At 40.9% G+C, this 576716-nt stretch overlaps 2 protein-coding genes across 10 annotated transcripts in view; one reads left to right on the plus strand and one right to left on the minus strand.

The window, feature by feature from the left end:
* The first annotated feature begins 146365 nt into the window (after positions 1-146365).
* LOC307269254 (receptor-type tyrosine-protein phosphatase delta) lies at positions 146366-417014 on the plus strand. 8 transcript variants are annotated; one of them, XM_080052141.1, is made up of 38 exons: positions 146366-146421; positions 161859-161972; positions 175361-175405; positions 202508-202555; positions 239055-239093; positions 306984-307182; positions 335391-335536; positions 337807-337948; positions 356681-356869; positions 362460-362582; positions 367406-367675; positions 369480-370061; positions 370546-370691; positions 371419-371563; positions 373217-373525; positions 374435-374628; positions 375362-375388; positions 375898-376015; positions 376676-377263; positions 377666-377766; positions 377927-378183; positions 379250-379343; positions 381230-381439; positions 383333-383493; positions 386606-386718; positions 390107-390148; positions 391171-391268; positions 393995-394118; positions 397144-397319; positions 399233-399352; positions 400451-400605; positions 407849-408134; positions 409501-409679; positions 410239-410365; positions 410626-410751; positions 411932-412086; positions 412632-412767; positions 413778-417014. In XM_080052141.1, the coding sequence occupies exons 6-38, from the start codon at positions 307074-307076 to the stop codon at positions 413844-413846; spliced, it is 5817 nt and encodes a 1938-aa protein (XP_079908267.1). In that variant the 5' UTR covers positions 146366-146421; positions 161859-161972; positions 175361-175405; positions 202508-202555; positions 239055-239093; positions 306984-307073; the 3' UTR covers positions 413847-417014. The 8 variants fall into 8 exon arrangements, with proteins under 8 accessions (XP_079908267.1, XP_079908269.1, XP_079908270.1 ...); XM_080052143.1 differs by having other exon boundaries at positions 377669-377766; XM_080052144.1 differs by having other exon boundaries at positions 362460-362570.
* Positions 417015-564981: 147967 nt separating this feature from the next.
* The window catches only part of usp53a (ubiquitin specific peptidase 53a), a 42996-nt gene continuing 31261 nt past the window's right edge, over positions 564982-576716 (minus strand). The window contains exons 12-17 of one of the 2 annotated variants that reach the window (XM_080052208.1): positions 576271-576417; positions 572970-573777; positions 572143-572210; positions 568271-568337; positions 566907-567646; positions 564982-566489 (exon numbers count right to left, since the gene is read on the minus strand). In XM_080052208.1, the coding sequence (XP_079908334.1) occupies positions 566413-566489; positions 566907-567646; positions 568271-568337; positions 572143-572210; positions 572970-573777; positions 576271-576417 (1907 nt within the window). In that variant the 3' untranslated portion in view covers positions 564982-566412. Of the gene's footprint in view, positions 566511-566906; positions 567647-568270; positions 568338-572142; positions 572211-572969; positions 573778-576270; positions 576418-576716 lie in introns of both variants that reach the window. The other variant, XM_080052207.1, reaches the window with a different exon arrangement.

A 576716-nucleotide genomic window follows, 5' to 3' on the forward strand; every position in this document is an offset into this window, starting at 1 on the left:
GCAAGTTGAAGTGCCTCAAACTTTACAGTATGTTAGTAAAAAGGTTACAAAACAGCTGTGGATAAGAGAGGCCATGGGACATGTAACAATACAGTGGAGCTTTCTCCCTCAACCATTCAAACAGACCCACAGATATGTCTAGACTAGACCGTTGCTACTCTCTCCTTGTTCCAATTCACATACTTTTTCTTTTTATTACACTACATACTAAAGTACAGAAGAGTTTTAGGGCCACAGGAGAGAAAAATAAATCAGTAAAAGAAGATGTTTTTTTTCATTATGAGATATGTCAAGAATAAAGACGAATACTCCAAAATGCTATTGGAGTTAGTGGGGCATTTATGTATTTTCAGCATACTACAATTGACAATCTTTTTCTGGCATACTAAATAGTATGGAAGTATGGGGATTGGAACGCAGGGTTTTTCTGCTGCATTACATCACATTAGCGTATCATAGCACGGTTGTTCTTACTGCCCACTGCACTGTGAAATCAGCACCGCAGTCCCTGTATCTGATCCCTACCTAAAGTGATTTTTTTCCTCCCCTCTGCTCATAATTGAAAATGATGTTCTTAAACGCTTCGATAAGAGTTGCAAACATTCTCCTTCAATCCGGCTACCGTTTTAATTTTTTATCAAGGGAGTGTTATGTGTGGTGTGCACTCAAAGGCATCTGCACTCAGTCGAGGCAATTTAAAAAAACAGTTGCAGGCTGCGAACATCTGACCACCCCTGTGTCTGAGTTGAGCAAAACAGTCCCTCACACCTCCGCGATAATTTGGTTTTTGGATTATTTTCTGTTTACCTCTTTCACCCACGGTGGCACAATTTGCTCGTATCGTTTGGTGGTTTTCTGCCAGTGCCATTGTGTGCACAATACCAGCCGATGATTTTCAGGCCAGAGGGGGGAGATGAGAAACAATTGAATTAGCATTCGACTCCAGGCTAGGGGCCACAATCATAGTGGAACATCTCCAAAGAGAAAAAAAAACTCAAGCCTCCACATTTAAAAAAACTTGGATATTAATAAAGTGTAGTAATGATTCACCAGTGACTATTTTGGCTTCCCAGCTCGCTCCACCTCTGCTCCTCACAGGCACAAAGCAGTTTGCTCTAACACATGGTAAACGGGTGGTGGTGGAAAAAAAATAAATAAATCCAACATTCAACATTATGCTTGCTATTCGCCCCCGTTGAGCCTATGCATTTTTAATACACTGTCCCCAGAGGTTCATAAACATTGGAGGCAGAGCCATGCCCGCCCAAAACAAATGTCTGGGCCCGTGAAAAGGTCTCGTCAATGTGCCCCCGCTTAACTCATACTTTATTCCTATCAATGCATGCACTTGATCCTACATAAATATACACATGTATTCGGAGAGAGACTATCTCAATGATCAGGGGGCTACATGACGGATGGACACACACTGCATTATTACTATACAAGTTGATTTTTTTTCTTTGAAGCAAATGGGTTTGAGTGTTAGACACATTAACGCACAATAAAAACATAAATAGCGATGGAAAAGCTTGTTTGGTTGACCTTTTTGACGTTGCACCCAAAGGCTACGAGATAATTGTTTGGTTTTAAAGATGAAATCGCATTAAATACAAAATAAAAATGATGTTCTTGGCCTCGAGAGACAGTCAACAGAGACATGCATAGGAGGATGGCATCCCATTTTGGGATCTTCACAGGATGTTTTTTTTTTGACACCTGCTAAGGCTGGACATACAGGAAGGTGGCAGCACTCGCACCGCGGCAGCTGTAAACAAGGCCACGTCGCTCAGTGTTTGTCAGCACTAAGAGCTGACCTCCTGCCATCCATTTGGCACTACTTTATAATTACCATGAATGCCTGCATTGCCTACATACAAAAATGTGGAGTGGAGACGAAGGCCTCCGCTTCCATTAGCGGCCGCATTTTACTGGAAGGGGCCAAGCGTGCCCCCCGGGTAAGGCCAAAACTCTCACTGTCCTCTACAGTCTGTTAAACAGACTCTGTAATCAAGGACTGGGCTAAGTGGATGGCGTGCTCTGACAGTGTGGTGTTCACAAAATGATTATTCATAGAGGATACACTGAGTGCGTGCTAGAGGAGGTAATTGGGGGCACGAGTGTTTCCTCACATAGAGATCATCCTTGAAAATATATAATCTCAATCAGTGAAAACCATTTGTATTTTGTTTTGCTTAAGTCTTGAATATTCTTCTGCCAATCAGAATGTTGAACTGCACAATGTTCCTAATAGTGTTTGTAGTAATGCATTGCCTCGGGAAAAACAAACTAAATCCTTTCATATGTATCTTCCCTTTGGTCAAGTAGTTATGTTAAAAAAAAACATACATACAAATTCCCCAGGAATTGCATATATATTCTATAAGGATGTGTGATGGTTTATGTGTTTTTTTTCCAGTAATGGGAACTGATGAAAGCAATAACATGAAAGCAAGGAAGCTGCCAGCTCTATGACACATGGTCCATTGTAATCCACGCCTCATATATTTTTAAGGTCATTTAATCATTTGGGAGTATGAGTCCAACTCAGTTTTAATATCAGCAATTGTGCGGGAACGGCGGTGCATACAGGTTGTAAGGCCTTGCTGAGACAGTACACATAATAACATTGCTTTTTCTTATTCAAAGGGATTTGAGTTTTTCAATTTGACGTTGTTCTGTTTGCTTAGCGGAAGCAACTTTTTTCAGGAGACAAAAACTCAGAGAGGACGAAATATATGGTAATCCAAAAACAATCATTCAAAAGGCTGCGCCTGCATACAACATTTTGCAACATAACTTAAAAAATGCATTCAAACAACCGAGTTACAGCAACCTTTTGTGATTAGCATTGGGGCTGTGCAGGAAAGCACATGTTGACTTTATTTAAAGTGAATGGATTAAAATGTGAAAGACAACTCCCATAGGAGCTCATTGGAAAAAACTTGCACAATAATAAAATGGTTGTGAGCGAATCTAATATGAGCGCACGATGACAAGAGATCAATGTTGCCACTTATTCCCAGTGACAGGCCTCAAAGTAATATACTCGTTAAGCGTTAATGCCACCGTGATATAAATTGAACGGGCTAGTTAATAGTCCTTGTCTGAAAGTGGGTAAAGAGTGGTATTCTCTGCAGCTCAATCTGTCATGTGTCCTTGGGCATCAGTGGCTAACAGTGGGGTGGAAATTGGGTAGTTAGTGTGAAAATTGTAAAGGGAATTGTGCTATGAGGTACACCTTTAAGAAAAATACCTTTTTATAATGCTGTATTCTCACTTTGAAGTACTTTGGCTGGATAGTATTGTTGAAGGTGAAGTGAGCGATATACAGTATTTCTGATATACGTGTTAAATTGCTCTATATTCATACAGTGATCACTGATCACTTATATAGTGTGCACATTTCATAATACAGGTCTCTCAGTTACCCGCTCTGCATGTAATTGTTCTACACAACAACAAAAACATATATAGGGGAAGGTGGGGTGATTTGTGCAACTTTTTACTCAAAGTGATTTTAAAGTGAGGCCTTGACAGTTATGTCTCCAACTCAAATATGTACATATATTTCAGGATGTTGTGCATCCCTGGCAACAAAAACTTTGGATCTGGAATAAACTGTTTAAGAAATATAGCTTTCGGAAAAAAAGTTGTCTTGTCGCACAAATCACCCCACGTAGTGGGGTGATTTGTGCGTCATTGTGTCACAATGACAAAGTCACCATCATCATCTTTCTGGCCATCTGAACTCTCATCAGTGGTGTCGTTAAGTGGAATTGAGATGTCACTCTCTTCTGAGCTACTGTAGACAATCACTTTCTTTTGGTGACCAGCGTATACAGCCATGCCACTGGCACAACTCTCAGAAATGTACTTTGCACTAGTTGCTCCGTGCTTGTGGAACCAACTGCCACCTGACAAATGTGATTCCCCCTACATTTCTGCCTTTAAATCAAGGCTCAAAACCCATATGTACACCCTGGCTTTTCCTCCCCATTAACTATCTTACCTCTGCACTACTATCTGTGTTTATGTGGATGTATGGGCTTTACGTCTTTTATTTTGGTTATTGTTATTGTACCTTCATTGTTTACCTACTGAATGCACTATGTACAGCACTTCGGACAGTGCAAACTGTCATAAATGTGCTTTTATAAATACATTTTACTTACTTACTTACTTATAACTCACCCAGGCCCTTGCGCACAAATCACCCCATCCCCAGAATTTTGGATAATAGGCATGATGCAGCAATTTAGGGTTGACATTGTGCTAACTATATAGACTCAAAGTGTAGCATACCAAAGCACTAAAACATGTGTCAAATGTTTTCAAACGTGTCTATAATTGTTCAGACACAATAATCAAAAAACCTTGATCATGGAAATGTTACTTTGAAAGGCAAAACACAGTTTTTTGAGCTTAAATGTGCTTATATCTTATTCCTTGTGTCTCCCTTCTTTACAGGATGAGTCAAATGGATGGCTCTTCTTAAATATGTGGTCACATTTCCAATTTCTTCCACGGTTTTCTAGAAACAAGGGGTTTTGCAACTTCCAAAACGCACAAATCACCCCACCTTCCCCTATTCAGTAATGGTCAAAGGATACCCAATTTTTTTTTGTTTTTATAATGAAATAATGGGTCTCTAAAACAAAGCAGTCTGCTATGTATGGGTTTGTTATCTGAATAAATGGTCTCCTTAGAAAAGCTTAGTTACTGTATCCCACGGAGCAATTATCAAGCATAGAACACCCACACTCACCGGCCACTTTATTAGGTACAGCGGTTCATTTTCTTGTTAACTCATATTACTAATCAGCCAATCACATGTCAGCAACTCAATGCATTTAGGACGGGAAAAGTTATTGAGGTTGAAACCGAGCAACAGAATGGAGAAGAACCGGGTTTTAAGTGACTTTGAACATGGCAATGTTGAGGGTGCTAGGAGGGCTGTTATGAGTATTTCAGAAACTGCCTATCTACTGGGTTTTTCACTCCAAACCATCTCTAGGGTTTACAGAGAATGGTCCGAAAAATTAAAAATATCCAGTGAGTGTCATTTGTGTGGACATAAAATGCCTTGTTGAAGTCAGAGGTCAGTGGAGGATGGGCATACCGGTTCGAGATGATAGAAACGCAGCGGTAACTCAAATAACCACCCGTTACAACCAGGGTATGCAGAATACCATCTCTGAACGCAAAACACGACCAACCTTGAAGCAGATGGGCTACATCAACAAAAGACCCCACCGTGTGCCACTCCTGTCAGCTAAAAACAGGAAAATTAGGCTACAATTCTCACAGGATCACCAATATTGGAAAATAGAAGATTGAAAAATCATGCCTGGTCTGGTGAGTCTGGATTTCAGTTGCGACATTCAGATGGCAGGTTCAGAATTTGGCGTAAACAACATGAAAGTATGGATCCATCCTGCCGTGCACCATCAACCATGCCATGTTCAAAGTCACCTAAACCCCTTTTCTTCCCCATTCTGATGATCGGTTTGACTTCAGTACATTGTCTTGACCACGTCTTAATGCCTAAATGCATTAAATTGCTGCCATGTGATTGGCTGATTAGCTTTTTGTTTTTATAAGCCATTGAACAGGTGGACCTAATAAAGTGGCCGGTGAGTGTATATTGGAAGAGCTCAGGGGCTGTAAACTGTGTATGTGACACCTACTTCAATTTCATTCCTCCCTATTAAACACCAGTCACTTTAAGAGGATTACAAGCAGAATGCTAATGTGGTCAAGAATGGTCATGTGTCATCACCTAACCAATTGTCTTAAGTTAAATCATCCAGTGTGTAAAACACTAGCATCCAGATCCACTAAGAATAGATGGTGCGTGACAATAGCACCTACAATCTGCCATCGTATCATCTTGATAAATAAATAGCACCACTATTAGCGTTGGTCTTTGTGAATAAGGTGGTATTTGCAACAGGCAAATGTGACACCCAGGACACAGTTTGCGTGCATTTTCCCCATTGTGTGAGCTTTGTGAATTGGATATGTTTTAATCTCATTTGCACAGGTGTTATGCCGCAAAAGTAGCGCAATCCTTTTGTGGATTTGGCCCTCGATGTGTTCTAGAGGAGTGTTGTGAAGGAAAAGCAAAACTGCTGGAAGGAGAAACAGCTAAGCTGCTGAGGCTGGAAAGGATTTCTTCCCCACAGCTGCTGCTGGCTAACAGCAACAACAACGCCAGGAGCTGTGATATAAAAAATAAAAATATAGAAATGTGGCCAATGCCAGAGCTGAAATGAGTGCATGCAATGCCCTGCATTTGTTGAGATATGTGTTTGTAATAGAAAGGCCTGTAGATTGCATCATTAGCGAATAACTGTCAGCATTGGGTCTGGTTGTGCCGAGCGCTAGCGACTTGTGATTCACTGTTGAGTTCTTTGGCAACATTTTAATGAGTTCCCCTCGTTTATACTTGCCAAGCTAAGCTTGACGTTTTGTGACTATTTATTAGTTTAGGTGACATTGAAAGATAAGTAAGCTTATAATTAGAAATGAGGCTCAGATAAGAGGAGCACGCCAAGGTTTTATCAAAAGTGTGAATAATTAAGGTAGTCTGTTGGAACATAAATACAGCTAATAATTTAGAAAAAAAATTTAAGGCAATGACAAAATAATGGAGCACCTATTTTTTTTCTTGATTTGACGGCTGGATTTTACAGTATGTTAATTAACTTATTTTCGACGGCACTACTGTTAAGCTCGCCTTTTGTAATTGGACGAACCGTCACTTTGAGATACTTCTCCAAACAGAAAAGAGTGTGAGTGACCGCTTGGCCCCAACAACACAGCTCTGTGCTTGGCCCAAGACAAATAGTCTATAGTCACACCTTCCGACAGAGAAAAAGCTTGTAGCTAGATTCCACTGCAGCTTTAGTTACACAGGGGGCCGGCTTACAGATCGATAGTAGCCTGCCATTGACAATGGCTGTGTTAATGCTTCAGCCCCGCTGCTGGTGCATTCTCACTCACAAAGACAATCCCTCCCTCTAATTACATATGCATTCTTTGTTTTTCCTTGTCTGTCCATTCTCCGCAACAAGCTTATAACAAGGGCTAAGACGCTTTTCTTTTTCCCTCGTTTCCCCCCCATACTGCCAGAGAATTGATGAAATATTCATTCAGTTATGCCAAGAATGCCAAGCCGGAATTTTGAGTGTGACGAGTGCTAATGCTGTAACGGGGAGGCTGTATCACTGTGTGTGCGCACCATAATCATGTGCTTGTGTCTGACTAATGGTAGGCAGTGTCCAAGTCAACCTCGTAAGCAACCTGGGTTCACGTAGACAGACGTGAAGACGGGATGGAGGGAGGTAGAGGAAATAAGAATGAAGTCGCACAAGGGGGAGGGACGGAAAAAAAGGAATAAAGAAGACTCAAGAAAGAAGTGGAAGGAATATATCTCTGTGGTTATGAATTATTCAAACGTCTCGCAAGAAGCAAGCGCGCATCATTTGGCGCTGCTGTGCTCCTGTATCCTCAATTTTGACTGCTTTTTATTTTCGATTTTGCACTTGAATTGCCGTACGACTTAATCTTTCATGGAGGTATCCTGACCCCCCCCCCCCCCCACCACCACCCCCAAAAGAAGAAATGAATGCAAAAGTCTGCACAGAGGCAAGTTGTCATCGGTGAAATATCAACTTTTAATAAACAGAGAGAGGTTTTAATACACTGCAGCAGACTGAATAAATGAAAAGCCCTTGAAACCGATCATAAAATAAGAATCATTTTAGCTATTTTGAATATATGATCTTTGGTGGCACTTGAAAAACACCTTTTACTGTTGTTAGTCTAATCCAGTGATTGACAGATGGGGTCTTTTCACTTTTTGCTCTTTGATCAGCAGCAGCTTGACAAGGTGCAACGCGCGCAAACACACACACACACACACACACACACACCTCTGTTTGCTTCATTCTACGTTGACAGCCGTTTCTTACTGAAACACACTTATGGCCCAGGAACATTTTCATACGTTTTGCAGTCTAAATACACCATCATTGGCGCTGAGCTAGTATATGTGCAGCTATTCTGACATCTCTTATCAATATCGAAACAAGCCGGGGAACAAGGTAAAGAGAAATCACTGGTCCACAAAGCCTTCAGCTCTCCACTGTTGCGCCCAGCAGGCTTTCTGTTTGCCGCCTCAGCTGTGAGCCTGTGTTTGTCTAACAGAGCTGTGCCAGCAATGGAGGAATTGTGTGTGTGTGTGTGTGTGTGTGTGTGTGTGTGTGTGTGTGTGTGTGTGTGTGTCACAGTTGACTTTACAAAGGATCATGCATGTCCCCATCTTTTTAATATAAGAATGAATAAGTAAACAACTAAATATTGATAGCAGTGCACATCTCTGCATAGTTTGACACTAATTATTACATTGTAAGTATGAGGTACTGTATATACACTCTCAGCATGTGGGACTTTTCGGCTAGCTTTAATAATGGCCAATCACAACAGCTCCTGTCATCGCCTTTAAAAAGCTGTAGACAGTTACTTAATGGCCAATGGAGTCCAGCTTCTCCCTGACATATAGTGATAGCTCCTTTTGAGCTGGATTGCTGGTTTCAGTAGACTGTGAAATTCCTGTCCATATGTTATGCAGTGTAAAGTGGTTAAAGTCGTGTAAAAATGCATGCATTTAGGCAACAGCTATCCTATTACATGTAGCCATCATTTGTATCCCTTCCCTTGGCTACATTTGGCTTCAAACATGTTTTATTCAGTTATATCTGGCTACATTTTCCAACATGCTTAGATTACTGCGGCTACTTCAAACTAGTACTGTCGCTAATCTGTACAGCTCGCAGGCTTGTTCCCTGATGAAAACGGCACCGCACCTGCATTTACCACTCCTGACAATTTTGCAAGTAAAATATCCTAGACTGTAAAGTGTCGTCTCTCCTCCGATGTATAACCCACTCGCAGAATGTGTGTGTTTGGCTGGCTCCCCGCGTATATATATATATATATATATATATATATATAGATGCCTTAATGGTGTCCAGGTGTTCATTACCGGTGCAAACAGGTCTCGTGTCTGGAGAGTCTATTGTGCTGAGGTATAGAGGTTGCTAACAGCTGATTCCTCTCAGTCACTTGGCAAAAGCAAAAGAAAGTGGGCCAGCGGTTGTGTAAAAAGAGAGGGAGGGAGATAGATAGAGAGCGAGAGAGAGAGAGAGTGAGATCATACACTTCTTCAGTTTTAATATTAACGATACAAAGCCTAGTTCATTGTACAGTTGGACCGCTGCTTACCTGTGCTTCGGCGTTAATGATGATGTTACGGCGGAGTTTTTGTGAGACTCCTAAAGATTAAAGACTTTCTTTTGTAGCTCGGCAGTTTTTTTTTTTGTGTGTATACCACCTGCTGGCTATTTCTCTGCCAGTTTTCAAGAGCTTCTCATTAAATGTAAGAATGCTCCGAGGGGAAGTGGAGATTCTTCTTCTTCTTCCTCTCTCTCTCCGTCTGTATTTGTGGGGACGGAGGAGGAGTGCTAAATAAGTCCCTTTCTCCCCTCCTTCTTCTCTATCTTAGTTTTTTTTCTTCTGACGTCATCCGCTAGTTCTTTTGTTCCCCTCGGTAAAGGGGGGAAGTTTGCTGAGAAAGCAGCCAGCGCATGCCTCCGTCAAGCTATCTCATCCATCTCCCACTGAATTTGTCAACGTAGCCACTGACTGTACACCAGCTGGTATGCGCGCAGTAAGAGGGACACATACGTCAAAGGGTGTGAGGGGCAGAGGCTGTGTGCGAGAAAAAGGTCAATGCCTCACCATTAACTTAGGATGAGCGGTAGCCTAGTAGCGGAATGATAAATATAGAAATTGATAAATAAGAAATAGGGGGCCAGGTAGTTAGCGGGCGTTAATGAGACAGCTGCGCCCATCAGCAATCGATGAGCTCCAGAGACAGTAATCACTACAGCTTCCTTAACACTGTTTTAATTGGATGTCAGTCATTTGCGCTAGGAACAACGCTCCCGAACTGGCTCTGTGTGTGTGTGCATCTTTGAAATCTGTGTGTGTGTGTGTGTGTGTGTGTGTGTGTGTGTGTGTGTGTGTGTGTGTGTGTGTGTGTGTGTGTGTGTGTGTGTGTGTGTGTGTGTGTGTGTGTGTGTGTGTGTGTGTGTGTGTGTGTGTGTGTGTGTGTGTGTGTGTGTGTGTGTGTGTGTGTGTGTGTGTGTGGAGTTGCATAATGTGTCCATCGCATTTCATGTTTATAGGCATGCACACTCAGGGTGTGTGTGGCAGCACTCACCAGTCATTAGCATTGATTTTTCCAGAAGGAGGTGTCTCACAAACACTCCTCCCAACCAACACACACACCTCCACCGCCCATTGCTCTCTCGCGTGCAAATAGCTATAATTTTGCTCTCACGGTCTTGGTCACTGCGGGCCCTTCCCCTCCTGCCGTGTGTGTAAAGGATGGTAGTCATTGATCGCAGCATCTGGACGCCTAACCCCCCTCCCCCCCCCCCTTCACACACACACACACACACACACACACATACACACTCTGGCCAAAGGATCCTTATGTCGATGGGAATCACAGGTAAGTTACGAGCGCACCTTCAAATGAACTTACAGACTCAATGCCAGCCACTGCCTATACCCTCTCCTCCCAACATATTTTTCAGCTGTTTAATGCGTGGCCACACTTTGGAAAGGCCTTGAAAAATGTATCACTGGCAGACATTAAGTGTTGTCAAGCACTTAAACTATAAAGCCTTGTTTCCACTGAGCACTTGGGTTCGGTTTGGTGCAGCTTGGCACACATTTATGTGCGTTTCCACTGTCAACAGTTGGGTAAGGGTACCAGCCCCATGGAACCATGCCGCACCTATTTTTCTCACCCTTTTCGTTGGGGTACCAAGCCATCCCAAAGGGTCCCAAAAGGGTGAAGCTACACACTATTGGTCGAAAGAATAGTCATTTCTGTGTGATAGATAAACCGCTGTGTGTAGTCTGTGTGTAGTCACCTCGCTAAGAGTGAAGAGTCTTGTGTTGAGAGAAATGTTTTAGGTGCGCAGCTCTTTGTTTACTGTGTGACATTGTTCCTCTTCATTGACTTAATCCGTGGGCTACACTGTGTCCCACTGCTACGATATCACAATAGTTATATAGCTGCTTTGTCTGGCAGTGGAAACGCAAGCCAGGTCTAGGGTTACCATGCCCTGCCGAACAGAACCGTGCTGCCCAGTGGAAACAAGGCATACTGTACAATATGTCACGAGTGAGGTTTTCTTTCGGTGAGATGTGACCAAACTCAGTGACCATTTTTCAACAGAAAAAAACTCCTCTTTCACCTTGGAGGACGGCGATTATCATTCACAACCACCATGACGGTTCAATCATAAAAGAAAAATGATTGTCTGGCCTTTTTTTTCTAAAGGAACAGCATATCATCAAGAAGCACATCCTAATGCTCTGGACATGATAGCCGAGGAGTAATCGGAACTCGTAACCAGTCTCCTCTACACAGTTTGACCCAAAGTTACTTCGTTTGAGGGAATAGAACTGAATGTTATTGTCCCTGGTGAGAAAACAAACCACAGTAGCTGTTTCTGCACAAAGTCATCATTTGAAAGTCAGAGTTGATTAGATATTGAGTGACATTAGAGATGCTGTATCGAGTGAAGTGTAGTATGTTTCGACACCACCCCCTGTGCCAGTCAGCCTCATCCGTCCCTCCACAACATTCAAACATGCTCGGAAAACACTGTTGCATTTGCGCTCCCTAACCCTAACCCTAACCCTAACCCAACCCTAACCCTAACTTAGTTGGGAAAGGCAATCGCGGCTTATGATTGGTTAATTAACATAGCAAACATCAACTAGTTGAACCCAATCGGCATTACATTCTGGAGAGCGTCTGCATATATGCCCCATATAGTATGGCTATTAAAATAAAAGTGCCTTTTTTAAAACAAAGAAATTCAATAGTAAGAAGACGGGAACTTATCATAGAGAGAGAAGACACACTGCCTAGCAAGAAAATGACGAGGAAAAATAATGATTAAAACTCTTGCAGCTGCGCGCCTACAAAACTGGAACCCTGGCCTGCTCAAGCTGCAATCAATATTCTGAGACGCATGGCTCAACTGCCACCGATTATTTTTAAGAGCCATTGTTTTTTTGTCATCCCTCCACCACTGAAGAGGCGTAATCATCTTAATGTTTTAGGGAGAGCTTGACATTTTCTTTTCTATTTTTTTTAATCTTATTCCATCAACGTAATAGGGGCAGAGATATTTGCAAGCCTGAGCACATTAGGACATTATTATTCCAATGTTCTTCTATCTATCCACACCCACAACTACCTCCCCCCCCCCACCCACCTCCCTAAATAAACCCAGAGAATCTGTCATTTTGCCATGGCAGCTGGATTTTGGCAGGTTTTCTCTCTCTGTCTCTCTCGCTCTCTAAGCCCACTGGGCCCGATGGGGGAAGATTTTGCAATCCGCGTAATGTGAGCATAATAACAGCCAACAAAAACATCTCATTCCCACGTCTAATTCAGTGGAGCGTCTGGGCCGTGCCACTGTGTGTGGGATAGAAAGACAATCCTCTCTGCCTTCTCTCGCCCCACTGTATAGTCTGTGACTGGCTTTACTCAAACTCTTTGGGACAAGAAAATAAAAGAGAAAAAACGCTAGATGCAACGCCTTGGAGTTGAAACAAGACAAACCCAATCATGTTTTTTTTTTTTAAATGTGAATGGCTTCCTAATGGTACCGTTTGAGCTTGTCAGACCGTTCTCGCAGAAAATGGTCGCCGCAAAATATAAAAATTCCAACTGGTTTTCGGAGTCGTCTTAGGTTATTGCATTATGAGGAAAGCCGGTGGCATTGTAATCTAAGGCTTTTCATGTCTTTTTTCTCTTTCTCAATTCTAGCCCATGGGGGTCGAGGGATTTCATCAGCTATGATACAGCTTTCATTACTTCAGAAAAAAAAGACGCCCACAGTGGCCCACATTTTCAGTCATTGCTCTCTTTATGAACTTTTTTTTTCTTTTTCGCCTCAGCGATGGTATCTTAGTTTTTTTTTTAAATTGTGGTTCTATTGTCCATTTCCGTTGTAGGGTTAGGGTTTTGGATTTCTGACCTTCTTGACTGGTGTTGGCTTGCTAGAACGCCCTGCATTTATCAGGAGTATATCTTTTTTTTTTCCCACATGAATTAGTCATTTGCACCGTTGAATTAATCATTCCACCCCTACATTACTTAATGTCATATGTTATTTAAAATATGCATTTACCAAATGCAGTTTGGTCAGTTAGGGGTTTAAAGTGGAAGGTTAGCAGCTTTGGCAAAATTATAATATCCTTCTTCTAAATTAGCATTGTTTAAATTACCCCAACAAAAAATACATACACCGGAATGTCCCAATACTTATCAATGTGGCTTAAGCAATGTATGCAAGATGAGCCATTTGCACAACAAGGGGAAAAGTGGGATCATGATCTGTATATTAATAATAGAATGAAAAGCATGCATCTCCTTCTCTTTCTGCTTGTCAATCATTTTCACTCGTCAGCGAAAAACTTTGTTACAGCGCTGTCACCTGGAGAGCTTCCACACTTCCACAGCCCCTAATTAAAATCTCAAAACACAAACGCTAATTATCCAACAAAAAGTGTAACCTTCCCTCACCTTCCAGTCAACCAGACTCCCCCCCCCCCCCCCCCCCCCCCCACACACACACACACACACACAAACACACACCTTGCCAGGTTGTCATGGTAGCTCGGTAAATCTCAAGGTGTTTGGAGGAAGCGTGTACCTAGGGTGCTATCCTCTGCAGTCAACCATAAACAAAGCCACTTAACATTATCAACACGGGTGATAATTAAATGAACAGATCACACACTGAGGAAGGCACCCAGGGGTGTTTTTTTCTCTCGAAATCAACACAGTATGACTGCATCATAAATGTATTTTGCTTTCATAGAGAACTCAACAACAGAATACAAATGTCAAGCAATGGCCATAAGCAATTTATATCTTCGAACCCATAGATTGATAAACTAACATACAATATTGAAGGGAAACTGAGAATATGAAAATAAATAGTGAAACAGGGTGAGTTTCATGGAGTTTTGACAACAAATGTAGGGAATGTAAGTTATCAGTAATTAATAAAGACGTGTGGTGGAGTTTGGGAAAATGGTATAACGATTTATTTTGGATGAGGCCATGCGAGATGTAAGTTTGCTGGTACCCCTGTTTGGAAACAAACTCATTTGTTTACCTGCCTCTTAATTTGTCTGTGTTCTGTGCTTGCTGCCAAGACTGATCATTGTATCATTATGTGATTGCTAGCATTCCAAAAGCCCCACTAAAATATTGTTAAAAAAATGTAATTTGACATAGTGGCTTCCTCCATTCAAAATAGCTCCCCAGAAGCTATTCCACTTTGGGGCAGTGCAAAAATAAAATATATATACTGTATATATGTATAGACAAATTAAGAGTTCATGCCAAGCTGTCTAGTTGGCTGCAGCCAATTGTGTTGTTTTGCATGCTATTAAGGGCCAAAACCACACACATTCAGCAGTTTAGGACTCCACTGAATTAGTTTCCTCCCATTGATCAAATGTCCCCCCGGCAGACAGCTGATGGAGTGTGTTGCATCGTTGTTATAATGGCATGCCACCACTATGTACTTTACACTTGTGCATACCCCAATCCCCCGACTGTCTCAATACTCCCAATGCTGACGCTCAACACTTTTTTTTAACCTCCAAGTTTGTCTCTACTCAGAATTCCAAGCAGGGACAGGGTTTAGTACCAAGCAAAGACAGCTTAATTGTCCAAATAACATATTGATGTATTTTTTTCAGATTGCATCAACACAGCTGTGGCCACTGGGCAGTAAATAGCAGTTAGCAGTAGAAATAGCAGATAGTGGCAGCAATAGCAATTGGATTTATGGAGCTGTCTTGATACAGGCCAGTGTTATGTGAATGGGTGTGTAGTTGGGCGATCAGGGACTTACATGAGCAGATCGATAACACTCATATTTGTTATGACTCTAGAACCAACAGCTTGTTCAGCTTAGAACACAGGCTAAAAACGGGAGGAAAGTTAGCCTGGTCAGAAAAAAAAATCCTACTATTGAATGACACATAATGTGATGATCAGTGAGTTAAGTGGTGTTCTACCTCTGCCTCTGTGTCATGTCTTTTTAAGCTAAGCTAAGCTAAGTGGCTTCTGGCTATTGTCTTACATTGAACCGGTAGTGTTATTTGTTTGGTTGATGTAAGTGCTTTAGAAGTTGTGATTTTTGTTGCAGAGTATTGAAAAAAAAAACAAATACAAGGTAATTTTATAAGAGAAATATACAGATGCAAACAGACAAGGTTTCCTCAAATAAAAACCCTAAATGTACACGTTGGACCTTTTGATTTATACTTGAAGATAGCACCATGCACAGAGGTGTATACTATGTATGTGTACAAATCTGCATCCCCGATTCTTAATTTCTGGCATAAATAACAGCTACACTACCTTGTTGTGTGCTGTTTCTGTCTTTCGTCTAGGCCTTTGTTACTGATAGTGTCACGTTGTCATTGTATGGCTTTTTCAACAAGGGCTTCCCATGGCCTCTCAGTGTCACAGTTCCCTGTTGTTCACTCCTCTATTTGCCCCTGTACAATACATCCTGGGAGTACGTTTCAAGCCGAAATTCAAAGTCTGCGGATAGCTTTTGACAAAAGCCATTATAACAGAGTTATTCAGAACAAGTGGGAGCTGCCGAACTGAGCAGTAACACTGAAGTTGTACATGAATTGCACCCCATGTTATACCATTGTCTGGTTGAATACTCTCTTTTTGATTGGCCAGCAGGCGGGCGCTATAACCGTTTGACAAGCACATAGTTTGGCTCAAGTTTAAATCACATTAGAATTACTCTAATACATCTTTTGGTGTGAACACAGGGGTGTCATAAAAAACCCTACTGCTTTATTCAAAAGGTGCCACTAGAATAAATACAAAACTGAAATCTCCTCGTTGCTACTTGAACTAAACAAAACGAAACACAAACATTCTCATGAGCGTTTGCGATTGCCTTCTCTGTTCGCTACGATATGATTACTTTGGTATACGGATACAAGTTCGGACTAATTTCGACAAATTGCATGTGTGCATGTACTTTTATCAATGTGTCTGTGATACATTTATTAATTTCAGTTATTGACCATAGTATAGGCAGGGTAATCAACAAATATGTATATTTCACGGTTGTGAGACTGCAACAGCTGCTGCAACTGCTGCAAAGAGCTCATGCTATTCATACTACTTGAGTGTGTGTGTGCGCTGTCCAAGGTCCTGAAAACCCCCTTCAGGGAGTCCCAGGACACAGCTCAGCTGAGCACATAGTTTTATTTTGGGGCGCATCTCATTTTTCTAATGGATATTTGATATCAGCACCATCCTCACACAAGGCAGTAAATCGATGCAGTCCATCATCATAAAGGACATCTAATGAGGGCCGAGGGCTGACAAGTCTACTCGTAGGAGGCTTTGGTGGCGACACAGCACAAGAGCTTCCAATACAAACAGACTTTGTCCGACACACACACACACACACACACACACACACACACACACACACACACACACACACACACACACACACACACACACATTATTGGTCATTTGTGATTAAAGCTGATTTTCTGAGTATGATCGCAACACTCGAAAAATGTCAATCTGCTGGTGTGTCCAGTACAATAAATGAGATTTGCTACAATGCAAAACATGCAGACTTCATATAGCATTTCCTCAGCAGAGGGATTCCTCCATTAATGAATGTGTTATTGTATTGAGATATAAAAATGAATATTCTGTTTAACATGCTTTTGGCTCATGTTCAGTGTAGAACAGTGGATACAAGTTTTTCTTACAATGAGTTTCTATATTTTCAATTTAAGTTTGTTCCCCTTCAAAACGATTGCGTAACGCCTTTTACAGATTATACAGTCAAGATCTAGCCTGGTCCTACCAGACCATCGTACTTCATTTCATGTGTACAGAAGGTCTGGAATTGCTCAATTAACAAACGTTAACTCACTTGAAGGCGGGTGTTTGTTGAAGTTTAAAACTATCGGATCTGCCCAGTGTCACTCTGGATCTGCCAACCAATCGCATAACGTTTGGTCCTGACGAATGTCATGCACTGGCTTCTGCAACTGAAACTGACGCACGTCATTGTTCTCAGCCACTCCCTCTGTTCGCTGATTGGACAGGCAAAAACTATGCAGGAGAAAACCCACGAATATACCACAGACCCAGACTGACTTGATCTTGATCATTCAATAATTCAAGAAAGCGGAATCGCTGCCATTTCGATTCGCTGGAGAATAAATAAATGCATTCAGTCTGCACTAAATCTCTTTCTTTTTTACCATTATTCCTTCCAGTGCCACACAGGTCAATCCAGCTTTCCCTCACACTCAGCTGACCCCATGTCACAATCATTTCACACATCGAGTACAGAGGAATAAAACATGCCCATTGAAAATGCTATTGATGATGCGTGCCTAGCATTGGGTGTGTAAAGCATCCTAGTTGAACTGTCTAAGCTGTCAGAAGGGAAAAACTGCTTGTCAAATACAGATTTGTTTGCTTCAATTCATTTCGAAGGACACTATGCACAGGGTACAATTGTACTTATCTGTTTTGTAGCCCTAATAGGCATAATCACGTTATTGGTGCATACAGAAACTCTACAACTGCGACATGACAGAGCTATTGAGCAGTTACTCACGCGTGTTCCAGCCTCTGCAGCCATCAGTCACTGCTTCAGATGACACTTGTCTGGGGAAGGACATCTAATTTCACATCAAACACACTATGCCTTTCCTTGTGTTCTCTCCTTGTATAGCTGCCTTGTGTCTTAGGTAGAAGGAGATGTACAGTAAGTGTGGTGAATCGCTGTGGCTGAGCCTCTATTTTCCCATTGAGATCATACTCATTTAATTGAAGTGCCACATGATGTACTAATAACTGATTACAACAGGATACTTTATTGACTTAATATGTGTAGAATCTCCAAAACCATGAGAAATCGCACAGAGTTGACTATTCTGTTGACCAATCATTGGAATGAAGTGTGTGGCTTCACCCTCTTCTTGGGACCCTTTGGGATGGTTTGGTACCATAGCAAAACTGTGACACAATTAGGCACGGCAAACTTATTTTTGTACCTTTTTCCAACTGTAAACGGGGCTTATATCCCAATATGTGCCTACTACTGTATGCACACTACAGTATATACTCTCTATGGTCAGCTCTAGAATGTAGAATAGTAAAAAAAAGAAAAGAGCATGCAATTTGGAATGCATGGCTAGTGTGCAGCTTACACACGGCTCAGCCAGGGGTGTGTGTGTGTGTGTGTGTGTGTGTGTGTGTGCGTGTGTGTGTGTGCGTGTGTGTGTGTGTGTGTGTGTGTGGGGGGGGGGGGGGGGGGGTCATAGGTTGTTTCTCATGTTATGATTAGATTCATATCACAGCAGTATTACACCCGTCTCGATGTTTCTCTTGCCTACTCTTGCCTACTCTTACCCCTTTCTCAGAGGAAAAGAGCCCCTTGTCTCCACTGGTTTGACCTGCCTTTCATTAACGCCCCGACTCCCTAACGTTTGCCTGTTATAAGAGTGCATGCTTGGGTGGGTGGAGATCCACACACACCCCCTTAGCTGCCTAACCTTTTCACCCCATCACTCCCCCTTCATTAGGGGCTGAGGATGTACACAGGAGGACTGTAGCCAGAACTACACTGGACTTGTACTCGCATTGAGCCCCTTGCATTGTTCAAAGACATCATCAATCGTTGCGCTGTTGGTTCTCCTGAGTTTTAAACTTGCTTTTGCAATGTGCTGAATGGGCACTCAGCCCTATCCCTTTCTAATCCTCACACTGCTGTGTGTACACTATATACTCGCTACACTCCTTCCATCCCTCTCCGACTCATGTTTAATATCAAACAAGGCCCTTTATTTATGTTGAGGTGAACTGCAACGCGCTGCTACAAATTCACATCAGCCGTCCCCGGCCTATATGCTTTACTGTATGTGAGGAGAAATATCCACCTTCATTATGCATAGGGCTCTTGACAAGCCCCCCCCCCCCCCCCTCCCTTGTAGGATTATAGGTGTGTGTGTGACAGTGAGGGTGTGAGCAGGCAGGCAGGGCTCAGCCGAGAATGGAGAAAGGATGGAAATATGCAAGGTTATATTTTTTTTTATCCCAACTCTGCTGTGTTTTTGCGCTCTGTATCCCCTTTCCAGCCAGCCGACATAGCGTATTATACATTAAACTGTAAGTTATGACAGCTTTAAGTATATCCCAGTCAGCGATAATAAGAACGCCTCAGGGATTTATTTGAAGATCTGCATGCACAGGCATATGAAAATGTCAAGACAGCCCATGGTGCATCTTGTTTTCTTTCTATCTATCTATCTATCTATCTATCTATCTATCTATCTATCTATCTATCTATCTATCTATCTATCTATCTATCTATCTATCTATCTATCTATCTATCTATCTATCTATCTATCTATCTATCTATCTATCTATCTATCTATCTATCTAACCATCCATCCATCCATCTCTGGTTGCTGTTGAGCAGAAGTTGAAGTACAAACCATACATTATTTTACACAAATAATCAACTGGCAAACTTTCATTATGATATAAGTAAAACATGTTCTCCTATTCACCTGCAGTGTCTCGCCTGAGACTGAGGTCCTTGCAAATTAGTTTCACATGATTCCGACGCATTCTCTGAAAAGTACATTTCTGACACTGGTTAATACCAGACGGACTGGTTCAACTCAAGCAAAACCCTTATATTAACAATGGCTTCACTTTGCAAAAGCCATAGGAACCTTCTTCATGTTCTTTCAAAGTGAAAATGAAGATCTTGTATTTTTAACACCTTGTTAGGATTTTTGCAATGGATTGGCATTCCTTCCCTTTATAATCACCGCATAAATGCCATGTCTGTCTGTCTGTCTCTCTCTCTCTCTCTCTCTCTTCGCTCTTCTCAGCTCGGAGCGTGAGAGATTTCATTAAAAAGTCACTGCTTAATTATGTAGGTGTTGAAATTTAATTAATGGGAAGGTTAGAGCAACTCCATTACTCTGACACAGTTTTGACGCTTGCTATGTGGAAAAAGAGAGAGAAGAGAGAGATCTCATTTTAGAAGAGGCAATGTGCCTTGAAGATGTATTTTTCTTCTTTCTTTTCACACTCAGCCCGTGTCTGGCCCTATATAGTACCTGTCTTTTCCATTGCTGGGCTCACACCTCACCATCCATCATCTCTGGCACTGTCAGAAGAGTTGACAGCAAGACTCTCCCTATCCCCCAAACCCCTCACAGTCCCAGTGACAGAGACTAAAGATCACTTTTTTTCTGCTGACGTACAATGTTTCAGAAAAAATGTTTCATGGTTCCTACATTGAAATTCTGCCTGCTCTCATGCTCTCTGCTGCTGTACAAATTCACCAAATGAGACATGGACATGAATATCTCTTCTGCTTTGCACGCAAGGCCAGAACTGCTGAATGTCTCTACTTACAATCAGGGCCCTCTTTATCATGGGGTCCCAGGTTACGGAATAGTTCCAAACTTGCCATGAATTGTGCAGGTGACCGAGGTTTGACCATGTTTTAAAGAGGACCTATGATGCTTTTTGACTTTTATGACCTATAAACGTTGTTATGATGATTCATAGTCATGCTTAACCATACTAAATTATCAAATAATGACTTACATGCATTTCGACGTATTCCCTGCTGACCGTCTGGGGTGTCTGTGCCGAGCACTAAACACTATTCTAGCCAGTCGAGAAGTCACGTCTTCAAAGCGGTCTACCCTTTGTAACTTTGTGACGTCGCATGTAACTTTGTGAAGTCACCACGCGGATGTTTCCATGTATGGTAATGCTGTCACTTCCCTGTTCGCGTCTGCCTCGCGCCCTTATAGGTCCATGCTCGCGCTTCCCGCCACTGAAAGTGTTCCGGAAGGAAGGTAACCAATCACAACGGAGTGGGGTTTGCAGGAGGGGGGGGGAGGGTAGCGGAGATGGCCGATGCACAGGCGGAGGGAGCGGAGATTGCCGAAGCACACACACTCAAGTGTTGACAGGACGTGCTGGATCGCCAAAATAAGAGAAAGAGCTTCCCGAAAATCTACATAGTTTTTTGTGATGTGATTCGTGTCAGGTTGCTCTATAGCAGTGTAAAACAAGAAATTAAGACCAGAAAAGTAGTATAATAGGTCCTCTTTAAGTACTGTATGAACTCTCTTCACTTAGTTTGCCCTTTACCCTATTATCCTGCAGTGTCTCGTCTTAAGATTTGTAGATTTATGTTTTCAGACAATTACCTATTCATACAGTCTGCTGCAATCTGTATAGGCTCATTTGTTACAGACAGAAATACACACACACACACACACACACACACACACACACACACACACACACACACACACACACACACACACACACACATACACAGGGACAATGTGCTCCCCATATAGCGACAGAACTTTGACATCTTTGGCACAGAAAAAAGTGCAACTTCTTTCAAAGTTGGCCCCTTGGATATAAAATGTACCATGTTGCTGCTGCAGCAAAACATACCCCCTGTGTCCAGGTGTAGGATTACACGGATGAGTAATGCTCCTGAAAGCTGGGGCATGGCAGCAGACTCTATGGGCATGTCGAGTCACAGAAATCACTCACTCACAACAAGGCCTCTTCAGTACAGAGGTGTAAAGAATAGCTGAAAATCATACTTGAGTAAGAGAAGAGATGCCTTATTAGGAAGTGACTCCGTTACAAGTCACAAGTCAGCCAGCCATGACAATACCGCTTAAGTAAAAGTACAAAAGCATCTGATTGTATATAACTATTTACGTATTAAGAGTATTTCGTATGGAACCTATGCTCAAAGGTGCACTAAGTAGGGTTTAAGCAGTGGTGGAGGAAGTATTCAGATCATTTACTTTAAGTAAAAGGTAAGCATACTAAACTGTAAAAAAATACTCTGGTACAAGTCCTACATTAAAAACATTACCAAAGTAAAATGATGTTACATACATTAAGTATACTCAGGAAAATGTACTTTAAGTACTCAAAGTAGCAGTGACAGTTATACTATTAGTTTAAGAACCTGGAACAATGAAATGTTTGGTATATTTGCATTAACAAAATAATATCATCAATACAATCAACAGCCAATACATTTGGCAGTTAACTTATCAATAAATCGACTAATGTTTCATCTGTGCTTGTAGGGCTGATTTGTAGTGGAGTATAAGTATATACGTTGCATGAAAAGATAACACTCAAGTGGAGTTCATGTGCCTCGAACTTGTACTCAGGCACAGTATACTTGAGTTCAAGACTGACAAACAGAGGGGAAAGGGATTAGGGCCATGCTGGTGTGTGTGTTAGGGCAGCAGAGGCAGGTGGAGGATGACAAGACGGAATTGAAAGGAACATCGTTGGTGGCTCAGCTTCACTGTGTGATATTCATGCATTATTAGACCATAGATGGCCCTATATAGGTGGAGCAGGCCAGCACCAGTTGAGGCCATGCCACAGATTCCCTTTGATGGTTGTGGGGTGGGGGGGGGAGTGAGTCCCAGGGAGGGGAGATAGAGAGGGCAGTGATGGGGGGTAGACTGCAGCTGTTTTGGCCACTCCATTGTCACAGCTGACAGACAGAACCACATTAATTCCTCTCTCAATAATATATAAGGCGAAACACTGCATGTGAGTAAGGTCATTTTTTTTTTAAATAATAGATATTATCATGAAACTTTGCAAGAACTTTGAAAACAAAATGTTTCATAATTCGGACAACAACACATGAGCAAAGCCTTCTGTAATAATCTTTATTAAAAAAAAACTAACGTTGAGTTTAGTGTTAAAGATGGTTGTAATATACAGACGCAAACAGACAAGGTTTGGTCAAATAAACACCTCGATATTCCTCAATCCAACCCCCTCAGTAGCAACCTTCTCTAACCAGCTTCCCCTGCCTCCTGTTCGGATGGTTTGCCTGCCAGCCGGTTTGCAATTGAAATGCACACACATATGAAATCACTAGCAGTTTTTCCATCACAGTTTTTCTCAGTCGCTTTGGTGCTTTTCTCACATCACTATTAACATCTGCACAGCAGTTAGTGCATTTCTCAAAACAATTAGTGCAAACTGCGAAACCTAGTGGATAACCTGCAAAAGTATGTCATTTGCTCAAAATGGATAGTCTATTCCTCAAAAGCAAGTATTCATGTCAATGAAACTGCCAGTGTCATCAAAATGAGAAGTCTTGACACCATCGTTTATGAACAAGATAGTCAAATGGCTTTGTCATGTTTTCATTATGACAGTTTATTCTCTCAGTGTTTTCCAATGCAAAAAAAAGGTCAGACACTACCTGAAAATGCTCAAGACAGCACTATACACTACTTGTACAGCCATTTGAAAACTACAGTAAAGTTACACATTGCTGTAGTTAGGGGAGTAAGTGAGTACAAGACACTGAATACATACTGTATGTTTCACATTTTTACTGTATATGCTCTTTGCAATTCTACAGCATTGTGCAAAAGAAAAATACACTTCAGTCACTTATTTAGAACAAACATAAAAAACACCCTTTTGGTAGAGCTGTGCACAAATGTGAACAATATAACAGGACATAATTTGTAACTGAACATATAGGTAAATCATTCTGGCACATCCAGACGTTCCTGTCTGTCTGGTCACATATTTTCATCTACATCACAACGGATATTATCCCTTGCAATGCAGCGAGGAAAGTATCTATGATAAAGAAAAGGTATAAAATTTGCTTGACAGAATTTGATAACAAGTTCAACAATTTTGTATGTAATGACTCAAGCAATGAAATTAAGACTATTAGTTTTATTTGGAACGACTATTCAGCATCCATAAGTTTAGTTAATTTTGACTGACATGATATAAGCAAATGACAATGTTATAAAACAGCAGAGAATTGTATGAAAGCAACTGATACATGTCCAAAAGCATTTGCAATTTGTTCAGAGGAAGGAGAAATTGCTACTATGATGTGCTCAAATGATTAAATGTTGCGGAGGTTGAACTAATAGTTATGAGAATTTTCATTCTGATCTGAGAAAAGCACCAAAGCAACTGAGAAAAACTGTAAGCAACAACAACAAAAAAACACTTAACTGGACAGAGTGTCTCATTGGTGGAATTCATTGCAGGCCTGAGTCAGTTGTACATAAGCTGTCTGTGTGGAACTGCCATCATCATTGTAAAACACAACAGTATAATATAAAGGGAAAATAGGGTCAGTGGACCACTTGAACTGTATCCAGTGTATATAGGATGGATTGATTTGGAAGTGCTTGTCCCTCCAGAAGGCGCAGGCATTCAGCGAAAAGCACTGCAGTGTCCTTGTCAACCTCCATGTTGCATCACCTGTAGCTAGATAGCCTTGGACTTTTACAAGTCAGAGCATCTTTTCAGAAACCCTTAAAGCATAAACATGTTACGAAAGGAATCAGTAGCCCACTATGCCTGAGATGACGTAAGTGTGGTGAACCCCATTATTTTCTGTGGGTATCATTGTCTACAGAACATGTTATTTCACTACAGTGGCGCACACAAATTGAACCAGAACCCACAAGGGCAAAAAGTCCAAAAAGATAAAAGCCAGAACTGTTTATCTGATAAACCCCACTGTGTGTGAAAGCTTTCACTGAATATAACTACGTCAGACTTCAGGCTAACATTAGCAGCTCTCTCTCTCTCTCTCTCTCTCTCTCTCTCTCTCTCTCTCTCTCTCTCTCTCTCTCTCTCTCTCTCTCTCTCTCTCTCTGGCTCTTTGAAGGAAGTTGTCCTGACCCTAAAAGCTTTTTCATGTAATGTCAAAAGTAAAAAATAAATAAAATAAAAATAAAAGGACTTAGAACAAAAGTTTGAACCCTGCTACTTAGCTTACACAATTGGACAAGCTTGTCAAAGTGGTTTTGGTTAGAGTAAACACTTTGAATCATCATATAGGCTAATGTAACAACTAACTATGCCACACTACAATGTGACTGATGATACACAAAACAATCTTGTTCAATTATTGTCTTGTCTCCCAGAAGACAGAAGCACTCTGAATAAAATCCCATGTCTGACACCAGAGCATCAGCATATTGTATTGGACATTTTGCAATGAGATTAATTGCATGGTTTGTTTAGCTGCATTAACTAGCCCATTAGACCAAGTTTCGGCTTCAAGCAGAAGTGTCTAGGACATACCAATTTCAGCCCAATCTAAGATCAGTTCAATTAAGCCAGTGATTATTTTTGTGTGTGGGGTCTGACCATGGCACACTGAGGGGAGAAGAAAGGAAAATAAATATTGGCCCTTATCTGCTGGTATGCTGTATATTTAAGGACCTGCTTCGCTGGTGGAGGTTTGAAGGTGTGTTGGAATCTGGGATCCTGTGTAGTATAGATGTGCAAAGTGTTTGGAGAGCTGTTTATCCTGGCCTGAGATAGGGCAGAGGGAGTGTTTTTTGGTCTCGCTGTCTGACCCTGCGTTTTCCCATGTATGACATCGCGCATGGGAAAGTGTGGAGTTGGGATCGGCAGGACAGCCGGGCCATGGGAGAATTTAGAGAAGAAAGACCTCATTCGTTGTGTTACGGTGGCAATTTTGTAATGATAGAACGCCGACTCCAAATGCGTGAAATACTTCTCAAATGTTTTGTTTTCTCATTTATTTATTTTAATTTAATTTTTAAATGTTTTATTTTTTATCTTTTTTTTTTATTTTTTTTTTTTTTGTATGTCGCCATGAAAGCAATGATATTAAAGTAATGAAATCTATGATTTTGTATTATGAATGTTATCATGTGTCCTTGTATCCTGTGACCAAATACCACCAGTGAAAATGTAATAAATATGTGAATTAAGCCAGTGATTCTTGAAAAGTGGGACAAAACAGGTTGCAGTGTTGAAAAAAATAACCCCTATGTTTAGGCAAATTGAATCACATGTATGTATCCAACACATACTAAGCTACTAAGCTTTGACACAACCTCCCAGCTTTTGTCCTTTTTATCAAAATGGGATTTATACCTTGCCATTCCTTATTTTGTGTCAACACCATTAGACACCAACGAGACACTATTTTTAATCATTAAAGTACATTTTTAATAGGTTTTATTGCATATGAATGATTGAACCCTTCTCTGTGGACACACTGTTTTGGACGTCGTGAGAAGATAACAAGTGTCATATACTTGACATAATAAATTAAATTTAAGGGGATAATTGTGCTCCAGACATTCTATTCTTAATCCCTAATAACATCTACAATTTTAAATATTTTTATTTTTAAACATAACCGCAGTTATTATTGCAAGGCGGTCTTTTGTCCCGCTTCTCAAGCGTCACTGAAGTACAAAAGCTTGCTGCTCTGAGTTGTACAGGAGTGGTAATTGTGGGCTGTTAGTTACAATACATTAATGGAACTCTCAGTGGCCTCTGTCTGCAGGAGAAACTCTCTTTCCACTTCCTGACTCACATAACAACCCTGCCGCTTCCCTGTCCTCCCTGCACTGAATGGCTGTGGATGTCTTTTAAATGTTTTCTTTAAATTTTTTTTAGAAAAGCCCGTCTTTGAAGTTCTTTTTTAGACGCCCCATTGATTACACTCGGCGCTCGGTGGAATAGGTTAAACATGTCCAGATGTGCTGCACGGAACTAAATGAACTGCAAGAGACAATTTCCATTGTGATCCATAGATAATTCTCAACTTCTTTTTAATGATGCCCCCTGGCTCCCTTTTGGAACATGATACACCTAAAGGCACCAGTGCTTTTAGAACAGATAGAGATAGTGTTGTAATAGTGAATGCTCATTTCCCACGGTGTTCAACCCAGTACCCTTTCAAAGAAAGCTTGATGATCGTGATTTATCGTCTTGCATCGCGTGTGCTCTGAGTACAGAGTATGCAGAAAACTTTCAGTGTTACGGTGACGACAGGCAGGCAGTAGTGATGGCCAGATGAAGCTTTTTGAAGCCTTGAAGCCTTAAAGCCAAATGGTTCACAAAATGGTTCATTTCTCGAGGCTTCATTTGAACCGATTTGAACACAATTACAACCCCCCCTGCTGGTCAAACAGTGTTAAATAGCCAGATAATTCTATCAATTTGTAATACACTCAATACTGTCCTGCAACAGTGCAGCCATGGGAATGACTGACAAGTAAATAAATCAAGACACCTTAATAAATGCATTTCATGTATTGTTCATGTATTCATTCATATACATACAACTTATATTTTGTTTGATGTATACTATGGGTATGAAACATGATAAAACATATACATCTAATAAATCTATCAATAAATATTTTTTGTCAAACTTTGAATTACTCATAATGACAGGAATACTTATTTTCAAACTGTCGCAGTGTTATAACAAGGTAAGGGGCAGTGAATGTGCTTGTGCAACTTAAGGATTTGATTTTTATTGTGAACATTTGTTCAGACAATTTCCCCTTTTGGAAACAACTTCTCCTGCTTTGGAGAACACTCTTTCACATGGTACAGCGGAGGCAGGGGTGCACAATAAAGTCACAGCAAGTTGATACAACATCCACATCACTCCCAAACCAATAAATCGCCAACACTAACCCGCAAAGTGCGAGTGCATCCACAATACCCGAAGCACTTCTTGAACAAACGAGGCTTCGAACGTCATCAGTCACGTGATTCGCCCTAAACGATACAAGCATCGATACGCGCTTCACCAAAAACTTCCGGGATTACTCGACACACGCTCCGAAGCCTCGGCACATTACGACCCATCATTAGCAGGCAGGCAAGCAGGACCCAAATGCAAGACGTTTCAAATAAAGGTAATTTATTGTCCAAAAAACACAAAAACTCCAAAAAGGCAAAACAGCAAGGCACATGGAACACAGGGACGGACTCACCAACAGGTACAATGCTCGGACAGGGAACAAAGAAACACTGGGAGTTATATACACACACACAAGACAGGGTAGACAATGAGGGACAGGTGAAACACATTAGGGAAGGGAGCAGTAATCAAACAAGAGGGAAGCTTGACAGGACATGACAGACGTACCAAAATAAAACAGGAAACCCAGGTAACACCAAAACAAGACAAGACAAAGACAGACCATGAGATTCAGTAATTTTTTTAGAAAAATACTGCAACTTCTCAATAGGACTCTTGATTGTTGTGCTTTGTCTTGTGCCTGTATCAGCAATAATGTTTGCCAGACAGCTATACTATGCTCTCTTTACAGCATTGTTGAGGACTTTGCAAGACGGCTTTATTGTTCGCTAAATGTACCTGAACTCATCTTGAAGCCCTTTCATCAAAAGAAAATTGACACGTAACATCAACCGACACACATTACGTTATTTGCAACGACATTGTTCACCTTTACAGCGCATAACCACCTAGCATATGTCAATGTTGTACTACTCATTATTTACGCCATCTGAATGGTTTTATATACAGTACAGTGGGTGAGAGACTGCAATGCATTGTTGGTATTCCGGCCAAGTTTTCCCTTTTGCCATCCCAGGAGGAATCTCATGCATAATGGATTAATTGTTGTACTCATCCACATGTAAAAAGGGGCCCACAGGTTAGTATTCCCGCGGTCTCACACCGCTCAATTGGTCGACCCCCCCCCCCCAAAACGCCCATGCCCCTGCAATATCACTACAAATCTATTGAAATGTGTCAATTAAGTCCACAACAAGTAGTGCTCTATAATAGCCTCCAGTGAGCCACTGTTGAAGGGCACTAATAGGTGCCTTCTGAGTATTTGCCATGGTTAAATGCTCAAAATGGAAACATGCACTCAATAGCATTTCCCACAAAACACAAACACACACACACACAGACACACACACACACACACACACACACACACACAACACACAGACACAAACACACACACCGACACACACACACACACCAAGTCTGCATGGTAAAGCCTGGGTCCCGCTGGAGAAAGACTTTGTGAATGTCAATGCAATTCAGTGGGTGACAGCCAGCCATTTCAGCAGTGGAAATGGGGCCCCTATGTTGAGCTGCATGTAATGACTCACAAGACAATTGAAGTGGAATATGGAATGGTTCTCTGCTTTGTTGTGACGGGCTGCGGACGGTTGACAGGCGGACTATGGCGAGCGAGGGCCCTTCAAGGTGCCATCCTCTCCTCACTAGCCCCGTGTGTGTCCCTTGGAAATACATTTTTTTCCACTCGAGCATTTTTCTGTATGCCAGCCCCCCTCCCCCCAGTTGAGTGCTCATGGATATTGGTTGTGTGTGAAGCCGAGTGAGAGGTCCAGCCCTACTTTCTCTTGTTACACCTGCATTCTTCTAGCGTCTTTATCCGCAGAAGACTCCAAGGCCCCAAGACAAAGCAGCGCGTTGTATTGTCGTAGCATCTCAGCAGTATGGTAGCAGAGCAAAAGTCATGTTCAAAAAGAAGAGAGTCTTCCTCATTCAGACAGACAGGCGCAAATACGTGTTGGAAACTTTATAATGTCAGGAACTTATATAAACTATCATTATACATCTTGTTTTGACTTATTTTTCCACCCACCTCTGCAAGCACCGAAGCAAGCAACCCTATTTGATCAAATACTGATTTTTGGCTTCTCTAGGGAGAATGAAATAATTTAAATACAACTACAGTTAACTGATATCATCATGTTCTGGTTTGGGCAATGCAATGTAATATTTACAAGCATGCATTTTTTATTTTAAATATATTTTAACATAATACTGCGAGAGATACACAAACGTACAGCACGGCACATTGTTATGGATGAGGATAAATGAGCAATACAAATAGCATCTCTGCATAACAGGGCTCAGTGCAAAAACGGTGAAGATGATGGCTACCAGTGCATAAAAGCAAAGTAGAAAAGCAAGATTTTTTTTTTACTTGTGTTTAAGGTTTTCACAGTCAAAATGTAAAAAAATATGGGAGATAAAAACAAAAAAATAAGTGGTATTAATATTCAATAAATAAATAATTTTATAATGAAGGGTTAGATCTTTCCATTGTAGGCAAGGCAGGAAGTCACTAGTGCTTTAGACAATGACTAAAACAGTGCCACGAAATGGCTGGCAGGGGGGGGAAACGGCATCCATTTTGGAGCCCTAATGAAGCAACTTGCGAAACATCCAGCAAAGCACAGGCAGCCCCGGCTCGCTGGTGGGCCCGCTGGAAACAAGGGGGACGCAGTGGGGAGAAAAGTAGTTTGGAGTGTGGTTGCAAATGGAGCAAAGAGAGATGAATCACACAGCTGAAAAATGTTGGAGGAAACACAGGCGCTGCAGAAATTAACAAGCTACTTTTCCCAGTTGTTGAAAACCAAGAGAGCGTGCGTGCGAAGATCAAAGGTGGTCATCGTCGCTTGCCAAGGACGGATATCTTATCAGAGCTTATCTATTTTTTGGATCTTTTAATTGCTGAACGTTTTTCACCGGAGTGCTGAAACAACAACAGTTGAACTAGGCACAATTAGGGAAATATCTGTCAATTTTTGTCATTTGCCAACCTTGAGAACTTGGAAGAGTTGATTATTTTGCTTCATTTTCCATGTTCATGTTCATTTTTTGCTCGAACGACAGGACTAAAAATAATTGGGGAGATGAGAATGTTATAAAGCATGGCTTTGTTTCCTTAAAGGCCCTAAAAAAATATTTTTATATCAACTTCATCCTATGGGTTAAGGGATTCCAAATTATTAGGCTCAAGGTGGAACAGCATTTGGTCATTTCACATGAGAGATATTGCATTGGTCTGTCTAGCCTTGCTTTTACCACTGGTGTGAAGTCGGTGGGGCTGTTGAAAAAGTTGTCATGTATGGCAATGTTCCATTTGGAATTCAGCAATATTTTCATCGGAATATATTATGAGTTCTTAAATTAATGTAATCCTTGATTGCTGCTTATTTGATCAAACTATGTAATGCTGCAGACTCATATGGATCCCAGCTTTTCAGAGGCTTTAAACATTCCCTGTTCTTGTACATCAGCTGAGCAAAAAATAGATGCTTGCCTGCTATTTCGCTTTACTCCTAGGACAATAGCAGATATATAAACTCAAAAATTACGTCGTCCTGTTTCTAAAATTGGAGCCCCTAGCATTGAGGTTTATGTACTGGTACAGTGACAAACCTGCTGGTAAAGTGGAGCTATTATTGCCAGGTTTATCTTCAAGCTCATTCATTCATTCGTCGCACATACATACACACAAAGGGCAACCCACTGCTACTAATTCCCGCACCCAGATGGGTTTCTGTGGATGGAAAATGTTTTTTTAGTACTCCACCAGTCAATTACCGTTGACTTACAGTAAAAGACAAATCAATTTCTTATTTTTTCGCTGTGTGTTGTTGTCTCCTGCTGAGGCTACACAATATTTTTTTCTATGGGCCTCCAACCAGTTTAAGCTCGCTACTTTTTTTCCTTTTTCCAGAGAGGCCAATTTGCTGTGGAGATAGCAGCCTCACAATAACCAACAATCTGGGCTAAAAAACACTGGCTGCATACAACACAAGCTACCAAACAGTCAGGAAGCTTCTTTACACAAAGAACTGTGTTGCGTTTGAGTGACACCACCAATGGGTTTTAGATGGCACCTCCGCTTAAGAGTGTGACACGATGGTAGATGTTTTATTTTCTTGTCAGTGTAGGTATTAGGGGAAGGAAGTCATGATATTGAACTGATAGAAAACAAGACATCTGCAAATTGTACAGCCTGCGGGCTGTTGAAGGATCGCGTGATGGCCCTCTGTGTGACATATCCATTTCAGACCATCTCCATAACGATGTGTACTCTCACGGCTACAATGTCTGTATTTTGATCTGACATGCGGTACAGAAACCAGATAAGCGGAGGCCTAATTCTCTTTGCGGAATACATCTTGTACCTCTAATATAACAAGATGAATCACCTTTTGTTCAGAATCATCATTTCCCTACAGTCACAAGGAAAGGCAACTTATTACTCTTGTCGGGTGAAACTTAATTTTCCTTTCTTTCCAAAAGACTGAATGATCAGTCACATAGTGTAAGTCTATTGTGCGGCTGACCTGTTTTTGGAGTGGCAGTGAGGGTCAGTTAACGCAGTAGCAAAACCACACGGCTGGGAGAGGTGGAACCGCAGGGAGCAAGCTGTGTTTGGTTGGATGTCACTGGAGCTCTTCAAGCTGAATATTTCATAAGTTCAGAATAAAGAAGGTGGTGCTTTTACTCAGGGCAACTGACCTGTCAGGCTTAACGCTAGCATGAAGACATGGTATGCCGTCTGTCTGACCTTCTCTTCCACCTGAATACATTGGCCTGAACAGAAAAAAACACCATCCTTCAGAAAATACCACGCGTGTTCTTGTAACAATTCATTTTGTGTGATTTTCTACATGTACAGAGGATTGAGTTGTTGGTTGACTATATGTCAGCACTGATGACTGGAATCAAAACGCAATTGCTCAATTATCGCCACCATGCAATTGAATGCCTCTTTCGTGAGTCACTGTTCCTTTTCATTTGAGGTTGTCAGGAGGAGGATATTAAGTATGGCCTTTTCAAACAGTTCACCTTTCAAAAAGGCAGGGTAGAAGTTGGGCAATCAACTTTAAAGGTATACAGTAGTTTAAAAATGTTCCGAAATACACTTAGTTGCTTTCTTACATGTAGGAAGATGAGACAATTGATACCACTCTCATGTTGTCCATGTGTCACTGGAGCTAGCTGCAGGTTAGCCTAGCTTCATTTAAAAATTGGATGCAAGGGGGAGAAAAGCTGGCTCTTTCATTTATACTAGTATGAAGAAATACACGCTATGGCAGCAACATAGACATCAAAAACTGTAATTGTAGGACAATCTCAGTGCTTGGGAAATACCACAGTATGTTTTTGCCTGCATTGTCTTGCATTAACATTGTCTTCTTAGCCGTAGCATCTCAAACGTAGCAATGCTTGATTTTAACTGGAATTTCCTTCACTCAAGCATCTGCAACTGAACTACAGCTAGCACAAAATGCTAAGTACATGACTATACAAACAGGGATACACAACCCCCTCATTCACAATCAGACCCCCTTACTCCTCCATGCTAACTGGAGAGGAGGTTTTCCACTGGGGAGAGAGCGGTGAAGCATCCATAGTTAGAGCTGTTTATTCCTTTGATTTCTGGCATGATGATGCCCCTTGGGTTTCCCGGGGGCCGAACACTCCAGGGTCTCTCCAGCAAATATAATGAGGTTTGACACAGTATTTAACAGTGGGTAGCGAAGGGGTGAAGAGCACAGTGTGTGTCTGTGTCTACACATGACACACACACACATACATACATACACACACACACACACACACACACACACACACACACACACACACACACACACACACACACACACACACACACACACACACACACACACACACACGCATATACTGCACATCATTTTAGTTTAATAAAATCAGAGTACAGGCCCATCCAAATTCACATTGCATTTTAACCTCTGGACTTACACCGACAGACCACAGTAATTGCACATCTATTTGTGAAGGTTATGATAATAGTAGTAGATAGGGAAGGGGGGGGGGGGGCGCTCAATAGTCGAGTATTTGACGATTCGATGGGAAGAGCCAGAGTTGAAAAGTCGCAAAATTTGGTTAGGACCATTCTATTCCAGCTATATGGGGTTGCTGAATGGCTGGTGGTTTCTCCTAATAAAATCAAGATACATTGCTTATGTTGTGATATACATAGCTGCTATTATACTGTTAATGAAAATAAAATAAATAACTCAGGAGTACATTTTTTTTTAGAATGGAGGCATCCTTTAGGTTCAATGGATACCCTTCACAAGAAAACTGGGCCCTAACATGTTATCTATACATATTCACCATTAAGTAGTGCTGGGCCAACCCATAAGATAAGATGTACTTTTAGTTGTAGTGTTTCTCCCTATTTCAAAATGTCCCCTGATCCAGATCTCTCTCCAACAGAGCTAATTTAGCGTAAATTAATACTTCACACAAAGTAGTTTAATCGGGCACACCGTGTCACAGATTGAGTTATGGCTCAGAGGTTTGATCACTCGGATAACGGCGGGTGAAAACAGCTCTAATGTGATGGGAGGAGCGGAGCCGCGAGAAAAAAAAGCCCTGTGTAAAAAAAAAAAAAAAAATTACAACAGTGCAGCCCTTATTTTCCTTCTCGATTGATACTAATTGGCAGCAGAATGCCTTCCTGACAAGCCTTTTCGCCCTCAGCACCTCCCTGCAATGCAAGCCCCATGAACTGCCAACTCTGGAAATAATCCCCAAGTCTAGCTGGGGAAGGATCATCAAGGCCTTTTAAAAAAATCTGCTGGGACCTGAAATACTTTTTCCCCTTTGCTGGCATTTCCACAGCCTTCTTAAAGGCTTTTGCTGTCTGTGTCTCTTCACTCTGTCAGACCCCCACACAGGGAAATGCACTTATTAGTTATAAACTCAATTAGAAGGAGGAAAAACATAAAATCCAGTTTTGCAAAGAAACAAGCGTAACTTTAAATTAACAACATGTGAAACGGTTTAAAAAAAACTCCCCTTTTTACTTATTACGAAGAATGAAAGAAAATGCAACTGGCTGCTCACAGGTAACACACCTTTAGTATTTATGTATTACTGCTCGAGGCTGTTATAGTTTGTCATAGACAGCATACCAAACACCCCAGGATATTATAGATCTTGAGAAATATCACAAATTCATTTACCTCACATCGAGCCAGCAATTCTCATTCTTCACCATGTTTATACAAAAATCTCTTCAAAGTAAAAAGATCATTCCAAATTTTGCAGGGCCAAGGATGGATTTCTTTTTGCTGGTCTGTAATTTGACACTTGACAAAGAGCAGTGGGTTTCATGGATGAATGAGTGTATCTATTGTTTCTGATAGCAGGGATTTTATTTAACCATACAGTCCAGTGTGTTGCTGGAGCAAAGACCTCTTAGCTTAAAGGATTATTCAACTTGTCCTTTGTGCTTATTGGGACTTGTTTATTTACCACATTATGTTGCGCTTTATATTTGTTTGTACTTTTGTTATTTTAGAATATAATACATACCATAAGGAAACCAGGAAGTGGACATGCATCTCGTAAACACAGATGTTTTATTTTGTTGACCTACTGGCAATCACATCTGCAGTGGTTTGCACATTCAAATGGTAAATACTCAAGTCCTAACAAGCACACAGGACAGTGTAGTGATGTTTAGGGTGACTGTGGCTCAGGTGAGAGCGGGTCGGTCATGATCGAAGGGTTGGCGGTTCAATTCCCGCCCTGCCACCTTTGTCATGGTTCTTGTGTCCTTGGGCAAGACACTTCACCCACCTTGCTTCGTGTGAATGTCGATAGTTGGCCTGCTATCTGTGTATGAATGTGTGTGCGAATGGTAACGTGTAAATGGGAACAGGTCTCCCTTGAAAAAGAGTCTCCGGTCTCAATGGGATTTACCTGTAGAAATAAAGGTTAAAACAAATGTTGATAACGTGTATCTTCTGACAGTCAGAGGAGGCAGGCCAATTCTTCCCATTGACTCCCAGTATTTGTGATAAGCTAATAAGCGATGGATGACATTTGCCCATGTCTTCTTCAAAAATGCACACAGTTAAAGGGTGCGTTTATCTTTGAAGAAGAATGCTTTCTGTCGCCTTGTCTTGAACCCGAGAGTGAGATAACAAACTAAAAGTAAAAAGAAATATTCCTTCAAAAAAGAAGGATCAAATATATGCTCGAAAAAACTTACTCCAAGTAATTACAGAGTTGACAGTATGGTAACTTTTAAAGAAAAGAAAATCATTACTAAGAATATAGAAAAACGTATTTCATATTTGTTGTAATAATAATAATAATAATAATAATAATAATAATAATAATAATAATAATAATAATAATAATAATAATAATAATAATAATAATAATAATAATAATAGATTGTATTTATATAGCGCTCTTCTCTCACTCAGAGCGCGTAAATAACATGCAGACCGGAGAAAAAACATTTATTTTTGCCTTTGGATGCACTTGGGAAGAGTTATTAATTGAAGACGTGCTGCATTTCTTCCCCCCCCCCCCCCCCCCCCCTCCATACTCTTTTTAAAGAGGGCACACTATTATGCTGAAGATCAATTTAGTTTATGCTGAGGTGCTGAATTCCATTTCTGAATGTAAATCTATCTCTCTCTCTCTCTCTCTCTCTCCTGCTAACTTCTCACATCACAGAGAGACCAAGTCGTTGTGGCATCTGTTGAAATTTTGAAACAAATGGGCTTTGACAGGTCAGGATCCCTTTAGAATCCCTGCCCCACAAAGAGGTCAATCTCTGGATGAATGATTTATCTATGGGAGGAGAAAATTCCTGTCCATCTGATACAAGATGTATGCAAAAAATCATGGCAGAGAAAGGTTGGCTCACTCGGGTTGGCGGAGAGCTAAAACAAGCTCTGCATGGCCTGACTTGGGCAACAATGAGTTGAGTGCTCTTAACAGTGCGGTTATTGTTCAAGACGACTGTGTTGTAGGAAGGGCTGCCACTGTATGTCTGAAGGCCACTTCAACTTTCCCATTGGACTGACTTGGAACATAAACCTCAAGCAATGAAAGGGGCAGAGGTCTATCTTTATACACATTCAGATCTAAAGGCAATACACACCATGCTGCCACACTCTCTTAAAAGTGCCAACATGCACTCTGCCTTGAGGTAGGCTACTTCCTGTCCAAAATCCTGAAACTTTATCCATCAGGGATCTAGGTGCCCCTTAAGAGCAATTGATCAAATAAGTCTGATTGTGCAAAGTGTATGCGCCTACTTAGATAAGTACCATAATGTCAGTTAAGTTTCTATGTCTCTCTCCATTGGCTGCTGAATCCTCTCCAGTGCTCAGTGCTAGATGATCTCCTTTGCAGTCAAAACACACTCAGCGGTTAGTGAGGTCATGTCCTTTTACCATCTGTTTTAGGCAGCATCAGGGGTAATCCCCCAGTCCACTCCTTTAACCTTATTAAAGAGATCAAGTGCTGCTAGCAACCGCTGCAATTTGCATTTTTTTGGACCAGCTGCTAATTTCAACATATGGGTACAGCGACATAACAGCAGACGTGTCCTCACGTTCCATTCCATATGCCATGTACCTTCATTCCATCACAGAAATAATTCTTAATGACATTGGTATCTCAGTTGGCTACAGTTATGTATAAAAGAGCGCTTTATGGAAAGTTCTTGTGGAGTTCACAGGCTTAGCTTGCCCACGCTGCTTAATCTACATCATAACCAATGTGAATCCCCCATTTCGACATGCGCTACCCACTACAGGCCTTCGAGGCCAAGGAGTCTGGACGAGGCAGAACATTGCCAGCCAGAGCCTGCCAGAGGCTACTAGGCCAGCTGCCTGATAGCTTATGAACCTAGGCCTCCTGCTATTTTACAGCCATTACTTCGGGCCATTTTCTTTGCCCTGGTTCATTACACAGGGTGGAAGATATTAACACAGTGATGCAGCACAGTGGGGCCCATAGACCACAGGGTCAATAACTTTCTCTTGGGTAGAGATATTGTTCAACACTACTGTAAAACCATGTGACAAACAACAACAAATACATATTCTAAATTTGAAAATGTCCCCCTGTAATTAGAGACTTAACTGTTTGTTAACCACTTACCTACAACTGTCAGTCATCATGCATTAAAGGTCACATATTATGCTAAATGCACTTTTTAAATGTGTTCTAACATATCCATGGGTCCACGGTGTGCCTAGAGACTGCCAAAATATAAAAAAAATAACAATCTCTCCTTTTCTCACTCTCCCCCTTTCTGAACCCCCCCCCCCCCCCCCAATATACTCCAGTCAGAATTCTCCTCATTTCTGACCTCACAAACTGGAAAGCCAGAAGCTTCCACTGTGCAGCCCACACCCCTATTTCTTATTGGTCCACGGCCCCGACAGACAGAGGGCGAGGCGTATCTGGCTTCGCTTCCGGACAGGGGGCGGGGGGAGCTCAAAGATTGTATATTTACGAGGGGAGCTGCAGCTCTTTTTAAAAAATAGGCCATTGTGAGATTAGCTGAACATCAGCATAGTACAATAAAGTATCTGAAAGTTTTTTTCACCAAACAATTAAAGAAAAACGTATTAGGGACCACTAAGACCATATAATATGGTGTATAATAGTACCGAAAAGTGTATAATATGGGAGCTTTAAGGTAGAATTACAACTATAGGAGAGGTGATCAAAATGAAAAGGCATGCGTCCTCTGTTGGATCTCTCTTGAATCTCTATCTGGGTAATCAATCTGCCTGTCTGGAGTTTGATAGGCAAACGTGATGGATGCCTCGGCCGGCCAATGTCAGCTGTTTGGGCTCAGAGGGGCTGTATATGCAAAGTGGTTCAGACTCAGTCGAGCACACATCTGAATGTCACAGTTCTGCTCACATCAAAAGGGGCCCCATTTGGATTCATTCATTCACAGGGACATGTCCTCCCTATCAATTATAACCATGATTAAAAATGTTTTGGAGTTGTCTTGGAATATATTTTTCCCCTGAATGCATAACTTCACAAGGGCTGGCTCCTGTCTTCGGAGAAATTAAATCCTTCAAATATTTATTTCTGTTCTACAATTCACATAAATGAATTGCACCACAACAATCATACCGGGAATGAAACCAATGTGTCAAGCGCGTACAGAATATTTATACTTGTATAAAATTGAAAGAAAAACAAGAAGGAAGTGGAACACTACCAAACTAACATTGAGAATGCAAGGGCACATATTTAACTATCAATTAGTGGAGAGAACAGGCTGATGACATTTGAATGACTTTGCCGAGAATGATTGGAGTTGCAAAGTTGAAAAGCCTGTGTTATGAATGGTACTCAATCAAAATGTGCTTTACTTCCCAATAGTCGTATTACCATTATTAATCTGACAAGTCACATTTAAATAAGTATCCTCATTGCCATGCATACTGCCAGGGGCGTAGCACCAAGTTATGGGCCCCATACAACAAGTCCTGATGGCCCCCCTGAGAGCCGGTCTTATACAAATGTGTAAAAGCCATGTTTGTCTAGAGTCCAAAACGTATTGGTGACTGGTCCCTCTCTAAGCCAGATAACACCACAATATTTCTATTGATGAATGCCCACATCGTTACTTGTACATAAACAGACCCCTTGGTCTAATGACTTTTAATAGCCATACACACATACAGTGTTTCTCACAGGAATTTGGGAGACTGTGGAGGGGATGGTTAGCACATTTCGGAATGTAAATACTGAAATGTCTTATACACAGTATAACTCCATATTTTCACGAAGGACGAGCACAAGCACTAATATTTCTACACAACGGCAAATGATTAATATCCCATGTATGTCCAAACTGTGAGAAAAAAAAATAAGGAAATACTTGCATGTGTAAAAAAGAGTTTTAGTGCTATACTTATTTAGAGAACCGTTCTTCCTATAGCTTAGAGACTCATTTTCCTCATCCATCCATTTCACTTGAAAGACCCGCTGAACAATCTCTTTCGACCTTGTGTTATGGGCTGTGGTCTGTGATGTGTATTTCTGTGTCACAGTCACATCACTGGGAGTTTAAATGAAATTGATTGATGACAACATTTGCTGAATTTCAATTGAGGGGACAGCAATGGATGTTGATGAGATTGTAGGTCCCCCCGGCCCCGCCTTTTTCAGGAGCTGATATACAGTATAGGATCAAGTAATGTGTCTTCCTTATATATTATGTTAGCCTCATATCTGTATCCCACAAGCACTGGGAGCCAGGTGTGAGCCTGTGTGCTCTAAGCACTCTTGTTTTGCTGAGTCTTTTTATTGTGTGTGTAGCATTTAGCGTCCACACCAATTGCCTAAATCCAATATCAGGAAGCACAACTCCGGAAGCTGGGGGGAGGAGGGGGGTACAGCACAGCAATTTCCATCTTTGCCAATGTCAGTTTAGCTTTACAGTCGGGAGAGTGACGATTCACAAGCTGCAAGACGTAAACACACCAACAACAATGGAGGTCTGCACCAGCTGCTGTGCTGTTTTTGCTTTTTTTTTTGTGTGTATTTATTCTTACAGTCCCATCTTCAAAATCACACAAAATGCCAAACCGTGGACATACCGTGTGTCTGAAACATAACATAGTTTCGCCTAGCCACGACAGCACCATAACTGCTTAGCGTTTTTTTCACCGCATAGTTAGACATTCCCACTCACTGTGACACTACAGACACAACTGGTCCTCATTTCACCTTAAAATACTCGCATCCCAGGGCGAGACAAAAACAAGTTCTGAAGTGCACAGCTTCGTGTTCAGAGCCACTGTGTGAAATAGCATGAGTGCAGACAGTAAGGATGCCATCTTTTATTCTGAACTACAGAGGAGGAGTGTGTGTGGAATGTCAAACTGTACCCAAACTGTCAAACTATACACAGATCGAAGTCTTTTGTTTTTCCCAGATCATTCTAGACATCTTGAACCTTATCTTTCTTTGCCGTCTGTATACGCTTATCCTCAGTAGATCTGTTTTTTTTCCTATTGCTGTACTAAAAAAAGGGCACAGGTATATATGCTTTATTTATGTGTTGACAATTCGGAGCGTGGCTATTTCATATTTCATTATTTCACATAGTTCACACCTGTCTCACTCGTTTCCGCATAGATTTGAATGGTCGTCCTTGTGTAAAGTGTAATTCACTTGCAGTTCACATTGTATAAAAAAATATGCAAGTTATAGTGTTGACTGGAAATTGAACAAGGACGTCTATGGCGCAACACAAACATGGCACTGATAGCATGTAGGCCACATTGGCCTCTCTCAGGTGAACATACTGGACATTAACATTAGCTCAAGCAGGACAATTAAAAAAAAGGTTATACCACTTTAAATGGCATTTTTCATTATACAATGTGAACAACTGCCACTGACTTATACTTCACACACGGACCAATGACATCATCTTGCTTTTTTACACTGACAAAGGAAAAGCCTATCGGGCCCTGCTACTGTGTCACACATTAATGCTTCTGTGGTTCTGGTCGAAGCATCAGATCAAAATCCCCAGAACTGCAATAAGACGAGCCCCCCAACCCCTCCCTCCCCCCCCCCCCCCCTTATGTCGTTACACCAGAAGTGTTCCTGAAGGCAAACAATCAATAGAGCTCACGCTGAAAGGCTGTAAACCTGAAATAGTACCCATGACAAGCCCTTGCAGGTATAATAGGTCAGATGTATTGATTGCACTGTTCATAAACACACATTTTTAGGATAGCTTCCTGTTGGAAATGTTATGTCCATGTATATACTGTATATAAAGCAAACACAGCCGACGATTTATGTGACTTTTCTATGTCCGGGAAGATGTTTTATTAATGTGTCACTGGTACTAACTTAACAGTAAGTGTAGCTTTTGAAAGGTTTGTTGGCTGCTGTATAAATCATCTGTGGCAACTGCAGGTTTACTTAAATTATAAAGTGTATTCCCAGTCAAACTACCGTGCCAGAAACTTTCAGGCAAAATTTTTTTTTAAGGCTATGGTGCAAACTGACATTTACTGCGCGGTTAGTCATGTAATGATTTGAGGCATCCATGCACTGGAGGAATAGACCTTTCTTCATAAATAGCATCGTAACCCCCTTCACAAATGGCAATTTAAATTAAAATAGAAGGACAAGTTATAAGGGAGGAAGGGTAAAGCTTTATCCGTCACCTTTGGAAAAAAATTAAAGGCTACTCCAGTGTAATATTTAATATTCTATTTTAGACTGCATTAACTCAACCCCTACATTAAATGTCATAATAATTTGACAGTAAAAGGACATCTGGGGCATCAACTCATTTGATCATGTAGCCCAATTTAAATCTCACATTATCTGAATGGAATGCATCATTAATAGTGGACATGGCAACATTTATGGTAATCATAACCAAATGGTGAATAATCCCCCATTCACAACTGACCCAAAGACATGTTCATGCCAGGTGTAAATGCATGCAGACTGTTCAAATACTATCAAATAATCCACTTAAGAATTGGTTTTACATTGGGTAAAGAAAAAGGGAATGCAAGGGCTTATATAGGAGAGAATAATGCTGCTCTGTGTCACTGCAGTGAATTGCAGACCATTTGAAGTCCGGGCACATTTTCACTGGACACTATTTGAAGTGTTAACCATGCCCAACGTGACACAGATATCTTGCTATTCCTGAAGAGACACTGTGTCCTTCATCAAACTGAAATTGAGATGATGCAATCGCTCCTTCTCCTCCTTCATTATCCCCTCCCCACGCTATCTATCTCTCTCTCTCTCTCTCTCTCTCTCTCTCTCTCTCTCTCTCTCTCTCTCTCTCTGTCTGTCTCTATGTATCCCCTCACTAATAAGCAGTGCTCTATTCTTCATGCATGAAGGGCTGGCAATTGGCGCCTTTTCGTCAGACAGATAGCAAGGGGGAGATGGATGTGTCGGTCAGTCAGTCAGTGGGCGCTGTCTCATCTAAGTCAGGTGCATCTGTGTATACTTCAGGGTTATTTGGAGGCACGCCAGACCGGTTAAACAGCAAAGCGGCTATTTTCCCTTAAGTCTCAAATGTGTCTATTGAAAGGCAGAACAGAGTTTAATTTTTGCTTAGTTGCTGCTGTTCACAGGGCTGCTGTTTCTTCTTAAGACACTGGCCCTACATGTTCATTTACAATTCAGACCTGGATACAAAGAGCAAATAAAAGCACTTAGATGTAGTGTTAGTTTGGAGCATTGGGTGGCAAGGCTGTATACTTCAACTCCCTTTTTTTGACCCCTCCCCCCTCCCCCCTCTCCCCCCTCCCACAAACACCCTACCTAACAACAGAAGTTGCCTGGAACAGTCAGTCCAGTACATCTCTCCATCTGCCTTCTCTGCAATGTCACGTCAATGAATAACAAGCTTGCCGCGCGGCCCACAATCTCCAATTATGCAAATGGATGTCGGTGGGATCCAGATATAGGGTTGTTTTGTGGCTGATCTGAATGCAGATGCATTGGTGGTTTTAGTAGTTTCTATCACATTACATCCATGAATAAAAGGACTGTCATCTAAGATAGTGCTACTCGAGCATGTCTGTAAGCTGCCGGAAACATATCGTGCACTACAGAAAATGTCAATGAAAGAAGTACAATGAGAGAATGAGAGAGAAATACAATGCTCTCTATCAACCCTTATGAATGTCACGCAGATCATCAATGAGCATTGTGTATAATGGCAATGTGACATAATACATGTCACCGTTTGAAAGCAGGTGATATTCAACAATGAACTCTTTATCTAACAATCAAATCGCTGTCATCTACTGTATAGTCCATTCATTTTAATCAGTTGTCCTTTTGTTTTGAGCCGTTCATTGCTCTTAGGGCTTGTAAGAGCTGATAATGTAAGCTTGACTCGGAGGTTTGAATGAGGATGATTAAGCACTGATGTTCTGTTACTGCCATTTTCTAAACATGTATGAGGAACAGTGGGGAGTATTGTGGAATGTAATACCAGCCTTTTTCCAGAAAGTCAATTATCCACCAATTATCGACATTATTGGTTTGTGTAACGAACACTTTGAGCCTTGCATGACAGTAAACACTATTGAAAGAATACTTTTATTGTAAACTAAACTCTACATTTAAACAATTACCAATTTAAACTGAAAATCATTGACTCACTCAAAAATGATTACACTATTGTGAGAAGCAATATTTTGCTTGCTTCATAATGAAATAAGTGAACCAAAATGCAATGTGAATGTAGGCCATGACGTTATCCATTATGGAAAATGGGTTTCTATTCCATTTTCTTCACGAGTTGTAGTAACATTATCGGCTATTACAAGTCTATGAGCTCATTCTCAAAATCCCGGACCAGTTAAAAAAAGTAGTTTTCGGGGACATACTTATGTAAATTAGGTTCAGCTAAACAGTACACTGGGTAACTCTTTTTTAAATTAAGGTTCTGAACTGCAATTTGTATTAATTTCACAGACAGATAGAGTTCAGGCAGGTCATAGCAGATGCTAAAACGAAGGCCAAGCAGTTTGAAGTGACCACGGGCCATACAGAAAAATATAATGTCTCTGAACAATCCTTTCATATTAAATAGACTTGTGGCAGAGTATATGCTTGAAAAAGGCACCGGCTGAGTTGTGAGAAAGAGCAAAAGAAGCACTCGCAGATTGAGGGTCATCCAGTGCGTGGCCTATCGCATTTTATCTTTGAGAAGTTATTTGCTCAACTCATGCATCCCTTTCAGTCTCGAGGGCATAATGGTTTAATAATGGCTTGTGAGCGCCTTCCTCCATTTTGATATGATGGGAAAAAAATGAAAAAATCTCCTTCAAACATTTTTTCTTCCATTGAAATGCATCAACGGAGGGATGCATTTTTTGTTTGTCACCTTGATGTCAATTGTTTCTTACTTCGACACAAGAAAAAAAGGCTTGTCAGTGGTGCTGTCTATTCAGGTCAGAGCTGTGCTGCAAATCACAACCCGAGAAAGTAAATGACCTGTTCCCACTTAATACAGCCGTGCTTGAAGTGCCCTGTGGGTCTACAAAAAGGAGCTGGTTGCTAGAGATGGTGTGAACTGAGGGCTAAATGCACAATAACAGGCCTAGCCCATCCACCCTCCCCACCACTTTTCTTCTTCTATTTTTAATTTTTTTGTGTTCTCTCACATCTGGGTCACACCCATGGCAGCGTTCTACTTCCTTTGTAGTTGTTTTTAATTGGCTGTAGTGTTGCATCTGGTGGTGAAGTTTCCATGATCACTCGCTATATAGTGTGGGCTTCTGTACAAATTAGAACATGCGGAAGAGAGCCTTGAACTTAAAACACTTTCAAATCAAGATCTTGCCCGTCACAAAATTAGGAATAGTTAATAGGAAATCAACCTAATTTTAAATTAAAAAGCTCAACAATGAAGGCCAAATGTATGGCATTGTTCAAACTAACACTCTAAAATGGGCCCCAAACTGTAGCAAAAACACTGTAATGACTACAAACCCTTTACTGCAAATATGAACACGTATTTCATCATCTCTGGCTTGCTATTCTCTGGACGCCTTTTAAGTGATTTCTTCCCTTCGTCTTCCCCCCACAGAGGGAACTCATTTAAACACGCAAACCACTGGGAGGGCCAGCCACAAGATGCCTAATTGAAAACCCTTATGAGTTTATGAATGAGAAAAAAAAATGCCACATGCCCCAGCTGACAGAATGTCTTTAACGGCAGGGCATCATCATTGCAAATGCGGGTCATGTGGAGTGTGTCTGTGAGAAAAGAAAAAAATGGACCTGTTACATCACATACCACAACAGTTGCAACTGATACGGAGTGCACTTGAATGGCAGGTGGAGCTTGGAAGTGACCATCATGTTGTGAGGGGTGGGGGGGTGGGGGGGAAGAAGGGGGGCATGAGAGTAGAGGCGGGACAAGTGAGAAGTGCTGGGTGCTTTTTGTCATGTATTCTGAAGCTAAAATCAGACATGATGTATAATGGTCAGGCTAATTCTGGAGTAGCAAAGGCAGGTTCTAGTTTGTCAAAACACCACATGGCAGGACATGAGAAATGTGACATGTGTGGGGAACAGCTTCACAAAGCAAACTATATATGTTCAGTGATGTACATTATTGAAGCGAGACATGCCAGGCGAAAAATATTGTTTTCTTCACGCACATGCAATACATGGCCAAATTTGTATTCAAACATTTATGTAAATTAATTGTATTCAAAATATATATGTATTGTTTTTAATGTAAGTAATCAACTGGCAAAGTATTACGATGATATCTATGAGTTTAAAATGTTACCCTATTCACCTGCAGTGTCTCGACTTCAATTGAGGAATGAAAAAGGATAGCATACACACTAGCTTGACATGGCCGTAGTCCTTATGGTACCCTGCATTTGGAAGTTGTTGGCATATGAAAAGGTCATGTGTTTCATCTATATGAATAGTGCATGAGAGTCATGCTAAAATAACCCAGTTCTGCTGAAGTAAAGCGCTGCATCAAACACCTCGTAGGCCAGCGATCTCAGTGCAGTTGGATTAGAAGCTGTAAAAGATGGATGTGGTGAGGGAGAGAGGGAGGGAGGGAGAGAGGGAGGAATGCTGCTGCACACAGCCTCAGAGTTGCTGGCAGCTGTTCGGGGCAGGAACTTGGCAGGTAGTGATCGCTAAGGGAGCGCGCTAGCAACTCTCTCTCCTCCCCTCCTCCTCCCATAGCTAGCGATGGCCTCATTTATCTGTCACCCCCCCCCCCTCTTACTACTTCCCCCGAACCCCCAACCCAACCCCCTTCCACTTCAGACATCTTTGTCTAACACGCCTTCTCTGAAACAACTCATATGTTCCATACGCCCGGTCTAAGCTTGGAAAGACAGCTTTTTAGCTTCAGCGCCCCCCTGACCCCTGTAACAATTTACAGCAACAAATTAAAATGAATACCTTCATATGCATATCATATGCATATCCCTTCACAAATGTAGACGTTATCTTAAATCTGCCGAACTCTACCTGTATCTGTTTTAGTTAGGCTATATTGTACTCTCACCCATTTCATTTGAATTGCAGCCATTCTACATCGCCGTCTAAACGTTTCAATAGTTTTGTCTCTTTATCAGCTTGTTGTGTATTTGATGTATTTGCATTTTATATAGTGTATGTATTATTGTTTTTTTTTGTTTTGCATTTGTTGATTCAACATCATTGTAAATGAGGGTCACCCCTCAATGATCTCTCGAGTATAAATAAGTAAATGGAATTAAATGAATGTCAATTCTGTTTTTATTCTGTCAATTACTCTCCTACCAAACGCAGTGATGGGCCACTCCGATATCTGCCTAGCTTTTTCCACCACTAACATCACATTCTAAGCTGTCACCGGCAGTCATTTAATGATTTACAAATAGGCCTCCAGATAAAGACTTTATTAGCCATTTGTTTTCACTAGTCTGCCCTGTAACACGGTGGCAAAAACACCCCACACCCCCCCACACTCCTCCACACCTCCCCACAACAGAGCAGATATTGTTTTTCCTGCCTCTGAAATACGCTTCAATTAAATTGATTGAGTCATCTCTCGCCATTGCTTTGAGTCAATCTGGCATTGGTTTTTTCCCCATCTGACGGATGCCTCCTTTCAGGATTTTTCATTAGACCAATGCATCTCCATTCCGTACAAGGCAACTCACATTGTTGACCGCGCAATCCTTTTCTTGATGACCCACACCCCCTTGCATTTAACATCTCAATCAATTACCATAGATAGTAGTCACGTAAATATTTCACCAAAGCAGATGCTAATACTTCATGTGGCGTATTTTCGGTCAATACAATTACAAAAGGACAGACAGGTGTATACCATTCAGTAGCTAATTTTTTTGTTTCTTTGATGGAGGCTATACACCGCTAACAGAAACATTGTTTTTACAGCACTGTTGACTTTTGAAATTTGGGCTATTTTGCTTCCATGACATAACCTTTCTTGCCAAAAAAAAAAAAAAAATGTTAAGGCTTGTACATAGTATTTTTGTATTAATATAATTTAAAAAAGCCTGTATCCAAAATCAATAAAAAACTCTGGAAAATGAAAATAATATTATAATATTTATATCGAACATACATGTTTAGTCGCAAATTTACACACAAGCAGTCAGATATTGCCAAATGTTCTATTTCTTTTAAACCTTTCTGAAAAAATTGTAATACAGAAACAAATAACTGTTTAAACGTCATTAATCAACTGGCAAAGTTTCACAATGATATACGTATAATGTTTTCCCTATTCACCTGCAGTGTCTCTCTTGAGTCATAAGTCATAAGTCAGGAATCAAACTGACTGCATGAAGACTCCATCTTCTCAAAAACCTTCTCAGAAGACTTGACAATCAATCGGCCCATCTCCGCTTTTGTTCGATAGTACTCGCGGATGAAAGCAAGAGTGTGCCTCACCATTTGGACCTCACCACCATAACAGAGCTTTTTCTTCCAGTCTTGACAATCGGCTGTTCAAGCAGGTGTTTGGCGTTGTGTTGGGGGAATAGAGAAGCAGCTCAACAGCACATTTGGCGGGATCAGAAAGGGAAGGAAGGCTTGAGATGCAGCTGGTCATGTGCCAAGGCCTCCCATCCCCACACAATCTGGCCTCTTTTCTGTTCCCGCACTCTGTGACAGACGACACACCTTCCGCTGGCAGCTATGTGACGGACACTAAGCTCTGTTCACGGGTGACAAACGCAACGGAGATCATTCGCTCACGACCCACGCAAGCATTTAATCATGATGCACTGCTGTTACTGCTGCTCACACACACACACACACACACACACACACGCACGCACACACACACACACACGCACACACACACACACACACAAACACACACACACACGCACAAACACACACACACACACACACACACACAAACACACACACACACGCACAAACACACACACACACACACACACACACACACACACACACACCCCTAAGATATCCTCTGCGTCCCAAATTGCATACTCTCTCTTTTTTATATTCAACATGCTACGTCCGGCCATAAGAATATTTTAGTTAGCATGCAGTAAGCATACACATTGGGACATACTTGCACTTATTTATTTCATCGCAGACATTGCGCCTCGATCTTGCCTCTTGCTTTTATATACGTCGCAGCCTCCCGTTGTTGGAGGCTCCGTCAATGTGACGTCACTTCAGGTGCGCACTGGATTGTGGGTCAGAATCGGCCCAAATAGCATGCTGATTTCAACACTTAATAAGGTTAAGTGAACGATCATTTTTGGAAACATATTTAGAACGCACTGCACGTTATTTGACCTCTCTGTGCATGTCATCTCGTAAAGGCATGGAAATCCCTGGTTTTGTATACGCGGCCCCTTTTTTGCTGACAATTTCCGTTAGACTTTTGTTAAATAAATGGTCTGTTTAGACTGCAATGCTGTGCGATGTGGAAATGTTTTGTATTCATTAAATTGGAGCAGGGCAATTTATCTCAACATGGAATTGCATTCAGTCACTGTGTGGGCAAATGTGTTTTTCATGCCGGCTCTTTATTACATGCAACAGGATAAATGCCTGGTGTGTTTAAATAGCAGATTCCAGTTTTCATACTATATGTGGTTATAATGTATAGTTATGTCATTTATGACTATATACGCCTGTGTTTTAAATGTATCTCCAATACCTGTGTGGGGATCAACAATATCAAAGGTATAGGTATCAGTGATGGGAATGAGAGCATCCCAGTGGGTCGGCGAGCTGAAATAAGACAGTTACAGCTGAGTGAGCCTTGATGGAAATAGAGAGAAAGAGAGAGAGAAAAGGGTCAAAGAGATGGGGCTTGGACCCCAGGGGGATGCCAGAAGATGGGATAGAACATCAGGCATTGTTCATCAAAGCCAGGCAGGCTTTTCAAAAGACTCAACAGTTACCTTGTGACACTATATATATATATATATTGCGGGAATATTTTTTTAAGCAATGGGAAGTCAAAGTACATTGAGAGTTACAGTACGCTTGCTCTAACTGTACATACCCAGCAGAAATAAGATGCACAATGCTTGGGTTGTGCTTCAAACTTGGTCAGCTTGATCTGAAATGTACAATCCACTCCATATGGCAACACGAAAAAGCAATTTAGAAGGGGACCCAAAATAAATCGACAATTCAATGTAAGGATACCGATTCGACTGACAATCTTATGGCTGAAAAGTAGCAAAAGATTGCTATTAATCAAGGGTCCTTTCATTCTGCCTTTATGGGGGTGCTGAATGTCTTTGATTGTATGGACTTGCTTGGTTTTTGCCCAATGCATCATAATACATCACTTGTTGTGGTATAAATATCAGTCTATTATTCTATATATAAAGATGTGCTACTAATTTTGCCTAATTTTATTTTAATTTTAAGAATCAGTGAGGGGTGTGCTCATGTGATAGGATGATTCTTTTCTGAAGGAACATGCTAATGACTGCGTTATGCTCATGTAAATGAACATAGCAATTTAGCCATTACAATGTTCTCAAATGTGTTCCTCTAACAATCACATCATATTATTCCATCCTTAATCTGATAGTACCCCTACCATTTCAGCTCTGCCACTAACGCAGTCATTGATTAAAATATCAATCCTAATTGTAATTTTTTTTTTCACGAAAACTCCATATTTGGCATCCACCATACTACTACTGTATTGCATGATGCATCCTTGTGGAGCTTATGGAGCAGTGGGAGGATTGTCAAGGTGATGCCCGGTTACTATCATAGGTGTTTTCTGCACAGCTCAAACTAGTGCCTTTAACAGTGCATTGACAGAGCCGACCTGACAGCCGAGAGTCACAATTATTTCCAGGTTAGAGAAAAATGTTACCGCCAAAAAAGCAGTAGGGATTTCGCAAAGGGGACCCTTGTTGAATCAGTCACATTCACTTTGTGTTCCTATTTAGATCTTCTCTAAGGGGCTTGTGCTGTTGCTGTTTTCGTGGCTGCCATTCAAGATGTTTTGCCTCTACATTTTTCCGAAAGAGCCATTGATGCTGGGAATTGTCTAGCTCAAGTGGAAAGCGGAATGAAATGCAGTGATTTTGTGAATGCCACCGTTCAAGGTTTTTCAAAGACAGTGCCTTTTGCAAAGTGGAGAGACAACTTGTGTTTGCAAATCGTTTTTGGTGTATATACATTCATTCAGATATGTGGGCAGTGTGTCCATGAGGTGTTGTATGGAATTATGAAGCAGCCAGGCTGTTGTCATGATTTGCACAGATAGTTTAGGCTCTGTAAACAGGCATTTTGCCAGCTACCTTGGGCTACCCTTTGTTTACATATCCTTGAATTACATACCCCCATACAGAGCCTATACAGCTGTACATTACCACCAGATTTGTTTTCAACACACACACACACACACACACACACACACACACACACACACACACACACACACACACACACACACACACACACACACACACACACACACACACACACACACACACACACACACACAGTACATACAGGTAGGTGATCATGAGAATGTATATTCACTGATTTTGACAACAAGCGTCTTCCAGAATCACAGACTCCAACTTTAAAACAATAGTATTCATGTACAGTCAATAGAGGCTGATCTAGAGTGGACTGAATAACTGCCATTCAGTTGTCTTCAAGACACCAGGACAACACTCTGGCAGATTTGATTATCATTCTCGCAATGATCTGAGCCGCCGAGCAATTACTCGTCAGGAGCTGTGATCACTCCGGAGTCTGAGCATGCATTTAATTACAGGAGTATTAACACAAAAATAATCACTCTTGAACACCAGTCACACAGAATGAGATTTGTCCAGGGGACTGCGAGATGATTACCGCCAGTAAATCTAGCCATAGAAATTGGGGGGCTATTATGTCTTCCTGCTCAAATGGCTTGTTCAACAAAACTCTAATCGCAGGCATAATTTTACACAGTTCATTACTGTAGTTCATTAAGATACGAGGGGGTGCTTTTACAGAATGGAGGCTGTTCAAACTGTATATAGTCTGGTCTGGTGTAGAACATTCACTGCATTGTGCCGCCTCTAGATGTTAAAACACTGTAAATTGGCCGTTCAATGGCACTGTTAAATGAAGCAGTTGTTATCACACCGTACTAAATGTATATTAATTTACTAGTTTCATGTCTAGCATCACTCTGCCGTAGGAACCCTAACAGGGTAGGGAATTAACCTCTTTTTAACCAGGGGTTTTTGGCACGTTTTGGGGCCATTTCGGATAATTTCCAGGGCAATTGTATTAACTATTGGAACATACCTTACCTTGTTTCCCCAATCAGGGTTCCACCAGGGTTTTCCAAATAAATTTTAAGACTTTTATAGACCTTTGTAATACTTAGAATTGAATGTAATGCCAACTGCACGCCCATTCAGGTTTACATGATATAATGGAGGACCAGTAACGATTCTATGCCCTGGACAATACTTTACCAAGTTTTGTCCAATATTCATTACTTTTACATATTTTATTTCTCATTGAACATTTTAAAGAATTGCATTGTGAACTTTGTTCTTGCATTATGTCTAACTTACAGAGAAAACTGAGCATATTCGACTATACTTTGCAAAGACATACATCCCGTCAAAACCCCCTCAAAACCCCCTTAAAACAGAGGCATTAAAAGACCCGGTCAAATTGATTTCAAGGGTCAATTCCAGATTTTACTGGCTAATTTAGTTCCCTGCACCCTATTGCCGTTCCCTGATGTCATCCCTAACATAACCCTGCTAACACTAATGAAATCCATTACATAATACATGCACAACGTAACCCTTTGCACAAACTGGCTACCACTGCCTGTTTTGTTTCTCTTGGCGGTGATAATGTGTGACCACACACAGAGCAGGAGGGGTGAGAGGGGTACACAACAGGTGGCATGATGGGAACCTTGCTGTCTCCCGGGCGATCGGCCTCTGGCAAACGCTGACCTCGTAACACACATGAACACGCACTGGAAACATTACTAACATACCACCTATTGTGTCAGCCGCGACAGTGTTTAGAGAGCCACGCTAGCTTGTCCGACATGCTGAGTCGACAGCAAGGGGAGCTCAAGTGGCAGGGAGGACTTACATCCTCAGGGGGGCTGCTAGCAATGTTCCTATGTCACCGCATTAACCACACGGTGCTGTGACAGGGCCCGGGCTAGATAAAACAGAGGTGAGAGTGAGAATATCACGTAATGTTATAAGCCAGAGCTGCTTATTATTACTGACTGGGCATGCGAGGTAGAGAGGTTGTGTTAGTGTGTGTGTGCGATTGATCTTTATTAGGTGTGTTTATTCAAATCATCACATCAGATGATTCTTCAGTATTCAAAGTTGTCAAGCTGAAATTGCCCGTCAGTTCTAAATGTGAAACGGCTGACTTCAGGTGTTATGAAGTAGCCTAAGTACCGCAAACGCTGTACGTGTCAGCACAAAGCAAAGGAGATCTATCATGTTGTAGCCCACACAACTTAGGTTTGCTCATTAACATTTAACGGCATTCACATTCAAACGTTTCACATACAATCCCACACCCAGCTTTTTGGGAATGATCCAAAATCAGACAGCGAGTACCCAGACTATAAATAATTAGACTAGCAGGAGTTACAACAAAACAAAGCAAAGCATTCTTCGATGCTACACAAATCGGCAATGATAAGTCCACCAGTAGTCATTTGTCTTCTGTCCAAATTGGTGTTGAAGCCCCTTTCCTGTTCTTATCACACTCTGCAGTTTGTGTTGTGTTTATATGCAGTTATACAGTGAGTGCCCTTCTCTCTGACAGCCTGGGCGGCTCCTAAGCACAGAGCATATACAGCTCCGGAAAAAATTAAGAGACCATTCTGGATTTTTATTCAATCTTCATCTCTACATTACTTAATGGAAATGGTCTTAATGACAATATTTTTTGGGGGGGAATTTGGTAGAAATGTTGTCAGGAGTTTATAAAATTAAACCAAAATGTTCATTCTAATCAAACATATGCCTATAAATGGTGAAACAAGAGACACTGAACATTTGGAGTGGTCTCTTAATTTTCTCCAGAGCTGTATCTATATTTCTAAAGAGGATGTCCTTCTGCCTATTAATGCTACTCATGCCCCAGAGATGACCAGATATCTGATTGATAGAATGGATGGAAAGACAAAAAAAACATCAAAAGGAGCTGTGTCTGGTGCATTTACTATTGTAAATTTACCATGTTTAACTTTTTTTTATACAATTTCTTCCACAAGAGATTTGTGTCCACATATTTTTATCATAGCAAGTAGTCAAGCCTTAGCGATCGGCACACATACCATCGCATAAGATAATACGATTTTTATAGTTGTTGGTACCAAGTTGAGATCCAGGTTTTGACTAAACTATTTGAACGTTATCCATGAAGAACATTGATGACAAACTAACAGGGAACTCCTTTCCTTTCCTTTCTAACTGCTTCTTGTCAAAGCAAACCTCTCGAACGCACACAGTTATTTTTCCACCCCACTTCACAGCGAGTTTGTGAACCACATGGCGGCCATTCAGTCGCAAATTTTAGTTATGCAAGGCAACCAGCATGCCTTTTTTGTCACCTTCCTAGATTAAATGACACCCTGGAATCATCCAGTTATTCAAGTAGCAAACAGTGCACACACAGAATCATTACCTATTAATGCGGCATGCACTGAAGTGATTGAGCAACCAGAGAAAACCATGCCATTTAGCAATGCAACATTCAGACAAACAATGCTTCTTAATGCCAGGCAATTGCATTGACTTTTTTACGATAGCCCTGTGACTAAAGACTGCAATCAGTCGTTCATTAAGTAAGCACTGCCCTCACTTTGTGTGAAGATTACAGAGGGCACACACTTCACTTGTCTTTCAAGCCATTTCCTGTTTTTTAAAAAGGCATTTGCTGTGGAAAACCGCTGCACTGAATCAGGGAGGGCAGCGGATTGTGTTGTAGCCACTTCACCACCCTGCACCCCTTCAATAAAAGGTTCAATCAATACTCTTTCACATTTTCTCTGTGAAACATTGCCTTACGCAAGCTCTGTTTGATCTATTGGCGATACGCAACAATTAACTACGTTTACCGCAACCAGGTAGGTATCCATTTTTTAAATTGGCAAGTAGTTGTGGGTGTAAAAAGGATGAGTGGTCTCTTTGTTGAACATCCACAGTAGCATTTCCCCACAGAAGCATTTCCTCTCGGAAATTGAGCATTAGAAGCAGGGAGTAAAAAAAAAAACAGTCCATCAGATAGTGTGCGGCTCTACTTTACTTTAATCTCCACAGGTCAAGGCAGGGTGAACCCTTAGCCAAAGTGATGACTCTAAACACTGTCTGGCCAAGGCTGTTGTGCTTATATGAATCTCCCCCAAATGATGTCATAGTTTTGATGTATTGACTCCAGCAGGCACACATAACAATCTATCACAGAAGGCTAATAGATTCCATTCTATAGCTCAACAGATAAGGTTCCCTGTTCTGTAATAAATTGACATGGAAACTATTTTGTGAGATACAACAGATGTAATTGTGTGATGTTTATTTGAGCCTGATGTCTGTATTTGCGAATCTTTCAGTCTTTGGCTTAATCATTTCTGTGGAATCATTTTCACGCTTTTCCCATGTGTTGTTTTTACTCCCATTCTCCTCTCTCTAAACCGCCCAATCTACGTACAGATTACAGAGAGTCAGCCACTTGCTCTTTAAGCATGCAATTTACAGACCTGCGTGCCTGTTTTCATTCAGCTTTTCATTTTGTTTTGCGTCAGATTGTGTGCCGTTGACTGACACACTCTCTCTGCTCTGATGTAGAAAAATCAGCGACATAATGAGGCATCATTAGCGGCTTTGTTTCCCCCCTGACAATTCAGGCCATGCAGCGTTTCATGTTGCGTATGGAGCTAAATATAGATGCTGTAAAATGATCAGCTAAAGCGTACAACTTAGAATCAAGCAGTCAAACTCTCAGCTATTCGAAGGTTTAACCATAAATGTAATTCCAATATATTGACAGTTGAAAAAACTAATTTTGTGAATGCTCATTACAGGCATTTACATATTTGAAAACCAAACATAATCAAAGCGTACATTTGATAACGATGCGATTAAATCAGTGGCTGGAAAATATGAAGATATAATGAATTATGGTCCTGCTTTTAAGGCGAGACACAGGCAAGAACATGGTTTATCAATAATTGGTCTAATTTTTAAGATTCTGTGCTATTTTGCTTCCATAAAATGTCTACAAGGATAAATCATCTACACTTAGGTGTTCATTTGACTAAAATGTGTCTGTTTGTGTCTGTATGCAAATGTACGCATATTAAGTTGGATGTTGCCGAATTTGTATATTTATTCAGACATTTCCAGAAAGTATCCTGACCACAAAAAAATTATTATTTTAATGTCAGTAGGCTGACAGTTTCATGATGCTATCTATAAGCTATTCACCTGCAGTGTCCTCCCCTTACATGAATGACATGCAATGTGTCATCCACGGTCATTGTGATAGCAGTCACCTTTTTTTAGAAGCCATCTACAGTAAATCAAAGCCACATGCAGACAAAGCGATAATGTGCGTGTGTGTGTGTGTGTGTGTGTGTGTGTGTGTGTGTGTGTGTGTGTGTGTGTGTGTGTGTGTGTGTGTGTGTGCAGCTGTAATACCCCAGGTGTGATTCTACCATGTTCCTGCCAAATACAAGTGACAGGAGGAAGACAGTAATCCCTTGCTCGTCCTGCCGCACATTTTTTGACTGTAATCTCAGATTAATGTCCAGGAAAAATGTCCCTTACGCTCGTAAAATAGCACACTGAGGGCTCCATGTTTTGCAGCGTGTTAAGTCATGTGCTGAGTAGGTAGATGAATGAGTTCTCACGTTCTCGGGCAGTTTTTTTTTTTTGTTCAAAATCGGTTCACCCGAGGGAGCAATGTCAGGCAGCTGTCTTGTTTAAGGATGGAAAGGCTTTGTGTTCTGTCAATGCAGTGCTGATGGATACAATATACTTTGGTTATGTTGTTCTAAAAAACGATGACGAAAGCATATACTTGATCTATTTTTTTCTAGTTTTGTTGGCATGCTGGTTTTCAGTTAATAACAATACCCTACTCCTAGTTGCAGGAATGTAAACTAGTTTAATTTTGTCAATTCATGCAATTATTAAAAAAAAATACAAATACAAATAGTTCAACTGGTAAGTTTTATTTATTTCATAATTTTTTAATAATTTACTGAATGGCTGTCTTGAATCCTTCATCAAGGTTTTAATATTACTGAAATATTATGAATTTGCTTTATTTCCCGGCAATTGTAACATTAACACAGACATTCATTTGGAGCTATAGAAACTAATATCAGAATCCGGTTTATTGACAAGTAAAGTAACACGTACTATACATGTACAAGGGATTTGCCTTGGTCTGTTATGGCGAGTACGCAGTGAAAGGGTTAAATACTTCCAGCTGTACTGGACGGCAGCAAAGCCTTGAACAATGACTTAATGCACTCCACTGAGAGCTGCTTCACATCCCTCTAATGGATCATTTTTCACCTGGCACCTCCGCTCTCTTAAGATCAACTGAGAGGGATCAGCTTCATCGACTCCTTTCCTCTAACACCAATGTGGATCAATAAGGATTCCTGCATTATAAACCATGCCGAGCCCGTTTCCAGTGCTACCAGCACCTCATCATGATCTCACTCGCCATTTGAAATGACATAATGAATAACGTTGATGTGACCGATTTTTTCTCACTGCTGCTATCATACTGCATGTGGAAGTGTATTTAAAGCAATGCCACACCCAAAAGTTGATCATTCTCATCCTTGCCCCCATAAGCACATCTCAGTTTTGAGATTTTTTGTCTATTTTGCTTCCGTGACATGTCTTCTTTCATACTATTATAAATCAGGGTCCACAATGTACATTTGGGTGTTTATAGGACTAAAACTTGTCTGTTTGCGGCTTTATATTTCTCCTAAACCATTTTTAACAGCCATTATCTCAACATTAGTTTTTTTCCATCACTCTGAACCTAAAATCTCAACTTCAAAAGCACTTACGTCCGCTAAACTTTTCATACTCTATTAGCACTATTCTGAAGGTTATTGCAGAAGGATTTGTTCACATGTTGTTAATTGTCTGATTTATGATAAAAAAAAATCTTAGAAACATGCCGTTAGGACTTCTAATAAAAGGTAGAATTGGTGTAAAAGCTTTATGATGTCCATCTTTATAGCTGCAGCACTTTTGACGACACTCATTGTTGCAAGTTGTCTCTTCATCAATGGACAAAAATCTATTCCCCTAGGGTGCACACACATACTAGCGAATGATTCACTGGCATGTTGAAAAGAAAGCAGTTGGAAGTCTGCGAGATTGTTCAAAAAATCTGCGGGTGGGGGGGAAGGATGCACACGCTCCATCAGTATGCAATACATCAAAGATTTTTGCCGAGACGCCTCAATGATGCGCTCACTGGCATGATCAAAAACAGCACGCCTTAAATGCATATAGTCTCACGGTGATGGCGGAGATAGAAGAGGAGCCCTAATACAAACAACAATCTTGGGGGCGAAAAAAAAGCAAGAAACTATACTCACTGGAGTGAAGCATCCCTCAAAAGAAAAGATATGAATATGTCATTGTTTTAATGACAATTTTAGCTTGGATTCATCCATTCAAATACTGGGATGGACAAAAGCAAATTCATATACAGTCTGATCAGATGTCATAACTGCATGATGAAAAAGGGGGAAGCAATTATTTATACTGCTTTGTTGACTATGGCAATGCACACTTAAGGGGATGGGTTAGCTATTGGTGTCAGATCTCAATGGATAATGTTGGAAGGGAAGAATGCATTCAGAATGAGAGAATGCACAGTTTTTGCCCGCCGGAATTTTTTTCCTGGTCTTTTATCACGCGAGTCTATACGCAGAGGTTAACGGCACAGGGAGCGGCACCTCTCTCCGCATTTGAGGATTATTAACAATAATACGCTCCCACAAAAAACAGCTGTGGAAGGCAAATAATTGTCTTAAAGGTGGCATAACAATGCCATGTTATCCCAGCAATGGAGGGGTTGGCTTTAATACAAACCAAATAAGAGCCTTATTTCTTCAACCAATGTTTCATTTATGAGATGCTCATATGAGAAAAGCCCTGTTACTCTTGGTTTATATTCATGGCGTATAGGCACAACATTAAGAAAGGGAGGGAAAAGGGGGATTTAGGAGAATGCACAAGGAAATGAACAAGGGGTTGCAGGGCTATGCCAATATGCTTATAAACAAGGAGTCTCCCTTGAGTGAGTTTGGATTTTTATTTTTTATTTTTTTTGTGAATGAAACCCCCCCCCCCCCCCCCCCCCTTATCTATTCTGTCCGGTGCTGCCCGATCAGTAAATGCAGCCCCGGGGCAAAGACCTCTCCGCAGTATAACGCAAGGATTCAAACACATTTGCAAATGAGGCTTTTTTCTCTGGTCTAATAAGCCGGGGATGCACAGAGCCAGAGGTATAAAGCATATTTTAAGAATGGCTGGCCCTGACTCTTCCATTACTTGGTGGTATCATGCAGCATAGCTTCAGGGTTAGTAACCTAGCAAGGCAACCGTGACATTGATATAAAGAGCTTGTGTTTTTCCTCACCACACCAGACCGTTGACTCATGTTAGGTCAAACACAAGCCGAGTACCAAAGGCAAAATGAACTGTCTGGCTGGGTGACCGTTGAAATCTGTAGGAGACTTTTGCAGAATCTTTGTGAGCTGTGTCTGTGTAGGCTGGATTGGTATGTTTAATCGATTCACTATGTTCTCCTTGCATTATCAGCTATGCACTTACACTCTTGTGCATGTGCTATAATTAGTGTGTGACTTTGTCATATACATGAATGTTGGTGACATTCCATAGGGGGAGGAGCCAGGGCCCCATCCATTAGTGGAAGGCAGCCCCTGATTGGTTCTTGAAGTCATCAATCTAGCCTCCAAGTCAGACTGGACCCTCCCCACTTTCCGTCCGTGAGAGGAAGGCAGCCCCTGATTGGTTACTTTAGTCGTTAATGTCGCATGGACCAACAAATCATTTTTAACAGACTCCATCCACACAGAGGCTAGTGTGGTGGTTTTCTGGGTTAGCCGCAATGACGTGTCAAAGGATGGTTCAGAATGCCTTATTTAAGAATAAATTATTTTACAGATTAGTTTACAAGAGCTTTAATTGGCAGCATAGTCAGACTGAATGCATCTATTGTAGCATATAGTAAAAACAGAATGGCTACACAGAAGAAAAAGAAGGCTGAGCAGGGAAAGCGAGAATGGAATGGACCTTTCTCCCCAACTTCACATCTCATATATCTGTAGATTATTTCAGACAACTCTTTTGTAATCTGAAGAAAAAGCAGATGTGTCATGTCAACGTGTTCGCGTTTAGGTCTTCCGAGGACTTGGCCTTGCGATCCCAGAATGCTTGGTTTTTACTTAACTTGGCTCTCTCCCCGGCACTCAATATAAAAATGTCTTGCTGTTCCCACATTTGCTGGAATTACCCATGTCAAATTGTAATCAGGAGACAACGTACACAGTTATTTCTGAAAGAGTCTTAAGTGTAAGGTGATGAACCTCTAAAAGACCACACTAGCACAATCGGCCACCTCCATAATCGTAGTGTATCCCCAGTTGACTACATTGGTTTGACTCCACACAATGAAACACAAATATGAAATAGTTGTTCAAAATGTTATTTCCCATTGTTCAATAAATGTTTATGTAGCCTTTACAACAAATATACTGCATGTACCAGATTAATTGAACCCTGGAATATTGCTGCTGACCCAATGAGCTAAAACAATGAGGAAGCTCTTTTTATTGCATCCATCAGTGTTAACCTGGTGCATCAAGGGCCTAGTCCTGTTTGCACATTGAAAATCCCTAGCTTCTTCTGCTGTTTGATCAGATTTTCACTCGCCTTGAGCAACATGCTCTATTTTCGACAGCCTTGTGTAACCCAGCGTTTCCCTTCTGTGCAAGCAAAAAAGAAAAAGAAAGGTCCAATTGAAGAAAATGAAGAAAATTGCAATTTAAATATTCATAAGGCCTCTTTGTCTTTCCCTTGCCATCTGTGTCAGAGAGAGAGATCATGGCTATCCCGCCGTGGATTTTGGCAATTACCTCTCATTGTAACCTCCCCGTGTCCAAAGTCACCCCTGTGCTCTTGAGAGGCACCCAGCAACCTTAACACAATTGTGAGGTGATACAGAGTATGCCAACAGATCGGAGACTGCTTGAAAGCTGACATCATTTCACTATTGTCGAGACGAAAACCCAGATGCATTGTCTACTGTGAATGAATCCTAATGCCATGGCTGGTAGCAGTCTGAAATAAAGATTACATTGTGTAATTGCATGTCTAGCGTTTGGCAAAAATGAGCCATTGTGAATGCCAAGCAGAATGTCTAGATGTGGGGGGGGGGGGAATTGTTTTATTTTCTTAATTTTTTTTTAAAACGCTCCAATTCACCTTTTCCCTTGATTTTAGTTGTTAGCAGCGCACGTGCCTTACTTTTAAAAAAATGTGTCCTAAACAACTCCAAAAAAAATGGCTGCTTTTTTAGACGATTAAATCATTTTAAAATACAGTATACCTATCTACTGTGTAGGGACAGTCTAGTGCCATCAGGGTCTACGTAGCTGAGACAGGATCTTGGCAAAAGACTATTGCAGCTAAATTCACTCTGCCAGCACTTGTCATACTATCATTCCGGTATGGGCCGTAGGGAGCCCACTTCCCCAGTGCCTCTGTTACTCTGAGTGCCAATTATGCCATCCAATTGAATTATGCCCCCGAGTGGTAATATTAGCAGTTGTTGAGCGATCCAAACATTTGTATTCATTAAGGCTTGTTCACGGGCATGATTGAATGACCAGCCCAATCTAATTAACATGCGAACAAAAGACAATGCCTTACAAATTAAAATGTTTGTTAGCATTCCGTGCAGTGCTAAAATATGCTAATTTGACAGCATTTAGCTTCCTCACTGTTGCCTAACTATAATCTTGAGTTCGGGAGGTGCAACATCTAGCACTATGAATGTCCCACATGTAGAAGACAGCCAAGGCAAGGCTCAATATAAATTGTTCCACGCACAGAGGACTATTCAATTCAATGAAGCTGTGAATCAAAGAGCCACCCAGCTCGTCCCTGGCTTAGGGCGGCTGCAGCTAAAAGTATTCCCCAGTACTCCCAATTATGTATGCTAGTACTGACCTAGAGACCATTCAGGGGTTTGTCTCTCTTGACTAACACACCGCCAGTCACACTTGGCTCCATTGTGATCTAACTGTGGATATACGTATACCAGGGGCGACAGATTGCAGCCTGAACCAAAGCATTCCAACACCATGCTCAGGCAGGTTTTTACTCAATTAAAAAATCTTGTTGACACCAGATGGGCCACAGAATTACATCAGCACTTCAAAAATGTTCCCTGTGTTCCAAATACCCATACTTCCCCTGCTATTTAGTATGGTAGAAAAAAATATTTAGGATGTCCCAATTCTTGTGGTCAGATGTAGCATGCTTAAGAAGTACCTGGATGCCTACTACATCCGGTTAAGATTTTTTTTCGTGTTGAAATCAGCATGCTCTTTCATGCTTCATAATGTAGTATGTACAGAAAAAAAAGAGTATGCAATTTGGAACACAGCCAACAGTTGTCCTTGTTAACTGACACTAGAAAACCAAGTAGAAAATGGATGATGAGCTGAAGTCTGAAGCTCCTATAACTATCCTTCTTTTCTCCACTCTTTTTTTTTCAGTGACTTATTCATGCCCTTCCTCTATCCGGTGGCTCCAGCATCCCCACTGTGGCACAGCTGATTGGGCTACTAGTTTGTGTCACAAAGCCCTTCTCAGTGGGAGAGAGTAGGAGCCAGTTGGCAGAGTCCTTCCCTTCAGTGAAACGCCCCTAGGTTTTTTTTGTTGTGCATGCTCTGGTAGTTTCGACCCTTTTCATCCTCAACTCTCACCCTGACACAGTACACATCCAGTGCACGGTGTGTCTATTGTTGGCCGGTCAGACCCAGCACTACTGCACACTGCTATATGTGGGTCAGCAGGGCCAAAAAAGCAGCAGGCACCTTCGCATGTGTGAAGTCAACCCCGCGAGGAAGTATTGCTCTTTCCTGTCCCTCAGTTATTTTGTTCTCTTTTGCAATATCCATGGCTCAGTGTAAAAAAAACTAACACTTGAGGCTGCAAAGTCAGTGCCTTCTCCCCCCTCGACCTGCCTGCAAGACAGTTGGTCATCTACAACAGTTCACACTTAGGTGTGAAGACGCTTTTCCATTTTATGCATGTGCTGGCTTGGCTTGGTACGGTTTGGTTCTGCTTGGCACATCAGAGTGTGTACATTTATAAAAGCACTGACTCCTCTTGCTGTTAATAGCTCTTATACTACTTCCATGGTTTATGGTATAGTTTAGCATTACCGCGATCAAAATGCTCATTTCTGTAAGCGTGTCAATGGCGTTCTCCATTATAACACGGTTGTAAAAGTTATGCTAGCTACTGTATGTCGGGAATTATTTTGGGTTTATTGACACAATATAGTGTACATTGAATGTCGCGGTCAAAGCTACAGTACAGTTGAGCAGAACAACCTCCACACTGCCCGACAAAGAAGGGGTGTTTTTGTCGTTATCCTCTGACGCAATACACATCAATGTAAAAAGGAACTACACTGCCACTTTACATCCTTTTTTATATGCTTTGATTATGAATGACTATGGTTTCACTCATTTAAATTTTCCACAAGTGCAGTCATTTATTTTTCAGACACCAAAAAATCGAAGTCGCAAGATAAGATCAATCAAGAGCTCCTCTTTCCCCCCTCTCAAATTGAACTTAACAGAGCTGCTACTCTGTCCATGTTTAATCCCTAGCCTCATGCCTCCAGAACAGTTCCCCCTATGCGCACACACATAATGGGCTAGAGTGTCTTGTGCCTCGCAAATTGGTATAGCCAGGCTATTCAGCCTAATAGCCTGTATGGAGTGAATAGACAGTCTAGCAGCACATTTTGATTCAATTCATTCTACACAACTTTACTCATCTTCCTTTAATGGAGAAAAACACAGCAGCATCCTGTGGATTACAGAGCAGATTGTCTACTTCAAAAGGCTTCGACAGAAAACAGCCTGGATTGAAGTTTCTGTTTCACTCGTTTCTTAGCCCCAAATTCAATCTATACAATTAAATGTAATCCAGTGTTGGGGGAATGCAGGTATAGCACACACAGTCTGGGGGGTTTGATTACAAAAATTGAACAATGCCATGACAGGAAAATCGAATTAAGAACATGGCTGCCTCAGTCAATCAAGTGCTACGGATGTGGAAACTCATCAGTGTCTCGCTAAGGGTGTGTGTGTGTGTGTGAGTGTATGTGTGTGTGTGTGTGTGTGTGTGTGTGTGTGTGTGTGTGTGTGTGTGTGTGTGTGTGTGTGTGTGTGTGTGTGTGTGTGTGTGTGTGTGTGTTTGTGTGTGTTTGTGTGTGTCTGTGTGTTTATGTGCTTGCGCGTCCCAAGATATACACACATGTATGCTACCCTGCCATCTCAGTACACTAGATTATCCTCATCCTGGACCAAGCGCAAACTGCAGTCTTCCAGAACACTGCAGAATGTAATTACAAATTAGGCCAGCCTTTGGATCATAAAGGCAGGCAGGCGGCATCCTATCATCACCCCCCCGGACTCTCTCCCCGGCCAAAAACAGGCTAGGGCCAAGTGAACAATGACTCAGACCTCCATACTGTGTGACAAACACACTAGCAGGCGTCCAGCACTGAGCCCGCTGGGGACCACTGTCCTCGGTGGATGGCGTTACCGGTTATTCAGCACCAGAGGCCACTGGTTGGGGAGAAAACAAATCAGAGGAGGTATACAGTACATTCATGTGATGCTCAATACAACGTGAAGTCCATCAAATCCTTCTGTTTGATTGCCCTTAAAAAGTGCTACAAGGAACTTTTAGATATTCAGAAAGAAGAAGTCTCATCTTTCCTCTGATGATTATGAATGACATGTGACAGCAAACAAGACTATAAGTGCAAAACATTTTATTTGATATGTTTTTTCTTAATGCCTTTGTCATGGGTACACTCACCCAGGAAAAACAGCTGGCATAGTAAAAAAACACTACTGATTTTGTCCAAAGGGGGAGCAAGGATTAAGACAAACTGAAAAGTTTCTCTGAGCACCTTTTTAAGGAAGAGGAATTTGATGTGAAGCATTGGCATGTGCTACTGATTTTCCGCACAGCACTCTACCGGTGTGGGGATAAATGTCTATCTTCGTTCAAAGATGCTTTCCACACATGCAGTGGAAGCTTAACTTTTCTCCCCAACGCATACTGTAGACATCTCAGACTGTTCTGATCATCATCAAGCTCCAAACGTGCATCTAGTGCTCTGACAGGTTGCTGCCAAAGTTTTTGAGCAAGGGAGAGGAAGAGAGAGTGAAGCAACTTCAGGCGCTTTCACACCGATCGTTCGCTTATAGTTTGCTTCCTTGGTTCGGTTCTCTTTCAGTTTCCCTCTCCATCTATCCGAAGCGAAACCAAAATGCAGGGCAGAGCAATAACATGTTGGTTCATTGTCAGAATGGTTAAAAAACTACAGGAAGTAGATAGATTTTTTTCCGCATCCCATAATGCCTAGCGTAGAGCTGGCTACTGGAGCTCGTTACGTTAGTGAAGTGCAGTCGGGTCGGGCTCAGTCCGCTTGTGTTCTCACCACAAAGTCTTGGCCTTTTTTTTGGTGCCAAGTGCTATTTCTGTGTTCTCAACTGCACAGACAAAACCGCAGCACAGGTGGAAACCATACCCGTATTCATTTCAAGTGAACCAAACACGGCAGGTGTGAAAGCAGCCCTCACACAGCGGGCCTGTGATCAGTCGTGTGTGAGAGAATGTGTGTGAGAGCCGGCGCTCCATTATAACTTGGGGAGCGTCCCTGGTGCGCGCACACACACACACACAACACACACACACACACACACACACACACAACACACACATGCATATGCTGCCTGTCTTCACGGTCATCGGGGCTGATGATGTGTTCAAGGTGGCACAACAGCTCGGGAGAACGGAGCGCTTGGGCGAAGCGCTAAGGGGAATACCAGCCATCGAGACGTTCCAGTTCATGAAGTGTGCAAATCAGGCGACTGGGGAGGTTCGGAGGAGGGAGGGGGACAGAGATTAGAAGGGAATGGAATAGCCAGGGCCAGGGCCGGACCACCCCATCTGGGAGAGGAGAGGGAGGGAGGGGATTAGAGGGATAGAGAGAGGACGGAGAGCCAGTGAAGGGGAGCACAGAGGAGAAAGTGAGAAAAATATAGGGACACAATGACAGAGAGAAACTCAGAGATAACAGTGGTGGTGGGCAGAAGCCTATAAAAGTAAATGTACTGAAGTATTGAACTTTAAGTCAATTATTTGACCATCTGTACATCACTCGGAAACGTATGATTTTCACTCTACCACATTGAGAAAAATTGTACTTTTGACTCCAGACAATATCTAGGAAGCATGTCAACGTATTCGAGTTTGAGGCTGAGTATAGGTTTAAAGTCAGCTGTTGATTCATCATGTTCCAATATTGTCATGATTTTAAGTTTTTATGCAATGAACAACTATTAAGATGTCATTTTACAACATGATATGAGCTAAATATGTGTCATTTCACTTCTTAATTTGATCCCCTTGTCTTGTTGGAACCCAGTTCCTGCGTTACTCCTTTACTTATACCTAGCAGAACATCCACACCAAGTACTTTTGAATACTTTTCATTTTAAAAGCAAATACAATGGTACATTAACTTAAGACAATATTTGACAGGGCACATGTCATTCATAGTTGAGTAATAGCTGACCGAGTGCATCTCTACTTTGACTTGAGTACTTTGTCCACCAGTGCAGATGAGTGGAAGAATGCTAGATACAGTGGACATGGAGAGTTGATGGCAGCATGCACTTGCCCATACAGGTTTCTATCTACAATGAAGCAGACTCGGAGCGGTTTTTTGCCTTCCTCCAAGAGGATTTTTTTTGTGGACCCAGTTACAGTGTGAATTAACAGCCACACAGAGCACAAACATAATACATTATGCAGTCTGCCTAGCCTCAGAAGTCATAAACAAGTCTATATACCAGCTCCAGATGCATGACACTTTGGCCTTGGGGGGCATCAACAACAAGAAAAAAGAGGAAGAGATAACCCCAGTCCTGCATCTAACAGTGGTGACTTTTTTCAACATTATGATTTCAAATGAGCCTTTGTATGTTGATTCCCCCCTCACCCCCGTCCCCCCACCCTCACCATCTATCAGTTGCCATGGTAACAGGAGTGGAGGACTGGGTAAAAAAGAACAGAAAAAAAGAGAAGCCTTCTAAGAGTTGCCAACATTCACAGACAAGTTATTGGATCCCTTTTTTTTTTTTGCATCTTACTTTTTTTTTCTGCTGCAATGTCAGTGAGTTTTTTTCCAGCTATTTTTTTTTTGATAATCCTCAGATAACTAGATTAGTGTGAAAAGCAGTTTTGAAGTAGCAAGGGCAGGAGCAGTGCCAACAATAGTGCATGTTTATTTCATATTCTCTGAAAGAACGTGCATTGCAATCGGCTTGTAAGATTCAAGCTTTACTGATTCATCTCCCCAGTGCATTTTTTTTCTTCGATACTGTCAGGAGTTATGTGGAACAAAACATGCTGTTATTTTAAAGGTTACATTCTACCAGTGTGAAATCAAAATGCATACATTATTTTTAAAACACTTGCTTTATACATAATAATACACAGACCATATAGTTTAATCTAGAATTTAATCAGCTATGAGTATGTCAATCTAACCCAATACATGTTGTAAAGGGCATGCAGTGATGGGTGTTATTATTACTTTTTTTATCATGGCATGGTGTCCATCCTCGCAATATGAAGTCTTGGCTAATATTCTTCATATTTTTTTGAGTGATGATAATGAGTGACACTCCCTGTTTTGTTAATAAGAATGTGAAACTAAATGGGCAGATCGCCTGAGTGATTTCATCAGGGCTAGGGAGTAGTCTGTGTGTGTGTGTGTGTGTGTGTGTGTGTGTGTGTGTGTGTGTGTGTGTGTGTGTGTGTGTGTGTGTAGCTTAGTGTAATGGTGCTCTTCTCTATTAGATCCCATGATGTAATCCATCTTCCGCATAATTAGCAGTGAGGGGATAGCAGGGAGGAGGTGGAAGGAGCTGGCATACACACCGTTATAGATGAAGGCTCTTCGCATTTACCCTGATGGAGGGTGTGTCGAATGGGTGTGTGGCATGTTAGTCTCTCAAGACAAACAACGCTGGCTTATGCATTATCTGATGCTCTCTTACATTGTCTGAACAACTGTATGTCCCTACTTATTATAAAGAGGTGTCTCCTCTGATGTGCCAAGGTTAAAATTCGATGTCGGCATTTGTTTCGCTTTGTGGAAAGGGAGTAGCCTAACGCACGTGCATCTGTTAAAAAAAATTGTTTAAGGAAGAAATCTGCATCCTTTGTAGGGCTTTGTTGCTGGGAACACACTGTGTGCATCCTTCCACAACGTTGCCTCATTAAAACAATTCATCACAAGATGTAATCATCTTTCCAATTCGCAAAAATGAAGGATATACATGCTCGCTTGCAAGAGCTAAGCATCTTGTAAGATCAAAATAGTTAGGATACCGACTAATGTGTGGATAGATTCAGTATCTGAAGTAAAAGGTATACTAGACTAATTGGTCAGTATGCATTATACAGTACAGTATATGGGTTGTGTCTTAACGTAACAAAAGCTGATAATGTAGTAACTTGGCTGATGCATGTAGTAAGGGACTGAATGTCAATATGACTCCTGCAGTGCATCTACCTTTTTCACTTTCCACAGTGGGACCCTTTATTTTGTTCTAAAAGAGCTGTGCCACTTCCTGATTGGCCCGTGTGAGATAGAGAGAGAGAGAGGGAGAGGGAGAGAGAGAGCATCAGCGTGAAGGGATCAGATTTATTACCGGAGCCTGAGTGTGAATAACAGCACACTCGAACGGTGCTGACCCAGTACAAAATAAAAAAGGGGCTGCCTGCATGTGGAGTGTGCGGCGGGCGCGTTTTCTCGTTTCACTTTCCCCGACAACAAGTGCACTTCAGGTCATCTATATTTAATTTGAGTGGCCATTGTAGGATGATGAATGTTGAACGCGTGTGTTTGCATTCAATGCGGTCAGCCATGGCCAAACGTTAACCCTCAAACGTTAACCCTCCCCGTTTCCATTCAAACAGAGCTGCTGCCCCGCTTCTTCTTCAGAAAACCACTCATTAAACCTCGGCTGCATGACCATCCATGGATGTGTGTGCTTCCACATACAAGCTTGCAATTTGTGTGTGTGTCCACATCAACTAAGGAAATTAGCGGGGACTCTGGGGCAAAATGGACCCTGAAAAATCTGAAATTGCCCTTGATTTGTCTAAATGGAGATTTTTTTTCGTTGAGATTTTAACAGTGTTGAGATGCATTTGCAAAGCTGGAGTTGAAAAACATCTGTAGTATGATAGTACAAACTGTGATAGTATACTATACTAATACTATTACAAGATGTTATAAGAGTCATTGAATATTGGTCTTTCATCAGAACAAAACGTGCCAAATCATTTTTCTAGGGAATAGAATCGATACTGATTCCCCAGTTTATCCTTTGGAAGTGAAGTTGGCATTACATTTCAATTTTGGAAATGATCCAAAATGCCCCCAAATATATTCCACTGGGTCAAAAAAAGCCCTTGGTTTAAAGAAAAAAACAAAACTAAATTTCATACCCTGGTCTGCATACTTGTGTGAGTGTGTGTGCTCTTTATATGGGCGCCTACTCTAGCTAAGGTTCTTGTCAGGGGGTGGCTCATGGGAGGGGTCAAAGAGAGAGGTCGTTAATCAAGACAGACAGGGAGAAACACACAGAGCCCTGCGTAATATACCCAGGAGCTGAGGGCCCCCTGCTCAGCCCACATCCCTCTCTCTGATCACAGCTCCAATTAAGAGCTGTGCTACTCCACTCTGCAAGCCCAGCAAGAGGCAAGGAGACAACCTTTAGTTCACATCACACCACAAGCCCAGGAGCATTCACAACTGGCTCAGTTTTGGTACAGCAAGAAAACAAAGTGTAAACGGTGCATGCTGATACAATCTAAAGAAAAGGGTTCACGTTTGAAAGTGTGCACAGTCGTAATTTATATGATATATTATGAATAGAATTAGAATAGAAAGCAGAGAATAGAATACTTGAATAGATATAAGAGCCCGATATGCCACATGATCTATTATATACACACTGTATACTTTTACTGATAATATATGGCTCCCCAGTGACTTTACTCAATATGTTGCTCGCTCATGGACGTACCCATTACCTAAATAAAGAAATAATAATGAATTAATTTGTAACTAAGCTATATGCATGTAGACCTGCGTTGCAGTTAGAACACTTAATTAATGTCTTGAGTTTCAAAAGGCCCCACGTCACTTTACACTCACCGGCCACTTTATTAGGTACAGTGGTTCATTTTTCTTGTTAACACATAACTAATCAGCCAATCACATGTCAGCAACTCAATGCATTTAGGCATGTAGACCTGGACGGGACAACTTATTGAGGTTGAAACCGAGCAACATAATGGGGAAGAAAGGGGTTTTAAGTGACTTTGAACATGGCAATGTTGAGGGTACCAGGAGGGCTGGTATGAGTATTTCAGAAACTGCTGATCTTCTGGGATTTTCACTCTAAACCATCTCTAGGGTTTACAGAGAATGGTCTGAAAAGTTAAAAATATCCAGTGAGCGGCATTTGTGTGGACGTAAAATGCCTTGTTGAAGTCAGAGGTCAGAGGAGGATAGGCATACTGGTTCGAGATGATAGAAAGGCAACAGTAACTCAAATAACCACTCGTTACTACCAGGGTATGCAGAATACCATCTCTGAATGCTAAACACGACCAACCTTGATGCAGATGGGCTACAGCAACAGAAGACCCCACTGGGTGCCACTCATGTCAGCTAAAAACCGGAAAATGAGGCTACAATTCTCACAGGATCAACAATATTGGACAATAGAAGATTGAAAAATCATGCCTGGTCTGGTGAGTCTCGATTTCAGTTGGGACATTCAGATGGCAGGTTCAGAATTTGGCATAAACAACATGAAAGTATGGATCCATCCTGCCGTGCACCATCAACCATGCCATGTTCAAAGTCACCTAAACCCCCTTTCTTCCCCATTCTGATGCTCGGTTTGACTTAAGTACATTGTCTTGACCATATCTAAATGCCTAAATGCATTAAATTACTGCTATGTGATTGGCTGATTAGCTTTTTGTTTTTATAAGCCATTGAACAGGTGCACCTAATAAAGTGGCCGGTGAGTGTAGAAACATTTGTAAATTTGTAATTTTCTTGCCAATGCATATTACGAAAAGAAAAGTTCCTGTAATCATTTCTGACATAAAAAACATTCTAAAACGGTGAAATATTCTGCCTTCAATTTAAATCCATGTCAGAAGCATTGGAGATATATTGTCCTTTTATTGAAAATGTTTTCTCTCATTCAAAATGTATCGGCAAAACAAACAATTATCGGAATGTCTTTACTTCGTAATATCAGAATCGGCATCTGCGCCCAAAAAATATCGGTTGGGCCCTTATAGAAACACAAGCGCAATACGCAAGCAAAAAGCAAAGAAAGCTCTGTATGAATACATTCTTGGAGAAAAAAAGGTGCTTAAATAGAGCAGGAAATGGCAGTCATTTGACAGCACTGGCGGCAACAACACCAAAAAAATGGCAAAATTTCGACTCTGACATTAGAAAGCGTCCTTCTCAAGGATCTTTCCAATGCTTCAACACCACTCATCAAGCCCTCTACTCATCCTTGTTTTTTTTCTCTTTACCTCCCCCAGACAACACTAATGATCAATTCTCAGCCCTCAACATATTTATTCATGAGTGTATTACACCTGGTTCCTCTTTGTTGCCAATGCATTTTCCTCAAGTATTATGTGACGCCTTGCCTCCCACTCCCGCGGCTCGGATGGCATTTTCGTCTCTTCTCTCGTCTAACCGCCAGGCTTTGTTGAACCTCAGGCACGCACGCACGCACACACACACACAGAAACACACACACACACACACACACACACACGCACACACACGCACACACACAGGATATATTTTACATAGTTTTCTCTGTCTCAGCCTCGTACAAATCGGTTTTATTCACTCTGTCATGGCGGACGTTCTAAGGAAGAATGTGAAATGTGTTTGCTTGTATCAGTTTTTTGAACGCACGAGCCATTGTTTGTGTATGTGCTCATTTCTGTGTTTAAATTGTTTAGGCATGGCTTTGTCACATTCCTTCCCTCTGTGATATGTGCATTTTTTCTACTAGCTGCGGGTGTTTCTTGATATTTTGGATTCTGAACATTTTATTATTTAATTGTGTTGTGTTAGAATGAAGTACAGAACATTCACTAGATGAAAAAATCTAACGGACTACAGCTTTAACCTTCCTCTCGTGTTAGGGTCGCCACCGACCCGTTTTGGTTTTCAAATGCATAAAAGAACCACTTGCATTTTGTTTATTGCTTCAAAATTTCTTGACTTTGTCAGGAACCTCTATTTCAACAAAATAAAAAAAATAAAAAATGTTTCACTTAATTGTAAAATGCTCTGGTGGAAATTATAACACTGGTGGTGTTAGGGTCGTTTTCGACCCGGTTATAGAATAAGATGTAAAAAACAATAACTAGAGCCAAAACTGAAATCTTAAGTGCACTGTCAGCCAACACAATGACAGTCAGCTCCTCTCCCAATCATGTGAGCTCTGGGGGGGTTCTGAATTTGACTTTTTTTGCCCTTATACCTGCATAAAAGCGAAACAAACAGAAGGGCATATCCAGGCATGTGAAGTCAATTCAGTATAGAGTTAGTGACATGCAGAGTGCACATCTCCTATTTGCAGTATTCAAAAATGAGGAGATATACAGTGAGCCAAGTTCTGGATCATGTTTTTGGTGAAAATGGCCACCTGATTCTAAAAATAAGAGGTGTCAGGTCTGCCGAAGCACTAAGGTCAGAAAGATAAAAGTATTGTGCTTTACCTGCAAGAAATATCTCTGCAAAGAACACTAAAAGTGTTGCTTTTTGTCACACATCTGTACACACACACATACACATGCACACAGAGACTTTTACTCTGTTTCTTTTTACTAGTTTTGGAGCTAGTAATTGATTTCGATTAGTTTGATTTGTTGATTGGTTGTTGTTTATTTGACCTTACAAATCTATATTTTGTGTTGTGACCTGTTCTGGTTTTCATTGTGTGTTTGTATAATGCTGAAATAAAAGTTTTTTTGCTCTTTTCTGAAATAAATATCTATGGGTCGTAATTGACCGGTAACACCATAGATGTTAAAAAGGTCAATAATATTAATATGAAAAAATAAATAAAACAAATGTTGTTAAGAAATGTGTTCTCATACCCCTCAGTAATAATCAGGTAACACAACAACCAAATATTTATATATATAATTCTCTTAAGGTTCATTTTACCATTTTTTAAACTGAAATTGAGGCGCATACTGACAAAAAAAGGCCCAGCCGCCTACACCAAACATATTATAAACAATATTGTCATGGATAAGGAAGCCTAACAATGTAACCAAGAGATGAGAAACAAAAAGGATGATAGATAATTGTTTTTAGTGTTTTTTACAGCTGATTTCAGACACGGGTCGAAACCGACCCGCTAACACCATGGATGGTAGCAGAAAGTTAACACAGGAGGAAGGTTAACAAATAAAATAGATACCGTAAATATTGTTCCAGAAAAAAAACTACGGCTTAATAATCCAAAAACAGAAACACACATGTAGTCAATTCCAACCATTTTCAGAGTCAGTTAAACGGCCTCCGAGTGGCCCAATAGAGGACATTGCGTTGTCTGCAGACACCACACACTGAGTTATGATCACTCACTCTCAGGTCTTATCTGTGCAATATGACTGGACGGTGTGGGCTGCAACACATCTGTGCCTCTGCTGCTTGCTTGGAAACACCGACTGAACATTATGTCTGGCTTTTTCATCTTATCACAAATGCTTCAACAACGCTTTCTCGCCCCCCCTAATGTACCACCCTCCTTGTCTCGTTTTTTTTTTCTTTCACAATTATTCCTCTGCCTTGCCAGTCTGACTGGATGCAGCATTTCAGGGCCAGGTTGGCTTTTGTACCCACTGATATGATTAGGTGTCATTGGCCGGTCCAGCCCTGTCAGGCTAGCTTGGCAGTCAGCAAGTGGGTTAGAGGTCCACTGTATTGATTACACCTACTTTGAAGACCTTCAACCCCCAATCTTTGGCCTTGCATCACAAGAGTTACACTGTCAGACCTACTATGGCATCTGCTAGCCAGGGTTCGCACAGACTCTTGAAAGTTTGGAAAACGCTTGATTTGAAGTCTTGTGTTTTTTTAAGATTTGACATGACGCTTGGAATCTGGAAAATGTTGGATTGTTCTCCATATTGACCAGTCTGATTTAGGGACTGTCCATAAAATACTTTATACTATACCCAAAATGATACCCGGCGACACCAAACGGTCCCAGAAATACACAGGACACACCTCTTTAAATTGGATTTCAGTGCATATTCTATTTCATTTTCATATTTTTTATGAAAGACCCATGTGTTTTTATTCAATAACATTATCAGGTGATTGTCAATTCACATTATGTAACGCTTCAGGGTTCCTTGAAAAAGTTATTCTTTTAACTCGAAAGTGCTGGAAAAGTGCTTGGAATTTCACTCTTACAACGCTGTATGAACCCTGGCTAGTGAGCTCAATTTGAAATGATGAAAAATGGCACCTATATATAAGTTTCTAATATCCACTATCCTCCAATCCATCTACTTAAATCTTCCTCTCGATGTCCTGCAGCCAACATCTCCCTCAACTGTGCGGTCCGCTGACGAATATATAAAGTTCTAGCTGTGGCTGTCTCGCTGGGGAAATATAAGTTGACTTGTCTATTGCATTACTGTTTCTAAGCCTTCGCATCAGGAGGTGATCAGATTCCCCCAGGTGAATGGACCAGGGGAAATGGAGAACGGTATATGGAGGTTTGGTCATGTGTGTGTGTGTGTGTGTGTGTGTGTGTGTGTGTGTGTGTGTGTGTGTGTGTGTGTGTGTGTGTGTGGGATACATGTTTATATATTTGTCAGTGGCCATTATGGCTAGGACTTTTCACTACATCACAATTGAAAAGGCTCTTGAGTTTGTGTCAGTAAGTCATTTGGTGGCTTAGCACAGTGTGGACATTTAATTATTGTTTATATGTATCTGCTTGTGATGCCCCGCTGCTTTTTTTTCTTTTGTTGGGGGGGTGGGTCAACTTGTCCTTGAGATGTGTCAGTGGAGAATGGCTAGACATCATTTAAGTTAACAGTAAGGTCACCAGTATGCAAATAACAGCCTAGTTCAACAGCAGACATCTCTCAATGTATTTGACATTTGAGAGGGTGACCCGCAGAGTATACATACTAACAAACATGAGCCATAAACACAGTTTCAAAATCAGCATCAATACATGGATTCACACAGTGTTTGGTCAACTGGAGTGTGCATGTTGGCGTAAGGGTGCAAAGAGTGTTTTTTTTTCCTTGACACATATTTGGCCCCTTAATACAAATGGAGTATCATTGGAAAGACACAAGGATACCTAAGCACTGTTGCTGATGAGATGCCTCCTTTCCATGGTCAAGAGAAGTACTTGAATGCACCACGTGATAAAGCACTCATCATCTCAAGATGCTTTCCCAGGGACATGACAGTGACTTGGGCTGATGTCTGGCTTCCACAGTCCCCAAACGATCCAATCCAAATCGATAAGGATTTTCCAGTCTTACGTCTCTGGAAACAGCATTTATTTAAATTAGGATAATCAAATACATGATAATGAATTCACACTGTGACTCAAAGAACTGGGGGCTCGTCCGGGCTTATCTGGTTTCTAGTCACTTGCCCATAATCAAATAGTGCAGAGTGTACAATATGCTATTCCAAAGGCTCATAAATATAAGATAAATGGGAAGGACGGGGACAAAACTAGAGCTGCTACATTGTAAAAACATTGTAGTATGTGGTAAACGGATAACTTATTGAATGCTGTTGGGATGTTGCATTCATGAATCAGGCAACCCTTTGCGAGATTGGAATACGCTGTGATATATATGTCTGCAGTTGGCACCATGCTGATTTTTTGCCAAGTCTGTACAGATTTTTTTCTACGATGATAACCCCCCCCCCCCCCCCCTCCCTCCATCTGAAACCAACTTAAGTTTTCTCAACACTCCTTGAGGGTTAAGTACTTGATTGAATATATATACCCGACCAATCACAAATGAGGTCTTCAGCTATTTAGTTTGACTAAAATCAGGGAAAGCACTTTATCCAGTGGCCCTATAATACTATTCCGAGAGTGCCCAGAGCAGCGCTTTGACGCAGGCTTAACTGGCTTATAACGGAGCGGTGGAAGCGAGTCAATCAACTGCCACTGACTGACTCTGTAATGGCCGGCCTGACCATCACACTCCCGAGGGAGCCCGTTTTGTTTTCCATTAAGATTGTCATTACACAGCCAGGCACGACCCCACCCCCCCCCTCCCCCCCAACCAAGTCACTGTGTCTATGGGGAAAGATAAGAGAGAGCTGAGATGAACTTGGAACTTTTTGCACATACAACAATGTCCCTATATCTAACTTAAATCTTACAAACAGGATTTGACTTTTATATATATCATCATGAAACAAGGCCAATTGATTATTAAAATTATTATTTTTGAAAAACGATTTGGGAATATCTGACTTATTTGCATCTCCAAATAAAAACCAAAAAATGTAGATGTTGTATAAAGCTGAAGTCTTTATTCATTTTGGAAAACATATAAGGATCCAATGTTTTTTTATAGCATTGCTGGCATGTTTTTAAAAACAAAATGTATCATGAATCAGATGAATAAAAACATACGAACAAATCCAGCTGTAATAACTTCCAGAATAGTGGAAACCTACTATGGAAAGTTTAGTTGATAGAAGTGCTTTAGAAATTGAGATTTTTTAGTTCAGAGTATTAAAAAAAAACTGAGGTAATGGTTGTTTAAGATGGTTTTGTAGTAGAAATATACAGACGCAACAGCCAAGTTTTAGTCCAATTGACGATTTCATGCCTATTTTGGACCTTCAATTTAGAAGGTATTTAAGTATGAAATAAAACATGTTATGGGAGATACATAGCTATAAAACCTCAGAATGTACTTGTGCTTGAAAACTTCACATTGTCTCACATAACAGCTTAAGGGGAACTTGATGCTTTCTTTGTCAGCCTGTCAGAGGGCCATTCATTTTAATCAAGCTTCACCATAATTGAGCGACGTCCCATCTTCTTTAAGATAATGACAGACTCTATGTTGGCTACCCCCAAGACCCAGACCCAATAGCAATGAACCAAAAGGCTGGACATGTATCTTTATACCAGAGCAAAGCCCATGGCATCTACTTTACTGGGACAATTAGTCAACATTAGCCACAGACGGCCCCTCCGTAAGAGAATTAAATGCCGGTGAGTTATTCAACATCATCCCTATTGAACCTTCACGGACCAGTCATTTGAGATATATGGACTAATAGAGTGGAAAAAAAGAGAGAATAATAAATGAAATACCTTCTCTCAAGAGGATTAACTGTTTGAGTAGTTTTTAATCATTTGTAACACGGAGAAATAATATTCATAAGGATGAGTCTACTCTTCGGTATAATATATTCTTCTTATATTTTCTTCTTTTTGAGATTATCTTGCATGCAAAGTGGGTACATGGAGCCACCAGCCAGGCTTTTTATGTGATGAAACCTAGAGGGGGGTTGTCTGGGTGGGATGACTGAATTAGAATGTGTGCTGCTAGTAATAGTGAGGGCTGAACATAGCAACATATTGGACAGCCGCTACACAGTTATGGGTAACAATAGTTTTTTTTTGTTAATGATCAATGGTATTGATGTGTACAGTACATTATGTATGAGCATATTTTTTACTTGCTGACTATAGAAGGAAACGGCTCGTACCATTTGTACTGTATACTGTAGATTAAAATGGGTTAGTTTGTATCTTTTTAGGTCATATTTCTACATTAACCAGTTTTATTTAGTGTACGCATTGACATATACAGTAAGTAGCATTTTTTATTTTTAAGCTGGTCAACTTGGAGCTGTTGGGTAGTTATTCTATAGTATGCATTCTTTAAAGTCAATGTAGTGAAGTGAAGTAAAAAGTAGCATACAAGGAGCTCAAACCTGTTCTTCAGCAGATGAGCTAATCAACTTACTGGTTACTTTCCACCATTGTATGACAGTAATGCACGCATAATACTATGAGGTTACTGGCCAAAACAAACTACTTGAATCTCACAATAATCTTGCATGATTTGTACTATTTTTATTTTCACGTATTCAGTCATTACAACCAAATAAACACCATGTATATTTTCTTCTTTTTTTTAAGATAATTTTTTGGTATTTTTAAGCTTTATTAGATAGTACAGAGTTGAAATGGGGAGACAGAGAGAGAGAGAGAGAGAGAGAGAGAGAGAGAGGGGGGATGACCTGCAGTAAAGGTCCACGGGTCGAATTTGAACCCGCGACCACTGCAATGAAGGCCAGAGACAAGATGGTACGCCCTCTATCCACTACACCACCGGAGCGCCCCGCCATGTACATTTTCAACAGTGTCCCTATAGATTACAAAGTCATTGGCTCTTTGATGTAGCAAGCATCCCTCCGTCGCTTAGCTAGCTTTGACTGATGGCTCTCTCCGGGCCCTGGCAGAGTGTCAAGAGAATGGATGAGGTGGCCCAGAGTGAGTGACAGCCCGCGACACTTCAGCCGGCCTGTCTTTTAAACGCTTCGAGTAATTGAATAATAAGTGCACTTTTAGGATGCAGGCAACGTTTGGTAAATGCCTCCATCACTTTGAAACATTGAAAGGCGGGCCCCTTGCTGTGTCTTGCCAGGCATCTCTCACTTTCCCTTTTAAGCAGAATAAAAGGGGTTTTGTTTTAGCCCTTGCAGCAGGAACAATCAAGCAGTGTTGTGGAAGACCAGAACAATGCCTGGAAATGCCTGTACACTGTGTAGTCATTAAGCCTTGTCAGTAACCCATACTGAGAGAGTGCATTGGTGGGGACAGCTGTCATGAATACGACTCTTAATTAGCTATACATACTCAACATTTCTCCATGTGCTACAACAAGCCTTTAGCCTATCACATAATATGGCAACAGACACAAGCGGACGGTTCTATGGGTATCTATCATATTTCCCCGGTACGAGCGTTAATTTTGTCCCCCCACCCACGCAAGAGGATATCAAGAAATCAATATTGCTTTCCCCCCGTTGTCTGTGGCATGCGCTAGGTGGGCCCTTAATTGAAATGTATGAGGGAGCCTGCTAAATGATCTGCGCAGGCAAGGGAGCCGGAGTGATTGCAAACATATGGAACGGTTCCTTAGACAAGAAAAACATTTGTACAATGCCGAGAGAGAGAGAGAGAGAGAGAGAGACAGGAAAGTGAAAGAAAGAAAGGGACGGGAGGAAATTAAATGATAGAGAAGTATAGTCAGTCATGGCGCTCCGATTGCGAGCGCTCAAGCAGTTGCACTCATGAGACGGCTTTGCACTTGAACGCACAAGTTAGTTAGAGAGAGAGAGATAGAGAGAGAGAGAGAGAGAGAGAGAGAGATGGAGGTATAGGAGACGGCTCGTAAGAAAAGATGTGGGCGTTGGCACATTATCAAGCCATAAAAAACAAATGACAGCGCACACATGGAAACCCAGCATCCACTGTTGTTGGAATGTTGGTTTTTTCCTTTGCCTAGCGACTGCAACAATAAATGGATCTTTTATTTAGTCCGGAATGAGCAATAAGTAGAAGTGGCATTTTCTAACCTCCACAACAAGCGTGCTCACTGAATTCCAGTTGGTCAGTTTAATTGGTGTCTCTCTCTCTCTCTCTCTCTCTCTCTCTCTCTCTCTCTCTCTCTCTCTCTCTCTCTCTCTCTCTCTCTCTCTCTCTCTCCTGGGTAAAGAGTATACATTACTTTGACAATGGATTGGCACCCCGACATACCTCCGCTAAGTGATGCAGTGATTCGCCGCGACTCTCTTGTGTCCTAATGCGTCTAACCAGTTTGAAGACTTGCAGTCACATTGAAGCTCACACTTAAAAATATATCTATATATATCTATTTCTTTTTATTCAACATTTAGAACTCGCCAAGAAAGTAATATTTTTCAAATGTGGCCCTTTAGCCCGTAACACCTGCTAGGTTGTTGATATCTTGCAGAGGAGGGGATTTACTTAATTGTAGCCGACTGACAACAATATGTCCTTACAAACATGCCTCAAGGCTACACAAACAAAGCCGAAGACAAACGCTCACAGGGCCTAAGCGGGACTCATGAGCGGGGTGTCAAGCGTGCCGATATAACTCTTTACGTTATCTACACCTTGCACATTGCTTTGGCGATGGAAAATAAATAATGTCAGATGTCTCAAATGTCGAATGTATTAGTGCACACAGTGTGAAAGCTCTCCAGTTGAGCTTTTTCCTTCGCGTCAATGTTTGACAGGCACAGAAAGGTCAAATGATTAGGGTTGAGGATTCAATCATTAAGTCATGATCTAAATGTCTCAATATCACACAAATTGTTATGTTTAAATTTTTTTCGTTAGCCTTTCTGCAATAGTATACTTTCCAAAATTCAATGAAGATGAGGAAACCGCTATTATTCATTTCATAGATGTATTGACATGGACAGGGCACATATGTAGGTCAGGGCGAAAAGACTCCTGGAAATTGAATCTGGGAACAACATAGTTATGGCATAGTTAAATTAAAACCATTGAAAACATAAAAAGACAAAAGTAGAGTTTGTATGATATAAATTGGCTGACCTTTAGCATTAATGCAAATTAATTTCATGTTATATTCCCTTTGAGAGGAGGGATATGGTCTCATGGTATTTATATGGGCAAATGCAGGGGTGTTATACAGTACCATTCCCTGCATATCTCCAATACATGCCTCCCTCAGTCACCGCGCTGCTACAGACTGGTAAGTGTTTTTGGAAGCGAGCGCGATCCAGCCGAGTGTGTACAGATGTGGTAATCCATTTGTTTAAATACAGCTGACATGTTCATTAAGCTGCTTAAGCCACACACACACACACACACACACTCAAAATGATTCCCCCCTTTTTTTTCTCTCAATCCGTCTAAACCAAAAGCCGCTTTTTTTTCTCTTACCGCATTGAGACGGTAATTACCGTGCAGGCAAAATGAGAGGATGGCAAAAAAAACACAGCACTTGTCTGTGGGCTGCCTGCCAACCAAAGCTACTTACACTGTGGAGGCACACACACACACACACACACACACACACACACACACACATACACACACACACACACACACACACACACAGCAGCAACCCAGACAGTACTAGGGCCAGAATCGGGCTGCATACTAGAACGCTGGCTCCCTGAGCTAATAAAAGATCATCTCTAGCTCTGAGGATTTTTTGAGTGGACATGATCGGGCATGTCAACAATATTTGACAGTAGATATGTGAATGGGGGATGGGATCAGTTGTGGTTCACATCAAATAAAATAAAAAGATACATCCAGCCAACACATTTGTGAGGGCAAATCTGTTCGAAACTATGTACTTTTATTTATATATATATATATATATATATATATATATATATATATATATATATAAATAAATAAATATATATATTCTTAGTTCTGTGCAATATGTTCTGTGCAATATGTCAAAATTACCACAACAACATTAAAAATGTTTTAAATATTGCAAAGGCAGAGACATGGTACAGGCCATTGAGTTACACTAAGTGGGATCATGATAGTTATCATATCAGGGAGGGTATTGGTGTACCCCACCACCAATGCTCTTGACACAGATAAGTCAAAGTCAATCAGACAGGCCTCACATAGCAGACCATTTTTTCATGAATTCTGAAGAGAAATTCTCCTCCAGCATCTTTCCACTCCAGGAGTGTAAGAAACTCTCTTGCCCGTCGGGCCTGCCCGCCTGCTTTTCACACGTGTCACTGCCAACTTGGCAGGTTCACCCAGGGCACTACATTTGGCGTGGGCAACGTGCCATCCCCCTTTCCAGCTTTTTGTGATTTCCATGATCTGGGTTGAGGCAGGAAGTATTACATGGCCACCTGGAAAGAGAGCGAAACACCTGGACCCGGCTTAGTGCCCGGCTTATCCCATAATACAAGTGCTTTCTCTGCCAGTATATACAAAACACAGCCCACACAAGTTATTAGATTAGTATGTAGGACCCACTGTGGGTCGGTAACATTTTGCAAAATGTATACTGCGTTCAGTGTTCAAAACTGTCCATGAGCCCAGCCGAGACTAATGGCAGCGATGCAACCAATGACAGCAGCCAAACAATGCACCGTGCGGTACACAGCAGGTTCAGGTACTTTCTGCATAATTACTTTTAATTAGACATAGTGTATTTTACACATTGTTTTGTGTACAGGTTGTGGTGACTATTTGCGCTGGAATGTTGTAACAAGTGGTCAGGTGGTAAAGTGTGTGTCACCACTTCGAAACAATTATGAAAAGGTCGACTTCTTGCTAAAAGACAATTTGAAAAAAGAAATCGTACACTTCATCTCAACATCTGTATACTCAACATGTGCAAACCAAACTTAGCGTATATTATGTGGCCTCTGCATATACCGTAGGTAGGTCTGTGTAAAGGGTAAATAAATAACCAGACATTTCTCAGCTTTTTTCTGCTTGTATTGTATACATCACGTACCTTTATTATTCTGCATTCAAAGCGCAGTGGAAGCCGGATGTGTCCTCCTCGCCAATGGATTGTCGTGACAGCACTGTCATCGCACATTGTTTCCCAAACCATCCTCTCGACCTCTGTTGCTAGATGTCATTTGTCTGTAATGAAATTAATTCAGAATTTATATTTATTTTTTGTTGCTTTTGCAGATGCTTCAGCAGTGTTTCCTTATTGTCAGAGCCTAACTCCTCAGACTGGGAGGATCCATTCGCTGGCTCGTTCAAAGAAATCTGCCCTCCTGTCATTTTTCAAATAGCCCACTGATTAAATCCATCCATTCCATTGCTGGATGATGACTGAATACTGTATTCCTACTAGGCCTTGGAATTTTAAGATGTAATCATCTTCAGATATATAAAAAAAATAACATGTACTTTAACATGGTTGCGGTATCTCTTTCTGCAACATGAATGATCAGTTATCATTAGGTTGTGAGCATATCTCCCATTGTTATCTATTCTAAAAAGATAAAAATTGCATACTTAATCTATATCACATTATCCAATAAAAAAAAACCCTAACCCCATCACCTTCTTGGGAGAGGCAATATTCCTTTAAAGTTACCCCAAGGAACTTTCAGTTTGTGTTCATTCTTGCACCCCCTTTGGACACACAATGCCAGCTGGTCCTGGGTAAGCGTACCCATGTCAAAGGCATTCAAGTTGCTGTAAGCGAAATGGTTATTTTAGCTAACTGTAAGAAAATGGGGGGGTTTGGTCTGCAGGTGGGGACCTAGGGGTGTCTGAAAGTTATCCCCGGAGGGATAACCACTAAATCGCTATTTGCGAATATGGGGGAAGGGGAGAAAACAAAAAGCACACCGAACTGTAAAGAGCCATACAGGCTACCTTTAAGATAACACTGCCAAGCAGCTGAAAACACACAAAAAGACTCAACAGTTTTCTTAGGAACGCTTAACTAACAGAACACTGGGAGAGAACCTCTCACCATCGCAGAGGGCAAAAACCATCAAAATAGACATTGTGAAGGATTTTTACCTGCTCCGCCATTGTAGGCGCATAGACATTCACCCATCTGTCGCTCTGCGCGTGCACCGGCAGTGAGACGTGCCGGTTTGTAGCTTTCTCTCTTCTGATTGGATATCAGTTGTGGGATCCCTGAAAAGTTTATTTGCCGTTTACATGCAGAGCGGGTGACTTAGCAGATCGGAGTTATGAAACGAGCACACTATATACTAGGGCTGGGTATCGTCAAGGACTTCGCGATACGATACGTATCACGATACACTGGTCACGATACAATATATCACGAAATATCACAATATATTGTGTATCTTGATATATCACGATATATTGCGATATTCCATAAACAAGTTGCCTTGTCAAACATAACAGCACAATATATTGATAATTGCACAGACAAATGAAGTCAAAACTATTTCATTCACAACTTCCTTTACTATTTTCTTCCTTTTTTTGGTTTTGGCAAATGATCAAACACTGCTGCAGCTGCCATAACATTAAAATAACAAATGCAATTCACTCTTGTACAAACTGTACAGGACACAATGAAAATTAAAACACATCAGTGTGCTTTTGTGACACAGTGAATCTTAAGTATTCTTATAAACAAAACTGAAAAATTAATAAAAAAATATCGATTTTTTGTTATAAAAATCGATACTGATATCCCGAATCTAAGTATCGCGATATATCGATATTTCGATTCTTTGACACAGCCCTACTATATACGTGATCACTGTATAAATATAAAGCGGTTTAACACGTATATCAACATAAATATATCGCTCACTTCACCTTTAAGAAAAACTATATACAAATAGCATTCTTTGCACTGATGGTCTCGTTTGCTGTTAAATGTGATATACTGTATAATCATCAGAGGAAAAAATTAGACTGTTTCAGAAATATTTAAATGTTCCTCGTAGCATCTTCTTAATACAGTTCCCATCTAGTAAGTTCTAAAGTAACAACTGGCAAACAGCGGGATATAGAGATCATGCCTCAGAGAGCGTGCAGAGGTAAGCTGTCTGACTTGTTCTGATCTTGACAAGGAATCTTGCCCCGGGGTGGGCCGTCAAATCCATTAAAGACAGCTCTCACAAAAGGTATTCCTTGGAGCCCAATGTCCCAACTAGCTCTCTCAAATCATCCCAACCATTTTGAATGTCCACCCCAAAAGAATGGACAGAGATTTCGAATGCTGTTTGAACAAAGATGGTCAGCAGAGATAGTGGCGCGCATACGGCACAATAGAAAACAACACAGAAAGGTCACGCAAGCAAAAAGGGGCTGATAAAAACAATAGCACTGGAGAGAAAAATGATGTGGGAGTATACCTCCGAATTGTGCTCATCACTTGGGCTTTTGTTAGTGGGGAAAGTCCACTGCTGGGTGTGTGTACTTGAATGTACAATCATGGCTTTAATTACACTATTAGGTGGGATTGGGTCCCAGCAGACTACTTCCAAGCCTTAAGCTGCCACACTGTTTACCTTCCTGCCTGCTGCAAGTTCAGCACATCGGGAGGTTGTTGGAGCATTGGACGCCAAGGTCGGCTGTTTGTTAAGATTTTCACACATACACCTGTTGACTCCATGTTGGTTTGCAATGGCAATTGTAAGCATGACAACAAGTAACATGTATTTATGTAGATTATTTTCAAATTTGAGTTGTATGGTAGCAGAAATGGCATTGGTCAGAAAAGCGTTCTAGCGTTCCTAGATTGACATATCTGAAAAGAATGATTGGATGGACTGCCTTGAAATATTGCACATATTGCATGGCCTCTGACGATCAAACCTATTGACTTTGCTAATCGTGATTTATACTCTAGTGCCTCCATTAGGTTAACACTCTTGTTTGCCTCACAGAGCTGCTAGCATACAGCCAGAATAGGTCTAACATGATGACAATACAAAAATATATCCATGTGATAATACAGTAATACAATTCATAAAGCTATCATTTTCTATTCATATATTCAAGTTGGTGATGAATGTTATGCCAGCCTTCCATTCGAGTGGTGCATCTCTGCTGCTTTTAAATTCCCCTGAATTTTGTTCAGTTTTTCAACCCAATATATTTTTGAAGGAACAGTGCAAGCCGACGGTGGCCTTTTTCCCTGAACCGCTATAGCAGCCTTGTAGATCCAATATTACTGAGTTTACTGAGCAAACATGCTGAAAAAAAAGATTATGGCCCCATCGCCATATTTAATATGCATCAGGCAGATTCACTGACCCCTTAGAACCTAAATGCTTGGAAATAGGAAACCATAATGCTATTATTAATTCCAATGTCCCTTCATCTTAAAGAGCTGTATTTTTTTATATATATATAGCTATATAAGCAACCAGGTTGATATGACGAGGGGTTATCAGTGCCAGCTTTTATCCAGTGGAGAAGAAACAGTGGGGTATATAGAGAAAGAGACACTAGTTATGCAGAGAAAAAGTTTGGCTGAGCTCATTAAGAGACAAAGGCATAGAGCGACAGGGATAGATCCATTTGAAAGAGCAAATGAGAGCGAGAGACACTCAGACCTAAGTGCACTGTTATAACTTCATGCATGTTTAAGCAAGAAGGTAGCTTTAGACAAATGAACAGAGGATAGGGATCACTCTAAAGAGGACTTGGAATTTTGGATCGGTTATTAATCTTATCTAACCAATTTATCCATGCAGAAATGCTCAAGTCTTGCTGACTCCTCTTCTCAAATATGAACATTTACTGCTGTTCTCAATTTTGCAAAATAAGAATTGTAGTCCCTTTCATGCATGCAAAGTGACTCTGAATTTATCTCGAGCTACCCGGATGAGCTGTATGTGTGAACACAAATTGTCCTGGACTATTCAAACTGGACCTTACCCTGGATCCCCCCCTGCACATTTGGCACAGCCATTTCAGTTTAGCACACAGGGTCATTGTACCCAATACGTTGGTCCAGGATCAAATATGACAAGTCCATTAACCTCAGCAAATATTAGCATGCTAACCAAAAACTAGATAGTGAACATGGTGAACATATGCTTGATATCATCAAGTTAGTATTTTTCCGATCAATGCGTTTGCATACGGAAGTTGGTGTGTGTGTGTGTGTGCGCGCGTGCGTGCGTGCGTGCGTGCGTGCGTGTGTGCGTGTGTGCGTGTGTGCGTGTGTGTGTGTGTGTGTGTGTGTGTGTGTGTGTGTGTGTGTGTGTGTGTGTGTGTGTGTGTGTGTGTGGTGCACCCTGCCAGAGTAATAATATTGTTGGATTTTGGATTGTTGGTGAGGGTTTCTCTGACACGTTATACAGTTCAGATGTACAAGATCAATGGTCAATGAATTATCTTCTGTGCCCCACAGTACTCTGTCCTTCACTTTTATTTCATTGTTGTACACACACACACACACACACACACACTTGCACACAGAGTCCAACCCGACTCACTGGGAAAAATGTCCTACGTCAGTGTTAGAAAAAACTATAGTGGAACAGATGGCATCAGAATGATTGAAACCACCTACAACAGTTCCCACACCCTTTTCCTATCTTTCCACCACACTCCATTTTTTCGCTGACTACACTACTGTCTGTTCACCCGCTTATGTGTTCCCAAATTCCTGCCCAACTACGCCCATCTCCACAGCCACTCCAATGCCGTCCAGGCTCTTTTTGTAGGATTTGCCAAAGCTCACTGGAAGCCCCACTGAGCTACGCAAAGTCAGCCAACCTGAGAAACAGAGGAAGAGAAGGAAGGTGGAGCGAAAGGATGCAAAATGGGCAGGTGTTTTTTTTTTCAACACCAACTTCCTAATCCTACTCTCGCTATAGCCCTGCTACACACTTTCTAAATTAACGATTCTACATACTACAGCAGCATGACTTAAATGGACGAGCCCCATTTGTCAAAACCCAGCTATGATGGCAGTTTGCAAGCAGTAGGTAAACAATTTGAACATTATGTTTTTATTTGTATCATAGCGCCCTTATTTTCACTCGGACACTCCATTGATGTGACGTAGCTTCCGCTGTGCAGTAGATTGTGGGTCGGAATTTGCCAAAAAAAAAGCATGTTGATTCCCACACTAAAAATCACGACCGGATGTAGTAGGGCATTTTTCAGCATGCTGCACATAAAATGGTACATCCTTAATATTTTTCTACCATAGAAATAGCAGGGAAGTACTGGGTATTGGAACGCAACCCATTTTTTTTTAAATCATTGCTTCCCATGCTAAAATGTAAACCCCTGAAACAAACTTGTACACATGCATACTATATGTGCAAAATCAAGCAGCCATCTTCTTTTTCTTTCCAACTAGTTTTCCTCTTCACTTTAATTTCTTCACACCCTCATCAGTCTGCTCCTCAGTGCCCAATTTACCTTGTCACACCTCCCCAAACACCAAGCCTTAGAATGCCAGTCATGTAAACGAGATAGTTAGAAAGATCAGGACGCACGGACAGGTTTTCTTAATGTGCGGAAAAATGTGTTGATTAGTGTCAGCGAGGGGATGAGACAAAGGCAAAGTGCAGGCAGCCTCTATTACACCCCCGATGTTTTGGGGCATATGTTGACTTGTGAATTAAAAAAAGACAAAGCAAAGTAATTGGAGTTCTATTCCGTTGCGCAGTCTGGCATTGCATTTTTTCAGTATACCGACACCCGTCTTATGATAGTGTGAATAGTGTGTGTCATCAAAATGTGTGCACCTGCCCCCTCTGGGAGATCATCGTTAATGCATAATACATGGCTCTATATTTTTTCCGACTATAGCAGCAATAATGTCGGCGCGCTGTGTCTATGAGGGGATCAGGTGTAGGGGGAAAGTGATTACAGGGCATAAACACGATGCAACTGATATTATCTCATTTGAGAGAAGTAACTGGCACAGTAAAATGACAGTATAGCTGAAGATAGCCTCCGAGAAGTAGTGCGAGCGTCCATGTTAAATCGGTTTGTTTCAGAGCGGCGCATTGTCGGTGGTTACGCGGGAGTCACACAGGATAACGACTTGTCCTGGCCAATTAAATTAAAGCTCAAATCAGGGCTTAAGTGTCGGACACGGAGGCGTAAGCGCTTTTGAAATGTGTGTTAAGCCATTAAACTCCAGTGTGCAAATGATTATGATGATCCAGCTGTGGGCAATGTTTATTTATATATATGCAATTCACGTCAACAATGCAGATTTATTAGTAGGCCTATAACCGGGGCAGCACTCTTCTCCGCTCAAATTACTGTATGCAATTATGGAGTCAATTAAGTTTTTTAGCTTGACACAAAGCAATGTGTGAAGCATTTTTAATTAGACCTCTAAGGGATTGTTTGAAAAACAAAATATTATTTAATTCACGTCATGGTTACAAAACACTTGCACATTTGTCTTTCAAAATGTTGTACAGAGCAAGATATTAGCCGCTAATATAACAGCCGTAATGTGTGAATCTAAATTTAGAAGCCAACCTTGAGCTAAGGTCCAGGGATGAATACATAGCAGGTCAGTTCAAAGTGCTGGCATATCAGTGGCTCTTTTTGCTCAGCGTCCAGGGGCTTGCCCGCACGCCTTTTTGGCCCGTGTCAGAATTTTCATCTTCCCCCGGTTCTCCCCCAGCTGCTTGCCTCGCGCGGCCCTCTCGCTCACACAGATGGCAAAGGGGTCGAAAGCACTTTAATGAATTTTCAAAGGGGGGCTGCATTGGCAATATTAAAAAGGGGCTCCCAAACTTCAACATGCCTGATATACGAGTCACATCCACACACACACATATCCACCTCCTACTCATCCTAATGTGAATGGATGCAAACAAAGTGCATGTCACACAACAACACACACACACACACACACACACACACACACACACACACACACACTTACTTCTGCACAAAACAATTGCATCCATACACACAGATAAGTACCACCATATTATTCTACACACTGGCGGACATTGTTAATTCACTCCATTAGAATGACAGGGGCACCCACTGGAAAGTCAAAGGTGGGTTTTAATGATGGAGCGTACATATGGCGGCCACCGTGTTGCCTTGCGAGTGGAAACAAGAGCCACTTCTGCTGATCCATCTGTCCCGTGGTAATGACTGCACCTGGCCTCGCCTTGGGCCAGCGTGCACACAGGTATTGCGGTGCTGTCAGAATAAAAAAAAACAGCTCGGTGCACAGAGGGGGGAAACACACAATTAAAAAGCAATAAGCGTGCTAGCATCTCACGGCCCGCATTGTTTACTCATTATGTCTAATTATCTGTTTAAGTCGGTGATTTAAAAGGTGAGACAGAGCAGGTGACTAGGGGGGGAATTAACATATTGATATCGTCATGAAACTTTGAAATAATTATTTGTCTACATTTTTAATACACTTTTTTTTCAGAAATGCTTGAAAATATGTGTACAGGTCTTACGGTAAGAGTTGCATTTTCGACATGTTTTATACCACAAAATGTATCATAAATCAGACATTCAACAACATAACAAATCCTTCTGTGTACATTTCAGAATAGTGCTCAGCATGATTATAGAAAGTGTAGTTGATGTACTGTAAAGTGATTTAGAAGTTGAGATGTCTAGTTCATAGTATTGAAAAAAAACAAATATTGCGATAATGACAAGGTTTAGTCAATAAACACCTAAAAGCACATTTGGAACTAGTATGTAATAAGCCATGTTAGAAAAGCACGACCGACGTTAATGTTTTTTTCTTTTCGCAAAAGGCCAATGTTTAGGAACCTGATTCATGTGTTGGGAGTGAAGTGTCAAACAACATTGCAGCCTCTCTTGTTTTTTTTTTACTTCTCCTACACTCACACCAGAGCCTGAAGGCACCACACTCCAATCCAAGCCTCTTTCATCTGGCCCTTAATCGCACCGGTCGACATACGACTGCCCATAGGGTCCTAACCCCCACCACACACACACACACACACACACACACACACACACACACACACACACACACACACACACACACACACCACACACACACACACACACACACCTTCACAAGTGGCTGATATGAAAGGCCAAACCATGTGCTGCGCTGCTGGAGGCATCAAGGCTATTGGCTTTCCCTCTTTTTTGATTTCTCACCATCTATTCTGTCCTTCCGACTTCTCCCCAGGCAAAGAGATCTTTTATCTCCACCTCTGTGTAGCTGAACTTAAGGTCAGAACTCGGCATAGAAGCGACCGCTCTCTTGATCTCACCGATTTCTGATCACTCATCAAGGTCTGCCAGGCACCATTCTTAAAAAAAAAGCTGAATTTGAAAGAAAAAAAGAAAAAAGTTCATTAAATCCCCTCAGTGTTTTTTCGTTTTGTATTAACACGAAGAGAATGGGCAAGACCCCCGCGGAAAAATAACCGCTTCGTTTGATTTAGCTCTGTTCTTTCATTTCCTTTTTTATTCTATTCATGCTCTTATATTATAGCCGATGGCATTGAGGCATATACAGTAACATATGAACTCTTTACAATATCCTAGAATTCTGTTTAAGGGCGAGACAATGCAGGTGAATGTATTCGGAAATATTCAAATCAATTTTCAAATTTGGCATTATCTCACTAATTATGCAAACATTTGCATCTCTTAACTCAAAGCAACAAAGTAACACAACTGTCTGTAATAACCTTCAGAATGATGAAAGTGCTTTAGGAAGTTGAGATTCATGGTTGAGAGTATTGGAAAAAAGCTAATCTTGAGATAATGACCTAAAAAGAGAAATATACAAACGAAAACCGACAACGTTTACTAAAAGAAACACCTTAATGTACATTTTGGACATTTGATTTATACTAGTATGAAATAAAACAAGTTATGGAAGCAAAATAGACAAAAGAACATTGTGTGCCGGCAGTGTCTTGCCTTAAACTCTTTCCCTCCGTTCCAAATCACATACTATTTCTTTTTACTACACTACATACTAAAGTACAGATGAGTTTTAGGCCCACAGGAGAGAAAGAATCAGAAAAAATATGTTTTTTTCGTTATGTCGAGAAATGCCAAGAATAAAGACGAATACTCCAAAATGCTATTGGAGTTAGTGGAGCATTTATGTATATTCAGCATACTACAATTGGGTGCATGTATTGGCACATCCTAAATATTTTTCTGGCATACTAGATAGTAGGGAAGTATGGGGATTGGAACGCAGGGCTTGTGATAAACGTGTTAGATTGCACTTGTGAAGTGTGTACAGTGACACAATGGCTTCATAACCCATATAAAATAAATACTAACTTGTCTGTCATCTCGTTCGACTCTACCCAGTGACCTGAGGGGAGGAAAAAACAAATTGAAAGGAGCGTATTGGATAAGATGTGAGGATTGAGATATACAGAGCGATGATGCATCACTTGTATTTTCAAACAGGAGACAGCTGCAACATGAACAAGAACATCTGCTGTGCGGTTCCAAACATAAGCGTACCTCTCTTCCCTGTACCGTCATGCCTGAGCGGACTTTAAAAAAAAAACCCGGACAGGGCCTATTCTGACAAGTTTGGAGTTTCATTAATTGCGCTTCTGTCACTCACAAAGTACTTATTCACACCTAGACTTGATGAGAGATAAAAAAGAAAAGAAAAAGAAGTGAGCAGTATTTTTTTCTTCTTTTCCCCCCTCAAAGAACATGCCTTTCGTTTTGAAGCCAATCTGGCTGCTTGTCGGACTTGTGTAAACTCCTAGATACTCGTGCAGTCTGTGTGAGCCCGAGCCATCTGTAGCCTCTTTCTAGTGCCTCTCTAGTTCTTTGTTGAGGAGACGTGTTTATATCAGCTCAGATGGAAGGGTGCGATGCTCTCTCGGTATCACTGATAAAGTGGCGGCAATGTTAACTCTTTTCTGCAATGTCCGTTTCGCACCTTTTTTCGCACTGCATCATGGCCTTTTCTTTGCAGCTATAGTTGGATCTTGGCCAGCCAAAGCCATTTTGTCCCATTAAATGTGGTTCTCTTAAAAAAATATATATATATAAAAAACAGCTGCTCCAATTCCACACTGACGATAAGGTTAAATGGTGACACAAGGAACTGGGCCTTTTTTTTTTTTTTTGTCATGGCCTCAATTGACCGACAACAGGCACTGAAGGTTCCACTGTTCCTTCTGGGCTGCCTTCCAGCTCCATTGCTTTTGATTTCCAATTAGTGGACACTCAGTCCTGCAGCCATTTCAGATACAGGAGACCCTCTTTTTCTCTCTCTCTCTCTCACACGCCAGCTCTGTGTGTGTGTGTGTGTGTGTGTGTGTGTGTGTGTGTGTGTGTGTGTGTGTGTGTGTGTGTGTGTGTGTGTGTGTGTGTGTGTGTGTGTGTGTGTGTGTGTGTGTGTGTGTGTGTGTGTGTGTGTGTGTGTGTGTGTGTGTGTGTGTGTGTGTTTGTGTGTGTGTGTGTGTGTGTGTGTGCACATGTGTGTGCGTGCGCGTGTACGTGTGTGTGTGTGCTGAAATTGTTTACCATGGTTGCTGCTGCGGATATATACTAAGAGTAATGATTTTTTTATTCTCAGCTTGTGCCATCTTCAATTCAGGCAAACACTTTGAAAATAAGGATTTATTAAACAACATATAAGGTTGATAAAGGTATTGCCATCATGTCTTAAAAGGGAACATGTATATTAATAATAATTATAGTTATTACATTTGCAGGAGGCAAAAAAGGAGTTTAATTCAAACATTTACATGGTATGCAATACCAGGATGATGTGGGCTGTAAGTGCACATAAATCAAGTGATTATTATAGCAGATTGATATTTGCATGGTTACAGACCATGAATGCCACATTCTACAATGCATTTTCCCCTAATATAATAGAATAGAATGTCCTAGTGAAAAGGCACTTGTAGATTATGAAGGAATATGATATTTAAAGTTAAAGAAAAGACAACAGCTACTTGTGATTTCTTGGATAAAACAATGCAATTTTTTTCCTCAACTGACCTCCTAGACCAATTTGTCGCCACTCTGATTCCCTTAAGTCCTCCATCTCTGAGGAGTTGAGAAGATGGCTGTGTGAGTGGAGTCTAACACACTTGGGAACACGGGCAAGAAAGGTTGTGACATAATTGCCAGTGCCTAAGAGAAGATTAATCCAGCCACTAATAACGATTCACAACCCTAGCGAACCCTCACTGTCATTGGTGTTATGGGCGGTAAAAGTCATAATCTTTACGTCCATGTAAGACAGAAGATAAGAAAGATAGTGACTTGTTCCTTAGGGGATTCTTGCAGTGATAATGCCTGATTTGTAATTCAGTTGGAATTCTTATCAAATTTGCCCTCCATGATGTATAAAAAGTCTAAAACATTCAGGTGGATATTTTATCGGTATATTTCTCCTATACAACCATATATAAATACTCTGAACCAAACCTATCACCTTTATCAACGTAACGTTCCATAATCATTATTATCACTATTCTGAAGATTACTAGAAAATGATTTGCTAATATACTGTTAATTGTCTGATGCAGGATATACAAACATGCCAAAAATGCATTTTTAAGATGTGTACATAGAATTTTTTTTATTCATAAAATAAAAAAAAGCTATAACCAAAATATTTTCTGTTAGAACTATATATGTTGTAAAAAATATATCAATAGCCGTCACTGACCAAAACCAGTTCCTATAACATCCTTTTAAAATGCAGTGTTGTTCCTTATCCGTGGTGCACTGACTGTTATGTGATGAACGAGGAAAGTCAAGACCGCCTGTGTCAAAAAGAATCTCCCTTCTGGGAAACTGATGTCCTTGTCCAAGGCCGCAGAGTCTCAACAGACTAAATATACAGCATCCCAAATATCCCAACCAAGGGCACATGATGTCTCTGTAAATTTAATCCAAATTTCTCAGAAAAAAACGTGAAATCCCTGCCGCCCGCTGCACTGATGCAATGTCCCTGGCTTCCTGGGTCACAAACAATGTGTACTGCAAAATATGAAATTAAATATTAAAGTGTAGTGTCTTACTACAGCAACATTCCTTTCTACTGCTTCCCCAACCTTGCAAAGGCAATAACAAGGGTGCAATGCCTTAAAAAGGTGTGGCATCACATATACTCTAGGACATTACCTTTAATCAGGAAGCAAATGTAAAGGGTTCATTGTATGGCTGCCAGTTAGTTACCGTGGCTAAGCCATTTTTGCCTTATTGCAATGGGTAGCCAAAGCAAAACTTTACAAAAGTGAGTCCATGTCTTCACTTTGAAAAAAAAAATACATGTCTGAGTAGTGACATGCTCACTATGTCACATCACAGAAGCTTTCTGTAATTCCCCCCAGCATTGACCACTCCAAACATCGTCAAATCCGTTCTGTCAATAGAGAGAAAGAGACAGCATGGAGGAATGGACTTCTGAGCTTTCTCTTTGCCTTGTCAAAAGTTTCCATATCGTGTTGTGGGTTCCACACAGCATAACTAAGACCCTGGAAGCAGCTTATCTGCTTAAAACAGGAGGGTGAGAGAGGATGGGAAAGAACAAAGTCTCCGTCTTTCTTCCATCTCTTTCCTGGTTCACAGAGTGGCTTTATTGAAGCCAACTGAGCTTTGTGTCCCTCCCTCTGCATTCCCCCTTACACCATTCCCGCTAGTCTAATCCACTTAGGCCCAATACCTCCACTAGTTTTGATTGGAAGCAGCTTCCAAAATTCCCACTGTCTGACTCTAAAAAGCAAAAGTCCCTATATTTACTATGTCATTAGATTGAGATCATTCACCTTTCTTAATTGGCATGAATGGTTTACTCAGCTGTAGATATTTGTCCTTTTTGACAAGAGTAGAATTGTGAGCAATACTATTTTTGGTGGGATTCTCCAGCCTTTTAATATTACATCTTCCATTGCCTCGTTTCCACTGAGCAGCAAAGTTCAGTTCTGCACGGTTCAGCAGGGCATGGTCACCCTAGCCTGGTCCAACCAGACCATCGTACTTCATTTCATTTGTACAGAAGGTCTGGAAGTGCTGTAATTGGCAAACGTTCACTCACTTGAAGGCGGGTGTCTGTTGAAGTTTAAAACTATTGGATCTGCCCAGTGCCACTCTGGATTAGCCAACCAATCGCATAACGTTTGGTCGTCACGTGTGTCATGAGCCGGCTTCTGGCGGTGCGTTCCAGTTGTACTGGAAACTCGGAAATTTCCGACTTCACTACATATTGTAGTCTATCTACCGGCAACCTGGCAACGGTAACTTGCTTGAGCCTAACGTTTAGTTATTTGGATGAGAAAGGTTTTAGGCGTCCATACTTTCGCGAGCAGATGCACTGGAACACAGACAGGTCGGAACTCGGAACTACCAAGTCGGAAATCTCCTTCTTCCGAGTATAAAGGAATGCAGCAATCAACTGAAACTGGAGCGTTCTCAGCCACTCGCTCTGTTCGCTGATTGGACGATTGTAGATTCTCCGGAGAATCTGGGAAATGCGCTGTACACCCAGACTGACTACTGAAGGGAAAATGAAATTTGGCCGGAAGTAGGCGGGCGGGCGGAGCCAGGCTACGGTCACCCTACACCTGGCTTGTGTTTCCACTACCAACAGTACCTTTACTTGGTAGGCGGGGTTGATGCTGGACGCGGAAAACGAAAAAAAGCCACACAATAAAAAAAGAGCTTCACACTGACATCTTTCTGTAAACACATCATTTAGTCTAGCCGAGGTGATTAAACTCGGGGAGGTTTATCGGCGGGTGCCAAAAATAGGTATGGTACGCTTATTTTGGTACCCTTTCCAGCTTTTGACAGTGGAATTCGCAAATAATGGCATGCCGAGCCCAACCGAATAGCACTGCTCAGCGAAAACAAGGCTTACAGTATGTTTGTCTGGTATTGTAGAAACCTTTATGCCAGCTTAGATCACATTTTAAAAACAGAACTTCCACATCCCTCTAGTCTCCTTTACATTCACATTGTTGTCTTTTCAGTGTCCCTTCAAGTGTCTTGGTCTCTCTCTCTCTCTCTCTCTCTCTCTCTCTCTCTCTCTCTCTCTCTCTCTCTCTCACCAAACAAAACCGATGCTAATGTCATTGAAACCCCAGGTGCTTCTAGTGCCTCTTGAAGTCTGACATCAGTCCCTGCCTAGCCACTTCCCCCTGGGCCCAATTCTCCCCGGCATGAGGCTTCAAGGTCCTCAGCTGAGCTCTCTGTTTAGCAACAACAGTAGCAGCGAGTGTGTGCATTTGTGTCAGGCCTGAATGGTAATGAGCTTCCCGGAGATTGGACCCCGGTCTTCCCCTCCCCTGTCACTGAAAACAGATTTGTTCTCACGTGCAACACAGATATTGTAATCATATTCCCCACCACACCATGGATCCCCCCCTTGGGATCTGTAGCAAGCACACCAAAAATGTAAATGCATGCAAGGGGGGATATACATCAATGCTGATAAATCATATTACCGGTTAAATTGTGCCTAGCATCCCAACCAGACTGCACTGTAAGCAATGGCAACTCAGAATTTCTCCTGAGTCTGAGTCTTTTCCCTATTACACCCAGGTGTTGTAAGGAAACTTAATGTTCGTATTTTATTCTACATATAGAACGAAGCAAAACAAAATGCTCCACTTTACATTTGTGGAGGGACAGCTTATAAGCAACAAAATTGAGGAATTTGGTTTGGTGTGCCTGGGCACCATCTAAAAGGTGCACACAGTGCAACTGCAAAATTTGGCATAAAATTAAAGCTTCTGAAATCACATAGCCTCATGATACTTAACTTGTAGTTGACGGCACTCGCTTCCAGACCAAATCAAACGCTGAAATAAAATAACTTGCTAATCCACAATCTGGAAATGTCTCACCACAAACACGCTAATCGCAAAGGTTCAGTAATATTACTGGATTTTGCGCAAATATGACTCTAGCGTCTTAAGCCCGTGTTTGCATGTGGAGTAACTTCTGTTTATGTGTAACATTATTCAACTGTTGCCGTGATTTCTATGGGCTGTGGTTGAGTGGCTAATGTTGATCTCTGTGGGAATGGCTCGGACACCATTCTCATTATTTACACTTGTTGGACTATTAGATTGACTTTGTAACGGTGTGTATTATACTACATAGTGTTGCTTTAAATACATGTAAAAAAGTAGGTCTTGTGATATTTCTTGCTATAAATACTTGGTGTTATGAATGTCAGGTGCCACAGTGAAAATGTGGCTAAATGTTGCCTTTCTTTTTTATGCTTAGCGGTAGATTGTTTGTGCTGGGGCCACCTTAAGGTCTTTGTGGGTTGTACTGGACTCTTCTCTCTATTATGCTGTTGGAACCTTGGATGTTGCCTGTCAAACTAACAAGCTCGGGGAACATGTAGCAAAAGGTCGCAGCACACAGGGTGCGAGATATATCTAAGGGGGCTGCTGTGCTAAATTACCTCAGAGACATATGGCGAGAGGGGGAACACCTTGGCGTATGTTTTGTGTGTGAGCATTATTGGTTTTGTTCTGTTGCTCATACGTCACGCTGGTTGCAAAAACAGACTAATGGATTAGGTTTCTGCTCACATCTCCACTGCCTCTGCGCCCCTGTGGGAATCTGGAAACACTGGCAAATATTAATGCAAGTTGTGCAAACTTTGGATCCTCGGGGGAGATCTCTCGCAGACGTTTCATGTCCCTCGATTAATAAATGATGCCCCCCTCTTGACAGGGACTATTCTTAACCCCCCAAGTCCGTGCAATGCTTGGGACACCATCATTTTTCAAGGCAGCTATAGTGACAGCCTGAGCCTGCATTGGAGTTTAACTTGCTGTACATTGTAATCTGCTGACATTTCTTTTCTCTCTCCCCCTCTCTCCCTCTCTCTCCCCCCACTGGCCTACTTACAGATGTGACCAACTATTCCACACTAGGTAAGATTCAACTAATTTATTTTTTCTCACAGCACTGTTCTCAAGAGTAACCCTGCGTTCCAATCCCAATACTTCCCTACTATTTAGTATGCCAGAAAAAAATGTAGGATGTCCCAATACATGCATGTCAATTGTAGTATGCTGAAAATACCTAGATGCCCCACTAATTTCAATAGCATTTTGGAGTATTCGACTTTATTCTTGAAATTTTTCGTCATAATGAAAGAAAACAAACTTCCTTATCTGATTTATTTTCTCTCCCGTGGCTCTAAAAGTCTTCTGTACTTTAGTGTGTAGTGTAGTATAAAGAAAAAGTATGTGATTTGGAACGCAGGGTAAGAGTCATGTTTGAGTTGTCATGTGTCTATGGGAGCGATGTGAACCCATAAATATGGAAGAGTTAGATTGTGGGGGGTGGGGGACACACACACACCAAGATGCCGCTGTTTGCTTAGTAAGGTATGCAACGCTCTGCAATCCTCACCCCATCCCTGGTTTTCCCACGTGTGATATGAGAATACACAACGGTAGCTTTTTTTCCTCTGGCAATCAGTGTGTGTGCTCTGTGCCATCAATTTGAATTGAATTCAAATGAGATTCAGATGGCCCAGATTGTTCAAAGAAGGATATGGCAGGCAGTGATGAACAAACATGACTAGGGGATGGTCTCTTGTTTCCGCATTGTGGTGAGTGTGTGGAGATAACTCATGTTAAGCTGTGAACACCTCTGCTGTCCCCAATTCCACATGTCAACATGAACCCCCCCTTGCACTATATGGCCCCTGACAGTGTCCTCATGGTGTCATAACCTCATGTATGTGCAGTCCTCAGGGGGAACACTTAAATGTCTCCAAGGAACCTTCCAATCTTTCTTCGCTATATTCATTCTATAGTTGAGTGCCATGTATGCAGCAGTGTAGCATGGCAAATTAAGTTACACTACAGGTTTAGTCTTCTCATACAGGCTGAGAAACAAAAACAACAATACATACACAATATACAATGCAAATACATCAAATACACAATAAGATGGTAAAGAGAAACATTTTAGACAGAGGTGTAGAGTGGCTGAAAATAAAGTTAAATTGGTAAAAGTACAATACGGCCTATACACTGTCAGTGTACCTAAACATGGTAACATGGTGTTGTTTTCTGAACTCAGGTCCACACTAAGAAGCTGTACCTAAATTAACCAAGACAAATTGGTCGAGATCAGTTGAACTACAGTATACTCCTACATAGTCAGAACATGATATTTAGTCTATGTGTCAGACATTGTAAATGGTATTGTTAAATTGTTAGCAATAATGTGACAGATACATGAAGGTTATTGATGAGGGGCAGACATATACATCACTTCTATTGGGCCTGTGGTGGTCATGCTATCTTTAGTGATCTTTCAAATTGGATACAAAAAGTTCTTAATTTGTTTCTACACATCTCAAAATGGCCAGTAGCGCCGAGATTCCCTTGTGACATATGCCACAATAACATGTGGTATGCATTGGCATGTGCCGCATGCAACATACAAGTGATGCAAGCATTATTAGTTTGTTAGCTCTACATTTCTGTTATCCATTAGTCAGACTGGCTCTGGTGGCTGGGCTAACAATAGCTACTAGTTATGTTAGCCAAGGCTTGCTTTTTCATTGTGACACAACTTTGCAATATTGCATATCCACAGTATTCAAAGCTGACATAAAACCAAAAGGTTTGATGAAAAAGGTGGAATAAATAAATCTGGTACAAAAGAAAAAAAGATCCTAGCTGTTAATGAATGTAGTGCCCTATGTTTAGTCAAGACTGCATCTACAGTAGACACTCAGTCGGATGCAGGAGTGTGGTAGAGGTCAACTGGCTGATTGAATCCACCATGGTGGGACGTCAGACCTGGACAGCAGGGCCTTTGAAAGCTACCCATGGCTCTGAGCATCTGTTCACCAGGGGGGAAAATCAATCATCTCATCTCCAAAGTGGAGCAAGTTTATTGGACAAACGAGAATGCTGGCAAACATCGATGTTATTCTTTTCTTGGCTGGCTTGGATTGTGTCTTTTCCGATCTATATAGTTGTTTCTGAATGCACTTGACTTTTTCATACTCGGACAGTTTTTGGGAGACAGCCACCTCCGTTGTGTAATTGAAAAACCCAGTGCCATGCCACTACACTAGCACAGTTTGGCTGTACCCTGGCAAGAGCATCTGTGAAGCAGTTCTGGTCCGGTTCTCAACTCTTTGAGGCAGGCGCTGGCTGGCTGGCTGGCTGACTGCTCGGAAACAGAAAACCCCTTGCCTTGCTGAGAATAATAAGTACCCCTGGGAAGCTGCCAGATGGACATTTACTGTGAGCATAGCTGGAGAGAGAGAGGATTCTGTCAAACATCACACTAGGCATCTGTGGGGGAGCAGTGCAGGTTCACGTCCAACCCATGTCAGATAAGAGAGAAGTGTTTTTTGTGTCGAGACTAAAAAGCTGTTAGATTTCTAACATATCACATATCTAGTTGACACATTTACCGTCCTTTTTAAAGTCACATTAAAGCCACTCCAAAAAGCTTCAAAAGTGTTTATCCTGTGAAAGCAGTCACCGGTGTGCACTGTGCAGTAAGTGCAGTGGAATAGCCTACTTCATTTAGCTCAGATTTGATGTCCATTTTTCAGACATTCAGTGAGCTATTAATTAACATTGAACACAATTTGCAGCAGGATTCTGCTGTCCATGCCAAAGTGAGAAAATAGAACGATCTGAATGTATGTCGTATACTTTTGTGGGGACAAATGTTCTCCTATCTCTCCCTTAAATTGTGGTTCAGTCGTTTGTGTCTGTCCATAATTCAAAAGCATGTTTCTGCCTTAGATAATCTTTGAAACTCCAGGTCCAGTATATCCTTTTTCTTACACTCATCCAATACAAAGCTATAGGCGAGGAATTACAATTGGCTCATTATGCTGTAGGAAGCTTAACGGTCTCTGAGCTGGTGAGTGCAGGGAGAATGAGAGAGAAAGAGCACAAATAGTTCATCCCAGTATTATCAGCCTTGAAACGGGGACCTCAGTTCTCAAAGACAAGCTGTGCAGCAGTTATTATTGCATTATGTCTGGCAAACCTCCACCTAGAGAGGAACACAGCCATACTTGAGCAGTGATATTACAAACGCAGAAAAAGAGAGTGATGGCTATCTGCTTAGTTAAAGGCCACTCACACTAGGCAAATTTGCCTGTTCCGTGCTCCAGCATGATTGCCCCCCCCCCCCTCCCCACTCCCCTGCTGGCCTGTGCTCACACTGCTCGTGGCCTGGGCACGATTGCACCTTGCCTACGTCACCGTGCGCGTTTAGGATTCGGAGCGTAGTCTACTTGTAGGCTGTACGACAGTTTGTGAATATTTTCATCCGGCCAAATTTGCATCAGATATTCCACTTCCACATTAGAGCAACGAGAATCCTTAAGCTATTGTTTTTTTTTAAATGTAGCCTTGACGTAATAGGTCGCGGTGGACAGTCTCATATTTGTGCAGCACGCTGTTTATTATTAATATAACGGCCCGTCATCAGACCATACGTACCGGATGGTTTTATAGATCGCTCCATCAAGTAATCCAAGTCAGAACTTTTTGTATGGGCACAGATAATGGTAAATGGTAAATGGACTTGTATAGCGCTATATCTCCGTTCACCCAGTCACACACACATTCATACACCGATAGCAGCAGCTACCACGCAGGGTAGGCTTAGCACTAGGGTGCTAAGCTAACTAAGCTAACTATCGGGAGCAATTCGGGGTTCAGTGTCTTGCTCAGGGACACTTCGACATGTGGCGGGAGACGGGGGATCGAACCTCCGACCCTGCACACCAGAGGCAAACTCCCTACCCACTTCGCCACTGCCGATAGTTTCTCTTTATAAAGTTTCTCGTTAAACCTTAGTGTAGGTTACTGTTTCCTTATCACCGGGCCGCGGAGTCCTGCTGTGTGTTGTTTTGGGTTCGTCTCCATCGCCATGCGTAAAGGCAGTATTATGACAGCTGACGGGAGGAAAAAGAAAAAAATCCTCTGACGAACGTGAGTAAACACGAAAACCTTTTTGCTTTGCTTTCAGCGTTCACCTATTTAGCTCTCTCCCTCTTTTATTAGCCCACACCTAGGCCTACACACACGTTGATTCTCACACATTTTATGTAGCTACAAGTCCAAGTGGTGGGCAATTCTGGTGCCGACTAGTAGGCAGCGGACGTTAACGGACTATGCCTCCTTAATAAATTCACGTCAGGAACGCCGCCTGTGTGCTTGCTTGTGCGCGTGTCATCTCATTAGCATCTGTACTTTGGCCACGGCACACCTCTCCCAGGTGTGCCGTGGCCAAGGGGCTGTTCCGTGCTGGAATACGGCTGGCGTGGTCACACTAGCCAAACGTTCTAGACTTTAGTATGCAAATGAGCTTGGGCACGGGGCCGCGGCCCTAGTGTGAGTGGCCCCCTATAGTAACATTTTCATGAAAAACCTAGTATGATGTAAGTGCTTTAGGAGTTACGATTTATGGTTCAGAGCATTGAAAAAAAACCTAATGATGAGATAATGGCCGTTAAAGATGGTTGCATAGTAGAAATATACAGTTGAAAACAGACACAATTTAGTCAAACAAAAACCTAAATTTACCTTTTGGTCCTAAGATTTACTGTATGAAAGATCTCAGAATTCGACTAGTGCTTGAAACGTTTTTTTTTATATTGTTTGCGTGTCTCGCTTCAAGTAAATACCATTGTGCTGTTGAAGTCTAAAAGTAGATCTGTGCTTGGTGAACATTATACAAAAGGCCAGCCCAGACTGTATGTAAAGCATTAGTAGCATTTGAAATACTCAGGAGAGGATTCTTCTAAAAGGGATATTTATTTGTTCATCTCTCGAGAACAGGAACAATGCTGTTCATAGAGCACTTTCAAGTCTCGTCTCCTATGTGGGTTTATCATGCCCCGGAAAAATGCCCTTGTATATTGTTCAAAATATCAAGAAAACAAAGGCTTCATATGCATAATGCATAAATAATAAACTATTTTTTCTAATTGTGATGGGTCCAAAGTGGATGTGAGAGAATGTATTTTATAGTTAATGATCTGGAGTTCACAGCCCTCATAGGAATATGTGTGTGTTGAGAGCAAGCGAACAGTCATAACCTCAAACCATTAGAGAACAACCATAGCTTGTTCCTGTGGTCTTAATGTTAGCACTTTTCTTTTCTTTTAGCTATGCCCTCTGGGTAACGGGCCATTTCGCTAATGGTGAATATCTCAAGTGTGTGTCATAAGCTCTTCAGGGAGCTTAAAGTTGCTGTATGTTGAATTTCCTCCTCCCCTCCCTTCCCCTCTGTTTTTTAACACCAACTACTGCTGGGTATGCTGTTAATAGGAAATGTGACTGATGGCTTGTTAGTGTGACTGCATACATTTTACAGTAATTAGACTTGAATGACAGATTCACCAAGTGTTCACTTTTTGCAGACGCCTCTGAGAAATCTGCCTACACTGAATCATGTTAGCAGAGTCTGTCACTTCCTCACCTCTTAGTTTTCGAAAGGCAACGTTTGGATTGGTTGCGTAATGATCACTCATCATCACGCCATATGATCGCACACGCGACTAACCACACACACTACGCACACATACAGATGCTTTAAGGATGTAGTGCAACGGCAATTTAGGCAGACGCACCACACAGGTAAAGACAGGCTGTGGTTTAAAACAGATGGCTTATCTTTAACATTATCAGTGGCGGCAGTGTCACCGGAAAAACGCTCTAAGTTGCTCCAGTGCCTTGGGAAAAGCGGCATCCATCAGTAGCTAGCAGCATATGGTGAAACGCACATTAAGGCGTCCTCTCTCTCTCTTTCTCTGCCTCCTTGTTCTATGAGTGCTTTTTGCAGCCAAGCATCAGATGCTCACTTCACAAGACAAAGTGTGTGTGTGTGTGTGTGTGTGTGTGTGTGTGTGTGTGTGTGTGTGTGTGTGTGTGTGTGTGTGTGTGTGTGTGTGTGTGTGTGTGTGTGTGTGTGTGTGTGTGTGTGTGTGTGTGTGTGTGTGCTCAGGGCCATTGAGCTTCTAATTTTAGATCTTATGCTTCTGGTTTTGATCGGTTACAAGTAAATTGTAAAGCTCTGCAGATGCTTTATCCATATCTAACTACATACCTGCACTCTCTTACTCGTTCTCTTCTTGTGTTCTGAATACGTTATGAGTTAAACATACAGTAGTAGGGTTTGGGGCTGATCAGCGATGTGATCTGACTGTCAATCAAAGTATTGTCCGCTTGAGTAAGTTTGTCATGGACCGACATGACAGCATGGTGTTGGACTCAAATCAGACACACTGCAAAACATATTCCCCACACCTTTCTTGCAGATTGGGAAGTAGATACAGTAGTGGGAGGAGTAGAAATGCTTAGGATGTAATACGCTTCTCTCCTGAGGAAAAAACACAAAGTGTGAAACATATCGGTGTTTCCGTCATTCTGAACACCCAACCAAATACATTCTGAACAATGGCCTGAAGTTTCTAAGTGAACCCCCCCCCCCCCCACACTTAAGATAAAAAGCTTAACTGTATAACTCCTCGGGATTAGTGACACCTTGCCTCAAGGCCAGAGCCATTCTCTTACACTGACTACATGTGTCCCTATTTAAGAGACATTTTCCCGAACTTAATATTGTTTAATAATCACCTCCAGTGCTATTTCAATTTGCTCTCTCTCTCATTCTCTCTCTCTCTGGCTTTTAAGTTTTGACACCCCCTTTTATGCTTTTTATGTCACAGCATGAGTCCCCAGCCAGACCCCTCCAGCCTTCCCTTGTTCTCATGTTGACGTTTCTCCCTAATAAGCGGCCCTAATTAGCCTGCTTTTCAATATTATAATCTCCTATTGGGTTAGAGGGTTGTGTTCATTAGGCAAGGCAAGGCAAGTTTAGTTTATTTATGAGCGAAGCAAGTCAAATGACTGACACAATAGGGTTCTTGCTGATTAAGGGAGCAGTCACAGCACAACTTGTTTGAGAAACATTCAGGGGCATTTTGTTTGATTCAACATTTTTTTGTATGTCACGTGGACAGGAGAATTACCCTGCGTTCCAATTCCCATACTTCCCTACTATTTAGTATGCCAGAAAAATATTTAGGATGTCCCAATCAGGCCCCCAGGACTGTGCCTTCTCCGAGCAGCCAGCATGGACATGTGGCCAACCCATTGGTATTGCATGGTTGGGGGAGGAGCTTATTTTCATGCGGTCCGTAGGCAGATTTCCCTGTCCACACAGTACAAGCGGCGAACAAGACTGTGTCTCTGCAAAAAATGTCTGGATATCAATCATAGGCTCATACTTATCTTTAGACCATATACTATTAAAATGGAAGTTTTCTCATTTCAAAACGCCACCTCAAGCGTTTTATTAGCCCAACGGCTTTTAACGGCTTTCAGTTTGTTTTCGCCAGGCTAGATGCTACAGAACGAGAATGATTCTACACCCGGCTCCAGTCCGCTACGCGTGCCGCCCTCTTTCTTGATAGGTCCATAATACAGCTACGTCATGCTTCCGGGCCGCATGGAATTTCCGGATTATGCTTCCTTGTTGCTTCTCTGCGCCAATGATGGTAAATGGTAAATGGACTTGTATAGCGCTATATCTCCGTTTATCACAGACCCAAAGCGCTTTACATTGTTTTTGTACACATTCACCCAGTCACACACACATTCATACACCGATAGCAGCAGCTACCACGCAGGGTAGGCTTAGCACTAGGGTGCTAAGCTAACTATCGGGAGCAATTCGGGGTTCAGTGTCTTGCCCAGGGACACTTCGACATGTGGCGGAGAGACGGGGGATCGACCTCCGACCCTGCACATCAGAGGCGAACTCCATACCCACTTCGCCACTGCCGCCCCAAAGCTTTCATAGGAATGAATGGGCGCCGTGTTTCAATCCGGTGTCCATTTCTTTATATGTCCATGGTCCCAATACATCCACGTCAATTGTAGTATGCTGAAAATACAAAAATGCCCCACTAACTCCAATAGCATTTTGGAGTATTCGTCTTTATTCTTGACATATCTCAACATAATGAAACAAAAAAAAAGTCCTTATCTGACTTTTTTCCCCCTCCTGTGGCCCTAAAACTCTTCTGTACTTTAGTAGTGTATAGAGAAAAGTATGTGATTTGGAACGCAGCAGGGTTTGTTTGACATGTTTCAGCCCATGTTAAACCTTATATAGTGCTTCTTTTTTTTTGCTGAAGTCTCAGACTCGAAGCACTTTACAATGTATGCCACTCCTCCTCCCCCCATTCACACACAAAGTTATACACTGATGGCAGCGAGCAACCCATGTAACCACCGGGGCTAACTTTGGGTTCAGTGTCTTGCTTTGGGACACCTCAGCATGTGGGCAGTAGGAGGGGTTTTGAACCCCACACCCTACAATCAGTGGCCACAGCCGCCCTTGTACGATAACATTACTTAGAACTTCCATATGCTATTGGTTTATAAATCAAGGACACAGAGAAGATTCCACTAATATGCAGCCATTTATAAAAGGCCCCAAACTAAATGTATTGCGAATCCGAGGAAAATGTGTTATGGGATATCAGCTCCTATATCATACCGTCTCCTTGGAGACAGCATCTGGCCCAAGTTGGCTCAAGCGTCCTGTGACCATTTTTGGCAGAACATTTGAGAATGATGAAGACCACTGGACCCAATCCATGGCCTCGCTTCCCTGAAGGTTGAATGTCAGAGGTCGCTGGGTGGCTAAGCCCATCTGCCGCACTGGCACTGCCACATACAGTACAGTCAGGATGTTAGTAATGGAGGGAGTATGTTTCGTGGGTGTGTAAACAAGCTGTGCTCATAGTCTGCTCAGATGTAAACTCTGCATCTACATCATCACAGCATAGCGATTCAGAACGATTATATTAATGTCCCTTATCTGATTAACAATGTTTTGGCAGATGCAAAGTGACAGTAATTGTTTAGTTGTGTCGTGGGCTATCAAGGTTTGTAGAGTTAGCCAATGCAAAAGCATATGCCTAATGGTCTTCAAGAATGTCAGTGCATCCTTGCATTTAAGACACTTTGAGGCGTATTTGTCACAGCTACCAGCTGAAGATTTGCATTTGATGAAAGCGCTATGACAGTGAATACATCTATACATTTGCACCATGTGAATGTAATATAAGCAATATACTTATTCAGAATAAACTCTCAATCACCATATTAAGTTAGAAGTTTTTCACACACACACCACACATAAGTATTGGAATGGCATTAGTTGGGCAACACGTGCCTCTTGACTATGGTCAGGAGCAGCATACCATGGATCTGTGGAGGCAGAACCATTACCCCTCAGAGCTGTATATGTACACAGAATGCTGCTCCGCCATGTCCCAGTACAATACTATACTTTCGCTTTCTTGATCGACACCAAAATATAACCTTGTGTTAATGAGTCCTGTGTGGCCTGCCATAGGGAGGATCCAGGTGTGTGAGTACGGGAGGGAGTGTGCCCTCTGCTACTGTCCCTTGTTACAGATTAAGGCCTAAAGCCAGATGTGAAAATCGAACCAGGCTGTTGTTATCGGTTCTGACATGTGCACTGACATCCCTGCAGGTCAAAAGTAAGTTTTTTTTGTTTGCTCATGGCCTGCTAAAGGCTTTCCCTTTGGGGTGAGCACAGAACAGTGATGCTATTCAAGCTTGGGACATATGGGTCGATTAAAGGTGGAGTCGGCAATTCTGGAGAATGCTTTTTGCGAATTCACTTTTTTGGTGAAAATCAGTGAATATCTCCTCACAATCAGCCATGTGATAGCGATTGTGCTGTGAGAAAAAATATGTTGTTTATACACATCAAAGGCTCTGTAACCTTTATCTTTCAGTAAAGTTAACTAAATGTTTTGGTAGCCTAACCCTTAGCATATAACACAGTTTATTAGCCATAACCCTTATATTTCCCTTACTGCAGTTTACCAAGTGATATTCAAGGCTATATATTCCATATTTGTCCTTTCAACATATACTGTATGCTATGTGTACCTAATTAATTCACAAGGCTCCTTTTCACCTATCCTTAGCCTCATAGCATAATTGCCTAAATCATATTTACTCTACTCTACTTTTACTCTACATCTACTCTATTCTACATCTACTCTACTCTACATCTACTTTTCATTAGCCTCATAGCATAATTGCCTAAGTCATATTAAAGTAGATGTAGAATAGAGTAGATGTAGAGTAAACATAGAGTAGATATGATTTAGGCAATTATGAGGCTAACTGTGAAATACAAAATGCTTTGCCATGGAACACATTCTACTACTTCTACTACCACAGCTATTCAGCAAGACAACTAGATCCACGTCTGCAGTGACAGCTCTGCTGAACAGGCAGTCAGAACATGGTGGAGCAGGGTGTTCACAGCAGGTATACCCAGGAGGTAGAGAAGAAAGGCTGAAGACTATATTTTTGCAAAAGGAGGAGTCAGCAAAGGAGCGGGTCCACCACTCAACAACATTTCAAGAAGCCAGGCTCATCATTAAGGCCAAGCTTCAAGGACAAGTGGCTACGGCAACCGCCCATTGTACAAAACAGCTGATCCCCTACCACCAATGGACAAGATCTGAGCAGGTGGCAAACGGCGCCCATAATAGGAAAACCACCAATTCACCAAGTTCCATATGGAGCAGGCAGACTGACTGACAGCTTGACAACAGAACATCTGCTCCAGGCATGCCCACTACACCATGGCCTCAGGCGGACAGTTTTGGACTAGAGATATGGCCATGGCTGCTCTGATTTGGCAGTGTGTTGCTCTACCACCTCTTGTAACAGGTTCATTTCCCGATGTCAGCAATTCCACAATTGGGTCTGAATGACAGAGGGGCACCTTGGTGAAGTATTTTGGTATTCACTTAAAAACCAGCTGTGTGAAGAACATAGCGTGTGGTTAATTGCATTTTTCTTTTTTAATATATATTGAAACAGCTGTCTGCAAAGCTACAGTATGTTTAGCCTGAAAGTTACAAGTAACGCAAGAGCTTCTTAGAAGTGTTGTGGCGTACACTGTTACTATGTTAAAGTACACTTGTTTTCTTCAAAGTGTAGGAGTGAAAAAGATGAATTTTCTTCCCAAAGACATGATGAATTACACTCCTGGCAAAATAATGCCATCACTCTCTGAGCTATATTAATTACTGAGCTCGAACAGGTAATTTAGAAAAGGGAGGCTGTGTTGAGTTGGGTGCATTATCATTATATTAACATAATCCCCTCTTGTTAAATTGGATCAGCAATATTATTAAAGCTGGCGTATAGCTTCCACTCAGTGTCGCTCAATTCCTCTCACACTAAAAAGTCCTAATGAGAAATAAGGAAGCGCTTACAAAGGACGCGCACAGACCCAACGGCAGGTAGAGATTATCTGTCTGCCTCACTCAACCAACGTATGTGTCATGCGCACAATTACACACAGCCCGGCGCATACCGAAACAACAAAGAAAATCACACACAATTGGGAGCGCACACACTTTCCCTTTCAGTCTTGGTCTCTGTGCCTACCTCTCTCAAATGAATAGCACTTTGTTAGAAAGCCAGCAGGATTTTCATCATCATTATAAAGACACTCCGAAGTGAATGTGTGTGCCGGTATACTCTGGCTAAGATTAGGCACCAAATAGGGAGTTTTAGAAAAATGTAATCATAGTGTTGTCAAAGGCAGGTCACATAAGGTATATGTTGATACATTAGATATTTTAAAGTGGAGACTGCAAGACCTTCAACAAAGTTTGATTTGCTTTTACAACCGATTCCTGCTTGTGAAACATAAAACCAAACAACTGTTGGTGTATATTTTGGAAAAACTCGTAGTGCAAAGGCAGGGTTGTATTTATTTGCATTAATTATGTCTACTTCTTTTCACAGCATTTGTTTGGTTAAAAAAAAGTATTTGCATTTTGCGGTGGTTGATCGTAACCAAGTTGTAAGTAGAGTTTCAAAATGCCATCAAGAGCAAGAGACACAAATAACAAATTAAGCAATGCATTGAAAACTGAATTTAAAATGAATTTAAACTCAAACAGGATGTTCATTAATTTGGTCAAAAGTTTAAGACCATAGCATTAAAAACTCAAAAACGCAAACAAAAAGTTAAAAAAAAAGGCCCATCGTTCTTGTTGATCACCTCAAAGATTTGTTTAGGCTTGATGCAAGTGTTTCCAGGAGGCTGGTGTGGAACGTTGCTCGATGTGGTGAAGATGGCTTCATGTAGGGCATCCATGGTCTGGAACCGGCCTCCATTTTTGTAGACTTCTCTTGCCATCCATTCTCAACCGTTCTCAATGGGGTTTAGATCAGGAGAACACGCATGGTCCAAAAGAGCAACGTTATTCTCCTGGAAGAAGGCCTTGGTCAGGCAGGCGTGCAGTTTTTTTTAACTTAATAGTTAATGTTATGATTACCCTAATTGCAAATGTGTAATTATGAATGATATATTCTCTTCATCTGCCAATATTTTGTCATAAGAAATTCATGAAAATGACTTTGGCCTGGTTAGGGAAAAAGACTTTCAGCTGCAATGTTACGTGTGAATAAGCTAACGTGCCATCAAGTCCATTCACCGTCTAAGCAGGGCTATTTGACAGGTTTGAACAGTTATGTTAATTCCCACTTGGTAACCTGGCCAATGCTTTCAAAAGAAAATCTTCCTTTGGGAACGCAAACACAAACTTTAATATCCAGGATAAATTGAGGATGAAAATTAGTTAAAACATGGATTAATCATTATGGTCACACATAATATGACAGTCAATACCCTATCGATCACTGTGTAATTTCAATTTAACCGTAATGACACAACATTAAATGAACCTGATTGATAGTTTTCACACATGGGAGGACACAATTATGTTCGGCAGTACGCACGCACACACGCATGCAAGGAGTCCAGACGCAAACAATCCTGCACGCTCCCATTCCCAGTAATGTTATTATCTCATTCTCCATGGTCTCATTTCTCACAAAGCCCCCAGGGTGTGTGAGGGACAGACAGGGTTGAGCTCACACAAGCCCGGGCTGCACACCACCACGACTACCAGTGAAAGGTCTGTTGTTAGTAGCGAGTGCCACCAACACTGCCAGGAGAAAAGACAGATGAAGCCAGATGAACACAGCTTTTTACACTGCCAGTGATGGCAGCTGCTCAACTTTATTTGAGTTTGTCTTTTTTTTATTGGGTGATGAGAATTTGAGACTACTTATTTCAAAAGGACATTATTACATAAGTAGGCTAAGGTCTTTACAGCCACACAATATAACATTATGACAGTACAACAGTTGCTCGACTGTTAATCAAGGCCAATTCTTTCTTCAAAAAGGGGTAGCACAGTTTGACCTACACCTACCCATTCATTTGAATTTAACAAAACATAATAGTGGGTTCCAGTTACATATTATAAATCAGGTGAGACACTAGACAAAAACTAACCTTTTTCCAAATACTTTTTTTCTTCAACCAAAAATCTCAACTTCTTAAGAACATATTCTCGACATCCACTAAACTTTCCACAATCATTCGAAGCACAATTCTGAAGGTTGTAACTGAATGGGTTGTTGATTGTCAGATTTGATAAATGTTCTTAATGCAAAACATGCTGACAATGTTTAAGACCTGTACATATTATTATTTGATTTATGAAATGAAAAGAGGGCTGTATCCAAAATATATGCTGTAAAAGAACTTTTGGACTTTTGAAATAAAGATTTTTTTAATCCAACATCTAGATTTAGTTTTTTTAAAGAGATTCAAATGTACCCTATAATTAGTTAGATATTGACAAATTTGCATATTTATTCAAACATTTATTAAAAACTTGTCATACATTTTTTTTGTAATATAAGTAATCAACTAGCAAAGGCACAGGATGATATCCAAGTTAAAAGGGTTTATATCCAACTCCAGTGTCTTGCCTTAAAAGTGTATTTCTAATGAGTAACATTTAGAAAAAAATTATATTTATTCAACTGTATAAATCTTTACCCTCATAGCACAATTGCCTAAATGATATTTACTCTACTCTACATCTACTTTTCGTTAGCCTAATAGCATAATTGCCTAAGCCATATTTTAAGGGTTATAGAGTAGGGTAAAGTAGATGTAGAGTAGAGTAGATGTAGAATAGAGTAGATGTAGAGTAAACGTAGAGTAGAGAAGTAATTCCTTCGTGATTTTCTCTACTTATGACATCTATTGCAGTTTGTCCGTCCTGGGAGAGGGATCCCTTACTCTGTCGACTCTCCCTGAGATTTCTTAAAAAAAAATGTATTCCCGGTAAAGGGTTTTTATTGGGAGTTTTTTCTCAGCCGAGCTAAGGGTGTAAGGGCAGGGTGTCATATTGTATCGTATTGTATCATATATCATATTGTATGAAATGTAAAGCCCACTGAGACAAATGTATTTGTGATTTTGGGCTATACAAATAAAACTGATTTGATTTGATTTTGATTTGATTTAGACTAAATATGATTTAGGCAATTATGCTATGAGGCTAACAAAATATTGAATTGCTGCGACAATTTCCTATCTCACTAAGCTTTGTTAGGGACTTTTGTTGCAGACAAGAGGTGGAGATGAGTTTCTATCAGGGACTTGATGACACAAGGGTTGATCATCAAGCTCAAGTATGTCCAATCAATACTTGTCTAGTTGTGAAAAAGACTCTTCTAAAAAGGTTCCCATGGAGATGGTTTTTCTTCTCATCAAATATGCTCCCTTGCTTTTATGAAACAGACTTTACCATTCATTTCACAGTCAAATGAAGGCAACTGTCCATATCCCCAGCTGTTACAAACCCACTCTGTGCTGTGAACGGCAGCATTGCTTGGACAAGGTGTGTCATCGTCGCATTCTCATCAGTGATGTCACACATGTGATGCATTCGCAGTGGACTTGTTAAACGGTGCAGTGTGTAATATCTGAATATTTAGAGGCATCTAGTGGTGAAAGTTCTAGAATCCTACGCTCCCTGGCTAACCCCACTGCTTCCGAATAATAGCCGAAGCTACGGTGGCCTTCAAGGACAAGAAACTACATAGTTACTAAAGATGGCAATAAGCACCACTGCCTCAAGTCTTTCCACAATATCAAGTGATGAGGTGAAGATGTATTAAGTTATTTATTCTAGTACTTCTTTTTCTTCGTCGTCCAACAGGTGCATTCCCCCAGGACACCAACTTTAAAAAAATGCATTTGGCCGTTAAGTTTGTCCAGTCTTTGCTACTGTAGAATCATGGCAGTGCAAAATGGCGGCCTCTACGGTGACATGCCCCCACTCTTATGTAGATATAACAGGCTCATTTTAAAAGGAAATACAAGAAAAAAAACTACCATTTTCAAGAGATGATACACTCATTGAAAACATACTCATGCATATTATATTCCATGTCTACCAAGTCCGCTCTAAACAATGCCAATAAAGTATACACACTGCACCTTTAACTTGTGCAAACTGTATAGTCTGCCCCCATCCTTCTTTTGTTTTCACACTAAGGCAGTGCATTACCAAAGTAAATACAATGCATCCAGGAGAGTCTACTGCTGCCATTGTTGTGATAGAGGTCATAGATTACCTGCTGCTACTTGTATTGCATCCTTCTGTTTTGTGTTCACTCCTGTTTTGTCTGCTGCTGTGTGTTTTTACCTTTGTTTGTTTCTCTAAATCAACTTTACAGATTTTAATTAAATGTGTTGGAAGCTTAAGCCAAGGGTGCCAAGGAAATAACTGATTGGTTTTCAGCTGCCTGGTGATTTTACCAAGTAGATTTAAGGTTTTCACTTGGATGGAGATGTGTAAAAGAGAAATTATAACACTTAACAGTTATGTAAACAAAGGGGACCCAACGTAAATCAAATCAGTTTTATTTGTATAGCCCAATATCACAAATAGACATTTGCCTCAGTGGGCTTCACATTCCATACAGTATGACACCCTGCCCTTAGACCCTTAGCTAGGCTGAGAAATAACTCCCAGTAAAAACCCTCTATCGGGATTCAAACATTGAAAAAATCTGAAGGAGAGTTTACAAGAGGTCCCTCTCCCAGGACGGACATCCTCCAATATATGTCATATGTACAGAAAATAATAGAAAATCACAAATGAATACAATCATTGACCAGATGTTTACATGGTAATACTAAAGTAAAATATGAATAGTGAATAGTGTGGAGACAGGAGGACTTCAGATGCTGCCAGAGGAAGGACCTGATCCACACCGTCTCGTCTCAACCAGGGAATCGTGGAAGATAGACAGAGAAGCACAATATTAGGGAAATATATGAACAAATATTTTATAATCAGTTTTCAGTTGTAGCGTTTGCGTCGGCAGGACATTTATGCGCAGGCCGGACAACAGTACTCAGGCGCAGACAACTAAGACCGAGGCCGTCCCTCAGGCTATTACCATGATCCCTATCAACATTAATAACATATGGGGCAACAACTGTAGCAAGCAACATGTTTGTCTACAGCGCCTAGGCTGTGTATAAACACCAGATTTATTTTCAGTGCACACACACACACACACACACACACACACACACACACACACACACACACACACACACACACACACACACAATATGGATAGGTAGAAGATCATGAGGACACATTCACTGATTTTGACCACAAACATTACTCATAATTGCATACCCTGCCCTAGTGCTGGCTTGGAGCGATGTTGACCTGTATTGTCTGTGCATTCGTTAACTTGTTATTGTAACAAGTCATTATTTTACTCCTCATGCACAGCTGTGAAACAACAAGTCTTGTGACTTGTAGACAACTGGATCTGATGACATGACTGGCAACAGGAAATACACACACATGATTAGTCTGAGGTGGATGGGTCAGACATGGGCCAGCTGTTACTGTAGGGAGCTAACGGTACCACCACCACTTCTGTAGTTCAGAGCCACTGTTTAATGTGTGTGCACAGGCAAGTGATATAAGTGGTTGGAAACTCTCTTTTGTTTTACCAACAGTGCAGCGTCAAATGGCCCTCGAGCCGAGTGTACCCCGAACACTAAATCACAGAGTTAGCCGTTAGCAAAAGTTGGATGGGCACAGGCAGGAGGAACCAAATCCCAAACCAATATCGCTCAACAACCGAATTTAAACGTTTGTCGAAGAGGTGCTGTAAAATGTTCTCTCCATTTTATTTTTTCAATTTCCACATAAACATCAGAAAATACGTTACAGGACTCATGTGGGATTTTTACATCTTTCTTATGGGCTGTTAAAAAAAAGGTTTGTGTGATCCAGTCCTACACTTCCACAGAGTGCCATTAACACTAAATGATATGTAGGGGAGAACGGGGTAATTTGGCACACGGGTAGGTTGTCACAATCGTTATATCTCGGAACCAGAAGTGCGTGTCTGCTAACGATTAATGATTCTGGGAACTTCCTGTTTATCAGCGTTTCCTGCCTGCCTGGGAACCGACAGCCTCGGTCAGCCAGGTCACGGGAATCTTCAGAAAGTACATAGTTCACAACAACATGTGGTTATATAAGGAGTATATGTTTACACAATGAAAAATCCATTCTCACAGTTAGAGTGAGCAGACCCTACATTTGCCATCACTGTAACTCAGATAGTGAATGTGTGTTGAGCAGGCTATTATTGTTAGACCTATTTGTTTTGTTCTTTGTGTTGTTACATACAGTAGGTTGGTCTTAATATGGATTTTATTTGTGTTAATTCCTTGCTCATTTTGTGTGGATAAAGTTATTTAGGCCTATTTTTCAACTTGACAATGGAATTAAACTTTCAAATGTAGTTCTGCTTTCTTGCCTTCTTTTTAAGATGTTTCCCATAAAAGATAACATTGTGACAAACAACCCCATAGTGTGTGACAACCGACCCCTTGATGGGGTTGGTTGTCACAATGTGTTAGAGTGCCTTTGATGGTAAATGTATTCTTTATTACAATAAGTTAGAAAAAGTGAGGGGTTCACATTTCAAGCCAACACCTTAAGCTTCAATTTAATGTAGGAATGACTATTGAAAGATGTTTAGGTGATGAGCAATTCTCACTAGAGTAAGAGTACTTACCCCGCCCGGTCTCCCCTACCGTTGCACAACAAACATGAAGAACACAGAGGTATACATTTGCCATTGGGAGAACACCAGCTTATGGGGTCAGTGGTTGGCCTCTATACTAAATAATATATTAAACTCACAGAGGGAAGTTTTAGTCTTTCATATCTGTTGTTAGGAAAAAATACTTTTCTAACACATCAACAAGTACAGTGGTAGCGACATCTTTAAATTTAGAAATTGACTACTGGCGCCCCCCGAACGTGTGAAGAACACTCATTAGAATAGAATAGAATAGAATAGAGAATAGAATATATCTTTATTGTCATTGTCACAGGTACAACGAAATTAAGTGCAGTCCTTGTAATAAATAAATAAATAAAATAAATTAAAACTAAATTAAAACCATAAAATAGTCACTATCAACTATAGGCATTAAAAAAAGGAACACATAAGACACATAGGACATAAGACACACCCAAACAACATCCACATTCATAAATGTGCTTTACACAACAGTGTCACACTATGCCTTAGTTTTTAGCAGCATTAAGTGATGTTATGGCTGTCGGGTAAAAACTGTTAAGAAGTCTGTTTGTTCTGGTTTTCATGGACCGGTATCTCCTGCCTGATGGCAGTAGTTGAAACAGTTTGTGACCGGGGTGTGATGAGTCCTGCAGGATGGAGTGTGACTTTTTGAGGCAGCGGGAGCTGTGCAGTTCTTCCAGGGAGGGAAGAGGGCAGCCGGTGATTTTTTGTGCTGCCTTTACAACCCCCTGGAGCCTTTTCCTCTGTGCCACTGTGCAGCTTTTGTACCAGACACACAGACAGTAAGTGAGGATGCTCTCTATTGAGCAGCGGTAGAAGGACACCAGAAGCTTTTGGGGGATGTTGTTCTTCCTGAGAACTCTCAGGAAGTAGAGTCTCTGCTGGGCCTTCTTCACTAGGGCAGTGGTGTTGACGCCCCAGGTCAGGTCCTCCATGATGTTCGCTCCCAGGAAGCGGAAGTCAGAGACCCTCTCCACACAGACCCCGCCTATCAGCAGCGGCTGGATGGCCGTCTTCTTCCTCCTGTAGTCCACAACGAGCTCCTTGGTCTTCGTAGTGTTGAGGAGCAAGTTGTTGGCACTGCACCACCCCACCAAACGCTCCACCTCGTCTCTGTAGTGGGTCTCATCCCCCCTTGAGATGAGCCCCACTACTGTGGTGTCGTCTGCAAATTTGACGAAGGTGTTGCTGTGGTGGGCGGGAGTGCAGTCGTGGGTGTAGAGGGTATAGAGCAGAGGACTCAGCACGCAGCCCTGCGGGGAGCCAGTGCTGAGGCTGAGGGCAGTGGAGGTGTGGGGGCCCACTCTTACCCTCTGAGTGCGGTATGTTAAAAAGTCCTTAATCCAAAGGCAGGTGGAGTGTGGTATTCCAATGTCTGCCAGTTTGAGCACCAGTCTGTGTGGGAGGATGGTATTAAAAGCAGAGCTAAAATCCATGAAGAGCAGCCGAGCATAGCTCAACCTTTCAGCTCCTTTGCACATTATATCCCCTTGTTCCTGGTGCTGTTATGAGTGGAGATGAGGTCTGAAAAGAGACTTGTTTTTTACGCTAAATGTAAGGTGTTGATTTCTGCACCTCTCCAAAAGGTGTAAACTTCCTGTTTAGGGTATAGTCTGTGACAATATACTGACTATTATCTTAAGATAACTTTTCTCATATAACAAACCATTAATATATAGCAGAAATCATCAATAACTGTATTGGTTGACATAGTAAACTTTTACCTGCTTAATATCAACATATAAACATTGCTATCGGAAAAATCTGAGCATTTTGAAGTAAGCATTTTGCCAATTTAGTTACCTAAATACAGGCTTGCAGAACTCTAACATGGCTAAGTTGATATGTTTTAATGTCCTATAGCATAGCATTATGTCCTTTCATAGCATGATATGTCAATATAGGGCAAGCAGCATCTGTGATCTGCGAAGATACCCAGTGTTAACACAGAGGGCTTATACACACAACCAGTAGACTTTCAAAGTATTAATATTGCACTTCGGCTAAACGACCGCTGGGTGTTGAGTCCCTGTGCTGTATTTCTAAAGGCTTGTGAAGATCTAACTGTATAGTCTCAGAGGTGTATTATTCAAAGAGAAATGGGGGCTTCACTACCACAGCACACATCCAACACTCACTTTCAAAAAAGGTGTGTGTGTGTGTGTGTGTGTGCTCCTGGTGTATTATGCTCTTGCCGGGCTCATATTGCTTACCCTCATACTCTTTCCCATACACACTTACCCTGAGTTCCAATCCCCATATATACTTCCCTACTATTTAGTATGTCAGAAAAATATTTGGGATGTCCCAATTCATGCACATCAATTGTAATATCCTGAAAATACTTAAATGCCCCACTAACTCCAATAGCATTTTGGAGTATTCATCTTTATTCTTGACATTTCTCGACATAATGAAAAAAAAAAATCTTCCTTATCTGATTTTTTTTCTCTCTCCTGTGGCCCTAAAACTCTACTTTAGTATGTAACGTGGTAAAAAAATAGTATGTGATTTGGAACGCAGGGGTAGTATATCCCCCCCCACCCCCCACCCTCCAAAATGCCACCCAATCACATCCATTATTATTCCCTGATTAAAATCCCTGAAAAAGAAATGTCACTCAAGCCCTATTAATAAGACGGAGCACTCGTGTTTAACACAATCTAAATGGATGTGTTGAAATAATCCCCCAGTTATTAATGTTGAATGTATAATTGAATGTTCTACATGGCCAAACTTGTTTACTGCAATAATTGATGTTTCTGATTTCCCATTTGGCTGCAACACAAGAGGGGACACAGATAGTGAGACAGAGAAAAGGAGAGAGCGGGAGAGAGATCACTTGCGCCCCCCTTTGCAGTTGAAGGTGGTAAGATCAAGCCACTAATATGTTAAAAGTAGTATACTTGAATTCGGGCACATTCAAATATTTACTTTAAGAAGCTCCAGCCACGGGGGCGCCCTTAGCTCAGTTGGTAGGGCGTCCCCCCCATGGGCCTCGGCCAGCAGCGGACCCGGGTTCGATTCCAGCCCGCGGTCGTTCTCTGCATGTCACTCCCCTCTCTGCCCCATTTCAACTCTGTCTCTACACTATCAATACAGCATATCTTGTAAAAAAAAAAAAACAAGCTCCAGTCACAAGCTGCTGTCCACACAAATACTCTGTACAAATGTGTGCAGTATAAGTCAACCACTAAATCAAGAACATGTGAATTATATATTTTTTTCTCAAGATTTTCATTTTGCCACATTTGCAACAGACCTCCACACAGGCTTTTCAACTGCAGCCCACAGGGTGATAGAGTAGGTTTATACATTGCCATGTGTGAAGGTGTGTGTGTGGGTTTCCTCATCTCATCTGTTGGGGGCTTGGTTTGTGTTGTTTACCTGAGAAGAACAGCATTGTCTGACTGAGGTGGAGGGTGAAATGTCACGGTCCACTGCACATTAGACATAGCACATATAGTCTCCAGAGTGAGCCTTCACTTCACACTTTTAATCCCTCTGTCTTGATATTGCTCTGCCCAGGGCTGAACAGTATGGAGGGAAATACCTGATTGTGAGTGTTCCGGAACCAATATTGCCATCGCAATATGGTCTGTGATTCCAACTACAGGCGTGCATTTGTGTTCTAGCAACATACTGTAAGCACTAAGGCCTATACCAAGCTTTATCACAAACGTGTCTTTTATTCTGGGTGTTACATCAGTAATGGGTCAACTTCCAAAAACAACATATTTTTAAAAGTCCTATAGGAAGATTTACCAATTCAGCTAAATACAATTACATTACTGCGTTATTTTAAAATTTAAATTAGATACAGCAGAGAGCGTGAATAAGAAAACTGCAAACAAATCAATGGATGGAAGCAAACTGTGCGACTGAAAAAATTTGCAAATATTTCATAAAGGAATAAATACATGAATCATGCTCGTTAGGCTTCAAGGATACATGTTGGCATGAAATGCAATTTGGAAAGTTCGGGTTCACTTTACCTTGTTTACACACCGTCAACTGAGCTGCAGATAAAATTCAGTGCTCTTACCATTTGAATATTATTTGGACATTTAGAATAATTGCTCAGCCATAGCTCTCGACCCCACTCTCATTGCGCTAAATCATGTAGTTTCATTAAACTCTTTCATGTATTTTCTGTTCCATTTCACATACACACACATATACACACACACACACACACACACACACACACACACACACACACACCTTACTCACATCAGTCTAAAACCAATCAATAATCAATGTGCATCGACTGCCAAAGTCAACTCACCTTCCAATCTGTTTGTATACACTGACTGGACAAGAGCCAAGCCTTGATCAACATGCCACAGAAGCGCTCACACAGATGTAGCATAGTTTCACCTGCTGGCTTTGCAGAGCTTCACACTCGGGGGACACACACACGCCTCTCTAACCCCTGTCCTGTTGCACTCCCTTCACCTCGGACTGCTAAAGCACCATGCCTCGGAGTCATTTAGATTGACTCCCAGGTGGCTCGAATTTAGTTTGAACTACAGGGAGGGGTTTAAGCTGATGAACAGTTTTCATTGAACATGAATACATTTAAAGGAGTGAGATTAGTCGGCTCCCTTCTCTCTGATTATGTGAGTCCGCCAGAGGATGTGCTCGGCATTAGAAAAAAAAAGATAGCTCGAAAGGAAACAAAAAAATGTCCGCAGCCGTTGAGTTGAAAATAGCAGCACATTATGCATAGAGACAAGGGCGTATACTGTAGGTTTCCTCTCAACATTGGGGGACACACATTAAGTTAAGGGACTTAACATCAAACACTTTATTTTCTGCATTCTTTGGAATTGTTTTGCACCAATGTGTGCCCTTTCTGAATCAATTCATATCGTAAATGTCAGCATTCATGTGTTTTGGGATGTGCTTGTTTTTTTGATTATCATGTGTCACTGCTTCTGACTCCACCAGTGTAAATTAACATCACATTTATTTTACATGTGGTAATGAAATGCTAAGCCAACACTGGGAACGAGAAAGGCTGCTAGTAAGCTACGCTGTAACTTGATTGAAATGTTAGACACCAAATTTTGTTTGAGGGGGACACATTTACATCTCCTAAATATCAAGGGGGCGACATAGTCCCTTGCACCCTATATCCTGAAATCTACGCACACGTATAGAGATTTGGTCAAATTACTCAGGTATATTAGGCTTACTTTGTCCCCCCCCCCCCGCCCAGCCTTTTAATCTCTTGTGCGGGGCTTATCTATCGCTGTTGTCGATCCAGGGCCCGTCCTTGTCCATAAACTATCCCTATTATTTAGCCTCTTCAAAATTAAAGTCCCTGACAACCTGGATCTCCCCACCCCAAAACCTGAGTAATATCCCAGCCATTGACCTTCCCATCCCTCAAGCAGCCACATTGATCGATCCCAACCCCCGTGGCCTTGGTGCTAATCTTTCCCAGGGACCGACAGGAAGGTGACGGTATTTCAAATGGTTCAATCTGCCGCAATTACCCTCAAAAATCAACACATTTTGGGATAGCGGCTGGCTGACCTTCCCTATGAAAGAGGGGGTTGTGCGTGTGTGTGGTGGGCGGGATGCCTGTGAGCTTGTGTGGCTGCATTTATCTATCAATCAGACCAAGCGAGACATACTACACGAGATAGGCATCAAAAGAAGTATAGTGGGACCAGGTCTGTTGCTAATGACACTCCCCATTTCCTCTATACCTTTTCAAGTCTGCAAGGTTTAACACATACACTCGACAATTTCACCTGCCACCATTTCACTACTTGTTCATTTTATATTCCGCCATAACTATAGGACCCCTTCAATTATTTCCCAATAACATAAAGAATTTACATCATGAAACAATATTCCCTCAGGGGAGATTACTACATTGGTTTACATTAAAAAGGGATGTGATGAGATCACACATGAAAACAATGAAATTGGCTGTAGTCACTCTAGATTAAGGCAGAGATGATAATTTACCTACATGCTAACATTTTGCATATACAGTTTGACCTTGTATTTGCCATGGGGCACAGATGACAAGCCTGTAAATGCCATGCCTTTGAAGACCTAGAACCAAATCATATGGCCAAATGCTAGCAACTCTTCCCCTTTTAAGTATTCCACAGCAGACTTCTTCCAAAGACATCCCTCTGATCAACTTTATTACACACATCCCTAAAAAGAACAACAGCACAACACACACACTGGCAAGCAAAATCAATAAGCACCGATAAAGGATTAGAAATGCATTTTTAAGTGTGGAATCAAAAGTTCCCGCAGGCCAAAAAGTAAAGCTTTATTTGGGCAATTTGTTAACACGGAAGGCGTACCTGATCAACGCACATTTTTTAATTAATAAAGGGTTACTTACAAAAAAATAGTATTACACTTCCATACCGTTGGAGAACGACCAAAATCAGAGCAGTAGACAGACATGTCCTGACTTTTAGTACATGTTAGTACAGATCAAGCTCCAAAAATGGTGGGTCCTACATTTCCCATAATGCAACTGAGTAAAGCATTTAACAAGAGCCTACTTACTGGTGTAGTGGAAATGGAAACAGGACCCAAACGTATGCGAGAAATTTCCCGGATGAGTACTAACTTCCGGGAGGATTTTGTGCATGGATCGATTGGAAACTTTTCCTTCTCAACCGCCCCACAATGCATTGCATCTTTTCAAACAAGGAAGTTTTTTTTTATTCTTTATTTACAATTCTGCATTTCCTGCACAACACAGGACTGTATGTAAACATCTAGTTCTATATCTATCCTGTGGAGGGCGGTAATACGCTAAACAGCCTCTAAATGGCCGGAATCTTATAAGAAGAAGAATACATTCTTTATTGCTTGAGTATACTTCAGTGTGATGAAGTGTTTTGACGCACCTCGCATACAAAATCGATCTTTAAGTAGACAGTATGTAGTATATATTGAATATGTTGAGTATGTACTGTAGGAGGGGGGACGTTAGTATGGCTTTCCGAACACAGCCACAGCTCACTTAATTAAAGAGGACCTATGATACTTTTCAACTTTTATGACCTATAAACGTTGTTATAATGATTTATAGTCATGTTTAACCATACTAGAATATCAAATAATTACGTACATGCATTTCGACGTATTCCCTGCTGACCGTCTGGGGTGGCTATGCAGAGCACTAAAAACTATGGCAGCCAGTCGAGCCGAACTTGTTCAAATTTCCGGTATATGTGAGTCACGCTGGGATCGTTTCTGTCATGTTTCCATGTATGGTAATGCTGCCGCTCAGGCAAGCTCCGGCTGCATGCCCCCACCTTCCTGGAAATTTTCTGAAATTTCCCGCTACTGGAAGGAAGGTAACCAATCACAACGGAGTGGGGTTTGCAGCAGGGGGGGGGAGGGGCGGAGAAGATCAAAGCAGTGTGTAGAGAGCAGAGAGAGACTGCTGTGCTCGCTAGGAAGAGTGTCCCGAAAATCTACATAGTTTTTTGTGATGTGATTCGTGTCAGGTTGCTCTATAGCAGTTTTTAACAAGAAATTAAGACCAGAAAAGTAGTATAATAGGATCTCTTTAAACTCTTCCGACAAGAATGTGTATTGAGTGCATCGCTTCAGGACATTTAAAGGTGGAGTCAGTCAACTATTCTGGAGATTGCTCTTGATCAAAATAAGTGAATATCTCCTCACCCTCCACTGCCTGTATGTGTGTATTGGCTGTGTTACGACACAGCCTAGGCGCTGTAAATGAGCATGTTACTAGCTACATTAGGCCCCCTTTGCTATACCCTTGGTTTACAAAATAGTTGACAGAGCCTAGACTGTGTATTAATTCCTGATTTCTTTTTAGCACACACACTGACAATTTTCTGATATTTAATATGGGTTATTTCCAGGTCAGCTGTGGCTACTATTACCACCGTCGGTATGACTGTGTGTGAATGAATGGAACCTGGATCCCTGTAAAGTTGACCAGTTTAAAACGTTGCAGAAGACTCACTTTTTTTGCATTGGCCTTTAACAAAAGTTGAGACTTTGACACTCCTAACTTTTTTTCTCTCATGTATCTTGTATGTTGTTTTGTATTGTATCTTCTACAGCACTTTGGTCAACTGATGTTGTTTTTAAATGTGTTATAGAAATCAATTTGACTTAGACTTCATATATTCACAAATTTTGACAAACGTGATTTTGTCAACAATTATTCTCTATCTCTAGACTGCACCTTTAAGCAGGGCAGAGCTTGCCAACATTGGTTCCAATCTGGCTGTATCCTGGTTGATGGAGAGTCTCTCTAACCACTTTTTCCGCCCTTCCACTTCCATGACATCTGAGGCACGATCAGATGCAAACTTTAGACCCCCACTTTGACCTTGCTTTTCCGACTATACACGTTTGGGAAACGATCCCCCATACACACGCATGACGTGCACCTGCCTGTCCCAATGCACTATAGCAGCCCAGTTTGTTGGGAAGCTAAAAGGACAGCGACAAGCACTTAGCCGGTCCCTCGGCAACCAGTCCCATTTCCTTTCTCTTATCTAAAGTGACAAGGGGAGTTTTCTAGAACCCCTATGCCCGAGGCTCATCCTGCATTATCTCCCAGTGTGCCGGCACCAGCTATCTCATGGTCCCTTATTCCCTCCGAACCAAGAATATGCTAAAAAGGATGATGGCATGGCTAGAAATGCAGGAGTGTGAACTAATCGTGCTGCTTGGATTTTATTTTTTTAAACTACAAATCAAATCACATGATGTTGGACTCGGAGGCAAGTGTGTGGACAGCATGTTAAAATCAGTGCAGGTCCATGTTTGCTATATCTAGTGCCATGTCCTGCATTGCCCTTCTCCCACCGACATGGTTGTAGTTACCAATCCGATAAAGCGTGTGTGTGTGTGGAATGCGAAGCGACAAAACGTGAATTTAAGCAGGTGCCCTAATGAGATATTGATTGCCCCTACACTGATGTTTACACTTTACGCCTATCTAATAGTCTCCAAGTAAACCATTAACAATCCGCCATCTGTTCCAGCACATTTTGAGCTCTGGCTGTGCAGTCTAGATTTACCTGATGTTTGGATGAATTACCTACGTGTGTGTACGTGAGGCAGCCCCTTATAACTAACACACATAATTCATACATTTATACGTACTCCCACACTGCACAAAGTGGAGCAAAACAACCCAAAAATAACCCTAAATGAATATGCATCATGTTTAAGTAGTTTCATAACTGAATGGCTCCAACAAGGCATACTCACACAGTTGAATTTGACACTTCGCATCGCTTAGGCTACAGCACAAAGTGCACCCGGAACAAAACGCATGGAAAATGCAAAATGATTTTTAGCTGTGTTGACAATTCTGAAGACTCAAAAGAGCTACAAGCAGAAAAACAGTTTCTCCTTGAGAGACGAGACTGACAAGACATCTCAGCTCCCATCATATTTGATTTTTTTCTTCAGTTTAAGCATCAAATTGTCCAGTGTTTCTCTGCTCAATTAAAATATGTATTAATTGTGAAAAAAGCCCCAGGAGGATAATTTGGATAGGATTCATTAAACCGTGGCTCATACTTATTATGACCGGGGAATGCAAAAAAATAGCAACTGATTGAAAATATTTTTTTTTGTTCTAAACAGCAAAAGATAACGCGCCCTGCTGTTTGTGCGATTGCTCTACTAAAGTAAAAGGGGGCTGAGAGCTCCCATATAATGAACCTGGGAAGCGCTGCTCTTGGTGCAAAATCAATAGTGACGAGCTTCTTTAAAATCTCTCAACTTTGAGCCTTCGATGAGGGAGAATACATTACCGCCGTTAACTAGGGGCTCCTGTACAGGCAATAAGCATGCAGCTCACTCTGCCCTGGCTCCATTTGCCCTCAGCCCCACCCGAATCCCCACACAGACTATAACAATCAGTGTACAGCAAAAGCTGTATAGTCTTCTTGTTGCTTTATTTATCACTGCGATCGTTCCCACTCAGCAAATCAAAAGTAACAGTTTTATTAAGGGTCATCGATAAATCTGTGGACTGGGCTTGACACTATATGGCTATGAAGTATACAGCTGCCGGGGAAGGTTTGGTGTGTGTGTGTGTGTGTGTGTGTGTGTGTGTGTGTGTGTGTGTGTGTGTGTGTGTGTGTGTGTGTGTGTGTGTGTGTGTGTGTGTGTGTGTGTGTGTATAACGCTCTGTGCATCCTGGGCACTTCATCACTGCAAAACTGCACTCACTCCCAAACCACACCAGGCATGCATCTTGAAGAAAGCCTTCGATTTTCACATAAACCTGCTCTGCACGTTGATGTTACAATGATTGCAACGGTAACCATGTTGGAAAATTAAATATTTCAATGGATGTTTGCAATTGTCTGTGTGAAAAGATAATTGTAACATTGTTGAGCGTGTTGAAGAATGTAAAGTAGAATAAATATTTTGCCTCAAATTATTTTCTTTTTGGGCATATGGCTGCCTTTTTTGAGTTCATATTCACAGCCATACTGTGTTACTGTGGGCTGTCAAGGGCAGGTGAATTCAAAATTTGGTTTCAATGGTGTGTGTGGGTGTGTGTGTGTGTGTGATGGTATTTACAAGCAGTCTACTCCGCTATGCTACCATCACTGACACTACTGGGTCATAATCATATGCGTGTTGCTTCTTAAGCACTTTCTCTGAAGCTTAAAATTAACTAAAACTTGTCACAATCTCGTTTGTTTTTCTTTATTACTTTTAATAATAATGAATTGTGCTGTCAGTTATTTAAGCAGTAGTGGAAATACACAAGTAAATAAAAAGGAAAAAGTGTAATTAAAACAATTATTAGGTAAGTAGCCTACTAAAAAAAGAAAACAAGGTTTTGTGAAAATATTAAAATGGAAGCACATGCTTAGCCTTTTTTGATATTTATAAAGGATATTGTCTTAATATTTTTATTTTGACTGTAAGTCAGGAATTGTTTGAAATGATGTCAAGATCTCGACAGGTGGGATCGTCGATTAAGCCCCGCCCCCAGAGTCACGTTTGACAGGCATGCTAAAAAAATGACAAATAAAACACTCACGGGACGCCAAAAGACACCATGGAAACTTCTGAAACGTCAGCCGAACTTGAACCCCCTCTTCCTGCTTCTCTAAAATCCCTGGTGTGGAAGCATTGTAGTAGGCCTACGTTCCCGGTGAGTTAACCACAGTTGGCCATGTGGCTATGACTTGTAATTTAGGACTACTGCACTGGCCCGAATATATAAGTTTTCCACGTGTGCGCGCGCGTCAAACAAAGTGGTCCGTTGTTGGTCCATTGTGTATGTATCACCCTGTCATGAACATTGTGTTTACATTCATACTGTTAACAAAGTATTGTGGCCGAATATATAATGTAGGTTATACTAGAGCAGTGTTTCTCTCTCAATCCTCGTGGAGCACCTGCACGTTTTATACCGCTCCAACAGCTGATTCCAATCTGATTAGAATCTGCTGTGATGGAGCACTGTGACTGCTAGCCCGCTATGACTTTTTCTTTGGTTCACATTCCCTGCGTTAGGGCCACAGGTGAGAAAAAAAAAACTGAAAACAAAGATTTTTCTTTTTCATTATGTCGAGAAATGTCAATAAAGACGAATAATCCAAAATGCTATTGGAGTTAGTGGGGAATTTATGTATTTTCCAATTGACTGATGCGAATAGTTATTGTTACATCTAGGCTATATTTGACAATAAGGCCTTTGTGTTGTTAATAGCAACTAATGAAGAATGGATATTAGACCACTCATGACACCATTTAAGACCATCTTTAGAATTAATATATGAAAACATTTATGAGTTATCCCCAACAATTGTGAAACCCCTATCATTTTGACGGAGACATCTGAAACTGGCATTTGAATATTTGAAATAGCCCTTTCAACTAGGTGTGTGTGTGTGTGTGTGTGTGTGTGTGTGTGTGTGTGTGTACGGTGGCACGCCTTCACTTTGGTAACATACGGACACATGTGATAGCTCTATTTTACATGTTTAGACATGTGTCTGTGCGTATGCATCATACCGTCATGCATCTGTGTCGAGTGGAAGCCTTCTTCAATGGAATAAGATGCAAGCACATCAGGGCGTGTTGATTGCCTAAAAGGGATGCATGTCCCTACCAGTGACATGTGTGAGATTGCGTCCGTGCTGGAAAATCCCTAAGTGTAAGAGCATTATGCGTGTTAGATCTCACATGGAAGGAAGGCTATTTATACAGTATAACTGTGAGTAAGGTGTAGAGTGGGAGTTATTGTTGGCGATTCTGAAGAATGCTTGGTGTCAAATCACTTTTTGTTAAAATCAGTGAATATTTCCTCATGGTCTGCTATATTGTATGTGTGTGTGCTAAAATACAACAACAGTGTTAATACACAGCCTTGGCTCTGTAAACGGGCAAGTTGGAAGCTACAGTGGCCCCTTTGTTTACATACCTGTTTACAAAGCCTAGGCTCTGCATTAACACTCATTTTTTTCAGCGTGTGTGTGTGTGTGTGTGTGTGTGTGTCTGTCACCCCACTCCAAAAACATAAGCTGACACGCAACTGCTCGGCTTTTGGAGCTTGTAATTGTCTACTCCCTTAAATTTAAATCTATCAAATTTGGGAAACATTTGCCCTAATAAGAAACATTTTTAGCTGATCAACTGATTCATGGATAATGAGAATAATCAAAATTTAAAGGCCCAAAAAATTATTCCCTCTGCATTCATCACTTTTTTGCAATTGACACTACTGCACCTATCTCACAACGGCCTTTTACATTTTTAGAGCCACTCAACTTTATATGGACACTTATATTGTATGATAGTATTAGCTTTGAATATTGAATGAAAATGGGAGAAAAGTGCACTCCATTAGATGATATGGTGATGTAGAATGAGCTCATTTTAGAGAAAGAAAAATAATGACTTCCGTAATCCCCATGGGGTCAAGTCTACATACCCCTGTAAAAAAACATACAGGGAAATACAGGATTTAATAACACCCACGTTGGCTGCCAATATTACCGTAGACATAGCCTTACTGTTGAGTGCAAGAACAGGAAATGCATGCTGTGTGTGACAGGCATCCTTTGGTAAAGCTCTCTGGTTCCCCCAGAATAGTACAACAGAGTTTGTCTCAAGAGTATTTTTATGTGATCCTTCCGGAATAAATTCTGCATTGGCCTCAGAGATAGTTGTGTCTTGTGCACATTTTCAAGATCTATAAATATATCTTTACCTTGTGATATTTGTACGCATATGCAGCGTGAAAATAACTTTGCACTGCCGTTGTAACTAGGTAGAAAAAGCTATAATTGTCTGTAGAACAAATGTATGAATATGCTGTGCTACTGATTAGCATGGACAGCATTGAAATGGACCTTAACCACAGTCTTGTTATGCTTACTGTAGAGGAATAGCTAAGGCCTCTCCTTTTCACAGTTACATAAGAGCAGTAACTCTGTGCCAACATTGGTTATACAGCCAGCAGCCATACCTGTCACCATTGCTCAAAGACGGACAGTGTCGCTGTAAATTGGCTATTACGAAATGTCACTGATCAGAGCAGAAATGATGTCTGTTACGGGCTTGTAAAATACAGATGGTTTTAGAGGAACATATGGCTCCCTTGATGATTGTGTGTGGTCTATTTGAAAAGCCACATTTAGGCAGCAAGCTTCAACACAGTGTGTGTAGATGGTACATTATTCTACTTTATTCCCCCCTGTAAGCTTTTCAACTATAATTGGTCCGAAAAAAAAAGTAATGGAACATCACAATTTTTGTCTTATGTCCATATATTGTTTTCCTATATGCTGTCCCTTTCTATTTTATCTCTGTTCTGCATCAGTACTAGCCTGGCACCGCCCGCCTACATACTTTCACTCAATTTTCATTTCCCTTCAGTAGTCAGTCTGGACCTGCAGTATATTCTTAGGTTTTCTCCGGTAAATCTTTACCGGTCCAATCAGCAAACAGAGGGAGTAGCTCGGAAGCTGGCGCATGACATACATCACAACCAAATGTTATGCGATTGGTTGGCAGATCCAGAGTGGCACTGGGTAGATCCAATAGTTTTAAACTTCAACAGACACCCACCTTCAAGTGAGTTAATGTTTGTCAATTGAGCGATTCCAGGCCATCTGTACAAATTAAATGAAGTACGATGGTCTGGTAGGACCAGGCTACATCAGCACGACAACACTTTGCAAGTACAACCTATTCAGTGACTTTTGAATCCAATACATTCTCCTGTGTATCTCATAGAAGGTTTGAAAGGATTCAGGGATTTTGAAGTTTATGGTTATCCAGAAGACCGTTTGGGGCTCTTTACATGTTGATATTTCCCAGCTGCTGTGCTATTTTGAGCCATGTTTTATTAATACTGCAGCACTCAAATTATCCAAGCTTAGTTAGCAGTATAAAACACAGCAAGTACAGTACTTACGATTTTCTGTTTTTTTAACAGTAAAATGGCTTTAGACTTGAGATTTGGGCTGCACAACGTGTGGAAGTTTTCCACTAAGAAAAAGGGCCCTTAGTTGGGTTATGTTTGCTATGTTAACGGACACTTGCCCCAATGTAAAACAATGCGTTATAGAACTGTTGACACTTGACATCTCTGCCATCGTCAATCAGGCCTTGTTTTTATTCTAGTTCTGAGTAGTAGCATAGTTGTGTCCTCAGGCATGCTCCCTTCTCATTAGATATAATGTAGTATGTATGTCCTAGCATAACACTCTGGTGAGAAACAATGTGGTAAATAATAATTCCCCTTTTTTTTTACCACATGCTGAATCAACCCAGCACTCCCCATTAAACTGCACCTGGAAAAAAACCTTGACCAGGCACCACACACACACACACACACACACACACACACACACACACACACACACACACACACACACACACACACACACACTTTCTTGACAGAAAGAACAGCAGTAGCACAATCAGCAAAGCCATTTTTAATGAGCCTCTTTCCCCTCTCCATCTATCAGAATGGAATTAGGACAGCGCTCAGCAACTGAGGGGAGTGTATAGCTGGGAGAATGGGGGCACGGTGCACACTGCAGAAGGAAGCGGTCTTCATTAAGCATGGTGAAGTGGAGGTCTAGCAGGAGAAAGAGAGGGAGGGGAATGGAGAGAGAGAGAGAGACACTGCAGGTGAAAAGGTCACAACGTTTAACCTATAAGCATCATCCTGAAACTTTGCCAGTTGATTACTGACATTAAAACAATAATTTCGTGTACATTTTAATTTTTTTGAACAAATCATGTTGTAATAACCTTCAAAATAGTGCTGAGGATGATTTTGGAATTACTTGATGTGCTTTAGAAGTTCCATTTCTGGTTAGTGTTGAAGTAGTGAGAGAGAGAGAGAGAGAGAGAGAGAGAGAGAGAGAGAGAGAGAGAGAGAGAGAGAGAGAGAGAGAGAGAGAGAGAGAGAGAGAGAGAGAGAGAGAGAGAGAGAGAGAGAGAGAGAGAGAGAGAGAGAGAGAGAGAGAGAGAGAGAGAGAGAGAGAGAGAGAGAGAGAGAGAGAGAGAGAGAGAGAGAGAGAGAGAGAGAGAGAGAGAGAGAGAGAGACTTAAGTGATCCTGAAATCTCTCTCTCTCTCCCCTCCTCTCTCTGCCTCCTTATCAGGGAGACAAAGTTATGCCGGTCGGTCAGACTGTTTATTATTCCTCCCCGGCTAATCCCTCATCACGCTATTTTATCAGGTTTGGCATTTGGCTATCTGCATTAATGAGATGTTGGAATGGACAGCGTGTTAATAACATGACACGTGGCGGATAATGAGAAACGGTCTGCGGTGCGGCCCGCAAATCCTTCCACAATCTCCCTTTTTACCTTGTCAGCACACTGATACCCCTGTGCTTGAAAACACTGCGTCCTGTTTACCTGCGCCGGATTTCATTTTATTGATGATTCAGGCAGTTTTTTTGTTTTGTCTTTTCTTGTCTTAGTGCCAGTGGCTATAATGTACTGTCAGTCTGCACTTTGGGAGATAAGTGTGTTCTTGTTTTGGACTTGTTTCGGAAATGTCTCTCCTCTCTGTCTTTCCCCCGTCCCCCTATTTTTATCTGTGGTCTTCTAGCGACGTATTTGGTCTGCTCTAGCCTTTTCTTTTTATTCTACATTTCTACTCCCCCCCCTCTCTCCAATTCACTCTTTCTCTATCTCTCACCTGTCTCTCTTTTTTTTTTTTTTACTCCAAAGCCTCCCAGCGGAGAGTCAAAACTCCTATCTCTCTCTTGCACACCCTCCCCACGTTTAGACTGTCTCCTTACAGCCCTCATCCATATATCAACACCACCAGCATAGCCCTCAACTCAATATTCATTCACACATTTATTTCGCTTTACGTTTACACACTTAGGGGAAAACGGGGTAAGCCACCCCCTGTATCTAGGTAACCTTTAAAAAAAGTGATAATTTTTACCACACATTAAGAAGCTATAACTTCACATTACACAAGCCATCTTAAGACTAGAGTACATGGAGAGACTGCTAAGAGAACCACACACCCCTCCAAATAATTTATGTCATGTAAGGGATGTCATGTTAATGTGGGTCAGTGGTGTGAGCTACAAAACAAGGTGATTAACCTATAACATAATTGTGGATCTGAGCCACTGTTTAAATACAGTTGTCAAAATGTACCTCAACCTCGGGGCAAGTTGTGCCATGGAACATGAATAGGTCATTGTTCTAAAAGCGTAAAAATGATAAGACTAGTTTTATTTCCTCTGGGTTCACAGAATCCCAACATATACTGTATACAGCTCTGGAAGAAAATAAGAGACCACTCCAAATGTTCAGTGTATCTTGTTTTACTCTGTAGAGGCATATGTTTGAGTAAAATTAACATTTTGTTTTTATAATATAAACTACTGACAACATTTCTACCAAATTTGCAGTAAAAATATTGTCATTTAGAACATTTTCAATAAGTAATGTCAAAGTAAAATCCAGACTGGTCTCTTAATTTTTTCCGGGGCTGTATATAGTAACTATACATTGAAACAAATACACCTAGAAATATTCCGTAAAATAATCAAATGTAAAAAAGTGGCTTATGTTACCCCATCTCTCCCGCCATGCCTTCCATCACTCTCTCTCTCTCTCTCACCTTCCCAGTGACGTGTCTTTGTCTTTAGTATTCTGGAAGTGACTGCCTGGTGCATGGTGATGCGCCTCACTCCGTCACAGCGCTCACATCAGCTGCAATCACTTTAGGCATGATGACTTTGACCTTACCGTCTCCTCTCATGTAAATGCGTGTTGCTCACTGTATCTCAAAAAAAATCTCTTGGAATTAGTTACTCTCTCAGTTCTCCCAACCTTTTCGGCAATTTATTATTGCATGTCGTTTCTTCACTCCATTGCTCTCCTGGCTTCTTTATCACTCTCTGTTGCTATCTTGATGGCGCAAAACCTTCACCAGCCAAGGCATGTTGACTGAGAACACAGTCTTATTTACAGGAACTGCCTTGGGGGAGTATAGTGGGTCATACTCATTTACACAAACCCAATTGGGAGCTGCCTGACCAAATACTACTGCTGCTTGCCCACCTAGCAGCTTCATTGGAGAGGTCGGAGTGCCTTGCATCATGGCACTGGAGCAAACTTGAAAGAGTTCCCACTACACTTGAGTGTCAGCCCATTCTCTGCTTCCCCGTTCTGCCTTTCCTTCAAATCCTTCCTTCAACTAGTTCTTCTATTCCTCTATCTATCCCCTCCTTTGCCTTTTACATTTACCTCTCCCTCTGCATTTCCCATCTGCCCTGGCTTCTCGTCACACATCAGGAGTGTGTGAGCCAGTATTCACAATATCAAAGTGAAAGTCAAGTCAACGTATTTTATTGTCAGTTCTGATATATGCAAGACTTACATCAGAATCAAAATGGCGTTTATCTCTGGCCCACAGTGCAGTTGACAATAAAATAAATAAATAAATGTATAGAGTTAAGTAAGATAAACAAGATAAACATAAACAATATACTTTAGATCAATCCTAAATACTAAGTAGTGCAAAGGTATTTTCTGTGCAATATAAAACAGTATACATAAAATGGAATAGAAAGTAAAAAGTATATAAGTGAAATTGATGTGCCGTCTGGATACTCCTGAAGTTTTTTATTTTCATCCCTCCTTAACAGGGCCGTGCACATACATTGTGGGGGCCAAGGGCTCAAGCAAAACATGGCCCGTTAAAAATCTGTTACTTTTATAAAAACTATCAAAACTATGCAAAACATAACTATTCTTCATAGATTATTTGCATACTTGTAAATTGCACTGTATTACAGGGGGGATGTGTTAATGTAAATGAGACTAGCTTGATGCCTCGCAACTATACAGACTAACCAAGTCCTACCGACCTTCTTATTTTTATTTTAACATAAAAACATAAGAAGTCAGTGTCGTTTTGGCTGGTTTCATAACTAAAACAATGCCGACCCCACGTGAGTGATATCGTTTACTATAACCACCTAACTGGGGTGGACATGGAGGGAAACGTACTTTACATGAAAATTCATGGGTAGTTGCACAGTTAATTTGAGGGGGTGGGTCATACAGAGTAAATCATACATTTCTGTCTTCATATGCAATAGAGCAAAACTATATATATATATATATATATATATATATACACTCACCGGCCACTTTATTAGGTACAGCGGTTCATTTTCTTGTTAACTCATACAACTTATCAGCCAATCACATGGCAGCAAATCAATGCATGTAGACCTGGACAGGACAATTTATTGAAGTTAAAACCGAGCATCAGAATAGGGAAGAAAGGGGGTTTAAGTGACGTTGAACATGGCAATGTTGATGGTGCCAGATGGGATAGTCTGAGTAGTTCAGAAACTGCTGATCTACTGGGATTTTCACGCACAACCATCTCTAGGGCTTACAGAGAATGGTCCGAAAAAGAAAGAATATCCAGTGAGCGGCATTTGTGTGGACGAAAATGCCTTGTTGAAGTCAGAGGTCAGAGGAGGATAGGCATACTGGATCAAGATGATAGAAACTCACCAGTAACTCAAATGGTTGGCTGGTTGCACAAGGGCAGGGGCTCCAGACCCCCCCCGAGTGCTAGTGCCCCACATTCTTTCTGCCGCCTTCCTCCCGCTCCACCTTCCCCTGCTATTAGAAACAACTGAGTATGCCTTTGAGTTATTCCACCAGGGTTTTTTTTTATAGCATAACGATTCTTGTTACAGCAAAGAGCTAAGAAAATTGAACTACTCACAGTTCCCGTGTGCATAAAAGCCTTTATCTTTTGACTTTCAAAATCCCAGACGCTCCTTAAGTCCTCTCTTTAGGGTCAGCACTGAAGCCAAAATCTCTCAGTCAATTTACCAGGCGGCCAAGTCGTCATTATTTTGCACATACTGCCATGATCTTACCATCATTAAAAAATCCTCCCTTACATAACCAAGGACGCAATACATTCTGAATGAGGGCAGAAGACAACCGCATGTTCGTACACAAGCACTCACACTGTTGTATTTATTTATACGTTTTCAAATGCTTATTTACTTTTCCGTTTGGGGATGGAATGAAAGGAATGAATGTTCAATAAGCACACGCCAGGAGTAAAATATATTCAAACGGTGCCCTATTTACAAAGGCTGGAGAGTTTTCTCTCCCACAGCCGTCACATGTTTGTTATGCGATATAAAAAGGAGAGTGAGCGGCAACTCTAGAGACCTCATCCACAGATGATATGCGCCAAGTGGAATCTTTTTATAGCAAGTGTAAACACATTAGCTCACTGCATTAAAGTCAACTCAAAATCTAGTTGTCAAATCTGCACTCAGGATAGATAGATACTCCATGTCGCCATTGACAAAAGGTGAAGGGGGGCTTCTGCGTTTGGGTTTTTTTTGTTGAGGAATAGGCTGTTTTAGGGAGTACAGTAGAAGAGGGTTTGTGTGTACTTATGCAAAATGCTGTGTGCTGCTCCAACACCTGTGTGCAATGGAGTGCGTCTGTGCTTTTGGTCCGAGCTGCCAGACGGCTGCTATCTTGGTGAGTCAGACGGCCAAGGGAAGCTGCCGGTCGTTTGAAGTGCTATTCTCTTCCCAAAGTCCGATCCGCCCATGAGGAAATTTGTCATGTTGTTCCACCTTTCTGGTTCCTGCACGGTGAGGCTGAGGGGAAGGACATTTGTCCCTATTTGTTGCCGACATCTCAATACACACACATTTGTGTGTAACAGACCATTGAAGGTAACTAAGAAATTGCTTTGGCCTTGGCTGTGAAATCATTTTATCTCCCCGGTTTGGAAGAGAAGTGGGCCAAGCAGTCTTTCTTCCTTGCCCAATTCTTGACAGGACATACTTCATCATCTATCCGCCTGCCCTTTAGCCATTTCTGCACTGTCTACCTTTTGCCAAATCTCTCATTTTCTTTCATTCAGTCTTCATCTAATGCCTCGTTTCCACTGATCAGCACAGTTCAGTTCGGAACAGTAACCCTGGATCTGGCTTGCATTTCCACTGCCTTCAGCGCCCTTACTTGGTGGGGTTTAAGCTGGACAGTGATGACAGCGATCAGAGATCATATAGTCTATGGATCAGAGTACCTAACTATGGTGGCATCATAGCAGTTGGGCATCATGTGGACCCTTTGGGATGGATTGGTACCCAGAAGAAAGGCTGACAGAAATGGGTGCGGTTTGGCTGGCTCATTTTGGTACCCTTTCTACCATGTGACAATGGAAACTAAATAAATGTGTGCCTAGCCGTACCCAACTGCTCGTGGAAACGAGGTTTAAACCTGCCCATCATTCATTCTGGCTTTGATGAAAATGACATCGACAGATTCCCACTCCCTACTTCAGAAACCTTTATCTCTCATTGAAACACCTGATCATCTATATCCATTCACCCTCCTGATTTAGCCTCAACCATCCATGTTCTCCTGCTCCATCTAACAATATCTACCCAGGGCAGACAGTGGATGCTGGTGGAAGCTCTTGTCATTCCATCTGAATTTAATTGCTTTTTTTCATTGGTTAATTAAAGTCTCTCTCTCTCTCTCTCTCTCTCTCTCTCTCTCTCACACACACACACACTTACCGTCTCTCACACTCACACTATTAACACAACTCCGTTGAGATCCATTATATCCCCTGGCGTGTAAGTAAAAAGGGGGAAATAGAAGTAGAGTGAAAGAGAGACATAGGTGGCTAGAGATAGAGAGCGAGAGAGAGAGAGCATATTGTGTAGAGTCAGAACGCCTCGAGAGTGATTCAGCCATTGTTACTCATCCCCTCCTTGTTGCAAGAGGGCTCATGTCATGAGTATTTTAAGTGCTCTCCATTCCGTTGTTCTTCTTTAATCCTGTTAGATAACTCTCTTCTTCTGTCCTCCTCCGCTCCCTGCTGCTGCCCACTCAGCAAACGGCCAGTCTTATGCTCTCTGCCACAAATAAATAATAAAGAAATAAAAAAAGGCTTGGGTTGTACCTATAAGCAAGGTAGTAAAAAGGGGGAAAACGGGAGAGATAAGATGACTAAGATGTGGTGGGTAGTACCGGTATAGGCGTTTGGAGAAATGTAGTGTGGCCGCATGTGGGCTCATTTATTATGAGGAGCGATGAGTGTGGACGAGTGCCAAGATGGTGGCGAGTGAGTTGTGAAGTGGGAGCCTGCATGCAGTGTGTAGTTTAAGAGGCACACACACCACAGAAGGAACAGAATGGAGTTTGGGTTTTGGGTTTGACAGAGAAGGTGTTGAAAAATTCATAGTGTAATCTCCAAAATAGCAAACGCGGAGCGACTTGTGAATGCGCATGAACACTTTTTCTTTTTCACAGTGCAGTCTAAACTCGTGGCTCATGCACGCACAGGAAGAATGAGTGAATGTTCTGACATGAAAGTACCTTCTGTTACCTCAAAAACAAAGCCCCCATGTTCCCCATCCTCTGCTATATATAGGATCTCATGATGAGAGGTTGAATCACACAGAATGCCCTCTTGTATGCCAAATCATAAGTGATGCAATCTTTCAAACCTGCCTTGTAACCGCACCATTCAAAACATGGCAAACACTCCATCAACCTCACTTGAGCAACTTCAACTTCACAAGAAATACATTTCCCAGAAGCTCCCCCATTGCCCCCTTCCCCAGGCCAGGCCCATCATTTACATGAGGGCAGTGAAAAATGAGGGGAGTTGTAGAGCGGGGAGCATGGAACTGTAGTTCATTTGCCAGGATGAGGTAGCCACTTAGCGCAGGTGAGGTGGGGCAGACACATTCCTGCTGCAGCTCCTTACATTAAAAAAAAAAATGGGTCATGAGAGTAGAGGAAAAATTTGCCAGACCAATAGCACAGACTAGTGGCAGAGGCTTAGAACTGCATGCTCCGGTCCGTGCTGTGGATTTAAGAGTCTTTTCGCTGAGGAATATTCAGCAGCTCCTTTTCTTTCAGCCATCACCGAAAGTGGATCATTTGACTTTGATACGTGGCACACCATCATTAGCAATCACTTAAACAAGCTTAACCCTCTTCATTCATACTCTGACCACCTCTTTTACTTTACAAATTCCACTCTTCCACACGCTGCCGAACGGAATTAAAGGGATAGTTCAGTAATATTAAAGTGGGGTGTTTATGAGGTACTTATGCTATGTAAGGCTGTTACCTTCTGGAGATGGTGATCAATGTAATCACTGTATAAAGGGGTTTGGGAAAGACGACGCTGTAGCAGAAGTCAGCCTTGTAATGTTGCGCATTGGGCTAGCAGAACAATAGTGACTGTGCAAATCGCCATCTCCATATAATACCAGTCTAACTATGCATTAGTACCTCATACAACCCCAGATCAAATATACTGAACTATTCCTTTAACGATGCACTATATGCAGTTTTAGACAAGGGGAATTTTTTCACATTAGCATAACCAGAAGTACGTTTACAAAATGTTTTTTTCTCTACATGTAATTCTTAGTATTGAATAATTCTATAATCATAAATCGGAAAACACAATTATTTTGAGGAACCTGGAACCAAAGATAAGACTAGAATATGTCTGTAAACCAAACTGTGGGCCCTGCTGCTGTAAACAGTGGGAAACAATACATTTCAGGAATCTTTCTAACTTGAATTTGTTCCTGTGAGGAAAGTTTGTTTATTCAGTTTTGAGAATATATACCTTAGAACATGTTCACTTCTTCTGACACACCCACAATTACATAGTGTTCCTTTAATTCAATACAAAGAGGAGGTGGGCTGGGCATGCCCTTTTGCGGAGAATACATTTGCATGACCCAAAAATGCCCTTTCTCTTCTCCGACTCCATAAATCAAAGGGATAGAGAGAATCCCCCGACGCCCTCCGTTCTTTGTCCTCAAAGGTGATAAATTGATCCCTGGTCGGCTAATAAGCAGAGGCACAGGGGACGGCCCCCACAACTTCCCAAAGATTTATGCGAAGACAAGTGGATTTATGGGAGGAGGAAATGTGAGCGATCTGCAGAAAAGAATAATCTAGTTACTTTTCATTCATCCTCCGAGTACTTGTCAGATTTTGGAGGAAGTCCTAAGGGAGTCCCGGGGTGTTGAAGAAGTAATGTATCAGGACAATAGTGTTTGTCATAGGAGCCTGTGCGATGACGATGGAATTACCTTGCTTTTGATTGATGAACATGTGTTTCCAATTACACCGGATCTCAATTCAAGTGTGTTATGTGCCCCCACTGCCTTCTGCAATGGCTCACAATCGGATGCGACTTTGAGTAGATTTACCATCCCTTATTTTTTTTTATAAACCCTGATCTAATAACAGATCCGATCGCTGAATAATACTAATATGAAACTCGAGCATTCTTAGGTTTGTCAGCAGTTTCACTGGGTGAAACTGGGTGCCTTTCTCTGTATCTAATTCTCCCACTTTAGCCATAATGTGTTTTCCCTCTCCCCATTCTTCCTCAATGCATCTTCCGGTTTCATACTCGGTTTCATAATTTCATCTGATCTCTCACCATTTACCCTCTGTTACACTGACCAGCTGAGTTCGCTACAGCACAGTTCGGTAGGGCACGGTAACCTTAGATCTGGCTTGCTTTTCCACTATAACGACAGTACCCTTTCCTGCATAGGCAGGGTGTATGCCGGACGATGGTATCAGCGGTCAGAGTATATACAGCCTATGGGCCAAAGCCGTTGAACTGTGCGGACCTATTGTGATATTGTAGCAGCGGGACACAGTGCAGCCCACTAATACATTAAATGAAGAGGAGAAACTTCACTACAGAATAAACCAAATTTGTCGATATAGTCCTCTAAACACAAGACTCTCTCGCTCAGAAATTATGATTTTGTGGAGCAATCAACACACTGCAGTGTGCAACTCCACCCTTTTGGGGAGGCTTGGTCCCCCAACGACAGCGTACCAAAAATAGTGCAGCACATTTAGCTTATTTTCGTACTCCTTCCCAACTTTTGACAGTTGAATCGCAAACAAAATGCGCGCCGAGATACACCAAACTGAGCCACACCTCTCAGTGGAAACCACAGGCATTTGTCTCCCCATCGCTCGAGCCTATACTCGTTTCAGAAACTGGACCTCCTTTGGCTTTCTCTCTGTCTACCAGACACTCTCTCTCGCTCGCTCACTCACTCACCTCCCTGCACCGCCAGCGTGCTTATCCTGTTGTGTTGATGAGGTATTTGAACGATTACCATTATGCAAGCAGAGCAGATTATGATAGCCTTTGGGGAGGAGCGCTTTGGCACATGATGGAGAGTTTTCGGCATGGCAGGAAACTCTGCTGATAAGAGGGCTTTGATTGCATATGAGGGAGAGGTACCACACAAAGATGAAGTCAGTACTCACTTATTCTGCACCACCATCACCAGCAGCAGCCTTCCACTGACTGCTTTCAAGGAGAAAGATGGAAATGAAAATGTAGTTTGCTTCAAAATTGTCTCTAGTACATGTGTGCCCGAGGACAAGCTTGACTCAGGATAAAATGGGGTTATTTATAAAGGACAATTTTGAGATTTTTGTCTATTTTGCTTCCATGATATCTACAAGTTCAAAATGTTACCCTTTTCACCTGCAGTGTCTCGCAGAGTGAAAGGACATCAACTGCCAGTTTTATATAGCCTGGTCCTACCAGACCATTGTACTTCATTTAATTTGTACAGAAGGTCTGGAATCGCTCAATTGACAAAGTAAACGCACTTGAAGGCGGGTGTCTGTTGAAGTTTAAAACTATTGGAAGTGCCCAGAGCCACTCTGGATCTGCCAACCAATCGCATAACGTTTGGTCGTGACGTATGTCATGCGCAAGCTTCTAACCTCAACTTAAACTGGCACACAACCTCAACAACCCAGACTGACTACTGAAGGGGAATGAAAATCGAGCGGAAGTAGGTAGGCGGGTGGTGCCAGGCTAACTTTTATAACATACGCATCAATAAAAAAAATGTCATGCAAACTATGCACATACATCATAAGTGGAAGTTGTTGCTTCTTGAATTGATTTATATAATGTATACCTTTTTGAGTTTGGATGTATCATCTCACTGAGACAGCTGAAACAGCAAGTGTGATACCCCGTCAACATCAGGCTGCCTATTGCAAACGTATGCAAATGTGTCGAAGACATCAAACCTTCTGCCGCCCCAAAGTGTATCTTTTTTGGGGGTTGCATGACGAACGAACAGACGCATGATGTGCCATATTACTAATTCCATCTACGCCTGACAGTGAAACTTCCCTGTGCCACTGAGACAGCTGTTGGTTCAGAGAGAGAGAGAAAGAGATAGAGATTGAGAGACAGAGAAATGGAGAGATAGATAGAGAGAGAGAGAGAGAGAGAGAGGCAGATGACTTCTCAAATGCTAATTTTTTCTAGCAGGCTTGTTTGGGCACAGTGCACCAGAGCTGACGAGCTGAGCACGGAGTTTTTGACACAATGGTGTCAGACGCGGGACTGTGATGTTCTTGCTCGCACAATTGAATAGCATCGCACCTGCTGGCAATCAACGCAGACACAAACAGAGCGTTATCAAATCTGCGTGGCAATTAGTGTGTTAGGGGAGCGCTGCAAAGCCTAATGACACATTTGCATTACATTGTTTCATTACCCTCAGATTCCGGGACATATGCTGAATCCACTGGAACTGCAGAAACAATTTGGAAATGGCAGTCATTATTTAGCTATCCGTTTTTCAAATTATACGGTAGTGTTATTCAATTCTGATCAATCACATTTCTTCAGTCACTTCTAAGTATTTTAAGAAGAGCTGAGTTGCATTTTTTAAAACAAGCAGGAAGGTAAAGCCAGTCTAGCTAAGGTAATGTGATATTTGCTGTCTTGAGAGTTGTTATTCACCTCATCTCTCGCTTAGAAATGATTGAACAGATGGGACCCTCGTTGTTTTTTTCATGCCATGCTGTCGCAGTGCCGGATAAAGTCTAGTGCTCTCCTTTTTAATAATTCAAACTGTTTTACTGAAATGTGCTGTACAAACTAAGAAATGTACAAACTTTAATCATATAAATGCATAAAGATCGGTCCTAAAGCGACTCTAAAATGTTGTCTACAGTGTACAGTACTGTTTACTGCACTGAACTGCAGACAGACAGAAGTCAGCAAATAGCTTCTGAACACTGAGTATAGCATTAAAGGAATACTTCACCCATACGGAACCAGCGTTCTATCATTATAAAATAACTATTATAATATAATGAATGAGGTTTTTCTTCCCTCAGTCTTCCCTTAGTCTTCCCTTGGCCCAGCTGTCCTGTTAATCCTAACCCTTACTGTGATGTCACAAGAAGGAAACTGTAGGGTTAGACAGTGAGACCATAAAACACTCTTTCTGCCTTTTCTCAGGCTAAGATGATCCGATTTCATTTTGTTTTGCACATTTATACTAAATAGGATCTCCGAGTTCAATACACCTTCATATTCCAACTGGTGAAGTAGGCCTTTTTAAGCAACTAGATTACTAAAAGTATTGTGTATATTATTGGACATTGCACAGTTCTGAATCAATGCTCATATTCCCTTGTGACTGCTATACTGTATGTGTAAGTCAACGTTTGATAATCATGTGGTAATATTACCTTTATTAGGTGATAATTGTTTTCATGTTTTTTTTTCTTCTGCTGCTAGCAGTCAAATTAGTTAATGCAGGGTTTCATTTTGGCCATATCACCCAGTCTTGACGTAAAATTGCATTATATTTTATGGTTGAATCACAAAAAAAATTATAGGGTTCATCATGATGTGTGCAATTTGCCAGCAATAACGTGTTAGACATTCCAGTCAGGTACTCTTCTGTCACAGTATAACTTTCAAACAGTAAATTCAGTGGACCCCTGAAGTGGTGCCTCAACTATGACTTGAATATACATTATTCAATACAATAGTAAAGTTGTAACTGGAAAGTTTAGTTGACATTTCTAAAGCATTACTGTATACTGCCACTTTTTTGTCACCGACTTGAAGCTTGGTTTTACAGTGATCTTGTAATAAACATTGAACGAACCCTCCATAGCACAGTCCATCACCTTTAGCTGTTTATACAAACCATAGTTCTTTATACTTTGTCAGCAGGGAAAGTGTCTTGTTAATGACCGGCCGTTTATGACTCGGTGTGAACTTTCTCAACATCCAATCATAGCAATTAAAAAAAGAAGAGAAAAAAAGGAAGAGGATTGGATTTTTTCTTCCTCTAACTGCTCCCACTTGACTGGCACTTTTAGAAGTCGTATATGGATAAGTAATATCTTCACCTGCACCTCAACATTCTGCTGGGTTTTATGAGTTGAGCCGGTGTCTCTGTTGGTTACTGTTTCGGAGGTGAATGTCATAAACGGGGCGATTTATGTCCGGAGTGCCGCCGTGAATGCTGATGCTAAATGTCAAGAGAGCAGAGATACTGTCCGCTTTGACTCACATTTTAATGGAAACTGTTAAGTCCACAACTGCAAGTCCTCACTCATGCACTTTACAGTATGCACTAACACAGGCCGAAGAGTTAACATAACTGGCAGTCTGACTATACTGTAGAATGGCATAATACTAAGATGGGAGGGTAATTCTGCTCCTTGTTACTCTCAAAGCAGCGTTCACATACTTTCAGCCTCTTACATCACATCCCTACTCTAATTTGAGGTCTAAGTGCACTAAGCTTGCTGCCAGCGCTATAGCTAATTGTCATAGTGAGGGATGCAAACATCGTTAGCTATCGGTCTTCTAGTAGTTTTTTTTTGCACTTTTGGTAACATATTATTCAATACAAGTACATGACTTGCACAACAGTTTTCATCTGCACAACACCGGCTCATATTGTGCTTCATTGATTACTGCACCACCTACTTTTTTTTTCTAGACTTCCAAGTCACCATTGTTAAATTTATGGACATTTTAATTGCTATAGACAGGGGCCCATTAGTGAAGCTTTTTGGGTGGCCGTGGCTATGTTTCTCTCACTCATTAAGCTTATTATACAAGCTAATTAATCAGTATGCTTGGGAATGGGTTGCGCGGGGAGCCGCTGCTCTTTGTTGGCTCGCATAATGAAAGGAGTTCATTTTTAGATGGATAAGGGGAGGGGGGGGATAGAAACTTTGATCTCTAAAGTAAACATGGGATTTTTGCATATCAAGTGATTCGGCATAGTAGAAAAAACAAGTAGATAAAGGAAGCGTGATTACAGATGCAAAAAAAAAAAAGTCAAACTAGATTCACATTTGTAGCCCTTTGAAGATGAGCAATGTTTCATGTGCACCAGATGGAAGAGGAAGTGTGTGTGTGCTACGTTTGTCCAACGTCCAATTATCAGTTTCATTGTCATACAGGCAGAAATCTGCCAATCATTGGCCCAATTTCATACGTCTGCTCTCTTTCCATTCTTGAAACTAGCTTGGAAATGTATAAGATAAACAAGGGAGACCGTTTATATTGTGTGTGTGGGTGTGTGTGTGTGGGTGTGTGTGTGGGTGTGTGTGTGTGTGTGTGTGTACGCACTTGTGTACGCAGCAGTTGACACAATCAATTAAGGCTCCATGTATGCGCACTGTATGGTTGGCGTATACTGCACGTATCAGAGTGTGAGCGCGTATGTCGGCGCATATTCATTCTACCTTGCAGACAACTGAGGGTGTGTGTGAGAATGAGTCACTGTCAAAAATTATTACTTACAAGCAGACATTAACCAATCATCCTGCTATCCTGTCTTTTGAGTATGTGGTTGAAGACAGTGTGCGAGAGTCTATTCTTAGCACTCTCTCATTATGCACAACAGAAAATCACCTCTTCAAAGTACATGAAGCATGTTTACAAAACCTAATGGAACTGGGCTGATAACATAACACTGCATGGTGCTTGTCTGTCCACACAAACACGCACACACAAACACACACACGTCGTGCACACACACACACACGCGCACGCACACACACCTCAATATGTGATTGTGTACGCAAAACTTGACAATGCCCCGAACACACCGAAGCATGAACACATCCTGACCCCTCTCTCTCTCTCTATCTCTTTCTCCCCACACAGGGAGATTCTGAGGAGTTCTCTTCTTTCATCGCTCTGGTCCGAGGCAGCAATCGCCCATTGATTATTCCAAACGGGTAAGATCCACATTTTGTAAGCCCACGGTGAAAAAAAAAAATGACTTTGCTACATTTTTATTATTTGATAAAAGGGAGCACAAGCAAAATCTAGTTTCCAGTGCTCCAAATGTCAATTTTTTCCACAACAATCCACAATTTAATAATGTCAATCCATAGCAATCCAATCAAATGGTTCAAACAACTACAATGTTGTTAGTATGGATGGACGAATATAGAAAGGAATGCACATCCGCACATGATCTATTGTTCATTCGAAGGTTGTCACAAATTGCTTTTCTCGACTGCCTGACTTGTATTATCTGATATGGAATGATGCATGAGCTTGGTAAACAAGATAGGGTTTAAATTTCATTTTCAAAACCCGGCCCAATGTTGTTCTACAAATGCATTTTTTTTTCACTAGCTGTGTTTCCAGTCTTAATATAGTTAAAGGTGCAGTGTGTAATATGACATCATCAAGAGGTACAATTCTAGATCACAACAGTTTGTCTCTATGGCTCCCATTCAGAGGAGCAACAGAAATGATTAAAGAACATTCTAACTGGTAGTTCCGATGGACACAGTGTGGCCAACTGTTCCATTCTGTGCTTCTGTAGAACTGCTGACATTCCAACCATGACGCTTCCAACATGGCGGCGCACAGGACTGGGCCCCCCTATGGAGAAATACGGAGATAAAAGAGACCCTTTCTAAGGGAAAAAATAAATATACCTATATAAAACAAAGATTCAGCTATTATGCACTCAATTAACTGTACCTATGGATATTATTATTATTATTTTCTGCCAAGTCTGCTATGAAAAAAAATCTAAAAATTCTACATACTGCAGGTTTAAGAGCGTACCAGTCAATTTGACCAGCGCCAGTGATGCTGTGTGTTGGCTACTGTACTGGACTGATGGGTAATCGTTTAATATATCTTGGAAAGCTCTTTATAGCCTAATGACATTTATAAAGGAGGCTAATGGTGCCCTCTGGAGTACAGCGATATCTACTGCTGCTGCTGCTTCTTTGCTGTTTGAGTACAATTTCACATTAAGACTGATGACGCATATATTTGCAGACTGGTGAGGGGCTCTTTGCACATTGCGGAAGGCTGAACACACGTAACCTTGTCTGTTTGCGTTTGTATACAACAATATTTAACGTCCATTATTTCAACATTTTTAATACGCTGAACCAAACACCTCAACTTCTTAAGCACTTACATCAACTGAACTTTCCATAATCAGTCTTAGCACTATTGCGAAAGTTATTACACAAGGATTTGCTCATATGTTGTTAGTTGTCTGATTTATGAGACTTTGTGTTCTGAAAAACATGAAGAAATACCTTTTTTTAGACCTGTACATAGTATTTTTTGATTTATAAAATATAAAAAGCAAAACCCCAAATTGGTTCTGGAAAAAAATGTTGGATACTTTGAACTCTGGCTATATCCAACATCTACATTGTAAGTTGTTTAAAGGAATGCAAATGTACACATCATTAATTAGATAATGCCAAATGTGTACATTTTTGTCAAACATTTCTGAGGAAATAAATAAATTGTTTTAACGTTAGTAGTCAAATGGTAAAGTTGCATGGTGATTTCTATAAGTTAAAATGTTTACCTTGTTTACCTTCATTTCAATAAATCAACATGTGGTACTAACTCATCGTCCTTATCATTACTATACTCTTGTTTCGGATGGGATAATTAAAAGTACAGCTCATGTCCTTTGCTACCAGCGTAGCGGTTGTGTTGTTTTGTCAGATCGATGAGCGGCCGTGTGGTTTCTCCCAAAGGACTTGCGGGTGCAGCAGTAATTGGAGCGCTTGTTTTGCTGCGAGTTAGTGTTCCCGGGGCAGAGGCCAGCCACGCAACCAACCCAGAACAGAACAGTCCTATGTCCATAGGGGTTTTCCAATGAACTTATCAAATGCACCTGCGAGGAAATAAGTTTTGCAGTGTGCTATTTTTGGATCATGTTATGGCAGGGCTTTTTTATTTCTATCCTAGTATCTTGTTATCCGGACGCGAGGCCCCTCACTTGTATTTATTATATCTACCAACTGCTTGAGTATATTCCCAAGTGTGTTAAATGCAGTGTTGGACAAATTCTTCAGAAGTACAAATAACAAATATATTTTATAACGTATTTCAATTATTTATCAACCCTGGCCCAAAACTGAACCCCCCCCCCCTTTTTTTTCTCTTTTAACTGTTTATTTGTGTTCATTATGTTATTTAGTCGCTGCTTGTTTTTTTTTTTTTTGTTTTCTGTGGAATTTTCATGTCAATTTGTATGCATTTTTGTGTGAATGCTTGTTGTTGTTTTTTTTGTGTGAAAAATTAAAAAACCCAATAAATAAATGAAAGAAAGAAAAAAAAGTACAAATAACAAACTGTAAGAAATACTCTGGTACAAGTAAATGTTCTGCATTGAAAATGTAAAAATATAATCAGGAAAATCTACTTAAAGTATTAAAAGTTAAATAACTGTATGCAGAAGTGACTGTACTAATATATTATTATACTCATGCGTCCTTAACATGCTTTGTAGCTGGATGAGATTGAGCCATTTTTTTATGGGACTGATAATACATTTTATTTTTGTGGATTTAAGTATTTCTTTAAAGAGGACCTATGATGCTTTTTGACTTTTATGACCTATAAACGTTGTTATGATGATTCATAGTCATGCTTAACCATACTAAATTATCAAATAATGACTTACATGCATTTCGACGTATTCCCTGCTGACCGTCTGGGGTGTCTGTGCAGAGCACTAAACACTATTCTAGCCAGTCGAGAAGTCACGTGTTCAAAGCGGTCTACCCTTTCATAATTCGTGATGTCGCATAAAAATTTGTGACGTGACCACGCGGATGTTTCCATGTATGGTAATGCTGTCACTTCCCTGTTCGCGTCTGCCTCGCGCCCTTATAGGTCCATGCTCGCGCTTCCCGCCACTGAAAGTGTTCCGGAAGGAAGGTAACCAATCACAACGGAGTGGGGTTTGCAAGAGGGGGGGAGGGTAGCGGAGATGGCCGATGCACAGGCGGAGGGAGCGGAGATTGCCGAAGCACACACACTCAAGTGTTGACAGGACGTGCTGGATCGCCAAAATAAGAGAAAGAGCTTCCCGAAAATCTACATAGTTTTTTGTGATGTGATTCGTGTCAGGTTGCTCTATAGCAGTGTAAAACAAGAAATTAAGACCAGAAAAGTAGTATAATAGGTCCTCTTTAATGTTTTAAAAGTTTTGCTTGGTTAAAAATGTAAATCCTTAAAAAGAGTATCTCCTCAAATTAGAGAAACTGGAACCATGACAATTTGGCATATTTTGCTATTAAAAAAGAACTATTATCAAAATAGTCACTAGGAAATTACATAGTATCAGTCTTGTTATGAAATAATCGACTAATGTCTCATCTGTGCTAGTAGGCCTACTTATGTTAGGTAGTATACAATATGAAATGAATTCTCCGTTTAATGTGCAAGAATCTTCATTTATAAAGTTACTTACCGTATATTATCAGATACATTTAATGGAGTAAAAAAGTGCAACATTTCCCACTTGTGGAGTACTATAAAGTACTGTAGCATGAAAACAAAAGATTCAAGTAAAGTACTAGCGCCTCAGACGTATACTTAAATACAGTACTTGAGTGAATGGACTTAGTTACAATCCCCCTCTGGTTAAATGGGTTAAAGGGGCAATGATTCCTCTCACTCAGAGCCTAACACACAGACAATGGCCTCTTTCCCTCATGGCAATCACTGTGAAAATCTGTGACCATTTGTCGCAGGCACCGGTGGCAAAGTGATTTGAATTAAGGATGACACCGACAAATGTACCTTCAGTGGGGAAAGGCAAGGCGAAAAAACAGTTAAGGACAGACAAGCGAGTTAGTCTAACAAATTTAGACCTGAAGTATTGTAAATGACAGCGGCAAAATGGTCACTATAAAGTTTCCTGGAGCGGCCATTTGACTGCCCTGTTCAAGAGCCATTAAGACATTTATACATTTCAATTGAATCTGCCGTTTCTTCTCTTTAAGTCTTAAAAAAAACGCTTGTTAAACTGATGTCGCAGCGCATTTTTATGTGCGAGTGCGTGGGTGCCCTACACCTGTCAGCTGTGTTGGATGAAGCAGAAATCGCAGCGGCAAGCAACATGCGACCTGGATTAGAATAGCAATGAGTTCAGCAGCCAAAACAACTTTTCCCTAAAAACTGCTTAGAAGAAATGAAAAGTGACCTTTTTAGAAGCGGAAAATGTGATCTTTTTTAGAATCAAGGATAGCCTAATATGAATTGTAAATCATAGTAAAGTACTGCTTTGTTAAATGATGGCTCCTAATGTTAAAATAGATTAGATTTATATTGTATTCAGTACATGTTTTAATGAACCCTTATATATAAATATTGATTTTAATCTAATCTGTTCTGTGGTTAAGGCATACTGTACTGTAGGGGTCTTGCAGTACCTTATAGGTTAATTATCATGTTCAAGGATACTTCAATGGGTTTTGATATCCATGGGGTTTAAAGAAGGCCATCCTTTGGGATGTGTGGTATGACCTAACTGATTAGCGATCCATCCTGCTACTTCGTAGGGTCAGGCTACCGGATATGATTGTGTTTCCATGCTTCTTAAATTTGATATATCATCTTAGGGCTAGGAAAAGTGTGTGTGTGTGTGTGTGCACGTGCATGTGTGTGTGTGTGTGTGTGTGTGCTTGAGTGCGCTCGTCTGAGCATGTGTTTGTGGGCCAACCCCGGCTGAGATGATTTATTATACCGCTTGAAGGGACTTGTACTTTCATGAGGTCACATGAGTAACATGGCAGTCAGGCATAACACACTGTTCTCTTTGGCCCTGCTGGCGGCCAACGTAGCTAAAACAGATTCCAGTGTGCACACATTCAGGTGCAGGGCTTAATATATATTCATTGCATACACTCACACACAGACAGATGCCCACAGACACACACACACACACACCCACACTAACACACAAACAAAATCAAATACTGTAATCCAGGCTTAATACTGCTTTATCACCTGCACATGAGGCATACAGTATGCAAATGTACATAAGCTGTTCCAAAGGCATGTCAGATTTAGGGCCCATCTTTAATATGCCTTTTCGGAGGTTAATTTCATGCAAATACACCCTCATGAGTTGGAAAAAGCTTAAGATATGTTTTTCAAATAACACAAAGGGAAAGTATTGGAGATGATAAGTGGAGTCTTTTAGATTAACCTTGGATGATCAGTGTTTCCCGCAGGATTTTTTTCAGCAGGGGTGGTGTGGTCCCCCGAACCCTCTAGGGGGGTCCCCTCGGACGTTTTTTTTGTACCTTTTTCAAATGGAATGCATGAATCTGGTGCACTTTGAGAGGAGAATATGCACTTAAATCCCATTCAAGGAGTCTTGTGTATTACTATAGATAGGATAATTGATGCTGACTCTTAAACAAGTTTAACCCTAGCCCCAAAGCTATTTTTGAGATGTTATGGTTCGCCTGGATTTATTCTCTTATTAAGATTGCATTCATCACCCCTTTAACGCACAGCAGTCAAGCTATGAACATCATTTATTTGGGCCACAACCTGGACTATAAGAATGTGTGCTGCAGTGATTACTTTTGAATAAGAAATACCAATTACATCAAGGGTGTTAAACTATAGGTCCTTCTCATATAATTAGCATATTGTGATAAAGTTCAATATTTTCTGTAATGTACTGATAAACATTAGACTTTCATATATTTTAGATTCATTACACACAACTGAAGTAGTTCAAGCCTTTTATTGTTTTAATATTGATGATTTTGGCAAAAAAGTAAAGAAAAACCAAAAATCCCTATCTCAAAAAATTAGCATATTTCATCCGACCAATAAAAGAAAAGTGTTTTTAATACAAAAAAGTCAACCTTCAAATAATTATGTTCAGTTATGCACTCAATACTTGGTCGGGAATCCTTTCGCAGAAATGACTGCTTCAATGCGGTGTGGCATGGAGGCAATCAGCCTGTGGCACTGCTGAGGTGTTATGGAGGCCCAGGATGCTTCGATAGTGGCCTTAAGCTCATCCACAGTGTTGGGTCTGGTGTCTCTCAACTTCCTCTTCACAATATCCCACAGATTCTCTATGGGGTTCAGGTCAGGAGAGTTGGCAGGCCAATTGAGCACAGTAATACCATGGTCAGTAAACCATTTACCAGTGGTTTTGGCACTGTGAGCAGGTGCCAGGTCTTGTTGAAAAATGAAATCTTCATCTCCATAAAGCTTTTCAGCAGATGGAAGCATGAAGTGCTCCAAAATCTCCTGATAGCTAGCTGCATTGACCCTGCCTTTGATAAAACACAGTGGACCAACACCAGCAGCTGACATGGCACCCCAGACCATCACTGACTGTGGGTACTTGACACTGGACTTCAGGCATTTTGGCATTTCCTTCTCCCCAGTCTTCCTCCAGACTCTGGCACCTTGATTTCCGAATGACATGCAAAATTTGCTTTCATCCGAAAAAAGTACTTTTGACCACTGAGCAACAGTCCAGTGCTGCTTCTCTGTATCCCAGGTCAGGCGCTTCTGCCGCTGTTTCTGGTTCAAAAGTGGCTTGACCTGGGGAATGCGGCACCTGTAGCCCATTTCCTGCACACGCCTGTGCACGGTGGCTCTGGATGTTTCTACTCCAGACTCAGTCCACTGCTTCCGCAGGTCCCCCAAGGTCTGGAATCGGCCCTTCTCCACAATCCTCCTCAGGGTCCGGTCACCTCTTCTGGTTGTGCAGCGTTTTCTGCCACACGTTTTCCTTCCCACAGACTTCTCACTGAGGTGCCTTGATACAGCACTCTGGGAACAGCCTATTCGCTCAGAAATTTCTTTCTGTGTCTTACCCTCTTGCTTGAGGGTGTAAATGATGGCCTTCTGGACAGCAGTCAGGTCGGCAGTCTTACCCATGATTGCGGTTTTGAGTAATGAACCAGGCTGGGAGTTTTTAAAAGCCTCAGGAATCTTTTGCAGGTGTTTAGAGTTAATTAGTTGATTCAGATGATTAGGTTAAGAGCTCGTTTAGAGTACCTTTTCATGATATGCTAATTTTTTGAGAAGGACCTGTAATTTTCACAAAGGGCCACGATATGATAATCACACTAAGGGCCAGACATGTAGTTTACCGACATGCCTTCTTTTTAATCCAAAAAGTAAAAACAACATACCTATTATATTGTAAAACAACCTGCATACAGGGCAGGCTAGGTTTTGTTTCAACATTTGGCGGTACAAATTATAGGTGGGGGTATGGGGGCGCCCCCCCAGACATTTTCAACTTAAGTTAACACTTAATTTCCTGCATTCTGGTGGATAACATCCACAGATCAGTGCCTTTTCTAGAATGGAAAGACATTTTTTTTAGGAATCATGACCCAGCACCGGTGTAAACTATTGGTAATGAAATGCAAAGCCAGCACTGGAAACAAAAGGGATGGGCTATCAGTAGCTAGCTAACGTTAGCTACATAACACATAACCAGATAATGTTAGCATTCATCTTTAGACACTTGACACATTCAAATATCAATATTAGCATGCTATTTAGCCACATAGATTGGCCTATTTAAAGCCCTTTAGAAAACTGACATATTTTCTTTGATACAAGTTCATCAATTCATCGCTTAAAATCCTGAGCTGTAGAACTTTCAGCAGACATTCCTAGCGGTAAGCTGCGCGAGTGTCCACCTGTTGGGAGCGGGTTTGACCGTGCGGATATGACATACCGTAATTTTTATTTATTTTTTATTTATTCTTTTAACCTAAATTTATATGCAATTTTTTTTATAGCAGCGGCGGGAAAAATATAGCAGCGGCAGCCCGCTGCTGTGTGAACCTGGGGGAAACACTGATGATTATTTTTTAATACTAGGATTTGACCTTAGGGTAGAACCGCGATAATGTATTTATTTTACTGCAAACGTTGACACTGCACACATAAAAGTTATGGGTGTTACACTATGACTTACAGTGAATTCATATAAAGTGAATATAACATGCCCATCACTGACAAATGACAGTTTACATGACAACAGAGTGAGTGAAGCGGCAAACCCTATGTTTGCTCTTCTGGTTCCTTTAGGCAGAGAAAGTCTGACACACGTCCTTATTGTAAGCACGCACAGAGATCGTTTAGTTTGATGTTGAGTGTGATTTATTAAACGAAACTCCGGTTGACTTTCCAGTAAAAAACATAAAAAACTCAAAACAATGTCACTGATTAGCGGCCAAAACAGGGTTCTTACTATACAAAAAACAATACTTTTCTATGTGAAATAATATGAGGTAATGCGTGATCGTGAGCGTGGTCAAAAAACTGTTGGCTCTCTGCCTTCCAACCTGAGTGAAAGCAAAGTCCCTCCCCTATAAGGTAGAGCACGACACCACAGGTGACACACATTACCAATCACCACATAAGCAAGATGCGCTGATATACATATGAATAAACATGATTAATATTTACTACACTTAATTCATAAATCATAATTTGCCATAAACTAAAAATGTATTTACTTAAAATATATTAAACAAAAAATCTTTAAATGGCTCCAACATACCGGCCCCTAATTGTGATGTTACCACAAAACAATTACTTAAATTAACTATATGGAGCCAGATATGTACAAATATTAATCACTTAGGTTCTTCAAAAATATGTCAAGTAGCTTTACACTAACACATCACACCCAGCTTAAATATCAAAATTCACTACGACACAATTTACATAATCCCCACTTGAATTCCCCCCAAAGTTCATGTTGCATGAATGTCTCTTAGGCAGGGATAACCAGTCCAGTGAACGCGGAGTTCATGTATGCAAGGAAGGTGTGTGCAGGGCCATTTGTAGAGGGGCATGTATGTGTGTATGTGTGTATGTGTGTGTATGCACAGTGGCATTCTTCATGTTATTAAGCTCAGTTTTCAGCTTCCAAAAGCAAGCAGAGCTTATCAATGGGCCTTTGCAGGGTATTCGTCTTTGTTCGGACCAGAACACCTCGGACGAGGGCCCGGGAAAAGTCTTTACTACACGGCCAAGGGGCCATGAGTTCCTTGGTGCAGTTTCATCTACGATGACCACCACATCGTTGATGTTGAAGTTTCTTCTGGTGTTAGTCCACTTTTGGCGTTGCTGCATGAGTGGCAGATATTCCTTTATCCACCTCTGCCAGAACAGATCTGCGATGTATTGGACTTGTTTCCATCTCTTCCTGCTCTTCTTCTTCTTCTTCTTCTTCTTTGTCCAATTCTTTCTCAGCCTTCTTGTCGTTTTCTGTCTTTTCTTCACTTCCATTTCCCAAACTTTTCTTTTCTTTCTCTTCCTCTCGCCGACGTCTGACATCTCCGCGTCCTCATCTTCCTTCTCTGCCATGGCGTCGTACACCTGAACTCTCATCTCATCTCTATTCTTCTCGTCAATGTTTTCTGTGCCATCAACGTTGGAGTCCTTGAGCTTTTCTTCATCCTCCTCTTCCTCTGGTACTCCTTCCAGAGCATTACCCAGGACTAAGTTCTCGATCCGTGCCAAATCCAGCAGCGCTTTACCGCACTTGTCCGCCGTGTCTCCATACTGTTCTACTAGCATGCCGCCGGCGTCCTGCAGGGCGCTCACTGCCTCCACCACCTTGGCTCTGTGACTTTCAGGCACTGTTGTGGGTACCTTCTCTGCGTAGCCTTTCTGCAGCACATTTTCCATGAAGACCTTGTATTCTTCAGCATAGGGAAAGTCTCTCTTGAATTTCCCAGCCAGGTTCAATGTCCGCTGCAGTGCCACGTTGTAATTATTTGGCATGACTAGCTCTTTTTCTCGAAACGGCAGGGGCAAGATGTAATGTCCACTTTCAAACGCTTTAGAACTTTGGGCCAGCTCCATAAATCTCCTGTCCTCACATGACATCTCTTTCCTTTCCTCAGATTCCTTTTCTGGGAACTCTTGGTTGTACTGCCTGAGTAGCAGGTCCTTCAGATTTTCCATTGAAATGCGATTGACTGTCATTGATGCTGTATGTTTATCCATTGCAGATGAAGACTTGAGGGGCCCATTCACCACCCATCCGAGAAGTGTCTTCACTGCATATGGTCCATTACTCTGGCTGTTAATTATCTGCCAGGGTTCCATCGCTTTAGGAACATTCATTCCTATCAACATTTCAATGTCAGCATCAATCTCTTCCATTTGGATTCCACAGAGGTAAGGCCATTTTCTGAGTTCTGATTGGGTGAGTAGGTTTTCCTTTGAAACAGGGATTTTAGCTTGTGTGTAAACTTCAGGTAGGTCAATAAATTCATTTCCATCTAGGTTGCCAACTTCCAGTCCTGTGATCTCATAACAGCTCACATTGTTTTCCTGTCCCATCGTCTGCAGCAGAATGTCAGTTTTGCGTCCGGTCACATTCAGTTGGTTCATTAGCTTTTCAGTGCAAAATGTGGCCGAGCTTCCCGGATCAAGGAAAGCGTAAGTTTGAATGCACTTACTTCCTTTTGCAGCTTTAACTTGAACTGGAACAATAGCGAGAGCACATTCTTTACCGGCCCCTGTTGCATCATCAGCCGACACCTGTACACTGTTTATTGACGTCTGCTTTGGTGCTGGGGAATTGCGGTTTAGCAGGGGTTCCTTATCTGAGGTTCTTGTGTCAATATGTAGCAGGGTTGGATGTTTCCGCTGACATGTTTGGCAGTCTAGTTTTGTCTTGCAGTCTTTGCTCATGTGACCCTTCTTTAAGCAACCAAAGCAATATCCATTTATTTTCAAACATTCCACCTTTTCGTTGTGTGGCTGTGATTTAAATTTGAAGCAGTCCAGTAGTGTATGCTTGCCTTCACAGAAACAGCAGACAGCTGAATTAGCAGCATTAAAGTTGGTGTGTTGCCCTTTAAATGCATACTGTCTGTTGTCTTGTTTTCCAGGTGTTGCCACAGCTGTCACAAATGTACTTCTGCTTTTGAGTGTCCTTATTTCAGTGCTCCTGTTAGTTGGGGATATTCTTTGAGCAGGAGTTGGGTCTTTAATATCTCCAAATGCAGGGTGCAGTAAGATGTTAGCTTGATTTTCAATAAATTCAACAACGTGTCTGAAATTAGCTCGCATCTTTCTTTTCTGAAATTCCTCATATGCTCTTGACCGCCACCTCTCTCTAAGCTTGTAGGGAAGCTTGGATACAATGAGCTTTAAGGTGGATGTCACATCCAGCTCATCCATGTACTCCAAGTCCTGCATGGCGTTGTGGCATTCCCTCAAGTATAAGGAATATGTCTGAAGTGCATTCCCATCATCCGCTTTAATAGCTGTCCAGTTTAGCGCTTTATTCAGATAAGCATTTGCAATCTTCATTTCATCACCAAAATGTTTTGCCAACAATTGCATTGCTTCTGAATATCCTCTTCGTGCATCCATGTGCATACAGCTACGAACAAGGTCTCTGGCCTGACCTGCTGTAAACTGTTCAAGAAAGTAGAGCCTATCCTGGGAACTACTTGTCTTGTCCTCTATTAAGTACTTGAATGCATGCATGAAAGGTTGGTATGATAGTGGATCACCTTTAAACACTGGCACTTCTCTTTTAGGCAATAGAGACAGATTTTGTTGCATTATCATGAGCTCAGTGATATCCCTTTGACTTTTAACCATTGTGCTGATGTTTTCATGAGTGATATGACTGGTTGCAGGGTTTTCCAGGTGTGGGGTTGGAGCCCTTGTTGTCACTTGAGAGCTATTATGAATGCCACCAACCGTTCTCTGTAGTGGAGTTTTAGGCACAGCACCTAATTGAATGAATTCTAAAGCAGATGTGTCTGCAAATGTTTGTTCCACATTTTCCTGTTTGCTTGTTCCCTCAAAATATTCATTCATAGCATCACCATCAGACTCTGTTACATTTGGGTTTAGGAGTACTTTTATTTTTGCATCTGCTGCTGCAATTTCTCCATCCAGTTCCACTTTTTCCATTTTTGATTTGATTATAGTTTCCTGCAACTGCAGTGATTGTTGCTGCAACTGCAATGAATGTTTTTCCTTTAATGCAGCAGATTTTGCCTCCAGAGCTGCTTTCTCAGCTGAAGCCAGCCGAGCAGCAGAAGAAGTGGTTGATGCAGTTGTTTTCCTTGAGATGTTTGATATGCTGTCCAGTGGGTCAACCTTTAACTGTGCACTCTGTTCCCTTTTCCATGTTTTAACCTCATATGTTAAGTAGTTGAAGTTCATCACTCTTGGCTCATACCAGTCCAGAGTGTCAGTTTCTTTTTCCTCTTCTGATAAGAGCTCTTGAACAGCAATGTGCACCTTGTTAAACTCATCCACAGCTTGTTTGAATATATACATAGATTTATCAACATCATCAATATTTTCCCCTTCAGTCATCAAGGCTTTTGTTTCGTGCATTCTCCTTGTGCACACTCCCAGTTTCCCTCTGCGTGTCGCAATCAGAGATTTTAAGAGATCATCCGCTTCCGCGGCCGTTTTAAGTTCAGACATTGTCCCGTTTTATTGTAGTTTGATTTATTGATTTCCTCTTATTAGATCGCTTCCTTATTTATTTTGCTCCGTTCACTTTTCCACCGCGTCCGCGGGATGCGCGTTCACACAGAGCTTCTGTTGCCACTTTCCCTTTTGTCACTTTTTTTTGTTTAGCAATCGCATCATAGTTCATATCAAACAGACAGTTAGAACGGGGCTTTTAACGCGGATCTCATCCGCACATCCAAATTCACAAGTGCTTTTATAGTGCACGGCTCATCCATGGGTTTTTTTACTCACGGCTTCCAAACGAGCTGCGCGCGCCCGTCTTCCTTGTTCCTTTGTCCTCCAAAAGTTTGTCAGACTCGTGGAGTTTTTTGACTCTGAAGCGGCAAACCCTATGTTTGCTCTTCTGGTTCCTTTCAGGCCCCCAGGACTGTGCCTTCTCCGAGCAACCAGCATGGACATGTGGCCAACCCATTAGTATTGCATGGTGAGGGGTGGAGCTTATTTTCATACGGCCCGTAGGCAGATTTCCCTGTCCACACAGTACAAGCGGCGAACAAGATTGTGTCTCTGCAAAATTTTTCTGGATATCAATCATAGGCTCATACTTATCTTTAGACCATATACTATTAAAACTGAAGTTTTCTCATTTCAAAACGCCACCTCAAGCGTTTTATTAGCCCAACGGCTTTTAACGGCTTTCAGTTTGTTTTCGCCAGGCTAGATGCTACAGAACGAGAATGATTCTACTCCCGCCTCCAGTCCGCTACGCTTGCCGCCCTCTTTCTTGATAGGTCCATAATGCAGCTACGTCGATGCTACGTCATGCTTTGGGCCGTATGGAATTTCCGGATTATACTTCCTTGTTGCTTCTCTGCGCCTATGAGCAGCTTTCATAGGAATGAATGGGCGCCATGTTTCAATACGGTGTCCATTTCTTTATATGTCCATGGTTCCTTTAGGCAGAGAAAGTCTGACACACGTCCTTATTGTAAGCACGCACAGAGATCGTTTAGTTTGATGTTGAGTGTGATTTATTAAACGAAACTCCGGTTGACTTTCCAGTAAAAAACATAAAAAACTCAAAACAATGTCACTGATTAGCGGCCAAAACAGGGTTCTTACTATACAAAAAACAATACTTTTCTATGTGAAATAATATGAGGTAATGCGTGAGCGTGATCGTGAGCGTGGTCAAAAAACTGTTGGCTCTCTGCCTTCCAACCTGAGTGAAAGCAAAGTCCCTCCCCTATAAGGTAGAGCACGACACCACAGGTGACACACATTACCAATCACCACATAAGCAAGATGCGCTGATATACATATGAATAAACATGATTAATATTTACTACACTTAATTCATAAATCATAATTTGCCATAAACTAAAAATGTATTTACTTAAAATATATTAAACAAAAAATCTTTAAATGGCTCCAACAGTGAGGGAAGAGTGATAGAAATCAGTTTTTATGAGTTACATTTCAAAGCTCTAGTCTACAGCCACACAGGTTTTTTTGTCATATTGTGTTCAACATCAAAAGAATGGGTGAGAAGAAAACATGCAAGTGGGTCGCTTGCATACACAACGCTCCTCATGAAAGGAAAAAAAAACGACAACAAAATGAACGCATCACTTCTGACGTATTTTGCGCTTTGTCCCATAGGCTTTTTCAACAGATCATACATAACAGAATTGCTGAAAACACTTGTCTTTAGAAATGCATTTTATCCACCGACGTATAGAACTAAGCATCTCAGGCAGGCAGTGTGTAGTCGCCGGTTGGTTTTGGTGCTGCTTTTATTATTTTTTTTGGGGGGGGGCATTTTCAAGCTTTATTAGATTGTACAGAGTTGAAATGGGGAGACAGAGAGAGAGGGTGGATGACCTGCAGTAAAGGTCCACGGGTCGGATTTGAACCTGCGACCACTGCAACGAAGGCCAGAGCCAATATGGTACGCGCTCTATCCACTACGCCACCAGAGCGCCCCCTAGGTGCTGCTTTTGAGTGATATAAAGTGTGGCTACATTTCAGTCTTTTCAAATGCCTCTGGAAACCTGTTCTAAAATTGTAAAAATCAATATATGATACTAAAGTTGGGTGTCTCAATATGCTTTTACAAACATCTGATTGATAATAAATGTTCCTAAACAGTATAATACTTAAAAAATATATTTTTTTTACTGTCTAGAGTAGACTCGGGCCATATCAAACTGTCTCAATGGGGGCAGAGAATTGTGTATTGTGTAATAAGAACCAGTGCATAGCCCACCTAATTGAAACAAAGGTTGCGTTCCGAATCGCATACTTTCTACTATATAGTATGTAGAAAAAAGATTTAGGATGTCCCGATTCTTGTGGCCAGATTTAGGATGGTTAGAATACCCGGATGGTCTACTTCATGCGGCCAAGATTGTTAGTGTTGAAAAGTGCATCCTATTTGGGCGATTCTGACCCACAATCCAGTGCGCACGTGAAGTGACGTAACATCGACGAAGCCTATAGGTCCATGTTATGAAAACAAACGGGGATGCGACGGATATAAAAGCAAGAGGCAAGATCAAGGCGCAATGTTATGATGAAATAAGAGAGAAAAGTATGTCCCAATAGTATGTCTACTGCATCCTAACTAGATTCTTTTTATCGTCGGATGTAGTATGTAGAATAGAAAAAAGAAAGAGTATGCGATTCGGAACGCAACCAAAATGTCTGTAAAGTTTGATCAAATTTATTTGACAATATCTCTTATTTGGATTGAAACAGGTGCTTACTATCATGCCCAAACTCCCCAAATTACGTAGTTAGAAGGATTTTGTGTATTTGTGTTTACAGGGGCTTTTGATATGCATCGTATGTGTCATTTTTTCTGTCAAACTATTTGAGATGAAAAATCTTAATCCCACTGACTATATTTCTCATCTCCTAGGTGGGGGCAAAAAGGGGGCGTTCCTTTTGAGTGGTGCGTCGGCGAGGTAACAACCACGGCAACGGGCAGCATGGTGGCACCTGCATGAGCCCAACAGAGGAGGCTCATTGATTGGTGAGTTGAAGAAGTATATTCTTTCAACATCAACACACCACACAGTCAATAAGGCAGCGGATTGTTTCCCTTTTACACAACGTTTGCCTCATTAAACTTCCCATGTGTGGTAAGGTAATTTAATTAGGACGAAGGAAAGAAAAGAGCTTAATTGGCTAATAAGCAAGCACCAGCATATTTCTCTTTTGCTTTAAGCTTTTAATATGAAAAAAGCGGCTTTCATAATAAATTGAACCAGCATTTTCATTAAAAAAAAAACACAGAATGGTGTGGGAGAGCTTTTAGAACCCAAACCAGAGTCTTTTATATCCTTATTTTCAAAATGAGATGCGGATGGGTTTTATGAACTGATTGGAAAGAAACCGTTTTGATCCGTGGCCGACAAAAGCATGTATTTGAACGTTGTACACTGAACTGTGCAGTGTTTGTTCTACACATGTATTATATAACTAGGCTATTATAAGGATCATTTTATTTTATAAAAGAAAAAAAAAATTTCAGTGACCATATGTTTTCTTTGCACTTGTCTTTGACAAACCAACTTCTAAGTTTGTATTAAAGGTGACATTAATTACACAGTCTGAACTGAAAAGCCCTCTTAACAGAATCTAACAATTTTGATAATGTAAACAATATATATATTGTGTTACATTTAAAGTCATTACTAGCTGTTTTTGACTGGAGGGGATGGTTTCAAATTGATCCAGTTTTGAAATTAAACACTGATTTGCTCATTTATGTTACGGTTACGATGCTGGACCCAAGAGCAGACAGAGGCGAAGTAGGATTTAAATAAAAAGGTTTATTTAGCGAGGTGGGGAGCAGGTGGTGAATGGGGAAGCCAGGGGTAGTGCAGCAGGTAGGTAGACTGGAGGTAGTGATCCGGGTAACTGCAGGCAGAGGAAAACACAAGTAAGAAGGATCACAAAAACTACACGAGAAACAAGAAAGAGCGAGTTACTATCAACTGGAGCCAGGCGTGAATAGTTACCACTGTAGGGAATGATAACGATCTGGCGACAACAGCAGGGAAACCAGGAGTAGATGTAGGTGAGTTGATTGGTGATGAGAACCAGGTGTGGAGACAGACAGGGGGGAGTGGCAGAAGGAGGAGGAGGAGGAGGAACACGCACAGCAGCCAGCTGTGATCACGACAATTTACTTCTCATTACGATTAGTCGGAACTCACATTGTAACTGAAAAGAAGTGCACAAGCTTGTTTTTGTATTTTCTACATTCACAAAAGCACACACAGCAATAATATTTAATATTGATGAGGAAAACTTTATTTACATTAAAAACAACTCTAAGATGTGTTCACCAAGGTTTTAGTGCTATATGATTACCTAACATAATTTGACCATATTACTGCGGCATTTAACATTCTCGCCTCATTGCATCTTTTAAGCGAGCCTCATCATTAGCAAGTTCAGTCAGACATTTTTTTTTTCCAACCACATTTTGAAGCATTTCAAATTTAATGTGAAGTCTCTCTGAAGAAGGGGAAAATAAATGTGTAATGAAAATAGCACAACAACAAAGATGATAGAAAGAGAATGAAGGAATGAGAGAAAAAGAAAGAGATAATCAAAGACAAATCCAGACAAACAACGGAATTAAACTCTATTGGGATTTCAGAGTGGATTGGACGGGGGTATATACTGCAAATAGAGTGAGGGAGAATATACAAAGAGCCTCCTCACACACGCACACACACACACACACACACACACACACACACACACACACACACACACACACACACACACACACAGGGACACAGAACACACTCACTGACAGTGCTGCTTAATATTTCATCTTTTGAGTAATTAAAGATGAAAAAGTTAGAACAAGTATATAGACAAGGGATTAGATGAAGGCAATATTCATTATGCGATGCAGATAAAGTTCAGGGCGAGGCAATGCAGTTGAATAGGGTAATATTTAACTTGTGGATATTTGCATTACACTTTGCAAGTTGATTACTGACATTTAAACTATTCATATTTTATCATTACAGTTTTGTCAGAAATGTTTGAATACATATGTAAATTTGGCAATATCTTACTTATGTTCAAAGAATACGATGCACCGGTCGTACAGATTCGTTTTGTGCATGTTTTTAAGAAGACAAATGTATCTTAAAGTAGACAGTTAACAACAATAATGAACAAATCCTTCTGTAATAACCTTCAGAATAGTGCTAAGAATGATAATGGCAGGTTTAGTTTATGTAAGTGCCTTAAGAAGTTGAGATATTTGGTTCGGAGTATTGAAACAAACCTAATGTTGAGATAATGGCTGAAAAAAGAATGTTGAATAGGAGAAATATACAGACGCAAACACTGGCAAAAGTTTAGTCATATCAACACCTAAATGTACATCGTGGACCTTTGATGAACTAATACATGTTATGGAAGTCTCAATATTGACACATGCTTATTACAAAACCATGTTGTTGCCTGCATTGACTCTCTTTATTATATTTTATTTTTTAGTAAATAATCATGAAACAGTAAGAACAACTAGGGATGTAGGCAAGGGATTAGATGGAGGCATTAAAACATTAAGTATTAAAAGGCAGAACGTGATCACTAGGGGAAAAATGAATTATAATGTCGAATTGTTTCCCAGATTTGAATACGGTCTGACATACTAAAACCTTCTCTGTGAGGAGAAAAAAAAAATCCCTGCCCCGGGCCTGTGTGCTGATGTAGCTGAGGAAACACATTCAGCTGGGGGTATAAATATTGCACGGTGAGTACATGGAGGGCTTTTTGGCCGATGAATTATTACAAAGTCCAGTGGCTTTGTGCCAGCCTTTTTCGGAGTATATCTCGCTCAGCCTCAGCCCCATTGCAATAAGCTGTGGCTGGGGAATTGTGGTTATAGGCAACGCCACAAATAACGACCAACGATACCAGGAATCCATCACAGCTCGTCCCCCACATGTTGTGCGTGTGCTTACACTTGAGTGCACTCAAGAATAGCTGGTTAGCAAAAACCACACAGGCGCGCGCACACACACACACACACACACAGACGCACGCACACACGCACGCACCCACACACACACACACACACACACACACACACACACACACACGCACACACTCACACGCAACTGGGCACATGCACAAGAAGGTCCTGTAAGGCCTGAGTCAGGGCAGGAGGTGCCCTTCAAACAAACATACTGCAGTGTATAAAGTCGAGAACCATTATGCAGCTGATTTCATTGCATGTAGACTGTGGATAAGTACCTGACAACCATACTTGAGTAAGATTAGAGATACCTTAAACATTTGTAAAAGAGTAATAGTACAATGTATCTGATTTGAAAAGTATTTAAGTATCAAGAGTATTTAGTTCATTTTGTATGGGGTTGCATGAAAATGCATTCCATTATATATTGTCTATATTGCTTGTAATTGGGATGAAGTTAACATCTGTTGAGTATTTTAATGTACAATGTTTGATTATATTATTATTATTATTAGTTAAAAGTACAATATGTTCCACTGAATTGTAATGGAGTAGAAGTATGAAGTAGCATGCACAGAAAATATGTTAAGTAAAGTAAAAGGAAAAGTACCTATTCCTATTACACCTCTGCATTTCCATCATGAGTATTTACCTCCAAGATGCTTTGATAGATGGTTAATAGCCCCACAGACTAAACAACCTTCTCCTGCCCACTCACAGAAGAGCAAATCTGGATGAAAAATGATGAGTCTATTCGACCGACGTCAGTAGAAACAAGTTTGTGAAATTAGGCCCCCCAACTCCTGCTTTTTTTTCCACCCCACTGCTAAATCACTTTTTCATTTGCACCAGATAATAATGGAACTCGGCAGAGCGTGACATTAATGGTTAATACAACTGATTGTAGCCCAAAAAACACAATGGGAATAAAAGAAAGATCAAAAATAAGCTATCTAAATGAGAAATAAAAGGGGACTGGCACAGAAAATGTCAGGGCAGGTTATGTCTTTTGGTGATTAGCAAAAAAAAAGAAAAAAAAGAAAAGCATAATCCCTTGACTGCTGACATGTGTCTTTTAAAAAAAAATGCGCCTGTGTGAAAAAACGACAGATACGCTCTGAAAAAAACCGGATCAAATCTGTTTCATGTCAGATAGTGGGCGCGTGGGTGGGTAGAGGGGTTTTCCAGGGTTGAATCTTAAGCCACAAACAGACACAGGATTACTGATTGAAGAACTGGTCATAGTAGAAAAATACAAGAAAATACCAAAAAAAAAAATACAATATTAAATGATTAGCGGGGAATTTAGGATAACCTCCCAGATTACTTCAATACAGTACACACACTGCACTACAGCATGTGCAGCAGTCTTGTTCAAAGGATTGTACAAATGTACTGTATTACCCCCACCTAATTTATCTTCATAAAAAAAGTACTAATTCTTTAACATTACATTGCTATTGTGATTATGAGGAAACAAGCGTGGAAAATTAATTTTAGTTCCACGGCAAAAGGAGGAATAATTCTGCCGCCTAGAGACTAGCCACGGTGTGTGTGTGTGTGTGTGTGTGTGTGTGTGTGTGTGTGTGTGTGTGTGTGTGTGTGTGTGTGTGTGTGTGTGTGTGTGTGTGTGTGTGTGTGTGTGTGTGTGTGTGTGTGTGTGTGTGTGTGTGTGTGTGTGTGTGTGTGTGTGTGTGTGTGTGTTTAATGAAATGCCCGGAATTATCTCAAGGCACTATGGATGAGGTATTTAAGTCTGGTGCATATTTCATGACCGTTAAAGGCACACCGGCTGCTCATTAGTCCCGTGACATTTTGAAAGGCGTTATGAGTTCACTCCCTCTCTCTTTCTCACACACACACACACACACACACACACACACACACACACACACCTACACACACTTGCACACACACACACACACATACCGAAAATACATAATGCTAGAGCAAAAATAAAAGCAAATTTAAATTGCTTTTATTACTTCTTTCCTGTTTCCATATCAAATGTACAGTATACAGTACATGTGGCTGTTCTTCAGTCAGATACGGGTGTTGTGCCGGACATTTTATCCAGTTTTTTTAAACCACAAGATGGTGCTGTGCGTCACCATTTGCCCTCCGAGGCTCAACCAGGAGGCTCTCCCTGTCTGAGGCAATGCTACTTGCCTTCCAATCATTGAACTCACTGTGGCTCTCATTCATTTTGAGCCTTTCAGATATACAGTACATGCCGCTCTACACGAATGGCTTCTGGTTTTTATTCTTAGACCAAATGAATTGAACTTCTTTAAAGTCTTCTTCTTATTCAAAGAAAAAAAAATCAAAAGAAATGCATTGGTCGCAAAAGTCATTACCTGACATCGCTGGTTGGCATAAGTTATCTTACATTAAATGTCTATTTACATGATTCTGAAGTTTGATTATTTTCTTAAAATCTCCTGATGAATGTCCTAAACAAGTCTTCTGTAATAGATGGAACGCCTAGTTTATAGAATGGACAAATACACAGATAATGGAGAAAAAGTCAAACCAATATTTAGACTGTCCAGCTGTTAATAGAGTTGCTTTCTGTCTACATAAGAGCTGGACTAAGTACAATAAACCACAGTCATTGGAGGGAATTACATGTGTTCCTATGTGATATGCAAAAAGAAGCCATTATGGTGAAATATTGTGTATTGAAATGATTGTAAACTCCAGTAGATGGCAGTCTGTCAATACGGAATGCTTCCCAGCCACATCCTCCTTCCCTTTCACCAATAGTTCTGCTAGTATTCGGTGTGCCTCTCGTCACCGGGAGAGGCGCCTTGCTTTCAATGCTCCACACTATATAAGTCTTACATATACACATCACATTAATAATACAACCATATTTAAAGGCCATTATTTCAACATTAGTTTTTTTTAAATAGGCTACTCAATATACAGTACCATATTCAATACATTAACTATACTTTCCGTGATCATTCTTAGCACTATTCAAATGGTTATTACAGAAATATGTGTTCACAAGTTGTAACTTCTTCTTAAAAACGTGCAAAAAAATGCATTTTTAAGACCTATTTTTGAAATGAAAAAAGGCTGTGTCCAGAAACTGTTCAGTAAAGACTTGTTTAGGTTGAAAACATAAAATAAAGATAACTCTGGCTTGATCCAATATTTATATATTTTTTTAAAAGATGCAAATGTACACATAGATAGTAAGGTTTTGCCAAATTAGCATATATATTCAAAGATAATTGAAAACGAATGATTGTTTAAATGTCAGTAATCAACAGTCAAAAGTTTCATGATACTATCTGAGTTTAAAACGTTGCCCCTATTCACCTGCAGTGTCTAAGCTTAATGCCCACACACACACACACACACACACACACACACACACACACACCTCTGCAGTGCTTCTCCCTCCTTCATTTTCTCCTCCTATATCTCCTACACTCGCACAGAGTGGAATGGCGTCATCGCCCACCACTCCAAAACACACGTTCTCTCTCTCACACACACACACACACACACACACACACACACCCGCGCATCACATACACACCTCCGTGCCATCTGTCTGTGCAGCGGCCCGTGTCTCTGGCACTGGGAGCAATTGGGAGCAAAGAGAGTGAAAGAGAAAAAGTGTCTCTTGGCACTGTAGTCCTGAATTCCACTTCCTATCCACTTTTTCTTCTTCTTCTTTTTCTCCTGCTGTGCTGTTGTCTATCAAAGGGTCTCCTGGCATACCGCGGGTCCGCCTATGGGCCCACCCTGCTAATGTCTCTCCTCTACCCGATGCCATTTGGAGACAAATCAAATTCTCTCCTGCTGAAACCCGTATTCCATTTGCAGCTATGTGAAGCTCATTCACAAAGCTCATTCAGCCTTAGTTCATTAACTACTGGGGTATACACACATTTCCCTCGCAAATGCTACAGCCTACAACTCCACAAGAGGGAAAATAAACATGCGTGATTAGCTAATGTATTAGGCATTTTAAATTAATGCCGCAGATGGCGTGATAACACTCGCCATTTATTGAGAGGCAGAAATATAAAGGAAAAAATAAACTGCGAAGGAACGGAGGCAGTCGGTGATGGTGAGAGTTCCACAAGCATCTGGGATGTCGCTTTACAAATAGTAACTTCTGAAGTTGAACGAAAATCGATTTGTTTTGCACACTTTCCCGATTATTTTTCTACCGGCGTTATTTTATTGTACATACAAAATGAAAATAGCACATGAACCCATGACAGCATCTGCCCGTAACAGTAGGAGATAAACCCAGAATAATATATAGGATATTTTATGCCATCAACAGTGTTTTCCCCACTGCACAAAAAGTCCCCTCCCTTTTTTCAGTGTCTGTAGAAAAAAAACCATGAAGCTCCACGAAGATCTTTGTAGTCAGCTTAAGTAATTTGAAGGAAAATGCATTCCCTCCCTCTCTCTCTCTCTCTCTCACTCTCTCTCTCTCTCTCACTCTCTCTCTCTCTGCTCCATTCAGAGAGCAAGCAAAAGTGCCTTCATGCCGCCGCCGCTATATTGAACTGGAGTGATAAGAAATGGCAGCTATCAGCGGGCGGTTTTGGAATGCCGCATAGAACTGTTATTGTGTGTGTATGTATAAAAAAAATGATTAATGTGGCCTATCACTTAGCAGGCGCAATGCACGGATGAATATGGGCTAATATAATATTATGGAATGAGTGAGAGGGTTAAGGGAAGGGCCAAGTGCCTGCCTTAAGGTGGGGAAAAATGGCCTCAAGACATAATAAGACCCGTCATTTCTCCATGAAAGACATTGTAATATCTAAAGCACAATGAGCTTGTCTAGTTACTTCGTATGCAGAAGAAATATAATATGATTTCATCCAATGTAATGGACATTGCATTTTATTTGTCATTTTTAACATAATATAAGGGTGCTTTGTATGTAATAAAAAAATGTGTGTGATATTCAAAATAACAAGGGACCTTATGTCAAGTATTGAAATGGGGAGAGTAGTTTTTTTTTTTTTTTTTTTTTTTTTTTTAAGCAAGGCCTTAAAAGGGTTATTATGATCTTCTTTGGAACAAAAATGAACGTGTCAAAATAATACAATAAGATTGAATCAGTTCAACTAATTTGCATTAACTGAAAGCGAAATGTCAAGCGAAAGAGAGAGAACATTCCATTAAGATGGTGTACCCTATCTTTACGGAACAATGTATTCCATCTAGCCTCTGTTGTACATTCAAAATGTAACTAGCAATCGTAACATTTTTGTTAAACAAGCCACCTTCACTTCTATTCGATTGCATTGTATTGTGTGAAGGCTGAAATTAAATATAAGTGTGAAAAAAGGCCCCTTCCTGGCTCCCCCATCATAAAGTCAGATCAGCCAACCAAAATAAGAAACAAAAAAAAAACTTTTCTGACGCCTTCCCAGTAAGCCCACATACTTTTCATACAGACCCTATTCAAAACATTTTTTAAAGCATGCGTTCATGTATACCACAGTCCATTGCAATAACTGCAGACTCACTCACACAATCATATATTTACAATTTCGACAAAATCGAAAAACCTTTTTGGAGGCTTTTATTTGCAAACAAATTGTAGGACGGTGAGGCAGTCGGGAGAAATAGAATTGGCGGTATAGCAAACAGCCTCATGTTTACCCCTTGGTGCAGAGCTGGTGCCATGTCCAGACTTGTAAATCAGGCCCATTGAGGTAGCATAATGCTGATGATTATGACAGCCAGTCGCATGGGAGTGATAGAAGGGACGCTGAGTTATGGGCTCGGGGAGGCTGCCCAGAAACTGAAGAGTCTCACAAATGGAGAAGCACTTCCCACCAAAACACACAAGTCCCCAGATGGGGACTAATGCTGCAGTTGGCGGCTGTGCCACCCAAATGACTGCACATTAGCTGCTCACAAACCCACAGAATAGTGAAGTATGTTTGTTTTTTTGACTCCACCGTTCTGCCGCTTCACTCTATTACTGCTGCTAGATAATATTTCAAAAAAAAACACAGGCTAAATAAAAGAGCCAGTAAGTATATTTTGAAACCGTTTATTTTTTCCTGCACTGACAACACGATACATCATTTAACTAGATGGCTTCGGGATGGGCAATGCATTTTCATACACTGTATCACTAAAGAATGTACCGTTTGCATTCTGCTTTATTCATTATACCCCCCCCCCCCCCAACCCCTGTTTGGCGGATGGACGATCATTCATTGGCATTGATCGTCAACCATGATAATATAATCAGGCGTAAAGCCTGACAAGGCTGGCCGATCCGATAGATCAGAGCTGCTGACAGCGGAGCTATGCACAGGTCATAAACCCTCACCTTCCCCGTTTGACCCCCCATCAATTTGGCTCTTTCCAATATGAATGCAAATAACAATGCATTTTTGGTGACATCTTTATGGTTATCTCTGTATCTCCCTGCGCTCCGCCCGCTGCCCCTAAATGTGCTGACGCGAGCCGGCTAATGGGATTGAAAAAGGTAACCGATTGCTCACTAGTGGTCAGCTCCCCTCCGCTCTGACGCCTCCCCCAAAACGTAAACACAAGCGTCCGCGCATGCCCTTGCTCTCTCACTCTCACACACACACACACACACACACACACACACACACACACACACACACACACACACACACACACACACACACACACACACACACACACACACACACACACACCTACATGTCCTCCAACCCAGTCACTTGTGTATGCATTGAGCTGATAAGTACTGCGGTTCATTTTCCCCATGGCAAAGCACAGTAAAAAACTGGGGAGTAATAATTGCTTTAGGGTGTGGGAGGAGGGGGGGGGGGTTCTGAGACAAGGATGGCTAAATATGCTTGATTGCGTCCTAAGCTTGGGTGCTGTGTAATGAAATATGCCCGCTGCAGACATGGTGGCTCCTGTGTGCGATAGCTTTCTTGTCACTTTTCTCGCTGTCTGTTTTTTTTCACTCTTTCTTCTGTTCTGGCATTTTCCTTTTTCCCTTTGACACAGAATGGAGTCCATCAAAGCATCCGTCCGTCATTGAACACTTATCTTAGCTATAATGTAATAATTACGGCGGGGCCAAATCCTATAGCCTAATTGAGTATTCCCCCACCACATCAAAACTGCAAGGCCCGCCCCTAATATTCCTCTGTTCTACAATTTAATTTGTGGATTCATTAGCATGAACAGGGGGTGTATGGAGAGAAAGCACGATAACCAAGGAACTCAGAAAAACACACTGTTGATGAAGCCAGGTTGAAGGTGCTATCTAGGAAGCAAGCAGCCATATTCTCACCTGTAGGGCTGTGCACAGACATGTTGGCAGACAGGCGCTCAAGCAGACAAAAAACAATGGCACAGTTGTGTTTTCATTTAGACAGGAACCCTTTTGACACTTGTATTTTTATTTCTTGTATTTTGAATTGGACTAGCTTGATTGCTAGCAAGTATAGACTACAGAGGTGTTGTATGAGAAAGTGACTAGCACATTTTACTGACCCACTTTGTAGATCAAAGTCAGTGTTGTTTTGATGGTTGTATAATGAGAACAGTGCCTACCTGTACCCAGGTGATATACTGTACATAACTGAACTAAGTTAAGGGGTGGAGGGCAGTGCGCAAGTTGCATAAGGTCATTTGAGAGGGTGGTGCATGCAGAGTACTTTTTCAAATTGATAAGGGTCGGGATTATTATTATTTATTTATTTTAATTAAGGGCACTTTTTGGTCCTATCGGTGCACATGCCTGCCCACCTAGGTAATTCTATTGACACGTAAGGATAATAAAACTCTATACTCTGTTCCTACTAATGTCCATTAATACCTCTTAATACAACTGGATATTGAGTCTGCCTGTTTTGCTTCCATTTCTGCCATTCCATAAAAAACCCAGCCGACTACATTCACACAGAAAATCTCCTTTTAACACAAATGAGAAGTTTTGGGCAGAAAAAGGCTATACTGCAATCACCACATTCATAATCATCATCTCATTTGACTGCCTACAATAAGGGTTTAAAGGATAATGAGTCAAATTAAAGCTCAGTCACTGTAGCAAATTTTTTTTATAATAAAATTCATCCCCCCCAACTCATTTCTGTTGCAACCACCCAAAGCACAATTTCTCCCTTGTTGGTAAAATAAGTAGCTAATCATTTACAAGAATATTAGTCCACGGGCTTGTGTGGGCACAGCAGCATCTGCTAATGCAGTTAGCAAGAAAATAGCCTGAGAAAATCTCTCTTCCCAGCACATTAAATGCAAGACCTTTTTATTCTACCCCCCCCCCCCCCCCACCTCTCCCCCATTCATCCTCCTCTTTTGCTTCCAGAATAACTCACAAGACTAATTTGTTGTGCTACTTAAAGGAAAACGTAATTACACTTGTTTTCATTATAATTCACAAAGCCAAATCGATAACTGTGGTTAAGTCATTCTCTGCTGCACATGTAATTTTCCCCCTGTACTAAAATTTGGTTGCAAAACACAAGAAGTATTCTCTCTTTACTATATATTATGTTGTGCATACTGGTGCTGACTAAAGAGAGGAATTACATGAGCGGCGTAATGAGCTTTAATGGCAAATCCTTTAACCCTTGTGTGGTGTTCGGGTCTGTGGGACCCATTTTAATTTTTATCAAAAGAAAAATTATACTATAAATTATAATTTCAAACTGAGATTCATTGGCCTTGGCTCATTTACTGTGAAGAACATATATCAGAAAAAAAATTTGGTCAACACACACTGTACACTCCCCCTACACATTTATATTACATACAGGATGTTCGGGTCTACTGGACCCAGGGCTAATAAAAGTGGGAAAATGGTAGCTTTTGGAAGAGAGAGAAGCTTTTAAAGATGATGTAGAGTTAGAGGTTTCAGAATGTGAGGATCACTCACTCTCTCATGATCATTACTCATGATAAACTGCTTATCAGGGGTCGGGTCTCGGGGCCAGCAGCTCGAGCAGGGGACCCCAAACTTCTCCTTCTCAGGCCACAGTAACCAGCTCTGACTGGGGGATCCTGAGGTGTTCCCAGGTCAGGGTGGAGATATAATCTCTCCACCTAGTCCTGGGTATTCCCCGAGGCCTCCTTCCAGCTAGATGTGACGGGAACACCTCCCTAGGGAAGCGCCCTGGGGGCATCCTGACCAGATGCCCGAACCACCTCAACTGGCTCCTTTTTACACATAGGAGAAGCATCTGTACTCCAAATATCTCAGGATGACTGAGCTTCTCTCCCTATCTCTCATGGAGACGCCAGACACCCTCCTGAGAAAACCCATTTTGGCCACTTGTACCCGCGGTCTAGTTCTTTGGGTCATGACCAAGCCTCATGACCATAGGTGAGAGTAGGAACCAAGATCGATCTGTAGATCGAGAGCTTTGCCTTCCAACTCAGCTCTCTTTATGTCACAACGTTGCGATAAATCAAGTGTAATACCGCCCCCACTGCTCTGATTCTCCGGCCAAACTCAGGCTCCATTGTCCCCTCCCTCGCAAACAAGACTCCAAGGTACTTGAACTCCTTCACTTGGGGTAAGGACTCATTCCATATCTGGAGTAGACAATCCATAGGTTTCCTACTGAGAACCATCACCTCAGATTTAGAGGTACTGATCCTCATGCCAACTGCTTCACACTCGGCTGTGAACCAATCCAGTGAGAGCTGAAGGTCACAGACCGATGATGTCATCAGAACCACATCATTTGCATAAAGCAGTGATGAGATCAAAGTGAGGATCACATTTCTGAAATTTCAGAGTCTGACAGTGACTTTGAAGAAGAGAATGAGATTGAGCATCAGCTAGTTCCAAAACGAAGACACAGGACCAGCCTTCAGCAGCCAGCCCCAGGACCAGCCCATTAGTTTTGTAGTGTAAACTGACCTGAATGGAATTAATTTCAAATAAATCAAAATCAAAAGTTGTGAAAAACCCTGCTTCATTTGTAAATTTGTTGAATTTATTCCCCTAATATCTTTTTTATAATTGTTTTTCTTGTTTTATTAAATTTTATTCAAAAACAGACAAAAAACGAGTGGTACTTTAATTCATAAATGGGATCTAACAAAGGTAAAGGGCAAATATTAACCATATGTGCTGTTTATATTTCTTGCAAATAGGATGAAGTAAACAACTGTTGAGTATTTTAACATAAAATGTTTAATTGTGTTGAATTAAAACCTCCTAAAATGCAGTGGGTCCACCAGACCCACGAACACTGACTGTGTAACAACAATATGAACACCACACAAGGGTTAAAGCAAACTGCATTACTGCTTTATTGTTTTAGTAATAACTGTACAGAAATGCCTTGTCGTTTGTGTAGACAGGTTGATTAAGCTGCTCGTCCCCTAAGCATTTTTTCCTCTCTTGTCTTCTCTCATTGATGCAGTTCTCTTTCCTGAGACGTCCACCACAGGATGAGGCCTGCGGGCAGGTAAGACACTGGAGAGAGTGGCCGATGAGTTCAGGAGTTTTTTTTTTTATAGAATTAAGTAAATCCCATTGAGACCGGATACTCTTTTACAAGGGAGACCTGTTCCCATTCCTACGTTACCATTACATTCACACACACATAGCAGGCTAACTATCGACATTCACACGAGGCAAGGCAAGGTGAGTGAAGTGTCTTGCCCAAGGACACAACAACCATGACACAAGTGGCAGGGCGGGGATCGAACCGCCAACCCTTCGATCATTGGCCGACCCGCTCTACCACCTGAGACACAGTCTCCCAAAGGAGTGTTCCGACCTCTGCTTTGCATAATTTTACATTTTGCTAAGATGCCAAGGTGCGCTTAGCCTGGCTCCGCCCGTCTACCTACTTCCGCCCCAAATTTCATTTTCCCTTCAGTAGTCAGTCTGGGGCTGCGGTGAATTCACGTGTTTGAGCTCAGGGAAATTTCCGGCCGTCCAATCAGCGAACAGAGCTAGTGGCTGAGAACGATGACATCAAAGTCGCGCTCCAGTTTCAGTTGAATGCTGCGACCAAACGTTATGCGATTGGTTGGCTGATCCAGAGTGGCACTGGGCAGATCCAATAGTTTTAAACTTCAACACAAGACACCCGCCTCCAAGTGAGTGAACGTTTGCCAATTACAGCAGTTCCAGACCTTCTGTACAAATGAAATGAAGTACGATGGTCTGGTAGCACCAGGCTAAGGTGCGCTCACAGGCTACGTTAATGTTTTCAAACACGTCAGCCAAGTTTCGAGGACGATCATGTGTCCTAATATCTGGCTTAGTTTATAAGGGGAGACCCAGCAAACAGAAAATGTTTTCAATCACTGGTAAATTTTGAGATTTTGTCTGATTTGCTTCCAAAATGTACATTAAGGTGTTTATTTGACTTAACCTTGTCTATTTGTGCCTGCATATTTATCCTATAATGCCATCTTTAACAGCCATTAAGGATTTGTTCACATGTTGTTAATAGTCTAATTTATCTTCTTATTTTTCTCTTAAAAACATGCCGGAAATGCATTTTTAAGTCCTGCACATAGTATTTTCAATTATTTTTGTATGAAAAAAGCCTCTATCAAAATATGTTCTCTAAGAACTGTTGACACTACTGTGTACACATGTAGTTTTTAAAGGGATGCAAATTTCCACATAATTCGTTAGATTTAGCCAATATGTATTTTGGGAAATAAGTTGCAATACCAAAACAATATTGTTTTAATGTGAATAATCAACTTGCTTAGTTTCATACTGATATCTAAATATTACCTAGGAGTTGCCCATTCCTTGAGTGCAGGCCATAGAATATGTCAGGCTGTATCCAAACGCTAAGCTGGATCTTGACTTCAGCTCAAGGAGGAGACACACACACACACACACACACACACACACACACACAATATCTGGCAACCCCAAACCTTTTTAAAGTGAGTGAGGGAGTGAGGGAGACTGACTGGCAGTGATGGGAGCCGACTGGGCGCGTGCGGTGCGGTGCTGCAGTGTGCCCGGGCATCACAAGCCTGATTGATAGAGTGTGATGAGACTGTCACTGAGAGAGGAGAGATAGGCCAGATGGAGGGAGGGGACGCGCTCTGACCACGGACGACAGATAGGAGGAAATAAATTTGGGAACATGTGAAGGATGAAGTGGGGGAATGAAGTGGCTGGACAGAGTGTGTGTGTGTGTGTGTGTGTGTGTGTGTGTGTGTGTGTGTGTGTGTGTGTGTGTGTGTGTGTGTGTGTGTGTGTGTGTGTGTGTGTGGAGAGGTGAGTGAGATACTGGAAGGCTGAAGGCTCCACTTATATGCAAGTGAAGTTTGGCAGATTGTGTTGGTAGATTGAGTTAAATTACAAAAAAAAATCACTTAAAGGTGCTCTGAGGAACTATTAGTTTGTGTATATTCTTGCACTCCCTTTGGACAAAAGTGGTAGTGTTTCTACTACGCCTGCTGTTGTTCCTGGGTGAGCGTACCCATGACAAAGGCATTAAGAAAAACTATATAACAATTGCATTATTTGCTAAGATAGTCTTGATTGCTGTTACATGTCATTCATGATGATCAGAGTAAAAATTAGACTGTTTCAGCAATATTTAAAAGTTCCTCATAGCACCTTTAAAGGTGCACTATGTCACTTAGTGTGTGCCATAGCAGTGAACATGTTCTAAGGATTATCATCATAACTGGATAAACAATCTTTCTTTGGATCCCTGGAACACATTTGAAGTCAGAAAGCTACCTTATATACTGTGTGAAACATTTCATATGTTTAGTCATCTAAAAAGCCAAACAAGAGTCGAAGCATTAGAAACAACTTGTTTACCAACAGTTTGCCTGAAACAATCCCTGCCTTCCGATCCCCAAACTTCCCTACTATTTAGTATGCCAGAACAATATTTAGGGTGTCCCAATACATGCATGTCAATTGCAGTATGCTGAAAATACATAAATGCCCCGCTAACTCTAATTGCATTTTGGAGTATTCTAGACATCTCTTGACATAAAGAAAAACAATCTTCCTTATCTGATTTTTTTTTTCTCTCCTGTGGCCCTAAAACTCTTCTGTACTTTAGTATGTTGTGTGATTTGGAATGCAGGGAATCTTTACAATGACCTTGGCCAAAGTGCTTTCGTTGCCTAAACCTAACCCCACTCTCTGGAACTCAGGATGCTAACTCTGAACCTCAAGTCATGCACCTTGTACACCCACAATCCACCCTGACCACCTCCCAGTACAGAAATACACTTCCTTTATTTGAAAATGCACTAGCAGGGAGCATAAACCTGGCATATATTGAGCTTCCTTCAAAGAAAAGTTGGCAATACAAGTAGAATATAAACTTCAAACTTATATGGATTGTCTAATGTCTGAATGATGTATTCAGCTCCAACTCCTTTGATCAACACATCTACATACTGTATATGCTACACTGTATCGTTTATCAGTGTATCAGCACCTGCTTTGGACACAATATTAGATCATTGCGGACACATGGCGGTCTTGGCAGCAAATAATATAAAAATACGGGCGGGAGGAGCTACAATATAAAGCCCTGTTCTGGGAATTCCACAGTTAGTGATTTCAGACTCAATAAAGGCACCATGTTTTACTTTTATCCTTGCCCGAGGTAGGAAGGCTGACTCACCAGAATGCCACGAGTTATTATTAGTTTCCTCACATGTGTGGAGACAAGCTTTGTGTGTGTGTGTATGTGAGCGGTGCGTAGAAGTTGTTGGGAAAGACAGAGGAGGAGGCTGAACAGCTCTTATCTGCCACCTACCAAGCCCCGGACCAAGACCCTGACTCCCGCAAAAAAAACACCTCTTTCTCCCACTGTCCCTCTCCAGTGGTGGGGCTTCACACTTTGTCCGCTTATAGTCAGGGGCGGCCAGGTGAAATGAGCAATTCCCATTCAGGGACAGCAGTGGCCCCTGTGAAATGGCTGCTCACTTTGGCAGATCAATGCACTCTTTTTTCCCCAGTGCACTGCCACTGAGTGATAGCCAGGAAGAAAAAAAGAGGTGTTTTTTCTGTGTGTGTGTGCGAGTGTCTGTTTGTGAGTGTGCAAAGGGTGGTGTGGGGGGGGGGGGGGGGAGTAGGGTGTTAGCGGTGCATTAAATGATATTCGCCACAGCTGCTCCGAGTGAGTGCTGTTGGAGAGAAAATGGGAAAACGCTTTTTGCATAAACTCAAACGACATGCAATGTTGCTGTTGCCTCTTATGGAAGTAAAACATAGTCACACCCGATATGAGAATATCCAACCACTGGACTGGAAATGTTGCCAATATGAATTGATATTAGCGACAATCACATTCAAATGTCTAGTTGTCAAGATTAATTCCATTTCTACAGCGATACACTGCACAAGCAAAGGCACAGGTTGGACATATAGTTTACGGGCAACACTGTTGAGATGAAACATGTATTTCAAAGGCTAATTGTTTTACAAGAGACTTAATAACCTGTGGACTTCCTTTTTTTCTATACCGTGCACCCTGTGTCTTTGTTCTAAGCAACTGCATTCATTAAGACATTGGATGTATTAAATCAGGATTGTGTGGAGGCTGGTCAATGCCTATCTAATGTTGTTGAAGGTAAAATAAATAGCATTAGTTAAACATTTATAAATAACTCTTGGAATTTTGGCAAAGTCCACGGCTTTCTAGATGTAATGTTCGAATGTTACAGAATTATGTTTGGCTAAATATGATTGCAACAATGCATCCTATTGATGTAGTATTGCTATTATAATTTGAGTCTATTTTCATGGTTTGCTCAACTGAATACAGAGTTATATTGTGCTACCGTTTAAGCAACATCCCTACACACAGCATTTCACTGTTCAACTACTGATATATTACAGTCTCTTTGCATTGCATATATGTTTATACACATACAACAGTGTACATTAAGCTCATAGTCTTCTCTGTATTTGCATTGAGCTGATGACAAAACCTTTTTTTATGACTCAACTGTTGATGTTTTCTATTTTAAACTCTCTTCTTTATGAAAGTATCCAAGGAGATTACCAAAGCATGAACGTAAAATCCCCTCCTTCGATGTAAACGTGACCTCCATCTTACCTCCTGAGCCTCACCCAAAATAACTACGTGCCCACAAATTGTTAGCCTCATAGCATAATTGCCTAAATCATATTTACTCTACTCTATATCTACTCTATTCTACATCTACTCTACTCTACATCTAGCCTGGCTCCGCCCGCCTACCTACTTCCGGACACATTTCATTTTCCCTTCAGTAGTCAGTCTGGGGCTGGGTGGTATTAGTGGAATCTAGCTGAGGAAAATTTCCGGCCGTCCAATCAGCGAACAGAGCGAGTGGCTGAGAACGATGACGTTGAAGTCGCGCTCCAGTTTCAGTTGAATGCTGCGTTCCTTTATACTCGGAAGAAGGAGATTTCCGACTTGGTAGTTCCGAGTTCCGACCTGTCTGTGTTCCAGTGCATCTGCTCGCGAAAGTATGGGCGCCGACAACCTTTCTCGTCCAAATAACTAAACGTTAGGCTCTAGCAAGTTACCGTTGCCAGGTACCGGTAGATCCATAGACTACAATATGTAGTGAAGTCAGAAATTTCCGAGTTCCCTGTCCAACTTGAACGCACCGTCAGAAGCCGTCTCATGGCACACGTGACGACCAAACGTTATGCGATTGGTTGGCTAATCCAGAGTGGCACTGGGCAGATCCAATAGTTCAAAACTTCAACAGACACCCGCCTCCAAGTGAGTGAACGTTTGCCAATTACAGCACTTCCAGACCTTCTGTACAAATGAAATGAAGTACGATGGTCTGGTTGGACCAGGCTACTCTACATCTACTTTACCCTACTCTATAACCCTTAAAATATGACTTAGGCAATTATGCTATTAGGCTAACGAAAAGTAGAGTAGAGTAGATGTAGAGTAGAGTAGATGTAGAGTAAAAGTAGAGTAGAGTAAATATGATTTAGGCAATTATGGGTAACACTTTATAATAACTATCCGTTGTAACTCGTTAATAGATCATTAGTAAACTCTTAATTGATGATTATTAATGCTTTGTTAAGTGTTTGTTAGCAGTTTGTTAAGGATTTATAACAATGGTAGATAGTTAATAGTTTAATAATTGAATCAGTTCATCTGGGAGGTAATCCGAGATTAACTGATCACGTCACGTTCAAGTCCATGGCATGCACAGTGTGTATTGAGTTTATTTAAAAATATTTGAAAATGGGGCTGCCCTCAGTTGCCCATGCACTGTGTATAGTCTATAGCCTATTTCAGCCTCGTCGGTATCTCGGATTACCTCCCAGATGAACTGATTCAATTATTAAGCTATTAACTATCTACCATTGTTATAAATCCTTAACAAACTGCTAACAAACACTTAACAAATCATTAATAATCATTAATTAAGAGTTTACTAATGATCTATTAACAAGTTACAACGGATAGTTATTATAAAGTGTTACCCAATTATGCTATGAGGCTAACACAATACAAAACTAACTTATCCTCACACATTTGACAGATTTGAGCTTGTATAACTGGCAAGGCATGTTTTAATCAAACATTCTTAAACAACTCATTTGCTCGAAGATCATTCGGTCATGTTGTGCAGTGTACAGTGTGCCATGTAAGCACAGCAAACGACGTGCACCTCCAAGTGAAGGGGCAGATTAAAATGCATAAGCAAATTAAATCACCTTACTCCCTCTTGTAAATCACAAAGGTGTGATAGTCTCCAAGCAATCCAGACCACTTCAGATTCATTAAAGGCTGCTTGTCAATGCTATGCCGACTTCAAATGACACATTGGAAAACTGAAAAAAAAAGCAATGCCTTAATGAATGAGCAATGAATCCTGAATCCAATTTGAACACAGATCTACAGAAGCACTTGACCTGCTATAAGAACAAGCCTTTTTACAGCCGTGTCATAATTGTAGCTGGAATCTTTATCATTTGGTATAGCACATACTCCAATGTGGAGATATGAAATACAATTGCACAGTTTTTACTGTTCAATTTTACAAGCTTATATGAAACGCTTTTCAATGAATTCCAATGGAAGGCGAACTGACTAAGATAAGGGTCAAAATGAATGACTCGTCCTGAAATCCCCATGCCCTTAACGGTAAATGTGTTCATAATGTTGCTAATTTTATATTGAAGGAGAAATATTTTAGGCTCCACGAATATGTCAGACAAATTGATTCAACCGAGAGCTCCCAGGTCAAACTCTTATAAACTAGGCTATTGAGCCAATCACTTCATTATAAAAGGTTATCTTTCTTCCTGTGCTTCCTCTTTCAAACCGCTGATGTCTCAAGTCTCTTAACGCCCCTGTAAAAACAACCCCGACTATTTGGGGACTTAGTTACATCATAGTGAGCATCTGAAAAGAGTTAGAAATAAATGTATGTATTAATCCAAATGGTAAAAAAATCGTAAAAAATATATAGGCCTATATATATTTATAATATTTATGAACATTTATCTTTTGTAAATGCTTATTGAAACACCCACCTTTAATATAATCTATTGATCGTTGATTTTTCTTTTTACTATTTTAGACTCGGTTTCTAGAGGCTATAACATCATTGAAGCCGAGGTATGAAAAGTTAATATCGTCAGACCGATACAGACATGACGGCAATAGAGTGCACTTGATTACATGGCTGACAGTAGGGACACGTAGACAGAAGAACACAGGATCAAACATGTACAGCCCCGGGAGAAAAAAAATCTTAATCTTTACCTGCTCAAAATGTTCTAATTGACAATATTTTTACTGTGAATTTGGTAGAAATGCTGTCAGTAGTTTTATATTATAAAATCTAAATGTTCATTTCACTTAAACATAAGCCTCTAAAGAGTAAAACAAGAGACACTGAACATTTGGAGTGGTCTCTTATTTTTTTCCAGAGCTGTATATATAAACGCTTTGATCCCAGTGAAGGTTCTTGAAGTGTGTGTTGGCAGATGTATAGTGAAGGAAAGGTTGAGTATTTATTATTGGTCATCAGCTGTCAAGGCAGCAATCCACAGTGTTTAGAAGTAATACCGTAAGTTGCCACATTTTCAGGGTGTGAAATGTCAAAGTGTCCATTTTGCCCCAAGCCAGTCAGAAAGCAACACTTGTCAAGGGCTTTGGGCAGTAAACAATAGGAAAAGAGTAGGCAAGACAGCAACAAGGAGCTTTCTCCGTTTCAAGCCATTACGGGCAGAGTGAGTGGGAAGGAGGGCTAGAATGTCAAGCCTTAGAATAATAGAGGTGCTCGCGAAAGGGGAGAAAAAGTGGATTCCGAGTGGATTCTATTTGGCAGACACATAATGATTGCTGTTCAACAAAACTGAGGGAAGCAACGTGGAAGTGGCTTAGATAGACAGACAGACAGACAGACAGGCAAAGAGAGACACCTGCTGTTGCATCACCTGCTGTAATAATAGTGTTGACATTCAAATAGAAAGCACTGACAATAGAGAGCTGGCTGAGGCAGCACCGGGTATGCAAATAAAAAACGAGCACATCAGGAAATATTAGCTAGCGTCAGGACTTTTTATAGCACACATTGAAAACCACTTGACCCTTTGGCATCCACTGCAAGTGCTTATGTATTATGAGTGAGTGTGTGTTTGTGCCAGCAAGCACGGTGGACACATTAAATGAGATGATTTACCACTTAGGTCTATTCATTTCATACTAACTGCGTATCCAAGGCAATGAATGTAGCGCTACACTGGTATGCCACAGACGGATGGCAAATTAAGGCGAGACACGGGTGCATAGGGTAACATTTTTAACTCGGACATTACGCAAAATAAAAACAATATTTCTTTAACTGATTGTATAAATATAGCACTTTCCCTGTTCTAACCACTTAATATTGGACATGTTATATATATGTTGTATCAGTATAGCCTAATCAGCAGCAATATTCATTCAAATACATATTTTAATTTTGTATTGACGTTAGTGTCAGTGACTGACCACATGCCTACCCTTCAAGCTACATTTGAAAGTTGTTAGCTATATAAGGGTCATTGAGTCATTTTCTAAATCATAACACAATCAGTCAACTTACCGTTTCAATTATCAATAGAATAGTTGACTGATCAAAAGTGTTGTTAGTTGCAACCCTACTCTCCACCATCATACAATATTATACACCAAACATGGGATTATCTTTTGGAAGAATTTGGTTTTTTACTGTATAAAACAGCAACTGCATCCATACTCTAGAGCAGGGGTGTCCAAACTTTTTTCACTGAGGGCCACATACAGAAGAATCTACGAAGGGCCGGGCCACTTTGCAAAAATAATACATTTATCAGGACATGTAGCTGCTCTGATGTTTAGTTTCATAGTGTTTTCGTAAATTGTAATCTTTACTTGCACATTAAACAGATACATTCCCCCTCTTGTTAAATTCTATTGATACACCCAGTGTTTTCTGCTTTTGCGTCCAATGTCCAGCTGGGTGAAAATAGTAGCCTGCCGAGATCCCGCCCCTCCAAGGGGGGTCCGGGGGTATGCCCCCCCGGGAGATTTTTTTAAGTTTTTAAAGTGAAATGCATGAATCTGGTGCACTTTGAGAGGGAAATTAAGAGGCTAAAGCTGAAGAATTTTGTATGAAAAAATATGGAGACACTGTGCCAGATGAATTAGAAGCTATTGGAGAAGGACACATGGATTTTCATATAATGTGGATTACATTATATCTTTAAAATCGGCCGCGGGCCAATAAAAAGCGGGCCGCAGTTGGCCCGCGGGCCGTAGTTTGGACACCCCTGCTCTAGAGTATACTGATGCTAAATATTTATCTGCCTTTCAATGCAATCAGTTCCACTTATACTGTGGGGTTCGTCTATCTTGATTGGCATTCCAATTCCACTCACACTTCCACTCCTTTATTCCTGCTGTCTTGGTTTCTTGAATGGCCCCGGTTAAACATAATTCAAAAACGGAAAAGGATCATTAGTTGGCAAATTCATTCTTGACTCCTTCTTTCATGCACCGTACATGGCCCCAAAGGACCTATCAATCAAACTCAGATTCAGCTGATACCCACGCTCACCATTGCACATGTATTATTCCCTTTTAAGTGCTCAGCAGTCCTTTGTATCAATGCAGACCTGTGGTGATTGGAGTATGACGTTTTTTCATGTTTGAACTCAGTGGGGTTTGAAGGAATGCATACATCAGCAGATCCTAGCTGATGCACAGGTCAATACCTATTATAGCAAAAGCAATAGTCAATGTGGTGCTTTCGCAATACCAGTTCTTGATGTGGTTGCTTTCAAAAAGGTGTGAGCCTTTTCTGCAGCATTCTGATGACAAATCTGACGGTTTAAACACTCAGTGTGTTTACATGCAGACTCATAATCGGGTAAATAAACGAATAAGACTTCATCAGGACTTGTAGAATGCATGTAAACACCTTTATCCAATCTACTTCGCACACAAATCGGCACATTAAAGGACAAGCGAAGTCGGATAAGAACACCTAGATAACTCGTTCATAGTCGGCATTCTACCTGCATGTAAACTGGATAGCATATCACATATAGGAGTTTGTGTTCTGCGCTTACTCGAGAGTTCCCTGTCGGGGATTTCACAAGGAAATGGAAGGAGACCACGTAATAAACAGTAGTGTTGTTGCCGGAAAGGAACCGGACGTGGCTCTATAACCACTTGTTGAAAGGGCTACAGCGCCACCTAGCATAGCGGAGTCAGCCACCGGATCATTTATCGAAACTTCAAAAGGCCATTTATACTCAGACAAGTGACGCGGTCCGTTCGAGTGGCAGAATCTGTATATGGCTTTATCCCATCTAGCTGTCCCATGGAAACGCACTGACTGTGAACATTGTTTGTCTTGTCCGATTCTCTTTCTGTATTATGTGAGGGCAAAATAAAAAAAAAGATTGGACATTGAGAGACGAGCTTCTCTGTCTTCGCTTCACATAGAATACACTTTATTATGATCAGATGTTCCAAAAACATAGATAGATAGGTTGTTTTTCATCAATGCTTTTTTTTTTTTTTTTTTTGCATTTTTCAAGATTTATTTGACAGTACAGAGTTGCGATGGGGAGACAGAGAGAGTGGGGGGATGACCTGCAGTAAAGGTCCACGGGTCAGATTTGAACCCACGACCACTGCAACGAAGGAGGCCAATATGGTACGTGCTCTATCCACTACGCCACCGGAGCGCCCCACCATCAATGCTTTTTAAAAAGGCCAGTGCACTGAGCCAAGTCCCCACTACTGCTTTATATCACTTCCAAAACACTCTCCCTAATCAAATTGCCTGTAACCATCATTGTGTAAAATGTTATGTTATCCGATTTGCTGGTATTTCTCTTGCATCGCTAAGAAAATGTATTTTTTGCAAGATTAAGATTCAATGCCTTTAGTTGGATATCGGTATAGTTCTACAACCCTGTACAATGTATTGTCACCCTGGCATAACCAAATATATAATACATGTAGCCCCAATCATGAGCTTTGTGGCACCCCATACAGTGTCGTGCGAAAGTTTGTGAACCCCTTGAGCCTTTTGGAATTTTATTTATTTTAACCATTATTAATTCATTTTTTTCAATACCAGTATTTTTTATATGAAATAACAGATGTTTGTTTATCAATTCAACATTTTTCTTTTCCAGAAATCAATTGTTAAAACAGTTAAAACAAATTATTTGACAAATGTTGTATGTGCAAAAGTTTGTGAACCCTAAGCTGCATTGCTTAAATCGAGCAAGGTAAACACAATCAGGTGGGGCCAAAATGATTGATGAAATAGACCAATGTAATGAGAGATCTTTAGGGAAGAAATTGGGCGCCACTAGCTAAAACAAAGATAAAACCAGGTCAGTTTAGGCCCACCAAACTGAACCCATACAGGTCAGACATGCTAAAAGGGAAAGAAATCTCAGAAGATCTCAGGAATAGAGTTGTGATGCTGCACATTTGTCTAGGGACAGCTATAAATTAATTAAAAAAAAGTTTCAGCTTCATCGGTCCACCGTGAGGCAAATCATCTACAAATGGAGAGCTTTACGAGTGACTAAACTTCTGCCTAGAAGTGGACTTCCTTCAAAAATATCTTCAAGCGCCACAAGAAAAGTATTTTTTTAGTTAAAAGCCAACCCACACATTACATCTAGTGATTTGCAGACCTCTCTTGCAACATCTGGGACAGATGTGCATGGTTCCACAATAAGAAGAAAACTCAGTCAACATGGCTTTCAAGGGAGGGTTGCTGAAGAAGCCTCTGCTCTCAAAAAAGAACAAAACTGCTTGTCACAGCTTTGCCAGAGAGCACCTGTAGATACCTGAAGTCTTATTCTGTGGACAGATTAGTCCAAAATTTATCTGTTTGGTCATAACCAAAACCGCCATGTTTGGGCAAAAACGCAACTCTGCCTACCACCAAGAGAACCTTCTCCCAAGTGAAGAATGGTGGTGGCAAATGGTCTGCAAATCTCCAGATGTAATGTGTGGGTTGGCTTTTACCTGAAAAATCCCTTTTCTTGTGGCGCTTGAAGATATTTTTGAAGGAAGTTCACTTCTAGGCAGATGTTAAGTCACTCTTACAGCTCTCCATTTGTAGATGATTTGCCTCACGGTGGGCCGATGGAGCTCAAACTTTTTTATACGAATGCATAGCTGTCCCCAGACAAATGTGCAACATCAAAACTCTATTCCTGCGATCCTCTGAGATTTTTTCCCCTTTGAGCATGTCTGACCTGTATGGGTTCAGTTTGGTGGGCCTAAACTGACCTGGTTTTATCTCTGTTTTATCTAGTGGTGCCCAATTTCTTCCCTCAAGATCTCTCATTACATTGGTCTATTTCATCAATCATTTTGGCCCACCTGATTGTGTTTACCTGCTCGATTTAAGCAATGCAGCTTAGGGTTCACAAACTTTTGCACATACAACATTTGTCAAATTATTTGTTTTATCTATTTTAACAATTGATTTCTGGAAAAGAAAAATGTTGAATTGATAAACAAACATCTGTTATTTCATATAAAAAATACTGGTATTGAAAAAAATGAATTAATAATGGTTAAAATAAATAAAATTCCAAAAGGCTCAAGGGGTTCACAAACTTTCGCACGACACTGTATGTTAAATACTTAAAATGATCTTTATATCTCGATTATGACAATCATGCCCAACTGTAACCATAACCATTGCGGGAATAATTAATTCAACAAAAGACTTGCAATATGCTAATAACATTGGGCAGAATGTCATTGTTATACGATTATGTATAATGTATGGTTATACGACTAGAACATATTGCCCTAAAAAAGAGACACAGGAGTTGCAATTATTGCAATTTTTTTCAATTGTTCAATTATGTAAATTATTAAAAAATAATTTGAAAATCTGAATGTATTGAATGTACAGAAACGTTCCGAATTACACAAGGGAGCAGAGGACTGCAGACAAGCTTGAGTGACTTCAACGTTTTCTATGGGAAATGAGATTTGGAATATGACATAGCTGGTAATATCCTTACGCACAGCTTCCCAGCATGTATGCTAATGCCCTGTCCTGATCACTAACACACAACAGGGAAAGTGGGCTAAATAAAATGGCTGTGAAATAAAATTCTGAATAGCTATAACGACTACAGTATCAGCCTGCTTGGATCTGCACTTCTTCATTGGGATGTTCTCATTTGTATCCACACCTGTGTCATTCTCAGCCTTTACGTCTTAACCTAATTTCATGGTCTGCGGGTTTGGATGGATGGCTATGGTGCAAGTTGTACACTGAGGGGAGGAGAGAAAGAGAATACAATGTGTGTGTGTGTGTGTGTGTGTGTGTGTGTGTGTGTGTGTGTGTGTGTGTGTGTGTGTGTGTGTGTGTGTGTGTGTGTGTGTGTGTGTGTGTGTGTGTGTGTGTGTGTGTGTGTGTGTGTGTGTGTGTGTGTGTGTGTGCGCACACACAATAACACAATTGTGGAAGAGAGAGAGAGAGAGAGAGGGGGATGCACTGCTACCAAAGCATAGAAAATTGTAGTCACTGCCAGATATTAACCTTTTGACCTTGTACTTTTTCTGTTAACAAAAATACATTAAGCTTCTGTGGATAGCCGACAGTGAATTGGGGTTTTTACACACTTTCACCGAGTGTGACTGAAGGTGAATCCATTTTCTGGTAATGTGCTTCAATTACAGTAAAAGTCTGCTGAAAACACATAAGTAAAAAAGAGAGATAATATATATATATAGCAGACTTTTGCCAGCAGTAAATAGTATTGCCATTCATGATCTGAATGTTTCATGAACAAGGCTAGAGCAGGGGGAAAAATAACTGCTAAACACAAATAACATGGTCAACATTGTAATGCCATAATGTTAAAAATCACAGAATCACAGAACTGACATTTCTCGACTAAGTGTGAGTAATTCCTGGTTAGTACTCAAACGTAATGCTTGCAGAGCTTCACACAGCATAACGCCTGAAACCGTTTTTCGTCAACGTAATTGCTCAGTATATCTTTAAGCAAAGTGTCAGCAATGCCCTTTTAAGTTTGCCAGTGTATCTTCTTGGTGTAAGGGCTTATTTAGCCAAACCAGGCATGACACCAATTATGCTGGAGGGAAATCGATTACCAACTAAGCACTCTGCCGGGACAAACAATAAAATGATCAAAGTGACTGGACGTTTCTCTTATAAGAAATACGTTTGTATTAAATTAAGTTGTTAAGTTCAAATCTGTAATTCTTGAAGCTCTAAATAGTTTCCAGCGTAAAACAATTGATACAAAGTTGGACAGAAAAACAAAAGGACAATTAAGGCCATTTGTGTTCTATCGTTGCAAGTTCTCGACCAGATAATTGCGGCCCTTATCCATTAATTGATAAAGTCGGTGACATTTTACTTAAAAGACACCGTGGCTCAAAATGCTGATTTATGTCAAGTGTCAAAAGCTCTGTGTTATTTTAATTTTAAAGTGTTTATTTTTCTTCAATTGAAATGTATTTCAAGAAATCTCCATAAGAAATGTCATTACAGAATAAAAACAACACAACCAACTTCTGTTTTAATAGCAGAGGGATAATTTGGAACTCTTCACCGATATCATAAATGCCCCCCCTTAGAGTAAATCATGTTTAAGACTCTAAATGCACCACCATGAATTAGACGCACGATACTTGTGTCATTATTACTTCATGTACACAATATATACACTAACAGTGGCAATAGAATTATACATGATTTAATATGTGACCTTGGACTGGTAAACAGACTGCACTTAAATAGCGCTTTTTTCCAAAGCGCTTTACATAGTGTGTCATATTCACCCATTCACCCACCCAAGCTAAGAATCGGAAGCGATTTGGGGTTCAGTGTATCTTTGCCCAGTGACACTGTGACAGGGTTATCCGCTTTATACTATTTTCTCTCACCTTGCTTCATTTTCTATGTTGTCATTAGACATGTGAATTCTGAATTTCACAAGAAAAAAAAGTAAAGCTGCACGTCACACAGTTTGCACTAAGCCTATTTTAATTAGTGTACTATCTGGCTTGTGCTCTGATAGTACAGTCCTCACTGAAATGTACAGTACTGTCAAATATATTACAATCATAATGAATATGCTAATTATCCTTTTATATATTCCAATTCTACAATGGTTTTATATTTTAATGACAATAGAATCATTCCATGTAAGCTATAATAAGCTCATGTGATGAATTATATTATAATATCTGTGTGTGTGTGTGTGTGTGTGCGCGTGTGTGTGTGTGTGTGTGTGTGTGTGCACGTGTGTGTGTGTGTGTGTGCATGTGTATGTGTGTGTGCTGAACCTAGCTACAGATCTACAGTATTGTATTATTTGAATCGGTATATCTTGAGAACTCATAGGCGTCCATATATGGAGTGTAAGTGACTGTTCTTGTCCAGCTCCTTCTTCGGCTGTCTGCTTGGTTAGTGCCACTCCATTGTCAATCTTCATTCCCCCTTTTTCCAGACGCTAGTCTGTCGAGGATAGATCCCTCATATGTCACAACCACACAGACCATTTCCCGGAGTCCGCTCTGACTGTCAGGCTCCGCGGACCATGAAAGCCATCTACGTGATGCTCAAAATTACCTCATCGTACAGTGCCACAGACTCCCACACTGGCATGGTCAGACGAAACTAGCTCACTGATACTTTTAGGCAGCTATTTGCCAACAAATACAGTGGGAACTATTTCACATTTCCCAGAAAAGAACCATGAAATAAATCTATTTTACTGTGTGTTGGAAGACATTTGGTTGAGCATCAATTATCCGCTTAATGGTGTCCAGGACCTTTAGTAGGTTAACTCATAGATTTTTGCAATGAAAGATGATGTGTTTTGGCATTTTAATAAGGCACTACAGCAGCCACAAAATAATTTGGAATCATAAACACTGTAAATCTTGTGTGATTTTTTTTTAAATGTGGTCCATGATGTTAGCACTCTGTCTCCTGTCTTAACGAGAGGGTATCTGTGGCAACATTGGAGAAGAAACCTCCAACTCTCCCTGGTACAATTACAGAAGTGCACCGCAGTCACTTAGCCGCTAATACACGGTGTGATATTAATTACTGTTTGTAAACAATGCACTTTGCAGAGATTATTGCATGCACCCGGCGTCCTCCATTTGCGTTGGGTAATTCTCACGAGTGATTAAGTGGTGAAGCCAGGACAGCTGTTCAAGATGAGTTCATTGGCATGTTTAATTAATTGCACTTGAGATAATTATTCAATCATTACTTTGATTAATTTTTGGGCGTCCTAGATAATGCATCGAACGTCTGCTTGATGTCAATAGTTTTGAGAGCGTGCGTAAAACAAGCCTTGCCATTTTGAGGAGTTTTTATTTATACAGCTAAATACTTATTTGTTGAAAAAAATAATGCCAATGTCATCTGGCCATGATATGGATGCATTATTATGACTGCATAGTTGATTTGAACGATAATGCTCACATGCAATTTTTAACTTATACATATCATTACACTTTCCTAGTTGATTACTTAAACGCAGATATATTTAAAACTACACTGTTTTCTGAAATGTTTGAATGCATGTGCACATTTGGCAATATATAAGTTATTCTGTGGAAATGTGCATCTCTTTCAAAACCGGAAAATCTAGCTGTTGCCTTAACAGGGCATACCACTAAGGTTGGATAAAAACCAACAGCCAACGAAGGCGCTGCATTTATTCCTGGTGTATCCCAACAGATTCACAACACCCTGTCACCTCTCACTTCAACGTTTTTGAATGGATTCAGTCCACATTATGTTAGAAACACGCTCATTATTCACCCCCCCTCCCACCCCCCTTCTGTAACGCTAGGGTTGTGGCAACATCCTCCACTGAAGGAAAGCCAGGCAAATCGTTTGTGAGAGATCTTGTCAAACAGATTAATTCCCACCCTGGGCCTCGGGGTTCTGGAGCGTTTTTTCTGTCATGCTGCTTTTGCCAGGCTCCCTCTTGATAATACCCCAAAGATAAAATTAATTGTGCAGGGAGATGTGGGATGGGGAGAGAGTATCTAAGAGGACCTTGAGCAACACATGAAGCTCTCTGTTTCTCTCTCCACTCCCTCTGCATGTGAAAACACTAAGACACAATCAAGCCGTCAGAAGGCATGACACATTGCACCAACGATCACTTACTTTGTTAGGAAGTTTCTCTGGAAGTGGGGGAAGTGATGAGGGAGATGTGAAGGGACAGAATCAACCCTTGTGAAATATCTTGGTATAAGAATGTCTGTGTTCAAATTACCATCAAAACGGAATCCCTCACTTCGTCAGCTGTTCATAAGAAGGGGTTGACTTGGCACACCAACGTTGTGCATGTGCATGTTTAGGAACTTGTCCTTCTCTACTTTGACACTGAAAATCCGACTGCAAACGAACTACAGATGTGACAGCTGTTTCAAGTTAGCAAGGACACATACTCTACAGCCATGGTAGTGGCTCTGTGTGGCTGTGTGTGCTTTTCGGCTAAATGCTTGTGTCAGCATGCTAAAATGTTCACAATGACAATGAAGGAATGTCATTATTACGGTATTTTTCACATACTAAAAGTCACATTACTGAAATGCATGCAGGTTCCGAATAGTAATTTGTTTACTACTAGAAATTGCTTTCATGGTGGTGTGTCCAAAAATCCTTTTTATATTTCTCACAAGGCCTACATCTTGTCTTCTCAGCCTCTGTCTGAAACGCTCCATGCTAGAACCTGTCTCTTTAAGTCTCATGCTTCCAAAAAGCCCTGTCTGCTCTGATTGGCCCTGAATCCAACTGTCGGTTTGAATTGGTTAGATTTAGGGGTATCTGGGGGTGTGGCTTATCACAGATGGAGAACGTGCTAAGTTATGGTAATGGAGGGGGGGGGGTATTTAAGATATGTCAACCAAACCGCTATTGTGGTTACAAACACTTCTTGGAAACACTTCCCATGTAGCTTCACCATGCAGTATAGCAGTCATGTGCAGTCACACTCTCAAGTAAAGAAGACCTTTCCCACCACCTCTTTTCACTGCAACAACGTTTCACTCTCCTTTTTACTTTCCATTATATTTTATATATACAGTTTTTTATTGCACAGACTAGTCCTTTGCACTACTTAATATTTAAAATGTATCTATGTAAATATTGTTTATGTTTATCTTATTTAACTCTATATTGTTTTTATTCTATCGTTCCAACTGCATTGTGGGCCAGAGTTTTTCATGCATATATCAGAACTGACAATAAAATACTTTGACTTTGACTTTGAACAGCTTCGAACATTACCTAATCCATGCTGTGTCCACTTTTCATCACCACTGGCCTTAAAAAGCCACTGAAAGACCACCTTCGACAAGACATATTCCGTAGAGGGCATAGCAGAGGATCAGACTGCAGCATCTGTACCTTTTTTCCCACCCCCAATTCCCCCTTGGCACCTGAGTTACCCCTGTCACCTCTCATGGCAGATGGTGCAAATAAGCCTTCATATTATTCTGCTGCTAGACACTGGGACACAAGCTCTGCGTTCCAATCCCCATACTTCCCTACTATTTACTATGCCAGAAAAAGATTTAGGATGTCCCAATACTTGCACGTCAATTGTAGTATGCTGAAAATACATAAATGCCCCACTAACTCTGTTAGCATTTTGGAGTATTTGTCTCTATTCTTGACATTTCTCGACATAATGATAAAAAAAACTTCCTTATCTGATTTTTCCCCCTCCTGTGGCCCTTAAACTCTTCTGTACTTTAGTATGTAGTATAGTAAAAAGAAAGAGTATGTGATTCGGAACACAGCCTAAGACAACAGTAATGCTTTTAGCGCTGTCATAGTCAAAACACATCAGCAACGGCCTCAGAGGTAGATAATGTTTGTTTTACTACTAGAACTTAATTCAGGGTTGTTGTTGTTGGGGTTTTTTTTGCTGTGAAAAATGCAGCCTCTGAGTGACTTAGCCGTTGTTATTTATATATTGGTTTTCAGCCCGCACTGAGATGTTGGTGCTGTCAACAATCATAACGCTGTATGAATAAGAGATGAGATCATTGAATTGTTTGTCAGTACAAAATGCACATGCGGTTCTGTGGGCGAGTATTCTCAGTGCAGTCGACAATGTACAGTCCAAAAATGTGTCTTTGATTACAATAGAAGATACATTTATGCGTTCAGTTTCCAGTTTCGTAAGTCAGGCAGTTGTGGCTCATTTTAGACCATTTCACACACACAGCCTTTACTCATGCATTCCCACAATAGTACACAGCCCCACATTGAACTCAAATTACATACACACATGCACTATCTTACCAAGTATACTGGTCTAATACTTCATTGATAAGACACAATCACCAAACAAGCAACATTTCAGTCAGATATAGGGACTTGTCAATTAAATATGCTTGACTTTAAAATGAGGATTATGAAGCTGGCTTACTATGACACAAAAGTTATTCCAATTAGTAGTAAACAATGCTCAATATGAGTATGTCTAGCTAACTTCAAGGCATATCTCATCTTAAAATGCTAAAATATCATTCAATAATCATATTTGTAATTATCTTAAATCTAGAATAGTGCCACCAATGTAGCATATTACTTGAAATAAGTTAAATTACTGAGTTGACATGGACAAGTCCGGCATTGCAGGCTTATACTTCAGAGTTGTCCCAGCTAATTTCAAGAAATCTTCTCGAAAGACTTACATATAATTGCATTCCATTTATACCCTGTTTTACTTTCTTTTTTTTTGAAGAGCCATTTTCTCCACTGGGCAGTCCACATCCAACAGTTCTGAGCTCAAGTATAGTCGCTGCTGTCAACTGGGCTGCCAGTGTCCCTGTGGTGTCCTCGGTTGGAGCCAGAGATAGCGTTCAACAGAGCTCACTCTGTGACGCTGCCGTGTCACTCAGGGGCCCCGACAGGCACTGCAGCATGGATGACATGCCCAGGGAACGAGTGCTCATAGGCAGGTAGAATATATTGACAGGACCCTGGGGAGCAATTATGAGTGAAGCCCAACGGGGTTTGCTCAAAGGAACCTACGGCTTGTTTAAGTCTATCAAAAAATAAAAAATAAAAACGCTGCTCAAACCTCTGTTAAGCCAACACAGCTAGTGGTTTGAAGCTCACTTGGTGACAGGTTAATCATATAGACTGCACGGGGTTGTCAAACTTAAGAGTTTAGCTTAAACATAAATTGAACTATTTGGCTTTTTCTGTAAAAACCTTGTCAGTCGTCATCTTGAAGTTGTGTAATATTAGGGGTGCAATGGGGTAAATTGAGCCAGTGGGTTATATGACATGGACATGGAAAGACTGGTAGGGAAACCAGACCCCCCCAAAAAAAGAGTTTCGTCATGCAGGGTAAATTCATCCTGTTACTGAAGTCACAATTCTTGTCACATCATTGGACATCATAACATGTTCATTTAGGTCAGTGTAAACTGCAAAACAAGGTCATGTTCCTAGTTTAATTGTGAATCTGAACCACTGTATGAATCAGTTTTGTGAAAATGGGGTTTGTAGCGTCAAATGGTTTAATTTTGTGTCTCAATTTACCCCAATTTCGATTATCATTTTACCCCACCTTGGTGCAAGTTAAGCCATAGTAAAAACTTTTTGGGATCATTGTTCTAAAACCGTAGACATGCTACTACTGTATACATTGGATTCATTCCTGTGGGTACACAATGACAAATGTTGTGAAGTGATTAACAAGCTGACCTTTTACGGGCTGTTTCTCTCCTCAGCATTTGTATTATTAAGCCTATAAAACACCGACATCCAAGGAATACATTCAACAGCTCCCATTGACACTTGGAGCATCACTCTCAATACAATACCTGCAAATGATCAATGCATACAGATAATGGCTTGGAAAATGACTCAACTTTGAAAATGACTCAACTTTCCCCAGGCCCAGACAATTGTCATATTCAGTAGTTCCAATATCCTCAAACACACACATTTCCAGTGCCCTGTCTGTATTAGGCTTTCGTCAAGTTACCCAAGCGTGGCAGCAAGCTTTGGCTATCTTTACAGCAACTTGATATGATACTACAGTATGTACTTCAGTGTACTTGTATACCATGGCAGTTTTACTGTATATTGTTGATCAACATTTGTCCACAGGCAGCAATGGGATTTTGACACTTTTTTTACCACCCACTGTTCCAAACAGGGTTCTAGCACTATGTTTTAATAGTATGAAGTGCTACGATGAAGGAGCTACTATGAGTTACATGCATATGAAGAAATTATACACGTGTTAAATATTAATCGATTAGATGCCCGTAATTGCGGTCATAGCAGTCTTTCTAAAAGATACTGTGCAGTAGAAATAATCCAGACACATTGGACAGTCTCTCTTTGTCCTTCAGCGGTGCTTCCAACCCTCTCGATCATCCATGCATCTGGCTAGTTCGCCAATGCTTTCTGCTCCCACATCTATCCGAAGTATGTCCATGTATGTTGGTGTGGGACGTCCTCTTGATCGATGCCTGTGTGTTGGTTCCCATAGCACCAGCCTGCTGGCTGGGAGCTTGTTGTGTCTCTGGCAATGACCGGCCAGTCTCATTCTCCTGGCTGCTACTTTTTTTTTTGGCATTGTTATGCTTTATTGATAGTGTAGAGACAGAGTTGAAATGGGGCAGAGCGGGGAGTGACATGCAGAGTACGACCGCGGGCTGGAATTAAACCCGGGTCTGCTGCTGGCCGAGGCCCATGGGGGGGACGCCCTACCAACTGAGCTAAGGGCGCCCCCCTGGCTGCTACTTTCTCACTCAGCCCTGGTAGCCCACCATACAGATGCTTGTTGGTAACATGCGCGTTCTGGTTGATGTTAAGTACTGCACAGAGCATTACTTAGTCATCTCTGATTGGCTCTCAATCTAACAGTACAGCATATTGTTTTGTGTAAAAGCTCCTTTAAACATAATACAAACTAAATACATCAACACATTTTGCCAAAAAAAACACAATATTTATTACAGTGCCATTTTGGAATCTCCTCAATTCAGCCTCTGTCTGAAACACTCGTTTTAGAGGCTGTCTCTTTAAGCCCTGCCTTCCAAAAAGCCCAGTGAGCTCTGATTGGCCCTTAATCTCACTGCTTGTTAGGTTGGTAATGAGGGGTGGTAGCTTCTCCCCTTATGCCATCACATTGTTCTTTTCTCATACTTCAGGAGTCTCTAGTCACAACCGGGACCCATATTAATGTTGTAACATTAAACAATGCATTTCTCGTAATTGGTGTGACCTTTTAATGTAGGTGGGCTACTTTATTTCAGTTGGTCAACTATAATGGTGCGTAGTGTTGTGTCAGGCAGAACACTGAACTCCTGCTTAGCTGTCTGGCATCAGCTGTTCCATTCATGCTTCAATGTCCCCGGCTCATTCACAGCTGTGTGGCTATCAGCTGACGAGTATCACATTGGTGTAGGTGTACAGCATGGCCATTTTACCCTGACACTGTCATTCAGACTCACTCTCACCACAAGAAAAAGTCCTGAATACGAAGTGAGCCAACATTGCCTGGTCCTCAAACCTGACCTAAATCTGGCACAGCTGGTTGCACAGACTAATGTTGCAGGTGTGATGAATGGCCCACCTTGGGTCCCAAAGCTTGCCCAAGTGCTAATAACTGGAGCTGATTCTGATCCCAAATTGACCTACGTTGCATCCCCCCAAAAAAAACTGCAAAATGTGGACCTCTGGTTTCAGAATACAATCGAACATGCCGATATCCAGCCACAATCGGCTTGACTAGGCAGTTATACCTTAATGTACTGTAGATTAATCCCTACTTTCCCTTTTTTCGATTATGTTCCCTTTTTTCGTTTAACTTCAGCCAACATTAGCAGAATGCCGCATCATGATAGCAGGGACCATCCATGGGGGGGGGGGGGGGGAAGAGTCTCCCCTTTTTGTTGTAAATAAAGTGACATGACTCATTAATGTGATGAATGACCATGCAATTCCCTAGGACCTAAGCATCAAGCACCCCCCCCCCCCCCCCCACAAACAGGCCTCTGGTGGGCCATTCCGGGTGAAAGCCAAACATTTAAACGTGTGTCTGCAAGTGCTGAGGCAAGCAGGTCCGCCGGCCAAGTGGTCGCTCTTTTCCAGCTCTCGAAACGTCCTCAGGAAACCATTTTACTGTTAACATCAAATCATTAAATCCACTCCATGGTCAGTCACCTAGATTTACAGAGAGATAGATGGATAGACAAAGAGAGAGGGGATAAAGTTAAAGAAGAAGATGAAGAAGAAAAGCTAATCGTCAGCTGTAAAAGGCTAAATAGGCCAGATTATTAGGTTATAAATAAATGGAATCAAAACTGTCAGTAGTCTCTGGTCTTAATTCCTTGTCTTGTCGATCATGAATGCAAAGCACTAAGCGCAATTTTAGTCCATAAAGGAGGTGGATCGATAACATACCATTTGGCTCATGTGTCACTGTCAAAACACAGGATTTGAGATTATTTTGCCCTATTAAAAATGTAATTGCATTTTCAGTCGTGTCTCTGATAGCATCATACTTTGAACTTGCAGGGATAAGCATTCAGAAGTATAAGCTGGAAATTACATCTTTTGGATCAGGTTAGATTTTCATAGGGTTTCGATATAGTAGCTATACATATACACTCACCGGCCACTTTATTAGGTACAGCGGTTAATTTTCTTGTTAACACATATAATGTATCAGCCAATCACATGTCAGCAACTCAATGCATTTAGGCATGTAGACCTGGACGGGACAACTTATTGAGGTTGAAACCGAGCAACAGAATAGGGAAGAAAGGGGTTTTAAGTGACTTTGAACATGGCAATGTTGAGGGTGCCAGGAGGGCTGGTATGAGTATTTCAGAAACTGCCTATCTACTGGGATTTTCACTCTAAACCATCTCTAGGGTTTACAGAGAATGGTCCGAAAAAGAAAAAATATCCAGTTAGCGACATTTGTGTGGACGTAAAATGCCTTGTTGAAGTCAGAGGTCAGTGGAGGATGGGCATACTGGTTCGAGATGATAGAAAGGCAACAGTAACTCAAATAACCACTTGTTACAACCAGGGTATGCAGAATACCATCTATGGACGCAAAACACGACCAACCTTGAAGCAGATGGGCTACAGCAACATAAGACCCCACCGGGTGCCACTCCTGTCAGCTAAAAACAGGAAAATGAGGCTATAATTCACACAGGATCACCAACATTGGACAATAGAAGATTGAAAAATAATGCCTGGTCTGATGAGTCTCAATTTCAGTTGTAACATTCAGGTGGCATATTCAGAATTTGGCATAAACAACATGAAAGTATGGATCTATCCGGCCGTGCACCATCAACCATGCCATGTTCACCTAAACCCCCTTTTTCCCCATTCTGATGCTCGGTTTGACCTCAGCACATTTTCTTGACAACGTCTAAATGCATAAATGCATTAAATTGCTGCCATGTGATTGGCTGATTAGCTTTTTGTTTTTATAAGCCATTGAACAAGTGGACCTAATACCTAATAAAGTGGCCGGTGAGTGTGTGTGTGTGTGTGTGTGTGTGTGTGTGTGTGTGTGTGTGTATATATATATATATATATATATATATATATATATATATATATATATATATATATATATATATATATATAGTAGTTTCTACGCTTGTGTAGTAACACAAGCGTAGAAAAGTATAACATGGTGACAAATTTATGTTCACTTATTCATCAAATCATTCATGTAAACGCAAACTATCCACAATAAATGGTGTCTCTCTGGGTGAAGGTAACACAACTGTGTTCAGAGTTCAGCCATTGTATAATTTCATGCCACCTCAAGCAATTAACAGACTTCAGCTGTTTCTCTCAGTACACTGAGTACATTTGGTGTTGAAGGACAACTCCAGCATCTGATGCATGCAACCTCAGGATAAACAAAAAAAATCAAAAAATCTAATTCATGTCCACAATTATCTTGCTTATTTTGCAAGAAAATGTGTGATGACTCTTTGAAAAAAAAGCCCAGTTCCCACTTTCCAGACAACTCAAATGTTTACTGTACTTCATGTACTAGAATTATGCCATTTCGATATACTTGTACGCATGCGTGTGCTTTATGGCCACACTTTTTTTTTATGGTGCCAACTGTTCCACAGGTCCACACAAAACACTTTATACTGAACATCTACAATTAGAAGCCCCATTGTATCACGGTACACTTCCGAACTGATTACTTGCAATTATGTACAAGAGGCATGTTCATACAGTGTAATCTATTATAACCCAACCACTTTCAAGACACTTACAGACGTGTTCTACCTGCCCTACCACTGGGGGACTTGATTCGGTTTCTATGGGAACTCAAGTGCAACACAAGCCAGTGAAATGAGGAAATAGCTGCTGTGCTCATGTGATAAGCACTATGAAGCAAAATGAATGGCAATATATGCTAAAACTAATAAAGGTCTACAGAGACAAATAAGTGAAAGATCAGTCACTAAAGTAGACAGACACTGAAACAAAAGAAAAACTCCCTTTTTTTAAGAGAAATATTGTTGGGGAAAAATAAACCTACAGTATATGGTACCGGGCACTCCAGAGGCTGTTTGACTTGCCCATGCACTTCCATTACTTTGAGCTCTGCTATCTTGATCTTCAAGGCAAGAGGATAGATAGCTTGTGGAGGCCATCGTGTTAGAACTAGTCTTAGATGGGTACAGTATGAACTTAAAGCTCTGTGAGCTTGGGAAGATGCAGTACTCTTTGCTTCTAGAAATATGACAGAAATGCCATTCCAAATCAATCCCTAAATACACGCAGGGTGAGATATGTACTTCTTTTAAAGTATGTTATGTGCAGTATTTGTGAATGACTTTGCCTCTGTATGCTTGTGGTCATTTCAGATGACTGATTTGATTAATGCTCTTGAGTAGTGTAATATACAGTACAAACTACACCCTTAGGTCGTCTGGGACAGGTCTACTTACAGTCCCTAGAGTTAGGACTAAACAAGGAGAAGCAGCTTTTAGTTATTATGCACCAACAATCTGGAACAAACTCCCAGAAAACTTGAGGTCTGCTACAACTCTCAGTTCTTTTAAATCGAGTCTGAAGACTTTTTTGTTTCCATTTTAACCTGCAATTTTTATTTTATTTGCTTCTTTTATTCGCTTTTAAATGTTTTATAATGTGTCTCCATTTTAACCTGCAATTTTTATTTTATTTGCTTCTTTTATTCGCGTTTAAATGTTTTATAATGTGTTTTAATCTTGCCCCTGTAAAGCACTTTGAGTGGCCTTGTGTCTGAATTGTGCTATATAAATAAACTTGCCTTGCCTTGCCTTACACTTATGCATTATGTGAAATGCACATGCACTTAAAAGGCAGCATGCAGTCCTCCACATGATGTTTATTAATCCCAGGCTCCTAACCATTCAGTTTCCCCATTTTTTACCATCAAAAATACAAGTGGGTTTTTATCATGGAAAAATACAAATAAAGGCTCCATAGCAATACTAGTGAGCATAAACTACACAAGATTACTTTAAATTGGACCAATCTACACATTTTACATTTGGGATGGCATATACAACTTTGATTGACAAATGTTGCAACATAGGCTGTTCATGGAACCACTATTTGAGCATCATGTGTCCATGCCAAAGAAGTAGTACATGATTTTTATGAGAATCATTACACATTCTAAAATATAAATGTTCCTATGACGGACAGAATGGCCCTCTCACTTTTAATATTCTTAGTATTACTCCAGTTTTGCTTCTGTCCCAAATGTATGAAATGAGACATCCCCAGTATTTTTCCAACTACCAAACTGCTGCCCCCGGACGGGATGATCCTCTTAGTGCCTTAGCAATCTGGGACAATATTCCCCACTACTTACTTTTGCCAATTTGCTCCTGGTAGCCCCAGAGTCCTTGTCTTCATTAAGGGAGTTCCTCATTGATCAATCACTGTCAGAAGAGCTACTCTGTAATTACACTGTGGGCTAATCATGACTGACATATACCCCCCCCCCCTTCCCCCCTCTGTCACAGGTCTCAGGAGAGAGGATGTTCCATGACTTTCACACCTTCGACCTCAAGGTAGGCCTCTCAAAATGTTTTTTTTACTTGTATCTCTGTGGTTTATCTTTAGGTGTATATGGTTTCATAATGGATATAATGGTGGCAATGACGATGTAAGTTAACATGGGTGATGTGAGCTGGATATTTAAAAACCCTGATGACATCGCTGCTGTGGAATAAAGCTGGTTACCTTTTTATAGACATTTCGGTTTGAAATGTTCATTACGATATGAAATGATCGAACTTTAAAGGAGGACTAAGCAATTCTGGTGAATGCTTGTTGTCAATTTTTGTGAAAATCAGTGAATATATCCTCGCAATCCATACCTGTCTGTACTGTGTGTCTGCTGAAAAGAAATGTAGGCACTGTAAACGGGCATGTAACGGTGCTACGGCGGTCCCCCTTTTGTTTGCATATCCTTTGTTTACGTACCGGTTTACGGAGCCTAGGCTGTGTATGAACACTGGATTTTATTGCAGACAAGAGTACGGACAGGTAGTGGATCGTGAGGAGATGATTTTGACAGAAATGGATTTTGACAACAAGCTTTCTCAAGGATCGCTGACTCCACCTTTAAGTCAACAAGAACATCTGTATTTGAATATATATATAAAAAAAGAATCTCCAACTCTGCATGTCATCTATATTTCCGTAGCCAAACTAAAACCGTCAAACTTGTCAACAACAGCTGGTCATGGGCGCAAGCAAAAACATACGGGATGTGGTAGTGTTCCACAGGACTTTAACCACAGCAGGTAAAAGGGAATGAAAATGACATCTTCCTATACTCACAGTTAACTTTACACAGCTGCAGCACACAGTCAGAAACGACGTCGAGTGGGTTTTGCATATCAGCTCCTTAATCTGCGGTGTCACACCATCACGCACATCTTTGAAGAACCAATTGGAAAAGATGCAAAGCTATGGGAAAAAAAAAAGATCAAGAGCGATGTCACGGTTTGAATTTATATCTCTGGCCCTGATATTACCCCCCCCCCCCCCCCCACACACACACACACACACACACTGGAATACAGAAATACACAAAACTTGATGTGATTATTTGGTATTAATTGGCAAATCTACCGTTTTGACAGTAAAAGTTGTTCACATATGGTTTGTTGGCACATATGTGATCCTGCATTAGAACAAAGTCATTATTGCTTCCAAACAGTGACCTACTAGACCTGCATTGAGCACTGTATATATGTAAACATGGCAAAATGCCGCTCTTAAAAACATTAATATTCCCTTATTTTTTAAATTATTTATATTTTTCAGTAGAAGACAATAACTCATGTCGGATTGTATGCATGTATGTACATGACACAATCTGTCATCGGCAAGAGAGGGCATGGACACAATAGCAAACCACCCTCCCCCTATATGCTAATGCCTTCTCCGATGCGGTATTTCATGCAAATGCCTTTCATCTCAGTTTTTTTCAAATGTCATTTATATGACAGCTGTAGCATAAGCATCCATAATGTTTTGACTAGGGGGTGAAATTGCAACATGGATCTGAGTTATTGTGAATTCTCTTTCTCACACTATGAGAAAGTCAGGAATGTCGAATTTTTCCTGCCACAGAACATGACTGTTGTATTCATCTTTAAAAATATGTTTGGGATTAATACGGCTGTGGTTTACCAGTAATAACAGAAATATATGAAAATTATATTTTCAGCTTTGGGATTTGTTGGGGGGTCATTATGTGTCACTTAATACATTTTGACTATGACAGGTGCAAGGTGCTACACATTTAACTTACACAGTTACAACAGTGGTGGACAATGCTAAGTGCTTAAAACACACAGACTTAAGGATAGGTAGGTTTTTGTTAGTTATTTTCCATTTGTTAAAATGCACTCAACTACAGTTCTGTAACTGCAATACAACTACAACAAGTATAAAAGTTTTGTATCTCCATAGCAGTCAGTGAGATTGCAGGCACCTTGACATTTACTAAGCCTGCTATGTCATTGTCTGTAACATCGTTCAAGACCAGGAACTCGGGGGTGGGAAGTTTTTAAATTTAAAATGCAATCAGCACAATCACCACAAGCAATCAGTTCCTTTTCATTTCACCTGATCGGGCCCCCACTAAAAGGAGCATGTTAAATAGAGCTTCTTATCAAGGCCTGGATTAAGTTGTGCCTTTGATTAACATCTGTAGTCGCATCATAGAATGTCAGAGTTCAAGTTTGGGGATTTTTTTTATTTTTATTTAAATGCAAAAAGCACGAGGGTGGCATTATCAATCACGACTTATCTTTGGAATAAAAACAATTCTATTTTAACTGTGGCACAGGCTTTTGGTCTTATGTGTGTATGTTGAGCTGTGCACTAACTGTATTCTATAGTTATGGCATAATAGCTCACCTTTTTTAAGTCACCTTGAAAGCAACAGTTTTCCATTAAGTATTCCCGGACGCAAGTGTAAATTAGTCTGATGTTGGAGGTGCTGGTGGGCAGATGTTGAACGCAAAAGAGAAAAAGGAAACCCATTAGTTAAAATAGTGAACGATTGATTTTAAATACCAAGATTACGATTGACATCAAATCACAAATAAGGTACTTCTGTTCTTGGTATTATAGAAACAATTTATGTGTGTTGAAGTTGTGCACACACCAACAAAAGAAATGGCTTGAAAAGAGCATTTTGACCACTTAAAACTGCTCGCTACTAAGAGAGTGACAGTTGTATAGAATCTCAAAGAATCGTTGGTCGCCACAGTATTAGTATAAAAGAAGTGTTTGCACCGTCAGTGGCAAACTTGTCATTAAAATGAATGCTCTCTTTAACAGAGACTGAAATGTGTGAGCGGTATTCATTGGAGAGTGTTTGTCCATGTGTTGATAGGACAGGATTTTAATTGTCTATTTTGTATCGGCTGCGGAGGCTTTGCCATTTCTTGATAGCAATGTTTAATGAATGAATCACTAAATATTGTGAGTGCTAAATATTGTTTTCCTACTTTCCCCGGGTAATTGTTGTTAGATAAGCAGTGCTGATACAGTGTGGCGAGGCAATCGACATTAAGAAAAAAGGGCCTGATGATTCGAATGATTGGCGAAAAAATTACCAAAGTACTGTACGTGCAGTTATTCAGCAGTTCATTATGGGTTTTCTAAAAATAGCAGTGCTGACTGACCAACTATAATCACTTTATGAAATTCAATGTCACTGCAGCTGGGCTCATTTGGGGGGAAAGGCAAACGAAGCACGCGGAGGCCACATCCAGACATCTAAAGCCTGGCCCTGTTCACAGAGGCGTGGAGAGACGTGAGAGCATACCTCACCCGGTACATTCTCAGACACATCTGTGCCCATGGCCCTCAAATGATGGTTCTTTTTTTGCAGAGGGAAATAGGTCAGCCGTGAATACCTGGCTTTTTTCCGTTTAAAAAGAAAAATCCTTTAGCACATTGATTAAGAGTGTAACAGTGGTTTTATTCAGGGTGAGTTCAAAAAGCTCTATCTTTTCCTAGGCTGTTTTTGGGGGAACACGGACAATTAACATGTTAAGGACGGGGAACATTATTCTCGGAAATGTAATTTTGCCATAACATCTTACATTTTTAGGAGGAGCAGCATTGGTTAGGAACTGTAACAAGCAAAATAATGCCAACTTGGCCTCCGTTTAGACACTGAATCATTCAGATTGCACCGCCGTGATTGCTTAATTAAATGCTCAGCTGTGTAATGACTTTGCTTGAAAGAGGGAATTAAACGTCTAAATGCTGCAGAATCCGCGTCGGGCCTGAAGAGAAATCAATGGGACATAGTGCTGGAACCCAAGGTGTTTTCCGACTTGTTTAGGTTGAACATTTTCTATTGACGCTGTCCCTCAGTGAGTCAAAAGCTCATTGCTCATGGTCCAACGCATTGATTGGTTGGAATACAAACAGTGTGCTTAGTTTGTACTATCTGTAGTGGCCTAGGCATCTAGATTACAATGCCCTACAAGTCAGCAGTGTATGCTGCATTTATATTTAAAGAGTGTGGACTACTTATAACATAATCTATACTAATGGACTGTGAAACCAACTAATGCCTGGTTAAAACAGATCAAATTGTTTTAAAAACTATTATTCAGCCAAGCTGAAGGCAAAGGTTTTTGTGGGTGGAATTGTTATCCTGATGGTTGACAACTTTTGACTGAAATATTTCAAAATCTACTGGGCGAATGGACACAATAATTCAAGGCTCACATTCATGTTTCCAAGACGATTATTCCAAACAACGTTGGTCATCCCCTGAATTTGTTTACAAGGTTCACATTAGTACAAACACCCATGTCTCTTTACGTCTGGACCATATTAAGTTTGGTTATTCCCACATGGCTGTAGTCCTGCTACTAATTCACTACACATCCTCAGTGCAGATCCAGCCCAAATCACCCATCATGTGTTTGCATGCTCTTACATTTCAACAACTGGTTTTATATGCCATTTTTTTTTTCAAAATAGCTTTCAGAGTCCAAAATGATCAGTCTTTCGCCATATTTTCAGAGTGTTTTACCATTAACGACCAAAGAAAAACATTATAATCCATCCCCTAATGGAAAAGAGTGCATCCAACTAATCTCACAAACATTTGATTGAACCAAAAAGACCTTTAGAAACAAGCCAAAGCTGGGGTAGGGCATACAACTGACAACCGATTATCAAAATGCCTCTTGGCTTGAGACGATGTAATCCCCCAGATGTTTTGCAGTCATACGGAATATGAGAGTCTGAATTAGAATCTCTCAAACAATGTCAGCGTGTCTGCATCCGTAAACCCCTTAGCATTTATGTCACAAAATTAAGTTGACCCCGTCAGAAAGCTTAAGGACATGTAACAAAGGCCCCCGCGACAGTCTTATTGCTGCATCTGCTTTCGTCTCATCTCCTCTCTGTTTAATAAGTTCCCCCACTCTAAGCAAGACCACTGGGGCTAATAAGGCTTTTTATCTGCATTTTTGATATTAGATATTAACACCTCATCAAAGTTAAGCCAGCGGTAAGGCTCTCTCCTCCTCCTCCCTCCAGATTCACATTAGCCTGACAATGTCTTAAAAAGAAAATCTTATCAAATTCAAATTAAGGGGGCGAGTTGAATAGCCAGAAGGACACCGCTACCCATCACTCAAGGAACATGTAATTTAGATTCTGCCGCAAAAGAATACAAGCCCGGCTTTTTGTAAATCACTCGCAATCGTGGTATTCACGCAACTGCGTTAATACTTTGAATTTGCTCCTGATAATCCTGAGCACATATGAATGATGAATGTTTAGCTGCTGGGTATGAAGTATAGGTCTGAGTGACACAATCTGGATTTGCTGTTATGAAAACGCTATACAAAGAGATTATAGTCAGTCAGTCTTTGTGATCTTAACCTAAGGGCAGGTAAATGCATGTGTGGTTTGTTTCATTAGACACTCAAGGTTAGCCTGTCTAGCTATGCACTTGAATTAAATGCACAATAACCCTTAATTTAAACATTTCAGAATCAACTCTTAGGAGGAAAAAGATGTGTAGCTGAAAAAATATCACACTGGTGTTGTTTTAAGTGTCTTGCTTATTTTAGAAGTCTTATTTCTTTGAAAGATTCTCAAGGTAAATCCTGTATCTGCAGCGAGAGAGTGCAAAGGTTTCCGACTTCTTATCATCCCTTGTGGCATCCTTTTGTCAGGTTGGATGAAAAAAAAAATGAAATATTAACTGGAAAATATAGCTCGGAGAGATATGAAATAAATTGCTTCGGTGTGGCAGGGAAAAGAAGATTGTGAGATTTATCAAGTCGAGATGGAAATGCCTGCTAAGTTTGTGCCCCTACCTTGAAAAATGTAAGAGAAATCACATGCCTTGGAGTACACAGCAATTGTGATGTAAGGGTGTGTGTGTGTGTGTGTGTGTGTGTGTGTGTGTGTGTGTGTGTGTGTGTGTGTGTGTGTGTGTGCGCGTGTGCTCCTGCATACTTGTTTACTCTGTCATTTATTGTTGAAATGTTATTGCTCAATATTATCACTTCATTTCTTGTGAGATATGTGCAAAACAAAAAATACACAAGTTGCCACATGACTGTAACCGTGATGCATAGACTCATCTTTCCACAGTAAGGGTTTACTTACAGTTTGTGTTTTAAATAGCCAACACAAATAAACTCAAACACATAGTCCACAATTAGCATATAGCTGTACTCCCCTCGCCTTTTAACACTCAACAGATTTTCCGAGGAAACAGCTTGACTGGCAAAATCTATAATTGTACAGATAAGTGAACATGTTAGCAAGATAAAGGTTAAACTATCAGGGATATGTTCTCCATCCATCTAAAGCCAATTTTACACATTCAGCTCAAGAAATGGTGGGTGGGGAATGGGGTAAAAGGAAAAAAAAAACTGGCGAGTCAATATTGATTGATCTGGAGCCTTGGCAATTACCTCCATGTGCAGAAGACCATGTTAAGGTCAGTATTATCTTAGCTCATTTTATGGGTCAGCGCGCTGGCTTTAGCTGAAATAAATTAATGGGGTAAACACTTTAGCTCACCTTGATGAAATTTACAGCAAGTGTAAAAGGTTTGCATAGGCGGAGGGTATACGTGACCCTTGATATTTTTCTGAACCGTCATGAACTTATAGTGGTAAAATGCACTCTATAAATAACATTGAATCCCATGCACTAGAAATGTGAGAGCACAATTAGACACCGTATGAATGTAATGGGACTATACAAGTATGCATGTTATAGCCTAAGTAAGTAAGCCAGAGTAAGGACTAGACAGGGAGAGTCAGCCTTCAGTTTTAATGCACCCAAGCTCTGGAATAAACTTCCAGGGGACTTGAGGTCCGCTTCGACACTTGGCTCTTTTAAATCAGGTCTGAAGACTTTACTGTTTCCGTTTTAACCTGTAATTTTAAATTTTTATTTGTTTTTATTCTTTTTAAATGTTTTAATTATTTTATGTTTTATTTATATTCATGTTTCTCATTCGCTTTTTTTTTTTTTTTTTTTAATGTGTGCTCTATTCTTGATGTATTTTGTTTTTGCGTCTGTAAAGCACCTTGAATGGCCTTGTGTCCGAAATGTGCTTTAGAAATAAACTTGCCTTGCCTTGCCTAAGCCCATTTACAGTAGTTTAAAGTGTTGAATTATCACATCTGAAATGTTGTTTGATTTTGATTCGAGTTCAAAAAAGTTGTATTTATACCACTGTTTATGTTTTTTAGCTTCTACTACCCGCCAATTGCAATAATCTCATGCAAAAAAAACTTACCATCCAGCAAAGCCTAACCCATTCTGTATGCAACTGTGCACTCCTTACATGCACCATTCTGCTTTAGGGTGCTATCATCACTTCAAACTAGGCTAACAGCATCATCAGCCTACTGTAAAGAACAACTCTACAACAAGCAGAGTCCGCAACTTTGCACGTTATTTTTTGACACCTGTGTGTGTGTGTGTGTGTGTGTGTGTGTGTGTGTGTGTATATATACGAGAGGGAACGGGAAGCTTTATTAGTCACCAAAACATTCCATCAGCTAACTGTGTATTGGCATTCTTCAGTGGCCTTCGGGGCGCACTCGCAAAACAACTCTGTTCTATGTCCTTAAAGCCCAAAATAAATTCAATTTCCAATGCGGTGATCTCCTTAATGAAAAGTCAATGTCCCTCGCTCATTGGCACGCTCCCACGGGGACAGACCTGAAAGATGAATGTATCATCAGGTCGGAGACTGTGTGCCCTAGGGGACGCCACCACATATGATCAAACACAATGCTACGGAGTGTGTCCAACCAGTCCTCCCTTATTACCCAGCGTGTGCTCTTAATGTGAGCCGACGCAGGAGGGATGACAGTATTGATCTTATGAAAGTGCTATTTATATTCTCACAAATCCTCTGACCAGTGATTACTAAAGCGCTCCTCTTATGTGGCTAACCCCGTTCACCAATTTAAGTTAAGTGTACACAGTGAGTGTTGTGTGTGCCTCTCACACCTGCAGCAGTGCTATCTAACCATGCTTATTTCTAGCCCCAAAATAGTTCAGTCACTATCGGACTGCTTGTAACTGTTTTAAACAACATCACACACCGTATCTCAAGTGTCAAATGAATGTGTCTGTCTGCCATGACTGATGACAAAATGCAAACATCCATTTTGCTCAATATTAAACATACTTTTTAAATTTTGCCATGCAGCTCAGGTTTATTTTTTTGGTATAATTTCTGTAGAAGTTCTGCATTGTAGGCCTGCCTCCACCGTGAACAGTTCAGAGGTTTTTTGATTATTATAACACCATGTCTTGTCAGCAGCTAACCCGGTGATAAGGGCGACATGAGGTTGTTGTCACGGAATATGGTTAACAGTGCTATATAGATAAGCTTTAATCCCCACCAGGCGCCACGTTATGCATAGCAAAAGTGATGGGAGCACTGACTGAACATACAGACGGTGTGATGAAATAGCATTAGCATTGCCGAAATTACCCTCAGCAAAGAGAAGAACATGCAATAGGTTTACTGGAGAATGCAGATGTAATTCAAGCTCACCAGTGCAGTTTTCACTCACATGAGCTACAACAGGAAATTGTGTAGTTTGAAAAAGGCATGGGCATTCATTCTATGCACAGTGGCTATGCACTCATGAACACAACACAGACATATAGCCAATTGTCGACATACAAAGCCATACAAAGCAGTGTTGACTCCTAATGACGGTATACGGGCAGAGAAATCTGACTGTGTTCTTATAACACATGTTTTCAGAAGGGTTGTTTTTCCTCACACTATACTTTGGCATTAGTTGAAAAAAAAACATGTAAAATGTACATTTTGCACAATAGGCAACCTTTAATAGTCAACATTCACATTAGTATACATATATTCATACATATCATGTTTGCAGATTGGATATAGGTACACAGGACATTTGATTGAGTAAAATGTACTCAAATTGAAGAAGATTTTACTAAATTAAAAAAGACAATATTTGGTCCCAGTCGATATAGAGTAGAAGTTACTCAGCTGTCTTTTTTTCAGAGTCATTTTTACTCTATATTGTGTTAATTTGCAACTCTAAAATATGAGAATTTACTCTATGGGGAATCAAATAAAAAGTACTCTACTGCTATGTCTCTCTAGGTCGTCCTCAGACGAGCCCTCCATCGTTGCTTCCAGTCATCCCGATTCTCCATACATCTGGCCGGTTCATTGGTACTTTGCGCTCCTGCATCCTTCTTGAGTATATCCACGTATGTTAGTGTAGGACGTCCTCGAGACCGATCTCACTTGATACAGCGTAACACAGAGTATAAGTATGTAATATATATACAGAGCTGTTGTAGGTGGTATACAAATCTGATAACCTCATACATAATGTCTAACTTATAATATTTAACTTTAAATATGAACATGTAGCTGGATTAACTCTACATCCCTTGAGAAACATCCAACCAAGAGATGGGTCTTATTTATTGGATCCTTCCACATATAGAGGATCCCTGTTCATCTCCGTCCACCAGCGAGTGACTCTCCCGCTAATGTGGCTCTGCACTGCCCATAAACAGGCATTGAGTGATTAGCGGCTGCTCCATCCATTGACATCATTTGCATTTTAATAGACCATAATTACAACTCGGTGGAAAATAAATTGCAGTTTGAAGAATGTTTTGAATTACTCCAAACTCCTTGCGAGATAGCAGTGAGCATATGCAGGAGCTGCCTGGATGGTTAATATCAGGGTCAGAAATGTACTGAGAAGCCGGATTGCGAAACTGAAAATAAAATAAAATAAGACGACGCAGGCTTGTTTTAGGTTTTGTTCTAACCAGCCTTGTTTAGTACGGTTGAATCGAAACCTAGAGCGTTTAATCCCTTTGTGCGGTTATTTGGGGTTGGTTTGAATGTAGGGTAGACATTGTGAGGGCTTGGCTTCTTTCTGTCTTTACCGTTCATACCGTTACACCCCTACTTGACAGCACAAATAACAGTTGATAGAAACCCATTGAGTATTTTTTCTGGGATCAAATCCATGACCTTTCAGCGACAGAATGTGTCTCTAATCTCGGTGGCCACCACGCTTGCCCTCCCTGTAGATTTTTTTTTCGTTTTTCATTAACACCCTGTGATAATTGCAGTTTGTCCATTTAATATCCCCCTCAGTCGGGCTTATCTGTGCACCTCACCTGCTGAGAATGTGACACCTTTCCCCAGGATTTGCAGATGGGGATGTCTCACCCCCCTCTGGCAGCCCAAAGCCCATGTGACCCTGTAAGCAAGAGTGACAACACAATAATACTCCCTGCGCCTTAATCTTTCACTGGTGGATTATCAGATTAAGGGGGGGCCCCGGTTTGTTTATGGGCTCGGTGACTATCGAAAAAGTTGATCTGTCAAGTTTATCTTTACACTTGTCGCATCAAGGCAGTGTCGGACCGTACAGTTTGGCTGCGGATGGAAGATAAGGGCCGACATAGCCGAATGAAAAAAAAAAAAGAGAAACAAGGCTTTTCCTTTTACGCCGACGACACACTTCATCTAGGTTAAGAACATTGACCTCACCAAAATCATTAAACCGGCCTTTTGGATTCACTTGATGTCTTTGACCTTTTTTGGTGTGATGGCGATGACTTGTTTTTGTGTGTTTTAAAAAAAAGGAGATACCAGAAATCATCCACCAGTTTAAGACTTCCCAGGTTAGTGGTGTGGAATCACAAGTTTCAAAAGAGGACATAATCCATCCTATTTTTATTTTTTTTAAAGCTGCGCCCTTTGTGGCATTTCAAAGGCTTGAACCGATATGGGTTTTTCCTATCAGTCTCTTGTTTTGACAAAGTAACAGGATAAAGGGAGTCCATGGATTGAACCTTGTGGATGCGGGTCACTGTTTGGGGCTAACTGTTTTATTTTCTATTACAAAGCAAGTGACTCCGAAGGTCGCAACCTCTTCCGACGTGGCTGTCAGAAGATAATCTGTGAATAACTGTCAGGGGATGAGATCACTATCTTTATAAATATGGTTTTATCGGATTGGCACGCCAAGGTGTAAATGTTTTTGACATCACCCCTGGTAGGATGGCATGTGGGATTTTCCAATTACTGTAAAAGCATCGTCTATATTGAGGAGAATGATAAACAAGCCAAAAATAAACAACAATGCTTAAACTCCTTTTGTACACCCATATAAAGCTTTTAGACTCCAGTTAGTGTGTATATATGTTTTATACGTATATGTTATATATCATATAGCTAATATTGACGTATTAGTATATCACAATATTTCAAAATGTTTCTGTGGGTACAATCATAGCCATAAACATTTGAGTGATTTTTAAAGAGGGGACTTTTTTTTAAATAAATCAATAAAGGTATGACATTCCACTCCCCCAGACTGTAGTTGTGTTAGCTGTATCCTTACATGTTCCTTTTCAGCCATACTAGCTGGCTATGTGCATGGCCCTTATGTTGAACCTATTAAACATTTCACCCCTAACATGTTTGCATGAAAACAGTGTAATTGTGAGCATGTTTTAGGATATGGTGCCCGAGTATAGCCTCACAGAGCGGTAGGCATGGCTGTATACTTGCTTTATTAGCATGCAGGTTCCGAACCCCATTGATAATGTTGGCATTAGAAAACAGTAACACATGTTTTCTAGCTCTATGTAAAGAAAAAAAGTAGAATTTGCAGGGTATTTTGCGGCTTACTCCGCCAAAAATCCTCTGTCTACTATATTCCACATCCACTGTATTTAGGGGATCACATTCATCAAACAGTGGCTTAACTGTTTGGGGGCTGCATGTCATCACAGTTAGTGATTCATCTGAAGCCCCTGTGAGTGTTTGGGGCACCGGATAGTGCCAAGCAGCCTTAGTTTTGAATTTATATGTATGAGCACTAACCTTACATTTTTTTGAATGGTTACAGCAGAACAGCATCCTAAAGGGATAATAATAATTTTCCCTCTGCCCCATTCCAATCTTATTTATGGCCCAGCACACTGGTGTGTCACTTTCAGCCAGTGTGATTATTCACCTGGTGAGCATATTATTCTAGCAAATACCACGGCTATACATTTTTTTTCAATTATTCATTCCGGGTGGGTTTGATGATGAGAATGCGCCGAATGCCATTTTCCAAAATAGTGCGTCTCCTGTGCGACTTGAATGTGGCTTCCCTGATTACGTTATGCCTTTGAGCTGTGTTTAGCCAAATGTGCATGACTTGCAAGTGTAATGTTTCAATAGGCTGATGCTGCTAGTGTGCCACATTAGGAAAAAATTAATAAAAAGAAGGTAGGAGGAAGGAGGGAATAGAGATTTCCCCCTTTTCATCACACTATTTACAGTACATGCAGATGAAAATTATCCAAATGGAATGTGTCTGTCACTAGAACAATTTAAATTTGGTTAAGGTCATGTGTCTATGGTTAACACTGTGTGAATGCAGTTCATGTGAATACCTAAATGTGTCAAAAAATGTATTTTTAACTAATGGCCTTGAATTATTTTCCATTTTTCAGTAATCCAATTATATTTCAAAGGTTTATTTTCCCAATGCAACCTGGTTAGGAATTCCAGCAGCTCAGACGCAAATGTGTATAATCATATTTACTTATTTATTAATGTAGGTATTGTTGCTAATATTGCCAACAGGTATGCAACTATACTTTAATTTACTTGACACATAGGAGCAATTTCATTTGTTTTTCACCAACTTGACACTTTCCTATTTCACAAGCAGCAAATATCCCTTCTTATAGAGTAGATCATACCTTGATACTAAAACAAAGACACTAAGGCCACATCTAGAGGCAGTCTGCAGCACAGATGTCCACCACATGGAGTGGACGCAACTCATTTGTTGCACTTTGCAGTTCATTAATTATTTCCAAGGTCTGATATAGGGAAACAGCTGTCAACTTGGGCCTAAGTGGCAGCTTGCAATGATCCATGGACTATGTTTCGGAGTAAAACAGCCCCATATTGTTTGACTCTCTCCATTCCCGAGCTCAGGTGCAGAAGTCTGTCTGGCATTTGCAAAGGGCCTGCTGTTGCAATAGAGGCAGACAAGGCCCAAACACCTGGAGACCTCGTGTGTGCCACCAGCATTAGCAGCCATTGCCAAGCTATCACATGGCTTTACTTTGTTGTCGAGTGACGTCATACCTGCCTTAGATCTGGATCTCCTTTCTTTTTCTTTTTTTTTGGGTGTGATGACATTTAAATGAATTCATTCTAAGTGTTGGTTTGTGAAGTTAATGTTTAAACGTTTTCCTCACATGTGCCGTATATTTAAAGATATATTGTGTGAGCTATGTATTTTCTAAGACGGAGAATTGTACCCAATTTTTTTTTTTCAATACCAGTCAGTCTACCTACAAAGTAAATTATTTAATGCGAGACACTGCAGGTGAATAGGGGTCAGCATTTGAACTTATAGATATCATTATGAAACCTTGCCATTTGATGACTTACATAAACTAACTTATATTGTTTGCATCAAGAACAATCTGAAATGTTTGTATACATATGCATATTTGACAACGTCTTACTAATTATGCATAGCCATATGCATCTCTTTGAAAACCAGAAAGCTAGATATTGGATAAAGCCAGGGTGAAAATCTTCATTTAACGTGTACATTTTTAAAATATTATGAACATATCCTTCTGTGATAACCTTCAGAATATTGCTTAGAATTAGTATGGGAAGTTTAGTTAATATAAGTGCTTTAGAAGTTGATCTTTGATTCAGTGTCGAAAAAACGTTCTGATAATGGCCGTTAAATATGGTTGTATAGGATACATATACAGACACAAAGACAGTAATATAAACACAACAATGTACATTTTGGAACATACTATAATGAAAGAAGACATGTTACGGAAGAAAATTAGCCCACAATCTCAAAATTCTGCCGGCCATGTCCCATCTTTAGTAGGGATAGTCCCATTCATGGAACACAATCTGATGCTTGTGTCTTTTGAACTTGAAATGTCACTCACAATAGTATAGATATAGTATATAGAGTATGTTGGAGAGGTTCTAGTTCTAAGAGCCCAGGCCCTAATATGTATGTATATGTATATGTATTCTGGCTTCTGCAAAACTCACTTAACCAACCCACTCGACAAAAGCCTGAGGATGCATCGGCGCAATCATGCATGACGACATCAAAAGCTTTCCTTCATTGCGTCTCCTCTTCATTTCCCCCTTAACTGCTATCTGGAGCTAAAAGCAGTGGTACCATAGCAAATATTATATTTGGGGTTAGTTCAAACATGGACCATCCTAGCTGTCTCTTGTCAATGCTTTCAGTCACAACCGATATCCATGTTTAAAGGGATACTTCACCCATGCAGAACCGGCGTTATGAAAATGCTATTATCATATAATGAATGAGGTTTTTCTTCCCTCAGTCTTTCCTCAGTCTTCCCTTGGCCCAGCTGTCCTGTTAATCATTACCCTACATTTATATTAGTGTGATGTCACACTAGTAAAATGAAGGGTTAGACAGTGAGACCATAAAACACTCTTTCTGCCTTTTCTCAGGCTAAGATGAACTGATTTCAAAAATGTTTGCACTTACAGTATACTACATAGGATCTCAGAGATCAATACACCTTCATATTCCCACCAGTGAAGTAGGTCTTTAAGTTGTTTTTTATCCTTGAACAGGTTCAAATGTTTACAAGTGAACTTTTCAAGCACATGGATCACTGGGTAATGGCTTGTTTAGTCTTATCTGTGGCCTTAGCAAATACCTCCCATCCAAACAACAAATCCTTAGTAATAGACTGCTCAGCATTGTTCAGGATCTTCCCCCTTAATTGCCCTGTCTTTTGTTCCTACCTCGACATATTGACAACCATGAATCTAAAAAAAATGTGGATAGAGCCAAGTCCCCCAGATTTTTCCTGCAAGCAGAATGTTTCAATGATAAGCTGGATCTGTCATTGGGGAGCCACTCAGCACCCACAAACAGATTGAGTGGGGCACCCAAGATGGATCTGTCCGCACTTCATTCTGCATATCTCTATTTAATGATATTATATTTCATTTCCGCGAGCAAAGAAAAACACCATTACCCAAAGCAGTGAGTCGGAACGAGGCATTCTGCAACAGATTCCAGGGCCTTCTTGGTGGTACAGTAATTGAATTACAATTGCATACGACAACAAAAGTTTGAAAATTATTGTACTTGTTTTTTTCCATTTGTTCCTTTCTATGTTACATTCTAAGCTCAACTTTGCACGGTTAAAACCATTGAAGCATACTGCAGGTTAGTACTGTTTTTATTCTAGATATGACAACAGTATTTTCAAGTATTATGAAACATTCACATATTCAAGTCAAATTATGAGTCTAGCAGAATGCTTTAGTGTTCCATCAACTGTGTTTAGGAAGAAATAGGTTGGCCAATCAGCAGAGAGGTCACAAATAGCGGTCCTTAGGCAGCATTTAGGTTGATTTCTGACAATCCCCTATGTCTGGACCCATATTGATAACTGCCAAAAATGCGTTTAGTATGTATGGTTAAGTGCTTTAAAAGCCATTGGGGTTTTTGAAAAAGTGTGCCCACTTGTTTTGACCACAGATTGAAAAGCAGTTAGCATTTCAATGGGGGCGATATGCTCATATGGGGGGGGAAGGACAAAGAGGTCAGCAGAAGTGGAGTAAGTGCTCCCTCAGGCACACACACAAGGCCATTCAAACGGGCCCACAGAGAGACTAGCGGAAATTGATTTCGGCTTTATTCCCGTTCAAATGCATGGCTATGCTGGCGGGTGACCCAACGGCGGGACCTGTCCACTCAAATTAGGAAACAAACCCATTTGGAAGATATGGCCACATGGATTGGATGGCCAATCACACTATGTGAATATTGTGCCATAATAACATTATTTCACCCATCAACACATCTAGAGGTCATCCCAAAGCAACCAATTATGTGAGCGATGATCTTTTTGTTGGGGCAGGTCCCCCATCTGCTCGAGTAGTTTTTGCGATAAGTGCGTGTAAGGCTTCCACGGGCAAAACTGAACAGTGACACTGTAAACTGTTTTCTAGGGCACTGTCATTCGCACAGATGACATAAAGACATAAAAGCTTTCGCTATCGGCTGCATGCATTTTGACAAAAGGGGGATTGGCACATATTCTTTCACCCTCCATATTGATAATGGAGAGAGAGTGCTTTCAGCTATACAGGATTCAAGTTGAAAATCACCCATCACCCGTCATCATCATCATCATCTTCCTGGGAAAAACAAGAGGGGTGAACATAGGGAGTTGGAACATAAATTGTGTCAGCTTTCTGATGTGACACCTGCTTAGTTGCATTGACTTTGAAATGGAATATTATGTATTTGGTAAGCAAAAGAATAAGCCCTTTCCTTTGCCTTGGGTGTACTAGCAATGGGTTGATTAAGGTGTCATTTTTCAAACTTTCAATCAATCTTTGCTCTATTGCATCAGTGCATATTAAGTGAGCTAGGAGACTGTTTGAATTCCATGTGCTACACAAACTATATTAACATGCAATTTGTCATGCAATTTCATTTATCTTTCTGTAGTGGGTAGCAGTAAAATGAAGAGCCGTGACTTCCGCTGCTCATGGATTGCTTTTCTGAAGGCACGCCTGATAACATTAAGAACATTTATTGACCTAAAGACAACTTTATATTTTGAGCCATGGCCGTTGCTTTGGAAGTGTTCAGTTAAACAATGTAATGGTTTATTCACCCAAATCACCACAAATGTATTTTATTTTTTCACAGTTTTCTTTGGGGTTATTTGTTTTGGTACAACTTACTTTTAACAGGAACAGGAAGTCATGTGGTCATTCCAGATTGAGCTGTACACTGTTACTGTAAAGACACATTGTTGTTGAATTCATACATTTTTATATAACAATTTTTAATATTGTGAGCACACCGATTTAAATTATGTTGGCTGCCATCATATTAGAGTGCCATCAGAATTTGTTGGACCAAACCTTTAAGTTTAACATTTGTAATTATTTATTAATTATTATTTTGCTTTGCTGCTTGGCGAAAATCTGGTTCCGTTAAGAGCCGATTTCAGTCCCCCCCCCAAAAAAAAAAAATATCTAAACCACAACCACCATGTTTATACACTACACTGCAGTAAATAAAGCAGGACAGGGCCATTTGTACGGAAAGGAGGGTTGTACCAACCACTGCTTTGTTGCTTCCACACCAAGGACCACTCGGTCTTGCCTGGCTGCCAAGCTGCAGTAACCCACAGAGCTGTGTGCTTATTCTCTCTGCTCCCTTCTTGACCATATGGAGCATAAGGGTCATAGGGACATGATGTATCACCGCTTTGTCTCTGTGTGTGTGAGCGTGCGTATTACATGTGCGTGTGCATATGTAAGGCCTGTTTGCAAAATGAGCCAAATCTGCTCGCTAGTGTCTGTTGGATTTGGCAGCGGGGGTGCATTGATTTTGTCAGCATTTGCATTTTCCCTGCCAGCCAAGGGTACTTTTATTAGCTCTATACGGATATAGATGCAGAAAACAGTCCATAGTCTTTTCACATTCTAGCCGCGCTGGACCAAACACAATGGTTGTAGTTTTTTCTCAGTTCATGCAGGAAGCATTCATGTTTCGAATGACGGAATATTTCAAGGTACACGTCGGAAGAAAACCCACAATGGCAAATGCCAAAAGGTCAAAGACACTTTATAGGCGCAAGGTTGTGATGGAGTGTCTTTTAATCCATCGCCGGCTCATCTGGGGTCAGCTTGTCATGAGCTGACACCGTGACATAGTAGCAACCACTCATTTAATCACTGTATTAATTCACCCATCACAAAGCCATAATGACACCGCCGCTGGCCGATTAATCTCCGAATTTGATTTAGCCGCGGTGTCCATTCATCATAACTGACTGTTTCACTATGCAATCAATATGGCCCTTTTAGCACTTCGGACACCTAGAACCTCAAGAGGTACACAGTCATGGTGTGTGAAGAAGAGCGCGGTGATAAAGTAAATGCTTGCCCAGGCCAAAGGGGAGAGGCATCAATCATGTACCAGTGCATACATCAGCACCACCTTTCTCCCCTCAGGTTCTCTCAATCCTCTTTGGATAAGAAGCAGGAGTAACAGCCTAGTATTTTGTCAATAATGTCATCAACAGTTCACGTGTGGCCATCATTTTATAGCTTTATTAAAAAATCCTCCCTGACCATTATAGGTGGAGTCAGTGATTCTGGAGAATGCACATTGTCGAAATCCTGTCCGTTCTGTGTGTGCTGAGAAGGTCTGGTCTGTGAAGGGCGCTATATAAATAAAGCTTACTTACTTAAAAGCTTACTTACACACGCACAGTACATACAGGTAGCAGATCGTGATATACATATACATATTCACCGGTTTTGACAAAATTATTTTAACAGCAAGCATTCTCCAGAATCGCTGACTCTACTTTGGGGAAACAGCCTCCTTGCTAGTGGCTTCTAATTGACTTGTGTACAATTGTTGACACTCCTGTATCTTGGACTGAGCTGCGTTTTTTTGCTATTGCACCTTGTCAGTATCCCTGCACGCTTGCACCCGAACACACTTTTGCCCATACATTACATTACATTACATTACATTACATTACATTACATACACACTCAAATCCAGCCGCAGGGTGAAGGCGGCTATGCTCACTCGAGAGGAAAGTGAACAGCTGTGCTCCGTTGACAGCTGGAGCAGTCATGACATCTCTTCACAAACTATCCGGGATGGCTTAGGACGCGACGGTGTATATCTGCCGAGAGACGGGTCCATTTACAATCCCTGGACCAGACACCCAGTCTTTAGCCTGGGCCCTGGCTCAGTTTTCTTTATTTATTTTTTTACCTCCCTGCATTCAAGTTGATAATGTGAGAAGTAATGAGTTTCTCCTTGGTCTTCAGCCCATATAATATCCCCCCCCCCCATATGCTTCAAAAACAAGCCCAATGGAGCAAATTAGAAAATGTTTGGCCTGTGAGAAATGAGATGAATACTAATGTTGGTTTGGGGAGGTCCAGTTTCAGTGATTCCTCATCAGATTATTTATTTTTTTGTTGAGTAGTATTAAGCTTAGCACATACAACGTTTGGATGACAAGACTAAAATGTGCACTAAAATAAACTAAAATAAAACAATAGATTAAAGGTGCAGTAAGCAAAATGGTCAGTTTAGCTAACTTCCGGTCGCTGACTGCAGTTAGCAGTCCCCTCCCTCGTCCCCACGTCACCACATTAATGCACTGCGGTCTTCAAACACCAAGTTATCTAGCATCATCTCAGATAAGTAAGTGTGATAAAACATGGTAAAAACCATCAAAACAGACATTGGGAAGGATTTTTGCCTGCTCCGCCATTGTAGGCACATACACATTCACCCATCTGTCGCTCTGCCTGTGCACCGGCAGTCAGTGCGTTTCCATGGCACAACTAGATTGGATTAAGACATATATCGAACAAGACACTCGAACGGACCGTGTCACTTGTCTGAGTAAACATGGCCTTTCAGAAATCGGATAAATGTCCGATGCATGGCTGTCTCCACTATGCTAGGTGGCGCTGTAGCCCTTTCAACCATGCTTTCAACAAGTGGTTTTAGAGCCACGTCCGGTTCTCTTCCGTCAATAACCCATGGTGTAGTCTATCATGCGCAGACACACAAGCACAGAACGAGAAGTCCGATATGCGATATCCGATCCCTGTATACATGCAGAGAGAAAGCCGACAATGAACGAATTATCTAGATGTTCTTATCCGACTTCTCTTGTCCGTTATTGTGCCGATTTGTGTCCGAAGTAGATCGGATATAGGTGTTTACATGCAGTTTAAAAGTCCTGTTGAGGTCTTATTCGTTTAGTTATCCAATTATGAGTCTGCATGTAAACGCACTGTGTGAGACGTGCCTGTTTGTAGCGTTCTCTCTTGTGATTAGATATCAGTTTCGGGATCCCCGAAAAGTGTATTCGCCGATTACATGCAGAGCGCGTGACTGAGAGATCGGCTTTATGAAACGTGCACACTATGTAAGTGATCACTGTATGAATAAAGAGCGATTTAACACTTATATTAACATAAATAAATCGCTTACTTCACCTTTAATTAGTAACAGAAAAAAAAATTAAGTAAGTAGGATCCCTTGAAATAGTAATGATATTGTGATACATGGTGCCAAATCATATCCATAAGACAGGTAGAGCGGTTTAAAGTTTTAGTCCCAATTTTAATAAGAGCAAATTTATTCCCATGTCATACCGTGCTACAGGGTAGTATATTAGCGGGGGCCCCATAATTATCGGAAAATGCCCTTTGAATTTTATTCGACATGGTCTTTGAATGCCCCAGTAATATAGAAAATTACTTTGGGGGGATTTTAACTGTATTTTTATGAATTTGCAAAGCCACCGTTGAAAATGGACAGCTAGTCTTCTGTAGCAAACTTCTTTCAAATGCAACTGAGCTCAATTTGATGTCAGATATGTCGAGTTAGGACAAAATGCCCATCATATGGAAAACATTTACTATAAACATTATATTCTAAGTGGTTTTAAAATAAGAATTTACTCTCCTATAATGGTTTGTTGCAATTATTTTCTCCAAAAGACATTGGCTTAGCAGTTTATGGTGTACAAGTCTGTGGCCAATTATGGATATTAATCAATAAACAAGCAATGTATTGGCAAAAGAAAACTATTTTTTTAGCACTCATCAGAATCTTACCTGAATCTTGTTTCTCTGCTTCACATGCTCTAGTTTTCTAGAATTATAATGTAGTAGTCATTCCTTCAAGAGAGGGAAACAAAACAAATCCGCCAGATGATTAGAAACCTGTTTCATTACATAGCAGTGGCGCCATGTCAATCATTTGTTCGCCTTACCCTGGAGATACATTAAGAATGCAAAAATGTTATCGCACATAAACACTTTTTTTTTCTTAATCATCCCAGAGTTTGGGGGGTTTAGTTTGGAAATATTGAAAATGATGGATGTCTAAAACATTTTTAGTCGTGATTGTGAAGGCAGCATTACAAAAAAAAATAATAATCAGTGAACTATGCAAATTACCATAATCACCTTCAGCCCCTTTAGCACCAGACCCATTTTAATTACACCTTAATTTGGTGTATAAATACCCCCCTATTCAGGCGAGCTGCTGCTGCACTAAGCCCCAGCAGAATAGAGTGTGTGGGAGGAACTGTATAGGTATGGATAATTACGACTCACTGTTATGGACTCCTGATTATATGAGGTGCTGGCCAACATACTGTCTCCAAATACCACTGAATTAACTCCTATCAGGGTTGATAGATTAAAGGATAGCATAGCCATGACAGGGGTTGTCTTGTAAACTAAGGCAACTCTTCATACATGGCCAGGGCAAGCGTCATTTTCTCTTGACAATCCAGCTAGCTTAGCCAGTCCAACTCAAATGACATCAGAGTTAAGTTGTGTCTTAGAGCCCTACTTCACCAGTGGAAATATGAAAGTGTATTGAACTCTGAGATCCTATGTAGGATAAATGTGCAAACATTTTAGAAATCGGTTCATCCTAGCCTGAGAAAAGGTAGAAAGAGTGTTTTATGTCTAACCCTAAATGTATTTGAATGAATTGAAATTATAAATTAAAATGTAGGGTGACAGGACAGCTGACCAAAGGGAAGACTGAGGGAAGAAAAACCTAATTTATTATATTATAATAGCGATTTTAAAATAATAAAACACCGGTTCCGTATGGGTGAAGTATTCCTCTAAGTCGAGATACAATGCAAGTGAATAGGGTACAATAGATATCATTGTGCAACTTTTCCAGTTGATTACTTATGAACAAAGCCTTCAGTGATAACCTTCAGAATATTTCTAGGATTGATTATGGGAAGTTTAGTTGATGTAAGAACTTTAGAAGTTAAGGTCTTTGGTTCAGAGAATTGACAGACATATTATTGATATAGTGGCTGTTGAAGATGGTCGTATAGGAGGAATATACAGACGCAAACTGACATAATTTAGTAAATTGAACACCTACATGTACATGTTGGACCTTTTATTTACTCTTGTATGCAAGAAGACATGATATGGATGCAAACTAGTCAAACATCTCAACATGTACCTGTTTTTGCCTGTAATGTCTTGCCTTAATTAAACTAGTTGTACCCACTGGTTATCTATGGGGTACAGTATGTGGGTGCTGGATATCCCCATATTAGTTGTTTTTAAAACTGTTTACTGGTGGTATTTTGTTGAGACTGGTCTATGAGTAAAAATCCTCAAATAGCTGCCAGTTGAATGTGTTTTTCCCGAGGGAGGGGTAATTTGAAGACCAAAGACTTACGGTCATGTTTGTGTCTTCAGGTTTCAACGTTTCCATTCATTTGATAACAATAACTAATACTACAGACCCAACCACATTTGACTTTTTTCCTTTTGATGTAAATGACAAACAATCATATACTGTATGTATGGTTAAATGCAACGTTCTATACTCCGGAATTTCAAATAACATATATACAGCACTCTTTGGAACATTTGCCAAGACTCAACACAGCGGGGCTTGCAGTCCGTCTTGAGGAAGCATTTAAAGTTGAACGTCTATAAATAGCAGTTTTCTTCTCCTGCGGGGGACTGAAGATTGAGCATTGTTGAAAACACCGGAGGAGCATATGCTTAGGCACAGCTTGTTGCGGCCTCAGATGTTCCTTAACAGTTGATTTCCTCAAGTTTGCATTTCCTCTTTTTCCCCCACGTTTATTGTGCTAATTATTTTTCGGCACGTTCCACATGGGTGGCTCGCGGGCGCAGACTAACGCACAAACTCAGCCCACCCCCCTTTTTTTTTCTTACCCTTAGAAGCACCCAGACAGAAAGGACTGCTGAATATTGGCCCAGCTGTGTGACACATTGGTTTCTCAACACTATTGACTCGCTTTGAAAGGCTTATGAGAGCTGATGGAGCATTTTTCTTGCTCTCGGCTTTCGCAGCCAAATAAGATTTGTGCGGAGAAAATTTTTCCTGCAGAGATGCTCTCTCCGTGTTGATATCCAGGCAAATTTATAAATATATCTACACACACAAATCAAATATTTTTTTTTTATATTGCTTGTTCATAGTTCTATATACCTCCATCTCCTACCTTGTTGGAAGGTACAGACAATGTGAACCAAGCACTTCCATTATACACAATGTGCACACTGATGCCACTAGTAATTGCCGTAGACAAAACAGCACACACTGCCATGGAAGGCAAGCAACAGCAATGCAGCCAAAGCAACAAAAATAAGTGTGTCATTGTACTGCTTGTCGAGCGGGGAATTATTTCCGCATTAGAAAGTTTCACGTTTCCCAGTGAACACTCAAACACGTGTGGTGTGGAACCGTTTGCCGTCTGCCCTGGTGTGAAATGGGTCTGTGCTTTGTGTGCACACACCTGTATTATCAACGTTACAGTTCCAATCTGAACTGAATTGCTGTTTACATTTTCTGCTTTGAGTAACTACTGTGGTTTAAAAATCTCCTGACTACTTCGGCATACGAGATATAATCTTCTCTGGAAATGCCAGTATTGAAAGTCAGACTAAATATGTCACTCACACTTTTTTTCACTCCTCTAAGCAATATGATGAAGGAAAATCTACCAATTGAGTGTTTTCCATTTTTTAATTCCTGTTAGGAAATAATGGGGGGGGGGAACACATGAGGTGATGCTTTTTCACATTATTGTAGGAGAAAGGAAAGTGCTGGCAGTTCCATCATTTCAGACTTGCCTACTGAGGTCAGGGCTGCCCATGTGCTTGAATGCCCACATTTGCATCTTTGACTCGCTCTGGCCCACTGAGGAAGAATGAGCCGTTGCGTCTCCTGTAATGTGCAAAAACGTGAGAATGTAACAACAGTGTTCAGTGATCACGTACATGCACTCCACTGATCTCAGCGTGAAACTACTTCACCACAGCAGGGTAGACTCCTCTTCCAAAAAAATATTCAAACGCAAAAGCCACGTGAAAATGATGCTCGACTTTGAAAGATCTTTTTACTTTGTATATAAGGGTGAGATACTGTTCTTTCAAGCACTGGTTCATTTTGAGATTGTTGGCTACTTTTGCTTCCATAACATGTCTTCTTCCAAGTTAAAATGTACATTTTGGTGTTTATTACTAACCCGCATCTGTATATATCAGCCTGTTGATATCTATTAGTTTAATGGTTTACCGTATTCACCTGCCAGTACCTTGCCGTATGACAGTAAAAGTAATAGTATGCTAAAATGTGTTTCCTTATGCTATTTACATTTAACAGAACACAGCAGTCATCATTTCAAGCACATTTTTCATGTTATTTTTGGTCTGGGCGGTATACGAATGGGCGTCCCCATCTCCACTGTTTCTCACATTACCCAATGATCATGCAGGATCATTAAAAAGCAAGCAGAAGCATTTGCATTTGGCTTGGCTACATGACCCTCGTTTGCCATTCTCAAGCTACTACGTTCTAGATCCATGCAGGCAAGGTGAAATCTGCACCCATTTCCTCGTTATATTTACATGTGAACAAATGATTCCCCTGAGGGCTGTCTGTGGCCTTCCAAATACTCATGGTACACGGTATCCTACTAGTAGTACAGCAGCCGGTGACTAACCCGGTATGATACATAGTGTCACAGTTTAATTGCAGCTCCCGGCTGGATGGGCCCTGAGCCAACAGCGACCTACTGACATTGGCAAAAGTATAAAAAAGGGCCTCATGCCTTTACATGGCCCATTTTTTCACAGGAACACCTATGACATTAAATAACTCTGAAAGGCTATTGTGAATGGCCATATTTGCCAACAGTTAGCACATGGGTGGTGATGTCAAAAAAAGCTGCTTGTATAGTACATCCAGAAATAAGTTAACATCTGTCACATTCCCTTGGGGAAAGTACGGTGAAGTTTATACAGTAGGTATTGCCTCACTCATGCTTGTATATGGCATAAGGATAGGGGATTTCAACAGCTTTTTAAACAGGCAGCTTTTTTTTCTGTGGCATAACCTTATGGAACCAACTGTTCACTTCCAGTATGCAACATAAACGAACCACATGTCTGTTTGCGTATAACTCATCCCAATGATGGTACACCGCCGTTGTGTAAGCTAATATAGGCACACCTGGAGGAAATCTGCTCCGTTGGTGATATGCCACACAAAGATATATTAATGAAAACATAACATGGCTATATTTCTAGAGGCAGATGCTGCCTTCTTTTGTTCTCTATCACCCTGTCTCCTCACCCCGCCACCAAGCTACCAGCTGTTTCCTTTGCCGTGCACTCCAACAGCCAAGTTAAGGCAGGAAAGGGATAATTGAAAATGTCGATCTCATTAATTATCATGGTGGAACGTTGAAGAAGCAGCTTTCATGGGGAAGTCAATGCCTCATTCTGATAGTTTCAGGCGTGCGGGGCTTACAAAGGGAAAAGCATATTCTGTGGCAAAACCTTATGCCAATACTGAGTGATCCCAAAAGCGTCAAGCTGCATTATGTCTATATGGACAATAGATCGAATGACTGTATGTTATGTGAATGGGGTTGCCTATATGTATACAAAAGCCCCAGAGATAGTCCAACTATGTAGTTCCACTTAGCTCTACAAACCTTCAAAGCATTTTTTCCGTAAAATTGTTCTGATTTCTACAGAATGCAACTTCACTGTTTTGGATCACTCTCACTGTTTTTGACAGCAGCAGACACTCATTTTCATAAAATAACTATAGGGCTGATAAGTCAGACTATCATACAGCTACCAACATTAGACATACCGGTAGTCACATGTATTCTTCCACACAAACAGGGAAAATATACAAACTCCACTTGAACAAAATGCCAGCCTCACTCTACATTAAGTTACTTCTATGATTTGCCATCATACTGTATCTTGCATTAAAATTATCTGTCAAAACCTTTTTTAGCAACTCAGACCTAAAGTATGAAACCACTCCTCACAAGAAAGGATCTTTTATAGAAATGATGTGTAGATTATGTACTCACGCATGGCATATTTAAAACACTATTTCTGGTCCATGATTTAGATATGTAACAGCCAGTGGTGTATCTATAAAACATACTTATAAAACATGCATGCTCCTAATTGATTTTACAAGGCAGCTTAGGCTCCACATGCTGATTTGCCTGGGGAGATTCCTGATCCAAATGGCACGGCAACTGTATTTTGTGTTGGGCATGATGGGATATTATTTTATTCATGTTAGGGCAGGGGTTTTCTACTGTGTTAAGGCACGTATGACTTTAGACTTTATTTTATTTGTCATTGCACTTTTCAAAGCAACAATATTACATTGACGTGTGAGCATGCTGACATGAGTTAACATATGCATTCCATGTAACTGCAGTTCCTTCCTACCATTCAAAGTTATATTTATTGGGGTGGCACAACACATATATTTTCCTTCTGGGGCATGGTGATTTTGTTAGCCGATTGCATTCTGACTGCAGGATCAGAGGAGCGGGACATCATTTCAGCGTGGTAAATACATTGCTCTCAGAGTGGTTAAGGATACAATTTGCATACTGATCTAAGCCGATCTTTTACTTGGATCAAGTGGGGAAGACGTTAATTGGATGCCTTTTAGAGTAAACAATGGTGTTTTAACGAGTTTGACACCAAATCCCTTGCAGATGAATATTTCTATGACAATATCAAACAAGATCTAATTCATAAAACACAGCTCACTTTGACTTCTAAATCAATTGATGTATTCTCCTTAACTTAAACAGTAGTCTTGTGCAAACCAAACAACCACAGCTATATTCTTTGTGTCCTCAAATCTTGTCACCTGTATTTCTTTTGATTTGGAAGCCATTGAGAACACATCAATGCATGGCCTTATAACAGTCATCAACACAGAGCTAGTGAATGCATCAAAACAGCATTATACAGAGTCAGGGGGATCTCATTCAAACTAGCATTCTTAAATGGCCATTAGGCGAAAGCAGTTCATTCTATACCACCACTGTGTTTGAAGGAATCACATATTACCGCAGTGGCCAAGGACAGTTTACAGTCATCATGGCTGTGAACGCTGTATAACTGCTTCCTTAGACAATGAGTACAATACTGACTTTGCGAACCAATGCATTTGCCATTTTCCCCTTTCATGCTCCAGTAGGCTGTGTATAAAGGTCAATAATTGTCAGCATTACTGGAATGTAAAAGCTTATTTCAGTGTAAGATTAGGAAAATGTAATGGTGGACAAGCCAGTGATACCATTCATTGTGTAGAACAGCTGCAGCCAACTCTCAGATAAAAGTATTCAGAGTAAAAATACGTGACTTTGGTTTATTTTTTTTTAGATTGTAGTACCAAGGGGAACTTGCTTAAGTTGTCTACGAGTGGGATGCACAAGAAAAAAGCGTGAGGTTTTCGGAAATCGAGTGGTAAAAGGCTAAGTTTAGAGGGTGTCCAATTGCCTACAATGAATAATTCAAGTATACGATGAATATTCCAAGCTGCAGTAGTATTTTTTTTCATTAACAATTAATCAAATTGCTACATTTAACGTAAAAGGGGGTGGGTCAAAATGATGAACCCACACATACTTTTCCACCTGACCCTGCAGTTCCTCCCAATTCTATGGAGTATTCTTTAGTGTTTTGGAGCTCGTTGTTTTGGTTTCAAGCGGTGTGCCAGCAGGTAGGATGGCCTAGAGGAAAGGTGGCCGACCAGTTACCATAAGGTCTCTGGTTCGATTCCCGGTACCGGACAGGACGGTGTTAGTTGTAAAACTAGTAGTGGCTGGTATTACGTCTATGGTGCCCACCATCTCTACCATTGTGTCCTTCAGCAAGACACTTAACCCCAAAGTGGGGCGCTGTACTACGGCTGACTCTGCTCTCTGACCCCCTCCAAAGTGTGGTAATAAAGTAACTTAAGTTAATTACATCATACCGCCAAAGCTGCGGTTAGAATCAATGCAACTCAATAAGAAGGATTACAACTTGAGCTACTTTTTAAAGTGATAACATGCCAACGTTGCCCATTGCTGTCCCCAATGTATGTGTTAAACCAAAACAAAACAAAAATAGTTTTATGTTTATCGTGTTACATGGGTCAAACGCAGTGGTGGCCTGACGCAATGTGATTTTACTCTTGGTTGCCCGCAACAAATACGTTTGCCACCGTTGGTTCAGATTTGTAGCACTGATACATGTGTATTTTATAATCTACTGTCTCTCATGCTGCCATTTGTATGCACAACATCAGTTCAGGAGACACGGACATGATTTACCATCAAATTAAATATACCCTGTCATTTGAACTTGTAGTCGGCTGCAGACATGAGCATTTCTTTAAAAAATAATTGTCTTTTATTTACAAGATAGTGACAGGTATTTGTAATGCTATTGGCATATTCAAGCGAAACATTAAACTAAAGGGTAATTTGTTTTTTCCCTCAGACTAATGTTTGGTTTGAATTTGATCTACTTAAAAAGGTCCCATTTGCACTGAGCCGGGTACCGTAAAGACATCTGGCTCGATTATTTGAAAGAGAGACACATTACCATAATACTTACAGATGTAATAATGGGCCACTGAGACCTTAAACACAATACTATATTCAGGTATATTCAGCACATCACATGATCAAAAAACACCAATTCAATGTTTTCCCAGCACACAAGGTCTATGGTTAAATCTCTGAGGGTGCAGCCTGTCTCTGATTAGCTCTACACATTTTCTACGCGTTGTTTTTAGCCCCTCATCACTTCCAAATCGGCTACTGAAAAACACTCCGGGAACTATATACAGTATGGGAATATGGTGGGAGTAATCTGACAGAATATATGCAGTTTCATAAGACTAGCCAGGCAGAAAATAGATTGGGGGGGAGGAGCTGGTTTGTGATTTGGTGGGAGTTAGGATGGGGGAGTTTGCTGGGTTCCAGAGAGATAATGTGTCACTCACAATGCAGAGAGACTGCGGCCTCGGCAACCCAAGGGCTGAGGCATGATGACCCCACAGCCTCTTTCATGTGATAAAAACCTGAACATTTTCACCTTGGGCTGCTTTAAATATTGTTAGAGAAAAAAGGAGACACATTTGGGAAAAGAGATCCATTTTAGTCCCTATTACCCTCCATCATTCATTTTGTCTGCACTGCTGTGATGTAAGCCCTGTCTTTCCATGTGTGCCTTGACAGAAGTGCAAGGTAATTATTAAAACATATGGATGGCTGGACCCCTTTCTTAACCCCTCCCACTAATGATGCTTGGCTATTACAGAAGGGCATGGGAAGGACACTTATACCATTAACTGATATATCCCTCCGGAGATCCCGGGCTTCAGCCTACACTTGTTGGCTAAAGAGTATAGCTGTTCGAGCCTTAGAGAGAAGACATGCTCTTAAACGTTCTAAAAATTGTAAGTAGTGATAATAAAGAACCCATGACCCATATAAAAAATAGAGGGATTTCAGTGAAAACACGGTAGCCTTAAGCAGATTCAATTAAATGATAAAATATTGTGTCCAAATAAATCTTAATTGTTGTGCCTCACTCACACCAACATGCTGGCCGAACATTTTTTTTAATCTTTTCTCACAATCAATCAAGATGGCGTTGCCTTTTGTTTGCACAGTATATACATACATAATCTGAATGAGGAGATGCATAGCCCTATGCAGAAGTTACTACTGAGTAAAGCTACCATATGCTATTTATAAAAAAAGGGTGCTCTCAGAGGCTGGTAGCACTCTGGGCTTGCACATACAAATTACAACAATTGCTTAATCTTTGCGACATCAAAGCCTGTCCATTGGCAGCAGATTCAATTTAACTCTAGAGACGACCCACTTCAACTCCATTAACTTCCTCCGCTGAATGGGATCGGGGGGGAAGATGCCGACCCATAATGGCAGCTTTGCTTAGGGGCAATTTTTTCAGCTCGGAAAAAGGCTGCAGCCCTCTCTGATGTTAATGGACCCATCCCCAGTCCATGCAAAATATGCTTACATCCTAGGTTCGACATCGCAGTGTGACCCAGCCAACTGGTTGCTTTTGTTCATGTGGTCGTGTGGCTGTGGGCAAAATTGATGCTGCCACACAATGGACTAAAAGCTTTAGTGGGAAAGGCAAAGAGTCCCCCAACACAATAGCCGTAGCCAGGTCCAGAAGCAGAGGTTGAAAATAGCTTCACTCCTTCTGCTATGTGCAGCACGTACACAGTTGAGCTGAAATGGCCTTTTTTTGCTAAATAAAAACCTCAGCATCAGCAACTCTATCAAGGAAGACAGTGCAATATGTATTTTTATTCCAACATTATTTGAAATGTTGAGCCGATATTAAAAACATATACTGTGTAGCATTTTGAAAACATCAACTCTAAATACAAATCTTTATCATCATGGCCATATGTTGTTTTATTGAGTGCCTTGACACAAACTTACTGTGCTATGGATTCTACCTCCGGGCAGTGTGGCTAGATTGTACCAGAAGTCCAGCTGAAGGGGTGAAACTATACGGTTAACAAAAAAATAAGGCCAGCAAGTGCATCTGTTCAATCATTTTAAGTGAAACAATTCAGTCCAATAATGCCTATGGACCACACCAACACATGGTCTAACTGGCACACACTCTTTGATTGGTGCATAACACCACACCAGTGCAGTCCTCACATCCATCTCTCCCCTTTGGCTAATTGAGACAGGAGAAAGGGGCTTCACCCATTCCATTCTCTCACTAAACGACTATTGGGCACTGGAGACCAGATGGTTTGTCTGGCGAATGTCACTGGTGGACAGTTGTTACATTTGACAATGTAAGCTGAATCTGGCATATATCAGTACAATTTCTGTTGCCTTCAAGGAGGAGCAGCAACTGGGCTAGAGAAAAAAACAACACTTGGATTGATTTCATCCCTCATTCGGTGCACTGCAAGTATTTTTTGACAAAGACATATGGTGGAGAGAAGTGCACAGCAGCAGCAGCAGGCTGGCTGGCCCCGGCCCCTCAAGCCTGAGCTGTTTTCACTTGATTGTTTCAGGCAACATGCACATTTTAAGACAAGCAATGTATGCAATGGTTGCATGCAGGCACACACACACACACACACACACACACACACACACACTGCTTTAGCTCCAACACAGAGGCAAGTGATAAATCTATGCATGACCACAAATATTCCTCCCTTGCAGTATTCTCACAGGATCCTTCCGGTGATCATACTGTTTACAAATATAATACAGCAGACTGCACATTGCTGGCCTTATTAAATCATATTCATCAACCATTTGTCTCCAGAGCATGACACTGTGTCCCATATGCTGGCTGCAGTATAGGCATAGTGTTTGGGTGGGAACAAGGGGACATGTCCCCCTCAATATTTATCAGAGGTACATTTTTCCCCCTTAGAAACAAAAGAAAGACCACCCCCTTCAGTCCAAAAGTGGTAAACATAACAGTTCAGGGGGTCGAGACATGTATTTATCGTCCTTACCTGTGACTATATACAGCCCTGGAAAAAAATAAGAGACCAGTCTGGATTTTTCTTCAATCTTCATCTCTACATAACGTATCGAAAATTATCGAAAAAATTTATTGGAATTTGGTAGAAATGTTGTCAGTAGTTTATAGGCTATTATAAAATCAAAATGTTCATTTTACTCAAACATATGCCTCCAAAGTGTAAAACTAGAGACACTGAACATTTGACGTGGTCTCTCAATTTTTTCCGGAGCTGTATATGTCCCAACTATTTCAGACATCCCTACAGTAAACCATAGCATCTTTACCTTGCCAACCTCAGTGGCTTCAGCTTCTGACTAACTTTGTACACGACAATGCAGACAGTGTAGTAATGTTACACGCTTGCTGTGTGATTTCTTGTGATTTTGCCTGTCATCGCTTTTATGTAGATTCGAAAATTTGGTAGCCTTTAACAAGGTCTCTTTCTCAAATAGATAGTTTTGTCGAGCTGTACATGATTCCTAAAAAAGGATATGTTTTGAAGGTGCATAATGTTTGGAACAATACAGTAGAAAACATATTTGAAAGCACCAAAGAATGCCTTGAGAGCCCTACTGCATTATATTCCATATTGTATTTATACATAAAGACATTTCCAGAATACATTGACACAGAACAGGCACACATTGGCAAATACAATTTCACCTAAATGACGGCCAACCATTTCCCCAATGGTGAATCAAAGCCTATGCCTTGCGGCCGTAGCATGTCAGGAAAGAAGTAGCAATGCTGTCCCCAAACTCCACTGCAGTCACCCATGTGTCTTCAGCTCAAGCAATCCTGGGAGCAATAGAGTCTTTCACCTTCAGTCTATTTGGAATTGGCGGGAGGGGGGGGGGAACCAACCTGACGTTCAAAGTTGCTTTCCCGAAGCTGGCTCGCTGTCTGGGGTTTCTTGGCAGCTGGACTGATAGCAAGCCTCCGTTGGAATGGCAGCTGTTGAAGGGCTTTTTAAATTGCACACAGGTTGATGGGTGGCTGTCAGGAGGGCAATGGACAGAGAGAGAGAATTTCGAAAGGGTGAAAAAAATACTCATGTGGGGAGGGAGAGCGGGGGGGGGGGGGGCATTGACCCTGACACCAAGGTGCATAGGAAAAATGTCTCGATTCCCTGGAAAATAAGTATAGGACATTGGTGTATACATGTGTTGGAATGAATGGAGTGCTAAGGGCATGTCTGTCATCACCAGGGTTTATTTAGTGAGGCAGCACAACGTCACTGTGCATCAGATTTGATATCCGAAGACTATGTTTACATACAGCAAGATAATATCACGTAGGGCTGTCCCCTGAAAGTCGGAATCCCTGCAGTCGACCTAGATTTTTCAAGTCCAGCCGTCTTTGCTAGCTTGATCGCCAGACACAGATACACATGGAACATTTATTTAACCTTTATTTATACTGGAGATATCATTGAGGGGTGACCATCATTTGCAATGATGCCGAGAAACAAAAACAACAATACATACACAATATACAATGCAAATACATCAAATACACAACAAGCTGGAAAAGAGAAACATTTTAGACAGAGGTATAGAGTGGCTGGAAATTAAATTAAATTGGTAAAAGTACAATATGGCCTAATTAAAACAGTTACAGTTAGAGTTTGGTAGATTTAAGATGTTTAAATTGGTTAACGGATATCATGGTATTCATTTTAATGTGTTGCTGTAAACTGTTGAGTCAGGGGCACTGAAGCTAAAAGCTGTCTTTCCCAGCTCAGATCGGGCTTGTGGGACATAAAGCGTAACATGGTAGACAGTGCTCTCATTAGCCTTTTCATAAGGATTTGTGTTGGCCTTTGTGCTCATCAAAATAGTCCATTCTATTAATTACAATAGATTAGACATGTTTCCAATGGCATTTAAATTAAATCATTGTGAAACGCACAATAGTATTTCATATCAAACAACGAGGAGATAGATTGAAACACTGTGGGTGTCCTATACTGTAATGTGACTCTTATGGCCTCACTACCTAACGTTGCCTTGTTGTATCTGTGCTGTGCAACAGATTGGGTTTTAAGAAAGTCATCATGTATACTTTCCCCAGTTATTACATGTGCTCTTAACATTATTTGGAGGAGATTTAAGTCATAGTCTGCAAATACAGTGAGTGTTTGATCTACTAGTGCAGTGCCCGTAGTTAGCAGGTAAACAAAGAAATATATTAGACAGTACATTTGGCTGCTATCATTGATGGCTAATTTTACACTGTTGAAGGTTATTATCAGTAGGCCTAACTTACTTTGTAGAAGTTGGCTATAGAGTAGGGCAACATTCCTTAGTGTATTGTGTAAAGATAACCACAAACTAATTCCATGTGTTTTCTTTAGTGAAATGAAACACACAATGTGTTAATTAATTAAGTGTTGAAGCCTAAAGAAGAATTGAGCTGTACAGGTGTTACTTATGCAATCTGATATTATGTTACCCTATACTGCCATCCATACTGCACAATGCACTCAAACTTACAATCAGTTGCCTATGTAGTAAATGTATACAAGGAGTCTATGCTGCATGCCATGACAACATTTGGGGGAGAGTTGTGCTCGGGCTTTCAGTTTAGTTAACGTGTCAGTAGCAGTCAGCTGTGTGTGTGGGACTTTGGCGGATATAAAACATTTTGTGGAAGCATCCAAGCCCGTGCTGTATTATTACAGTGAAAATAGCGTAAAGTGCAGTCTTTACAACTAAAGCGGACAGGTGGAGCAAGTGAGGAGTGAGGAGTTGTTGAGGAAGTAACAATAGGTGCTGTGTGTGTCCCGCTCTTCAGAGGGAGGCGGGGTTTATTCAGATATTACTTCATGCTCCGTTCTCACTGTGGCCTTCAGTGTGCGCACGTACTTCACAATGAAGGATGAAGGCTGCACATCTTCGTACTTCTAAAAACATCTTTGTACTTCTAAAAACTTCACAATGAAGGATGCACACCTTCGTGCTGTGCACAAGCAATATCCAGAAGCACATGCCGATCTGACTAAAACTCAGAGAGATATGTGAGCCACAGACACACACAGAGACAGACGTTTCTTGACACACACACAGACAGACGTTTCTTGCTTTATAGATATATTATACTGTGGAGTTCTCTGTGGAGTGTTTAAGATCGAAACACTGTACTGAGTCCATACACTGAGTAGCAAATTATCTTAATAAACGATCCAATTAGCGCAGACTAGTTAAGTGTACTGTCAGTGTACTCTGGAATGACAAACAGTCAAGTCTGCCACCCAAACATTTTTAATACTACAGAGTGAACACAGGCCCGACCGCTAATAAATGTGACTGACTTCCCATTTGGATTTTAAAGGGACCTGTAATGTTTTGAGTGTTTTCTCAGTTCTCACAGGCTCAATCATTTTCAATTGGAATGTATTCTCTGCATCTTCACATACTCTCACACTACTGTATATATATATATATATATAGTGTATATATAAGTACACAAAAAACGTATTACTTTTCATTGTGTTTGTATCTCCAATAAACTGGCCCTGTGCGGTTCTGATAAGACCATAGTGGCTACATTTATGTCCGATTATTAACCATAAATCTAGGCAAGGCGCTGGGACCCCTGACAGGTGGCTCTCTTACTGCCTGCTGATTGCTGGATTGTACCTATTAATCATCCTCTGTATTCCCCACCGGTCAAGCAAACCTTATTAGTGGAGGGATGGAATCAGACACAATGGGGCGACCAATTTCCTCTTTCCTAACGCTCTTTTGTGCTTTGCTCTCTCTCATTTGCTCCCTTTACAAATTGCACTCACATTGGAATTCCTCCACTGGCGAGATATAACTGATGCCCGATCGTCATCTTTAAGAGAGAGAGAAGATTCATTCAAAATTGAATTTTTCAAGCTTAAGTATATCTGATTAGTCCCTTTTCACACAAGCTGACGTGCGGACTAATATGAAGTTCCTGGTAATTACAACAGCAGCATATTTGACATTTTAAAGGATTTGTCATATACCCGCAAACTATAGTGTATGCTTTCATTTACACTGTATTGAATCCAGGCACATGCACCCCATAATAATCCTGGGTCCTAGAACATCACTGTAATTATACGCCAGTGAAACGAAAGCTCACTGTACATCACACTGTAGCCATTTAGTCTCACTAACTCCACGATATAGCTTGCATTATACTAGCTAGGCATAAATTCCCCTTCAGCATTTTGACAGTAGCTTTTCAAATACTTAGCCTCCTTACACTCTGCAGTCATATTCCTCCTCTGCCAGAATCAATTGCGCTGGCAACCATTGCAGAGCGCTGAATTTTATCTCCCCAGGCAGAAAAAAAGGATGTAAGGGAACAGAGCATGGAGAGATAGGCTGTTTATCAGTCACACAACTAATTCTCTCTTCTACCATCCCTCTCCATTCTGCCTTTTTTGAAAGTGAACTTGGTATTAATCTACAAGACCTTGAGTGCCTCCATGCACACAATCAGCAGCGATGTGCGCCTTTTTACTCTCTTTTTTTGGGTCAATCTTTGACCTTTCGAGGGCCGCCCACAATTTTAATTACTAAACTAAAAAGCTGCTCAGTAACCCCCCCCCACACACACACTCCCTTTTCAGCTTTGTTCTCACAACTCTTTCTTTATGTCCCAATGAAATCCATGGGAGATATACCACATTTGAGCCGTGATTGAATATCACTGCTTTTTTTTTTCTTTTTGTAAATGCTTGGAAAATTACAAGGGGGCTTAAGTGTCAGACACATATGCCTGCCAAAGATAATCAGTGGGTAATGAATGTGTGCCCTTTTACACTATAAAAAGCAATGGCTGTACTTGAATGTGTGTTCAACTCAGGGCAGCTGATCACACAACCTACTGCTACATTCACACATGCCCCTTGAACTCCTTCCCCTCAAATCACATCAGGATCTTATCATAACAGCTTGCTTTTACGACATGACAGTGTAAACCACTCTCATCTAACATGTGTTTTCTCTGCCGTCTTGCAGCTCTTGAACTGTCGGGGAAGGCTGCTTGAGTGCTGAAAGGTAAGCTGTTTTGCAATCAATTCTTGTGTGTGAATCACTGTATAGTCGATGACAAAGATGGGTCAAGGCGTTGTAAGCTGCTGGGTTTCCCATTTTCTGCTCAGCCTAAGGACCTGGTTTTAATGCTGGTCGCAGCAGAATGGGAGCCCTCAGTGGATATAGAGAGAGTGAAGGCCCCCTTGCTCTTTTCTCTTTAATTAGCACGCTCTTGGAGACTTGGGGGTTGCCGCTTTAGCAATCACACATTCTGCTGCCCAGCCAATAAGAACTAGTGTTCAACCACGACTGGCAGAGACAAATGGCACGCCGCAACATCTCAGCCTCGCCCGTCATCTCTGTTAAGCATGCAAAAAGCACATTGTTGTAAGACTAGGGGAGTGCTGCAAGTCTAAGTGGGAATGTGGGGCATTCATATACAGTATATATGTTGGTCCTTCAAATGAACCATATCTGCTTTGGTTGGTTTTGAATGCATTGTTGTGTGAGTTTGCAGTACAAGAGTACAACCGTATTATTGTATGAGATTATTGATTGATTGATTATTGAGCTATTTGTTTGCTATGTCACATGGGTTGAGAACTATCATGTCATGTGACCATTGATTTATCTTTTTTGTTTTTTATTTGTTTTATTTGAGACATACAGTAGGCCTATACTGTATGTACCGTAACTACATGAAACCCCCAACATAGACACACATTTTCCGATGTGAAGACTCCATGTGTATAAGGGACTTCACATATCAAGGACATATCAAAGACGTCTTTTTGTGGTAAACAACGATGAGCATGTGCTATGTCCAGCCATTAGCTACTCTTGTCTGGTCTTATCAGTGTACATGTGTGTTATGCTTCCCTTTTGCTTTAAAGCGATCACTGAATTTCTAGGTTGGTGAATACAGTATTTTGCATAATTTGCAGTTTTCTGTCAAGCGTCTTCATAGCTAACATGCAAAAACTGGAGAAAATACGCTCAAATCAGAGGTCATCGCACACACACAAAGGAATAAACACATATTTGTAGAAATGTGGTACTGCAAATACAATTAGAATCACAAAATAAAGACTTATTATTGTGCACTTACACTAAATGTATGGTGTCATAATTTAAACAAAAAACAAATCACCTATCATGGCGCCTCCTTATGACTCACATCACTTAAAGGTGCTCTGAGGAACTTTCAGTTTGTGTTAATTATTGCACCCCCATTGGACAAAAGCAGTAGTGTTTTTACTACTCCAGCTGTTGAGCATACCCATGACAAAGGCATTAAAAGGGAAGTAAGTGATATTTTTTTGTTATTGTATGTGTTTAATCACTCTATATTCATACAGCAATCACTTAAACAGTATGCACAGTTCATAACACAGATCTCCCAGTCATTCGGCTTGATCATCAGAGGAAAAATTAGACTGTTTCAAAAATATGTAAAAGTTCCTCGTAAGGATGGGTTCAGAAATAATTGTTGCACCCTGTTCCCCAGTCTCTTATGCCAGTAGATCATAAGAAAGGGAGTAGCGGTTTGTAGCAGTGGGGGCATAATTAGTGATAGGCCTTGGACATGTCATACTCTGTTAGCCCTGCCTCGCTTTAATTCCTTTTGTCTCCTCTCTGCCCCTTAGCATTTATTCCGTCTGTGTGTATGGAAGTGTGTATATCTTTACTCAGGCATAGCTGTGGCCTTTTGCATACTTAATGTATCAGCTCCAACTTCATTTCACCCTATACAGTATCTCACAAAAGTGAGTACACCCCTCACATTTCTTCAAATATTTCATTATATCTTTTCATGGGACAACACTGAATAAATGACACTTTGATACAATGTAAAGTAGCGTGTGTACAGCTTATATAACAGTGTAAATTTACTGTCCCCTCAAAATAACTCGACACACAGCCATTAATGTCTAAACTGCCGGTTACAAAAGTGAGTACACCCCTGAGTTAAAATGTCCAAATTGGGCCCAAAGTGTCAATATTTTGTGTTGCCACCATTATTTTCCAGCACTACCTTAACCCTCATGGGCATGGAGTTCACCAGAGCTTCACAGGTTGCCACTGGAATCCTCTTCCACTCATTCATGACAACATCACGGAGCTGGTGGATACTGGAGACCTTGCGCTCCTCCATCTCCTGTTTTAAGAAGCCCCAAAAATGCTCAATAGGGTTTAGGTCTGGGGACATGCTTGGCCAGTCCATAACCTTTACCCTGAGCTTCTTTAGCAAGGCAGTGGTCGTCTTGGAGGTGTGTTTGGGGTCATTATCATGTTGCAGTACTGCCCTGCGGCCCAGTTTATGAAGGGAGGGGATCATGTTCTGCTTCAGTATGTCACAGTACATGTTAGCATTCAATGAACTGTAGTTCCCCACTGCTGGCAGCACTCATGCAGCCCCAGACCATGACACTCCAACCACCATGCTTGACTATAGGCAAGACACACTTGTCTTTGTACTCCTCACCTGGTTGCCACCACACACACTTGACACCATCTGAACCAAATAAGTTTATATTGGTCTCATCAGACCACAGGACATGGTTGCAGTGATCCATGTCCGTAGTCTGCTTGTCTTCAGCAAACTGTTTGTGGGCTTTCTTTTGCATCATCTTTAGAATAGGCTTCCTTCTGGGACGACAGCCATGCAGACCAGTATGATGCAGAGTGTGGCGTATGGTCTGAGCACTGACAGGCTGACCCCCCCACTCCTTCAAGACCTGCAGCAATGCTGGCAGTATTCATACGTCTATTTTCCAAAGCCAACCTCTTGGTATGACGCTGAAAACGTGCACTCAACCTTTTTAAACTGGGCCGCAGGGCAGTATTGCAACATGATAATGACCCTAAACACACCTCCAAGACGACCAATGCCTTGCTAAAGAAGCTCAGGGTAAAGGTTATGGACTGGCCAAGCATGTCTCCAGCCATAAACCCTATTGAGCATCTTTGGGGCTTCTTAAAACGGGAGATGGAGGAGCGCAAGGTCTCTAATATCGACCAACTCTGTTATGTCGTCATGAATGGGTGGAAGAGGATTCCAGTGGGAACCTGTGAAGCTCTGGTGAACTCCATGCCCAAGAGGGTTAAGGTAGTACTGGAAAATAATGGTGGCCACACAAAGTATTGACACTTTGGGCCCAATTTGGACATTTTTTCTTCGGGGTGTACTCACTTTTGTTGCCTTCAGTTTAGACATTAATGGCTGTGTGTCGAGTTATTTTGAGGCGACAGTAAATTTACACTGTTATTCAAGCTGTACACTGACTACTTTACATTATATCAAAGTGTCATTTCTTCAGTGTTGTCCCATGGAAAGATATAATGAAATATTTGAAGAAATGTGAGGGGTGTACTCACTTTTGTGAGATACTGTATATAACACAATTGTATGACAATACGGGGGCATGCTTGTACTGTCTTGTGTGTGTGTACTAAGATACCTGTGTAAGTGCCACCTTTGATTTTCTGTTGAAGAAAAACAACAAAAACAAACATATCTCTCGGGCTAGACAGGCTTCAATATTCAGCTGGTTTCAAGAGACTCAATTTGGCCAATTATAGGGGAAAAAACGTTATGTTCCCTTTGTAAAAACAGTTCCCCGGAGCGAGAAGAAATGCATACAAATGGTTTTGTGTGATGCCAAAAAAGGTAGTCTGGTGATTACTGTCAAAGGATACTTTTTTTTGGCACAACTAGGCTGTGTGTCTAGGTGCAGAGGAGTTTTCTCGACCTAGGCTGTTGATGTGAGGGCGGGATGAAAGCCGCTTTGAGGATACAGTATATACGGCTAGGAGGAAATGCTCTTCCTCCACCACCTTGCCTTTTTGCTTCTGTCCAATTTTCCCCCTCTCTCTCATTGTGCTGCCATTCTACCATTGCTATCTCTTCGTGGCGGCCTCTCTCCCTCTCCCCCTATGTTGTTTCCCTATCCAATTCCTCCTCTACACCCAGCCCACACTCTCTCTCTCTCTCTCTCTCTCTCTCTCTCTCTCTCTCTCTCTCTCTCTCTCTCTCTCTCTCTGGAGCATCTTTCCCTGCCATGGCTGTCTTTATGTCAACACTCATCTGTGTTTTACAAACCTACATACTTGAGTTGAGTGAGTGCTTTTTTAACTTATATATATCGTCATGCAACTTACCCGATTGATTACTGACATCAAAACACATATTTGTGTATTATATTTGTTTCATAAATGTTTGATTACTTGTGCACATGTGACAATATCTAACTAATTATGAGTTAATTTGCATGTGTGTACCAACATCTAGATGTTGAATAAAGACAGAGTTGATAGTCAGAGCTGATAATAGTGCTTTAGAGGTTGATATTTATGGTTCAGAGCATCAAACAAATTTAATATTGAGACAATGGTCTTAAAAGATGGTTGTATAAATATACAGACAAAAACAGACAAGGTTTAGTCAAATAAACACATACATGTACATTGTGTACCTTGTATTTATACTAGTAGAAGCAAAATAGACAAAAAAATGATCTTGTGTAGCGATGTTGCTTTATATCCACAACTCATTTGGGGTTCAGGTGGGGTGCCCATGGCCATTTTAAGGGAAAATTCCTTTAGCTATTAGCACATATGGCACCTCTGCAGAAAGCAACCCGTGTGCTTCCATTCTCCCATCACGCTAAATTAGCTTCACAAAGACACAATCTCTCCACAGTGTTTGGAAGTGTTACCTCAACCTTGAAGTCAGCTCATATATTTACAGCTGTGCTTGACTGACACAGGTATAACCCCTTGAGCAGAGCCAACACTACATGTACCACTTCTTTCTTAAGATGAAGTAGCCGGAGACATTAGCCTAGAAAAAGGGCAGCAAAAGAAAATTACCCTGTCCAATTTCCATCCTACTATAATAGCACAATTTCACAAGCTAGGTATGCAATTTTCTAAATGGGTACTTGTATAACATCAGTGATTAAATGACCAGCATGTTGGTGGATATTCAGAATAATTGTTAGTGTGCCGATGCAAATATAAATGGCACAATACAGATTGCCAGCCAGGTTGTGTTGTTATTACTCTTGACCTTTCTCCTTTCCATTACAATTCATCAGACTTGGCTTATTCCGACTTCAGATACACATCAAAGTCCACTGGCTTAACACAAAAAAAGCTTTTTATTCCCTAGCATCTTAAGTAGGACTCATTTTCTATGTATTCGAGGTAAATTAGGATTGCTTTCAAACTCACAAATATGGCCGACTGAGATAAAGCTCCATGCTGCCAAGCTCTGTTCTTGCCAGCAAGGGGAAAAACATTTGTTTTGGTGGACGTATAAAGCAGTTACAGGGACATTTTAGATTCAATATTTAGTGAAGAAATGGCAAAACAAAATGTGCCTTTCCATAGGATTACTCTCTGAACACCCCTTTCCTTTTTTATTCCTTCTACAAAAATGTATGGAAAAATTATTGGGTCAAACATTGGGGCATGTTTTCTTCCTTTGGGTAAGTAATTGGCAATTGAGTTTTACTCTTGAAAGGTGGAGAATGAAGACTGAGCTGTCATACAGTACCTTTGTGCAACTAATGCATCAATGTATCATCCAAATGAATGAAACATACATACAATAATTCAGTATCCTTATGCTGGGCTCACACTGGAGGACTTTTAAAAGACTTAAGGGCATACAGTTATTTATATTTCTTATCACGTAGGCTAAATGTCATGCCTTATCACGTTAACAACTGCAAACGCAAAAGTGAATTCAATATTCCGAGCGGGGGAAATCCTGTAGTTATTTGTCCGGGTTTATTTGCTGATCTCGACCCCCAATAACTCTTACTCCTAACCCTAAATGTGACGGTAAAGTGTTAAGGTTGCGCAGTTGTCAGCCTGGTTCTTCATCCGAGTCTGCCAGGTAAAAGTGTCCGAAAAAACGGACGCAACTAATGGGGCACAGGTCGCAACTAATGGCGCTCCTCCTGCGTCGTGTTTGGTGCTGGAGAGAGCTCACCGATTTGTTGCTGACAATGTTCACGTCATTTAACTTCCCTATTTGCTTGAGCCAACCCTCAAGACCTGTTTGATATTGTCGGAATGTCAAGACGGGAAGAAGACTGACTGAAATTGGTTCGGATGACCACCTTACACCAAACGACTGAGTTACGGGCGCGCGCCACAACTCCAGCAAGACTCTTGTGATATTGACATTTTAAATTTCTCTTTGACTGTCAACTCACGTGAAAAGTTGTGTAGTGTGAGCCCAGCATTAGTTGATTTCTCCTCAGAAACAAGCTCACATATTATGCACTTTGCTGTCAATTTTATATGGTCTAAGTAGTCCCTAATACTTATTTTTTTAAATGTTTGCTGAAAAACCCGTTCAGATCATTTATTGTAGCAAGCCTCTATACCCTGATGTTCCTCTGGTCTCCAGATGACCTATATTGGTGTCTGCAGCCTGCGATCTGGCTGGCCCCTCCCACCTCTCTGCCGGGCCCTCCCACCATCTCTGCTGTGCTCTCGTGATACTAGAGAGACACTGCGTGACTGCGAACACAGTAGCTGGATCCCAATCCAGAGACCACGTCCTTGGAATCGATCATATAGCCGTTGTGTTGCGCAGTGTGAGTCCGGCAGCACAGCAATGAGTTCCGTGGCAGCACCAACGACTGTATGGGCAGCAATTAAACATCCTACCAGCAGGGGGAGATACTTAACTAGTAGTAGGAGACAACAGAACAGGCTCAGGCAGCAGCCTGCGAGCTGCCATAGATGTCAAAACGTAAACAGGAAGAAGTTAAAGAGACGTTTGGCATCGGACCGGACAGCTTTAGAACCGAAAATAACTAAGTTCATTAAGCATTGTGAAACCTTGTATAAGTACAGCACTTAAACAAACCGAATTATGTACCACTTGTACATTGAAGCCTACATCCGACCCTGTGTGACGTTAGCGCCGCTAGCATTAGCGGCTAACTTTAGTGTCTATGCTTTCCTACTTCGCCTTCATCAGGGAACTAATTTGCACATTTTAGATGATGATTAGATGAAGTAACGTTAGGTCCTTTACCACTCAGAGAAACGTGCCGTGCCCTTATGCAGTCTTTGGCAGCATCTTAGGAGGCGCATATGTGTTTAAACTTTAAAGGTATCGTAGCATTGGCTCCTTGTTGGCTCATAGCCTCGGGCTTTAACCAGCGCCGCATTTTATTATTATTTTATTTTAAAAAGTTGCCTTTTCTTAATAGATTGTTGTTTGCCTAGAAGATCTTGGAATAAAGATGTAATTGAGTAAAAACCTATTGTAAGCAGTCTATGGTAAAAACGCTGTATTTTGGATGTTCTGTTGGCATTTTTTAATATGTAAAACAAGATAACGATTGCTCGATAATTGCTCGTTAATTTTCCCGATGATCGATCAATTGAATTTCTTAAAATGCCCATCCCTAGTGGATTATGAGCAGAATGCTTCTGTGTTGGTTTATGCAACACTCTGCATGGTTTGCTGCACTACGGGCATCTTGTCGCTTAGCGGGGAAAACAACATGAACATTTTCCAGAGGATCTCGGGGCCCTGGACCAATAAGAAATGGGGGGGAGTTATCATAGACTACTGCACGGTGGAAGTTTCTGGTTACTAATGTGGGGGGGAATCATGGACATATAAAGAAAATATGGGGATGTGGCTGTGCCGACTGTGACGTTATAGTCGGCCAGAATTCTGACTGGAGTATATTGGGGGGGAGGGGTGGGGGTTCCAGAAAGGGGGAGAGTGCGAAAAGAAGAGATTGTTATTTTTTTTTGATATTTTGGCAGTCTCTAGGCACACCGTGGACCCATGGATATGTTAGAATACATTTAAAAAGTGCATAATATGTGACCTTTAAGGCGAGACGCAGGCAGAAACATATTTTTCTAAGCACTGGAATGTTGAGATTGTTGTCTATTTTGCTTCCATAACGTGCCTTCTTTCATTCTAGTATAAATAAAAGGTCCATCATGTACATACATGTATGTGTTTATTTGTCTAAACCTTGTCTGTTTGGGTACAACCATCTTTATCTGCATGTATCTCCACATTAGTTTTTTTTTCAATATGTTTAGCCAGAAATCTTACATAATGCTTACCTTACAAATTTGCATATAATTTAAACATGTATTAAAAAAAAGTAATGTTACCCTATTCAACCTGCAGTGTCTGTCTTATCCTGTTTGATTGACAACGCTTACTTCTCTCCCATGTGCTAATGCTCGCTCATACCGCTCGCATTGTGTGCCTGATTGTAATTCACCGTCTACTAGATTTGAGGAGCCCAGGCCGCTTGTGTTGCTATTGATTTTATTTACAAGCCTTCTATTTTTTACTCTGTGCAAATCAGAGCAATTGTTTCCAAGTGCACGCATGAATCAATGCTTCCCTTGAGCCCTGCGCCCGCGACTGCATGCGGCTCAATACCTCCAATTTATGTTTTAATTACGATGATCTACTAAGTGTTGCGAGCTCGGCCCATGCTCTTACACTGGGCATCAACAAGCCAACAGCCAGTGCATTGTACATTGAATTTTTACTGTCTGCATAGAAATACAGTGGTTCAGAAAGCATCCATCATATTGTCCTGATCCTCAACTAATGCTGATTTGTAGTGATGACAATGCAGAATGCAGGTGGGGGGCGTCTATACATCCTGAATGTATGGCAGTTACTTTCAATATCCACAGCTCTGTGTTGACTTTTGGGAAGCCACATAAAATAACAAGGTAGTGCTTTATTTCGCGATTGCCATCCATTGTCGTATACAGGAGTATAAAAACAACAACGGCTCAGCTGTGACAGCCTTGTTTTGGCAATGTGACTCCAGACCGGGATTTTTATAGCCTGCCATATTTGTTCCGCACTGTTTTTGTTTGGCAGTGCAGTATATCATTTGATCACTCGCCATTAGAAGTGATTGCTTAACTCAGTATGCCATATAAGTGGCTTCTGGCCGAGCCTGAAAGCCATATATTTTATTGACTCATGTAATTAGGGACAATCAATAAAAGGCAGTTTCTTCCACTGCCTTCTCGGGACTGTGTGTTGGCTGGTGCACTCTCCCAGGTCTCGGTTGCATTGCAATCACTCAATATAATGACAGAAAACCACCATACAATGCTGAAGAAAACAGCTTTTTGTTTTACTGTATCAATCCTATATTGAGAATAAATAATATACCACTTTTATGGAGAAACAAGACCACTAGGGTTCCATTTTTCTGCTTCCAGGGATTTTTCTTTTTTGTTATAATATGTTGCTGTGGTTTTTGTGTTGCACCATTTGCAGATGCTCCCCCAGTAAAAAAGCCTATTATAATACAGTAGAAAAACGGGCCCCATGGTGCGTTGCTGTCAAGACTCTTAAGTTGATAGCTGTGTCTTTGCACACGGCGGGGAAGAAGCCCTTTCTGTCAAACAACAGCTGGTGAAGACAACATGATGCGGAGGCCACGGACGAGTGAGCCATCAAACCTCCCGTCTCTGACAGCATTTTGGCAAGCCGCGTTTCATAAGAGTCTGTCTCACTTAGCCCGCTTTTTATGGTGCATGAATCAACGATAATTGCGCTGTGTTTTCACTTGAATGGCAGAAGTATCCCCTATGCGGCAACAGCCAGAAAACAGGGGTGGTTTGGAAGGGATGGATCAAGGGATACCCAGATATTAGCATACCCCCCCTCCCCCCCATTCCCCGGGAATATGATTCATTACCTGGAAAATGTGCAGTGCAAAAGGCATCGGGCACAATACACACTATACATTATGAGCAACTATGAAAAGCAAGGTGCAACCACCTACTTTTGTTTATGAAACAGTTAAATTGTTCCTCTGACCTGTTACAGCAAACAAGACCATCAGTGAAAATAATGCTATTTTGATATATGTATTATTAATGTCTTCGATCAGGTCCTATTTTTTCCCAGGAACTTAGACAAAACGATTTACAGCAGGCATATTGGAAAATCCTGTGTTCATGACTGGTACTAAATCAAAGTGAACGTTGCTTCACAGTCGTCATATTGCCATTATCAATCTGACATAGTCAGGTATAAATACATGACCTCATCGCTATGCATCCTGCCGTCTCTCTTTCACTTGCTTCCCAACAAATGCACAAGCCGCCGGCATGTGCTTGGTCGTGGTGTCGTAAAAACACTACTGTTTATGGCCAAAGGGGGCACTAGAATACACATAAACGGAAAGTTCCTCATAGATACTTCAAGCATAAAGGAATACTTCACCCATACGGAACCAGCGTTCTATCATTATAAAATCGCTATTACAATATAATGAATGGGGTTTTTCTTATCTCAGTCTTCCCTCAGTCTTCCCCTTGGCTCAGCTGTCCTGTTAATCCTAACCCTACATTTTACCATATGTGATGTCACGCATGGTAAAATGTAGGGTTAGACAGTGAGACGATAAAACACCCTTTCTGCCTTTTCTCAGGCTAGGATGAACCGATTTCTGAAATCTTTGCACATTTACCATAGGATCTCAGAGTTCAATACACCTTCATATATCCACCAGTGAAGTAGGTCTGTAATGCTTGACGCACGCTTGTTGTTGACATGGGCTCAAAGGAGCGTTGTGGAAGCCAATGAATCAACAAGCTGATCTGAAACCAGTGGCGTCAGAAGGTGATTGAAAATAACAAACATTTAGGCACGACAAACATATTGCATTTCTATTGCAATTTGTTTTTGCTATCATAGTATTTCAAGAGAACGCCACTGTGTAGATGTGATCGAAACATGCTACTCAGAAGCTCAGAAGCAAACGCTGTGATCGAATGAAAACAACCTTATCAGAGGGCTCCATCAGGGCCGGATTCCATCCCCACAGCAAGCTAACCCATTCTACTCTCCCCCTTATCCTCTCTGAAAAGCTCAGTGATTAGAAGTAGAATTAAAGTCCAATCGCACCCCTTACACATCAACCTATACCCCATTCCTGACTGAACCTTGTTGAACCCCCCCAAAGACTCAAGCCAGTTTATCAGCAACAGAGGATCAGGCAATCCCCAATACCACAGCCACCCACACACATCCAGCAAGCACCTCCCGAATCAAATGGAGAGCCCAATGTGTTTGGTGGGCCTTGGGTGTAATCTCTTTGGCTGTGTGGACAGATCTAGCGAGGGGGTCAGCCCAGATAACAGGATCACTCAGGTGGAGACAGGGGAAGGGGGGAACCACTGAAGAAAGGGACAGCCACCACAAAGGGAGAGATGTGGGCAAGTTCAAGTTGAGTTCTGCTGGTGAAAGAGGGATTTTTTTTTTTGTGGATTGTATACGCAGAGCCGCAGGACATGCATTGTGACACTTATTCAAAGATTGGAATGACAAGTCAATAAGCACCAGTTATCATACTCCATTCATTTTGCAAGGTGCAACACTGCAGGGGAATATAGGACATGTTTCTAACTTAAATATTGCATTATGAATTGTCAGCAGATTTCTTACATCAACATACTTGTTTTTTAATAAATAGTCAAATGTGGCCATATCTAACTCATTATGTGTGCATTTGAATCATTTTAAAAAACAGCAATCGAGATCTTGGACACTGGTAGAGTTTTTCCATTATATAAGTGTTCAATTTTTTTACAGAACATATTTTGGATACAGCCTTTTTTTATCATAAAATGCCACATAACCAAATGTATGATATCAGACGATTAACAATATATGAACAAATACTTCTGTAATAACCATCATAATATATGCTATTAATGATTATAAAAAGGTTAAGCTGGTGTATGTGCTTTATAGGTTAAGATGTGTGAGTATATAAAACAACAATGAGATAATGGCTGTGAAATATGGTTGTATAGGAGAAATAAACAGATGTAAACAGATTAAGTTTAGGCAAATAAACCCCTACATTTACATTTGAGTCCTTTTATTGAGACTTGTTTGAAAAAAGACTGCAAAAAAAGCAGTATCTTGCCTAAAGTCATGAGCAGTAAAGCTAAGCATGTGCCTCTGTTTTCACAAAATCATTTTCAGCTATTCCTGTTTTTCATCAATTCATTATCTTTTGACTTAGAAAAACATGCCATTTTTTTCAAAGACAGAAACTCAAATGACTTGTGTTTCTCGGTTTATTTCAGCCATCGCATGGACTAATAATTCCAAAAAAATAAACAGATTGATCAGTAATGAAAATAGTCAGGGAGACGAGGTTGCGGCCTTTGTCGAAATGCCAAATGTAATAAAGAGGCTTCTGCTGAAAGAAATACAATTATGTCCCAACTACCACAGAGGATATTAGGGGTGGGAAAAAAAATCGATTTTCCGATTAAAATCGATTCTCTCTCGAACGATTCTGAATCGATTCAGAAAAGTTAAGAATCGATTTTTTTTTTTTTTATTACATTTTTTTTTTTAATATTTTTTTTTTTTTTTTTTTTTTTTTTGTAAATACTAATACTTCCTGCGCCATTGTGCATGCACACCACACATGTGCGAGTTGTTTCCAAAGTGGCTTCAAAAGGGCTGAGAGCAGCAAACCCATGACCTGCACCGGCTTTATCTCTGTTACGTTTTTGTATGAGAGCTGAATTCCAAGCCATACTTTTTGTACAATGTGTTGAAATCACATAGAAAATAGATAATAGAATAGAAATCCTATAGAAACATGATTTACGAGATTAGAAATAAAATAAAACTGAATCGGTTTAGTTTTTACATACTTCCATATTGTGTTGAAAGCTGCATTGATTATTGCACTATTCATAGAAAGTCATATTTGTGACAAGAAAAGCTTTTCTCTTAATACAATATTAGAGAAGGCAATTCATCTGTTGATTGTCTTTAATGATTATCACAAAAGTAGGAAGTGATTAGCAAACTCTGAGTAGCAAACTCAGATGTGCATATAAATATATTTTTGAAATTCACACATGGGTATGTACATTAAAAATGTTTTGCATTGAGATGCATTGAAAATCGATTTTGAATCGAATCGTTGACCTCTGAATCGGAATCGAATCGAATCGTGAGGTGCCAAGAGATTCCCACCCCTAGAGGATATAATAGAAAATCCAATATTGGGTTACAAACTGAGCCCTATTTGACATGGCTTGGTGCCCGACAGAGCGGCCAGGCGCCCTGACAATGCTACTTTGGCCTGTTTTCACTCAGTTTTGCCTTTTTGCTGCGTGCACTATAGCACTTTGACCTGGCTGGCGTCTTATTAAAAATGTCTATAACTCATAGAGAAACAATAGAGCGGCAGTAGATAGAAATAGTGTGGGGGGTGGGGTCATTAAAATCTTCATGGCGCTACTGTATCAATGTTACGCTTGGACATGCAGTCAACATCATACACACATAAGCCTTTACTTACACCCTATCACACTCTCTGGCATATATGCAAAGTTTTACAAATATATGTATTATGCATACAGGCACACTGACATTCATACACACTCTATCTCTCTCTCTCTCTCTCTCTCTCTCTCTCTCTCTCTCTCTCTCTCTCTCTCTCTCTCTCTCTCTCTCTCTCTCACGCCTTTGACACACACATGCTGAGAGGCAGCATGGTAGGCAGTGACACAAAGCTAATGCCTTGTCACACAGGCTGTCAGCAGATTAGCCAGTGGATTACACCGCAGCCATTAGATGTGCACAGAGCGAAAGGCCACAAAACATGGAAGAGCGAGAGAGGAGAGGAGAGGAGAGGAGAGGAGAGGAGAGGAGAGGAGAGGAGAGGAGAGGAGAGGAGAGACGAGACACCATTCACACCAGCCTTGTGTAGTACAAGTTAAATGAACCCTGGAGCATTTAACCTCTTGGTTTGGGTTGGTTTAAACTAGTGGTGGGCCGATAACGGCGTTAACGGCTGCGTTAACGCCAAACTCTTATCGGGCGATAAAAAAAATATCGCCGTTAATCTCTTAATTCCACCTCCTGTTCGGCTCAGGGGAGATGCTGTTCGCCGTCGGGGTGAACCCCCTTCCGCACGTGAAGGCTCGCTTCACGTGCGGGAAAGCTATAGTGTGAGCGGCCACAGCTTGTATTTTGGTCATATCTAACACTGGACTGCAGGCCTATATAAAAGTGTTGTACCTTTGCTTTCTTTGGGTTAAAAAAAACTCCATCAACTCAGTATCCGTCTAGTCCAAAAAAACTCTGTCAGCTGCTGCTGCAGACGGTGTGCAGACGTGCTCGGAGAATCGGCATCGGCGCATCAACAGTCATTCAATGCAGCGGCAGTAATCATACAACCGAACGGTGTAGAAAGTCCCGTCAGTTAAAAATAGTGATCCAGATTTTAAATCCATGTTAAAATCGGAAGGATATAAAGCTAGTTAGCTTAAAAAAAGTAGCAAACATGTCAACTGTGATGTGTTCAGGCCGGCTCAGTAATATGATTGATGTGTTCAAATGCAACACAAAAAAAAAGAAATTTGAGATTTTGGCGAAACTTGTTTTCCCAGCAAGATAAAATAGATTGTAAAGATGGAATGGAATTATGACCTGTTTAATGTCCTATCTAGAGCTATGATCATATCAGCAATTAAAGCAATAATACAAGTTCTATTTCAACAAAATAATAGAAAATTATCAATTTTGATATCAATAAAGACTTGGATCGTTAAGGAGTCTTGAAAATGGTATCAATATCAATACAAATTAACTCTCCTGTCATCTGAGAGAAATTAAGATGATTTAATTTTTTTAACCGTTAGTATTTACCGGTTAAAAATATTATCGGTTGACTGGTTTACCATGGACATCCCTTATACTGTATAAATGTATATTATACATTGTATGTTTTTTTTTGTGTTATCCCAGTTAAGTTTATTATTAATTTTTTATCATTTAATATTACTTTTAATAGTTCCGGGACGTTGGAGCAATAACCTGGTGTTTTGACACTTCAGTGTGCACTGTGAATTTGAAGTAATGTTCAGTTTTTGAATAAAGATGCAGCATTTACAAATGTTTATTTTTTTTATCCGATTCATCGATTAATCGAAAAAATAATCGACCGATTAATCGATTATTGAAATAATCGTTAGTTGCAGCCCTAAACAATTCATCGTTACCTCTTATGGCCTACAGTTCAAAGTTCATGTTTAACTGAATAAACAGTTTGTAAACACAAGTACATCTTGTTGAACATTATTTATTTTCATCACCAATTATCATAGTAGAACAGCTTCCTCAAGCAGTTTGTGATGCATGTTGGAAACAGGAGATGAGCCCCTGGTCTGATGCGCCACCTGGCTTGAGAAACACGTTCTCAAAGACTTACTTTGAGTCATTATTTAGGGAGCACACGCATATTATGAATGAATTCAAATGAGCCATTTTAATCTAGATTAATCTAGATTAATTTCAAATTAATCTAGATTAATCTAGATTAAAAAAATTAATCTATGCCCACCTCTAGTTTAAACACAAGCCGAGACTTCTGGTGTGAACATAGCAACTGGACTCTGGCCCACTTGTAAGAGGCTGGTCTGGGGCCACTTGGAAGGGAACTGTATAGAGGTTCATCAGTGGTGTGAACCCCATCAGCACCAATCACAGGAAGCGTAGCATATGCGCATACATTTTTCCGACTACTGCTGAATGCCTTTCATTAAACACATGTGTTATTAGGTTACATAGTGCACGTTGTCTGAGCATACAGTGCTGTGTGAAAGTTTGTGAACCCCTTGAGCCTTTTGGAATTTTATTTATTTTAACCATTATTAATTAATTTTGATCAATACCAGTATTTTTATATGAAATAACAGATGTCTGCTTATCAATTCAACATGTTTCTTTTACAGAAATCAACTGTTAAAACAGATAAAACAAATTATTTGACAAATGTTGTATCTGCAAAAGTTTGTGAGCCCTGAGCTGCATTGCTTAAATGGAGCAGGTAAACACAATCAGGTGGGCCAACTTGAGTGATGAAATAGACCAATGTAGTGAGAGATCTTTAGGGAAGAAATTGGGTGGCACTAGATAAAACAGAGATCAAACCAGGTCAGTTTAGGCTCACCAAAGTGAACCCATATAGGTCAGACATGCTAAAAGCGAAAAAAAATCTCAAGAGGATCTCAGGAATAGAGGTGTGATGCTGCACATTTGTCTGGGGACAGCTATAAATTAATTAAAAAAAAGTTTGAGCTCCATCGGTCTACCGTGAGGCAAATCATCTACAAATCAGAGTTCGATACACCTTCATATTCCCTATGGTCAACTAGGTCTTTAAGCTTGCAAGACTGTTCAGCGTTTTTCTTTTTTCACCAGCAGCAACTGCAAACATGATTTGTCAAGCTCGTTTTAAGAAAAAACAATGAAAACAGACAACTAGAAGGACGATATGATTTTAATACAACTATACTTTCAGTCCCTGAGACAAGTTCAGAGACGGTATACTGCAAACGCTCGTCAAACACAGACACACACTTCCTCTCCTCCAGATGTTTGCTAACTGCAGATGGCGGTATTGATTGCGGCAGTGTCAGAAAAGTTTTCCCAAGCACTTGTCACTTTAACTTTTAGCATGGCACTCTTGTACCACCATCTGCTGAGTAGAATGAAAGCTACTCACTGCATTGTGAGGCAATAATGACTCTTAGCTCCTGTTTATTTTAATGTTGTTCAATCAGTCCCTAGCCCCAAGTGGAGTGGTGTCAGGCCTTTTTTTATTCTCAGTCGGTGTTTCATTTTATGATAATCCACTTCACCGCTGCTACCGTCGCCACCACAAAAACCACTTTGCCGATGTAATTGTCTGCTGGATTTTGTCCGTTAGGAGCTTCGTTTGGAGCTGGTATTTGTACAAGAATGGGGAGGGAAGATGTCAAGTTAACAGGGGCTAATGGGAAATTCTGATATCCTTTCAGACTGGGAATTGTGTTTGGAAAACAAGCCATGAGAAGACTGTCATTCTGCGTTCACACCAAACACATTATGTTTGTTTAGGGTATAACATTGAAGAAAATAGTATATAAAAAATAGTATATATATATACACACATATACATACATATATATATACACACATATATATGTATGTGTGTGTGTCTGTGTGTCAGTACATGGCAGTATTGTCACTGATTACCCCTGGTTGTGAACAGGGCTTCCTCATATGTGTCTGTCTTTGCATGTATGCCAACATGCGTGTCCATTATGTGTGTGCCTGCCTGCATACATAAGCGAATATAATGTGTGTGTGTGTGTGTGTGTGTGTGTGTGTGTGTGTGTGTGTGTGTGTGTGTGTGTGTGTGTGTGTGTGTGTGTGTGTGTGTGTGTGTGTGTGTGTGTGTGTGTGTGTGTGTGTGTGTGTGTGTGTGTGTGTGCGTGCGTGCGTGCGTGCGTGCGTGCGTGCGTGCGTGCGTGCGTGCGTGCGTGTGCGTGTGTGCGTGTGTGTTTTAAAGCAAGGCTGATGTCATTCAGGAGGCTTTAACCGCTTTAACTGCTTGACTGATTTGAATGTGCGGATCCCCACGGGAGTCTTAGGGGCTGTTCATTATGATAATCCTCTGTGTGCACACATCCTCCACATAAACATACATAACAAACACATGTGCACACACACACACACACACACACACACACACACACACACACACACACACACACACACACACACACACACACACACACACACATGTAAAGAAACAACACAAGAAAAGAGAGCACAAGAAAAGAGAGCACAATAAAGAGGAAGAGCTTTTTCCGAAACATGTGATTCGCACATGCAGAGAGCAGCGGATAGGCTCGCAGTTACCAACCTATAAAAACTAATTCCACGCCAGCCTATCCATTGCCATCTCATGTGGGAGCCATTCCACCTACTAAACCCCCCCTTTCCCTGCCGTCTCACTTAGAGCGGGCCCCAGATGTAAGTCAAGGGGGCTGCTTTGGATTAGCCAGAGAGGAAAAACTCATTTCCTTTTTGCCATTTTTACGAGCATTTAATTTGAAACAATTAAGATATTACGGTGGCGCGGATTCACTACACAGAGTGACAGCTGGGAGCAATCCCATAAACCCCTGAGCCAGTGAACGAGGCACCTTGCTGTACTCTTTTTTTTTTTCTTCTTCTTCTTCTTCTCCACTTTGCACTCTTCCTCCCGCGTCTCATCTCCGTTATACCATTGAAGCATTTAGCTTAAGGCTCTGTCGAGGTGAATTCGCTGTATACCTTTTTTTCTCTGCCGCAATCGGCAATTACTTTTGCAGCCCATAAATTTACCAGTTGGCTGATGATAGAATGGCCCTAATTTCCCAAGACTAAAAGGGTAAGGCACCAAGCACGGAGAATGTTTACCTTGTGGATGGTTTTTCTCCCATCACCCCCTTTTTTATTGGGTTATTGTAGTTATTGCATGACTCATCTTTGGATGAGAGAGAGATGCAAAACCAGGGGGCAGCACATTGCAAGCTGAAACCTCATGAACACTGCAGGCGATTAAAGGTTCATTGTAGATATTGTCATGTAACTTTGCCGGTTGATTACTCACATTCAATTAAAACACTATTTATTTTTTTGTATCTAAAGTTGTTCAGAAATGTTTGAATAGATGTGCACATTTGGCTAATCAGGCTTGTATTTGAATCTTGTTTAACCCTATTCCTTAACAACATATGAACACATCCTTATGTGACAACCTTCATAATATAGTGCTAAAAGGGATTTTGGAACGTTTAGTTGTAGTCAGTGATTTGGAAGTTTTGACTTTGGTTCAGAATATTGAGAAGAAGCAAAAAAATGGTTGACTAGGAGAAATATACAAATGCTAAACAGACAGGTTTAGTCAAATAAACACCTAAATGTAACACTGTATGTATATTAGTATACACTAAATTAAAATCAATTCAAATACCTTTGTTTTTCCTTTGAGGGAACTTCATTTGTGGTCAGGCACATTGATGACATAAAATATCTCAAAATTGTGCTTGAAAAAAACGTTTTTATGTGTCTGCCTGCATCGTGTCGCCCTTAGATAGATATCAATGGCCATATTGTAATTGGAACACATGTTTGACGTCATGCAGGTTTGTATTTTGTGGAGTGCGTGTGGCGGCACGCATATTGACGAGCCCTCTGCGTCCTATTTGTCCTACACTTGAAGAACTTTGTCACTCCCTGACTTCCAATGCAAGTTAGCTTTGTCAGCATTCGCCCATCAATTCACCCTGCCTCTCTCCTCTATACCGTTTTCACACTGGCACAGGAGGGCATCGGAGGTGTGAAATTGATGAAGGTCTGCTTGTGAAAATGTCAGTGGGGGGATCACTGGCAAGAGGGAGAGAAAGAAAGAGAGAGAGACACAATGAGATAGCGAGAGAGAGAGAGAGCTTTTGGGGGTGGAGGGGGGTGACTGATAGGGGTTCCTTTTCATGTACACTCAACTGTAAAATGGAGGACCTGGGCGCAAACAATGTGATTGTGATCAATCGGCTGTGGTGAGAGGCTTCTCCTAAATTCCTGATGCCAGCCGCCTGGGTTTGGGGGGAGGGTTGTGGTGATGAGCAGTAATGTTGGGCCATATCCAGTTTGTGATATTTTTAAAGCTATAGTGCGTAGCAATCGGCAAATAAGTTGACACAAAAGCGATCAGCCCCGCAAAACTCTTTCTGTATTTCTCAGTATGGCAGCGTTAACAAACTGGTGTCACCCCCTGACACTGGCATAGAAGCTGAAGAAGTGCCCGCAAAATGTTTCAGTTTTTGATTCTATTGCTTAGAAATAAACCTGGACGTACAGCAGGAGAAGTTATAAAATCCTTGCGAGATCACCGGAGGCTTAACCTCATGTAGATGTGCAGACAGTGTTGGGCACAGGGGAAGGGCTCAAGCCCCCCTTGGGCCCTATCTGTAAACTTGCATTCTTTAACCAGAAGTCCTGAGCATGGTTGTGACTGCAATAGTTTACTCAATTGGTCCACACTTATTTTCCTCAATACCTCTCTCTCTCTCTCTCTCTCTCTCTCTCTCTCTCTCTCTATCTATCTCTCTATCTCTCTCTCTCTCTCTCTCTCAATTCAAATTCAAAAAAGCTGTATTGGCATGACTATTGTTGTTAACGAACAGTGTTGCCAAAGCATAACATAATTAGAAATATTACAACAAAATGGAAAGTCAGAACACTATGTTATTATACCAAAATAGCACAACAAACAGATGTACCTAATAATATCTAATATATAAAATGATATGGACAAACATAATTATTTATTGACATGTTTTCGATTAACATAAGAATAAAATAAAACAAACTCTCTCTCCCTCCCTCTCTCCCTCACTCTCTCTCTCCCTCCCTTCCTCCCTCCCTCACTCTCTCTCTCCCTCTCTCTCTCGCTCTGCGCTGGCTGCTGCACACCACGGCTGTGCTCTTGCCACCGCCGTCCTAGTTGATCTCTTAATGGACCTAATTGCTTTTCAGCTCATTGCACCCCACGCCAGCACTAAACTAAATCAAAACCGAGGGAGCCCACCCCCACCCCCCCCAACCACAAGCCTCGTGCATGGCCAATCTGATTCCGCTTGACATCATAATAAGGTGATATTGACTGTACTCATGACTCAGCAGTTTCCCCGAACAGATGAGCAAAATCATGCGTGCTCTGGGCAGAGGTGTTGAGGTCATGAAGCAGTTCAAGTTGCCCTCTTTAGGAGTGCAGCCCGCCTGTTGTCTCACTGACAATAAGCCAGTGAGCCTCTCAGTGGCAGACAATATTTGTGATGCACTGTTGCTGAACGATGGATTATGTAACACTTATATTACACAGAGGGATAGATTACTTTGCCACATTGGTGCCATCTTGGGTTCACACTAGCCAAAACGCTTCTTCTTCAAAGCTGATCAAACATGTAGCATTAAAACCTTGAGTCAGCCTATTACAAAATCTGGTGGCACCGCCGCAGTAGACAAGTAGGTGGTTCAAACCAGATATGTCAGACTACGTGCAGTCAGCTCCGTAGGTATTGTGACACCAGTGTGCAGTCAGCCGCACCAAATATAGTTAATATGTAACTGTTGGCTACCACTACCAGTGAGTGCTGCTGATGTATACAAGACTCACTAAAGGTGTTAAGGCCAGGACACACCAGTCCGACATGTTCCGACTACGCAAAAAATGGAGTCGGCCGTTTCAGGAAGCTCCAATCTTCCCGTCGCGGCCAAAGAACACACCGAGACGACTGTATATTTTCCGTACACTCGCGGGACGTATGTCTCCACAACAGCAGGCGGCGCTAATCTGTATTGTGGCCCGAAAAAATACGAAAGCCGGAAATGATTGGACATCTCTCTAGAGCATAAACATAGATAGAAATACGTATTTATATTTATGGACCATAAGAGCACAATTTTTAGCAGAGAGTGTCGAGCATGGTGTCGAGCAGTCAACAAGGGTTGATGCATGTGAGTACTCTCAAAACGAAACGAACAAACACATTAAAACGATGGCTAGCTGTTGTTAGCTGTTTGTGCTACCCGCCTCACTTCCGGGCTTCACTGATTCGCTAGCCCTCCACCAATCAAATTGCTCCAAATGAAAGACGGTCGGCCGCCGATTGAACATGTTCTATCGGCGGCCGCCAGGCTCAAAACAAGCCCGACGACCTCTACGTCGGCCGACGTCACGGCATACACCAAACAGATTCGTCTTTTTTTTTGACGACGGCGATTATCGGGCTGGTGTGTCCTGGCCTTTAGCTGCCTTGGTCAAACAACACTGCAATACTGTAGTGAATGTAACGGCCCTGAAAACCAATTATCTCAATTGGCTTTTTTATCATTAGAAACAATTTTTAAATTTGAGAGTACGAAGATTGTGAGGAAATAATCACAGATCTTTGACAAAACAAGTGATTTTGACAACACGCAATCTCCAGAATTGCTGACTCCACCTTTTAAAAGTGTGGTTCACCATGGGCCACAGCTGGGCATGGCATACGGCTTGTCATTGTTTCCCAATCATGTAGGTTGCTTACTTAATGATATGGATGTTATCACCAATTGTGTAAGGCTCTGTATACACAGCTGGCATCAGGCCTCTACATTAACCCCTTCTTCTCTATCATGTATATAATTATGGCAATCAATCTGGCTCTTGGACGTACAATAGCGCCCCCGCACATCATACAATCTTGTGTTTTGCCTTTTTTTTTTACTATTACGTCCCCCAATTTCGACTGAGTGTTAATTGCTCACTAAAGCATGCTTTACGCCTGGCCGTCCATCATTGTCTGACACATTCTAAGAAGGAGAGGAGGATTAGATGTCTGGGCCAAGGACTACAGCTGGGTGTTGGTTTACACTTTTCGCGCCTCGGAGATGTGTGTAATATCACCTTGGCATTTGCCGCTCTTAGCCCTCCTCTCTCCCCTGTCTTTACTGCTTGGGCAGCGGCCATAAACAAGTCAATCCTAGCACATTGGATTAGATTTATCCGCTTAAGATAGATTGTTATCCCAAAGAATATGAGTCTCGCTTGATGGGGGAAAATTAATTTTACGATGACTGGTTTTACTTGATCAGGGTTGTGGTGTGTGTGTGTGTGTGGGGGGAGGGGTGCTATACATGTATCAACTTGGGGGGCGTCGGGGAGCAGGAAAACTACAGTCCTTGCTTTTTGATTCAGATAAAGTTGCCTCCCTTCTCTGTTGTACACAGTGCTAAAAACTACAAGAATCACTCCACACTGACAGTCATTTGTCAGCAACTTGCAAGTGGCCTGTACATTCAGCTATAAAGGCAGATTGACAGTGCATTAATGAATTTTTTTGTATTTCTGTCTGATTACAATAAATGTGAAATTGACAGTTTTTGTTATGCAGAAGTATAAACGGGCATGCCTGCTCAGAAGTACGTCGGAGCAACTTATCCGGAATTGAAAAAAATGCTGTCTGTGGAAGAGAAAAAATATATATATATACAATTTAAAATAGCTGTGAGCCCTCCTAAATCCACAATGTTAAAACTGATACGACAGTTATTGGATTGAGTTACAATGGGAATGACCTCGGCCTATTCAGCGACAAAAACCCAGTTTATTGCTTCTCCTTAGTGTAAAAAAGCATCTGAAAAGCATTAGACCTCTTTTGGCCGACTTAAAGGCGAGCCTCTATTGTGGCAACTTAAAGAACAAGTTGATTGATTGTCTACCTGTGCCTCAGTTTAAAGACTTGAAGTAGTTTGATCCCCCACTGAGTTTAACACCCTATCCTGTATAAATGAAATCTTAACCAAACACATAAACGAGATTTGCTCTATTCACTAACTTGCATAATGCACAAGGCCAATGCTAAACAGTGCGGAGAGACAATGTATCATTTAACTCCAGGGTTGTCGTAGCTTGTGAAAAAAAAAAGTACCAAGCTTTTGTTGATTTTATAGTTTTTTTGTATTAATACTTACAGTCTTACAGTAACTAAAGTGGCTCGGTGAGGCCTGCGTCGCAGCGTGCTAATATACTCCCAGTGACAACGCTTACATTCTTTTTTTTTAACATGTATAATGTGTAACGTGTTAACTTAGCCCAGCATGCTACCATTTGCTAATTAGTACTAAAAACCAAGAACAGCTGGAGGCTGCACCATTAGCTTTGCAGGTATTTGGTCATAAACCAAGCGCCTGGACAAATTCAAATGTTGGCCTGGTGGTGGTGCTAAAAGAAAATTCAGGGGGCCGAAAAAGAGTTATTCCAATTCATGGAGGTGGACATCAATGCATGAACCACATTTCATGTTATTTGACACACACACTGACGCAAAAAAATGTATTAGATGTTGAGATATTTCAACGGATAAGTGGAAACTTTAACCAGTTTGGTGGCACTAGAAGACGAGTCATAGCATCATCATTGTTGTTAGGAGACGCCACCGTGGTTAATCCATCAAATAGTCGCCAAGTTATTTTTAGGTTGATTTTGATATATTTTGCATGATTATAAGCTGCAAAATGTTTTAATAATTCATGCCAGTGATATTCAGCTGCTAAAACCTACACCAACCAAACCAGATTTCCTGTTTAGTCAGGTACACAAACATTTGCTTACATTATTCATCCAAAGCAAATGCATACTGGTATCGCATAACCTTTAGCATCCTTAGCTGCATTTGCATTCTATTTACATAGTGAATGTCAATCATTGCAACACTTTGCATGACCCTACACACACGCACAGATGCAAACATGCCCCGGGCGGTATATCAAAACACTGTTGGGATCACATTATAGTAATGTGTTGTCATTTTCTACAAGAAAAAAAAAATATGTTGGCAATAAGATCTATTTTTTTTAAATGGCTGCTTCTACTGTCAAGAGTATTAATAGACAAAGTTGCAGCGATGTGGTAATGCTGTATGTCAGTGCAACACTCTGGTTCTCTCTGTCTTGGGATCCTTCTCATTGAAGGACAGTTGCTTTATAGACTCCGCGTGTCCCGTTAGGTGACAGAGTTCAGCCAATGATAGGCCAGGCAAGGCAGCCTCTTGATAAATCCTACCCTTGCCCCCCATTTATCAACAAGTGCTGCCGTTATCAACGCTATATAGCCAGCTGCCAAGACTGTGAAAGTACAAGGTTAGATGCAGAGCACAATTGTAAATCTAATAACTATAGTTTCATCCAATTATATTCAAAGATCATGAATACAGGCCAAGGGATTTGAAGAAAAAAAAAAAGTAAAAAAAAAAAATCAGACAAGCTCCTTACAGTCACGCATGGAAGGTGAATGTCAGCAGGCCTCGGCTAAAGCGCCGACATCATTTATTAAACGGGAACGGAGCTATTTATTAACACAAATATGCAATCCTCGGACGTGCTGGGAATGTCAACTATTCCTCACAACTGGAAAAAAAAAGCCTTCCAGCCCCGAATAAGAATGTTTGTCATAATAAATGATTTGTTTAAAAGTAATTTATTCAGACATTAGTACACTGTGCAATGCATTGGAGACACAGCTGGCTTTCACTCCTACAATCCTTGTCCTCATATATACAGTATAACTAGCAGTGGAGAAGGTTACTAGTTCAACTTACAGTCATTTCATCATGTTTCTATTATGAACAATACTCGCTTCATTCTGACTTATCAATCTACATCGCAGAGGGCTGTATCAAATTCTGCACCCTTTAGAAAACAAGAGCTGGGTATAATTTGCCCATGGGTATAAATCACACCGTCACTGTTCACTCGATCAGACACTTGACATGTGTGAGTGCAGGTGTAGGAAAACAGATCTTGCTGACTGCAGTGGTCCCTCTACACGCACATTATACTATTGTTGTATTGCCATGCTTGTGTCTGCGGGGCTTGGTTGTTCTTCAGAAAAGGGTTTGGGCTGTCCTGCCACTTTTTTTCTCAAAAACACAATTGGTCATAGTGATGTGTGTGTGTCTCCCTGGGCTATTTTGCTGTTATTCTTTTTCTGTAGCCCTACATCAGAGGCCCCGTGCACTTGACTGTCTTATCAGTGGGCAATATTATCCCCTTTTTTATGCATTGTTGTGGACCATTATGCCTAGTCAATGACAGTTGGTGAGATATGAATGAATCTCGTCTAGGGAATCATTACACAAAATGTGTGATCATTACATTACGCGGTTATCGAGGTCGCTTAGCTCGACTTGGCTGAGCTCAAAGGCTGACCTTGGAGTGCATATACTGGCAGTTTTTTTGGAAAGCATCTTTTCTACATTAAAACTAAATAAATAAGCAAAATGGCAGACAGTTTGCCTTCCAAACAGACAGACAGGCACACGCACAAATCAAAGCACAGTCTGACAACTAGATCAATACAATATCCCTACAGGGGCTTTTGGCGTGTCTGTGTCGCTCGGTGATGAGTCTGAAGTGACCTTATTACTACAAGATGGCATTTCTGTATGGAGTTTGAGCTGACATATCCCCAACCACAAAGAGCCCATTCTCATATCACCTACTTTAAACACATGTGGTACTAAACAAGTACATTTACTCAAGTACTGTAGGGGAGACCGGGGCTAGTAGGCACACTTTTTTACTCTAGTGAGAATTGCTCATCACCTAAAATATTTTAATAGTCATGTCTACATTACATTGAAGCTCAATGTGATGGCTTGAAATGTGTACCACTCATTGTTCTAACCTATTTTAATAAAGAAGGTATTAATCATCAAAGACACCCTTAGTATGTATGAGTGAGACGGGTGTCGGTTTGTAGCGTTCTCTCTTCTGATTGGATACACATTTTGGGATACTGCAATAAGCTTATTTGCCGATTACATGCAAAGCAGCTGACTGAGAGATCGGCTTTATGAAACGCGCACATTATGTAAGTGATCACTGTATGAATAAAGTGTGATTTAACACTTATATTAACATAAATAAACCACTTACTTCACCTGTAATTGTCAAATGTAACTTAGTTTATCAGATAAATGGTGCAGTGTTGAGTAAAAAAGTTGAACATTTCCTATTGAATTGTAGTGGAGAAGAAGTAGACAGTAGCATGGAAATAAAAAAATCAAGTAAAGTACAAATACCTAAAACCTGTACTTAAAGCTATAGTGTGTAACTTATGTCGCCCCCATGAGGAAGTGTAAGTAAGTACAACAACATGTTTGATGTGTCTGTGAGAGAGATTTGTGGAGCTGATTGGCTTGAAGTTAACTTTGTGTCAACTCATTTGGCATGGACTGAATTTAACTGACATTCATGTATATGAAAAAAAGTTACACACTATGCCTTAAAGTGATCAGATACATGTAATGTAGTACCAATGTAGAACAATTACATAATAATCAATAATACATTTAATATTGCCCACTGAATTGTTGTGGAGTAGAAGTAGAATGTAGCATGGCAAGAACATATTCAAGTCAAGTACAAGCACCTCAACCTAGCACTTAAGTTCAGGAATTGAGTAGCCTATGCGTACTTCGTTACATTAGACCTCTTCCGAGTAGGCCTACACATTCCTGCAGTGGACTTTGTGGTGGTGGAGGGTGGGAGTCGATCCAGGAGAGTTGGGGAAAGTGGGACCTCGAGTGACGTCACCCCTCCTACACACACCTCTCTCTCTCTCTCTCTCTCTCTCTCTCTCTCTCTCTCTCTCTCTCTCTCTCTCTCTCTCTCTCTCTCTCTCTCTCTCATTCTCCCGTTTGTCTCTGCCTGCTGCTTTCAGTCTGCGCTCGGGGTCTCGGCAAAGAGAGGGAAATAGACGGACAGATAGACACACACACAGAGACACGCACTCACTCACTCACTCACACACAGAGCGAGTGTGTGTATGTGAGCGCGAGCGAGCGAGGGGGGTGTTGTGCGTCCCAAGCCACACACCGCACTCTTCCAACACCACCACCACAGTCCAGTCTCGCTCACGTTCAATCCAATGAAGATCTAAGGAGCGCAACACAAGAGACAGACAAGAGAGAATACACTATAGATATACCGCGGGATCCACACGTGTGCGCCTTTCTTTCGTTTTGTTTTGCGCACCGGAGATCGTTGACGGACCAAGTCCAGGAAAAGAGACGGACGCACGGGGAGAGAGAGAGCGGGGAGGGGGGGTGGGATAAATAAACACAAGAAGAATCGGAGGAACGGATTTCTTTCCTAGAGACTAGACTGTCATTACTGGATTTAAAAAAGAGAAAAAAGGAAAAGAAAAAAAAACTCTCTACTTCTCCTTAGAAAGACACGAAAGAGGACAAAACTTGAGTTCCAAACTGGCCGCAACATGCTGATAAGGTAAGAATGTGTTTGAGTTTGTAGAAGGTTGTCTGACAGACAAGTCGGAGGAGCTGCCGCAGTGATTTCAGGTGTGCGTAGAGCCTCGTGAAGTTGTTACCATCTATTTGTTCTGGCTTTATTCTCCTAATGTAAAAACCAGACTGTGTATGCTGCTGGCCTTGACTAACCATAGATCTGTTTTTCTATTCGTGTGCCAGTATTTGCTTTACGCGTAGCCTACTTTATTATTATGAATATATGGACGCGCGCAGCCTTGGGTAGATAAGAGCGGCGCTTTCAGGGGCACGGACCGAGAGTACAACGCCACGGATGGCATAATTTACCTTCATTAACTGGTTGATTGTTTTTCTATTTGGAATATTTATATGCATGGCCTTAAACTACATATGTAGATGTCTAGGACAAGTGATATATTGTCGGCGTGGTGTGTGTGCGTGTGTGTGTTGACGTTTGAGAGGAGAGGATCGAGGTTGCATTTTTTTTTAAATAAATGATCACCACTCATTATTTGCCTTGACATTGCGCTTTGAGTATATGCTACAGTTGCTTTGTTTTTCCATGATGTTATCAAAGCCTAATATTTGTGTTAAGCTCGCTTTAAGCCCATGTAAATACAGTTGCAATTTAGCGAACCCCCTTTGTGGTGAAAGCCCTTCCCATATAGCGAGTCGACGGTGAATAATTTTTCAAAGTGCATTCCTGCGACTCTCCAGAGATCCGCCAGTCATCTCATCCGGGCGTATTTTTAGGACGCCTTTTATTTTTTTGCGTGGGTTGAAGTTGACTGTGCTCTTTTTTTTTGTTCATCTTTCTCACATGTTCTGTTTTGTTTTTTTAAATGTGCTAAACATCAATGAGGCAGGGAGAGAGTCAGTCAGCCGGTCATGCAACCGCTCTGTCAATCAGGTGAAAGCGAACCTTTTTTGTATTTCCAGTAGAGCTGTGCACACACCACCTGTGCTCAGTGTGCCAATTGGACCACTAGGGGACTCATGCTCTCCAGTCAGTGCAGTACAGAGAACGGGCTACAAGCCATGCAAAAAAAATGGATTTGTAAGTAGCTACTCCTCCACCTTTACTAACATAATAATACGATACTAGTAATAATCAGACTAGAAGTATACAAACATGTCGCAATTAAGCCCAGTGCTTTCCAATGCTCATGAAATCCATCTGCTTGTTGGAAATTAGGATTCTGACATCTGTGATTCATGTTAGAAAACCATTTTTCATGTGGAGCCTTAAAGGCAGTATGAGAAAAATGCATTGTAATTTATTGCTATCTGAGCCAGGAGAGAAATCAGAGTATGAAGGCAGAGTAGGTTTGAGGTGTTTGAAGGGCCAGTAAGTGTGCTGGTGTGTGTGTGTGTGTGTGTGTGTGTGTGTGTGTGTGTGTTTTTGTACGCATGCAAATCAGTGCAGCATAAGTGTTTGCTCAAGCAGTTCCCCAGCTTATAGCCATAGCCAGCACTCTGTGAGAGCACACCCCAGCACCTCCACTGTCTTAAATGTTTTACAGCACCCCTGCTCAAACAATTAGCATTTGCCCATTTTTGACACAAGCGCAATTAACACTGTCACCACATCTTCGATTACCAATTTTGCTGTCGCGACAGCTGCGCTCAAAAGTGTAGTCAAAGTGGATAATATGCACAAAGCTGGTGCCCGCTTAAAAAGTTCTGCCAGAGTCGCTGATTGGAGAAAAAAATTGTCTCAGTCTTGGAAAAAAGCGGCACTGACGTGGCCATCTTTTTCTCAAACCCCCTTACTTCCCTTGCTGGCATTTTTTAAATCCTCCAAAATGATATAGCTTTTTAAGAACGTTCTTAATTCTTCATTGTCATTTTGTGAAAAGGGGACTCTGTATTATAGTGTAAACTAAATGAAAGGAGAAATGAATAAGGTGAGTGTGTGTGTGTGTGTGTGTGTGTGTGTGTGTGTGTGTGTGTGTGTGTGTGTGTGTGTGTGTGTGTGTGTGTGTGTGTGTGTGTGTGTGTGTGTGTGTGTGTGTGTGTGTGTGTGTGTGTGTGTGTGTGTTTGTGTGCGTGTGCCTGTTTGTGTGCCTGTTTGTGCTTTTGAAGGATACAAACAGTTCATGGCGTGCAAGCCATTAAATTGAAAAATGAACGGCGGCTTTGGAAAGTGCCTATAAGGGAGTAAGGGCATTTTTGTGTGCCTGCCAATGTACCTTTTTCCTCCATTTTTATTGTGCCTGAAGCCCATTCTGAAACCATATTCCACATTTTTGACAGCGTGTCCAGAAGCGACAACGGGGCATTTCAAGAATGAGTGTTCAAGAGCATTCAACAGTGTCTTTCAGATGTTTTTGTTTGCTTTATTACTCAATTGTACACTCACCTGGCATCGTTTTTTACAAGCGCTACTGCATACTGCGGGTTAAATGTTAAGCTCCAAAATTGGATATCAGTGGCAGCAGTTCATTTATTGTGGCATCTTGAAGGACTACGGGAGCTTTTAAGATTTGTCTTTATCAGAGTCCCTCATTGGCACAAAGCCAAGCCGTCTTACACATAAAAAAAATAAGTGTGCCTGTACCTCACTTGTCCCATTGCCTAAGCATTGCCAAGTGGCTCCGACTCCCGAGTTTATTTTCAAGAGCAGACAAAAAGCAGACAAAAAAAAAGTTTGTTTTCTAGCAGTGTGTGTGTGTGTGCCTATGCTTTTTTTTTTTTTTTTTTTTACGTGTGCACTACTTCAGGAATTCCAAGGCCAGGGCCCCTATTACGAGTGTGGAATGGGGAAATCAACACTTGCATTACAAAAATGGATGCATAAACACAGAGGCCACAATTATCAGGCGCCGGCGTGGTGTTTGGAAGTGGAGGAGACGGAGTGCCAATAGGTCTGTTAGCAATCACCCCCCCCCAACACTGCCTGCCACCCCCCCCCTGTACTCCAGTGGGTGTATTCTATCTTATTTTGTGCCAGCAAACGAGCCTTAACAACTACCAACTGACTGCTGGCTTGGTGGGCGGTTTGCGGATCCAGGGGAAGTTTGACTGGTAGAGGTCATGCACAGGGGGGGCCGGGGTGGGGGGGGGAGGGGCAAGGGATGCAAGTAGCAATGTGGGCGTACATGTGCTGTGTTCTCTTGTATGATACAGTACCAACATAAACAAAAAGGTGCTATACTGCATTTGAATAAGGGGACATATATATTTTTAAAATGTTTTATTTGAATGTCTTGCTATTTTGGGTCATAACAGAACCAAAAACATTTCAGTTTTAATACCATGCACATGGGGGCTCATTGTATTTGGGTCTGAACCCAATATTAGTAGAATTAATGATTTGTATGAAAACCACATTATTTTTGTTAAATAATAGCCTATATACTATGACAGTCTATGATAGTCTGATGATATTCTGTACATATATAAATCTAATCCGTCTCATCAAAATATTTTCAAGTTCATGGTATCTCAAACTAATGAGGGCTTCTGTTCCTATGACAAATGCATCCCCATCATTGTTCACTTTTTAGTATTGACATGCATGGACATTCTTGATAGTGTTGTGTCAGGGTTGGTATGTCAGCTGCACGTGGCTATGTCACGGGGCATCATGGGGGTGTGTGTTCATTCTGTACATCTTGCGGCTTGGTTTCCTGCACTGTGTGTTCATGAGCTCCATTGCGTCTTGGGGCCTACTCCAGACCTGCTTCACCCAGGCTGGCCCTGATGCATTGTGACAAATGAGAAAGCAGTTTGATTTCGCACAACGCTGAGCCGCACTGCACGGCATAATGAAGTGATCATGACTTTACCCTTGGTTCACTTTGGCCGCGGTCCCGCTGTGTTTTTCCCCCCACTCTGTTCAATCCGGGTTCACTCACTTATTTACTTGGCAAGCATTTCCTGCCGTAACCTCTAGTACTGCATAACTAGTGTCAAGGGTGGGTTGCTTGATAAAAACCACCGCTACGGGGCATTGGTTTTACACATAGGGGAACGCTATACATTTTTTTTAAGTTGCCACTGGGTTGGAATAATAAAGACGCCTATTTCCACGCCGAGACAACAAAATCACCTCTACATGTCCATCACCCCAACAGGGCAATAAGCTGATGCATAACTATTCTACAGCGCTACACCTAACATGATTAATTATTTCATTATATTACTGTTGTATTCTATCCATCATTTCTTATGCTTCTCTCTTCCTCTTTGTCACCTCAAAACTAAGTATCCCAATGAGGGGAGAAAAAAAATCCTAGCCCTTTCCATCCTTATTTCCCCCATGCATTCCCCTCAGTGACGTTTACTTGTATGTATTCTAACACTCAAAGCACACAGTGACACTTCCAACATGGTTTCACTTAGCGTTGGGTGCATCAGAGAATGCCTTGCCTACGGGCTCTGCCTCCAGGCTTTGCATACAGGGGAAACACCGACGTGTCATAGAGCAAGGAGGGCCTGCCTCCTGCCGCAGCTGTCCTTTGAGTGCAGATTGGGTTTCCGCAGATATCACCAATGCCAAAACGCCTGTAGCCAGTTGTGAAGACTGTAGATAGGGAAGGAGTTCGCTGGTATGGATTTGGATTGGTGTAAGTGGCACATGGTAGACTAGTTGAATTATGCCCCTTGACCATCCACCATCTAGCAACTAAGAACATGTCAATGTTAGCACTTTGAGAGAGTAACCTGTCGCTAACTGTTAGCCTAGCATGTGCAGCGGCCCCTATTGGCCGGGCTCAAAAATGCTTTTGTAATCCAATGCCACACACTTCTTTAGATTAGGTACCAAGTTGTGTGATGATTTGACCATTGGTCAAAGAGTTAAGGCAAGTTAGCATCATAGCCCCGTCCTTGCAAATATACTTGTGTCGATGGCAGCCATGTTGAATTGTATGCCCATCATTATTACAAGCAAACCAACTCAAGACTGCAAGAGACACATACTAATTATATTTCCAAAGATTGCCAGAATAAAAGTGATGTGGGGTAAAAATGTAGCTGGATAATATTTTTTTAAATATTTCATTCACAACCTTTTTGCAACCTAAAATAGTATTTCATTTTAACGCCTTTTCTATTGTCTCATTGGCCCTTATCTTAATGTGTTGGTAAGGCATAGAGCGGAAATCCACTGAGGTTCATTTGAATAACCGGCAGAATGAGGAAATAAAAGGCTGGAAGAAGAAATAGAAGTGGGGGTCGGCTCTGTGCATTCGTGTCACACGGCTTTATCAAATTATTCCACAATGGCAGCCACACAGAAGTGATGGAATTTTCAATTAAAGTATGACAGTTTTTAGAATGTGTTTCTGCTCGAAAAGAAAGCTAGTGTGTGTGTGTGTGGGGGAGGGGGGGGAGTGTTGTGTGTGATTTGGAGGGCAAGGGAGTGGATGGTGGGGAAGGAAGGTCTTGTACTGAAGACATATTTTCCAGCCTTTATTCTCCGTCTATCCACCTTCTTTCTCTCCACCTCCCCACTCACTCAGCCCCCCATTCCTCCATCAAAAGGGAATGACTTAGCTGAAACACTTTTTGTTCAGAGGCACTCTGCGGTTAGAGCCAAGAGACTGGGCATAAAACGGGGTGTTATGATAACGGTCTTTGCAAACCAGAAGTCAAAAACGGAGCCTTTACTTGATAGACTCTCTTCCAAGAACAATTACACTTCCTGCTGTGCCAAATAGAAGGTTGCAAGAGATAAGTGCAAGTGAGGGGTGCTCGGCATAGACTGGTGGTATGCTCGTAAACTGGGAAAGAGCAACGTGTGTATATATATATATATATATATATATATATATATATATATATATATATATATATATATATATATATATATATATATATATATATATATATATATATATATACACGTGCCAAATATGAGCAGATACTAACAGAAAGAAAGACACATTATGACACATGTATTGCTTCTGCAGCAGCTTAGTATGAAATAAAACTAAATACCAAAACGTTTATCTAAAATTTAGCTTAGGAACAAAAGCGATTCAGATTAGTATTTGTTGTAGCATTTCCCAGACTCCCGCTGGAAGTGGCTAAGAGGAGAAAATCCCATTAAAAAGTGCAGAGACATTGCCACATAGCAATTTCACGAATGGCGAATACATTTAATAGTCGATGGATTTTTCATAATTTGGAAGTGTTCCCCCCCAGTTCATGCTGTAATTCTTGACGTTACACATGTTGTAATGGGATCCGGTGCCTCCAACCTGCTCACAACAGAGGCTGTCACCTACAGTATGTGTCCACAGGGAGATGTTTGAACATGTTTGGACATCTGTCTCACAAAAAAAAGTAAGATGTTGTATGAGAAAAGGCAAGTCATCTGGGCGGATTAGCATCAACAAGGTGTACATATCTGATCTCTATCCTCATGTTCCCCTCTTTCTTGAATACAAATTAAAATCCCCGCATCACTGCAAGGTTAGGAGTCAATGTTTAAATTCTGTGTAACCCCAGTACTCTCTCTCTCTCTCTACTCAATCTGCAATTATAGCGCGCCGCTTTGAAGAAGCCAGGCGGAACTAAAATGACTTTTCATGTCCGGTATAATGACTGCCATTTGGAAGCAGACGTGGGGAGAGAGAGAGGCCCGAGAGATAGAGCAACAGTGAAAAGAGATGGAGGAAAGGGGGACAATCACTGGAGGAAAATGGCTTAGGTCACCTCTGGTTCTGACCAACGAGAACCATGCAAGCAACCCTTTTCCCCTATGCCATTGCTTCCAGATGAATATACCACATTCATGGAGCCTTTTCTCCCCCTAGCCTAGTGTCACCATCTCTCTTGCCATTGGTCTCCATTCATTTAATATCAACGGAAGCTTAGCAAGCTTTAAGGCGGATTACAAGATGGATTGCCCGGACCGAAACGCCGTATATTGTCTTTAGGGTGGGCCAACTACTGCCAAAAGGCCAGAGCCGAGTGCCGTCACCTGGACTAGCAGCTGGCTATCTTTTACACTTCACTCGCTAATGAGGCCAGACAGTTGGGGCTGAAGTTATATAGCACGGGCTGGATGCTGTGTTGGTAATCTATTATTTAGTCTCTCGTGGGGAAGGCTGGTCTAAAGAATTTCATGCATGCATTTTGCAAAGCAAATGGTAGCCCGGGGGGAATACAGAGCTCTATGTGTGGGGAAAAAAAAGAGAGAGCGAGTGTAAGACTTTAATGTGAGTCACAGCAGTGCCTCGTCCTGCCCATTTCAAAACCTGCCAAAAAACCTAAGAGGAAATTTTGGGGGTACTTTGTCATTTTTTTTTTCTTTGTACTATAAAAAGAAATGTTGCCTCAGTTGTGCTAGAAATACTGAAAACATCATCTGATGCAAAGTCTATTTGTGTCATTCCCATTGCGTATTTCATCCCTCATTCATTTATTTGTTTTTCCTCGTTGTGATATTTTACAGATGAAGGTTGTGCTTTGTGTTTACAATCGACACAGGAGATCGGGTACATCTTTCCGCTCCCCTTTCCATGTATATTTTAGGACCTTATTTCAGAGCAGTTTCAGATAGTTGCATCACACGGTAATAGATAATACTGTGCAGACAGGAGTTGTTTATATTTAGTCAGGCTAGAAAACTATGGCGGGCACATGACGCCACCAATGTATTTATAGAACAATACCAGTGTTTAAATTTCCTTAGGTACCAGGGGCTGCTATAGGCAGTTTATTAAACCATGCATCTCTCAACTGTGCCTGTCATTTAGGTTGAGCATTGTAACATTTGAGAAGCATACTGGCGCATTACCAGTTACAAAATCAGCAAATAACGCTTTGAGGCGTTAGTGTTTACAGCCTCACAAACCCATTTGGCAATTAACTATATTAGGACCCAAGGATTCTGAAACCTACCATGAGATGAGATGGCAACAGTTAAACATAGAAAGGCAGTTTTAGCCCCGAGCTGTTAAGTGGACTTAGGTTACTGCTCTTAAACGCAGTTCATGCAGAATGGATCAAGATACCGTGAATAGATGGCATATATGAGCTTCGCATACCAAACCCTGTGAAGTCACCAAGTCATTTAGGAGTCCTCACATTATGACAGATCCATGTCATAGAACTGTAATGTTGACATTTGTAAAAGCAACATATTAGGCCATGCAAGGAAGATTGGGGCCGATGGAGGCACACATTCATACAAGTTACACTAAGATAAACTGTCTGTGCCATACTGTTACACCCATAGTGCTAACCTGATAAAATCCACCTTAAACATTAGGCCAATCCATGAATTGGTCCAAATGATAAATATGTATAATGACAAACTTCACAGCCGCCACATACACTTTGAAAAATACCGTCAGTTATGCACACAATCCCCCAAATCAACAAGGCAAAGATTAGCTGAATTTCTGTGATTCCTATGACACAAAACATTTCCACTGGATTTTTCTAACTTTTTTAAAGGGACGTGTATGTCAGGTGTAGGGGCTGTGTAACCCAAGCCGCTGCACTTAATCTTCCACCTAACCCTACCTTGTCCTTGCATGTGTGATCTACCCTGAAGAAACATTCCAGGAGTGTTTGAGTGTCGCTGTAACCGGACACCATTAAGCACGCCTGTGTGTGTGTGTGTGTGTCTGTGTGAGACAGTGAGAAAGGGAGAGTTTGTGCGTGGGAATTTGAATACTTGGGTAGGACCTTCTCTTTTTTTCCACAATCAGTCAACGTTTAACACAACATGCTACTAGGGTGACATGATGTAAGGCATCACATAAGCCTGGGATCAGGTCCCTGGATAGCAAATGCTAATACTAGAAAATGATTGAATAAATATAGAATGTGCTGTTGCTTATCCCTGGACCGGAATTTGCAGGCCACATGTCATGTGACTGTTTTAAACTGTGGTTTATGCAAATTAGGTAAAATGATTGGTTTTGGCTGAAGATGGAACAATACTATCTTGGGCGTGTGTGACTTTGTACAGTACAGTAGTACAGTTATTCTGTACTTAGGAGAGGAGAGGAAAGATAAGTAGATGCTAAAACAGATACACGCAGCGGGACTAGTTAAGAAAGGGATAAAGGTACTCGAAAACGACAAACAGGGGTCAGATGGGAAGACACATTACCACTGTGAAAGCAGTTGAAAGTGAATATTACACTGGGGTAATGGCTTACTTTAATTGTCATCCATATTTGATATGTTGCCCCAGGTGTAGACATAAGATAAAGGGCGTACATTACAGCCATTCAAGTATTCATTCCGAAAAAGGCAAATATTCATTAAAAATACAATTTTGGCTGTTAGTGATGTCCGTCAACCCTCAAGCCCTATTATTACTGTAAAAGGGTTTTTCTCTTGCCATGACTGATTGTCCTTTAGGTGTGTGTTTTACAGTACGAGTCTCTTTGTGTCACAATCTATAGAACAGTTTTCTTTTGGTCGCCATGCAAACACATTGCCATGGAATCACCATTCTTCTGCTCTCTCTTTCTCTCTCTCTCTCATGTCTTCCGTTACTTGGAAAACCTTCCCGTATCCCAACCGTCTATTGCGATAAACTAAACACAAAACTGTGAGGGAAGGATGTCCTGTGCTAGCTGCTGCTAGCCTATATTGTCATCTTGCTCCTCTGCTTGGACTGCCAGCCTGCATAACACTACACCAGGGAATTAACCTCCGTCGCGGCCTCTTTCGTATTGTGTAAATTGCGACTCGCCACTTATAACAGAGCTGAGAGGGGGAAATGTACAGTAAATGTTGCCAAATTACTGACTGCTCCTCCCTAGCCCGACTGCATAAATACAGTGAGTGTGATAAACAGTTGAGTCTCACTTGCTTGTGGCTGCTTTTATAGTGCAACCTTTACACAAATGAAAGGGCATGACATTTTTTTTTTTTTTTAAAGACAAGTAACTTGACGTGGAAGTTAAATAAAGCAAAGTGGAGTTCAGTGGATGGGATATTACTACATTGTCACAGTTTGTGACCTTTCCCATTTGTTGAGACGAGCCAGGGTTTTCTCCCTGTCAAAATGGCCTACGCCGTTTGCGAGCGATTCCACCCTTCCTGTCGCTTAAAAAAAAAAAGATGTATCTGCCATCTGCAGTGACTGCATGACGCCACAGCTTCTGTGTCATCAGTGACAACGCTCGCAACCACACACAGGGACTATAGACAGGAGAGAGAGAGAGAGAGAGAGTGGAGAGGAAGACAGTAGAGACAGTGAAAAATAGATATCACTTCAACCTTTATTTGTATCTCCCAGTCCCAGTGGACTTCATTACCCAGACATCCCCAAGACATTCCCATTGTTCGCTCTTGAAAAAGTTTTTGTAGTCCTTTGTATATCTCTATTGTGTGGAGTAATTCAGTTGTGTTAGTCAAAATGTCTCCATAGCAAAGATCAAGGCAGGGCGATTCTAGGAACAGAGTGTTAGGGGTGCCTGGCACCTTTTCATCAGATGTTGTTGTACAGCAACACACCTGAAGGACATTTTTATCTAACTTATTATATAGAACATTTCGTCTCGTTCAGTTGAACTAAAAATGTATTGAACAAGTTGACGAGAAAAAACGCACAGACATTTCTCAAACCTGGCCCTATTTTAGAAATGCTAATGGACAAACGTATGGACTGACGTGTCAATTATGACCTAGTGCTGCTTTGATCATGAGCCGATTGTTTCATGATAAGGTGCTAACACAAACATACCATGTAGATCTAATATATCCGCAATTTTCCCTGGATATTTCCATTATTAGTCATTTAATTATAAACTGCCACATTTCTGGAAATAACACCCACTGTTTTTTCTATGAAAGACAGCTATGGTGTGACACACTCAGCTTCTGTAGACCTTACAGGGAGGACTGGCTGTCATTTTTGACTCCATTAAAATCGGAAGGCAAATCTCTGCATAAAAAAAAAGCACAGCGGGGAGAGAGGTGATTATCGTTGGAAATTAGCTCACTCATTTAGAGCTGTGTGTGTGGATGCAGATGCCTCCGTTCAATGGAAGCCTATTATTCCAAACGACTCTCATTAAGCCGCAAGTGAAATAAGGCGAGTGTTGAAAAGCGGTGAAATAAAAATCTTTAGACCTGGCTGTGCAGAACCCAGGCTGTGGCAGCGCTGAGCATACACCGTCTTTATTAAGGAGCTCCGACGTCAGTGGTGAAATGCAAAGGAAATGACTTGGTGTCAAAAGAAAATAATTGTATGCAGCTGATGTTCTACCTCTCAGAGCCCTATTGGAGGTTATTTGGTATGTTTGTGCTCGGAGCCGGGGGAACCGACAATACAGTCTGAGCTTAATGAGTGAGCTTATTTAACAAGGAGGATACATGAGTCACAGCTGAACCATAATTGTATGCATGTCAATGTAGCCCTGAACAGAAGCTCTATTCTTAATAACAGAATCCATAGCCTACTCCATCACTCCATCACGCCATCACATACCATATACAACACTGGTTCCCATAGACGGTTGTGAAAATCCATTGCTGTCTCCCTAAGCCAAAAGCATGGTCATGTTCAGCACACACACACACACACACACACACACACACACACACACACACACACACACACACACACACACACACACACACACACACACAGTACGGACAGGTAGAGATATTCACTTATGATTTTGACAAAAAGTGATTTTGAGAACAAGCATTCTTATCTCCAGAATAACTGACTCCAGTCATAAGGTTGCTAGAATTCAGCCAAATTATTATTGTCTCCCGATAAGGTTTGGTTCATATGAAAATAGTTGCATGTACAAAACCTATAAAAAGTGTTAGCGCGGCGCATACATGAGCTCAAATTTACGGATACTGATGTCAGTTTGATCTGCTGTTGACAAAGCCCTGATGATTGCAGCAAGGGCTATACTAGTTTTTTTTAAATGACAGCATAAACCAATGCTGCCTAACTGCGCGCCATGGGACCCCGGAAAGCATCTGGACTTATTATTTCCCCAGGATCTATTTTCGAGTGTTTAACACCAGGGGAGCTCATGTTAGACGGAAAGGGAGATTAGATGGACTCTTGTCAAATGAGGGAAAAATACTGATGGGACTTGTGGTTCCCTGCAGGTGGCCTTCATTTGCATCTCCCAAGAGCTTACCATCCTCCCTACGCCTTCTTCCCCGTTTATTTATTACAATGGCCGCAGGTGGAAATCAGTTGCCTGTCAAAACACACCCTAATGTTCAACAAGGTCCTGTAACATGTGTCCCGGCATAGGCACGCACACAAAACACACACACACACACACACACACACACACACACACACACACACACACACACACACACACACACACAGAAGCAGACAGTATTTTGTTTTAATGTTACCCAGTTTATTACTGCTGTATGATAACCTTCGTCCATAGATTCATGTACCGTTTGGCCGCGGCCCTAAACATCACTAGCCCCGTATGAAGTGATGGAATGTACGCATTAAAATTCGATCTCCTGCATCAGTACATCCAGTGCTGGTCAGGATGGCGACTATAAATTGCCGGCCATTATTTTCGATTAACCACACTGACACCGTGGCCCATGACATTTCTTCCCATTTTTACCTCCCCCCTGTCACACTATTGGCGCCATATTTTCCCAGCGCCGGTTTTCATTTAGATTGTCCCAAAGCATGATAACACAGAGCAAAGAAACCTTTAGGACACAAGCTATTCCATCTTGTTTTAATGGCAGAGCTGCGATAACACTATTTTGTCTACAACCTGAGTTGGTATCTCAATCTTCAGGCTCATCCATTCCATTGGCCTGAAGAGCATGAGGCATCATAGCGAGTTCAAAGGGACAACGTCTTAACAGTTTATCATTGTATATGCTGGGAAAGTCTAATCCCCTGCATCCCCAAGAAAAGCAAACACGATTCCCCCAACTAATAGTCGTAGGAAAAACACAAAATGGCTTTCTTAGGGTCGCAAATGCAATTTGAACTTCCTTGTTAGAGATGTTAGTCCTGAAACAGAAACTAATTGTGTTGGTTTAGGTTGGCACACTTTCAGTAATCTTGTCAAAGGGGTAGTTATCGTGAAATACATAAGAACAAAACAATGAAATAAGCTTAATGCATTGTAGGCCCCTATGTGCAGACTTGACAAGTGTGTAGGCTTCAAAACATACTGAACACAATATCAAGATAGGATGGAAACACATATGGTCAGCTGCCTGCTAACATCAGGCAAAGCAGATGCACGCCACATGAGGACCGTTGTTATCAAATGCTCATTCTTCTTCAAATCATGGCCAGTTTCCCACTGAAGGAAAAGCACTGCCAGGATTCCAGTGCTATCAGAATTATAGTCATTTCATTATCCTCCTTGTTAAGCCATTATAGTATGCACATTCACCTAATTGCCTTAACATATACTTACAGGGACATCTGATATTAAAATCTTTGCCTTTTGGAATGGAGCCCATAGCTCATTTGCAAAACAATGAGTTCAAGCAGTAAATTGAATCAGTAAAAGCAATCTGACTGCTAAGCTCTTGTTTTGACATAAACTAATTGTTGTGTCTGCGCAGGAAAGTCCTTTCTCTTAGTTCTTAATGAGTTTATTGGTAATCAATACGCCTCTCTCGTCCGCTGGCATACGACACCGAGGCCGTGACCCAAGAGAGAGCCCTTTAGAACGGCTGGGTCAGTGAGGATTTGCTAGCCGCCGCTTGTTCAAGCTTAAGCCAGACAGGAATGCCCCAGTTTCACCTAGGTGAGACGTACAAAGAAGCTTGGTCCCTGCACCTCAACCCCATTGCTCACTTTCTGCAGTAACTGGGAGGCATACCATGCGTACAACTCGTTCTTATTACTAAACGACATACTACAGCTGATCATCAAACATATGCTGTTAGAATGTGGAAGGGATATGATTAGGACAAGGACTTGTACCAATTGAATTTAATTATATTAATAAGTATTTAATTGTATAATCGTGGCTTGAACTTGTCTCTTGCTTATATATCCGTTGCATTGCTGGCATGATTGCTGCTTGTTTTTCACACAGAGGCTCCATCAAAGACATAACTATGGCTGTGCAGTGGATTGTGGGTCAGAATCGCAGAAGTAAACAAACTGATTTTGACACTAAAAATCACGACTGGATGTAATAGGGGGTCCGGGTATTTCTTTTAGCATTCTGCATCCGACCGCATGTATCGGGACAAACTAAATATTTTTCTAACACACAAATCATCCGGGTGAGTATGGTTATTGGAATTGCAGGGATGTCTTCAAATCAGGAATCTACTTTTCTTGTTTTGTCCTCTCATACACACCTTATTTATTTCAAGCCATTCCATTTCTTACACTGTGACTCTGCAACCCGTGCTAACAGATTTGGCACGTGACCCATTGTCTTTGGGAAATAGTAGATCTCACCAAAGAGCTGGGGGGTTTTGCGTCCCTGTCACATACTTTGCACAAAATGCTAGCTCGCCTGTCTGTCAATTCTTCCTAAACGGAACCTTCTTCCTCCAGTGATTCTCTTAGGGTCCTGCTGAAATGGGCAAACTTTTGATAGTGTTTGTTCCAGGAAGATGGGGCCTGGCCTCCCTGTGGGGGTCAGAGCAGTTGACCCCTACCCCGGCGAGCTCTCAGCCTGCCTGCAAAGATTTTATTCAGGCCCACTCAGTAGAACAGCGGGGTGTGACCCGGGTCGAAGTGGCAGTACTGCCAACAGTGATTCCATTGAGAAAAGCCAAAGCCCCTTTTGAGAGGCACCGATCAAGGGGGTGCCGGATGTTTTGGATTCACACTTGCTGAGCCTCTATATTTTCCAACAGTCAAATCCGTCTGCCTGAAAATTGTGTGTTGTTTGTCTTTTCTGGAAACATGCGATTCAGTGGAGCCGGCAGGGTGCAACAGAGCTTTTCTTATCCGTTAAAAAAGAAATATATAGTCTATCTATGGTTTGTGCCAAACCCAGTGTATAGGCAAAACATTCAAGGTCCACGCCTTGTTGTTATTATTTAGCCTGATACAAAGCAGGACAAAGGAGAAAGAGAGAGGGGGGGGGATATATGGCGAATGAAAAACGATCGGGCCAGGTGCCAGACTCAAGTCAAGCATGGGAGTTCAATAAAGCTCACTGTATCGATTTGCGAGTTATTCATTATTTGTTTTGGATGTAGAGAAAGTTCTTTGGAAAACGATTAATTTTTTCTGTTTGCAGTTCAGACCATAAAATAAATGCTTTGACAGATCATCAATGGCCACAGAATATGATAGTAAATGGCCTGAAATTGATTTATTTCCCAATGGCCCCATTCTCTTTCTCACGAGCCGTTGTCCTTAAAGCAAGACCAAGCACTCTCCTGAGTATTGGATTTTTCCATCCACCCTGCTTTCAAATGTGACAATGAGGATTTATTTTTGTTTTGTTGCTTGAGTGATGCTTTTAAGAGAGCATGGAATCAAGTGGAAAAAATGGATAGGGGAGAAAGCATAACGATCACAGTATACTTAATATCTCATGACACCAAACAACATTGTGGAATGATAACATGAGATCATCTAGAGTCCTCAAAAGGCAAAAAATGGCAGCTTTGTTTACTGTGTTCTAAATAAAATGGCCGAGGCCCCCGCTGTCACTCACAGATGGCACTTCCTTTGAGAAAAAAAAACACAAAAAATCTGCAGAGCCAGTGATTCTAAATAATGCGTTGGCAGGGAGGCAGCCATTTTGCACAACCTCCGGAGGCACCGATCGTCACAGAGAGGCGTTGGCAATGCTTTGGCAGCGGCCCCGACCCCGGGCTGGAAGTAGTAACTGATAGCCAAGCTGGAGCTTGTCAGGCCTGACGCCTATCACTTCTGACATCTGTCCACACCATCTCTCTTCCATGGTCTGTTGCCTGGGCCTGAGAACACTGACCTTGGGATCTCATTCTCTGTTGCTCAACCGGCCCAAACCTCCCTCCCTTCCCTTTCCTTCCATGTCCTCATTTGGCACCAAGTCTGTGTGTGTGCTGTACTGTGGGCTATCATTTACCCTTTTGGACCTTGCTTTGTGGTCCGACATGACAAGTGTGCAAACTGATGTTCAAGCTCTGGCAGACCCCCCCCCCCTGCCTTATTAGGATTTCTGTTTGGGGATTTATTACAGATAAGTATGCAGGCCAGACCATGTAGATGAATAGGATACATGTTTGACCTATACATATCATCATGAATCTGTGCCAATTGATTACTTGCATTAAAACAATTATTTTGTCCAATATCTTACCAATCATTTGTTCATTTTCATCGCTTTAAAAAAAATAATAATCTAGATGTTGGATGAAGCCAGAGTTAAAATATTTATTACATTTTTACAACCTATTAGAGTCCAAACAGACAGCCTTGTTTCAACAAACTAAACAGCATGGTGCTCATAATGATTATGGGAATATTAGTTGCTTTAGAAATTGAGATTTTTGGTTATTGAAAAAAAGAAAAACTAATGTTGAGATAATGTCCACGGTTGTATAGGAGAAAAAAACAGACACAAACAGACGAGGTTTAGTCAAACAAACATGCACACCATGTACATGTTGAATGCATTTCTTCTTGTATTAGAGAATACATTCTATGGAAGCAACATAATAACATGTTTCTGCTTGCAGGGTCACGGCTTTACCAGAAAATGATTTAATGCCTGCATATTTTTTTATATATATTGGAGCCAAACAAGACAAAATAAAAAAGGGAATGGAAAAGACAAGCTGCCACACACAGGCCAGTGTTGACAAGCTGGCAGGAAATGCATGACAAGATGTATTGGAGGCGTGAGCTTCTGCTGCTGCTTGAGAGCTATGTTGAAATTCAGAAGCCTAAAGAAATATGTCCATATACTGTAGCATCTTGAGTTCATTTGTCTTAAGTTTGACATGTGGTGAGGGCCTACCAGTGTAGAAAGCTAATGGTGTCATGCTGCTTTCTGACTGTGAGAACCAACATAAACCCCCACATATTTTGCAGAGTCAAGGGAAGGTCGTGCGACTTTGGCTGCGTTCCAATACCCATACTTCCCTGCTATGGTAAAAAAATGATCTAGGATGTCCCAAAACATGTCGTCAAATGCAGCACACTTGGAAAAGATCCATATGCCCTATTACATCCAGTCATGATTTTTAGTGTGGACATCAAATCGGCATGCTTTTTGGACGAATCGATGTATGCTTACTACATACAGTACATTGCATGATCAGGTTTACAATGTAAAAAAGCAAAGAGAAAGAGTATGCGATTTGGAACGCAGGGTCTGTGTGTCTGCGTATAGCAGCTGGGATATAAAGATAGCTAGTGAGACTCTATCGATGCTTGCAAATATAGATCATATTAGTTGAATAGGTTTTTGCTACCAAATCAGTGCTTTAATCAAAATTCTCAAATCTGTTGCATAAATATGTTGCAAAGCATTGCATTCTACGGTGCAACACTGCATATCCTTTAACATTATGCTGCCATTACTCATCAGCATCCCTTACCCCTGGCCTCCCTTATGAGGTAATTAAGCCCCTGGTTGTTTGTATAGCTGTCTGCATGTGTGTCCAGTATAAAACACAGGGGGGGCATATGTTCTCCCTACCATAAACCCATTGAAACAGCGGGACATGAGTGGTGAGGAGTGTGTGTGTGTGTGTGTGTGTGTGTGTGTGTGTGTGTGTGTGTGCACACGCTCTAATTAGGCGGGCAGTAGTGTATTAGCCTCACTGGGCAACAGCCAGCTGGGAGCATCTGGAGTCGTCTCTCATACTCAACAACTTTCCCGCTACACACATACAGTACTTGTACACACACACACACACACACACACAACATTTGAAAAATATATCTATGGAAGAGCAGTGTGATAAGGGAGCGTAGGTCAGGCATGACGGGTCATATGCTCAGCTATTTAAGTCGTCACATTCCCCCCACCCACAGTTCTTGTTTTAGAGTGACGGTGCCACTCTCATGTCTCTCTCCAAACTGGAATGCCAACATTAGAAAAAGGGAAGGGCCTCATCCATCCCCTACAGCCTCTGCAAAGGCATCAAAGCTCTCTTGGAGGACCAAACTATTTTAGTTTCAAAGTGAGGTCAATATCCAAAATAATCTCCACAGCCTATTGCAATCACTCTGCACTGTGCTTGCTTTTATAAATGGTGAACGAGATAGCTATGTTTGGCTGCCTCTTTTTTAAAATGGTGAGCATTTTGATTTTGATTTTTTTTTTTAAACCCCCACTTTTTATTATTATAAGTCTTAAACCACTTCCGTCCCACTATATAAACAGAAGACCTTTGTCTTGTTAATGTCAATGACATACTTCAGCTGTTCCCACCCACTGCATTCCCCATCACATCCAGCTAGGGCTCCTGCGTAGGTGCACACTGGCTATTGAACCAGATACATCACTTCCTGTGTATCGGCTAAACATATTAAGGCAAGAACATTGTTTTTTTTAACCACCGGACCGGTCAGTTTGGAGATTTTGGGCTATTTTGCTTCAGTGCTTCATTCTAGTGTAAATAAAAGGTCCAAAATGTACATTTAGGTGTTTATTTGACTAAACATTGTCTCTTTGCGTCTGGATGTGTTCCTATACAACCATAAATATCTCAACTTATAATGCACTTACATCAACGTAACCTCCGACACAATCATTAGATTTCTTTGTACTATGTTGAAGGTTATAACAGAAGGATTTGTTTGTATGTTTACTGTCTGACTGATGATTGATTTTCTTCTTAAAAACAGTTTCTGAAAGAAGGAGTGCTGTGTGGTGAAAAACACAAAGGACACAAACTAAAAGAAAAAGGATAAAAACCCAGAACGACTGAGTTGGCACTCTCAGTATTTTTTCCGGTACGGACAGCTCCAGTGAGCCAACTGAAATAGTGTTTTCTCTGTGCTATTGATTAGCTGGTTAGACCATGAAAAAGCCACGGAGGAGACAGAAACTGAGCTCCCGTTCCTCTGGATTACTACTGCGTGCTACTATGTCTGTTCTCACACTTTTTCTCCCCCTTTAACGCTCACACTTTTATCACTTTTATTCCCCCCATCCCCTCTGCCCAACCAACCCCCCCCCCCCCCCCCCCTCCACTCCACTCATCCCAATCCTCTCTGTGCTGCATTTGTCGGCCTCATCCTTGTGCTATTTTTACGCACTTTTCGCTATTGGACTTGAAGAGGGAAAAAGCCGATTGCCGAGTTAGATCACAGGCACCCAGCTGTTCGCAGTCGAAGGGGGAGCTGCTTCTTTTATTAGCCGTCAGTAGGCTGACCTGCTGGGGCAGAGAGAAGGAGAAACGCAAAGGGTGGCAGGAGGGAGGAGGAGGAGCACAAGGGCAGTATATAGGGGGCACACAGGCTCCCCAGCTGTTAGTCCACACGCTCTGCCCCCCCCCCCCCCCTGTCAAATATTAAGGAGATCGGCAAGCGCAAGACACGCCGGCTAAGACAAGACAGCTGACGGAACATTTTACTGACACAGTCCTCCTCAAGGGAGAGAGTAGTTGTACATGGACTACCAAACTCCTACATTTTTCATCTCCTGAAGACTGTTGCACACGTCCAGAATGTACAGTGTGGGACAGGGCACAAGCCAGCAGCAGGCGAGCAATGCCTCAATACCCCCCACAAATCCCCTTTACTTGCCTCCCTGTCTTTCCCCCCCCCCTACCTTCTCACAAAGTGATACCGCCAGTCAATCCGTGGAGATGTGTTTTTTTACTACTGAGCCGGTTGTCTAGAGGGACACAGAGAACTGGAGTGTAAAAATATATTTCTAGTCATATAACCAGACCTCCATTGTGTGTAGATTTTTATGATATTAGTTTCATTAAGATTATACAGGGGATGTTTTTTTTTCTATCTTTGTTATGCCTCCCCTCTATCTGCTTCAATTCTTACCACAGTGGAAATAAAACCACTCAAAAGAAGTGGCAGTGATGAGAGCAGCGCAGAGTGCTCCCATTTTCTATGATTACATTTACTGTGACAGGCAAGCATGCTATGTTTTGGCAGAACAAGTTGCTGTGGGAACCGAGCAACTTTACAATTTCTGAAACAAATGCGAGCCACATGAGGTGTTCCATAGACTTGACTTGAGAATTTTAGAATAAGGTTTTGAGCAAATCTTCACCCAAAGTCCCTTTTGCCCTCAAAGTATTCAACATGTCTGTATTGTATATTTGCATATTTATGAGAAAATGGGTGTCACAGTGATTAAGTTAACTGAGAGCCAGTTCTGCAGAGTGTGAATAATGAAATCATATAAAAAATGTGAAAGTCAAAGGACATTTTCTTTAATTATCATTCTTTCAACCGTGTGGCAGAGTTGGTCAAGTTTGGTTTAAAATTTTGGTTTAGCAAGATGATGGACACGTTTGATTATGCATGTCAAAAAGTTGTTGGACAATGGTTAGAGTGCTCATGATGTAGTAGCATTTTAACGTGTACGTTAATATACGTGTTAAAACGCTCTATATGCATTCAGTGATCACGTATATAGTGTGCACGCTTCATGACACAGGTCTCTCAATTAGAAGATAGAACGCTACAAATTGGCACGTCTCACTGCCGGTGCATGTGTAGAGAGCGACAGATGAGTGGATGTGTATGTGCCTACAATGGCGGAGCAGGTAGAAATCCTTCCCAATGTCTGTTTATCTATTTGTTTTAATAATTTCGCCATTTTCAAGCTTTATTGGATAGTACAGAGTTGAAATGGGGAGACGGAGAGAGAGGGGGTGACATGCAGTGAAGGTCCACTGGTCGGATTTGAATCCACGACCACTGCAACGAAGGCCAGAGCCAATATGGTACGCGCTCTATCCACTACACCACCGGAGCGCTCCCCCAATGTCTGTTTGGATGGTTTTTATCATGGTTTATCGCACTTACAGAATCAGAGACGATGCTAGATGTCTCGCTGCTTGAAGACCGCAGTGCATTAATGTGGTGACGTAGGGAGGGGACTGCTAACTGCAGTCACTGTCAGGAAGTTAGTTGAAAGTACCATTTTTCTTACTGAACCTTTAAGTGGTCATATAATTGGTGGACAATCACATGAGTCATCCCAGGTTATGCCGTGCAAAGTGTGAATAGTCTGGAAAAGATATTCTCACCAGACATTCACTTTGTGTTTAATAAACACGATAACAATATGGACTTTTTTTGTTTTACAATGTGCTTGAGACCGATGTTGCTCAGTTGCCCCAGACAAGTAATTGGAGTTCACATGGAGACCTGTCTGTAAAACACAGTCATTATCCCAGCACAAAATACAACCTGTCCAGATCACATCACTTTGTTTGCAGCAGTAAAACAAAGTTTATTTCTGTGTTGAGACGCTATTATAGTGGTCCCAATTGCGCTTGCGAGCATTTTATGGTGCAACAGAGTGGTTTGGGGGGTCGACTGGAGAATCAATAAAAATAGTGGTAACTCAATTGGCTAGACACAAACTAATTGTGTGAACAGAAGTACTGTTGTGTCAAAGTTGTGCTCAATTATAGTATAATTGTATATACCATTCTAGGCGATTGCATGTGCAGAATAGTTTTCATCACCCGTAATTTAACAAGCGCCTTCCTGAATGACGCCCCAAGCGAAGGAATCAAAATTATTTACAGCCCCCTTAAGAGCTAATCAGCCATCTTGCAATACAAACACTAGGGTTTTATATTGGCCTTTCTCACACAATGGTCCCAGTGAAGGGCTGTTGTTGAGCTCAAAGGTCTTGAATGCAACTCATCCTGTTCATGTCTTGGTGATAACTTAAGACACTGCAGTCAAAAACATTGTTTTTTTCAAGCACTGGTTAACTTGTTGACTTTTATTTTTTAGAGTGGGGTGCACAACTATGGTCCAATGTTTCTAACAACTATCAGAAACGTTGTCCTTGGAATGTGAAGTCAGCCGTACATTTTTCAATCAACTCGACTTTCATTCCTTCAAGAACCTCTGAATCAGCAACATATCTGAAAATAGATATGATGTCAAACCACTTTTTCAGGGACACAGTTTGCTGTGCTCCATTGGGTTGGATTTGTTTGTTGTTGAAAATATATGATAAAGTTACATGTAATCATCTGTGGTAGGTATTTCTTAGTTGTGTTACGTTGTTGCAATCTAGAGAAATTCGGTATTGGGATTTTAGTACACTGATGACTACATAATACATGTTGTCAGTTTCTCATAATTACGATTTACAGTATACAAAACAGAATTGTCCACACGTCTGCCTTTGAACAGACTGTACTATAGATGACAAAGAGATGTAACACTACTTTAACATTAGGTCACTCAATGTTGACTCAACGTTGATATTGAGCATTTTTTTTATTTTTAGCCGTACTTTTAGACCAAATGGAATGAAGTGCTCCCACTCATATTTTTCCCCAAGAGGCACCACTTCAGTGAGGACACGTGGGAGGATCCTGTACAAACGGACTTTCAGCATGCCGGAGACACACGCTGTACTTTGAAAGACTACTACACTTCATCAAACGCACCAGTGAAGGAGAGGGGAGGGGGGAAAGGGGAGGATGACCCTGCTAACATTTTATACACACTGCACTACTGGCACCGTCGCCAATTTATCACACGTAATTTCCTCAGCTCTTGACCTTTGACCATTCTCCAGGGCTGTGTTTGTATAAAAGAGCAATGTGCCACCTGGCCTGAACTGTCTGTCTGAAGCCTCCCTAGAGAGACAAGGCAGTGTTTGCATTAGAGAAGTGCTTCTAAAGCCACTGACTGTGCATCGACCCTCTATTAGCCTGGTGTCCACTGATCGGATCGGCCATTTCTGTAACCCTTTATTTGGGGGTACCCACAATAGTGAAGCTACACACTGCAGTCCATTGATTGGTCGACAGAATCATCATTTCCGTGCAAGAGATACACTGCCATGTGTACTCTCCTCAGCAAGAGTGAAGAGTCCTGTGTTTAGAGAAAAAAATGGCAGAGTGGGCACTGTGCAGCTCTTGGCCAGCACTGTTCAACAGCTCTGACCCATAGACGGTATACTCTGACCAACAATATTGCCTTAAGGCATTAACCCCGCCTACCAAGTAAGGGTGCGCACGCGAGATGTAGGGTTACCGTGCCCTGCCGAACCTTGCCGTGCCGAACCAAACTGTGCTGCTTAGTAAACATTAGGAAATTGTCTTCTCAGCCCTCCAGTGTTTTATGTTTGCTGCTCATTAGCCAGTCAATGGCCACGTTTGATGAAATGCCGTTCGGGGGCAATATGGCACACACCCCTTGGGAGGAAAGAAGGGAGGGTTGCACTGTTGTACCAGAAAGCTGTGTGCTGAGAAAGACAGAGGAGGCTGGAGAAAAATGAAAGAGGTGAATGTAGAGGGACTGACGGGGACAGTCTATGGAGAGCTTGAGAACAAAAGACACTGTGTTTGCAACGTATGTAGGTGTTTTCTATGTTTTTCCCCATGCAACAATCCCTGAATAAAGAACCAGTCCCAACCAAAAAACCCTGACCGAACCGTGACGTTACAAGCGAGCCCAGTGAGTCAGAATGCTCTTGACCTCTTGTGCTCGCGAGACCTAGTAAAACACGGCTGTGCCACTTGCTTTGTGCGTGTAACCACCGGCCGCACCACTGCAGCCCTATCCGAGGCACTGGCTCCATCCAGTGTATTGCCGGCTCCCCTCCCCTTACATCACCACGTTTGGAGGCGGGAGGTGGGGAGGGGTACAAGATTAATGACGGTGCTAACTGCGTATTTATCATCCGGCTGGAGAGTAATGCGACACCTTTCTAATCTGAATATATTTCATTGGGCTGTTATGGCACTCAGCCCTGGGCCTCATGTATGTGTGTTTGTGTGCCTGCCTGTCTGTGTGTGTGTGTGCTTGTAACTCACTGCGTTATTGGATGTGTGTTTGAATGTTAATCATATCTGCATAAGTGTGCGTGTGAGAGAACGTGTGCGTGCTTGTAAAGGCATCGGGAGTGCTGCATCAACCGGGCCGCCATAAACATTTGCGCTATCTGCCCTAGCAAAACAGCCCTGTGGTAATTAGATAAAGATGAGGTTCCTCTCTCCAGCACGTCGGACCATGCTCCTCGAGATCCCCTCCTCTGATTCTCAGCTGCCTTATCAGGTCAACAGCCTTCTTCCATTCTCTCTTCCATCTCTCCCTCTCCTTCTCCTGCTACTTCTTGTTGGCACTCAGCAGAAATCAAGATGGATGTCCCCCCCTAACAGAGATGGAGGAGATAGTGAATACGCCTGGCCAAGATTGGGCCTGATAGGGCCCGCATTGGAACGCCCCGTTAGATTGGCTCTAGTGTCACTGGAGCTGCCAGAACTATTGAAGAACTTTGAAGTAGAAACTACCTGGTTTTGGATATTCTTAAAGGAATACTTCACCCATACGGAACCCGCGTTTCATCATTATACAATCACTATTATAATATAATGAATGAGGTTGTTCTTGGCCCAGCTGTCCTGTAAATCCTAACCCTACATTTATACTGAAGTGATGTCACACTAGTAAAATGTAGCGTGAGACAGTAAGACCATAAAACACTCTTTCTGCCTTTTCTCAGGCTAGGATGAACCGATTTCTAAAATGTTTTCACATTTATACTTCATAGGATCTCAGAGTTGAATATACTTTCATATCTCCACCGGTGAAGTAGGTCTTTAAGGCACGACACGGCAGGGAGAAACAGTGTTTTTATAAGCACTCTTTTGTGACTTTCATTCTTACATTATTTGTAATCATTCTTAGCACTGAAGTGTATTACAGAAGGATTTGTCCATGTGTTGTTAGTTGTCTGATAATAATAGATTTAATGATGTAATTATATGGTTTTCTCATATTATACCATATTTACTGTTACCGTAATACTCGATGGATACAATCAATGTAGGCTATGTGTTAAATGCATAGGTCATGGAAACAGCTTAGTGTATTTAATCTGATGCATACACTTTCTAAACCTGTTTAAGTGTTTAGCGTTGCATATGGGGTCAAAACATGGCCATGCACAGTTCTACCAAGATCGCTATACACAGCTCTTCATTTGATTTAACCACAGCAAGATTATTCAAAGTCAGTGTGTGTTGTTGCATTTGTTCTGATTCCTTAATGTATTGGGATTACATGGACGCTAGTAAGTATGTGTGTGTGTGTGTCACTCTCCTTGGCTAAGTCTTCTTGGCAGGAAGATCAAAGGTTGCTAATGATACAATGCCAATGAATCAACATTAAAAGCAGATGTTGGATTATTTTTCACTTTTGAGTTTGTTTTCATCGGTAGCTCAGGGACAGATTGCTCACCCGCCATGTACTAGTTCCAGGTTCAATTCCTCGGTATAGTGCCCGGGCCACCTTTCAACCTCCATCATGTCAAAAGCAAAATAATAGGTCTGGTTTTCGAGCGGCACTACTGACTGACTCATTGATGGTTCAGTGTCATTACAGCCGTGAGCATCTCTCTGGCCAGACTTCAGCACCACTCCCCATCATATCCCACACTCATATGAAAAAATCCCCCATAGGGACGGGACACTTTATCTGTTAGCAGTTAGCAGCTGGTGTCTGCCCCCAAAGACTCCAATAGCCCCCAGCTAGCGTTGCCACTTCAGATGCTAGTCATTTAGCAAACAAGTCAATCATGCGCGAGGCAACTGCCGGTGACTCGCCAGCGTCCACACAGTGAAGTGATCCTAGATATGCTGTGGAGATGAGAGAGGGACAGAGGAGAGTCACAGCCTGCTGGGCCCTGGAAATCAGGTCAAATCGGTCATTAGCAAAACTATCTGGGTCTAGCATTCTGCTCCAAGGAATGTTGATGTTGAAGTTTTTTGCAATGACAGAAGACCATCTGTTAATTTAGCTGTGAAACAAGCCAATGTAAGATGGTGGGAGCTCATAACTAAGTGTATAATGATGGTCTTCACTGAGGACCTTTTATATAAAGTATGTGCCAAGACTGATGTACTGTATGTGAGTAAATGTGCAAAGACATAGTTCGACAAGACATGGTGTAGGATTGAGTGCCAACCAAAAATGTTAAATGGTGGGGAGGTAAATGCATTCCATTTCCTCTTCTCTTTCTCACACAGATGCTTAAGACTGCGATAATACCATCTCCTTTTGGAGTTAATGTAAAATGTTTCAAAACCTAATTGGGACCATCTAAACTCCAAATTAGAAATGCAATGTCAGTGGTAAACATCAAAATATATTCTGTAAGGCAGATACAGAGATACATATCCATCTTGTTGCCCATCTCTTGCCTGCCAAAATGCTTTACATGTGGCACTGGACCTAGGCGCTGACACTCCATGGCACCAATGAAAGGATGAGCTTGATGGCTGACAACGTTTGCGACATTTTACTCACTTGCTGTCTTCTGTCGTCGGGCTAGGGGTAATCTAACATTAATGTGTGCAGACAAACACTCCCTTTCATTACGTTCAATTAGCTTCACAGAGAAAGGAAATGTGTTTTCTTTTGCTATGTAGTGTTTTCTTTTATCACATTGGCAGTGGTTCCCAAAAATAGCAATTTGAACAACTGGAGCAGACCTTGCATCACATTAATACAAAAACTGGTCAGATCTCCACAACAAGTTTTGTTTCTTTGTGTACTAAAGCAAGTGAAGAATGACTTCATCTATTTCCTGTTGGAACAGCTTTTATCAAGTAAATAATGCAGAATGAAAATGTCCACTCTGGTCAAGTCAATGTGGTTTACATAGCCCAATATCACCAATAGGGAGCTTTAGAACATCTGCATACAACAACCTCTGTCCCATACTTTAGATATAATAACTTATTCACAAGTTACGTAAGTTACTTAATACAGTTCACGTTTTGGTTTGATACAATACAAAAATGTCAGCTGGGTCAAGTGGAGTCGTACATGTTTGTTTAGGTAATTGTACGCATTCCAGTGCAGCTGGACTAACAGTTGCCTAAAATGTAGATTTAGAAAACCACTGTCTTTATCTAATGATGTAACTTAATCTAGATTAGCGTTAAGGCTGGAGAGCACAGTACTTTTAACCTTGGCTGTCAATCAATTTTTCTAAAGGTGAATCTTGGAAGTGGATTGCCTGGCACAATCACATGCCAAACAGTCAAAGTGCAATGTAAACAAAGAACAAGCATGCTAACAAGGTAACACTTGAGTTCAAGGTTGCACATGCGTACATGCATCCATGCACACAGGCAAACATGTCTCTCTCCGTAGTGTGCCCCTCCTTGGCAAACTCTCAGTGCCAGTCTTTTAATGAAATGCTCAATTAGGGTCTTTAAATAGGTAATTATGCATTGCCTAATCCCTTAGCTCCTGGGCCCTATCTCATTTAGGTGACACTTTGGGCTGGCAAAAAGGGGAGAGGGGGGTGGGGGCGGCATTCGGGGCCTTGGTTTCTGTCATCAAAGCCCCTCCGTGGTGGCATATGTGGCCCTGTTAATGATAAGGCACATCCAGGCAGTCAGTCAACAGCGACTCCCAGTGCGGGCCTCTGACAGCACGGGAGATGGCAATGTCAGGCTTGACAGTGTCTTAATCATGTTTGATGGCATTTGGGGGCGGGTTGTGTTGGGTTGGGGGGAGCTTGTATTAAGATTTTCCGATGAGGGTGTTCGATTGTACCAAAGCCTATTTGCTTGATGTGGGTTCATATGCAGTTTTTTTTTCCAGACAATTTCCAAGTACATTTTACACAAAACAAGGACAGGGGGAGAGCAAAATCACTTCCAAATGTCAAACTGTGTATTCCGCCTTGATGTCAGGCATTGACGGAACGGTTTTGATTCTTTTGTACTGACATTTGTTTGAAGGTGGCATTTGATTTGAATTCCAATCTATAAACTGTGGCTGGAGAAAATGGGGCCTATTTATTCGTTTTTCCGGGGCTGCATGATAAAATGTCTTGTTCCAAGTGCTACAATATACCAGCGCTGATGGCGGGGAACTGCTCTTGTTTGGTCGCTAACGTAGCAATGGCAGGCATTTGTCTAAGTGAAACGACAAAGGGGGAATTGTTGCTTTTGCCTTGGGGGCGAAATCATTGCTTTTTTCCTCAACTGTGTTGCACAAGCACTACCTTTCATGAGAACAATAGCTTAGCTAAACAGCTTTCAAGGGCGTCCAAGTACAAAATAAGAAAAGTTTAGCTTTTTAAATCTATTAATACGGCCGTGCACACATCAAAGGAACTCACTCAATAAACCTTAGCAAGGATATTGTAAGAACTAAAATATTTGAACAGCTTTTCTAAAAGGCGGTTGCTACCCTTCCCTGCATGCCCTTTGACGGTCTTATCAGGATATAGATGGGAAAGCAAAAACAACACAATTTCATTTCTATATGTGTATTCAGCAAAAAAGCATCTCATATCTGTGTTATTTTTTTGTCCCATTGCCCTCCCGGTTGGCAATGATGTATTTTCATGCATAGAAGGCTTCGATAAGCTGCCGGTTCCAATGCCGCCTGTCTGTCCTTTCAGATGTTGACTCAGGCTTTCTTATCTAATCTGAGTCAAGGCAAAAACACACCAGTACCCATAATACAATGTACAAACACATGCTGCCACTCTCCTTATTGCCACCAGTTTGACCAGTTCAATACAAATATTCAGACCAAAGACACAACAGACACAAAATACATTATTTTAAATGGTGTCTGGCACAACCAAACGTTATGCGATTGGTTGGCTGATCCAGAGTGGTACTGGGCAGATCCAATAGTTTTAAACTTCAACAGACACCGGCCTCCAAGTGAGTGAACGTTTGCCAATTACAGCAGTTCGAGACCTTCTGTATAAATGAAATGAAGTACGATGGTCTGGTAGCACCAGACTATATTATCACAGCAGCATTGTGTCTTTCAACTAAGCTTATTTAGATATGTAACGATTAGCAACCCATGAACCAGAGGGGCGGGGCTATGATCCTTCTAAGGAAATCCACATTGAATGACACGAGGCCGCAGGGTGAATGAACCAATCAAAGCCTCAGCCTGCAGGTAAAACATAGCATACAGCATGCTAGGCTAATTGAAGGGAAGTCCCCCCCGCCCCCCTCTAACTGTTTCCTTGGTGCACTGCAGCAACCCGTAATGTGGCGTTACATTTTAGCTCGGGCTATATCCAGGGCAAATTAGCATTTAGATAATGGGAGACACTTGGCATTTTAATTATTTTGCTGCCCCCTATGAGTGTAGCGTGTACGCCCCGAGCGGCTCCTTACATCCTTCATGTACGCCTAAGTAGAGCATTTACATACCAAACGGCTTGGCGTGTGTGCACAAAAGCCACTAAAATGTCAACCAGTCGCAACAATGCACCTTGGTGTTCAATTGTTTTTGAAAAAGATAAGGGGGGCATATTGTTGTTGACTTATGCCATATATATTAAAGGGGCAACACAATCCCCCAGCGCTGTGTTATCCGGTTATTTATTTCAATAGGGCTTCTGTTGTTGTGTTTTCTTGCCTTGTCGGCTAGTGGCATGTGGAATGCTTGTTTTGTCTATTCAAGGGCTCTGTGCTTTCCATAACACGACGCAAGCTCTGGCTGGGAACACACACCTCCCTCTCTCTCTCTCTCTATCTGTCTCTCCCTCTCTCTCTCTCTCTCTATATATGTCTCTCCCGCTCTCTCTCTCTCCTTTTCTGTGCCTTGACGGAAGTGTGATTATTCATCCTCCCACAGGCCTTTGCGGCGTTGGGGGTCCGTGTCAAAGTGCCAGGAGCATGTGGTACGCAGGATATGCGTGCCACGCGCGCTGCTTGTACAGTATGTGTCTTTCTGGGCACACAAATGCCTGAGTTTACATTTGTGAGCATGCATGATGTGTAGGAGTGGTGTATTCTATTTGATGCTGCATTTTAGCTGATTTGACGCAGGCCCCAGCCCACAGTTTGTGCTTTTGAGGAAGAGACAAGTTTACACATGCACTTTGTTTTTCTTTTTTTAGCTTCTTCTTTTTTTTACATACTTCTAAAAAAGCTCTTCAGAGTGTCTGACTGGTCGACTGAAACCGTGTTTCCATTGAACAGTGTGGTTCGGTACAGTTCCGTGCGGCTAGCCACCAATGTATTTGTGTTTCCACTGTAAAAAGTTGGGGAAGGCTACACAGACGGTGCTGCACCTATATGTATCACCCTTTCATCGGGGTACCAAGCCCGTCCCATAGACTGTATCTACTCTGACCGCTGATACTTTCGAATGTGTGCTGTCAGCAGTGGGAACGCGAACCATAGTCTAGGGGGGTACCGTGCCCTGCCGAACCGTGCTATAGAGAACTGAACTGTGCTGCTCAGTGGAAACGAGGCAAATCATCTCCTCCTCGAAGCAGCGCCTGCTTGTTTTTTTCTCCCCCTATCCCCTCATTCCTCGCTTCCATCTCTTTCTCTCTTGCTCTGCCTCTTTTAGGCGTATGAGCACAGACGGAGCGTGAGAAAAGCTGGCAGTGAGGCCCATTCCCTCGCTGCCCTCCCTACAGTGCTCTCTCTCTCTCTCTCTCTCTCTCTCTCTCTCTGCCTGGTTGCTCCTCTTATCCATTATATTTCCATCCCTTTGCTCCGCCCCGCTCTCACTCCCCCCCTTTCTGTCTCTCTGCTTCATAATATGTAACATGATTGTGCCCTCCCCTGTTCATGCAGCATACATTTAATCCCAGCCGTTCCAGGTTTGGCTTGCCGGTTGCTGCACGCATACTATACCTTCTTTTTTTTTCTCATGTTCCATCCTTCCGCACAATCTGCTCCCTTTTACAATGACAAAACATGACCCAAGTGGCACATGCACTCGTACTATGGAAGCCGCCCACACTGTGACAAGCAAACATTATTATTTATTTGTTTTACCTTTAGTAGACTTTAATATTTGGAAGATATCATACACTTTTTGGTGTTTTATCATAGTGAATAGTAGGTTTTTTGGGGGGCGGGATCAAGCGAACACAACGTATAGGAGCAGGCCTCCCAACAAGCGCACAATCGTTATCATTGTTTACACAGCTCACACGCCCATACCTAAAGGTTGATTGTGCTCCAGACTGTGTTGCTATCCGCTGTCTATTGAAAAAGCATTAGTGTGTGTCCATTACAGTTCAATAGGAAGTGTGTGTTTTTTTTTTGCCCAGCGTACTCAAGGTCATGAGAGGTGACACAGATGAAAAATGTTGCTTGGCGTCCCTAAAGCGTATACCCACTAGCTCTGTAACCTTGTGTGTGTTTGTGTTTGTTTGTGAGTGCCTGCCTGTGTGTGTGTGTGTGTGTGTGTGTGTGTGTGTGTGTGTGTGTGTGTGTGTGTGTGTGTGTGTGCACTGTGTGTGTGTGCACAGTGTGTTTGTGTGTATGCTTTCAGGGGAGGCAGCGCACAACAGGGCACTTGGATAATCAGTCACTCCACTTGCGGGTCAGGGTCTCACACACTGTGGGGACCATCCATCTGAATCCAACAGCTGCTGCAGCCGTGGAAAGGTGGCAGTGTATAGGAATGAGACGAGAAAAAGAAAAGGATAGGTGAAGGGGAAGAGTGGCGAGGTAGGCCCGGGTATAGAGAGTGAAGTGAGAGAGAGAGAGAGAGAGAGCACGCACAGAAAGAGTGGGAGGCGGAGGACTATTTGTGAGCTCATGCTACTTTACGCGCTCATTTTTAGTTACTAAAGTTCAAGGTCAGTTTGCGTGCACTTGAAATTCCATGAGCACACCACCTTGCTCTTTGCACCCAAAAAAGGTAATGTGTATTTTTTATTTTTTTGTTTATTTCATAATGCCATATCCTCTCCTTGACCCCAGTGCTTTCCTATACAAAGTTGTTTTTTTCACGGCGGTCAGCGCCCTGTGAAGATGTGTAAAAGGGCAAACTATCACAACACATAATGTAATTTAATGGGAAACACATAAGGCAAAAGCATTGTGTTTTTCAAGCACTTTTCAACACAATTTCAAGATTTTTTGTCTACTTGCATACTAAATCAAAGGTCCAAAATTTAAAACATTTCTAGGTGTTTATTGGACTAAACTGTATCTGTTTGTGTCTGAATATTTCTCCTATACAACCATCTTTAACGGCCATTCTCTTCATCAACCCAAATTATCCATAATCATTCTTAGCGCTATTCCGAAGAATACTACAGAAGGATTTGTTTATATGTTAATCAACTAATGTATGATACACTTTATTATTTTTTTTTAAATGCTGAAACTTAATTTCCAAGACCTGTACACAGTAGTATTTTCTGATTTATAAAATAAAAAAGGGCAGTATCTAAAATCTGTTTGGTAAAAACTTTGAACACTCAAATAATAAACCCACCTTAAATAATAATACTGTTTTGCAAGCTTGGCGAATGAATGTTACAAGCAGCGGAGTGTCTTTGAAATCTCCTGGTACTTCATATCCTTATTTGTAAAGGACACACAAAGCTTGAGATGGGTACTGCTGATAGCTGCCTTGTCCCTACGCTCGCAGCAGGTGATTTTTTAAAGCAATTATTAGACTGACAAATGTCATCAGAGCCAATTAGCTTCCTGCTGGGCCTTTCACGTGGAGCTATCCATTCATAAAGGAAACGAGCGATAAGCGCACACACACACACATCAGTTACAGTGTTGCAAGCATTTTCCTTTAAAAAAGATTTGTCAGGCTTTAAATGCGGAACTATGAACCCTGACTTCCTCATACAGAGAGCCAGTGGGTACCACCCAAAGGATGCTTTATGACCGTGGGAGGCTTGTTTGAAGGAGGTCAGGGGAGGCTAAGAAGGAGGGGAGTAAATAAATAATAAGTATAGCAAATAAACTCCTCTTGATGTGTTGGTTTTGTCAGGGTCTTTTCATGTGGAGGCTTTTGGCACTCGAGGGCATAGCTTTAGCCTAGCTCCCAGGGATGTTATTACACATGCAGCGCTGATCGCGGGCGATGTGTGAGAAACGGCCTTGTCACTCTGTCTTTAAATCACAGCATCTCAGGGCAGAAGAAAGTAAGCGCTGCACATGGAAAAAAAAAGATTAAAAAAATACACAGGAGAAAAAAGACAAGGGAGTGGCAAAAGGGATGCAAGGCCTACACATAATAAACCTGGCTTTAAGAGACTGACATACTTTAAACTTCAAAAAAATAATGTCTGATCTAGCATGTAAAACACATCAAGACTTGACCCACTGCTAACCCTTTCTTGATGGGGGGGAGTGGGGATTGGCGACAGGAAACGGGGTGGGTGTCGTTTATAGCTGTGCCTTTGATGAGCTTATTTTATAAATCTGGTCATATGATGTTTTTTTTAGAAACCCTTAGGGGCACTGCTGTCACAGGCGGCAATGTTTTACAGCTACACCACATTGCTATAGAGTGCCAAGCAACCTGTGATATTCATTCAAACGCCCTCTGACCTTGAGGCCTTCATTTAAGCAGCGCTGAGCCTTTGAGCAGTTGAATCTCTTATCCATATAGTGATACATTGAGCAGGGCTAAACAGAGGGCAAGTCACTGCTTAATACTACAATAGACAAAACAGGGAGACATTTGTTTAGCTATATTATTTTACATAATTTACATTTTCATTTCAATATTTGTCCATCTTCATCTCAAGTTTTTATTAACACATGTAATTGTATAAACACCAGACAGCCTGTTAAAGTGACCCATTATGTGCAACATTTGCTAAACAAATATGCTAAGTAATACAGCGACTCCCACTGCAATGTGGGTAACTTGATAAAAATTGAAAATATATATATTTATATATATATATACTTTATATCCACATACTTGGTATTCATGCAATGGGATGTTTGCAATTATGTACCAGCAGTATGTTGGTAGAGACCAAGGTTCAGATGAAAAATAAATATGTTGCACAACTCTTGTCCAACAAACCCTGATGTGTGCTGCTCACTATAAGCCTGCATTTGATTGTACGTTTAGTGTGTGTGTGTGTGTGTGTGTGTGTGTGTGTGTGTGTGTGTGTGTGTGTGTGTGTGTGTGTTTGTCTGTTTGTCTGGAGGGTAATTATTGTGTTCTATAACTCTAGCTAGTCTGGTGGGAAATAGAAAGTCCCGCCTCATAAAAAAACGAAACAAAGTCGTATTTGCTGTGCCTGGCTGGGCCTGATACTGGGCAACTTTTCTCTCTTTTACAACACAATATAATATGGATCACATCCTCAGTAGTTTCTGTGGTGCTTTGTCCTTGCATGTGTTGGAGCAATTACAGGCAGATTTGGCCTTAATAGATTTGGTGTGCATTCTTGTGGCTGCTTTGGTCTGCTAGGATAACATATCGTGAATCCCTCAATTTTTCCTCAGAAGTTAAATTCAGTTTGCCCATGAGTCTGAAATTAAAAACAGCCCCCGTTTAACAGTGTGTGTGGGCCAAAGTGAAATTAGACAACTTTGCACGAAAGGATGGGCATAATGTGGTGCACCTAGCTATGCTCCAACCCCATGTTGAATGTGTTAACAATGGCACCATCAGTAGCATTCTCATGTAAGCAAGCATTCCTTTTTTTTTTGGGCTTGTTTGTTCTGGTTTTTGCCAATCTATTGCAGGCGCGAGCGAGAAACATGGAACGACACAATTGGCGTGAAGCTGCACTGTTGTGAACCATGCTGCTTTGGGGGAGCTCATAACTTCCACGCCTACATTCTTTCTCATTATTCATTTTTATTGCAGTATATGGCTTGGAATATAAGATAGATATGACTCATTCTTTATTTTATGTTTTTCAAATTTAATAACATTGCACGCCGTTCTAAATAGACCCAGAATAGCAAGGCACACACACACACACAGGCTCAAATGAGAAAAGGAGAGCAGCCATTATCGAGAGTGTATAAACATCCCACACTCCTTCTCTTTCACATTTGTGATAAGGATCATGGGGAAAGAGAGAGAGAATGAGAGAGAGAGAGAGAAAGAGAGTAGACAGCTCAACAGCCTCTTTCTTTTGCTTGCCACACACTCCCCCCTTTTTCTAATTAACATTGTGCATGTTGTCAGGCTTTGTTTAATAATGCATGATTGCTATCAGCAGCGAAATCCTTTTGAATGAAGCACCAGTGAATGGGAACACAATAATACCACCAAAGGGCTCAGGCAAAAAAAAAAAAAAAAGACAAGATTGTTTTTTTTTAAATCCTTTCCATTGTGATAAATGTTCAATGGGAGAGCATCAGTACCGGCGAGTGTTTGAAAGTGGAAGGTGCAGAGTGCAAAGCAAGAGAATGGCCATGTTGAGGATAGAAGGGACACAGGTGGTGATGCTTTTGAGGCAGCCTGTTTTTTTTTTTGTACATGGACTAATGGAAAGGGAAAAGGGTCGTTTGAACTTGTGTACATGCTCATACGTGTAATTACAAAATCCATGATCACAAGCTTTCGAGCAAAAAGCAAAAAAAAAAGCTGCAGGATTTAGGGCTACATCCATTGTCAGGATAAACAATGCAGTGTGCATGCCGCGGCCTCTCTGCCAGGTCTGGCAGGTGGTTTGTCCCCCCCCCAACCCCTCCGACGGCACATTAGAAACAAATATGCAGCCGCATTTTAGTAGCACAATTCAACACAGAATACAATTGCTTTGGTTTTTTGGTAGAAATCAAGGTTTTGTCGGGGGGATTAGCTGGGCCAGCATTATAGAGGTGTGGATATTTCTGGAATATAAAATGCATCGCTAAGCGGACGTCGGAGATGCTGCATCGAGTGCAGACACACGGCATAATGGATTGTTTACTGCCAACACAAAACAATAGACTGACGTATAAGATGTATTATTTGGTCTCGGCGGAAAGGACACAGAGGTTATGTTGACAATCGCAAACAACTTGACTTTCTTGCACTGTGGTGAACTGCTTTTATATTCAGTCTATGGGGCGAACATAAGTGTAAAGGAAGCTATGGTGGAGGGAGGCAGCGAGCAGCCAATGGTAAATGGGCATGTTGCAGGCTATGGTGGGCCCCTCTTTTTTTAAACCCTTTGTGAAAATTCAAGTTTACAGAGCCTAGGTTATTGTTTCACTGTATTTCATGTTCAGTGCACACAGAGAACGGATAGGAAGCGGATTCTTAGGAGATATTCACTGATTTTGACAAAGTGATTTTGCCGATAAGCGTTATTTAGAATCACTTACTGCAGGTTTAAAGCATCTTCCCTGGAAACAAATGTCATGTGCATTGAATCGTATTGAAATTGAATCGTTGTAGTAAATTGTAATCCAATAGAAATTGTGAAGTCAGTAAAGATTGACGCTTATTGCAGTATCTTCTGGTATTTACTCTCATAGCACAGCATCTTGGTTGTGTTTGCCCTCCATCAAGGTGTGTGTGTGTGTAACTGGGTGTGTGAGGCCGCGATTAGAATAAGGGAGGTCAGCTGAGTACAATTTTCTCATGCGCTACCTAATGTCAAGTCATTATGGAAATCCACACATTAATTAACTGAAAGGCCATCACTTAGATATGGAGGGGCAGGTGCACACAAAACAATAACTGGAGAGAGGAGAGCTGTAACCTGCATTAAGTATATACGGATCACACTGCACACTTCATCCCCTAACGCCCTGCTCTAGGTTTTGTTTTTTCTATTTTCAGTCCAGTTGATTCTAATCAAATTTGCAGGCGCTACAAACGCTACTCATGTGAAAACTCTTTCTAGTGTGCTCCATTGTATGTATATGTATACATGTTGTGTGTGTGTGTGTGTGTGTGTGTGTGTGTGTGTGTGTGTGTGTGTGTGTGTGTGTGTGTGTGTGTGTGTGTGTGTGTGTGTGTGTGTGCGTGTGTGTGTGTACATGTGTGTGTGTCTGTGTGTGTGTGTTTGTGTGTGTGTGAGAGAGCGGGGGATGAGATTGCCTCAAATTGATTCCCGCGCTCGCCGCTAGCCCGCCGCTGCCTCACAGACAGGTAGTCGTGTCTATCTCCCCTTCCCAACACAAATCGAGTGTGACAGGTGTGCGCTATCTCCCCGTCTTTGCTGCCATTTACAGCCCACAGAAATGAAAAGAGGGGAGAGCTCGGAGCGGGAAAGAGGGGATGATTGGTAACAGGGAAATGAGGTACTTTTTCATCATCCGGGCCCTACTGATTAGGCTTGAGGGGCTTGTTTTTTTTTCTCTTTTTTTTTCATCTTAGGAAAGCGATGGTCATATCTACAGATAAACAGTCTACATAAATATAATTTCCAGCAAAGGCATTTGTATTGCACACTTAAAGCCTCCTGAAAAGATACAGTCAAAACTGAAATGATTCATACCTCTGGCAAATGTTGACTTAAAGTTACTTTTATGAAACCTGCAACCTTTTTCTTGATTGGAAATGACACAGGTTTCTCCCACAAGATAGTAGGACGATTTGCAAGAGTCATCATTGTGGAAAATGTCAGCTTTTATTTACATTTGAACAAAAAGTGGCATGCCCAAAATGATTCATACCCTTCTCAATAATCAAAAGAAAAAGCCTTTATTTGCTATTACAGCAATCAAACGCTTCCTATAATTGCTGACCAGCATTTTGTATGTCTCCACTAGTTATTAAAACTCCCAGAAAGCCAAAGACTTCAACTATCTGGCATGTTGTGTGTTTTAAGGCGAGACACTGCAGGTGCTCTATTTAACCCATTGATGACGGCTGCTGCGCGATGCCACATTGTATCTCCTGCCTGATGCTGCGTCGCGCAGCATTATTACTTTACCTAATTTTCATGGCATTCCCAGCATATAATGCACTGTCATTGGTTCAAATACACATAAGGTGGGTTTTGTTGATTTTTTTAAGACCACGTGACCACCCAAAAGTTGTGTGGTTTGCCGAAAATCATGTCAATCAAAAAAAATAAAAATAAAAAAATAAAACAAAATAATAAAAAAAATATGCCAGCTATGTCGGCGACAGAACAGTTAGTGGCGTTTGGTGCGCAGAATCAAGGTCTACTATAGACTACTGACGAAAATCACACAACACATTGCATCTATTTATTAACAATATTTAATAATTTTCTAATTCATCTAATTTTGACGATTTTTAGAAATATTTGTTGGTTTGTCAGCGCTAAGGGAGCATGTTTAAATAAAACCTGTGAACCTTAACTTTTAAATGTATTTTATTTCATGTTTCAATGTGCTACACAGGCTTAGATATTAAGGTTTTGGTAGACTTGACAATTCGTACTATTTTTTTCAGAAAACCCTCAGGCATTAAGGACATGCATCCTAGATTGCCATAGTCATCATTGGGTAAACTATTTAACTTACTGATATCAAACTTTGCCAGTTGATTACTGACATACAAACCAGTATCTGACCCATGGATACAGCCTTTTCTTCATTTTATAAATCAAAAAAATACTATGCACAGGACTTAAAAATGCATTTCAAGCATGTTTTTTTGAAGAAGACAATGTATCATAAATCAGACAATTAAAAACAAAATGAACAATGCATTCTGTTCAGAATAGTGCTAAGAGTGATTGTGGAAAGTTTAGTTGATTTTTTTTTAGTTGTAAGTTATTTAGAAGTTCAAATGTTGCATTCCGAGTATGGAAATAAACGTATGTGGAGATAGTAGCTGATACAGTAGAAATATACAGATATATACTTATATACTTTGGTTTATATTAGTAGGCCTTTGAAAGCAAAATAGACAAGGATATTTGCATTGACCAGTGCTTGAAAAAATAAAAAATAAAATATGTATTTCCCTGCAGTGTCTCGCCTTAAAGCCACGGTACATAAATTGTCTGAAATGTGATTTTAGGCAGACCAATGTTCTGGTCCGTTTTTCAGCGGTCGCAAACAGCTGAAACAACAGCATCCTGCCTGCAGAACAATGCAGGCTGCAGGCGTAGCTAGCATGCTAACCAGCAGTACAGTATGTCATGAAAGATCACACACACACACACACCCACTCGGATTAGCAGGGAGCGGCGCCTTACGAGCTGAAGACTACCGCAGAGCACCCATCACTAAGGATCAAGCCCTGGCTTAAGCAAATGGATGACAAGGGATAGAGCCAGTCTGCGGCTAATACTAGTTCACTGTATCACATTGATTTTCACAGATGTGTGTAGCGAGCCCCCTCAATATAAAGGCTGCAACATGAACGGCAAACACTTGGCCACTCTGTTGTATGGATTGTGTTGTGTTGTTTGAGCTTAACTAAACTACTCTGTCACTCTGTATAGGCACTTAGAGCTATTAAAGCGTCCACTACAGATGTCATGTGGGGGAAAGGGGCATGGACTGTGTGCTTTAGATGGATTGGTTTACTTGAATGGCACGGTTATAATAGAACCAAAACACAGCATTTACCTCTTGCATTGTGCTAAAACAAGACATTCTCAAGAAAGTCTCAGTACACTCGTTGTGCTAAAGAAAACAGTGTTTTAAAAGCACCCATTCATTTGTTAAGATGTTTATCTATTTTGCTTCCATAACATGTCTTCTTTTAACGTCCAAAATGTTCGTTAAGGTGTTTATTTGACTGAAACCTTGTCTATTCAAAGCATGCATAGTGTTTTTAGTAAGATATTGCCACATTTTACATAGGAATTCAACATGTCTGAAACTAATGTAATATAATAAAGAATAGCTCTAATGTAAGTAATGAACTGGCAAAGTTCCATGATGATACGTATGTGTCTAACATGTGATCCTATTAATTTGCAGTGTCTCACCTCAAACCCTTAATTGAGGAACTATTTGAAAAGCTTCCACCATTTATGAACATTCCCTGGCTGTGCAGAGCAGTGGCGCTCTTTATGTGTAACAGATCCCAACACTGATCTCAGCAGGACTTAAAATGTACTCTTATTATGCAGCGTATTTAATTGGTGTTTGCCACCAAAGCTGTGAAGACAAAATCTTATTAGTCCGACCCTTTCATCTGTGCAGTTCTCTCTCTCTCTGTCTCTCTCTCTCTCTCCCGCATTCGCTATCGCTCTCTCCCTCTCATGCACACGTGCACACGCGCGCCTGTGTGTGAAGTGACTATTCCATTTAGAGAACTGTCAGAACATAGCCTGTGAGCACATCAGCCCTCCTTCCTATCCTCTGTCAGCTCCAGCCGAGCCTGTGTGGGGGTATGTCAGAAATGTGCGCGGATAGATAAAACCCGCCGAGCCAAACAGCTTTGTTTCATTCAGTCTCTCTTTCTCCTTCTCTCTCTCCTTTTCCTCCCTCCTTACCCCCCCCCCCCCCCCCCTCAATCCTTTTCCTTGCCTTTTTTTTTCCTAGGCTGTGAATACCCGTGCATCTGAGCAAATCAGAGCGGTCTGACTCACAGGGCCCCTCTGTGAGCCAGCGCCACCACAGGCTGCCAATAGCATGCTGGTGCCAAGCTGTCCCACCATGCACAGAGCCAGACCCACGCTGCTGCTACTGCCGCTGCTGCTGCTGGCCCAGGGTCTGTTCCTACACCTCGCCGACGCTCAAAGTAAGTGGACCGGACCCTCTGTATGTGTTTCAAACCTGGGTCTCAAGTCAGTGCTGGGTTAGGGGTGACAAGGGTGGGAGTGGTTTTGATTGTTTTCTCCCTTGAACATCATCAGACATATTGCATGACATACACATGCAACTTAAAGGTGCAATATGCAGTTTCATAGGATGAGGATTGTTTTGCATTTGCAGAGCTGGAAGTAGTGCCAGTTACATATGTTCTGTACATGTGATTCATAGTGTTGAATCATTCTATCAGCATGAATCAGAACTACATTATTTCACCAAACATAATAATATAATATGTCTGTAAACCAAACTGTGGGCCCTGCTTCTGTAAACAACAGTTACTTTTCAGGAAGCTTTCTAACTTCAAACAGAACGCCAGGGATCCAATTATTCTGTGAGGAAAGTGTGTTATTCGCATATGAGAATATATCTGTGAAATGTGTCACTTCTCCGACACACCCAAAGATACATAGTGCAACTTAAACAACTTCCTCTATGTTAGTCACCTTGTTAATCTATAAGAATTTCAAATACTACATTGAATTTAGTCATTTAGAAGATTCAAACCTCTTTGTGAATAATTAAATAATTGGGAGAAAAAAAATGAAGACATGTATTGTGTTGTCCAAATAATCTGTATCAAGCGTAATATAAAGAAAATTTCAAATCAAAAAAGTCCCCCTCCAAAATGTGTGTCTGTGTGCTTACCTAGTCACTCAACCGTAGTGAAAACAGACTGAACTTTTAAAGGGAAATCGATGGCAATTTTCTTTCAAACTTAATTATACATCTACAAAAGAAAGATGTCTTCAATAATATTGATATCCTTCCAACAGAATCAGTCAAACTCAAAACGTTGCAAGTAGTAATCTCACAGTGCCACACACACACACACACACACACACACACACACACACACACACACACACACACACACACACACACACACACACACACACACCTAAAGTATATTTCAAAATGATTCACCTCTTTATCACCCAAAACTATCAAAACGCGTTTCAGTCCATATTTTCCAACTACTTTTTTTCACTTGAACCAGAAATGCCAAGGCCTCAGCCCGAGAAACTTCATGATGAAAAGTCATTGGAATTGAGTTACTTGACATCAGACACCTGCCCATTGATGTGTGACAACAGTTTTCAAACCTCATTGAGTTCTGGGCCTACACCACAGCATTTTTTTCCTCTCACACTAAGATCCATGAATCATTATCTTTCTGGAGTCACAGAGGGATGGATAAAAGTTTTATTGCTCCCGACTGATGTCCCCGTAACTTCAGCCGAAAATCTCTGAATGAAGGAGATCGTTCACCCAAGGTCACACACCATCCGAGCCCCCCCCCCCGCGCAAAGTGAAATTGATGGGCGAGATTTTATACCTTGTGCTTGAGAAATGTGCCCCGTTTCAAAATGTATTTTTTTTTTTTGGTTTGTGCACATGTGTCTCACAGCGGGGGAAGAGTGCAAATGGAGAAATGGTTATACCCCGTTTTAAGTGCGCCTCCCAGATTTATTGACACAATTTAATTACGGGACCTTCCCAAAATGGCATTACAGTCCATAAACGTTACCATTGAAGGGGGAAGCTGTTTAGTAGTTATCTTTTCGGAAAACGCGCACACATCCCGCAGTCTAGAGTGAATTTGCATAATGGCATTTGATGAGGAAAAAAAAACATCAAGACAAAAAACTACCATTGCCAAAACCTACCCCCAGACAACTGTCTTATAACTTACAGTCTCGTGTGTCCAGACATTCCACACCAACAGTTGAGCACACATGTAACAGAGACCTGACCTAAAGTGCAGTCAGCACAGCAGCCACCGAATCTTGACGCCTTTGTGGTCACCATCCCCCCCCCCCCCCCAAGAAAAAAACCCATGCATTTCCTTCCTCCAGTCGTCTGGCTGTGAGCAGCTGCTGCTGCTACCCCATAGCCCTACTTACACAGCTGTGCTGGGTCATCGTTTCAGAGCCAAAACAAACGTATCATGAGGTAGCCACAGTGGCTGTCTGTCAATGACTGAAGGAAGTCGGGGAGGTCTCGGGGATGAGGTGCTATCCCAAACCCTGTCTGCAATGGAGGTGCAAATGTCTGCTCATTGACCAAACCTTTTCTAGGCAGTACGTATTAGCACTGCTCCTAAAGATCCGTGCCTAGGTTTGATTGCTACTTGCCAATACATCACCACGTCTTAATACGCACAGGTTTGGGTTTTGGATTGTATCTCAATAATTTTGCATTATTCTTATCCGGTCAAGTTTGCAGCAGACCAATGCAAATCATTTGGCAACAAATATTTTTTATTGTCCGTAATGCACATGGTTTATTGGGTACAATATCATATACATTGATGTCAGGACCGCTGGCTTGTGCTTGTACATTAGCACTGGTACCGTGCCGAAGCACACCTCTTCCAACCATGACAGGACCAATGAAGTGCACTGTGGTTGAGTATGGTACGCAGCACTCACACTGGTCAAACAAACTAGACTATAGCAGTCAATGCTGTTTGGACATGGTAACAAATTGTTAGTGTGAGTGTGCCCCTTACACATTCACTCTGTTCTGTTCCTCCATTCTCCTGGTCCCACACATGTGCACGTTTGTTTCTCTCCTCCAAACTCTCCTCTATTGTTTTCTTTTCCTAATCTTTTTTTTCCTGCCAATATTCTCCTCATTTCTTATATGGGCCTTTTTCCTCTCTCCACTGCCTGCGTCTTTGTCTTCTTTCCACCTTTTTGGAAGCAGTGCATGTGATAGCCCCTTCCAGCACCTGAGAAGCTCCAACAATCCCCTTCCACTGTGCTGCTTGCACATGCATAACCAGCCTAGACACTGGGGGCTCTCTCCCCATCTGTGGTGTGCACCGAGGAACCAAAAACACCTCCACTCAATTGAGTCTAGAGCTGCAACGATTAATCAACGAATCGATTATTAATCGATTATTAAAATAATCGGCAACTATTTTGATAATCGATTAATTGTTTCGAGTCATTGTTTAATAAAAATGTGAATATTTTCTGGTTAATTTAATCCTATTATGACAGTAAACTGAAATATCTGTGTGTTTTGGACATAACAATACATTTGAGGATGTCAACATGGGCTTTGGAAAATGTATCAAAATGTTTCACCATTTTCTGACACTTTACGGACCAAAACACTAATCGATTAATAATCGATTATCAAAATAATCGTTAGTTGCAGCCCTAATTGATTCCACTCCAGATAACCCCCCTCCCCCCCACACACACACACCTCCACCCACCCCACCCCAAGCACAGACAATTCAACGTATGCATGTTTAAAAAAAAAGGAAAGCTTGCCCTCTGTTGGTGCTCTGGAAGCATTCGGGTGAGAGCTAGCCTGCGGCTGTAGACACCGCGGAGGATATGAGACACGCAAGAGCAAAAAATGGCTGAGTCGGCCTGCTCAACAGATGGCACAGTGCTGGGAGCCAGTCCCCCACACACAGTGGACACTGCAGCTCAAGAACATACCAAACAGGCCCCCTTATAAACACACACTGCAGCTAATGATTTAATGGGAGGGCTACTAAAACAATTTGTTCTTAAAGCCCTTGTAAACCCAAATTCTCCAAATCGTTCTACCTAATGTCATTTGGGGAAATAGTTGCATGACAGTAATAATCTGAAAAGAGTTAGGCAAATGTATCAAACCAAAATTCAAGATATATTCACTTAAGTTTGATCAACTATGCAGAAATGAGGTTTAGATGAGGCGGGCCATGCTCTTCTTATGACACATTACGTATGTTAAACCAATCACGGCAGTTCTCTGCAACAATGAATGTTGCCATTGAGACCGGTTGATACAGCCACGCCCACACAGTCCTGTCAAGCAGTCTAGCGTTTGTTTTATTAACTAAGTATTATAATATTTATAAAAAAATAGTTTTCAATCAGATTTTTGTCAAGGCTTATTGACAACTTTGATATTGTATATTTATTATAACTATTTAAGACCAATGTGTAGAGGCTTTAATGCAAATGATTTCCAATTGGACCTGTGTGTAGCTGGGAAGGACATGAAGGATTAAAATATTATCTAAGGTAAATGTGTTTCTCTGTTTGGTCAGTTGGTTTCTTTGTTGTCTTTGGTCCTTATCTCTCTCTCTCTTCTCTCTCTCTCTCTCTCTCTCTCTCTCTCTCTCTCTCTCTCTCTCTCTCTCTCTATCTCTCTCTCTCTCTCTCATTTTCACCTTCACCTGGTCCGCACTGCTTTGCAAACGTGGCCCAATTAATTTGTGTAGCAAATTGGGCTCGGCAATAGCTTGATAGAAGGGTCATAATTGTCCCTGGTGGAGCCAAAGGGCTGGAACATGAGAGAGGGAGAGAGCAGGGAGGCAACAGACAGTTCCTTTGTGTTGTCTGGTTGAACAGTAATGCAACAAAAAGCCTGTAACATCTCCACCTGGGCAGGGATGAACAATTTGAATTTTTGGTGTTGGCATCCGCACCAAATAACTTGGCCGTTGGTCGTTATAAGGATTGTTTCATGAATTAGACACTGTTATGAAGCAAAAAACAGACTGTGCTAGAAGTTATAATGTGTTTTAGTGTGTGACAAACCACAAAAGGTTTCCCCCTGTCTGTATTTTGTGATTGAGCTACATGACAGCTTAAGGTGAGACCTAACTTCATCTGTTTGCGTCTGTATATTTCCCATATACAGCCATCTTTAACAGCCATTATCTCAACATGAGTTATTTTTCAATACTCTGAAGCTCAACTTCTAAAGCACTGACTTGGACTACACTTCCCATAATTATTCTTAGCACTAATCGGAAGTTAACTACAGACAGATTTGTTCATGTTAATTGTCAGATTTGTGATACATTTTGTTCTTAAAAACATGCTGAAAATCCAGTTCCAGAAAATGTTACCCTAATCACTTCTGGCCGTCTTCCCTTAACTGAACATTTGCTGTGTGCTCTGTTATAATGTATTTGATCAATAAACAAACACAAATAAAATACAGTCTACAAAACGGTCATGAATGGAAAATATGCTGCGCTACATCTGTAACTGAAAAAAATCCATCTTTACAAACACCCACACTCTCTCTCTCTCTCCCAAGCGCTACCCCATGCTGTGTTGGACCATGTCAAACCCCGGGCCTAATAGCGTTTTAATTGATTCCTCTTCCCCTTGCATGGTCGGACTGCGTGGTGAGTCCCAGAGAGCCCCGGCACACTCTCCTCTTTAACGCGCCAAATGAGTATCGACAGGCTTCCTCCAGCACCTTCTCTCAACATTAAGACATTAACACCCCCAACCTCGTTTTCTCTCACTAGTTCTTAACTGGCTGTCGTACAGTATATACAGAAGCATTGCCACGCGTGTTGGGCATCGAATGCTTGTGCAATCCTGTTGAGCGGGCAATCAAAAGGTAAACCACATGGGAGATAAAAAAGAGCAAATAGTCTATGGATGCTGGCTGCACTTATTTTGAGCCAGTCTGGTGTGTAAAAAAAAAGCAAGAGTAGGAAGGGCGGCTGATTTGCTTGCATCTTTATGCAACCACAAAATTAAAGTAGTCCAGTCTTAGTGCTTATGAAATACTATGAGGATAGGAGTTAGTGTATAAGAGGAATCCGTTTACCACATGTTCACTAAAAATATACAGCCCCGGAAAGAATTAAGAGACCAGTCTGGACTTTTCTTACATCGTTTTCTCTACATTACTTAATGAAAATGCTTTTAACGACAATATTTTCATTGTAAATTTGGTAGAAATGTTGTCAGTAGTTTATATTATAAAATCAAAATGTTCCTTTTACTCAAACATATGCCTCTAAAGAGTAAAACAAGAGACACTGAACATGTATGATCCAAGAGTGTGTACTGCTCAGTAAGGGGTGTTTGTTGTTAAGCAAAACTGCATTAAAGATACAACAGCATATGCATGCAGTACATTCAGTTGTAGGTGGTTTGTGGGTGGAATGCAGACAATCCTAACTATTATTTGCTGGTGGTGTTTGTCCATCATTTAGAAAATACAGAAGAAAATGAGAGGGACGCATGTTGGGATGGATAAGTATGTGGCACATACACACACACACACACACACACACACACACACACACACAATCAATTCCTAAAAACACAGAAATGTCGCCATGAAACGCGGTACAAGCTAAATCATCCACACATACATATGAATGGAGAAATCCCAAATGCATACTAGCGCTCACACACATGCGCACACACCCCCTGGAAAGGATCACCTTGTAGCAAGTCCGAAAGCTAATGATATTCTAGTCCCCAGATGACATCAGACTGTAATATATGTGTTTTATGCATGCCTGGCCTAATACGAATTATTGTAAAATAGTGCTGTATTTGCATATGAGCTTCCGGGCTGTACTGAGAATTAGCATTTTTACAACAGCTCAAATTAAATCCCTCTGCTTAATTTGCCTGCATGCTAATTTGATTTAAATTGAGTCTATTCCATTCCCCCCTCTTACACTTGTACCCACACAGACAGCACTAACACACACACACACACACACACACACACACACACACACACACACACACACACACTAATTCAAGCACAAAACACACATATGAACAAACGCTATCTACTCGTAATAGCTGCATCCCACATCTACCCCCACCCCACACACACACACACACACTTGCTACGCCTGGTACACAGTGAAATACCTCCACTATTGAACACACATATAGCGTACATGCCTGTGTGTATCCACATTCAATAAAATTACATTAAAAAAGGAAGAATAGAGCAGAACTCGTGGCTGGTTCGATCCAACTTTAAAATCACTTGCGATAACCCAACAATTCTAGAACCCCTCGTTCATCATTCTGCCGGACACTGCTCAAGTGGAAATCTCATTGTTGGCTCCACTCGTTCATTTCAAAACGTGTCTCAGAAAAACAGTATGTCTTTGAAAAAAATAAAACTGCATCTACAAAGAGTAAGGCAGCCTGCATCATGTTCACACTTCAAATAAAAGCAGGTGGGTAACACCTTTTGCTTGCAAGTGCCAGTACATAATTAGCATCTTGTTACTTTGGATGAAGGCCCTTGCGACATCACTGGGAATGTGAGATAAAACAATGCTATCAGTGCCATGCAAGATTCTTTCTCGCTCGCAGGTTGTAACTAAACGAGCAAAGAACTCATTATATTTTTGTTTTCTTCTTGTGGCTTGCACAATGCGTGTGTACCATCCCAACTTGTCAACATTGCGCCTCGCAAATATGTCTAAAAGGGTTGTATCAGGACCCCATCATTAACTCCATGAATGCCGATTTCTCTGGCAACTATACGCCCCAAGTGTATTATTAAAGGCCATTAGCCTCATCAATGCGTTTTGCACTCACTTTTGCCTCTCGCTTAGACCCACAGAATCTCACACAAAAGCCCTAGCAATTTTAGCCACGCTCCTCCCGACTCGCTCCCGCTCTTAAGAAAAAAGCAGATAATCACATACCATATTGAGATGTTGTACGGACCCCCAGATGCATGTAATTAAAGGCTAGGGCCTTGGCCACTTACGCTATATCTAAGTGCACTTACGTCTCTAAGACACATTGACTTGAAAATGGTGGGTGCAATTTAGCCATGCTCCCATTCATCTCTTGAGTGGGAATATTGACAGAACAAAAGCGCCCGTAATCCAAATTGTAAATCCACTGGAGTGAGTGGCAATCAACAAAACTCCCAGAGACCCCCTTTTTCTCAAAATCCATATATTTGAATGCCTCTGCATGACATGACGCAATCATACTGTGAATTTGTTTCGATTTCAGTCTTTCTTTTATTTCGAGCATTCAAAGAAGGTGTCAGAAAAACAATGGAGGACCATGTTAACGCAGTGCACCATATTACGACTGTATACTCTTTCACTCACACAGAAACACACACGCGCACACACACACACACACACACACACACACACACACACACACACACACACACACACACAGTACCAGAGGTTACCTTGTAGCATGCTTTTGAGGCTGGGATCAGCCAGTGAGCTGCGCACAATGCCAGCTGTTTTGCATCTGCCTGGGCTTATACACTTGGCATGATTCTGGCCCAGCCGGCATATGTAGTGAATCAGATCACCCTTCATACACCATGCCAGTGAACTGTATAACAATGCAGGTGTTTCGTGACATTGCCCCAGTGACTGTGCAATTAATAGATGGCTTTTGCCGTAGCTTTGGGTATAATGGGATTACTGGACCAGTCAAGTCTGAAATACATCAGCGTCGCCCGGCACAGATTATGTTTTACCGCAGTGGAGGAAAAGGGTTCATATTTTACACACACACACTTGCAGTAATCTAAAGACAGGGAAGTCATAGTAAAACATGAACATTGAGTCTCCGAGATGATGGCTTTTATCATTTTGAGATGTACGTATGCTCATTGTATGGGAGCTCCACACAAAAAAAATCACATTTCAATATTTCAATGCAATTGTCCTTATGGATAACATCCGTCATGTTCAAGTGGGGGAGAAGGTTGGATGGCTGTATTTGAATTAGTGCACACTCTTTCCCATGGTAACCGATTAATCTGACTCTGGATGGACTCATTAAGCACTTTCTCCATCCAGGGATCCCAGAATAAAATGATCATTGATTGAACGCAGCTTGGGGTAAAGCATGACTACGCCTGCTATACCGTGTTGGCTTATTAATCAATGTTGCACATGTAAGGCAGCCCCCGATGACAATGCAGCTATGAGTAACACTGAGTGGCTTTTATACCATGCATCTTAAGCAAGTGGCATTCACTAGGTTATGCATTTTAGATATGGATCCAGGAGAACATAAAACTATTTGGAGCCAAGAGTAAGGTGTACAGTTTGACATAGCCTGCATGACACATGGACTGTTTTGCTTCCATAACATGTCTAGTAAAAGTAAAAGGTCCAAAATGTACATTTAAGTGTTTGTTTGCTAAACCTGGCACATAACACATTAGATTATTAAGTCATGTTTGAATCATCTGCCTCCAAATATATGCATCTACACTATGACAGTGTGTGTGTGTGTGTGTGTGAGTGTGTGTGCGTGCGTGTGTGTGTGTGTGTGTGTGTGTGGTCTCGTCGAATGCCAAGCTTGTGTGTGGCTTACACCTGGCCCCGGGCTGGAGCTTTGGTCTCACTCCGGGGGTCCTGCTAGTGCCACACATTGCACTGATCTCAGTGCAGCACATTTGTTTGCCTGTGGGGGTATGTTAGGATTCTGCAGTTGGGGTTAATGGTCTGAACCATCCGTCTCCGTGGAGCGCCTCAGGGTCCAAATCTCTCCAAGTCACCACCAGCCAGAATGCTCCCATCATCATCATACACCACCTGCTTACCTATACACACTCTCCTATCTTAGACGTTATTGGGAATCTTTACGCCCTATAAGCCCCTCTTGTCACAGTCGATTCACAGCCAGTGGGAGTGATGGAGTGAGTCCGTCCTCTGAAGAGCTGTCGTCTTCGTTCACCTAATATACTCTCACACACTACATTCGTCACTATTTTTCCAATTCTTCAAAAAAAAAAATCCAATCAGCGAACAGAGGGAGTGGCTGAGAACAATGATGTGCGCCACTTTCAGTTGCAGAAGCCAGTGCATGACATACGTCACGACCAAACGTTATGCGATTGGTTGGCAGATCCAGAGTGACACTGGGCAGATCTAATAGCTTTAAACTTCAATAGACACCCACCTTCAAGTGAGTTTATGTTTGTTAATTGAGCAATTCCAGACCTTCTGTACAAATGAAATGAAGTACAGTGGTCTGGTAGGACCAGGCTAGACTAATGAAGTAACTTAACTTCCTCTGCCCCCTCACTTGTTTGTATGCTCGCTCACTTGCTCATTAACTCACTCTCTCACTTTTTCACACACTCGCCGACTTACTCTCTCTCTCTCTCTCTCTCTCTCTCTCTCTCTTGTTGGCTTCCCTGTGCCAACCGCCTAGTGAGTCATGCCATTTGGGAAGCAGAGATGTATTGTGACACCCGGCTATAGTGTGGTTTATTAGTTATGGCAAATGAGAGTGAAAGCCTCCATTGAGAGAACTTAAATGCTCTCACGCCACAGCCCCGAGCCATAGGCTTTTCCCAGTTGAAACGGAGCCAAGACCCCTTGTTTTCTATTAGCACATCACGCTGAGTGCCCATCCCATCACACACACACACACACACACACATGCACACACACATGCGCGCACACACACACACACACACACACACACACACACACACACACACACACACACACACACACACACACACACACACACACACTTACACTTAGTCAAGGGGGGTCCCTGGACATTTATGAGGTTTTTATACAGCATCTTTCATAGCATCCACGAGCAGTCTGTTTCCCTTTAGCTTTAGCACTCCCTTGGTGCCATCTTTCATGTCATTCATCATTCGCTCATCAACTAATTAACGACTACAGTCCCCTCTAGATAATGACTGAAGCCTACAACAGAGTTTGGGTGACGAGGGGGAATTCACAATGGTCCTTTACCTCAAAAGGGTAGAACGTATCTGGTTTTCTGCCCCATAACTAACATTGAGCATCAGGCTGCTCCTATAGGTCCCATATTGTGACTTTGAAAGTAGATCTATATTAACATACATTGCAAAGTTCTGTTCTTGTCTGTTGAACTATACATAGAATGATCCAAAGACCTTTTTGCCTCTTATTTGTTCATATCCTCTTCTGTGTATTGTGGGGAACTTATCCCCTGCATACCCCCTTGCAATATATGCCTATGCACTCTTCTCCCCAGCTATCTCTCCCTCTGTCTTATAGTTAGCAGTGAAGAAAGCTCACATGGAGGGATGAGGCGAGAAGGCTTTTTTTAGCAAACTTGACAAAATCAGGATTTATGCCTACATGGATTTCTTGAAGTACACCTTCAAAATAATATCCCCCCCCCCCCACCCCTGCCCACCCATCTCCTGGTGCCCCTCTTGCGAGAGGAAAAAAAAGACATGATCACAGAGCCTCAAAGAGGTTCCTTTCAAACTTCCCAAATATTTTGTTCTGCCACATGTCTGGGTTAAGACAGAGATTTTACATGGCACAATCTGTTCGCCAATTATTATAAAGCACAGTTTAATTGGCTATGCTTTTCGCCCCGTTGGGATTAATCCTAGGAGAGATGCCCACAGAAAAGATAAGCTGTTGTTTTACCATTTTAGTCACACAGGGACAGTCTTGTTTGTGTCATTGGCCCAAATGATTCCAACAGTGGGGAGAGTGAGAGCGCCCATGCCCAAGACATTATTTAGTTAGCGGGTAGCAAAGTGTTACAGAGAAGCCTGGTTAAACATCAGAAGCATATTTTGTAAGTGTGTAAGTGGTTGACTGCAAATAGCTTTAAGGCTACGTAAACTGCAAGTTTGCCCCAAAAATGCACATAAAATTTGATGATGAAATAAAATAAAACGATAACGATCCAAGTGCTTTTTATTCGCAATGTAATGCAACTGTGGTAATGTGCACTACCCTTCATGTATAAGCAAGTGATTCAGTTGTATTATTTATTAACCGTGTGTATTCCTCAGGCATACAGCTTGTATTATGTTTTTATACTAGAAGTACCAGCTCTACCGGGATGTCCATAAATTCCTAGTCTGAGCGCTAGTATACATGTATAAAAATAGCAGTGTGCTATCCACACATTGGACACCTAATGGAACCAAGATATGGGCAATATGGCATATCTGTAATCATATGCTTTCATTCTCCATTACTGACAAAGAGCACCACTGATCAGATGGCCTGGGGAAATCAATGTTGACCTCTGCTAAAAATAACCATATTCTACCTCAGACATTACATTACATATAATTTAGCAGACGCTTTTATCCAAAGCTACTTACAACTGGAACACACATCCATACACCGATAGCAGCAGCAGCTATCACGCAGGGTGCTGGCTAACTATCAGGAGACATTTTAGGATTCAGTGTCTTGCTCAGGGACACTTGGACATGTGGCGGGGAGACTGGGGATTGAACCACGAACCCTATAGTTGCGGGTCCACCACCATATCCACTTCGCCACAGCCCCCCAGACATGTGCTGTATGTACAGTATGCAAGCATTGTTTCCAGAGAATAGTCTTTTTAATAATGCAACAAACGACTACAAATACAGTGTAGGTAAAAGGGGGAAGGGTTCAGATTGAGTGCATGAACTTCAAAAAGACATGTAATCCCAACATACTGTGGGGCAATGAGAGATAAGCAGTAGGTAGATTTAGAAGAAATAAAGTGAAACAGGGCAAAGAAAAGAGCTTATAGAGATGAACTGAAAGAATGAATGGATCGACTTTCAAAGGATTTCAGAGGCGATGAGTCGACATAGGCGTGAAGCAGAGGGGAAAGATAATACAAGTTACAAGGAATTATTTATATGTTTCTTTACTGCTTTGTCAAAAACTTTTTTTTTTTTTGTATAGCTCAAAAGATAATTTTCCCCAAAAAAGTAAATCCCTGAGCCTTACAATGTTAATCCTACAGATATGATTAAGCTCTTGACATCTTGTGGAATGATCTCAACTGTGTTTTGAAACCAACTTACATTGTCTGAATGGAGAGTCAAAGGGTAAACAAGTCAAGATATTGCATTTTGGATTGAGTTTCTATTGTATTTCCAGTCTCTTATCGAACTCGGTGACAATAAGTCCACTTAAGTTTTGAAAGTATCTATTACTTAAAATCGTTTTTTTAGCCGGGAGTTCCAAAGGTACACAAATCAAGTTCAATTTGATTGGTGTGCACTTTATCTTGTTGAGTAAAGGGAAACTGAAGCATTCTGGGTGTAAAATGAAAGCCTAATGGAGGTTCGTAATGTGTGCTTGACTAGAAAAACTGAGCTCCAAAAAATGCAATATTGTGTTAAATTCGGAATCCACTGCAAAACAGACAGTGAGGCAATAAGAGGTGGAAAATAACCCAGGTCCGGGCAACTTAGCAGTAATCAATTGGTTGCGTATAGTGACTAAAGAGATTCAGGGACGGGAGACGGGAGTGACAATAATAGCAAAACAGAACGGTGAGAGAGGGGTTATTCTTATCTGGAGATGACTGCTATCTTGTGAAAGACAGCCGACTTTTGTTTTGCCATGCCTCATTGTGTCGGTGTCTTTTGAAATTCACAAAAGGCCTGTTACACGGCACGCATTTTGTTTCATCACTCACACAATAGGCTTCACTGACATTATTACAGATCAGTTTGTTTCGGGGTACAATGAGAGTAATTATTCCGGGCTGCATTGAGGACCTCAACAGAAAGTAAGCAATATTATGATTGATTGCCAATGTGATATGATATTATATCATATTGTTAATAAAAGCTACACACATAGCCACATTTTTTTTAATAGAATCCCTAGCCCCATTACATAACTTCCTCTCCTCATAACAATGTGGCTTTTTGGACTTTGCTGGTGAACGCCTTTGGATGTAGCTTTGGTCAAGGTTTGCTCGTGGTAACAGCATTAGAACAAGGGAATACATTTGGGTCTGTCCCAGTTAATAATCAAAAGTCAAAAAGGCGCGCGCACACACACACACACACACACACACAGTGCTGCTAAAACTTGCACAGTGACCACCCTAGCCTAAGCACTTATGTGTCCCCCAAAAATTAATTGTAGGAGAGAGGACCATTTTTCAGCTTAGTTATATCTACCTAAAGTACTGTATATACAAATACACTACAGTTGGTTTCCAACACTTAAAATAAGCTGTCCAGTATGTCCATAGTCATGCATGCAGAGAAGCACAACGTCCCCCTGTTTACTGCAGTTGTTCTACTGGTCCCAAGCTTCTCGGAAAGCAGATCCCTCCACCCAGGCCACTGCTCTACATCTGTACGGGCCTATCGATTAGGTGATAATTAAATTGTCCATCCCAGCTTGATATGGATTAATAATTGCCCACTAATGCCCTTCTGACATTTTGCCGTATTGACTCGATACTGTTTGCAGCGGCGCGCCAATAGTTATGACGCTTGGCATTTTTCATGTTGGTCCCTAATGAGACCAATCAGACACTGGCTCCACTTTTGCCTAAGAATTAGAAAGGGATTGAGAAGGAGGGACAGGATTTTAACTTAGTTCCAATAATGCAATGATTGTGGGTCATATGACAGATATTTGCATTTGTTTACTTCATGTGCATTTAGTGCGTTTTATCAGAATAAGGATAAAGCGTCACACTACAGTATGTTGGTCCAAGTCAGGTATAAAGAGGACATGTTTATGACAAACAACACCACCAGTACCAGTGCTATAAATACTGAGATAGGAAGGTGGCATGGGCATTGTGCCACATCACTGCTTGGACTTCCTCAGTGCCATCTGTGAGTGTTCCTCCTCTGGCATTCTCACAAAAAAGGTCTTTTGTGTATATCCCCCCCCCCCCCCTCTTTGTCCCCCGTTTGCTAGGTTTAATTAGGTTATTTACTTGAGCCTCACCTCCCAGTCTTTCATTATAGTGGGCATTGCAGATAGGGGGGCTTTTCGAAAAAAGAGGGGCAGGGGCAAGATACAAAAAAAAAAGTTAGGACAAAAGATGATAAATGTCGCGAGTGGGGACCGGAAAGCAATCTGGCCTGCCACGATGTAGAGATGCTCTAATGGCTTCCCAGCAAAGGAAAGAGGGGGGGGGGGGGGGGCACTGTCGAGATGGCAACGTGATAAATGGTGGCGGGGCGTATGGCTGTAAGGACTGTAAGGCAAGAAGACAAAGGGAAAAGAAAAGAGTCATGGAAGAGAGGGGTAGAGGAAAAAAAAAAGAAGATGACCACAAAATGGAATCTAATTAATCTGGACTTGGGTTGCCTCTTCCTGACAAAATACAGCGCAGAAGAAATAAGGGGAAGGGAAATTGTTGTTTTAGGGGCGTGTTCAGCAGCCATACCATTTCACGTTGGTCCCATTGAAAAGTCAAACGGGACGTGTGGGTTCTGACAATGCTCCTGCACCTGTTTGAATGAGTAAAGACAACGGACTGTTCTTACACGCTGCAGAGTGAATAAAAAGATCTGCTCCAATAACAAACCAAGGAGAACCCTGCCATCAACATAATAATAACAATATTTACCAGTACGTTTTCGCAAAAGTAGGTATTAGAGTGCCTCTAAGTGAAACTAAAATGATTGAGAAACATTTTATGTTCACTTATTTTGCTGCACTGCACTAGAATTGTTTTTCTATTACAAAAAGATTTGTGTAAGGCACATTGTGATACTGAGAATCCTGATGTTAATGTACAACACTGAGCATGAGAGAGGAAGGGAAGTTCGTACCCTGCATCTGGCTCTTTAACAGCAGCCAGGAAGACACACACTACATCCTTCTGTAATTGACTGTAGACAACTGACATTTCAAAGCATTCTAAAAAGGGACACTTATTTGTGGTCTCAGCACTGTGACAAACTGCCTTTCCATCAGTTTGACTCTCTTGAAAAAAACAGCCCACTTAAGCTCTTCTTTTAGTGTGCTAGATCTCCTAGAATAATCATGAAGTTAGCAGGCATGCCGAGTCAATGTGTCAGCTTAGTATTTAACCTTTAATCTATGTGAGGAAAAGGGATGAAGTCATTACTTACTGAGGAGCGTAGTTACCTTGTGGCATTTTGTGACAATGTCATTGGCTTTATACTCTCTCGCTTCCCCTTCGCAGTTTCACTACTGCCACAGTAAAGGCTAATAGCCCCAGCCATTACTCACAGTTGTGCTTTTTAGAATAATTCCGATAACTGACAAAGGGCATTGTAAAAAAAGAAAGGTCTTAATATTGTTACCAGAAAAAAAAAGGTTTCTCCTAGCTAAATGTATGATAAGAAAAATACTCTCTCCCTTCAAAAAAACACAGCAGCAAAATTGTCAAGACCCACCACGATTAAATGTATTGTATGTACAGTATTTGCGTTCACATCCTTATGTATACACACTTAATGCGCACAAAAACCCACACACACACACACATTCACTCACTCCAGTAGACTAGAGAGCCCATTACTGCTGGCAAACATTTGCACTGGAGGGCTGTGCCTTTTGTGTAACCATCTCGCTCTGTCAACTGAGGCTGGGTTTTGGCACAGAGTGAACAAAAGACTAAGAAGAGAAACGCAACTAAGTCCATCAGTCCAAAGGCCACACTCCCCCAACGCTCTCAGAACCCTAAGGACGCTCTATAGACGTCTTTTAGAAAAACCTAACTTTCTTTTATTTTTCACCCGGGCCTCTGAGAAAAAACATGACACAATGTTCCATTAGGATCACTCATCGAAACACAGTTGGAACAATGTGGTCTGTTTGAACTCTGACAAGCATTTTTTTTGTTCATACACTTCATCGCAAACCAAGGTTTCTCATGAAGACATCAGCCAGTTCTGAGTTTTCAGCTGCCTCTTTGTTTGGTTTCTATTTTTGTCGGTTGCTTGTCAAATCGTCATCTGCGGTTCTCTCTTTATTTATTTTTATGATTTTTTTTTATACAGATGTTCCAGTCTAAACTCAACCAAAGTGGTGTATTCAGCAGCCCGATCATTTTTCATTTTAGTCAACTATAATGTGGTGCGAATACTTTTCAAGGTTAAGGGGAAGCTGGCAATTTCTGAAGAGAGGTTTGTTTTCAAAATGAATTAGTCAAAATCTGTGAATATCTCTCTTTTTGCAGTACACACACAGTATATAAAAGTAGCGGATCGTGATGACATACTCAATGCTTTTGACGAAAAGTGATTTTGACAACAAGCATTCTCCAGAATGGCAGACTCCACCTTTTAAAAGCAGGTTTATTTAGAGCAGGAATCCAATGGATACTTTTAAAGTACGTTATAAGTCAAAAGTGTTAGACAGGGGGGGCGCCTTTAGCTCAGTTGGTAAGGCGTCCCCCTCCCGGGATGGGCCCAGCAGCAGACCCGGGTTCGATTCCCACCCGCGGTCGTTCTCTGCATGTCACTCCCCTCTGCCCCATTTCACCTCTGTCTCTCTGCACTATCAATAAAGCATAAAAATGCCCAAAAAATATCTTGAAAAAAAAAGTGTTAGACAGATAGTCATAGTATGGTACATTTCCTTTGTTTACTGGTTGATGAATGTAATGAATATGTATACACCTGTCACAGTGCCACTCAAATGCACAGTGTTTTAGTAACACACCCACACACTGTACACAGACAGACATGCACGTACAGTCACCCCTCTTTACTTCTAAACATCTCTCCATGAATCATCGCCACACACACACACACACACACATCAAGAAAAAGAGCCTTTCAAAGAGTCATCTGAATCACTTAATTTAACTGGCTTATTTTAATTATGTCCCCTGGGGGTTGGTGTTTTTGTTGCTCCTGGGGTGACATTGCGCTGTTTGCTTCCAAGTGAAAACCCCCATCCAACCAAGTCTGACCCTGATACCACCCGCCCCTCATTTGTTTCCCAACTGTAGCTCTTCAAAGACGTGGCCCCCCCCACACACACACACACACGCGTGCGTGTGCCTAACGGTTGTCTTTAGGGGTTCGCAATTAGGAATTCAAAGACCCTCTACTTAGATTTACTGCATGCGGTTTTGTTGGAGACATATTAATAATGTGTAGCTGACTAAAACAACCCACTAATACACAGCTCATGTGTTACCCTGCAGTATAGAATGTCACGCATTTACTTTAAAACAAACGAATTAAAAATGTAATCAAGAATACATTATTTAATTTGAATGAATTTGGAAAATGATATGGCACTTTGACATATATTAAATACAGCAGCGTGAGGTATTCTATTTTGACCACAATAAGAATAATAATTTAAAATTGTTTGTAATAAATGCTTTTATTAAACTTAGATTAAATCATTTTGACCGAACTTAAAGGCCTACTTCACCGGTTTGAATATGAAGGTGTATTGAATTCTGAGATCCTCTGTAGTATAAATGTGCAAAAAAAATTGAAATTGGTTCATCCTAGCCTGAGAAAAGGCAGAAAGAGTGTTTTTTTAACCCTATATTAATCTTACTGTGACATCACAGTAGGATAAATATAGGGTTAAAAAAAACCTTACTTTGTAAATATTACTGTGATTTCTCCTACTGTGACATCACAGTAATATTTACAAAGTCATTTTTTTTTAACCCTATATTTATCGTACTGTGATGTCACAGTAAGATTAATATAGGGTTAAAAAAAACACTCTTTCTGCCTTTTCTCAGGCTAGGATGAACCGATTTTTTTTTTTTTTGCACATTTATACTACATGGGATCTCAGAATTCAATACACCTTCATATTCCCACCGGTGAAGTAGGCCTTTAATTATGATGTGCCTTTGAAGCATACACTGCAAATGCCATGCAATAAAAGTACACCTCCAGTGATGAAACACTTACTTAAGTGTCTGAATAAAGCTTGCATTTAAAGCTAGCAGCCCAAGATATCTAAACTGTCCAATGCTGTTCCAAATGGTAGAGTGAATGTTTGAAAGTCGAACACGTTTATGCTACACACTCATTGTTGACTCCGAAGAGGTGAGTTTTTTTTTTTTACCTCAGAAAGGTTTAAATTACTACCATTTTTCTTGCTCTCTTTTATGCAATAGTTGACCTTCACTGATGCATACAATAAGTGGCCTGTGAAAGTTCACTTTGGTCCTTGAACTTTTCCTGCATAGTACTTTGTCCTGGGAATTTTTTGCTTTGAGGATGGCATGGCGACAGCTCGACATGCACAAACAATGCACAGAGTTGATTTTATTTGGGATTTCTCAACAAAAAAAATTGCATTGTAATTGCGGTTTCATAATTTGTTACATTGTTCTTTATCTTTACTCCAGACCGAGTAGGGAATTCTCTTTGAACCTTAGAATGAAAACTAGTAGAATGTGCAAACATTTTAGATTTAAAAGGCCTAGTTGTCTATGCCCTAAAAAAAAGAAGAAAAAAAAGCTTGCTTTATCCGAGTTGTTGTAAGGAAGCCAGTTGTCATGTAGCAGGATTGCTGGAGCATGAGCTAGTTTTTTGCCTGTAAGCGCCTGAGAAAACACAGTGCAGGGAAACGTGTCACCTCTTATGGCCCTGACAACTGGCAGCCATCGGAAATGGCTTGGCACTACTTATCCATAAAATTAAAGTCTGTTTAAATATACAATGTCGAACCCCCCGTCCCCCCAAAATGATTTGCTACATAATCCATCTTTGCTCGTACGCAGACACAAATGTGAGGCAAGCTTTTCCGCTCCGTGGTTGAGGGCAAAAGACAATTATGTGAAGTTTATGCTAGGGAGAAATAAGACAGGCCTCAGCATAGTGTAATTCTCTCTTGAAAAAAGCCAGTTCAATATGTTGCTTATTTGATTTTCCCCCATGCCACGCTTCCCCGTCCATATCTTTTGATTTCTGTTACATGTATTGAAAAAAATAAAAAATAAGCCAGCAGCTTTTTTTTGCAGATTTCCATCTTGTGCATTTGCTGTCATGGTGATATTTTCTTATCAATCTCACATGAAAAAAAAAGTACATGACATGTTGCGGTAGAAGCTTCAGAATTATATGAATTCATGTGCTCTTATTATCTACACATGTCATTGCATTGGCAGTAAGCTGACATGGCCAAAGAATGTTTATCACTTTTTTTCTTCTTTTTTTCCATTTTGAACATCTTTTCAAGTCTGTGCAGCCCCCATTGCGATAACTATTGGCCATTTTTGCCGCAGCCACTGCCATTTAATGAATCGTTCCATTTCCTAGTGGATAACAGAATGAACGAATGGGCTTTTCTGTGTTAGTGGCTGCCACTGCCTATCAGATAATTAACTTTTTTGCAAATAGACTGTGCCGACTTCCAAACAGAGAAAGCCGGCACAATTAGAATTACTTATCTATGTGCTCTCTCTTTATTTTTATTTTTTTTTGTCCAGACGCTAGAGAAAAAACAAAAAAACAACAAGACAAACAAATCAAAATTTCATACTTCTTTCTCGACTGTATTCCCCCCTCCCCCCCTCGAATGGTCACGTACAAAATGCTCCCTTAGATTTGTGTATTCACACGACAAATAAACAAAGCGATGAATAAGGGGAGATGAAAAATAAAAGTCTTGTTGAAATTGAAGTCTCTGTTTGATTTTACGAGCAATGACGTTTGAAAACCACAGCCCAGATGTTCAGAATTTCCAACAACAGGAAGGTCTAGTGGATTTTTCTCTCTCTCTCTCTCTCTCTCTCTCTCTCTCTCTCTCTCTCTCTCTCTCTCTCTCTCTCTCTCTCTCTATCTCTCTCTCTCTGGTGGAGGGTCTCGCACCGACAGTGGCTGCGATTCAATATTTATATGTTTCCTTCTGTTTGGTTTCCATCACGAGGGGAGGTGAGCTTTCATGTGTCTGATTTTGCCACAGCAGCAGCAGCAGTGGTTCAGCTCCAGCTTTTAGCATTGGAACGGGGGGGACCGTTTGAACAAAGCCATCTGTTTGAGTGGGCCAGTTTTTATTAAGTGACAAACTGGATCCCTCTACCTCGCTAATGTGTCCCGAGGGAGACGGTGGTAGCTCCTGTGTGTGTGTGTGTGTGTGTGTGTGTGTGTGTGTGTGTGTGTGTGTGTGTGTGTGTGTGTGTGTGTGTGTGTGTGTGTGTGTGTGTGTGTGTGTGTGTGTGTGTGTGTGTGTGTGTGTGTGTGTGTGTGCTAGGCAGTCTGGTTGAGAGTGAGAGAGAATAGGGTACAAGACTTCCCTTTGCAAGCACTAGTATGCCACAGGAGGACTATATTACTGATGTAGCCGTAATCACTCAGAACTGAAAGTTTTTTGTTTTTTTATTAATCTAAAATTATAATTGAATAAGGGGGCCCTTTCAGTTTCCATCTTATCCTCAGTACTAAGTAGCTCAGCACTGTTCCATAAATAAACCCTTTATATTTATTTAATGGACCCCCCCCCCCCCCCCCCACACACACACACACACACACACACACAATTTATTAATGTTGTTCTCCCATTTGCAATGTTCTCTTCCATCCAGCAAGAATATTCTAACATCCAAAGGGGTTTGTGTCAGTGCACAATGGGCTGTGCTTGAGCACCTCTGGAGCCCAACCGTCTTGTCAGAGAATCTGTCAGTGCATTGAATGAGCATTAGCCATTCTTTTTGAAGCTGCTACTGCTGCTGTTGTCTGTGCAAACAGGGACCCCTAACTACTGCATAGCTATAACCCCACACTTAGAGCTAGCATAGGAGTGCCAGCAATACACACTTACTGGGTTTTCAGAAAGTCCCATTGAAATTGAATCCTTAGCCACCGTAGGCCTTGCTCACACTAGACACGTTGTGTGGCACCTATTGTTGACATTAGCTAAAGAAAATAAGTAGTTTGACATCATATAAACCACAACATGTGGCGATACATACATATTTTAACCATATGAAACCCCAATAAGTAGATACTTTCCTGTCTGTATGTATGGATCTGTACACACACACACAGCCAATGTCAACTCAATGGTGAAAGGGCTAGCAGTTCAAGCGATGTGACAAAGATAACGCGTTCAGTGTGAACACAAGAGAGAGACACAACAGTGTGGCAGTAGTGTGAACATGGTGATAGTTCCTGGGATGAATATTTGTCCAGGAGAATGCACTGGCGAATTGTGCATTGCAACGCATGCATTGGTTTTCCTGCCTTTTGAGAGCAGTGTTGCAAGTGATGATATGCATTAATTTATTCATGGGGGACTCATGAGCCAAATAAAGAGACCCTGACCCTCTCACGAAATGGACCTGCAGCCCCATAGTATCCATGTGCAGTTTCTGTATTAATGTGTCATTAAGCTGCATTCTTGTATATTCTATTGAATTAGTTTTACATAATGACTGTTATGAATTTTGCTTAGAGAGCACATTTAAGCGGAGGAGGGGGGGGGGGCAGTGTGTGGGAGAAAGGCTTGTATTATGAACTTCATTATGTATGACAAGCCACACAATATTGATGGAAGAGCAGGTCCCCATCACTGCACTGCATTAAAAACAAACCTCTGCAGTGAATTAATGTACTATTCCTGATCCAGTAATTAACAATCATTCGCCTGGCCATATCCCTTTTCAAGTAATCACTAATTGCAATAGGAATTTCAGTTTTCATTTAAGGGCGAGATTACCGATGAGCATGCAATGCAAATCAGCCAAACAGTTCTAATTAAGCTCCGGTTCCCTTTTCCCTTTCTCTCCGCCTAGACCCTTTGTGGGCACATACAATATGGAGTTTGTTTCCCCCCGCGCGTTACAAAAGACACATTTTTTATCATAACGCTGCAGATAGAGCGCTGTGTAGTGCCCCAAGAAAATGGTTTATACTTTGCGTTTGTTCTATTGATTAGTGTGTGTGTGAGTGTGTGTGTGTGTTATCTTCCCTTCTCTTTCTCATTTGTTTTGTGTTGCATTGTGTATCTCGGTGTTTGTGTGTCTGCACTACTAAAGTCTGTTTACATTTTAGGTGGGGTCAGATGCTTTTGAACACTGTATAGACAGTTAATTAATCTATTGAGAGAAGTTGTTGCTTTATAAACCAATGCATTCACAACAACATTCACAACTTCCAACCAACCCATCCCTCCCTCTGCACCTTTCTTTATTTGTATACTGCGATAATGCTATTGCTGCAATGGACTTTCAGAATTCCTTAACGGATTACATAGTAATAAATATCAAAGGCACATATGCCACATCTTACGTTAACCCTGTTCCAACATTAGCCAGCCCCTTTTCAGTCCCATTTCACACCATTCGCTGCCATTGTGACAATTTGTCAATATCACAGAACTTAAAATGTGGTGGCTTTAAGATGTCAAATGTAGTTAATGGCATCTTTAAATGGCCCCTTTCTCCACCACTCGTATGTCCAAATGGAGCAGGGTATTTGCAGACTGCCACCCTATGTGTTAGGATTAATTATCGCCCGCCACAACCCCACCTCACCCTGCAAGTTAAAGCTTTAGAAGGAAATGGGCCCCTTTCATGCAAATTAAATTGAATATGTCAGTCAGTATAATTGTGAAAAACCAGGCCCGTCTCTTTTGGACTGGTGTGTCTGTGCCGAAAAAGTGGTTCCAACTCAAAGTGGGTTTATTAATGTCTTTGATTCAGGCACTTAAATTGCTTGGCAGATCAATCTTTAGTCTATGGCGGGATCCTGATGACTTGAAATGTTTTGGCCCATTATGAATGAACTAGACTATTTCATCTATTTGAGAACAGTATTTAAAATGCAATGTTTTTGCTGTGAGTTTAGCCGATATGTCAGACAAACTTGTAATGAATATAGATCTGCAAGATAACCTAACTATCTGCTGAGTTTGGCACACAATAGAAAAGATATAATGTCACTCAGCCCAGTCCTCACTTAAATAGTCCACTCTATTTGTTTTACTCTGGCCCTGCAACAGGTAGTTAAAGTTCAGGCAATACTCTGCAGAGCGGAATTCACTGCCAATTCAACCTAACACACTCCTAAAATAATTGAAATCTGTATCATTCCAGGATTCACTTTGGTGTTTGTCTACTTATATTTAGGATTTTTAGTTTATTGAATTTTCATTTGCTTTTAATAAAGAAACCTATTCCAATTTAGTTTTGTTTGGTTTTGGGGTGAATTGGGGAGAAAGAAAGAAATATTTTCTGGGCAGTTCTATATTAGGACAAGCACTCATATAGCCTAACCTTTGTCCGGCATCCAAGTATTAACTTTGTGTAGCGTGGCTGAGCATAGCCGTTCCTTTGTCAAATGATGTCTTCCATCTCCTGCTGTAGGTGTACTATCCTTGGCTTTGTTTTGAACATCCCTGTATTTGTGCGCATGGGAATTTCTCCTTTCCAAATCTGATCTGCAAACACACCTACCAGCTGTAAACAGTATATTTCTGATACAAATTATATTAGACACTGATTTGGGTGTACCCTGATAGTAATATATACTTTTTTTGGGAGTGTACAATATTAGTAAACTGACATTTCAAGAACGAAAAGGGGAACATGCAGCATGACTGCTCAAGCGATTGCGATCCAGGATAATCAACTAAAATGACCTTATTGATTGATCACTGGAATCAAAGACAGATATATGATAGGAAAAGATATGGTAGCAGCCAGAGAAATATGTTTCATTTTCTATGTTTTGAACCCACATTTTTGAAGACTTACCATTTTAATTGATGTTCATCCATTAATAAAATACATACCCTACGTACTTACAGTCTGCCCACTCAGCCCTGTGGACATGGGTGCTTTTAGAAAAGTAAAGGCCTCACTCAGCCAAGGAATAATGAACTTTTGTTGATCCAAGAAACACACAAAAGGGGTAGTATTTGAGGAGCTTCTTCCTTGCTAGTGGAAGCTAAAGTGAACAAGGTTACAGCACATGACCTCAAGGGAGAACAAGCCCAGGCCCATGTCAGCAACCTGTTAGAGCTTGTGACAGGCTTTCCCTTCTCATTTGTCTGCTGGCGACAGCTTAGCACTGGATTAGCAGGTGCCTTAGCCATGGTATTAATTCATGTAGCTCATGGTTACGTCTCAAAGGAGATGCCAACATGCAGCCGAGGTAACGGGAGATTTGCTGGATGGCAGTGCTTTGAACCCGAGATTCATTTTATAATAAAACAATGGCCATACTCTACAGTAGTATGCCCTAATGATGTTCCCTGTTAGTTCAGTAAAGGGTTTACATTGACATGATTGCAGACGTAAGAATAGCACAAAATAACTTTCTTTTGGATTTTGCTTTGTAATGGATATTGTAATTTTCCAAGACGATCACATTGCATAATCAGGTTTTTTTTGGTGGAAGGTTTATTTGTGGTGCATGAGTCTGTACCGCTGTAGGAAATTCACTTTGTTTTACCAGGGTTTTTTTTCCCCCCTAGGGGCATTTTGGATCATTTCCAGGGAAATTCTATCAAATGTGGGGAAATCCCCTGTTTCCTCCCCTTAAGGGTTCTCCATATCAAATTTAAAACTTTTTAACGACCTTTTTAATACCACTTAAAAGAGTACTTAAGTGTCAAGGATATAAAGGATAATCAGTATTGATGCTAAGCCCTGGGGAATTATGCTGTCCATTGCAGACTCTTTGGCTTTGCAATTTCATCAATACAGTTCAAACCCATATAGAAACATTTTCTAGTCTTATGTTTGGTTCCCGGTTCCTCAAAATAATGAAGTTTTGATTCATGATTCAAATTTAAACAAATCCCCTCCTCTGAACCTAGTGCCCCCTTAAGGAGGGGGCCGATTTCAAATTTCTTAAGGGCATTTTGGCTCTTGTCCCCGCTAATTTCCTGCCCTGGTCTGCACACAATATCTGATCACAGACCATATATTTTTTTTTGTTTCGCTGTCAAGGTGTTAGTCGTGGCATTGTTCGTAGAAAAAGCCAGGTTTCAATCAGCCTGTGTCTACCCGAAGCCGTATAAGAGGAGTGTCTACCAAAATGGATGTTTGTCAGCGGCAGACCTAAAATGGGGGTATGATGGCGATATCAGCGGCCATGTCTGTGAAAACACCATTACCTCCATGTCACGCCTCAATCACTCCCCATTGTGCGATGACTCTCCCCCCTCCCACCTCACCTCCAGCACTGATCTCCCTGTACATGTCCTAGTACTCTATCACAGCCGGGCGCACGGAGACGCACCGAGCCGTAATGGATGGCCCCGGAGCGGGGAGAAAAAAACAGCCCCAATAGCATATCAATTACCCATCAGCACCTTCCTTCTTGGCTGGAAGCCAGTGTGCAGTGTGCACCACACCCCAGCCAAGTCGCTGAGATAAGGCGCAAATGCAGATATAATGGTGCCTTTTTGCCTGCGTACAAATTACACGGTGTCAACTCTGCTGCCTACCTGTCAGATCTGTCAGCCGGTGAATGAGAAAGAGATTCTGAGGAAGAGTGTGTGTGTGTTTCTTGGTTTATTGTGTTTCTTTTTTTTTCTTTTTAAATGATAGTCCATCGTTGGTTATTTAGGCATGTATGCGTGTGTGTGTCAGGGGGGGGGGGGTTATAATGTGTATGCGCACACAAGAAGGTGTGCATGCCATCAAGCAATCGGGTGATATCCCCGACTCATTTTAGCCCAGTGGAAGCCCAGCTGTTTGCCTGTTTATCTGTTCGCTCCTTTCTGATTGCTGACCACACATCTCATGTCACCTCCTCACAAATCCCGTGGGGTTAATTTGTCCCTCGCTACCCGTGCCACCGCCGCCGCTGGCTAAGGAAGGGGAAATCATGTCTGCGCACAGGCACGCGAAAAAGCACAGTCGCACATTCTCTCTCACACACAACAAAACACACACACACACACACACACAGATTAGGTGTTTCAGATGGTTGGCATTAGCGCAGCTGTGTGGCCCCTAATGGCCTGCTGGAGTGATTGATAAAAGGCAAACAGTTGCTCCACAGGGGGACAGATGGAGTAACACCTCCCCACTAAAGCTGCCACTCAAGCTTCATACAAAAATAAATAAATAAGGGGGTCTGACTTAGCACTATGACATTATGCCTATTGAAATCCCCCCCCCCATTGATCATCTCGATAAAGCTGGGATGTAAGTCTCGCAATCAAAATCTCATCAGCGAGAGACGGGTTCCTTTGATTACTTATCACTTTCATGTGTTTGATTTTTGTTATGCGTGGTTGAAATAGAGACAGGAACTGATTGTCCTGGAAGGGGGGGGGGGGGGGGAAACAGGGGGAAACGGAATACACACGTTGGAATTCAATGTAATTGGATGTTATAAAAGCTGACAAAGACTGAATGTTATCAAGGAGTGCTTTGACTTAGATACATAGTAAAATTCTGTAAAATTCTACTTACGGAACAGGGTTTTGCATCACTTCCTGAACAAGTGATATTGCACAAAGTGTTGCGGAAACCACTGCAGTGGATGGGAACGCTCATGCCATGCTCTACACACAAAGCAAACACTGTTCCACTCTGCTATTCTCTCACCTCCACTCTCCGGCATTTTTAGCATTTTTTCTTCCTCATTGGCTTCACACTTGACTTGTTGTGTTGAATTGAGGGGACCAATTAGGAGCAACGGATTGCTCACATAGCCGTTACCAAAGTGTGGCGAGGACCTTATCAGGTGCGTGTCTCATTTGCGCGGGGGCACAAAGCGCTGGTTCAATTTGCGTTTTTTTGCTGGAGACTAGTGATAGACAAGCTTCTGTTTCTTTGCAACAGTTGGAAAATGTTAGCCCATGTTATGAGAAACATTGAAAGGCCACAAGATTTATATCTAGTGGAACAGCATGCATGATGGATAACAGCTGGTTAAGATGGATACGTTGTATGTGGAATGCCTACATAAAGTACTACAGCTTTTACAGAAATGATATTCAAGTGCAAAGTGATCTTAACTGAAGGCCTTTAATAATTTTGCAAAATGTAGTGGCATTTAAAATGTGTTATGTAAAACACCTTATTTACAGAGTACAATGATTTTGCAGTATATGAAATTGGATTAGTTATTATGAGAGTATCAAATAGCGATGACAATAACACGTTTTATTGTCAGTGTGTTGGCAATATTTCTTACAGAAGTTTTCACCCTAGACACACTTGCTACTCGCATCCAGCCAGTATTCCTTGCCACATTTCAGAATGAATTACAATGCCCAAGTATGTTTTAAGTACTTTTCTCCAGGGATTGGTCTTAAGCCCCTTTTACTTCTGCACAATAAAAGTTACTTTTCATCCAAAGATTCTTCACCTAAAAAGTCGCTGTCAGTTATCCTTCAGAGGAGATGTCGGAGTATACTGTATGTAGAAATACTTCCATGGTCAAGATGAAATGCTTTGTACAATGTGCTTTCAAGACCTCTTGACTTTTAACTGATCAACACCACTGATCATCTGTTTCCACTTCCACCAACAACAAAAAAACAAATCTGTACAATCTCTTGTCTTGCCCTCCAAAGACAATCCTCTTTAAACAGCCACACTCAAAATCTGCAACTGTGTTACTTTTTCTAGTGCGGGCAGCTTTGATAACGAGAGATTTATTGCGCTGTGTGTCTGAAAGGCTTAGCATGCTCACTAACTATGTTGTGTTATCTTCTTTGTGTCTCTCTTTTTCCAGCACCACCAAAGTTTTTAAGAACCCCCAATGACCAAACAGGCGTGCAAGGAGGGGTGGCCTCCTTCATATGCCAAGCCACGGGCGACCCTCGGCCCAAGATCGTGTGGAACAAGAAGGGGAAGAAAGTCAGCAACCAGAGATTTGAGGTATTAGGTCTATTGTTCTGATGTAAAATGCTCGACAAATTGGAATGCTTCAGCACGGCTTTTTTTGGCTCCGCACGCACATAATCTCATCGCGCTCAGCACAGCTCACTTGCTTTTTCCCTGACTGACTTGCCACCACGCATAAGCAGCGGGCCCTTAATAACCAACGTCGGCCAGGCTTTTCACACACATTTTTTTAATGAGCAAGTATACAACAGATCTGGGGACAGATTTGTAATTAAAACTAAAGACAAGAGCAATTGGATAGAAAGACGAAAGAAGAAATAACCCAGATACCTACATTAGCGTCGCACCACATTTGCCCATCTTGTTATGCATAGTGAAATCGCTTTCACTTTGAAAATATCCTTTTGCTTTGTGGCATTTTTTATCTAAATGCATGTCCTATCCTCCCTCATTCTGGCTGGTGCTTTGATTTCTGGTCAGCTTTTAATCTGCAATACCCATGAGAAATAACACATCATCGCAGAACACTGATAAGATTTCTATTAATTTCTGTCAGTCCTCGGGACTATCATGGTGTCACTTTCTTTTTTTTTTTCCCCCTCTGCTCTAGATGCCATGTTTGCTTGCTACTGCACAGCGGCAATGGCTTTAGGAACAATAGGAAGACCTCTTTCTGTCTCTCCTATGCGCCTCATAACCACAGAAATCTTATCAGAGTTCGTTGCGTTTGCATCGCATGTTGTTCTCATTTGCTAACAGTATTGTCTAGGGATGCAACAAAATTTTGAGGAACCAAACAATGGTAGAATTAAAAAATATTTTATTTGACTAATTTAGTTATTCTTAGTTATATTGTTCTTTATTGGTAAAATGAATGTCTGCTGTAATGTTGAATACAATGGTCATTTTATTTTTCATTGAAAAGCAAGACCAAAAACTAAAAAGCACATTTTGACTGTTTAATGTATGCAATGGTCAAGAAATAGAAAAGTCAATGAAAATGTTCGAAGAAACCAAATTCGTCATTTCAGTATTTGGGCCAATTTTGGGCTATTTAATTATGTTTCCGTTTGGGCGAAGAATTCTCACTTTGGTGCATCCCTACTACTTTTCACTCACTGCCTAGTTTCCTCACAGGGCTTCCTACATGCTACCATTCCCTGCTTCTTCATTCATGCTTTGCCTCCTCATCTTCTAACAAAAAACCCATTCCCTAAGTAATTCACTGTTCGGCTTTGACTAAGAAAGAAGGCTTTTTATTTATTACCATCACCTGCTGTCAGCTTGAGCGCCAACAACACCGCTACTGCTTGGCCAATGAAATGTTGAAGTGTATTGTTAACTAACAACGTGCACAGATTTAAAAAATGTCGGTATAGGCCTCTGTGAGTGTTTGTGTGTGAGTGCGCGCGTGTGCGTGTGTGTGAAGCGAATGTCTCAGGCCATTCTTTTTATTACAATTGTACCCCTATGCTCTATAAAAGATAGAGTTATTACACAAGGCTTTCTAAAAATCAGTGAGTATACAACATGTAGCATGCCAAAAAAATAGCTGAATAAGCTACAACAAACACCTGTTTGTGAGCATTTTTATGTGTCGTTCGTCCCAATACACTCGGTCCTGTCTTTCGTACCACTACCTCACCTCATGGTACAGCTGTCCGTGAATCAAGCCACGTTTAACTGTCTGTGCTTGTATCTGTCCCATTGACACAATCCAGTGTGTTGCATTTTCTTTTCCAAATGGATAGAATGTTAACTTTAAGAGTGGGACACATTCAGATTGAAATTTTTACACCCCGACCCCCAACCTGATACCCAAGCAAAAAAAAAAAAAACGTTATCCTAGATAATCTTCCCCATTCTTAAAGTTAGTCAGCTGCATCGATTATTTGAACAATTAGGTTAAGCTATGCATCAGATCAAGTGCATTTACTGTGTAAGACAGCGTATCTGAACACATCACCATTGGATATATATATAGTTTTTTTTATTTTATAAATCATCTTAATACCCATATTACCTTTACGCATTCTAGGACTTTAAGTTACTTTTTGGTAAATGCAACCACACGATTCAAAAATTCTAAAATGCACACAAAATCACTTATAGGCAGCAGCTTTTTTCACTGTCATAGGAAGCACATGTGTGTCAGTCACCATCAGTGTTGTTTAGCCAAAACGTCCTCAGTCAAACAGTCTGGTTGTCTTGTTTCAGTGTGGAAGGGAGGGTCCTTCGCCCGATGTGTGAACGTAACAAAACAATCTTCTCCTGTAACATATCCGTGTCTCTCGCCGCTGCAGGTGATAGAGTTCGACGACGGCTCTGGATCCGTGCTAAGAATTCAGCCGTTACGCACACCAAGAGACGAAGCCATATACGAATGCGTCGCCTCCAACAGTGTTGGAGAGATGAGCGCTACCACCAGACTCACTGTTTTACGTGGTAGGTGCACACACAATCACACACACACACACACACATACATACACACACACAATCACACACACACACACACACACACACACACACACACACACACACACACACACACACACACACACACACACACTGCTAGCGTGCCCTTTCCAACTCAGGTAAGCTTGCATTTACTTACTATTGTCTGTCCAGTCCTGTTCTCTTTGCATTGTTTCTCACTGTCGCTTTGCCTAATCAAACCCAATTAGAGACTCTACACTAACATTGCCTATTCTAACTTGATACGATTTAGTCCATTAGCCACTTAGCCATTGTACGTTTCTGTTCCTTAGCCATTTGCATACCCTTTTTTCCTTGACACAATAATTAAGATGCCAGTTAAATTATGCAAATAGCCATCCATTTCCTAGCCTGCGGTTTTATACTGGTAAAAAAAACTTAGCAGTGATTTTCCAAATCAGTTATTTTTCATCGCTGCACTTCAGCTTTGATGTTCCCTTTGGTCATGCAGAAATTATATAGTAAGTCCATGTGATTAACAGACATAATATTCTTCATAGTAATATTGAAGTGGCCAGTTATCTCAATGCCTATATAGTTCAGTGGTCCCTGGCTGTGTAAAAAGCCAGCACTCCTTGACACAAACATGAGTAACGAAAGCAGGCGGGGAAAGGTCAGCCACTTTGTTTACCTTCCAGCCAAGCTTTGAAAAAAATGAAGTCAAGATGACAAATATCAAATTGGTTGACGGTTCATCTTTTTATAATAAGCGCTGAGCAATATTTTTTTTTTATTATCTTGATGACGCGCACAATTCCGTTCAAAGGCAAATATGTGGTGGCCTGCAGCTCAAAAGGGAACTGCGTAATATCTCTCTAAAACATGACTTGTTTGGCTATGAATGGAGAAAAAAAAGCCTTGGGCTGCGTGAATGAGGTGCGCTCCATTATGTGCCACAATTACACAACATAGACAAAATGAGTTCCTATTGAGAGGGTTTGCTTCCATCCTATAGAAAAGAAAGCTGGCTCTGTGAGTCTCTGAAGCCCCTCACACACACACACACACACACACACACACACACACACACACACACACGCCCCTGCGCGTCTTATCTCACCAATGAGCCAACAAAAGGCCCAGTGCGCTGTCTCCAGAGCCCGATTGAAAGAAAAAGGTGGCACATTCACATGCAGCTCTCTCCTGTTTACTCTAGAGTGAGGGAATGTGTGTGTTTGCGTGTGTGTGTGTGTGTGTCTGTGTGTGTATGCGTCTTTTCACACTCAATATTGTGTATATGTACTGTTGGCTTCTACTCTATCTGTGTTTTTTCCCTTTGCACACACACACACACACACACACACACACACACACACACACACACACACACACACACACCAATATAGCCTCGAGATGTGTCTAGAAGCCGCTCTCCCCGGCTCCTTGGCCTAGCATTAGCATGTTTATTACTATTTCCATTTTGCTCTCCTTCCCCATCACTGTATTGAAGGTGAGTAGAGGCCTATCACTGAACAAAAAATAAATAAAGAAAAAAGTATTTATTTTTCTACTCTCGGCTCTGGCTGCAAATAAAAAAGGTGTGCTCCCTGTCCTCACAGTGCCTTTTTCGTGGACACACATAAACCCAGAATATTGCCACTGAGGATGACTTAGGGAATAATCCACCAGATTTTATATATACATATATATCCATTTTACAACCCTCTGTCAACCGGTTGCTATGACACAACAGGGGATGGAACCTGTGCCTAGTTTGGAGCATTTGGATTTGCTGGACATCTGAGGCTTGCCAGGGAAACGTATTGTTATGCACACTGGAAGCGCTGCCTTTAAAAAAAAAACTCAAATTATGAATCAGAGAAACTGAATAATAATCATTATGAGCGGTGATAGCAGTCCAAAACTTGGCAGACAAAAGGAAAGGGAAGTAAGATGGAAATCAAATTTGAATGGAAACGGACGCCACAGTGCCACAAACAAGGATATCAGAAGATTACAATAATAAGATTAACTCTAGCTCTACCCTATATCATTTGATTCTTTTTCCTCATCGGTTATAACTTCAATGTACAATAGAGGCCAACCCGGTTCCTCCCTTATTCAAAGACTAAATGTAAGGCACGAGCTGACACTGCATTGTGAGGGCACTGACTCTACAAGCAACCTGACTTAACACAAAGTAAAACAAGGCTACGTCAAGGATGCATTATTTATGACACTAAAAAGCTTCCTCCTTTTCTAAAATGACTCCTTATAATACAATAAATACAACCAAGCTTATTCCACATGACAGGAAATGCAGTTTTTAAAAAATGCGACGGCACATTTTTTTAAGTCCACTTCCTTTGTCAACATTACCAACAAAGTTATTTCTAGGCAAGTAAATACTAAACAAGTGTACAAGTGTGTGAAGCAGGATTGTAGAGATATATAAAACAAGCAAAACAAAGATAAGGGATACTACACCAGGCCTAATACATATCAAGTGACTGTTGGTTTAGTACATTTGGGCTCCAATGGTGTGTGGAAACGACTAGCAAAGCATCTGTTGTGGGAGCCTCGCCATAGGGGGTACATGATGCCTTAACGCCATGAATCGAAAAGCACATTGATGTAATTGCCATTCTATGAGAGAGGGGATTCGAGGTGACAAATCCCAATCCATATACTGGGGGCATATTAGTAAGTCCCCCAAGGCCCTTGAAACTTGACGGGGGAAGAGCTATTTAGTAATGCACTTCCAGGGCTTAGATGAGCGATTTGCATGATAGGCGGAAAAAACCCTGAAACGTAATGATGTTCCCAGTCAAATATGGCCAGGCCTACGACGTGAGGTGCAAATATTCTTGGTGGACTTTTTCTCTTTTTTTTTTCTCTTCGCCACTTCTGTTCTGATTAACTACTGTATGAGATGACCCGGCTCATATGCGACTGGTGTCTTTGAATTAAGGCCGTCTCGATTTGCTTCGTAATTGAGAATGACAGGGAGGGGAATGAGGAACCGAGGAAACGGCATATTCTGGGTGTCATGGATGGTGTGGGATTTTTCAGTCGTGCACTGGTATTGGATCTCATTTGTGAATAGGCTTCTACAATATGTGTATCAACGTGTAGTTATAAGAGATAGTCTGACGATAAATTAGAACAATATACTTGGTAAGATTATGAAGTATCGCAGTGTACACAATGTTAGTACAGTTGGATTTATTTTGGTATGGTTTTGATCAAAAGTAACAAAGGAATACTGCTGCTGGTTTATAGCATTCGCTCTGGGAGAGAATGTTGTGTGTGGATTTGAGTGCTGCAGTTCATGATTCAGGCATGATTAAGGATTTATATTGCATCCTCATACTCCCATTATGCAGCCGTTCCCCGTGCCCCCCCCCCCCCCACACACACACACACACACACACACAAGTATGAAACTTATGCAGCTGTGCCCAACTTGACAGTGGAAGCGGAAAATGGGAAGCCGTTCTACTGTGACGGAAAAAAAACAGAATGCATCATTTCCATTTGTTTGGAATGGTGCAATGGCGCAGTCGACGGCCGTGTCGCCGAGATGGATCTTCCCCCCCTGCACGATGAAAGGAGTGCTACATGATCAGTGATTATTCATAGACAATGTATGCACTCGGCTCCTTGTCGTTGTCGCGAGTAAAAATGGTCGCTACTGAAGACGCAAAAAGCTCTTATATTCCAAATCTAGTTCACTTACATCAATAAGTATACTATGTTGACCTGCCTGAATTCAAGAACGAATAGAAATTATGAGGGGTGAATGATAGGAATATTTTAAAAAGTACCTTAACGCTCATTCATAAACCTTTGTTATTCATCTGTGAGCTCTTGGTCTGTTTTCTTAACTCTAAGGCCTTTTTTTCTAACGAGGGAAATAGTGAGATATGAACAAAAGATGGCGTGCACTGTCAAATCGCTGATAAAACGCTAGTGTCAGCTGTCTCAGACTGTCGGAGCAAGGGATGCACCGGGGATTGAGCTAGTGAGGTGACCATTGTAAAAATGACTGTGCTAGGGTTACAGGATAGCAAATACCCTATGATGGCAGGACATGACCCACCACATAGAACTCTAACTTTGTTAGAAATATACATTTTTAGTCCAAATATATTGCCATAGAAACACATGGACTCACTGCAATATCGTTCAACTGTTTTGTTGAATATAAAACAAAGATGTTCTAAACTTCTTGGAACAGCATGAGTCTCAACACTCTAAACATGTTTTGTATGCGCCCTATGTGCTATTTAGTAGGTTTTCTATGTGAATAATAGGTCATTCATTTGTTATTTGCAGCTCATTTGTCTCCGAAACTGACATGATTTCAAAAAAATCCACACACCATTCTTTATTTTATTTATTTTTTGCATGGTTAATCGTCGGACCCAATCGGTATCTGGATAGTACGCAGAATGATTTAAGACAAAACCCACTGCCAACAAGATGGATGTTAGACTTTATGGTGTGCATAAGCGTGTTAGCCAACATCTGCTGGAGCCACAAAGGCACTTGGACTGCACTGTGAACATGATAGATAACTCTGCACATGTATAGTGGTTCTGTATTGCTTTTAACAAAAAGTAAACACAGCCCTCCTGAATTAACACGTATTGGTTCAGACCCCTCTCACTGGCCTTAGATGCCGCTACTTTCAAGGTCCAAAATGTACATTAGTGTTTATTTTAGCTAAACCTTGTCTGTTTGGGTTTGTATATTTCTCCTATACAACCATCTTTAACCACCATTATCTCAACAAAAAAATGTCAATACTCCGAACCAAAAATCTCAACTTCTAAAGCACTTACATCAATTTAACGTTCCATAATATTTCTGAGCACTATTCAGATGGTTATTACAGAGGGATGTGTTCATACATACATTTCATATTCTTAAAAACATGCCAAACATGCATTTTTTAAGACATGTACGCCTGTACACATGACATACAAATTGTAACTCTGGCTAAACAAGCATAGGCAGCCATAGCAGTGGTGTTGATGCTAACATTCATCCTTCAACAATAAATATCCATACCAATCTTTAGATTACACATTTGTATCTTACTTTAGCTTCACTATCCCATCGCCTTGATTGGAGGAGGACACAAGGTCATAAAAAGCGAGGAGTGTGTGTGAGTGTGAGCCAGGTAGTTCGAGGGGTGCTAATGTTAGCAGCTTTGATCCTAGCCGCACTCACAAGTCATTTCTTTACTAGATTAATTGGGCACCGCGGGGTCGTCCTTAATGCGTCTAATGATCTTGAGAAACTTTCCTTCGAGCCGCGTAAGGCTGCTCACTGATTACAAACCAAACAACTTTGGACTAAGAGAAAGTGATGTGGTTAGAATGGATTTTTTTGTGGTGGGATTGTAATTGGTTGTCTATACATTATTACGTTGAGTACAGCACAGATGAGTGCAGTGACTAATGAGATATTTGAGGGGAATAGGGGGTGACAAAACATTGCATATTCTCATCGCGAGTTTCATCAGCTTTGAAAACCCCTGCTGTCACGCCCATTGCATTGTCTTACCACATTCACTTTTAGGGGAGAATGTCTGTCTGAAAATCCTCATATAACCCGTTTTTGCATTAGGGCAAAGAGGTCCTTCTCTGCAGAATGTTAGCAAGCATGAATAATCTTCACGCAGCAAGCTTTTAGTGCTATCAATAATTGAAATAGCTGGTTCTAGGTTTTTTTTTCCCTTTCTCAGGAGAAGGTGAACTTGTATGAAGTGGGTTTACTCAGACATATTTTCATAGGCACCCATCTTGTCTGAGTGTGGTGATACCATGTTCAAATGTGTGAGTACCCTGGGTGTGACATAAAGATATAGCTGGCGCCGTCATGCTCAAAATGTGGAAAAGTGATTAAAGCTCAGAGGATTTTGCGAAGGCATTTTGATAGCTGATGGAATGCCTTCTTGCTAGTGAAGTTATAAACAGCTCTGCATACACACAGGAGCAGTCCCATTCAGTCTTAAGGCGAGACACTGCAGGTGAATAGGGTCAATGTTTTAACTTATAAATATCATTGTGGTTACTAACATTAACAATGTTAAAAAATATATTATTTCAATCTGTTTCAGAACAAACAAATAAATATGCCAGTTTGTCATTATTTAACTAAATATGTTTTAAAAATCGAAAAATTACATCTTGGATGAAGCCAAAGTTAAAATTGTTTAATAATTTTTACAAACTATTAGTGTCTAAAGATTTTTCAAAACAGATTTTGGATACAGCCTTTTTTCAAGTGCTTTTACGATGAGATTTTTTTGTTCAAAAATGTTTTTAGATAATGGCCCTTGAAAATGGTTGCATAGTAGACGCCCAACACACAAGGTTTAGTCTTATACACACTTAAATGTACATTCAACATGTTTCTTATTACGCACAGACTTCTTATAAATACACAAACAATAAACCACCTGGTAATCTGAGCCATGCTATTGAGAACAACCATTTGATCACAGTGACCCACCTGCTTCTGAATGTAAAGTACATGAAGGTTAATGAAGCGACTCAGTGTCTCGCAGGTTTGCCTTCTGTCTTTTGTCCCTGGCCAGTACAAAGTCTCACCTGGTCTCTTGCTGCTTTCCTGAGCTCCAGCTGGCCAATCGGCTACTAGCCATAGCCTTTAGCATCTTCCCCTTGAAAATATAGATTAAAGGACCAACCTCAATAATTACATTGTATTTGAATTTGATGATAATATGTTGACACGCAAACATATTATAAAAACTTTGAAACACCAAGCATTAAACAGTCATCCCCACGTGGGCGGTAAATGGATTATGTACAATGAATAAGCCTAACATATAAAAAACACAGAACAGATGTTTGGAAGTATGCTTCAAAGTGAGCATGCGGCGATGAGAATGGAGGTGTCTCTCTAAAGGGAGAAGGTAATGTGTGGTTGTATATATAAATATACATATATATATATATATATATATATATATATATATATATATATATATATATATATATATATATATATACATATATTCCTTGCCACCTCTTCTTTATTTGTGAAGGCCTAATGCACTTAAGAGGATCAAATGAGGGTTGATGGACTAAGAAAGAAAAAAGCAGCTTCCGAAGATGCCTTTCATGGAGTTATGGGAGAATAAGTGACATCCATTTTAAGCTCTGTGTTTGGAAAATAGCTCCAAGCATTGTCAATTTGTTTTCTCCCTTCTCCTTTGAATATTGCTAATAATAATAATGCTGATGGCGGATAAGAGGACTTTTTTTTCCTTCTTTCTTTCCCCAACTCTAAACAAATGGCTTCTCTGTTTTCTGAAGTAAATGGAATCATTGCTCAAGGTAACAACCAGCAAATGGAATATGCAAAGTGAAATCCCCGGAGAGGGCGGGGAGAGGGACAGACGGCAAAGAAGGCGGGATACAGACAAAGACACATAGAGGGAGAGTCTTTAGCATGGAGCATCTTTTAAAAGTGGATGAGCCGCGACTGGATCCAGGCAGTTTTAAGCCTGCGCGTTACACAAATGCAAAAAAAGGCAAGTACCACATTTACATGATCAGCAATAGTCCGATTTTAACCCGGTTAAGATCATATTCCGAATAAGACATTCATATGTAAACCTCCTTAAAGGTCACATATTATGCTAAATGCACTTTTTAAATGTGTTCTAACATATCCATGGGTCCACAGTGTGCCTAGAGACTGCCAAAATATTTTAAAAAATAACACTCTCCTTTTCTCACAATCCCCCTTTCTGAAACCACCACCCCTCCCCCACCCAATATACTCCAGTCAGAATTTTCCCCTTTTCTGACCTCACAAACTGGAAAGCCAGAAGCTTCCACTGTGCAGCCCACACCCCTATTTCTTATTGGTCCACGGCCCTGACAGACAGAGGGCGAGGCGTATCTGGCTTCGCTTCCGGACAGGGGGCGGGGGCAGCGCAAAGATTGTATATTTACGAGGGGAGCTGCAGCTCTTTTTAAAAAATAGGCCATTGTGAGATTAGCTGAACTTCAGCATAGTACAATAAATTATCTGAAAGTTTTTTTCAGCAAACGATTAAAGAAAAACGTATTAGTGACCACTAAGACCATATAATATGGAGTATAATAGAACCGAAAAGTGTATAATATGGGAGCTTTAAGAGAAGAGGTGTCATTGTGGGCTTAGAAAAACAATGCGAGATAACGATAATGGCATGAAGACTGTTAATGGGATGTGACAAAAGTTATTGACGTAAAATAACTCGCTAACATCTCACATCATCTGCTCCTGCTTGTAAACGTGGCTGGTTTATGCTGTTTGACAAGTAAGTAAACAGGAATATTCCCGTAGCCACTGCGCATGCAAACACCTTATTTGGAGTATTGTCTTCGCCATAATATGGACGTTAATCAGAAAATGCTGTGCAGGTAACCATGGCCGACGGCAGCATGAGAGAAAGACAGTGATTGTAGAGGATGCCTTCAAACGTCTCTTTCTACCTATCCACCTTCCCCCTCAGGTGATCTCTACTCAGAACAGTACACCTGGCTGAAGCTGGCGTGTCTATACCGTTAAGCAAGTAGAGTGCGGGGCATCTGAGCGTAAATGGAGCTGTGTGCCTGCCTTGCTGCCTGCCCAGTCAGGCCTGTTAGAGAAAGGCCCCCTTTTCCGCCCTTCCTGCTCCATCTCCCCTTTTCATCTCCCTCTCTTTACCCATCCATTTCAGTGCTACCCCTAAGGGGGCATCCGACACTCACTCTCTCCGCTTTCATACTCTTCCTTCCAGTCCATTCTGCTTATGTTGTAAATGGGTGGAATATCACAGCTAATCCGTCATGTTTATGAATGACACAGGACCTAGGGAGAGCCGCGGCGCCTTTGCTAGAAGTGGCGTACATCTCCGTTGCGTGCCCCTCTGCTTGGCTGATCCAATCTGGCCCAGCAGCGATGGCCATAAAGAATGTCTATAGGGGGGATGGTGGGGGCTTGGAGGAACATTAGGCAGGGTCCTTTTAAAGCATAACTCCAACCATTTCTAACCTGGATTCCTTTTTTCCCCAACACTTTCTATGAAATTCAAACCAAATCCAATTTACGGAGCTCCCTACACATACAGTAAGCTTCCAAAACCTATGATGCAAAATGCACTTTTTCGTGGGTTTTTTTCAACTTTGTTATCGGTCCCGAGTGTGTCTCCCTTTCTCTTGTCCTCCACCTTTCTGAAAACCTTTGTGCATAAAACCCCAGTTAGATGTATCTCCCCTCATGGCGTCATAAATGACAAAATGCTCTCAAATGATGTACCATCACAACAGTATGTCGAGTTGCAGAACTAGTTCTCCAATGTCATTCAGTGTGGCTCGAATTGTTCATCTGTGAAGGTTTTCCTGGGGTGGGGAAAAAAAGCCTGATGATTAATAGACGGAATCTACAAGGCTTTCCTCATAATCTCAGGCATTAGGCGACGGCTTTTTAATGACAAATAGGCAGCGTTCAATTAATTATACAATCTCAAAGGGGATTTATGGATGAAACAATCAGTGCAGGGCAAAGAGGGAGAGGATGCTATTTTTCAACGTGACAGGGTGCCGTGAACCTCTGGGTTAAGAGAGGCTTTCTATGCCTTCACCTTCCTCCTCCAATATTTGGTTTCACAGTAGTTTTGGAGAACACGCTTGGGTAGTATTTCAAATCCATTACTATTGTCCTCCTTTAGGCAGCGTGCAGTAAAATACAATTTTAGTGGATACTAGATGGTCCCTCGTTGTCTGCCCTGGGGTTGTTAGCAAATTTGCTCAAAGAGACTGTATTTGTTCAGCAAATTACCGAACTACCTTTTTAGAGGTACAAAGCTAGTGAGACTTAATGCCACTTTGTGTTGGAGTGGGCCTGTTCCTCTTCAAACTCTATTACGGAAAATTGGAATTAGCTTTTTGAGCCAACTGTCGCACATCCGCAGTTATATTCATTAGGATGCTCTATACCTGTGGAAATCAACTAATGAACGTCAACCAAGGCATACTTTCATCAGCCCAGCTCTTGCTTGCTGCTGGCTGATGTATGTAGCACCTAATTATTCGCTGTAAAAAATGCAGCAAAGAAAATGTGTGACTAACTTTTCAGTTTTCTGAGCGGCCTAGCGTTCGTAGTTGGCATTTTAATTTAAAGGGTAAACTACTATAAATGGAGATGGGTTTTCTTTTTGGACATTTTACCTCAAATCAGCCGCCCCTCATATCTATGGAAATTGCTGAAAATGACTGACTTTTCTCATGGGGTATTGACAGATAGGCTACTATATTCACATGCAAACACAAACAGTTAGATGGACTCTCCAAGTTAACCAGCCCATCAGCATGAAGATTGAATCATGAGCTTTCATAGCAAACGTGAACACTCTCCAGCTGCTCTGCTATATACAAAAAGGATTTGTTCTGATCTGCAAGTCCTGCACAGACGCATTTAGTAAACCTGAACTGGGAAGCAGCCATGCCTTTGCCACTTAACATTTCCTCATATCAGTTCATCTAAGGCTCTGGCATATAAAGAACTGTGGCCTGCGGCATATAATTGGGACTTGATTTCCCATTTGAGCTCACATTTGAGGAGTCTGCGATTGAGTCTGTGCAATCATAAAAACCATATCAGTTCCGATACATATCATGGTTTAAAACAATTTGAAGGTTGACTCAGAGTTCACTAGCTTGTGAACCCTTAGGAAAACTACCCGGGAATTGGCCCCAACCCCCCAATGGGTGCTTTATTAGAAAGAAGTGCTGAGCAATTTGTTGTTCCATTATTGGATTAGTTAAGCAGTAATCTACCTTCTGCATGTGCCAGGAGGCTTATTCTCAAATTCGGACTCAAAAGAAGCTCTAATCGTATTCAGACTGGACAATATGTGTGCCAAACAACACTGGGACATATCAATGAGGTAAATACAGACTTTGGATTATCTTAAGACATTTAGGGGAAGTTAAGACTTCTCAATATGTCATTTCTTATTTATTTATTTTCGCTCAAAGATGCACTTGCACTTTCATACTCATCATGCTTTTTTTTGGAATTGTTGCCTTCTGAATCAAGAGCTATACCTTCCACCACTCGTGAATTATACTCTCAACACTTAATGCGAATGGTCGTCAATTCAACTTAACTATTCCAGGTGTTATACCCAAGGCAATGCTGAGACATCCATTTGCTGATGGAATGTGTGCAATTGTTTGTATCAGGTATGTGTACTATTAGAGCTATAGGTATTTACATCAATGTATTGAAAAATAGCAAATACAAGATACAAGCTATAGACACAGTATTAAAATGCCCTGGACAATGGTCCGGTTTCAACACTGCTAAAGGATATGGGGTAGAATGACGGATGGAGTGTTTAGTAAAGCACCTCTGTCCGAGTCCTGGTTTGAGATAGTTTAACCATGCTGCAGGTAGCTGATAACGCAAAGGGTGGTCTCAGATGTAGGAGCCAGTCAATCATTAGCTGCTAGCTTGTACAAGAACACCTTTTTTCTGTTTGTTTACCACTGCGCAAAGTGTACCTTGTAAGTAGAGCAAGGAATTTGAACAACGGTGTGGGCGAAAGTGGTGAAACATTAGCGAGAGAGAGCGAGAGAGGGAAAGAAGACAAATAGAACAGATGCCGTCATAGAGTTGGCACAAAATGGAATTGCTGCCTGCCTTTGTTAATCGAGAGCTCTTACGTTTGGTTGAGTAATTTCTGTTTGTGCGAAAAACAAAAGCATAATTAACGGTCCCCTCTCCCATGCCAAAAGGGAAAAAGAAAAATTGAATACTTTATTTGAACGGAGCCAAACAGAACGTTTTGTTGAAGAGGATTCAGGTCGTCTCTAAGCGGATGTATTAACGATGCATCGCGACTATTTATCTTTCCATAAGACCTGTAAACAAGTTATGATGGACAGTGTTTCAGTTTGAATATTGTTCCCAATCAACAACCGGAATATGAAGAAAAACAATGTCTGCTGTGTGTGTCAAGAGTTTCTTCTAGTGTGCATGATGCCAATGCACTACTGCCATATTTCACCCTTTACCTTCACATTTTGTGAGTGGAATTACAGCCCTTATGCATAACTTTTCACTAGTTTAAGAAACACAAAGCCACCAATTCAATCTAGGTCAGCTTTTGCATTAGGAATCCATGAAACGAGCCAATTCTAAATGACGTCCTTAATTGTGAGCCGAGAGAGTGCTGTATGATTAACATGATTAGCAGCATAACTCTGCCAAATTCTCCTATCTTCTTTTTTGACTTCTTTTGGATTTTTTTGAGCGTGAAAAAAGCTTTTAATCAGTGTCCCTCAATTTCAAATGATATGCTACGGTGTGGTGAGAATTTAACATGGCTTTGGCTCGGGCTGTGCTGAGAAAAAAAATAAAAAATAAGCACTGCTGTCACATTCCATGGGTAATGTTTTGTGTCTCATCTTTATGTGCTGGCGGAAATCTTATCTGGAGAAAAGACATCAGATTGATTCCTAAACTGGGCAAAAATAATCTTGAGAGTAGAGGGAAAAGCAGTGTAAAATGTATAAGTGTCATACTTGGAAGACATTTGCCACACAGTCCCATAATCCTGCATCTTTGCAAGAGAAAGGATTCCCAAACAACAATACGTCTTGACACACACACTCTCGCTCTCAAAAGCAAGTGACCTGTGACAGCCTTCTTTGAGGAGATTGTATCCACTTAAATACGTCCAACAAATCTATCTTATTAAAGCCTGCAGGGGATTTTCCCAGAAGAATAACCCTAACCACGGGGTGAAAAGTCTTGTTCCGCTTGGGAAGAAAAAGGGGTCGAAGCGAATCCAATCCTTGTGCAGCAACCACGCAAGCTCAAGCCAAAAATGTGACCGGAAAGGTTTATGTTTTTTATGGCTTCACTTGGAAAGTCTGCTTGCAACAAAGGCTTTATTTTTCTTCTCAAATTCCTTTTGTACTTGCAGAGTGATTTTTTTTCAGCCAAGTGTGATGTGATTCAGTAACATTACACAGTATCCACATCTCACTTAATCAGATCCAAACATGTCTGAACATAATTCGAAAGAGTAGTAGAGTCGTACAGCTACAGTAAAAGCTTAAGGCCAATCACTGCAACTTTATACATCATGACATTTTGAGAATTGATTACTTACACTAAAACAATATGTTTTTTTGTATTACAATTGTTTCAGAAATGCTTCAATAAATATGCAGACATTAAACAAAATATGAAACCTTCAGCTAAGAACAATTATGGAAAGTTATGTTCATGTAAGTGCAAAGAAAAGAAATTTGGAGTATTTCGAAAAATACTAATATTGAGATATAACATTTAACGGCCAGTGGGTGTACAGGATACATAAATAGACACAAACAGGCAAGAATTAGTCATATAGACACCTAAACGAACGTGCTGGTGCCTCTGATATGAAAGAGGGCATGTTATGGTAGCAACTCAGACAAACCATCTCTAAATTGACCATTGCTCGAAAAAGAAATGTGTTGCCTGCAGTGTTTTACCTTAAAGGAATACCTCAACCATACGGAACCGGCTTTATGTCATCATAAAATCACTATGATAATATAATGAATGAGCTTTGTCTTCCCTCTCCCTCGGCCCTGCTTTCCTGTTAATCCTAACCCTACATTTTACAATGTATGATGTCACACATGGGAAAATGTAGGGATATACAGTGAGACCATAAAACACTATTTTTGCCTTTTATCATGCTAGGATGAACCAATTTCTAAAAATGTTTGCATATTTATACTACGTAGTATCTCAGAGTTCAATACACCTTCATATTTCCACCGGTGAACTATGTCTTTAACACAGCCCTCTATGTAAATGTCAACCGTTGTACAGATACAAGCTCAAGTACATTGCAATAAAAGGAGGCTATCAATATCTGGCAACACCAACAGTGTAATCACTTTGTTCTCTGTGTGTAGTCTGCCAAATTAAAAGGCTGTCACTGCGGGTTTACAGTAGTAGGTAGACGACACATGCTTTTAATTTGATTTTCCAGAGCCAGAGTGTCTCACAGTTGTCAACAGTTGAGGAGAAATTTACCACAAACAGACATCCTGGCCTTTAGTTTTACTGTATAGTTCTGCTATCTTTCTAATGAATTCCACTAGATGTAACTGAATTAGTCCTTTAATACCTTGTGAACATCACCTTGGACTGGGCACACACACACAGACACACACACACACTTACCTTAGTGTATCACTAAATGAGCACATTTGTAAACAGTAACAGATCATGTTTGAACGGTACTTTGTATATGTTGATACTCAATTAGGCTTATTTAATTAGACTTAACAAGGAGGATATTACTTGAGTTTGTCACTCATGCCATTACAGCACAGCAGGTGAGGAGTTTACGTTGAAAAGTGTGTGCGTGCGCGTGTGCGTGAGTGTGCATATATTGGTGGCAACTGCAGTATGACGACAAATTGTGCAGGATTTATGCTGCACTCAAGCATCGTTTTAGAATCTGAAATGGCCACCGTTGTCATACAAGGCAAATGTGATTTCACTCGCTCGTATTTTTTTTATGAGTGATCAATAGATATAATCTGCTAATGGCTTGAGTTTATGTCTATTGGCCTTATGTCTTCGGCAGGAAATCTGCTCACCGAGGTACTTTTTGAGCCAATGTCCTTTTTATACTCCTCCCACACTTGGCAACGCACACTCATATAGGCCTGATAGCCTGGCAGTGGCTAATGTGTGCAAATTGTCATTGGGAGTCTTTTCATATCAAGCACCACTGCTCAGCACTTCTCTCTAGAAGGTGACTTCAGCATTTCTCTGCCTTCCATCTCATTTAGTGTGTAGATCCATTGTTGAATATACAGTATGATACTGTAAAGCAGGGACTGCCCTTGTCTTAGACTGTCCTTGAGATTGCAGTTGTCAGCGAGGTAGATTAAGGAAATGGGTTAAAACCATTTTTCCCCCTTACAATTTCACTATACAGCTTTGACTTTCATATATTGTAAAGGGTAGCGTGGTGCCGTACAAGTTATACAGCAAATAGTACACTAAATCCAGCACACAAATTCATAAACAAGCACACTGAAGGAAAGTAACTTTTCTAAACGGGTGAAGTAGCTCTTAGTAGAAGTGCAAACATAACACGTGGGAAGAACGGTTAGCCGCATCGGTCCATACATTGATAAATTATTTCATTCTTTGCTCTCAACATGTAGTCAATAACGCACCTTCTGCAAAAACGTACAAAAAACATGCCCCGTCTCAGATTAAATAGTGATTAATCTGATTTAATTTTGGTCTCTCTTGGTCTCGTAAGGAAAATGCTGCCTTGGCTCTGTTGACACAAGTTGTTAATCACAGCACAAGCTAGCAAATGTGTTCAATTTCCCTCCGTTTATTTATTATCACAATGGCAACATTCTCTTTGTGAAGTAAATGAGGGTTTAGCCGAGAGTTGCAAAGAGCCCCTAAAAATCAAAGTACTTTTTTTTCTTTCCTTTTTTTCCTATTTTGGTCACAAGTTCAAGAAATGTAAGATACGTTTTCAGATACCTCTTGGTTGATGTCATGACTCGCTGGTCATTCTAGATGAGCACCACAGGCACAATGCAGCTGTAAAATACATTTCTGGGCGAAGCAAGAACGCATTCAAAAGGCATGGAACCTTTTGCAACAGATCATTAATTTTAAATGCAGTGCCTGGAGTCATATCAGCTGCATGCACTGGGGTTAAGGGATAGCATCATAGTATGCATGCTTACTATGGGAGAGGCATATATGCATTGGGTTGGTCAAAGCGCCCTTAGCACATTTCATCCAGTTTAATTTTTATAGATTTTTCTCAATTGTAGTGAGTCATATTGCGGTTAATCAGAAGTGCAAATCAAACACAAATATAACAGCGGTCCGAAAATTGTACAGGATCCTGACGCAGAAAAGCTATCATGTTGACCAAGGCGACCCTATTCTTTTCTTGTCAGAATTGAACATGCACTGACAATACATTGTGCAGCATGAAACCATTTCTGACTTCTTAAGGGACAGCTAAATTATGACCTTTTGCACAGTTTGTTTTAGAATACATAGCAATTTCACAGGAGTTGCCTTTTAGTTCGCATAGATTGTCACATCCAATTACTATATTCAACACGCACCCATGCTCCGAGGCTTGCTTCTGGCTATTGTGTTTGATCAGGTACACTTTTGACTTGCTGTAGAAAGGGACTAATTGTCTGTTCGACCTTGAACGGGCTGGAGAGAGCTCGGACAGGAGCTACCTTGTACAATTAATTCCGGTCCCCCTCCTTCCCTGTCTTTATCCATTTGAATGAGGTCCCCTTTGAAAGTGCAGTTTCTCACATTAAGCCATTCTTTCATTCATTGATGCTTGTTATTGCTGTGCTTTTAGAGCAGATAAATTGACATAACCCTAACCCTTTTTTTCTGTAACTTTTGTAACATATTCATGCATGCAGTATTTTCCTTCTGGAGAATGCACATTATAGAGTACACATATTGCATTTGTGTGGACTTTGGAATTCACTGTTCACTGTTTGTGCTGATGTCATGGTAAATCAGAGAGCTAATAGAGCTATTGAAGCCTATGACATTAACATCCGAAACGTATGGGATACATCACCATCCGTGACCATGCGACCACATTAAACAACTGTGAAGCAGATGTGAACAGTGGCAAAACAACACAATAGCAATAAAAGGGACATATTGGGAATTTGTCAAAGTTTTTTTTTCTAAATTGGTTCCATTCTCCAGCTTTATTTTCTTACTTTAACCCTTCAGTTTGTATTAAGAGTTGGGTCACCGAGTGAGTGACGTGTATTGATAAAGCGGTTGTTGTTTTAATGAGCAGCACATCATTTTTTTATGTAAACAAGCGGTGGTGCCAGACACCGAGAAACTTTTAACAAGGCTTAAGCAAGAGCATCTCTCATTCCCTTAATGGATAGTGAAAGGGGTAAACATAATGCATACTGTATAGTGCACATCATGTCAAGCACTTACAGTGATGAACCGAATAGGGACGCAGGGTCCATAATTAACAGTGTGCAACTGCCAAGAAATATGACCAGTGTTGAAAATTGAAAGGATGCATTTATAAAGGATGAGGATTACTAAACCAGTTTGTGAAGACTAAAGATCATGTTGCTGTAAAACTTTTTTACATTTAAATAAACCCCTTCCTACTAACTGTCTAAACACATGTGAGTTCAGACAGGGATACACAGAGTTCCGTCGGAAAGTTTTTGCAGTTCAGTCAGAAGTCACTCATTTGCAATACAGTCCTTTTTCTGAGAAGATTTATCCATCGAGGTTGGTTTCTTGTGCCAGATACCCAAAAGCATTGTTGGAATGCGGCCATGGCTGTCGTTTGGCTTGTGTGCATGCGGGGCTATACGGCATCTCAAAGCTGTTTCCAGACTGATGTCTCCTCATGAAATTTAATGAAGAAAAGTCTTTCCAAAAAAAGGTGGCGTTTTTTTTACAAGAGCAAATGGAAGACGCTAATTACCCGTATCATAGCAGGGAGAAGAAAAACTTAAAAAGGTGCACATGAACCTCATTAGCATCCAGTATTGAGTAGAGGAAGAATTTCTTTTTTGGAAATGGGGATAGATCATGGTTTATGGAATATTCCACTCCTGGCCCTTCTCAAAAGATCACTTGCCAAAACATACTTCCTGTTCAAAGCGGGTGAGCTTCAGACAGAGCTGCACTGGTGCTTTGACTGTCTGTGTTTTGCTAAGAGTGAGCGAGGAGCAGAGTGAGTTATCTTCTCTCACATCTCAAACGGCAGCAAAGATGTGGCCCGCCCCTGGTTCAGTGGGTAAATTGAGACGCAGGGAGGAACAAGACAGCTTTAATACAAACCCAGCATAGCCACCTGTCATCATCAAAGAACTTCAAAAGCTCCACCTCAACATAATACACATGTAGCCGGTGTAACTGTGGATTTTTTTTCCGTCTCCTTTTTAAAGATAATAGAAAAAAAAATTGGGGGAAATATGAATATTTCCTTTTTCAAACCAAGAGTTGAATAGGAAGATCGATACCACTCGCATGCCTGTACGCTGGTTTTACAGCCAGGAGACAGAAAAAAAGATAATAGATTAAGACTAGAAAAAGTGGTCCAAAGGTCACATAATCCACCTACTAGCACATCTCAAGCTCACTGATTAAAACACGTAGAATCTTCTGTGTTTGTCCATGTAACAATTCTAACAGTCACTGCCTCCAATCAAGAAGAACTCCCCTCCCATAACCCCTCATAAACCACAAATTTTTTGTTTTTTCTTTTTTTTTCAGAATAAAAAGTTATGTCTTTGTCCAAGGACGAATGTCAACATTATCCAGTTTCTAATGCTTTCCTTAAGTTACAGTTTAGCTAATTAGCTAACATTATCCAGAGCTTACGTTTGCCTTACCTACAGTTAGTTGATAGGTAGCTAGCGTCCTTTTCATTCCAAATGTTGGCATTTATTGGGCCTACCAATGTATTGAGACATGCTTCCTCAAAAACACATCTCCAAACACATGATATGTTTTGAATATGCAGAAGGTTTTGAACAATACAGTTTTCTGGTGTACCACCCCCATACCCTTTTCACTAGCTTGATGCAGACCACCGACTCTCTTAATCTCACCTCTACTGCCATGTCTCCCTTGTCTTCTCCAGAGGACCAGCTGCCCCCTGGTTTCCCCACCATAGACATGGGCCCACAGTTGAAAGTGGTGGAGCGAACTCGCACCGCCACCATGCTGTGTGCCGCCAGTGGCAACCCCGACCCTGACATCACCTGGTTCAAAGACTTCCTACCCGTCAACACCACCAGCAACAACGGACGCATTAAACAGCTCAGATCGGGTAGGTTACCTCTGCCCGAAAGCTTAATTACAAAAAAAAAACAGGGAGTCTCTTCTTTCTTTCTCGTTACCCTTCTATCTCAACTGCTCCCGCTGCTGTCTCCCTCCGTTTCTTTCATACCTCTTCTTCCTCCCATGATTTAACTTCTCATTTGGCTTTTCCATTTTTGTAGGTAATGGCATTGTTTCTACTACTACTACTACTACTACTACTACTTGCTGTCCTCTACTGTGTGTACGCCCCGGTGTGTGTCGTCTGTATGTGTGTGTGTGTGTCTGTGTGTGTCTCCCTTTGTCTTCCAGTGTTGTCTTGGGCTGTTGGGATTGTTTCCCATTTCTGTGTTGTGCTGGCTTTCTGCCCTATAACCCCCCCCCCTCCCATTGCCCACTGCTGTGACTTTTTACAATTAATTCTTAATTTGTTTGCCGTTTTGTGTTGTTTTACTTTCCCACTGCATTGGTGCAGTGTTTTTTTATTTTTTCGGATCCATTCTCTTCATGTCTTTATTTAACAATTAATATTCAACATTCGGCTTCATTCAGAATCTGCTAAGGAGTGCACACCGCTTTAAAGTAGCAAAAACTTGCAGAAAAAAGCAAACTAATGAATCACCATTTGTTGAAATGTAATACTTTTCCAAAAAAGAGGGATCCTTAAACCACCTACAAATATTTTTTTTTTCTTGTATAAGAACTTTCTTTAGGTGAAAGGAAAAACATCCAAATTATGGACACTTATCAGCCACAGTAGTGTGTAAAAACTTCATAGGGCTTTTCCTTTACCGCCCTGATTGGTTGAATTAACAGCCCACTGCTTTAATGTGTATAGATCCCAGCTTTCTTTTGATTTGCCTGTAACATACACCTAATAAACCCATCCGCCTGAATCCCAACTTTGATTTGAATAACTCAATTCGGAAATATTCTTCTTAGGGATGCACCGAATGTTAAGCAACCAAAATGATTTCTCCGAAAATACTTTTTTTTAAAGCGCTTTCGGTTTTCGTCTGGATAAGTGAAAAGCAGAATAATTTTTACCAAACAATTTGATAAAGAGATCAAAGAGCAACTTGTGTAGAGAGGGTCGATCGCGCTATAGAAATACAACTAACATCACGTCAGTGTGGAAGCATTTAAAATAATCCTAGGATTACACAAAAAAAAAAGTTTGCATACACTGTCCTGCTGCAATATCTAGTGGGGATCATCTGTAGAGACTGCAAAGACAAATACAATGTGTCACTTTAAATAAATAAAGCGCAAACGACATTCAGAGTACGATAAATACCCTGCTGTCAACACAGGTTATAGTCCGGCAGACTCAGAACCCCTGTACTGCATCGCGACTGTAGTTGATCCACAAAGGTGGTGTATGCCAGATGAGCCCGCACACACTCGCTGTCTGATGAGATCCTCCAAGAAAACAACCCAAATGCCAGGCAGTTTATTGGTATAGGTAACGTCTGCTGGAATGATTTATGTATTTTTAAATGGTAGTTTTGTAATTGATTTTTCTTTAAGCAAGAGAAAAAAGTAAAAAAGCACATTAAGACTATTGTATGCAATTTTGAAGGAATGAATTTGCTATTCAGCCTTCTGACAAGTGTTTCATTGTTTTTCGGTTTCTGACAAGAATTTCGGTGCATCCCTATTTCTTCTATTTACTAAAACTGTGACATCAATCATAGCTTGAAGCTTTATGTGCCAGCTAACGGCAACACATTAGCCCAACTACTTGTAAATCTTAAGTCTTGTATGTTTGACCATCTGTCTTCACAGATTTCACAGCTGTCCTTCGTTAACACGTCTTGTTAACCCCCTATTTCCTTGCTGACTTGTTTTTTTCAAAAGAACTGTGTAGAATTAACCCCTCTTTGTAATGTGCGACTTTAGGTTTCAAGCATTTACGAAACCTTTGTTAACTAAACCTACCAAAAGAATATAATCATATTCTTATGCTGTCTTTCTTCTTCTCTATATTTTTAAATCTACAGAATCCTTTGGTAAGTGCTTAGCTCTAAAGCACACATCACCCCCCACTAATTTTCATGTTTCCAACAACTATTAAAATGCATGGCATGCATTTTACTAACAGATAGTTTAGCGTCAGGGATAGCGCTAGGCACATACACTCTGTCCTCACCCCCCCACGCTGTTCAAGTGTCCACTACCACAGCCAGCTATAGTGGCCCCCTTATCTGGAGTTAGTATCACCAAACCTTAGCTTACTATTGTCATATACTGACATGGGTAATTACTAGGGCGGTCAATGTTAATGCGTTAATCGCGATTAATTCAAGTCGGAGCATTTTGTGGAGGTTTTTGGCGTTAATTTGTGTTGCCTTTGACACATCCTTACAAGACGCTGCAACACTTCCTGCTTTCGTCTGCCGCTGCCATGGAGACGGACGACAACACTACGCTTCTGAACAGTTTGTTTTACTTACAGCAAATATTTGAGAAAAATGCTTTGTGGCGAGACGGCCATAATTAAATATGCACCTTGTGTGAAACGGAATTAAAATATCACCAAAGTACTTTGAGTTTGAACTACCACATACGACCTGAGCATTCAAGTGCAGTGCACTTTGCATATTTCTCAATGTGTAACTATTACCTATTACTATTTACAGAATACGCTCTTTGAAGTTGTCTCCTACCTCAAGAACTCATTGTTGTTGTTGCATTTGTTTGGTTTTTTATGTTTGAAGCTAGCTTTATTTTTGAAGTAGACAGTGTGTTACCTCAGGCTCAATGCACTCCTTTGGATTTGAACTACATCTAAAAGTCAAGTTCAAAAATACAATTTTTTTCATTCATTTGATTCCCAATCCAGAAACACTGGTAAGAAGTGCTTTACATTGTTAATACAGACTTAAATACTGTTGTGAAATGCAAGATGATATTATTTTAACCATGCGATTACAAATAAAAATTGATTAATCGCGATTAACTTTTAAAAATGTGCAATTAATCGCAATTTGAGATACAAAAAATTATTATTCATTTGACAGCCCTAGTAAATACCTTTACTCACATGTTTGTAAGTCACTCACTGACCCACCACTTAATAGACTATATGTAACTACCAGCATAGTAGGTATGGACATTTCAGGATGTTGAGGAGGTGACCAGCTCTGCATAGCTCAAGATAGGGGATCCCAAGTTGTAGTCTAGTAGCTCTTAATCTCATACACAAAGTCCTCCCAAGTCTTTCCCTTCACTAGATGGTCCTCAGAGGTCACTGCCACTTCCAACATGGCACCTCCCCGTGTACAAGTTCTTCACGCTGACCAATGAATTTCCTATGATGAAGTCATGTCTTTCTTTGCCAATAGAGTACAGAAAAGTTCTTATTCTCTCTCTCTCTCTCGCTCTCTCTCTCTCTTTCTCTGTATCTTCCCTGTCCTCTTTCCTCTAGTACCTTTATTTACGTACCCTGTTAAATCTAATTTGATTCTTCTTCCAAAGCCCTCAGCCTCTATCTACTCGTACTAATGCTTCTTCTTTCTAATCTTATTTGCATTCATATTATCCACCCAGGTGGTACACCAATAAGAGGTAAGAGTGCTGAACTGACGTTCACAGAATGAAAATAAATACAAATTCATTCTTGCTGTCAACCCATCCATTCACTCGAATCACCTCCATTTCTGTCCTGTTTACCAAGACCAAAATCCCATTACACGTTCATACGGACCTTCCTTCTTATTTGTCCTGTTCTGTTGGCTCAATTTGAATTCCATCTTTTCTGTCTATGCTTTATTTACTCCTTTTTTTTTCTTTTTTTCAAGAGCCTGTTTAGCTCAGTTGTGATATGCTTGCCCTGGCTCAAATAAGCATATCCAATGACAAACAATTCTTTTTAAAACTCTTTTTTTTTTCTCCGTTCATTTTCTTTTTTCTTTTTGGCCATAGCGAATCATGTGTCCCTCTTTTTCGTCCAACTAAAACAACCAAGCATTTTTCCCCCCCTTAGCTGTTCTTGTTCAGCACTTAAAAAAAAGATATATGCACAGATGCCGTGGAATCACGCAGGCATGCTGAAGACAACATTGCCTCTCCTCTGCTTTTTTCTCCCAAAGAATTCTTTCTATCTTTGCAAACTATTTTTTGTTCCATCTCTTCTATTTGCTTTCCTCTCCTGTACCTCTACAAAAAAGCCCAAACAACCACTTTTTTGATAAAGTTTATACGGTGCTTTTTTTCTCTTTCACCTATTTTTCTTACTTTATCTTGGGTTTGGAGACTATTTTACTTTTTGACTTTTTTTCTTCAGGGTTTGGGGAAGGCAAACAGTAGAGTCTGGCGAGGACCCGCATTGGCTCATTTTTGCCGCGTGACAAGGAGCTGGAGAGAGTTGTTGATGCATAAAAAGCCATTTTTCCCCCTTTGGTCATGTGACACCACACTGCTGATCCCATTGGTGGATTTTTATGGGTGTCTTTTGTAGCTTTTTCACAAGCTAAAGCAGTGGTTGGTTGCCTTCTTTGTCGGCCTCGAAAACCGATATTTTGAATTTTGTCTTCTAATACAATTGCATTTTATTTTTCAGCTAAGGGTTGTCAGAAGGTTGTAAGTTGTGCCGACATACACTTCTTGCCAAGATTTGCATGTCAAAAACCTTTGCTACAGAGGGTCAAATATGTTGGTTTTGCCTCACATAATACTTCAATTAAGATTTTTTTAACATATATAAGCAGCATTTTTCAATTTTTTGTATGGGCTGCAATTTTTTTCTTAAGTTACTTCAACTAAATGAAGTTCCAAATTATTCTCATAGGTGAATATTACACTTCGATCGTGATTGAATATGCTCAAATTCATACCGAAATTTCTTTCTTTCAATTGTCCTCCCTTGTTATGCTGCTTTCTTATACTGTAAACCTCTTTTTGTTTGATCCATGTTTCCCTAAAGCAGTATCACTCATCCCCATATTGACCGGTCCAGTGACATGTTGTATATTGAAGGGCTTGCCCCTATATTATTCAAAAATCATGACTTATTTTGACATTCAAGGAGTCTTTTTAGACCCTCTAGCCGTATAAGGCTTTTTTTTCTCTAAGGAAGGCATCTCAAAGGTAAATCTATAATAGACAGAAGCTATATTAGTTGTTGTTGTTGTTTTTCACATTTATTTTCATTTAGATTTGGTTGACAATGTGTTATTTTTCTGTTCCCTTGTACTTTTAAGCCTGTTACTGTAAGAGGAACATTACACTGTATTTGAATTGGAGTGTATTGCATGATTAGCATTAGCAGCTATCCCTCTGCTATAGTAGGCTATCACAGTCTCCATTTTACCTCAACCAGTGCAGTGATAACGATCGGGGAATACCTATAAGATATACAGTACAGTATAAAGTGACATATAAAAATAATGCAATATTTAATTCATGCCGTTTTATTGGATAAGGTTTTAATTAGTCCTCAAACTGCCCAGCTACTGGACAAAGCAAAACTAGAAACAAATAAAGGGTGCTGATTTTAGCCTTTCCTTTGAGGTTTCCTGTGATCTTGATTTTAGAACAACACAACGTTAACCAAACCATACTCCCGCTACCCCCCGTTTTTGCTATTCCCCAACCAGGAGCCCTCCAGATAGAGCAAAGCGAAGAGTCGGACCAGGGCAAGTACGAATGTGTGGCCACCAACAACGATGGAACCCGCTACTCTGCCCCGGCCAATCTATATGTCAGAGGTATGGACACGTGTGGTTAACAACGCCGCTATCAAATGTTATATTAACATTTTTCTTTAGAAATGTAACAAGGAATCCTTTAAATCAGCCAATAAAAAGTCAGCAGGGGGCCAAGTCCTGTTAGGCCATTGTAAGTACTGTATGCTTTGGTTATTGTTCTATCTGCATTTGACTTACCTGCACTGATTTGAACCTAAAGTAACTGTTCTACTGTATGTCTCTGGTCCTTCTTGTCAATAATCCTGACTCTTAACACTAATGTCTAAGACTGCCTGCTGTATAGATCTACTAATTGCCTTTCAAACCTGATTGCCGGTGGTGGCAAAGGGTGGACAACCCTCCTCCCTCAGTCCAAACTCTTTCCTCATAGCAGACAACAGATCCTTTAAGGCCTTTTGTTTGTCTCTTCTCCCAACTGATCGACATTAGGAGGACACCTTTGATCTCAATAGTTTTGATACTGACAATACAGTTTAACAAGTTCAGAGTTGAGGTGAGACACTTGCAGGTTGTTAACTAATACATAGCATCATGCAACGTTGCCAGGTGGTTACTTACATTAAACAGAAATATTTATGATATTAAAATTCTTAATTTTTTTTTTAATAAATCTTAAAAGTTGGCAATATCTAACTAATTATCTGTACATTTGCAACTCTTTAAAAATCAAACATCTAAATGTCTGAGGTAAGATCTTAGGTTCATTCTGGCAACATATTAGTGTCCAAAGTGTTTACGGAACATCATTTTTATGTATCATAAATCAGAGACTTAAGAACTTATGAACAAATCCTTTAGTCAAACCCTTCATAATAGTAATAAGAATGATTATGGAAAGATAAGTTGATGTAAGTGATTTAGGAGCTGAGATGTATGGTTCAGAGTATTGGAAACAACTAATGTTGAGATAATGGCCGTTTAAGATGGTTGTATAGGAGAAATATCTAGACGTAAAACAAACAGACAAGGTTTAGTCCATCATTTCCTAAATGTACATTTTGGACATTTGATGCATACTAGACACGTTTTGGAAACAAAATATATAAAAATCTCAAAAGTGTCCATTCCTTGACTGTTTTTGCCTGCATTGTCTCACCTTGAAAAATAGTATAAACTAATCTTAATAGAGAGGGATTTTCTTTATCATACTACATATGTAAAATAAGTGTAAGCTTGTCATATTGTAATTAGAAGATCCAAAAATAGATTAGTAGTGAATTAGCAGCAGTGGCCTGCTTTAAGTCATTTAATTTTTCACTGAGGCTCAAACTATTTGGTGCACTGTTGCAAATGTTACTGCTTTTCATTTTACTTGCACACAGCAGTCAAGGCTTTATTTGCCATAAAGTACAAACACCAACTGTTACTCTTCCAATATTGTCTTAATTATAGTCTCTATAAATAGAAGATAATTTAAAATGTGTGAACACTAAACAGGTCAGACCTATCCTTTGTAATGTGGGTGTCAGGGAGATACAAGGGGGCTCCCTGCACCTTAGAGACAGACGGTCCTTTCGAATTGTTTGAGTGGCATTTGGAACACCTTAAACATGGCCTTTTTACTCTTGTGTGTTTTCCCCTGTTTTTCTCCTTTCCTTATTCTATTGTGTTTCCGCATCAAATTCCCTACAATCCTCAGAGCTGCGAGAAGGTTGGTGTTGGTTTTTTAAACTTTTTTGAACACGACACAAAACAGAAGTCTGATTGCCAGTGTCTTTCGCTCAATTTTTTTTGTCTTCTTTTTTATGTGTTGTACTTCTATCATGTATATATCTTTGCCACACATTCAATGTTCATGTTACCCATGGCTGGTTCTATGTCAGAATGCTTCACTGTCCAACAGGTGGTAGCATGTTTGCATCTGTGAGGTGGGGGGTTGGGTGGAGCTGGGTAGGGACATTTATTTGAATATGTATGAGGGTCTATTTGCATGGTCACCTCTTAATGCTTGAGCCTTTTCCCCCAGTCATTTTGCCTTCACCCTTACCTTATCAGTGTTACTGCTCGGTAATAACACAGCAGATCAATATGATAACAAAAGGAAGACATTGATAAAATGCTAAATCATTCCATTTAGAAGCCAATACAACACTAGCAGGAACAATGTCCTTGATTCCCATGGGTTTCTTCTGGAACTATATACCTGCTGTTCTACATAGATACAGTGCTTTTCAATAGGGCCGTTTGAGCATCACTACACTCACATGTTTTCCCAGTTGAAGTTTTTTCTCAGAGATAAGAAAATATGCTAAAGCAAAAAATCCATCCTTTGTTGTAATTGGCACTAAAGTGGAGCGCCCGAGCTGCAAAAAAAAAACAATCCAGACCCTTGGAGATTATACACATTTCCCTGTGACGAGGCAGGGTTTTCCGCGCGGCAAGTCATGAAAGAATGATGTATTTAGAGCATTATCCACCAGACTTGACAAATGTAATGATATTCAAATGAGCGGGATAATATTATGTCTGTGGGGAGCGTGATCCAATTGGATATTAATTAAATATTAAGTGAGAGAAACGTTGTATTTAATAATGCAAAGCAGTTCCCCTTGCTTTTCCCTTCCCTGGAGAGCTGTGCAGTCTGCTCAACAGAACGGGGCGGTGTGTGAATTACTAGCCGGCAGCAGCGAGGGAAGTGCGTGCCTATATACTGCAGTCAACTAGAGCACATAACCTGAAAACTGCCCATGTCACAGGAACTTTTATACAGGCGGTTTACAAAATAAGGTCAATTATCGGGCAATAAATGCAAATATTTATTAGGTTAAAGGAACGTTTCAGTATTTCTGAAACACTTCTAATTTTTCCTCTGATGATCCTAACGTACATATAACAGCAAATAAGACCATCACTGCAAAAAACGCTTTTTTGATATAGTTTTCATTAATGCCTTTGTCATGGGTACGCTTACCCAGGAACAACAGCTGGGGTAGTAGAAACACTTCCGATTTTGTCCAAAGGGGGTGCAAGAATTAACAAAAACTGAAAGTTCCTCGGAGCACCTCTAATGTGGGGTTTTGCTAAATAATTTAAAGAGTAATGTTACCCAAGCTAACAGCAATTTATTTTTAAACACCAACAGCAGTTACTCTTATAATATCAATCCTCCCATGACTGTCAAAAGGTGCCAGTGGAAATCAATTATGCACATCATCCATACTCAAATATTTTTCTACACAAATCCTCACCAATAAAACTTGAGGATAATTAAAATTCAGTCTTCAATTCTCCTTTTTAACTTGTCCTGTCCCTTTATTTTACCCTCTGTCCTAAGATGGCGTTACCTTCTTCCCTTAGTGTTCCCTTAGGGGCCTTTAGCTCGTGCTAGCCACATTCACAGCAATGTTCTACCGTCAGTCTTCCACTTCTGTGTGTGACACCGTGGCTTTCTTCTGACACTGTCACTACTTATCCCCCCCCCCTCCCCAAAGCCTAAACATGGCTGCTTCACACAGTGGCGTCTTGTTCTCGTATGCATGACTCTTGCTTCAGAAGGCATTCAAGCCGTCCATGTGCTGTATTATCGATCTCAAACATTTACGTTCATTCAAAAGTGTTATTTCACCTATGACATCATTGCATTTTTTTTTTATGTATCTTTTTGCTATGTGTATTAGACTAGCGCTGTCAAATTGTATGCAATTTTTAAATCCAGATTAATGTCAACATTGCTGCAGTTCATCATGACTACTCAAAACATATGGGAAAACACTCCCAACTAGTGTTATGGATCAGAAGTCCTGGTTAAGCTAAGCTAAGATAAGACTCAAAGTCCCTATGTGTTCTTTGAATAAATCATGCAATGCATTTGTGAGTAGCTCAAAAGCTTGTAACAGTAATGTGGTCATTTTCAAAGCACTGCATATTCCTGATAGGACGTGCATGGTTCCCCCAAGAAATCTTGAAAAAATCTGAATTTTGGAACTTTGAATCCGAATAGCCTCTCTCAATTCCTTTATCTTAAACTGTATTTAGAGGCCAGCATGATTAGTGCTTTATTGATAAGGTTATCATCATAAAAATCCCCAGCAACAATAAAATGTATGCGTGACTTTTACAGCCATTGTTTCACTTGTTTGGCTGTGTTCCCAAGTCTAAATCCAACTCCCAAAAATGTCCACATCCAATCTTCAGTGCATTGTTGATAATCGAAGGTAGGGCTGCACAAAGCAAAGCAGGCTTTTCTTATCTTGCATCGCTTTCCATAAAAAGGGAGTGTAAAAAAGTGTAGCTCGGTCGTGTGAGTGTATTCTCTGTTGTTGCCAAAGTTGATGCAAAGTGTGTATGCATACCATTTGACAGCCCTAGTTTCTACTTTAAACTAAGCTTGAAAAGCACAGAAAAACCCATCATTCACCCTTTGATGTATTTGCGACTTCTCGTGGAGTATCACAGTATCTATGTTTGTGTGATGTGAGAATGTGACGAGGCACATTATCTCACATCAGCTGGAAGTTTGCAGCCACAACAAAAAAGTTGTTTCTTTTGTTGCATACAACTGTGGAGCGCTGTTGACTGTCCAGCACATTGTGCAGTTCTGTATAAGTGTACTGATGGTGTTACACTATGTTGTGCATGGCGCGCTCATGTTGGTGTTAACCCCATTTACCCATCGATACCTGTAAGTGTTCAAATGTATTTTATTTACCTTGTATCAAACATATTTCAATGTGATGCTACAACTAGGTCTTTAACAATCTGCTGATGTTCTTATTACATAATATATACATTTTAAACAGATTTCTATGGCAACATTTAAGGAGAATGCACTACATTTTCCTAAAAAGATACCATATTCCGCTAGGTTTTCACACAATTATTTTGTCTTCTTTCAGTACGCCGAGTGCCACCACGATTCTCCATACCACCCACAGACAATGAGATCATGCCAGGAGGCAGTGTTAATATCACGTGTGTGGCGGTGGGCTCTCCCATGCCGTATGTCAAGTGGATGCTGGGAGCAGAGGACCTCACGCCAGAGGACGACATGCCCATCGGACGCAACGTCTTGGAGCTCACGGACGTCCGCCAGTCGGCCAACTACACCTGCGTCGCTATGTCAACGCTCGGAGTGATAGAGGCCATGGCACAGATAACCGTCAAAGGTATAATGCCGCTGCTTTGGTATTCTTCTAATGTTTCTAATTAAAAGGCTGACATTTCCACGGTATGCTTCTACAATAGATAACATCAAGGTGGAAGCAAGTAAGTGATTCTGGAGAATGCTTCTTGTCAAAAATCAGTGAACATCTTCTCACAATCCGCTACGTGTTGGTACTGTGTGTACAAATCCAGTGTTAATACACAGCCTATGATCTGTAAAACGGGTATGTTGCTGCTAGCTATGGTGGCCCCCCGTGTGTTTACATAACAGTTTACAGAGCCTGGGCTGTGTATTTATTTATTTTTTGACAAAAAGTGATTTTGACAACAAGCGTTCAGAATCCAGAATCGCTGACTTGGCCTCGCATTGGAATTAATAATAGCTCACGTACTGCAATTCTCTCAAAATGTTCTGGATTTATATATGTAGATAAATCCAGAATTTAAAACATTTTCTGCAGCTATGTTAGAAGTAAACTAACCAAGCAGAGACTCCTGGCAGTGATTTTTTTTTTTAAACTGTTATTTACCTCTCACTGCCACCATTCCTTAAAGCTGTAGACAAGCCTGGGCATATAAAGTGAAGTGCTTATCTCTCAGCAGGAGAGCTACAAAGCGACAAGGCTCACCGTTTCTGTTAGCAAGGATATAGGAAAGCCGGGCAGTGAGGGTGGGGGGTGGGGTGTGATGAAATGTAGCCAGTATTGTTTGGTGTCCTCCGTAGGCATGGTACTTATCTGAGTGTAATCATATCTCCACTGCAGTGTACCAGAAAAGATATCCCCAGATTGGTGTCGCTGTGTGTTCACGTGCACCCAGGGGACATGCATCCACGTAGACACACACTCTCTCTCGGCTTTTGTTTTTCCTAGACATAACAGAGATATTAGTCACAATGTAGCGGGCCTGGCAGCAAGCTCCCCCTGAAGCATACTTCACATGGCATATAAAGACAATGTATTGGCCCCGATGTCTTTTGCCATGTGCCACGGTGTTGGGGAATTAAAGCAATAAATTTAGCGGATGAATTATTTAAGTGATAAACAGCGGGGACATCTGAGATTAACGGCAACAACACTCAGCTCCTCAACAGGGAGGTATGCAAAACGTATTTCATTTTATACATTAGTTCATGCAGCTTTTTCCTAACTGGAATAGGGAAGTAATATTAAAACTATCCACCCACCTATAAAGCTATCGTGTGACTTCAGATACACTGTGTATCATGACTATCAAGTGTAATGCACTGGTAAATTAATGTAATCAATATAATCCACCCTTCTACAAAATTGAAATAAAATCACTTAGGGCCCATGTCATAACCTAAGGCTCGTTTCTACTGAGTGGCAGGGCGGTTCGGTTGGATTTGGTGTGGATCGGCTCGGCACACATTCATTTGCTTTTCCACTGTCAAAAGTTGAAAAGGGGGAACCAACATAAGCAAACCGTGCCACACCTATTCTTGTTACCCTTTCGTTGGGGTACCAAGACGTCCCAAAGTGTCAGCAAAAGGGTGACGCTAACCGCTGTAGTCTGTTGGTCAACAAAATCATAATTTCCGTGTCAAAGATAAACTGCTGTGTGTAATCACCTCGCCAGCAGTGAAGAGTCTTGTGTTTAGAGAGAAATGTTGTCTATTTGGTTTATGTGTTTCCTCTTTGTTGTATTAATCAGTGGGCAAGCACCCTGCCTAACATGCCGTGTCGAAACCGAAATGTACTGTTCAGTGGAAACGCGTCAAAAAAACACTTTGGTATAACATTGTAGCGTCTGCTTAATATTTAGAATGTGTTCTTATCGTTACAGCATTGCCCAAGGCTCCCGGGGTTCCCGTGGTGACGGAGCGCACGGCCACCAGCATAACATTGACATGGGACTCGGGCAATCCTGAACCGGTGTCCTACTACATCATCCAGCACAAGTCCAAATACTCAGAAGACTCTTACAAAGAGATTGATGGGGTGGCTACTACACGGTACAGTGTGGGAGGACTCAGCCCGTACTCTGACTATGAGTTCCGGGTGGTGGGGGTGAACAACATCGGGCGAGGGCCACCCAGCGACAGCATCGAGGCCAAGACCGCCGAGCAGGCCCCCAGCACGGCACCCAGGCAGGTCAGGGGCCACATGTTGAGCACCACCACGGCCGTCATACACTGGGACGAACCGGAGGAGGCCAACGGGCAGATCATGGGCTACAGAGTCTACTACACCATGGATTCCACACAGCACGTCAACCTGTGGGAGAAGCAGATAGTGCGCGGGTCTAACTTTGTCACCATTCAAGGCCTCATCCCCAACAGGACCTACAACATCAAGGTGCTGGCCTACACATCGGTAGGGGACGGACCTCTCTCCGCAGACCTCCAAATCATCGCCAAAACAGGAGGTGAGTAGGGATTTTTTTTTTTTGTAAAATAATTGATAACTATTAGTCATAGTGGGACAATTTTAAATTAAAGACAAAAGTTATAAACTAGTGTCAATAGTGGGTTCCTGTGTGTGATATGGGAGATTGCTTGTTGTCAAAATCACTTTTTAGGTCAAAATCACGCTAAGCACGCTACTTTGTTTACAGTTTACGGAGCCTAGGCTGCGTATTAACACGGTATATCTTTATCAGTGTATACACAGTATGGACAGGTTGCGGGTTATGGGGGAAAATATTCACTGATTTTGACAAAAACTAATTTTGACAACAAGCATTCTCCAGAATCGCTGACGCCACATTTAACCAGGGCTGTAAACACAAGAACATCTTCAGACTGCTAAAAATAAACAGTTTTTTTTAAGTGGCAGAATCAGTTTCTTATGAGAAAAGTTAACTATGAAGACATTGTAAATGAATGGATCGCTCCATTCTCTATTTGCAGTTCCCTCCCAGCCAACTGACTTCAAAGGAGAAGCCAAATCGGAGACCAGTATGTTGCTGTCATGGATCGCCCCAGCACAGACCGGACAGGAAAACCAGATCACAGGATATGAACTCATGTACAGGAAGAGGGACGACAAAGAGGAGGTAGCTATTCCCTGACTTAAGCCATTTTGACAGTCCATTGAAAGTCTGTTTATTACAAACTATATAAATGTAGTGGTTGGTAACGTTTCATCAATCTAATAAAATATATTCAATTTGTGCACTGCCCCATCATATCTATATTACATCACTTGCTTTTAACGCAACTATGTCATACATGTTTACAGAAGGCCCTGTACATAGTCCTGTAATGATATTTTAATTTCACTCAACCTTTATTTATACTCGAGAGATCAATTGACGGGTGACCCTCATTTGCAATGATGTTGAGTCAAAATGATGGTATAGACCTAAAATTACAGTACAGTAAAAAATAAACTGGCAGTATTTATGGTAATAAGGTATGAAAGGCCTCATAGTCAAAAATCCTGCTAAGTTACAATACAATAAAACACTAAAGAAAACATATGAAGCCATATTAATACATCATTTATGTTTGTAGAATTGGGAGTAGTTCAAACACTCCTAGAATATCTATAATAGCATGGGGTTGAAAACACTTTTGTTTTTCACCATTGGAGACTTTGGTCAGACAGTATTGCAAACAAAGCCATAGAAAAATGGTGTTTACAATGTCCTTTTTAATCACTACAAAATGTACTAAATGGCAAGATATGATAGTATGAAATTGTATTTTCATATCAGAAAGGGTAGCTTGGTTATACTTATTTTCTTTCATGGAACTTCCCCTATTTCATTTTCTTCACAGAAACGCATCAGCTTCGAACCGACAACCACATACCTGCTGAAGGACTTGAAGCCCTTCACTACTTATACTTTCCGGCTGGCTGCCCGTAGTAAACATGGAGTCGGAGCTTACACCAGTGAAATCTCTGCGGAGACTCCACAGACACGTAGGTCTTCTTCCTTAATCTAGGGTTTATACTCTTTGGGATGGGACACCATTTTCAAATGCATTTCACTGATTTGACGTGTGCTGCAAATTCCCCCAAAAAAGACAAAATTCTTGACTACAATCTCAGGAAGGTCCTAAGCACAGATAAAAAGCATATGATTTAAATGATATTGGGTCATGCATTTGAAAAGATGTTCACAATCTGAATAGTCAATTAGTGTTATGAAGTCTACCTGGCCATGCAGCATTCACTTTGAATAGGTTGTGTGGACAGCGTACACAGGCTTTTCTTGTGAAGTCAGGAGACAAGGTTACAAAAACTTCCCCTATCCCCTTTGTTGTTTAAAAACAGCCATAAATCAATGATAAAGCCTTCAATCATGTATATGGATTCCCAAAACTGTGATACCCAATTTTGATAAGGGAAAGAGCATCTTAGGAAGCCTTGTCGCTTGACATTGCACGTCAGCCAAAACAAATAAGACTAAAGATAATTTTTGAAATTGAGCTTTCTATGTAGCTACGCTGCCAAGAACCATTTCTCTGAAGGTTAAAGGGAGTTTCCCAATTTTCTCCATTGTTGTTTATACACTCAATTTAAAATATTACTAAAAACAAGAACCAAGAAAGTTGTGGAGTAACAATATCATAGAAAGCTCAAGACAAAATACAGTCTCTGTAGTTAGGGACATTCTCACCCAAAGGGCCTCACATTTATGTTACAGGTCAAAATTTAAAAAAAAATCAGATTCTGTTTATTTTCAACAGCAAACATATGCTAATACTATATATTCAACCTCCAACATAAATCTGAGGTCTCTATAAGACAAGGGCAGAGATCAGGTGGGTATACAAACGCAGACATTATAACTCTGCCCAGATGTATAGTTCTGAGGTGAATGAAGAAAGTCAATGAAACAGTGCATGCCAATGTGATCAGAATGTAATCAATCAGTCATGTCTCCTTGGGAAGTTCTCTGTTGTACAATCAGGCTTTTACCACAAACCAACAGGCTTCGGAAAGGTTGGTGACTAATACAACATTTTTCTATTTTGAAAATAGCAAAAAGCATCAACCTTTATGTTTTTGGATTGATGGTAACTGCTTGCCAAATTTGTATTACTATTATTAGCTATCACTACATTTACTTTGGATTGTGTTTGTATATGTAAAGTACTTAAAACACATTTGAGGTTTTCCAATACATTTTAAATGTTCTAAGAATGACTATATTTAGTAAATATGATTTTTTCGGTTGACTTTTATTTTAAATATTTTTTTCACTTTTTTTCATTTAAAAAGGTAGGTTACATATGTTAAAGCTTTCCTTTTCCCAATCAACATTTCCCATTCATCATCAGTGTGTGCATTTTTGTGTTGAATATTTAATTTTTTTATTTGTGATGTTTCATTGATTTGTAGTCTTTTGTTAAAGTCACTGTGATTTTCCTCATTTTGTGTCATTTCATTTTTTTCCTTTTCTTTTTTTTTCCTCTTTGTTTGGTCAATTCTACCATCATCACCTCATCATCAAAACCACAAAAAAATGAAACTGCCTTTAAAACAAAAACTCAATGAATGACCTGGACCAACAAAAAAAACACAATGCACTCGCACCAAATCCCCAACCCAACCTCGCCAACCAATCAGAACCCTCTGGCGCGCCTCAGGAAGTCAAGTGCTCTAGCCCAAGCTCCACCAACATCCTGGTAAGTTGGCGGCCGCCCCCGATGGAATTACAAAACGGGATCATAACGCAGTACACCATCCAATACACTGCCACCGAAGGGGAGGACACTACTACAGCTCGTCAGATATCCGATATTCCACCGGAAAACACAGAGTACCTTTTGGAGAACTTGGAAAAATGGACTGAGTACCACGTGACGGTCACTGCCCATACAGATGTGGGAGCAGGACCGGAAAGCCTGCCGCAACTCGTTCGCACAGAGGAGGATGGTATGTGTTCGCTAAAAAACTAAAGCTGCAAATCCACAGCCTCTTAACCCAATACTAACAACCCTCGCCTATCTACAATACCCTATTTTTCTTCTCTCTGCCTGCTTCTAATGCAACCAATTGATACTTTTAGCTCCATTTTTTTGGACAATGCACTTTTTCCCCCCATAACAAACTATAACACGGTTTGTGAAAGCACCTTTTTTTCTTCTTCTTCTTCTTCTTCTTCTTCATAAGCTGCTCAATTTCAACACATGGTATGGCATTTTCAGCTGCAGGCCTCCCAACTTCTAGTCCCCAACTGTCATTTTTTTTATAAATATACCCACAGCAAGTGTTTTTTGAATGGCATAATTTTTTTATACAACTCAATTTTTTTTCTGGACAGTGGGAATGACAAAAGAAAGATGGAAGATTTTTTCAAAGGCCATTTTTAAAAGAATATTTTTATCCCCCCCCCCCCCCCCTCATGTGATAGAATCATTTTTTATTCATTTTTTTTCTCCTCGCTCCATAGCCAAAATTCTTGTCGTGCTTCAAGCATTTTGAAACACTTGAAGCCCAACCCCCTCTCTTTGGCTCCACTTTTCTATTTTGGCAATTTTTTTATTCCATGTTTTAAAAAAGAAATCCACTCTACCCATTTTTAATGTTTCAAGATTAGGTCAGTTGTCAGACCTGTTTTTTTGCTGTTGGTTTTTTACCCCCCACCTTACCATTGTTGAAATATTGATGTCATGCAGTGCTTGTTGCAGTCCGCTGCACTTTTGTGATTTTTTCTCTTTTTCCTCACTGCAGCATTTTGGGCGCGCTACAGCTTTCGGGGCAATATTTTAAATAGAGAGGATTGAGGGTGGGTCTTCCATATAATTTTGACCTTTTGTCTTCTATCCCATGATGTCCCTCCAGTTCCTAGCGGGCCACCTCGTAAAGTCGAGGTGGAGGCTGTCAACTCCTCGTCAATTAAAGTGATCTGGCGCTCGCCGATGCCCACCAAGCAGCACGGTCAGATCCGAGGATACCAGGTGCACTATGTCAGGATGCTTAATGGGGAGCCCACAGGACAGCCAGCCATCAAGGACATACTGATTGATGATGCCCAGGTAAAAACACTAGCCGCCTTATCTCTCACACACACACACACAGAGTCGCTTTCTCTCTTTCTCTCACCACTACATGGCCTATTGTGAAGTCTTCAGACTTGCAGTGAAAGAAAGCTAATTATCATTGTGTCATATCAATGATGGGAGATTGACTTTTTTACTGTTTTCTAGTCACAAGTTAAAGGTGTAGTCAGCGATTCTGGAGAATGCTTGTTGTCAAAATCAGTGAATATATTCTCACGATCCGCTACATATCCGTCCTGTGTGTGTGTGTGTGTGTGTGTGTGTGTGTGTGTGTGTGTGTGTGTGTGTGTGTGTTTGTGTGTGTGTCTGAATAACATACCAGTTCACAGAGCCTAGGCTGTGTATTATCACCAGAACTGGTATGTTAACAAAGGGCATGTGAACAAAAGGGCCCACCGTAGCTAGCAACAGGCCCATTTACAGAGCCAAGGCTGTGTATTAACACAGGTTTTTTTTCCGGGCACTCACTGTACAGACAGGTAGCGGATCATGAGAAGATGTTCACTGATGTTTTAAGCTAGAATTGCTGACTCCACCTTTAAAATAACACTTGATGCAAATACTATATATTACTAGAATTACTTTCAACAACAAATTCATTTGGTGGTTACAGACAAACTGTGTGTGTGCATTTTTCTCACCAGTGATTAGTCTGTACCCGACCTTATGTGTTGTCTCTTTTCTCTCCATATTCTTGTATCATAATCAGTGGGAATTTGATGATTCAACAGAACATGTGAGTAATAGATAAACTTAAATAAATGGCAATCGTGTTTTTTCCCCCCTGCTGTCATCCTCTGCATGAATGGCATGTGTCTTTTTGTCAAGACTTTGGTTTAAGCTTGAGTGCTATTTTAGATATTCAATTTAAGAAAAACTGCAGATGGAATCACTGACTAACATTTTTGTTCAATGGAAATTTAGATTAAACAATTAACCGACCAAAGAGCAACCACTGATCTTCACTTGACCCTTTGGTTTGAAATATAATAGTGTTTAATGAGAACGCTTTACATACCAACACAGCGTGCTGCTTGCCAAGTTATTTATTTACTTTCCAACACAATCCTTTTTTCCCACTGAAGCATGCTTCAATTTTAAGTATATACTGAGAATATGTGTCTGTGGTGTCCTCTGTGATGATTATATGACATATCATTCCACTCGTATCTATGTGCTTGCTTATATCTGAAAAAAAAAATAGTCAGTGAGTGTCCTGCAACTAAAGTCATGCATCTTTTATAGGAAATGATCATCGCAGAGCTGCTGGCCGAGACCACATACTCGGTTACCGTGGCAGCCTATACCACAAAGGGCGACGGTGCACGCAGCAAGCCCAAACTGATCACCACCACTGGCGCAGGTAACATAACGTTTCTTATAAAGTTCTTATAAACCAGATTTTTTTTTAAATCCAAAACTGTATTTCTGCTCCAGGCACAATCGTTTTCAGACTGAGAATGTAAAGTGTGAATGCAGCTCATTACTGTCTCATTTAGTGCAATAACTCTTACCCAGACCTGACAATGGTGACATGCCTTTAAAAAATCTTGTTAAAGTCAGCAATTCTTGGGAGAAGGCTTGTGGTAAGAATGACTTTTTTGTCAAAATGAGTGAATATCTGTGTGTGTGTGTGTGTGCGCTGAAAAATAATCATGTGTCAATACACAGCCTAGGTTCTGTACGTAAACAACTGGTACGTAAATAAAAGGGGTCCACCGTAGCTAGAAACATGCCCGTTTACAGAGCCTAGGCTGTGGATTATCACTGTGACAGCTCACACACAATACAGACAGCGGATCATGCGGACATATGTCAAATTCACTGATTTTGACAAGAAGCAATCTCCAGAATCGCTGACGCAATTTAAAGTAATTTATCCACCTCTTTAGAAAGCGTTATATTACAGTAAATATGGTAGATCTGGTCATCTGATAATGAATGGCTACCTACTAAAAATTTGATGTCGTGGAAAGTTGTTTTTCAATAGTTTTAACAAGAAGTCCTTTGTGTACCGTCTTAGTTCCTGATAAACCTCGGCTAATGGTAAGCACAACCAACATGGGCACGGCTCTCCTCCAATGGCATCCCCCGGCAATAACCCACGGTCAACTGCAAGGCTATCGGCTCCGTTTTGGCCGCAAAGACGTGGACCCGCTGACCGTCATCGAGTTCCCCGAGCGAGAGAACCACTACACTACCAAAGAGATCCACAAGGGGGCCTCATACACGTTCCGTCTCTCGGCACGCAACAAGGTGGGATTCGGTGAAGAGACGGTCAAAGAGGTCACCACAAACGAGGACATCCCCAGTGGCTACCCTCAGAGCATTACGGCCGAGGGTGGTACGACCACTACCATTCAGGTCAGCTGGAAACCTGTGATACTGGCGGAGCAAAACGGCCAAATAGTGAAATACGCTCTGCAGTACAAGGACATCAACAGTCCACGCAGTCCCTCCGAACTCTTCATCACCGCCCCGGAATCGACAGTCATCCTGGATGGCCTTAAGGCAGATACCACTTATGATATTAAAATGTGTGCCTTCACCAGCAAGGGCTCTGGTTCCTATAGCCCAAGTGTCCAATTCAGAACACAGCCTTTGGATCAAGGTAGGACCAGTCCCTAAACCTTTTTTAAGCCATTTCCCTTTTAAAACATTTCCCTGCAGAAACCTCAATTGGCAGAAGTTGACACAGTACGGAATCAATCAGAGGACTTGATGTTAACATATTGTCATACATTTTTTATCTAAAAATTATTTAAGAAACTCACATGGAGTAAGTATGTATGTCTCGTTGTGTCTTGTCAGTCGAGCAAAAGTCAGTCATTAATTGTAAGAGTCGGTGTTGGTAAGAAGGTAAGAGAAAACAATGTTGTGCTCAGTGTGGTACTGATTTCCGCCCGGTTTCGATGGTGACATTGTCAGGTAAGCTCTGCTGGTGGACCATTCAGTGTGGATGGATCAAGTAGGATGTTTTGTGTCTAAATCACCCGCTCCCCCTGTCTTTTAGCAGTGTTTGCAAAAAATTTCCACGTGAGAGCTGCCATGAAGACGTCAGTGTTGCTGACTTGGGAGATCCCAGACACCTACAACCCCGCTCAGCCGTTCACTGTGAGCACCGCCTAGATAATACTGTTTAGTTTACATTATTTTCATATGCATTGAGATCATCTTAATATTGCTACGATACAACATAATATTCAGTTAGCATACAGTACTCAGCCAAGAATGAAAAAGATCCAGATGAACGATCAACTCATTCGCAATACAGATCCTCTACGATAACGGGCAGAGCGTGGAGGTGGATGGGAAGCTAACGCAGAAGCTAATCACGGGCCTTCAACCGGAGACACAGTACTCCTTCCTCCTGACCAATCGTGGCAACAGCGCCGGGGGTCTGCAGCATCGCGTGTCCACCATGACGGCCCCGGACATCCTCCGCACCAAACCCTACCTGATCGGCAAGGCCAACTCAGAGGGGATGGTGACTGTGGAGCTACCATCAGTGCAGACATCTGAGCCAGTAAGGTGAGCTGTCCAATGAACCAATCGAATCAAGTCGAGAAGCTCTCAACTAATATCAAGTGTGAACACGTTTTTTTGTTTTTAGCAGCATCATTGTACCATTGTCTCAACATGGTCCTAAAATTCAGGCATTATATATTTTGGTTTAGAAAAATGACTCAGAGACATTACACAAACAGGGCAGGTGAACCCCGCCCCCAAAGTTCCTGAACCTTTACAAAGTACTACCCCCGGAGCATGGACTTTTACGGGGGTTAAACCATTACCCAGGAACAAGATTTAGACCGTGGTGCCTTCAATCGAAATGCAGTTCCTCCAATGGTTCATAGTTCCTGGGGAAAGTTCCTGTAGTGGAAATGCGGCTTTGGTCAGGGGGTAATTCTTTCAAAATAAAAGGCATTACATAGTGAAGCAGCCTGACTCATTTGATCTCTCATAGCCTTCCAACAAAGCCCAGGGTTTATCAGAGGGCCAAGGAGCACGTCCGATCGTAGACAGACGCTTCAAACCCCGTCTTGGCTTTCCTGATCCTGCATCTCCCATGGCAGAGCTTAAGCTAATTAGGTTCCCATTAGCCTTCCATGCTGCCGTCCTGGCTACCGCTAGCGTGTGCAGTGCCCGACCAGGAAGCCCACAACACTCTGGCAGAGGCTGTTATCGCTCTTGCCACAGTGATGAAGGGATGAATCCCTCTAATTCTGTATTTTTTCTGCATTCAGAAAGGTCTCCTAATTAGCCCACCGGGGGCCCCAGTAAGGTGTAACCTTTATGCCTACGCTCAATGAACATGCTTAGACAAAATGTAAAAAACACAGAGTGAAATGGTCCTAATCGAGTGATGAAGAACTGTACAACTTTTCTAATGGCATGATTATGCAACTTTTTAAATCAGTTTCTGGTTAGCAGTCGACCCTCTCTAATGCAGGTAGACATGATGAGAGCATAGCAATGTATTTGTTCCTACTGTCAAACAGGGTTCCATCTATCTATGAACATTTGCCTTTCGAAAAGTGTCAGTTTTGTCTAAAAAAGTAACACATTGTCCTTTTTTTCATATTTTATTTTCCAGGGGATATTACATTGTGGTCGTACCTCTGAAGAAGCAGCGCACTGGCAAATTTTTCAAACCCTGGGACAACCCCGATGAGATGAACTTGGAGGAGGTACGTTTGAAGGATATAACGACTTGGAAAGACAGTAAAAATATGGCATTCATTTTCCCGTTATTCCACTCCACTTCTTAACAGGGCCTATAGGTAACTGAGTGAACATACAGCACATGTTCCTCTCTCAAAACTGGGAGAAAAAATATATAAGTTGAGAGGTTAAGGGGGCAGGAGGAACAGGAGATGGCTCTCTGATTGACGCAAATAGCTGCAGAGAGCCCTATTCATATGGAAATGAGTACATGAAGTAGCCATGAAGTGCACTGCAAAAGTGCAACCCCCATCCCCACATCTTCCTCTTTGTGTCTGTTATAATTACCTAAAGAGCTGCATCATGTCTCTTCTCATTTAAAGCTAGGCTAGGCCACTGCAAAACCACCAATACAACAATTTATATTTAGCCGGTTGAAATAGTTCAGTAGCTTCTGTTTAAAATAGTCACAATTAACTGATAAAAAAAGATCACATTTTTGTAGATGTCAGGTATTCCTTTTAGATGTGTTTTAAAACATTGAATGCTAATGGTTGTACACATTCCATGCATCTTGTACTGTATTCTATTTGCTAAATTATTTTACAAATTGAAGCTTCTGAAATCTTATTTGTGAATCAAATCCTCTGGCAAATTATAGCATTTTTTAAAATAGTGAGTTTTAAAATATGTATTTGTATTGTATGAACATCATTATAAAATAGATCCTGCATTTAGGAGGCTAAATGAAAAAAAACATGCAATGTCTCATCTGGCGTTGGCTTCATAGCTCATGCCCATAGGCCCATATCTGTAGCCTTGACCGATAGCCCCAAAAGTCGCCCCCTCTCTGTCAGAATTTATTTGTTTGTCAATACTGGCACTCACCTTTTCACAACTTTTCCCAAGGGCAGCCAGATTTAGCCCGTGTTGACAGGAGAGATGATTGAAGACATTATCGGGCCGCACCAACAGCCCACAGCCAAAACAAAGCACACACAAGAACGCACACATTCCAATGTGAATGACAGGCGGCACAAAGCACACACACGCACGCACACACACACACACACACACAGAGACACACGCACTCGTCCCTGTATACAAGTCAGAGATATGAAATCAGGCGCCCAAACAACTACTCAGGCTCGATTAGCATAATTATGATCACGCTTTGTGCTGGAATTTTAAAGTCAGATGGCACAGACTTGTTTGAAGGGCACACTTGCTCTCAGCATGTTAGTAGTGTTATTATTGCTGCTTCGGGGAGCTAAAATGGTATTATTTGCTGTAACATTAATCAACCAAGGAGATTATGAGTGTTGGATAATAAAATGATAAAGAGATTCTGTGGTTGGACATGTCATAATCCGCACAGGAACAAGCAGTAGCATTGGAAACACATTCAGAATGAATCTGTGTAGTGTATTCTTTGCCAAATAAAGTTTGAAGGTATTTGTTGGTAAATAATGTAATCTATCCTCACTTTCTTCCATTCATATTTATGAACACATTGATTTAAATATGAAAAAGACATAACTGTACAGTTTAGATTAAAATCCAACTAAATATCTACCAATATTTCATGCAAAAGTGTTTCTGATTGTATCAACACTGTGGATAATCTTCAACCGTTTCATATTGGAAATCCACATATAATCTTTTAATTTCAAAATCTTTTTGGAGTTAAAAAAATAAATAAAAAAGAATACAGATGAAATAAAGTAATTGATCTTTTTTGTAACGCGTCTGACAATCAGCAATCACAGAAAAATAAACCAAGATGGATTTGGTTTGGGTGGATTTGGTTTTGTGTGTGTATGTGTGTGTGTGTGTGCGTGTGCTTGTGTGTGTGTGTGTGTGTGCTGAAAACTGTCTGTATGCGTTATCAACTATCTGCTCCTCACTGTAGCTGCTGAAGGAGATAAACCGTACTAGTCGGGGCCTTCGGTTCCGGAGGCAGGCAGAATCCAAAGCCTACATCGCCGCCTACTTCAAAGACCTGCCCAAAGATTTCCCCCTCGGAGACGGCAAGACCTACGGGGACTTTGAAAACAAACAGCTCCAGAACGGCCAGGAGTACATCTTCTTTGTGCTTGCTGTTCTCGAGATGTCTGAAAACGTAAGTCTAACTAACACGTGCATTGTCTCAGTTTTTATTAATATGTGTTTTATATCATTACTTCAGTTTTGGGTACATACTTGAGGCTTGCTCCCCTCTGGGCTATCCCCCCTGCTAGTGATCTCATATGCTTTGTGCTAAAAACTGTTAAAGGTCACCTACTATGCAAAATATACCTTTTCATGGTTTTTCAACATTATGATGGGTCCCTAGTGTGTCTAGAAACCCCCTCAAGTATGAGGAGATTTAACAATGGCACTGTGAGAAATAGAAAAGGTTGTGTTGACACCACCCCATGAAAACAATTTTCTAGTAGAAACCCAAATTACAATTTTAAACCTGAACATGTGCATAATACGTGACCTTGAATAATCAACCCCACTGGATCTGGGCAGAGGGTCGTAGTGTGCTTTCAGTCAGTGTGTGTTACTCTGAGCCCTTGTGGAGCTTTGACTTCATAACTTAAAAGCTGCAGCTGGCCCGAGAACCTGACCCTTGCTGCCTCGGGGAGAGAAACCCCTTAAGACCTTAGCCGATCGCGAGCATACCTTGATAACAGGGCTCCTCTTTTAATTGGGTCCTGCGTGCGGTCCAACCCTTATCTCCAGCGCTGCAGCTAAAATGTGTACGTGTGCGTGTTTCTGTCAGGCCTGGATGGAGGAGCAGAAAAAGGTGCATGATTAGCTAGCTGTGGGGCGTGATGATGGATTTGATGGGCCTCAGGGTCTATAGTGCTGCCTGGCACTCTCTCCACTAACCCTGAGTTCAGGTAGAGTAAAAAGCGATAATGACTGACGGAGGGAAATCTCTAATTTGCCCACTGAAGCATATATTTTCATCCCATAAGACCTTTTTTTTCCATCTCCTCTCAGAATGTGAAATAGTTCAATCAAGGTTTCCCGTATAGGAGAGATATTGAAGATCGTTCTGATTTGGCCAAACTGCAGCTTAGCAGAAATTGCACGGCAAAAACTTGGAATTGGCTTTTAATGTGTATTGTTGGTCATGCTGTCTTTGTCAGTGTCTTGTTAGATATGCTCTGCAGTGGGTGTGAATTAATGGAAGTCTCGCAGTAGTGCTTTGAATAGCTTGACCTCCTCAAACAAGCACTTGTAATTTTGCATAATTTTGCATATCTGTCCGATAAAACCATATTTAACTGTCATTATCTCTTATTAGTTTTTTTCCAATACACTGAACCGAGAACGTCAACTTATAAAGCACGAAAATACATGTCTAAGACCTGTGCAGTGTGCATAGTTTATTTTTATTAATAAAATAAAATGAAAAGCTGTATCCAACATATGTTGTCCTGGGGTGAGAGTAGAGTATCTGTAGCCTCTGACCTAAAGCTGCCCTCTTGCTCAGCCACGTCACATACTCATGCTTAAGTGCATGCGTTCACACGGAAGGCCTTTCCCCGCCCTGCTCCATCATGTCTCTTCTCAATTTTTCATGTAAGGCAGATTTTCCTCAGAGTTCCTTTACTCAAATGTCCAATGTTGAGCAGAATTGTACACTAGTCCTCGATAATAATGCCGAAAATTTATTTTTAAGACCTGTGCATAGTATTTTCTTTATTTGTATATATTTATATATATATATAAAAAAAAGCTGTATCCAAAATCTGTTCTATAAACCCTTTGGACACGTATATGGTGTATACATTAAACACATTTGTTAACTCTGGCAGTGTCTCCCCTAATTTGAAGATCATATTATTTTGGTCTTGTGGAATGGAAAGAAAATATATAAAAAAAGCACCAGATAATAGATAGAATAACATAATAAGGACCAATACATAAGTACTGCATATGATGGTTGGAAACAAAACATTGTAACACAGACTTAAGGACGGAGTATTAATCTTTGACTGGCTTTTCCTTTGCTCAGATCATGTATGCCACAAGCCCCTACTCCGACCCGGTGGTGTCAGCTGACATCGACCCTCAGCCAATCATCGACGAGGAGGAAGGCCTTATATGGGTGGTGGGCCCTGTGCTCGCTGTCGTCTTCATCATATGCATTGTCATTGCCATCCTCCTTTACAAGAGGTGAGGATGTGAAATGATTATCCCAATGGAAAATGATGAAAATATGAAGTATTTATTTTCTAACCCCGCCAACGAGTGAAGCAAATGCACAGGAGTCTACCTCATTTGGAGACAACTACCTGAACACTTAACATGCATAACTGCCACACATTCACAGTGCAACTCATGCACTATGTAAACAGAATTACTTATATATGTGCATTTAAAATGCATGTAAAGCCAGTCTGCATTCATGTATGACCATTAAATATTGAAGATTTGTGACACCAACATGCTACACTGCACAAATCTCCAATATGCACGTTCAAATGCAGATACTAGATGTATGACTTCACCTTTATGAAGTCATTGATCTTAAACACAAACACACATACATTCCTACATCACCAACAGTGGATTATGGACTAAACACTCCGTCAGGTCCCCTCTTGGCAAAAGTTGACAACATTCACCGTAGTGTATTAGACATGTTTTTAGCATGATTTAAAGCTTGATCAAAAGGGGACTGGAAAAATATCTACTGTTGGCTCGGCGGGCCCCTGTTTGTGAACGTGTTACGCCGTTAAAGTCAAATGTCTGATAGGTAGACGAGTGCATACACACAGACACACACACATTTGAATTCACACCTTCCCACAATCCTTCACACATGTGGGGATTGAATATTAATCAGACACATCCATCGACCCCCTGCACGCACAAAGGCACACTCAAATAAATGTATAACACTTACAGTGAAACACTTTTACACTGAATCGAAAAAGCCTTTCTGTCCGCAACCCCCTATTGCTAGCTATAGGAACCTTGTGCTGTCACTGCAAATCAGTCAAGCGTATGAGGGTGAATATATGCTACATGTCACTGCTTGTGTGTGCAACTTCACAGAGGCCCTTGGGTGAGAGAGAGTAGAGTAGCTGTAGCCTCTGACCTAAAGCTGCCCTCTTGCTCAGCCACGTCACATACTCATGCACATATCTTAAGTGCATGCGGCCACACGCAGACTTTCCCTGCACTACACTATCTTGTCTCTGCTCAATTTTTCATGTAAGGCAGATTTCTCTGCAGAGTTCCTTTACTGAAATGTCCAATGCTAAGCATAATTTCACACCAGTCCTCGATAAGTCATTTTCAAAAGGTTAGATTGGTAAATTATGAGTCAGCAAAAGCTATAATCAGTTACAGTACCAATACTGAAGAAGACAAACAATACATAAATAGTATAATGTTACAGGTTTGTGTGTACAGCTTTATTTTGGGTCGTTGTTCTACCTTGTGCCCATTGATTACATTCATATCAATATTTTGGTTTGGATTATGCTAAGGTTAATTGAAAGTGAACAAAAGGGAAGGCAGCATTAAGTTTTCATTTATGGCATTTGAGGATGTACACGTGGATTACCCCAGCCAGTGTCATCTCCATGATAGGGAACATTCAGTTGCACAACCAGGAGATATTTCTCTTTTCAAAATCAATTTTAATGTGACAGAGTGCTGCTCCTCTTGAGCAAAAACAAAGGGCAACAACCATGTTATGTCCAGTTTGGTAAAAGGACACAGGGATAACAACATGCAGTGGTATCACAGAGGAAACATAAATTGAACACCTACATGCAGAATAATTAAAAGTCAAGTCGTGTCTGCTACTTGACCAATAGATGTGGCTAATTTATTTCAATTGTTTTTTTTTTAATATTGTTACAATATAGTAACGGTATTCGCTCAATTTATACACATTGATTCACAATCATGGTTATCCCACATTGTTGTTCGCATTGATCATAACGCATGCACACATCTTGAATATGCATAATTCTCGATCTGACTTAATGCGACATCGGTAGGCTTAATTGCAGGGAAAGAAAGACTGAGCGTATTAGGAGTCAAGAGATGACTTTTATGCTTGAACAAGAAGCAATCAACTGAAACTGCTGGAAATAGCAAGAGATACAATGTACACATCTTGGATGCACCTGGGAAACTAGCATTTGAAACAAAGAGGCCCCAAGGCTGCATAATTGAGCGTAATCTTTTGAAGTGAAGCGTTACTTATCCCGTACGTGAAGCAAAAACTGAGATATGATTAGAATCGTTTGTCTCTTGTGCACTCAGTCATTCACCTATTATGTAGGAAAGGTCACGGAATTCTGCGTGACATATACAGCCAAAGGTCTTACCACCTAATGTTGTGTCGATATTTCTCCCCTTGCTCACCAAATGGAGCAGCAAACCAGACAGGTAAGAGTAAGAAATAATTAAGGGCAAAATGAATTCCCCTGAAAACCCTTTTTTTCTCCCTTAACTAATATTATATATAAACACATATAAATTGGTCCGACACTGAAGTTGCTTTCATTTGGAAAATTGTGCTCTGTGCATATTAGAATGAGCATACATTGAACACATAGTACTAAGTGTTAGCAAAGTACATATGTGTTGACTTTTCTTACTGCTAATACACGGTAAATTTGTATTGTCAAAATCTCCACCATACTACCTTTCCATTATACATAGTATGTGCTACAAAACATGTCATCGCCCAATTCTGTGTACATGTTTGGGAACAAACCGTGTTGCCATCTATGAAAACTTGCATTAAAATGGTGAAAAAGTCTCAAATAAACGTGAGTGGAACAAATACCCAGAATGCTTTGCAATATAATACAATCAGTATGATGGCCCTGTAGTAGTAAATGTAACCTTTGTGAATTCATTGTTTGTTTGTTTTTAAATACAGTAACATGACATGGTTATGTTGTAATGTAATGCAATCTTAACAGCACCCCTTAACTACAGCTTCAAAACTACTATAGAGTTGAACTGACAATCTGGCACTATGATTGTAAAGTGAACATAGTGGCTTCGCTATAGTGGTTAATAGCTAAGGGCTATTGTACTCCATTGCATTAAAGCGTGAAGTGATGTTATTAATTCCACCCCCTGTAGCCTCGTGTACTGTAAGAATGTTGTCCTGTCACCTCCTTAATTACATATTTGCCTGCAGTATTTATTAGACCCGCAAAGCGAGCTTTGAGATAATGCAATTAAGAGTTAGGGGTTTTGAGGCACCACAAATACATTTAAAAAAACACAATTTTCCTGTTTTGTTCTGCAGAAAAAGAGCAGAGTCTGAAGCTAGGAAAGGCAGCCTCCCCAACAGCAAGGAAATGCCACTGCACAATCCCACCGACCCCGTTGAGCTGCGACGTCTCAACTTCCAAACGCCCGGTATGTATTCCAAATGAAGTCAATGATGTCCATTCCATTCACTCTTCATTAATGAATATGCAGTGTGGGTTGTGAAAAGGAACTGGTTGCTTGCTTAAAGGTCACTTCATGCAAAATTCACTTTATTTTATTTTATCCACATTAATTTGGGTCTCTGGTGTGACTAGATTCTCCCAAAGTATGAGAAAAAAAAACAACCCTCCATATTTGTCTCCATCTCCACCTTTCTGAAAACAGATGTTCAAGAAAACCCTGTTGAATTTCTCTCCACCTATGACATCATAAGGGGAGAAGCCACGCCCCGTAATTACCAACCTACAACCTGTGATAAGCCACACCCCCAGATCCCCCTGAATCTAACTAGCAGTTAGATTCAAACCTGCAGTTAAATTCAGGGCCAATCAGAGCAGACTGGGCTTTTTGGAAGGCGGGGCTTAAAGATACAGGCTCTTTCAGGCATTTCAGAGAGACGAGGAGATTCAAAAATGGCACTGAGAAATCTACAAGGTTTTTGTGTGACACTACACCATGTAAACAGTTTCTAGTAGAAACCCAAATTACAATGTTGATCCAGAAAATGTGCATAATATGTGGCCTTTAAAAGGAGTAGCTTTGTGTCATCCAATGATTGTTTATTTCCAACCACTGCTGGAACACCGAAACCGTGATACCATAACGCCCTCAAAAGTAAACCCCAATCATGGCCGTGGTGAGATTGGCACCAAACAAGTAAGACGTTTTTTTACAGGTGGCCATGTGCTTAGAGAAAGGCACCGGGGGTCATAACTTGACAGTTTCTCCCCCCGGAGACACTCACTTCTCGGTGGACAAATGAAGAGGCAGAAATGCAAAGGTTGACAGTTTGATAGCAGCTGTCATCTTCCTCTGCACAACCTGCGTTATCGAGGTCATCAAGCCTTCGTCGTGCTTACTTAGAATAGTGCTGTCCCGCTCGGATGGTGTCCCGCCGCTATAGAAGTCACAGGGGCGCAGCATTTTGGAAAGTGAGGGGGGAATAGGGAATGTGTCATGTTGTTTTTGTATGCGTGCCAATGGCCGGCTAAAGAACTAAAGTGGTGACAAAGCTCTAAACACCTGTGCTTACTCACGCCAACCTTTTTAGTGTAACGCGCCCCACACACATCCTGCGTCTACCTCTGGAGCGCGTCGCCTTACCTTACTGCTGCCTCTCTCGGACTTTTCTCGGACACACATGCAACGTCTCAGCAGCTGCTGCTGCTTGTTGGAAGTTTTATTTTGAAGGGGACACACCAGGAAATGGTGAAACTACAGCGAAAGCTGCCAGTATGAAGTCAATATGACTCTCAGCAGAGTATTTCAAAAATCACTTTACTGATTTATACGGGAGAGAGAGAGGGGGGTGTGGTCGGGGAAGAAGAAGGCCGTAGACACAGATAGAGCAACGGAAAACTGTTGCGCTCATCATGATCTTTTTTATTTCTTCACTATATTGGATCTCTATATGTGTCATTTATCCAAAAATGAAATGCCAGAACTAATTGAAAATTAGGTTTTGAATCCCTCGGATTTTGATTGCACAATTACATCGTGAAATAAAGGGATTATTTGCGTATACGACTGAGGGATGTTTTATTTTGAAATAAACACACCGGGTAAACGTGTAACTAGAGTGAATGCTGCTGGTGTGACTGTCAGCAGAGTATTTCTCTATCAGTTAAAGCACAGAGACGCGAGAGAGACGCGCTGCTCTCAGAAAAAAATAGGCGAGCCTCCTGAGGTGAAGGGGATCGGCGCTGCAGACGTGCCTCCGACGCGCCTCAGCAGTGCGTCTGAGGTTGGATGTGTGCTCGCTCTACGTTGATTTCACAGTCTGTGACCAAAAGTCAGACGCAGACGCGAGGTAGACGCGCAGTAGAGGTAGGATGTGTGTGGGGCGCGTAAGAAGGTGAGTACTGGTCAGCTTTGGCTCAGTAATACGGCCCCTGTATTTGTAGAGACAGACAGACAGAGAGACAGACACATGTCGCTGCATGTTTGAGTTCCTCTGGCACCAACTGCTTTGGGACAGGTGTTCAGACTACCAATAATGTTGTAATATCAGACTTGTATTTTTTTCAGGTCAGCTAGTATGAAAGGAGGATGAATTATCCCTGCAGGCTTTTTTTCTGAGAGAGAGAGAGAGAGAGAGAGAGAGAGAGAGAGAGAGAAAATGCATATTTATGAAAGCTCTTCAATGATGTTAGGACCATTACTGTCTTTTTTATCCTGGCACATGGGTATTTATTTTTCCTTTCGGCTCGAAAATGATCTCAAACCATTCTCCCACTATTTCACTCGCCTCTCAACCCATCACCACCCAGCCTGTCTGATATATTTTCCTCTCTCGCTGCTCAAAAAAAGGACCCGAACACTTTTTTTAACCACTTTTTCTCAAATCCTGAAGCGCTTCTGCATTAGACCACCCCTCTTCAGCTACTCTCTCTAGCATGTATTTCACCTCTTTACCCCCTGAATGGATATTTTCTTCTTGAAGTATGCTTGATGCTTGAGCGACGGAGAGTTGGAAACGGCGCTTTCATTGCCCCCTCCCTCCCCCCCAGTGTAGGAAATGGATTTGGAGTAGTGGGTTGCGATAGAAACACCCCTTACCGTCTTTCAGAGAGACGTGAGAGTGGGTAGGAAAGCTTCCATTAGCTAATGCCTACTTGTGCCAGCAACCGATATGACACATCATCATCAGGGTTGAAATGAAAGAGAGAGGGAGAGAGAGACAGAGAGAGAGAGAGAGAGAGAGAGAGAGAGAGAGAGACTGTCACCCAACTGTTATTTCTAAATGGCACCTTAATGCTTAAGTTGCACATCCTTAGACCTAGGCTGGATTGAGAGTGCATGCACCAATAAGGGGTCTCTTGGATTGGTATTGTTCAAACACTTTTTAGCATTTCCCACATTCATGCTTGTGAATTTGGCGATGACACCTATACCTCGACTACCACCCGTTCCACAATGTCAACTCTACTTAGTCAAAGTCAAGTGAACTTAACTGCAGGCTGAAATGGTATGCTACACAGTATGCTAAGTAGCATATCACCATGTCAGCATCCTCAGGTTAAAATGAGTGTCACAAATATCCTGTGGTTGCTCGACTTTGGTTTGTGCCGCTAGGATTTATTTATTTTTTATTTCCCTGTGTGCTTTCTTATGTCTGTGAAGTTAGCATGTCGGCATAGCCAAGCTTCTAGCATGATGATTTTTATGTTACTAATGAACGCCCCATTTAGAATACACATAATCATTCAACTACTTTGTGTCCCATTTTAATTTTCTGTTTGTGAAGACAATAGTTATCACATGGCTATAGGACATCTGCAATGTCTTTAATTACACCCGCCGTTTCCCTTCACAGGTTCAGGTGCGCCCAGTCACCCCAGTAACCTCCATTTGTCAAGTTAGTTGGTCTCGATTATGCATTTGACATGATTTGTTTTGGGAATTTTCTTTTAGCTTTTTAAAGGTGGAGTCAGCAATTCTGGCTTCAATTGTTGTCAAAATCACTTTGTGTCAAACTCAGTGAATATAATAATAATGATAATAATACATTTTATTTATATTGCGCTCGTCTCTCACTCAGAGCGCTTTAATATGTCCTCATGACCCACTACCTGTCCGTACTGTGTGTGCGCTGGAAAAAAAAACAGTGGTAACTTAATACACAGCTCTGTAAACTGGTATGCAAAAAAAGGGTATGTAAATAAAGGGGGCCCGCCATGCAACATGCCCGTTTACAGAGCCTAGGCTGTGTATTTACACTAGATTTGTGTTAGTGTGCACACAGTACAGACAGGTAGTGGATTGTGAGGAGATACTGTATTCACTGTTTTTGACAAAAAGTGATGTTGACAGAATTAGCTGACTCCACCTTAAATTCTCTTCTTTTTCCTTTTTTTCTTCTTCTGCTTAGTCTTATTTACCCATCTTCATCTAATAATCCATCTGGTGTTAATGCTATGTCATCACAGGAGGCGGAGTTTGAAAATGACATGTCATCACTCAAAGCAGACGTCAACATCTGGCTTAACATTTTGAATGTTTTTTTTATTTTTATTTTTTTTGGGATGTCTGTTTGCGTCTGTGTCTTAACGTTCATGCTTTCTATCCACGGCAGCTTTTTCTGTGTGAATAACATTCTTCTCTCTCAATAGGGAAAGTCCCAGTGTGGGGGGGCGGGGGGGAGAGGGAAGAGTGTGCTCGATGACTTCTCATTGGCTTCTGTGTCCATATTCTCTCTATGAGCATGGCCACTGCTTTGAGTGAACACACTATAGCCTAACAAGATCCACTCCTTCATTTCCCCTCCTTGTTAAACACACACATGCTGCTTATCTAATGATTCGCTATTGGCTTGTGCTCTGGGTGATGCACTCTTACAAGACTGGGGGGGACTGACCTTTAGTTCCGTCTGATTGACAGGTATGGCTAGCCACCCTCCAATCCCAGTCATGGACCTGGCAGATCACCAGGAGCGCTTGAAAGCCAACGACAACCTCAAGTTCTCCCAGGAATATGAGGTGAGTGTCAGCCAACTCCCAGTGTTGATTTAACAATGTTGATAAATGCTGTATCACACTAGTGGTCTAGCCATGAGCGTAATATGGTGGTGGAATGTGACAGTGTGTGTGTGGGGTGGAGAGTGGAACTGAATACCAAGTGCCCAAATCATTGGAGGGACCTTCAAAAAGACTAACATGTCCTTTTGTTTTATTCAAAGTATAAGTGTCATGAATGTATTCAAATCAAGAGATTAATGGGAAATTAATGTGATTGAGTGAACTTTCTTTTTTATTGTTGTGTATTTATTTTCTTAATCGTGAGCAATGTCTGTGTACCCCATTCCAAAATGGTTTAGTCCAGCCAAGCTTTAGGACTCATCTATAAACAGCTGTTTGAGCTGAGGGATGAACAGTTCTTAGTGACTATACTACTTAACATGCTCGATGGTGTTTTGTGCGCCCAATGGAGGCTACAAGGCAGCTCTGCCTGGAAGGCCCTACCCCTAACCTTAACCAGGCAGCGCTGCCTTGAAGGCTCTGTTCGGGGCACAAAACACCAAACACCACCACTTAAATTATATTTCCCTGGTAGCCCTAATACCATCAGTAAGTATCCATGCCAACCATACAGCAGTTCACGCTTGTCAACAATGTGCCAACTGGTGGCGGTGGGCAACTGCCAAAGAAGAGTTACTTTCATGAAAAAAATTCTTCAATGGACTAACTCGGAGCTCTTAAAATCAGTCAGTGTGCCTGATTTTCGCAGCAGGCATGCTGACATGTTATAGCAGGAAACCCACTGTTGTAATTGATTGCATCGATAATGGCTGCATTCCATTTCAAGTTCCAGGACTCTGCTACTGTGTCTGCTGTCTCTTTGACTTACCGAGACATTTGAATGGAAAAAGAGACTGCCATTAATATTATTAGTAACCTGTGCTTTTCTTTGTATGACATGTTGAGAATGTCTGCTGTAAAAAAAAGTCCCATATGACTACACCAAGTGAAAATGGAAGGGGGGACAGAAAGCATCCTTAGAAATCTGCACAGAGAAAGCATAGCCGACTGACCACTGATCATTTTGACTGGATAAAAACAACACAACTGTGATTATATTTGATGTCCATGCAGTGAGCAGTACTACACTAAACAGAAAATACATTAAGGTCTGTTCACCTGCTTAAGTATAAGAAACTAATTTACGACTGGACTTCTGAGCTTTCGATCTCGACAGTTCAGCCATTTTTCCACCCATATTAATCATATAAAAATGTTAGCTGAAGTCTTACTCTGGAATGTACGGCCTCTATTATAAAAATGCAACATGGAACAAAGGTGATCATTTTATTCTTATATCATGTGAATAGGTCTAAAAATCAGTTCCTCTAAACCCTGTGGGCCTGTTGGCATTGCATTGTAGATGAGCGTATGTTAGCAGAACACTCAAAGAGCCTGAAGAAACTACACAAGCACCAGTTCCTTTCAGGGGCAATGTGTGAGATAGGAACCCGTCACCCCATTCTCTGCCCATTTCTCTCTGCCAGTCCTGTAACCGCTCCAAAATCTATGAGGTCACCCTATGGGTGGCTGCCAAGCTGCCCCATCATTATTGCAGCTTAAGTACATTGAATTCCAATTTCATAGAGCTTATTCGAAAGCAGTGGAAAGCAATTTCGTGAGCACAATGAAATAAAGATTTTTTTTTTTCATGAACAATGTTGGAAGACCACTGTTTCAACATATTTTGATAAAATATCAGGCTTACCCACGGGTGTGTCTCCGCATATTATTGTATATGCATTGCGCCAATATGCTCCTAAATACATCCTAATGTACTTCCTTAAATTGCCAAAGCAGTATTATAACGTTTGCAGTCATTAAACTGGTTTCAAAAATTAATATTAAGGCTCATTTTCTATTAGATTTATTTATTTATTTATTTATTTATTGTGCTTCAATGCAAGTGCAATGCTATTGCGTTGTCACTGTCAGTGGAGATTAAGTCATAAAAATAGTCCGTACTCATTAAAAAGCCAGCATAATATTTTCTCTGAAATGTGAAATGGAATGCTATCTTTCATGCCTTTTGTATTTTCCCCTTTGTGATATTGCATTTTATAGTTCATTTATTGGTGATGAGGGACCATTATCAATCTCTGCTTCACAAAGCTGAAAGAGGGGCTCGGATAGCACATTCTCTTGAACTAGTCTCCAGTGTGGCATTCTAGTATATGTCGTAGAAGCCCTAGAAATCTAACAGGGAAAAGACAATGGAACTAAAGTTTTTCCTCTGTGGCCAATTCAGAAGTCATTTTTTTGTATGTAGTATTTATGTCATGCCGAGGACAACACAAAGTGAACTATTCACAAGTTTCCATCCACAAACTGCTCTCTGTCACTTCAATTATAAAATGTGCGGAACAAAATTGTCTGCTTGGATTCCATTGTACGTCGACCACCAAAATATACTGAGAGGCCTGAATAGAATCACCTTAAATGAACCGAGGAAATAATAAAAGTCTTGGGTTAGACTACGACGAAAAAAATCCAGCTTTCAGTCAGAGAGCAGTGATTTACCTTGGACTCCATAACCTCAATTACCTTTATTTCTTTTAAAAGAACACAAAGTATGTATTGGAGTGGGTCAGAAGTCAATTTAAGTGTTGTGTTTGAGCAATGGAACTACTGTCATGTTGTGCAATCATATTCCATTGTAACATGTTATTTTTTCTTCTATCTCCCAGTCCATCGACCCCGGTCAGCAGTTCACATGGGAGCACTCTAACCTGGAGGTCAACAAACCAAAGAACAGATATGCTAATGTGATTGCCTACGACCATTCCAGAGTGTTGCTGTCCGCTATTGACGGTAGGGCCGCCCACTAACATCTTCCCTCACAGCTGCTGTATCGACTATTAAGAAAACCTGTGTATCTTGATCTATCAGACCTTAGGAGCTCCTATGCAGCCGTTACTGAACTATAGTTAGAGATGAAAGATTGTTTATCAGCATCTCTTTTCTGAGCTTAACCCATACCGTGAAAGACCCACAATGAATATACTGGAAGATAAACTAGGGAAGTGCATACTCATTTTGCATTACAGATCATGTGTTTGTGGGTATGCGTTCCTTAAGAGATCTGATGTAAATGTGCATTTTACCCATTTGCTACATGGTTGAATCTGACAAACAATACAGCAAAAAAACAAGGTTATGATAGAGTGTTTAGATTACACCGGCAAGAGTGACACAGATCGACAAGCCTTTGCTGATTGCATCTTTTGGACAAGATTTGTTTAAAGATGTGGTTACAGCGCTCTGAACAATAAAAGGTCAACCAGTATGCACTGTGCACTTGTTCATGGTTTATCAACATTAAGATGGGTCTCCAGTGTCACGTGAGACACCCAAGGTATGAGGAAAAACAATGTTCTCATCCTAATTCTTTTTTTTCAAGTATTACATCTACATATTTCAGAAATCCTTTGTTCAAAAACCCTGGTCAGATTTTGTTCTCACCATAGGACGTCATAAGGGGAGAAGGGCTGGGCTTAAATGTACAGGCTATAGCTACAACGGAGCATTTCAGACAGAGGCTGATCGGAGATTTAGCAATGGCACTTTGAGAAATGTAAATGTTGGAAACGACATTAAATTACAATTTTGAAATTGTAAAACTAAAACATTAGCATAATATGTGACCTTTATGGTCCAGCCTTGTGGGCTAGATAGTGGTAACATTTTATTTGTCTCATTATCGCTTGAGACCATCTCAAACCTGACTCAAACCACTCCTTCTCCGTATAGATGTGGTGCACTGTAACAGTAACAAAAGGCCATTTTGAAATGGCTAGTTAAGTGCTTGTTTTTGTCACACCGGTTTATTGGATTTAACACAACTGCACATACACACACTACAACTATTAATTAACCATTTCCATTGAGCTGTTCCAACCGAGAGCATCGGGAAGGATAAACAAAGTAGAAAAAATGGCTAATGTGACAAAGACAGACAGTTACAGACTTGGAGAGCCCTTTTCTTTACAGTCTCTCAGAAACAACACAAAGCTTGAGTGTTGATGGAAGTCCATTAGCCAGGCGTTACTCTAAACACATCTGCACAGCCACATCGGGGGCCTTTGTGCTTATAAGGCGAGCGGGTAGTTCTCAGCCAGGGATACGTGAGGGACATCCTCTATTCCTCCCAGAGCTTAAACAAAGCCGTTTGGCAAGCGACGCGCCTATTGTTTACTCCGAGTGAGTTCTTTGAATAAAAAAGGGGGATTTGGGATTTGACATCAGAATTTGAAAGACAGCTAACAGCACTTTCAGAACTTATTGATGCTGGGAAGGATGAGTAAAATCTTTCCCAATATGGGCGCTGTGATTCTTGAGTATTTAACATCGTTGTGACATCACTGAATTTTGCGCTACTTTTTGACAAATGACATGGCACAAGAGGTGCCAAGGCAGGGTAAAAAAATATGGCTAAGGAGAAGTACACTGGTATCCAAAGTGAATCCATAACACTTTCCCTGGCTTTCAATCTGCCACGTTGTAGAGTTTCTGTTTCAATTAGTATTTATGAGTTTAATTAGCTTTTACAAAATGGTTGTTTATTGAAAAATCTAAAAGCTATGCATAGATTGAACATCATCACAGTAATGTTTCAACCCTTAAAATCTCTCTGCATTCCCTTTGTGATGACTACGCACTGAACAGCGGTGTAGTAATGTTTATTTCTCACTAAGCGTACGGACAAGAGCGAAAACGGTAGAATGTATACAAATCCTGAGTGACAGAAGAATGCATAAAGGCAAAATCCATTTGCAAATGTGAGAGTACACACAATGCGCTTGATTCTCATTAAAACCGCAGCAATGGCTCTTTTTTTTTTTGCTTTTGCTTTTTTTCAATTTGAACATTGCACAACGGCTTAATTGTATTTATCCCTTGTCCATCAAGTAAATATGCAGCCGCCTTGCCCATGTGGACAACTTCAACAGCAAAAGAGAGGAGGAGGGGGGATATAAAAAATATATATATTATAAAAAAACAATGCGATTTGAATGTGTTTATATTCCATTTTCTTTTTTACTTCACTCCTTACCTAGGAGTAAGAAGGGAGTCCAGGGGAGAAAAAAGCAGTTGGTATAGTGAGGGGATTCTCTGATACGTGGCGCCCATGCAGATGAGACTTATCTCGGCTGCCCATGTGTGCACCGAGCCCCTAAACTGCCTGTCCTAAAGCATTGACTAGCTGTCAGCTCTGTCTCTTTCGCCTGGATTTTTCAAAAAAAAAGGGGCTGCTGCTGTGCCTTTCATTTAATGTAGGCAAAAGGAAAGGAGGGAGGGATGGATGGAGGGAGGGAGGGGGAATTGTTTTTCTAGTTTTGTGTTGTGTTTGCGGTAAACTTTTTGAACAACCAAGCTTTATCTGTAAAGTGGTGGTTGCAGATAGGAAAAGAACGACACAACATCTGTGGATTTGAATGTGTCGTTGATGGAAAAATACAAATCCCATATAGACTGTTACAATGGTTCAAAATGTGACTGTTGAATGCCATTTTATTTCCAATTTATTTGAATACTTTAATAGAGAAAAACTTGACGATAACCTTACCGTATGTGCAGAATCTGAATGATCTCAAATAACTGAAGGACAACTCTTTGATTTAGGAAGCAACAGATTCCACTGTTTGGTGACATTTATTTTTCGTGTTTGGACGAACAAAGTAAAGCATTTTATTTGAGATATATCGCTCAAATATTGTCTCAACTCAAATGTCCCTTTCGCGTGCAACACAATGGTGCCTCACAAAAAGCCAATCCCTTGTGTATTATATTTTGCATACAAACTCAGCTTGACAACACACATCCTCTCTTTTTATAGGTATACCTGGAAGTGACTATATCAATTCAAACTACATTGACGGCTACAGGAAGCAGAATGCCTACATTGCCACACAAGGCTCTCTGCCCGAGACCTTTGGTGAGTTCTGGAGGATGGTCTGGGAACAGCGCAGCGCCATCGTCGTCATGATGACCAAGCTAGAGGAGAGGTCCAGGGTAAGGGACAGAAATACACACATACAGACACCACTGCATTTTAAATTCAAATTCAAAAAGGGCTTTATTTGGCATGAAAGACTTAAAAAACAATATTGCCAAAGCAAAGCATCACGTATAATTCAGTAAGTCCAAAGATTCAAACACTACACAATATGAACGATATAATACATTATGAACATTATTAGTTATATACAGTGTGTGTGTGTGTGTGTGTGTGACATTTACTGAGTGCTCTCTATCCCTCATATAAGTTGTATTTGAATAGATTTACAAGGTTGTTTTATTTTTAAGTGTTTGGAGTGTATGACCAAAAACGACAAAAAAATAATTTCTTGTATTAGTTTTTTCAGAAATGTTTGAATGAATAGCGCTGGATTATAGTCAGTGATACAACCATTCCAAGACAAGAATAAAAAAAAACGTCATTGCCCAGCTGTGCCCACTCACTACTCCATTAACGTTGACATCATCAAAGTCTCCTTTCTCCCTCTCAACCTACAGTGCATACTCCATATGCTGCTGACCTTCACATTTGTCTGCCCTTTTGCTAAGAGCCATGGCCTAAGTGTTAAAGAGGGGTGCTCACATGCCCACTCAATACAGAGAGCAGTTTCCACAATAGCAAATAAAACTCATTTGGCTGCTTTTCAACATTGTAGGCACTGTAAAATTGTTCAATTAAATCTCAGTCAGGTGTCAATGGCACTATCTTCATGCTTTGTAATAAGAGTGCTTATTAGCTATGCCACACATGCTCCCCGTGAGACCCCGTTCCCCCCAAACCCTGATTCTGCCATACCATCATCTTGTCTTGACATATGTTAGTACATTACGTGCTTTAGTTGCTGCCAACAGGCTCTGCTCCATCATATTATTCAGTCATATCATTCAAAGTGAAAGCACTTAAGCCTGTCCTTGTATGTTTTTTTTTTGTATGTACAAAAGCTTGAAGCATTTGCAAGTAAAAGCTATAATGATGAATCATTTGTATTACTCCTGGACCAACAGTTCATTGGTGTCAATGTTAGAACAGCTGCTAATGAAATTAAAATGTGATGACGGTACACTTGTAAGGCATTTTGAATGTAACATTGGTACAACTGGTGTCCAGTAATGTTACTTTACCAGGCGTAACACAGCAACGAGGCAACAGGATTGGTTGAGCGTGATGACATTTCGTGTTCAACATACTGATATTATGTAGAAACACAATATGAAGAAAAACTATTGAATTAGAACCCCGAGTTATTTCCTCCTCAGCACCAATTGCGCTTTTCCCTTTTGTCAGCCCAACAGCAATGCTTATAATAGAACAGTGTTTTATTGGCCGTTAACTGGGAAACAAAGCTCTCCACTCAAATAGCAATAAAGCCCAGACCTTTTTAATATGATTGGAAACTCTGGGTACTTTTTTTTTGTGGTAATTATAAAGTATGTCAGGACAATTAATAGCAACATTGCTTCTCTACAAATATCTCCGGCCATTTCAATTGAGTATGAAATCAAAGCTATTCAGCAGGAATGAGGGGGATCGTGAATATTTATTTTGCCATTATTTTTGACTTTGTTTGATACATTTGTACTACAGAGGACGAAACGATTACACAAATGCACCGGAGCTCGTCTGTTCTATCAATATAAGGGCAGGGATTGTTACACATATTCCTATTGGAAGCTCTGTTATCCCTGCAACCATCAGGTTACTGACTGATGACAAGAGTATGGAGTAGTGTTTGTTGGACTGCTCTTGATATATGTTTATGTCTACCTCATACTTATATTTATAGTATTTATTAAATGATTTTTTTTTACTGTGGAACTGTGAACTAAATTGCCCTTCGTGGGATAAATAAAGTTTTTCTAAATTCAGATTCTGATTCTGATGGGATATTTGTTTTCTCCAACTGCAGGTGAAATGTGACCAGTACTGGCCTTCACGAGCGACAGAGACGTACGGCCTCATCCAAGTGACACTGCTAGACACAGTAGAGCTGGCCACATACTGTGTCCGGACATTTGCACTTTTTAAAGTAAGAAGTTCCTTACCTGTTCTTTACTAGCAAATAGGTATACCGCAGTTTGAAAAAGTCATGGTTTCAAAATCGCTATTATTTTCCGCCATACCGTTCTTAGCCCCACCCCCACAGAATGCTCAAAATATTCCTGTATTATAAGTTTTACTAAAAGAGAAATGCGTATAAAGTGAGCATGTCTCTAAAAAAAACGTGTTGAGCTGCTCACATGAAGGACTGCTTTTATTTATTTATTTTTCAGAAAGATAGTAGTTATTGTATTATGTTATTTATCTTTCAGAAAGATAGTAGTTATTGTATTATGTTATCATACACCTTTATTAATGGTCAGAATATTCTATTTGTTATTTAAAGCTGCATCAAGGAACTTTTAATTTTTGTTCATTATTGCACCCCCTTTGGACAAAAGCGGTAGTGTTTTTACATAGCCAACTGTTGTTCCTGGGTTAGCGTCCCCATGACAAAGTCATGAAGAAAAACTATATCAAAATAGCATTCTTTGCACTGATGATCTCGCTAGCTGTTACATGTTTCAGAAACATAAAAAAGTTCCTCGTAGCACCTTTAACAAATACAAACATTTAGCAGGAGGAAATCTTTTTTAGTTTTTGTTTACCCAGACATTTCAAAATAGCACATTTGAGAGCTGTAATCGCAATACCATGCTACCTTGAAACCGTGGTATTTTTCCTTAAAGGAATACTTCACCCATATGGAACCGGCATTCTATCATTATTAAAAATTATAATATAATGAATGAGGTTTTTCTTCCCTCAGTCTTCCCTTGCCCATCTGTCCTTTTAATCCTAACCCTACATTTTCAAAATGTAGGGTGAGACAGTGAGACCATAAAACACTCTTTCTGCCTTTTCTCAGGCTAGGATGAACCGATTTCTAAAAAAAATTTGCACATTTATACTTCATAGGATCTCAGAGTTTAATACACCTTCATATTCCCATCGGTGAAGTAGGTCTTTAAGGTTATCATACCGTCATAATATCATACCGGCCCCATGCCTACTAGCAACTCACAAAACGACTATCAAATTGTGTTATTCACTTTAATTTTTTTCTCTCTACCTTATACGCATTCAGAATGGCTCCAGTGAGAAGAGAGAGGTGAGGCAGTTCCAGTTCACGGCCTGGCCGGACCACGGAGTACCCGAGCACCCCACTCCGTTTCTGGCCTTTTTGAGAAGGGTTAAAGCGTGCAATCCCCCGGACGCAGGGCCCATGGTGGTTCACTGCAGGTAAGAAACAAGACCAAGCATGAAATCCATTTTGAATCTCTCCATTTGCTTTTAATAAATATACGAATACATGCAGTATGGTAACATTTTGAACGTATACATACCATAATGAAACTTTGCCATTTGAATACTGATATTGAAATGATAATTTTTTTGTGTGAGTTTTTTTCAGCCATGTTTGAATAGATATGCAAATATGACAATATCTTAATTGTACAACATATCTGCATCTCTTTAAAAACCAACGATCTAGATGTTGGATAAAGCCAGAGCTAAAATATGTTGTAATTTTCACAATTATCACAGAACATATTTTGGATACAGCCTTTTTTCATTTTATAAATCCAAAAAAAACTATGACGTTTGCTTTTTAAGAAAATGTATAATACATCAGACGATTGGCAGCATATGAAGATGTATAACCTTCAGAATAGTGCTTAAAATGATCATGGAAAATATAATGGATATCAGTGTAGCGTGTTACTCGTATTACTATGCTGTATTTACTAATGTTGAGATAATGGCCCGCTAAAGATGGTTGTATAGAAGAAATATACAGATGCAAACAGACCAGGTATAGCAAATATACCTCAATGTACATTTGATTTAAACTAGTATGAAAGTATGAACGAGATAGGAAAATGTTGTCTAGGGAACATTTCATGGGCAGTAAATATGGCTTTACTGCCTTTCACACTTCTGAGGGTGTTTATAAGATCACAGCACAAACAGTTCTAGTGTCATTGCCCTCAGCCTACTTAACACACACACACACTGGCACACTTACGCACGTCGCAGACCCGTCATGTTCTTTGCCACTGCACTAAAATGTCACACGTCAGCAGCCCTCAAGCCTTATCCCTTGGGTTATTGCATCTGAAACAAATACATCTTTGACGCCGACTTCAATTCCCTGCGCTACATAAGCGTTTTGACTTCCCCAACAGAAAGGCCCAGGCATATAACACAGGCTCCTCTAAACCCCAAGAAGTCAAGTCAAGCTCGGGGGGAAAAGCAAGTGACTGACTAAAAAAAATGAAGCAACAGCGATAGTTAATGTAATAGATACAAACTGGTGTCACAAAAATGTCAGAAAAGCGAAGGAGGATTACTGAAGAATTGGAAATACCACATGCTGGAGTTAATTAGAGCTAGTTGCCGAAATGGCTTCAAATTGAAAATCTGAACTTTTTTTTTTTTTTTACAATGACACATAATGCAGGAATTAGTGTCATTCTTGCAGATGGGACTTTTTAATTCCTCTCCGGCTCCCCTCTATCTGATACTGTCATTTCCAAACTCCAAATCCCTTCAGAGGCCTTTCCGACCCCCCACTACTACTTCGTTTTCGACCATGATTTTAAATAAAGACATCTTTTGTATTGTGCCGCTTGCAAAAAAATAATGTTAGGAGTGATTTATGCTTAAGCAGAGATGTGGATAGAAATATCTTGTGCTGTTGATTTGAATCTTTTTATTCATTTGGTGAAGCCATTAATGCACATCAGAAGAAAGGCCTATATATAAGAAAAAAACTACTTTTGTTTTTCTTTAAATAAGAGGTTTTCTCTTGAGCAGTTGATTAATCAGTTGGTGCATACAAACAATTATACAGCCTAGCATATATCAGTCAAAGTCAAAATTATTTCTATAGCACATTTAAAAACAACATCAGTTGTACAAGATACAATACGAAATAACATATAAGATACATGGAAAAAAAAGTTAGGAGTGTCAAAGTCTCAACTTGTGTTAAAGGCCAATGCAACAAAAGTAAGTCTTTAGCAACGTATTACACTGTTCAACTTTACAGGGATCAGCCCTAACCCTACGTCCATTCTGCACTGGGCATAAAGGCATAACAAAGAACCAGCAGGGCTCTGGATTGGTTTATTGAGAATGAGGTTTAAAAACAAATTGTAACTGTTTAGAAACTGCTCTGTGATTCACCAATGTTTCATAGTCATAATTATCTCCTACAATGAAGCCGACAAATCCTCAGATGTAACCACCTCATCATTTACATTCTATCAGTATTGCTTCACATACTGAGATGTTTACACTGTTAAACTACACTTAATATATAACCACAGTACTGTATATATGTCTGATTCCAATAGTCCGAAGAATTTCATGTAGACAAGATTGCATTTTGATGAGGCAGATTAAGAAAAAAAAAAGGGGTGGTGAACCGCGTCTGAGACTTTAGCTTTGTGAGCTGGTAGGAAATATTTCCAGTAGATTGTACACAGCCAGCAAGTTAACAGAAGGGCGTTGTATATATGTCATGGTTTATAGTTGATCTTATTTAAATAATCTCAATGTAACTTGTCAAAAGATCCACACTTGTATTTACGTATTAATTTAATTGCGTCAGTGTACATGTTAAATATCCAGACAATCTCTCACACAACTGCAACAAAGCTAACGATAAACTTATGGCCTTTTTTCAAACTCAATATTTTGCTTTGATCATGCTCGACATAGATTAAAGGTTAAGTGTGAGGTTCTACCACAGGGGAATCTTGCAACAAGAATACAAAATGCATTCATGTGTTTTCACTGTGAGCGCTATAGCACTTCTGACCAAGGTGAAATCACAGCACGTCTTGGAAAAAAATTCTGCCTCCCACGGACATTGTGGCATGTTTCCTGCTCTCCTAGTTCCAATAGGTCAGGGAATGTTTTTGCTCTTTTAGCTAAAGGGCTAGCAAGACATTGTGCGGTGGACGGAAGAGGTCAAAAAGGACGTGATTGAATGTCATGGAGATCACTGGTTCTCTCCCAGTCACTCGGAAAGGGAACATTTATGAAGGAAAATGTTCTCCCTTTTCTATTTCCTGTTCAATTACTGTTATGTATGTTATTGTGGTAGCCAGCACAAGATGTGGAATGTAGTCCACTCACCCAACAGATTTCACTTTGGTTAGCTCTGAAAGACGGAGCTGTGTATTTACCTTATTTTGGTAAATTCTTTGTTTGAAATTTCAAGCATAAGTGAACATACTGCATAAGAATGGAATATATGACTGCGTATTACAAGCCATCTTGCAAATGTATGACTTAAATAATGCCAGGCAATATTGAATTGGTTTTCAATTTTAGTTTGTTTAGTCTATGGAAGCACTACATTAAACAATGCAACACCCACCTCTATTAAGGGGTGTGGTCAAACCCATAGTATTTTCGGACCAGCCACTGTACCATCAAGATTGGACTAGCCTTACCCAACTCATTTCCATCTTACCAAATAGTTGCCATACTCCTTTCAGAGTGAAAAACAAAAGAAGTGATTCTAATACAGGGCTGCAAAGGGATTACCCTGCGAACAATGTCACACCCTCTGTCGTCAAGGCATAGTCTGATACAAAAAGAATAGCCCTACTGTTGTTGGCATGTCTCAATTGACAAGAATCAGCAGTCAACACTGTCCAATAGTCTTGCAAAGGAATGCGGCAAGACCTACAAAGTCCAGTAAGTTAGCAAAGCTGTGTTTGAAAGAAACAAAATTCCTGGAAATGATTAACTTTTTTTTTCGTTTTGAAAAAGTATTAATGAACGCCTTAAAGGACTTAAATTATTATTGGCTCCATTTACAGCAATGCAGTCGAGTGAATGTGTGTGGAGAAAAAAATGGTGACAGTTTAGCTGACGGCAAGAGATTTGGTAACAATACGTATGTAATTGCTCTCTCATAGCAGCTCGAGCTTTATCTTTTCCGGGACTCATTGCAGCTGTATTTTCTCTCCCATCCCCTATTCCCTAAACTCCCGGAGAAGAATGCTATAGTCTGACACGTAATGTGTGTCGACCGTCCAAAGGCAGCTGGTCTTCTTGACTGGCTGAAAAGAGGCAGAATCAGGTCATTAGTGCAGTCAGTCCACCAAGCGCCCCCTTCAAATCAACTGCCATATGTACCTATGACGGCTTTCTGCACCATACTCTCACATACACACACATACAGTCAATAAGTCAATAAAGGAATATTGCATTAAGTTCATAGCACTTCCTTGTCTCACATTTAAGTAAGATTGTGGTAAAAAATACATGTTCCTGGTGCTTAGTATATACGAAAAAGTATGCCTACCATAGAAGACTCTGAACAACTTTGAAAAGACTGAAGTCCGACAGCATCTCATATCAAAAGGCAATGTGTCATAAGTCAGTGAGTTTTTTTTTTTCTCGGACCCGAAATGAGGGATGAAGTGCTAATGTTGCGCAGTTGTCTGCTTGGTTCTCTAGCGGAGTCTGCCAAGTATAGTGTCCGCAAAAAGTGCCTCATAGGCGGGCACTGACTGCACGTAATGCCCCCACTACTTCCTCCTGTTTGGTGCTGAAGAAAGTGTACCCATTGGCTTATGACAATGTCCATGTCATTTAATTTAACGTTTTGCATGAGCCAAGACTAAAAACATATGATAATATAACACTCGTTTGCTTTAATTTCAAGACGAGAGAAAAAAAATGACTTAAGCTCGGATGACCACTTTACACCAAACGATTGAGATGATGAGCGTGCTCATGATTGTATTCCAACATTGGAACAATGTGTCTGCAACAGTGAAATGGTGTGAGAAGTGGTTGGGTGTAAGGTCGGCATAACTTGTGAACGACACAACTTCCCCAATAACTTGCAGCATGTCTCCCTGCACAACTCCCCCTCCCTCCATTCCTCATCTTCCCCTGTCTCCGTCTCTCTCGCTCCAGCGCTGTCACTCTGTCACTTGCTCTCTCGCAGGTCATCACTCTGGCGCATTCTGGTCCAAACTGTAAAATCTTATCTGATTGGAAACAGCTGGGGCAAAAGAGAGAAACCTCTCTGCACTCCCCCCCCCCCCCCTCGCCCAAGGGCTGAGGTGTTCTCAGAACGTGGAAGCTATTCATTCTGCAAATATCCCCGAGACACTTTCGCATTTATTTTGCTGCACCGCGCATTCTCTCCTTGACTCTCCACACACAAGCACATTTTGTAATCAAGCCCCAAAGCTGTGGAAGAGTTTTGTACAAAGAAAAAAAAAGAAAAAGTTCAGCCTCATTCAGCCAATGTCAGCCATTTTGAAAGTGATCGTCAGATAATTTGTTAAAGCCAACGACTCCCCCATATGTGTCTTTATTTCATTTTGCAGCACGGTTCCAGTGCAGCATGGCACATTAGGCAGACTTGGCCCGAGGGGGGACTAACTTTACTCCCTCTTGAGTTTTCTTTTTCCCCCTCCTCGGAGCAAATGAGAAAACAAATGCTCCGTCAGAAGGAAGAGAGCACGAGAGCATGGTTCACACCTCATAGGCATGTCAGCTTAATGGATTGAATAACCTATTTACTTTACTGGAGAGTGCAGAGCGCAAAAGGACCTTTCTTGTCGACGCTGCGTTTTGCGGGAGTTTGGGGCGGGGAAAGTTAACAAACAAGATTCAACACCACTGTGTCAGCACAGTCATGTTTTAAGAACATAATAGACCTGACTACATATGAACAAATACACCTGTAGTAACCTTCAGAATAGTGCTAAGAATGATTCAGGAAAGTGTAGTTGATTTAAGTGCTTTAGTAGTAGAGATGTTTGGTTCAGAGAATTGGAAAATGGTAATGTTGAGATAATGGCAGTTAAAGATGGTTGTATAAGTGATATATACACATAGACACAAACAGACACGGTTTAGTCAAATACACCCCTAAATGTACATTTTGGTACTTTTAATGTACTAGATTAGTATGAAAGAACATCCCAAAAACATTGACCAGTGCTTGTTTCGCCTTAAAATATATAATGTGGAACAGCGAACGTTTGTCTAGCAGGTGTTAGGCTAGCGAGAAGAAAAAGCGTAAAACATTTTCCATTTTGTTTGTCAAAGTGCTTTTTTTTCACCTGTCCATCTTTCCCCACACTAATGTAAAAAATGTGCCAATGTGAATCTTAATGAAGAGGCCTGCCCTTTCAATGCCTCCTCTTTCTGAAGCTCTTATGCCATTCGGGTGCAGTGTGTTAAGCTAATGGCATTAATTGAAGTCAGCTGCACTTCTCAGAAAGTTGCTCGGCACAATAACGAAAAACCCTCCAAAAGAATAGCATATATTCTCTAACAATTGGTGTCTGTGCGTCTACATTTGTGTGCGCATTTGTTGTAGTGGCACTTTTTCAGGGAGCGCTTTAGATAAAGGTTAAATGTTGTTGCTGTTGCACAAGTGATTAGTGCTGATGGGCTGGAGAGCACAGGTGGGGTGCAGAGGGGAAGAGACTAGATTGCAAAGCCAGCAGTGAGCCCCGCTGAAAGGCTGTGACTGCCTGTCCCCTCTTCTACCACACAGTGCCACTTCACGTTTAATTACACTCCGAGCCAAATGCTTCTGTCCTACAGTTGCAAGCCTGGCACAGAGTTTACCTCATCCCTATATGAGCGAGAGAGAGAGAGAGTCTGTCAAGAACTTGCCAAAGACACCTATCCTTCCACTGGACTTCACCTAACTTCTGAATGAATAAAAGTATTTTCTTTTTAAGTGTCATACCACACAAATTGCCCATACCAAGCAGGATTACATAGACCACCACAATACATTATATATAATCTAGTACATCCAACACGGAATAAACTGAAACTAAATATAAATTGACATCTTTCTCTCAGCCCAAGCAATTGCATATACAGTATTTACAAATAGCCAAAGCTAACATAACTGTTACCCGCATATAATAAACTACCTTTATATCGTCTTTCTTGGACAACCTTGGTCTCAATCCATGGTGACATGAACAATACCAATGAAAATCAAACACATTTTATTATTTCATTGAGCTCACTAAAGTGTATTTCTGACTTTACCTGAGCACCTAGAGACCTATTTATCGTGTGCATAATTAACGTTTCTTGTAAAACAACAAAAGAATGCCATCCAATAACATTAACATTATTGTCAGTTCTGATATATGCAAGACATACATCAGAATCAAAATGGTGTTTATCTCTGACCCACAGTGCAGTTAGAACGATACATTTTGTGTATATACTGTATATATAGAGTTAAATAAGATAAACAAGATAGACATTAACAACATTTACATAAGATCAATTCTAAATACTAAGGAGTGCAAAGGAATGTTCTGTGTGATATAAAACAGTATGTATACAATAGAATAGAAAGTAAAAAAATAGATAAGTTCAAATGAAATGTGCAATGTGATGAAAAATATTTACAATGTGCACTATGCAATTATTCCTCTTTATCTTGTTTCCCTTTTTCCCACAGTGCCGGGGTTGGGCGCACGGGCTGCTTCATTGTGATCGATGCCATGATGGAAAGGATCAAGCACGAGAAGACGGTGGACATCTATGGCCATGTGACGCTAATGCGTGCCCAGCGCAACTACATGGTGCAGACAGAGGACCAGTACGTCTTCATACACGACGCGCTGCAGGAGGCCGTCAACTGCGGCACCACCGAAGTGCCCGCCAGAAACCTATTCGCCTACATCCAGAAACTGACGCAGATAGAGGGCGGAGAGAACGTCACCGGCATGGAACTTGAGTTTAAGGTATATAGGCTACAGACTTTTCTTTTTACTTAAGCTAAGGTTGATGTCAAAAAAAATCTTCTTAAAATGTTTTGCTTTTAGATTCCTGCAGCATAACATGGATATTGCAGATTACACCTGACATACCGTTTTACAACAACAACCAACTTGCCATATGTAGCATAATGTACTTTGGCCCCATGTTCCATATCACATTTGGCGTTTTTTTTTTTTCATTATATGGTACTTACTCTACTCTACTCTACTCGCAAACACACTAAACTATGTGTAGTTGGTTGTCATAGCGCTGCTAACTTTAGCAGGTTTGCGTTTCTACTCTGATTTTTTGCACATTTTGCTTATGGATGAGGTAACTTAGAAGAAAGTACAACATACACTTGAGAGACCGCAAGCTCCGAAATTGCGCCTGCAACAGTAGCTCGGCTGTTTGTTGTGCAGGACAGGGTGCCGCCCACTTATGACGCACTGACCAATCAGTGGTCTGCAGTGTTTTTCACGTCACCATTAAGACCTTGTTCCTGGAACCTACACGGAGTAGGAACCAAATAAGTAGGTACCAGGTAGCAGGGACTTTTTCATAGTGGAAAGCCAAAAAAAGTAGAGCAGAGTAGAGTAGAGTAGATACCATGCAGTGTAAATGGTCTATTAAGGCCCCCAGTGTCATTGATTGGCTATTCTCTTATTCAGTTCCCATTATGCCCTCCAGACAGCATGGGGCCTGTGGTCGCTTGCGTAACCCAATAGGATAAATTGTCCATTTCTGGTTCCCCCTTTTCTCATGGCTGGCTAACATTGGGTTTACATGAAAACGCCAAACACAGGTTTTCCCCCCACCACAGAACCATTGCCTGGGGAACTTGAGCAATATACTTTGAATTTACAATGAAAAGCCCCACCAGCCCCCTTGCAGTCAGTGATGTCACTGCATGCATTGCATTGCCTTGCTTGTCACGCATACAGTGCGTTCTCGGCTCTGTGATGGATGCTGATTCCACTAACAGATGATAAACAAGGTTAGATTACAGTGCACTGCTGTCCACTCTGGGCTCGCCTTGCTATCCATTTCCCTGTCTTTTCATCATAACAATCTCTTTTTGTTCCTGCAAAAGGAAAGCCATTTTTATACTTTGTTATGTGAAATAGAATATAACCACAGGCCACCATGAGCCATTATAGCGTTGATTTCCTTACCCACTATGTATAGCTTATTATTTTTGGATTCCTTTCTACTCTCATGCGACTAGGACAGAATTCGAAGGCATGCGATTGGTCATAGTACTCAGGTCTTTATCATGGTCTGTCCACCATGGAGTTACCTGGCACCAGTACGCTCAAATATACTTGTTTTCTCTCCGTCTCAATGCAGCGATTAGCTAACACGAAAGCCCATACGTCGCGATTCATCAGTGCCAATCTCCCCTGCAACAAGTTCAAGAACCGCCTTGTCAACATAATGCCATACGAGTCCACACGAGTGTGTCTTCAGCCCATTCGAGGAGTGGAGGGCTCCGACTACATCAATGCCAGTTTCATTGATGGGTACAGGTGAGTGCTAACATACTCTGACAACCATTAACAGTCAGATGAACAGCGTATAAGTTCATTGGACTCATTATTATTATTAGAATTTAAAGATAGAGTCTGCGATTCTTAAAATCAGTGAATAACACCTCACGATCCGCCACCTGTTCGTAATATATGTGTGTGCTAAAACAAGTCTGATGTTAAAACACAGCCTAGGCTCTGTAAACTGGTATTCAAACACATGATATAGAGGGAGGCCCACCATAGCTAGCAACATGCCAGTTTACATAGCCTAGGCTGTGTTTTTTCACTGCATTCTTTTTTTAAGTCCACAAACAGGACGGACAAGTTCTTAGGAGATATTCACTGATTTTGACAAAAACAGATTTAGTCAAGAAACATTCTTAAGAATGGCTTACTCCACCTTTAATATCAACTGTGAAGAGTGAGACAATGTATATAATTGAGAGCCATTGTCAATAATTGCCTCTTTAAACATCTTCAAACAGTTTCACAAGTTCAAATGTATGTCCATGCTGATTGTATGGTCACACCTGACGTGATGAATGCATTCCCACAGGCAACAGAAAGCCTATGTCGCCACACAGGGGCCGCTGGCAGAGACCACGGAAGACTTCTGGAGAATGCTCTGGGAACACAACTCTACGATTGTCGTTATGCTCACCAAGCTCCGAGAAATGGGCAGGGTATGCACACGCTTTCCTTTCTTCCCCCTTTTTTTTGGCACTCATGCCGACTACAGAATACAAAAGCACATGTCACAAAAGGGGTTTTATATGAAATACCATACACCGATTCAGCCGTGAGAATGTAAGATTTTTTTCAAACAGGCGATACAGTTTGAATTGAACGCAAAAACATTCTGGGAATGAACACAATGGAGCTAGTGTATGAAGAGAATGCTGTGGCTTATTGTTGTGTGCTATTTTCTTTTTACTCCCTACAGGAAAAATGCCACCAGTACTGGCCAGCAGAGAGGTCGGCCAGATACCAGTACTTTGTGGTGGACCCCATGGCCGAGTATAACATGCCCCAGTATATCCTGAGGGAATTCAAAGTGACCGATGCCAGGGTAAGCAGACACCCATCCGTAGAACAAAGTTGAGCGATCAAAATGTTGACATTGTGTGAATGGAGCTCTAGATATCATCATGAAACGTTGCTAGTTGATTACTTACATTGAGACAATAATGTTTTTGTATTACAATTGTTTTAGAGATGTTGAAATAAGTATAAGAGCAATGGGAAATAATTATATGAATATTTTCATCTTCACAAAAGTCTAGATGTTGGATAAAGCCGGAGTTAAAATCTCTCAAAATGAGATTCCAAAAGACATGTTATGGAAGCAACATAGCTTTAGATCTCAAAATTGAGCAGTGCTTGAAAAAAAACAGTTACAAAAATGTGTATTGCCTGCAGACAGTGTAATTTTTTACTTAAAAAAAAAAAGTTTCAACACATTGCATCTTCATGGTTTTACTTACCAAGAAATAAGATTTAAATGACAGTGGTGAAGATGATGGAGGGTGAACACTGACCAGATGTATAATTGGAGTAGCCATTAGCTCAAAATTCTGGCATTACATCAAGTATTTGTTTATACCAAATCATGGCCTTTAAGAGTAACCCGAGCATTGAATATATATTTGTGGGAATTATGACACATGTCAATGTGTTAAAACAAATGTGGCGCCGGAGGCACTGAGCTGCCAGAGTTTTTTAATTCCATCAAAGGCTTGCATAGATAAATGGCAGACTCCCTTCTTTGTAGTGCATTTTTTACATTGTCTCTTCAATGGGATTGCACTCCTTATCAAGGGGATTCAATATCACTTAAGTAATGCACACCCTCAAAGTGGATCCTCCGAGCCCGCTGTCGAGGCACATCAAAGGAATTAGCATCTTCAGTATTCATGTTTAAATACATACAGGTAAAAAAATGGCAGGCATCTTTAATAACAAAGACATTTTTTTCCTCTGATGCTTTAAACTTGGCATAGAGCTATAGATTTTTTTTTGTAAAATCCACAAAAGCGTGGATCATTATGATGGAAATGGCCACGGAACCAACTGCCATGGGTTGGCCCGCCTTCTGAAATACCTCAGACAGTGCTTCCCCGTTTCACTTCATCAGCTTTTCTTTTATGTATATTTTTTTTTCTATGTATTTCCCACTGATTTTTTCATTTAAAGAATGGGCTTTGTACATTATTGTTTTCCTCTCTTCCCCCGTCGTCTGTTTCCTAAAGGATGGACAGTCCAGGACGGTAAGGCAGTTTCAGTTCACGGACTGGCCCGAACAAGGAGTGCCAAAATCGGGAGAGGGCTTCATCGATTTCATTGGCCAAGTACACAAAACAAAAGAGCAGTTCGGCCAGGACGGGCCTATCTCGGTCCACTGTAGGTAAGTGACCCAACCAGGTATAACACCAACCAGACCATATCAATTACACGTCGCCCGCAATGAAAATAAATGCAGGTGTCAGCTGTAGCGGCAAATGCTGTTTGTCAAATACAAAGATAGTTTAATGAGCATAATGATGCATTGTTTAAAGGTGCAATAAGGAACATTTGAATATTTACGAAACAGTCTAATTTTTCCTCTGATGATCATAAATTACATGTAACAGCAAACGAGACCATCAGTGCATAGGATGCTATATTTTTCTTAATGCCTTTGTCATGGGTAGTAGGCTCACCCAGGAACAACAGCTGGCGTAGTAAAAACACTGCCGCTTTTGTCCAAAGGGGGGCGCGAGAATTGACAGAAACTGAAAGTTCCTCTGAGCACCTTTTAAAATGAGAAGAAACTTTTTTTTCTATCTTCATCTGCTTTCTCTGGCCTCACCCTTTGAATTTTTTGCCTCTCTCTCTCTCTCTCTCTCTCTCTCTCTCTCTCTCTCTCTCTCTCTCTCTCTCTCTCTGTCTCTCTCTCTCTCTGTGGAGCAGCGCGGGCGTTGGTAGGACTGGAGTATTCATCACTCTCAGTATCGTCTTGGAACGAATGAGATACGAGGGAGTAGTAGACATCTTTCAGACAGTGAAAATGTTACGCACACAGAGACCGGCTATGGTGCAGACAGAGGTAAGCTGCTTCCCCCCCTCTTCTATTCCCCCTTTTCCACTGCGCTTGCAAAGAAAAACATAACTCACAAACCGTAATGAGGTACTAACGCGGCTACTGCTAGGTTTTGTGACATTGCAGACAGCACATGGAATCACTTACCGTGTCACCAATATGATAGTGTGTACTTGAATTTTCCCAATAAAATGGGCTGGTGGGAGTCCAAGTATCCTCTTCTTGAGCCAAAAACAAGGCTACTAATTCATCTTGTGCACTCTCTGATGTAGAATAGTTGACTTAGACTGTAACAGTAGATGATAGCAGCACAATGTACCAAAATGGTACAGATGATCTGGAAAAAAGTGTGGGTATAAGCTTAGAGGGGTACAATATTTAACTTATAGATATCATATCGGTTGATAACTAACATTACAACTACTATTTATTGTATTAAATTTTTTCGGAAATGTTTGAATAAATATGCAAATGTGACAATATCTAACTAATTCTGCATACATTTGAATTAAAAAAAAAATTAAAAGATATAGATGTTGGATACAGCCAGAGTTGAAATCTTTATTTAATTTTTACAGCATGTAAAAATTGAAGGATTTTACAGAACAGATTTTGGACACAGCCTTTTTTCATTTTATAAATCAGAAAATACTATGTACAAGTCTAAAAATGCTTTTTCAGCTATTTTTAAGAACAAAATACATCATAAATCAGACAATTAACCACATATGAACAAATCCCTCTGTAATACCCATTAGAATAGTGCTAAGAAGGATTTTTGAAAGTTTAGTTGTTAAAAGTGTTTTATAAGTTGAGATTTATGGTTCAGAAAACTCATTTTGAGATGATGGCTGTTAAAGATGGTTATAAGAGAAATACACAGACACAAACAGACAAGGTTCAGTCAAATGAACACCTAAATGTTTTTATTAATAATAGTATGAAGGAAGACATGTTATGGAAGCAAAATAGCCAAAAATCTCAACATTGTCCAATGCTTTTTTTTTTGTCTCCAGGATCAATACCAGTTCTGCTACAGAGCTGGCTTGGAGTACCTGGGAAGCTTCGATCACTATGCAACGTAAAAGACCCAGTATTGGAAGAAAAAAAAGCAGAGGGCCTTTTGGTTGGAAAAGAAAAACCCAGCGAGCCTCTCTTCTGAGCCATAAATTCCTGCTTGAGAAAGTACTCCTTAACTCCTTGCTAACAACTCATTAAGTGTTGGATGTTGCGACTTGTCAAAAAAATGAAAAAAGATGATTCCCGGAGGACCAAGTATTTTCCCAAACCCCCCCAAATCAAAACCTCGCCTTGACGCCAAGGGGAGGGAATCCTGACTGTTGAAGCATTGTATGGAATTATCTTTTCGTTTTTTGCTTCAAGGATTCATTTTTGGGGACTGGTAAAAAAAACTGAACGAAAGCAACACAACGAAAAAAGTTAAAAATGAACAATAATGACATCGTCCGAAATGCATCAGTGAATTATGAACCATTTACGAGAGGCATCAGAGGCACACAGAATGGAGTGAGGGGGAGGGCGGGACAAAAATCTGATGCACATTGTAAAGAAAAAATCTGTTTCACAATCAAGTCCACACTGACAACCCATCGAAAAAGAAGAATGCTTGGTCCACAACAGCAGGACTGACTTAAAGTAATAATGAATAAATACCCTCCTTTTTCCTGTCACAATGTTCATCGTCTAAATTCTGGGGGAGGGGATGAGAGTTCAAATGATCTATGAAATAAAAATACAAATTATTGATTTAGTTTTTTAGTACTTTATTATACAGCTGATGTGCTTTTTTTGAACTGTGTGGATTTCCTTTTTTTACACAAATGTATCGCTTAGAAGAAAGTGATCCAAACCATATTTACGTAAATGTTAATTTTTTTTAAAAGCTGTAGAACTGTTCAGACGTATGTGCTATTGGCAGAGATTTTTTATTTTTTTTTCCCTGATTTTGTTGCACCTAGTGCATCAAATGGAATTCACACTACCAAAATGTAAGTTTGTCAAGAATTGTTTAGTTTTTTTGTCCATGCTCACATACACGGTAACTTAATTACTCCCATAAGATAAACTGGGGCTTTGTGGAATCAACAGGGATGAGCAAAGTATGAAGTCGCTGCTACCAATTATCTATGTTCTTCCATGTGATAAGAGAGAACCGGATGAATTGGATAGAAAAAATGAATATATAATTATATGGTACAGATTTCAAAAAGTATATGTGAAAGATATATTAAAGTATTAAAATATAGCATTCTAAATATATTGATAAAGCAAAGCATTTATGGAGTAAAAAAAAACTTATTCGAAATATGGATTGTCTATGAAAGCTTGGGGGAAATGAAATAGGAAAAATGTTTCACTGGAATGCACATCAGTAGGACAAAATTGTATTCTGATTCAGTGCATCTTTTTCATGTGCAATAAATGTATGTTTTTTTAGATAGCAGTCTATGTGGATATGTCATTAACTCATGACATTGTTGTTCCCCCCCCCTGCTAGGCAGGTGTGGGTGTGGGAATGTCAGATGCCAGTCAAAGCATCACTGGTGCAAGCTCTCATCCAGTCTGTAATTAAGAGGCAGATGGGGGGTCACACAGCCACAGTCACCACTCCGATACGATAGGTCAAGGTACAAAGGCGTCACTCTCTTGTGGTTCATGAAAGCATATTCGATGGCAATGACATTTTTTTTTTCTTTAATTTTGCATTTAGAGTGCCTTATATTTATGCCTGTTTTTTATAATGTTTCATTTAACATATTAATTGTATCCTTTTCAGTAATCGACGCATATAGATGTAAATGTAATTGTATAGTTTATTGACCGTCAGTATTCATTTGTTCACATGATGAGATTATATATGCAAATAAGAACATTTCACAGCTCATATTTTTCATTGTTTTCAGTGGCCTTATTGTGGCTGAGTGAAATAGAATAAATAACAGTTTATGAATAAATATAAATATATATATGAAAATGAAAATGAACTCCACAGAAAACAGTCAAAGAACACACAAAACTTGCAAGGCAAACATTCAAAATGTAGACATTGAGACAAGGATGAGATTGCAGAATACTGGTCCCTCAGAAGTCAAATGTAACTTTTTCGATTTTTAAAATGGTCTAGCCAAACTACCAATGATATTTGTCAAAAGGGAAATGCCGAATACACAGGCTGACAAGGAAGTATTTATTTTGAATTAGTTTGAATTGACGACGCCATACTGTTTGTGTCACTACAGAGAGCAAATATAGAGAAACACAATCTGCATTAAAATTCACTTCTGTTATCCCGACATCCCATATACTGTGTCAAGTCATTTTTAAATGATATTTAAAAAGGTATAGACACTAGGGTTGGGTGTAGTTGGGTTATTGTTCCTATCCTTATGTTGAACAGCATCTTTAACTTCTCCATACCCTCTTTGGTGGCTTTGTGGATGTGCATTCCAGGTGCTTTCTTTCCCTTGTTAACTCAAACAGCTATGTGTTGTGTTTTATGTCCACTGTTTTAACTGATTCATTTTGTCATTTCAAGATATAAAAGGTAATATTGTTTAACCTCATGGCTAAAGTTACATTATGTTATTTTTTTTTGACGATTTTTCATATGGGTGAAACATTGCAGAATGGCCAAAGCTGGCCCCTGGTAGGAAGATTTGCACTTTCTCTATCTTTGTACTATGCACTGCCCTATTGATTCTAAACCCAATAATATATTACTTGAACCCATCTATAAAAAAAGAAATAATCTCCTTAAACGTTCACTTTGTGTGTATGTAAATAACACAAAAAAGGTATCAACTCTTGAAAAATACAAAAAAAATAAGTTTGTGGCAAAAAAAGAGCATCTGTTCTGATGCCATGGTTACTCCAGCAGATGACTTCAGAAAAATCTGTCCCCCAAACCATCTGTTCTTGTGGCTTTGCCATTCAAGCTTGGAGTGTCATTAACAAGAAATAAACGTTGTGTTCTCTGCTCTCTCTCACTCTCTCTCTATCTCTATCTATCTCTCGTCTGGATGCATAGACTGAAAATTAAATAATGAAATTGTTAAAAAAAAAAAAAAAAAAAAAAAAAAATGGCTTGTTAAAAAGATCATACAATTACCTCTGATTAGTTGTAAGCGTAAACTGTTTCTTTTTGTTCTGAATGAAAGGAGTGCTTTTTATTTTCTTACTTAGGTTCCATTGGTGGCCGAAAGAAGTCTGTATGGAAATCAGTTCTTTGCTGACACAAGTTCCATTTGTTATAAATGAATTCTATTAAAAAATGTCAGTGTTATGCATCGGCGTTCACTTGTTTCCCTCCACCTCACTTTGACTTGGAAAAGACTGATGGAGCTATTTTACCCCCTACTGGTCCCCTGTCTAACATATTACCCACAGTTCTCTCATGAAAGCGGGAAATTGAGACTCGACATATTTGAATAGATTTGCATTTCTCAGTTTTTTTTCGAGCACTGATGTCAGCTTGAATGAATCTCAAAGGGGAGCCCATGACAGATCAAGTGCAATGTATTGCAGAAGCCGCCTAGTTAAACACACATTCTGTTGGCCCTGCTGACAAAGTGGCATCGCGGTAGACACAACTCAGAATTACAACCACACTTTCACTCAGTGCCCCTGCAGCACTTCAACACTGGGTCTTTTTTTCCTTAAAAGTCCCATATTATGCTAAATGCACTTTTTAAATGTGTTCTAACATATCCATGGGCCCACGGTGTGCCTAGAGACTGCCAAAATATTTTAAAACCCCTCCCCCCCAATGTACTCCGTTCAGAATTCTTAACGATATGTCGTCACAGCGACAGGATAGCCACTTCCCCATATTTTCTTTATATGTCCATGCTTCATGATGCTTTCCCCCCACATTAGTAACCAGAAACTTATGATAACCCCCCCGCCCCCCCCATTTCTTATTGGTCCACGGCCTCGAGATCCTCTGGAAAATATTCCGAGCGACAGCCATGTTGTTTTCCCCGCTAAGCGACAAGATGCCCGTAGTACAGCAAACCATGCAGAGTGTTGCATAAACCAACACAGAAGTATTCTGCTCATAATCCACTAATTTATCTTAATCACAGCAGTCTTAATAATGCCGCGTTTATAACGAGACAAAGCTTAGGGAGCTACTTGTGTAGTAATTCCATCGGTGAAACTAAAAGGAATCTCCTCAATGGTTGTTTGCCTGTTATTTACCTAGTGTAGCATGTAGCTTCGGGAGTAGCACCCAACGTTTGCTTCTATTACACTAACTTAGCTTTCCCATTGCAGTTTAATAATGCCTCGTTTTTAACACCAAATCAAACTGTGAAGCTACTGTTTTCACTGGTTTTAAATCGTCTGAGTGTTATTTTTAGCCATTAGCGCACATGTAGCTTTGGATGTAGCATCCAACGTTTGCTTCTATTACACTAACTTAGCTTTCCCATTGCAGTTTAATAATGCCTCGTTTTTAACACTACAAAGTTATTCCTGTAGAAATCAAACGGTGAAGCTACTGTTTTCACTGGTTTTAATCATGTCAGGTCATGTCAAACTGTTATGTCAAAGTATGGCTTCGCGAGAGCATGGCAGAGACGGTGGGAGGGCCCGACAGAGAGGTGGGAGGGGCCAGCCAGATCGCAGGCTGCAGACACCAATATAGGTCATCCTGAGACCAGAAGAACATCAGGGCATAGAGGCTTGCTACAATAAATGATCTGAACGGGTTTTTCAGCAAACATTTAAAAAAATAAGTATTAGGGACTACTTAGACCATATAAAGTTGACTGCAAAGTGCATAATATGGGAGCTTTAAGTTTTTTGTGCTTCATTTTTTAAGTTAATGACCAAACAATGACACCAGCAACCTGAGTGTCTGTCTGTGACTCGCATATCTCTCTCACTGTTAGTCAGATCGGCCTGAGCTTCCGGATATTGCGTGTGCATGGCACGAAGGTGTGCATCCTTGATTGATTATGAAGTTTTGGACCAAATATTTAGAAGTTATCATATTCATATCATGCTGGCGGCGAATACATGCGCACACTGAAGGCCACAGTAACGACGGGCATGAAGCGGCATGAAGTAGTCTCCGGCTAAACCCCGCCTCCCTCTGATTTGATTGGCTGCTGCGACCAAAGCTTGGTGACGAGCGGGACACACACAGCAGACCTGCTTCCTACGGGCACTGCACTAGTATTTATAATAGACTAAAGGAGTGTTAACATTATGTCAAGACTTTGATATAATGCTAAATATGCTTATTCATCTATAATAGACTGTGTGTGTGTGTGTGTGTGCGTGTGTTTGTGTGTGTGTACACTTGCGCACCAGCGTAACAGTGGACTTTGGCGTTGTAACACATCCACCAACAGGAGACTACCAATCCAACAGTGGACATTTTTCCGGTCCCCTCTTTGCCATGCTTATAATAATGTTAAAAAAAATTCTAAACCCTTCTAGTGAATTTTCTCAACTTTTGCCAAGAGGTGTGTGAGTGTTTAGTCCATACTCTGCAATGCCTTTGCTAGACTGTGCATATTTAGGTGCTCGCATGCATGTTTAAGCACAAGCTCTACTAATTAGCTAAACTATATCAATGATTAGAAATGGAATAATACATGAATAATGAAACACCAGTAGAGTCGTACATATACTATAGAAAAGCATACAGTATACACTGTACAATGTATACTGTATGTATCTCTAAAAATATTGACAAATATGTATATCAGTGCATACACAATAAATGCCAGTACCAACATTTATTTTAATTTTCTTTTGCAATCAATACTCCACAGGCTAGATGAAGAACCTTTAGCTTGTGCTGTAAGCATTTAGATGTATCCCAAAGCGTATTTGCACACATCAGGTTTACATGCGTAACTATATGGATTGTGTATTCGGCTCTGAAAGCTGACACAAACAAAGGTGATCTATACAGCAGCATTGTGCCTGAACACATCCTCTGTTAATACTGATAGAAGCTGCTGCCAAATGTGCTCTTTATATTATTTGATGCAATGTTTAGGGAACTCTTTGTGACTCTTTCAAAGAAACATTCCCTGTGTTCCAAATCACATACTCTTTCTTTTTACTTCACTACATACTAAAGTACAGAAGAGTTTTAGGGCCACAGGAGAGAGAGAAAAAAAGAATAAAGATGAATACTCCAAAATGCTATTGGAGTTAGTGGGGCATTTATGTATTTTCAGCATACTTCAATTGATGTGCATATATTGGGACATCCTAAATCTTATTCTGGCATACTAAATAGTAGGGAAGTATGGATATTGGAACGCAGGGATTGTCACTGATACAGCCAGAACATTTAACAACATCTTCAAAAGGGTTTAACTTTGTAGCATAACTTTAAATTATATTAAGTAACTGCATGCACTTTCTCAGTCTAAAAAATGCTGCTCCTTCACTGGTCTCTCCGGTAGTAACATATTAAAAATCAAGGCAATAGAATATGGACAGGGCATATCACATTTGAATATTAATTCTTCATTGTCTATGATGATATATTCTTTATTTTTCAGATGTCACTGCAGACTGGTTTACTAGCTAATGCATTTAAGTAAAAGGAAAATGTGGCGGCATTACACTGTGAAGCAATCATGCTATAGTTTTGACAACAACTCAAAACTACAGAAGTACAATAAAGTGGAAATAGCCTGTAGCAAGAAAAGTGCAAGAACAAAGAATGCTTTTTCAAAGGCAGCATTGAAGTGCTTGACAGGCGGAGAAAACACCTTGGAAGTCAATAGGCGTTTGTATCCAATTGGAAAATATCATCCCACCTGATTACAAATGGCGGATGCTGTCAGCTGTGACACAGAGCATGAGGAAAATGACCAAGAAGAGTGTTGATGTGTAACAAGCTTCACAAAATGTAACTCCACAACAGCAGATCATAGCAGTGTTCAAATGTCATACATATCAAGGTGTACCGGTCTTGGAGAAAAACAAAAATTGGTGTAGAGATTATGTGTCAAAAACAATGGCATACTTCAAGAACTACAGAGTCGATGTGCAACAAGGATTTCTGTAAGGGCGGTGTACTGTTTGTGACTGTTTTCCACAACTCAAACTGAACACGCAACTTAACTCAAGTACTGGATCTGCTTTAAGATGTTGCGGTTGTGTGACCATAATGGCCTCAGCCACATGAAGTGTTTCTCTTACTACTATTAAGAAAGCTAGATCATTGTACATTTTTATATGAATGACACTTACAATGTACAGTGAGGCATATTGGAATGTCATCAAGCCTGGTGTACCAACTTTAAAATGCCATGCGGCAATAACTTCAATAATGATTTCCCAGGCCAAATTTATAAATGCTATCTTATAAAATTGATTAATAAAAATTCATAATCGAATTAAAAAATAGGTTTATTATTTCCATAAGTAATATTTATGATAAGGTCATCAACTCGTGTTAATATATTTTTTTGAGGACAACATACACTACAAGCTCCAATTTCAAATGCTCATTTGATATGTGATTGTATACATCCATAGTGTTGTGATTGTCATTAATGCATTACAATCAGAAAAACTGTACATTTTAAACCTATGGTCAAAATCGCTAATGGTTGCATTCCAACACTTAAACCACTTAGATTTAAGACACCAAAATGGATGCTGGAATAGATAGACTACTCTGAATGCCTGAGTATCATATTACCCCGCATTTAGAAACTGCGTATGACACGAAGGAAGGAAAATGTTCCCAGATTACTGCGTGGAAAAGAGCATTATAACTTCATCTTGTTTCTGACAATTTGATGAAAATTGCCTAAATTAATTTTTCTTAATTTCCTGAGCAACCGTTCAAATGCAGATGTCGGCTCCATACCCAGACAAGGATGCAAAAAAAAAAAAAAGGAAACTCCTGCTGTCATCAGCTTTTTTATTTGCCACCGGAGATTGCACTTCAGATATGTCAAGCAGATGTTCTCAGCAGTTTTCCGCAGAATTATGAAAAAAAAACACCAGCCACTCACGTCACTGCACGCAAGTGATTTCTCATTCATCCCTTATCCCCCTTCCATTTAAAAAAAAAACGACAGCTTGCCTCGATCCCCTCCTGCTTAATTTCTTATATCCTAAGTTTGCGAAACACGCCTATAAATGAGTGCTAGTCTGTGTTCACCGGGGAGTGAGTGGGAATTCAACAACGAGACATTTCCTTTTAAATCTCTTAATTTTGAAACACTAAACCCTTTCCATACCCCTGTCTACTCTGGCCAAAAAATAATGACAACTAACTATGCATTCAGAGAATTCAATTATGTTGGTCGGTTACTTTGATCAAGCTGCCTGACACTCACAGCGTCAGCCCATCAGCCGCCCACTGTGTTGCTGATGTGTCGATAAACAATCACCTGTTACCACCTCCACACAACTCTCTATCAGGGTTGTGACTCATTTTCATTTCACTAATAAGACACTCTTGGCACGGATGTTCTGCATGCATTCATCTTCCTATTAAGGCTGCCGTGAGTGCTTTAATTATGTAGAGTGCTGCAGGTGCATCAACAAATGATTGAGAAAAGAAAAAAATATATTTGTAATGTCTTTAAAAACGATACAATGGACTAGTGCAATCTTTAAATATATATATTCTTCCCCAGTGTGAAAAATAACTAATCACACCTGTAGTTTGGACTGACATTCAAACACATAACTAAGTAAGCTTAAGCCAGTTAAGATGCATGTGCAAAATAGATTCAAATGTAAAAGAACACTTTACAAATAAGGGTATACGAATGATTGGTTAACTCCGCATTAACTAACCATGTATATCATTAACTATAATAATTGTGTGGCCTTTTTGGCATTTGCACTGTGAGACCTTAAGCAGTGGTTTTCAGCGGAGCTCCCACCCGGACAAAGCTAATATTAAGCTTTAGGAGAGCAAAGCAGCTGAGTAAACAGACATTGCACTTCCTAGATGCTTGGCTCAATTGGATTGGAGGCACAATGCAGAACGAGTGGAGCGACTCTGTGCCCGCGGCCGCCAATGAAATTGACAACTACGGGTCTGCGAGCATGCACCAACCCGGGGGGCCTTTTTCTTTTGGTGGAGGCTGTAGTGCAGCGGAGAGACAGGCACCGTGCCTTGCAGCGGACCACTGATGATGATCCATATGGGGATCCTCAATGGAGCGGACTCCCCGGTCCAACGACGGCAATAAGAGCTGACACTGCTGCCGACGCTACATTGACTTTGTCTGCACATCACATTAGCGCTATACTACTTCAGAAGCAAAAGGAGCTTTTTGACCTTTAAAACACCACCGCAAACAGCACACAAGACAAAAGGCTGTTATTAAAAAAGGTTATCAGTGCTATTACACATTTTAGTTTGTTTTTGAAGTGCCCATTATTACACGCTATAGCGTTGTAAAAATGGATTAAAGGTGCAGTCAGCTATTCTTGACAACTTGTGTAAGTCAAAATCTGTGAATATATCCTTACCATCCGCTTTCCTGTCCGTACTGTGTGTGTGAGGTGAAAAAAAAGTACAAACAGGCAGGGGATTGATATTCACTGATTTGGACAAAAAGTGATTCGGACAACAAGTGTTCCAAAAAAATCGTTGACTCCGCCTTTAAGAGAGCGGATTCCTACACACTGCTTGACCAAGTTAAAGCAGAGGGAGAGAAGAAAATGGGGGATATAATGAAAACGGAGAGGGATAGCTTAGAGGAAAGGTTGTCTGGTGACCGGAGAGAGAGCTACAGAGGAATCCAGCGTGAGCCAACAGTTGCCGCAGTGTAACAAAAAAAAACCCTCTGAAGGTTAATTTCTCCAGCTCAGCATCTTGCCAGCCATCTGCTTCCCCTTCGCTCTCCTCATTCCTACTTGGCTTCATCTGGGACTGGACATGCATCAGGACACTTTTAGGAGCTAATCTTCTGAATGTGGCTGTGAGACGGTGGGGGAAAAAAATTGTTTGGCCGAATACCAAATGAATGATTTCTTATAGAACTTCTTAAACGGACACAATACATGCAATACATACCTACTGTATGTCTACATGAGAGTGCGGCAAAAATATTTACTCAAGTATAACTATTCCTTTACATTATCGTGTGCCTCCATCCATCATTTTCCAGAATCAACATAACTCAAATATGACGGATTACAACTTCAATGGTGAGAGCCGGGAGTCATTTCCTTACATGAGCTAAAAATCAAACCACTAGCACCCCACTGTGATCTTTGTAGACCTGACACACAAAAGAAATAAACTCAATAGTAGGCTAGTTGAGGCCAATTAGAAGTTCACAGGACACATCAATTATCCTGTCAAAAAAACAACAGGAAATATAAATTATGAGCCCCCGTCCCCCCCCGCCAGGTTTTTGTTGCAACCTAAAGCAATAATACACCTTCAGTTCGGTGCTCAGCGGCAATCTTTTCACACTCTGCCACTTCCGCCAAATGGGATAAGTACTAAGGGTATATATGTTGTGTGACCTCTGAGGACTCTGTGTCAATTATTCTGCGTATGGCTCTTGGAGGACTTCATTCCCTAATCAAAATAAATGGCCAGGGCAGCAAAAAGTGAATGGAGTTAAGCCCCCCCTTCCCAATATTCCTACGAGACCAGGTGGGGGAGGGGAAGGGGTTTGGTGCCACAAACAAATCCATTACCACAAGGTAAATGGGACGCATCAGCACTCTTGGCCCATTTGAATGGTTCTATCCAGGATTCTTTCCATTTTAGACGCAGGAGCTGATAGCAAGATTTCTCTCTCTCTCTCTCTCTCCACTGTGCACACCGCCCTGCAGTCAATCTTACATAATACATTCTGATGATAAAACTCTTGCCCGTATGGCAGCTCCGCTAACTGAAAGTGGCTGTGACTAACTCACTGTAATGGGAAAATATTCAGCTTCCTGCATATAATGGAGTAAAACATGGAGGATGTGTAAGTTCAAACGTGAATCCAATGCTGTGGTCTAATGTGGTCTTAAGCAAAATCACGGAGGGGCGTGTGGAAGTGGTAGTGGGGATGTAATTAAAATGAGCCGTCATGAAATTAAATGTGTGTTTTTTTTTGTCCAGCACTTATTTTTGCTTCACCAGCTGCTAGCCATTTCACTGTCAGGGGTGTATGTAATTTCCAGCTGATAATGGAGACAGTTATGCTCTAAGGAACCATTTTTTTTTTCGCCAAGCAATAGTGCTTTTAGGGGGTCTTCCTCGTACACAGCAAGGCTATCATATGGGCAATATTCCTTCTGATTCACAATAGCTTTGCTTTTGAAATTAAATTAAGGCAGCCTAATATACTAATGTGAATTTGTCACGTTGCTCTGCAGAGGTTAAGATAGGCATGCGGTGATATTCTCAAACAGATAAGGTAAGCAAAATGCCCTTACTGTGAACCTAATGGTTGCAAAAAACAAATGTAAAGACTAAAACATAAATGTACTAATATTGATCATACTTCACCCACTCAATGCCACTTCTGAGCACTCAACATTTTTAAAGTACTACTTCAGGAGGACTACTGAGTCAACCCTACAACTGCTATCACAATCTTATAATAGTGTGTTTGACCCACAACAGGGAGGGAGAATGTTGAAGCATATCAACTGTTGAAGTCCAAGGCTAAGAGCTGCGGCGGCCTCCAGCGCAGTCGGTGGCAGATTCCATTTTCTCGGCTAGGCGGGGATTCTCACCTAAAGCTACTGAGGCGCAGAAATTGGTGTCATTTAAAAGAAAACATTTAGTGGCATCTCCGTCTGAGAGCCCACAGGGGTGGGTGTGGATGTGGGGGGGAGTGATCAATGTCTTGTGAAATCAAAAGTGGGAACTCATTAAGTGCATGCTAATGATTTTGCGGTTAGTACAAGTACAGCCAGGGGAGAATGTGTGTCCATTTACCTGAAATGACACCCGGTAACTTGAAAAAGCAATGTTTTTTTGTTTTTTTTTGCTACGAAGGAAGAATGGCCTGACAAGTGCTTCCAATCAAACAATCGATTCAAGCACTGGTCAATTTGAGATGTTTGTCTATTTAGCTTCCATTACATCTCTTCTTTCATAATAGTATACATAAAATGTCCAGAATGTACATGTAGGTGTTTATTTGAGTAAACCTTGTCTGTTTGCGTCTGCATATTTTTCCTATACAACCATCTTTAATGGACATTATCTCAACATTAGCTGTTTTTAAAAACTCTGAACCAAAAATGTCCAATTCTAAAGCATAATCCATTAACATTCTTAACACTATATTTTGAAGGTTATTAAGGAAAGATTTGCTCATCTGTTGTTAATATTTTTTTTTTAATACATGTATATAGTATTTTGTGATTAGTGAAATGGAAAAAAGGCTGTATCTAACAACAAAATATGTTCTGTTAAAACGTTGGACACAAATATGTTGTAAAAATGAACTAAATAGTTTAACTCTGGCTCCAGAGTCTCTGGCTTTATCCGACATCTAGATTTTAAAGAGATGCGAATGAAAACATTTTTAGATAGATATTGCCAAATGTAATTTTTTCTTTTGAAAATTGTCATACAAAAAAAATAAATTGTTTTAATGTTAAACTGTCAACACTTCTGTATGATATCTAGAAGTTACAAATGTTACCCTATTCACCTGCAGCAGTGTCTCGCCATAAAGACTGCTATACCTTGAAATGAGCTTTTCTTTCTTTTCATGTTAAGGCATTAAAAACGTGGGGTTGGACAGAATCCCCACGGAGCAAGGCAAAGTAAGAAAAGAGGGAAAAATGGTTGACTGCTAACAGCTCGGGGCCGTACAAGAGCATTTAACTAGCAGAGATTAACTACTGTATTCCCACTGGTTGGCCTAGATGTCCTAGTGTAATGCCTCAGGGAGGGGAGATAGCAGAGAGGGCGCGGTAGGGAGGGGGTAGAATTGAAAGGGAAAGGGTGGGTGGTGGTTGTGGAATGGCCTTGTATAGTGTACAAGAGTGACAGGTGATACAAAACACAAACAGCCTCCCAGCCTCCATTGTTTCAGTGTTCGAGTAGGGATTGTTCTGCAGTGATTATGTTTGGCACGTCGAGTATATAACACGCAATTACAAGCAAATGATGGACTGAATCAAATTCCTTGTGAGTTTAAACTGTGTTCCCCTGTTCTGTATGTTTTGCGATTATTATTAAAGGCCTACTTCACCGGTTGGAATTTTGATTTGATTTGATTTGATTAAATTTATTTCAGACACATCAAAAAAAGCATGAAAATACAATAAAAAAATATGTTCAAATGATTTCACAAAAGAAATAAAAATAAACAAAATAAACAAATAACATATTGAATTGATATGCCTGAAAAGGAGTAGGAAGAAGTATAAACTTATTTGATCCTACCCCTTTTCCACAGCTCAATAACTTATATTTATTATATTGGAATATGAAGGTGTATTGAACTCGGAGATCCTATGAAGTATAAATGTGCAAAAAAAAAAATGAAATCGGATCATCCTAGCCTGAGAAAAGGCAGAAAGAGTGTTTTATGGTCTCACTGTCTAACCCTATATTTCTCTTTCTGTGATGTCACAGAAAGAGAAATGTAGGGTTAGACAGAAAAACATGCCAAAAATGTTGCCTTAAGTTAAGACTATTCTACTGGCTCACCTTCACAAAGCAGCCGTGGTTGCATGTCAATTTATTCCCTCTTGAAAACAGTCTCTCATGTGCCCACTGTCTCGATATGTACCATGCCTAGACATGGCAGCAATCACTCTCAACTAACCCCAGCTGCTCCTGAGCCATCACCGACATTTTCGCAGGCTATTGCTTGTTAGCATTAATAACATCACAGACCTACCTAGTGGCATAACTGTTACAAATACTGTGTGTTTCACTTCACTCAAATCAGTCTCTGGTAAATTCAGATGGCAAGCTGATTCCAGTACTTCTAAGGTTACATCACCACGCAATCAACAGTCACGCGACAACAACCCCTCCCGCACACTGAGGTCAACTCTGCAGTAACATACATGCTGCTGTTTTCCAGCTATATAAGTTGCCATTTAAAACACTGTTAAGGCAAGACACTGCATGTGAATAGGGTAACATATGTTTTATCTTTTAATCATGAAACTTTGCCAGTTGATTACTTACATTAAAATATGTTTTTTACAGTAATGTTTCAGTAAATATGAAATAAGGCAATATCTGACTAATAATGTGTAATGTGCATATCTTATATATATATAAAACACTTGAATCTATATGTTGGATAAAGCCAGAGTTAATATATTGTTTACAGAACAGATATTTGATTTAGCCTTTTTTTATTTTATAAATAGGAACAAAAAAATATGTACAGCTCGAAAGAGAATCTAAAAATGATTATGGAAAGTTTAGTATTGGAAAAAAACTAATGTAGAGATATGGCCGTTTAAGATGGTTTTATAGGAGAAATACAGAACAGACAAGTTTGAGTCAAATAAACACCTGTCAGTGTGGACATCTTATACATACAAGTATGAAAGAAGACATGCAAAATAGACCAACATCTCCAAATGTACTACTCGAAAATGCACACAGTATTCAATTATACTAGCATTTCAACACGTCTAGTCCCTCTCAACAACACATTTCACAAACACATTTTCTATTGCAATTCAAGTGAAACCGCAGTTTAATCATTGTACAAACATAAATCAATGGTGTATGACATTGTCATCTAATGGCAGAGTAGTTGATTGATTTTTCCAAGTTTGCACCTCTTTGTAATCTTTGTAATTGTGGCTTCACTCTTCTCAATGCTTTTTCGAGTGCCTAACAGCAACCAAAACAATTAAGACACTCAACTAGGACAGTCAACGTCTCTGTAAAAATACAACCCAGTGAGTTTTTTTTTATTACAGTATATACGCTTCTCTCTTGCATTTGGCCTCATAGCATACTTGCCTAAATCATGTTTACTCTACTCTACTTTTACTCTACATCTACTCTATTCTACATCTACTCTACTCTACATTTACCCTACTCTATAACCCTTAAAATATGACAATTATGCTATTAGGTTAACGAAAAGTAGATGTAGAGTAGAGTAGATGTAGAATAGAGTAGATGTAGAATAAAAGTAGAGTTGAGTAAATATGATTTAGGCAATTATGCTATGAGGCTAACGTAATATAAGAATAAGGATACACACAGCAGCATGGATACTGAAAAAAGCTCTACTACTTGTGATGCAGAGCAGGCAAAAAAAACAAGCCAAGGAAGGAATATGGGCGCATGTCCAGCAACGTTGGTTTTTGGAGAGGAGGAGTGCAGCATTTTGTATGCACGCAGGATTAGCCTAATTGAAGTGTCAGCCTGAGAAAATAGCGGATGCGTGCGGGTTAATGTCTGCGTACAGTAGTCGCTTCACTCATTATCAGTGATGAGGAGGAATCTGGCTATCATGGCCAGAGGTGGACTTATCGTTAAGAAAATATATATAGGCTATTGCCTTGGGCCCCAAAAAATTGCCTATTTATATTATATATATTTTTGTACTTTTCATTCATTTTATTATGTAGTTCTAAAAATCCATACTCTACAATTACATCAAAATGCTTTGAAGGTTGCAAAAACAACAAATTGATGAGTTAATTCATGAGTGCAACTACAGTATACAATTGATACTGTTTAAATGGTGTATAGATAGATAGATAGATAGATAGATAGATAGATAGATAGATAGATAGATAGATAGATAGATAGATAGATAGATAGATAGATAGATAGATAGATAGATAGATAGATAGATAGATAGATAGATAGATAGATAGATAGATAGATATAATACACATTGTGTTACTAAAGTGAGAGGATACCAAACAGGGCATTAAGAATTAAATTTTGAATATGTTTTATGTTCGTATAAAACAAATCCTTAATGTGTACTGTATTGTGATACTTTGGCAACATAGTTTTTGGAACTTCCATCCCAATACAGCCATTTGAATTTGGCAGGCCGTATTTGATTGTGTGTGTGTGTGTGTGTGTGTGTGTGCGTGTGTGTGTGTGCGTGTGTGTGTGCGTGTGTCTGTGTGTGTGTTTGTGTGTGTGTGTCTGTAGATGAGTGTGTAGACCCCACCCCACGGCGATGCTAATTGTAAAAGCTACCAACTAGTGTATTTATGATGCTGAGGCAGCAAGGTGGACTCTGTTGGCTATATAATCACTTCACACCATTGGGCCATTACATTAAGAATTCACAATTAAAAAACAGCAGTAGTCTTGATTAATTAAATTTACTTGTGAACGAACTGATGAACACACACATTAGCCTTTTTATCTAACACTTTACATTAGAGGTGTGAGTAGATCTGGTAGGACTCCAATATTTCTCACCCCTCCCTCCCTCTGCTACAATCAGTGTCATTTTCAGTGTAATTGAAATGTGTCAGTCAGTGTGTTTCCATGGAACAACTAGATTGGATTAAGACATATACCGAACTAGACACTCGAACGGACCGTGTTACTTGTCTGAGTATACAGTACATGGCCCTTCAGTAATCGGATAAATGTCCGATGCATGGCTGTCTCCACTATGCTAGGTGGCGCTGTAGCCCTTTCAACAAGTGGTTAAGAGCATGGTTAAGAGCCACGTCCGGTTCCCTTCCGGCAATAATTTTTATATAGGGGAGAACGGGGTAATCTGAGCCACTTTTTACATTTGCTCCCCTCTAAGCGAGCTAAAATGATTTATCACTCAAATGTACACATTTCCCATTAATTCAGGATGTTTCCTATAAATGGACATTAGCTGATTTTTTTCAAGACAAAGGGCAGTGAAAATATGATTGTTTTAAAAAAAGTTGTGATGTGGCTCACTTTACCCCAGCTGTGGGGTAAACTGATCCACTTACTTTTTCCACTCTGAAACTACCACAACACATATTGTAACAGTAAGAATCCTGAAAGCTAGCCACACATTCCAGAACTAATGTCGGACTAGTAAAAGAATGATGGGGTTTGGTCAATTAAGCAAAGCAAATTTTCTAAACACTTGAAAGTAACTCTGAACAAAATACAAAATCAAATACAACATATTATAATTCAAAAGGTTTTAATAAGATTCAAATGAAAGATAGAACCAGTTAGATTAGAGCACAGTCTGGGGGTCAGAACACAGGACCCTTAGAGCCAGCTAGTGTCTGGGGGTCAAAGCATAGGAGAATCAGAACCAGTGAGAACAGCCTGGGACTCAGAACACAGGAGAAGACCCAACTGGATTATAACATCAGCCTGTCATACTCTACAACTAGGCCTACTCTACATTCCAGCCCTGAAGGTTACAGGGAAAGATGAGAAGGTGCTCTTTCTCTGTGGTTGCCCCAAGTCGTCTTCCTGGTGTATTTCCTTGGCATGATGGCTTTTCTACAATGTGTATGACATAAAAATAAAACATATGTCATGTAATATTACATTAAAATATGTTTAAGACTAAACTTAACTTGTGCCTTATGGTGGGGGAAAGTGAGACAGTGGCTCACAATTTGAGAAAAAACTACCTCTCTTAGCATTTCAGCCTAATCTTCAGTTATCAGCATCACATGGTTTCATATGTTGGTAGTTCATCAACACGTATGATATAAGTTTTTCTATGTGAATACATTTGCTTTGTCACAACAGTTGATTAAGTTGACAGCAAGAAAATTTACTTTTACATGCAAAATACATATTTTGGTGAAAAAACATGCTTACCACAGCACCATGAGGTCCTCTCTTTCAGGGCCAAGGGGAAATGAGAGGGGCTTGAAAACATATATCTCACATGACCACAAATGTTTTCCGTTGCCTAGATACAGGGGGTGGCTCACATAACCCGATGCCTCAGATTCCCCCGTTCTCCCATATATATATATATATATATAAATTATTATATATATATCAATATGTATTTATATTTATATTTGTATATACTATCTATGCAATAACCATACTATTTTTTTACGTTTTCTCCATCCACTTCCTTGGGAAATCCTCTGTGGGGATAAGCAGAAGCAAACTCCGATATGCGATGTCCGATCACGCACGATAAATAATGTGACCCTTATTGTAAGCTAGATGGTAACAACATGGCCATACAATAGTTGTCAACTGTACCATTTCTGTGGATCTCCTTAATGGTGTGTCTTGTGGCATGTCTCTACATTCAATGAAGTGAGTGAATGCCATCACCGACGATGGCAATTTAAGTGTCAAGTAAAGAAATTGTGCGCAGCAATTGAAGGCACTATGACAGATGCAATTATGTGAAACTAAAAGACCAGCCCTGAAATGTAAGGTATTCTCTATGATCTCGTTTAGCTATATGTGACTAGACTGTGAAAACCAATGTAAGACTAAAACATACTTGAGCAAAAAGTGTAGCCATCCAGCACATTCTATAGTGATCCATTTATTGCAATATACCAATAATTATTCAGTCCAGTTCAAGGTGGAAACATCAATTTTGTGGAATGCTGTTGAATTTTTTATGTTGTCAAAATCAGTGTAGCTTTACAAGATACGTTACTAGACCGCACTGTGTGTGCACTGGAAAATAAAATCCAGTGGTAATATACAGCTTAGGCTCTTTGAACGGACATGTAGCTATTTGTTTACGTACCCTGTCCTTACCTAATGGTTTTCAGAGCCTAGACTGTGTATCAATTTGAAACACTGATCACTGATAGGAATTGAATCGTGAGGAGATATTCACAGATTCTGGAAAAAAAACAATACACTTTTACAACAAGGTTTCACCCAGAATCGCTGACTCCACCTTTAAAGAAGCACAAATTAAAACGATGAAAAAGCAGCTTTATTTGATTCCCATCAGCAGATGACCATTCGAAAGAATGCTTCTTAGTAGAAACCATTTAAGTCAAGTATGGGTATGATCTCATACAATATGGGAAGGGATTTTCTTTGATAGTCAATTAACTTAATGCGCATGAGATGGGATTGGCAGCTTTGGCCTATGTCCACTATGAGGTTACCCTTGTGTGGGCCTACCTTGCAGTTTTAATATTGCTGAGTCATTGGATCCCCGAGATGAGGTCATGCTTTGAATGCTGTGTTGCGATACGGCACCAGTGGTGATTTCACTGAAAGGTGCAGCCAGCTGTCAAGGTAAAAGACCTCTGTGAGTCCTTCTGCCCCACATGACAGCTTCACCCCACTGTCAAAGGAATTCCAACACTAGCTACTGAGTCATATATGAATACAACCATGTGTCACTGCACACTACTCATGACAGAACATTTGATAAATGGCTTTTATTTGTAAAAAAGAATGTTCAATGTTTTATAATGTGTTTTATGTATTCTAATCTTGCCCCTGTAAAGCACTTTGAGTGGCCTTGTGTCTGAATTGTGCTATATAAATAAACTTGCCTTGCCTTGCCTTGCCTTCTATCATTACTTTTTTCTATTCAATTTGTTTCCCCTATAACAAAGACTTACACATGATGTTGTTGTTGTCCCTAACCCGTCTGCACCTCAAAAAGAAATGGTGCATTACTGTAAGGCGAGACACTGCTGCATAGGTTGACATTTTAAAAAAAATCAAAAATTTAGATTTTGGATAACGCTACAGTTTTTACAGAACACATTATGGAAACAGCCTTTTTTCATTGTATTATTCAGAAAATATGCACAGGTCTTAAAGGATGATTTTTGTCATGTTTTTAAGAACAAAATGTAGAATAAATCAGACAATTTAACAACATATGAACAAGTGCTTATGGTATAACCCTCATGATAGTGCTAAGAATGATTAAGGAAGGTTTAGTTGATCTAAGTGCTTTAGAAGTTGCGATTTTTAGTCCAGTGTATTGGTGGAAAAAACTAATGTTAAGATAATGGCCGTTAAAGATGATTGTATAGGAGAAATATGAAGTTGCAAACAGACAAGGTTTAGTCAGATAAACACCTACATCTACATGTTAGACCTTTTATTTATACTCGTACGGAAGAGGAAACGTTATGAAAGCAAAATTAATCATTGATATAAAATAAGTTATGTCTGATTCGTAAAACAATTGCAATTCAAATCTCAAATGATGACAGTAGAAAATGTAGCACATCTCTCAAAGTCCTATTTGAGAGCATGCATACAGCCCACTTTGCAGGAGGTAAACACCTAAATTAAGGCTTAATTTACTCTGATGAGAGAGGGAGTGGGAGAGCGACTGGTAAAAAGCGTTCAGTTCGACTGTAGCCAATGTCTTGTGAAGGGAGAGAGAGAGCGCGGGGCTCGGAGTTGGCAGAGCCATGGCGTGGGACGGATTAGTGTCTTCTTGTTTATTGCGCCTTAATAGGATTTGATTTTATAGATTGGCTTGGCAATTCCTCCTCCTTCCAAACACACCATCTGAGGGAGCAGAGATATAGAATATGGATTAAGAAATTCCCTCTTCAATGGAAAAATTTAAGAAAAATGTGTCGGTTGCTCCTTCATGTACTATTGGAGTTAAAAATGTATTTATTTTTGGCCATGTTAGCATACAGACAACAGATGAACTATCAAGATGGTCTTTTTAGGAAGTTATTATTATTTTTTGCCAACAATGGGAACTTGAAAGTGATGTCATATCTTCTTAGCGCAACACTGTGAAGATTACAGTAGCAATCCCAGCTACAGATATTGGATTATGGTTACTCTTAGCACGGATGAGCCAGTTAAGTGTTTCCACACAGTATATCCAAACAAGTGCGACAGTAGCTGTGCGAGGCGTCAGCGTTTGAAAAGCTGATCTTAAAAAAAAAAGTTTTACTAAAATACCCAATGGCATTTGTCACATGGAGTTAGGGCAACTGTTTCATATTGAAGTTTTATATTTTTGTTGCTTCCGTTAGAAGGTGCTGTGCAGAATATGCCTTTATCTGCATTGATGGGACACTGAGACACAGTAACAACTTAATTCCATCACCTACATGTTCACTTCAGCAACTCAAATCAAATCAGTTTTATTTGTATAGCCCAATATCACAAATAGACATTTGCGTCAGTGGGCTTTACATTCCATACAGTATGACACCCTGCCCTTAGACCCTTAGCTCGGCTGAGAAAAAACTCCCAGTAAAAAAAACTTTACCGGGATTAATTTTTTTTTTTAAATCTCAGGGAGAGTCGACAAAGTAAGGGATCCCTCTGCCAGGACGGACATGCTGCAATAGATGTCATAAGTAGAGAAAAATCAGAAAGAAATTCCATCACTGACCAGATGTTTACATGGTAATACTAAAGTAAAGTGTGAATAGTGTGGATGCAGAAGGACTTCAGATGCTGCCAGAGGGGTTACCGGATCCACACCGTCTCGTCTCCACCAGGGAAAACTGGAAGAGGACAAACAGACAACCAATGAGCGAAGCAAAAATGAACTTAAAGGTTGAACAGGCATGGGAGTAGAAAGAGTACTATCCTGATGGACGGTGAATCAATGCTGATGTGAGGTACTAGCAGCCGGGCAGCGTCCGTTCCTAGGACGGCTGATTCCGCACAGAACTCGGAGTCAGTCGAGCAGCATGGAGAGTGCTTGGTAGACAGAGGGAGAGAACCCCCAAGGCATCGCTCAGCCAATCGTGGAAGATAGACAAAGGAGCACAAATGTTAGGGAAAAGGATGAGATTCTATAAACAGTTATCAGTTATGCGTTGGCAGGACAATTTTGCAGTGGCATGACACCGGTACTCAGGCCTAGACAAACCGAGACCGAGGCAGCCCCTCAGGCTATTACTAATAACGCTATAAACACTGTTAAACAGTATGAACACAATATACATTGATTTACACTCTTCCGTTCTCCGCCAACACTCAATCGGCGCCAGCCCCCAAGTCCCAGAGCCAGCCCCCCAGCACCCCACCGCTAGAGAGCAAGCCCCAGCGCAGCACCAGTCCCGAAGAGTAACCATTGGCTTTTAGCATTTAGGAACCTGATAAAGTCTTACCACCTTTTATATGTATGTGACATACATATAAAAGGTGCTAAGAAGTATGTGACATTGATGCTATACATTTAATGAATTCAAATCCGCTTTCTTATATGTGTGTTTGTTCCTTTATGATTGGAGTAAATAAAATACCCTATATGCTTACAAAAAAGCATCAGTGTTTGAAGGTGGTGTCGGCGATCTTTTAGAATGCTTGTTGTCAAAATCCTCATGATCCTCTACCTGTCTGTACTGTGTGTGCGCTGAAAAAAAGCAAACCAATTTACAGGGCCTATGCTGTGTTTAAACACCAGATTTGTATTTAGCGCACACACAGTAAGCCTACGGAGAGGTAGCAGATAATGAGGAGATTAACTGATAGTCAAAAAGTAATTGTCAACAAGCATTCGCCAGAATCCACCTTTAACCTAACTTCATATAGCACCCGCAGATAGATTGTGAGGAAATGATGTCATGGATTCATACAGTCATTAACATACAGAGAGAAAAAAAGCTTGACTTTACAAAAACAACAATCTGTCATGGTCTGTCTGTGTCTTGTCTTGTTTTGGTGGTTTCCTGTTTTATTTTGGTATGTCTGTCTTGTTTCTCCCCGCCCTAATGTGTTCCACCTGTTCCTCGTTGCCTACCCTGTCTTCTGTATAGTCCTTGATTTTCATTGTTCCTTGTCTGGGCATTATGGTTGTTGGTGAGTCCCGTCCTCTGTGTTACCTGTGTTCTCTGTGTAAAATAAATAAATAAATGTATCACTTTACTTTAACCATCTGCATTTGGGTCCTACTTGCCTGCCTGCCCACCATCTACCGTAACACAATCTCATGTATTTAGAACAACTAGGCATCAGAAAAATCCCCCTCAGGAGAAATGTTGACTGTCTCTCTTCGCTTTGAGCGACGTGTTCAAATGTTTCAATAATTATTTGAGTGGATGATAGGGCAGGAATTGGACGACCCCCTCACTTCAAAAATGAAATGGAAATATGTTATTTTCAAGACATGTTTTCTTCTGAAGCATAAAAAGTAGAAACCTTTTTGAAATTGTCGGAACGTGTGCATTTGAGCTGCGGTGTGATTTTTAGCCTGTGCAAATTATACCTGGGTAGTCATTTACCCAGTATGACACATTTGGCTTTGCTATTTGAAGTGGAAAAGCTTTTTCGCCCCTTGACTTCACAGTCATTTTACCGCAATCATTAAACCCTGAAGAGCCTCAAGCTGTTAACATGGCAGAAATAAAGAGAAGCAAAAAAGACATCTAGTGAGCCAAGTCCAATCCCATGAAAAGCATTTAAAATAGGCATTGTGTCATGCAACCACTCTTCCTAGTGTGTTAGACTATTAATGTGAAACACTGCAGGTGAATAGGGTGATATTCTTTAACATATAGATAGCCTTATTAAACTTTGCCAGTTGAGTTCTGACAGTAATACAATACTTTTTTGAATCGCAATTTTCAGAGAATTTTTTAAAAATAAATATGCAAATATTGGCAATATCTAACGAACTATGCATACATTTGCATCTCGTTAGAAACCAACAGTATAGATGTTGGATGAAGCCACAAAAAATTAGGCGTCCAAAGTGTTTTAAAGAACAGATTTTGGATACAGCTTTTTTTTTTCATTTCATAAATTTAAAAATACTATGTACAGGTCTTTGGAAAAAGCATGTAGGTACTTTAATAGTTGAGATTGTTGGTTCAAGGATCGAAAAAGACTAATATTGAGATAATGGCTGGTATAAAAAGATAAAGAGGGTTGTATGGGAGAAATATACTGACGCAAACAAACAAGGCTAAGTCAAATCAACACCTTTGCCTGCAGTGTCTCACCCTTAAATGTAGAAGCCCAAAGAGCTTGGGTTGCAGATTGAGTTTAGAGACAGATAATTGGCTTTGGATGTCGGCCAAAACTCTATATAGCCTTAAAAAAATGCAACCCATTAGAGATATATTCCCCTCTTTTGGCTTTGTTTTTTTAATATAACGAGGCAGTGAGAGAGCTTCCTTTTCACCACACACTTTCAAACTTGTCATTTTTTTTTACCTTATCTGTATTAATTCCACTGACAGCCTGCAGATAAATTCAGAGCTGTCTCATAGCCACAGTGACAGCTCGCGCAAAAAAATCCTCTGTGGCAAAGAGACTTGTCCTCCCTCAACCAACCTTGGGATAGGGCTGACTAACCCTCATGCAACCTACAGTATAAACATACTCTTTGCATGCGGATTCCTTAAGCAAAATTAAGAATATTATACCCATAATTCCACATTATGACAACAGTTAAATGTTGCCCAAAAAACAGCTTTCTGTAAATCAATCCTATACAGTCGCTGCTACTCGTGTGGCTGTGATTTTTGTTAGGAATGGAGGTTAGTGGAGTAGAAACGGTGAGAGAAAAATAAATGGAGGCTTCTCACTTCATTTGCCACAGTGTCTCCCAGCTCCAGAGCAGGGAAGCCATCCTCTATGTAACATGTCAAAATCTCCTGCCTCCCTTCTGACTTTCACAAACTTTGGGAATATCTCAAAGAACTCAACAAGGTTGTGGGCTTTTTACTCAATATACTTTCCTCTTCTGGATTGGTCGCATTGATTTTTATACTATCATATAAAGCCTTTGGAAACCTGGTCTTTAACAGTAAAATGAAATGAATGCATGATATCACAGTTGGGTGTCTCAATAAGCTCAAATCTGATTGAAAATACATTTTCATAAATAAAACTTAGTTAAAAAAACAGCTTTTTTTACTGTATATACTGTTTGACAGGACTGTGTGTGTGTGTGTGTGTGTGTGTGTGTGTGTGTGTGTGTGTGTGTGTGTGTGTGTGTGTGTGTGAGACTATCAAATGGTCTCCATTGGCAACAGTCAGCAGAAAAACTGAAGTGATTGGTTCAAAATACTTATCGTGTCATAAGAACCAGAGCATAGCCCACCCCGTCTAAACCGAATTTCTGGAAAGTTGATCAAACTTAAATGACAATATCTTTCATTTGGATTGATAAATATGTGTAAATCTTTTCAGATGCTCACTGTCATGCAACTAACTTCCCAAATAAAATAGTTTGGATTTGGGTTTACAGGGGAATTTGCTAATTAAAAAAATGCAACCCAAACCCGAGCTATGTGTAAGTTTGGCACGTGCTCGTTGCAGAGTAAGTGGCACAGAGTCACACACAGGCTGGCTCACTTCAACTGTCACAATCATACAAACGCTAACAGACACTTGACGACCCTTCCAATGCAGTGGCCCTAATGGTGCAGCCTTGTCACTCCTTCTGCAACTCAAATCTTTCTCACCACCATTTCTGCCTCAATTCCCTCCATTCTCCATTGCATTGTCTTCTCTCTTCAGCTGTCTTGGCAGCAATTTGTTTGGCTTAAGTCTCCTGAAAGTGAAAAAAAAAAGAAAAAAAGAAAGGAAGCCCCTGCTTTTTAATGACTGTAGTCTGTTTGGATATAGTTTTGCCAGTCATGTCAACATATCGCTCTGCATGTAGGTTTGAATCACTTGTACTAAACCGTCAACCAAAAACACAACTGCAATGGTGCATGCTTAAGGAATATATAATGTGTTATTTTTCTGAAAGGGATCATTTAAAGAGAGCTATTTTTTCATAATGCATTTTTCATTGTTTCATTGTATTGTACGTTGCTACACTAAACAGGACAAATACTTTGCGTAACATTTACTAATTTTGCAAGGATTCTTTGGTTTTCATTTGTTTCATTACTTTCTGGTTGAAGAGGAGAATCACCTTGACTGCAGTGGAAATCAATAAGAGCTTTAATAGAATGTTGGAAACATAGAGGAACAATTAATTGATGTATAATACATCGATAATAGAAACGTTTACTCTAGTAGTATTATTTACTTTTTATGTATGTACTTACATTAACTTATGTCTTGTCTTGATCTTTAAAAAAAAAGGTTCTCTTGGTATTTGCTCAGTACATTGGTGTGAAATATATCTTGTCTAAATGATAAACCGTCAATTACTTGTTGGAATAACGTATTGTATTCACATTGAAGATATAATGAACATCTTTAATGTTATTTGACCTTTTTATGTGATTTTGGTTCAACTGCTGACCTGATTTTGTGAATGCAACTCAATTTGGATGAGGGGGGGACACTAAAAAAAACAGATAGAATGGTGTAAATGCAGTTTCAATTAAATACCTAATACGCTTTGAATGTTCTAAAATTTTCCTCATACAGGTTTCTACTAGATGTTTACTCATTATAGCTGACGTGGAGAATTTGGGGAGAAAATAGCAGTTGGGATGGAGATTTGAACAGTTGACAGTCCCAAAAGCCAATAAGAACAGAGATTTTTTTTTTAATCGGAGCCTCGCTCTGATTGGTCAAAGTGTACCGCTCATGTTAATTTTGACCAATCAGAAATCACATACCCCACCTTAAGTCCCTTAAGGCCAGGACACACCGGCCCGATAATCGGCCATAGGATATGGTCGGAGAGTCTGGAGGGGGCGGGGACACAATGTTTGGTGTGTTCTGTGATGTCGGCCGTCGTAGATGTCGTCGGGCTTCTTTTCGGGCAGTCTTTCAGTCGGAGCAATTTGATTGGTGGAGGGCTAGCGAATCAGTGAAGCCCGGAAGTGAGGCGGGTAGCACAAACAGCTGACAACAGTATCGCATCGCGAGCCATTGTTTTAATGTGTTTGTTTGTTTCGTTTATCAACCCTTCTTGACTGCTCGACACCATGCTCGACACTCTCTGCTAAAAATGGTGATCTTATATCTATGTTTATGGTCTAGAGAGCTGTCGCATCATTTCCGGGTTCTGTTTTTTTTGGGCCACAATACAGACTAGCGCCGCCTGCTGTTATGGAGACATTACGTCCTGTGCAAGCGCAGACCGTACGGAAAGTCAGTAGTCGGCTCAGTGTGTTCTTGGCACTTTTTTGGCCGCGGCGGGCAGACTGGACTTGCCTGAATCGGCAGACTCCATTTTTGGGCGACGGTCGGTAGTCGCAGCGGTGTGTCTTGGCCTTTACTGACATATACTCAACATCCTGGTGTGGTTGTCATGTGACAGGCATGTGACTGTGACAGGAAGTGACTTCCCAAACATTGCAGTGTGACAGGTCCACACAATTGGATAAATTGACACATTTTAAAAGCTTGTTTGTTGTTACTAAAGGTGAGTTAAAACCCATTTAACAAGTATAATGCTTTAATAGGGTGTCCTGTATTACATTTAACCTTGTCTGACCATATTTCATAAACACATTTATATAGAACAAGTTATGTAAATATTGCTTTGAGCCTCAAAATAGTCATGGAAATCCTGATGTGATGTATTTGTCCCAATAACAAAAATGGAAATAAGCTAATCCGTTAATTTTAGTGTTTCATTTATTTTGAATTAAAATATGTTCTTTTGCTAAATTGAAAGTATATTTGAACAAATTTAAACAAATGTATGACAACACATTCTAATATTATGGTAAAAAAAAAAGTTTGGATAATGTTTTGAATTAAATAAAAAAAAATCTTTTTTAGAAAACATCAGAAATGTTTTCCATGTGGTCCACTTAGTCTGTGTTCCATCCCTCATATTTTTCCTATAAGTAGAAATGGGTCTGGGTTCTTATGGGTTAACAACCACAAAATAATCAGAAATCAACCCTGAGCTTCCTCTTTCTTTCTTAATACTATGACTTGATACGGAACTCTATTCATTTTTTTTTTACTTGGACTTTGTGTATTCAGCTGGACTGTACAGACTTACTGCAGACAATGGCATGATGTATTTTATTGTGTTGTACTTTCAGCACCTGGTCCACCTCACTCGTTGAGAGCCGACTGATGAAGTATCACAAGAAAAATAAATTCAAATCCCGTGACTTTTATTGCCGTGTTTTTGGACGAGCATATGTGGTCGACATCGGTCTAAAAACAGGGGAATAAATGGAGCCAATGCAGCGAGAACAGCTGCACTGGGAACCAGTCAAAGGTAAACTCAATTTCATTTTTCGGAAACCAGGCGTTTTGCCCTGTGTGTGATGTCATCGTCTTGTCCAAATATAAGGCCAGCATGCGAGTACAGGAAAGCCAAAGGTCTGTCATCTCTCACTGTTCATTCGGGATGACACATGCTCAAGAGAGCAGCATGACCCTACTGTCGAGGAATGGAGACTGGGGGAAGAAGAAAAAAAAAGAGGGGAGCAAAAAGTGGGGGCAAGTACAGTCCAGAGAGATAGAGAGGCTATACGCTCCAAGCAAACACAGAACACTTGGCAGCCCCGGACACAGACCAAATGCAAAGTGCTCCCGTTTTTTTTTCACACAAATATCCTAACAGCAGGTCTATTTTTTTTTCGAAAAACATTGAGCTCTTAGCAACGTGTCTTTGTATTTTTTGTGTGAACTGTAATCTTTCATTCACACATCTGCATCCAGTCACGGTACACCCAATGAACCCAATTAGTGTTGTGCCTACATCATGTTAGCATAGCAGCAGCCATTACTCATTAATCAGCAACACACACTTAAGCCAAGGATGGCAAAGGCCCCTTCTGAAAAGACCAAACAAAATGACACTTACCAAAATATACGTCAAAAAATGACATCTCTTATGGTTCCAGGAACAACACAATTGGTCTGTTTTGCTTTCGAGTATGCGATCAAAAAGTACAGCATCCTATTGGCTATATATGAACAAGCACTATAGTTGAGAAGTCTCTCTTTTTTTCCTATACCTAGATGACTTATCGCATGGCTTTATCCAAAACAAATAATTCCATACTGCAAAAAGGAATATTATATAATGACAATTGTGACACACTGTCATTCTCCCTTCTACTTTGCAGTTTTTGAGTCTTGGAAAAACAAAAAAAGCCATTGTGATTGTAGTGTTGCCCAATCATTGAGCTTGTCAGACAGATATAAAGCACTCAGTACCTTTTGTAAATCTTAGAACAAATAGGATTTTGTGGGCCGTATCCAACATAATCCCACTATTTCGACTTCACTAAGGGCTGCATATGTGAAGGACTTTGTGTGATCGATAAACCTTAGAGATGTTTATCCCTAAGTATGTACTTTTTTTATCACGGGTAATACAAGCAGGGCATCCATACTTTAGCTGCACTCAAGAGCATCTTTCCCGCAGACTGCAGTACATATGCTTGAGGACGAAACATAAGCACTTACCTGTACATTTGCAGTGACACACATTTCCATTGCCTGGGCCTAGGGGAGTGGTTCTCAATTATTTTCTGTCATGCCCCCCCTAGGGGACAGACATTTTTTCTTTTTAAATAGCCTACAGAGACACTTGGAGACACATGTGGATGTTTATTTACTGCAAATCGCGGCCTTTCGCGCGGATATTACCATACACAAGCACACACCGGGCTTGTTAGCACTTAAAAAAAAAGTTGGAAATCAAGGCAGCCCGCGCCCCCCCCCCCCCTGACAACTCACGGCGCCCCACCATTTGAGAAGCACTGGCCTAGGGAATGACAAGAGACATAGGTTGGTCCCAGTTTTTTCCAGGAAGAAAAACATGTGCTTCACCTTCCCACTGTGTGCTGTTTTTGTTGTGCAATTGTACGCTGAATAAGTTAACATAAGATAACATATCTCTTTATTTGTAGGCAGGCATACATTATTGAATGGTCAAATTCAAGTTATATTATTCTGAATTATTTATGTTTGGTGCTGAGTGTATGCAATAGAAATAAGACTTAGCAGTGATACAACTGAATGCCAAGAGACACATTTACTCAGTGTGGCCAAGAAATGACCAGTACTTCTCAGTTTCATCGTAATATAGTATATACTGTATATACAATAATAAGAAATAGAGTTTAAAAAGCACAGATGTTAGTTAGTTCTTAAGATATATCTGTCTAATTTAAAGGTCACCTATAATGCTAAATGATTCTTTTCATGATTTTTTATCTTTAAAAATTAAATTGTAGAGGTTATTAGGGATTAAGAATAGAATATCTGGAGCACAATTATCCCCTCAAATTGTATTTCATTATTATTATGTCAAATTTATGACAGTTGTTATCTTCTCATGACGTCCAAAACAGTGTGTCCCCAGAGAAGGTTTCAATCTTTCATATGCAATAAAACCTATTAAAAATGTACTTTAATGATTAAAAAGAGTTTTTTTCATCAAAGATAGTCTCTAAAATGGAGCGTTTCAGACAGAGACTGAAAAGAGGAGATTCAGCAATGGCACTGTGAGAGAACACCATGAAAACTGTTTCGAGTAGAAACCCAAATTACAATTTTGAAGCTGAAAATGAGCCTAATATACGCATTAACATAAGTGTAAGTATCACATTAGAAATGACTTTAGGGAGACAGGAATAATGAAGTGCACAATGAAGAGACTGAAGGCTACTTAGTATCACCTGGTTAACACCTTTGCGGCTGGCTCTGAATATTTTTATTGCACTGGATATTAATTATGCAAATTGATTAAAAAAAACACATGCCTGTGTTGTGCGCACTGTTCAAATTGGCATGGACTTATCCCCTCTTAAAGAAAAACAATCTAAAAAAGGTGCTCTGATATAAACTATGAAATGCAAAAACTTTTATTATTTCCATTCCCAGAGGATTATCAACATCATAAAATAAGAATTAGAACTGTGGTCTGTGGCCCTATACAATGAAAAGGAAAGGAGCGTGGGAAACAAAAAAAAAAAAAACGTCAACATGTGTTCTTTTTGCATACCCTACAACTGCAAACATTAACCACCGTGTATGTACATAAGAGAGAGAGTCGGATTGTCTTGCAGGGATTGAAAAAAAAAATCACATTAAAAATCTCATTAAAATGGGGTAATCATGCTTTGCCGCTGGGCTGGGGAGGGGGATTTTCGGGGGGGGAGAGGAAATGCTTACACGTTGAATCAGCCCGGGGAAGAATACATCTGCTTTGGCTGCATGCCTTAATGCTCCGGAGTATTATTAATGTTGAGAGGAAATAGATCCCATGTGGTACGGTGTGAGAGAAGAGTAAAAAAAAGGGGATGTTCTTCTCATCCTGCATTAGGTCATCACTTGATTTACTACTGTGGGCTGCTTTGTGGTATACAGTAGAAAGCACTATGCAGCATTGTATTCCCACACTGGACCAGGCAGGTGCATGGATGGCTTGGGGAAATAAAAGTGAGTGTGGGAGAGAGCGGTCACTCAAAGTCCCATTCTGACGTGTTTTGCAAATACTCCTGGTGTAATAGTCAATGTACCGAATGTGAATAGCAATACATGTCATACATCATCATGTTCTACTCCTCAACACATTAAAGGTGAATGCTTGTTGTCAATCACTTTTTGTCAAAATCAGTGAATATACTCTGTAACCTGTCCGTACTGTGTGTGCGCTGAAAAAAAGAATTGTTGTCTTTACGAAGCCTAGTGTCTGTAAACTGACATGTTGCTAGCGACGGTGGACCCCTTTTGTTGACAAACCCATTGTTTACATACCAGGCTGTGTATTAACACCAGATTTTTCTTCCAGCCCACACACGTTATGGACAGGTAACGGATCATTAGGAGATATTCACTCATTTTGATAATAAGTGATTTTGACAACACACATTCGCCAGAATCGCTGACTCCAAGTTACCACCAGTGTAGCGTCACACGAACCACACAAAACTCAAAAATCTAAACTAAAGTCAAGTTGTTTGACATGTTTTTTTTTTTTTTTTTTTTTTTTTTTAAGATATTTTTTGGGGCATTTTTATGCTTTATTGACAGTGTAGAGACAGAGTTGAAAATGGGGCAGAGAGGGGAGTGACATGCAGAGAACGACCGCGGGCTGGAATCGAACCCGGGTCCGCTGCTGGCCGAGGCCCATGGGGGGGACGCCCTACCAACTGAGCTAAGGGTGCCCCCGACATGGGTTTTTTACATGTGGTCTAATCTGGACTGGGCTGAAATGTAAAAAAGAAAAATGTCATTGTCTAGGTCAGTGGTTCTCGACCGGTGGGGCGCGCCCCCCCGGGGGGGCGCGGACACTCTACCGGGGGGGCGCGAGGGGGATGAAAAAAAAATGAAAAAAAAAAAAAATCTTAATTTTTTTTTTTTTTGTAATTTCATTTTTTTTCCTGATACGTAGCCTAGTTCAGAGATGATATGTATTTTTTTTTCTTTCTTAACTTTTTCAGGGCTGTACGCTTATTTTTTAAAGTGGTAGCACTGGTGCTAGCAAGCAAAAAAATTCAGTAGCACAAAAATAAATTTGGTAGCACACAAAGTATGATCGAAAACTTGCATGACCCTAACCCTTGCATTTAGCTCTAATTACCTTTGAGCATGTCATCTTGGTTTTATTTGAGATTCTCAATGAATATGATATCCTAGTGTGCAGTAATAATTGTAGAAAAATGAATAGGGGTGCACTGATTGCAATTTAGACAAAAGAGTCTAACCTGCCAATGGCAATTTTTTTGCTGATTCAGAATTATTTCCCCCCCATAAAACTATAAAAATAATGTCTATACCTATATATTTTTATAAACATATCATTATTATGTTAGGCTAATAATAACAAACATTTTTAGAACATTTCATTCTTTTAATGAAAACCATACTTTAAAACATTGAACATATAGCCTATTAAATAAATTAGTAAACATAGTTGTACAATTTAGGCCAAGTTAAATAGGTTGTGTCAATCTTTGTTTAAATCATAGATAGTTACTGCTGTTGGCTGCTTTCTTTATAGGTCCATGGTTGACTGCAGGGCTGTGAAGCGCTAACTTCCTGTTCTTACCTGCTTCAAAATAAGAGTCAACTCGCATTTGGCTAGTAATCAACTTTTATTGTGAAGGCACACAGGAAATGTTCTGTTTGCACACGCACTAACTTGACTGCGTTAATGTAAAGAGAGCCGTCTCCTTCCTGTTTTTAACCGTTGGTGAAGTTAGACACTATAATCGCCGCACAAGCACAGATCCCGAGCACACATCTTTCACCAGCCAAAGTGGAGGGTAGACTTAATAACTTACTCGCCTAAGACTACATTCACCCGCATTTGGAGAGTGTTAATGTAGAGCCATCTAAGCAGTATTGTGCATAGCTCCTCTGTGTCTCAAACAGACAGCATCTGCTCATTAGCACTGGTGCGACTGGACTTGTATTCATCATCGCACGTGATCAATTTCAGTAGCAAATGCGATCAAAACTGTCGCACTGTACAGCCCTGTTTTTTTGATAGGTAGTTGCCAAGTTCATCACACAAACACTCCAATCCACTGATATGAGATCAGTTTGCAATTTTCAAGCACTGAATTAATGGTAGGACTGTGGCCACTAGAACTGGTCTCTGGTCAGCAAAGGTCTTGAAAACAGCATAAGTGTGCTTGTGACATGCGTGCCACCCATGCATGTGTATGGGCACGTGTCCCAGCAGATTTTTGAAATCTGAATAAAAAAATGTAAGTTTGTAGTTAGCAAGTGTAACATGTTCCTAGGGCAGAATTTCATAAATAAAGGTTTATTTTTTTAGCAAGATATTTGGTCAAAAGCTAGTTGTCATCCGTCCCTCTGTCCAGTTGTTAGGCATCTGGCTGCTAGCAAGTTATGTTGTCTTGCTAATTTTACTATTCATCTGAACTGAAATAAATATTGACTTTTTCCTTTATTATCTTCGCCAGAATGCACCAGAATGCTTAGATTACATGTTAAAAACACAAAAAAATCTTCTGGGGGGGATGCCCCCAGACCCCCCTTCAGGGGTTTAGTTTTCTGACAAACATTACAATGGATACTAACATGATTTGGGCATTTGGGACTATAAATCATCTTTGAATTGGTTGGCCACCCCACTCTAGCTCTGTGGCCCACCTTGGCCACCCCCAGTCAAAATTTCCTGGAATCGCCACTGAGACACACACAACTCCGCGTTCAGGCTGCACAGCACATTAATCGCAGGTAGCATTTTGAGCTAAATCTGGCCACTTTCCAAATCCAAGACTCAATAGTTGAAACATTCTCTGAACTGGGTTGTCAGACAGCAGTGTTTCCCATTGATCATAGACTTTGTTTTGTGAAGCTTTTTCATAACAGGTATACCTATTGTAGAATTTATTCTGTGTATGTTCTATTTAGGCTACTATTTTCTTCTCTTCTAAGGAGATTTTTAAAAAAAAACTTTTCCTCAGTGTCTCATTGATACAATCTCATAATTAGCTTTTAAAGTGCACCAGAATTTAACGTTAAAATATAAGAAATTTCCGGACCCCAACCCTAAACCCAATGTTCAACTCAAAGGTGCGCCACTGGCCTAGCCCTTGTGATAATAACAATAATAGATTATCTATCTATCTATCTATCTATCTATCTATCTATCTATCTATCTATCTATCTATCTATCTATCTATCTATCTATCTATCTATCTATCTATCTATCTTGCTATCTATCTATCTGTGTAGGGTGGTGTGTGTGTGTGTGGGGGGGGGGGGGGGGGGTTGTCAGGGTCGGTGGGGGGGCCCAACTGCAATGACCCAGCTTTGGGGGGGCCCAGCTTGCAGAAGGTTGAGAACCCCTGGTCTAGGTGATTTAACAGCCCTCGGAGTTTTGTGTACATCAATAGTATATTTGTATTCTTTTTTAACGAGTGCCAAGAAAAAAATCATAAAACCTTTGATCCCTGTGCACCCACACAGCATCACCACTGCCCTTCCACGTCTCACACGGGCAAGGGTCAAATAGAGTTAAACAAAAAAATAAAGGCATGTTCCACATTAAAACAGGCTGTCCTGCTAAGTTGTTCCCTACTTATTCCTGGCGTTGCACATTATTAAGTTTTCCTATTTACTTTGGCCTCCTACAGGTCATGGCCACCAATACAATAACAGGCACCATGCGCTTTTTTCCCTGTAGCTAGTTGTATTTTCAACATTTAAGTCATCAATCAAGCATCAAGCCCTCGTTGTTGGGGTGGCACATCTGTTCAGCGGCCTCATTTTGGGCCGTCTACAACCTTTCGTGAAAACTGTACCAGAGCAGACATGGGTGAATTCAACACTCAAGTAGGAAGCCACTTTACTGTATGTAACTGCACATAAGGAGTAATCTATTTTGCTGGAGCTTAGAGGATGTTTCGTTTCGGTAATACATTAAGCTGTAGCCCATTGTCTGCCTTTACGACTATAACAAAAAAACATTGTTTGCATTTTAAAAACGTTTTGCTTATGAGTTGTTGATACAGTAAGTTCAAATATGTCGATATCTTTCCAGCTATGAACTGTCGAGTTTATTCTCTGCATTCCATCCCGTTTTTTTGCTTAAATTTGTATATCCAAATTATATCAATTCATCGACCTCTTTCCAGCTGTACTGCAGGTTTGAAAATGTGACTTTATTCTAGTGGTGCATTATTAAAAAAAAAAAACATAATTTTTTTTCCCCTTCCCTCCCCTATAGTTTTCCGTAGGAGATGCCTGTTATGTTTTTTTTTTTTTTAAGATATTTTTTGGCATTTTTATTCTTTATTGATAGTGTAGAGATTTGAGTTGAAATGGGGCAGAGAGGGGAGTGACATGCAGAGAACGACGCGGACTGGAATCGAACCCGGGTCCGCTGCTGGCTGAGGCCCATGTGGGGGACGCCCTACCAACTGAGCTAAGGGCGCCCCCCCTGTTACGGTTTCTAAGTAATAATTGTGCGGCATTGTTCAGGGATGGGGTGATTAGATAAAAAGGTAAAGGTAGGCTATTGTGTCACTTTTACCAGCTTTACACAAATAACAATAAATGATAAAAGACATGGGAAAATTGCTGGCTTATGAAGTTGAGCGGTATCTGTAACAGATGGTGATAATGAGTTTCTGTGAGTGTGTGTGTGTGTGTGTGTTCAGCAAGGTCCGTTGTTATCCATCAGAAACTTCACGATTCCAAAGGTCTTCCCGCTGGAACCACAGGGAAACATTATCCTCTGCCCGCCTTTTAGCGCTCGACAAGTGACATTAATTACAGTACTTACGCTTCCTTTTAATTATGCCCGTTTATGTGACATACGTAATAATGGTCCACACTACACACACATGGCAAACGGCAAATGTTGAGATGATAGGTGGATTGATAGTCGGATGGATTGGCAGAAAATCCTTTTTGTTGCCTGGCTGGCACCAAAATTAACTCAGCAATTACAAGCGTTTCTTTATATCTTGTGCGAAAGAAGGCTACCTTGAATATCTTGAACCATTACTGAACCAGTATGGGAGCGGAGAACCCCCCCTCCCCCCCGCTCCGTAAATCAACCGGGCCCATCTACAGCATGGTGTATCCCCCCCAGCCCCCACAAGGCCGCTGTAAACTCCAGAGACATTAAGAAGGATGTGGGGACCTTAAAAGTGTGGAATTTATGAGTGTGAATTTAAATTCTCATTGCTGCAGTGGGCCTACTTTGAAGGGATGATTGATTCCTCCTCCTCATTACCAAGCTATTCAAACTCCGCTATGGATTTTCTTTTCGCCCGTCTCATAATGATGCAAATGGGAGAGATAAACAAAACCAAAACAGATCTGATAGGCCCTGGCAGTGCGTTGTTGCTCACACTGATATTGCAGGCTTATTTCGTGTTAAGACGGGGGATCTTGTTTTTTTTTGCTACGGCCGACTGAAGAACACAAAAAACAACCGCTGTCCATATGTTGTTTTCTTAAACCATTTACTCGTCTTTGATCAAAGTGCAAACAGCAATGAAAATGTTTCATTGTGGGGCTCTCACGGCATTTGAAATGATTGCTTTTGGTGGTTTTCTTTCAAGGTTGCGTATAGCGGGCACGACACACACAAAGGGCATTTAGAAAACGAAGGAATTACACAAAATCAACAAGAGGCCATTTTTCTAGAGTAAACACTTTCTGCTACATCAAGTTTCAGGAGCGAGACAACAAGGAACTTCAAAGTGAGAAAGACCCTCTTTCTTTGTCTATGATTTATTTTCCATGAATCATCCTTTCTGGAATAACGCTCGTAAACCCTAATACCCAAGGAAGAGTGGAATAGCACTTATATGCGACCATAAATTCCCAAAAACACCCGCAGTCAATTCTTAATGATGCATATGCATCAGAAATTCATTGTGGAACTATTAAGTATAGGTTATTTCAACCGAAAGGGGAAGTTATGAACTAGCTGGAGAAATACTGTCACTTGAAAACTGTATTTTCCCCTAACAACTCTGAGATATATATTTTTTTATATTTGATATTTGAAATGTTGCCAGAGAAAAGCGGTTATTCTACAACAAAACAGCTAGGTGAATGATAAAGTTTCATTCTACAGTATATTCAGCGGAAAGGTGGAAAGGTGAGCTGCCTCACCTTTCCAAATAAATAAAAACCTTCCTAAATACAAGACAGATGACATTTGGAATCAATATACACATTAATACTAATACTGTATTAGTTCATTGGAAAACATATGAGACAAGACACTGCAGGTGAATAGGCTAACATAAATATACAGACGCACACAGACGAGGTTCAGTCAAATAAACATCTGAAAGTACATGTTGGACCATTTATTGATACTAGTATGGAAGAAGACATTTCATGGAAGCAAAATAGACAAAAATTTCAAAATGTATTGAATTTTTTTTTTCTGCCTGCCATGTCCCACCTTAGAAATATCATAAAATGCCTGTCTTCCAGAAGAAAAAGGTATATTAAATGATGCTCACATGTGTTTCTCAAAATGTAGCACTACGCAGTTGACAATTTTTAGTTTGAATAGCTGTGATATACACTTTACTTTACAATACAGTCTTTTTTTTTCTCTCTCTCTCTCTCTCTCTCTCTCTCTCTCTCTCTCTCTATTTCACCTCACAGCCCTCTCTCTCCGTGTTTTGCTTTCTTCTCATTCATTTTTAATGAATTGTTTCAGGTGCCGGCGCGAGAAGAGCAAATCAAGGGGACATTTAGCACTGGGAAAGAAACGGAGGTTGACTATTGAGCCGATAAACCAAAGTAATGAAAACAGGCGCTCCAATCTCAATGCTCTCCGCAGGACGTTTGTCTTTTTCTCATAAGCGGCACGCCAACTCACTGGCTCAACCTCTCTCGTGAGCCATAAGAGTGTCACACACTCGAGATTGTAACAGTGGGGCTGAACTTGTGCCCTTGGACCTATTGTGTGAATGAACCCCCCCCCCCCCCCCCCCCCCTATTTATTGTGTTTAGATCCACAGCTGCATTGCATCCTGTCTGGTGAAAATGTTTTGGTTTTTGTGGTTTGCCGCCTTTGTGTACACGTTGTGGGTGGGTGGTCTAAATTTAGCCTATTTTTGTGAGAGATGGAACACATAGGTTGTTAGCGAAGATAGGTTGAGGATGTGTGTGTGTGTGTGAGAAAACTATTGAATGTGTAGCAGTAGGACACATTTTGGCAGCATTAAGGACATAGTGTGCCACCATTCTTTTTCTCTCACATAGAGAGCCCCATAAATAGGGGAAGGACTGACCTAACGGTACAACTCTCCAAATGGTGGTTACTGTACAAACAATGTGATTATGTTGACATCATAGCACTTTGGTTATACGAGGGACTATAACCGCCCGACCACAGTGTCCTCCCAACTTGGCCGGTGGATGGGGACACACTTACGTCATGGGGGAAAAGGCTGTGTGGGACAAAAACCTTGGATACAGTGTTGCTTTGGCAATGAGGAGAAAGTGAATCGTTCTTCTTTGCCATGGTGGCACACGGAAACAAAGAATGATTTTTATTGTGTTTTGAGCACTTTAAAACATGGTGACATCTTCAGAGTTCTATTGAAAATAACGCAATGGCAGTTTAAAGTGTGACATGCCACCATCAAAATATATTCCTATACATTTTTTAAATCATGTGGATTATTTAGATTATATCAAATTTAAAGGGGTAGTTCAGTATTTTTGGAAGTGGGCTTGTATGAGGTACTTATGCATGGTTGGTCTGTTACCTTTATGGAGATGACTGTCAATTCAGTCAGTTAAGGAGTTAGAAAGAGACTTCTTTGTAGCATAAGTCCGTTTTGTATTGTTTAAGCAGGGGCCACCAGAAAAACTTTTTCTTTCGCCAAATATATAAATGCTAACCTAAAAATAAAAAAAATCTGTTCAGTGATGGCTATCAGATGGCGTGAACCATACAATAAGATATGGCTGGTTAAAATGTAATCAGCATCTTATTCCCAACAATCATAAAATAAAGTTACGCAGAGGCCGGGTGCCATGTTGGTTTAAAAGTTATTCTTTTGGCAGGAGTACACAAAAGCACAAAATACACGAAAACCCCTCACTGATTATAATTATCATAATTTTGCCTAATTGTCTACCTGGATTACATGAATTATGCTATTTTTGAGGCCACTGTGGGCTGTACACATGCCCGCTGTCGAAGTGACAAGTGCCAACACACTTTTCTTTCGCGGAGGTGCTTTGTTGTGCTGATTTTTCTCCTGTTAACTTCATCACTCAAACTAGACACCAGCACAAGTCCCCTCTTTGCCAAACTCGTGAGCATTGGCGACACCATTACACTTTCAATTCTGATGACAATGTGGATCATAAAAAAAAAAGATTGCTAAAAAACCCTTTTGGGGAGAGGCAGTATCCGATTCCCCTGGAAATGGGATATCTCACCGCCTACGAACAAACATGAATCACAAAATCGAGGTGTAATGATGTCAATTCCCAGAGTTTGTAGCGAATGGCAGTCCACCTGCTGTGAGAAAGGCAATCTGTTCAGCGGGGGGTCCAAGATATGCAGTGCACTCTGTTATGAGCTCGCTTAATAAAAAACACATCTTCGACGATGGAAGTTCAATATAAAAAATGGTAATGAATAATCAACACTTGATGCGACTGATGTCATTTTTTCCAATCAACTGCAGATGAACTGAATCCATAAGTATGTTCTCACCTCATTGTTAAGCGTTAAGATTTAATGTATTTCAAATGGAGTAGGAAAATGTTGCGTGTCGCATCAGTAACAGTTGGCGGTGCAGCTCCTTTTGCCTTTTTCACGGTCCGTGAGTTTGAAAAGACAAATCAATTTGAGAATGTGCATTCCTTTCAATCATCTCAAGAAAAGAAAAAAAGTGTCTTATATGCGTTTGTTTCTCACGCTGTGTTTCCAGTGTGTGTGTGTTTTTCTTTCTCTCCACACTCAATTTCACACGAGACTGTAAATTGCGCGGACTTGAAACACGCTCATCTGGATATGGGCCCAATGAAATATGGTCTCATGTGGCCGAATGCTGACAGTATGATTAAACTTCACTTTGACTCTTTTTAGCAGTTATATTTCCCACAAGCTTAATCTGATTTATGCAAACTGAAACATGATACGCATCGTCAGATTCTGCTGCACACAGAATTGTGTAGAATTGTACGGCTTTTTTACTTCCAAGTGACATGTTAACTGTTGCCATATTTGTACCAAGCTTTGGTATTAACGACAATGAGATGCAAAGTACTTAATGCCTATTTTAAGTGATAAAATACAAAAATAAAAGCAATGAGGACAAATTGACAAAATGCAAGCTCCGAATGATTTTAACCCTTTAACTTGTTACAAAAATACAGTTTTTTTTAAACTAAACCAACATATAGGTAAATATACAACATGGAACAGGTGATGGGTAACACAAACTACCTCTATATTTTGAAGGCACCAATTACTATAATGCGAACTGTGCCTGAGATGTTTTGAATGTGACATGACATCCATGTTGTCAACGTGTCCTTGCTGAGAGAGCACTTAAATCAATTATTTGTTGTGCAAGTGACGCAAACAAGCATCTGCACAAGCACCACACAGTGACACCCACAGAGGCACAACAGAATTAACAATCATTTGGGTGGCTCATATCTATGTCAGATGCTGTTTGTTTCACACACACATAACTGGGTCAATTTGTCACCTGTCACATCAAGCCAAGTGTTCTCTTTTGTAACACTTTAGCCAGGTTTTGAAAAAAGCTTATCCATTCACATAACTGGTAGCCTGGCACCGCCCGCCTACCTACTTCCCCTCAATTTTAATTTCCCTTCAGTAGTCTGGTCCGCTGTATATTCACAGATTTTCTCCTGTGGATGTTTTACCGGTCTAATCAGCAAACAGAGGGAGTGGCTGAAAACAATGACGTGCGCCAGTTTCAGTTTGTTTCAGTTGTAGTCAGAACAACCGGCGCATGCCATACGTCACGACCAAACGTTATGCGATTGGTTGGCAGATCCAGATTGGCTCTGGGCAGATCCAATTGTATTAAATGAGTTTGCGTTTGTCAATTGAGTGATTCCAGACCTTCTGTACAAATCAAATATGGTAGGATGGTGTGGTAGGACCAGGCTACATAACTGGAATGTAGAATCGTGTATTCTCCATGACAAATCAAAAACTAAAAGTTCATTCAAAAAAAGAGGCTCGTGCATTTTACTAAATGCAAATGCTTTCAACTTAGTGGCGCTTTCCGTCTCCACTTCAGGCATGGTGCTTTAATGCGAGCACAACACAAAAACGCAAAGTTCTGAAAAAACGAAATGAGCTTTTCAATGCTTGATTTGCTCTCAATCAAGTCAGGGCTGTAGCCCCCTGTAGACCAAAGGCAGCTTAATCACTGTTTTTGTATATGGAGTGTGTATCTCTACAGCTAATTTGCATCTCTGCCATGATCTTCCGCAAGGTTTCTTGGAGAATCTGCCTATAAAAAAGGGTTGTGTTAATTATGTCTAATTTTAAACTCGGTTCCTTTTTCTGAAGAGGGACCCAATTTGACGTGTGACCCCCTTGGTTTCCTTAACCTGCCATTTACCACTCATCGTCGCCATCAAGTAAACAGCGTGAACAATAGATAATCAGAGAGTGGGAACGATGAGGCGAGAGAGCACGGCAGATGCATCGCAGATATCGGCTGGCTTCTGCTTCAAATCAATCGGCAATTAGCGTCGTTTCACCGCAGCTGTTACGGAGTCATTTATTTCACTGAAGTGAGCCCTCTTTTTCTGATCAGACCCCCAAATGTAATTGCAGAACCCTCAAGAATTTGACTGAAAGAGAGAGAGAGAGAGAGAGAGAGAGAGAGATGGGTGAGGAGAGAAGTATTAGTGCATAAGAGGAAAATGATTGACTGATGAAGAATGAAACGACTGAGTTATCTGAGTTCAACAGCACAGGAGACTGCCGCTATGAATTGTGGTTTGACGTTTTCCAACAGCTGAGCACCTTTTCAGAGCTCGGTCTTAAAAGAGTTCTTTGAAAGTATGTTTTGGGGGGGGGTGGGGGGAGAGCTAATTCCATATACTTCCTCATCCTCTTTCAGGCAGTTTAAGATAAATACGGGTAGAAAGGCTTCCCAGTTTAAGGGAACAATGCTCCATTGGAACAACAGGCTATTTAGTCTCATGAATATAATATAATAGTGCACTGACTTGCTGTATTATTGCCTATGGAGCATACAGCCACATACAGACAAAACACTGCAGGTGAATAGGGTGAAGTCTCAACGTATGGATGGCATCATGACACATCAGCTAGACACAGAGCAACATTACGATTCAGCTAGAGTTGTGTTCCAGGCACTAGACATAATTCTATAGCTCTGGTCTCCAACAACTCCTCAAGAAAAATATCTGGCTCCACTGCGTTCAGTGAGTGGGGTTGGTGGTCGTTTAACTTTGTCTGTCTGCCGTTTTGGTGCTGAGCAGGTATTGTGCACTGGGTTTATCTGAGCTTTGTCTTTGTAAAAAAAAAAAAAAGGCTGCCCGATGCAGCTGGAGTTAATGGCAGGCCGTAAAACAACATGGGGGAGTGCTAAACCACTCTGTAGGGCCTGAGAGAAACTGCAGAGTTGTGGGAAATAACTCCATGTCGGTTTGTCACTAGGCGACCCCCCCCCCCCCCCTTCACATAAAGCAATTTGCTCCATTGCCCAATCGTTAACGTAAAACATTAGCACATGTCTGGTGCTATTTTTTATATTTTTTTCAACCATTTTTGGAGGGAAAGGAAAACCTCTTATACTGTTGTTGAAGACCTGAACTGTGGATACTTTTGGGGGTGAATTGGAAAGTTCATTGGAAGCCAGGCCTTATCCCCTAACAATATTGCCTGACCTCACTGATGCTCTTGTGGCTTAAAAAAAAGGGAGACACTCCCTGCAGCCAGGTCCTAAAAATCTTGTGGAAAGCCTTTCCCCGAAGAGCGCAGGCCGTTATAGCATGCGTGTTCATTCCCATGGTTTTGGAATGAGATGTTGAACAATCACATATGGGCGTAATGTTGAGATGAGAATACAACTGTCCTGGTGCAATATCCACAAGCTGTATAATACATAGTATACGTGATTCCCCTGTTTTGTGTGTTTCCTATGCAACTATGCTTCTGCAAAATGTACATGCTTGCAAGTCAATAGATCTTTTTAACAAGTACGATCCTTTTCCTACCGTTAAAATGCCAGGACCCTTACCTCAGACAAGCACACACAGAGGTACAATTTCATTTGAAAAATCACACACACACACTGCCAGAGCACTTAGCGACCACAACCTACAATTATGGCTGGCCTTAAGTCATATTGTCCCAGCAGTCTTTTATGGAAGGAATGCGGTTTCTATGGAAATGCTATTATGTACAGTGATGATGGGAGATATGTTTGCATTGCAAAGGTTGGGTGCTGAATACGACATGTAATAAGCTGAAATGTTGACTTTGCACCGCATCCAATAGGTCCCTGTGTTTTTCTTCAATCCCATGCAATTCAGACTTAAAATGAAAATATAATGGAACATAAATGCCAGTCCTATTCAAACAATACAAGTTCCAAGCATGTACAAGTAAATGGATTAACAGTGTGTAAAGGTACAACATGTGCTGCTGACATGCCCCTCGCATTCAAACGAAGAGGCAAAAAAAGTAACCTGTTGTGAAGTTGACATCGACAGCGAGTCATCATTTTGATTACTTATATCCGTGTACCGGCACAGAATTTGATGTACTTTGAATGCTGTGTGTGTGTGTGTGTGTGTGTGTGTGTGTGTGTGTGTGTGTGTGTGTGTGTGTGTGTGTGTGTGTGTGTGTGTGTGTGTGTGTGTGTGTGTGTGTGTGTGTGTGTGTGTGTGTGTGTGTGTGTGTGTGTGTGTGTGTGTGTGTGTGTGTGTGTGTGTGTGTGTGTGTGTGTGTGTGTTGGTGGGGATTGAACACAGATAAAAGAAAGACATATATCTACTCTCTCTCTCTGTCTCTCTCTCCTCTCGCATCATCCCGACCCCTTCATTAAAGTCATCTTTGAAAGCCAAACTCTTATCAGCATGTCCCTGAAAAAGTATGAAATGAAGTTCTTATTAGAGATGTTGATAACACATCAACTGACTGGCAACACGCTTCTGATTGTATCTGCTAGAGTGAGGGAAGTACTTATTAAACCAATTCTAAACCTTGTCCTATTTTTTCACCTTTTGGTTCATAGTATTTCACATGATAAAACATTCTATTTTGTCTTGTGTTCACAGCGCATTTATTTAATGGGGACATATTATGCAAATGTTTGGGTTCCGATGTGTATTTCTGGTGTCTGCCAGATGCGGATTCCATGGTTAATTGTTCATAAAACCCATTATTTCTCACTCAGTGCCCATTTCTTTATCACCCGTTTCCAGGCCTTTTCACCCTCTGTCTGAAATGCTCCGTTTTAACACATGTCCCTTTAAAGAAGATGGATCAGTAAACAAATGATTATAACCCATGCACCTTTTTTTTAGAGCTCTGGAATTATCTGTGACTACCACCTTTTAAATCGTTTCGGAATTGTGGTAAATTCTATATGTCCCGTCTTATTTTTCCCCCACACATTTTCACACTGGATGTAAGAGGACCGCTTTCGGCTCAAAAATGGCTTCTTGGTGTTTTCTGCTTTTGAAGACCACTTAAGATGACAAAAAAACAGCCGTCTGCCAAGATGTATGGCCTCAAATTATGTCCTGAGCTTTTTCTTTGGCGCTTGCTGATGGCACTTTGGGAGGAAAGTGATAGCGAGTTGTGAGAAAGCAAAGTGGCTGGGGCTTTATGACCTATTGCCTTGTCTGCCATCTGCAGGGATCAATTAGTCTTTCTTGTGTAATAGCTCGGAGCAGAAAAAGGCTCAGAAATATATATACTTTCTCGGGAGTAATAACAGGGTTTCCACTAGTCAGACTTGTGGCTTTGCGATAGTGGCTACCACAGCATTGTACACAAATGTAAGAAAAACTAAATGTGTCCTATTTTTGTGTCGTATAGCCTATGTTATAATAAGCTAATTGTAAAGTTTTTTTTCCATTTTACTTTCACAACTCCACAGAAAAAGCATGTCCCCTCCCCTGCTGTCGTGTCTAGGACTGCTGTGATTGACTTGAGGTGGAATGGAATGGGGCCTGTTGAGCTGACACCATCAAAGCACCATATTTAACAGATCACACCCAAGAGGTAAACATGTATCTTTTTCTAGCCTTTTCTAGTCTCTTTTCCCCTGCTACATGTTAGCACTCTGAACATCACAAAGTCCATCTTGCGAGCTAAATAATCAATGGCTTCCCTTCTGGCAGCCTCCGGGCTATCTGGCAGGACTGGGAGGGAGAGAGAGAGAGAGAGGGGGGAAACATTGCATGTTTGCAGTGTCTGTAGCATTTTCGGGTCCTTGAGGGCTATTGAGGACAGAGCCATTTTCTTTTTCTTCACCAACTTTTTTTTCTCCCGTGGGTGACAACTTGTCAGTGGCGTCTTCAGGAGGACAAATGTTAATTGAGAGTGACACCCTGAGATGTTCTTTTGAAAAGGGTCATTGCGCCGGGAAATAACTGCACGTTATCAATCTTCAAAATGTTTTTCAATCTGCAGACTGGCGGCGGTGGAAAAGAAAGCTCTCTAAAGGAGGATCCTGTCTCAAATTTACCCAGGCTGGTTGCCTATATCAAAAACTGGATCTCAAAAGAGCACACATTACTGTTTTGGCCCAAAATAAAAGATACGATGAAGCAATTTAAACAGTGATTCGGGGGATCATGACAACAGAATATTGTCCTCTCTACATGCATTACCTAATTGTCCGCGTGTATTTATATAAGGACACAACATTTCACAGCTTACATTTAAGTTCTTGCTGCAAAATAAACTTTGGACTAGAATAGAAAAATATGTTGTGTGCAGTTGATAAACTTTATTGTACACTGTTATATATAAGCCTGTTATATTTAGGCAATCAAGTAAAAGACTGATTTTTATTTTGAAGTCTTAACTGTGCCTCTTGTATACCTTCTCTAAACCAATAACACAACACACAAGACAACACTAATAGGAACTACAATCCTAGGGATAAAGAATGTTACCCGGGGACATTGCAGTATAGTTCACTTCCTGTTTATCAGACTTCCCAAGGAATGTCGAGCCTGTGGGCGCTTTTTCAATAAGCATAATGTCGATATTACATTTTAAGAACTAAGTCAGAGACATTATAATGAGAAAAACAGAGTGCACATACCTACAGTAATGCAACGTAAATTACTGAGTGGCCTGTGACAAAGCCCAAGGATTTAATTAATACGTTTCTCTCTCCCACGCTTGTCTTAATGTGACCTACAAGAGAGGAAAACAGAAAAAGTAGAATAAAGTGCTCTTTGGACTATGCAGGCAAGTGACACATACCTGTGCCTTAAAGCTCCCATATTATACACTTTTCGGTTCTATTATACACCATATTATATGGTCTTAGTGGTCCCTAATACGTTTTTCTTTAATTGTTTGCTGAAAAAAACTTTCAGATAATTTATTGCACTATGCTGATGTTCAGCTAATCTCACAATGGCCTATTTAAAAAAAAAGAGCTGCAGCTCCCCTCGTAAATATACAATCTTTGAGATCCCCCCGCCCCCTGTCCGGAAGCAAAGCCAGATACGCCTCGCCCTCTGTCTGTCAGGGCCGTGGACCAATAAGAAATAGGGGTGTGGGCTGCACAGTGGAAGCTTCTGGCTTTCCAGTTTGTGAGGTCAGAAAAGGGGAGAATTCTGACTGGAGTATATTGGGTGGGGGAGGGGTGGTGGTTTCAGAAAGGGGGAGAGTGAGAAAAGGAGAGTGTTATTTTTTAAAATATTTTGGCAGTCTCTAGGCACACCGTGGACCCATGGATATGTTAGAACACATTTAAAAAGTGCATTTAGCATAATATGTGACCTTTAAAGAAGCAATTCAGTTATGTTCTACATCTTTTCCATTTGTTTCAAAATGGTTACAATTTTCATGTCAGTACTTCCACGGTTTTGCTGTTTGTTTGTTCTTTGGGCTCATTACGCAATCATATCATCAGCCTCCTGTGCCACCTGCTCTCATCTGAAACTAAATGCTTTGGCCTTGATGTCCACCACTGTGGCTTACCTCACCTAATTATATGATGCATAAAAGATGACCCACTCATTTGCTATCAATTACTCGGTCATACTGTAGCTAATGTAGATGATGCTGTGTCTGTTACGTAATGTCATGAGTTTCAATAACGTTTTTCTTATTCCAATACAAATTAATACTATGGATAAATAATGGTACAGCACCATATGGATGTATTTGGTGGCAATATCCTATTTAAAAATAGTGTGTGTGTTTTTGTACTAAAATTAAGTTTCACTGTGATTAATTAGCACAGCCACATCCTCTCCCATGAAAATAAATGGTATAAGTCTACATCTGAATGCTATTATTTTGCTTTTTGTGGTGAAATCAGCAAAGACCACATGTTGGGGAGTCGGAGGGGAACTTTAACATGTTCAGATTAATCATAAAAACTAAACACTCCACAAATCCTATTATGTGGTGAAAAAAAATAGTATATTCCCATTGAGTTATGCTAAAAAATCCATACTTATTTAAAGACCAATAGAATGATTTCATGAAATGTATAAGTATGTGTAATATATAAGTATAACTTATGTTCATAACTTTGTTTTCAAATGAGCTCTTTTATATAGTTAAACGTAGAATTAAGTTGGAAGTGTAATATTACCCTGCGCTGCAGACAGTGACACTTACCTCACTTTACACAGACTTACATTATTTTCCAGTTAATCTTAAAATGAGATAGCACATGCTGTCAAAAATTATGGAGAGGCAATAAAAAGCAAATGGTTCAAGTGTCCTTTTTCATTCCAAATGGTGTACCCAATGAGGCCTTCTTAACCTCAGGCGGATGTTATTTGCCCACCATTATATCCCATCTTATTTATTTGGAATGGGACATCCATTTTTATTTCACATTTGCTCAGAAAATCTAGAGACAAGGCAATCGCATCCCTACTGCTGTGCCCCCATATTGTTAGAAATTACACTTTCAATTTACTAGCGCATGCACAGCCACACTAGCCTTCCCTCTTTTGTGATGATCAGCGGGGACAATTGAAAATTCAATGGATTTTGGAGAACACAAAATGACTGTTGTGATTGGCGTCGTGTGGAGAGAATGGGGCGATAAAATAACTTACATTTCTCTGTTTTAATAAGAAACATTGTCTTGCTTTATGGGGGCAGTGTGGATGAACAGTAAATAACTGTGCATCCATGTAAAAAATGTAATAAGCTGATCATGACTTTCTACTGGTGACGTCTACAGTCTTATTCCTGTACATATACAGTATATTATTGGAGACGATAATCGTGAAAATTATGGTTTATCAATTTCTTGATTTCAAGTCCAGTTAATTGAAATAAAATCTACTCATATTCATAAGGAGTTTTTTTTTAAACAAACCTCTCTTGAACCAATGCTTTTAGACATCAAGCAATATCTTTATCAAATAAACCTCAAGACATTAGGCCAGAAATAATAATTACTGTTACATCTGGTTTGTGTTTCCACCATTTGTAATTATTTAAGTGACCATTCATATATAACGTATGACTGTTGCACATATATCATATTAATCAATTGTCAAATCCATCACATGTATGCCTGATGTATCCCTCATGAAGTTGAATGATATTCTTCATTCTTGATTCATTTTGTGTTACAATCCTGTTGAACCCCAGGCATCTTAGGGACACAATATTACAGTTCACTTTTTTTCCCAGACATTGTGCCCGGTCTGGCTGCACTTGCTGCTAGAAAAGCATTGTAGCCTCATTTCAGGCAGTGTTGTGTGCCTTTCTGTATCTGATGGAGAAATCAGGCAAGTTGACTGGCTAAGATTGCTTGGAACTTATGTGTTTTATTTACTTTTTTTTCTGCCACCGCAAGTAAAAAGGAACTGACAGCCATGTTTTTCGATGCATTCAAGGGGATGTGTTTTTGTGAGTGGTGGACTGAGACAATAGGAAGATAGTAACACTTAGACAGGCCATACTTCTAAACAGTGCATGAGTCTAAAGCCCTATTTGGAAGGGATTTATTTGTCTTAGGGAGGTTGGATGATTTTAATACCGCATGCACTGATAAGTAATATTAATGACATCTGAAGAGCGCTTGTTATTTTTCTATTCCTACCACAGTTCTAATAACAGTCCAAAATATATTTGAGCTTTATTTGTATGTGCATGTATGTGTACGGATGGATGTGTTTGTTACGTATGGGCTTGTTTTGGGTGTTTTCCTTAGTGTGTTCTGTGTTTCTCCTTTGAAGCCACTACGAGTAACATCTAAATATCTTCATGCCTCATGTTTCCTCTGATAATCATAAATTACCTTTAACAGCAAACGAGACAATCAGTGCAAAGAAATACTTTTTTATAGGTTTTTATTACTGCATTTGGGCTGGTCGCACACCCAGTCCGATTATCGGTTTGCGCATGCAGGCTCTATGGTCACAATTTCGTATTGATCGCAGATTTCAGTGTGGATTTGAGAAGCCTATCCCTCCAGGTGAGTGAAGGGGAGCGGGAACCTTGTTTGAGACAGTTATTTGTCGTCATAATGACTGATAACGGGGCTGAACCATCAAAGAAAAAAAAGAAAATGCAATGAAGAAAAGCTAAAAGGGAGAGTGATAGGCGGGCTGGAGAATGGCGTTGCCAAGCAACGTGTACACAATTTCTGCAGTTTACTCCTAAATGAATGAGCGGTACTAAAACAAAGTTTGCTTTGCTTCACCATCATCAGATGACCATTAGTCATCTGAAATATTCATTATTTACAACAACATAAACACATTAACTCATCGTGATCCATACTAACTGCCGTCTCTCGTTCATTCGCTTTCTGTGATGACACAGACTCTTTCAGCTCCGTACGAGTGGTTAGTGAACCTGCATCAATTCATTGCAATCAGGTGTGTGTGGCACTGACTGCCATTAGTCGATGCAGTGTGAGTGAGAGTCCGTGCCCTCACACTTTCAACACACGGACATGCACTATATTGCGTCCTAATCATTTGACACTTGCATTGCCGGCACGCACTAGCAAACAGCTTTACGACAGCTGGCGTCGTAAAAATACTACCGCTTTTGTCCAAAGGGGCCGCCAGCCGCCAACGTTACTCGTAGCCACTTTACATTTATGCTTTTTGCTTAAGAAATGACCTGTTTTATTGCTAAGCTGCTGTTATGTTATTTTTAGCGGGGAAGTTAAGTTTGATATTTTTGTTTTTTGAGAATTAAACTAAATTAAATTTAATTCTTTTCACTACCCGACCCCAGTGTTGGTCAAACAATGACTGACCTCTTTGAAGCATCGGCTTAACTTCCCACAAGATCACTGCCTCCATCTTGACTTAACTGTTTCATATAGTTGCTCAGATCTACGAATATGCTAGTGTTTATGATTTTGCTTTGTTGCTTACACTGAACCAAATAAACATGGTATGTTAAATGAAATGTATTGTATGAATTAAGATACAAGTGAAACAACAGCTTCTTAGTATGTGGTCAAATTATCTTTCCTTTCCTTTTTTTTGTCACCTAGATACAAGGGATGTCTCATTTTACCCACTAACTCAACTTACCCTGTTCTCCCCTGCTGGGTTCTGATGTATTAGATTTGAACTTGGGATTTCCCAGTTGTTAAGAATCTTCCAACCAGCAAAAAGCAAAACCCCATCTGCGTGAGGGAGGTGCATTGTAATTGAGAGTCAGGCATTTCTACACTCTCTGTACTACTAAACAGTTGGCCTGCTGAGATAATTTCAAATGTTTGCTCGTTCGATTAAACGTGAAGTGCTGACTAAATCATTTGGAAAAAGTCTGATGGATGGACGTATATACTTTTATCAGTAGGTATTAAAAAGATTAAAGACAATGCCATTACCTGTGAATAACCATTTTCGCTGCCACAAGGGCCCCCCTGCCAAAAAGTAGAAAGTGACTCCAATATGTGTTGTTCCCTATGAATGCAGAGCTTTATGGTCGACTGGATTCCATCATCATTCCACTAACCTTAATGAGTGATTGTCGGATGATCAAATTCAATTGCAAGCCTGGCTGATTTCAGCAACATGTGTTTTTTTTCTGACTCATATACAAACACCAGAGACAGGCGTTTTCACCACCTATGAAAGATGGTATAATGTATTCAGGGTTTGCAGATTCTCTTGGTTTACCATTCCCCTCCCTCGTGCAATGAATTTTAATTTTTTATTTAATTTTTTTATTTTACGTTTTGCGCTTTTATTAAAACAGATCTTGGAGAGACAGAGATGAAATGGGGCAAAGAGGGGAGGACATGCAGAGAACTGACCACAGGTCGGATTATAACCGGGTCTGCTGTTAGGACTGAGCCTCTAGGGACACTCTAACCACAACACCACCCGCGCCCCTGGACTTCCCTTTTTTTATATACGTTTATGATTGTTACTGTTCTGGAGAAGCCACTGGAAATGCAATGTATTTGACACAAGCATGTTGTGCTTACTTTGGTAGTTCATCAAATACAGTATATGTCTAAAATACAGTCAGTGGAGCAGTTTTATACACAGTAGCCTAGTGTTGGCTGCACTATTAAAGAAAAACATGCACCACCAGTTTTATTAACAAGAAAACGGATGCACCTGAGGAGTTTACTTTTAATATGACATTTCAATGTTATTCCTCAAAATGTAAAATCAAAATAGTCCATCACACTTTGTTTGGTTCCAAAGCAATTGGTGACAGCAAAGCAATAGAGTGAAGCCCTTGAGTGGAAACTTTTCATAACAGGCTATGGATATAGTTTATGTTCTCAAAATGTCAGTTCTGGTATGTGTGTCTATATTGCTGGCTTAATACTACCCAAGTAAGGCAACGCGCATCTTTCTGCTATTTTATTCATCAGAATTTAGATTGTTCTTTCATCCAAGACACTCCTTAATGAAATCATATCTGCAAGTACTTAATATGATAATCTCAATTATGATCAATTGTTGGGGTGTGAATATGCCACGACTTCTGTAAACAAAAAGTAGTCCTGCTCAGTGGTAGGATTCACTTCCCCAAGTCTTCGGAGAAATAAAAAATGTTTTCATAGCCTCTTTTCCCGTTAATGATATTCCGTTCATTCTTAACACACCATTGCACAGATATTAAAACCATTCATATCTGTAATAGGGAGGGAAAAAAAGGGCCCGCAGAGAACTCAATTCTGAATCCTGTATTCGTGACAGCTTTTCTGTGCTAACAGTTTTAACATCCTGCACCATCATTTATTCAGTGGATTTACTTGATTTTATACATTTCCTTGGTGTTTTGGTCTGGGCGATTCAATATTTCACAACAGTCATGAAAGCACCCTTATATATTACTGAATCCCTGTAGCCTCAAATGCAGTACTGAATAAAATATCAAAAATGTAATATGCAGCCTTGGTGAGTCAACGACCGCATTTAGCATCACAGGTCACAGCAAATAACAGACGTGCCCATACACACAGTACTGCATTGAGTATTTAAGGTATCAGATATAATAGGAAAAAAAGCCTTGAGCTCCTGCCATGACCTCAAGCAAGTCAGCATTGGCAAGCAGGTATTCCACAAACACACTTCTCTATGCAGCATCACACAAGAATGGCTTGTGTTATTGCGAGGGCTGGCAGGTGCTGCGTGTACCCTTGTTCATGACTGTTTTTATTGGAATTAACTCAGGGTGACGGGGAAGGAAGACACATTTTCAAAGTAACGGCATCATAGTAGCAGTCTTTCATTGAATGCAAAATAATACGTTTGTATGGAATTTGAAAAAAGATGGCGATTCTGGAGAATTCTTGTTGTCGAAATCATTTTGTCAAAATCAGTGAATATCTCCTTGTGATCCACTACATGTCGTACTGTGTTGGTGCTGAAAGAGAATCCAGTGGCATTACACAGCCTAGGCTCTGTAAAGGGACAGGTTACTAGCTACGACAGGCATCCTTTGTTTGCATGCTGACTTTACAGGCCCAAGGCCAAGTATTAACACCAGATTTTTCTTTCAACATGCACACACACACAGTACGGACCAGTGGCAGATTGTGAGGGGATATTCGCTGATTTTGACAAAAATTGACAACAAGCTCCATAATCACTGACTCCACTTTTAACTCATGGTCATCAATCCATGAAAGCATTACACATTGTCTCAAACCTTATGTTAAAAATACCAAACAGCCATTTTAGATCTGCATTGCCTTCATGTAGTCTAGCAATGTGATGTAATGTATGGAGTCAGGAGGCAGCTTTCCCCGTTGGGCTCAATGACAGTTGGGCTTTAACAGACAGTTAAAGCTAAAACAAGCCAAAAGGTGCCAACAGCCCCCACAGGGCTTAGCTGAACACAGTGACTGCGGAGTTAAGTAAAAAGGCTTTATTCTGATCGATAGACAACACATTAACCTTTAGCTCTTCAACACAAACGGGATCAATAGACTCGCACAGTTAACTCACTCCACAGGACTGTGGCAATGTTGTTTAGATGTGAACAATCTGGATGTCTTACTCCTTCATTAAACAAGGTGGAAATAAATGATGGGGGGGGGGGTCGAGCGGGCATTGTTATTCCAAAGTGTCATTGTTTGCCTATGGTGTTTAAATTCATATTGATTATGCAATGATGTTTGCCACTGAATAACTATTGGGCACACATTGTTACAATACAATACACAGCACAGGTTGCTTTTGCATACAGCAGCTATGTAAAAAAAAAAATATATACCAGATATATAACGACGTACATTTGCTTCTCTCTGAAAAAAGAAAATCTAGATGATGGATAAAGCTCGAGTTAAAATCTTTATTTCATTTGTACAAATGATAAGAATTGCAAAATTGACCAGACGCTTCAAAAAACTGTTTTTGCCTGCCCATGTTTTCACTTTGCATATGATAAGTTAACATTTTCAAAATTGTTTGAGGTAATCTTAGAATAGAACATCTATCCGTGGATCTCAAGAATTTCCACTCTTAACAAATCTACAAACAGAGACCAACCCACTTATCTATGTGTGCACAAATTGATTTGAAACGCGAAATGACAACAGATAGTACTTATCTGCGGATGCTGTGCTTCTGTGTGTATTTAAATGACAATGCAAACTGCCAGCCAATATTGCTTTTCTATTTTAAATTACACTGCACCGCAGCAAGTGCAAAAAAGTGATATGTCTGATGTAATGCTGTTTCCACATCCAGGTTTTCCAAAGTGGTGTGGTATGTTATTGCAGCATTTGGGTTGGAATAAATCTATAATATAGTCGGCCAAACATCACCAAACTGAGCAGCCAGAAATAAGGTGGCCACAGTGGAGTAAACAATGGAATCTGTGTACAAACACACACGACTCCAACTCCCTGTTCTACAATATAAAAAAAAGGGAACCGGCTTTGAACTGGCCTTTTTCCATTAATGACAAATGTGATTGGAACTACCATGCAGAGCTCAAACAATTCCAATAGGAGCCTAGCCTGCTGCACCTATACTGTACACCCGCATTGTTTTCAATGTTGTTTTCATAAATAATAAAATGTCTGCTTGAATTGATGCCACCCATAGCCGCCGTACACTGTAGAATAATGTGGGCGATTCTCTCTACTCCATGGTGTACGAGGAGCAATCTTGACATGTCATCGCATCGGTTCATTTCACACTTCACTACCTACTTTGTGATGTAATGGGTAGCCATATTGCTGGGGTCTTGCGCAGTTGGGGCCAAAATCATATCCGCTGAGAATATGAAGTGGGTGAGTATGTAAAAAAAGAGTTGCTGGAGTTTCTGTAGGATTTGTATTGTGCTATAATTATGGACTGCGGCAAAGTGGAGAGCAAAGGTAGATAAGGTATAAGGGCACTCTGTGTTTGTGTATGCGCATTGTGTGTTTAAAAACAGTGGTGGGGATGATCTGGAGAGAGAGAGAGAGAGAGAGAGAGAGAGAGAGAGAGAGAGAGAGAGAGGCCCAAAATACACAGCGGAACAGGGCATCCCTAATCATACAGTCAAATGATTGTCTGACCGAGAGGCCAGCTCATCTTCTGGTGGCAGTGACTTTGAAGCAGGTCGCGGGGATGCTACATTTTTCTCTCATCTCTATTCAACACCTGAGTTACCTTATACTTTAAAGTGTAGGTGTTTTTCCACTCTGGAAGGACAGAGTGAATATCAAGCCCAGTGTCTGGAAATTGTTCCAAAAATCACATATATATATATTGGTTAATTGACTTTGCACTTCCTTCTTTAGCTGCAATTAAAGGTGCAGTCAGCCATTCTGGAGAATGCTTGTTGACAAAATAGCTTTTTGTCAAAATCGGTAAATATCTCCTCACAATTTACCTGTTCGTACTGTCGTTGCGCTGAAAAAAAATCTAGTTTAAATACACAGCCTAGGCTCTGTAAACTGGTATGTAAACAAAGGGTATTTAAACAAAGGGGGCCCGACGTAGCTGGTAACATGTCCATTTACAGAGCCTAGGCTGTGTGTTAACACTGGATTTTCTTTCAGCCTACACACAGTATAGACAGGTAGCGGATTGTGAGGTGATATTGACTGATTTTGACAAAGAATATATTTTATCAAATAGCAGCCTCCAGAATTGCTGAATTCATCTTTAAGTGTTGGAGTACACTATTCATTCATACATTTGGGAATACATTTTCCTTTGCCGTCACACAGAGTTGCCGCTTGTTGTCACAGCAAACATCAGCAGTAGGACTCGTCCATTGACTGTTTTTGGTCAAAAGACACAGACTCAAAAACCCCTTCAGTGATCAAAAGGAGCCAAAAGTTCACTTTACTTTGTATCTAAATTGAGCTGGCTCATCTTGAAATGAGAGAAAACAAACTTCGAAAAAATCTCCGCTTCAGAGCTCTGCTCCCTCTATTCATTGCTCATAGCCAATTCAAATGATTAACTTGAAATTGCAATCATCTATTTTAGCTCTATGATGTGTATTATCACATTTTGTATCATGCCACATTATATTTCAACAACCCAACAGTATGTCCTAACTCGTATGGACGACCGAACACCTTTTATGTGCGGGAACACAATTAGCATTTGGTGCTATTAAAAAGCCAATAAGTAATAACTTTTTATGTGAGTCATATTTTAGTTGAAAATCATTCCCGTTGCTACTAAAACACCCCAATGGACTACTGTGTTAAATATTGGAATATGTAGGTGTTTTTGGCAGAAAGCAAATCAACAGAGTATCTACATTTTTTTAGCAACATAATGAAATGACACACAAAATGAAAGTTTTTAAGTTGAAGCTTAACATATACACATATCCAGTTCTCCGTAAAAACCCAAAGCAGAATGGAGCCCACCACAAATAAGGTAGCATGCAAAAAAGATCCAATGTGTGAAAGAACATTAGAAATGACTTCCACACTTATGGACTATAAACATGAGAGCAAACTCAGATCAATGAGATTCCATTACCATCCTATCTCATTTCCCAGAGCTGAATTGGAAATGGGTTAGAGATGGATCGTGTCATTACCAATTCCTGCGAATGTATGTGAGCCACAGATAGTGTGTGTTTGTGTGTGTGTGTGTGTGTGTGTGTGTGTGTGTGTGTGTGTGTGTGTGTGTGTGTGTGTGTGTGTGTGTGTTCTGCACCCGCTGCCAATGAATTTTTTTAGTGACAAGCAGGGAGGTGAGCAGGAGTTCATGCACTATCACTACCATCATAGTTGTTAATACACTTGGCTCCAGATGCAGAGCTACTGGAGGTGTCCTAAACCTAACCATTTCTTGTGTGAGTGTGAACTAAAGCATGTTTGATGCTTCTTTACAATCAAAAATAGGTTATTAGAGATTAGGTTTACTCTCAACAACACTGCACTTCCAACATGTGGTCTGTCCTGACAAGAATATAACAAAAGAAATATGATGTGATGGTGTACTTTGTCTTTTGTAATCTTGTTTGTCTTTATCCTTAACATTAAAGCTGGCTGTACCTCCCTAATCACCCTTTGCAACATGTTATACCTGACAACCCTCGGATATTCCATGAAAAAGACATAAAGGGGTCTTTTTAACCACCGCGCGACAAGCCCATGAAATAGATTATGCCAATTTACCCTGCAGCATCAATTACAGAACATTGCTGATTTAAAAAAATAATATTAAAGGTGAAGTAAGCGATTTATTTATGTTAATATAAGTGTTAAATCGCTCTTTATTCATACAGTGATCACTTATATAGTGTGCGTGTTTCATAAAGCCGATCTCTCAGTCACTCGCTCTGCATGTAATCGGCAAATAAACTTTTCGGGGGTCCCACTACTAATAACCAATCAGAAGAGAGAACGCAATGAACTGGCACCCGTCTCACTGGCGGTGCCAGGCAGAGCGACAGATGGGTGAATGTGTATGCGCCTACAATGTCGAAGCAGGTGAAAATCCTTCCCGATTTTCTGTTTTGATGGTTTTTATTATGTTTTATCACACTTATGGATCTGAGATAACTCGCTGCTTGAAGACCGCATTAATGTGGTGACGTGGGGACGAGGGACGGGACTGCTAACTGCAGTCACTGACAGGAAGTTAGCTAAACTGACCATTCCGCTTACTGAACCTTTAAATATACACTCAACAAAAATATAAACGCAACACTTTTGTTTTTGCTCCCATTTTTCACGAGATGGACTTAAAGATCTAAAATTCACTCCAGATACACAATATTACCATTTCTCTCAAACATTGTTCACAAATCTGTCTAAATGTGTGATAGTGAGCACTTCTGCTTTGCTGAGATAATCCATCCCACGGATGAATCTCGGTTTACATTGTTCAGGGCAGATGGCAGACAGCGTGTGTGGCGTCGTGTGGGTGAGCGCTTTGCTGATGTCAATGTTGTGGATCGAGTGGCCCATGGTGGTGGTGGGGTTATGGTATGGGCAGGCATCTGTTATGGACGAAGAACACAGGTGCATTTTATTGATGGCATTTTGAATGCACAGAGATACCGTGATGAGATCCTGAGACCCATTGTTGTGCCATACATAAATGAACATCACCTCACGTTTCAGCAAGATAATGCACAGCCCCATGTTGCAAGGATCTGTACACAATTCTTGGAAGCTGAAAATGTCCCAGTTCTTGCATGGCCAGCATACTCACCGGACATGTCACCCATTGAGCATGTTTGGGATGTGCTTGACCGGCGTATACGACAGCGTGCACCACTTCCCACTAATATCCAGCAACTTCGCACAGCCATTGAAGAGGAGTGGACCAACATTCCACAGGCCACAATTGACAATCTGATAAACTCTATGCGAAGAAGATGTGTTGCACTGCATGAGGCAAATGGTGGTCACACCAGATACTGACTGGAGTCCCCAGACCCCCAATAAAGCAAAAAAAATGCACATTTCAGAGTGGCCTTTTATTGTGGACAGTCTAAGGCACACCTGTGCACTAATCATGATGTCAGATCAGCATCTTGATGTGGCACACCTGTGAGGTGGGATGGATTATCTCAGCAAAGCAGAAGTGCTCACTATCACACATTTAGACAGATTTGTGAACAATGTTTGAGAGAAATGGTAATATTGTGTATCTGGAATGAATTTTAGATCTTTAAGTCCATCTCATGAAAAATGGGAGCAAAAACAAAAGTGTTGCGTTTATATTTTTGTTGAGTGTATATATATCTATATATATATCTGGTAAGCCCAAACGGGTAGTGCGGGTGAACTGGGAACGTCTGGCGGAGGCCCCTGTTCAAGAGATCTTTAATTCGCACCTCCGACAGAGCTTTTCTAGCATCCCTGTGGAGGTTGGGGGCATTGAACCCGAGTGGTCGATGTTCAAAACTTCCATTGCTGAAGCCGCGGCAGGCAGCTGTGGTCTCAAGGTCTTAGGTGCCTTAAGGGGCGTTAACCCTCGAACGCCGTGGTGGACCTCGGTGGTCAGGGAAGCCGTCCGACTGAAGAAGGAGTGCTTCCGGGATATGTTATCTCGGGGGACTCCTGCGGCAGTTGCAAGGTACCGACAGGCCCGAAGGGCTGCAGCCTCTGCCGTGACAGAGGCAAAGCAGCGAGTGTGGGAAAAGTTTGGAGAAACCATGGAGAAGGACTTTCGGTCGGCACCAAAGTGTTTCTGGAAGACCGTCCGGCACCTCAGGAGGGGGAAGCGGGGAACCATCCAAGCTGTGTACAGTAAGGATGGGACGCTGTTGACCTCAACTGAGGAGGTGGTCGGTCGGTGGAAGGAGCACTTTGAGGAACTCCTGAATTCGACTGACACGCCCTCTATGTTGGAGGCAGAGCTGGAGGCTGATGGGGGATCATCGTCAATTTCCCTGGTGGAAGTCACTGAGGTAGTCAAACAACTCCACAGTGGCAAAGCCCCAGGGGTTGATGAGATCCGTCCAGAAATGCTGAAAGCAATGGGTGTGGAGGGGCTGTCTTGTATGACACGCCTCGTCAACATTGCGTGGAAGTCGGGTACAGTGCCGAAGGAGTGGCAGACCGGGGTGGTGGTTCCTATTTTCAAAAAGGGGGACCAGAGAGTGTGTGCCAACTACCGGGGTATCACACTTCTCAGCCTCCCCGGCAAAGTCTACTCCAAGGTGCTGGAAAGGAGGGTTCGGCCGATAGTCAAACCTCAGATTGAAGAGGAACAATGCGGATTCCGTCCTGGCCGTGGAACAACGGACCAGCTCTTCACTCTCGCAAGGATCCTAGAGGGAGCTTGGTAGTTTGCTCATCCAGTCTACATGTGTTTTGTAGATCTGGAGAAGGCTTATGACCGGGTTCCCCGGGAGATACTGTGGGGGGTGCTGCGGGAGTATGGAGTGAGGGGGTCCCTTCTCAGGGCCATCCAATCTCTGTACGCTCAAAGCGAGAGCTGTGTACGGGTTCTCGGTAGTAAGTCGGACCCGTTTCCGGTGGGGGTTGGCCTCCGCCAGGGAGGCCAACCCCCAATATCACCAATCCTGTTTGTGATATTCATGGACAGGATATCAAGGCGTAGTCGTGGTGGGGAGGGGTTGCAGTTTGGTGGGCTGAGGATCTCATCTCTGCTGTTTGCGGTGATGTGGTTCTGATGTCATCATCGGTCTGTGACCTTCAGCTCTCATTGGATCGGTTCGGAGCCGAGTGTGAAGCCGTTGGGATGAGGATCAGCACCTCTAAATCTGAGGCCATGGTGCTCAGCAGGAAACCGATGGATTGTCTACTACAAGTAGGGAATGAGTCCTTACCACAAGTGAAGGAGTTCAAGTACCTTGGGGTCTTGTTTGCGAGTGAGGGAACAATGGAACGTGAGATTGGCCGGAGAATCGGAGCAGCAGGGGCGGTTTTGCATACGCTTTACCGCACTGTTGTGACGAAAAGAGAGCTGAGTCGTAAGGCAAAGCTTTCGATCTAGCGGTCGATCTTTGTTCCTACCCTCACCTATGGTCATGAAGGCTGGGTAATGACCGAAAGAACGAGATCGCAGGTACAAGCGGCCAAAATGGGCTTTCTCAGGAGGGTGGCTGGCGTCTCCCTTAGAGATAGGGTGAGAAGCTCATTCATTCGTGAGGAACTCGGGGCAGAGCCGCTACTCCTTTGCGTTGAAAGGAGCCAGTTGAGGTGGTTCGGGCATCTGGTAAGGATGCCCCCAGGGCGCCTCCCTAGGGAGGTGTTCCAGGAGCGTCCAGCTGGAAGGAGGCCTCGGGGAAGACCCAGGACTAGGTGGAGAGATTATATCTCCACACTGGCCTGGGAACGCCTCGGGATCCCCCAGTCAGAGCTGGTTGATGTGGCCCGGGAAAGGGAAGTTTGGGGTTCCCTGCTCAAGCTGCTGCCCCCGCGACCCGATTTCGGATAAGCGGTTGAAGAAGATGATGATGATGATGATATATATCTATATATATATAGTACATATTCACACACAGTATATATTAGTTCACACATCCATTTTTCGGCTGCTGTATAAGAGTTTCCTTTCAGTTGTGCATCTTTTCCCTGCAACACATGCGCTGTGGAGGTATGATGAAAAACTTTCAAACCCTACTACAATGTTGACATTTCATTTAAGGGAAATAGCAAAGGTCATGCAAAAGCCTAAACAATAATATACTATTCTAATTATCTAATTCTTCAAGTCAGAACCAGCATTTTTTTTTTGCTGATGTGAAATGGACCTGCCAACATGCCTCTAGACTTATCCCTATAGCCCTATTTGCATGCTGCATATTGTGTGTGGCGGCTGCCTTCAAGAACTGAATATGGAAATAGAAGGCTTTGACTTTGATCTGTTTTTCAAAGGGGGACAATTCCACACAATGATTATGGTTGCAACACATAGTTTATGCCTTCTTAAAGGAGAGAGGAATGACAGGAGGATCACTTGGAACAAATTATACAGGAGTACATTGTCTGTTTTCAGCCAGGAATAAACATACAAGTCTATGAACAGCAATGCCAAATGACACGTTGATGCAAATTTTCAGCCAGTACACCTCCTGGAAAAAATAACTATTCAACATCAAACTTTGGACACCAAATACATGCTGAACCCATTATCCATAATGCGGAGAGATCCGGCTCTAACCAGTCAAAGAATGTGTGTCGGCGCGATGCATCTTGAACATCTTGTTTCACAGCCAAAGAGAGGGGATGTCATCATGGACAATTTATTTACATCACTCTCCCTGGCAAACAAACTAATTGCCAATAAGACAAGGCTGCTGCACAGAACCCTGGGTAAAAATGAGACAGGAGCCGTCGCCCCCTGTAAAACCAAACATGCTGAGAAAACGACAGTCGACAACAGAATGACAGCTGGCAAGGCGACAATTACACAGAACACATAGCAGCCAAGTATATGAATATCTGCATTCTCAGCACCGCTCATCCTGATGTTAGCATCAGCGCAGACAAGCTTTAACAGCAAGATATGTAGACCCACATTATGCTATCCATCCTGCCTGTCTGACCTGGCTGCCACCAATGACAACAGTTTGTAATAGAAATGCTTAAAGAAAAACTGAGTGCAAGAGGATGACGAAGCAGTGACATATGGGCAAGTGCATGAGCACACAATGTTACACTGATGTGTGTATCAGAATCATTTAGATAAACATTAGCCTATCATATAGGGACCATTTACAGTAACAGGATTAAATAGCTGTATGATCATGAGCCACAGATAGTCCGGAAGGTTCATACCCAGCTAATGGACAGATAATAGCGGAAAAGGAGGTTTTAAAGGTCACATATCGTGATCGGGTTCAAAATTGCATTTAAGTTTCGACTAGAAACTGTTTCGATGGGGCAGTCTCCCAAAAAACTTTCATATTTCTCACAGTGCCATTGCAGAATCTGATCTTTTCTGAGACGCTCCGTTTTAGAGCCTGTCTCTTTAAGCCCCGCCTTCCAAAAACCCTAGTCTTCTCTGATTGGCTCTGAATCCTAATGTCAGTGTATCTGCTGGTGTTCATACAGCAGGTCCAGGTGGTGCTAGGTTAGGATGGTAATGAGGGGGCGTGGCTTCTCCCCTTATGACATCATAGGGGGAGCGAAATCAGAACGGGGCTTTTAAACACAGGCTTTCAGAAAGGTGGAGGTGGAGTCTTTTATCATTATTTGGGAGTCACACCGAGGGACCCATTGGTATGTTGAAAAACCATAAAAAGTGCATTTTTCATAATAGGTGACGAAAATGTGTAAAGCAATCCAAACTAACGTATGGAAGCCAGAAACTTACAAAATGAAGCTGTTAGGGGTAGGGGTTAGCTCATCAGATGAGGAATGTTAATATTGTTGTATGTATCAACACTACATAATGTTTATGCACCACAGATAGTTATGCAAAGTGCGCTTTTCGTCATTTTGAATGCTAATCCTGCACGCCTCCAAACTGCCTGTGGTGCTCAATTAATTACAAATTAACTCGAATATTTGTAAAATAATTAGGCCTATAATGACTAATACTAGAACATAAAGGTTTCCACTTCTTTTCTCTCTATCATGAATCCTGTATCTTGTTTTCATAAGTTGACTGGAGGAGCAGTAGACCAAAATGTGTATATTACTGTATGTAAGTAACACAACAGGATACATGGTTAACACTGCATGCCTCTGAATCTGCAACAGTATGCAGATGTTTCAACATAACTGATTATTGGAGAATAACAACCGTAAAGGTTAGTACGAAAATAAGATATATGAAATAAAATAATTTTGTAAATGTAGTGGCTTCGGTGAGAATTTGTAAATATCCAGTAGGCAGTAGGAAATGTTAATTTAGGTTGAAATGTCTTAACAATGGGGGGGGGGGGGGGAGCATCCCCTCAAGTTTATTGCAATAGTTTTTTTTCCTTAACCCAAATGTGGATACCATCAGTAATTCATTTCTGTAATCACGGACACCTAATATATTTTCAGAAGCTAGCACTATGTCATGATGTAAAAAAAGATGTTGCCAGAAAGTTGTTTTAATGCTATAGTGCGTATAACCTCTGTTGCCCTCCTGAGGAATTATTTGGCATTACAACAACACTGTCGGTGCATTTACATGAGGAGTTTGGTCATGGATTGTGAACCTGCTGTACGTCCAGGTTTTTTCTCAGCATTATAATCAACAACTTAAAAATTGTGTGGGCGCTACCATACTGTTAAATACACAATAGAGTTTTTTTTGTTGTGGAGCTGATGGGCTTAATCAACTTTGTCAACTTATTTGGCAATGGCTTGAAACTAACCAACATTCCTTCATATGAAAAAGTTACGCACTATAGCTTTAAGGAATGGTAATGCATATGTAATCTTTGACTCTTTGCACAGAAGCAATGGTTGTAAGAGCTGTTACCGTAAGAGTGATTATTTCATTAATATTATTTCATTATAATTACTGTTTACAATAATTATAATGGCCGTTTACAATAATTATAATGGCCGCTGGAAGTCCAAAGAAAGTTGAGCCGCTTCATGCCTTTCCCTCAACATAATATCCCTCTTCCTTTTTAGCCATCTTTCCTAGCCAAGCTTCACCAGACGTCAAAGATACGTGAGCACAAAGATCTTCATCTGACCTCCAACACAACCAAAGGCCTGAAGAAAAAAACAACATTTATTTTTTCAGTCAGCCTGAAAGCCCCTTGAAAAATCATGAATCATTGTTTAATTCATCATTGACGAGCTATGAAGCCAATTGTTTCCCGTGCATGCTTTGATTAAATGCCAACCATGGTGGGGGCGAATGAGCCCTAAACTGGTGTTGGATTGCACCTGTAATTTCCGGGAAAAGCTAGCATCTATACAGGGGGAATTCATTAACATATGCTGTTATTAAACACACAGATAAATACTAAGGGGAAGTGAGAAGAAAATAGTGACAAAAAGGAAGACTGGGAGTATAGGGGAAGAAATACAATCATGTTGGTAAAACATAGGAAGTGGGGTGAGTTTAGAAATAGACCAGATTAGACAGCGGCACTTTGATGAGCAGAGCCTGTCCGTATTTATGATTAAAAAATTGGTCCGCTTCTCTCCCTGCCAATAAGCCCTTATCTGCACTGCTTGCATATAAGTCTGATAGGGCCTCTAGCCATAGTGAAAAGATACAAAAATAATTAGCTAACATTCAGCTTTGAGCAGACAGAAATGTTATACTAAAAAGGGAGAGAGGGAGAGAGAGCATTGGAGAGGGAAGATAGGAAGACAAACACCAGTCTTACTTACAGGTTTTACTCTGACATTAAAATGTTTCTGTTTATTTCTGTATGCGTTTGTCAAAATGACAGCCGGCAAAAGAGGCAAGGCAATCACTTTGAGATAAGCAAATAACTGGAAAATCTGCACTTGCACCTTGCCGCTCAACTGAAGTCAGTCTTCAATGATCTAAAAATGGGATGGAGCCTCAGCTGGGATTTCTATGTGTACGGGACTGTTTTACCCTTTAGGTGATATTTAAAAACTTGTACCTTGTAGATTATATTTAAACTTGAATGATGGATGGGATTGATGTCAGCACCTTTTATTTACTAATTGAATGTGCCAGTGTTAGGGACTCAATGCATACCTAATACTTGACCTAACAACTGTTTAAAAAAGGATTTTTCTTTGGTAAATATTACTGGATTTTTTGTGTTAAAATGTCTGGACCAATGGGGTTCCAGTACAACTACTCTTTAATGGTATTTTATCAGAAAACATGTCTGTGAATAAATAGTTATGTTGGATGGAATGTTGGGGGAAAACACTATACAGAGAAAACAAGAAACAGAGATGCCAATTTTTCTCCATCAACAGAAGCCTCAATAGTCCATGTTGGAATTTGCTTTGACCATAGGATCTTGTTAAATGTTTTTTAATACTAATACAAGATTAGGAATTTCTCCAAAAGGAAAAGTTAAAAAGACTGGATGAAATAAATGGATAATTAGCTAGTGGTGCTTTATTTCAGGCACCTTTTCAATCCATCAGTAAGATGTTTAAGTACTGTACTAAATACAAAAACTTTCTGTGGAGATGTATTCAGTCTGAATAGTCAATCTGGTCTGTTGCAGTTTGCTCCCTTGACAATTGTCTGCGTGTATAAATGCTGGATGTACTGCTGAACGTATTTGTATTGTGTATCATATTCATTATCGCCGCTTGATTGAAAGTGGGTTATTTTTTTCACTCGACTATAGCTCAAAGTGAAATATGAACAGACAATCTGATGATTTACACCCCCCCCCCCCCCATCCTCCCCCGGATCCAAACTCCTTCCCTAAGCGATAAGTTGAAGGAGTTGCACTGATGTCTTCTTGTGTGAGCGCAGTGTAAGCAGAGGAAGTCGCGATAACACACAAGTAGAGCAGAGGGAGGGACTGAGACAGACACAGCAGTTATGAACTGGGTCTTCAAAAGGGAAACGTCTCATCTTTCTTTCTTTTCAGCACCAAAGAGAGGCTATAGCATTTGGGATTCCAACTAGGCCTTATTAATGTACCACATCATTTAAACGCCAGATTCACTGGGCCACTATTACTACTTGTGTGGCTGTATTGCAATGTCCAATACAAAAAGTTAAGAATGCTATTTTCAATTGGAAATGTTATCAGCAACTGAGTAAATGCAGCTTCCTATGAGGATGAAACAAGGTCCGATTTCAAAGCAGTGTGACCATATTTGGATTAGAAGGCTGGTTGCTAATGACTACAACAACTAAAGTAAGGAGCTCTTGCCATTTATTTATATCGCGTGGTTTGTTGAAAGTGGTCATGTCAATCTTGGCATGTTCTAGGAACCTGAAAATTAAAATCAAGCCATTGCACAAGTAGTTCTTCCTCAGGCTCAACTGTCAATTAAAGCCCAACATGAGTCGCTATCACATCAAACATCTTTTCAAGGCTTCTTTAAAGGCAAGTACTCAAGAACTATTATATTATGGTATCTTAATAGTATGTACCTGTATACGTGTTTGAGATTGTATCATTGCAAAAGTACTGAAAAAGCAAGGTGACTGTACAGTTTTTCCTCAGTGTATCTTAGTATATAATGCCATAGCAATATTCCAGTGCATGCTCCAACTCCTATTTTTACTAACTACCTGAAAATGAATCATTTTTTTCTCCCTCGAGTGCTAGTGAACCTAATAACCCAGTCCATGATAGCATCTAAAAAGGAGCTTGCCCATTTAGCTCTGTTACATAAAATGTCCACCCCTTCATCTCGCTCTCAGCCAGCCCTACTTGAGTGAAAGAGATTTGGGGTTAGGTTAGGGGTGCTTGATTCGAGTGTATACGATATGAGATCATGCAGATGAAATGAGAGCAGTCCGTCGACTTATGTAAAGAATACGATGTCTACTGAACAGTCCTATTACACCCAATGATATAGACATAGTTTTTTTTTTGTCAGTGGGTCAGCGACATTGAGTTGGGTTTTAGGTTGTCATCAATTGCTACAATGTATGTGATTGGTGTAGCCACATCCCTGCAGGTAAAATGTCTCTTTAATCTTAGATTCTGTTCGTCCAGCGTCTTAACACTATAGTTTGCGGCGGGGTTACTTGTAAGTGAAGTTAACATTTTGTCAACAACATATTATATATTTTTTAAACTGATGATCACAGAGGAAAAATCAACAACTCCTTTTAGTGCACTTAAGTAAAAATGTGCTCATATTACTGAACAATGTGTGTTTATGTTGATAAAGCCAGTAGGCCATCGCCTCTTTTGACTAATTAATCATTTTCAGAATGTGACACACCGCACCAAAACAAATCTACCTGAATGGGTGAGGCTAAAAGAAACAAAGGAAATATACCAAACCAAATAGACCCAGCTTTTTGTTTTGACCATATCCTCTGCTGCTCTGCTTTAGTCTGCTGAAAGTCCCAGGTGCTTCTTTTCACGTGTGTCTTGCTGTGACAGGGTGAATCATTACTCAAATCCAATTTTGCCTGCGAGCCTTTACGTTGGGCTGCTTTGGCTCGTGTGTCTTTCCGTTGACACACAAAAAGCGATCTGTTTTTTCTATCCCTGGCATGGGACCCGGCATGTTTCTCTTTATTCTCTCCAACATCAGTTGGTGTGAGGGGCAATGTTTCGACGACAAGATGCCACTTTAACCGTGGGCAAAAGAAAATGAAGCCATTTATCTCCCACTAGGTCATGAAAAGAGATTGGAAACGCAGAGGGGGGGCACTGGTCTGGGGAGGCTGTGTGTGTGGATGCCTCTCATTAAAGCAGTCCCCCCCCCCTCCTTCACAAGACTCTTACCCCTGTGGCACTGACTGTGTGGCCTGTACTGGCTGCTACTGCCGCCATGCCCAGCTGTGAACAGATGGGTGGCCCTGATGGCGTATTTGAAAGAAATATGAAGATTTTGCTTGTGGCTATGCTAAGTTCAGATAAGGTAAATGCAGTAAAGAGATCGGACGTGCCAGTGCTCCACTTGATGCAATGCCATGTAACAAGAGAATTTGCCCCCGTACAAACCACTTTGATAATATTATTATTAAAAAAAAGTTGAAGACTGATATTGCAATATTATCATAAGGCGAGACACTGGATAAACATGTAAACTTGTAGTTATAAATATGAAACACTTACATTAGTAGGCCTACAATATTTTTTTATATTAAATATTTTTTCAAAACAGAAAACATGCAAAAAACATTTGAATCTTTAAAACAAACTACACTATTGTTGTTGGATAAAGGCAGTGTTGACTTTTTTTTCTCCATTTGTACAGCATATGGGTTTCCAAGCTTTTTACAGAACAGATTTTGGATGCTGCCTTTTCTCATTGTATTAACCAAAACATACTATGTACAGGTGTTAACAAATGCATTTTTGGTCTGTTTATAAGTTTGTAAAAAAAATAATTATACCTTCAGAATAGTGCTTAGAATGATCATGGAAAGTTTAGTTGATGTAAGCACTTTAGAAGTTAGATTTTTTTGTTAACGACATAATTGCCGTTAAAGCTGGTTGTATAGGAGAAAAAATTATTTAAAAAATAATCTTGCCTTTTATAAAGTGAGAATGGGTTTGTATTACATTTGCTCTATTATGTATTCAACTTTGCGCTCATGGCATGTGCAGTCTACTCCATGCAAAGCAGAACCTCTCTTCACATCATGGCATTCCATGCATGATGTAAAGGCCTTGACTAACACTGCACTGTGCTGCTGTTTCCAAGAAGGATTATAAGAGCTCTTGTAGATGAAGGGAATTCATAACCCATTACAGTCCTTGGAGACAGATAAATACTTGATGGGAACAACTGTTCCTGTAAAGTATGCTACAGAGAAGTTAACAAAGGCAATCCAAATGAGTGGATATATCAAGATGGTGATCTGAAACTGTCAAAGTGTCACTCCCTCAAGGTTCTTGGACATTCAATGAGTAGTATTTACCTAGTGTGTGGGAGCCTGGTCTGGATGCATGCTCTATATACTGTGGCATAATACCAGTAGCATTATGGGTTGATGAGTGACTTCATCAATTACATATTTAAACCCCCTTTGTTTCACTGTCAGTCGAGTTTCCAACTAATGTTTTGCACTGACAATTTTGTGCATAGTACATGTTCACAGACAATTTTGTCCAGTAATTTGGAAAACATTTTCTTGAGCGGTTAGGATGGGTTCAGTCAACACAGCATTTGCAACAAACCCCCCCCCCCCCCCCCCCCCCCCTGGTGTGCTGTCATTTCAACACTCCCCATGGTGCCATGTCTCCATGTGGTCAAGTGTTGAAGCAGCCCAGGCTGCACAGCTTGTCCTCTCTTCCCTCCCTCCAGAACAACAAGATGGACTCTTCTGATAAATGATTAGCTTGATGAGGAATCATGATCTAGATCACGAGCGAGCTAATGTCAGCAATCTGTGTTGTCCATCTGTCTCATTATCAAACCAACCACCTATAGCTCGCTCCTCCACCTAGAGGAAATGTAGCTGTGAATGAATCTCTACCCGGGTTGTAGTTGTTTCACTCCAAGAGGCCCGGAAGATCTTAATCCATATAGTCTGTGTTTGTGTGGTTTTCTGCCCCCACTTACTCCAATACTGACCCTGAAGCTTGGATCTTGTTTGTGGCTGGATCTTTACATGGGAGGTTATGCTGTACTTGGAAAGCAGAAACCATCATGAATCATTTGACCAATTAGATCACAGCTTAAATCAATAAATGAAGTAAAAGGGTAACATATGAATGGCTGCCCTTAAAACGCACAAACTGTAATTGGCAACTGTGTGTGCGCGTGTGTGTGTGCGTGCGTGTGTGTGTGTGTGTGTGTGTGTGTGTGTGTGTGTGTATTAGTGTGGTGTGTGCTTATATAGAAACAGGCAAATTCAAATACCTAAGGAGCTATGAAAAAGAAAATGCACACCTAAATACCACATTGCAACACAAAGGTCATCAGTTCAGCTATGGAATATTTTCTCTAGTATTTTTAAAAATCCAACTTGCACCTGAATTTTTCTTTCTCATTAGATGTTTATTATTTCAAATCTAATTTTACTAATTTTGAAATAACCTACACATACATGATTTCACGTGAGCCTTTCTTTAAACTCCCACAAAACTAAAAATATACTGTATATATATACAGTATCTCACAAAAGTGAGTACACCCCTAACATTTCTTCAAATATTTCATTATATCTTTCCATGCGACAACACTGAAGAAATGACACTTTGATACAATGTCAAGTAGTCAGTGTACAGCTTGTATAACAGTGTAAATTTACTGTCCCCTCAAAATAACTCGACACACAGCCATTAATGTCTAAACTGTTGGCAACAAGTGTCAATATTTTGTTTTGCCATCATTATTTTCTATCACTGCCTTAACCCTCTTGGGCATGTAGTTCACTAGAGCTTCACAGGTTGCAACTGGAACCCTCTTCTACCCATTCATGACGACATCAAGGAGCTGGTGGATATTAGAGTCCTTGCGCTCCTCCATCTCCCGTTTGAGGATGCCCCAAAGATGCTCAATAGGGTTTAAGACTGGAGACATGCTTGGCCAGTCCATAACCTTTACCCTCAGCTTCTTTAGCAAGCCAGTGGTCGTTCTGAGGTGTGTTTGGGGTCGTTATCATGTTGCAGTACTGCCCTGCGGCCCAGTTTATGAAGGGAGGGGATCATGCTCTGCTTCAGTATGTCACAGTACATGTTAGAATTCAATGAACTGTAGATCCCCAGTGCTGGCAGCACTCATGCAGCCCCAGACCATGACACTCCAACCACCATGCTTGACTCTAGGCAAGACACACTTGTCTTTGTACTCCTCACCTGGTTGCCGCTCCACACTCTTAACACCATCTGAACCAAATAAATGTATTTTGGTCTCATCAGACCACAGGACATGGTTGCAGTAATCCATGTCCGTAGTCTGTTTGTCTTCAGCAAACTTTTTGTGGGGTTTCTTATGCATCATCTTTAGAATAGGCTTCCTTCTGGGATGACAGCCATGTAGACCAGTATGATGCAGAGTGCGGCGTATGGTCTGAGCACTGACAGGTTGACCCCCCACCCCTTCAAGCCCTTCAGCAATGCTGGCAGCACTCATACTTCTATTTTCCAAAGCCAACCTCTGTGTACGACGCTGACCACGTGCACTCAACCCTCGTAAACTGGGCCACAGGGTGGTATTGCAACATGATAACAACCCCAAACACACCTCCAAGACGACCAGTGGCTTGCTAAAAAAGCTCAGGGTAAAGGTTATGGCCTGGCCAAGCATGTCTCCAGACCTAAACCCTATTGAGCATCTTTGGGGCATCCTCAAACAGAAGGTGGAGGAGCGCAAGGTCTTTAATATCCACCAGCTGTGATGCTGTCATAAATGGGTGGAAGAGGGTTCCAGTTGCAACCTGTGAAGCTCTAGTGAACTACATGCCCAAGAGGGTTAAGGCAGTGCTGGAAAATAATGGTGGCCACACAAAATATTTACACTTTGGGCCCGATTTGTACATTTTTTCTAAGGGGTGTACTCACTTTTGTTGCCAGCAGTTTAGACATTAATGGCTGTGTGTCGAGTTATTTTGAGGGGACAGTAAATTTACACTGTTATACAAGCTGTACACTGACTACTTTACATTGTATCAAAGTGTCATTTCTTCAGTGTTGTCCCATGGAAAGATATAAAGAAAAATGTGAAGAAATGTGAGGGGTGTACTCACTTTTGTGAGATACTGTATATTGAAGAAGGCCCCAGGAATGTGACATGGCATGTTTATCATTATAGTAATTAGGCCTGGGGTTAATGGTAATTGGGTCCTTTGGTGGAAGTGGAAAGAGAGAGGAAAACACAGCTTGTCACCAAACAGAGAAAGAAAATGTCCTTTTGTATGATCGTGAACATCTCACCACTAAACACTGTATCTGTCACACACTGAGACATCTGAAAGGCAAGCCGTCACATGCCTACACATGCAGGGTGATGTAGAGAATAATGGTGAGTGATGTGGTGAAATGGCTCACGTAATGAAGTGCTGCTCGCTTGAGCTTTGCCACGCCGTGCACCATCCATTTGAATTATCCGCGGTCTGGTAAACACACCTCACACTATGTTCATGTTGAAAAATCCCCCTCAAATACATCTCAGCGCATTATGTGAGCTGGCAGGTGTGAGCGGCCGCAAACACTGTCATTTTTCACCTGTTACAAGACAAGGAGGGTTTCAAGCTGTCACGGTGCAAGATTTTGTTTGGAGGGAATTCTGGGTAAAATAAATGGCTGGCGTTTGTTTGGACTAGAGACCGATCTTGCGGATTCTGTATGCGAAGAGGTGTCAAGTTGGAAGACTGAGTATAGCGCTTCTCAAGGCAAACATAAAAGTGCATGCATCGCTCTCTCTCTCTTCACACGCACACACCCACCCACCCACCCACACACACACACACACACACACACACACACACACACACACACACACACACACACACACACTAAATCAAAACCAGGTGGGTTGGCACGGAATTATCTCTTGCTTTTAACCAATTACAGTCTCTGACTTACGGCGCCAACGTGAGGCAGCCTTGTTTGCCGTGCATTACTTTGTTATGTCGCATTACATTAGAAAAGAGCCTTTTGCCAAATGCACTTTTTTATAACACTGAAGCGACAGTCGTGGTGGTGGTCACACATTACTTGTTATATACCTGGCAACCCCTGTGCAGAACCGTAAGGGGATGCCAGAACCTGCCAACCTCCATGCTGGCAGTGAGCTGACCCAGACTGCTGCTGCTGCCCGCGGCATTATCACCAGCTTCCCCACCTTCCCTGGCATGGCTTCTCTGGCTAAATCTCACAGCCACTTTTATATCTTGGCTCGTACTGAGGGCTCGTCATGAGGGTCTTTGAGCTGTGTGTTGGACAACTTCTATGCCATCAAAGAGGGAGTAACAAAGTCTGGTGTATTCATTACAGGTATAAATCACACAGCTCAAGTATCTTGAGCACCTGAAAATAAGGCTGAATGAGTCCTTTTTTAAACAACATTGGTAAAGGCTTTAGCCCATTAAGAGTGAAATCAATGTTATACTTGCTACAAAATTATTACTGTTACAACAAATGTACCTTTAAAACAAGGTCTGTTTAACTGACACATACAGTCACTCTCAAGTCCATTGAATGTCTATAAACACAAGTACTAACATGAAGGTTTTTTAATTTTGTTGAGAGGCAGTTAAATATAGTCACAGTTTGATATAAGTACGGCTGTTTCAGGAGTAAACCACAGCTATATTTTGAACTATGATAAATCCCTTAATACATAGTATGCTTACATCATTCATTCACATCCCATTTCATCTAAGTCAAACGTTACATATATATCTGAATGTAATTGTAAGTAATACAGTCAAAAAATGAACTGATAAGGTCTTTTGGCCCAGCGGGATAGTGTTAAGAGAGGAGACCTGCCAGACTGACGGAGCGTCTATGGCTGTGGAAAATGAAGAAATATTACCTGTGGGGGAAGCACTGTGAACCTCAAACCCGGAGGCCATACATTATCCTGATAAGTCGTGTCGACCCAAGCCAGCGGACCCATTGTCAAGTCCCCCCACCAACCTAATGACGGGAAACTGATAAGCGACCATACCCATGTCACCCGCGATGTTAAACAAAAATAGATTCAATTAATCATGTGAATTGCCATTAAAAGAAGAAGAAAAAAGGGGAGATGATGGGGCCAGGTATGAGAGTCTAATGAAGAATAATCAGTCAGTGAATCATTAGGATTTGAGTGGAGAGACATGAGATATTTGACTGCCTTGGATAAAGAATGGATGGATGGTGGCCGACTTCTCTTTAGAAAATGGGACTTGAAGTGTGTCAACGAATAGAATTCACTCATAGGAGCTCTGACATGCATGGCACACTTTATACAATATAGTTATTTTGAAGGAAAACATTCACCGGGAAATTAAGAAGCCTTGAAAATGTTTGTCGAGGTTCTTCAAAAGGTAAGAAAGAATGAGTGGGAAAAAGTTGATCAATAAAGCTTTATACAATAAAGAAAGTCTAATTCACCGTACTTAAGAACATCAGATTCTGCAGTGTCTTCCTATCTCAAAGCTTGTTAAAGCGCACCGATTTGCTCGGAGACATTGTCGATACCCTGTGAATTGTGAAATTAATATCTGTATCTCTGGGCAAGTAAGGAGAGACAAGTCTAATTGCCTGCACACTAGGGGTGTGGAGATCTTGATTGTGAGTTGGAAATCGATCGATGTTACATCGCGATCTCGAGCTTCAAAATGATTGGTGGATTTGAAGACATAGCCCCGCCCCCAGGGTCACGTACGGCAAACAAAAACTAACTTCTCGCGTTTTTCCAAAATAACTTATTTTAGAAATAAAAACTTTAAGTGAAATACTATAAATGATACAACTTAAAGTGTAGAACACGTTTCCTTATTTCTTATCTACCAAGCCAATATGGAGTGCTTCTTCTGTCTTAATGTAATCTGATTCGTCAAGAGGTTTTGTGGGTAATGCTTAATTGTGATAAACAGTTCATCAAAAATGCATTGCCAAATCATCTAGTGAGCGTCAAAGACACATATGTACACTGTGTGCACAATTATTAGGCAAGTTGTATTTTTGAGGATTATTTTATTATTGAACAACTACAGTGCTCTCGGTCAATCCAAAATGTTAATGAACCTAAACCTGAATGTTTACGAAAGTAAAAGTGAGGTTTTGTCTTTCTTACAAGAATATATATATGTTTTGCTATTATTATTAACTATTAGTATGCAGAATTATTCTGCAACTAAATAAAAAAACGAAAATGTTCCCATCGCACTTGTTTATTTTCATCTGTTAAAGTGAGAATAATAAAACAACTCAAAATTTACAAATAAAAATTTCCGACATGTAAAAAAAAAAATCAGTGACCAATATAGCCACCCTTCTTTTCAATAACTGTCACAAGCCTTCCATTCATGGAGTCTGTCAATTTCTTGATCTGTTGATTATCAACTTTTTGTGAGAGGTGTACTGATTTCCTTCACTGTAAATATCCCGTTTAAGCAGGGCCCACAGGTTCTCAATAGGGTTTAAGTCAGGTGAGGAAAGGGGGTCATGTATTTTTTCATCCTTAAGGCCTTTACTGGCTAGCCATGCAATTGAGTACTTTGATGGATGTGATGAAGCATTGTCCTGCATAAAAATCATGGTCTTCTTGAAAGATGCAGACTTTTTCCTGTACCACTGCTTGAAGACAGTATATTCTAGAAACTGGCAGTAGGTTTGGGAGTTGATTTTGAGGCCATCTTCAACCCGAAAAGGTCCAACTAGCTCATCTTTAATAATACCAGCCCATACCAGTATCCCACCTCCACCTTGCTGGCGTCTGAGTCGAAGTGGAGCTCTGTGTCCGTTACTGATCCAGCCACGGGCCCATCCATCTGGTCCATCAAGAGTCACTCTCATCTCATCAGTCCATAAAACCTTTGAAAAATCTGTCTTCAGATATTTCTTGGCCCAGTCTTGACGTTTCAACTTGTGTGTTTTGTTCAGTGGTGGTCGGGTTTCAGCCTTCCTTACCTGGGCCATGTCTCTAAGCACTGAACACCTTGTACTTCTGAGCACTCCGGGTAGGTTGCAGTTCTGGAATATGGCAGAACTGGAGGATAATGGGTTCCTGGTAGCTTCACGTTTGATTCTTCTCAAATCTTTGGCAGTTAATTTGCGTCTTTTTTTCTCAATACGTTTCTTGTGACCTTGTTGGCTATTTACAACAAAACGTTTGATGGTTCTGTGGTCACGCCCCAATATCTTAGCAATTTCAAGAGTGCTGCATCCCTCTGAAAGACTTTTTACATTTTTTGACTTTTCAGAGTCCGTTAAATCTCTTTTTTGGCCCATTTTGCCTGAGAAAGAGAAACTGGCTAATAATTATGCATACCTTGATATAGAGTGTTGATCTCCTTAGGCCACACCTTAACTCATTACACAAATACACATCACATGGTATGCTTAAATCCAATAAGCACTTAGGTTTATTTTTCATTTTTCATTTAACTTTTATTTATCCTCGAGAGACCAATTGAGGGGTGACCCTCATTTTCAATGACGTCGAGTTCAAAACAAATTCAAAACAACAATTCATACAAAATATTCAATGCAAATACATCAAATACACAACAAGTGAAGAGAAGAGGAAAAAAAACAATTGAAACATTTACAAAGTGGTGAAGAGTGGCAGCAATTAAAAGGAATAAAGTACAATATAGTCTAATTAAAACAGTTACAAGTAGAGTTTGGCAGATCCAGGATAGTCTGTTTAAATTGGCCAAAGGATATGAATGTATTTAGTTTAATTTTTAGCTGTAAGTTGTTCCAGGAGTCGGGGGCACTGAAGCTAAAAGCTGTCTTTCCCAGCTCAGACTGGGCTTGTGGGACATAAAGCATAAGCATGTCAGTGGAGCGGGTTTGATAAAGCCCATCTGAAATGTGCAGCATTTCTGTTAAATAACGAGGAAGCTTCCCAGTCAAGGCTTTGTAAATATACAGCTTGAAGTTGGGAAATATGCATAAAAATTATGATATGGCCAAAATCCTTGTGCACACAGTGTATTGATGCAGAGCCGGCCCAAGCCTTCAGGGGGCCCTAAGCGGAATATGATTAGGGGGCCCCTCTCCAATGTTAGCGCTGCTGAAACTATAGATCTTTGTTAAATATCATTCACACACCCAGTGTTTTCCGCTAGTGCCTCCACTGTGCGGCTGTGTGAAAATATTAGACAGCCGAGATTCAGACCCTTCTAGGGGGGTCCGGGGGTATGCCCCCCCGGGAGATTTTTTTAACCTTTTTAAAGTGAAATGCATGAATCTGGTGCACTTTGAGAGGAAAATTAAGAGGCTAAATCTGAGAAATTTTGTGTGAACAAATAATTTGGAGACACTGGGTCAGATGAGTTAGAAGCTATTGAAGAAGGACACATGGATTTTCCATAAAAATATTAATATAAAATAAAATATTATGGAGGGTCCTCTGGGTTGGGCTTGGAGCTCTTTTTCTTTTACGGGACATATTTCTCTGTAATATAGTGAATGCATTTAAATGCAGTGTGAGGAACGAAGCAGAAGAACTCTGTTGTCCAGCTACTGTATCTTTTTTTCCACAGACAAGGCTGAAATAGGCTGTATAGACTATACACAGTGCATGGGCAACTGAGGGCAGCCCCATTTCCAATTGTTTTTAAATAAACTCAATACACACTGTGCATGGATGTGAACGTGACATGATCAGATAATTTCGGATTTCCTCCCAGATTAACTGATTACATTTTTAGGCTATTAATTATCTAGACCAAAACATTTTATTCCTTTTTTTGTATGATAACTCACATTTGCATAATATGATGTTAATATAAAAAAAAAAAAAAAAAAAAAAAAAACATTTTTTTTTTTTTTTTTTTTAGGGGGCCCCCCAGGCAGTCGGGGGCCCTAAGCGACCGCTTAGTTCGCTTATGCCTCGGGCCGGCTCTGTATTGATGTATCTAAAAATAATAAAACTGTGTTACGGTACAGAGACAGCACTCCTACACGTATTCATTCTAACTCCTATTAGCCTGTGAATCTTATAGGACAGTTAAAATGGAAGTTTTATGTCTTAAGGCAGGAGGTAAGCCCTTAATGGCATAGTCTTCTGCATTATGAATGTAATGGCAGAGAGATGGCGTGACAGAGGTGACACATCTCAGAAACCTATTGAATAGAATCAAGACACTCTCTTCCCAGGCACCCACTCCTACTCCACTTTAACTCAAGATAAACCTTTCTATCTGGGCTTCAACTGAGCAATCATTTATAATGTATATTTGCCCTTAAACTAATACAGTATGAGCCAAATCCCCAAAAGTGTGCGGGTTCTATTTATTCGCAAATCATGGCGCTATTAGCACGCCCAATCCATTCTTTGTGGAACTGGCCCTATGTGTTTGTGCTGTATGATGAAATGATGTAAATTGTAATTTATTACAAACTTTACAATACACATTTGCAGAGTAACTTACTGTAGAGTTGCACAGGAAAACTTTGTCCTCCGAGTAGTATTGGGTATTACGAGTTTTTTTTTTTTACGGAGATGATAATGTGTTCTATTGTGGCCTTGGTTTTTATCATTTTTCTCTACTCCCACCTTGTTAACTTGACTTTTGTTCTCTTGACTGATCCCTCTTTTATTCTCTCGACCTCATTTAATTCTCCCTTTTTTCTCTGTCCTACCCTTTCCTCAAGCCCCCTTCCTTCTTTGCACTCTCACTATCTTGCTTCCACAGAGTGCACATAAGCACAATGTACTGGGGAGCTTGCAAAAGCATCTGGCTCCCGAAGCCCATACATCCAGCCGGGCAATGTGTTTTGCTGGTACAATGTCTGTACACAAAGTACACTTGTGACTGCTTTGCTTGAGCTGTCAAATACAAAATGACTGGGGGGGTACCGGTGGAGGGGTGGGGGGGGGTGGGGCTTCTCCGCGGCACTGGAAACCTAATTTATGTGGCTTTATTTTGTTAACAAGACATAGGAGGAATAATATTATAACCTGTTCAATAGTTTGAGCCGACAAACAGAGAGAGTGAAGATTGTAAAAACAATTCAAGGATAAGAGCAGTTGTTTTGATTTTAAAAAATACAAAAAAAAATCTGGATGCCCCATGCCCTTCAAAATCAGTGCTTTTTTTAGGAATCCAGTATCAGAATTGTCCAACACCGGCAATTGATCCAGCTTAAAAAAAAATTATAGTAAACCTAATCCCAACTGTTGCCAAAACCCTGTGAAGCACCATCTCTATATTTAAATGTATACCCTCTTTATTTGACCTGCTGAAAAGAGAATAGACATCGTGGCCATTCCACTTCAGCCCACAAGCAAAAGCTGCTGCATGGCTTCAAGTTACTGATGTTGTCTTTTTGCATGAGAGAATGAACTAGCTTCCCAGGAAACAGTTGCAGAAGTATCTAGCAAAGGAATACACTACACAAAGTTTAAAAGAGAAAAATACGTATATCTTACTTAAATGTGAAATCAGTATATAAAACATTTTTGCTTTAAAATATATTTTACTATCAGTTAGCTAAAGTGTTAATCCAATTATTTCTAAACCTCAAATACTCTTTAGCACAGCTTGTGTTAGAGAGAAAACATTATCCAACAGCCATGACACTGAAAATGCTAGGCCTCTTTGTCAGCCATTCCACTAGATGCTTCCTGATCTTACAAACAGCCTGTGAAAAAGGCAGTGCTACGAATATGAAAAAACGGTAATATGTGTGAAAACAACTACGATAGAATAGAGGATTGCTTATTGGTTTGCAAGTAGCTAATAGCCTTGGTTTCACATCACCTAAATTGGTCAGAAATCCGAGTCACATTTGAAAGGCACCTTTCCTTTCTTGCTATTCAGCCCCTTTTTACTTGTTCATTTCACAGGCTGTTAATCATTACTGTGATTATTTTATTAAATAACTTAGCTTTTTTTTCTGTGGCCCCTACGAGCCTACAAAAGGACTGTGCAGTTGCCATGAGCAACGGTGTATGTGCCAAAAAGGCGGGATGTGTGACGGGAGAACACGTCTGTATACGAGTGGCACCGGGTGAAGGGCTTGTGTGTGTCTTTTTTATTTTTCTAAGCAGTCGGGATCCACACAACGGAAAAAAAAGCCGCTGATGTCGACAAACTTTCCACTCCATTTCATTGATTAAGCTCCACCGTGAGGACAACGTGCACACTCTGCCATACATTACCAGTCCATCTGCAAGATGATTAGTGAGTTTTATAGACGCGTGGACATCATTTTCCCAGAGATTTGCAATTGGTTGGGTGCGGAGCAGGCATTTCTCATCAGATTAAATAAACATGTGATTAGCTTGTTAATAATTGTTTGTGCTGCTTCTGTTGGTCTAACTGCTAGGGCTTGTGTTTCTGTGAGGAGAATACCACAAAGCACTATAGCAATCTCACCAACATTGTAACATTGTATGCATCGGTGCATCGAAAGAGTTCTAAGGATTTAAGGGGATACGACAGCCCACAATCTTTCTTTGAATGCATTTAACTGTTATAGCTTTGTTTTTGTTTTTTTATCACAACACTAACTACTCTGGTGCGATACAGACTGTAAAATTGCTTCATCATACTGTGCTCATTGTGGTTGTCCTTTGAAGAAAAAAAAGTTTGTTAGAAGAGAAGGGACCCTGAGGCCATAACAGAACTTTTACAAACTCTACAAGCGATATAACTCCCAACTTCCAGGGCCAGTGTCCTCTCTCTCTGCGTCTTATTGAGCAGCTATTGGCAGCTGTACAGAGGAGTTAGGGGGGGCCTTCAGGTGCACACTCTCCCAATAGCGTTCCATTCCTCTCCATTAATTCATCATCAATATGGATCCATCTTTTTTTTTTGGTTTTTCCCCCCCTTATCCGTGGCCGCTCTTGCGCTGACTTCTCTTCACTGAAGACCTTGCTTGAATAAAAAATCAAGCCAATTTCTCCCATCGTGGCAGTCATTGTGCCATTTATTGAGTAAAACACGCGGGTCCATTATTGGAGTGTCATGATGCTGTGTGTTTGGATGGCGACAAATCACTGCAGGCTGTCAGCGGGAGCAGTTTGGTGGCATTACTCTCAGGCGGAGAGGAACGCTGTTAATGCTGACAAACACTGGCGCACGAAGGGTCATTTACTATACATCCATTAACAATATGCCAATACTGGAGCAGGCAGCACAAGACATCTCTCACTCTCACCAGGGTCATGCTGTTGCATTCAGCTAGCCCCAAAAAGGTGTACACTTGTTGTGAATTTGTTGGAATATGTTTAATCTATACATAATTTTTTTTTAATCGTTCCTTCTGCACTGTGGGCCAGAGATAAACGCCATTTTGATTCTGATGTATGTCTTGCATATATCAGAACTGACAATAAAAGACTTTGACTTTGATATTCAGACGGGACACTGCAGGCAAAATATCTCTGAACAAAAGAAAAGCAAACTTCTAAAGCACAATTGTTTCATTTAGAAGTGTATTGAACAGGGACAAATACATCGTACATTGTTTCATATAAAATATAAAATAGATGCCATGCATACAGGTTTCTAGTCAAGACTAAACTGTCTTGTTATCCACTGGTAAAGCTCCATAATGATATCTGAGCTAAACTTTGTTTTACTATATTCACTTGCATTGTTTCGCCTTATGTGTTAAAAAATTAATATTATTCTTCCAAAAAACTGATCTGGTTAGGTCTACCCATTCATTAATCCATCAATCAATCAATGGTGGACAGTGGATGCTCCCAAGATGCCTTACAGCCCTTTTCCCCCCTTCTAGACCCTTGATCAAACCAACAGGCCACACGTTGTTTGGTTGGCTTGTCAAAAATGCCCAGGGAAGCCTTTCAGGGTTTTGCCACACACAGTGTTTTCGATGGAGGACGCAAGGAAGATCACAGACTTCAAATCCCTTTCAAAAATCTTGCTCAAGGCTCTTGTTAAAGCTCATTAAAAAGCCTAATCAAAACACAGCAATAGCATCACATATAAAGTTAATTTGCAATTTTCTATTTTTATTTTTTTTCTTGATGTGCAATAGACCATAACAATATGAACCCTCTTGGCCCCGATAAAATATTAAAAAGATACGATCACTGACGACTTCCAAGTTACAGCTCACCTCATTTGGATTCTAAGGAAAATGTAATTTATGACTTAACTCAGAAACCCATTTTTGCTCTCTAATTGTTGATATTGCCAGAAGGCACTTCCCCTTTGTCGGATTTCTAATTTACGTAAATGAGGGGAAATTATTTTTTCACTTTTGTACCCACCCCCGAGGTAGTCAGGTGTGGAGAGACTTATTTCCTTAGACAATTCATGCCACGGAAAAATTGCCTTACACAACTTTAACCGATGCACCCCACGTTATAAAATATTCTTACAGAAATACTATCTTAAATGAAACTTCCGCCGTGACACTTTGCCCGTGCTGGAAATGATGGATGGGTGAGACATTTCAATTCTGACATGAAATATGAATCACTAGGAAATTGACATTTGCTGACCTGTTCCCATGTGAAGGGCCGTAAAAGGTCCCCTCTCTTTGAATATAGACAGCTTGAGTCTCATGAATATGACATGGGAGCACCTATGACCAATTTTTTTGAGGCTGGCACGGGAGGAGCACTGAAATAAAACTAACACTGCTAATCTGCACATTTCATGCATCATTAAAACATCAGTTCAGAGGACTGGGAGAGAAGGTCATTTCAAAGTAGCATGCTGTTACAAACCATTGTGTAATCAACCAACGAATTATCTGTTTTTGAGTGTAGAAAATTTGAAACTTGAGCTTTTCAGACATACACTCAAGATCTCCATCGGTTGTGTGTGTGTGTGTGTGTGTGTGTGTGTGTGTGTGTGTGTGTGTGTTTTACTGTATATGTACTATGTACTGTATGCATCTCCCCATCCATGTCACCGATGACTCATTTTAAACTTATGACCGTTGGCCACAGCTTGTTATGATTCTCATAAAAAATTCACCATGAATCAACTCTTGGACTGTTGTGGTTCGTGTGGTAACAGTGATGCGCCACAATAGCATGCTACAGGCCATCCATGACAGCCACTTAAATGACAAGCATAAACACTAAAGTTCAAACATCTTCTCCATAGAAACAGTAATTATAGGATACAGAAAAAAAATCACTGGCATCCATAACAACCATGAATGAACTGTTTATGCCGGAGAGTGGGAATAGTTTTGTCTGGCTGTGCGATCATTAAAGGACACCAAAGAAAATACCAGTGGAATAGTATGTCCATTGCATTTGAAAGAGTTTGTTGTGACAAAAAAAAAAAAAAAACTTTTGACAAAGGCTCAAAGGATTGGAGTCAAACCATAGCTCATATGTGTTGTGTTATAAGTAGTGAAACAACAGTATATTGACTATACTTAAAGCTAGGGTGGAGGATTTGGGGAGAAAATGGCAGTTGGGATAGAGATTCAAATCCAAATACCTCAATCGCTCCACTCTTTGGTCCCTCCCCTATGGTCCCTCCCTGACACGCTCTACACCAACAAAGTCGTGCCAAAGTGGATGGACAGTGCCAACAGCCAATAAGAACAGAGAATCGGAGCCTCGCTCTGATTGGTCAAAGTGTACAGCTCATATTAACTTTGACCAATCAGAAATCCAACCCGGTAGACACGCATGGACCGGCGTGTAACTCACACGCCGTGCCTGACCAGGGCGTGTGAGTTACACGCGCACCTCCCGTAGTCAAGATGGCCGCCGCGGTGTACACGCGCACCTCCCGTAGTCAAGATGGCCACCGCGGTGTTCCGTCAATGTTCTATCTATATTCTAACCTCTCCCTGTCCCCTTGCCCTAACCCTAACCACCCACGCCAGGGTGTTTGTCTGCAGGGCTGCAGCTGGATAGTATTGAAATGCTGGGAGAACATGTCGGCCCTTGTTGGTGCTATTCCTCCGTTCATTTGGTGCTATTCCTCCGTTCATTTAGACGGGCGGGAGGTGCGCGTGTAACTCACACGCCCTGGTCAGGCACGGCGTGTGAGTTACACGCCGGTCCATGCGTGTCTATCTCACGCCTCGGCGTGATACCGGGTTGCAGAAATCACATACCCCAGCTTTAAGGCTGAATTGATACGCATAACAAATATATAGCCTGCCCTGGATCACAATTGTGATTTAATGGATTCCTACAAACATGTTGAATAATGTGTTATAGCAGTACAAAAGTGAAGTGCTGGCCTGAGGAAAAAGGGTTTTGGACAGGTTTTTGACAGCCTTTCATCAACCTCAGTATGAATAAAACACTGATATTCAAATGGATTTTAAACCATACAAGCATTACTTTAGAGTCACAGCTGGCTGCTGTATTTTTTTATATTAATAATAATATTGTGTTGGTTATACCTTGCTCCTTCCATTCACCCATTCTCTTAAATAAAAAATGCTTGAATCTTATCCAGTCACCACCAGAGCGTGTGTATTGTTTCGTAGCTGTGTTATGGTATTCGGAAGGCAGATTTTTCAATTAAAAGCATACCCTTTATTTCGAATTGAATAACTGCTAGTGGGAGACATTGACAGTCATGAGTGGAAAGAGCGAGGACAACTAGCGGTGGAGCGCCACATCACTTTTAGATTGGTGATTAGCTGCAACGAGGGTTGCAGGATTTTCACAGACCCTGAACTATGGGATACAGCACAGGTCAGGGAACTGGTTATATGGAGTGGCTTCATAGAATAGCAATGCTAAAAAAAGGCAGTCTCCTTAAGGGATAATGGCAAGATGTGTTGTGTTTCCATATCAATTATTTGTTGCAACGCCAGGTCTCAAGTCATCACAATACACCATAATACCAATATGTAATTGCAAACTGCTGGTTTTGTGCACTGCTGTGCCTGCAAGTAGCAGCCCTCATCACATCATTATACTTTTATTACTAGACTCTGACCATCCACACAACATTTAAATTATCACAAAAGTGCTAAGCGTAAGCATTGATTTTACTATTGAAATATAAATAGTAATTTGCTTGGCATGTTTGATTTGTATTTTATTAACATTATACACAGTCCATAAGCAGTAAAATAGTGCAGAGGGAGAGTGACACTGCTGGTATGGACATCCTTTGGCCAGGCTTCATTAACACAGTATGGTTTCACATAAAAAAGTTCCTTTTGAAGAGTGATGCATTCCCACAGGGCCAGAACACAGGAAAAGATCAGGATATAATGAAATAAACAACTGGAGATGTGGTAGAGCAAACAACAGGCTAACCAAAAAAAACATAGCTGTAAGTCATTTAAAAAAATCATCACCTTGACTGAGGTTTAGCCCCCAGACAAGAAAAAAGGCATTTTCAAAAGTTCCACATCCTCTGAAAGTTTAAAGTTACAGTTGACTCACACACAGAAGGAGATATGTTTATTGTATTATTGCATTTTGAGCTTTTTATAGTTAGGTGGAGGAGGCACATCAGGTGGGCTCTTGCAATGACTGCAATTAAAAACAGTGAGGGGAAATTTGCAATGCATATCATCAACTCTCAGGGAAGTACATAACAATGAAGTCTCCAGCGGTGACGTCCAAAGATAGGCCTCGAATCCACCATATGTAGGTGGATGCCACAGCAGGCTACTCAAGCTAATACTCCACATGGCATTTATCACATTCTTAATACATGTATTCAATTCACCCAATATCTGCAGAAACGCATGAGTGAGTTTATCCAAGTGTGTAAGGGGTCTGTACAATCGGATGAGAGCTGATTTTCTAGCTAACATTGCCAGATACAATTTGTTCACTCACAACTATATTAGCTTGCTAACCGCTGTTATAATAATGACATTAAAGGAGAAGGAAGTGATATTTTTCTGTTAATTAGTGTTAAATCACTCTATTATCATACATCATTCACTTAAAGAGGACCTATTATACTTTTTCGACTTTTATGACCTATAAACAATGTTATAATGATTTATAGTCATGTTTAACCATACTAGCGTATATGGCGTACATGCATTTAGACGTATTCCCTGCTGACCGTCTGGGGTGGCTGTGCAGAGCACTAAACACTAGGGCAGCCGTTCGAGAATTCACTGGTTCAAATCTGTTCAAATTTCTCCATGTAGGGTAATGCTGCAACGTGCTGAGGAGCGCTCCGGCCATGCCCCCACCTTCCTGCTCAAATCTGCCCTTGTGCTGCTGAAAGTGTTCCGGAAGGAAGGTAACCAATCACAACGGAGTGGGGTTGGCAGGAGGGAGGGAAGGGGGCGGAGATGGCCGAAGCACAGTGTTGACAGAGCATGCTGAATCGCCCAGATGAGAGGAAGCGTTTCCCGAAAATCTACATAGTTTTTTGTGATTTGTGTCAGGTTTCTCTATAGCAGTTTTTAACAAGAAATTAAGACCAGAAAGTAGTATAATAGGAGATCTTTAAGCAGTATGCACAGTCCATAACACAGGTCTCCCATTCATTCAGCTTTGCAGTAAATGCCAGATCCAATTTTGAGTATCCCGCTCGTTTTTATCCAATCAGGAGACAGAGCGCTATAAAGAGGCAGGTCTCTGTGCCCGTGAACGATGACTCTCTGCTCACAAAGAAGGCTGCGCGTTCATGTGTTGGTGACGTAGGGTGACGAGGGAGGGGACTGCTAACTGCAGTCACTGAAAGGAAGTCTGCTAAAATGACCATATCACTTACTCGTCCTTTAATTGGCCAATAATTAAGTTGTGTAGTACTGATGCAGGTAGGAGTGCTGTATCTTTGGTGGGAAAAAAGTAACTTTACTTGGGTCTCGACCTGCCTTAACTAAGGACTTGACTTAACTTGAGACTTACTTCAGACTTGAGCAAAGATGACTTGGTCCCAACACTGACATTTTATCTCCCTGTGTTTAATTTTCTCTAAATCAAATTATATTTTGAGACGTTTTCATCACCAGAGAAACGTATTTTCTGTAGCTGTAACCAGCGTGGACAGCAAATCTGATATTTGACTTTGCCATGTATGTGTGGTGCTACAGGCATGACTGTAGAGAATCTTCACACTGCATTTGCCAAAAGACACACAATCCCTCTTCTTAAAAACTTCACTCTATTGCAGAATTGACTGGTTTGATTCAGAACCTTTCAGCTACAATGTAAAAAAAAAAATCACAGTCCTGAGCTAAACCCAAAGCCAAAGACTCCATCATCCTTTTATTACCCTGTGTTATTGAGGCATGTGTAATATCTCCCTATGAATCATATTTCAGAATCCTCTACTTCTCCCAAACCAAAAGAAAAATATGCTTACAGATTCTTTTGGATGATTTAGCCTAAGCCCACAGCCAAAAGGGTGCAAAGAACGGGCTTAACGAGATGCACGTTAAAGGCAATTTCAAGAATTTAAAACATTTAAACAGGACCTATTCATTATAGCAAATACAGCCTGTGGGGAACTCCCGTGTCCCACAGCCACTAAGTTCAAATAATACCATTTTAGGATGGAGTGGGAGAATATGGAGAAAACATGGAGGAGCATTCACATTATATATGGTCTATTCCAAGTGACACAAATTGTCAGTTTTCTTAAAAGTCAATGCAAAAACCTCTCCCAACTCGCTTAGTGAAAGCTAGGCGAAAACCAATGCATCGTGGGAAAGTGGTCAGATGTAGTGTGTGTTATTGGCCATCAATCCTGCAAGGAGAACTGTTTGGTTTGTGAAGGGAGGATCCTTCCAAAGGGAGGAGGTGGTTTTGGAGGAAAAAGTCCCATAAATATCATGGCAAACAAGTGGATTGTCACACACAGAGAACTCCACAGTGTTCAGGGTGTGGGCTTGTGTGTGTGTGTGTGTGTGTGTGTGTGTATATGTGGATGTGTGGGTTTGATGTCACATTGTAAACTGGAGCCATCAGCTTTTTGGTTGAAAGATTCGACTTAGTGGTTACCGTTTTTCAATTGTAATTTAATTTTATTGACAATGATTGCATGCCATATTGTGTAATGGAAAACAATGATTTGACCAATGGTACAATGTTTTTAGTCATCCAAACAGTTACACTCAAACTTACTTTGTTTCCTAATGGAGACCTACATGCATATTAAGTCAAGGGTTTGACTTAAGCATGTGGTGGTGATAATCAAGGTTAGGGTTCTAACCTTGATTATCACCACCACATGCTTAAGTCAAACCCTTGAGCCTTGACCAAAAACCAAGTCTTTAGCTACGAGTTAATGGTACAGGATGTGGGGAACAGCCTTTTTTAGACAGATGGTAATAAAGGACTATAATGTGACTGTGTGTACAGGATTTGGTCCATACACACATACACACACACACACACACAACATTTCGAAAGTGACCGAAGAACAATACATCTATATTAGACCAATCACTGCACTGAACCTGAACTACTCCTTTGCAAGGCAATGTGTTCAGTAGGGTAAATTGTGAAATAGACAGAATAATCAATCAATAATAAGCCACTGATGTATACTGGCTGAATATATCTAGTATATCCAAGCAAACATTTACACTTTTTTATCAAGTTTGATGATGAAATCCAAAGAAACTACATACCAAAGACAGATATGCTTAAGGGTCCTTTGCATACTAAAGTACACATGCATAATGTACAGGGGATAGAGAGAGAGAGAGAGAGAGAGAGAGAGAGAGAGAGAGATGACAAGGTACACTTCACACTCTCAATTAAATGTAGCCTAAGGTACTATTTAGATGCACAGCAAGGGGAATCTCACAATTGTAGAATATCATTTGTATTCCTAAAGGGTAAACACCCAGGCTGCAATGCGTACTTTGAGACAATACACACACAAGCTGGTGAGAAGGTGAATGGTTTACAATTATGTGAATGAGCATTCGTTAACAAACCGACCCAAAATGCAGCCCATCTGAGATGCTCAAGTAACACCAGAGCCACTCTCACCCTGTCTGTAAATGATAGCAGGAGCCTATCCGGTTTACAAATGTATATTAGAAAAACACGTAGACGTAGGCCAAGTTCTGCTGGAACGAAGGGGGGGAACAAATGCTCTGTTTTATCACACGTTTATACCAACGCAATCAGTGCACTGACTGATGATAAGCAGGGCTCTTTCTTGGCCGTTAGACCTTTTTACACGATTATTTTTATCGACTGTCTTTATTACATCTACAGGCACATGCTGGGAAAACTCAAGTGCTAATACTGAGTTAACTAACTTAAAGGAATAATAATGACCTCTCTACGAAAAAAAAAGTCTGAAAACTCCACTTCACCTGTAGTACACAGATGTGATTAAGAATTGAATGGTTAGATTGCAAAGTTGTGGACGCCACTTGAATGTTAGGACACAAGCAGAACGTGTTATTCCAGATATCAGTACCCTGAATAAGGACAAACAACCCAATTAGCATGTACCATCTAGCATTTCTTAGATGTTATTTGCAGTTTTGAGTAGAAAGAGAGACAATATATAGACTATGTGACATCAACCGTGTTTGGTCTGAACCAAACTTGTACTTGTACTTCGTGCAAATGGTTGTGAAGTTGAGTTTCTGAGCATTTAATTAATGTATCCCAACTTTTACTGTGTCTATGAGTGAGAGGAACATGTCAATCTAACTAGATCACCTTACATTGTCCAACATACATGAATGCATTTGCTTAAAACAGATGTCATGGCATGCAGGCCACACACTAGTGGATTTAGAGTACTGCATTTCACTCCAACATACACAAACTTTTCCCACTAATGATTTTAAAATGGTATGCACATGGCAGACATAATTCCAATGTAATTACAGAATAATGTCTTAACCCGTACGTAAAACTCAAAGAACATACTATATATAGTAGTTAATGAGGTTTGGAGTGCAGGAAAAACTTGAATGATTCTGAGGGGATCTTAAACATACAATAAATCTAATAGCAAAAACCAGTATAGTTAAGCTGTAGGCAACTTGTAGTTTTGAAATAGATAAATATGTCAATCTACAGTCAGTTCAACATTCTTCTTCAGTGGCTACCCCTTTAATGTAGGTATTGAAAGCCAGTGTGTAGGCAATGTTGACATTCAATGAGCACAACCTCTGTCTTGCGCTGAATAACTTTTATTGGAGTTTTCCAGTCATGGAATCTTGACAGACCTTTTGATTGACTGGCTCATCCAATATCAGACATTATATCAGCTCCTTAATTTAATGTTCTAATACATATATATATCAATATCACAATATAAAAACGAAATATATCAGTGCATTTCTATATTGTACAAATCTACACTCACAAGGTTTAATGAAGCTGTGCAAAGCTACCGAAGAAATGCAGGCCAAGGTTAAGGGAACTCATCTACACAGTTTAATTTTTTCGAACGATGACTCGCTGCTCTCCATCGCGGCACTAACTGATGAAGACGGCTGCGCATTAATGCTAAGGAAGTTAGCTAAAAGGACCATAGTAATACTTTGCAGATCCATCCTTATTTGTGAAAAGTAAAATTATTAAAATTAAAATAAAATGTGTGTGTGCTTTCATGCGTGTGAACATTTTCACTAATGTGAGTGAGAACTACACTTTGAGTTAAGTGTGTTCCTGTTTAAATATAACGGAAAGACAAAGAACATGATCTTATGTTTAATTGTGTGGTTTTCTGATTGTGTGTGTGTGCGTGACCTGACTCAGTCATTTGACCTTACTCGTTTTCAGCTCATTAAAACTGTGTAGGAGACAGAATGAATGACTCACCCGGGCATCATAGTTTTGATTGGTGGTTGGCTGCACTGGGTGTTTTCTTTTCCTCATAACGGTTATACATCAACCCAACCGAGCGTAGGAAACATACGTTTTTACTTTCTAAAAATAAAAAAAGGTGCAACATCACTCAGCTAGTGTTTATTATGGACTAGACATCTTATCCGCTTATCCGGTCACAGGCAATGCATTAGTAAAAAACCCAAATGGAGACACTCAACTCCAGGCATGCACACACACACACACACACACACACACACACACACACACACACTCATACACTAACAAAGTATAACAAATATGAAAGCATTGTTATTACTTCGCAATCACAAGTTGATCCACTACTTTGCGGTTGGTCTGGAAAGAAACAGCCACAGTTACAATTTGGGAAATTAAGCCATTGTAATGGTGGGGTAGGACTTTCCAAAAATGGCTACTATTCATCGGAAAAGTCAAATATTTTGAATTATCACAGATTTTCCATCTGGAGAGGCACTGACCCTGTATATCACATTAAGCTAAAAATGTACACAAACTGTGCCTACATTTTATCTGAGAACTTATCCAATTGGTGTGATTTGTTAAACTACATTGTACAATTGTAGACATACAGTATGTTTGAGTTTTCACTAAGGTAAGATATATCAATGTGTCGCTTTATTTATTTTACATCTATATACAGTATGTACCATAATGAAGTTGCAGCCTTGATCCAACATTCAAAAGTCCTTTGCATAAAGGTTTACACTTACATACATTATCTGTATGTTCATTTGCATTGTATCAACCAAAGTAAATGAGATATTGTTTCTAGATGACTCATAATTTAAAAATATAACTATGTGCTACGGTAGAAATAACATTCTCCCCTTGCTAAACAAGATAAATACAGACAACAAGCCAATCTAAATTGCAGTCAAGGAAGACATTTGACAAGAGAACATGTATAAAGAGCTGCTTGTTTATTGGGTGTGTCTGTGGGGTCGGGATGTCTGTTTATGTGGATGGCAGTGGTATACAGCTACAACAAAGTGAGGAGGTAAAGAATAAGGGAACAACACAGACGAGGCTGTTTGACATAGATAAATTCTGCTTATTCAGAGTAACCGGAGGGTGCAAAAAAACGAAAAAATAATAGGGGCCATTTGCAGGGATGGAAGGTTGCCAGATCTTAACTCTAGCTGTTGTTGAGCATTTGCAAAGGCCAAAAAAACATGCATTTGGGAAAGCTGACGTACATGTGCCAAGATAGCCTTTCCTTGTCTTTTTTTTTTATTTATTTTTTTCCCAGTGTTGACACAAAACGTCTAACTAGGTTCTTTTACTGTGCATTTCATTGGCAAAGCAAATCGATAAAACCCACACGTCCCTCTCTGTGTTCAGCCACCGTTTATGATTGATTTCCCTGGCGATGTTATTGATTCATGTACACACCTCTAGACCCAGGGCTTTTTCTTTCTACTTGCATGTGAAACAAATCATGCGTAGATCATTGTTAAGTCAAGCTGGACCTTCATAGGTCACTGAAAAAGATGTATATGAAATCCCATCCTTGTAAAAGATCCCTCGTAAAAAAATCCATCACACCAAAGGGGGACAAAGACGATCCTCCTTGAACCGCCGTTAACTGCCTCACATGTCAAGCTTTGAAACATCTCTTTGAGAGGCTGCTGCTTACCGACTATCACCATGAGCAATTGGATTGGACACCTCACATATAAACACACATTATGGAAAAATATCACTTTTTTTTAAAAGGTTTGACAAATAAGCAAAACATTGATTTTTCTAGCACATAATGTAATATTATTTCCTCAATACAGACCCCAATAAACCTTAATTCTGACACAGATGGAAGAAATAGCAAATTCAAAAATGCAACTCAATTGCAACTCCCTATAAATGATCAGACTTGCCGTTTACAAGGTCACTAAAATACTTAACGGAATGTAAAACATCGTATAAATGTGTCTATACAGTCTTAGTCTTTGGTTGTAGTGTGAATGGGAGAAAAACGGAGCAATATTTATTCATCACAGATGGTTTGGGGTGGCTATAAAATAAGCCATGTTTTGCCATGTCTTGTGCTCAATATGGTCACACAGCTGTGGATCTTGGTTCCATTGTTGGCTAAATCCAAAATGTTAGCTGTCCAGTTGGCTGCAAACAGCTAGGCCTGCAGCATAATTCGTTTCATTAGGAAGCCAAAACGCAGAAGAATGTTCTTCATAGATTATGTTAGAAGCCTGTTGAATTTCTAACAAGGAAAATCCAGTTTTTAATGTTTGTAAAGGGACATTGAAACGTGACCTTTGGGTGCCTCGGGCTGCTTTATTGCTCTGTGTGTTTTAAACTTATGCTGGTTTTAAGTCACAATGCTAAATGTTTTCTGTTGTCTTCACTTTTGTTTGGTTTTGATATTATATCCTTTTTAATGCACTTAATTCATAATTCAGGCTTCTTGCCAAAGTCCATAATCTTTTCAAAGTATTTTCATTTTAGGGATATAAGGAAATGTTGTAAGATAAATTGTAAAATGACCGCTTTGTTAAGTGCTCTGAGATATCTTTATTTTTGCTCATTCACTAATTCTTGGTTGTTTAATGGACACTTGCATACACAGAATACCAACAAATCGAATGAAAAGAAAAGAAAAAAAACATGTATTAGCAATTCAAAATGACAGTAAGTGAAATTTAATAAAGAGAAGGCGAGAAAGACAGAAAATCAAGCGATATATAGCCACAGGCTGGGTGAACCAAATATCAAAATGAGGCACAGACTGCAGAGTGAAAGAGGGGAAGATCTCTCTCTCTCTCTCCAAGGCTCATTACTTCCCTCATAGCATTGCCAAGTGCTGACCTAGCAGCACAGCACAGCCCCCTACCCTCTCCAATGCCCTTCAACCCCCCCTCCAGCAGGTGAGAAGCGGCACACCCCGCCGTCAGGCCATTTGCTCTGGTGACACCCATAAAGCAATGCAGGATGGTAGCACTCCGAGAGCTTTTTTTTTTTTTACAGCAGCCAATGGCTACTTTTATGGATGGCTACACTATTTAGCTTAATTCGTGCTCTGTTTAAAGCCTTACAGGGAGGAATTTGACCTCTCTCAGGTTAAATAATGGTCCCATGCGTCAGATGGGTTGGTCTGGGGGGCAAGAGAAAGGAGATAAATGCACTGTGACATTCAGCTCACTCCAGCGTTCCCCCCCCCCAGACGTGTGATTTTCGAGAGCAGTCTATTAGGGAAAACGCTTTTGCTTAAACATGGGGAGAGTGATTGGATGGGGCAGCAGTGACTAGTGGATGAGTATAAGGCAGCGTTTGATGGAGAGAGTAGTGGGTGTGGGCAGAGCTTGTTCGACAGCCATTTATCAAAGCAAATCTAGAAAATAAGGATGCGGAAATCAAATGTTTTGAGAGATACTATATGACAAATCTGAAGACCCAGCTGTCATTGTGTTTGTTGGTCTTGGACTGCTGGTGGAAGTAAATAAGCAATGTAAAAAAGATTACCTATGGGCTGTTGGAAACTGTTTAAACATGGTTAACTATTTCCTATGACTTCCTATTCCTGACTGAGTCTTTCTGCTTTTGTTCAAGGCAAATGCTTTTAATACACACACCTTCATACCAATCATTTTTCTAATATGGCTTCTATCTTGGCGTTTTGACTATTTTATGGCCATAACTTGTAATATAATCAGACGTTTAGTACTACAGTGGATTTTTAATAATGATACTATGATATCAAGGCTTTGTTTTGTTTAGTAAGAATGTGCCCTTGATCGTAACTGGCATTTTGATTAAAACAAGTTTGCTGCTAATCTATGGTAGAACACACTGAAAAGGATGAGGCCCCCTTGAGCTCATTAACTGCAAATAATTACTGGCATCTTATGTTAGCAACTGTCGAGAACGTAGCGCCGCGAGACCTGTTAAATGTGAGAGGAGCCATTAAGTGAGTGACCCATGAGTATGCCAAAGTATACCTTATTTATTGCCCCCCCCCCCCCTTATTCATCTGTAGAACGTGGTCATATTCACCCAGAAGAGGCGTTCACTTTTTCAGTTACTTTTAAATGCAGCTTAGCATGTGTGTGTGTGTGTGTGTGTGTGTGTGTGTGTGTAAGGGTCAGGTCATAAGTTTGGCCTTGCTGTCTCTCTCCATCTTCCTCTATGCGTACATCCTAACATCCGCCCCCATCTGCATATTCACCAGAGTGACAAAACTAGTTAGCCGAGTAATAAATCAAACCTCGGCTGCCCAATTTGGGTCGCCCTAATGTAATTAATAAGTGCTAAAAGCATTTAACTGGCCGTAATTTTTCGGATGCCACTTTGAAGTGACTATTTAAAAAAAGGGAAAACTTTGCGTGCGCGTGGAAGAAAAATATTATGTCGCCACTGATATATCTTTCGCAAAAACTTCTAAGCGACGCCCATGCAATGCAACACACAGGCCAATCAGTTATCTATTTAATTGAAAATGTCCATGTTTTTTTTGAGTACATCAAGTGTGTGGGGAATTACAGATGATCTGATAAAGGATTTGTGATCCAATATAGTTAAGAGGCAAAAAAAAAAGGCATAAAGCTTTTAGTACAGACACGTCGATTGCATATTTTCCAATAGGCCAAGTAATGGTTTCAAAATATTTCCCCCCATGATCGTTCTGGATAAGATGTACAGATAGACGCAGACTGACAACGTAGCTCTATATTTGATAGAAAGAGATATCTGGAGATTTCATTTAGTCACAGATTTGACTTTGAAAGTGACTTTTAATTGGTATCCTGACCATTTTAATTAGATACGTCACTTGTAAGTTGCCTTGAGTAAATAACTATTGTCACAGCCTCAGACTGCACTCCAGCCTATCAAAATAAACTGACCCTCTCAGAAAAGGATCTATCAATTCTATCTATATTACTTTGGCTTCCCCAATCCTTGCAGTCACATCCAGACTTGCCTAATCCCCCCCTTCCCTTCTTCCCACTTTCTCTCTGCAGTAAAAGCACTGTCTGAGCGGGTAGTGCAGTGCAGTGCAGACAGTGTAGTGAGAAGGAGGGGAGTGATTGTCGAAGAGCAGGGCTTGTCATGAGTGGATTTATGTGCTGGGGAGACAGGCGAATTGATGGGTGACACATAATCAGCCTCCTTATCGCAGCCCCGCGCAAAACTGGATTGCATCCAGAGGCGTGTGATCCGTCCGGATTTGGCTAATGTCTCCCCCCCCCCCCCCTCCTCTGCGGAAGTCTCGACAGCTCTCCGTTATCAGGGCCTGGCCCGGGCTTCCTTTTTGCCTTCCCCTCTCTCTCTCTCTCTCTCTCTCTCTCTCTCTCTCTCTCTCTCCCTCTCTTTGACTGCCTTCACTGCCTCCTCCATGTTGTCTGGAGCTTGACAGTGTGTCAGGTGAAAAGGCGAGTAAGCGTTTGTTGACCGGGTATACGTATGTCCCTCCTGCCCTGCCATTCTTACTCCAGTGCTATTTCAGACCTATTTTCCAACTTCTCGACCTCTTTCAGGCAATGCATCCTTAAAAATGCCAGACACAAAAAAATCTGTACATTTTTTTTTTTAATTGCTTGCCGAAATGGAACCCAACCGCTAATGTGTCACTGCTGTAGACAACAACAAAAATGAGTCTCTGGTAAACTGTTGTTTGAATTTTTGTAACCCGACATGTCACTTTTTGTTAGGGATGTTTATTATTTTGTGACTGGAGTTACAAAAGCAACAGCTCAAGGAAGGAGTGAATCACACAGCTTCCAGAGTGGTCTGGGGGTTCAACGTTTCATGAAGTGGTTTTGGGGGTGAAATGGAGCTCTGCCTATGACATAATGCTCCTGGGTTTGCTCACACGAGCTCTACGCTATACTCTCACGAAAGTAGATGGAAAAATGCTTTGTTTTTCTGAAATATGTCATAACAAATTTAACTGGAACTGGCCAGGAATGACAATGCAAAAAAAAGCAATGGTTTGATTTGTGTGCATACACATCTACAGTATACTATTGTAAATATTCCCATGTGGACAATTGTCATCAACATCAGAAACCAGAATTCAATTGTCCAAGCTTGCGAGTCACATTGTATTAATGCTTCCACTTTGCCAAGACCTTAATGATTGTGTCTACTTCTATTTAGTTTGCAAGGCTTATCTATCACATAGACAATGCTTTCTACCAGCACAAAGACACAAAAGCCTTTTGGGGTAGTCCATTTTTTTATTTTTTTTACTGGGGCTTTGTGTTTTGTGTTCTGTTGTTTTACATTAGTTAGTCAGTTATGTTTGTTCTGTGATGACCTGTTTTGTGTGTTTGTATCTTGTTTAATTGTATTTTCTTTTAACATTGATGACAGGGGACTACGGATGAAAAATAGCTTTTTGGCTAATTCTGACATTTTTAACCCATGGCCTCCTCCATGTTGTCTGGAGCTTGACAGTGTGTCAGGTGAAAAGGCGAGTAAGCGTTTGTTGACAGGGTATACGTATGTCTCCCCTGCCCTACCATTCTTACTCCAGTGCTATTTCAGACCTAAAATTTGTGTTTTACTAATTTGCACTGTCCCCTTCTTAACTAAACTGAATTGAATTGAATTGAATGCAACACATTGAGTAAAATGAATCCTAACCCAGTGCTTTTCTGATGCTTTCAGAACTTTGCGCGACGACTTCAGTGAAAACGTCAGTTCCTAGCAAAGTCAAATGAACACTGTGTAGATGGGTTTTGTTGACACTTGCCAGTCTCCATTTTAGCGTTGGTACAAAGTGAGAGAAATTACCACATGAAATGACACAGCTGTATGGCAATGTCTTTGCTTTCCAATGTTGGCAAGCAGCATGCAGACAAAGTAATGGTTTAATTGCTTCTCTTCAGAGCTAACACCAAGCAGTGTTGCCGGGCTGCGGAATTAAAAACATTTGCAGTATTGACTTAGTAAACCTCTCATGAAAGACAACGTACCAAGATTTTTGCTGAGAATACAGTATATCAATCTTTCATTATGGTCTGAAAGGATGACCTATGCAAAAATACTTGGATGACACTACACACAAAGTTGTATGCAAGTGTAAGACAATGTACACACAAACACGGCATAAAAGATCATCTTTTAAATAGCCTTAATTCATCCACTTAAGGCATGTGCTTATTGAGTTGTGTGCCAATAAGTTTTTAATATTAAACAAAATTTGACCTTTTTAAAGTACACATGTACAGTATGCACAATATTATGATTTTACATCCTATGAAGTAGCGTATCATGTGTAGTTGACACTGACATATGGTCACCTACTCATGCTGGCATATGTTCAGTTGTTTGGCATTGTATAGGGCATCACAGATTAAATGCTATTAAAGTGTGCACAATGCAAATCTCTGTCTGTCCTACAGAAAATGAATACAAGGTATTGATACTGATTGCAGTTGCCATTCTGAATGACACCAAACAAAACCAAAGCCAATGCTGACATAATACAATAAGCTCATTACACAGGAAATATATTACATTTACATATAAATTGAGTTGAGTCACAACCCACCGTGCTGTTTCTTAAGATTATTCAGTCTTATCAGAAACCAAGTTGGTTGATTAAGAAAATTAAAAAACACACACACACACACACACACACACACATTGTTGACACTGCATTAAAACTGGGACACAAGTTCTATTCTTTCTCTGGAGAGCGTCAACAGTCGTGCTAACCAAGTCAGTTGTTGGTGAAAGCCTTCTAACTTCTAAAAGGACAAACGTTTTTAGTAGGTCTGTCAAAGCTAATATGTTAGCTTTGTCCATCCTTCTAAAAAAAAATTTAAGTGAATAAAAAATGTCCATTGCCATAACAAAAGATAATTTCAAATTCACCCAGGCTCTGATAAAGTCCCCAGTTTGCCAAACTCAATTTATAACAAGACTTATACTCTTTCACAGCCATGCTACCAGCATTACAAGGCTTTGCTTGGGCAGGGGGATGCTTTAAACTGAGGCAAATGTCAGGCTTATACATGCTCAGTATTTCACAAAATGTGTTTAATGTTTCCATTCTGGAAATTGTGTCTTTCAAATAATATTTATGTTGTTAGTGACATAAAAAAATCCCAGTATACAAAAACAGAAAACCAAACCCTACTTCTACTACTAGTGGCTACAGAAATGTAAAATATGCAAATTTGCCCTGTACTCATTTGCATCCAGCCCATCTCCTCTGATCACCCAAGGTTACGCATAGCCACAGCTGGTATTGGAGACAATAATTTGGGATTCGGGATTCAATCTAATTTTTCTTGTGGACCAATGCTCATGTCCTATAATGGTAGAATAATGATGATGATGATTATATTGTGGGTTAGGTAAGCCTTAGCCCTCTAGATATCAATAACTTTAAGAGATTCCATTGCACAAACAGTGACGATTAGGGGGAAGAAAGATGTGCGGGGAGACCTTTTCTGCCATTATGAGTCCTGGACTATTGGATTCCCTTTTAATGACTATGAAAAGTGGCCATTTACAAACAAGGTGTCTACGTGACTGTGCTTACCATTTCTCAGTCATCCTCCACATGTGTCTCTGTATACTGCTTGCTTCAATCTTTCCCATGATGCAACAGCCGCATGACAAATGGTTGCTTAAAAGGCAGTTTAAGAGGATTACTGTCTGTGTTGTCTGTGCTGCGTGTGAATATATGAGCGCATGAGTGAGAGGAGAAAGACAGGCCCGGGTAACATCAGCCCACCCAAACTGATTTATTGTTCGGTGGAACCTACATGAGGAAAACATTTACTTTGGTGAGTTAGCTACAGGAAGAGGGGACACATGATGATTTACGTTATCACCTTAAAGTGATTAAGCCCACTGCAACTTCATTGGCAGTCTTTGTAAAATACACTGTTTCTATGGCTTCCCACTGGAAGATCTTCAAAAAGGTGCAAATGTAACTTTTTTGAAGAAAAACTCATTTTGTAAATGTAGTATGGAGCATGCCTTGAACAAGAGCATTCTACGGGCTGACTTTTGTATGTGCTTACTGAAATAAGCATTTTGATTGAGAGGCTTACTCTTTGGGTGCAAATCCTGCTTGCATTTTCGCTGTGTTATGTTGTGTGGGTGTTATGCTTATGGCTGTGAAAGGTTGAGGATGGCTTTCATTTTCTTGAATGAGTGCCCCATGACGGCCATTAGTTATAACAGCACAGCACCACCATCCCATATTGATCACCCGGAGTGGTAAGGCTATCTGATAACACCTTGTCTCTCAGTCATCAACTATCTAGATTCACAATCTCCTACACATCAACAGGACGAAAAAAAAACTAAGAGCACAAATCATGTCATAACACTATTGCCTGTATTGAGAGGCTCAGTTAACCACACTTGACAAAACACAGCGTAGCACCGAAGCACAAGTGAAAAAGCAGAGCTGAAATGTCTTCCCACGTCTACCCCACACAAAGTGAATGTTTTTGATCTGGATCGTGGGAACTGCTCGCTGAATGATAAATAACAGGTCTGTCTGGTCATTAGAGAGCAGTTGAGTTGTTCTTGTGGCTTTGCTTGGCGAGTCCATGCCCTGAGGTTTAGGGGAAACTGCCATGGTGTATAGTGTATGTGGTCAGCAGGTCAGATATATTGGGCTTGCTTCATAGTTTCACTGTTTTCCCCTGTTTGCCCGCAGACAGAAAGTAGAAAAAACAACACTTTCGACAAGACAGGCTTTACATGGAGGGAAATTTACCACTGACTTGAATCTTAACCGCTAACATTCTACATTTAATGTAATTTATATTATATATATATATATATATATATATACAGTCATATGAAAAAGTTTGGGAACCCCTCTCAGCCGGCATTATAATTGACTCTGCTTTCACAAAAAAAATATAAAAGTGGTATGTCTTTAATTTACCAGGAACAGCTAAGTACTGGGATGTTTTCCAAACAAAGATTTTTTGAAAAGCAGTATTTGGTTGTATGAAATAAAATAAAATGTGAAAAACTGGCTGTGCAAAAATATAGGAACCCTTGTGGTTTTGTTGATTTTAATGCCTGTAACAGCATGTAAAACTGATGACTTTAAACACAAAGTTGGTTGGATTATGTTGTTAAGCCTTGAACCTCATAGAAATGTCTGTTTAATCATGAGAAAATGTATTTTAGGTGCCTACATGCAAGTTGAACTTCTCTTTGACTCTCTGCTGAAGTGAGACAGAATGGGATCATCAAACAACTCCCAAAAGATCTGAAAAACAAAGATTGTTCATTGTCATGGTTTAGGGGAAGGCTACAAGAAGCTTTCCCAAAGGTTTCAATTGTCAATTTCGACTGTAGGGAACGTTGTCAGGAAATGGAAGGACACAGGCATAGTGGCAGTTAAACCCAGGCATGGCAGACCAAGAAAAAAACAGGAGCGGCATAGGTGGAGGATTGTGAGAATGGTTGCACACAACCCACAGATCACCTCCAAAGGCCTGCAAGAACATCTGGCTGCAGATTGTGTATCTGTACATGGTTCAACAATTCAGCGCAATTTGCACCAAAACATCTGCTTTTTATAAAGATCAAATAACTTAATTTTTGTCTCATCAGTCCAAAGCATTTTCTTCCAATATGAAGCTGGCTTGTCTAAATGAGCTTTTGCATACTCCATGCAACTGTATCTGTGGCGTGGGCGCAGAAAGGGCTTCCTTCTCATCACCCGGCCATACAGATGTTTTGGTGCAAATTGCACTGAATTGTAGAACCATGTACAGATACACAATCTGCAGCCAGATGTTCTTGCAGATCTTTGGAGGTGATCTTTGGGTTGTGTGCAACCATTCTCACAATCCGCCGCTCTTGTACTTTTCTTGTCTGCTAGACCTTTTCTTGGTCTGCTAGACCTGGGTTTAACTGCAACTGTGCCTGTGTCCTTCCATTCCCTGACAACGTTCCTTACAGTAGAAATTGACAATTGAAACCTTTGGGAAAGCTTCTTGTAGCCTTCCGCTAAACCATGACAATGAACAATCTTTGTTTTTAAGATCTTTTGGGAGCTGTTTTGATGATCGCATTCTGTCTCACTTCTGCAGAGAGTCAAAGAGAAGTGGAACTTGCATTTAGGCACCTAAAATACCTTTTATCATGATTAAACAGACCTTTATATGAGGTTCAAGGCTTAACAACATAATCCAACCAATTTTGTGTTTAAAGTCCTCAGTTTTACATGCTGTTACATGCATTAAAATCAGCAAGACCACAAGGGTTCCCATATTTTTGCACAGCCAGTTTTTCACATTTTATTTAATTTCATAAAACTAAATACTGCTTTTCAAAAAATCTTTGTTTGGAAAACATCCCAGTACTTAGCTGTTCCTGGTAAATGAAAGACATACCACTTTTATCTTTTTTGTGTGAAAGCAGAGTCAATTATAATGCCGGCTGAGAGGGGTTCCCAAACTTTTTCATATGACTGGATATATATATACATATTTATATAATTATTTTTAATTTATTGTTTAGCCTCGATTCTCCTTGATGTTAAGACTGGAGGCGTGACTGTAAAAAATGAATTATACTAACAAATAATGTCTTAAAGTAACAGATCTTGTTCGATCACAAAAAAAAGTAAGCTTGTATGTAATAAATTGTGTTCTACCATAATACGATTGTATCTAGATCAAACGAGTTTCACTATGTTACATTAAACCATGTTGCTATTGTAACATGTCTCAACAGCATGTCCAGTCAAGAAATACATCTTTGTTTTAACATGTGAAATCTTGTGTATAACATGAACGCACAGTCTTTAAACAACAAGCAGCTAAAGCAGATTGTCAGGGAGAGAAAAAAAAACTAAATGCAACTTCAAATAATGTTTTAAAAAAAACTTCCACTTCCATATTCCAGGACAATAGAAAAGCCTGTCCAACAATAATAAATTGAGGTGAAAATAGGAGGGGAGCACGGAGAACGTCCTTTGTTACACTGCCGCTCACTCTGGCGAACACACATTGAAGGGCTCCCTCCCTCTCTGATCTATGGACTGTCAGGAGGAATATTTGCTGAAATACTTTATCCTATTTCTGCCACACCAAATATGAACTGCCTATGACTCTCACTGGAAGGAAAGAGGGAGTTTCAAAGAAAAAAACCCCCAGACCATATTGTACTTGTACTGTGTATACATGTTAGCCTCCGGTACATTTAACAGGAAACCTCAAAGACGGTACAACATTCTTTAACAACAAGCCTTTCCACTTTGTCTTTTTGTTCGACTTAGCAAAAAAATACAGAGAAAATCTTGTGGTTAGCTTCTACCTGTGGAACCAAATATGAATGGGGCACTTTCTTCAAGGTATATTGGAGCTTGGTGTCTCCCCTTGTCCATCTCCCTCGCCTGTAAAGAAAAAGAAAATAAGTTAAAATGCACAAGCAGCCATGCCAGGGGGGAAAAATGACAGTTGTTTTCACATGGATTCCAATTATTAGTGTTGGGCCTTGTGCTGATTTGTCGTTTTGGCAGCCTGACATGGACAGCAGTGGCCATTGTTTACCACACTATAATGCCCAAACATGGAGGTCGAAAGGTAATACTTCCTGATGTGACATGCTTACTTACAGCAAGTGCTACATACTGTATCAAGCAAACGAACACTGTTTGAAGTATCTGCCTGGGTCTCTTTTAGATCAAGTTTATTACACCACTAACACATAATATTGACGTCATAAGTCAATTGTGCAACCCTTTTTTTTGGAACCAAAGGCAAGAAACGAACGGACAACTGATCACCATTGACAGCCATGGTGAAAATGATTGACCTGTAAAATGGGCTTCCCCTCGCTCAGAGAGTGGAAATGTCCCCTTCCGAACGCACTCATGCCTCGAACTGCTCCGGTGAAAGCTGCTGGTCAGGTCCGTATAGTAGTGGGTAACTGAGTGTGAAATGGCATTGCTGAAAAAAGGAGTATCCACACTCACCACCCAAACAATCTAGGCTAACAATTTAGTTGTTAACCTACATCTTTACTGGACAAGTACAAAGCACATGTATAGACAATTACTGGTCTTATAAAGCAAATCGTTACATTACTCTTTCCTAAATGGATTTCTTAAAAAGTTTAGGGCCAACCTCCTCCATGTAGTGATGATGGAACTTACCTGGGTGGCTCACCCAAATGAATTGTGGGTATTCTACCCTCTGAAGCAATTCATTATCCCTTCTACGGACTGTTGTATGGTGCATTTTTAAGAAGTCTTTGAGAATCCGCGACAGCTACCACACACATTAACATTTTCATTCTCGCTCGCTCTCATCGCTAACAGCCCCGGGGAGACCCGACCATGCGTATTCTATTAACAGAAGGCACGCCCAGTGCTCCCAAGTCTCAGTCTCGATGCCTACACATCCACAAATCCCTTGGCAAAAGCTGTTTGTGTTCACCAGAGCCTGCAAGGAGAGACAGAAGGAAAGAAAGAAAGACAAAATACACTGAGACAAAGACAAGAGAAAGGAGAGAGAGATGTACCAAAAGCTGAAAAACAAACGCTCTATTATTGTTCCTGTCTTTCCTATAAATGTTGATACAATGATAGTCATGTTAAATGATGGCCAAAAAGGTCAGTGCATTTTGGTTGCCTCTGCTTTGGTTGGGATCATTTATAATTTAGGCTCAGGTTATTGAGGGAATCTGCTTGGACTAACTGTGCCAGTCCTGCGAATATGGCGAGTGTTTCATACACAACATACATTTTTAGCTGTAGTATCACTTTAAGAACAGCACACACACACACACACACACACACCTGCAAAGTCACCGTGTAAAACATCTGCAGAGCGGTGACATCATCAATACATAAGAAGGCTTCGGAGCCATAAAGAGTGCTAGAGAGACGTCATTGGCACGACTGCAGGCCACGCAGTATAGGATTAAAAAAAGCTTGGCGCTATACCCAGGGCAGGTATAAGCAGAGGGTGGTCCTATACAAGGATTTTCATAACGCAAACAAAATCAATATGGTGCATTAACTAATATCCACCCTCTCTCAAATACTTGACTTTGGTGCATTGGGTTTCGGTAACCAGAGAAAATACCGTTATACTTCATCAAAAGTCACATCTTCCTTCCAATGTCATAGTTTGCTTCTTTTTTTTTCCCGCACTCAAAACACACAGACAGCAGGGATCATCTTCTTGCCTTGATAGAAATTGAATGCATAGTTAATTTCACAGTAGGTACAGCTAGAATTGCTGATGGCTGAAGTTGTTTGCCCAGCATGCGAGGAACACATCACTGACATTTTGCCTCTATTCATTTGCGCGGGGTCTTGAGCCCCGCTGTGAGGCCAGACCAGACTGGATAGTATACTAACGATCTCCTTCCTTGTTGGGCAAAAAGTTGAAGAACCAATCATACTTAAAGACTGTAATGCAATATGCAGGGTCATTGTAAAAATGGCATGGGACATATATGTTTTTAAGGCCAATAATCTAGGGGCTGTGGTGTATGGGCCAGACTAAAATTGGCTTGATTCAATCATAACGGCCCTTCTACTTGTAAGATACCGCACATGTTTTGTCCTGCAGACGCACATTCGTAAACTGTCTGGACAGGGCAGGAAGAGAGAATGATATTAGGGGTGTCACGATTCTCCGAATCCTCAATTCTATTTGATTTACGATTTTTATGGTCATGATTCGATTCTGCATTTTTCTTGCATGGACCACATTGCTGCTGGTACCAGGGCTTCTGGGAACTCAGATTTAGTCTAGTCTAGTATAGGAGGATTGGTTTTGTGCCATGATAACTTATTTAAGTTTTTAATTTGTGTTTCTGAAGATGGTCTACTTGGAGTCATGAGAGATATCATCTCCATTATTTGCAATGCCCACAAAGGCCTTATCGTCAAAGTGACATCATTTATTTACAATTGAGATCAAACAAGAATGTGTTTCACCAGTCAATTGGAAACTACATTTAAACAAAACTGATGGAGAAGTCGATTCCACCTTAAATTCTGGAGGTCGAGATTCTGATCAACTCCCGACTAACAATCACGATCGTGATCCCTGTGTGATATGTGATCAATGCATTCACAATCATAATAGGCCTTAGCTTATTGCATAGGCGCAATAAGCTAAGGCTTCAGCTTACACCTTTTCGATCAATACTATTTATAAGAAATTAATATATAAATTACGATGACAACTTTGTGTTATTTTGTGTGTTTTTTATTATTTAATTTTTTTAACGTACGTAAGTAATGTTGTGAATATGTTTTGATCAAAATAAACTGAACTGAATCTATAATGTAAAAGAAGTCTATTTGATCCTAGATGAGTATTCCATCATCCCAACCATATTTACAGTGTTGGAGAACCAGCCCAACAAGTTTACTGCTGCCATTTTTTAAAAAATTCAACTTTCCTGGACTCCCAACTACTGCACTGCACTGGGCTCCGATAATGAAAGGTGTTTATCATGTAATGGTATCCACAGTGGAGCACACTGCAGGGTGCAGATAGCAAGCTGCTGTTTTCGCATCAGTCCTGTGGCAGCAGTCATAATGGCTGCTGCTATGATTAAAGATGGAGAGACAGTTCTCGGACCAGTCATCTCACTCGTCAGGTGCAAACCCACGTTTTGAATTAAAGATGGTCTAAACCATATCGTTATATCTATTATCTCAGGTTATCTCTTAAGAGTGTATGTCATATGTGACAGCAGTGAAGAGTTGCTACAATTTCTCAATATTCATGTATATTTGCCAAGCATTCTTCTTCCGTTGTGTGTTTTCACATTTCTACCCTTTCTTCCCACATCTTCAAAATGCTGTTGGGTTGAAGAAAAACTCACCTCACTGAATGGGGCGATAAAGATGATAAAATCCAGCGCCCTCTTTTCACAGTACTGCAAACAGCAGTTGTGACTTGAGACAAGGAAAAAGACAACACTGCCCCCTAGGTGTAGGGAAAGGAATAATATCCAGATAAGCAGACTGTGGGGAGGTAAGAGGAAGGGGATACCAAACCAGCAGGCAAGTCTCATACCTGCAGAAGCCTATATAACCATGTATATAACAAGATATTTCTGGTGCACCTAAGTTATGTATTCAAAGTGTGTATTTAATGTACGTTGATGTTCTCGTGGTCTGTATCAAACTTGATCTAAGATTTGAGAGAGTGAAAAAAAACTTATGGCAGTTTAAACATGGGGGGGGGGGGACTTGGGTGTATCGAGTACCTGAAAAACCAAATGTAAGTAAGAGCAGAGATACCTTTACCGGACATATTACTCCATTAAAAGTTAAAAGTCACTTACAATACCACAATATTTTAAAACTCAGTAAAGTTACCAGTAGCATATCAGATTAAATGTAGTAGAGTAAAAGCAGAATACTTATCACTGAATTGGAGTGGAGTAGAAGTATAAAGTAGCATGAAAAGAAAATATTCAAGTGCCCTAAAACGTGTACTAAAGCACAGTACTTGAGTATTACAAACAGTACATTATACTGTATTAGATACATTACCTCTGCCTATGAGTACTCTTGCATTAGCAAAATGTACATTGATGTATTCAAGATCAAGAGAATATCATCAGTAAGCTCATCGACAGTTCTTGAATCCCTCCTCTACCTTTTTCACTATGTCTCTCATATAGGCTATAGTAGCCACAGGCTGCGTTGTGCCCGGCTGTAGCTAATCTGGCTCTAAGCAGCGTGGGTGGCAAGCGGGCAAGGGCACAAAGGGGCTGCTGGGTAAAAAAAAAACTGTGGGGAGACGGCGGGGTGATTGACGGCTATAATTACCCTGCTGAAGTTGTGCCGACGGAACGAGGCCGAGGGGGGAGGAGCTGGCCGTGTTTGTGTGAGAGCATCTAGTACACTTTCAATACACACACACATTTGCACATTTTCTCATGCAAACGAGTGTGACGATGCATGGGCATATAGGGCCTACAGTATATGCATGACTCCTGTAATGCAATTCAATATATAACTATTAAAGAAACACAATACAAATGACAACATACAGTTATTTTTAGGCCCATACTCTTTTCAGGGAGGCAGAGAGTTAATTTACTTGTATGAAAGAAATAAAGAAAAATATGATATACTATGAACATAATCAAACAGTCCATAGGTAGCCTGGTGCTACCAGACCATCGTACTTCATTTCATTTGTACAGAAGGTCTGGAACTGCTGTAATCGGCAAACGTTCACTCACTTGGAGGCGGGTGTCGGTTGAAGTTTAAAACCATTGGATCTCCTCAGTGCCGGCTTCTGACGCTGCGTTCCAGTTGTACAGGGAACTCGGATATCTCTGACTTCACTACATATTGTGTGTGAATGTGTTTGATTGCTGTGTGTTTGAGGTGGTGGTCGGAGGGGCCGATGGCGCTGAATGGCAGCCTCGCTTCCGTCAGTCTGCCCCAGGGCAGCTGTGGCTACTCTCGTAGTTTACCACCACCGGTATGACTGTGTGTGAATGAATGGAACCTGGAACCCTGTTAAGCGCTTTGAGTGCCTTGAAAAGCGCTATATAAATCCAATCCATTATTATTATTATTTATTATTATTATTATGGATCTACCGGTACCTGGCAACGGTAACTTGCTAGAGCCTAACATAACATTTAGTTATTTGGATGAGAATGGTTGTAGGCGTCCATACTTTCCTGAGCAGATGCACTGGAACACAGACAGGTCGGAACTCGGAACTACCAAGTCGGAAATTTCCGAGTTCCGAGTATAAAGGAACGCAGCATACAACTGAAACTGGAGCGCGACTTCGACGTCATCGTTCTCAGCCACTCGCTCTGTTCGCTGATTGGACAACCAAAACTCTGGACGAGCAGAATCCCACTAATACGCCCCACCCCCAGACTGACTACTGAAGGGAAAATGAAATTTGGGCGGAAGAAGGTGGGCGGGCGGAGCCAGGCTACATGATAGGGGTGTTAAACGTAGAAACATGCTCATCTTCTGAAATGTCATAATCACTAGTGCAGTGCAACATGTGCTGTGCTCTTAAACACAAACCCCAAGTAACACCATTTGCACACATTTAAACCGGGGGGGAAAACAGACAAGGCAATAATAGGAAAAGCCTGACAGGGGCCTTGAAGCAACACAACTTCTGATCACATTAATGGAAGTTTCTGCGCTCTGTTTCGCTGCTCTTGGCTCCTTTTATGTGGAATATCATGTCACTGTCAGCGTGGCCATTAAGGCAGAACGCGGGAGAAAGAGGGGGGGGGGGGGGGGGGTACAACTCGCTGCCAAATGGTCCAGAGAAATGAGGATTCCATCAGGCTGACAGACCCCTCGCCGGCTTTTCTGAAAAGGTGTCATTTGCTTTAATTTGATTGTTTTTTTTTGGTGTGTGTGTGTGGGGGGGGGGGGGGGTGCCTGGCCAATAATATGGCTTTTATTTAGCCCACCTGTGGATCTCCCTTAGCCTGCCCTTTGGCAAATATGCGTACCTGCATGCAGATCCCTTTTAGACAGTCTTCTATTCAGGGATACTTGAACGTATCTGTATTTATATGCAGAGATGTTTACAGAGCTTTATTATTATTCTACAGCATTCATTTCTATACAGAGAAGAATTTGCATTTCGAGCACAGAAGCCCTTTTAATGAAGTTGTGTTTGAGGTTGTGTCTGTTCTGCCTACTAAGTACACATTAGCTCGCAGCTAAAAAGCAACGTTTCACTCCATTTAAAAAAAGATAATCAAGAAACATCACTTAAAAAGGTATGCAGCATTCAGGGTTTCCCCCAGTATATTCCAGGCATGGCATTCCTTCCTAATGACCCCTGCACCACTTTTTCTACTGTCTTTCCTCATAACAACGGTGTAGCAGTTCAATACCAAACCACTGCTTTACTTTACATACAATAATGGACACAGTGAATTTAAAGTCACAGTGACACTGATTGTCAACACCAGGATTTTCAATGGTGTAAAAAAATTGCCAAGTGTTGATATTTTGGATTCATGAATGGAGTCTTTATTTTGAACGATTAAAAAATGTATAAATGAATAACAAAAAGGAAAATCAATCAACGAATAAAACTACATCAAAATATAATTTGATAATGTTGATGTTTGGCATTGTGTACAGTGGGTATGAGGTAAACCCTCGCTACACCTAACCCCTTGTATATCAAAGTTTCGTAACCACTAGTACCAAATACACTTTTCCTTCAAGAGGCAAGTGCAAGGAGAATGTTCTGTTTTACTACTGATGCCTAGGGGTTTATGGCTCCGACAATTCCGAACGACTATTATAGTTACTTGTAAAAACCCTACTATCTTTCCCTCTCTGCATCAGTGTCCAAAGGGCTTTCAGCAGGTAGTAAGTTAGAGTAACAAACTGCGCTGTGATTTAGAAGAGAGAGCATAGCTGTTACAACTGTCAGCTCCCCCCTTTTGACTGCTTGAATTTATAACACAACCTTTTATTTTAATAGGGTCTGACTGCTCCCAGCCTGCACTATAATTCTACATTACTCCCCACACCTAAATATAATTGTTAAGGGAAGACATTTCAGAGCACTGTCATAATATATTGCTGGCCAATTATCCCTTTTCCTGATGTGTCATCATGGGTCACTGAAAGCAGTTCTTTTGACATGCAGTTTTTAACCCAAATGGCTGTATATGAGGAAGAATGCATTTATTTCAATATAGGACATTTTTCCAACACCCGACTGAAACTGCTTTTAGAGTAAGTTTGAAAGACCGTTTTTAAGATGCATGAAAAAATCCCTTGTTATTTTACAAAAATCATCAGAGAACAGCACAATCCAAGTAAAATTCCCCCAATTAAAAACTAAGGGCCACATCAACGAAGAGGGGATTGCGTGCGCTTAAAGCTCCATGAATTGTGGATAATTTGAGCGTGCATATCCCCATTGGTGCCTGCTTTATGGACTAGAATCTTTTTTTTTTCTTCTTATTGTACAGGTTGAGCAGGCGCAAAAGCGTTGCAATCCTTTGTGGATTTGGACCTAATTGCTTAAACACCACAAGCGGTTGTGTTATGGTGAAAATCATGTGAAAGTAGTGAGTAGAGGTGAAGGCATGAAATGAATGTGGGTTAGGAAAGAGGAAAATAACCTAACGAGAAATGGTAACTTGTTGGTACACTCGAGAATAAGAAATTGAAAACAGATAAGAAAAATGCAACAGGGCTACTTCACTCTCTCTCTCTCTCTCTCTCACACACACACACACACACACACACACACATGCAGAGAACTTGACCTCTCAGTTGAGTGTATCTCTGCAGTCACATGTCAACCATATTGACTTAATGCATATTTTCTATAGCTGCTGCACTCTAACACTCAGAAACAAAACCTTTGCTTTCCTGCTGCTCTCCCAACTATGACGCTTTATAACTTGGCGCTGTTTAGCCCCGAGGCTTAAACTGCAGTGTTATTTGTCTTTCTCCAGAAAATGTTTCACATACAAGTTAAGTTATTGGCTGTCAAGAAGGCAGGAGGCATGTCATATTCTAAAGATTTGTGGAGCACACTCCGGCGGGCTGCAAAGTTTGAGTTGGAGACAGTATAGATGCCTTTAGGGGGGGCTTACACTCTGGAGAGTTGAGTCCAGTCCACATCAAAGTGTGAGGAGCTCTCACACTAATAAACCATGCTACATTACCTGCATTAGTGGTCTATGGACTGGCATGTTGCTAGCTACCATGGACCCCCCCCCCCCCCATTTGTTTAAATGCTTGTTTACAAAGCCTATGGCTGTTCGTTATTAACACAGTTTTTTTTCCTAAATACACAAACACACACACCCAACACACACACACACACACACACACACACACACACGTAGTGGATTGTGAGGAGATATTTACTGATTTGGACAATCTGCTGTATGATGGGTGGCAATTTTATTTCCTGTCAAAATGTTTTTCCCCCTAGTGCATACAGTCTCCTATCTAGCCCTTTTCTGCCCTTAAAAACAGACAATAAGTCTTATATTGTGCAGCTCTAAAGCCACTGTTTACCAGCAGGTTTAATGCAGCAAGCCCTTAATTGCATTCATTATCTAAAGCTCCAGGTCTGGGCCAAGGTTGCGGGAAAGAGATGGGGGATTTCAGTTATCTCTTGTTTATTCAAATATATATATAAATATATATATAATAATAACCTGCCAGTCCTGTAGATAATACGGAGTGAGCACATATTGTGAAAATAAATAATGAAAAAAAGGGAAAGGATTGCCTCTGCACTTTTATCATCCCCCCATTTTCCAAACAGAAAAGAAATAAGGATGTGTATGGGCCATCATAGCTTAAGAACATATTGAAAGTCTAGAGAGGAAAATGGAAGTTTCTTTGTGTGAGCAAGACACATAATGGAGTCCTGCCCATCCCCTGAGGTGGAGTGGTGAAATGGGGATATAATTGAAAAGCGGCGTGTGAACATAAAAAGAGGAATATCTGAATTTACCTATGACAAAATGTGGTGTTGGCTGACATTAAATAAATGTGGAGATCTGTAAACCGAGCTGAATAAACACGGGGGGGAAAAGAACATGTATGTACATTTTGGACCTTTCATGTATACTAGTATGAAAGAAGACATGTTATGTTAGCACAACAAAAAAAGTACTGAAAAACAATGTTTTGCCTGCCCTGTCTCACCGTAAATAAGCGATTTGTAACCATGTTCTGGAAAGCACTATAAAATGACAGTGTATTATTGTTATTTATTATAATTCAATATATTAAAGTGACATTGAAATGACAAAGAAAGTATAGTATTATGAGCTTTAGTGTTAAGTCACTAAGCCCTAACATCATAGTGCTGTGACCGGGATATTATATGAAAATCATACAGGCCTTGAATTGATGAACTAAGTGAACAAGTGCTCCAATCTTTTTTTCATGATCCAATACTCGTTAATAGCATTTCCCCGCTGCTGTTAACTGCTTTACATTTGTCATGCAGGTCCCGCTGAATAATAATACATCTCTTCAAGATTTCATTACACACAAATAGAGTAACAGGAACAATCAGTCAAAACTGTCACGTTAGGATTTTTCTTATTTTTCATGCACAAGGAAAATTGACAGCGTAGGGGAGCCATGATGGAGAGGGTTTCCCCCCGTATAATTCTCCTTATTTGTTTGCCAAAGACTGAAGGATCTCGGTGGTTAGGTTTTTTTTGCAAACTTGCAAGGAATATATGTATGACGTCATCAGTCGTTGATGAGGTAGATAATGAGGACAGTCAATCGGCCCATTCTTTTTAGCCAGTTGCACATTTTCCTGTTGCTAATTTTAGCATAATATGCTACAAAGCCATAATGCCAGACGTTTGAAGTAATCCTCCAATAGACTTTGACATAATAACGTAATTACAGCACTGATGCAAGTGCAAAGAAAAACCACAAATTGACTGGTTGGTTCAGATATGTGACATGTATTTCTGACAAGTGCCAATGCGACAACGATTACTTTACTGCAAATAATCTCAGGGAAATCACTTCAGACAGGACACATGGCAGGCCCCGGCAGGTGTTTCTGATATCACCAAATATCGAATCGTTGTCCAATTAAAATCGATCTAATATCGTATTGTAGTGATTTCCAGCCCACATTACCCATGGTAACCGGGGCTTTAGAGAAAAAATACATTCTTTGACAGTTTCTCACACTAAGAATAGACTATCTTAGATTTTTTTTTTCTGTACTTATTGTCATGATCTGTCTGCGTGTCTTGTTTTGGTGGTTTCCCCATGTGTTTCATGTTTTATTTTGGTATGTCTGTCTTCTTTCTCCCCATGTCCTGTCAAGTTTCCCTCCTGTGTGATTACTGGCCGCGCCCTAATGTGTTCCACCTGTTCCTCGTTGCCTACCCTGTCTTGTGTATACAGTATGTAGTCCTTGTGTTTCATTGTTCCTTGTCTTTGCACTGTGATTGTTGGTGAGTCCCGTCCCCTGTGTTCTCTGTGTTTTTTGCCTTTTGGCCTTTTTTGAGTTGTTATGAGAGAATAAATTATCCTTTGCCTGAAGCTGTCTGTGTTTGGGTCCTGCCTGCCTGCCTGCCACCCCCTAACACTTATATGTATATGTAGTGAAGGGCAAAAGTGGTAACCATTACAAAATCAAGTTTCCTTATCTGTAAAATAAGACTCAAATTAATTGGCATTGTCCTTTAGTAAAAAAACAGGTCTGGTATATCAGCCCCCTGAATGAATGCATTCCAAGCAGTTGGCAGCCAAGCCGCGTGCTGCTCCGGACTCAGTAAGGTGTGAGCTCCCATCCCAGAGAGTTACATCACATGACATATGTAGGGCCAGATGGTTACTGATAAGCTGTTTCCAGGTTTATTTATCAGGGATGTCGGCAGCATGTTGTACCAACTGAAGGAGCCCAGGTGCCAAAAATCCAATAATAACCTGATTGATGAAAGCTAGTGTTCTAACCAACAACACCCACCTGAATAGAAACACCAGTGTGGTGGCTCCACCCAAAGCATGTTGTAAATAGTAGAGAAAAAAAATGCAATAAAATAAAAAAATCACTTTCATTCCTGAAAAATTAATTAAAGAGGCATGCAGATTAAATAGCCTTTTTTTCAATTATTTAACTCGTATCACCAGATCACAGATGCTACAAAATTATGAGACGTAAAAATGTTGCATTTGGAGAATTAGCATCAAGCACATGTTGCTGATCCCTGTCACTGGGAGCACAAGCACACATCAGCACTGTTGTCTTCATGTGGACTCAATGGCCAAATGATATTTTCTATTGCTTGTCATTTTTCAATCACTTTCCCCCTCGTTCATTCTCTCTGTCTCCCTCTCTATCAACTGTATACCTGGCACGTAACACAGAAGTCCTAACTGAATAGCCGCATTCATTTGAAACACATGAATGCGGCTAATAGATTTTGGCTAAAACCAGAGTTGACATTTTTTCAGACAAGAAACCTAAAAAAGGACCAGTACTCAGTTCCCTCCTTTCTTACTCTCTCCATCTATTACTATCTCTCTGACATAATCACACAGTCTTTGAACTGAATGAACAAAACCAAACACTTTAGCTGATCTCCATTTCAAAGGAAGGAAAGCAGATATACAGTACGAGTCATGTGTGACATCACATGTAGCCTATATGCAAAGTCAACACTAAGGGAATGAGGGCAGTTAGCGCATCCCACCTCTCACCCATTCAATCCAATTATTAGAGCTTCTGTATGATGGAGATGATAGAAGAGCCCTTTCCAACCTCCATGATAACTGTAACATGGCGCAAGCATGCTCTTCATAGGAAACAGTGTCAGTGTCCATTATTCAATCATTAGGCCAATTTCAGTCTTCTGAGCATACACAAAACTATTGACTCTCAACCTCGCTCCCACGTTCAACCATTTCTTTTGAATGACCTTACGAAGTGTAAGTGAGAATTCTTTCACGGGAAGAAAATATGAAATATAAAATATGATTTTGGCAATGCCATGCGAATAAATAGGGTTTTTTGACTGTTCACAAAGATGTCCATTTCATAACAGTATACAAGGTATTTCAGTAATGGTGTCTCGCCATACTTGCTGAATCTATAACCCTTTTAATATGGCAGCATGATGGCAGGAAGGAAAGGAAAAAAAGGACAGGGAGGGGAGACGATTTTTATCTGAAAGAGGAAGAATGACAGTTCCATTACCTGAGAGCCGCGGTGGATGCTGCCTGGAATCTAACAAGTAGACAACTCCCCCCTCCCACCCCCCCTACGTCTGATGAGTGCTTATCAATACTGAAGGCGTGCCATTAGGAAGCATCAGCCCAGAGGGGCCTCTCTCTCATCGATCACACCCTGAAAAGTCAATCACTGCTTTCACTAATCAAAGCCCTCAAAGATTTGTGAGTCATCTTTAGACTGCACTCACATGGAAGCAACATGTGAACATTCACACTGTACACAACAAATAAAATGACAATGTCAATATTGACCATTTCTCACAGGGGAACTAACTAAAAAAAACTTACTAATGTTTTCATTCGAGTAATGACTTGTATAGTATATACTTATTGTGGTAACCCGAGGGCAATAATGCACGCACACTTGTACTCAGTTTTGGGTCTTTACTGAAACCAATGCTCACAGCATAGTAGCCAAACGTACAGAGACATGCAGGTGGAGCAAACACAATAACCCAACGGCGGGGTACACCGGTGTCGGTCCAAAGGTTCCGGGGTGCAACACTAACTCAGTATATAACACTTCTCCCCCTTTAAGTAAACACTTATAATATGGTTACCCAAACAAACTGAAATTGCATGTATGTCCCCTTATAAAGTACAGAAATTATATTGCACTAAAACTAACTTAAATTCACATTCCAACTTTAGAATTCTAACAACAGGCAATCAACAACATCCGGTAATGCACAATATTTTTTTGTTAGTTTAAAAGTTCAGTCTCTCTGGAGGCTTGTGTTGCCTCTCTGACCTTCTTGGTGCAACAGGAGAGTCCACAGACTGGGTAACAGACTGTGCTGCACTGGGAGGAATTGGGGCAGCGGCAGGGGCAGGTGAGGCAGTTTGCTCAGACAGTCCATCAGGGGGCAGCAACAGTCCATCAATGCACACAGGTGCAACACCGTCCATAGAACTACTCACACCGTCCTTGTGCGAAACACTCTGAGACCCCTTCTCCTCTGCATCAGTGCGGACACGCACGTGATCTTGGTGCCTGCGAACCTGCCTGCCGTCTAACAAGTCAACCACAAAAGAAACTGGACCAGACTGGCGGTGAATAACTCCTGGCAGCCACTTTGAGCCGCTGGCAAAGTTCTTGACATACACACAGTCCCCCTGCTGTAAAAGCCGCTCCTTTGCATGTTGGTCCCGTCTCACTTTTTGGTTCTCCTGTGATCGGGCAACTTTTGCTCCTACATCCGGGCGAAGGAGGTCCAGATGAGATTTGGGCTTTCTCCCTAGCAACATCTCTGCTGGAGGCAAACCAGTGGTTGTGTGTGGAGTAATCCGATACTGGAATAAGAAACGTGCCAGCTTAGTCTCCAGCGTGTGCCCTGTCATTTTCCGCAGTCCATCTTTCAGTGTCTCAACAGCACGTTCTGCTAAACCGTTGGAAGCAGGATGGTATGGTGCAGTCAGGATATGTCGGATTCCATTTTTCTCCACAAACTCTTTGAAAACTTCACTTGTGAAAGTGGGCCCGTTGTCACTGACAACCGTATCTGGTAGCCCGTGGGTGGCAAAGATGCTTCTGAGCGTGTCAGTGGTAACTGGGGCTGTGATATTTGACATGATGTGTGCTTCCATCCACTTTGAATGAGCGTCCATCAGCACCAGGAACATGTGGCCCATAAACGGACCAGCGAAATCCAGGTGGAGCCTGGACCACGGACGTGCCGGCCACTCCCATGGGTGGAGAGGCGCAGGTGCGGGCATCTTCTGGTTACTTTGACACTGTGAACATGCTTTTACCTTTTCTTCCAAAGCACCGTCCATCCCAGGCCACCACACAAACGACCTGGCGAGGCTCTTCATCCTCGACACCCCGGGGTGAGCTTCATGCAGCACTTCCATTATCTGAGCCCGTCCCGCAGGCGGAATAATCACCCTGGAGCCCCAGAGGATACAGCCATCCAGCACACTTAGCTCCAGCTGACGCTTGACATAGGGCTTGAGCTCCTCCTGCTCAACTGATACTGGCCAGCCCTGCAATAGCCATCTCTTTACTTGTGACAGCACCGGGTCTCTTTCAGTCCACTGTTTGATTTGCTTTGCTGTCACCGGAGAGTCAGACAGTCTGTCTAACAAAAACACAGTCTCTGGAAGTAGGTCAGTTTGGCTTGGTGACTCTGGGAGGGGAAGACGGCTGAATGCGTCTGCATTTGCATTTTCACTTCCTGCTTTATACACAATGTGATACTGATACGCTGACAAAGTTAATGCCCAGCGCTGCACTCTTGCTGACGCCATGGGTGAAATACCCTTAGTCTCACTAAACAGGCCCAGCAAGGGCTTATGGTCGGTAAAAATGGTAAATGGGCGACCATACAGGTACTGGTGGAACCGTTTCACAGCAAAAACTACAGCTAGCCCCTCTTTCTCTAGCTGAGAGTAACCCTTTTCTGCTGATGTGAGAGTGCGAGACACGTACCCAATAGGTTTTTCATCTCCGTCCTCCATACAGTGCGATAGGACCGCCCCCACGCCGTAGGGCGATGCATCACAGGATAAGACAACGTCTTTGTCCGGGTCAAAGTGCACGAGTAGTGTTGCTGAGTGCAACAGTTCTTTTACCTGCTGGAAAGCTGTCTGTTGAGCTTGCTGCCAATTCCAGGAACAGTCTTTGTGCAGCAGCTGATAGAGGGGGGCGAGCACAGTGGAGAGCTCAGGCAAGAACTTCCCGTAATAGTTCACTAAGCCCAAGAATGACCTGAGCTCAGCCACATTCTTTGGAGAAGGAGCTTCCTTTATCGCCCTCACCTTCTCTGTCATGGGGGAAAGACCCTGAGCGGAAATCCTGTGACCCAGGTAGGTGACACTTGAAGCCTGAAAAACACATTTACTGCGTTTTAAACGCAGCCCGGCCTCCTTCATTCTCTTTAGCACCTGGTCGAGGTTCTGCAGATGCTCCTCTTCTGTTTTACCTGACACCAAAATGTCGTCTAGGTAGACAGCGACATGGGGAATGTTCTGCAGGAGGTTGTCCATGGTGCGTTGAAAAATGGCTGGGCTGGACGCGACGCCGAAAACCAGGCGGTTGTACTTAAACAGTCCCTTGTGGGTGTTGATGGTCACATACTGTTTAGAGTCCTCATCCAGCAACAGCTGTTGGTACGCGTGACTCATGTCCAGTTTTGTAAACGTTTGTCCTCCTGCCAGTGTGGCGAACAAATCCTCAACTCGTGGCAAGGGATATGTGTCAAGTTGTGAGGCTTGGTTAATTGTCATTTTGTAATCACCACATACCCGCACCGCACCATCCTCTTTCAGCACAGGCACAATCGGGGCTGCCCAGTCAGAGAACTCCACAGGTTCAATAACACCTGACCGCTGCAGCCTGTCCAACTCTGCTTCCACCTTAGCCTTCATGGCGTATGGCACCGTGCGTGGTTTACAAAAACGTGGTTTTGCGTTGGGGTCCACGGTTAACTTCACTGTTGTGCCGCGGAGGGTGCCAAGCTCATCCTTAAAAACGTCTGCATACTTTGATAGGATGTCTCCAACCACTCTCATGTGCATGATTTCCCCCCAATTGAGGCGGATTTTCTTTAGGAGGTCCCTTCCAATCAGACTAGGTCCCTCCCCGTCTACCACTAACAGCTTCACTTTAGCTGACTGGCCTTCATACATCACATCGACTTCTATAGCTCCCAGTAGAGGAATGCACTCACCGGTGTATTGTCTCAGTCTGATGTTAGTCTTCCTTAAAGCAGGCGCTTTTCCAGAGCACCACAACCTGGAGTAGGTGGTTTGACTTATCACCGAAACTGAGGCACCCGTGTCCACCTCCATCGTCAGCTGTTTTCCGTTTATTTGCAGCGTTGCGCAGATCGGGTCTGCCCGGGGTTCACTCAGGTCCATATTAAACATGTTCAATGAACACTGCTCCTCCGGCTCTTCACTTTGCACATGATGCGTTTTCATTTGGGGTTTTGACTCTTCCCACTCCTTTTTCCATGGCTTTTTAGCACCTCTGCACTTCTTGGCTATGTGCCCTTTTTTCTGGCAGTTATGGCAAGCGGCATCTTTAAAACCACAGTCATTAGCAAGATGCGCTCCCCCACAGCGGTAACACTCAACTGACTTCATCGGCTTGCCTCTCCCTTCATTAAACAGACGGTTAACGGCGCCCTGTGGCACACTGGCGTTAGCTGCTTGAATGTCTTTAGAGTTGATAGCTGCCGTTTCCATTGCATGAGCAATCTCCAGCGCTTTCTTGAAAGTTAGCGTGACTTCACCTAGCAATCGGCGCTGAATGCTGTCATTGTTGATACCACAGACTAACCTGTCCCGTAGCATGTCGTCAAGCACCGGTCCAAACTCACAATATTCCGACAGTTGTCTCAGCTCCGCCACGAATGCAGCAACTGAAACTCCAGCTTTGCGTGAATGTGTGTGGAACTTGAAGCGCTGAACAATCACTGACGGCCTGGGGTTGTGATGCTCTTGCACCAGCTTCACCAAGTCTTTGAATGACAATTCGCCTGGCTTCCGTGGCGTTGCTAAATTGCGTATCAACTTGTACGTCTTGGCACCGCACGCACTGAGGAGAATCGATCTTTTCCTTTCGACCTCCTTAATGTTATTCGCCAGGAAAAAGTGCTCCAGTCTCTCGACATATTCAATCCAGTCACCATCCAGCTCGACGAATTCACTGAGCGTGCCGACCGTGGTAGTAGCCATGCTGCAAGCTAAAAGTCACACGGAACTTCTTCTTCGACACTAACGTTACTCCGTCATCGATGTTTTAATCCTCGTCGCCAAAAGTGTGGTAACCCGAGGGCAATAATGCACGCACACTTGTACTCAGTTTTGGGTCTTTACTGAAACCAATGCTCACAGCATAGTAGCCAAACGTACAGAGACATGCAGGTGGAGCAAACACAATAACCCAACGGCGGGGTACACCGGTGTCGGTCCAAAGGTTCCGGGGTGCAACACTAACTCAGTATATAACACTTATACTATACAACCTTAAAGCAAAGTTGGTGCTTGGCTTTACAGGTACAAGACGGTGATGGTGATGGTGATGACTAATGAGCCACAGCAGTATCATAACACCAATGTTTTTATATTTAGAGAGAAAAATGTGTGCTTACATGGGGCACTTTGTTGGCTTGAACTAAAATGGAGGATTGACAGACCACAGAACACACCTGTGAGTCAATTAGTGAAATATCCTTTTTCTTTTGACTTCCATACATGTTAAGGTAGCCCAGAGGGACTGGCCATCTTGCCTGTGTAGAGATCACACTAGTGATGGCAAGTGTTGATGCACAGTGTAGTGTTTCTCTGTGATAGTTCAAATAGTAAAGTAACATTTGAAACAAATAGGGCTAATCCAAGCTGTAGCTAATCTTATTTTGCCTGGTTGTTCGAAAAAGCCCTACTAAAGGCCTACTCATACTCATTTTGACGTCAATGTTGTGGTTGTATACGAGTTTGTGTAGGCGGGAAATGACCGGAGGAGTACTTACTTCCAGGAAGATTTTGTGTATGGATCGATCTTAGATAGTATATTACTTTGATAGGTTACTTTTCCCAACTGCCCCACAATGCATTGCGTCTTTTCAAACGACACAGAAGGTTTTTTTTTATTCTTTATTGCTTTTGTATATTTCAGTGTAAACGATCCGACGAACCTTGCATACACAATCAATCGTTAAGGAGCAAAAAAGGTGACTTGTCTTCTTCTTTGCTTTTTTTTTTTGGCAGTTGGCAAACATCCGTTGGTGGATTTGGAGAGAGCATGGTGTGGGACTGGCATTAACTGGCTATTATGCAATGGCCCTTGTGCTGACCACTGATCATTACATAAAATACAATGGGGCCAAAAGTTTGAACTGCATCTAATCAACAATGTCCAATTATCCTGAAGAGGGCCTCTCCAGCACCCCCTTCTGTTATGTCAAGGGGCTAATCGTTCTCTAATGCTAATTAAACTTCAAATATGGATCGGTTGAGCACATGTAAGCAATCATCTTAGGGGTTCTAATGTGAAACGGCAGCCAAGCATGGAAAATCAATTTTCCCTAAAAAAATTCCACAGAGAAAAAAAAAATCAGGAATCACACTGACACACTTCATTTGACATATTAATTCTCTCAACAGTGACCACCTCTCATTTCATGTCCTGTTGAGAGATCGGACATCGACAACAGAATATTAATAATTGCGGCACATACAGGTTCTGATATTTGCTTCAAGCGTAAGAACTTCAAAGGACTTCTAAATTAGATTGTTTCAGTCCTATATAAATTACTAGTATTTCCATTGTTATATTTATTGTGTCCTTGGTATTGTTTTCATATCACATAATGCCTGATATGTTTGTGTTTTTTTTTAAATAAAAGTGCTGATAAAAAGTTTGAAAATGAAAAATATTTGTATAGGTCCAGATTAGCAAAATCACTTTCTTAATAAAAAAATCAGTTTTGATTATTAAGCCAACTCTAAATGTTGGATAACTGATTCCAGCAACCATATAGATTTTAATTATGTGTAATATATATATATATATATATATATATATATATGTTAAGTGCCACAAGACAAAGAGAGAGAAGTATATCTGAACAGTTAAGCTACTGTAATACCATGTTATGTTAATGACCTTTATTTCAAAGCCCTACCACTGCAATAGCCAGCGGATTTAAACTTTAATATTTAATGAAGAATAAAAGCCCTGGGTAAAAGACCATTTAGCTGGCCAATAACGATGAAGGGAAGTGCCGTGTGTAATGTTGAATTGTTGAATAGGGCCTAGAATAGCCCTCATTTGGAAAGAAAATTACACTGATTCACTTTTTGGTTATAAAGGTTAAAAGCCAACTAATTAATGTAATGAATCGAAAAGACAAATTAAATAGAGTATCTAAGTACAGCATAACCAACATGCTATTCCCAATCGTATGCCACCTGCCCTAACAATAATATGTATTAATATTGTGAGCTTTGAGCTTCATAGCGGCCTCCATATACAGTACCATCAAGATAACAGAGGTGTGTGTGTGTGTGTGTGTGTGTGTGTGTGTGTGTGTGTGTGTGTGTGTGTGTGTGTGTGTGTGTGTGTGTGTGTGTGTGTGTGTGTGTGTGTGTGTGTGTGTGTGTGTGTGTGTGTGTGTGCGTGCGTGTGTGTCGACCCCTTCAGTCTGACTGGAGAAGGATCATTGTGATAACTATAGCCTTGGCAGAGTGGAACCACGCATTTGAAAATAAATAGTGAGAGATAAATTAAATCGCCTTGTCATCTGGAGTTGATGCCAAGTGTCATTACGCGCAGCAGGGGGGGTGGGGGGGGGGCAGAGAGTGAATGAAAGGCCTTTAAGAAAACAAGTAGCATCCAGACTTTTGGCTTAATGTGAGCACAACTCCAAGTCATCATCTTCTTTTGCGAAACATTAATGATATTTTCCATCACTACCGGGCAAAAAACTTCATTACCCAGGCATATTCATGAACAAGCTCAAACGAGGGGCCGCTGGGTAAACAAGGCTGCCTCTGATTTTTCTCTCCAATAGAATCCATAATGAGTCTTTTCAAAGTCCTCTACTCGTGCTTGATACATTAAAACAAACTACCTCGTTTATGTTTTTCGGCCCAACGAAAATGTATTCTCCACTGAGAATGCAACAAACTTTGACCTCCAGAATAACCTACAGCACAGGGGACATTCTAGGTCCAGAACTTTAGTGGTGCCTGGCAAACTTAAACAGAATTTTTGTTACGTTATTTCACAAAGTATTTGTGCATCTAAAGGCATACTGAGCTATGGGGACTTGCTCTGAGCGTCAAATATTGCCGCAGTTAATATAAACGATCTCTAGAGCTCGCTTAGTTTGTCTTTATACATCATTTGGACCGTCATGGTAGGGGACACACTGAAGTATGTGGTTACAATGATACTAACCATTATGGGCTTAGAATCCTGCCATAATTCAAATCTGAAAAAATCTCTGTTTGAAAACTCTTAAAAATAAATAATAATTTTAAAGTGTTGCAACATTGAAAAAAAAAACTTTTACTAAGAACGTTGCAAAATCAAATTATAAGATAGACACTAAAAAAGTCGGCTAACCAAAGACAAAACATGTGTTGGGTTAACATTGGCTCAACTCACCCCAAATAGCTTATCATTTAGATATCTTGATCTGGGAGTTTGATCGACCCCATGCCCATTTAGGTTTTATAAAAGCTCCGCCCACTTTACCCCTTGCCTACAAATCAAATCAAATCAAAATCTGTTTTATTTGTATAGCACAATATCACAAATAGACATTTGCCTCAGTGGGCTTTACATTCCATACAGTACGACACCCTGCCCTTAGACCCTTAGCTAGGCTGAGAAAAAACTCCCAGTAAAAAACTCTTTATCGGGATTAATGAAATTAAGAAATCTCAGGGAGAGTTGACAGAGTAAGGGATCCCTCTCCCAGGACGGACATACTGCACTCGATGTCGTAAGTAGAGAAAAATCACAAAGGAGTTGAATCATTGACCAGATGTTTACATGGAAGTACTAAAGTAAAATATGAATAGTGAATGGTGTGGATGCAGGAGGACTTAGACAGCGTCCTGCTGATGGGCAGATAAATGAATATGGTATTGGTCAGCACAATGGGAGCACTGACCCACACCTGGCTTTGTCCTGCCATGGAGAAAAAAAACCCTTGCTCTTCTCAGCCTCCTGCTGCTGCCGTCTTGGGTCCTTCTCTGCCCTTGAGACAGAGGGTCAAACGAGCTGGACATTCTGGCCCGTGATGGATGTGTCTGCGTGTGTCTGGCGTTGGGTTGGTACGATGCTGTGCTGCTCCAGATAAATGCCGGTGCTTACCGTTTTTTAAACGCATTCTCCCGTCCTAATAAAGATGTCTATCGTGTGTGAATAAGTAACCTTGTCTGCCCCCCACGCTAAGTCAGGGGTGGAGGGGGGACAGATCAGAGACCCACAAATCAATCACGCATAAACAACAACGTGACAAGATGAACCGGCCAAGCGATAACAATTGCAGAGAGAATATTGCATAGCATAAAAAAAAATGTGATAATGAAAAGCCAAAGAGAGACCCGCGCTGTAATGGCATCAAGCTAATAAAAGAGATAAGCAATCAAATGGGAAGCTGACTTGCCCCGGTAGAAGGAAATAATATCAGTTCTCATTCTTTCTGATGGGAAGGAGGGGGGGGGGGAGTTCAAAGCTGAAGTAACCCAGATTAAAAGAAAGTATTTTTTTTCAAACATTACCAAACTTTTCAACTGCAAAGTAATTCAAATCAATACATTAAAGACGAATGGACATTGGCTCACGTTCAGAGGTCGGTTGTGCTTTGTATCGGTTATCCCAAATAGTCGACTATTTGATTGATTCATTGCCTTTGTGGTATAAACATCAGCCTGATATAGCCTATTGGTAATAAAGCATTTTAAAATAACTCACAAGCTTTTGATCAATCTCTTTTGTGCGCGTGAATGGTAGACTAAGTCGCAATACAATAAATGATTATGCCAATGCAAGAAAACAGACTGACTCTAGGCAAGATTTCGATTTGACTATATGGACATTATTTGTCGGGGACATCCCTACTCTACACTATTTTTTAATATATGGAAAAATATTATTTTATAATATGTGCTACATGCGCCATCACATTATTTCCTCATGTTTTGGAGAAGTACGAAAATAATTCTACATGTATTGCTATACCATATCATTTTACATGCAGCAAGAGAGCAGAAGTATGTTATGAGCGGAGTATACATGTACATGTAAAGTGATGCATAAATATGGATTATTTATCAACTACACTGTTTAGTACAAGTATGAGCAATACTATGCACACACATGCCTTATACGACAGTACCGCTTTAAGTACAGGGGGAAGTGTCCAAACAAGGACATGTTACAGAAAGGATGAGAGGAGGGGAGCGAGCCAACGTATAGAATAGGGAATGTCCAGGACAGGCGCTATGTGACTGGAATCCGTGTCATGTTCCTCACTCCATCAACTCCAATACACCTGCTCAGATGATGCATGAACATCCATTTATGCTACAAGCCTGGGAGGGAAGCAGCAATGGATGGATGGAAGGATACATGCATCTCTGTGTATCGTCCCAAAACCAATGATAGACTACTACAGCTACTGAGCAAGTAAAATGTCATAGTGGGCATCAACAATACACGTTTGAGCTCTCAGAAGAAGATCAGTGTATAGTTCTGTTAAATTAACCCCCTGTGGCCCATACATAAGGTAAAGATTTAAATTTGTTTTTCAGCAATTTGTGTCTGCAAAGTAAAGAGCTTTCTTTTGGGGTTTTCTGTCTGTAAGTGTTCAATTGCACACACTTTGAGTTGAGCTCATCAACTTTGGCACATACAATGTATTCATGCATATTGCGTTTTGGATTGAGACTTGATTATGAGTGTTTCAGCTAGTTGTAAACATTAGTAGCATGATCAAGTCTGAAACCTGAGACAGACGTTTCATGCGTTTCCATGGGACTACTAGATTGGATAAAGACATATACCAAACTTGACACTCGAACGGACCCCGTCACTTGTCTGAGTATAGCCTTTCAAATATCCGATAAATTGCCGGAGCATAGCTGACTCCGCTATGCTAGGTGGCGCTGTAGCCCTTTCAACAAGTGGTTATAGAGCCACGTCAGGTTCCTTTCCAGCAATAACCCTACTATGTATTGCGTCGTCTCCTTCTACTTCCTTGTGAAATCCTTCGCAGGGATTCTCGAGCGTGCGCAGAACACAAACTCCGATATGAGATATGCGATCCTGTATACATGCAGGTACAATGCCGACTATGAACGAGTTATCTAGGTGTTCTTATCCGACTTCGCTTGTCCGTTAATGTGCCGATTTGTGTGCGAAGTAGATCGGATAAAGGTGTTTGCATGCATTTTACAAGTCCTGTTGAAGTCTTATTAGTTTATTTACCCGATTATGAGTCTGCATGTAAACACACTGACTGTCTATAAAAAATTATCCTACTCATTCTTGCAGGATATGTCATTTGAGATGTTCTCGAGTGCCCATCATCTCCCTGTTGGACCCAGCTGTTGGACATCCTCTTTAATTGTCCCCCATGGTGTGCCCAACTGTGTCACACCTGGACTTCACTGAGGCAAAACACTGTCATGAAAGCCTGCCTGCACGCCTTGTCATGAATAACAGATTTGATTTTGACAGTTGTCAGAATTCCCTGAAGTTTTTTAGGTCATTGAACTATACAAGTCCATGAAAACAGTTTTAAGGCTTCTGGTGCTATATAGAGGAGCAACAGAATATAAAAGTATGTACATAACAGGTATAGCTGTGGCTGTACATTTAAAAATGTGTTGGAACTTGTGATAGGGCGCATTCATGTCAGTGAGTCTGAAGAATGCTTTATGTCAAAATGACTTTTTGTCAAAAATCGGTGAATAACTCCTTAGAATTTGCTGAATGTGTGCGGAAAAGAATAAAACAATGTTGTGTTAATACACAGCCTATGTAAACAAAGGGCAAGATTATTAAAAAGTGTTCCACTTTAGCTAGCAAGGCAACACTGGAATTTTTCTTCAGCACACACACACACAGTACGTACAGGTAGCAGATCATGAGGAGATATTCACTGATTTTGACCACAAGCATTTTACAGAATCACTCCACCTTTAACTTAAAGGCCTACTTCACCGGTTTGAATATGAAGGTGTATTGAATTCTGAGATCCTATGTAGTATAAATGTGCAAAAAAAATTGAAATTGGTTCATCCTAGCCTGAGAAAAGGCAGAAAGAGTGTTTTTTTTAACCCTATATTAATCTTACTGTGACATCACAGTAAGATAAATATAGGGTTAAAAAAAAAACCTTACTTTGTAAATATTACTGTGATTTCTCCTACTGTGACATCACAGTAATATTTACAAAGTAATTTTTTTTTTAACCCTATATTTATCTTACTGTGATGTCACAGTAAGATTAATATAGGGTTAAAACAAAAACTCTTTCTGCCTTTTCTCAGGCTAGGATGAACCAATTTAAAAAAAAATTGCACATTTATACTACATAGGATCTCAGAATTCAATACACCTTCATATTCAAACCGGTGAAGTAGGCCTTTAAGATGATCCACAATCAATTACTATTAAATAGTATAATGTATATTTTGTTAGATTGGTTGAGACTCTCAGCAATGGCCACAAGATGGGTCGGGAGATGGGAAAGCCAAAATACAAACAAACAGGTGTTTGCTATTTCAAAGGGTCTGGGCCAGTGTGTGATCTGACTGTGTCAAAAGTCCATTTATCTTTGCTGAACAAGGTGGCAGACGCAGGGCCAGGATTAAAGAACTAGGTCTATGGCCCGACTCTCACCTTCAGCGCTCTCTCAACATGTGGAATGAGAGTGCTCCATCATCCGGCCTGTGTGTGACACCGGCTGGGCACGCGGGGTTGGAAAGAGCAATGGGGTGTCGCGCTCTCCAAAAAGGTCTTTTGCTTTGGGCTTCATCTCACGCATCAACTGCACACGAACAAAGAGGGAGCACCTTGGCGGGCCGCTCATGATCAAGGCCATTACCAATCGCACCACAATAGACAAAAAAAAAAGTGTGTGTCTTGCGGTGACTTGACAAACGTGTCAATGCAAGACACACGCTGTTTTCTTGATGAAAATGAAACGGCCGGTGGTATGTTCAGGTTGGGAAGTTTTATACTGTACACAAGCATCGCCACTTTATACACAAGGTGGAGTCAGCGATCCTTGAGAAAGCCTGTCGTCAAAATACTTTTTGCCAAAATCAGTGATCATGATCTGCTACTTTTCCGTACTGTGTCTGCACTGAGAAAAAAAATCCAGTGTTAATTCTCAGCCTAGGCTCTGTAAAAGGTTATTAAGCTACAGTGGGCCTCTTTGTTTACATACCCTACCAGTTTACAGAGCCTAGGCTGTGAATTACCACCAGGTTTTCTTTCAGTGCACACACTGGACAAACAGGTAGCATCGACCAAAGGTGACACCAAGCTTTCACCAGAATCGCTGACTGCACCTTTAATCACTATTTCTTGTTATCCAAGTTATTTCCGGTCTCATATTTAGGTCTACAAAAATAGCTTGCCTGCTGTTTGACTTTCTCTCCTTCAACATGTTTTCTAACAAAGTGTTTCTCGTTGTTTGCAACCCATTCATTTTAATTAGAGACGGTGGTTCATCGCGAGACGCACATGCATTTTAATTTAATGTAATTACCTGAAAAGCAGGACTCTATCCATAACTGTCACTTTTTAATCGCGGGGTTCCTCTTACAAGAGCAACAAAATAAGTAAAGCTGGAAGAGTTTCACAACCTATTGGACAATACCAAAGAGGTTTTGGTGGGGGTTTTAGACTAGATTATGAACCGCATCATTATCATTTGATACAATTGTTATTAATTGCATTCACGAACGCACACCCTTTTAAGATCCAGAAAAAAAAAATATGTATCTGAAATCCATGGGGAGTTCTTTCACATAATGCCCTCCCTAAACAGTCATGCTGAAAATCTAAGACAAATTTTCATTTTACAGCCCGTCAGCTCCCTGATACAGAGCAAATGAATGCGGCAACCAAACAAATCTATCAAATCCTACATCCAAACAACCATGCTCTCTCTCTCTCGCTCTGTTTCTTCCTCTCTCTCTCTCTCTCTCTCTCTCTCTCTCTCTGACTTCAGGACACAGACATAGCAGAAGAAGCAAAGGGAGGAGAGAGGAAAATAAAATAAAGGAAAATGGAGGTATTGTGGACAGTAGTGAATGAATGACCCGACCTGCCGACTTCAGAAGAAAGGCCCACGGCAAATGGAAGCACCCTTTGGCTCCAATCCTGGATAACTGCAAACTCAATTTGAACCAGCGAAGAGCAAATTATTTGTTCCTCGGATCATGTCTTATAAAACCCAAACATTCCTGCCCAACCTGTCAACAGGCTACGGCTAGAAAAAACCAATGGGAACAATCATACATTGGCATCACAAGAAATAAGGCAAGGAAAGATGGTGTTGTAGTCTTGATAATGGCTGTGTTCGAAAAGTCATACTACTCATACTCATATTCATTTTGACGTCAATTTGAGTATGTGACGGTTGAGTATGCGAGTTTGTGAGTTTTTTTTTTATTCTGTATACTTCAGTGTAAACGGTTTGACGTACCTAGCATACACAATCGATCGTTAAGTAGACAGTGTGGAGTATATACATGTTGAGTATGTAGGACGGAGGACGTTAGTAGGGCTTTTCGAACACAGCCAATGTCTCATAATGGGTTTGGGTTGACACTACATGCAATAAAACTGTGTTGACCCTCTGTCCAACATCCTCCAAACCTTTATTTTCCCATGTTGTCAGACTTAGAAAACAAAAGGAACGTTTTCAGAAGCTTTGACGCGTGAAGACGTCCAAATGAAAAGTACAGGTTGGAACGGCTTCCAGCGCACGTAGCGACGTATCAGTTCACTCCAATGCTTCTGCTGCTGGGGCATTACCGCTATGTGTTTGAAAATGTCAATTTCATGCCATATAGACTTTGATTAAAGAGCCCTAATGGATACCTGTCTGCAACATGACAGGTTAATCAGTGTCTTTTCATAAAGCCTTTTTTGTCCATCTCTGCTTGAGCGTCCCTCCAGCCTTTCAGAACAGGAATGGCAACGAGAAGGAATGGAAAAGACGCGCACAAGATGACACATTAGACCTTTCATTAGAGGCACACTTTTGGAAGCCACTGAGTCTACCTCAGTGATTCCACTAAATGCACGCCGCATATTGATGTTCTCCTGAATTACTCTAAGGTGCTCCGATGGTTCTTGGTCTTCCGAGCATTAGAATGAAATGCCTGGACCTTTAAAGGGTTAGAGTCAGCGATACTGGAGAACACTTGTTGTCTGAATCCCTTTTTTGTCAAAATCAGTGAATATCTCCCAGGGCCGCCGCTCCCCGCAGGGTACGCATAGCGCGTAAGGCACCAAGTACCTGGTGGCCCCCTCCAAAAAGAAAAAAAAAAAATATATATATATATATATATATATTTTTTTTTATTACAAAGGAAAAAGAGATGATCCGGGGGCCCCCCAAAATTGAGGTTTCTTAAAAAATGTCATGATAATCATTACATTACAAAATAAATGAGTTATGAACACCAGTTGTTTTTTCTTAATTGTGTAACCTATCACTCAATTCAGCCGAATTAGATGTTTCCCCCAATTACAACCTACCCAGCTTTATCAAGCTGTTTTTCAATGGCGATGGGGGGGTATCACTGACAATTTAAGCTTAGGGTACCCACAAGCTTAGCAGCGCCCCTGGTACCTCCTCACAATCCGCTACCTGTCTGCACTGTGTGTGTGTGTGTGTGCTTAGCCTAGGCTCTGTAATGTGGTTTGTAAACAAAGGGTATGTAGGGAAGAGATATTCACAGATTTTGACAGAAAGTGATTTTGACAACAGGCCTTCTGCAGAATCGCTGACCGCACCTTTAATTTGAGATGACACTGTGGCTGATTCAATAATGAGAATGGTATTTTTTTCATGTAGACGTCAAACATTTTATCCACACAGAAATAAAAGCCTACTTTTCCAAACACTTCTGCAAACTGTCCAGCCATACAAAGCATTCACTATAAAAATGTCAGATAGATGATTTAGGGACATTTTCTATTGCTATAGCACTGATAAGAACTTTACTACAATAAGGCTTCTCTCTTCATCAGAGTTTGTTCTTTATTTTTCCCTGCACTTGAAATGATGACTTTGGAGAAATTGAATGTGCTTCTTCTGGCCTTGGTTACTTTCAAAAGGATGTGGATACTTTTAGTGTGTGGGGGGGGGGTGGGGGGGAGGATGCAATCAGTCATCAATGGCCGTAAATTTCATTGCAGGAATGAAGAGAGAGACTTTTGCCGCATTTTGTGCTGACACTGTAAAACAGTTTTGACAGAGCGCCGGCTGGTTTTACAGTTATTTTTTCGCAATGAGCTTTTCCATTAGGGAAATATCTACTCTGTGTGTTGTGTACACACCTTCACCGAGGTGCTGAAAGTTTGCGTGTGTACTACTGTGTGTGTGTATGTGTGTGTGTGTGTACGTAATAAGCCAATGTGTATATACAGTATGTGTAGTCTGAGGAGAAGAAGCAAGCTGATGATGGTGAGTGAGGTTATTTTCAGTAAGAGAAGTGCAACTGAAACCATTTAATTTAATAAGCAATAACTCATTGTGTCGCCACGGCATATTACCCACAATCCCTCAGTGATCAATCACACTTTAAAAGGCAAATAAACGCTATTAGAAATCTTATATTTTTTTAATGAGCATTTGCACTGAATCAAATCACCTGCCACCTTACAGACAGCATGCAGCAATGATGCTTCTGCCACACCCTTTGTCAGAGTGGTGTGATGACAAATAATTTAAAAAAACCTTTAAATCGGTATAAATTATAATACTAATATCAGCTGGAAAGGGCCAACACGCCTTTGTGCGAGACACTGCAGGGGAAATGGCAGCTTTTATAAATATGCAACACAAATAAGCATTTGAAACTGCTGAAGCAAATGATGACGCAAATCAAATGCTAATGCTAAAAGCGCTGCCTTAACGCACACACTCTACCTCCCTAACCCTCTTGCCAAGTGCCCCACCAACCTATCCCCCCCCTCCCATCCATCCCATGCAAAACACACACTTTAATCATTTAGATTTCAATTATCACAGCCTCCTCTTCTCATTACTCAACTTAGTTCTCCTCACTAGCGATGCCATGGACCAAAATGAATTCATTAACTTGTCCTCGCTACGAGATTGCTATCTTAGCTTAGGATTTGAGTCCTCATTTTTAAACTCAAACAATTGACTTTGTTTGCACATTTTCTCCCACAAAACCTAGCAAGAGTGATTGATTAGAATAGCACAATGAACAGCTCCGAAGAAGAATAAGTGTCAATATCATTGAGGAATAGTGTAACTGGGAGGAGGGGGGGGGGGGGGGTCTCATCTACAGAGGCTTGTCAGTCACATACACCTGTGCCTATAGCGGCTTTGAACACAGTTGGGCGGCCATGCTCCATGCTTTCACTCCATCCCTCACCACTACCACTTCCCTTGTGCTTCGGTGCTTTTCACATCTAAGGGAAAACAAGCAAGCAATGTCATTCCTCTATTATTTGCCGGGAAGCCCACTACTCAAGCCTTGACACTCGCATAATGAGAAGTAGATGTACAGGCAGGCACTTCTCAGACGAGAGCTCTATTAAATGATCTGCAGCAACAACAGCCCCAAGGAGCTAGACCCGTGTGTTGGATAAGGGAAAATACATTTGCTCCAGTACCATTGGGGGAGGAGAGGGGGGGGGGGGGGGGTAAAAGTCCTTCAGCTGCATTTTATGTGTTTAAAATACATACTTCTCACATGATGTGTTGAGAGAATCAATTTTTTAAAATGGAAAGAAAATTGTATCAATACAAAACAGTTGTGCATCTCCTTGCTGTTAGCTTTTTGGCTCCTTGGTTAGCATGCTAGCTACGTCTTCTCTAATCGCGAAGGAAAAACTTTTCATGAGCCAATTGAAATCCCCTCTTCAGAATCTGTTTCAAAAACCAGTCTGAAACTCATCAATTGGATTGTCTCATTTTTTGGGCGAGGAACATTCTGCTGCTTTGGCATAGCCTATAAATGTAGATATATTCTCAGGCGGCTCAACATACAGTAGATGCTCTCTAGATAGGCCGAAAAAAATTGTAATTGGCTATAGGGTGTGATTGTGACTTTGATCAATGAGTGTGGAAAGTCATTAGCAGCGCGGGCCAGTGCGTGAGGCGGACCCTAATTGCGTGCCAGTCTGTAATTCTGTGCTGTAATTGACAGCTGGATGAAGCAGGTGTGCCCAGTGACACAGCCGTACGACGAGGACACAGACAAAGGAGAAAAGGGACAGCCATAATGGATTGGCAGGCACCAAAAAGGAAAGGGGAAGCAATAGCAGGAAATGTAGCAATGTGGGTTGCCTACATTTTGTTTTTGGTGTTGAGTATTTGAACTATGCATCTGGCCCGGATATAACTAAAATCAGTTGGATTTTCTAATTGTCTCGATACTTAGGTGTTACGCAGCCATTTGCTGAATTGTATTTTGATTAGGGATGCACTAATCTAATTCACCATATCAGTATCTGCCCTGATAATGATCTTAACGGGATTGGTCAAAGGCCATTATGTAACCAAGCCACATTGAATTCTTACAATGACATTAACACGTTAGTGTTTCTATTTTCAGTTAATTAATTCAATAATCAACATACGCAACTATAGAACATGCTGCTATAATGCCATTGCTAAATCTCCCCTTTCAGCCTCCGTCTGAAACAATGTGTTTTAACCACGCCTTCCAGAGAGCCCAGTCTGCTCCGATTGGCCCTGAATTCAACTGCCGTTTTAAAACTAACTGACTGCCAGTTAGATCCAGGGGTATCAGGTTGTATGATTATCACAGGTGGAGGAAGTTCTAAGTTAGGTTGGTAATGAGGGGGTGGCCTCTCCCCTTATGACATCATAAATCAATGACAGTGAAATCTGACGGGTTTTGAACTCAAAACACCTTTTAGGAAGGTGGGGTTGGAGAAAAATGTGTTGGCATGTATAGAGCTAGACTAACCATGACTGAAAAGCTCCAACTTGAAGAGAATCTGCAGCAAGACTAAATGCGAGCGAGTCACATTGCGAGTTTCATGAAGGTTCTTTGCATCTAATAATCAGGCCCACTCCACACATGGCCTTTCTGCTTGCTTGAAGTGATACACGAATACAGGAGGGGGCTTTTTGCAGGCTTTTTGCCATCGTCTGGCAAAGAATGTTGAATTCAATCAAGCACGGCCATAATTCCTTGCAGTGTATGAGTGGGGCTGACTCACAGGCTCACTAATGGCTGCTCATAATCAAGCACCATGATTAAGCACTTGGGAAAGTGGGCACACACTGCAAAATCCTTTTGGAGATGTCCTTTCCCTTGGAGCTAAGTACACTCTTTATACCTTGCGCCGGCGTCTACGTGGGTGCTTCATTAGCTTTTATGCCGACTTATGCCTGTATTTGCTCACAGTTTTTTCCCTGATATCCACAGAGTGAAAAGCCAACCAAAGAGCCCTCAACTGTAACAGTTTGAAATCGGTATGCTGGCTATGTGCCACCAAGAAAGCCTAAAGCTGTATAATTGCAAGTTTCATGGTCTCACTCCTGGAAATAAATGGAAGAATTATTATTTTTTTAAACCAAAACCATCTATTTCCTATTGCCCTTATAATTTTACATAATACATTTTTAAATTGAGTAGGATGGCCATAATACATTACAAACAGAATCATGGAGAATGGCATGACAACGTCAGTAAAAGTACAAAAGGACCATGGTGTATTGAGACATATTTCATGCCAATCTCTCGCAATAAGGCAGCACATATAGTGGATTCATAATCAAATTGTGTTCCTTTTCTTTTGGTGTAATTAAAACATTAAAAAGTAAAACTTCCATTGCATATTAAAATGGCATTCTGTTAGGGGGGGAGGGGGGGGTCATGGTCAGAACAAGGTAACGTGAACCTCTCGGGAGGCTTTATATCGCAGTAGACTAAAGACAGATGCTACGGCCACACAGACTCATTAGCCAGGGCCATCAAGGTTAGGAATATGTAACTACAACTTTGACCATAGCCATCTGTATTCTAAACACATTGTGTATCTTTTTAGAGAGCGTTACGTCACATTTGCTTGTGAAGTTACACGTGATCGAAATGTTCATGTCTTTGAAAATAACAACCCAAAATATCGCATGAGGATCGCAAGTGTGTGGTAGTACTTTCTTGTGCAATGTATAGATAGATACATAGTAAAATATAGATAGAGGTTAGGATCATTTTCAAAAGCATGAACAAATCTTGACAGCCATTGCAAAAGAGTTACATTTCATACCATTGCTCTGCTCATCAATAAACAGTTCTACAAGAATTTCCGTTGATGGTTCTGCAGTCTTTTCAGCCGTAATGATGGTAGTTACAATGGGTGTGCAAGTTCAGACCTTGCAAATCTGTTGTACGGATGCATTGCATACACACACACAAAAAAAAACATGCACACCATTGCCTTGAGGCATGAGGCGAAGATGGATTGCCGCTAAGTGTTTTTTTCTGCATCATATTACAATCCATAGATTATAACCATTATAGGTAAAGCTCCTGGCAAGAAGATTAGTCTAATTAGGTCTCTCTTCAACTCGGGCTCGTCTTTTGTTGGGACACATTTCGTGATGATACATTGCCCCTCTTTAAGCAAGTTAGAACACCACTTTAAATCGAGGTGTTTTTACATCTTCCAATAATGTTTACCCCTTGTCATCATAACGTGATTTGAAACCGCTCAGAATGGCTCTTGAAGCGATGTATTGATGACGATCTGCTTAATATTTGTTTGAGAAAGCTGCCCCCCCCCCCCAAAAAAAGAAAAGAAATACATGAAAACACAGTTGAGCTACTGTGACTTTTTCGACATCAAAGACATCTTCCGATCGAGCCGTTTTTTTCCCTCCACAAAATATGGATTTGATGATACTCATCTCTCACTCCTAAAAATAAGCAGACAGATGCCTGACAAATGTCCTGATATCTATCAAAGCACTATCTCCTTGTCTTGTTTTTTTCCCCCTCTGTGCAGTTGCTGCCAATACATCACTGCCTTTGATCCCAACTGTCTGAATGTCTGCCGAATCGAATGTCACACGAGTTTTCCAAAAACTGGTTGTCAGTGTGTGTGTGTGTGTGTGTGTGTGTGTGCGTGCGTGCGTGCGTGTGTGTGCTGTGTGTAGACAGACATTGCGCAGGACGTGTGAATGTTTGTACTTTATGTAGGCCTAGTTATTTATTTTTCTCAACGTGCGCCTAATACTCTGCCGTGTGTGTGTGTGTGTGTGTGTGTGTGTGTGTGTGTGTGTGTGTGCGTGTGTGTGGGTACATGCGTTACATGTGTGTAGTCTATGTCTGGATCACAAGCCTTATCCAGAGAGAGAGAGAGGGGATAAATCCAATCCATTACGTGGCGGGGCAGCTCAATCGATGGCGCTCTCAGTGGCTCCTGATGAACTTCCCTCTGTGACAAGGTGTATCATTCAGGACCTGTCGCACGGCAAAAACTCTGTCTGGCATTTCACAGCACCAAAGGAACCTCAAGGCCAAAATGTATACTTGAAGAGGCAGACAGTGTCCAAACTGAACGTATACTGTATGTCCACAACCCATTTGTGTTAATGTATTATTGATTAGCAAAAACAGGACAAAAGACAAGAAAGAATTGAGTGAGTGTGTGTGTGTGTGTGTGTGTGTGTGTGTGTGTGTGTGTGTGTGTGTGTGTGTGTGCGCGTGTGTGTGTGTGTGCGCGCGTGTGTGTGCGTGTGTGTCTGTGTATACAGCTGTATGCGTGCCATTGTATGTCATTTTGTCTTACCATATTAGCTTGTGGGATCTGAACATCTTCTAAGTGTGAGTACAAAAGTATAAAATAATAAAATGAACTTGGGCGGGTAAACGTTCTAAAAGAGATCTCCCTCGATAGTTGGAAGTAAAATCTATTTTTAAAATAAATAGATAATAAACTGCTCTCTCTTCTTCTCCCATGCCCCCTAAAAATATAATGTTTCCCCCTTTTTAATATATCTTTCGATTCTTTATTTAGATATGTCTCCCCTCACTAGTAAGGTGAATGCCTTCAATGAAAGCAGAGCTGTGTGTCTCCATCATGTGACATTCCCAAGACCTTGTAGTGGCAGCCCCTCTGCCCTCACACTGAACGCATGTATTATCAATGCACGCTTGGCCCCCAACATAAACTGTAATTATATTCAATCATGCCCAATGAGAAAAAAAAAGCCTGAACTACACAAGCACTTGTGGCATGTCCAATCTCTACTCCGTCTACTCTACATGTTGTTTTCGTATCGGTCTGGCTGCCACTTTCCATTCAACTTGAGAAAAAGAAAAAAAAAACTTGTGGGGATGGAGAGATAGAAGAGCGAGTGAGTAGCCTATGAAAGAGGAGGAGGAGGAGATCAAATGGCAGGGCGGTTATGAGATGTGTGTCTGATGCCTTTTTTTCAGACGGGGGCTGCTGCTGTTTTGGCCGCCCGCGCCAGTCAATCACGATTACAATGGGCGCGGAGAGATGGGAGCAGTGGCGCAGAAAGAGCAGGAGTGATAATTACAATGCAAGGGACAAGATAATGGGAACACGCTGCACTCTCCCAATCATTTCATGTATCAACAGCCCCACTGAACCCCCCCCTCTCCCTCCACCACCCTCCCCCCTCCTGACAACCAGCAATCATGGGTCATATTTGTGAAATCCAAAATGAATTAATTCGATGACAGCGAAGGGGGGGGGGGGGGATGTGATCCGCCGTCTCTGTTTGTATACGCCCGTGTTATAGCGATGGAGCGCAATTTTGGTCAAATGTCAAAGAATATTGACTCGTACTTTTCCCTATAAATAAGCATGATAAGCTATGAGCGTGCCATTCTCAATGTAGGCTCAAGAAGAGACAGGGAAAATGAGCGCTACACTGTAAGCCACTTGTCGCTTGGAGGACACAAAGCATGCCCAATACCTGATGGTTTCAAATGGAGTTGTATCTCCTAAACATAGTTACTCTCATTACAACATCAAACAAGCTCACGTTAGCCTCTGCTAGCAATGTAAATATAATGTGTTTGGGTCACCACCAGCAAATACACTGATTGCTGGTGGCTAACTACCTAATTGATATTGTAGTTTACATACACATCTAAGTACAATAGGGAAATTCTTGTCAGACTTCAATTCTTAAAGAGGACCTATTATACTACTTTTCTGGTCTTAATTTCTTGTTTTACACTGCTATAGAGCAACCTGACACGAATCACATCACAAAAAACTATGTAGATTTTCGGGAAGCTCTTTCTCTTATTTTGGCGATCCAGCACGTCCTGTCAACACTTGAGTGTGTGTGCATCGGCCATCTCCGCTCCCTCCGCCTGTGCTTCGGCAATCTCCGCTACCCTCCCCCCCCCCTCCTGCAAACCCCACTCCGTTGTGATTGGTTAACTTCCTTCCGGAACACTTTCAGTGGCGGGAAGCGCGAGCATGGACCTATAAGGGCGCGAGGCAGACGCGAGGCAGACGCGAACAGGGAAGTGACAGCATTACCATACATGGAAACATCCGCGTGGTGACTTCACAAAGTTACATGCGACGTCACAAAGTTACAAAGGGTAGACCGCTTTGAACACGTGACTTCTCGACTGGCTAGAATAGTGTTTAGTGCTCGGCACAGACACCCCAGACGGTCAGCAGGGAATACGTCGAAATGCATGTAAGTCATTATTTGATAATTTAGTATGGTTAAGCATGACTATGAATCATCATAACAACGTTTATAGGTCATAAAAGTCAAAAAGCATCATAGGTCCTCTTTAAGAAACATCTCCTGGATGCAGGTATAAATAAAAAGTCCAAAATGTACATTTAGCTGTTTTTTTTCGACTAAACCTTTTCTGTCTGTATGTTTCTCCTATACAACCACCTTTAACAGCTCAACATTAGTTTATTCAATACTCTGAACTTAATATCTCATCTTCTAAAGCACCTGTACATCAACTAAACTTTCCATAATCTTAGCACTCTACTATCATCTTAACATTTACATTTTGTTTAAGATATGCAAATGAGTCATTATAAGTTAGATATTGCCAAACTGCATTATGCATTCAAACATTTATGAAAAAATTGTAATACAAGAAATAACTGTTTTGATGTCAGTAATCAACAGGTAAGGTGTCATGATGAAATCTATAAGTTATAAATGCTACTCTATTCACCTGCAGTGTCTCTTAAATTAATTAAATAAAGTTGCATTGTAAAATATCAAAATAAATGTAAAAAAATCCCTCTCAAAGACAAAGATAATTCTTGAAATCCAACATGTTACTATCCGTTCTCGTAACAACCATGATTAACAATGTTAATGCTATGTGTACCGCCCACTTAAGAGGGCTCCTATGTGTTCTCCGCTATACAAGTTATTATGTATTAAGTAAAGTCAGCTGAGAACATTAATCATAGGATCCTCCAAATTAAATGTACCATGATGCGTACAGAGGCTTAATGAAAATTAAGTTGTTTATGATGTGCATGATTAGAATGGGATCGTCTCCTTACTGGCAGAACTTGAGAGAGGCGATGGGATTTGAGCTATTTCCAAAGGGGCAAGTCCGATCACACAGTTGACGCGCCAAACGCATTCAAGCAAAGTATGTACTGTAGGCCTAATCTATCATGGCACGGTTAGGGAAGTGGAGTTTTATTTTGTATGTGTATGTAGTGTATCCACATTTGTACATAGTTGCTCAATTAAAGGAATAGTTAAACTATTTATTTTCGCTGTTTGCCTTACATAATGTGTAAAAATATATAGATCGCAACATAATGTGGTAAATAAACAAGTCCCAACAAGCACACAGGAGTGTTTAGTGATGTTGTAAAGTTTTTCTTTTGACCTGCTCCCCTTCTTTTGACCTGCTCCCCTTGACTACCAGTGTTTGAGCTAAGCTAACTTGGGTGAGCGACCTATGACCACTTCTAAATAAAAAAATGCAAACAAAGAATGGTTTCTGTCACCTTTTCTTGTGGAGAGTGAGGCAAAAAGATAAAAAATTAAAAAAAACTTTGAACTATACCTTTAAACCTTTGAAATACATTATGTGTTAACTCCATTTCTGGATAAAATCCTTAATGATCATATCACAGTTATTTTGACCCATATAACCACACTAATACACCAGGTTATTTATATGAGGCACATGCCTAAAAGTGCAGTTTAACTGAAGCAACAATATTGTACAGCTAATGTAAATAATGCTTTGTGGTTGTGACACTCTAAAGGCTCAGTTATGCTCCAATTCCGTGCGTAAATAGACACGTATGTTTACAACGTTATATCCGTCAATGCCCTCATACTTCCATGCGTCCTTTATGTTGGAATGGACATTAAGCAAATCAACCATTAGTGGGCAGCAGCGCCGCTCAGAGTAAAAAGTTACTCAAATAGGAAGAAGAAGAGTCAAACAGTCGAATCAACTGGAATAAATATTTTATAATAGGTCCATGGAAGAAACAGCTTTAACGATATAGGCCTACTAGCGTAGCGATGTAAGAGGCTAAACTAGAGGCTGTATTATAGACAGCGGGGGTCTGTGAGGACATCACTTCTCTATTGCTGCCGTCAGCCTGCCGTCTAGCTGACATTCTTCACCGTGCGATCCCCGCTCATGCTGCTCTGTTGTAGTTGTATGTCTCTGTGCCCCGGCCGTGTAACTTCATAGATAGATAAATGTGTATGTCATTTTGTACCAACTCATAAAAACCTCTCCTCAAAAGTTAAGACATTTTCTAAAGTATTATGTCTTTCGTTTGTGTTTGAAAACAAATGTACAGTAAGTGAAAGTGAACTGTTGGCTGTGCGCCCCTTATATTAACCTATATACTATCTATGTGCGCCCCCGGTGATCTTCGGTAGTAATGCTCCGTTCTGTCCGTGTGGTACGCATCCGCAAGCTTGCAGGATACGTGCAGAAATACGGACGTAATGTACGCAGAGTACGGACAGAAGGCTCCATCCTTATCCGTATGCGTATGTAACGTAGAGCATAAATGAGCCTTAAAGCCCCTATTTCACTGGGCTGCGACAGTTTGCGACAAGTTGGAGACACAAAATTGCAAGAAAATATGCGAATTAGCGACAATTTCATCAGTCTCATTTTTGTCTCAAATCAGTCGCAATTTAGTTTCATATGTCGCCAAACCCTCGCAAAGTTGTCTCATTTCTTGCACTTTCTGACTCACGGAAACTAAATTGAGAGGGTTTGCGACACGTTCGAGACACCTGCGACCACTCTTAGACTATTTTGAGAGAAGATTTGTCACAAAAAAATGTTGAACATGTTCAAAATTCAAGCAGCAGGACTGCAAGGCTCTGAGAGGAATTTGAGACCCCGGCGAACATTTGGAGACAGTTTAGAGACTCCCTCGCGAATGCAGTCTCCAACTGTTTGCGACCAGTTGGAGACTGCATTCGCAAACGAGTCTCTAAACTGTCTCCAAACGTTCGCGGAGGTCTCAATTTCCTCGCATGAGTCGCAGAGCCGCGCAGTCTTGTCGCATGAATTTTGAACATGTTCAAAAAAAGTGTGCGACAAATCAGTCTCAAAATAGTCTCAGAGTCGTCACAGGTGTGTCGCACGTGTCGCAAACCCTTCTCAATTTAGTTTCCGTGAGTCAGAAAGTGCAAGAAATGAGACAACTTTGCGAGGGTTTGGCGAGTGTTTGGCGACATATGAAACTAAATTGCGACTGCTTTGAGACAAAAATGAGACTGACATTCTGTTCGTGCGACACTCGCCAGACGTTCGTGAGACATAAATGCGACCTCCCATTCGCAAACGTGTCGTAAGTAGCAACTCAGTGAGACTGCAAGTGAAAATTGTCGCAAATTGGCATATTTTGTCGCAATTTTGTGTCTCCAACTGGTCGCAAACTGTCGCAGTCCAGTGAGATAGGGGCTTAACAACACAGGAGCATCAAAGCTGGGTCGTAGGCAAAGGCACAACAGAACAGAAACTTTACTTTCAACACTACAAAGTATTTCAGAGAGTTAATTGCGTCTGCTTGAACAACGTCAATCGATTAATCCTTTGCGACCGAAAGCCGCTCACACAAACACATGAGTGGTGGATGATGGGGAGATTTAAAAATCATATGCATCCACGGTCTGTTGAAACAAGTGGCAAAGATAAGGCTGCTCCTTCTTGGCATCAAACAAATGACAAAGTTGCAAAAATGCAAAGCCATTTCATTACAAACTATAGGCATCCCTTTAAATGACTGAAGGCTAGATTGACTTGCTGGCCTCATATTATATGAACATAGAACACACATCACAATGCTCATGGGGGTATGTTTAGGAATGAGCACTTCAAAACCTGCACAGAACATATGAAACGACACTAAGACAACTCAATGATTTTACTATATATATATAGGCATGTACTTTACAGTATATGCACTGAATTTGATTTAAATTCATCACTCAAAAAAAAAGTCCCACAAGCCCATCACCCACACACACACACACACACACACACACACACACACACACACACACACACACACACACACACACACACACACACACAGGCAACAAAGAAAAAGAAAGAAAACACACCACCCAGTTAAAGCTGCTTGAGGGAGAAGGCAGAGCTAATCCGTGGTTATCAACAGTTTTAAGCCTGCAGACTTCAGAGCCATTTGCAAACGCTCCCCTCTGCTTTTTTTTTTCTACGTCGCCTTCCCTTTTCACTGGCACACAAAGATGCCTGTGTGTTTCCACCTGCATCCGCCACACACACTGTATGCAAGCGGCAGTCCACACATGGTTTTCTAGGGAGATGGAAAAAGCAACACTACATGTACAGGGATAGGCATAAAAAAACACTACACAGCCAGCTTTCTACTTTAACCAGTGTTTACAATGTGATATTTCATGATGCTGTTGCCACCTGTTCATAAGCGTGTGAGTATATTCCACCATGGATAGCGATGTTGCTTGTCTGCTCTTAAAGGTGCACTATGTAACTTTTGGGTGTGTCAGATAATTGACCATTGGCTAAGGTATATTCTCATAACTGAAATAAACCACTTTCCTCACAGGATAATGTGATCCCTGGAACACAGGAAGCTACATGAAAAGTTACAGTTTCACTGTTGTTGTTTACAGCAGCAGGGCCCACAGTTTGGTTCACAAACCTATTCTAGTCTTGCGTTTGGTTCCAGGTGCCTCAAAATTAATAATTTAATGAACAATGAGAAAAGGCTACATATAAACATTGTACCTTTATCATATCACAGTGGTTTGACTTTAAAAGCAAAGTAAAAACATAGATAAAAATGAACATATCTATGGCTGAAATCAAATATATTGTTACAGCAGAACAAGGCAAGTGTTTAAAGGATGCATTGATTTAACATTGTAACATTCAGCTGCTGACAAATTAAACACACACAAACACACTCACCAAACACACACACACACACACACACCTTAATGTTCACAAATTTAGGAACTTAACCATCCAAGCAAAAAAAAAATTAGCCACGATGAACAGTGTTAATCGTGGCTTCTGTGAATTGCGGGAAGATTATGGAGGGCATGAGGAATAAATGTTTTCTCAGCTAAATAAAGGATTACAATTTTCTAAAAAATTTGCAATTAAAAACACCCAAAGGTCACCACCAGCGGAAAACGTTAACAGCAAGCACTTCTTAATGAAAGACACATTCTCTAGTTCAATGTTGTCTCTCTCTCTCTCTCTCTCTCTCCCTCTCTTTCTCTCGCTCTGTACATTTTTCTATCATTCTAATCCTTGTAATAGCTTTCCGTCCGCGTAGTACACAGTGCAGGCTTCCTTATTGCATTATATTGATTTGTTGCAGGTGAGGAAAACTGATAGTGGGTTTTTTTTCAACAGAAACAAACTGCACATCTGGAGAAGGCAACACAAACAAAGGAACACCATCTTAGGTTGAACATTACATACAGAGACAGGGACAAATGTCAGGAAATGTAAATTATAAAGAGGAGAAGATGGAACAAGACATCAAGTGAAGCATACAACAAACATTTTTTCTGTTATTGTATTTCCCACAATGCATCTCTTCCCCCTCACTCTGGTGCTACCGTTTCGCAGTCACTATAGTGGTTGTCTCACACAGGCACGTGTAAGAGGATCATAAATGGAGGTGGTGAAAAAGGCAAGTAGGCTTTGCCAAAAACAGCCTCAGGCTAGAGTCGGACAAAAACGATACTGTGATGCCCCCTAGTGACGAAGTATGACAATGACACAATAGATCTCTTGGGTCAAATGGGTCACTCTGAAAAGTTTCCATTTGTCATTTGTCACATAATTCCATTATCATTAGCCTCATAGCATAATTGACTAAATCATATTTACTCTACTCTACTTTTACTCTATATACTCTATTCTATTATACTCTAATCTACATCTACTTTACCCTGCTTTATAACCCTTAAAGCTCCCATATTATACACTTTTCGGTTCTATTATACACCATATTATAGTCTTAGTGGTCCCTAATACGTTGTTCTTTAATTGTTTGCTGAAAAAAACTTTCAGATAATTTATTGTACTATGCTGATGTTCAGCTAATCTCACAATGGCCTATTTTTTAAAAAGAGCTGCAGCTCCCCTCGTAAATATACAATCTTTGAGCTCCCCCCGCCCCCTGTCCGGAAGCGAAGCCAGATACGCCTCGCCCTCTGTCTGTCGGGGCCGTGGACCAATAAGAAATAGGGGTGTGGGCTGCACAGTGGAAGCTTCTGGCTTTCCAGTTTTTGAGGTCAGAAACGAGGAGAATTCTGACTGGAGTATATTGGGGGGGAGGGGTGGGGGTTTCAGAAACGGGGAGAGTGAGAACAGGAGAGATTGTTATTTTTAAATAGTCTCTAGGCACACCGTGGACCCATTGATATGTTAGAACACATTTAAAAAGTGCATTTAGCATAATATGTGACCTTTAAAGGTGCACTGTGCAGTATCTGGAGAGAGGGATTTGTTAGCATTTGCAGAGCCTGCAGTGAGTTGACAAAACATATTCTCTCTACATGTAATTCTAAGTATTTAATAATCATATCATCATGAATCAAAACTAAATTATTTTGAGGCCCTGCGATTTTTCCTGGGAGGGAAGTTTTTTTTATTAAGTTACGAGAATAGACCTAAGAAAATGTTCACTTCTCTGACACACCCAAAGTTACATATTGGGCCCCTAAAGGACACTATGTGTGATTGTTCCAGATATCTACAACAATATAGTTTGCGTTATCCATTATAACCATTAATTATATTAAAAATAATACTACTTTTATATCACAAAAACACCCGTAAGCAATTTGACAGTATAGAATTAACAAAAGCAATGAGAAACTGGTTAAAAAGGCAGCTATTGCCACCTATGCACCCAGTAGCTTCTTCACTGCGTCCTCCATTAAGCCAGCCCTCTCAAAGTTGGAACATTTGGCAAATCCCCGGAACAGACTACTACACCCTACTGCTATACGTCTGCAGGCAGCTCATATTTAGGATGGCACCGAACCTCACAGGCTGCTATTTTATAAATCTTCCAAAGCAATCTGATTTCACACTTTCTTCTGCCCCGAGTAAGAAGGCCTCTACCCATAATCCTGTTCCTACTGCTTGTCAGAATGACAACAAGAACATTAAACCCGTGGGCTGTGTGTGTGTGTGTGTGTGTGTGTGTGTGTGTGTGTGTGTGTGTGTGTGTGTGTGTGTGTGTGTGTGTGTGTGTGTGTGTGTGTGTGTGTGTGTGTGTGTGTGTGTGTGCACACGTGTCCGTGTTTGTGTGTGTACAAGCCACAGCGACACAACTGGGCACAGGGTACTGTGTTAAAGAAGAGAGACAGACAAGGCAGTAACATTGGTAGAACGAAAATTACCAGAAAACTGTGTGGGGAAAGGAATACTTCACAGTATTAGAACATATATGTTAAACTGGCAATATGGTGCTTAAAGTTCTATTGTGACCTACACATAAAAACTCAAATGGGTTGCTTTAAATTTAATAATATCGTAATAATGATAATCCATATCACTCAGTCGTTATTAACCAGGCACAAACGTTGTTTTTTCAAGCACTGGTCAATTTTGAGACTTTTGTCTATTTTTGCTTCCTTACAGTTGTTTTCGATCGCTAAACCACAGTGAGCACAACTGTAGCTCAATGTGCAAAACTCTAACTACAGTCTGCACTACAAACAGTCACTGGAGCTGAACAGTTCACTTCACCTGCAAAATACTGTAGGTTCAGTGCAGCAAACACTATGAACCAGCCTCATTGAGATAACACACACTGTCACTCAGAACATGCTCAGAGTACAAACACTAGCATCAAACCCCAATACACAAATTTGAGTTATTTCACACAAATGACATAATATTTTCTTTGATGAAAGGGTGAAATTATTTCACATGAAATTGTTTATTTTATAACATACCAGTTTTTTTAGGAAAACAAAAAGAAATGAAAATCAGAAGTTTGCTTCAATAGATACACATTTTGTATATTTTATTGAAAACATTTCCAAATGTAGTATTTATCTGTGTAAATATTCTATAATTGTAATACAGAAATCAATTCCTGTAATGTTGTCATTTTATGTAAGGGTGCAACTCTAAGCTGTTTGTTTGCTGGAAAATTTGTATTACAGATGCAACTTTAGATTTTTGCAGATTGGGTTGCACTCTCAACCCTGCCTCTCTCAATGAGAGACCATGATTCACAACAGGGTCTATCAGTGTAGCCCTTACTGTATTTCATCAGAAATTACAGCTCTATGTCTTCTAGGTCTTCCTCCACACATCCACACTCTCACTGACACTCTTATCCCTCCAACAACCTGTCTTCCTTGGTCCATTTCCAAAAAAGAAAATATGTTTGAGCTTTCCCTTTATACTGTATATATGTTCACTAACAAGTCTAAAACAAGACATCTTAGTGTTTCAGTTGAAATTGCAATCCGCAGTGTTTGAAATGCACTAGGCATTCATTCTGTTTTGAATGAATGTTGGTTTATAGTTGTGGCAGCAGTATGTTAGCATTTGAAAAAAGTGCTGGAAATCCACAGTGTTGTGCAGGTTGTGGTTAAGCCATGAGATAGGTGTGTAGAGTTTTGAAAGTTGTGTTTAAGCAATGAAAAACGAGCTACAGTTTGGTCCGAATGAACCGCTGCTCTGCATACTGTTGTTAGAGTTTTGCACATGTCGCTCCAGTTGTGCCCACTGTGGTTTAGCAATCGTAAAAAACTGTAACATGTCTTCTTGCATAATGTGCCTTGGATGCTTGGATGCTCACAGCAGACCATAATTCTGATTTTCAAATGAAGTGCTCCTAAACTATGCTCTGTGCTGACACTTCTGGCCACATGCTGTATTGCAACATACATGTACAGTATTGTAGGGCATGAATGCCAGCTTCCATCAGACCTGCTTCATAAAGGGCTTCTATAGGTGTGATGCCCATCTGGGTCTTGTTATGTTCAACAAGCTGTACAGTATGCACTCAAAGTTTGGACATTATAATAGAATCGGTTGCAACCACTGGCTTTGGCCAAATTGGGTTGCAAATGATCGATCATACTATAACCTGTTTTATTTTTATGACAGAAATGATACATTTGGAGGAAATGTAGCCCTACTTAAAAAAGCACAATATAAGATGGCTAAAAGGAGTATGGGAATGTTTAGCGAGAAGGGAAGGACTGAGACTGACAGAGTGAGCAGAATCATATGAGGAACGACTGTGAGTGAGCTTGACGGAGTGTGTGTATGAGTGTGTGTGACGGAGAGTGTGTGTGTGTGTGTGTAAACAGTATAGTCTGACTGACAGGGCACCACTGAGCTCAGCTGATGGCCCCCTAATGAAGTACAGCAGCTGCAGAGGAGGAGCCCACACTGACAGGCCAAGTCCCACTCTGAAGGATGCTGGAGAAAACACACACAAACAAACAAACAAACACACACACACACACACACACACACACACACACAGACAGAGAGACTGCTAAGATACTATTCCTTCACAACCATACTTAAGCTGTCCTCCTACAAGTGGTAACATAGTAACATTGTTCCAACATAGGTATGTCCTTTTGAAGAGCCTAGCCAGGATATTTCCATAATTGTTGTGAATAAAATCTTAAAATACCTTGGGTGAGTAATAACATGTTGTACAAAAGTGAAAGAATAATGTCTGCTTTTCAGGCACTCGTTCCATCAATCTATTTTATTTTTATTTATTTATTTTACCGGTGTGAAATTATCTGCCTAAAGCTGGGGTGGAGGATTTGGGGAGAAAATGGCAGTTGGGATAGAGATTCGAATCCAAATTCCTCAACCGCTCCACTTGTTCTCTTTGGTCCCTCCCCTATGGTCCCTCCCTGACATGCTCTACACCAACAAAGTCATGCCAAAGTGAATGGACAGTCCCAACAGCCAATAAAAACAGAGAATCGGAGCCTCACTCTGATTGGTCAAAGTGTACAGCTCATGTTAACTTTGACCAATCAGAAATCACATACCCCAGCTTTAATGATGAAATGACCAAATTTCTTTTGTGCAAAAAAAATATAATAATAAAAAAATGGCCCTCGATGGAGAGACCTTTTTTAGGAAAACCTTGACAATCAAATAAAGAAAAATAAGTCCCAAAGATCCCAATGTTGTGAATGCCTAGGCCTATAGGTCAAGTTGCAGGCAGCATTTATTGTTCTTGCAAAGTCCTCTACTTCCCTCTTGAGGTGGAGAAGAAGGTAGCCTATGTTCATTGATTTGATAGGCTACTCAGAGACATCAGGATGACAATGCTTTCAGGGATCATTAACAAAGACATTGGAAAACCATGTCCATCGTTACAACAGACACGTAATGCAACAATCCTCAAAAGTGACAGAAATCCAAAATCAAAACATCAGTATTACATAATCCACCGCCCATGCAACAGGATCACTCACACTGGAATGAATTCACAAATGTGTTCGGATGGGCCAATCATGTAGGCTAATATCCTCCCACCAGTGTATATTAATCTTAGTTCAGCAATTATTTTAGGCCATATAGAGTGTAGGGAAAAAAAGTAAGTTGAACTGTGTTAATTTACCACCAATGCTCAGTTTGTCTGTCTGTTGCGCTAGTTTCCTGCATGAGTAGCTCAAGAGGATACATTTGTGGTTCAAATCCTGCTGGCGACACTAGAGCCTGGATACCTGAGTTGTGGGAATATAATAAAAAATTAATTCCCCAACCAGGCCTTTCTGAGAGGTTTCATTTGGTGTGACATTGAGAAATTATGAAGATAAAAAGGCTTTATAATTTATTTATTCAGTGATTAATTATACAATCTCACTGCAACACATGGACAATGCTACAAGCTATACTGACAAGTAGTTTTGTTAGATTTATTACAGGATATATTGGAATTAATCTAAAATATACCAAAAAATGTATGACACGTCTTACATTGGGCGAGAAAAGAAAAATAATGCAAAATGTAATGTTTTTGTACAAGGAAATGCTGAATCTCAATAAAGATAAGATGAAGAATTGTGATCAAACCAGTTAAGAAAAGTGTATCCCATTATACAGGTGAAACTCATATAGTCAGAATATCATATCATTTTAATCTAATTTAATTCTAAAAGTGAAAGTTCCATATATTCTAGATGTATTAGACCTATAGTGATATATTTCAGGCATTTTTTTTGTTTAACAGGACTCCGGCTTACAGCTCATGAAAATCAAAAATCCAGCGTTTCAAAATATTAGAATATTCCATAAGGCCAATAAAAATATATATTTATAATACGGAAATGTTGCAAAAGTATTTTAATTAATCTACTATATACTTGGTCTGAGATCTTATTTTGCATGTATTATTGCATTAATGCGGCATGGCATGGTGACGATCAGTCTGTGGCACTGCTGAGGTGTTGTGGAAGCCCTGGTTGCTTTGATAGTGGCCTTTAGCTCGTCTGTAGTGTTGGGTCTGGTGTGTCTCATCTTCGTCTTGACCATACTCCATAGATTCTCTATGGAGTTCAGGTCAAGAAAGTTGTCTGGCCATAATACCATTGTCAGCTAACCAGTTACTAGTGGTTTCTGGCACTTTTGACAGGTGCCAAGTCTTGCTGGAAAAGTAAAGTATCATCTCCATAAAGATTTTCAGCAGACAGAAGCATGAGGTACTTTAAAATCTTCTGGTAGACAGCTGTGTTGTCTTTGGACTGGAAATCAAGGTCCCACAGTCTAGACTCTAGAGGAAGAGTGGAGAGGCAAAACATCCAAGTTGCTTGAAGACCACTGTCAAGTTTCAACAGCCAGTGATGATTTTGATAGCATCAATGCCACGCTGCATTGAGGCAGGAATTCATGTATGATTATAGTTTATAGAGGGCTGACATTTCTGTATTTAAAATCCCTTTTTTTATTGATTTCATGTAAGCTTTCATAAGCTTTAAACCATAATCATCAAAATTATAACAGATAAAGGCATGAAATATCTCACTTTGCATCTAATGAGTCTATATAATATATTAGTTTAAACTTGTAGGTTGAATTACGGAAGTAAATTAACTTTTGCGCAATATTCAAATTTTTCGAGTTTCACCTGTCATTTAAATACAAAAACTTTCATGTCACACCATATGACAATTTTAAGCACAGACTCAAAAAAAATGGTGAATAAATACATATTTCAATTAAAAATCTAAAAGACAGCATACATTTTGAGAAATGTAAGAATCAGTACAACTAAACTCAATAATTCTCATGTCAAATATTTGAATATTTATGTTTAACCTTTTTGGGGCTTATACTGTATGTCATCCACCCATATGCACGAGTAGCCAGTGCTGGTACCATAGATAGTATAATACTGCTGGTACTGAACATTGGAGATGCAGTAAGCACACATGACAGCAGATGGCAGCATATCACTACATTTCCCACCTTTATTGTTACTGTGTTGTTAAATACAGTGACCTGCCATATAAACTACATAAAAGCACCTATGGTTTGTATTCAAATGATTTCAAAACTAGCATTGTAATGAGAGACTAGGTTTTTATTTACTAAATAATTGAGATTAAAGATTAGCATTGCCATAGGTTGAACCTGGTGCTCTTTCATATAACATCAGGCTGACACACAGATATGGTTAAATACAATTTTTTTATTTAACAATTGGTCATCCATAAAAATAAAATTAAATGTTACAAAAATTATTCAAAATCAAATAATTGTACAAACCATGTCACCGATTTCATCTTCTCATATGCATAGAAAAATACAAAAGGCACTGTGCATTAGTCTGCTGTATATATATACACATATCTATATATATCTATATATATATAGATATATATATATATATATATATGTAAAACATTTTGAACTAAACAATAGTCCACTACTCTGATTTACACCATGATATTACAACCGTCCCCCACCCTCCCCCCTGCAAAAAAGAAAGAAAGAAAGAACACCTTGTCTAATAGATGACAATTTTAAATGCAGACAAGTCCATGTACTATAAAGAGCATAGTGGGAGCTAGTAAGAGCCATTTTTAAGAAACTGGACAAACTGAATAATGGATTCAGCTAAAGACAAAAACGTTTATAACTGTAAGGAGTGCGTAAAGAAAATGAGTCAACTAGAAATACAGTGCAAAGACATAGAACACAGGACATATGTGATGATGATGGGATGTGTGCCACATACTTAACCTACAGTATTTTAACATATTGGTGGTTGAGATGTTTCGGTATGAGAGACCTCTTCTAGTTAAAGTTTGACCAAAGCAGAGGCCAGAGAATGAACTATGCATGTTATTTTGCAGGAGTCAATAAACTCCATAGCACTGACAACAATCTGAGGTAAGCATTCCTGCCTTTCCAGTCATGCAAAGAGTTCTCCTTAGCCAAAAAGACTATGCAGGTTTCATATTCACACAGATCCTTGGGATCCATTTTTAAGTCATGCCCCAAAGAGTGCCCAATATTTTGAATTTGCCTAATCTACAAAAGAAATATGTTCTGAAAATGACTAGAACCTTCAGAACCAGCAAAGAGGTATGTGAACATGACAGAGAAGTGGGTCAGACACCTCGAAACACTTAAAGGAGAGTAGTAGAATAAACAAAAGCATACTGTTGGAGTGAGAGAAAATGAGAAATCGGTTATTCATTCATGACCATTTGGTGAAGTAGCCTTCTGTGACACATTCTTCACTAGCATACAGTTAAACCCTTCTGAGCTCAACCGGTCCAAACATGATCAAACAGCCAAGTGTTTATTTCTATGTACCATTGGTGGCGGTCTCTACTGTGCAAATTCACTTTTCATTCAAAGCTTTTTAGTAGCTCCTACCAAGACAGCAAGCTAGACTATTAAGGACACCTGCTTCTTTTTTTTACAATCTCTTTGGCATCCAGTTTCAGGTCCAACTTTCCTGTTATGACAATGCAACATTCACATCCACAGTTAGAAGGAGTTAAACTGTGTAGCAGTCATAGTGCATTAACTATGCCTTTGGGCATCCAGTCACAGCATCATACAAGGATCTATTGAAGCATTTTTTTTTTTTTTTGCAGAAATTACAGAAAACCATGCTCATCAAGTCCTTTTGGAGTAACCGGGTTCCACTTTGCAGTAGTCTTCGGAGTAGAATGACCTGCAAGACACAAGCAAAAGACTGAATCCATCAACAAAGAGGATTGGAACATCACGCAAATAATAGAAATAGCTTTAAAAGGTGGAGTCAGCTATTCTGGAAAATGCTTGCTGTCAAAATCACTTTTTTGGCAAAATCAGTGAATATCTTCCTTACAATCCTCTACCTGTCTGTGAACGGAAAAATAAATCCAGTGTTAATACACAGCCAAGCCTCTGTAAACAGGCATGTTGCTAGCTATGTACACGTACCTGTTAACAGTGCCTGGGCTGTGTATTAACACCTGATATTTTTTCAGCACGCAGACACAGTACGGACAGGTAGCGGGTCGTGCTGGAGATATTCACTAGCTTTAAGAGATTTTAACAACAAGCGTTCCCCAGAATCACTGACTCCACCTTTAGGATTACACAGTACCTGATTCTGCTCTGCTTCTGGAAGGCTCTGGCGGCTGAACATCTGGCAGAGAAAGGCCCCTCCCTTCCACATCGCTCTCCCCTGACGATATGTGGTCCTCTGCTTTCACATACAAGGGAGGCCTCTTGTGGTATTTGGCCCGGTACGTGTCTGTCATGCAGTTATCCACAGAGAAATAGGTTGTGGGCAGAGCCATATCAGTGGAACTAGGCGAGTCTGTACCGTCGTCGTGTCCTAGCATTGGACTGGGTAACCTCTCGTCACTCTCGCTGGCCGACAGATCGTTCCTTTCCTGGTCCGAGGAGCCAGACTTGGAGCTGGCGTCTGATGATAGCCTATGCTCTGCCGGCGTCTCGATCCACCGGCGGAAGGTGGCGTGAGAGAGCAGGGGCAAGCCGTTTTTGGGTGCGTTGTTGCGGGGGCTGAAGCGCGTCGACACCTCGGGCTGTTGGAAGTGGACTCCAGATGGGTCAGTGTGATGGTTGCCAAAGGTCTTGGGGGGTAAAGCTGGGCTGTAGTTATGGGAGAAAGGGTCCTCGTGGCCAGGGGTGCCACTCTCCTCTTGTTCAGAGAACGGTCCCACCAGGTCATCGGAGCTGTTCCACTCAGAGCTGCTGGTCTTGGCTAAGTAAGGAGGCACGGGACTGGCGGGGCTGCTGTCCACGTTGTCCTCTCGCTCACCGCTGTCCAGACCGCTGTTCTTCTCCAAGATGCCAGGAGTGTACCGGAAGGCTCCTCTCCTGTGACAGAAAAAAAACACCAGTATTTGAATTGCCCTTGTGCCGAATCGGGCTAACTACTTATAAGGTGTTCTTTGAGGGTCACATATTATGCATAATGTAACTTTCCCTGGTTTTTCAACATCAATATGGTTCCCCGCTTTAAGAGTGCTAGAGACTCTTAAAGTATGAGAAAATAACAACCCTCTCTCTCTTTTTTCCACCTCCTATTTTCTGAAAACCTGTGTCCAAAAACCCAAGTCAGATTTCACTCCCCTCTATGACATCATAAGGGGAGGAGCCACGCCCCCCTCATTACCAACCTTACTTAGCACAACCTCTACCAGTGATAAGCCACAGCCCCAGATCCCCCTGAATCTAACTGGCAGTTAGATTCAAACCAGCAGTTTGAAGATTCAGGGCAGACTGGGGTTTTTGGACGGCTTAAAGAGACAGGCTCTAAAACTGAGCATTTCAGACAACAGAAAACAGACAATACAGCAATGCCAATGTGAAAAATATAAAGGTTTTGGTGGACACTACACCATGAAAACAGTTTTCTAATGTAAACCCAAATTACAATTTTGAATCCGAAAATGATTCAAAATTGCAATTGTATGTGACCTTTTTTTGTTTTTTGTTTACCTGTTTATTGGAAGACCAGAGAGGATGTGCGAGTCTGGCAGATCTGGAGATGTTCTGCCTTGTTCACCTGGACAGAAAGCATGATGAGCATTTTAATATCCCAACACACTCATATGCAAACTCTTAGTCATCACTAGCAGATGGTCAAATAATAGAGTGAGGTAACATCTGTCACATGTTTCTATTAGAGCGCAGCTACAATATGTATTTTATTCCGTGTCTGACATGTTATCTAACGGGGTCATGGCCCGGCCCTTTCGCCTGGTGCTGGGAGAGAAAGCAGCTAGTCTGGCAGAGTGCCCCCGGGCCCCCCATGTACCACTATGACTGTCTGAGCCCGCCAAAGAACATGGGGGATTTTGGGTTCATATCCGGGCCCTGTTAGCTTAGAGCTAACAACACTAATGAAACGATAAAGACCCTGACTGAATTGGAGAAGGTTTAGCCATTGTAGTTATATAATAGTAAGATACTTGGTAAATAACATTATATAGGTATTTGAATGAGTTATGACAATGTATTAAAACATATTATATTATTCATTATTATGAATTGAATGTTTGTCATTCATGTATTTCGCTATGCAATCTATTTTGTGCAATATCATTATTGTCTGTATGATCCTTTGTTTTCTTTTACATTTTTGAAATACATTTCAATACAAATCAATACAAATTCCATCAATATAACTGGTTCAAATCAGGTCACATTGTGATGTTAACAAAATGATGTTACTGCAATCATTCTGAGATCAAAGCTGATTTCACCAAACACATGTTTAGAAACAGGTCCGTGGTGTGGGCGGGTGTGGAGCTTAGCCATATTAGCAGGGTGGGTGTGATTTACAAGGCCTTAGACAGACAACAGCTGACTAACAGGACACGGGAGAGAGTGAGTGTCTGAGGACCATCTGTGATGTGTCAGCACACATCACTTTTTTTTCCCTCTCTCTCTCTCAAAGCATTAGTGGCTAAATCCTTTGTGCTGGCATGCAATTACTCCAGGGGTCAGACTCCAGACTTTAGATCCCCTCCACAACACTATTGCATTTTTAAGCCGCTAAAGTCCATGTGGCAATTCACTATTTGATGACGCTGATCTGCAATGTTGGCAAGCACACCGTAACAGTATGATTCTGGAAAACAAAGAAGAGATTTTGTTTTGTGATGTTTTTCTCCCTTGGAAAATCTTTAGTGCGCTGATGCTTAGAGAACGCTTCAAGGGGGGAAAACAGGCTGGAGAATATATAAACGTCAGGGCAGGTTTTGTCCAGTTGCGAGACCGTCAGTTTGAAATGAAAAATATTGTTCAGACATCCATCAAATAACTAGCTATAATTCCATCCAGATTTTAAGTATATTAATTCTTCGGGTTCAGGGTAAGGCCGATCCTCCAGTGGAATTTTGGGATCACTGCTGTAGTTGCCAAAATTCCAGCAAAACAGATGTACTCAAAAAAAGGTGTCCTGCTGGTGACATGGCCTACTGCACTTGACTGCAAAACCAGCCATGTAATGTGATTGAATGGATTAGACTGTGGCATTCAATGTAGCCTCTCAACTGAACCAAGGAGTTCCCATGTTAACTGGAAAGCATAAAGTCAGGTTGCAAAATAGGATTAAAGAAAATGAAGCTGTCTCTTTTTTCACTTGGTTTGTGGACGAGTATAAAGATACTCTACTCATGTAATATTCAACATAAGGAATACAAAGGGATGTGTAGTCCTAGGCTGTGTATTAACACTGGATTCTTTTTCAGTGCCCACACACTACGGAACAGGAAGCGGATCATGAGTAGAGAGATATTCACTGATTTTGACAAAAAAGTGATTTTGAAAACAAGAATTCTACAAAATTGCTAACTCCACCTTTAAGGATGATGTGGCACTGTGCAAACTAAACCTTTTTTCTATTGGCTCTTCTTGATACTGCAGGAGCCAATCAGGACTAATTTAAATACACGACAGCTAGATGTTTCTGCTACCATTTCCTTGTAGGTATAATATAGCCTGACTCACAACAACATGTATTCACAAAAAGGACAATAAGTTGTCATTAAGGGGACTACGAAGGGCCACAAACTAGACTTGAGGTCCCTTATTGGACGCAATAACAAATCATACGAATGGACGCCTGTGGCCCTATATGTCCAATGACCTCCTGATGACTGCCCTGCCACATCTGTGTGCTTTAGAAAAGGATTTTCGACTTCTTTCTAATTTTTTTGACTGCTGGAATCTGCTCAGCCTTCACTGAAATCTGCAGCTTGACGCCAGACTACCGCCGCTGAACCCGTGCCAAATTGACTTTGGACACATTTACAGCAGCTTGTCAATTCAATTTGCGGACAGCAGGGCGTAAATATGCCGCGCTGAGTTTAAAATAGCCACTGGAGAACAGACGTCAAAAGGCCTCCCCGTCACATATTCTTAGCCAGAATTAGGTTTAGCAATTAGTTCAAGGCATCAAATTAATCAAAACTAGGACAAAATACAGCTGTGGATATATATATATGTTTTATACAAAACTGTGTTAACTTTAGACACTGTCATATCCCCTAACAGACACTAGGAGGCAAACGGCCACAATGAGTTAATAAAGCAGGGATGAGTGCTTTTTATACAAAAATATAAAACATCTTACATGCACGTTTCTACAAAATGTAGTTTGTGCAATTATTTATGAAGACAGATTTGATCAGATAAGAAGTTAATGATAACCACAGAGGAAATCTTTTAGAGAAATGTACAACTATATGTACTGTAAATACTTTGATATTGCAGCAGTGAATGAATAACTGGCTGTCACAGAAGGGTTTCCCAGACCTTCTTTCACATGAATCCCCTCACATGATGCCCACAGGCCAATGACCAGACCAGCATTCAACACTACGCATTTCTCATTCTGTTTCCCCACTACTACTTAGCTATTTTCAACCCTGAATAAAACTAAAGGCAGACACTATTAGTAGCTGTTGTTTATATGCTGTCTTTCATCATATGTCGGTGGGACATTAAAACAACTGCAGTGCTAAAAAACAAACAAAGAATGAATGTTTTTTCATTGGCTCATGTTAGAACACCACATTCTGACAGGCCCAGTCGTGGCATTTTCTGCACGGCTGGGCACAGCTAGGTGGCCCTAACAAGCTCCCTCATCTCCAGGATTAACTCAGTGTAGTCCTGTTGAGCAAATTAGTGAGCTATTTCAAAAAAAAAAAAATGTGCTCATTTATAAAGTGTTTTTGTTGTTGTTGTGATCTTATCTTCCATATCTGGAAAGATAAAAATATACAGTATTGCAACTTGGCAACGTGAATAACATTTAAGGCTCATTGTTGTTGATTGAAGAAAAGAACCAGGATTATCATTTTTTTCAATAATATACACATTTTTTGAATAAGCATTGTCAGTGTTGAAGCCGGTTCCTTTAACAGTTGTTCTACCTGTGTGTTGACGTTTGCCTTAAGACCATGGGGCATTTTCTGTGTGTGCTGCATAACATAAACTTTACTCAGGGGAAAAAAAAGGTCAAGGCCAGTCAGTGGCACAGCAGCACACTTATTTCCATAAAGTATCGCTTCAATCAGGGTGTGACCTTAACACTACTGATGGAATAATAAATCAAGGGAAATTGCCTAGGACTATCTTAATGTTTCAGATCCTTTACAACACAACGGAAGTCTACTGGGCGGAGTGAATGTCTTTAAAGTCAGGACCAGGCATTTGTGATGGAGTGATACTTCAATAATGTGACTTAGTTTTCACAATGAAAATATATATTTATTTTGGGTGAATAGGCGTAAACTGTGAAATATTTTGACGCTAAGTGTGCAGAAATAAGAAAAGATACAAAGTACAAGGGAGTAACATACCAGTGGAAAATGTAGAGTGCAACGTGTCAGCCATTAAGTCATCCCTTCTTCTCGGAGGGAAGTGATCCCTGAAATACAAAAATACTAATTAAAATGGAATTATTCATGTACTGTGGTATTGTGGGTATTCCGTAGCTTGATATTTTACCAACCACTTAAAAAAATTACTTGATGGATCCATGCTGTCAGCAAAAAAAAAGGGAAATAAACCCACATGACCTCAGCATAAATATGCAGTTTTAATCATGAATACATTTATGATGGAGTGATCTCATACCAGCTGTAACTTGTGTCTTCAATGTGAAGACAGCACAAATACAACTTCCACAAAAACAAGGAAGAAATGAGCCAAGAAAACTTTTTAGAATATATGTTAAAGAATTATCAATACATTTGATTTGGCTTGAGCAATGCACGAGCGGTCGAGGAAGTCTGAGTACAGCAGTTGGCAGCTAGTCTAGATCATTATCTATAAACAGGACCTGTACTAAAAAGCAAACAGATGACAGCCCGGCATAAAAAGGTCCTCTCATCTGCCTTGTGTGCATTTATGATAAATGGCTCTTGCTATTCTTAGAAACGGCTTGTTTGTTATGTTGAATCATTTAAAATTGCCAGCACTTTTGAGACTCCAATCCTTGAATGAGTAGGGATATGGGATGAGAAAAAAAATGCAGCATCAGTCGTTGGCCTCACACAGACACACTGCACAAACTGCTGAGTGATGCCAGCAATAGCTATTTCTGCATCACACTTTGATGTGCCAAGATGTGTGTGTCCGTGTGTATGTGGCTGACAAAAAAAAGAATCCTAACAGTCCACTTTACCTTGTCAGATGCAGTTCCGGTATGGGCCGCAGGTCTTTGGAAGAAAGGTTTTCTACCACGGGTGAGTCCAGATTTGCTGAGCCGTTGCTTAGCCTGTCGCTGCTCTCGTACCCGGATTCAGTTCGTTGAATCTTCCAGTTGTCACCCCGCACTTTGAGAGTGGCCAGGCCCTTGGACCGGTCCTTGTCACTGTAGGTCCCCCTGCTGTCTGAGTCCAGGGAGCTCCGGCTACCTCCCGTCTCGTGCCTCTGCTCGTCTTCGTAGATGGTCATAAGGCTTTTGGGTTTGCGTTCTTCCCGGCCTGCCAATGAAAAGTCTCTGTCTCTCTCTCGCTCACGTGTAGGTGACTGACTGCTGGGTCTTCTTCGTGGGCTGTGCTGCCTCCGCTCTTGACTCACAGGATTACCACCACCACCACCACCACTGCTCCCACTAATAACACTGTCCACATTGAGCGCCTCCCGATTGGGCTTCCATGGGCGGCTGGGTCTGCTACGACCGTTGCCTGCACTTCCAGGTCTTTCTCTAGAGTCTTGGCTGCTGCTGTCTGTGTCGTAGCCGTTGGGCACTTGGTCTAATCTGCGGCTGTGGTGGCCACTGTTGGGGATGGGCACGCTCGCGGGTAAGACTTGGACCCTGGAGTGAGAGCGGGGGAGCTCGTGCGAGGAGCGTCCGCCAAAGTGGGGCGTTCGCTCGGTCCGCGTGGGGCCTTTTCCTTGGCTGGCGTACAGTCGCGTTTCAACGTGCTTCTTGAAGCCATTCTCGGGAGGGGAGACCGAGCGCGAGTACGTCCGGTCTTGAGCTGGATCTGTTTTTTTTAAATATAAAAAATAAAAAAGTGTAATTAGAGTTTGTACTATTAGAATAGAAATATATGCTCTGGATTAAGCAATTATTTATTTATTCATTTCATTCATAACACCTGTTTAAATTACAATCTAAACATTAAAAAATATGTTAAAGCTATAGTGCGTAACTACTGTCACCCCAATGAGGACTTTAGAGGAAGTACAACCACACCGTTGGCGCATCAACATGAGGTAAGCCTCCGGTGATCGCACATGGATTTTATACCCTCTGCTTGTTTGTCCAGGTTTTTCTTAGTAGTTGAATAAACAACTGAAACATTTCTTCAAATAAAAACATAAATTCAGTGTACACCAGTCAAAGTTCCTATGAATAATGAAAATAAAAGCTGGTATAATTTAAACATATTCGTTCATGGAGTGATTTATACAAGGTTAAAAATCGTACATTTTTCTGCTTCATCTGATGCCAAAAGACGGTGTCAAAAATAACAGCTAAGGGGACACAAATTGACTTTCACTGACACCTCGACACAAAGCAGTGTTAAAGCACAGTGCAGTCTGGGCAGAGAGTGAGGGAAGGCCATGTGACAACAGGGCCACTGACATTTATGTCTGCAGGTGACAGGCGGTGTAAATTACGGCCGTCGGGAGTCGATTTCCCCCGTGGTGTGAGCACAGTGTAGCCAGCTCACGTACGTACAAACATGCAAGCAGCTACTGATGACTCGAGGAAGCACTTCTGTGTTGTGCTGTATTTTAGTATGTACTGTATTTTCAAACACGTGCTTGTTTTCCCAAATGCACAAGTGACATGTCGCCGCATGACTGTGTTACGGATGTGTGTCTGCTATTCCAAGGACACTTCCAGCCATAATAGCCACTTTTCAAAATATATGGCCTGACATCCTTTCCTGGAAACTAGTTCATTTGTGTCAAAGTGTACACACACACAATCTATATGCATGTCAGTTACAGTTCTGAACAGCACTCAATTGTCTGCTTAAGTTTAGCTTTCATTTTATTTTTTAAAATTAAATCAAAAAGATTATTAAATTTTATTATGCACTGAAAATGAAGCGGTGTGATGAACAATTATGCTTATTCATGCTAGAAGGGTCATCTATCAAGTGCATTTTTCCCAACTTATTGCTGACAGTGCTTGAAATCAGAGGTGGTTTTGTATTGGAGTCCTCCTTTAAATGGCCAGGGAAATCTCATCTGAGGTAACATCAAAAAATGTGAATTTAATACTACATATAACTGTCAGTCCTGGGAAATAGCCCCCCCCCCCCTCCCCAACCCCAAGAGATGGAAGTCCCTATTGCTTTAGATTTTGCTGACTGTGCGCCAGAGTTAAATCACTTCAAAACACGGCATTCTACCTTTTTCGTTCTGCTCATACATTTGATACCACAGTGTTGTCGTCAAACAGTACACAAGACTGTTGATCATTGTAAAAGAATGCCTCCATCCTCAATGCATTCAGTGATCATTTAGAAAGTCCAATATGAGACAAGTTGCTTAAGCTTTTCTTGGCCTTTCTTTTTTTTTTTTTTTTTTTTTACAAAGTGCTAGCCTGGGCATGAGCCGTGCAGCGGTAAATTCTCCCTACTTACATTAACTGTCGTGTCACCTCCAGTCCCGCCATTCATCACAGCGTGACACTCGCCTCCTTTAGCCGATTGCATTCAATCATAACTGGGAAACGTGAGCTAGCTGCTAACACACAGGCTACCGGTGTTGACGTTGGATTAGAGAGCGTTTTACAAATTGTGCTCCATAATCCCTTCACTGATACTTTTAATTGAAAGCAGCCATGTAGTAAAAGAGTATTAAAAAAAGGAGTGGACCAATCAGCCCATTGATTAGAACAGACACAACAACACTCAATGTGTGAGGTTAACACGAGTACGGGACAAGGGAATAAAAAGGTAGAGTCAGTGATTCTGGAGAATGCGTGTCAAAATCAGTGAACATCTCCTCGCAACCTGTCTGTATTGTGTGTGTGTATAGGCTCTGTTAAAAGACATGTTGCTAGCTAAATACCCTTTGTTTGCATACTCGTTCACAGAGCGGACAGGTAGCAGATCGAGATATTCACTGATTTGGACATAAAGTGATTTTGTCAAGAATCTCCTGATTCCACCTTTAAAAATAGTTTTTTTTTTTAATCTGTATTAGTTGGATTGTCTTTGTTTATAGTGCGTGTTTGTGCATAACTGTCCACATAGACCACAGAGAGGGGGGGAACCAACGGCTTTGGATATGAGAGAGTGGGATAAAGGCAGCCTCCAACAGACGTCAGCACTTAATCCCCTATTCTGACACATTGCTCCTGAAACCGAGGGTTACATAAGGCCCTGTGGAAAGACACGGGCTAGCCCTTTAGTATCTTAAAGCCTGGGGAATCCTCATGTTTATGATGTGCATGGTATATGTGCAGACCACATCTACACTGTACATACACATATCAGGTATCTGTTGCCACCAACCTCTGTAGCGTGACTCAGGCCTCCGTTGACCGCTCCGATCAGGCTCTCTTCTGGATGGATGCATCCCACGCACCTCTCCTGCTTTCTGGGCAACTTCTCGAGAAATCTCCCTGATGCGACTCTTGGGATCGCCGGCGCCAATTTTCACTAAAAACAAAAAAGAGATGACAGGTATTACCAGCGGCGATTAAGGGATTTGGTACAATTTCCTAAATGAGGAACAGACGACTCATATCTGTAGTGTACTTAATGCTGAATATACAGGTGTGTCTAAAACAATAAAGGGGAAAGTGAAAAAGTTATTTTTTCCCCCCATAATTTTATTCCAAAAGTGAAATTTACATATATTCCTAATTATTTAGTGTACAGATAAAGTCAAGTTTGTTTTCAATGTTTTCTTATTTTAAGGATTACAGTTTACAGCACGTCCAGCATCTACAAATATT

The sequence above is a fragment of the Ammodytes marinus genome (assembly GCF_949987685.1).
Source record: "Ammodytes marinus genome assembly, chromosome: 23".
NCBI lineage: Eukaryota > Metazoa > Chordata > Actinopteri > Uranoscopiformes > Ammodytidae > Ammodytes > Ammodytes marinus.

What these genes read in the sequence shown, in the direction of transcription:
- LOC307269254 (XM_080052141.1), top strand. Translation starts at nt 307,074, where the DNA reads ATGCTGGTGCCAAGCTGTCCCACCATGCACAGAGCCAGACCCACGCTG. An exon ending in ATGAGATGAACTTGGAGGAG is followed by an intron (nt 379,344 to 381,229) that starts GTACGTTTGAAG and finishes TCCTCACTGTAG; the next exon opens with CTGCTGAAGGAGATAAACCG. An exon ending in AGTTTCATTGATGGGTACAG is followed by an intron (nt 409,680 to 410,238) that starts GTGAGTGCTAAC and finishes GCATTCCCACAG; the next exon opens with GCAACAGAAAGCCTATGTCG.